Source organism: Hyla sarda, chromosome 3 (assembly GCF_029499605.1).
Source record: "Hyla sarda isolate aHylSar1 chromosome 3, aHylSar1.hap1, whole genome shotgun sequence".
In the NCBI taxonomy this organism is placed as follows: Eukaryota; Metazoa; Chordata; class Amphibia; order Anura; family Hylidae; genus Hyla; species Hyla sarda.
This window is the reverse complement of record NC_079191.1, coordinates 283,461,817-283,972,533: the sequence shown is the minus strand read 5'-3', so window position 1 is coordinate 283,972,533 and position 510,717 is coordinate 283,461,817. Positions and strand designations below refer to the sequence as shown.

Below are 510,717 nucleotides of genomic sequence, written 5' to 3'. Positions count from 1 at the left end.
TTTGTAACCCCATTTCTTCTGAGTATGGAAATACCCCATGTGTGGACGTCAAGTGCTCTGCTGGCGCACTACAATGCTCAGAAGAGGAGGAGCGCCATTGAGCTTTTGGGAAAAAAAATTGTTTGGAATGGAAGTCAGGGGCCATGTGCATTTACAAAGCCCCCATGGTGCCAGAACTGTGGACACCCCCCCCCCCCACATGTGACCCTATTTTGGAAACTACACCCCCCCACAGAATTTAATAAAGGGTGCAGTGAGTATTTACACCCCACTGGCGTTTGACAGATCTTTGGAACAGTGGGCTGTGCAAATGAAAAATTGCATTTTTCATTTTCACAGACCACTGTTCCAAAAATCTGTCAGACACCTGTGGGGTGTACATGCTCACTGCACCCCTTCTTACATTACGTGATGGGTGTAGTTTCCAAAATGGGGTCACATGTGGGGGGGGGGTCCATTGTTCTGGCACTATGGGGGCTTTGTAAACACACGTGGCCTTCAATTCCGTACAAATTTTCTCTTAAAAAGCCCAATGGCGCTCCTTCTCTTCTCAGCATTGTAGTTCGCTCGCAGAGCACTTTACATCCACATATGGGGTATGTTCTTACTCAGAGAAAATGGCGTTACAAATTTTGGGGGGCTTTTCTCCTATTTTCCCTTGTGAAAATGAAAAATTTAGGGTAACACCAGCATTTTAGTGAAAATTTTTATTTTTTTTCATTTTCTCATCCAACTTTGAAGAATTTTCATTAAACACCCGTGGGGTGTTAAGGCTCACTATACCCCTTGTTACGTTCCGTGAGGGGTGTAGTTTCCAAAATGGGGTCACATGTGGGTATTTCTTTTTTTGCGTTTATGTCAGAACCACTGTAAAATCAGCCACCCCTGTGCAAATCACCAATTTAGGCCTCAAATGTACATGGTGCACTCTCACTCCTGTGCCTTATTGTGCGCCCGCAGTACATTTTACGCCCACATATGGGGTATTTCCGTACTCAGAAGAAATTGCGTTACAAACTTTGGGGGTCTTTTTTTTTCCTTTTAACGCTTGTGAAAATTAAAAGTATGGGGCAACACCAGCATGTTAGTGTAAATTTTTTTATTTTTTTTACACTAACAAGCTGGTGTAGCCCCCAAATACGACAGGTGTTTCCTTGAAATACGACAGGGCTCCGAAGTGAGAGAGCTCAATGCGCATTTGAGGACTAAATTAGGGATGACATAGGGGTATTCTACGCCAGTGATTCCCAAACAGGGTGCTTTCAGCTGTTGCAAAATTCCCAGCATGCCTGGACAGTCAGTGGCTGTCCGGAAATGCTGGGAGTTGTTGTTTTGCAACAGCTGGAGGCTCCGTTTTGGAAACACTGCCGTACAATACGTTTTTCATTTTTATTGGGGGGGACAGTGTAAGGGGTGTATATGTAGTGTTTTACTCTTTATTATGTGTTAGTGTAGTGTAGTGTGTAGTGTTTTTAGGCTACATTCGCACTGGCGGATTACGGTGAGTTTCCCGCTAGGAGTTTGCGCTGAGGCAAAAAATTTGCCACAGCCTAAACTTGAAGCAGGAAACTTACTGTAAACATGCCTGTGTGAATGTACCCTGTACGTTCACCTGGGGGGGCAAACCTCCAGCTGTTTCAAAAATACAACTCCCAGCATGCACTGACAGATCGTGCATGCTGGGAGTTCTGGGTTCTGTTACCTAACTCAGTATTTTCCAACCAGTGTGCCTCCAGCTGTTGCAAAACTACAACTCCCAGCATGTACTTATCGCCGAAGGGCATGCTGGGAGATGTAGTTATGAAATAGCTGGAGATACACAACTACAACTCCCAGCATGCCGAGACAGCTGTTTGGGCATGCTGGGATTTGCAGGTTTGCAACATTTGGAGGGCTACAGTTTTAGAGAACACTGCAAACTGTGGTCCTCTAGCTGTTGCAAAACTACAAATCCCAGCATGCCCAGACAGCAAACAGCTATGTGGGCATGCTAGGAGTTGTAGTTTTGCAAGATCTGGAGGGCTACAGTTTAGAGACCACTGTATAGTGGTCTCAAGCTGTAGCCCTCCAGCTGTTGCAAAACTACATATTTTAGCATGCCCAAACAGCTGTCTGGGCATGCTGGGAGTTGTAGTTTTGCAACATCTGGAGGGCTACAGTTAGAGCCGTGATCTGATGTTTTTAGCGGTACCATTTTTGTTCTGATCAGACTTTTTGATCACTTTTTATTCACTTTTTTTGTGGTATACAAAGTGATCAAAAATGCGCTATTTTGGGCTTTGGAATTTTTTTGCGCGTACGCCATTGAACGTGCGGTTTAAAAAGCTGTATATTTTTATAATTCGGGCATTTCTGCACGCGGCGATACCACATATGTTTATTTTTATTTACACTGTGTTTTTTTATTCTTGGAAATGGCGGGTGATTCAAACTTTTATTAGGGGAAGGCATAATTGAAAGGATTAATGATTTTTTTACACTTTTCTTATGCAATATTATAGCTCCTATAGGGGGCTATAACATTGCATTAACTGATCTTTTACACTGATTGATCCATCTTCATAGGAATGGATCAATCAGTGTTTTCAGCGATTGAATGCTCAAGCCTGGATCTCAGGCTTGAAGCATTCATTCGGCGATCGGACAGCGCAGGAGAAGGTAAGAAGACCTCCTCCTGTGCTACAGCTGTTCGGGATGCCGCGATTATACCACGGCGATCCCGAACAGCTCCCTGAGCTAGCCGGGCACTTTTACTTTTGTTTTTAGCCGTGCGGCTCAGCTTTGAGCTATTAGAGGCGGGTCCCGGCTTCACTGTGACCCCACGTTATACCTACCCATACGTCCTGGGTCCTTAAGAGGTTAAGACCCAGGGTGTTGTGACGTAACGCTACGTCATGGGTCCTGTAGAGGTTAACGAAAAATTGTCAGAGACCTGTGGGGTATTAAGGCTCACTATACCCCTTGTTACATTCCATTAGGGGTGTAGTTTCCAAAATGGAGGTGTTTTTTTTTTTTTTGCTTTTATGTCAGAACCGCTGTAACGATCAGCCACCTCTGTGCAAATCACCAATTTAGGCCTCAAATGTACATGGCGCTCTCTTATTCCTGAGCCATATAGTTCGTCCGTAGAGCATTTTACGTCCACATATGGGGTATTTCCGTACTCAGGAGAAATTGCGTTGCAAATTTTGGGGGTCTTTTTCTCCTTTTACCTCTTGTGAAAATGAAAAGTATAGGGTAAATTTTTTTTTTTACACTAACATGCTAGTGTAGTCCCCAACTTTACCTTTTCATAAGGGGTAAAAGGAGAAAAAGCCCCCAAAATTTGTAACACAATTTCTCCTGAGTATGGAAATACCCCATATGTGGCCCTAAACTGTTGCCTTGAAATACGACAGGGCTCTGAAGTGTGAGCGCCATGCGCATTTGAATGCTAATAGGGGCGGACCCGGAAACAAGGATGGGACTTGTTTCCACCAAAACCCTACAGCAGTGTTTCCCAAACGGGTGCCTCCAGCTGTTGCAAGACTCCCAGCCTGTCAGGACAGTCCATGGCTGTCCGGCAATAGTGGGAGTTGTTGTTTTGCAACAGCTGGAGGCTCCATTTAGGAAACACTGCGATGTGAGATGTTTTTCATTTTAATTGGGGGGAGAGGATGTGCAAGGGGGTGTATATATAGTGTTTTACTTTTTATTATGTAGTAGTGTAGTGTAGGGTACATTCACACAGGCGGGGGTTCACAGTGAGTTTTCCGCTGGGAGTTTGAGCTGTGGCGGAAAATTTGCTGCAGCTCAAACTTGTAGAAGGAAACCCACTGTAAACCCCCGCCCGTGTGAATGTACCCTGTACATTCACATGGGGGGGGGGGGCGCCCCAAACCTTCAGCTGTTGCAAAACTACAACTCCCAACTGCACTGACAGACCGTACATGCTGGGAGTTGAAGTTTTGCAACAGCTGTAGGCACACTGGTGGGGAACCACTGAGTTAGGAAACAGACTCTAGCTCAGTCCTAATATAGCAGAACACCTGGCACTGCTACAGGGAAGTTAATTCAGAATGTGCTGCCGTCAAAAGGTACTGCGCTCTTTCACATCAGTTAGGTTATCGGTGGTGCTCATGCTGACAAGGTTCGGTAATACAAGCTTTCAGTAAAGAAGAAAGAAGGAGGCAGATCACTTACTCCGATGCTGTGGTCTTTATTCTAAAAAGTAGTTATACTGGCTACATACGGTAAGATGGAACGGTAGGGCAGGAGATGTTACAGAGCCCCTTCAAAGCGACTACGCCGTTTCATGCCCCCTGGTCGTTTCTTCAGTCCCGGAATGAAACTCCCAGGGGGCGTGAAACGGTACCATTGCTTCGGACGAGGCTCTGTAACACCCCCAGCCTTGCCGTTCCATCTTACCGTGTGTAGCCAATGTAACTACTTTTTCAAATAAAGAGCACAGCATCGGACCGGTGAGTTATCCGCCTCCTTATTTCTTCTTTGCTGAAGGCTCTAGCTCAGTGATTTCAACCCGTAAGCCTCCAGCTGTTGCAAAACTATAACTCCCAGCATGTACGGTCTGTCAGTGCATTCTGGGAGTTGTAGTTTTGCAACAGCTGGAGGCACACAGGTTGGAATCACTGAGTTAGCTCAGTGTTTCCAAACCAGTGTGCCTCCAGCTGTTGCAAAACTACAACTCCCAGCATGCCCAGACAGTCAGGGATGCTGGGAGTGTAGTTCTGCAATATCTGGCCCTTCAGATGTTGCGGAACTACAAATCCCAGCATGCCTGGACAGTTTGGAGACCGCTAAGTAGTAGTCTCAAAACTGTAGCCCTCCAGATGTTGCAAAACTACAACTTCATGTAATGTACTGAACTGGCTTAATGTAGAGATGGTACAAGGTAAGTTAAGTGATATAAATGTAAGCAAATCCCCAGGGCCGGATGGACTACACCCAAGAGTTCTTAGAGAGGTAAGTTCAGTAATATCTGTACCCCTGTTCATGATATTTAGAGATTCTCTGGTGTCTGGTATTGTGCCAAGGGACTGGCGCAAGGCGAATGTGGTGCCAATCTTCAAAAAGGGCTCTAGGTCTTCCCCAGGAAACTATAGACCGGTAAGTTTAACGTGCATTGTGGGTAAATTGTTTGAAGGACTTATAAGAGATTACATACAGGAATACATAGGGGATAATTGTATTATAAGTGATAGCCAGCATGGGTTTACTAAGGATAGAAGTTGTCAAACCAATCTAATTTGCTTTTATGAAGAGGTGAGTAGAAGCCTTGACAGAGGAATGGCTGTGAATATAGTGTTTCTGGATTTTGCTAAAGCGTTTGATACTGTCCCTCATAGACGTCTGACAGGTAAGTTAAGGTCTTTGGGTTTGGAAATTTTAGTTTGTAACTGGATTGAACACTGGCTCATGGATCGTACCCAGAGAGTGGTGGTCAATGATTCGTACTCTGATTGGTCCCCGGTTATTAGTGGTGTACCCCAAGGTTCAGTACTGGGCCCGCTGTTGTTTAATTTATTTATCAATGATATAGAGGATGGTATTAACAGCTCTGTTTCTATCTTTGCAGATGACACCAAGCTTTGTAGCACGGTACAGTCTATAGAGGATGTGCATAGGTTACAAGATGACTTGGATAGACTAAGTGTCTGGGCATCCACTTGGCAAATGAGGTTCAATGTGGATAAATGTAAAGTTATGCATCTGGGTACTAATGACCTGCATGCATCGTATGTCTTAGGGGGGATTAAACTGTCAGAGTCACTGGTAGAGAAGGATCTGGGTGTACTTGTAGATCACAGACTACAGAATAGCATGCAATGTCAGGCTGCTGCTTCCAAAGCCGGCAGGATATTGTCATGTATCAAAAGAGGCATGGACTCAAGGGACAGGGACATAATACTCCCCCTTTATAAAGCATTGGTACGGCCTCACCTGGAATATGCTGTTCAGTTTTGGGCACCTGTCCATAAAAGGGACACTGCGGAGTTGGAAAGGGTGCAGAGACACGCGACTAAACTAATATGGGGCATGGAACATCTTAGCTATGAGGAGAGATTAAAGGAGTTACAATTGTTTAGTCTTGAGAAGAGACGTTTAAGGGGGGATATGATAAACGTATATAAGTATATTAATGGCCCATACTAAAAATATGGAGAAAAACTGTTCCAGGTTAAACCCCCCCCAAAGGACGAGGGGGCACTCCCTCCGTCTGGAGAAGAAAAAGTTTAGTCTCAAGGGGCGGCACGCCTTCTTTACCGTGAGGACTGTGAATTTATGGAACGGTCTACCTCAGGAACTGGTCACAGCAGGAACAATTAACAGCTTTAAAACAGGATTAGATAAATTCATGGAACAAAATAACATTAATGCTTATGAAGAAATATAAAATCCCATCCCTTCCCCAATATCGCGCCACACCCCTGGCCCTTAATTCCCTGGTTGAACTTGATGGACATATGTCTTTTTTCGACCGTACTAACTATGTAACTATGTAACTTCATACATGCCCGGACTGTCCAGGCATGCGGGGAGTTGTAGTTCTGCAACATATGAAGAGCCAGATATTGCAGAACTACACGCCCAGCATTCCAGACTGTCTGGGCATGCTGGAAAGTTTAGTTTTGCAACATCTGGAGGGCTAAAGTTTGGAGACCACTACACAGTGGTCTCCAAACTGTGACCCTCCAGATGTTGCAAAACTACAACTCCCAGCATGCCCAGACAGCCTTTGGCTGTCTGGGCATGCTGGGAGTTGTAGTTTTAGTTTTACAACTTTTAGAAGGCCACAGTGAAGATCACTTACGGGCGATCTTCACTGCAGCCTCCTCCTCCGGTCGCTGCTCCGATGACCCAGCCGACGCTAGTCCGGTAAGCAGGCCACGCTCCCCCTCTCCCCCTCACCGACATGTTCCCCCCACTCTGCCCAGACTTAACCCCCGCACCCAACTGCCATTGGTCGATTGTACTGACTGACCAATGGCAGGGGATAGGAGAAGGTGGCAACACTGCCACCTCGCTCCTATCCTTCAGCTTGGTCGGAGCTATCTCTGACAGCTCAGATCATTCTTTTTTTCCGGGCAATCAGGTCACCAGTGACCCGATTGTCCCGGATTCGCTGCAAATTGCTGGTCTAAACTGACCGGCGATTAGCGGCGACATGGGGGGGTCTCAGGACCCCCCTAGGCATTGCCACAGGATGCCTGCTCATAGGTATCAGAAGTCATCCCGGTCCCCACCCGGCACATGGCGGGGACCGAAATTCCCACGGGCTTAAGTACCAGGACGCAAGGGTGTGCCTGTAGGCCCTCCGTCCCCAACAGGTTAAAAGTTTCTAAAAACTAGTCACATCTTAAAATGCAGGACCACACTGGTGTTTGGGGTAGAAGTGTGTGTATATATATATATATATATATATATATATATATATATATATATATACACAGATTTTATGATGAGTGTTCACAGGAACATTTGTACCCAGTAAGGCTTCTTTCAGACTACATTTTTGTCAGTCCTGCAGATTATGAGTTTGTGGACACATTTTTAACCCCTTAACAACGCAGGACGTAAATGTACATCCTGGTGAGGTGGTACTTAACGCACCAGGACGTACATTTACGTCCTAAGCATAACTGCGGGCATCGGAGCGATGCCCGGATCATGCGCGGCAGGTCCCCGGGAGTCTTCTGCTCTGATCTGCCTTACCGCAGACCAGAGCAGAAGATGACCGATAACCCTGATCAGTGCTATGTCCTATACATAGCACTGAACAGGATTAGCAATCGAATGATTGCTTTAAATAGTCCCCTATGGGGACTATTAAAGTGTAAAAGTAAAAGAAATAAAGTAAAAAAAATGTGAAAAACCCCCTCCCCAATAAAAATGTAAATTGCCCCATTTTCCCTATTTCACCCCCAAAAAGTGTTAAAAAAAATATTTTATATATATATTTGGTATGACCGCGTGCGTAAATATCTAATCTATTAAAATAAAATGTTAATGATACCATACTATGAACGGCGTGAACGTAAAAATAAAAAAAAAGTCCAAAATAGCTGCTTTTTTATAACATTTTATTCCCAAAAAAATTAATAAAAAAATGTATTAAAAGTTTTATATAAGCAAATATGGTATCAATAAAAAATACAGATCACGGCGCAAAAAATGAGCCCTCATACCGCCGCTTATACGGAAAAATGAAAAAAGTTATAGGTCTTCAAAATAGGGGGATCTTAAACGTACTAATTTGGTTAAAAAGTTTGTGATTTTTTTTAAGTGCAACAGTAATAGATAAGTATGTTATCACGGGTATAATTTTAATCGTATTGACCCAAAGAACACATGTCACAGAACACAAGTGAGTGATGGCATTACAACAGACAACTGGTCGCGCAAAAAACAAGCCCTCATACTAGTCTGTGGATGAAAATATAAAAGTTATGATTTTTTGAAGGCGAGGAGGAAAAATGAAAACGTAAAAATAAATTTTTCAGCGTCCTTAAGGCTAAAATGGGCTGAGTCCTTAAGGGGTTAAAATGTATCTGGATGGATCATGGAGCGGGAAAGGGGAAATGGTTTTGCATTGAAAAATCTCTTTAGGGGTATGTTCACACGTACAGGATCTGCTGCATATTTTTGCTACATATTTTGTGCAGCTGATTTTGCTACCCATTAACTTCGATGGGTAGCAAAATCAGCTGCAGAAAATATGCAGCAGATCCTCATACCCTTAGGGTACATTCACATGTACAGGATTTGCTGCATATTTTTGCTGCATATTTTTGCTGCATATTTTCTGCAGCTGATTTTGCTACCCATTAAAGTTCACACGTGTATGATATGATTTGATTGATAATCTGTTTTCCGTTAGTCTCCTCAGCAGCACAACATGGGGTGTTTCACGCCCCTGTGCGCCCACAAGGCGTTAGGAATTTTAATAGTTAACATAATTAAAAGTCCCTTCTAGCCCATATAACGAGCTTACCTGCCGGATACTGCAGAGTAATTATAAAGTAGAAAAAAATACATAAGAAAAATAGGGAGGGGAGTCTGTTTCTGCTGAGGAGACTAAGGGATAACAGATTATCAATCAAATCATATCTTCCCTATCGTCCCTCAGCAGCACAATATGGGCATTTAGCAAGGAGAGTACCCCATAGGGAGGGCCTCAATGCTTGACAGTATTGATAACAGAGTTAACGAAACTTGGTTCTTGAGAAAGTCTAGACTGTAATCTATAATAGCGGAAAAAGTTGATGGACTAGACCAGGTAGCAGATAAACATATTTGCTCAATAGGAGCAGAGTATCTCTCCGTCCAGCACGGTCCTACCGACCAGGTAGAATGAGCTTTAGAAAAAGCAGAAGGGTCAAAACCCTCTAGAGTATAACAAAAATGAATACAGCTAGAAATCCACCTAGATATGGTGGGTTTAGAGGCTTTCTTGCCTCTGCCAGGACCCTGGAATGAAACAAAAAAATGTTCCTCCTTCCTGAAGGGTAAGGTCCGCTCAAGATAAATTTTGAGACAACGGACAACATTTAAATCCTTTAGAAGTTGGTCCTCATTTTCTGGAAGAGTAGGTAAGGCAATAACCTGATTGGTGATTTTGAAGGATGCACACTTAGGTAGGAAAGTAGGGAGGAATCTCAATAGGACCATGTCCTTGAGAAAGATTGCGTAATGATCTTTAGAGGAAAGAGCCTGTAACTCACCTACTCTCTTAGCAGAGGTGATGACTAATAAAAAGGCCGTCTTAAAAGAAAGATGCTTTGGATGGGTTCAAATGGATGAAGAGATAACTTTTTTAAAACTAAAGGTAAGTCCCTTGGAGCAACAGTTCTAATAATTCTGGGTCTAAGGCGAGACACAGCCTTAAAGGGGTACTCCCGTGGAAAACTTTTTTTTTTTAAATCAACTGGTGCCAGAAAGTTAAACAGATTTGTAAATCACTTCTATTTAAAAATTTTAATCCTTCCAGTACTTTTTAGGGGCTGTATACTAAAGAGAAATCCAAAAAAGAAATGCATTTCCTCTGATGTCATGACCACAGTGCTCTCTGCTGACCTCTGCTGTCCATTTTAGGAACTGTCCAGAGCAGCATATGTTTGCTATGGGGATTTTCTCCTGCTCTGGACAGTTCCTAAAATGGACAGCAGAGGTCAGCAGAGAGCATTGTGGTCATGACATCAGAGGAAATGTATTTCTTTTTTGGATTTCTCTTTAGTATACAGCCCCTAAAAAGTGGAAGGATTAAGATTTTTAATAGAAGTGATTTACAAATCTGTTTAACTTTCTGGCACCAGTTGATTTAAAAAAAAAGTTTTCCACGGGAGTACCCCTTTAAGAAAAGATTTGAACTCCGGAATCAAAAGAAGTCTCCTGTGTAGAACAGCTGAGAGGGCTGAAACTTGAACCTTTAGGGTATTAGGTGACAGACCTTTATCGAATCCATCCTGGAGGAAATCTAACATTTCAAGATTAGAGAGATTAATGCCCTTAGACAGGGACCAGGCATGAACATTTTTTCTAATTCTAGCATAAGACCTGTTGGTAGCTTCACTCCTTGAGTGTGCTAGAGTGTCCAGTACTCTTTCAGAATAGCCTTTGCCCATTAGAAGGGTGCGGTCAACCTCCAGGCTGTCAGATTGTATGATCTGAGGCTGTGACAGAACCGTGTTCCTTGTGTCACCAGATCTTGCCTGAGAGGAAGAGTCCAATATATCCCTCGACTCATTGACAGGGGTAGTGCAAACCAGGATCTCTTGGGCCAGAACGGCATTATTGCAATTACTGAGGCCTGATCCTGTTTGATCATCCTCAGTACCTTGGGAATCATGGGCACAGGAGGGAACACGTATGCTAGACTGAAATTCCAAGGAATGGTCATGGCGTCCACTACTAGCGGGTTGTCCACAGGATACAGGGAGCTAAATTTTTCGAGCTTTGCATTGTCTCTTGTGGCCATCAAATCCACTTCTGGCATTCCCCACATCTTGGTTAGTTGAAGAAAAACTAATGGGTGCAGAGACCATTCCGCTGGTTGCGCCCTGTCTCTGGATAGGCAGTCTGTGAGCACAATGTGTGTGTCCCTGATGTGAACTGCAGATATCCGTGATACCCAGTTCTCTGCCCAAGTCATGATCTTGCCTACTTCCTTGAGTAGGAAATTTGATCTGGTGCCCCCTTGTTTGTTGATGTAATACACCGACGCTATGTTGTCGTTCCTGATCTTTACTGGTTTGTCCTTGAGCAAGGGGACAATGTGTAGTAGGGCTAGATAGATCACCCTCAGTTCTCTGGCATTGGATGACATCATCCTTTCTGCCTGCTTCCAAGTTCCTTGAACTGTTTCGTGAAGCATATGGGCATCCCCACCCGATACCTGAGGCATCTGAAGTATCCAATTTGGCTCCTCTAAGTGCTCGCCATCTTGTAGGCGTGTCCACCAGCTTAGGGAGCTTCGAGCTGACAATGACAGAGTTATCTTCTTGTCTAGGCTGGAGAGTGACCTGTTCCACTGTCTGAGGACTTCCGACTGTAAAGGTCTCAGATGCCAAAGTGCCCAAGGGACTGCTTTTATGGAGGAGGACATTAGACCTAGGACCTTCATTAAGGTTCTTATTGATATCTGGCAAAGTCTTAGTATATGCTTCACAGCTTCTAGCAGTCGATCCTTCCTTTCCTTCCTTCCTTTCTAGCATCATCTGAGTTGTCGATTATATATCCAAGAATAGATCCTGTTGTGGATGGGGACAGACAAGACTTTTCTTAATTTACAATCCAGCCTAGACGTTCTAAGAGGTCGAGAGTTATTTGTATATGATCTTGCAATAATTCTCTGGACTCTGCTAATAGCATCCAATCGTCAAATTATGGAAATACTCTTATTCCTCTTAACCGAAGAACCGGAAATGACCTTCGTGAAAATTAAGGGTGCTGTAGAGATCCCGAAAGGTAGGACTCAAAACTGAAGATGCAAAAGGGTTCCCTGAACCCATACCGCAATCCTTAAGAATTTCCTGAATGACCTGTGAATGGGGATATGAAAGTATGCATCCTTTAGGTCTAGGGATGCAGGAAAATACCCCTCTTGAAGTATTGACTTCACTGTGCGGATAGTCTCCATTCTGAATTTCTTCTTGAAAATGAACTGCTTTAGATACCTGAGATCTATTATTAACCAGAACTTGCCTCATGGTTTGGGAACTATAAAGACAGGAGAGTACACTCCCCTTACTACTTCGGAAGGGGAAACTGGTTTGACTGCCCATAGGGCAAGAAGCTCCAGAATAGACTCCTCCAGTCTCTCTCTCCATGGAGAACTCAACTGGGGAGAAAATATCATCCTCTCTTCAGGGCACTGATGGAGATGAGGCAAGTACCCATCTGATACTATTGACAGGACAAAACAGTCCTGTATTAGAAGTTCCCAGGCAGGAAGAAAAAAATGAAGATGGCCCCGCACAGGAAGACGCGAAACATCAAAAATCTGATTTCTTGGATATCTCCTTAGACCAGTGTTTCTCAATTCCAGTCCTCAGTGCCCCCTAACAGGTCATGTTTTCAGGATTTCCTTAGTTTTTCACAGGTGATATAATTGTGGTGATGCCTGATTCACTGACCATAATTATGTCACCTGTGAAATACTAAGGAAATCCTGAAAACATGACCTGTTAGGGGGCCCTGAGGACTGGAATTGAGAAACACTGCCTTAGATGAACCAGCACCTCTTCTCTGGCCTCTGGTACCTCTTCCTCTATAAGACTGACGGCCACATCTAGATCTAGAAGGTGAGTATCCTCTACTGGAGATCTTATGTACAGGTTTAGGAAGGGGCAAGGATTTTCCCATTCGATTGGACATACCCTCCATGATGTCATCCAATTGAGGCCCGAATAATTTTCCAGGGGAAAAATCCAGATGACACAGTTGTAACTTGGAGGAATTATCAGCTCCCCAAGGGCGAATCCACAGAGCCCTACGAGCGGCTGCAGAGAGGGCCATGGCTCTAGAGGCTAGCATGACCTCTTGTAGAGCAGAATCAACCAGAAAGTCCATCGCTAAATTGACTTTTTTAAAGCTATCTAGGATTTCATCCCTCTTGACTCCAGAGTCAATGTCATTTTGAGCCTGAGAAAGCCAACTCTGCATAGCCCTGCTGACCTCATGAGTGGCAGCAGCCACTAGATTAGAGCCAGAAGCCGTTGAATAGGCTCTCTTTAAGGTGATCTCGATACGCCTATCCATGGGGTCTTTCAAATTAGAGCCGTCCTCGGCAGGCAAAATGGTTCTCTTTGATCATTTAGAGACAGCGAAATCTACTTTTGGTGGCTCTACCCAGGAAGAGGTTTCTTCCTCCGAAAAAGGATATAAGGTACGAAACCTAGCCAAAACCGGAGCTTTCTCTGGATCTTTAAATTCCTTGTTCATCAGGGACTTTTTGGTCTCATCAAAAGAAAAGACTCTAGGCCCTTTAGAAGTTGAAGGGGCCTCCTCATCCTCTGGCAGACCTTCTGTCTGAACGAATTTTATCAATCTTTGAATTCCTTCAATAGGAATGAGATTCGGAGAAGAAAATCTTTCTTCCTCCGAATCAGTGGAAGGATAGGCTACATCCACTAAAGTATAACCTTCACCTAGAAACGGACCTGTATCTCTCAGATTTTTTTAGGTTTAGATTTGGACAAAGACAGCTTGTCTTCTAACTTTTTAAAAGACTCCTGAACCCAGATCACAACATCCCTGACCGTGGGTTCATCCGTGTCCATTTTGGCCGACAAATATTACACTCCGCAAAAGGGTAGTTATCAGGGATCAAAGAGTATCATATTTCCTGCAAGAGAAATGTTTTCTCTGAGAAGTGGCTTTACTGCCACCTGTATTGCCAGGTGAATCCATAAGGAAACTGAAAAAGAAATAGGAAAAGAAAAAAATATATAATAAAAAATATATTCCTCTAAATAAAAGTAATGTAAGAGGCCTACATGCTACAAGCAAGCAAAAAGATCTATAGTTCGCTGAACAATATCTCAAACTCTCAATCCTGCTAGACACAAATGTCCTGACAGCAATAGGGAGAAGAAGGGAATGTCAGAGAGTCCCCTCCAGGATCACATGATCCAGATTAAGGAAGGGCAGAGAGAAAAAAAAGGAATTTTATAAAAATTTTGATAAATTCTACAAAGATAGGCTAAACCCTAATTATAGGGAAAGATTTAGTAGAAAATTCAGAAATTTTGAGCAGAAAAGACTGAAAACGTAGACTGGAAGTGACACACTGTGCACTTCCAGTCCTGGTTCCCACGTGATAAGGCACCTAGCACCGCTCACCCGTGCAACAGAACCTGTCACTCGGAGACGCAGGAGCCGATAGCAGCACAGCAGGATGATAAAAAAAACTCTGCAGTATCCGTCAGGTAAGCCCGTTATATGGGCTTGAGGGGAGGAGACTTTTAATTATGTTAACTATTAAAATTCCTAACGTTCCGTGGGCGCACAAGGGCGTGAAACACCCCATATTGTGCTGCTGGGATGCTAGAGAATTTTTCTAAGCAGATTTTCCTGCCTATTGCCTTCAATGGGTAGCAAAATTTGCTACAGCAAATCTGCAGCAGAAAATACGCATGGTACCTAGGGCTAAGTTTCCAGGCTGGTTTTTCCAGGCCTTTTCTTTGAAAAACTGCCTCTGCTGTTCTTGAGCCAAAGCCAGAAGTGTATTCTAAAGGATTGGGAAATATAAAAGAAGGACCTATATTTTTCCTCCTACTGGATCCACTTCGGACTTTGGCTCAAAAACTGCAGTGGCAGTTTTCCAAAAACAAACCAGAAAAACCTGTGTGGAAACCTGGCCATTTAACGGACATTAAATATATATATATATATATAAGTTGATCAGTTGCCTATAGCAACCAATAAGACTGCTGCTTTCATTTTAACCCCTTAAGGACTGATGGAGTACCCATACGCCCCCGTTTTAGAGTCCTTAAGGACTGAGAGTGTATGGGTACGCCCGTGGGAATTCCGGTCCCAGACGCTAGCCGGTTGGGCACTGGACCAGGATGCCTGCATCCCGGCACATCGCCCAGGGGGGTCCTGAGACCCCCCCCCCCCATGTCGGCAATTCAGTCAATTCAGACCAGAGATCTGTGGCGATTCCGGGTCATACGGGTCGCCGGTGATCCGGAAAATTAGTGGGATCGGGGATGTCCAAGACACCCACGATCCCCCTAAAGGGATAGGAGTGAGGTGGCGGGGGTGCCACCCCTCCTATCCCTGCTATTGGTCGGTCAGAAGCGACCGACCAATAGCAGATCGGGGGCAGGGGGGTTAAAGTTCGGTTCCCCCGTTCTGCCCACCCACAGTAGTCCGGGCAGAATGGGGGAACTGTCCTGTGACTGGCGCCGGAGGTCACTTACCATTGGCGGTGGCAGCGGGCGACGATGACGTGCGGCTGGCTCCCTGGTGCGGTGTGCAGCAGACTACGGAAGCCGGTGAGTTGCCTAGCAACATCTGGAGGGCTACAGTTTGGAGACCACTATATAGTAGTCTCTAAACTGTAGCCCTCCAGGTGTTGCAAAACTACAACTCCCAGCATGCCCACACAGCAGTTTACTGTCTGGACATGCTGGGATTTTTAGTTTTGCAACATCTGGAGGGCCACAGTTTGGAGATCACTTTGCGGCGGTTTCTAAACTGTGACCCTCTAACTCTTGCAAAACAACAACTCCTAGCATGCACGAACAGCAAACAGCTGTCTCGCCATGCTGGGAGTTGTAGTTGCGTACCTCCAGCTGTTGAATAACTACATCTCCCAGAATGCCCTTCGGCGATCAGTACATGCTGGGAGTTGTAGTTTTGCAACAACTGGAGGCACACGGGTTGGAAAATACTGAGTTAGGTAACAGAACCTAACTGAAGGTTTTCAACCAGTGTGCCTCCAGCTGTTGCAAAAGTACATTTCCCAGCATGCACAGTCTGTCAGTGCATGCTGGGAGTTGTAGTTTTGCAACAGCTGGAGGTTTGCCCCCCCCCCCCCTCCCTCCCACATGTGAATGTACAGGGTACATTCACACGGGCGGATTTAGAGTGAGTTTCCTGCTTAAAGTTTGAGCTACGTCAAATTTTATGCCGCAGTTCAAACTCCTAGCGGGAAACTCACCGTAAACCCCCGCCTGTGTGAATGTACCCTAAAAACACTACACTAACTCAAAATAAAGGATAAAACACTAAATATACACCCCCTTACACAGTCCCCCCCCCCCCCACAATAAAAATGAAAAACTTATTGTACGGCAGTGTTTCCAAAATAGAGCCTCCAGCAAAACAACAGCTCCCAGCACTTCCGGACAGCCACTGACTGTCCAGGCATGCTGGGAGTTTAGCAACAGCTGGAGGCACCCTGTTTGGGAATCATTGGCATAGAATACCCTATGTCCACCCCTATGCAATCCCTAATTTAGTCCTCAAATGCGCATGGTGCCCTCTCACTTCGGAGCCCTGTTGTATTTCAAGGAAACAGTTTAGGGCCACATATGGGGTATTTCTGTACTCGGGAACAATTGCGTTACAAATTTTGAGGGGCTTTTTCTCCTTTTACCCCTTCTGAAAAGGAAAAGTTGGGGTCTAAACCAGCCTGTTAGTGTAAAAAAATAAAAAAGGAAAAAAGGACCCCCAAAATTTTTTACGCATTTCTCCTGACTACGTAAATACCCCATATGTGGGTGTAAAATGCTACTAGGGTGCACAACAAGGCTCAGGAGTGAGAGCGCACTATGTACATTTGAGGCCTAAATTGGTGATTTGCACAGGTGTGGCTGATTTTACAGTGGTTCTGACATAAACCAAAAAGAATAAATACCCATGTGTGACCCCATTTTGAAAACTACACCCCTCATGGAATGTAACAAGGGGTATTATAGTAAGCCTTAACACCCCACAGGTGTTTAACGAATTTTTGCTAAAGTTGGATTGGAAAATGAAAAAAAAAATTTTTTTTTTTTACTAAAATGCTGGTGTTACCCTAAAGTTTACATTTTCACAAGGAAAATAGGAAAAAAGCCCCCAAAATTTGTAACCCCATTTTTCTGAGTAAGAACATACCCCATATGTGAATTTAAAGGGCACTGCTGCTCAGAATAGAAGGAGCACTATTGGACTTTTGGAGAGAAAATTTGTCCGGAAATGAAGGGCATGTGTGTTTACAAAGCCCCCATAGTGCCAGAACAATGGGACCCCCCCCCACATGTGACCCCATTTTGGAAACTAAACCCCTCATGGAATGTAATAAGGGGTGCAGTGAGCATTTACGCCCCACAGGTGTCTGACAGATTTTTGGAACAGTGGTCCGTGAAAATGAAAAATTATTTCAATGGGATTCTGCTGCACTGTGCACACGGCAGGATTTCTGCAGCAAATGTTTTTGCAGCAAAAATCCAAATTCCTGTGTCTGCAGAAAGAATAGACATGTTCATTCTTTCTGTGCACGGAAATGCATTGCCGTCTATGAGACAGCACCTATCCAAGTGTTCCTTGCCTATGTTCTGTCCTATGTTCTGCTGGCGCTCCGCTGTTGGTGGAATATCTGCACAGAAATTTTCCATGCAGACATTTCACCATGTGAACATAGCCTTACTGTTCAGGGCTATGCATTGGCATAACAATATTCAGTAGTATCGGAAATCCATTTGTTCAGCTTGTAGACAGCAGACCATACAAGTAGATAATGGCAGAGAGGCATGGAAGAGGTAAGGGAGCCTGCGGACGCCACTTTAATTCATCAGACCCAGCTCAGCTCCTGCTCTCCCTTTATAAGTTGTACACACTGCAGGGAATAAATGTATGCCCTCATGCGCCAGCACATAAATTTACACCCTGCATTCTCTAGGGGTTAAGATAGGAATGCTGAGCTGGAATTGTGGTTTTTGTGGACAAAATCTCCAGGTTTTCTCTCACATGTTTTGATAGATCAGGGCCCTTGTGCGCACTGACAACCACTTTTACTTGGACTTTAATAGAATACATTATAAGTAAAACATTTAAAAAAAGACTAATGCTTTATATACTGCTGTGTTTTTGTTTCTATTTTTTAGTGTGTGAACCCAGTCTTGTTTCTCTCTGAAACAAAGGGCTATGCCTCTGGAGTCCTTGCACAAAAACATGGAGACAAATTGAGACCTTTGGGATACTACTCATGCAGACTAGATCCTGTTGCACGAACTGCACCCACCTGCCTTCGAGCTGTGATAGCAGCAAAAGACCTTTTGTACAAGACCTTGGACATCATTCTTGGGCATCCTATCATTATCCTCGCTCCACATGATCTGAAAGCTATTTTAACTCAATGCCAAAGAAATCCACTTTCTCTACAAAGACAAGTGAGGCTTCAATGCTCTCTCTTACTCCCGGATAATGTCACTCTTCAAAGATGCACAATCCTGAATCCAGCTACCCTGCTTCCTCTCTCGGGGGGATGAGGAAGAAAATGAAACCAAACAAAATGATGAAGACCTTGGTGACCCTAAGCACAATTGTTGAGAGGTTATGGAAATGGAGACATCACATCTACCAATGGTCCAAGAAACACCAATGGACAATGCAAGCTTTACTCTCTACACAGACGGGTCCAGATATGCTGATGAAAGTGGCAACTTTCACACAGGATACTCAGTAGTTAGCCCGTTCAAAGTTCTGCGGGCAAGACCACACCCTCCCTGTGTTTCAGCACAAGAGGCGGAACTTATTGCCTTAGCTGAAGCCTGCCACATTTCGGAAGGAGAAACCGCTAACATCTACAGGGACTCCGCCTATGGGCATGGAGTGGCACTGGACTTTGGATTGAAATGGGCCTTGAGGGGGTACATGACTGCAAATGGAACCCCTATAAAAGAACTTTGAAGCTGTCAGGACCCTGATTGAAGCCTTAAAATTGCCTAAACAAGTGGCGATCATCAAAGTCAAAGCGCATGGAAGATTAGACTCTGAGGAAACCAAAGGCAATTTCTTGGCAGGCCAAGCAGCTAAGGAAGCTACAATACTATATGTATATGTGGTGACAAGAAAACGGAAGAAAGAATCAGAAGAGGAAAATGAAAACCCTGAACTCAAGACACTGAAACAGTTCCAGACTCAAGCCTTGGACAAAGAAAAGAGTATGTGGGAGAAAAAGGGAGCTGAGCTCAGCGAATCGGACGGCCTATGGAGAAAAGCAAACAAGATTTGTCTTCCCCAAGCCCTTTACCCGGGGGTGACTCAATGGGCTCAGGGAGTCACCCACAAAGGAAAAATTCAAATGATCACTTCTATCAATAAAATCTACCTTGCACCAGGAATAATGACACCAGTTGAACAATATGTAACCTCAGAAGAACACCTGTAACCTCAGAAGAACAGAAGTTACTCCTAAGAAACACTTGGCCAAACCTTGCTACCCATTTTAGAGGATCCAGATTGACCACATGCAATTGCCCAAAAATGGAAAGTTTGAGTGCGTACTAGTAGGACATGTTCTAGTACATACTAGTAGGACATGTTCTCAGGATGGCCAGAAGCCTACCCGGTCACTAATATTACAGCAAAGACTACTGTAAAGAAACTACTAACAGAACTGGCATGCAGGTTTTGAGTCCCTGAAGTAATTGAAAGGGACCAAGGACCGGCTTTCATTGAGGATATTACAAAAGAACTGTGGAAAATGGTGGGAGCAGACCTCGGACTCCATGCCTCATATCATCCCCAGAGCAGTGGGAAAGTTGAAAGACTGAATGGCACCCTAAAGAACAAAATCCTAAAAGCAAGTAGAGAACTGTCCCTTCCATGGCCAGAAGTGCTGCCCATGGGGGGGTGTCCATAAGCTAGGATGTTACTACCCTCAGCAGCTTAGTGCAGGAAATGATAGTCTGGTAAAGTTTGTTATCACACTGTGTAATGAGCTGAGAGTAACACATGCTGCAGTTTATTCTTCCATTCCAGATCCAGATGCTGAACCAGGAAGTCACAATCTGCAGCCTGGACAGTTTATCCTCGTGAAAAGACACGTGAGGGGGGTGCTGAAACCTACATTCGAAGGCCCTTACCAGGTTCTACTGACAACTCAGACCTTGGTGAAACTGGAAGTAAAATCAACATGAATACACGCCTCACACTGCAAGAGGGTGGTTCCTACACCATGTTCCTGATACATATCCTTTTTTGTATATGTGGAGTGCAAACCCAGCAACCCAATCGACTTCACAACACTACTGGGCCGACTTGACAATGACCCAAGGGTTGTATCCCACGTGTATAACTCTTCCAGTTCCCGAGTGGTTACCTTTGAATTTGACTACTGTGACATAGTGAATTGTCCTGAGGTGCCAAACCAATGTCTTATGTATGGGGATGACAATTCAATATTCATATGTGTGACTGATGACTATTGGGGGGAACAAATGTGACTATTTGCGAGCAGTGGGATGGAACACAGGGACTGACTGAGACTATAGACCACATAGGGCCAATAAAAGAAAAGACTGGCAAGTCTCTACTCCAGAGCATGACAGTTACTAAATCGGGCTCCTGTAGCAGAAAAGGGAAAGGTAAATTTATGGGAAATATTCCCAAAGGGTATTGTTCTGAATATAGCAAACTAGGTGGACCACAGATACAAAATCAGGTTTACTCCTTAGGTGACATCTATTGGATCTGTGGTGACATGAAAATCCGAGCACGACTAAAGGGTGATTGGACGGGCGAATGTGCACTAGCCAAAGTTTTATTTCCTCTGCACATAATCCCAGATCAGGAATAAGAGACCAAATTAGCTAAATCAGTTGATACTCAAAGTAGGAGGAAGAGGGAGGCCCCTGGAGGCAGTCTAGAGTCACATGTGTACTTTGATGCTATTGGAGTACCAAGGGGGGTACCTGATGAGTTTAAAGCATGAGACCAGGTAAAAGCAGGGTTAGAATACATTTTTCCTGTGATTGCAGCCAGCAAAAATGTTGAATGGATAAACTACATATATTGCAATCAACAAAGGTTTGTAAATTATACAAGGGATGCCCTTAAAGGATTAACTGAACAGTTAGAACCCACCTCTACCATGACCTTCCAGAGTAGAATGGCCCTAGATATGATTTTGGCAGAAAAAGGAGTGGTATGTAAAATGATGGGTAAGACTTGTTGCACTTACATACCAGGAAACACTGGTCCGAATGGTAAGGTTACAAAGGGCATAAAGAAACTAGAGGATTTGTCTGTAGAATTGAAGAAAAATTCGGGAATAAGTGACCCCTGGGATCAATATTTCTCATGGTTAGGAGACAGTTTTTTTCATTGCAATGATAATGACAATTGGATGTTGTATATTCCCCTGTGTAAAGAAAACAATAACCTCCACTGTAAGGCCGCAATTCCAACAGGGGCAATGTATGTGGATATTGAACCTACTATTTCAGCTTATCTGAACTTAATCAGTACATCAAACCCAAGCATGACTGAAAGAATTCCCCCCATGAGAACAACTATCCTGTATGCCAATTTTCGCAAGGGCAAACCCAGCAGAGTAGGGCTATTATAGGAGTCTCAGGTGAAGGATCAGTCTAGGTATAAAGGGGGGTGGTTCATAAGGAGCTACTCGTCTCAAACCAGTGAAGCATCCCATACCTTTTTTCCACCTGAACCTGAGACTATTAGGCGAAATATATTATAGGGAAAGATGTTGTGTACATTTAACAAATATCTTTTATGGGGAGAATTGTAGAAATTGATTAAAGTGATTCTGACTGCCGATCAATATATTAATACTTATATTACCATTGCTAATGCTGCAAAAAGATATTTGTTACCCTTATCCTATATACCCAGCTTGCTATCTGCTCGTGACTAAGATGGAGACCTTGAGATGAGGCCAAAAGAAGCGAGATAAGAAGAGGAGTTGGAAGTTTAGAGACAAAATACGGCCAAGAGAGAAATGAATGTTTAATATGCTAATACATACATACGCAATATTCTATTAACCAATCAAAATATAACATGATGATTTTGACATGATAACTAACCTTGCTGAGAAAAGAGTTTTATACCAACTTTTTTGTCTAGTGTATATTTCTTATGTCGACACTCAGCAGTATACAGCAGCAGTCACACACATTTTAAGGCCTAACCAGCAGCCATCCTTGACACCATCTCCAGGCTCTGTCATTGTGCCGCCATGTGACATGGGACTACTTGTTAAATTTTGTCCTTTGTAACCACACGCCGGGGCCCGGGACATTAAAACCTGGGAGTGAAATCTAGAATTTCAATTTCAAAATCTTAAATTTCTTTTTTTTTTACTTTCTTTTATTTTATACATGATTATAACACACAAAATACAGTACTTACATAACTTCAATCTTAAACGTACTAAATGAGAAAAGGAGAAAACCATTTCAAATCTCCTTTACTAAGGAATACTGTATTTCCCTCTAATTATGCCAACATAGAGTGCCTTTGTCAGCCTAAAGGCAAAAGCTTATAAATAAATCTCTTGACTCCGGTGAAAAACTTTTAAGAAAGTTAAACAGATTTGTAAATTACTTCTATTAAAAAATCTTAATCCTTCCTGTACTTATTAGCTGCTGAATACTACAGTGGAAATTCTTTTCCGTTTGAAACAAAGAGCTGTCTGCTGACATCATGAGCACAGTGCTCTCTGCTGACATCTCTGTCCATTTTAGGAACTGTCCTGGGTAAAAGGAAATCCCCATAGCAAACATATGCTGTTCTGGACAGTTCATAAAATGGATAGAGATGTCAGCAGAGAGCACTGTGCTCGTGATGTCAGCAGACAGTTCTGTGTTTCAAAAAGAAAAGAATTTCCGCTGTAGTATTCAGCAGCTAATCAGTACAGGAAGGATTAAGATTTTTTAATAGAAGTAATTTACAAATCTGTTTAACTTTCTGGCACCAGTTGATTTAAAAAAAAAAGTTTTTCACCGGAGTACCCCTTTAACCCCTTCATGACCCAGCCCATTTTCACCTTCATGACCTGGGCATTTTTTGAAAATCTGACCACTGTCACTTTAAACATTAATAACTCTGGAATGCTTTTACTTATCATTCTGATTCCGAGATTGTTTTTTCGTGACATATTCTTATTTATGTTATTGGTAAAATTTCACTGATATTTGCATCCTTTCTTGGTAAAAAATCTAAAAATTTCATGAAAATTTAGAAAATTTAGCATTTTTCTAACTTTGAAAGTCTCTGCTTGAAAGGAAAATGGATATACCAAATAAATTACATATTGATTCACATATACAATATGTCTACTTTGTGTTTGCATAAAAAAATTGACAAGTTTTTACTTTTGGAAGACACCAGAGGGCTTCAAAGTTCCGCAGCAATTTTCCAATTTTTCTCAAGATTTTCAAAATCTTAATTTTTCAGGGCCCAGTTCAGGTTGGAAGTGGATTTTAAGGGTCTTCATATTAGAAATACCCCATAAATGACCCCATTATAAAAACTGCACCCCCCAAAGTATTCAAAATGACATTCAGTAAGTGTTTTAACCCTTTTGGTGTTTCACAGGAATAGCAGCAAAGTGAAGGAGAAAATTCTAAATCTTCATTTTTTACACTCGCATTTTCTTGTAGACCCAATTTTTTTATTTTTACAAGGGGTAAAAGGAGAGAAATCACCCTAAAATTTGTAACCCAATTTCTCTCGAGTAAGGAAATACCTCATATGCATATGTAAAGTGTTCGTCGGGCGCAGTAGAGGGCTCAGAAGGGAAGGAGCGACAATGGGATTTTGGAGAGTGAGTTTTTCTGAAAGGGTTTTTGGGGGGCATGTCCCATTTAGGAAGCCCCTATGGTGCCAGAACAGTGGATCCCCCCACATGTGACCCCATTTTGGAAACTATACCCCTCATGGAATTTAATAAGGGGTGCAGTGAGCATTTACACCCCACTGGCGTTTGACAGATATTTGAAACAGTGGACTGTGCAAATCAAAAATTTTATTTTTCATTTTCACAGACCACTGTTCCAAAAATCTGTCATACGCCAGTGGGGTGTAAATGCTCACTGCACCCCTTATTACATTCCGTGAGGGGTGTAGTTTCCAAAATGGGGTCACATATGGATATTTATTGTTTTGCGTTTGTCAGAACTGCTGTAACAATCAGCCACCCCTGTGCAAATCGCCTCAAATGTACATGGTGCACTCTCCCTTCTGGGCCTTGTTGTGCGCCCCCAGAGCACTTTGTGCCCACATATGGGGTATCTCCGTAGTCGGGAGAAATTGCATTACAAATTTAGAGGGTCTTTTTTCCCTTTTACCTCTTGTGAAAATGAAAAGTATAGGGCAACACCAGCATGTCAGTGTAAAAAATTTATTTTTTTACACTAACATGCTGGTGTAGACCCCAACTTCACCTTTTCATAAGGGGTTAAAGAAGAAAAAGCCCCCCAAAATTTGTAAGGCAATTTCTCCCGAGTACGGCGATACCCCATATGTGTCCCAAAACTGTTGCCCTGAAATACGACAGGGCTCCAAAGTGAGAGAGCGCCATGCGCATTTGAGGCCTGAATTAGGGATTTGCATAGGGGTGGACATAGGGGTATTCTATGCCAATGATTCCCAAACAGGGTGCCTCCAGCTGTTGCAAAACTCCCAGCATGCCTGGACAGTCAATGGCTGTCCGGCAATACTGGGAGTTATTATTTTGCAACAGCTGGAGGCTCCGTTTTGGAAACAGTAGAGTACCAGACGTTTTTCATTTTTTTGGGGAGGGGGGGCTGTGTAGGGGTATGTGTATATGTAGTGTTTTTAACTTTTTATTTTAGGTTAGTGTTAGTGTAGTGTAGTGTTTTTAGGGTACAGTCACATGGGCAGAGGTTCACAGCAAGTTTGCCGCTGGAAGTTTGAGCTGCAGCGCAAAATTTGCGCCATCTCAAACTTGCAGCACTAACTGTAAACCTCCGCCCATGTGAGTGTACCCTGTACATTCACATTGGGGGGAGGGGGCAAACATCCAGCTGTTGCAAACTCCGAGCATGCCCTTTCGCTGTCCGTGCATGCTGGGAGTTGTAGTTTTGCAACAGCTGGAGGCACACTGGTTTGGAAACACTAAGTTAAGTAATAAACTTTCAAGTGTTTTGCAACCAAACTTAGTGTTTCCAAACCAGTGTGCCTCCAGCTGTTGCAAAACTACAACTCCCAGCATGCATGGTCTGTCAGTGCATGCTGGGAGTTATAGTTTTGCAACAATTGCAACAGCTGGAGGCACTGAGGTAGGAAACGGACAATGTTTCCCAACTAGTGTGCCTCCAGTTGTTGCAAAACTACAACACCCAGCATGCCCAGGCATGCTGGAAGTTGTAGTTCGGCAATATCTGAAGGATCAGATGTTGCCGAACTACAACTTCCAGCATGCTTGGGCAGTCTGGGCATGCTGGGAGTTGTAGTTTTGCAACATCTGGAGGTCCACAGTTTGGAGACCACTGTATAATGGTCTCCAATCTGTGCTCTTCCAGATGTTAGAGAACTACAACTCCCAGCATGCCTGGACAGACTGAGCATGCTGAGATTTGTAGTTTTGCAACATCTGGAAGAGCACAGATTGGAGACCATTATACAGTGGTCTCCAAACTGAGGACCTCCAGATGTTGCAAAACTACAACTCCCAGCATGCCCAGAAAGCCAAAGGCTGTCTGGGCATGCTGGGAGTTGCAGTTTTGAAACTCCCAGAGGCAGCAGTGAGATCGCTTTACGGCGATCTCACTGCTGCCAATGAAGATGCCGCACTGCTGCCGGAAACTCACCTCCGGGACGCAGCGCCGCCGGGACCACCTGGAGGACGCCGCTCGCCGCCGGGACCGCTCGGGACACCGCTCGGAGGGTAAGTGACGCCGGGGGACGGGTCAGGGACACTTAGCAGAGCGGTGTGTGTCCTGATCCCCGTGATCGGGACTCACACACCGCGCTGCTAAGTATTTTCATAGTGAAACGCTGCTATCAGCTAGTCAGATTTGACTAGCTGATAGCAGCGATCGCTGGGGGGGGGGTGGAGGATGAAACCCCCCGTGGTCGCATGGTAAGATGGCTGGCTATCAGTGATAGCCACCATCTTACCGGGCGCTGCGGGATGCCGCGAGTAGCGGCAAAAATGTTCATGACGTACCTGTATGTCATGGGTCGGGAACACCTTGCCACTCATGACGTACAGGTATGTCATAGGTCGGGAAGGGGTTAAATCTCTTTAAACACAAATTACAAGTAACTACCCATCTTATAGCTATCCATGTTCAGTCCCCCCCCCTTTTCCTAAACCCCATCCCTTCCTAAAGAACCGTTATCTCTCTTTTAAACCTTTCTAAAGATAGCTCCTTAAACTCTATTGACTCCTGAAACTGAACACATGGGGACCAAGTGGCAAGGAATTCTAGACAGGTATCTTGGCGAGCTGATCTTAAATTCTCCAGGTACCTCAGATCATAGACTTTTCTAAACCATAGGGCCATAGAGGGGATCTTCTTCTGTCGCTACAATGCTGTAATACAGTTCCTGGCAGTTTATATTAATAAGCTCAGAAGCGAATTCTTGTATTTAGCTATTGGTATATCATTGTGTTGAAATAGGAAAAAAGCTGGGTCTAGTGGAATTTCTTTCTTTGTTATTTTTATGATCACGTCTTGGACCTTTGCCCAATAATTTATAAATTTTGGACAAAACCAAAAAGTATGAAGTATATTACCCTCGTTATCTCCACAGCGCCATCATTCATTGCTTTCCTAAGCATATATTTTATGTATTTGGCTGGGGACTCCATAAAATCTTGTCAGTATCTTATAGTTGGCCTCTTGATTGTTCACGCTAACTGATGAACAATGAGCCAATTTAAAAATCTTAGTTCACTGCTCATGATTCAGCTGAATCCTCAAGTCTCTTTCCCATTTCTCTGTGAACATGGGGGGTGAATCGCCTGAGATCCCTAACCACAATTTGTATATTTTTGAGAGTGCGTTTTTCACTAGGTTTTAATCTATGCATAGTTCCTCAAATGCTTTTACTTGCTGTAAAAATTAGTCTGGACTTGGTAGTGTGTACAAAAAGTGCCTCAGCTGCATAGCTCTCCAGTAGCCTAAAGAGGCAGATATATTTTCCTCAAACATATTTATCCATTTCCCTATATCTGTTTCCATTCTCAGCTGGCATACCCTGTACTTATCCTCTTATATCGGGTCATTTAGTCCTGGGGGGAACTTTGGATTCCCAATTATCGGGTATAGAGACGAATTAAAGGCGAGTAACTGTCTTAGTACCCTAGAATCCTTATACGTGTCCCAGGTCGGCCCAATTGTAGGATGTTTCCTCAAGACCTTAATCCATTACACCATGGAAGGCAGCTGAGGGGTATTGGTGTTTCAGCTTGTTCAACCGTCACCCATGTCTTCTTATCTCCCTTTCTACACCAATCAAGCACTCTAATCAAAAGTGAAGCCATATAACAGCCCCTTAAATCTGGGAGCCCTATCCCTCCGGTTTCCTTCCATCGGCATAGTATCTCTTTTCAAGCGTGTTTTTTACTTTCCCCAAATGAAATTACTTTGAATTGTAGCTATGGTCTTAAAAAAGGAATTTGGAATCTCCACCGGCAGGCAATGGAAGGTGTACAATATTTTAGACATTTTGAAAAGGGCAGATCTGCCAAACCATGAAAACAAGTTCCCTTACCATTTTCGACACATACTTTGGATCTGCGTGACTAATGGTGGGAAGTTTATCTTATATAATGCTTTTGGATCTGCCGGGATCCATACTCCCAATAGCTTAGCCACCTTATGCTTTACTCCCTGAACCACTAATCCCCCCAGGTCTTCACTTGCTCGTATCCTGCAAGAAATGGCTCCAACGTCAATATGAAGACCAGGGGGGATAGGGGGCACCCCTGTCTTGTCCCATTCCCTATGGGGAACTCCTCCGACAGTACCCCATTTTCTCTAACCTTCGCTGACGGGGATTGATACATTCCCAAAGTCCATTTCAGAAAATGTTCCTGCACTCCTATATGTCTCATTGTCTCTTCCATAAATATCCAGTTCACCCGGTCAAAGGCCTTTTCTGTGTCAGTTGATAATAGCATTAACGGTATTTTCCTTGGCCGGGCAAACTGGATTAAATTAATGGTATGAGTAGTATTATCTCTTGCTTCCTTCCCTGCCAAAAAAAAACACTTGATCTTGATGTATGAACCTTCTCAGAACTACAGAAAACCTACTTGCCAATATCTTCGAGAATAATTTCAGATCTGTATTGAGAAGGGATATTGGGCGATAACTCATACATTGTATTAGGTCTTTCCCCTCTTTCGGGATCATGGTGCTCTGGTCGTATCTTTGAGGAGTGCAAAGCAATGCAAAATAGAATTAAATGCTTTTAAGAAAAATGGTTTCAAAATGTTACGTAGTTGTTTATAGTAGCCCAGAGTCAGGTCACCCGGGCCCAGTGCTTTTGCTTCCTGCATTTGATCTATTGCTTGGTCTAATTCTTCTTGTGTTATTACTTTTTCTAACAGTTCTATTTCATTACTGTTCATTTTGGGAAGACCAGAATTAACTATGTAATCCTTCACTTTTGCGCAAAATTCTTTACATAAATTTGCCGGATCATGTTCCTTAATATTGTAAAGATTTTTGTAGTAAGCTCTAAACGCCTCTGCTATCTCTTTTGGTCTATGAACAATCCCCTGCGAATTATGATGTATTTTAGTTATGTATGAACGCGAAGCTTGAGTTCTGGCAGCTTCCGCTAATGATTTACCAATCTTATTACTGTATTCATATGCCTTACTTCTGTTGTTTAGTAATTTCCTTTTTGCTTCATCTACCAAAATTTGTCTCAGTTCCTCTCGTTTATTATGGACAGCTGTACTTATATTAGGATTAGTTTCGTTTTTATGGATTACTTCTAGTCTCCTCAATTCTTCTAACAATTTATTTATTTTATATGTGTTTTCTTTTTTTATTCGTGACCCATTTTTGACCAAGATGCCCCGGGCTACAGATTTGTGTGCCTCCCAGACCACCACCTGGGAGATTCCATGTGTGTCAAAATATTCCTTTAACTCTACTGTAAGATCCTTTAATATCACTTCGTCCTGAAGGAGGAAAGGATTTAAACACCAATTCCATTCTCTAGGGGTTATCATTGGCATATTAATTGACATTTTTATCAAGGCATGATTGGCAAATATAATAGTGTCAATTGAAGTGGAGTGTAGTGAGTTTAAGTCCTGTTGTTTCATAAAAAAAAAAAAAAATTCTTTAGAAAGAATCATGTACTAGAGAGTAATATGAATAATCTCTCTCGCTTGGATGTAAGATTCGCCACGCATCCACCAATTGAGATCCATGCAAAGCTTTTTTACATTGCAAGAGATTTGCCATTCTAACGTGTGATATACCTCTAGCGGTATCCAGCTTAAGGTCTATTGCAAAATTTAAATCTCCCCCCCAGGACTAGCATCCCCTCCATAAACCCTTCTAATTTCTTCAATATTTGAGTCAGCGCTTGTCCTTACTTTATATTGGGAAGATATATAGATGCGAAAGTGATTTTCTGAGTGCAAATTATTCCTTTACTAAATATAAATCTTCCTTCCGCATCTGCTCTACTCCCCCAAAATTCCCAAGGAATGTTCTGAGATATCAGTATACTTGTGCATCTTGCTTTCGGGTCATCTGTATAGCTATGGTATGCTAATATGTATGGTTTACATGCTAGTTTAAATTGGTGGGAGACCCTATAATGTGTCTCCTGTAAAAAAAAAAAACACATCCAATCCTTGTTCTTTGAGCAGTTTCCCCAGAATTGACCTTTTTCCTGCATCATGCAGGCCTCTAACATTTAATGAGCCTATGTTTATTTTACCTATTTTCCCCATTGTTTACCCCCCACTCTTATTACCTCCAATCAATTGCAACCTATAGACCACTAAAGTTAATCCAAGAGAGATATAACCGGCAAGAGAGGAAAAGAAAAAACAAAAACCACAAAAAAATATCTTAAATTTCAATAAAAAAAATCTATTAAATCTTTTCAAGACTAAGGCCCTATGGTCGTCGACATCATATAGTAGCTGTGGAATTACCACAAGAATCCAATGAAACAGGTTACAGCAATCACAATGAACCATTACTGATTAAATGAAACATTTGCAGTTCCAGAAAAGAGTAAGACAGGCACGTGCTGGAACAGGTAGCTCGCCTCGTGGTGAACTACCAGCTCGATGCTCACCAGAATGGGTACTCAAAAGATTTAAATATATTCATAGTAACATACAGTGGGGATCAAAAGTTTGGGCACCCCAGGTAAAAAATTGTATTAATGTTCATAAAGAAGCCAAGGAAAAATGGAAAAATCTCCAAAAGGCATCAAATTACAGATTAGACATTCTTATAATATGTCAACAAAAGTTAGATTTTATTTCCATCATTTACACTTTCAAAATAACAGAAAACAAAAAAATGGCGTCTGCAAAAGTTTGGGCACCCTGCAGAGTTAATATCTTGTTCTTTGAGATTTCTGGTCTGTCACGCACTGCTCTTTTAAGGTCTATCCATAGATTTTCAATTATGTTGAGGTCAGGAGATTGTGAAGGCCATGGCAAAACCTTCAGTTTACGCCTCTTGATGTAATCTCCCGTGGATTTCGTGGTGTGTTTAGGATCATTATCCATTTGTAGAAGCCATCCTCTCTTTAACTTCAGCTTTTTCACAGATGGCATCAATTTAACATCCAAAATTTGCTGAAATTTTATTGAATCAATTTTTTCCTTCTACTCGTGAGATGTTCCCTGTGCCACTGGCTGCAATACAACCCCAAAGCATGATTGATCCACCCCCATGCTTAACAGTTGGACAGAGGTTCTTTTCATTAAATTCTGTTCCCCTTCTTCTCCAAACGTACCTTTGCTCATTCCAGCCAAAAAGTTCAATTTTAACCTCACCGGTCCACAGAACTTGTTTCCAAAATGCATCAGGCTTTTCTATATGTTCATTTGCAAAGTCCAAACGCAGATTTTTGTGGTGAGGACGTAGAAGAGGTTTTCTTCTGATGACTCTTCCATGAAAACCATATTTGTACAAGTATCTCTTTATAGTGGAATAGTGTACCACAACTCCAGTGTCTGCCAGATCTTTCTGGAGGGATTGTGCAATCAAACGTGGGTTTTGAATTGTTTTTCTCACAATCCTGCGAGCTGTTCTGTCTGATATTTTTCTTGGTCTTCCAGATCTTGCTTTAACTTCCACTGTTCCTGATGAATGCCATTTCTTAATTACATTCCGAACAGAGGATATTGACAGCTGAAAATGTTTTGCTATCTTCTTATATCCTTCTTCAGCTTAGTGAGCATCAACTATTTTCAGTTTCAGATTTCTAGACAACTGCTTAGAAGAACCCATGGTGCTGATTGTTGGGGCAAGGTCAGATGAGTCTGGGCATTTAAAACCTTTGAGATTGACATTACCTGGTCTTCCCAGATGATGACTGAGAACAATCCATGACACTGGCAGGTTTCAGCTTTGCAAAGGGGGCAGTGCATGCTATAAATTCTGCAGGGTGCCCAAACTTTTGCAGACGCAATTTTTATTTATTTTTTGGTTATTTTGAAAGTGTAAATGATCGAAATAAAATCTAACTTTTGTTGACATATTATAAGAATGTCTAATCTGTAATTTGATGCCTTTTGGAGATTTTTCCATCTTTCCTTGGTTTGTTTATGCACATTAATACAAATTTTTACCTGGGGTGCCCAAACTTTTGATCCCCACTGTATATATCTAAAATCTATATATAATATATATATATATATATATATATATATATATATAATATATTATATATATATATATATGTATGTTTGATATATGATCATTATGTACTAATAGCGTGTATATATATCCGCTATTAGTACATATATATATATACATATATATATATATATATATATATAATATGTGTATATATATATATATATATATATATATATATATATACACACAGTATATAAATATATAATATATATTATATACATATATATATATATATCCGCTATTAGTACATAGTGATCATGTGCTATGCACGCTCATTATCATGTATTGAGTCTTCATGCTATGCATGCTCAATATCAAGTATTGAGCCTGCATATTATACAGGCTCAATATCGTGTATTGAGTGTGCATGGTATTCATGCTCAATATCATGTATTGAGCCTGCATGCTATGCACGCTCAGCTATGCACGCTCATTATCGTGTATTGAGTGTGAATGCTATGCATGCTCAATATCATGTATTGAGTCAGCATGATATGCACGCTCAATATCATGTATTGAGTGTGCATGGTATGCACGCTCATTATCATGTATTGAGTGTGAATGCTATGCATGCTCAATATCATATATTGAGTCTGCATGCTATGCACGCTCATTATCATGTATTGAGTCTGCATGCTATGCAAGCTCATTATCATTTATTGAGTGTGCATGCTATGCACGCTCAATATCTGGTAATGAGTGTGCATGGTATGTGCAGTAAATTACTGATTTTGGACTTTTGATCATCATCTATATTGTTGTGCTGCGGTTTTATTGAGTGTAAAACCAGATCAATCCAGATGGTGAGCAAAAAAAGTATTGAATTGGGGGGAGGGCGGGGGGTGTTATGTTTACTATGTTATGTTTATTACTTTGTTTATAAATACATACATAAAAATATAGATAGTAAACGCTCAGCAATACAGTATAGATGGTGATGTAAAATGTGAATTTATTCCATCAAGGAATATGCATAATTTTTGGATGGAATAAATTCTTTTTTTTCATCACCATCTATACTGGATTGCTGCGGTTTTACCTCTTACAATATGCATAATTTGTGGATAGGATAAAATCACTATTATCTACACCATTTATAATGTACTGGTGCAGCCGACTGCAGCCATTCATTTTATACTGCAGCCAGCCATTCATTATATACTTTGTGAATTATTTATTTATTTTTATATAAATGAATATAAATAATTATAATAAAATTTACCCACCATTATAAATAGTTTACTTGCAGGGCACGGCAGTTCAGTCCTCTGACGTTCCTCCTCTCTGTATGGCACGTCTATAGCCAAACAGAGAGGAGGAGACTGAGAAGCTGCCGTCCCTGCCCTGTACCATGCCTGTATGCGCGCTCCCGAGAGGGAGCGCAGCATACAGGAAGACGGGCGGAAACGAGCCCCGGCCAGGCTTCAGATGATGTTGCGCCTGCCAGGCCACGCCCACTTCCAGCCCTCCAAAGAAATCTCAACACTAAGCTACCGAAGATGGTATTAAAAAGGTATTTTAACCCCTTAAGGACCGGGGTTTTTCCGTTTTTGCATTTTCGTTTTTTGCTCCTTGCCTTTAAAAAATCATAACTCTTTCAATTTTGCACCTAAAAATCCATATGATGGCTTATTTTTTGCGCCATCAATTCTACTTTGTAATGACGTCAGTCATTTTGCCCAAAAATCTACGGTGAAACGGAAATAAAATCATTGTGCGACAAAATTGAAAAAAAAACGCTGTTTTGTAACTTTTGGGGGCTTCCGTTTCTACGTAGTACATTTTTCGGTAAAAATGAAACCTTATCTTTATTCTGTAGGTCCATACGATTAAAATGATACCCTACTTATATAGGTTTGATTTTGTCGGACTTCTGGAAAAAATCATAACTACATGCAGGAAAATTAATGCATTTAAATTGTCAGCTTCTGACCCCTATAACTTTTTTATTTTTCCGTGTATGGGACGGTATGAGAGCTCATTTATTGCGCCGTGATCTGAAGTTTTTAACGGTACAATTTTTGCATTGATAGGACTTATTGATCATGATATAAAAAGTGACCAAAAAGACACTATTTTGGACTTTGGAATTTTTTTGCGCGCACGCCATTGACCGAGCGGTTTAATTAATGATATATTTTTATAATTTGGAAATTTCCGCACGCGGTGATACCATATATGTTTATTTTTATTTTTATTTACACTGTGTTTTTTTCTTATTGGAAAAGGGGAGTGATTCAAACTTTTAATAGGGGAGGAGTTAAATGATCTTTATTCACTTTTTTTTCCCACTTTTTTTTTGCAGTGTTATAGGTCCCATAGGGACCTATAAAACTGCACACACTGATCTTTATCATTGATCACTGGTTTCTCATAAGAAACCAGTGATCAACAATTCTGCCGCATGACTGCTCATGCCTGGATCTCAGGCACTGAGCAGTCATTCGGCGATCGGACAGCGAGGAGGCAGGTAGGGGCCCTCCCGCTGTCCTGTCAGCTGTTCGGGATGCCGCGATTAGCCGCGGCTATCCCGAACAGCCCGACTGAGCTAGCCGGCCACTTTCGGTTTCGCTTTTAGCCACGCGGCTCAGCTCTGAGCGCGCGGCTAAAGGGTTAATAGCGCACGGCGCCGCGGTCGGAGCTGCACGCTATTAGGGGCGGGTCCCGGCTTCACTATGACGCCGGGCCCACCGTGATATGACGCGGGGTTACTGTGTAACCCCGCGTTATATCAGGAGAGCAGGACCAAGGGCGTACCTGTACGCCCTTGGTCCTTAAGGGGTTAATGGGGATTTAAATAAAAATGAATACAGGGATAGAAGTAGTTAGTGTCAGGGACAGATGGGGAAGATTAACTTCTTGAGGACCCATGACGTAAATGTTCGTCCTGAGTCCACTCTCGTTCTATAGCGTCATAACGGGCCGGGACCCGTGGCAAATAGCACGCGGCACTGATCGCGGTGCCGCGTGCTATTAACCCTTTAGACGCGCCTTTCAAAGTTGAATGCCGCATCTAAAGCGAAAATAAATCGTTGCCGGTTGGCTCAGTAGGCTGTTCGGGATGTCCGCGGTGAAATTGCCTCCTGGTGTCTGATCGCCGAATGACTGCTTAGTGCCTGAGATCCTGGCATGAGCAGTCAAGCAACAGAATCATTGATCAATGGTTTCCTATGAGAAACCATTGACTAATGTAAACGATCAGTGTGTGCAGTGCTACAGCCCCCTATGGGGGCTATATCATTGCAAAAAAAAAGTGAATAAAGATCATTTAACCCCTTCCCTAATAAAAGTTTGAATCACACCCCTTTTCCCATAAAAAAAAAACTGTGTAAATAAAAATAAACATATGTGGTATCTCCGCGTGCGGAAATGTCCGAATTATAAAAATATATAATTAATTAAACCGCACGGTCAATGGCGTACACGCAAAAAAATTCGTCCTGACACCCCCCATATCGGCGATCGCTGCAAATCGTCGGTCAATATAGACCGTCGATTTGCGGCTTTTCCGGGCATTCAAGGTCTCCAGACACCTGATTACCCGGATGTAAAGGGTCACGTGTGGTGTAGCACACCTGACCTATCTCGCTTCAAAGTTAGCTGTGAGAGGAATCAGTGATGATCCTCCAACAGCCCTTTGATTGGATGGTTGGTAAGACCATCCAATCAAATATATTGGCGGGAGGGGAGCACCCTCCCCTTGCCCTCCAGATGCCCCCAAATCACCTCAAAGTCCTGCTCTGCCCACCAAAAGCTTGTAATTGGTGAGCAATGCAGAGACCGTAAGGTGATTTTGTAAAATCCCCCCCCCCCCATACTGTGGCAGGGACAGCTTCCTATAAGTAAAAAAAAATAAAAAAAAAAAAATTGTGAAATTCCCCCATACTGTGCCCTAGGAGCCCCACTGTAGCCCCCTGTCCCCTTGTCCTGTGAGGTATTTGGTTGTTAGGCAGGGACAGCTTCCTATAAGTAAAAAAAAGTGAAAAACATTTTTTTATTATTTTTTTTTAGCAGAGTCCTCTGTCTGCGTTTTTTTTTTTTTTTTTTGCGTGCCCCAGCCCTTACAGGGGCTTGCGGTACAGTAAGCAGCGGCTTACCCCCATATATCTTTTCTGGGGTGTAAGCTTTCTCCCCCCTTATTCGCTAACTTCGGCCGGACCCTCTTCCCTTTAAAGAGCGTCCAGCCACTGTTAACGAATCGCCCTGTGTTTTTTTGGGGGTGCAGCGTTTTTCAGGTTAATAAGGGTTTTTATTTTTCGGTTTTTTTAGCACCTTTTTTGGGGATTTGCAGTCCGTGCCACCAGCAGCAGGTCTGCGCTGTGTAGACGGACCATACCCCTGTGGGCGCCTGCCCTGACCACTGACAATAATGTATAACTGATCAGCGTTTTTTTTACGGTTCAGGCAGGTGTTTTTTTTATTCCCCCCCTTTTTGGTGTCTTCTGCGCCCCCTGCCACCACTGAGCCCTAATCAGTGATGCACACAACTGATTAGGTATACGCTCTTTGGCGCAGGTTTTATTGCGTTAGAAGCACACCCCTTTTTTTTTTCTTTGTAAGGTTTAAATTAAAGTAGACCCCTCCACCCACACATATACACAAAGCAAAACACTCACACACACATACACACTCCCCCCCCCCTTCCCATAAGTGTTAGGCAATGGCTCGCAGGACGTTTTCAGCAGAGGAGGCATATGCTTTACTTGCCTCGAACTCTGAAAGCGCCAGTGAGGGCAAGGAAAACTCCACTTTCCTGGTCTCTTCCTCGCTCTCCTCATCATCTAGTGATGATGAGTCCCCAGGGCGGCGGAGACACCGCCATGCGAGACCACAACCTCCCCATGCAACGAACCCTGCGCCCCATACTAGTACTAGCGATCCTGTCGCCAGTACTTGTATGGAGGCCAACCAGGCAAGTCCACCGGTACCCTCTACCGGTGAACCTGTCTGGACTACCCCGGGGAACTTTGAGCCCATGATTCCTGGGTTTGTTGCCAACCTAGGAATCTAAATTGACATCGCCGGGTTCACTGAAATAGACTTTAGTCATTATTTCAATGGTGACTTTGTCAACATGATGGTGACACAGACAAACCTGTACGCCCAACAGTTTGTCGCCGCTCACCTGGGCTCGATTTTGGCTAGACCCAATGGCTGGTCCCCAGTCGGTGCAGCCATAATGAGGACCTTTTGGGGCCCCATGCTGCATATGGGCTTGGTCAAAAACCCAGTGTCAGGCAGTACTGGAGCAGGGACGTCCTCTAACAGACCCCACTCTACAGTATGGCCATGGCACAGGAACGTTTTCAGGCCATAAGGAAATGCCTGTATTTCAATGACAATGCAGCATGTCCCCCCCCCCCCCCCAAGGTGATTGTGCCTATGACCGGCTGTACAAAAATATGGCCGAACATAGATCACTTTGGGGCCAAGTTTTTGGAGGCCTGCGTTCCCCAAAGTGAGGTCTCAATTGATGAGTCTATTAACCCCTTAAGGACCGAGGACGTATGAGTACGTCCTTGGTCCCGCTCCCGTAATATAAAGCGGGGTCCCACGGTCATATCACGGCGGGCATCATATCATATCACGGCGGGCCCGGCGTCATAGTGAAGCCGGGACCCGGCCGCTAATAGCGCGCGGTACTGATCTTGGTGCCGCGCGCTATTAACCCTTTAGCCGCGCGCTCAAAGCTGAGCCACGCGGCTAAAAGTGAAAGTAAAAACTGCCGGTTAGCTCAGTGGGCTGTTCGGGATAGCCGCGGCAAAATCGCGGAATCCCGAACAGCCTACAGGACGGCCGGAGGGTCCCTACCTGTCTCCTCGCTGTCCGATCGCCGAATGACTGCTCAGTGCCTGAGATCCAGGCATGAGCAGTCAAGCGGCAGAATCATCGATCACTGGTTTCCTATGAGAAACCAGTGATCAATGTGAAAGATCAGTGTGTGCAGTGTTATAGGTCCCTATGGGAGCTATAACACTGCAAAAAAAAAGTGAATAAAGATCATTTAACCCCTCCCCTATTAAAAGTTTGAATCACCCCCCTTTTCCCATAAAAAAAATAATCAAAAAATCTAAATAAACATATATGGTATCACCGCGTGCAGAAATGTCTGAATTGTAAAAATATATTGTTAATTAGACCGCACGGTCAATGGCGTACGCGCAAAAAAAATTCCAAAGTCCAAAATAGTGCATTTTTGGTCACTTTTTATATCATGAAAAAATGTATAAAAAGCGATCAATAAGTCCTATCAGTGCAAAAATCGTACTGTTAAAAACTTCAGATCACGGCGCAAGAAATGAGCCCTCATACCGCCCCATATGCGCAAAAATAAAAAAGTTATAGGGGTCAGAAGATGACAATTTTAAACGTATAAATTTTCCTGCATGTAGTTATGATTTTTTCCAGAAGTACGACAAAATCAAACCTATACAAGTAGGGAATCATTTTAATCGTATGGACCTACAGAATAAAGATAAGGTGTCATTTTTACCGAAAAATGTACTACGTAGAAACGGAAGCCCCCAAATTTACAAAACAGCGTTTTTTTCAATTTTGTCGCACAATGATTTTTTTTCCGTGTCACCGTAGATTTTTGGGCAAAATGTACGTGATTACAAAGTAGAATTGGTGGCACAAAAAATAAGCCATCATATGGATTTTTAGGTGCAAAATTGAAAGAGTTATGATTTTTTAAAGGCAATGAGCAAAAAACGAAAGTGCAAAAACGGAAAACCCCCCGGTCCTTAAGGAGTTAAAGGGGAGACTCATGTTCCGCCAATACATCCCATACAAGCGGGCAAGATATGGTGTGAAGCTGTATAAACTCTGTGAGAGTACCTCTGGGTACACTTAAAAGTTTAGAATATATGAGGGTCGAGATTCCCGTATTGAACCCCCAGAGTGTCCCCCGATTCTGGGTGTCAGCAGGAAACTTGAGTGGGACCTTTTGCACCCACTACTAAATAAGGGTTACCACCTTTACCAGATAACTTTAACACTAGTATCCCTCTGTTCAAATCCCTCGCCGTCAGATCTACGTCCGCTTGTGGGACCATGCAGAAAAATCAGAGAGGCCTCCCGACCTATCCCCTCAAGGCACCAATCCCCAGGGGTGAGTCCCGTTCCTTTTCCCATGAAAACCTGTTGCCAGGTATAAGGACAAGAGGGATATCCTTATGCTCACCACAATTCGTGGGAACGGCAGCACCCTTGTCCCTGTGCGAGGTACCGCGGCATCGGTCCTCAAGCCTGATTGCATTCTGGACTATAATCGGTATATGGGGGGAGTTGATCTTTCTGATCAAGTCCTCAAGCCAAATAATGGCATGCACAAAACTCGGGCATGGTACAAAAAAGTTGCAATCTACATGGTCCAGGTTGCCATGTACAATACATTTGTACATGGTAACCTACTCTGGCAACACAAGGAGATTTCTCAAGTTCCAGGAGGTGCTCATAAAGGCCCTGATCTTTGGCGATCAGGGGGGAGTGGCCCGAGCACTTCCGGAATGGGGGGTGCCAGGATCGTCCCAGGCCAACACTTTCCAGGTGAGGTCCCCCACACTGGAAAGAAGGGACGATCCCAGAAAAAATGCAGAGTGTGTCGTGGGAGGGGGATTCGCTAGGACACCACCAATCAGTGTGACACTTGCCCCAATCATCCGGGCCTCTGCATGAAGGATTGCTTCAGGGAGTATCACTTCCATGGAGCACTAAATTTTAAAATCATCTTTCCCCATTTTAATTCCCCTTGATTTAACCCTAATGTACCTGTCCACAGTACATTGTCCTCCAAATTTTAACACCCCCACCCAAAAAAAAAAAAAAAAAACAATAACATAATACCCCTGATAAGACCTCTGGTTGTATTGGGTCATGTATCAGAGTCATTTGCATTTAAGGGTAACAGAATAGGGACGGCCACACACTTCACATTCCCAGAATGATGAATCAGAGTATAGGGTTTGGGGAGGGCATAATTTTTACTTTTAGCTATACTCTGGGGCATCATTCTGCGTACCCAGTTTGCAAATTATTATGAAAATAGCAATTTTCATTTTTCAAAAAACTACCCTTCATCCATTCCTGGAAAATAAATCTATGAAACGCCCGTCCATTCAAAATGGTGTCACATGTGGCAGTTTTTTTTCTCCCTCTGAATGTATGTAACCGCCAGGCCTCAAATGCGCAGTGCTCTCTCCTCCCCTGAGCGGTGTGTGCATTTTCAGGTAACCATTTAGGGATGGCCACCCAAAAAAAACATTCCCATAATGATGAAGCACATGTTTTACTTTTGCCTATGCTCTGGGTCAACATACTCCATCATACACAGATAGCATTTCAGTTGGAAAATTGCAATTTTCATTTTTCCAAAAATACATTTCATCAATACCTGGAAAATAAATTTAAGAAACACCCGACCATTCCAAATGTCCACTTTACCCCTATAAAGATCCCTCATGGGGTTTACTTTCTGTGGGTATTCCTTTCTTTTATTTATCTGTACTCTATATGTATGTAACTGTCAGCTACTGTTGTGCCATAGGCCTCAAATGCGAACATTGCTCTATGAGTCTTGAGCCATGTTATGTGCCTGCACAGCATGTTACGTCCACATATGGGGTATTTTTTTACTCAGGAGAAATTGGGTTAAAAAATTTTGGGAATTTTTCTCAGATTAACCCTTGTAAATTGGCAACAGATAGCATTTCAGTTGGAAAATTGCAATTTTCATTTTTCCAAAAATACATTTCATCAATACCTGGAAAATAAATTTAAGAAACACCCGACCGTTCCAAATGTCCACTTTACCCCTATAAAGATTCCTCATGGGGTTTACTTTCTGTGGGTATTCCTTGGGGATTTTTCTCAGATTAACACTTGTAAATTGGCAACATTTTTGGTAACAACAGCGTTTTAGAGAAAAATAACACACTTTTCGGTTTTACAGCCCACTGATCCAAAAACCTATGAGGTGTAAATACTCACTGTACCCCTTGTTACGTTTCTTGAGGGATATCATTTCAAAATTCATGTAACTTGCCTTTTTTTTTATTTTATTTTTTATTTTAGGTCAGAACCTCTGCCTTTGCAGGGCAAATCCCCACCTTAGGCCTCAGAGGTGATTGGTGCTCTCTCACTCATAATTCACAATTCACTGTTATGTTCCTTGTTATGTTCCGTGAGGTGTGTAGTTTCCAAAAAGATGGCACAGTTGGGGGGATCCTCTGTTCTGCCACCATGGGGGCTTTGAAAATGCACATGGCCCCCAACTACAATTCCTGCCAAAACAGCGCTCCTTCTCTTCAGAGACCTGTATTGCGCTCGCCGAGCAATTTACGTCAACGTATAAGGTATTTACTTATTCATGAGAAATTGTGCTATAAATTTTGGGGGGATTTTTGTTCAATTACACCTTGTCAAAATGAAAAATTTGGGGTAACAAGAATTTGTGTGTTAAAAATCTATTTTTTCACTTTTACAACCCACTGTGAGGTATAAGTTCTTACTGTAATGATTATTACATTCCTTTAGGGATGTAGTTTCGAAAAAGGTGTCACATGTGTGTGTGTGGGGGGGGGGAGGTTCCGCTGTTCTGGCACCATGGGGGCTTTGTAAATGCACAACCCCAACTTCAATTACAGCACAATTCTCTCTTCTACAGCCAAACAGCGCTCCTTCTCTTCTGAGACCTGTAGTGCGCTCTCCAAGCAATTTACGTCCACATATAAGGTATTTACCGTATTTATCGGCGTATAACACGCACTTTTTAGTCTAAAATTTTTAGCCTAAAATCTATGTGCGTGTTATACGCCGATACCGCCCCAGGAAAGGCAGGGAGGGAGAGGCCGTCGCTGCCCGCTTCTCTCCCCCTACCTTCCCTGGGGTCTAGAGCCCTGCTGCCGGTCCTTCTCACCCCCTGGCTATCGGCGCCGCTGCCCGTTCTGTCCCCCTGACTATCGGTACCGGCGCCGATAGCCAGGGGGAGAGAAGGGGCAGCTGCACCCATTGCCGGCGCCGCTGCCCCGTTGCCTCCCCCCATCCCCGGTGGCATAATTACCTGGGTCGGGTCCGTGCTGCTCCAGGCCTCCGGCGTGCGTCCCCGACGTCGTTGCTATGTGCTGCACGGCGCGGCGCATGACGTCAGTGCGCCGCGCCATGCATAGCAACGACGCAGGGGACGCACGCCGGAGGCCTGCAGCAGCGCGGACCCGACCCAGGTAATTATGCCACCGGGGATGGGGGGAGGCAACGGGGCAGCGGCGCCGGCAATGGGTGCAGCTGCCCCTTCTCTCCCCCTGGCTGTCGGCGCCGCTTCTCTCCCCCTGGCTATCGGCGCCGGCAATGGAGCGCCGGTACCGATAGTCAGGGGGTCAGAACGGGCAGCGGCGCCGATAGCCAGGGGGAGAGAAGGGCCGGCAGCAGGGCTCTAGAACCCAGGAAAGGCAGGGGGAGAGAAGCAGGCAGCGACGGCCTCTCTCCCCCTGCCTTTCCTGGGGATGTATCGGGGTATACACGCGCACACACGCACCCTCATTTTACCATGGATATTTGGGTCAAAACCTTTTTTTACCCAAATATCCTTGGTAAAATGAGGGTGCGTGTTATAGGCCGGTGCGTGGTATACCCCGATAAATACGGTACTTATTCATGAGAAATTGGGCTACAAATTTTGGGGGGATTTTTGTCAATTATACCTTGTTAAAATGAAAAATTTGGGGTAACGCAAGAATTTTAGTGTTAAAAATGAAATTTTTTACCTTTGAAAACCACTGTTCAATAAACCTGTGAGGTATAAGTTTTTACTGTAATGCTTATTACGTTCCTTGAGGGGTGTAGTTTCCAAAATAGTATGCACTGTGTTTTTTTTTGCTGTTCTGGCACCATGGGGGCTTCCTAAACGCAACATGCCCCCAAAAACCATTTCAGCAAGATTCTCTTTCAAAAAGCCAAATTTTGCTCCTTGTCTTCTACATATGGGGTGTTTTCTTAATCGGCAGAAATTGGGCTTTACATTTTGGGGTCCATTTTCTCCTATTACCCCTTGTGAAAAAGAAAAATTTAGGGTAGCATCATAATTTTTGTGTTATAAATCAAATTTTCCATTTTCAAGTTCAACTTCAAAGCAAAGTCGTTAAACACCTGTGAGGTGTTAAGGCTCATTATACCCCTTGCTACATTCCTTGAGGGGTTTACTTTCCAAAATAGTATGCCATGTGAGTTTTTTTTTGCTGTTCTGGCACCATGGGGGCTTCCTAAATGCAACATGCCCCCCAAAAACCATTTCAGCAAAATTATTTTTCAAAAAGCCAAATTTTGCTCCTTGTCTTCTGAGCATTGTAGTGCGCCAGCAGAGCACTTTTCGTCCACATATTGGGTGTTTCCTTAATCGGTAGAAATTGGGCTTTAAATTTTGGGGTCCATTTTCTCCTATTACCCTTTGTGAAAAAGAAAAATTTGGGGTAACACCATCATTTTAGTGTTAAAAATCAAATTTTCCATTTTCACGTCCAACTTCAACGCAAAGTCCTCAAACACCTGTGAGGTGTTAAGGCTCAATATACCCCTTATTACGTTCCTTGAGGGGTGTAGATTCCAAAATATTATGCCATGTGTTTTTTTTTTCCTGTTCTGGCACCATGGGGGCTACCTAAATGCGACTTGCCCCCCAAAAACCATTCCAGCTAAATTCTCTCTCCAAAATCGCAAAGCTGCTCCTTCCCTTCTGAGGCATGTTGTGCATCCGCAGAGCACTTAAAATCCAGATATGAGGTATTACCATACTCAAGAGAAATTGGGCTACAAATTTTAGGAGTTTTTTTCTCCTTTTACCCCTTGTAAAAAGTATAAAAATGGGGCTACAAGAACATGTTAGTGTAAAATGAGATTTAGATTCCTGTGAAACACCTAAAGGGTTAACAAAGTTTCTGAATGTCATTTTGAATACTTTAAGGGGTGCACTTTTCATAATGGGGTCCATAATGGGGGGTTTCTTACAGAAAGGCCCCTCAAATCCACTTCAAACTTAACTGGTCCCTGAAAAAAAAATCATATAATTTTTTATAAAAAATTGGGAAAATTGCTGCTATAATTTGAAGTACTCTAATGTCTTTAAAAAGTGAAAACATGTCAACTTTCTGATGCCAACATAAAGTAGACATATTGTATATGTGAATCAAGATATATTTTATTTGGAATGTCTATTTTCCTTACAAGCAGAGAGTTTCAAAGTTAGAAAAATGCTACATTTTCAAAATTTTCATGACATTTTTAAAATTTTCACCAAGAAATAATGCAAGTAATGCCGAAAATTTTCCACTAACAAAGTAGAATATGTCACGAAAAAATAATCTCTGAATCAAATTCAAAAGTAAAAGCATCCTAGAGTTATTAATGCTTAAAGTGACAGTGGTCAGAATTGCAAAAAATGCTCCCGTCCTTAGGGTCAAAATGGGTTCTGTCCTCAAGGGGTTAATCAGGCATACAATACATAAAACTTAGATAAGTTATATACATCTTAATGATCACTTTTGGATCATAGGTAAAGGGCCGTGTGCAAAAATGCAGTTAAACAAACAGGTAAAAGAAGTGCAGTGCGCAAAAAGTGTATGCATGTAATAGAAAAACAAAAATTCCCACTGGAATGGAAACAATTAAAATAGCAACTCAATAACAATTACGAAATAATAAAAAGTACTTATGTTAAAAGATCACTGGACCAGTGTGCTATTAAAATTCTCACCAGTAGATGGCAATGTTTATTCAGAATTTGCTTGTTAGGTGTCAATATATAAGTAGGCCACCAGATGGCAGTAACCTATAGACCATGAGTAGGACGCCTGCACAAGGAGATAGCGAAGCTGCATAGAAGGATCTGAGCGTACCATTACACACTACAAGATCATGCGGCGAATCAGGGCACATAAAAAAACAACTTATCTATATAGAAATGGGCAGAAAGTAAGTTAAGTATGATATAGTATAATGGCACAATATGTATATACTTATTATAGTATTATAAAATATGCTCAATATGCAATACCATATTTAAATAGTATAGCGACTATAGAGAAAGCAATAATCCATATGGGCAATTATATGAGGCAGCATTGCATATAAGGATTCATGTATAATATAACAATAAATTTTATACCATATGTAGAATTATTAAAAGAAAGTGTTTCGCACCCAGTGTGCCCCTCCAGCTGTTGCAAAACCACAACTCCCAGCATGTACGGTCTATCAGTGCATGCGGGGAGTTATAGTTTTGCAACAGCTGGAGGCACACAGGTTGGGAAACACTGAGTTAGGAAACAGACAATTTTTGCCAACCAGTGTGCCTCCAGTTGTTGCAAAACTACAACTCCCAGCATGCCCAGACAGTTTTGCAACAACTGGAGGAGAACAATTTGGAGACCACTGTGTAGTGGTGTCCAAACTGTAGCCCTCCAGATGTTGCAAAACTTCAACTCCAAGCATGCCCAGACTGCCCAGGCATGCTGGGAGTTGTAGTTCGCAACATCTGAAGGGCCAGATGTTGCCAAACTACAACTCCCAGCATGCCTGGATAGTCTTGGCATGCTTTGAATTGTAGTTTTGCAACATCTGGAGGGCTACAGTTTGGACACCACTGCAGTGGTCTCCAATCTGTGCTCTTCCAGATGTTGCAAAACTACAACTCACAGCATGCCGAGACTGTCCAGACATGCTGGGAGTTGTAGTTCTACAACATCTGAAGGGCCAGATGTTACAGAACTACAACTCCCAGCATGCCTGGACTGTCTGGGCATGCTGAGAGTTGTAGTTTTGCAACATCTGGAAGAGCACACACTGGAGACCACTGCACAGATGCCCTCCAGATGTTGCAAAACTACAACTCCCAGCATGCCCGGACAGCCAAGTTTTGAAAGTTTTGAAACCGCCAGAAGCAGCAGTGAAGATCACTTTATAGCGATCAAGTGTGATACTCCCTGAAGCAGTTTTTAATGCAGAGGCCCGGATGATCAGGGCAAGTGTCACATTGATAGGTGGTGTCCTTCCGAATCCTCCTCTTGTTTTGCACTCTGCATCCTGGAACCTATAACTTCAGTTCCTTCTGAACTCCGGCCTGCTCTTTCCCGGTCAGCAAAGATCAGGACCTTTAGGACTTCTTCTTGGAACTGAAGGTATGTCCCTGTGTTGACAGCGTTCTGGTACAGTACAAAAGAGTTGTACATGGCAACCTGTACCAAGTAGACCACAACTTTCTTGTACCATACACGTGTTTTCCGCATGGCATTATATGGCTTCAGGATTTGATTGTCTGCTCCACCATGTGATTGACCAGGCTGTCACTGAAAAGATAACTGAAAAAGTCAAATTCAGTGAACCCAGCCGTGTCAATCCGGATTCTGGAGTCGCCAACAAACTCCGGAATCCGTGGCTGATAACCCTCTGGGGGTCTCCAGACAGGTTCACAGGAAGGGGGCTCCGCTAAAATTGCCTGGGAGATCGGACTCCTAGTACGAGCTGCATTGTCGCTCGTACTAGTGCCGGCCACTGGGCCACTTTCATGGGGGGGTGCGTGGCCTCGCCTGGCGGCATCTCCGCCACCTTCTGGGGGCTCATCATCAGTACTAGATGATGAGGAGGACGATCAAGAACACAGGAATGTAGGATCTTCATTGTCTTCACTGACAGATTCGGAGTCGGAGGCAAGAAAAGCGTATGCCTCTGCTCCCGAAAATGCATGGCGAGCCATCGCCTTTTCCTACGGTGGCGGGGGGGGGGGATGGTCGTTGATGTATGTAGTGTGTGTGCTTGGTGTATACTATATATAACGGTGTGTGATTAGAAATCGCACACCGTTATATGAACGAAAATAAAAAGCTGCGGCCAAAAAAAAATGGTGGGGCCAAATTCAGCACCCTGAACCCCTAATAGGGCCCGGGCCAAGCTGAAAAATCTCCGGCAGACCCTTGGGGATCTATTAGGGGGTCTGGGGGGGGGGGGGTGAATGTTTTTTTTTTTTACTTATTTACACTATTTTCTCCTACCTTTCCCTGGGGGGTTTTCTGTCCCTGCTCTATGGGGGATCTTCGGTCCTGAGGGGGCTCCGATCTTCACAGGGGGGGTCCCTGGCAACCTCGAGCAGCTCTGCCCGCTGACTGAACTCAGCTAACGGGCAGAGCTGCGAGAAAATGCAGTTAACCCCTACCCCGTCAGCTGCTATTGGCTGGACCATCCAATAGCAGCGCTCCTGGGGGGGTGACGAAATCGCCACCTCCCCATAGATACAGTGGGTGATAGGGGGTGTATTGTACACCTCCGATCACCTTGTATCTCCCGGTCAGCGGGTCACACGTGACCCGTATGACCCGAATCGCGGCAGATCGTTCATGTGAATTCACCAACGATCTTCTGCGATTGCCGACATGGGGGGGTCTAATGACCCCCTTGTGGATTTGCGCGGGGTGCCTGCTGATCGATATCAGCAGTCATCCCGATCCAGTCCCCGCCGTGTGCGGATACGCCCTGGGTCCTTAAGTACCAGGACGTCAAGGCGTATCCATACGCCCTAGGTCCTTAAGTGGTTAATAAATTGTATTATCTGTTATTCTTGATTCAGGTTCTGTTCATTCCCATTTACATGCTATCATCCATCAATTTTTATTGATTCCCTTTTTTTTCATTATTAACTCTTTTTTTTATTATTAACTCTTTTATTATCAACTCTTTTTTTATCATTAAAGGAAATCTATCATCAGAATCACCCGCACTAAACCTGATTTAAACACTCCTTACCTGGTTAAAAATGGTTCAGCGGTTCTTAAGATATCTATATTTTTAGTTTTCTGTTATTCCCTGGCTTGGGACTCAGTGGGAGGTGTTATCATCTCGGACTCGGCTACACGTCATTCTAGCTGGGCGGAGCTGCCGCCCGGCTCATGAATATTCATGAACTTATCCTCGTGGTCTAACTACTTTTTCTCGGTCTGGTGGGGAGGGCTGCGCATGAATCTGGATGAAGTAGAGGATCTTCTTTGCCCTCTGGTCCTCCAGGGGCGTCCCCAATAGGGGAAGAATGGAGGTGCTTGTGTATAAGGGGCTGAGTAAGAGGTTCTTTCCTGGTTAAAGGAGCCTCTATTTTGGGATCTATACTGGGAGGAGTGGCTGGCAAAATGACCCCTTCTACCAGACCTTTCAAAAACTCTATTTGAAAAAACTTTCTTGAGAGATGACTGGGCTTTGTCCAGTGAGGAAAAAACACTGACATATTTGCCTATTTCTGTAATGGCCTGATCGACAAATAATAGGCCCTCGGTAGAGGTGGATGGATCAGAGGTGGCTAGATGTGTCAATTGTGGGTCTAATTTTTAATAGTACTGAACAATGTCATTCAGCGCAGAGGGCAGCATTTGTGTTGCCAAAAAAGCACATAGCCCTTTGGGCCCAGCCCCTAAGAGTAGGGATATCAATAGGATCGCTATAAATCATGGATTCATCGGTCATATTGAGGATTTTAGTTAACGGTCCTAATAAATCCAAGAATTTATCTTGGCAAGCCTTTATGGACCTGTCAATACCCTTTTTTTGGGTTGGATCCAGATTTAAGTAAATATCTGACAAGGATAGGATCCAAGTCAGGGGTTAGAGCAGCGTTAGACGGCAATGAAGGCCGAGGGCATTCTGCCCGTAGCTTATTATGAGCAGCTTTGTCAAGACCTTTTTTTAACCCAGGATGTAAGGTATTGGGCAACCTGTGTGTTGGGTACCCATTCCCCTGACCTGGGGTGCTTAATGTGTGACGGGTCAAAGAATGGTTTTCCCGTGCTATCCAAAATGTCTGACCCAATAGGTCCAGAAGGGTCATCATTATCACTGATACTTCCCTTAAAGTCCTCAGGACAGTAGGAGGGGTCATCTAAATCGGAATAATCCAAAGATATGGAAATGTCGCCGTCATATTCAACACAAGAGTCTGGTTTGCCACGTTTGGAGGCTTTTTGAACCCGATTAGTATAGTCTTCCTCACGGGTCGAGCGTTTGAAGTGCAACTTTTTGGCACTAGTATTGTGGCAGCCGGATGGAAGCGTGCCTTTAACAGTGTCTTGGCCATCAGGTTTAGATATGAATTTCCTCAGTTTATGAGAGGAGTGGCCGTCATCAAGATGATGCCTCATGGCTTTTTTATGTTTTTGTATATGCACAGGGGAGTCATCAGTAGAAACAAATTTATCAGGGGAGGCAAAGGGATTAAAGGGGTTATCCAGGAAAAAATTTTTTTAATCAACTGGCTCCAGAAAGTTAAACAGATTTGTAAATTACTTCTATAAAAAAATCTTAATCCTTTTAGTACTTGTGAGCTGATGAAGTTGAGTTTTTCTTTTCTGTCTAAGTGCTCTCTGATGACACGTGTCTTGGGAACTACTGTCACGATTCGGCTAGCTGGATGTGGATCCTCTGTATCAGCGAGGGATTGGCGTGGACCGTGTCGGTGGACCGGTTCTAAGATGCTACTGGTATTCACCAGAGCCCGCCTCAAACCGGGATGGTCTTGCTGCGGCGGTAGCAACCAGGTCGTATCCACCGGCAACGGCTCAACCTCACTGACTGCTGAGAAGGCATGGGACAGAAGGACTAGGCAGAGGCAAGGTCAGACGTAGCAGAAGGTCGGGGCAGGCGGCAAGGTTCGTAGTCAATATGGATAGCAGAAGATCTGGAAACACAGGCTTTGGACAACACTAAAAGCTTTCACTGGCACAAGGCAACAAGATCCGGCAAGGAAGTGCAGGGGAAGTGAGGTAATATAGCCAGGGAGCAGGTGGAAGCTAATTAGGCTGATTGGGCCAGGCACCAATCATTGGTGCACTGGCCCTTTAAATCTTAGAGAGCTGGCGCGCGCGCCCTAAGGAGCGGAGCCGCGCGCGCCAGGACATGACAGCCGGGGGCCGGGACAGGTAAGCGACTTGGGATGCGATTCGCGAGCGGGCGCGTTCCGCTATGCGAATCACATCCCCGCCGGCAATGTCAGTGCAGCGCTCCCGGTCAGCGGGTCTGACCGGGGCGCTGCAGAGAGAGAGACGCCGCGAGCGCTCCGGGGAGGAGCAGGGACCCGGAGCGCTCGGCGTAACAGTACCCCTTCCTTAGGTCTCCCCCTTTTTTTGTCCGGCAATTGCTTCACATGGGACGAGGACACTGGGAGCGATTGTAGGGTTTCCTCAAAGGCAGGCAGTACAGCAGGAGTGGGAATGGGCAGGGAGGGCAGAGGGTGAAGCTTGGCACGGGGCAGGGTGTCACCAGGACGGGGGCTATGAGGAGGCACGGCACAGTCCTGATAGGCCTTGGGGAGACCAGGCACAGGAGGAGACACTGAGGCCCGACAGACGGGACTGGGAGCAGACGTGAGGCATTTCTTACGGCAAGCAGGGCCCCAATTCTTGATCTCCCCGGTGGTCCAGTCAAGGGTGGGAGAATGATGCTGGAGCCATGGCAGACCGAGGAGGACTTCAGAGGTACAGTTGGGAAGGACGAACAATTCGATCTTTTCGTGATGGGGTCCAATGCACATTAAGAGAGGTTCTGTGCGGTAACGCACAGTACAGTCCAACTTCACTCCATTGACGGAAGAAATGTAGAGTGGCTTGACGAGACGGGTCACCCGGATGCAGAACTTATTCACCAAAGAGTCCAGAATAAAATTTCCAGAAGCACCAGAGTCCAAGCAGGCCACGGCTGAGAGGGAGGAGTTGGCAGAAGGAGAAATCCGCACGGGCACAGTGAGACGTGGAGAAGCAGATTTCGTACCAAGAGACGCCACACCCACGTGAGCTGGGTGCGTGAGTGCGTTTCCCAGACGTGGAGGGCGAATAGGGCAATCCACCAAGAAGTGTTCGGTACTGGCGCAGTACAGACATAAATTGTTATCCCTACGGCGAGTCCTCTCTTCGTGGGTCAGGCGAGACCGATCCACTTGCATAGCCTCCTCGGCGGGAGGCACAGGGGTAGATTGCAGAGGATACTGTGAGAGAGGTGCCCAGAGATCAAGGTCTTTTTCCTGGCGGAGCTCCTGGTGTCTCTCAGAAAAACGCATGTCAATGCGGGTGGCCAAATGGATAAGTTCTTGCAGGTTGGCAGGAATCTCTCGTGCGGCCAGCACATCCTTGATGTTACTGGATAGGCCTTTTTTAAAGGTCGCGCAGAGGAGGTGCAGGAGCTGGCGGAGGAGATGGTTGCTGCTGTAGCTGTGGCAGAAGTTGCTTTAACGTGGCGGTCAACTGCGACAGCTGCTGTCCTTGTTGGGCAATTTGCTGCGATTGCTGAGCGACCACCGTGGTGAGGTCAGCGAGACTCGGCAGCGGCACCTCAGCGGGATCCATGGCCGGATCTACTGTCACGATTTGGCTAGCTGGATGTGGATCCTCTGTGTCAGCGAGGGATTGGCGTGGACCGTGTCGGTGGACCGGTTCTAAGATGCTACTGGTATTCACCAGAGCCCGCCGCAAAGCGGGATGGTCTTGCTGCGGCGGTAGCAACCAGGTCGTATCCACCGGCAACGGCTCAACCTCGCTGACTGCTGAGAAGGCATAGGGAAAGAAGGAGTTGGCAGAGGCAAGGTCAGACGTAGCAGAAGGTCGGGGCAGGCGGCAAGGTTCGTAGTCAATATGGATAGCAGAAGATCTGGAAACACAGGCTTTGGACAACACTAAACGCTTTCACTGGCACAAGGCAACAAGATCCATCAAGGAAGTGCAGGGGAAGTGAGGTAATATAGCCAGGGAGCAGGTGGAAGCTAATTAGGCTGATTGGGCCAGGCACCAATCATTGGTGCACTGGCCCTTTAAATCTTAGAGAGCTGGCATGCGCGCGCCCTAAGGAGCGGAGCCGCGCGCGCCAGGACATGACAGCTGGGGGCCGGGACAGGTAAGTGACTTGGGATGCGATTCGCGAGCGGGCGCGTCCCGCTATGCGAATCGCATCCCCGCCGGCAATGTCAGTGCAGCGCTCCCGGTCAGCGGGTCTGACCGGGGCGCTGCAGAGAGAGAGACCAGGGACCCGGAGCGCTCGGCGTAACAACTGCCCAGTTGCAAACCTCTTCTACTCTGTGCAGTTCCTGAGACAAGCAGAGATGTCAGCAAAGAGCACTGTTGCAAGACAGAAAACAACTCAACTTCAGAAGCTGATAATTATTGAAAGGATTAAGATTTTTTAATAGAAGTAATTTACAAATCTGTTTAAAGGTGTTATCCAGGAAAAAACTTTTGTTGATATATCAACTGGCCCCAGAAAGTTAAACAGGTTTGTAAATTACTTCTATTAAAAAAATCTTAATCCTTTCAGTACTTATGAACTTCTGAAGTTGAGTTGTTCTTTTCTGTCTAAATGCTCTCTGATGACACGTGTCTCTGGAACCGCCCAGTTTAGAAGAGGTTTGCTATGGGGATTTTCTTCTAAACTGGGCGGTTCCCAAGACACATGTCATCAGAGAGCACTTAGACAGAAAAGAACAACTCAACTTCAGAAGCTCATAAGTACTGAAAGGATTAAGATTTTTTAATAGAAGTAATTTACAAATCTGTTTAACTTTCTGGAGCCAGTTGATATATATATATATATATATATATATATATATATATATATATATATATATAAAAAAAGACAGAGACTAGATCTTGAATCTGATCTCCAGCTAAAAATTCACCAGACTTAGGTCATTCTTGTTTAGCGGACATTGTGAGAGTTAGAATATATAAGTATGGAAATATATGGAAATATTTGAACAGTTATCCCTCAACTTACAATTGCCTCAACATACAATAGTTTCGACATACACTGGTCTTTTCTGGACCATTGTAACTTGAAACCAGACTCAACATACAATGCTACGGACAGTCCAGATCTGCGAAACGTGTCAATGGCCGGAAAAACTGACCAATTAGAATGGATATTCACACCTGTACTACTGAAGTGCATGCACTGACTGTCTGGTAGCGCCTACCTACAGAGAGGTACTACATGTTCTGTATTACTCTTTACCTGTGCCACGGTTAGCTGCTCCTTTGGACACAGGTAAGGGTGGTTACATTTTGCGTGTACTGTACAGGGCCCTGAAGAAGCTCCTGTTCTCTATATAGACCAGTCTTTCCCAAACAGGGTGCGTCCAGCGGTTGCAAAACTACAACTCCAAGCATGCCTGGACAGCCTTTGGCTGTCCAGGCATGCTGGGAGTTGTAGTTTTGCAACAGCTGGAGGCACCCTGGATGGGAAACACTGACATAGACAGTGATTTTCAGTTTCCAGCAGCTCTTTCTTTCTTTTACATGTAAGTATTTGCTTTATCTATATTAGTTATCTACTTATTTCTATTTAATCCTCACTTTTTTTTAAAATTATCTTTGGATTACATTTTGGTGGCTTCAGGACCAATTACCAGGTTTCAATAGAGTTATGGTCTCATCATACAATGGTTTCAACATACAATGGTTGTTGTCCTGGAACCAATTAATATTGTAACTTGAGGGACCACTGTAATATATATATATATATATATATATATATATATATATATATAAATATGTGTATTATATAAACATTATTAGTGCCAAGAAAAATACATTGCATCAAAGTACTTTAAATAGAACATTGATACATTATAATAACATAGAATAAAGTGCATATAGATAACTTCCAATATATACATAACGTGGATATATATATATAAGTATATATATTGGAAGTTATCTATATGCACTTTATTCTATGTTATAATGTATCAATGTTCTATTTATGTACTTTGATGCAATGTATTTTTCTCGGCTCGGAACATCTAGCCTGAGTCTGCGCACTAGCTCAGTGATGCCAGAAGTGGGGCAGCAGTAGTTCTTGTGAGTCAGTGCACATGCGCCGCAGAAATTGGATGCTGGCGGTCTCCAATCTCAGATGATTGGTTGGGTTGTAAAAGAGGAGCGGTGGTCACAGTAGTTAGATCCTCTTGATAAAGAAGTATCGAAATGTACTTAGGGGTGAAGGAGAGTGGTCCACCAGTTAATATGGGTGAGCTATGTTTAGCATGATACGCAGCTATGGCAACACCCAGTACTACAGGGTGGGCCATTTATATGGATACATCTTAATACTATGAAACTATGGATACTGGAAGCCTGTGCTAGAATTTCTCCTGCGGTGTTGCTATCAGTGTGTGAAGAGGGTTGCATTGACAATCCAACACAATGGGCACATGAACACATTTTATAAGTGGTCAGAAACTTGTAAATAACTCATGAAAGAATAAAGTTACGTTAAAACCAAGCACATCATTGTTTTACTTGTGAAATTCCCAATACGTTTGATGTGTCACATGACCCTCTTCCTACTGAAAAAACAAAAGTTGGATTCAAAATGGCCAACTTCAAAATGGCCGCCATGGTCACCACCCATCTTGAAAAGTTTCCCCCCTCACATATACTAATGTGCCACAAACAGGAAGTTAATATCACCAACCATTCCCATTTTATTAAGGTGTATCCATATAAATGGCCCACCCTGTACTAGTGTTATCATTCATATACTTGTGTGGTTACCTGTTTGGGGGCAGATTGTGCCTGTAACTATTATGTTTACCCAGCACTGTGAGCACCTTTGTAATAGTATATGACACATATTTTGTAAGTGACATAGCTGCATTACTCTATTAGAAGACCACAAGTTCTCCTATGTATTGAACTGAGCTATCATTTTTTAGTTGAAATATTGTGTCTACCATGGTAATATAGTTTTAACTATGCAGTAATAAATTTTGGTTTTTAACCCCTTAAGGACATAGCGTTTTTCCACTTTTCATTTTTCCTCCTTACCTTTTAAAAATATAACCCTTTCAATTTTGCACCTAAAAATCCATATGATGGCTTATTTTTTGCGCCACCAATTTTACTTTGTAATTACATCAGTCATTTTACCCAAAAATCTACAGCGAAACAGAAAAAAAATATAATTGTGTGACAAAATTGAAGAAAATATGCCATTTTGTAATTTTGGGGGCTTCCGTTTCTACGTAGTACATTTTTTGGTAAAAATTACACATTATCTTTATTCTGTAGGTCCATTCGATTAAAATGATACCCTACTTATATAGGTTTGATTTTGTATTACTTCTGAAAAAATCATAACTACATGCAGGAAAATGTATCGTTTAAAATTGTCCTCTTCTTACCCCTATAACTTTTATTTTTCCACGTATGAGGCAGTATGAGGGCTCATTTTTCTGCGACGTGCTCTGAAGTTTTTATCGGTACCCTTTTTGTTTTGATCAGACTTTTTGATCGTTTTTTTAATTCCTTTTTTATGGTATAAAAAGTGACCAAAAATACTCTATTTTGGAATTTGGAATTTTTTGGCACGTACGCCATTAACCGTGCGGTTTAATTAATTATATATTTTTATAGTTTGGACATTTACGCATGTGGCGATACCACATATGTTTATTTTTATTTACATAGTTTTGTTTTAATGGGAAAGGATTCAAACTTTTATTCAGGAAGGTGTTAAATCATCTTTATTAACTTTTTTCCCCCACTTTTTTTTGCAATGTTATAGCTCCCATAGGGGACTATAACATGCAGTACATGGATTCAATACACTGATCAATGCCATTGCAATGCATTGATCAGTGTTATTGGCAGTTTATTGCTCAAGCCTGGATTTCAGACTTGGAGCAATCAAATGCTGATCGGACGCGCAGGAGGCAGGCAAGGCACCCTCCTGATGCGTTCTAGCTGATCAGGACGTCACGATTTTACCACGATGGTCCAGATCAGCCGACTGAGCTGCTGGGAAGCTTTCACTTTCGACTTGGCGATCAACTTTGATCGCCACTTCTAGAGTTAATGCTGGACATCTGCCTGAACAGCGATGTTCAATATTAGCCATGGGTCCTGGCTGCTGAAAGCAGCCGGGACCGTGCAGGTATGATGCGAGCTCAGCTCCTGAGCTCGCTTCATAACCCTCCCGTGCCACAGTGCCGTTTAGACGGCGTTTTGCGGCAAGGGGTTAAAACATATAAAAGGTGGTGGTTTAAGCTAATTTGTTCTCATATGTATACAAGTTGTTATATGAGTTCCCCTAGAAACATTAGGACCAATATTGACAGGTATATACAGGATGCACATACATATTACTAAAAATTGGAAGTCTGCTACCTGTCTTTTTGGAGTGTGGTATTTAACTTATAAGAGGAGGACTATATGCTCCACTACGCTTAAAACTGTGTTTGGCTACAAAAGCAGGGGTGTAGTTTTGGCTGGCCTTTCAGAGTAACTAGGCCCTTATGACTTCAAACAGGAACAAAATCTTACACCACCTAGGTTTACGTACAGTATACACTTATGAGAGGAGGATAATACGCTCCGCTACAAACTGTATTAGGCTACAAAATGAGTGTGTAGCTTTGGCTGGCCTTTCACAGTAACTAGGCCTAAATTAGTTTGACAGGAAAAAAAATTGTACACCCCCTCTGTACGCACAGGTTACACTTATGAGAAAACAATACGCTCCGCTACGCAACCTATTAGGTACTAAAAGCAGATGACTATGGCTTTTAGTGCACTGCTCACCCTAACTGGCCCCTATTAGCTTTATAGTTGTTATACACCCCAGTGCAGCAGTACAGAGTCACTGTGTAGTACACCCAAAAGTGTTCTCTCCCTCTCTGAAATAAAACCCTCTTTTTGCAATAAAATACTGATATGGCAGGCTGCAGCTATGGCTGTGACATCACAGGGCTGGCTGCTGATAGGCTGCATGCTGCATGTGATTCAGGGTGATCTCGCCTACTCTCCTTCCCAGAGTTCCTTGGCCCATATCCTCACATGTGGAGCGCCATTGTAGATGCCCTGGAGCCTGGACCACACTAAATGTAGTTTAATGAAGCGATTTGTTTTATCGAATCGTGGCGATATTCATATTCTTTACGGATTGAATTTTTCATGAAATTCGTAACGAATTTGGATTTGTCAGATTCGATTCACTCATCCTTAATATGTATGTATTTAGATTATATATGTAGATATAGCTGTTTGGAATCCCCAATCTCCACTTTTTCGACGTAACCAATAGTAAATTCATAAGGTTGAAAACAGACCTGAGTCCATCAAGTTCAACCTATATCCCTATTGAGTCCCTGCTGAGTTGATCAAGAGGAAGGCAAAAAAAAACTTATACTCGGGGGGAAAATTCCTTCCTGACACCAAATATGGCATCACAATAAATCCCTCGATCAACGTTCTGTCCCTATAAATCTATTATCCATAACCTGTAATGTTAGTATTCTCCAGAAATGCAACCAGCCCCCATTTGAACTCTTTTACTAAGTTGACCATGACCCCCTCCTCCAGTTGAGTGTGCATACTTATTAGGTTGCCCCTAAGTCCTCTTATTCCCTATATTACTCTGGTTGACCATCTTTGAACCCTCTCCAGCTCCACTATATATTTCTTGTAAACTGGTGCCCAGTACTATACACAGTATTCCATGTGTGGTCTGACTAGTGATTTGTACAGTGGTAGAATTATTTCCTTGCTGTATGTATCTATACCCCTATTGATGCACCCCATGATTTTATTTGCCTTGGTAGCAGCTGCCTGACAATGGTCGCTACAGGTAAATTTACTATTAATTTAAACTCCCAAGTCCTTTTCCATGTCAGTCATCCCCAGTGTTTTCCAATTTAATACATAATCCCAGCCCAGACCTTTCCTCCCCATTTGCATAACCTTACATTTATCAATGTTGAACCTCATCTTCCCCTTCTCAACTCAAGCCTCCAACCTATCCAGGTCCATTTGTAACAGTGCACTGTCCTCTATTGTGTTAACCACTTTGCAGAGCTTAGTATCATCTTCACAGATTGCTAATTTACTATACAATCCCTCAACAAGATCATTCATAAATATGTTAAATAAATTAGGACCCAAAACTGACCCATGTGGTACTCCACTAGTAACAGTCATAACAGTAACCCATAAGTAGTAAATATAAGTAAAAAAAAAAAAAAAAAAAAACACACACAAGGCACCTAGTGTGTTACCCCAAGCAAATAACAAAAAAAATGATATTATGCTCGCCTAGAGCGCAATACATATGCGCATAGCACCCAAACTTAGTGGGTACGAAGATATGGTGAAGTCCAGGAATGTTGCCATATGGATGGAAGACAGACCCAGGTCTGTCCACGAGATATAGCAGCAAATAAATAAAAGGATCCCTCTGTAGGCGCTACTTCTCCAAAACGGAATCACACTTACGATAGAATAAAGTAAAGTAGATTTCTATTTAGCAATGACGCGTTTCGGGTATAAACCCTTCTTCAGATTGCCATAACATAAAACAAGTCTAAGGAGTATTTACACACCTGGTGGGAAAAAAAGGGGGAGGCGTTACAGGTTCAGATAGTGATCATGTGAGGTACATAAATAAGTAAGATAACAATAAGGTCAGGTAAAAGGAAAGGTTAAAAGTAGCTTAATTCAAATAGATACAAATATGCATATAACTGTTGAAAACTTCGGTGTATTGCAGCGCATAGTGCAGAGTAGATGGCGAAAATGAGGGTTGCACCGCGAGTCGGTGATCCGGAGAATGTAAATGAGGCTTTGCAGGAGTAGTACACGGCTATCCGTATTGCAGAAAGCCTATCAGAATAAACATAACAATGATAAAACCAAATCTTGTATAAAGTTAGGCACTCGTCTTACTGGTGATGAGAGGGGTGTGGAAATTTGAAAAAAAACTACTTGTCCAAGGGACTAAAGCGGAACACAATCTACTTGTCCCTCAAGAAAATCCACTTGTCCTGGTAGATAAAATAATTTCAACCAAAATAGTACGATCCCCACCCCACTAGACCACCAGGGATGGATATAAGATCCCTTTAGACACTGCTGTCAACTTAGACAGCGGTGATCTAATGGTTTAATAGCCGGCCATGGCGAAGGCTGCCAGGCTATTAGCGTAGGGAGAGCTGTAGCTAGCTCCTTTTACGCCCGAGGCAAGCCCCCCCCATCTGACCCCTATAATGCCAATTTTTCCATATACAGGGATGTATGAGGGTAATCTTATGTCCCGGGATCTGTAGTTTTTATCGGAACCATTTATTATCAGAAGTTCTATTAGGAAAGGTGCTTATTCACACATACGCACTTTTTAAAATATTTTAATCACTATTTTTCAGTCTTCATCGGGACTTATACACGGAGTCTTTTGATTGGATAACAGTGAACAACGCTATGTTACTGGGGGGGGGGGTGTTCTGCTTCTCCAGTTTATGTGGTGCATTTTATTTACTCTAATTTATGTGTCAGAAAATGCTGGAAGTTGCATTTAGTTACTAGATAACTACAACACCCAGCATGCCCTGATGCAGCCTATGGTTGTGTGGGTGTTGCAGCGTGTTGCACTGTATAGTAGTACAGTTAAGGTTATTGTGGAACATGCTGGGAGTTGTAGTTTTGGTTTGTGTCAGCTGTAGAGCCATAGTCTGTGTCAAGGAATACTGGGAATTACAGTTAGTAACTACAACACCCAGCATGCCCTGATGCAGCCTATGGTTCTGCAGCTGACACGAACCAAAACTACAACTCCCAACATGTTAACCTAAACTGTAGAACTATAAAGTGTAACATGCTGGGAGTTGTAGTTTTGGTTCGTGTCAGCTGCAGAGCCACAGGCTGCATCAGGGCATGCTGGGTGTTGTAGTTACTAACTGTAATTCCCAGTATTCCTTGACACAGACTATGGCTCTACAGCTGACACAAACCTAAACTACAACTCCCAGCATGTTACACTTTATAGTTCTACAGTTTAGGTTATGGTGCAACATGCTTGAAGTTGTAGTTTTGGTTTGGGCGTGTTTGCGTGCATCCGTGGGGCTCTTGGTTGGCGGGTGAGTATGAAGGGGTGGGATTCTGGGGGTGCAATTTAGTGCGGGTGGCTGGAAGCCACTAAAAATAAAAAATAAAAATGAGATAGCACAACTGGCAGCAGCACTTGTCAGTCCGCCCCTGTACAAAACATACATACATGCACATATCATACATACACCGGCCACTGCCCCCTATATTATACAGTCTATACATACATCATACATAGACACATCATACATACATAGACCGGGCCACTGCCCCCTATATTATACAGTATATACATACATCATACATAGACACATCATACATACATACACTGGCCACGGCCCCCTATATTATACAGTATATTCATACATCATACATAGACACATCATACATACATACACCGGCCACTGCCCCTATATTATACATAACACACACACACAAACATCATACATAGACACATCATACATACATACACCGGCCACTGCCCCCTATATTATACAGTATATACATACATAGACACATCATACATACATACACCGGCCACTGCCCCCTATATTATACATTACATACATACATCATACATACAGACACATCATACATACACCTGCCGCTGCTTCCCCATCATACATTACATACACACATACACAGACATCATGCACAGACATCATACACACATCATACATACACAGACATCATACACACATCACACATACAATCAAACCATACATATACACCATACATATGCACACATCATACATACACCCGCCGCTGATACACCCCCCCCTAATTATACATTACATACATATACAACCACCCTTCCCGCCGCATGCATGCTCGGCCTCCTCACCTGAGCTTCACACTCACTTGCTTCTACATTACACAAGAAGCAGGGGGAGAGCGAGGACGAACACAGCTCCGTACACAGCTCCTCCCCTCCCCCTCCCCCTGATCTGTCTCCACAGGACCTCGTCTACCACGGGGAGGCTTCAAGTTTGCACGGGGAAAACACAGAGCAGGGGGGAGAGAGGAGAGGACGTCTGTGCACAGCTCCTGACCTCCATAATGACTGCTGAGTGTGAGGAGGACAGACTGAACTGCACGGGGCTGGGGAGGATTTCTGTGTGTGAGGAGGACAGACTGCGCTGCACGCGGCTGGGGAGGATTTCTGTGTGTGAGGAGGACAGACTGCACTGCATGGGGAGGATTTCTGTGTGTGAGGAGGACAGACTGCGCTGCACGCGGCTGGGGAGGATTTCTGTGTGTGAGGAGGACAGACTGCACGGCATGGGGAGGATTTCTGTGTGTGAGGAGGACAGACTGCACTGCATGGGGAGGATTTCTGTGTGTGAGGAGGACAGACTGCACTGCACGGGGAGGATTTCTATGTGTGAGGAGGACAGACTGCACTGCACGGGGAGGATTTCTGTGTGAGGAGGACAGACTGGGGCACGGGGTGGGTTCTCTGAGCAGCGGCCCCCGGCTACTGAAATCAGCTGGGGGCCGCCGCCCCCTCCATACACCCTGAGCGCGGGTGTGAAGTGAGATTTCCGAAGTCGATCCGACCCTGCTAGCCCGATACAGGGCTAAATCTATGAAAAATTCACCTGCCCGGTGCCCAAAACTACTTGTCCCGGGCATCGGGCGATAGGATTTCCACATCCCTGGATGCAGAAGGGATGAGGTGGGATATCGACTTTAGAGATGAATAGAGCACTAGTGGTCACGTGACTGGAAATGAACAGTAACGGAGGAACTGACAGCTATGGAGATAGTAAATACAAAGCATGAATGGCTATCACATGGTACAGGGTAAGCATACAGTCTGAATGGTGACCACATGGTACAAAGAGAACAAATAAAAGGGGTTCAGATTGCTGTAGGGATTTGGAAAGAAGCACAGAACCTGGAAAGTTGCTTACATCTGCAGGGTGAGTATTCAAACAGGGAAAAACAAACACCTACTTGAAATCCATGAGGGAAACATCAACGGAGGAGCACGGAAGTATACAGCGCTTTATAAATAACTTAGCTAAGAATCTGCAAATATAACTAGGGCTGGATACAGTAGGGCTATATCAAAAATGTATATGCAAAAATATATATGCGGAATGCAATCATAAATAAGTATGGTAAATATAGAGTATAAATATGCATAGGTAAATTCAAATGATAAAATATATAAGGGCTATTCTGTGGCTATTCATGTCACATATTCAATATGTTCCTTTAAGCCAAGAGGGGTTAAACAGCGTAATTTAAAAATCCAATAGTTTTCTCTCTGTTTTAATCTCTCAAATCTGTTATGTCCTTCAGGAATATGTTCAATAGGAGTGATAGAAAAGTGCTGTGACCAGAAACACTGTGTAAAGGAAAACTTCTCACGTTGCTTCTATGTTTATTAATATGATTCCTTAGACACTGGGAAGTGCATCCTATATATTGGAGACCGCACAAACATTCAATTAAATAAATAACAAAAGAGGAACCACAATTAAAAAATGTGTCTTTTTTAAATTCTTGTTTGGTTACTTGTGAGATGAAGGACATTTTCTTTTGTGTAATATTCGCACAATATTTGCATCTTGAATGTCCACATTTATAGGTTACTTTTAAAAGATTGTAAGAGAGAAAAGCATTTGGATCAGCAGCTTTTTTCAGATTTTTAAAATGACTTGGTGCTAAAATATTTTTTTAAGGTCCGAGCGCTTTTGAAGGCGATACGAGGTCTAGCTGGAAGTAGGGGCCGCAGGAAGTTTTCCCTCAACAGGATAGGCCAGAATAGGCACTTGTTTTATTTTGACATGGTCATTAGAATATGTTGTATTGCCAGTCTGTATGTGTGTTATGATGATTCCTGGAAATAAGACACTCATCTTGTGTAAGCAGGCTTTCTTGTTTACTGGATGCTTTGATTAGGGACTTAGGATATCTCTTTGATTAGTGACTTAGGATATCTCTAGTGTTGCTCTGTTTCATATAATCCTCGGAGGTGGTACAGTTGCGACTTATTATTTTAAACTGACCAAAAGACACATTGACAAGCCATTTTCGATAATGGTTATTGTGAAAATGTAGGTAGCTGTTGCTATCGACTTGTTTAAAATATGATTTGTTGGTGATGTTGTTGTCTTTTGTCTGTGTGTTACTACCACATGCAAAAATTCGGCATTGTTAAAAAAGATAAATTGAGTAAAACTTAAGCCCCAATTGTTTTTGTTTATGGAGGTAAGGAAAGTCTTTAGTTCCATGGTGGACTTCCATACAATAAAATATCCTCTATATAGCGTTTGTAAAAAAAGGCACTGGTTAAAACGTGGATGATTATAAATAGTGGATTCTTCAAATAAACCTATGAAGAGGTTAGCAAAACTGGGGGTGGATCTCGTCCCCATTGCTGTACCCCTATGCTGTTCAAAAATCACCTGATTGAACTCAAAATAATTGTGTTTTAAAATAAACATAATGGCTTCATAAATAAATCTCCTTTGGGAAGTAGACATATCTGGATCTAGGGAAAGAAAATGCTTAATGGCCTTTGTGCCTAATTCGTGATCGATCACAGTGTAGAGGGAGGCGATATCCATAGTAACGAATATACAGTTGTCCTCCCATTGTACTTGTTTAATTGCTCGGTTAAATCTGCGGTATCCTTCAGATGTGAAGTGAGAGAAAAAACATATTTCTGAAGTAAAATGTCCACACAGTGTGACAGGTTGCATGACAATGAATTTATGCCGGATATAACGGGTCTTCCTGGAGGTTTGGTAATACTTTTGTGGATTTTAGGAAGAAAATAAAAAAATTGAAAGAAAGGTTCGCTGACTAATAAGTAGTTCATTTCATGTTTCGTCAGTATTCCATTCTCATTCTGTAGTAATTAGTTTTTTAAGAATTGCAGAATATTCCAAAGTGTAATTCAGAGGTTTATACAAAGTAGTGTCTGAGAGGAGCTTTTCGGTCTTGGCAATATAATCTATTTTATCCATAAGAACAATTCCTCCACCTTTGTCCACTGACTTAATGATAATGGAATCATTAAATCTTTGAGTGCTTATCTCTCTTGTGGAGTGAGATTTTGATTATAGGGATTGGATGAGAATTTAGTAAGCTCCTCCAAATCTGCTAAGACTAAGGTGGAAAAAGTGTCTAGCAGGTTACCTTTATGTTGGATCAGATAAAAATCAGATTTGGGTCGTAGGTTGGTAGGGATGGAACAGGTGTGATAGGCATGGCAGAGATGGGTATCGTAGCAGAGATCTCAGAGGAGGGTTTGGGTTCTGTCTCCTTAATGGCAAAAAATGTTTTTATGGTTAATTTTCTAACAAACCTGTTAATATCCAGAAATAAGTCAAAGTCAAAACTCATTACTTCTACTGGTTAAGCAAAATCAGTTCCTTGTCAAGAATTGATGTTTCAGCAGCATTAAGATTGTGGGTGGATAAATTCAATATCTTAATTGTATTGGATTCAGATTCCCCAGATTCTAATATTTTTTCTTTTCTTTTTGCTTTGGTTTTTCCTCCTCTGCGTCCTCTTTCAGATAGTTTTTGTTTTGTTCTTATTGGCAAGGCTACATGTAATTGTTCGATTTGTATATGTTTCTCCAGATTTGCTAATTGTTGGAAAAATAGGGAGGTGATGATTATCGGTAGCCCAAAAAAACTGTTGTGTCCGTGAGGGGATGTGTCTGGTTAGGCGATGTATTGGTAGCTCCCTTAGGGCTGAAGTACATATACTCAGTGGGTCGTCTGTTATAGGATAAGGAAGGTGTAGCATGTATGGTAAAAAGAGAATCTTCTAGGGATACCTCTGAGGTATCATGGACTGTGCTAGTATTTAGATGAGATAAAACCTCAATGCCAGGAGAGTGAATCTGGGCGACACAAGAAATTTATGGTCTGTTTGAACGTGGCATAAGAGTAAATGGTGAATGAGATGAATGAGGAGGACTGGAGACCAGGGAGGAAGGACTGGAGACCAAGGTGGGGGAGGCAGGAGTGACGTAGGGCTTGGACAGCACTTGTATAGAGGTGGTGGCATTGAATGGAACCTGAATGTCAGAGGCAACGACAGGGTTATGCTGAGGTTTGGAAGCTACAAAAATGCGTGTGCCTACAAGTGTAGGTTTGGCTCTGTCATTGGAATGATGACGAACAGATTGATTGTGAGGAGTTCTGCTTTCTCTGTTAGGGTGTGAAGCTTTTTGATAATGAGCATTAGTAGGAGTATTGTTTGCTCTGTTGGGATGTGAATCTTTTTGATAATGAGCATTAATAGGTTTGTTCTTAAATTTAGGTGCCGCAGTGGATTATTTATGAGATTTATGCCAATACTTTATGTGGTATCCCAGTACCACATTCTATACGGTAGCTATTTATGTATGGGTCCCCGTAGCCAGAGTCCCTAGGACGTAGGGAACCCTGTCATCCAGTCTACCCCTAGTCGCCTCTCCTCTAGTTTATAGACCAGTAATTTATTCAAAGGTTAATGTAAATAGGATAACATGTGTAAATAAATGGTTAATTACTTGTTTCCATAGCGTTGCAGGACCTGTGTAATGGTGAATGGCAGATGTTCGGACCAATCAGATTCACCACGCCCCCTGCCCATATAAGGGAGTGGCGGCCATCTTCTCCTCTCTTGTTCCTGGGTTGCTGAGCTAGCAACACCTCTCTTGTTCCTGGGCTTTCATGAGAGAAAGATCTGTACAGCAACTAACGCAGTGAGTTAGGCCCGAGCCTTGCGGCAACGGCAGAACATAATTATAGAGTGTATCAATTCCCAGACACTCTGCAGCATCACCGGACCTAATAATTTCCCTAAATCCGGACGGATCTGCAAATCTCTTCCTAAATTCAGAGACTGCATGATTAGCGCAAGGTCCGCAACAACTGTCAGTCACTAAGCAACCTAAGGACTGTTTGTATGAGACTGTTACTGTGCTGTGGATATTGCAAGCACTTCAGTAAAAGTTGTTCAAGTTCTATCTCTTTGTGGACCTTCAGTTATTTTATGCACCTATCGTTACTGGGAAGGGCGGCGATAGGCCGGAACACTGATTCAGCATACCAGCCCTCAACCTGGCGTCACGAACTATAGGGTTAACATTAAACCCTGATATACCGATATTATACCACCACTACCATACACCCCCCAAGGGCTACCACATTTATATTAATGGAAAAATCAAAAAGGTTGGGGGGCTCACACTATATAATATATTCCGAGGTACTTGTGATACACGTACCCTACGTGCCGACAGACAGACCTCTAGATATATATAGGTGATTAAATGGATTTGTGTGCAAAATATGGGCTAGATAAAGTGAGTGCAAATGTGGTGTGGAAAAATTAAAATATAATAAATATAAAAAAATATGTAAAAAAAATATGAAAATTAATCATGTAAAAAAATTATAATGAATGGGTGATGTAAAATAGGTGAGAGAGGTGAAGAGATATAAAAATGTATAATTGGAAAAGCTGGTATGTTCAAATTTTGTTCGAACAAGTATGTTCAAATTTATTGATATTAACCCCTTAAGGACGCAGCCCTTTTTCACCTTAAGGACTGAGCCCTTTTTCGCAATTCTGACCACCGTCACTTTACAAATTAATAACGCAAAAACGCTTTTACCGAATATTCTTATTCTGAGATAGTTTTTTCGTGACATATTCTACTTTTTTTTTGGTGGTAAATTTTCGGCGTTACTTGCATCCTTTTTTGGTAAAAAATCCCAAAATGTAATGAAAATTTAGAAAATTTAGCATTTTTCTAACTTTGAAGCTCTCTACTTGTAAGGAAAATGGATATTCACAATAAATTTTATTTTTCTTCACAAATACAATGTTGGCATCATAAAATGGACATATTTTTGCTTTTTGAAAAAATTAGAGGGCTTCAAAGTAGAGCAGCAATTTTCAAAAATGTCATGAAAATTGCTAAATCTGAAGGGACAGATGTTACAGAACTACAACCCCAGCATGCCTGGGCAGTCGAGGCATGCTGAGAGTTGTAGTTTGGCAACATCTGGAGGGTTACCGTTTGGGCACCACTGTAACACTGGCTGTCTGGGAATGCTGGGAGTTGCAGTTTGGCCTTCCTAGTGGTTGCCACAGTAAAGATCGTTTTACTTTCACTTTCAATTCCCCCCCCACCGTCCATTCCCTACCTGAGCAAGTATCCAGCAGACTCCAGCGAAGATCCCGGGTCCCCAGGCATCTTCTCCTGCAGGTACAGCCTCTATCTTCTTCCCAGATCCCCTCGACATCCAGGGGCGGGCAGAACGGGGGTTGCCATGGCAACCCCCTGTCCTGCGCTGCCATTGGTCAGAACTCCGTGACAGCTCTGCGACCTCACTCCTATGCCTTAGGCTGATCGGGGCTGTTGCTGACAACTCCGATCAGCCCTAGTTTCCGGGTGATCGGGTCACCAGAGACCCGATCAGCCCGGAATTGGGGAAAATTGCATGTCTGAATTGACATGCGATTTTCTCCCATCGCCGACATCGGGGGTTCTCAGGACCCCCCTGGGCAATGTGTCGGGTTGCCTGCTGAATGATTTCAGCAGGCATCCGGCTCCGGTCTCCAACCGGCTAGCGGTGGGGACCGGATTTCCCACGGGCGTATGGATACTCCCTCGGTCCTTAAGGACTCGGAATGCAGGGCGTATCCATACGCCCTGTGTCCTGAAGAGGTTAAAATATTTCATAACCTATAAGTCCAAGCAGGGCCCTTGCTGTGGACTGTAGGCAAATATAACAATTAAAAACAGGTATAAGTAGATAGGAATAATAGTACAATAAAATTGTTTATAGTTAATACTGTCACCCGTAAGTTGGTTGGAAAAGCCGTTAATTGTATCCAAGGTATCAGTAGTTTTAGGCAGATAGTGTATAGTTCAATAGTTGGTAGCAAGTTTGTAACAAATGAGCACCGATATTGTAGCAAGTTTGAGACAAGTTTGTATCAAGAGGTTGGTGCTGTGCATCATTTACCGTACCGCTTGCAGGCTTCTCCGGGATGATGATCAGACCTCGCTGCTAGTGTCCGAGAGCTTGTCTAGATGGAGAGATGTAGTGTCCGAGAGCTTGACTAGATGGAGAGATGTAGCGTCCGAGAGCTTGTCTAGATGGAATGTTGAACCTGGAGTGGCATAGATGACTGGCCGAAGATGGTTGGCGGTGGAGGGGTAGCGCCGGTCCGGTAGTAAGTGTGTGCATACAGCTGCCTCATGTAGAAGCACTGTAGACTGCACATCAAGGCAGTGGGCTAGAAACCAGGGGGTTCCAGCAGTTGCAAGTAACAGGAACGGCTTGTTCTTCAAAGTGAGCTGGGTAGGCAGATAGGCTAAATGCGTTTCGGGGTATAGCCTTCCTTAGTAGCAATGTAATGTTTTATATGTTTCAATACTTTATATGGCCTGTGATGCAGTCATTCCTGTCCCTTTCAAGTTTTAGGTACCTGAACCTGTAACCCCTCCCCCTTTTTTTTAGCTGCCAGTTTTTGCAGTTTTATTTGTGTATAAATACCCTTACACTTGTTATGTGTTATGCTAATCTGAAGAAGGGTTTCTACTCAAAATGAGTCATTGTTAAAACAAAATATCTACTTTACTTCATTTCATCGTAAGTGTGATTCCGTTTTGGAGAAGTAGCGCATACAAAGGGATCCTTTTGTTTCTTTGCTGCTAAATCCCTCTGTCCCGCCTGCAGAACAATCACGGGGTGCTGTATGTAATCCCCGGTGGGCGGGGATCAGCCGCACTGACGGGACCGAAAACTTCGGCCCCGGCAGTTTAACCCCTTAAGGACTTTATCACCTTAAGGACTCGGCCGTTTTTTGCAATTCTGACCACTGTCACTTTAAACATTAATAACTCTGGAATGCTTTTAGTTATCATTCTGATTCCGAGATTGTTTTTTCGTGACATATTCTACTTTAACATAGTGGTAAAATTTTGTGGTAACTTGCATCCTTTCTTGGTGAAAAATCCAAAAATTTGATGAAAAATTAGAAAATTTTGCATTTTTCTAACTTTGAAGCTCTCTGCTTGTAAGGAAAATGGATATTCCCCAAATAATTTTTTTATTCACATATACAATATGTCCACTTTATGTTTGCATCATAAAATTGACAAGTTTTTACTTTTGGAAGACACCAGAGGGCTTCAAAGTTCAGCAGCAATTTTCCAATTTTTCACAAAATTCAAAACACACTATTTTTCAGGGATCAGTTCAGGTTTGAAAACTACACCCCCAAAGTATTTAAAATGACATTCAGTCATTCAGTCGTTTTAACCCATTAGGTGTTTCACAGGAATAGCAGCAAAGTGAAGGAGAAAATTCACAATCTTTATTTTTTACACTCGCATGTTCTTGTAGACCGAATTTTTGAATTTTTACAAGGGGTAAAAGGAGAAAATGTATACTTATATTTGTAGCCCAATTTCTCTCAAGTAAGGACATACCTCATATGTCTATGTAAAGTGTTAGGCGGGCGCAGTAGAGGGCTCAGAAGCGAACGCGCGACAAGGGGATTTTGGAGAGTACGTTTTTTTTAAATGGGTTTTGGGGGGCATGTTGCATTTAGGAAGCCTCAAACACCACTCTTCACGGTAAAGTAGATTTAGATTTTATTAGCAATTCAATAGTTAAACAGTATGACGTTTCGGTCCTACATGGACCTTCATCAGATCTATAAGTTATGCAAACAAAGAAATCAATAAAATGAAAAAGAAGAAAACAAAATGTCTAGTAACATAATGGTTAAGGAAAGAAAGAATCATATTTAAACAATAATATCCAGGTAATGGTCGACTAGAATCCAATCAATCTCTGCAGTAACTGATGTGAACATCAATTTTCAGAGAACTGGTACATAATCATACAGCAGCAAGTATCCTAGGATCTAGAATGCAAAATAGGACATAACACAGCCGTGGACAGGATCAAATATATGTATTAAAAGGTGAGGGAAACACCGTAAACGAGGTATGGCATAGGTATATCACCTGCAAGATCTGATATAATATATACAAGCGGGTATAACAATGTATAAAGCATTTCATGTAGAGCGGACATAACCTTAGAATTCTTATGGGAACTTACCCGGATTGCTGTGGAGGTCGGAATAAAGAGCTCGGCGTGTAGCCGTGAATGGAGGTAGTCTGAAGTGCGACCTATGGTCGCTGGAGGCATTAGGAAACTAAGGTAAAAGGGGGGATGTTTATATGTGGTGAGGAAGTGATGTCACTTCCGGTTTGTGCTGGCATGAACTGGCCGAAGATAGGGGGATAGAGAGTCAAGCATACATATAAGAGTATATGTTGATAGTCTATGTGGGCAGGGGATGAGAGATAGTTAAGATAGGTTACCTGTTGTGCCTGGGGTTCTGGAGCCGCAGTCAGTTGGGAAACCGGAAGAGCGGTGCGTCATGTGACTCGGGCCGTGGAACGCAAATGCGTTCCACCCATAGCAATGGATGAAAATAGAAACCGGAAGTGACATCGTGGAATGCATACAGCGTTCCACAGTGCAGGAATTGTGAAAGAATGGAGGAGAATGTGATGAACTGAGTGTAATGAAGTGATGTGTGGAAACGAAAAATGAGAAGAGGTGATATAAAAGAGAAATAACTAATGAATGGAGAAAGGGGTAACCATGTAGTAGGATATTGGTGGAGAATTATGTGTAAATAGCGATATCAGTGTCAAGGGTGTATGGAACAAAGAAAAAGGGGGGATTGGGGAAAGCATAAGGATAATGTAGGATCAAGACTAATGTAAGAAAAAAGTATAAGAGTGTCAAGGGTGTATAGAACAAAGAAAAGGGGGGATTGGGGAAAGTATAAAGTATAAAGATAATGTAGGGTCAAGACTAATATAGGAAAAAAGTATAAGGGATAAGACAAGTAGTAATAGTTTATTGTGGGTAAAATATATAAGGGGTAAGGAGGAAATAAGGAATAAGAGAAAAATTAAAAGGGCATAATGAAGAAAATAGAATGATCTGAGTGAAGGGATAGGGTCCTAAGATGTATGGAGAATAGAAAATAAAATGAAAAAAATGAAAAAATTTAGAAAAAATTATTGAGAAAAGGGGGAGGGGGGGGGGGGGGTTGGGGGGTGGGATAGTGTTGGAAAAGGAAGAGAAAGAGGATAGGAGACAAAAGGTAATTTATAGGGAAAGAAAAGGAATTAAAAAGGAGAAAACATGGGAAAGACCAGCGGAATGACAGGTAACCACCAGTCAGAGATGAGAGGGTAAAATAATGTGTTAAAGGATACGGAAAATAGGTGGGCCCCCACAGCATTGGTCCGGAGATAGTTTCCTCAGCGTACCTGGGGAGAAAGAAGGTATATCATCAGCATGTTACGGCATGGTTAAATAACTGGTTGAGTCCATGCGGTTCCAGTGTCTGTAATCTATGTATCCAGTATGCTTCCCTTAACTTTAGTAGCCTAGTTCTGTTACCACCTCTCCTATTACTATGAATCTGTTCCAAAACCTGGAATCTGAGCTGAGATGGAGTGTGATTATGTGTGTCAAAGTGGTGGAGAACAGGTAGTAATAGGTTTTTCCGTCTGATGGTAGATTTGTGCTGTGAGATGCGGTCGCGGATTTTTTGGGTTGTTTCACCTACATATGCTAGGCCGAGATATATATATATATATATATATATATATATATATATATATAGATGATATATTCTGTATTTGGAAAGGACCATTGCCCACCCTACAATCATTTCACGAATACATCAACTCCATTTGGCTTGAGTTACAATTTACCATTCACTACCATTCAGATCACATAGACTTCCTAGACACCACCGTAATAGTTGATTCCTTTGGACAACTCACCACTGACCTCTACATCAAACCCACGGACCGCAATAATTTACTCCTATATACCAATTATCATCCCAAATCCACAATAGAATCCCTTCCAAGGTCACAATTTCACAGAGTTAAACGCATAGTCAGCAACCCACAGACACAACAACAACGCATAGAAGAAATGTCAGTGAAATTTAGAACAAGAGGCTACCCCAAGCGGGTCCTCTCCAAGGCACAACAACCTAGAACCCCCAGATCAAACAACACAGCCCGTATACCGTTTGTTCACACATACCATCCATTCTCATACAAAGTACATGGCATAATAAGAAAACACTGGCCATTATTACACCAAGCCCTACCAAATGTTAACGAATTCAAAGAACCATTTATGCCATGTTTCAGGAGGCCAAGGCCCATACCTTCACTGTATACAGTGCAACAGCATAATAAAAGGGGATCGCACACATCACCCCAGATCTTGAGAATCAATTCCTCTTAAAGGATTTTTCTCCTGCGATACTAATTTTGTGATTTATCTATTGAAGTGTCCATGCGACCTAGCATATGTAGGTGAAACAACCCAAAAAATCCGCGACCGCATCTCACAGCACAAATCTACCATCAGACGGAAAAACCTATTACTACCTGTTCCCCACCACTTTGACACACATAATCACACTCCATCTCAGCTCAGATTCCAGGTTTTGGAACAGATTCATAGAAATAGGAGAGGTGGTAACAGAATTAGGCTACTAAAGTTAAGGGAAGCATACTGGATACATAGATTACAGACACTGGAACCGCATGGACTCAACCGGGAATATGACATTACCAATATGTAGAGTGTTTTTATTTAACCATGCCGTAACATGCTGATGATATACCTTCTTTCTCCCCAGGTACGCTGAGGAAACTATCTCCGGTCCAATGCTGTGGGGGCCCACCTATTTTCCGTATCCTTTAACACATTGTTTTACCCTCTCATCTCCGACTGGTGGTTACCTGTCATTCCGCTGGTGTTTCCCATGTTTGCTCCTTTTTAATTCCTTTTTTTCCCTATAAATTCCCTTTTGTCTCCTATCCTCTTTCTCTTCTTTTTCCAACACTATCCCACCCGAAACCCACCCCTCCCCCTTTTGTCAAAAAAAATTTCTAAATTTTTTCATTTTTTTTCATTTTATTTTCTATTCTCCATACATCTTAGGACCCTATCCCTTCACTCGGATCATTCTATTTTCTTCATTATGCCCTTTTAATTTTTCACTTATTCGCTTATTCCTTATTTCCTCCTTTCCCCTTATACTTTTTTACCCACAATAAACTATTACTACTTGTCTTATCCCTTATACTTTTTTCTTTATACTTTATACTTTCCCCAATCCCCCCTTTTCTTTGTTCTATACACCCTTGACACTCTTATACTTTTTTCTTACATTAGTCTTGATCCTACATTATCCTTATGCTTTCCCCAATCCCCCCTTTTTCTTTGTTCCATACACCCTTGACACTGATATCGCTATTTACACATAATTCTCCACCAATATCCTACTACATGGTTACCCCTTTCTCCATTCACTAGTTATTTCTCTTTTATATCACCTCTTCTCATTTTTCGTTTCCACACATCACTTCATTACACTTAATTAATCACATTCTCCTCCATTCTTTCACATTTCCTGCACTGTGGAACGCTGTATGCGTTCCACGATGTCACTTCCGGTTTCTATTTTCATCCATTGCTATGGGTGGAACGCATTTGCGTTCCACGGCCCGAGTCACATGACGCACCGCACTTCCGGTTTCACGACCGACTGCGGCTCCAGAACCCCAGGCACAAAAGGTAACCTATCTTAACTATCTCTCATCCCCTGCCCACATAGACTATCAACATATCCTCTTATATGTATGCTTGACTCTCTATCCCCCTATCTTCGGCCAGTTCATGCCAGCACAAACCGGAAGTGACATCACTTCCTCACCACATATAAACATCCCCCCTTTTACCTTAGTTTCCTGATGCCTCCAGCGACCATAGGTCGCACTTCAGACTACCTCCATACACGGCTACACGCCGAGCTCTTTATTCCGACCTCCACAGCAATCCGGGTAAGTTCCCACAAGAATTCTAAGGTTATGTCCGCTCTACATGACATGCTTTATACATTGTTATACCCGCTTGTATATATTATATCAGATCTTGCAGGTTATATACCTATGCCATACCTCGTTTACGGTATTTCACTCACCTTTTAATACATATATTTGATCCTGTTCACGGCTGTGTTATGTCCTATTTTGCTAGATCCTAGGATACTTGCCGCTGTATGATTAGGTACCAGTTCTCTGAAAATTGATGTTCACATCAGTTACTGCAGAGATTGATTGGATTCTAGTCGGCCATTACCTGGATATTATTGTTTAAATATGATTCTTTCTTTCCTTAACCATTATGTTACTAGACATTTTGTTTTCTTCTTTTTCCCTTTATTGATTTCTTTGTTTGTATAACTTATAGATCTGATGAAGGTCCAGGTAGGACCGAAACGTCATACTGTTTAACTATTGGATTGCTAATAAAATCTAAATCTACTTTACCATGAAGAGTGGTGTGCGAAGTTCTATCATTTGTATATACGTAAGGATTGGGATTCCTAACTCCAGCACCCACGACACTTTTGAGAGTGATGTATTTCTGCATAAAGCATTTAGTAAGCCCCTATGGTGCCAGAACAGCAAAAAAATAAATAAATAAAATAACACATGGCAAACCATTTTGGAAACTAGACCCCTTGAGGAACGTAACAAGGAATAAAGTGAGCCTTAATAACCCACAGGTGTTTCACAACTTTTGCATATGTAAAAAAATTAAAATTTCACAAAAATGTATTTCCCCCCAAATTTCACATTTTTGCAAGGGTTAATAGCAGAAAATCCCCCCCAAAATTTGTAACCCCATCTCTTCTGAGTATGGAGGTACCCCATAAGTTGGCTTGAAGTGCACTACGGGCGAACTATAATGCTCAAAAGAGAAGGAGTCATATTTGGCTTTTTGAGACCAAATTTTGCTCGGGGGGCATGTCGCATTTAGGAAGCCCCTATGGTGCCAGGACAGCAAAAAAATAAAAACACATGGCATACTATTTTGGAAACTAGACCCCTCGGTGAACGTAACAAGGGGTTAAGTGAACCTTTATACCCCACAGGTAAAAAATATTTTTTTTTACCTAAAATGCTTGTTTTCCCAAAAATTTTACATTTTTAAAAAGGGTAAAAGCAGAAAATACCCCCCAAAATTTGTAAAACAATTTCTCCCGAGTACGGCGATACCCCATATGTGACCCTAAACTGTTGCCTTGAAATACGACAGGGCTCCAAAGTGAGAGCGCCATTCCCATTTGAGGCCTAAATTAGGGACTTGCATAGGGGTGGACATAGGGGTATTCTTTGCCAGTGATTCCCAAACAGGGTGCCTCCAGCTGTTGTAAAACTCCCAGCATGCCTGGACAGTCAGTGGCTGTCTGGTAATACTGGGAGTAGTTGTTTTGCAACAGCTGGAGGCTCCGTTTTGGAAACAGTGGCGTACCAGACGTTTTTCATTTTTATTGGGGAGGGGAGGGGGGCTGTGTAGGGGTATGTGTATATTTAGTGTTTTTTACTTTTTATTTTATTTTGTGTTAGTGTAGTGTAGTGTAGTGTTTTTAGGGTACAGTTGCACGGGCAGGGGTTCACAGTAGTTTCTCGCTGGCAGTTTGAGCTGCGGCAGAAAATTTGCCACAGCTCAAACTTGCAGCCGGATACTTACTGTAAACCTCTGCCCATGTGAGTGTACCCTGTACATTCACATTGGGGGGGAGAAACATCCAGCTGTTGCAAAACTACAACTCCCAGCATGCGCTGACAGACTGTACATGCTGAGAGTTTTAGTTTTGCAACAGCTGTAGGCACACTGGTTATGCATCACTGAGTTTGTGACCTAACTCAGTGTTTCACAACCAGTGTGCCTCCAGCTGTTGCAAAACTACAACTCCCAGCATATACGGTGCATGCTGGGAGTTGCAGTTTGCAACAGCTATAGGCACACCGGTTGTGACACATTGAGTTAGGTAAAAAAAGACTCTGGAGTTTCACAACCAGTGTGCCTTCATCTGTTGCAAAACTACAACTCTCAGCAGTCACCGACAGCCAACGGGCATGCTGGGAGTTGTAGTTATACAACCATCAGATGCACCACTACAACTCCCAGCATGCACTTTAGCTGTTTGTGCAAGCTGAGAGTTGTAGTTATACAACAGCTGAAGGTACAATTTTCCATGGAAAAAATGTGCCTCCAGCTGTTGCAAAACTATAAGTCCCAGCATGCCTATAAGGGAATGCTGGGAGTTGTGGTGGTCTGCCTCCTGCTGTTGCATAACTACAGCTCCCAGCATGCCCTTTTTGCATGCTGGGAGCTGTTGCTAAGCAACAGCAGGAGGCTGTCACTCACCTCCTACTGCTGCTCCGGGACACAGGTCAGTCCCTCGCCGCCGTCGTTCCTGGGGCCCCGATCCCAACAGGGCCGCAGGGGATCGGGGTCCCCAGCTGCCGGGGTCCACGTCCCACACCCGCTCACGTCCTCCGGAAGAGGGGCTGAGCGGGTTGCGGGAGTGACACCCGCAGCAGGTGCCCTGATTTGTCGTCCGGTAAACCGGCCAACGAATCAGGGCGATCGTGAGGTGGCACCAGTGCCACCTCACCCCTGCTGGCTATGGCTGTTCGGGGCCATCAGAGACGGCCCCGATCAGCCAGTAATTCCGGGTCACCGGGTCACTGGAGACCCGATTGACCCGGAATCGCCACAGATCGCTGGACATGGGGGGGGCATAATAACCCCCCTGGGCGATATGCCGCTATGCCTGCTGAACAATTTCAGCAGGCATCCGGCTCCGGTCCCCAACTGGCTAGCTGTGGGCTCCGGAATTCCCACGGGCGTATGGATATGCCCTTCGTCCTTAAGGACTCGGAATGCAGGGCGTATCCATATGCCCTGCGTCCTGAAGAGGTTAACCCTTACAGCCATGGTCGGAAGCAACACCGAGCTGTAAGGGGTTTTGACAGAGGACCAGCCGCACTGCTGGGACCGAAGAAAACGTAGGTCCCAGCAGTTTAACCCTTACAGCCGTGGTCGGAAGCAACAGCGAGCTGTAAGGAGTTTTGACAGAGGGAGGGGGCTTCCTCTGTCTCTCTCCTATAGCACCCCACAATGATCACGGGGTGCTGCTGGTTACCTGGGCAGCTCGGGGTCTTTACAAAGACCCCCAGGTCTGCCCCGGTCTGCCCCGGTTATCGAACAGGATGATAAAATATGGGGCGTATTTCCTCCATTTCAAAAGCGACTTGCCAAAATGATGTCCCACAAATAAAGAATTTGTGAAAAAAAAGCTAATTGCTATTTTTTCCACTGACTTTGAAATAATTCTAGCCACACAATAAGGGCTCAACGTACTCACTTTTGCCCTAGGTGAATACTTTAGGGGGTATAGTTTCAAAAATGGGGTCACATCTGGAGGTGCGGTATTGTTCTGACAGCTAGAAGGCTTTGCAAGATGAAGTGCAGCCTATAATTTGTATAATGATATCCTAATAGCCAAGTGGGGCTCCTCTCCTTTTGGGTCCCACCATGTGGCCATGCAACCAAATATGGCCTAAGCAGGGGTATTACCGAACACGGGACGAACAGCGTAATAAAATATGGGGCGCATTTTCTACTTTTCAGATGTAATGTACAAAAAATATGTCCCACAAATAATGCATTTGTGGAAAAAAAAAGATTTTTTTTAATTTTTCCACTGACTTTGTATCCATTCCAGCCACACAAAAAAGACTCAAAGTACTCACTTTTGGTCTAGATGAATACTTAGGGGGCTGTAGTTTCCAAAATGGGGTCACTTGTGGGGGTTCTGTATGGTTCTGGCAGGTAAAACCCTTTGCAGGCATTAAGTGCGGCCTATAATCCATTCGGCCTAAAATGATGTCCTGAAAGCCAAATGGCGCTGCTCTCCTTCTGGGTCCTACCACGTGGCCAAGGAACCAAATATGGCCTAAGTGGGGATATTTCCAAACACGGGACAAGCAGCTTAATAAAATGTAGGGTGCATTTATTGCAATATGAGAAGTGATGTACAAAAAATATGTCCCACAAATGATGCATTTGTGAAAAAATGCAAATTTCGAATTTTTAACATTGACTTTGTAATAATTCCTGCCAAAAAACGATGGTGTTAAAATACTCACTATACCCCCTAGCGAATACCTTGAGGGGTTTAGTTTTTAGAATGGGGTCATTTTGGGGGGGGGGGGGGGTTCCTATGTTCTACCACCTGCAAATTTCTGCATACCATAAAAAAAAAAGATGTACTTTTCAAATTTTCTAAATTTCAAGTTAAATTGTTAGGCTTCTAATTAATTTAAAATGTTAATAAAACAAAATAAAAAAAATGCTGTCAAAATAAAGTAGACATCTGAAAGTATAAGTTTCATAAATTATTTTGGCAGTAAGTATAAATATATGCAACCTATTAGTGTTACAATTGCAAAAAATCGTAATTTTTTTTAATTGCATGATTTTTTGCAATGTAAAAAAAAAACTACAAATGATATCGGCATACTTTTACTTTGTACATGAAGGACAGCTTGTGACAAAAAAACAAAGTCAGAATTATCGTGATTTACAAAATGTTACCAGAGTTATTCTCCAATAAAGACAGACATCCCCGATTTGAAAAAACAGGCCTAGTCTTTCAGGGGCATACAGGTTTACTTGTATTGGTCCTTAAATGGGTACTCTGGCGCTTAGACATCTTATCCCCTATCCAAAGGATAGGGGATAAGATGCCTGATCGCAGGGGTCCCGCCGCTGGGGACCCCCGTGATCTTGCACGCCGCACCCCGTTTAAAATCTGTCTCCAGAGCGTGTTCGCTCCAGGTTTGATTACTGTCGATCACGGGGCCAAAGCGGTGTGACGTCAAGGCTCATCCCCGTGTGACGTCATGCTCCACCACCCCTCAGTGCAAGCCTATGGGAGGGGACGTGACAGCTGTCCCGCCCCCTCCCACAGGCTTGCATTGAGGGGCGGAATGTGACGTCACACGGGGACGGAGGCGTGACGTCACACACCGCCTGCCCCGTGGTCGCCGGTAATCAGACCCGGAGTGAACATGCTCCGGGGACTGATTTTAACTGGGGTGCTGCGTGCAAGATCACGTGGGTCCCCAGCGGCAGGACCCCCGCGATCAGGCATCTTATCCCCTATCCAAAGGATAAGATCCAAAGGATAAGATGTCTAATCGCTGGAGTACCCCTTTAATGCCGCCTGTGCCAGTTAGCACTTAATTAGCATATAGGGAAAAACTAAGTTTTCGGCGGAAAGGCCAGGCGGATCCGCGTACTTTAGGCACCCAACTGATCAGCCAGTACCGCTGGGTAATGCGGGGGGAGCAAGCTGACAGCTTTTCTGACAGGTGGATAGTGGAAAGGGTTACATAAAGACATTAAAGGGGTACTTATTAGCTGCTGAATACTACAGAGGAAATTATTTTCTTTTTGCAACACAGTGCTCTCTGTTGACATCTCTATCCATTTTAGGAACTGACAGAGCAGCAAATGTTTGCTGCAGTGTAATATGTAAGTGTATGTGTATATAATAACATTTTGCTAATTATGGGGCTTCTGTTTCTACACAGTGCCCTTTGCAATATAAATTACACATTATCTTTATTCTGTAGGTCCATACAATTACAGTAATGTCCAATTTATATAGGTAAGCTAACAACCTGTAAGTTTTTGAAATTATGCTGAGCAGCAAGTAGATCAAAATACAAATTGTGGATGTGCGGCTATGTTTCTCTATTTTTGTTTCTAATTAATATATATGGCGTCCCAGCACCAAAGGCTGCCCTGTGGGCTGCGGACTTCCTCGGGCAGACCTATGGCACAGGTGTTAGGCTCACTAATGGACTGGTTGCTATGGTGAATATGGTCAAGCACTTTATCAAATGTTTATTATATTTTTCATAAGTATTGTGCTATATGTCATTCATGAGTGTTATACCTTTAAGAGCAGAGGAGCAGTGCAAGCCCATGTGACCCTGCCTGCCAATGGGAACCCCTAAATTGCTAGCTATATAGAGTAGTGGGGGGAGGAGTTGCCCCAGTCTAGCCCTAGTGCTAAAGCAGAGCACAAGTGTGGTAAAGATTTGAGCTGTATGTGGAGAAGCTCTGAGGGAAGTCCAGAACCAATCTCTTTTCAAATCTTATCCAGCCATTCTGTAAGGTAGAAAGTAACAGGACCTTGTCAGAACCCTATCAACCTGGAACAATCTTCAGTCTCATATCAAGTCAGTATTAATCAGGGTCCTCGCCCACCCTGGTAACGTCAGGTTGTTTCTGTTTGGTTGGTATTGTGCTGAGAATGAGAAGAAAAAATTTATTTATTTATTCTCAGTACAATACCAACCAAACAGCAACAGCCTGACGTTACCAGGGTGGGCGAGGACCATTGTTACTGGCCCTCCCCAGCCTAAATAACGCCAGCCTGTTACCACCTAGGCCCAGGAGCGCCATTTTGGGCCTGTTGGTACCGGCTCTTCCCGGCACCCCTGTGGTGGTGGGTACCGTGGTAATAATTGGGGGTTAGTGCTAGCTGTTTTCGGGGCTAACGCTAAGCCCTGGCTTAGTAATGGATTACATCAATAAGACCAGCTTCCACTACTAAGCCTGAAAATTCAACTAAAAATATATTAAAATAATAAAAATCCAGTTCATCCGTTGTAATCCATCGAATCTGCCGTAATCCTCTGCATACACGGATCTGAAACAAGAATGAAAAAAAAACACAAAAAAATGGGTTAGGACATTTTTTGTGCTCTCCGCAGGGGAGAGCGCCCATAATGCAATGTCTTCCCAAATAGGGAGCCTCCAATTTGTGCAAAACTACAACTTTGGCTGTCTGGGCATGCTAGAAGTTGTAGTTTAGCAAAAGCTGGAGTCTCCATATCTGGTAAGACACTGGCAGAAGGGTCTGTTCACATTTTCCAAAACAGACAATGTTAATATACCCTTACCAGCCCGGATCTGTAGCTTCGCCCCTAATGATGTCATCACTAGGGGGCGGAGCTACACGGACCCACTGGTACTGGATCGAGGTAAGGGGACTTCTTCATCTCATGTATACACTATATACAGCTATCTTTAGATAGCTGTATATACTGTATACCACCCAAAGGGTTAACCTACACTGTCTAGCAGTGTAAGTTAACTCTTTCCTTGCTAAGCTTGCGCATAGCGCACAGCTCAGCAAGGGGTTAAGTGAGCCAGCAATGTGTATACGCTATACACATTGCAGGCTCACTGTAAGTTATTGCATACGATGTATATATACTGCTCAGCATCAGCTGTTCTCTCGGCTCTGTAGCCTTGAGAACAGCTGATCCCGACAGTCACTTCAGGAGGATCGCAGCGGGTGTCAGGAGAAGTGACATCTGCTGTGATCTGTCCCTTGCTGCAGGTACTACTACTCCCAACATGGAGTACACTCTGCATTAATAGACAGATTGCAGCGAGTGTAACTACTGACACCCGCTGTGATCCTCCTGTATAATGTATAGATGCGGGTGGCCGCTCTTCTATGGTCCCCTGCACTGCCATATATATACACATATTCATATATCCCACAGAGCCATCTGACCAATCACAGCTCTTTGTGGGAAATATGAATAGGTGTATATATATACGACAGTGCAGGGGACCATAGAAGAGCGGCCGGCCACATCTATACATTATACAGGACGATCGCAAAGGGGCGATCTGTCAGTTAGTACAGGTACTATTACTCCTATCATGGAACAGTGTGTTCCATGCTGTGAGTAGTAGAACTACCTAAAAAAAATTTTTTTAAAAGTTAAAAACACACACTCACTACATTTTTAATATTTTTAGGTGCCCACATAAATTGATCCCTGTTTAAAAATGAATTAAAATTTTGTTCTAAAAAAGATACATTTCGTTAAATACAATTTTTTCCATCACTAATATATATTTTTTATTTTTATTTATTAATGATATCCTATGTATCTATATCACATTTTGGGACCGCTATAGTCCAAAAAAGAATAATAACCGCCTGAAAAAACGCCAAAGTTAAAACCTACATGGTTTTCTTGGTGTTTTTTCCCTTCCATAGACTTCTATGGGAGGAAAACGCCAAGATTTTCCCAAAAAAACGCCAAAGTCTCTGCAAGAGGTCGTTTTTTAAAAACTGCCAAGGAGCCCAAAAACGCCAAAAGGATTTAAAAAAACGGCAAACTGAAAAACGCCAAGTGGATTTGGCATTTTGCTGTTTACTATTGACTTGCAGCTAACATCTTGCCGCAGCCCTTTTTTCACAAAAAAAAACTGCCATGCGGCAGAATGGGCGTTTTTATTGGTGTTTTTGTAAAAAAAAACAACAAGTGGAAACCTAGCCTTATGAAGTATTTTCCAAAATGTCATTACTGATGCTGTGCTTCGCAGTTTCTCTGGTGTTTACAGAGTCCACATTTGTAAGCAAGACCTTTGTTCAGGTTTTCTCTATTAAAGAATGTACCAGGTGATATTGCTAAGGAGAGTTTGCAATACTTATTTTCATCTAATAATTGTGGCCTTACTACGTGACATGTTTTTTTCTTAATGTTTGAATAAACCCAGTGGTCTTATTGTAATTAAGAAAATTCATTCTTATATGTATGAATCTAGTGTTCATATTAAAAACAGCTGTGGTTACATTTTAACCATTATGCTAACAAATTGATCCAAAAAAAAACAAAAAACTTCTTAACCCTGATTTTAACTGATAAACAGCCTGACTGACACTTTTTGTACTTCAAACACATTTTTTGTTAACATTCGGCCCAAACACAGGTATAAGACCAAATTCATCACGTCACAGCGCAGTATAATGTATCAAATGTAGACCACACGGTTTTCTAAAGAATTCCTTCTTGCTGAAATTTTCTTCCCCAGTAAATGATTCTACTATAAATGCAAATAAAACAAGGAAAAGTTGAGTTTCTAAGAAATAAAGAACAACAAAGACGTGGTCTCAAATGGCTGGAGGTGCTCAACCTCAAATGCGGTTGTGCATATATACTGGGGGAGCAAATCCTGCCCAAAAGGTCTGTTGCTAAGGGCGATCCCCAGTATAAAAATGCATACAATGGGGGATGCCTGCAGCAGACCACAAGTGCCACAATGGCATCCTACACCAGATAAACGGTGTGGATGTGTAACAATTAGAATAATACAGGAGTTTAGGTGCACTACTGTGGTAGATGTATGCAATGACATTGGCTAACCCTCAACACTGATGTTAAAATTGAGACATTTGCCAGTATATCCTTATATGAAGGACATACCAGAGCCCGCACACCAACGCCAAGTGGCACGGACCTAACACTAAACCTACCTGGCTGGATAAATAAAGCCAGGAACCAAAATACGGCAGCCTTAGGTCCGACTTACAGACTGCTCCCCAGTTACCTCCAGTGTGGACTAAGCACACATATGCAAAGGTCTAAGAAATAAACCTTAAATAAAATACATCAAACCCTGTGCAGAGGAAGAGTGGGGTATTGCTCATAGCAACCAGATTGTTTCTTTTAATTTCCAGAAGTTTTTTTTTTAGAAATAAAGAAGCAATATTATTTGTTGCTGTTGGCTGCTTCAATTTTCCCCTGAACAGGTTTTGATAAATGTTCTTAAGAAAATGTTTCAGAAATGCTGGTTTCTCACTTTTGAGTAAATATGCAGTTGTTTTGAAGAACTCATAGTTTAAAAAGTACCTGTCACCAAATACACTTTTCTAAACTAACTCAGGCTATGCTCCCTAGCCAGGGGCAGTTTTTTTTTTTTTGGGGGGAACCTGGGCAATTGCCCAGGGCCCCATTGTCCAAAAGGTCCCCCTGAACTCTAGAGGCACATAACTGCATTTTTCCACGATTTGCGCAAAATTGTGGTTAAATCACGGCAAAAATGCAGCGATGTTATGCAAATTGCGGCAGACTACAGTAATGTGAGAGTGGCCCTGTAGAAGCCTGGGCTTCAGAGAGCCCACAGAGCAGAATAGACTCTCACACTGTATGGCAAAAGGACCTTCCTGATGATGTCATCGCAGGTCCTTTACCACACAGTGTACAAGGAGGAGGAGGTAATAGGGAAAAGCATGGGGGGAGGGGGCTGTGAGGAAGGTGGGGAGACCAGTACATTGATGAGGGGCATATAAACTGTATATAGGGGGTAAAGTTAGAAATATATGGTGGTATAGGTAGCAGTATATGGGGAGCAGTATATGTGATAGGGGGTCATAGAGAGCAGTATATATGTGATAGGAGGTCATAGTTATTGGGAGCTGTATATATGTGTCAGGGGGTCATAGGGAGCAGTATATATGTGATAGGGGGGTCATAGGGAGCAGTATATACTGTATGTAATATACAGGGTCAAACAGATACGTAAAAGTGAGATAGGGGGACATACGGAGCAGTATATGTGAGATAGGGGACATACGGAGCAGTATATGTGAGATATGGGGTCATACAGAAAAGTATATATGAGAGAGGCCCATGGGGAGCAATGAGTGGACGGGGGAGGTTCTTTTGGTCCAGTCTTCGGTCTGTACACCAAAGGTCATCACCAATACACAGAATATATGATCGGTGAGACCTGACCCCTGGGACCACCACCGATCATGAGAAGAGAGGTCCCTTGTCCCCCAAATGAATGGAGCAGCAGCGCATGATCACCTGCAGCTCCATTTGTTCTCTATTGGACTTATAAACATTGCTGATCATTGCACTCACATGTATGGAGACCCCATAGAGAATAAATGGAGTGCAATGGGATTATGTGCTGTTGCTTCAATCACCCAGGGGTTCCAGTGGTCGGATCCTAACGATTTTTACACTGTCCCCTAGGTATGCTGTAGACATGGTTATGGAGCAGCAGCAAGCACAGCATTAGCGAAGCAGGATGGCAGTGTAAAGGATGGGGGTTGTGTTACTATAGAGTTTTGGGTAGACCGCAGAAGGGGTCACAGATGTCTTGGTGTAGTCTTCAGTCATCAGGAGACATCATCATATTTGCCTGGGCTGGATGGAAAGGAGAATATGTACAATCAAAGAAGACTCCCCCTGTGGTCACTGGATTTAATAGTCCTGTATGCTGTGACTGCTTCTGATCAGATGAGAGCTGCTCTAACATGGCCACAATACAGGAGTGTTTTAGGGTCTGATTTATTTTAATGGTTAAAGCGCAACTGTCGCATAAAAACAAGTTAATAACCATCAGCCCAGCCTACAAGCTGATCACTGGTATACTGCAGCCTACGAGCTGATCACTGGTGTACTGCAGCCTACGAGCTGATCACTGGTGCACTGCGGCCTACGAGCTGATCACTGGTATACTGCAACCTACGAGCTGATCACTGGTATACTGCAGCCTATGAGCTGATCACTGGTATACTGCGGCCTACGAGATGATCACTGGTATACTGCAGCCTAGGAGCTGATCACTGGTGTACTGCAGCCTATGAGCTGATCACTGGTATACTGCAGCCTACGAGCTGATAACTGGTATACTGCACCCTATGAGCTGATCACTGGTATACTGCAGCCTAGGAGATGATCACTGGTATACTGCAGCCTAGGAGCTGATCACTGGTATACTGCAGCCTACGAGCTGATCACAGCTATACTGCAGCCATCTCTCTGTTTTGGCACTTTGTGTCTTCTGTGCTGTAAAATTACTATTACCCACAGTTGCCAAAAGTCAGAGATGAGTGGCCAGGGATCTACAATGCCCCGGGGCTTCCAAGCCTCTCTTCTCTGACATCACAGCACTCTGTTTCTTTCTCAGTCAGTGGGTAGTGCCGGGGCGGTGCTGGGATGTCGGAAGAGAGATTGCAGATGCCTGACTACGCCTCTCAGATTTTTTGGCAACAGTATATAAAAGTCATTTTTACAGCACAGAAGACAGGGAGTGCATGTTTCAGTGAGGCTCTATGCAGCTTTCAGTGAGGCTCTTTGCAGCTTTCAGTGAGACTCTGTGCAGCTATCAAGCTCAGTGCAGAGAAGCACTTTCTGAGTTTGGTCTCCTGCTAGGTGGCAGGGAACAGAACAGAGCCACCTAGTGGCAATTTTTTCTATTACATTTCAAACATATTTATGTTGATAATTTTAAAAGCAAGTGAATGGAAAAGTGTCTGCTAATTACACAAGGAACACTATATTAAAGTTTTAATTGGTGACAGGTACTCTTTAATTGTTGGAGCATGGATTGTGGCAGGATTGTGTTAATAAATCCCTTTGTGCAGACCAACATATTACATTGAACAGTGTAAGCAATCTAATGATTGCTTATTAAAATAAATGTTCTAAAAATATATAAAAACTCCCTCCCCTAAAAAGTTAAAATCATCCCCTTTTCCCATTTTTCATAATTGGCATATTTGGTATTGCCACATGCGGAATTGACCAAACTATTAAAATGTTAAATTTTTGTCCCCCCACGGTAAAAAAGTAAACCAAGGAAAAACAAGTAAAAATGCCAGAAATAATGATTTTTGGTCACATCATATAACAGAAATAAAAAATTTTAAGAAAAAAAAAAGGTCAGATCAGGTGTAATTGTACTGATATGGCATCTGGCATAGTTTCCCTCCAGCATGCCCCAGAGGAAAACTGATGCTAGAACTAATCCCATTCATTTGAATGGGACAGTTCACAATCATCCAGCGTCTCAATGTTTAAGCTGGTTGGTCACACCGGAGGGCACCAGACAGAGTAACGCAGCTTGCTGCAGAAACAATGGACTCCGGATGCCATACAACTGATGACTTGTCATCAGTTGTGGCATCAGTTGTGTCAAGATCTAGGCTGAGTTCACCTATGCCGGATGCCAGACATATGTGGTTCACATCAGAGTAAAGATAACATCTCAGTTTTACAGTAAAGTGCAATGCTTAAAAAATAAACACTATCCCCATAATTTGCTAAATTGCTGAATGGGGTGTCAATCTCACAAATAATTTTATTTCAGTTTTTCAGTATATTTTGTGGTAAATTAAAGGTGTCATGTTAAGTACAATTGGCTGTGTAGATGGAAAATAAAAATAATTCTCGCTCTTAGGAGGCATAGGGGAAGAAGGAAGTCATAAAGGGGTTAATTGCAGAATCTCATCCCAGACCACTGATTACCAGCTGTCTCCTGTAAGGATCGTCCTGGTCACATTCACGTGACACGTTTCCTTGCAATAACTCGGCAGACAACAGTTCAGGATACAAGTCTGGAACCTCACCAGCTTTATTTATACAGGTTATGGCAAAAACAAAACATAACAATGGAACAAAATAAAATCCTAGACAGTCTGGTCACTGACACTGACTACACCTCTCAGCATGTCCTGTCTACTAACTGGTGAGCTACCGACAAACAGTAAAACGTGTGTCACCTGCAACCTGTTTACTCACAGTTCGCACCGTCACTTGGGCCACTCACAGCTCCGGCTGTGTGCTTCCCTTAACAGGGCTCGTGTCTCCTCCTTACAGCGGCTTGCTGTTTTCTAGGGAGAGCCCAGATCACACTGAATATCTTCCTTTTGAAGACCTGCCCTCTCTGCTGCTTGATTACTTAGGCCCCAGGTGAAGGATTCTCCAGTGTGAGTCAAGGAAATACACCCTTTCCTTGCCACTTTATCACACACCCTATTACTGTGCATAGAAAGAAATCTGTCAGTCAGTGGTGGGAGAGCAGGGACAGACCCCAACAGACAATCAGTTGGCCATTCAAATGTTCTGGCTGTGGGGTTGGGGTTGTGTGATTTTACTGGACCCATCAGAAACATGAACTCTTATCTGTTCATCCAAAATAGAAACATAGAAACTGTTGAGAACGGGATCCTGATGTATACTGTAGAGTACAGAAGTGGGTGCCATTCATTTCAATGGCAAAATGGAGTCACTATTTTTCCTGCTGGTAGGCGTTATTTAATTAGACTCCACACCAGGGTCTGCTGTACCATTAAGTCATAATCAATTAGTATATAATAGCGGAAAGCCTAGTGACCCAATGCGGGTTATTGATATGAATGGCACCTACTGTTGTATGCCAAATTATACGCCAAAATCCCTTTCTCATTGAGATGCTAACCGATACATGTGACAGACAGCATAAACGCAATGTGAAGCCAAAGTCTTTGTTTGGCCCAGATCTAACTGACGGCTGGGTGTTACCTTTCCTCTTGTTTATAAGATGTGTTCTTATAAAGTCTTATACTATTGTGGATGGATGGAGGACTGTAGGTATGCCCCTGGTTGCCAGGGAAGCCCTTAATGTTATTGATAACTTCAGTGATTTGTATATCCTTATTGCAGGGGCACAGGTGTGTTCCTTGCTAACTTTTGCACCCACAGTAAATAAACAAGATAATAAATTATATTAACAATGTGTAACTGCTGTGGTAGGTGGATCCACTGACCTGGGAGGAAGATGGCTTGGGCTGTACCAGGGAGTCTAAGGTGCCGCTGGTTTTCACCAGAGCCCGCCGCAAATCGGGATGGACTTGCTGCGGCAGGCAGCAACAAGGTCACTACCACTGATATGACTCGTCACCACAGGCAGCCGAGGTATAACGTGGCAGAGGAAGGATGAGGAATAGACATAGTCAGGACAGGCAGGAAGTAAGGACAGGCAGCAATGAAGCAAGGTCAGGTCACGCAGCAGGAGGTGAAAAGGCAGGCGGCACAGGAGCAAGGTCAGTATACGTAGAACGGGATCAGATACACAGCAAGGCAAGACAAAAATATACCCTTTCTCTTGGCAACAAGGGCACAAAGATCTGGCAGGGAACAGGAGGAAGTGCCGGAACTAAATAGGGTTGGTTTGGAACAAGCACCAATGATTGGTGCACTGGCCCTTTAAATATTGAAAAGCTGGAGCGCACATCCCTAGAAGGCGGGGGCGCGTGCCGGCAGAGACAGGCAGGCGGAGAGGAACAGAGCGGGGCTCGCAAGCGAGCACGCCCTGCAACGTGAGAAGAAGGACCAGCGGGGACAGAAGAGGACGGGGCGGAAGGTAAGTGGCAGTCAGGGGTTCGCATGCGGACGCGTCCCGCAATGCGAACCGTGCACTGCCAGAAGCATAGGGCAGAGCCCTAACAGTACCCCCCCCCCCTTGGGTCTCCCCCACTTTTTAGGTCCCAAAAAGTTCTGAAACAAGTCACAATCCAGTATATTCTCCTCCGGATCCCAAGATCTCTCCTCCGGACCGAAATCTTTCCAGTCCACTAGAAAATAACGTCTCCCTCTTACAGTTTTCATAGCCAAGATTTCAACTTGTAGCTGGGAATCTTGAAGCAGATATATTTGGAGGATAACCAGGAGAGAAAGAGAGAAAGATGGAGGAGATCTCATTTTCTTATCCACCCAAAATTTCATACGGGAGGAGGCTTGAAGAATGCTGAGTCTGTTGCCAGATGGACGTGAAATCTCAAACTAGTTCATCAATGGCTGGCACACCCGAGGAGACTGGAAGAGGAAGAGGAGGACGAGAATGAAGACTTTGTGGCCTCAGATTCTCTATGATTGTAGGACAATTCCGCCAAGTGTTAAAGATCGACCCAGATGTCCTGTCAGGCCGAAACCAAGTGACATAGAAATTCTCCCAGATCTTGATGTACTCTCTCGACTTGCCCATTGGATTGTGGGTGATATTTTTAGACGAGAACATAAAGCTCTCCAAAACTTAGAGACAAATTGCAACCCGCAGTCCGAGATGATGTGAGATGGAAGGCCATGTAAGCGGAAGATATGCTGAAGGAAGTGTTTGGCCAGTTGCGGAGCAGATGGTAAACCGGGCAAAGGAATGAAATGAGCCATCTTGGAAAACCGATCGACCACCACCACCCAGATGACGGTATTGTTATAAGATGAGGGCAGGTTGGTGATAAAATCCATAGCAATTTTGCGACCAAGGAGTGTCTGGAATAGGAAGAGGCTGTAGAAGGCCTGCAGGTCTCTGCCGAGGAGTCTTGTCTGGAGCACAGGTAACACAGGAACTGAAAAAGTCTGTAAAATCTCGTTTGAGGTGGGGCCACCAATAATGCAGAGAGATTAATTGAATAGAAAAAAAGAAAAGCAGGACCAGCAGTGTATAGCCTGTAAAGGTAGGATCTTTATGTGCTTGTTGGGTGAGGAGAAGTGGCTGTGCGAGGTGCGGAGGTGCTCTGACTCAACGAAGTAACCAAGGATAATGAAAGTAAAGGATGTCGGCAACTCACCACTTCTTCTCAAACTTCTTTATTCTGTAATACTCACATGTATATTGGCAGAAGGGAGGGACACATACGGGGGGGGGGGGGGTTAAACAGAAGGTGACAGCAGCCGTTGTTTCGCCCGGGTTACGTGCTTCGTCCGCACACCGGAATGGCAAGCTACAAAGGAAGAATGACCCCAACACAGAACCCTGTGTCTCAAAAGAGGTGGTACGAAGGATCTTCCAGATGGAGCTTGCTGGAGGACTGCAGGTGCTTCAGGAACCAAACACTGTTCTCGTTGGTAGGATGAAAATTTATTTAAAAAATTGAACCTGGAGAAGAAGAGTGACCATCTGGCCTGGAGAGGATTCAAACGTTGAGCTAACTGAAGATACAAAAGGTTCTTGTGATCCGTGAAGATGCTGACTGGATTTGTGGAACCATTCAAAAGATGATGCCATTCTATAAAAAAAACAAGTTTTATAGCGAGGAGTTCCCGATCGCCAATGGAGTAATTCCTCTCCGCTGGTGAAAAGGTCTTGGAGAAAAAACCAAAGGTCATAATCTTGCCCTTGGGGGTTTTCTGAGTTAAAACTGCCCAGCTCCTACGGAAGATGCATCTACCTCCAAAAAGAACGGCTTTTCAGGATAAGGTTTGGGAGAATAGGTGCAGAAGCGTAGGTAGATTTTAACTGAGAGAAGGCCTCCTCAGCCTCAGGAGACCAGTTCTAAGGGTTGCAGTTCTTTTTGGTGAGGGCTACAATTGGGGCTACCAAGGAAGAAAGTGTGGAATGAATTGACGGTAGTAATTGGCAAACCCCAAGAAACGTTGAATAGCCCATAGACAAGAAGGACGTGGCCAGTCCAATACCGCAGAAAGCTTGGCAGGATCCATCTGTAGACCTTGGTGGGAGACAATGTATCCAAGAAATGGAAGACTTGTTCTCTCCAAGAGGCATTTCTCAAGCCTGGCCAAGATTCTCCCTGAGACACTGAAAGACCAGATGGACATGGAAACGATGAGCCTCCAAATTGGGAGAGAAAATCAGAATATCATCCAGGTAGACGACTACACAGGTATACAACAGATCTCGGAAGATGTCATTAACGAATTCTTGGAAGACAGCGGGAGCATTGCAGAGACCAAAAGGCATGACAAGGTACTCAAAATGTCCATCTCGGGTGTTAAAGGCTGTCTTCCATTCGTCGCCTTCACAAATTGGAATAAGATTGTATGCTCTTCTCAGATCCAACTTAGAGAAGATTCTGGCTCCCCGTAAACAATCAAAAAGTTCAGAAATCAAAAGTAAAGGGTAGCAATTTTTGATCATAATCTTGTTTAAACCCCGAGAGATCCATCCATTTTTCCTACAGAGAAAAATCCAGCCCCAGCTGGAGAGGTGGACTTCCGGATGAAACCCTTTTTGTAGGTTTTCTTGAATATATTTAGCCATAGTACCCGATAGTGGGTAAATTCTTCCCCGAGGAGGAGTAGTGCCAGGTTGAAGATCAATGGGGCAATCATAGAGACAATGTGGTGGAAGAGTCCCTGCCTGCTTCTCGCAGAACACATCAGAATAATTACAATAAGGGAGAGGTAGGCCCGACTTAATAGAAGATGGGGCCGTCTTAGGCTGGGTGGACTCCAGACAGTGTCCATGACAGAAAGTTCCCCAATGATAAACCTCTCCAGTGTTCCAGTCAAGTTGCGGAGAGTGACCCTGAAGCCAAGGCAGTCCTAGAAGAAGTACAGAGGTACAATGAGGAAGCACAAATAACTCTATCTTTTCCTTATGTAACATTCCCACCTGCATTATGAGAGGTTCAGTGCGAAACAGGACGGTACCATTCAGGTTCTCTCCATTGACTGAAGAAATATATAGATGCTTGACAAGCTGAGACAGAGGGAGATGATGCCAAATAAAACTTTAAATATAGTGTTCCTTGTGTAATTAGCAGACACTTTCCCATTGACTTACTTTCAAAATGATCAAAATAAATATGTTTAAAATGTAATAGAAAAAACAGCCACTAGGTGGCTCTGTTCTCTTGTCTGCCACAATGAATACAGTGAGTTTGGTCTTCTCTAGGCCTGGCAGGAAACCAAACTCAGGAAGTGTTTCTCTGCACTGAGCTTGATTGACTTGCACAGAGCCTCACTGAAAGCTGCACAGACTGAAAGCTGCACAAAGCCTCACTGAAAGTTGCACAGAGCTTGAGGTCTTCTATTCATCACAGCACTACAAAGATGCGAGGGCAGAAGTGGTCCCCCAGCAGGCTTCAGTGATGTCATGGCTGCTGGGAAACGCCCACATTCTCCTGTTGGGAGATTGCACTATGTGGGCAAGAATAAAGGTATGATTAAGAGCTCTGAAAGGGTGGGAGGGGTGTTAGGATAAATCTTCATCATTCTGCAGTAAGTTCCAATTAATATAGATGGCATTTTTAATTACATTATTTACAGGGAAATTTTCAAAGGGGAACACTATTCTTGGATTCTCTTTATTATTCTTTCTCTTTTTCCCTCTCAGTAATTTGTCTCTGGAAATACCATCAGCTCTTTTTCTTGCCTCCTTTATAATTTGGATTGGGTAACCATGTTGGGTAACCATGTTGTAGCAGCTGTTCTTGTAATTTATCTGCCTGTTCCATGTATCTCAAGTTATCACTATTAATCCTCCTCAATCTAAGTAGTTGGCTGAAGGGGGTGCTTTGCTGTACATGAGGGGGAAGGGAGGAGCTATAATGTAGAAGGGCATTTCTTGCAATCGTTTTTCTGAACCCTGATGTTATAATTTCATTGTGTTCTGTATCTGTTTGTACAACTAGAAATTCTAGATAATCTCTACCAAACTGGGACGTGAACCGCATATTTACACCATTGCTATTATTCATATATTCAACGAACCGGTCGAATTTATTCTCTGTCCCATGCCACATGATAAAACGATCATCCACAAATAGCAAGTATGGCTTTATTTTCCCCACAAATGAATTCAGGGTTTTGAACACACAATTTCCCTCTAGTATGGCGAGGAAGATATTAGCATGGGCACATGAGGTCAGTGACCCCATGGCCGTGCCATTGATCTGTCTATACCACTCCCCGCCATAATGGAATGCATTGTTGAAGAGGATAAACATTAATGCCTCAGCTACAAATTCCACAAACTCTAGGGACTTGTAGCCTGTACACCCGAGAACAGAGGGAATGGACAAATTCCAAGAGGCCATAGAAAGAGAACTTACGGACTTACAAACAGAACTAAACACAAATAGTCATAAGCACAATAATTTAAGCAAAGCACACAGGTTAGCGTTAAAAGACGTCCAAAAAGACAAATCGATTGTTATTCGAATATCAGATAAGGGGGGTATGGTAACTGTTATGAGCAAAAAGGATTGTCAGGATTCGGCAGGCTGGAGGTGGATCCTCTTTGTCAGAGAGGGATTGGCGTGGTTCTAAGTTGCTACTGGTTTTCACCAGAGCCCGCCGCAAAGCGGGATGGTCTTGCAGCGGCAGTAGCAACCAGGTCGTATCCACCGGCAATGGCTCAACCTCTATGACTGCTGAGATAGGCGCGGTACAAGGGATTAGGCAAGAGCAAGGTCAGACGTAGCAGAAGGTCAGGGCAGGCAGCAAGGATCGTAGTCAGGGGCAACGGCAAGAGGTCTGGAACACTGGCTTGGGATACACAAGGAACGCTTTCACTGGCACAATGGCAATAAGATCCAGCAAGGAAGTGAAGGGGAAGTGAGGTAATATAGGGAAGTGCACAGGTGAACACACTAATTAAAACCATGCGCCAATCAGTGATTGGCGCACCGGGCCTTTAAATCGCAGAGAGCCGGCACGCGCGCGCCCTAGGGAGCGGGGCCGCGCGCGCCGGGACAGCACAGACAGGGAGCGAGTCTGGTAAGCGGGTCGGGATGCGCACCGCGAGCGGGCTCGTCCCGCATCGCGAATCGCATCCCGGCTAGGGACATTATCGCAGCGCTCCCGGTCAGCGGGTCTGACCGGGGCGCTACGAACAGGAGAACGCTGCGAGCGCTCCGGGGAGGAGCGGGGAGCCGGAGCGCTTGGCGTAACAGTACCCCCCCCCTTGGGTCTCCCACTCTTTTTTGAACCTGAAAATTTGAGAATAAGGTCCTTGTCGAGAATGTTATCCTCGGGTTCCCATGACCTCTCCTCAGGATCGCAATTCTCCCAATCTACAAGAATTTTTTTTTTTACCACTGACCGACTTGGATGCGAGAATTTCTTTAACCGAGAAGACATCTGAGGACCCGGAGACAGGAGTAGGAGCAACAACCTTGAGAGAGAAGCGGTGAAGGATAAGCGGTTTAAGGAGAGAGACATGAAAAGCATTGGGAATACGGAGAGAAGGCGGAAGAAGGAGTTTGTAGGAGACAGGATTGATTTGGCACTTGATTTTAAAGGAGGAGTTCTTCTTTTTTTGTCGGCATGTTTCTTCATCCGGGATGAGGCCTGTATGAGGGATTTTTGAGTCTCTTTCCAGATGGTGGAGAAGTCCCGGGTAACCTCATCAACAGCGGGCAAACCAGAAGGCATGGGAGTGGGGAGGGGGGGAAGAGGGTGACGGCTGTATACCACAAAGAACGGGGATTTAGCGGAGGACTCAGAGACTTTGAAATTGTACGAGAATTCGGCCCATGGTAGAAGATCGGCCCAATCATCCTGGCGGGAGGAAACAAAATGTCGCAAATAGTCACCAAGAACCTGGTTAACTCTCTTCACTTGCCCATTGGATTGGGGATGATAGGAAGACGAGAAGTTTAATTTGATTTTAAGCTGATTACAGAGGGCCCTCCAGAATTTCGACACAAATTGAACGCCTCTATCCGAGACGATATGCGTGAGAAGCCCGTGAAGGGAAAAAATGTGCACAAAAAATTGTTTCGCCATTGTCTGTGGCGCAGAAGGAAGACCTGGAAGTGGAATAAAATGTGCCATCTTGGAGAAACGATCAACGACCACCCAAATGACTGTGTTGCCATGGGATAAAGGCAGGTCTGTTATAAAGTCCATAGCAATTTGAGACCATGGTAGCTCAGGAACAGGCAGAGGATGAAGGAGGCCGTCAGGCTTCTGACGAGGAGTTTTGTCCCGGGCACAGACTGTACAAGCCCGAACAAAATCAGCAACATCTGCTTCCAGGGTAGGCCACCAATAAAAACGAGAGATGAGCTGGATGGACTTTTTGACGCCAGAATGTCCGGCGAGATATGAGGAGTGTCCCCACCTGAGGATCCTGAGGCGCTGGCTTGGAGGGACGAAGGTCTTTCCAGGAGGAGTTTGTCTGATGGAAGCTGGGGAAGCGGAGATCAGACATCAGGAGGAATAATGTGTTGCAGGGAGGCTTCCATTTCAGAGGCATCCGAGGAGCGAGAGAGGGCGTCAGCCCTGATGTTCTTGTCAGCAGGGCGAAAATGAATCTCAAATTTAAAAGGGCAAAAAACAACGACCACCTAGCCTGGCGTGGGTTCAGCCGTTGGGCAGACTGAAGATAAGAGAGATTCTTGTGATCAGTGTATATAATAATTGGGTATTTGGACCCCTCCAGCAGGTGCCTCCATTCCTCGAGGGCCAGTTTTATGGCCAGTAGTTCTCGATCACCAATGGAGTAATTTTTCTCCGCCGGTGAGAAGGTCCCAGAAAAGAAACCACAAGTAACGTTATGTCCAGAAGAGTTTTTTTTGTAGGAGTACAGCTCCGGCTCCCACCGAGGAGGCGTCTACCTCTAGTGAGAAGGGTTTAGATGGATCAGGTCTGGAGAGTACGGGAACAGAAGAAAAGGCAGTTTTGAGACGGTTGAACGCCTCGTCCGCTTGAGGAGGCCAGGACTTAGGGTTGGCGTTTTTCTTGGTTAGGGCCACAATTGGGGCCACAATGGTGGAAAAATTTGGAATAAATTGTCTGTAGTAATTGGCAAACCCCAAGAAACGTTGGATAGCTCGGAGTCTGGAGGGCCGTGGCCAATCCAACACGGCCGACAGTTTGTCCGGGTCCATTTGAAGTCCCTGGCCAGAGACTAAATATCCTGGGAAGGGAAGAGATTGGCATTCAAAGAGACATTTCTCCATCTTGGCATATAACTGATTGTCCCGGAGTCTCTGAAGAATCAGGCGGACATGACGGCGGTGTTCTTCGCGGTTAGAAGAGAAAATCAAAATGTCGTCCAAGTAGACCACAACACAGGTATATAATAAATCACGAAAAATGTAATTTACAAAGTCCTGGAAGACGGCAGGGGCGTTGCAAAGCCCAAAGGGCATAACCAGATATTCAAAGTGTCCGTCTCTGGTGTTAAATGCAGTCTTCCACTCGTCCCCTTCCCTGATGCTGATGAGATTATATGCACCTCTTAGCGGGTTTTTTATAGTGATTTTATTAAGACCGCGGTAATCAATGCATGGTCGTAAGGAACCGTCTTTTTTGGAGACAAAGAAGAACCCTGCTCCGGCAGGGGAGGAAGACTTGCGGATAAATCCCCTTTTTAAATTTTCTTGGATGTACTCCGTCATGGCTTGTGTTTCAGGAGCAGACAAGGGATAGATTCTGCCCCGGGGTGGAGTAGTACCAGGGAGGAGATCAATAGGACAGTCATTAGGCCTGTGAGGAGGCAAAGTCTCTGCTTGTTTTTTGCAAAAAACATCGGCATAGTCCAGATAGGCCTTGGGGAGACCTGGTATCGGAGGAGCCATAGGGTTTTGACTGGCAGGACTGGGAGCAGACATAAGACATTTTTTGTAGCAAGAAGTACCCCAGTTCTTGATTTCCCCGGTGGTCCAGTCAAGGGTAGGGGAATGGCGTTGAAGCCAAGGTAGTCCGAGAAGAATTTCAGAAGTGCAGTTAGAAAGTACCAGAAATTCTATCTTTTCGTGATGGGGTCCAATGCACATTAAGAGGTGTTCTGTGCGGTAATGCACAGTACAGTCCAATCTTTCACCATTAACTGAGGCGATGTAGAGAGGTCTGGCGAGACTGGTCACTGGGATGTTGAACCTGTTAACGAAAGAGGCCAAAATAAAATTTCCTGCAGATCCAGAATCCAAGAAGGCCACAGCTGAGAAGGAGGAGTTAGAAGAAGAAATCCGCACAGGCACAGTAAGACGTGGAGAAGCAGAGTTCACACCTAGGGCTGTCTCACCTTTGTGCGGAATCGGAGTGCTTCTTCTCATTGCGGCGGCGTGTCCTCTCTTGTTGTGTCAGGCGAGACCGATCTACTTGCATAGCCTCCACGGCGGAAGGCACAGGAACAGATTGCAGCGGACCAGAGAAGAGAGGAGCCGGGGAGAGAAACCGCCTAGTGCGAACAAAGTCCATATCCTGGCGGAGCTCCTGGCGTCTTTCGGAAAAACGCATGTCAATGCGGGTGGCCAAATGAATAAGTTCATGCAGGTTGGCAGGGATTTCTCGTGCGGCCAGCACATCTTTGATGTTACTGGATAGGCCTTTTTTGAAGGTCGCGCAGAGGGCCTCGTCATTCCAAGATAATTCGGAGGCGAGAGTAAGGAATTGGATGGCGTACTCGCCTACTGAAGAATTACCCTGGAACAGGTTCAGCAGGGCAGTCTCGGCAGAAGAGGCTCGGGCTGGTTCCTCGAAGACACTTCGAATCTCCGCGAAGAAAGAGTGTACGGAGGCAGTAACAGGATCATTGCGGTCCCAGAGCGGTGTGGCCCATGACAGGGCCTTCCCAGACAGGAGACTAACCACGAAAGCCACCTTTGACCGTTCAGTTGGAAATTGGTCCGACATCATCTCCAAATGCAGGGAACATTGCGAGAGAAAACCACGGCAAAGTCTAGAGTCCCCATCAAACTTGTCCGACAATGATAAACGGAGGCTGGATGCGGCCACTCGCTGTGGAGGAAGTGCAGGAGCTGGCGGAGGAGATGGTTGCTGAAGCTGTGGTAGAAGCTGCTATAGCATAACAGTCAGTTGAGACAGCTGACGGCCTTGTTGCGCTATCTGTTGCGACTGCTGGGCGACCACCGTGGTAAGGTCAGCGACAACTGGCAGCGGGACCTCAGCGGGATCCATGGCTGGATCTACTGTCAGAATTCGGCAGGCTGGAGGTGGATCCTCTGTGTCAGAAAGGGATTGGCGTAGACCGTGCCGGCGAACCAGTTCTAAGTTGCTACTGGTTTTCACCAGAGCCCGCGCAAAGCGGGATGGTCTTGCAGCGGCGGTAGCAACCAGGTCGTATCCACCGGCAATGGCTCAACCTCTCTGACTGCTGAGATAGTCGCGGTACAAGGGATTAGGCAAGATCAAGGTCGGACGTAGCAGAAGGTCAGGGCAGGCAGCAAGGATCGTAGTCAGGGGCAACGGCAAGAGGTCTGGAACACTGGCTTGGGATACACAAGGAACGCTTTCACTGGCACAATGGCAACAAGATCCGGCAAGGAAGTGAAGGGGAAGTGAGGTTATATAGGGAAGTGCACAGGTGAACACACTAATTAAAACCATGCGCCAATCAGTGGCGCACTGGCCCTTTAAATCGCAGAGAGCCGGCGCGCGCACGCCCTATGGAGCGGGGCCGCGCGCGCCGGGACAGCACAGACGGGGAACGAGTCTGGTAAGCGGGTCGGGATGCGCACCGCGAGCGGGCGCGTCCCGCATCGTTAATCGCATCCCGGCTAGGGACATTATCACAGCGCTCCCAGTCAGCGGGTCTGACCGGGGCGATGCGAACAGGAGAACGCTGCGAGCGCTCCAGGGAGGAGCGGGGACCCGGAGCGCTCGGCGTAACAAGGATTACATAACACAAATACAAGAAATGCTATCTGATGATCAAACGTATGGTAAATTAGGTGCAGATCCAACGGCCAAATTTACCAAGGAGTTAAACATCCTCCTAAGTGAGGGAGTAGCTTTAAATGAGTATCTTTTGGGTGATAGTCCTGTTATGCCTATCTTGTACACCTTACCTAAAACACATAAGGGGGTGTTGCCGCCCCCGATGCGCCCCATTGTGTCCAGCAGAGGGTCTTTGTTAGAGAGATTATCTCTCTGGCTGGACCAAATGCTTCAGCCACTTGTCCGCCATGTACCGGGGTACTTGCAAGACTCCAGGGATGTATTGCACAATTTGAGTGATTTGCAGTGGCAGTCTGGGTGGTGTTGGCTCACCTGTGACGTTGTATCGTTATATACTTGCATACCCTGGCCGGTAGCCATGAGAGCCTTAGAACACCACCTAGATTGTCACAGCAACTATACAAGCGATTTGTGTGAATTCATTAAACAGGTTACATGGTTTTTAATGTCACACCATTTTTTCAATTTTGACAGCCAATTTTACATTCAGCGCAGAGGGGTGTCAATGGGGGCAAGACACTCCCCCTCATTGGCTAACCTCACAATGTCCTATTGGGAAGAAATCACTATTCTCTAGCCACAATCCTTTTACCACCCATGTACAGTGGTATGGAAGATTCATAGATGACCTTCTCCTCATTTGGAGAGGAGATATGTCTTCCATACCACTGTACATGGAATACTTGAACGATAACCAGTTCAATCTAAGGTTCACAGTTAATTTTCTGAATTTACAGCTCACAGGCATACCAGGACAGACAATACAAAGTTCTACATATCGCAAACCCACATCAGGAAACACTATTTTACGGGCCAATAGCAACCATCCCACACAAACCATAAGAGCCATTCCAGTTGGAGAACTTACTAGGTTGAAACGTAATTGCACATCACATTCCACATTCCTGGAAGAGGCAAAACAACTAAAGGACAGGCTCATAAAAAGGGGCTACAGTCACAAACAATTTAATAGAGCCATGAAAATTGTCCAAAACAAAAGCCGAGAAAATCTTGTGACAAATTAAAAGAAAGTAATGTGCAATACAAAGCATAACAGAACACACAAACCAGTACTTGCAATCACATACAATTCATACTTCAAAAACATCCGTGGTTTAATTTACAAAAATCTGTACCTCCTAAAGGAGGATGAAATTTTGGCAGGTCTTTTGGCACAAGGAGTGGCAGTGGTGCCAAAAAAGGCTTGTACTCTAAAAGACAGTTTATCCCCCAGCCTAGTTATCTCAGAAACTCAATGTGTGAACACGTGGCTAAGAAACAAAGGTTTTTTTAAGTGTGGAGCAAATCGGTGCAAATTATGTGATGTTGCCAAGGTGTGCAAAGATTTTGCTGATAGCACAGAAAACCATAGATATGACATAAAGCAGTACATCAATTGCAATGCGACAAATGTCGTATATGCAATTGAATGTACTGCTTGTAGCCTAAAATATGTGGGATGCACTACACGTCCATTAAAGATTAGTATCCGCGAGCATTTATATGACGTGGTCAAAGTAGAAAGTAATAGAAATAAATCGGGTGCATCCATACATTTTGCAAAGGCTCATAATGGAAACATAAAGAATTTTGTAGCATATGGCATTGAGAAAGTGAAGAAGCCCACAAGAGGTGGTGACATACAAAGAAAATTGTTCAACCGTGAAGCCTTCTGGCAGTATACTCTGCGCACTAGAATACCGCACGGTTTGAACATACGGAAGGAATTAATGTTACATTACTGAAAATATTTTCTTTTGGACTTACTTTGAGTTACCATGCCATGTTCCAGTGGCTAATGTGTCTACAACACTGTCTTGATCATTTATTTCTCTAACATCTAATGTGGAATTTTCAAGAATGTAATCGCAATGATTTCTTAGAACCAGTACACATTATGCGTTTATTGCTGATTCCGCTGTCGGTGTAGAATATATGCAACCTAACAGTTTGATTCACAAATATACCGAGCGGAAACAGACAATAAAGATTTTTTTCATGCAATAGTAAGTTTTAAATATAACCTGTTCTTGTAAGAAGTTTCAAGGTACACGAAGGGTGTTTATATAAGTCTTCTTGAAGTAAGTGCTCCTCCCTCTTGAACTTAGCATTTAAGAGGTGAGGAACACACAGGTGGTGTGGTGATCAAGAGCGCGAATGCGTTCGAAACGCGTCCATAGGAGTAGTTTGCTGACCAGGTGAAGGTGCATGGTGTGTGCTCTGTATTTTTAAAGAGCAAGTGCAATAAAGGATCTACGTTTTTAAGAGACTGCTGGACTACCTTTCTTCATTTACTCACATGTACACCCGCATTGACATCTAATTTTTTCTGTTTCTTAAAATTCTTTTTCCTGCCCATTCCTCTTCTAACCCTTTTCCTAAAGGGCCATTGTACGTGCCTATGCCTTCTTCCTTAGCCTCCTGTTCAGACTCAATAGATGCACTTGTGTCCGACTCTGTAGTCATAAAGTCGGTACTTTTGGGTTTCCCTTTTGTCACATTTTACTTGTTAAACTGTCCTCTCTTTTTCCCCTCTTTCTTTTTACTCCAGGAGAACACCTGCTGAGAATCACATTTTTTGTTTATTTCTGATGAATTTGTCTCTCTTTACCGCTTTTATAGACTCTTGTAGCACTGACACTTTTTTCTCAGGGCTCTACAAAAACTTATTGAACTGCTGTTCAGTGGCTCTCTAGTACGAAACTCATGCTTTGCTTTACATAATTCCATTGACACCATTTCATACTCCTTTACATTTTTCTCCAGAACTAACTTTTGTTTATTCAATTAATGTTGTAAGTATAATTTGTCCCCAGACAAAACTCAAATTGTCCACATATTGAGACAGAGCCTTATAATCTCATAAGCCTCTTGGTAGTCGATTTACTTCCATATAGGCTTTCAAAGAGTTTATTGTCCAGAATAGATGAGTTTCCTTCTCTGCTAGTGTATTTATCTTATATTCCAGGGCCTTATTGGTTAATAACTGTAACTCCTCTGCTCCACTGATGGGAAAAACACCCCTGCATCTATACGTCCTGCACTGATGGCAATGTCCAGTACATATTGTTGCATTTCCATTTCCATCTAGTTCCCAAGGTGTTCACTCCACCTACGTGCTCAGAGAAAAAGTACAGTGTATCCACAATCTCTTAACAAAGAAACTCGGCACTGCTGGGCTAATACACCTCGTACGGATGGACGCTGTAATGCTTCAGTGTAAACTTTATTGTAGTATCCTCTTTATACGAGGTGTATTAGCCCAGCAGTTCTTTGTTAACAGATAATAATTTAATAGCTCAGGCAATAACGCACGCGGTGATACGAAATATTTGTATTCTTTTCTTTTTTTTTTTTTATAGTGTTTCATTTTTTTTAAATGAGAAAAGGGGGTGAATTTTTTTTTTACAAACATTTTTATTACATAGATAAATGTAATGCTATTGCATTACCTTGATCCATGCAATCTGAGCTTGATTGCTAAGGGCTGCCAAAAGCAGCCTTAAACAATCACAGATCCAGGGAAGACGCCGAGGACTAGGTAAGGCCTCGGGCTTCCCTAGCAACCCATAGCTATGGGGCTATGGGACCACTAGACACTTGGGAATGGTGGCAATTAATGTTTAAATGCAGGGATATGTATAGATCACAGTATATAACCACTGAAATGATGGACATCGGAGAGATCTCCAATGTCCATCATAGCCGGCAGATGTAATTTGCTGATAGCAGCGGGCATCTCCCGGTTATGACATTTACCCGACCTGTGGGCCTGCATAATGTCCGCTCACCCGACCCATGACTTACATGTATGTTATTGGTCAGGAAGGGGTTGAATAATTCGAAACTCCAATGTGTTCCAGAAAAAAGAAACAAACAAATGTGGGTAGACTAACAAACAAAATAAAAAACACCTTCTAGAATACAGCATGAAAGCAGAAAAGTTCTATTTCTCATATTTCCAACTTTCCCACTTTTTCTTGCATTAATTTTTAAATACTTGAGATGGTATGTATGGTATTTAGATTTAAGGTACAATTTTAAGAGTTTTGCTAGTCTTTTAAAATTACTTTTAATACCCAAAGTATACATGTAATAAAAAATGTAAGATAAAAACAGGTTTTATACACATATAATTAGAAAATATAAAAAGCTAAGCTATGCAATCTCAAACTGAATATCAAATTTCTTTGAGCAAATTTTTATCCATGGAGGATGAAAATATATTTAACATTAAAATCATTCAGTATTCCAGGAAAATAAAATGCAACATTTAGTTCTGTAAACTGTGGCATTATTCTCTATTTACCCAAGGGCTGATGGCACGATTTATTAGTACTCCTACTGCATATCAGGGGCTCTTTAATGTGGATATTGAGAAAAAAATGTTCCTCCCTAATTATATGATTTCGTAGAAAGAGGAAGACTTATTAGTTCCCCAAAGTTTACTGCATTATTCTTCTATATTGCTAAGGATTCTTAGTTTAGTGTTAGAGAAAGGGTTCCCCAGATGTACCTCCCAATATTATGACATACATAACCCACTATGGCTGCCTTATTGTTATCTGGAATATTATTGAAATCACTGCTGCAGGTAAAAAAAAAAAAAAAAAAAAAAAATGCTAATATTTCATTGCTTGGGGAAAACCACTTGATGGCCAAAATTGAGTAAATACAATTGGAAGTATTTACGAATAATAGCTGTGGTATATGTTTTTTTACTCCTTTTTTTCATGGGTGACTTTTTAACTCACTGCACCAAATTTACGGGCTATAAATTTGGTGCAATTTCAAAAATGACATATGTGTGAATTTACTCCCCTTTCAGGGGATAGTTCCAGGAAGCTCTTTCAGAGGTGAGTCCTTGTGTGTACTGCAGGGCATATTAGTAGCTTTATTGCGAATGTCCTTTTATTTTACATTTCAAATATTGACATCACAAATATCCAGACTTTTAAACATGTCCTTCCTAACCATATTAAAATATTTTTTCAAATAAAAATAAAAAATTAGACAAAAGTTTAATTTTTCTTATTATATTTGTGATTTAAGATTTTTTAGACAGGAAAAAAAAGGGTAAAAGGCTTCATAAATACCCCCCAATGATCTTGAGTGAGCACCCAGAGGGTACAGGGACAATTGCAATGTAGATAAGCTGGGAGTATCAGTCGATAAGATGTTATGTCACGTTCCAAGTTCCTTTTGTCAAATGAGTTGTTCTTATAATGCAAAGTAAAGGAATGGGACCTCTGAATAATAGCATTCCGTAAAACTTTAACACTTCACTTAATCTTCTGTCCAATGCAATACAATGTTGTTTCTTTAGCACAGCATGAAATGTTGCTGCTTTTAGTGTAGACTAATTTGGCTACTGTCCCTTTTGGCATACCATATTGCAATATTTGTACTATTACTCACAAACTTTCTATTGACATAAAGGCAACCCAGCACTGACTCTGACTGTAAGTGACTGACGACAATAGTGTACGCAATGGGGCCCTTGTTCAGCAATATTCTCCTCCTGATTTAAACAAATACTCCTTAGAACTGAAGACTTGAAGCACTGTATCCTCACAGCATGGACTGGAACAGAACAGTTAGTGCTTGTTGCAATTTTTATATAGAACAGGATTCTATCTAACACTTTGGCACAGGTGTAGGTATGCCAAGAAGCATAGCTAGATGTTCACAATTTGCTGGCCTTAGTAGGGATATAGGATAAACTTGATGAGTGTTAAAAATAAACATATATTACATTTTAAATTGCACTACAGAATAATAGACAGGTATCAAACCTCCTGGAGTACCCAGGAGGGGAGGAAGGAACCAACAGAGACATAAGGGGAGACTAAGAAGATACATAAGGGAGAGAGAAGGAGGGGAGGGGGAAAAGGGGCCCAACATGTGTTGAATAAAGAACGGCATTGGATAAGTGAAGGAGATTATAAATGATGCATTATTTTAATAGTATACTCCATGACAAACTGCAAGCCATCTTCAAATTTTTACCTTTCTTTTTGCCTTTTTTTTCATCCATACTTGAAGATATCCTCAATAACTCAAGCTATGGATTTCACTTCTGATTCTACTAAACTGTTGTCTGTTAAGAGCAGAGACATTCTGGGCCCAGGCCTTTCAAGTCTGCAGTTGGGTTTGTTGACAGTACAGTACAAAATTTTACTGCCTGAAACCTGGAGAAAAGTGGTTTTCCATAGAGCATACTGTATTGCAAACAAAAGCATGTACAAAGTATGCAGTGCAATATTTTTTGACCTTGGAACTAATCTTGCTCCAAAAAACAGGAGTTTTGTGAAATTTCATAGTGCATGCTGTAACACTACCTCTGCACAACACTAGTTACTAGGGAAACGCATAAACTTACCATTCAACAGAGTGGATTTACACACTTTTAAGTTTGGTTAGTGTATTTTTTGCAGTCAGTTGATGGTAAGAGATTAGTATTAGTTTTTATATTGGTTACTCCATCTTCCTGACTAGAGATGAGCAATTCGAATCTGATGAAGTCGAATTTGTTCCGAATTTCATGAAAAATTCGATTCGGTCTGAATCCGAACTTTGACTTGATTCTAAATGACAAATTTCTTCATTAGCTACACCCCTGCAATTGTCCTGTATAAAGTATAGATGCGAGCTGATTTCTCTTGTGTGCTCGCAGGGGGTGTCAGGAGTGACACTTGCTGTTATCTGTCCTCAACTGCAGGTACTACTGCTCCCAACATGGAGCACACTCTGCTCCATGCTGGGAGCTGTAGTACCTGCATTAATAGACAGATGGCAGCGAGTGTCACTTCTGACACCCGATGCGATCGTCCTGTATAATGTATAGATGCGGTCGACTGGCCGCTCTTCTTTGGTCCCACTGTAGTATGAGTATATGCTGTATATATACCTATTATTCATATTTCCTGCAGAGAGCTGTGAGTGGCTGGAACCATCTGGCCAATCACAGCTCTCTGCGGGAAATATGAAAAGGTGTATATATACGCCAGTGCCGGGGACCATAGAAAAGCGGCCGGCCGCATCTATACATTATACAGGAGGATCACAACCTGTGTCAGAAGGGACATGGGCGATCTGTCAATTAGTACAGGTACTACTACTCCCATCATGGAACAGTGTGTTCCATGCTGGGAGTAGTAGTACTACCTAAAAAAAAGTGAAAAAAACACACACACACACACACACACACACACAGAGACAATACATTTTTATTATTGTTGGCTACATTTTCAGTGCCCTGCCCGCCCACATAAATTGATCCCTGTTTAAAAATGTATTAAAATTTCATTATAATAAAGATAGATTTCATTAAATACAATTTTTTCCATCACTTCTGTATCTTTTTTTTAATGGTACCCTACGAAATTTTATTAAAAAAAGGTTTCTCCATCACTTTCTTGGATATCTAAAGTTCATATTTTCTTTGTTATTGCCTCCTAAACAGACGGATGCAAACTGATGCAAAGGGATTCCATTTAGTGGCATCCATTTGCATCAGTTTTTCATCCGTTGGTATCAGCCATCGGCAGACTTCCGCAGCCAGGACTACTACTACTCCCATCATGGAACAGACTTCTTTCCATGATGGGAGTAGTAGTTCCCTGGCTGCGGGAGTCTGCCGACAGCTGGGGAGGCTACATTAGTGTTTGCACTACTAACCCCATCATGGAACAGACTCTGTTCCATGATGGGGGTTGTAGTTCAGGGGCTGAGGGAGTGATCGCATTAGGGCCAATGCAATTAGAGACCCAATGCAATCAAAAGTTATTAAACAGGGGAGCCACTGCGATCATCCTTCATCCCTGAGTTGCGGAGCGGCTTTCTCCTGCGTTGGCAACTCTGCTCTGTACTCCGGCCAGCCACTCACCATTCATATTTCCCGCTGAGAGCGGGGATTGGCTGCTAACATCTGGCCAATCCCCACTCTGGGGGGAAAATATGAATGAGTGATGTGAATCTATTCACATCACTGGCTGGCTGGGAGTATAGTGCAGAGATGCAAGCGCTGTACAGAGCCGCTTCGCATCTCTGCTGTATTATGGATGATTGCATCGGGTGTCAGGAGTGACGCCCGAGGCGATCTGTCTATTAGTACAGGAACTGCTACTCCCATCATGGAACAGTGTGTTCCATGCTGGGAGTAGTAGTACTACCTAAAAAAAATAAAATATAAAATTCAAATATAAAAGTCAAATATAAAAATATGAAACACACACACACACACAAAATTTTTATTATTATCGGCTATACTTTTAGGTCCCTGCCCGCCCACGTAAATTGATCCCTGTTTAAAAATTAACATTCACATTTTTTTTGTCTTTCAATTTTCGGGAGTGGGCAGGGACCAGAAAATTCAGCGCTCAATATTAAAAATGAATTAGGAGTGCATTTCAATTACATTTTTTTTCTAGTTTTCATTCTAAATCATAATATTTTTTATTCTCCCTTTACTTTTTTAGCCCCATTTTTAATATTGAGCACAGAATTTTCTGGTCCCTGCCCTCTCTCGAAAATTGAAAGACCAAAAAAAAATGTTAATGTTCATTTTTAAAGTAGGAACAATTTAAATGAGCAGGCAGGGACCTAAAAATGTAGGCGACAATAAGAAAAATGTAGAAAGGGGCCATTTAAATGTAAAAATAATATATTTTTAATAATTCATTTTTTTTTATAGTAATGTATTTTAATACTGTGTTTAATAAAGTGTGTGTGTATGTGTGTTTCACTTTTTTTCTCCATTTTTTTTTATATATTTAAGGTAGTACTACTACTCCCAGCATGGAACAGACTGTTCCATGATGGGAGCTGTAGTACCTGTACTAATAGACAGATCACAGCAGGTATCACTCCTGACACTGGATGTGATCGTCCTATCTATTGCAGAGATGGAGCGGCTTTCTCCTGCACTCGCATCTCTGCACTATACTCCGGCTGGCCAGTGATGTGAATAGAATTCACATCACTTATTCATATTGTTTATTCAGAGAGCTGTGATTGGCCAGATGGTTCCAGCCACTCACAGCTCTCTCTGCGGGAATTATGAATAATAGGTATATATACGGCATATACTCATACTACAGTGGGACCAGAGAAGAGCGGCCGGCCACCCGCATCTGTACATTATACAGGGCGATCGTATTGGATGTCAGAAGTGACACTCACTGCAATCTGTTTATTAATGCAGGTACTACAGCTCCCAACATGGAGCAGAGTGTGCTCCATGTTGGGAGCAGTAGTACCTGCAGTTGAGGACAGGTCACAGCACTCCTGACACCCGATGCAATTGTCCTATCTAGATAAGAGAAAGTTGTCTGCATCTATACATTATACAGGTCGATCGCAGTGGGTGTCAGGAGTGACACATATGGCGATCAGTCTGTTCCATGCTAGGAGAAGTAGTAGTAGTAGTACTACCTACACTTTATTAAACACATTTTTAAAATACATTACAAATAAAAATTTGCTGAGAATTTATTCAGATCGAATCGATTTTTTTCCCAAAATTCGGCGAATCAGCCAAATCAAATTTTTCACAAATTCGCTCATCTCTATTCGTGACTAATGTTAAAGAGCATCCATCACCTAAATTGAATGGCAACTGTCCCCATAAAGACATTCTTCTTAATGTACCCTTTCATTATATACCATAATTATCCTGTTTGGTAGCAAAAATAGATAAAAATGACTTTGTAAATCGCTTGAGAGGGTCCTGGAGGTGGGGCCAGGGGGTCTGAGCCAGTGACGGTCCGCCATGACTGTCAGCACCAACCGAGTGATTGACATCCAACACTATCTAGTTACCAGCAGCTCCATCTGTGTAGTGTGCATGTGCGTCCATACTTGTTTCCGGTGCATGTGCAGACTGCACAGATGGAGCTGTGTAGTAGGATGTCTTTCTAGGGAGAGTTGCTACAGTGTGAGTAAGGTGACAGATGCTCTTTAACCACTTAACGACAGAGGACGTAAATGTACATCCTGGTGAGGTAGTACTTAACGCACCAGGACGTACATTTACATCCTAAGCATAACCGCGAGCATCGGAGCGATGCCAGGATCATGCGTGGCTGGTCCCAGCTTCTGATTGCAGCCAGGGACCCGCCTGTAATGGCGGACATCCGCGATCCCGCGGATGTCCGCCATTAACCCATCAATACAGATCACGGCATCTGTAGCATCGCGGTCACTAAAATGGATGATCACAGCAGACGGAGGTCCCATCACCTGGCTCCGCTGCCTTCCCGGCGTCTTCTGCTCTGATCTGCCTTCCCGCAGACCAGAGCAGAAGATAACCGATAATGCTGATCAGTGCTGTGTCCTGTACATAGCACTGAATAGTATTAGCAATCGAGTCCCCTATGGGGACTATTAAAGTGTAAAAATAAAAGTAAAAAAATAAAGTAAAAAAAATGTGAAAAACCCCCTCGCCCAATAAAAACGTAAATTGTCCCATTTTCCCTATTTCACCCCCAAAAAGTGTTAAAAAATGTTTTTATATACATATTTGGTATCGCCACGTGCGTAAATATCTGAACTGTTAAAATAAAATGTTAATGATACCGTACGGTGAATGGAGTGAATGTAAAAATAAAAAAAAGTCCAAAATAGATGCTTTTTTATAACATTTTATTCCCCAAAAAATTTCTTTTTTTGGGAATCAAAATAGGGGGATTTTAAACGTACTAATTTGGTTAACAGAAAAGTATGTTATCATTTTAATCATATTGACCCAAAGAATAAAGAAGTAATTTTTACCGTAAATTGTACGGCATGAAAACAAAACCTTCCAAAATTGCGGATTTCTTTTTAATTTCACCACACAAATAGTATTTTTTTGGTTGCACCACACATTTTATGGTTAAGTGAGTGATGGCATTACAACGGACAACTGGTCATGCAGAAAACAAGCCCTCATACTAGTCTGTGGATGAAAATATAAAAGAGTTATGATTTTTTGAAGGCGTGGAGGAAAAAACGAAAACTTAAAAATTCAATTGTCTGCATCCTTTAGGCCAAAATGGGCTGCGTCCTTAAGGGGTTAAAGTTGGCAAATTACACCCTCCCACTTTTAGCTAGTTTAACACTAATCACCTGTTTAGAACAGACATGCAATTGTTCTTTCAGTAATCGGAAAGTGTGCACTACCACTATACAAACACAGTACAACCAATAATACTGCCAAACAGTGACCGTTAAGGACATGTGTCTACATTGGATAGACAAATTACACCATTGTCAAATAATGTGACATGATGTGGGGGTGTACTGATGAAGGCTTACTCTTTCCTAATTAAAGATATCCATGTTTTTTCCTGTGCAGAGAGCACTGTAGGAGGATTTAAAGGTGTAGTCTGCCTCTAGACATTCTTATCCCCTATACAAAGGAAGTCTTTTTTAACTTTAAGATAAGTGCGCTCTCTTGCGGTAAGGTGATGCTCTAGGCAGCTACCTACTTTGCCTAGCCCTTGCCCTGGCTGTTACGCCGAGCGCTCCGGGTCCCTGCTCCTCCCCGGAGCGCTCGCGGCGTTCCTCTCTTTGCAGCGCCCCGGTCAGACCCGCTGACCGAGAGCGCTGCACTGACACTGCCGGCGGGGATGCGATTCGCATAGCGGGATGCGCCCGCTCGCGAATCGCATCCCAAGTCACTCACCTGTCCCGGCCCCCGGCTGTCACGTCCTGGCGCGCGCGGCTCCGCTCCTTAGGGTGCGCGCGCGCCAGCTCTCTAAGATTTAAAGGGCCAGTGCAGCAATGATTGGTGCCTGGCCCAATCAGTTGATTAGCTTCCACCTGTGCACCTGTCTATATAACCTCACTTCCCCTTCCCTTCCCTGCCGGATCTTGTTGCCCTTGTGCCTTGTTAAAGCGTTTACAGTGTTTGCCTTACCAGTGTTCCTGACCTCTTGCTATCTCCATTGACTAAGAATCTTGCCGCCTGCCCTGACCTTCTGCTACGTCTGACCTTGCCTCTGTCTAGTCCTTCTGTCCCACGCCTTCTCAGCAGTCAGCGAGGTTGAGCCGTTGCCGGTGGATACGACCTGGTTGCTACCACCGCAGCAAGACCATCCCGCTTTGCGGCGGGCTCTGGTGAATACCAGTAGCAACCTAGAACCGGTCCACCGACACGGTCCACGCCAATCCCTCGCTGACACAGAGGATCCACATCCAGCCTGCCTAATCCTAACACTGGCTTTGACAATACTCATGGAAAATATACCATTTCCCCAGTCACTTGACAGTTTAAGTATGTGGATTACAGTATATGCTGTTTAACCAAAATGTTTTGCTAGAGAAGTAGAATAAGAGCAATAACATTTGTTACTATGCTTTTGATGATTTTAACTATTGTGTGTAATGGCATTTTTTTTTATTTAAGATGTGATTTCCAGATAAAGGGCATATAAGAATGTTATTCAGAAATGTTTTATTATGCCTGACAAAGGGTCATTTGAAGAACTGAAATTTGAAACAAAAAAATTATCTCACCAAAAGGTAGACTTCTTTGGCCACATGTACATGCACTAGCTGTGAGTGAAATAGCTCACAAATAATTCACAAAGGTAATACATGATGTCCAGAACATCAAACCCCCAGATAAAAACTTCACTTTATTAAATGCACATTAAATATGCAGGAAACCAGAAGACTCTATTGAATGAATATTAAAATTGAAGAATACATGGGGGCACATGTCCATGGCTCGCTAGGAAGGACACGTTCCCTGTAAGCTCCGCACCACCTGCCAGGATTTAGCTTATCTCAGTGCTGATTTATCAGATCCAAAGTGGCAACATATACCCTAAACACAGGCTAAACCTGTGGAGATGGAGAAGAGTCGAGCTGGGGGCTCTCAGCGCTTGTTATCACAGACTATACCCAAAATCTTCCGGACCGGCACAAAATCCAATATGGCACCGACTCCTTCACGCGCATCTAGCCCTGCCGTCCCTGAGAAGGAAGACATTGCTGACACCTCCCTGTTACCTATAATGCCTGCTGACCCGATGAATCCATCGGTGCTCTACCGATCCATCCAGCTGATGTTCAAGGCCGGACTTTCTAAAGCTGTGGCAGACTTCTCCAAGCAGGTAGGCAACTTGGGCAATAAAGTCTCCGAGATAGAGATAAGGGCGGATGACCTGGCTGAAGCTATTGAGGCTGATAGGACCCTTATAACTGACCACACCGATAAACTGGAACTGCCTGAGTTCAAGATAGAGGATCTTGAGAACCTGTCCCACAAAGCTAATGTCCGCAGCCTACCTGAGTAAGTTACAGACTTAAACACCACGGTTCTGGACTTATTCTCCGCACTGCTGCCTCAGACCGATAGGTCTTTCCTCCGCATGGATCGCATTCACAGAGCGCTAGGTCGTCCTAAAAATCCTGATGTTCCCCGGGATGTCGTACTTCGTATGCATTACCCAGAAATGTGTGACAAAGTTCTCCAAACTGCCTGCAATGTCTCACCGCTTTCAGATATGCTGCCTGCCGTCAACTTGTATGCTGACCTAGCACCGTCGACCCTGGAGAGACAGCGAAATATGAGACCTATCACCTTGGCTCTACAAAAGGCCAAAATCAAATACCGTTGAGGCTTCCCCTTCAATCTTTAATTCCAAGTGCGCAATCATTCTTATACTGTGCGTACCCCATTGGAGGCTATGGAAATCCTGCACCATGAGGACATACCTTATGATGAGCATGCTACACTGGCCTCCTGTTCATCTACTCTCAAGAGGCTATGGCAAAGCGCTGATGTTCCACATAAATGCCATCGCTCTCAACCATACAAGCCTGGATGAATGGACCTTTTTCCTTTTTTTCTGAACTCCTTCTATTTGTAAGTTTATCTAGTTCGGCTGTTTTCTGACTGTTTCCTACTCCTGCCGTCCAGATACCTCCTACCTCCACTCTCCTTGGGGGTAGCTATGTTGATTACCATTATAATGTTTTTTTTTTTTTTATTGCATTACCTGAGCTCCTATGGTTCTTACAGGCGTATACACCTGCATATTTGGGGCTTCATGCTGTTGTTATTATGTAATGTCTTCCTATTTCCAATTTTCTCTCCTCCTTCCTTTCTCGCCTTTTCTTTTTGTCCTACATTTATTATATATATTGCTTTTTCTATTACTCCCACTCTCTCTTGAATCCCTCCCTCTCCTGTATATTCTTAGCTTTTTCTGTTTATAAGCCTGTTGCTGTTATTGTTTTATCATAGTGATGCCATTCCTTTGGGGATCCCGGTGGGGGTGGATTAACTTGCTGCCCTACTTCCCGGGATGTACTGGTCATTGGGGTGGACTAGAGTTATGGTCCTCCAGATGTTCTTGTGTATTTGTTTTGTTGTCCCCATTTGTTCCTTCTCCCTCTGATCTATTTCCTGAGTTTGTACATCATACCTTGTTGGCTCTGTTTTTTCCTCTCCATGTTGTTGCTCTTTGTTTTCTGGAGTGCACCCATCTGGCTTTCTATTTCTCTATGTCTTACTTACTGGTCAACACCCCTTTTTTAGCTTCTTGTTTTACCATCCTTATGTGTCATGTCTTATCCCACAATGTGAGGGGATTTAATTCCCCACTTAAGAGGAAGAAGGCATTTATTGATTTCCTCAGACACGATCCCAATATAATTAATCTTAAGGAATCCCACTTTACCACCTCTTCTTACCCAACATTTCTGCACAAGAATTATTCCCGTTACTATGTAGCTTCCTTCCAGACAAAATCTAAGGGTGTAGTTACTCTATTATAGAATTCCTTTCCCTTTACCCTTACATGTACCCACAGTCATCCAGAGGGTCATTTCTGGTCTTCAATGGCATGCTGGACAGGTCCAGTCCCTCCTCCTTTAGATGCACTGGGGCTGAGCAGAGACTCCTGATTCAGACCTTTGCTGATCTTGATTTGGCCGATAACTGGAGGGAACATAACCTATAACAGAAGGGATACACCTATTACTCCCCTGGACATCAACTGTACACACAAATTGACTGGATTCTTACTGATTCTGTTACATTATTCCACCTTCTTTATGCCCGTCATATACATTGTGCCTGGCCTATCATGACTTAGTTGTTTCTGATTTTCGCTTAGGGGACCCACTGCTCTACTCCCTTCTCATGGCGTCTCAATGAGTCGCTTCTCTGCAGACCGCATGTTCGCACTCAACTTTAATCCAACCTCTCTGACTATTTTTCCTCTTACTCTACATCTTCAGCTGATGGCACAGAAGGCATTTATAAGAGGGAAAATCATCTCTATGGCTTCTCACTTAAAACGTGATCAAACAAAAGCTCAAGCTACATTAGAAAATAAGCTTGCCAGACTGGCGGTAGCACACCAGCTCAATCCCTCTATGTATTTACTCTGGGCATTATGTACTACCAGACTCCAGCTTGATGCTGTTTTATCTGACGGCACTGAAAAGGCTCTCTGCTGGACACAGACCACTTATTATAAATGGGCCAATAAACCTGACCGCCTTCTTGCTTCTATGCTTGTTACGTTATGTAGTCTGGTGGCACACGCTGGATGTGAGCGCATGGTCCCATTACCTGCTGCTGTAGGCAGGGCTGGGACTTACATCGTGGGATGCGCCCGCATGCGAGCCCTAGTCCGTCACTCACCTGGTGCTGCTCCTGCCCTCGCCTCTGCTTCTCTGCTCCGGCGCGTGTGTCCCCATCCCCTAGGGCGTGCGCCGGAGCTTTAAGATTTAAAGGGCTAGTGCGCTCATTAATGTAATTCACCTGTGGCTCATTGATAAATTCCTCCACCCTCCTCCCTTCCCTGATGGATCTTTGTTGCCTTGTGCCTGAGAGAAAGCATTCATGAGAGTGGCCTTGCCGTGCATCTGATCCTTTACTCTGTGACTTGACCTTGCTCCTCTGTCGCCTGCCTATTGACCTCCTGCTATGTCCTGACTACGCTACTGTGCTGCCTGCCTTGACCTTCTGCTATCCTGACTAGGAGCTGCCTTATCCCTCCTGTGCCTCGAATGTCCTCAGCCGCCTGTGTGGTAAGGCCGTGCCAGGTGTAGTGACCTGGGAGCTGCCTGCCACAGCAAGTCCATCCCGCTTTGCGGCGGGCTCAGGACTCCGCTCCCTGCTACGGTCTGAGCCATCTGCCACACAGGCCCAGCGGATCCACATCCACCGGAGTTCCTGTCTTCTGAAACGTGAGTGTTACAATGCTGAGAAATTGGCAGAGAATCAACAAGGTGCATAGGATACAATTGAAGCCGGGGGTGCTCACTTCAGATCCATCACATATCTATTCTGTTTTCCACTCTTTCTACTTGTCACTCTATGGGAATTGAGCTCCCTACCTACCTCTTCTTCTATTTCATTTTTTAGTCCTCTGTCTCTCTTCCTTCTCTTTCCCCCTCTGCTAGAGATTCCCTTAATTCTCCTGTCACTGCTGAGGAGGTTGATGTAGCGATCTTTGATTGAAGTTGGGTAAAGCGCCTGGCCTGGATGGCCTTTCTGCCCTCTACTACAAAAAATTTAGCTCCCTATTAACCCCCCCCTTATTGTCTCTTATTATAATAAACTAATGTCCAGCTCTCCTATGCCCCCTGAATTTCTGCAGGGTAAAAGGACCCCCTTTTACCTTCCAATTACCATCCCATTTTAGACGCCAAACTCTTTACATCCATCCTTGTCCACTGCCTTAATGGCCTGCTGCCTAGCCTCATACACAACGATCAGGTAGGTTTTATTCCATGCAGACAGGCACCAGATAATATCCGAAAAGTTTTGAATGTTATTCAATGGGCCTCTGCGACTAACACCCCTCTTACCCTATTGGGCCTTGACATTGAGAAGGCTTTTGACACTGTGTCGTGGCCATACTAGTTTGGTATTCTGTTCAATGAGATTCTCTGGTGCTTTTGTGGAGGCTCTGCACATGCTTTACTCAAATCCAGTATCCTATCTTAAATTACCCTCCCTCACTCCTTCTCTGATCCCAATTTCACGCGGCTCTAGCCAGGGGGGCCCTCTTTCTCCGGCCCTTTTTGCCTTGGTTATGGAACCCCTGGCGAGTCTCATCTGTGCTAACCCTGATATTAAGGATGCTCCCATAGGATCCTCTCAGTATAAAGTTAATGTCTTTGCTGACGACCTGCTATTCACCCTTATATCTTAGATCTTTCTCGTCCGTTTCAGGCTTGATTGTTAATAAAACCAAATCAGAGATCCTTTTCTGTAACACTCCTCCTCAAGTACGTGATCTAATTTCTGGTAATTTTCATCTTTGTCCCTCCTCTTCTTTCATACCATATCTGGGTATCTCTCTCCCTTCTTCTCTAGAGGAACTCTATAAGCTTATCTACCTACCTCTTTATAAATCTATTAGGAAAGACATAGCCAAATGGAACCTCCCTCACATCTCATGGCTGGGACATATTCACTCTGTGAAGATGGTAGTCCTACCTAAACTTCTTTATTTATTCTGGACTCTGCCTATTCCAATGAAATATTGCAGAGTGATGTTTTTAGTTTCATCTGGCAGGGTCTTTGACCACGGATTCCGAGAAGTATTATCTATCACAAGAGGCTGGGGGGGTCTCTCAATACCTAATTTCACCCATTATTATACCTCTGCCCGCTTGGCTCAACTCCTTCTATTTAATGCCCCCTCCTCATGTCCACGCTGGGTCTCCTTAGAAAATGACTTACTCTCTGTCTATACTTTACAATTTCTAATGTGGTCTGTCTCTTCAGTCTTTCCTTATGTACCCTACCCTGCTACTGTCTCTCTACATTCCCTTCTTCTCTGGTGCTCGGTTTGTTTCAAGCTCAAGCTCCAATCCCCTATCTCTCCTGTTACTACCCTACTGGCTAATCCCTTTTTTCCTCCAGATCTGCGGATTTCTCTTGGTGGCTTTCCCAAAAACGATTTTTGCTCCACCACTTTTTGGTGAGAAAACAATTAATGTCCCCGTTTTTATTTTTAGAAGATACACCCCACTCCTGAAGAATCTCTTCATCTTTCTCAGATCTTCTCCTACTTACGCTCGCTTGTTCCTATCTCGACCGAGGTATTTCTTTTAAGCCTTAGCCTTATACTCTACATACGTTTAGGCACTCTTTCTCTTATATACTCTGCCTTAAATCAGCCTTCGAAAATTGTTAATTATGACGCAATGGGAAGAAGATCTGCAAATTTCCTTGCCTCTCTCTCAGTGGCATGATTGTTGCACTCAGTTAAATAAAGGGAGTTGGCAAACTTCCTTGACCAAAATGGCCCTTAAAATCCTTTATAGGACTTATTATGTTCCCTCTGGGCTACATGCTATATTCCCATCGGCTTTGTTTTCGTGGGTGTCCGATGACTGGTAACATGTTACATATTTGGCGGACCTGCCAGCATGTGTCTGTTTTTTGGTGTAGAATTGTAGACTTTGTTACCTCTATATTGAATTTTGACTGCCATCTAGACCCTGCTGTATGTTTATTGGGTTTGTCCTTTGCTAAATTTCATTTACTTCAATTTATATTACTAGCTGAACGAATTCATGTGGCTGCTAAATGGCGCACCCCGTATTATCTCTTAATATGGTTGTTACGAAGATCAAAAACATTATACTGTCTCACAATTTGACAAGGTCTGGAAACCGTGGATCAACTCTTCCTACGGGATGGATATGTCATATTATATCTCTCTGTAATTGTCTTTGATGCACTCTGTCCCTGGTCCATATGCACATCTTTTTTCCAATATTGTTTGTTTGTGCTGTCAACCTCTTTGCTATGACACATTAGTGTATTGGTTTACTGTACTCCCATTGCCTTTGCCCATACAATCCACCTCCTCTTCCCCTTCTGGTTTTCCATACCTTTTGTTATGATTAGGGATTTGCCCATTATACCAACATGTCGTTTCTATTTGACTGTGTAAGCTGTATTTACAATTTCTGTGAATTCTTTAATACATTTTCTCTGTTTGACACTAAAAATGAAGGATACATCCAAACATGGCATAGCAGATTAAACATCTGATGCATTTTGAGTATTAAAAACACTTAGCCATAGCTATGACTAATAGTACCTATACTTCAAAGGCTTCAGATGTTTAATCCGTCATCCCATGTTTGGATGTATCCTTAATTTTTAATGTTCATTCTATTAAGTGTTTTAACAGTATAGTATTATCAGCACTTCTTGAGAATATGGACTATATGCAAAAGAAAAGTTGACCAGCTGCCTATAACAAACAATCAGATTGTTTCTTTTATTTTTCAGAGGCCTTTTTTTTTTTAAACAAAAGAAGCAATCTGATTGGTTGCTATGGGCAGCTGGTCAACTTTTCTTCTGCACATATTTTGATAAATCTTCCCCAAAATGCTATAACTAGTCATAGAAACATCTATAAAAATAAGAAGAGTGATACACAGATAACATAAGTTTTTGGTTTGTATACTTTTCTAAGATAGCCTTAATCAGGGTATGCATTTCAAAATTTTAAATTTGGAGAGAGAGAGAGATTTACACACTCCTCTTACCAAACATAGACCGTAAATAGAGGCTTACGACACTTCCTTTCAAGGCTATGTTTGAACAATTTAAAGCATAAATATCCAGAGGTCACTTCGATAATGATTGATTTGGGCTTGCGACTCTGTTTGCTAAACTGACTTTTGTGTCCATCACCATTAAAGTGCAATTTAGTTAGTGTTCTCAACTCATTCTTAAAACTCACTTAAAATGATCACTAGCAAATCTGTGTTCATCCTTCTTTTCTTGCCTTATGCAGGTAAGTGATTTCAGTGTCATTTGAACTGTTGAATGCTTAGTTGTTTAGTTATTTTTTGTGAATATTTATGTCTACTGAGCCCAAAGAAGTCAAAATATGTAGATAATATTTGTAATTATGTGCATTATTTTTGTCCCTATTGATGTATAGGCTATATATAAATTTCTGTGTTCCATTATTTATAATTCAGGGCTTCTTTAACTGTGGATCATTGGGCTTGACCAAATTGCCCATGTCAAGGAAGAGGATATCCTGAACTAGGGCCTCATATTTACTTATAGCCTCTGCCTCTTTGGTATGGATCCTCTCGGATGAATTTACCTCAAATGCATAGGATTTATTAATTTAACTGATCAATTAAGTTTGCAAGATTGTCAAATGACAGAACCACTGTCCAATATAGGCACTTATTTCAGATGCCAAGAAAATTATAATCTATTTGATTCAGCAAAACAATTAAATGTATAGTAATCTCTGACTTGACCTTTCTATACTTCTTGGCAATAATATTATAAGCTGTCAGTAAATCCATATTGTGCATTTGGACTGATATTACAGCATATAAGGGCAATGTGGACAAAATAGACAGCATTATGCATATATTTGTAAATGTGTTTCACATATAACAAAACACTTCTGAAAATCTAGCATAACACATTTTAGTACAACAAAAGATGTCTAAGTTTACAATTTTATATTAGAATAAAATAGATAAAATAGATTTTTTAGATCTGATCCCGGGACAATTTTCATATATGTTCTGATCTGTTCAATCTATATATTTCTGCAGCAAAAAGGCACCACTTGAGGGATGAAACTTTAGATAAATTTATACAGACTCTTTTAATTTAATCACCCTGTCTAATCCTTAAATAATATTAAAAACCTATATGAACAAGGGAATTATTTGAGTTTACTTTTAACTTTTAAATATAATGTTAAATGATGGGTTGCTATAACTGTTGCTATATACATTTGCTATTTGCATGCTCATTTGTGAAAAAGCATTGGCTGTACATGATAGCATCTTCTTCACTATAAGCATTTGATTCTAAAATAAGAATATCACCTAGCAATGTCCTATGATGATTTGTTGATTAAAACAAGTTGTAAAAAGTAAGTACTATACAAACCGGCACTGTAGAAGGCTAACATAATTTTTACTTGTTTTTTGAAGCTTTGTACTTAAAAAATGTAATCTTAACAGAGTAGTGTAGTCTCACTTTAATAATTTATGCCATAGCCACAGGATAAGCCATAACACTTGCACTTTCTGCTCAGAAAAGGTAGCTGCACATATGTGTGGCTTTCTGCATTCACATTTATTTGAGTCGCAAAACAGTTGGGCAACCTTGATCAGCTGTTCCTGTAGCCTCTATACAAGAAAATAGAGATAGCTGCACAGTAGCTTACCCACCTCTTTATGCACTAACCACATAAATTCAGCAGCCAGCACCCACCTCACTGAACTGGATGGAATTCATTGATATGGCATACATTTCTACAGTGTGTTTGCCGCTTTAATTTAAAGTGTTTGCCCTAACTTAGTTGGTCACCATGGCCTTAGCTCTCCCTTGTGAAAGATATGTGCAGCTGCATTAATCATGCAACACTATTGTGGCTACACCAGAATTTGTGGTGCAGTGTGCCAAAATAAACCTATTAACCTGAAAAGGGGCATGGTCAGATGGGAATGGGGCATGGTAGAAATGGGGGCGTGGATTCACAACCTGAGCTATTTACTATTGAATTCACAGAAAATCCTGTAAATAAATGGCTCGGAATTTCCACCAAGAAAAAGATGTTCCCGACCTGTAAATCTGTGAATCCCCAAAGTAAATAGAGCGGAATCCTGCAAGTTGGAAACAACATTTCACACTAGTAAAAACCCAACACTTTTAGTAAATTAGAGCCAGATAGTCACCTCTTGTCTGCCATTGCAGAAGTTGCTCTTTCTCTGACATAGCTCTTTAACCCCTTAAGGACGCAGGACGTAAATGTACGTCCTGGTGCGGTGGTACTTAACGCACCAGGACGTACATTTACGTCCTAAGCATAACCGCGGGCATCGGAGCGATGCCCGTGTCATGCGCGGCTGATCCCGGCTGCTGATCGCAGCCAGGGACCCGCCGGCAATGGCCGACGCCCGCGATCTTGCGGGTGTCCGCCATTAACCCCTCAGGTGCCGGGATCAATACAGATCCCGGCATCTGGGGCAGTGCGCGATTTGAATGAATGATCGGATCGCCCGCAGCGCTGCTGCGGGGATCCGATCATTCATAACGCCTCACGGAGGTCCCCTCTCCTTCCTCCGTGCGGCTCCCGGCGTCTCCTGCTCTGGTCTGTGATCGAGCAGACCAGAGCAGAAGATGACCGATAATACTGATCTGTTCTATGTCCTATACATAGAACAGATCAGTATTAGCAATCATGGTATTGCTATGAATAGTCCCCTATGGGGACTATTCAAGTGTAAAAAAAAATGTAAAAAAAATGTCAAAATAAAAGTAAAAAAAAAGTGAAAAATCCCCTCCCCCAAGTAAAACGTCAGTTTTTTCCTATTTTACCCCCAAAAAGCGTAAAAAATTTTTTTATAGACATATTTGGTATCGCCGCGTGCGTAAATGTCCGAACTATTAAAATAAAATGTTAATGATCCCGTACGGTTAACGGCGTGAACGAAAAAAAATAAAAAAAAGTCCAAAATTCCTACTTTTTTAATACATTTTATTAAAAAAAAAATTATAAAAAATGTATTAAAAGTTTTTTATATGCAAATGTGGTATCAAAAAAAGTACAGATCATGGCGCAAAAAATGAGCCCCCATACCGCCGCTTATACGGAAAAATAAAAAAGTTATAGGTCATCAAAATAAAGGGATTATAAACGTACTAATTTGGTTAAAAAGTTTGTGATTTTTTTTAAGCGCAACAATAATATAAAAGTATGTAATAATGGGTATCATTTTAATCATATTGACCCTCAGAATAAAGAACACACGTCATTTTTACCATAAATTGTACGGCGTGAAAACGAAACCTTCCAAAATTAGCAAAATTGCGTTTTTCGTTTTAATTTCCCCACAAAATTAGTGTTTTTTGGTTGCGCCATACATTTTATGATATAATGAGTGATGTCATTACAAAGGACAACTGGTCGCGCAAAAAACAAGCCCTCATACTAGTCTGTGGATGAAAATATAAAAGAGTTATGATTTTTAGAAGGCGAGGAGGAAAAAATGAAAACTTAAAAATTAAATTGTCTGAGTCCTTAAGGCCAAAATGGGCTGAGTCCTTAAGGGGTTAAAGGGGTACTCTGGTGAAAAACATTTTTTTTTTAAATCAACTGGTGCTACAACGTCAAACAGATTTGTAAATTACTGCTATTTAAAAATCTTAATCCTTCCAGTACTTATCAGCTGCTGTATACTACAGAGGAAGTTCTTTTCTTTAAAAATGTCTTTCCAGTCTGACCACAGTGCTCTCTGGTGACACCTCTGTCTGTCTCAGGATCTGTCAAGACCAGGATAGGTTTGCTTTAGGGATTTGCTCCTGCTCTTGACAGTTCCTGAGACAGACAGAGGTGTCAGCAGAGAGCACTGGGGTCAGACAGAAAATAAATGTAAAAATAAAAGAACTTCCTGTGGAGTATACAACAGCTGATAAATACTGGAAGAATTAAGATCTTTAAATAGAAGTAATTTGCTAATCTGTTTAACGTTCTGGGACCAGGTGACTTAAAAAAATGTTTTTTCACTGGAATACCCCTTTAAAGCAAAAATGACTGCCGGTTCACCTTCACTAGACTCAATACAAAGGTTATAGAGTGGACAAACCAGAATAAAATAATCTAATACTTACCCAGATCCTTGGTATGGTTCTGGTGATTATGAGCCATCAATGCTATTATGTTAATCACCGGCTTTGTGCAATGAAGGCAGGACACGGAGAGGAGGCAGGGATGCTGAGCATGCTGATTCAGCCTGCATTGCCGGCTAAGAACAGGTGTATCTCTGCAAATGGACTGTGGATTTGGTTTATACCTCATTTTAATACAGTTTACTTGCACTATAACCTCATGTATTGGGTCTAGTGTGGGTGAACCAGGTGATAGTGTTCCTTTCAGTACTATCTGCAAAACATGTATAACAGATATAATTTTATTAATTTAGTTGTTTTTAACTAAATTAAATACTAGAAGAGTATATTGTTTACACATTACCAGAAGTAAGAAACTTTTTTCGGTCTAAAGGCTACATTTTGCCATTATACATGCATCGTTTTTTTGTGTATAATAAAATGTACAGTACTTCATATGGAAGTTAATCAGTGGTTATTTACATTCGCTGAACCTAGAGTCATCCTACAGATTTAATCTTTGCTGAGGGATCTACAATAAACAAAAATGATTTTGTTTTGTAGTTTTCGGTGATGAGCTTGATGCCTACATAAAAACTGAAGGAGCATGGATGGTGGGTAGAGAGAGAGCAATTTACACTAAAGCCAATGATTTAGAATGTGCTAAAATGTGTGATGCAGAACAGAAATTCACTTGTAGGTAAGTAGTACATAAAAAGTAATGTATGTCCAAAGAGAAATACTTAAACTATGTACTAGAACATAAAAAACACTCTGAACCTTTTATGTATTAAGGAGCCATCCACCCATCCCACATGCTAAAAATTCAGTAATATATGTAACACAAGCAACCCACACTGCCACTCCTAGAACTCAAAGAAAGCAGGGTGTATGTACAGTTACAGGGTGGATTTACCAGACTTGTGTTTCACAGTTGGCATAGAGTTCAACCACAATGTACCTACTGTTATCAGGCATACATTGTAGGTAAAGGTGGTGTTGCAATAAGCCCTGCCCACTCAGCAGGCACAAAACAGAGGTTTAGACTTGGCACAAACAATAATTTTGATAAAATTATAAAATTGCCCCCTAACATCTCAGTTTACATCATGCGCTATAGTGTGCCCAGAGCACTCAATGGACAGTAGCCAGAACACAATGGCCTCTCCATCTTCTTTATCACAAAAGTTCAGGTATCCTTCCTAAAATGGATATTCTTTTGAATATAAATTAAGACAAGAAGGCAGCACATGGACTGAACTGTCTTTATTAGGTCAATATATACAAATTCTCTAAAAAAAAAAGTGCTGTAAAATCATATATGTGACAATGTAACACTGCACTTTTTATCATCAACCTAGTAAACATTAACGGAATATTCTGTAAGTAACATGAGATAAGATGCAAGAGTTGCTCTTTAAGCAGGAGGTCAAATATTCATCCTGTAATGAGATAGTAATAAATAGTATTGGATAAAACAGAAAAATATTACCTTCTCTTTCTTTACAAGACAACAGCATAAAATGCTTGAAGGATACAAATATAATGCAAGGCACAAATGTTTGATGTTTGCAGTTCACTCTAGTTTGAATGTTCTAGTACATTATGAACTGTCTTTACAAAAGCAACAGTCATGACTCAAAGGTCACGGTTGACTGTAAAAGTTGCAAAATTGTGTTTTTCTTTCAAATTTTCCCACAGAATAATTTTTTTTTGTTGTACCGTACATTTTATGGTAAAATAAAAGGTTTCATTACAAAGTGCAATTGGTCACGCTTGGTCACGCAAAAAAAACAAGCCCTCATATGGGTCTGTGGATGGAAAAAGAAAACTGAGTGGACAATTAGAAATTAGAATTAACAAATAGAATTAACATCTGCCCCTCATGTGTATAGTATTTCATTCTAATTGCCCTTTGATATCCCAATTAGCTGTAAATAATTGTGTTTGTATATTACACCATTTCTAAATAAGGATTGTGAATAAATAATAATGTTTTTGTTTAAGACATTTATGGTGACTGGCCAACTGTGATAGGTAATCTAAAGAGAACTGACTGGGCTGTTCATCTATACCTCAGTCAGCAAAAGACAAGCTTAGTTCACCTATTTACTTTCCTTCCATTCACGACTTTAGTTTACCAAATCTAACATTTATTTCAGGTCATTTCTGTATAGCACAAAAAATCAATTTTGTGTCACACTCATGGACAACCAGAAATCATCACTTGTACACAGAAGAAATGATATAGCTCTATATGAGAAAAAAAGTAAGTATTTATTATACTAAATTGTTTTAAAAAACTGTAGGAATAACTATGTATGAGCAAAACAATAAAAACGTACATTCACTTTCATTTAGACAAAACATCTCGTATAATTCATATATTGACAGCAAACTCCCTATGGGAGCTATAACACTGCAAAAAAAAAGTGTATACAAAAAAGTTAATAAATGTCCAAATCACCCCCTTTTCCCATAAAAAAAACAACATGTAAATAAAAATAAATATAAACATATGTGGTATGGCCATGTGCGTAAATGTCCAAAATATAAAAATATATCATTAATTAAACCGCACGGTCAATGGAGCACGCGCAAAAAAACTCCAAAGTGCAAAATAACGTATATTTGGTAACTTTTTATATCATGAAAAAATGAATAAAAAGCAATAAGTCTGATCAATACAAAGATGGTACCGCTAAAAACCTCAGATCACGACGCAAAAAATTAGCCCTCATACCGCCCCATACACGGTAAAATACAGAAATTATAGGGGTCAGAAAATGACAATTTTAAACGTATACATTTTCCTGCATGTAGTTATGATTTTTTCCAGAAGTACGACAAAATCAAACCTATATGAGTAGGGTATCATTTTAATCATATGGAACTACAGAATCAAAATGAGGTGTCATTTTTCCCGAAAAATGTACTGCGTAGAAACGGAAGCCCCCAAAAGTTTAAAATTTTTGTTTTTTCTTCAATTTCATTGCACAATGATTTTTTTTCCGTTACGCCGTATATTTTTGGGTAAAATGACTGATATCACTGCAAAGTAGAATTGGTGGCGCAAAAAATAAGCCATCATATGGATTTTTAGGTGCAAAATTAAAAGGGTTATAATTTTTAAAATGTGAGGAGTAAAAAACGAAAGTGCAAAAACAGAAAAACCCATGGTCCTATAGGGGTTAATTACATTTTGGTCTGTTTTTCAAATTTGGCTTGTCTTACTTTAAAGGGGTACTCCGGTGCTTAGACATCTTATACCCTATCCAAAGGATAGGGGATAAGATGCCTGATCGCGGGAGTCCCGCCGCTGGGGACCCCCGTGATCTTGCACGCGGCACCCTGTTTGTAATCAGTCCCCAGAGCGTGTTCGCTCCGGGACTGATTACCGGCGACTACAGGGCGTGTGGCGTGTGATGTCACGCCCCCTCCCTCGTGTGATGTCATGCTCCTCCCCTCAATGCAGGCCTACGAGAGGGGGCATGACAGCTATCACGCCCCCTCCCGTAGGCTTGCATTGAGGGGCAGAGCGTGACATCACATGGGGCAGGGGAGTGACGGTAATCAGTCCCGGAGCGAACACGCTCTGGGGACTGATTACAAACGGGGTGCCACGTGCAAGATCACGGGGGTCCTCAGCGGCGAGACTCCCTCAATCAGGCATCTTATCCCCTATCCTTTAGATAGGGGATAAGATGTCTAAGCACCGGAGTACCCCTTTAAGCGCTAGTAACTTTAAGATGCTTTCACTTATCCAAGTGATTTTGACATTGTTTTTTTGTGACACATTGTAATTTATGTACGTGATAAATTCTGGTCAATACCTTCAGCTATTATTTGTGAAAAGTCTAACATTTTGCAAAAATTTTGAAAAAAATAGCATTTTATCAAATTTGACAATCTGCTTTAAAACAAATACAAATATTTGCTAATAATTCACATCTACAAAATGTCTACTTTATGCTTACATCATTTGGTGAATGTTCTTCTAGTTTATAGGCTTTGTTTCCACTTTTTTTTTTTTTTTAAACTGCCACTGCAGTTTTTGAGCTAAAGCCAAAAGTGGATCCATGAGGAAGCAGTTTAAAGGGGTATTCCAGGAAAAAACTTTTTTTAAATATCAACTGGCTCCAGAAAATTCAACAGATTTGTAAATTACTGCTATTAAAAAAATCTTAATCCTTCCAATAATTATCAGCTGCTGAAGTTGAGTTGTTCTTTTCTGTCTGGTAACAGTGCTCTCTGCTGACATCTCTGCTTGTCTCGGGAACTGCACAGAGTAGAAGATGTTTGCTATGGGGATTTGCTTCTACTCTGGACAGTTCCCTAGACAGGTGTCACCAGAGAGCACTTAGACAGAAAAGAACAACTCAACTTCAGCAGCTCATACGTACTGAAAGGATTAAGATTTTTTAATAGAAGCAATTTACAAATCTAATTAACTTTCTGGAGCCAGTTGATATGCAAAAAATTTTTTTTTCACTGGAATACCCCTTTAATTCCCATTTGATCATATCCAGTCCTATGATCCCTTCACAGTCTTTACCCTTCACAGGCTTAAAAGCATTGTTGCAAATTTTGAAATTTTAAATTAACTTTTTGGTCAGTTTTTATCAATTTTTTAGGGGAGGTAAGATGAAAAAAATAATTTTGTCATTGCTTTTGATATATTTTTTATGGTGTTTACTGTGAGGTATAAATTACATGTTATCTTTACTCTGTGGGCCAGTACAATTATGGCAATACCCAATTTATATAGTTTTTTTTTTTTTATGTTTTTCTTCCTTTTGCACAACAACATCATTTAAAAAAGACAAAAACATTTTTTTTTTTGTTGACATATTCTAACATAATTTATTTACTTTTTGGCTGACTGAGTTGTGTTTTTGCATTATGAGCTATAATTTCTACTGTTACCATTATAATGTATTATAATGGTACATTATTTTTAATACATTTAAAGGGGAGACAAGATGAGAAAAATTATGTTGTGATTTTTTATTTTTAATGTTGTTAACTGTGTGGTATAATTGACATGCTATCTTTATTTTACCGGTCGGTACAATTACCCAATTTAGGCTACGTTCACACTGCTGGTTGTTTCCGGCAGTGTAAAGCCTGTTATTTTAGGATCGAGAAAAGCTGGAGAAAAATTGTGCTTGCACCGTCTCTTTCTCTGGCTTTTCTCTCCGAAAATAACACCATCTATTGAATACAATGAGGTCCATCGGGACCCGTTATTTGGCGGTATGCTCCGGCAAAATTACGGCCGTCAAACTGCAAAAAAAAAAAAAGGGAGTTTGACGTCCGAATTTGCCGGAGCATACCGGCAGTGTGAAAGGGGCCTTATATAGTTTTTTTTAGATGGCACTTCGCAGTGGGGATGAGGTAAGGATTTTATTCACTTACGTGAGGCAGGACATCGACAACAGTGCAAGAGGAGGGAGCAGATAGATTAGAATAATGTCCGTTTTGCCGCTATCTGCTTCTTCTACTGGTTCCTTCTAACCAGTAGAAGCAGCAGGTAGCTGCGAAACGGACGTTGTTCCAATCTGTCTGCTCCCTCCCCTTGCACTGATGTTGCTGTTCTGCCTCACGTAAGTGAATAAAATCCTTACGTCATCCACACTGCGAAGTGCCATCTATTTCCTTCTATATGGGATTGCTTCTTTTTGTGGGACAAGCTGCAGCTTCTAGTGTTACTAATATGTGGTACATATAGAAGCAGCACATCCAATAAAGGAAAAGCTAGAACTGGTGCATACAGGTATAGGATCGTGGTTGGGCAATCCAAGCTTCATAAATTGTAGATTAATGCAGCACACCAAGAAAGTCCAATAAAGAAGCGTTCTATTCCATGGTGCAGAGATACAATATTTTAGTAGCCTCTCGCTACTTGAAAAAGGTATTTCTGCATCATGGAATAAACCGCACTTTATTGGTCTTTTTTGGTGTGCTGTATTTATCTACAATATATAAATATATATATATATATATATATATATATATAAATTAGTAGAATTCCGCAGCACACAATCCAAGTAGATGAAAAAAGTGAAGTTTTATTCCATAAACAGGTGAAAGTTACAGCGACGTTTCAACCAGCTCTCCCGGTCTTTCTCAAGCATAACACAAGTGAACAAAAGGACCCATTTTATGGGCTATACAATTACAAATCCAATTTAGTGAAAAAAAGTACAAAATCAATATAAAGTGTACAAAATTCAAACAGTACATCACATGAACAAGTGTAAAAATATGTGTCAAATATATCTATATTCAATACATTATACGAATATAAACGTGAATCCCAAAATCATGTAAAATCCCTAATAAGGTTCTGATCACCTATTCAGAACAGATGTGTGAAAATTAAAAAATCATTAAAAAGCAATATTTGCAGTAACGGATCTGGGGATCACTCACCGCCATGATGGAGAATGTAAGCGTGGGTGAAAAGTGACTGCGCATGTGCGCCCAGGTACTATAGCGGAAGTCAGGGGATGTATCTAACATGTAGTCATGGTGACCATGTATGTACTGAGAGCGTCGGCCCTACTGCGCATTCTCATGGTGTTCCAAGCCTCGCTCTCATATCAGGAGCTCCGTCTCCCACTGCGCACGCGCGCAGTGTTCCAGGCCTCGTTCTCATACCTATCAGCTCATCTGACGTCCCGGTCACCATGGTAATGTGTCATGTGATAGAATGGTAAGTAAACAAATGAAAAAATATATAAAGATAAGAAAAAATGAACCAAAACAAAAATTAAATAATAAAAATAATCAAAATGAAAATGGGACGGTCTAGTTATTTAAAGTATTCATACAGATCCCACATATACATTGAGACGTGTGGCTGCAGACCCGAGTAGCGGGCACAATGAAGTGTCCACACTCTGATCCGCTGGAGCACGGCATCCAGTGGTAGCCATAATCTGAGGTCACCACTGCAACCAGCTCTCTATTCCACCACATATGCCCTAATCCTAGGTTAAAGAGGGGGACTGTAATTAGATTACTGGAACTGCGTCCAGATATGACTCATCCCATAGCTGTTGGCAACAGCAAAATTAAAAAATCAAAAGGAATATAAAACAAATAAATAATTAAAAAATAATGATAATAATAATAATAAAAGATAAAAAATAAAAAAATATAATGAAAAAAATAATAATAATATAAAATAAAAATAAAAATAAAAAATAAAAATAAAAAATAAAATGAAAAAAAATGAAAAAAATGAACAGAATACTAAATAAAATAAAATTGTGTATAATGATATGGTGTACTACATATATTATATGTATATCAAAATTAATGAATATCACATATGTAATATACATCCCCGACTTCCGACAAAAAATATCAAACAATAACTAGATTGAGTGTTATTTATTGTAAATGAATAAACGGAACATTTTTATATAAACGTGAGTGACAATAATCCCCTCCGGTTACTGCAAAAAAGAAAGAGAAAGAACAAGGTTAATAATATTTTCTAAAAGGAAATATTCCAAAAATCTAAATAGTCATATCACTTGTGTTGTATACACCGGTTTACATGTAACCTAACTCAGAGAATGTCCAGGACTTATTACCTGCCTAGCACCCTATGTGAAATTTTGAAATCAACATTTAAACCATGAGGTCTCAAAGAATTAAGAATATATATCCACTTAAGTTCAAGTCTTTTCAGACGTCCCTGCCTGTCACCCCCTCTTTTCAAAGGGGGTACATGGTCTAAGACCATGAATCTCAGGTCCCTTTCACTATGTGCAAGATCTGTAAAGTGCTTAGACACCGGGAGGTCAAGTTTATTCTTACGAATTGAGTATCTGTGTTGATTCAGTCTAGTCTTGAGGTCCCATGTGGTCTCCCCCACATACAGGAGACCACACGGGCACCACAAGACATAGACGACAAAAGACGTACTACACGTAAGATATTTTTTGTCGGAAGTCGGGGATGTATATTACATATGTGATATTCATTAATTTTGATATACATATAATATATGTAGTACACCATATCATTATACACAATTTTATTTTATTTAGTATTCTGTTCATTTTTTTTCTTTTTATTTTTTATTTTTATTTTTTATTTTTATTTTTATTTTATATTATTATTATTTTTTTCATTATATTTTTTTATTTTTTATCTTTTATTATTATTATTATCATTATTTTTTAATTATTTGTTTTATATTCCTTTTGATTTTTTAATTTTGCTGTTGCCAACAGCTATGGGATGAGTCATATCTGGATGCAGTTCCAGTAATCTAATTACAGTCCCCCTCTTTAACCTAGGATTAGGGCATATGTGGTGGAATAGAGAGCTGGTTGCAGTGGTGACCTCAGATTATGGCTACCACTGGATGCCGTGCTCCAGCGGATCAGAGTGTGGACACTTCATTGTGCCCGCTACTCGGGTCTGCAGCCACACGTCTCAATGTATATGTGGGATCTGTATGAATACTTTAAATAACTAGACCGTCCCATTTTCATTTTGATTATTTTTATTATTTAATTTTTGTTTTGGTTCATTTTTTCTTATCTTTATATATTTTTTCATTTGTTTACTTACCATTCTATCACATGACACATTACCATGGTGACCGGGACGTCAGATGAGCTGATAGGTATGAGAACGAGGCCTGGAACACTGCGCGCGTGCGCAGTGGGAGACGGAGCTCCTGAGATGAGAGCGAGGCTTGGAACACCATGAGAATGCGCAGTAGGGCCGACGCTCTCAGTACATACATGGTCACCATGACTACATGTTAGATACATCCCCTGACTTCCGCTATAGTACCTGGGCGCACATGCGCAGTCACTTTTCACCCACGCTTACATTCTCCATCATGGCGGTGAGTGATCCCCAGATCCGTTACTGCAAATATTGCTTTTTAATGATTTTTTAATTTTCACACATCTGTTCTGAATAGGTGATCAGAACCTTATTAGGGATTTTACATGATTTTGGGATTCACGTTTATATTCGTATAATGTATTGAATATAGATATATTTGACACATATTTTTACACTTGTTCATGTGATGTACTGTTTGAATTTTGTACACTTTATATTGATTTTGTACTTTTTTTCACTAAATTGGATTTGTAATTGTATAGCCCATAAAATGGGTCCTTTTGTTCACTTGTGTTATGCTTGAGAAAGACCAGGAGAGCTGGTTGAAACGTCGCTGTAACTTTCACCTGTTTATGGAATAAAACTTCACTTTTTTCATCTACTTGGATTGTGTGCTGCGGAATTCTACTAATTTATATTACATATAGGACCATTAACCAAGGTCCGGCTCTGCGTGCACCGCTTTTTTTCTCTTTTTTTGGGGTGCTGTTTCTTTTGGATTACTGTTATATATATATATATATATATATATATATATATATATATATATATTTTTTTTTTTTAAACATTGGTAAAAAAATTTGTATATTTTTGAGTAAGAAAGTCCTGGCTTGTCCCTACAGCTATTGCCTGTGTGTCCCTGTACAGAGACAAAATACATGAAGTGTAGTGGACAAGGAGGGCTCTGTGCACTGAGGCTCTGTGACATGCCCCCGGCTCACACAGCAGGCTGTGCAGTGCGCTGCTTGTCCCACCCTCACTTCCTGTATTCGGTCTTCTCACAGAGACACATAAGCAATTGCTGCAGGGACATCATTTTATTGACCAAAATTATTTTTTTTTTTAAACCAATGTATATTCCAAATATAATATAATGTCATTATCTACAATATATAAAAAGTATTTGCAAAAAAACTTTAAATAGAGCTGTACTCCAATTCCCTCCACAGTAATGGCTACAGGGTAGGTAAAGAATGTGAAGGGATCATAGGGCTGGGTGTGATCAAATGGGAATTAAAGGGGTATTCCAGTGAAAAAAAATGTTGGGCATATCAACTGGCTCCAGAAAGGTTAACAGATTTGTAAATTACTTGTATTAAAAAAATCGTAATCCTACAGCTGCTGAAGTTGAGTTGTTCTTTTCTGTCTAACAACAATGCTCTCTGGTGACACCTCTGTCAGTCTGAGGAACTGTCCAGAGTAGGAGCAAATCCCCATTGCAAACCTCTCCTGCTCTAGACAGTTCCTGAGACAAGCAGAGGTGTCAGCAGAGAGCACTGTTGCCAGACAGAAAAGAACAACTCAACTTCAGCAGCTGATAAGTACTGGAAGGATTAAGATTTTTTAATAAAAGTAATTTACAAATCTGTTTAACTTTCTGGTGCCAGTTGATTAAAAAAAAAAAAAAAAAAAATAAATAAATAAATAAAAGGCTTTCACTGGAATACCCCTCAAAGGTACATTCACACTTACAGGATACTGCACAGATTTGATTCACAGAATGTAAAAGTCATTTAGTTTACATTGAAATCTGCAGCAGAAAATCCTTTGCATCAATTATGCATACGTGTGAATGCACCATTAATGTTGGTAAGTTTATAAATTTGTGTTTAGATTCCGTGCTCTACTGGGGACAAGCATTAACATTAGTAATGTCAAGCTCTATTCAGTGCTTCAAAGTATGTTGGCACTATAAAGGTAAAAGAATTTGAAAACAAAATATGTGTTTGTATGTTTGCACATCATCTATTAATGTGGATTTTTTTTTATAGTTTACCTTGAAAACTGCTTTACAGGAGATGGAAAAAATTACAGGGGAACTGAATCTAAAACACGTTCTGGAAAAACATGCCAGGATTGGACAGCAACTACTCCTCACACACCAAAGTATAAAACAATAATATAGAATTTCTGTATAAGTGTATATTAAAGGGGTACCTCAATGTTTAGACATCTTATCCCCTATCCAAAGGATAGGGGATAAAATGCCTGATCGCGGGAGTCCTGCTGCTGGGGACCCCCGGGATCATGCACGCGGCACCCCGTTTATAATTAGTCCCCGGAGCGTGTTCGCTCCGGGTCTAATTACCGGCGACCACAGGGCCGGCGGCGTCTGACGTCACGCCTCCGCCTCCGTGTTACATCACGCTCTGCCCCTCAATGCAAGCCTATGGGAGGGGGTGTGATAGCTGTCACGCCCCCTCCCATAGGCTTGCATTGAGGGGCGGAGCGTAACGTCACACGGGGGGCAGAGACGTGACGGTAATCAGACCCGGAGCGAACACGCTCTTGGGACTGATTATAAACGGGGTGCGGCGTGCAAGATCACGGGGGTCCCCAGCGGCGGTACTCCCGCGATCAGGCATCTTATCCCCTATCCTTTGAATAGGGGATAAGATGTCTAAGCACCGGAGTATCCCTTTTAAGCTATGGACCATAAAATAAGTTGTTCATTTCAATTGCTCTGTTCAGAATAATGAAGGGTTCATATTTTTCGACGCAATCATTAGGATGTGATTTAGTTTTAGTCTACATTAATCTAAAATTAAAGAAATCATGCCTGTACTTATTTAAAACAGTTCTTCACATGGCGCAGGTCACATGACTTGATCACATACTGTTAGTAACTGAATTGAAACCATCACATAACCCATGGCAGAAGGAGGGAGCAAGTAATCAATGTCAAGTTTAGTCAATTAATACACAGATTTGCAGCTTCAATTTATAGTCATAGTAACATAGTAATGAAATAATAGAATTTAAGAAAGACACTCACCCGTCTGGCAAAGAATCAGTGTCATTTTTTGTGCAACCAGAAACATACAGCAAGGCAGCATTATAGGAGAGGGACGCCGACAATGTAGGTGATAGCTATTTCGCACCCCTCACATGCTTCATCTAACCACCAGGTGTTCGGATGAAGCACGCGAGGTGTGCAAAATAGCGATCACTTACCTTGTCAGCGTCCCTCTCCCAGGATGCTGCCTTGCTGTATGTTTTTGGTTGCACAATAAACGACACTGATTCTTTGCCAGACGGGTGAGTGCCATTCTTGAATTTTACTATTTCATTGTTGATGTATAGCATTTCCCAGAATTGAGCACCCCATAATGGTATGATCTGCTACATTGGGTTCCATTGTCTCATCTACACAAGTGGAGCAGACTTTTTCAGCTGTGCCGAGCGCTGTTTCTGTTGGTCTGTGTCTATAGTAACATAGTTCATAAGGTTGAAAAAAAGACCAGAGTCCATCAAGTTCAACCTATATCCCTATTGAGTCCATACTGAGTTCCTACTGAGTTGATCCAGAGGAAGGCAAAAATTCCTTCCCGACTCCAATCAGAATAAATCTCCGGATCATCCTTCTGTCCCTATAAATCTAGTATCCATAACCTGTAATGTTATTACTAGAGATGAGCACATTTTTGAAAAATTTGATTTAGCCAATTCGCTGAATCACTATTAGAAATGGCTATTTCTGAGCTACATAGAGCATGATACAAGGTGTGTAGAACATTTTGCCTTGCTGTAGCACACATAGGGAGCGTGCTGTATTAATGATATAATACTGTTATTCAGTATGACATGCAGATTAGAGGCGTCGCTATTAGAATCACTGTTGCAGAGTGGCACAATGACAGAGCCAGGAGGTAGCATCAGTATGAGGAGACCATATAGTGGCTGAATGACACAGCATGAAGGTGGCGGCAGCATGAGGAGACCATATAGTGGATGAATGACACAGTCCGTAGGTGGCAGTAGCATGAGTGTTACGCTGAGCGCTCCGGGTCCCTGCTCCTCCCCGGAGCACTCGCGGCGTTCTCCTCTCTGCAGCGCCCCGGTCAGACCCGCTAACCGGGAGCGCTGCACTGACATTCACGATGGGAATGCGATTCGCATAGCGGGACGCGCCCGCTCGCGAATCGCATCCCAAGCCACTTACCCGTCCCGGTCCCCGGCTGTCATGTTCTGGCGCGCACGGCTCCGCTCTCTAGGGCGCGTGCGCCAGCTCTCTAAGATTTAAAGGGCCAGTGCACCAGTGATTGGTGCCTGGCCCAATCAGTTTAATTAGCTTCCACCTGCTCCCTGTCCATATAACCTCACTTCCCCTTCACTTCCTTGCCGGATCTTGTTGCCTTGTGCCAGAGAAAGCGTTTAGTGTTGTCCAAAGCCTGTGTTTCCAGACCTTCTGCTTTTGCCATTGACTACGATCCTTGCCCTCTGCCCCGACCTTATGCTACGTCTGACATTGCCTCTGCCTAGTCCTTCTGTCCCACGCCTTCTCAGCAGTCAGCGAGGTTGAGCCGTTGCCGGTGGATACGACCTGGTTGCTGCCGCCGCAGCAAGACCATCCCGCTTTGCGGCGGGCTCTGGTGAAAACCAGTAGCAACCTAGAACTGGTCCACCGACACGGTCCACGCCAATCCCTCGCTGACACAGAGGATCCACATCCAGCTATCCGAATCCTAACAGTAGATCCGGCCATGGATCCCGCTGAGGTGCCGCTGCCAAGTCTCGCTGACCTACCCACGGTGGTCGCCCAGCAATCGCAGCAAATTGCCCAACAAGGACAGCAGCTGTCGCAGTTGACCGCCATGTTACAGCAACTTCTGCCACTGCTACAGCAGCAACCATCTCCTCCGCCAGCTCCTGCACCTCCTCCTCAGCGAGTGGCCGCTCCTAGCCTCCGCTTGTCCCTGCCGGACAAATTTGATGGGGACTCTAGACTCTGCCGTGGCTTCCTGTCTCAATGTTCCCTACATATGGAGATGTTGTCGGACCAATTTCCTACAGAACGGTCTAAAGTGGCGTTCGTAGTTAGTCTTCTGTCTGGAAAGGCCTTGTCTTGGGCAACACCGCTCTGGGACCGCAATGATCCTGCCACATCCACAGTCCAGTCCTTCTTCGCTGAAGTCCGTAGTGTCTTCGAGGAACCAGCCCGAGCTTCTTCTGCCGAGACTGCCATGCTTAACCTGGTCCAGGGTAATTCTTCAGTAGGCGAGTACGCCATCGAATTTCGTACTCTCGCCTCCGAATTATCTTGGAATAACGAGGCTCTCTGCGCGACCTTTAAAAAAAGCCTATCCAGTAACATCAAGGATGCGCTGGCCGCACGAGAGATTCCGGCCAACCTGCAAGAACTTATCCATTTGGCCACCCGCATTGACATGCGTTTTTCTGAAAGACACCAGGAGCTCCGCCAGGAAAAAGACCTTGATCTCTGGGCACCTCTCTCACAGTATCCTTTGCAATCTACCCCTGTGCCTCCCGCCGAGGAGGCTATGCAAGTGGATCGGTCTCGCCTTACCCATGAAGAGAGGACTCGCCGTAGGGATGAAAATTTATGTCTGTACTGCGCTAGTACCGAACATTTCTTGGTGGATTGTCCTATTCGTCCTCCACGTCTGGGAAACGCACGCACGCACCCAGCTCACGTGGGTGTGGCGTCTCTTGGTACGAAGTCTGCTTCTCCACGTCTCACTGTGCCCGTGCGGATTTCTCCTTCTGCCAACTCCTCCTTCTCAGCCGTGGCCTTCTTGGACTCTGGTTCTTCTGGAAATTTTATTCTGGCCTCTTTGGTGAATAGGTTCTGCATCCCGGTGACCCGTCTCGTCAAGCCGCTCTACATTTCTTCGGTCAACGGAGTGAAGTTGGACTGCACTGTGCGTTACCGCACAGAGCCCTTGCTTATGAGCATTGGACTGCATCACAAGAAAATTGAATTTTTTGTCCTGCCCAACTGCACCTCTGAAGTCCTCCTCGGTCTGCCATGGCTCCAGCATCATTCTCCCACCCTTGACTGGACCACCGGGGAGATCAAGAATTGGGGTCCTGCTTGCCGCAAGAAATGCATCACGTCTGCTCCCAGTCCCGTCTGTCGGGCCTCAGTGTCTCCTCCTGTGCCTGGTCTCCCCAAGGCCTATCAGGACTGTGCCGTGCCTCCTCATAGCCCCCGTCCTGGTGACACTCTGCCCTGTGACATGCTTCACCCTCTGCCCCCCCTCCCCATTCCCATTCCTTCTGAACTACCTGCCGCTGGTGTAGCTACCCAGGACTTCTTTTTGTTCCAGAAGGAGACTCAAGAGGCGTCCCCTATGTTCTCGTCTCATTTGAAGGGACAAGGAGACAAAAAGAGGGGGAGACCTAAGGGGGGGGGTACTGTTATGCCGAATGTTCCGGGTCCCTGCTCCTCCCCGGAGCGCTCGCGGCATTCTCCTCTCTGCAGCGCCCCGGTCAGACCCGTTGACCGGGAGCGCTGCACTGACATTCACGATGGGGATGCGATTCTCATAGCGGGACGTGCCCGCTCGCGAATCGCATCCCAAGCCACTTACCCGTCCCGGTCCCCGGCTGTCATGTTCTGGCGCGCGCCGCTCCGCTCTCTAGGGCGCGCGCGCCAGCTCTCTAAGATTTAAAGGGCCAGTGCACCAGTGATTGGTGTCTGGCCCAATCAGTCTAATTAGCTTCCACCTGCTCCCTGTCCATATAACCATATAACGTAATTTCCCCTTCACTTCCTTGCCGGATCTTGTTGCCTTGTGCCAGAGAAAGCGTTTAGTGTTGTCCAAAGCCTGTGTTTCCAGACCTTCTGCTATTGCCATTGACTACGAACCTTGCCGCCTGCCTCCGACCTTCTGTTACGTCTGACCTTGCCTCTGCCTAGTCCTTCTGTCCCACGCCTTCTCAGCAGTCAGCGAGGTTGAGCCGTTGCCGGTGGATATGACTTGGTTGCTACCGCCGCAGCAAGACCATCTCGCTTTGCGGCGGGCTCTGGTGAAAACCAGAAGCAACCTAGAACCGGTCCACCGACACGGTCCACGCCAATCCCTCGCTGACACAGAGGATCCACATCCAGCTAGCCGAATCCTAACAATGAGGAGACCATAATCGGGCAGAATGACACAGCCTAGAGTTGGTGGCAGCAAGAGGAGACCATATAGTGGCGGAATGACACAGCCTGGAGGTGGTGGCAGAATCAGGAGACCATATAGTGGCTGAATGACCCCACCTTGAGGTGGCAACAGCCTGACAAGACCATAGGGCCTCACAATTGAAAAGATTAAAGATATTTTTGAACATTTAAATTGAAGTTTTCAAATAGATGAACCTAAAAAGTTTTATGTAATGTGCCAGCATCGTGAGGAGACCACATGGCGGCACAATGACACAGCCTGGAGGTGGCAGCAGCATGAGGAGACCATAATCTGGCAGAATAACACAGTCTGGAGTTGGTGGCTGCAAGAGGAGACCATATAGTGGCTGAATGACACAGCCTGAAGCTTGCATCAGCATGAGGAGAACATGTGATAGCAGAATGAGACAGCCTGGAGCTGGCATCAGCATGAGGAGAACATATGGTGGGAGTATGAGATGGCCTGGAGCTGGCATCAGCATGAGGAGAACATATGGTGACATGTGGAGTCACTATCTTAGATACCCTGGAGCCTGGACCGCACTAAATGGAATTTGATAAAGTGATTTGTGCAATCGAACCGCGGCGATATCCAGATTTGTTGCAAAGCGAATATTTGCTTGTGGTAGAGCGGCTGCAGAGACCCTAATATATCACAACTTTATCCATGGTTGTACTTGGACGGAGTACAACTATTTCTGGTAAGCGCATGTTCACATGTTGCGTTACCATTGTATCCTGAGATATCACGCTACGGAGCGCATCCGGTTGTCCTTTTGAGCTCTTTCACTGAGTTTACCATGACCACCTCCTCCGGGAGAGAGTTCCATTGTCTCACAGCTCTTACAGTAAAGAACCCCCATCTGTTCTGGTATATAAACCTTCTTTCCTCTAAACATAGAGGATGCCCCCTTGTTATAGATACAGTCCTGGGTAGAAATAGATCATGAGAGAGATCTCTGTACTGCCCCTGATATATTAATACACAGTTATTAGGATGCCCCTAAGCATTCTTTTTTCTAAACTAAATTACCTTAAGTCATACTTACCTCTTCCAATCCACTGCAGCTGTTGGTCCGGCGCTGCCGATGTCCATTCACCACTGTGTTTTTCTTGCTTCTGTGATGCATGATCACCACAGGAACTGTTTGGCTAAATCACCAGCCAAAGCGGTTTCTCGCCTCAGTCAATGATTGGCTACCGAGTGGGTAACATGTCACAGGAACAAGGAAGAAGTGGTGACAAACAGGAATCTGGAACAACAAACTGACAGCTGCAAGTGATTGGGGGTGTTCAGTATGATTTATTTTCTACTTTATGGTGTGCCATAAAAATGCCATATACTGTATACGTTTTTGTTAATTCCCAGACACTTTAACCCCTTCAGGACGGAGCCCATTTTGGCCTTAAGGACCGGAGCGTTTTTTGCACATCTGACCACTGTCACTTTAAACATTAATAACTCTGGAATGCTTTTAGTTATCATTCTGATTCCGAGATTGTTTTTTCGTGACATATTCTACTTTAACATAGTGGTAAATTTTTGTTGATACTTGCATTCTTTCTTGGTGAAAAATCCGTAAATTTGATGAAAAATTTGAAAATTTAGCATTTTTCTAACTTTGAAGCTCTCTGCTTGTAAGGAAAATGGATATTACGAATACATTTTTTTTGGTTCACATATACAATATGTCTACTTTGTTTGCATCACAAAATTTACGAGTTTTTACTTTTGGAAGACACCAGAGGGCTTCAACGGTCAGCAGCAATTTTCCGATTTTTCACAAAATTTTCAAACTCAGTATTTTTCAGGGACCAGTTCAGGTTTGAAGTGAATTTGAAGGGTCTTCATATTAGAAATACCCCATAAATGACCCCATTATAAAAACTACACCCCCCAAAGTATTCAAAATGACATTCAGTCAGCGTTTTAACCCTTTAGGTGTTTCACACGAATAGCAGCAAAGTGAAGGAGAAAATTCACAATCTTCATTTTTTACACTCACATGTTCTTGTAGACCCAATTTTTTAATTTTTACAAGGGGTAAAAGGACAAAATTTTTACTTGTATTTGTAGCCCAATTTCTCTCGAGTAAGCACATACCTCATATGTCTATGTAAAGTGTTCGGCGGGCGCAGTAGAGGGCTCAGAAGGGAAGGAGCGACAAGGGGATTTTGGAGAGTACGTTTTTCTGAAATGGTTTTTGGGGGGCATGTTACCTTTAGGAAGCCCTTATTGTGCCAGAACAGCAAAAAAAAAACCACATGGCATACCATTTTGGAAACTAGACCCCTCGGGGAATGTAACATGGGATAAAGTGAACCTTAATACCCCACAGGTGTTTCACGACTTTTGCAAATGTAAAAAAAAAATAAAAATTTTTTACCTAAAATGCTTGTTTTCCCAAAATTTTTTTATTTTTAAAAAGGGTAATAGCAGAAAATACCCCTAAAAATTTGAAGCCCAATTTCTCCCGATTCAGAAAACACCCCATATGGGGGTGAAAAGTGCTCTGCTGGCGCACTACAGGTCTCGGAAGAGAAGGAGTCACATTTGGCTTTTTTAACGCAAATTTTTCTCTGGGGGCATGCCGCATTTAGGAAGCCCCTATGGTGCCAGGATAGCAAAAAAAAACCCACATGGCATACCATTTTGGAAACTAGACCCCTCGGGGAACGTAACAAGGGGTTAAGTGAACCTTTATACCCCACAGGTGTTTCACGACTTTTGCATATGTAAAAAAAAATTTTTTTTTTTACCTAAAATGCTTGTTTTCCCAAAAATTTTACATTTTTAAAAAGGGTAAAAGCAGAAAATACCCCCCAAAATTTGTAACACAATTTCTCCCGAGTACGGCAATACCCCATATGTGACCCTAAACTGTTGCCTTGAAATACGACAGGGCTCCAAAGTGAGAGCGCCATGCGCATTTGAGGCCTAAATTAGGGATTGCATAGGGGTGGACATAGGGGTATTCTACGCCAGTGATTCCCAAACAGGGTGCCTCCAGCTGTTGCAAAACTCCCAGCATGCCTGGACAGTCAACGGCTGTCCGACAATACTGGGAGTTGTTTTGCAACAGCTGGAGGCTCCGTTCTGGAAACAGTGGCGTACCAGACGTTTTTCATTTTTATTGGGGAGGGGAGGGGGGCTGTGTAGGGGTATGTGTATACGTAGTGTTTTTTACTTTTTATTTTATTTTTTGTGTTAGTGTAGTGTAGTGTTTTTAGGGTACAGTCGCACGGGCGGGGGTTCACAGTAGTTTCTCGCTGGCAATTTGAGCTGCAGCAGAAAGTTTGCGGCAGCTCAAATTTGCAGCCAGATACTTACTGTAATCCTCCGCCCATGTGAGTGTACCCTGTACGTTCACATTGGGGGGGGGGACATCCAGCTGTTGCATAACTACAACTCCCAGCATGCCCGTTGGCTGTCGGTGACTGCTGAGAGTTGCAGTTTTGCAACAACTGTAGGCACACTGGTTCTGTATCACTGAGTTTGTGACCTAACTCAGTGTTTCACAACCAGTGTGCCTCCAGCTGTTGCAAAACTACAACTCCCAGCATGTGCGGTGCATGGTGTACGGTGACTGCTGAGAGTTGTAGTTTGCAACAGCTGGAGGCACACCGGTCGTGAAACACTGAGTTAGGTAAAAAAAAACTCTGAGTTTCACAACCAGTGTGCCTTCAGCTGTTGCAAAACTACAACTCTCAGCAGTCACCGACAGCCAACGGGCATGCTGGGAGTTGTAGTTATGCAACCAGCAGATGCACCACTACAACTCCCAGCATGCACTTTAGCTGTTTGTGCAAGCTGGGAGTTGTAGTTAGACAACAGCTGAAGGTACACTTTTCCATAGAAAGAATGTGCCTCCAGCTGTTGCAAAACCATAAGTCCCAGCATGCCCATAAGGGAATGCTGGGAGTTGTGGTGGTCTGCCTCCTGCTGTTGCATAACTACAGGAGGCAGGAGGCTGTCACTCACCTCCAACGATCCAGACGCTGCAGGTCAGTCCCGCCGCCGCAGCTGCTCCTGGGGCCCCGATCCCAACAGGGGCGCCGGGGATCGGGGTCCCCAGCACCCGGGGTGCACGTCCCGCACCCGCTCACGTCCTCCAGAAGAGGGGCGGAGCGGGTGCGGGAGTGACACCCGCAGCAGGCGCCCTGATTGGTCGGCCGGTAATCCGGCCGACGAATCAGGGCGATCGTGAGGTGGCACCAGTGCCACCTCACCCCTGCAGGCTCTGGCTGTTCGGGGCCGTCAGAGACGGCCCCGAACAGCCAGTAATTCCGGGTCACCGGGTCACTGGAGACCCGATTGACCCGGAATCGCCGCAGATCGCTGGACTGAATTGTCCAGCGATCTGCGGCGATCGCCGACATGGGGGGGCATAATGACCCCCCTGGGCGATATGCCGGGATGCCTGCTGAACGATTTCAGCAGGCATCCGGCTCCGGTCCCCAACCGGCTAGCGCTGGGGGCCGGAATTCCCACGGGCGTATGGATACGCTCTCGGTCCTTAAGGACTCGGGATTCAGGGCGTATCCATACGCCCTATGTCCTGAAGAGGTTAATAACATTTCTGCCGAGGGGGAAAATTTATTAAAACCTGTCTAGAGGAAAAGTGGAGCACATAGACAAGTTTTGTTGCCATCATGTATGTAAACGTTTACTATTAGATCAGCAACTAAACAAAGTGATTACTTAGTAATGCCCTAAACAGCCAAAGATTAAACAGAAATTGCTAAACTACTTGTAACTGATTGGATCTTTTGTGCCCCCATTTAAAGTATGGTTTTCAGAAGCACATCGCTCTGTGCAAACAGGTTATATCCAGACAAAAATTATAAATATTTAAAGGGCTGCACAATCGATCCAGCACTGTCAGCAACTTGGCACTATATAAGCAATCTATCTATATATATATATAACTCAACGTGTGTGTGTGTGTATGTATGTATGTGAATTTGGGTAGAAAACAGACATGGTGCACATCTACAATCTTGTATAATGATCTGATTGCTTCTCAGCATAATATCAAAAACTAACGGGTTGTTAGTATACATTTTTGATCAAAAAGTACAAGCCCACTCGCCACGTCAAGGCCACCTATTTAGAGTGGGTCCCTAACGTCCCTAGTATAAAATGGCGTAGCACTGTCCGGCGACCACCACCGCCGCGACACCAGTGCCCACGGGGGGGAAAACAACCCACTGGCAGAGCGGCCCCAATGCCACTCAAACCAGTCTATGGGTCGCACCTCCCCGCAGACACGGAGCCACGGTAGCAACGGATGCCGCACAGCACCACACCAGTGTGAACAAGGTGTAATAGCTCACTTACCATGCTCTCCCAGTCTGACTGGGAGGCTGCTAGGAAAGAAATGGCCCTTGTGTAGCTAACTACTACTTATATAGGGTTGGGCTGAGGGGGTGGGGAAGAGTGCAGCACATGTTCAAACAAAAAAAAGGAAGTGATAGAAAACACAGTGTGAATTCGGGTAGAAAACAGACATGGTGCACATCTATAATCTTGTATAATGATCTGATTGCTTCTCAGCATAATATCAAAAACTAAAGGGTTGTTAGTATACATTTTTGATCAAAAAGTACAAGCCCACTCGCCACGTCAAGGCCACCTATTAGAGTATGTATGTCTGTATGTGTGTATGTTCCAGCATCACGTCCAAACGGCTAAAGATATTAACATGAAACTTGGCACACATGTTACTTATGTCAACAACAAACATATGATAGGTGATTTAACCCTTACTCACCCTTATTTGCCAGGGGCAGGGTTTATGTTTAAAGTCCCATACAAGTCAATGGGAAATATATGTTACTGCGTAACTTCCAAAGGGCTGGAGATATTTCGATAATACTTGGTCACATGTTACTCATATGTCCACTTAAAATATAGGATAGTTAATTTAACCCTTAACTACCCCCATTTGTGAGGGTTGGGGTTTTTGTTTAAAGTCTCATGCAAATCAATGGGAAATGTATGTTCCCACATAACTTCCGTACGGCTGGAGATATTTCAATAACTGGTACACATATTACGGGTCGGGATAGGAGGTCGGGATAGGAGGACGGGATAGGAGGTCGGGATAGGAGGACGGGATAGGAGGACGCGATAGGAGGACCGGGATTGGAGGACCGGGATAGGAGGATCGGGATAGGAGGACGCGAAAGGAGGACGCGATAGGAGGACGGGATAGGAGGTCGGGATAGGAGGTCGGTATAGGAGGTCGAGATAGGAGGACGGTATAGGAGGATGGGATAGGAGGACGGGATAGGAGGACGGGATAGGAGGACAGGATAGGACGACGGGATAGGAGGTCGGGATAGGAGGAGGGGATAGGAGGTCGAGATAGGAGGATGGGAAAGAAGGTCGAGATATGAGGACCGGAAAGGAGGAGGGGATAGGAGGACTGGATAGGAGGACGGGATAGGAGGTCGGGATAGGAGGTCGGGATATGATGACGGGATAGGAGGTCGGGATATGACAACAATATATGAGGATGGGATATGAAGTCAAAAGCTTCCTCCTTTGTTTATTTTCCTCCCCAACAAGGATGAGGAAGGAAAAACCGGGCAACGCTGGGTACTCAGCTAGTTGTAAAGAATGGCAATTTCTTGCAGTACTTTAAAATTATCATACTTTCGTAGATTATTTTGTTCGTTTGATATAATTGTAAATCATATAACTATTGTGTTTTCCAGCTATACCCCTACAAATTTTCCAGATGCTGGACTAGACGCAAATTTTTGCCGAAATCCAGATGGTGATCCAAATGGCCCCTGGTGTTATACTACAGACCCAAATCAACGCTTTGAGTTTTGTGACATTACCCAATGTGAAGGTTAGATGTTTGTACTTACCGTATTTATAGAATACAATATAATATTGTTTCATTATTATTAGAGAGAATACATGTTGGGTGAGCATCTTGGGGGCTTGATAATCAAGGATGGGTGAAAAAAAAATAACACTGTTTTACATTTTTTTTTTTTTTTTTTTGCAGAGGAATGTTTTCATTGTAATGGAGAAAATTATAGAGGTGAAATTTCAAAGACAAAGTCTGGATTGCAGTGTCAAGCCTGGGATTCACAAAAACCCCATGCTCATGGCTATAAACCTGAAAGGTAAAAAGAAATCCAGTAGTACTAGGTACATTGCTGTCTTGTGCTTGTATTTATTTTGCATTTACACAAACATTTTCACGTAACTAAAATACATGTTCAAGGTTGAATTCCTGACAGCTATAGAAGCCTAGTGCTCAGTATTTTTAACCAAAACCAGGAGTGGAACTAACACAGATAAAAACTATAATGGAAAGATTCTTCTTGTTAGTGTCCATAATTTGTTTAATTTTCCATTCTGAGAAAATATTTGTCAGAATTTGTTCAAAAACATATCTAAAAGCTACATAAATTCCAGATATCAATATGTTTGTGTATTTTAAATAGGGATATATTTATTTATCAGAAATATTACTGTATAAGGAAAAAGTTTAATCTTCTGTTTTAGCATTCCAGAGAAGAATCTAATAAATAATTACTGTCGCAACCCAGATGGAGAACCACGACCATGGTGTTTTACTACTGATCCCAACACACGATGGGAATTCTGTAATATTCCACGCTGCAGTAAGTTTTGTTATTCTGACTCTGACTCTGATTCTGATGGTTTTTAGAATGCAGCAAACAGAGATTTTTGCAGCTCACAGATGTCTAAGGCTATGTTCACACTTCTGAATTGCAGAGACCAGAAACAGGTTCATTCTTTCTGTAGACATCGAAATCAGAATTTCTTTCCAGGAACATCTGGCATGGAAATTCCACCATATACACAGTGCAGCAGAATCCCATTTAATTTAATGGGGCTCTGCTGCTCCAGAAATTCTGTGCAGAATTTCAATGCAGAATTCCGCACAGAGATTCAGAGGTGTGAACTGACCTGCTGCTTGTCGTTTCAATACCCTATCTACTTAAATTATATTTTATTAATGTATAAATATACAAGATTTATCAAAACCTGTGCAGGTAAAAAGTGGTGCAGTTGCCCATAGCAACCTACCAGCTTTCCTTTTTAAAAAGGTCTCTGAAAATATTAAAGACACAATCTGATTGTTTTCTATGGGCAACTAGACCTTTTTTTTTCCATCTTAGGGTAGGTACACAGTACGGAATTTCCAAGCAGAATTCCATTTTGAAGTTATGCTTGGAAATTCCGGTGCAGTAGAGCCCCATTGCTGGCAATAAGAATCCGATGCACAGTGCACACTAAGGAATTTTAGCAGTGGATATTCCGCCACTGAAATTCCACCGCCAGCAATCCAGCAATGTCCGTGCACTCCTAAATCAGTCGACGCTGGCTGCACTTGGAAGCCCTGGATGGAATTTTTACTTTTGGAGCTTTCTAAGTGTGAACTTGGTCTTTTAGTATCATCTTGCACAGCACTGTACAGAAATTGTCATCACTAACATTAGCTTCTTTCCCCAATTGCATTCACAATCTAAATTAACCTATCAGTATGATTTTGAGTGTGGGAGGAAACTGAAGAGCTCAGAGGAATCCACAAACACAAGAAGAACATACAAACTTCATGCATATGTTGCCCTTGGTTAGAACCCTTGTGCTGCAACAGTGCTAGCCACTGAGCCAACATGCTCTATCCCTGAGAGATAGAGATGGCTTCTTTTTTCATGAACAAAAAGCATGAAAACTTTTTCGGTTCACAACCCCAATTCAACTTTTGCGTCCCTAAGCCATCAGTGCTGCTCCCCACTTACATATAGCACTAGTATATTATATGGGGGTGGTGGTAGTAGTATGGTCTACAATAGCTCAAAAAAACACACCAGAAGAAATAGGGAACAAGATAAGGAATAAAGAAGTGCAATCCCTAACCCTTATATAGTAAAGTTATAGTAACTCCCTATAAGTAATGCTGGTACGTAGGTAGTGAACTCCTAACACAATTACAAAATACCAAAGAACAAATATGGAGTCACTTCAAAAAATATTATTCAAAAGGTATATGTTTATTGAATCACAATTATATTTAAAAAAAAACATAGAAGAAAGGAGAAATACAGACATTACAAAAAAGACACCATATCCAGGACTTACACATACATTATAAATAGTAAGGATGGCAGTATAAACATGAATCAGTACTTAGATCAATAAGGAAATACAGGAAATCAGGAAAACTTATATTTGTAACAACTGGTATATGTTGCAAACGTAGCTGCTAACTAAATATTTCCTACTCATACCCTGGCCCTGATCACAGTGGATAACAATACTGTATAAAGATATCAGATCATACTGACCAAACAAAGTGCAAGTTCTGGGAATAAACTCTGGAGGCCTGGATTGCGCCACTCCAAATTCTACCCTCGGTTTACGCTATTTTGACTGGTTACAGAAGGCTAAGATCTGTACTAAGCTATATGCAAGTGTTACCTACAATTTAATCCTCAGCCAAAAAGGAGACAAATGAAATGCAATGTAACACTTGGTGTAGACACTTTGAGTATTTAGTTGTGCCACAGCAGGCTCAATAAATCCCTTGAGATCTTCGAAGAGCTCATCCAAGATATATTCCATTACCTTCTTTATGTCTGTATGGTGGTGTACTTTAATGAAAGCCTCGCATTCTTTACTAATCTTATCTCCCATCAGGATTGCGTGTGTAGTATGGTCCTTCAACATATCCTGGAGAATTGATTGTTTGGAGAAATGCCTTGTTGAGTAGACTTATTGTCCCTTTATACACTGTAAAAAAATATTGGTCCGGTTAACGTAAAAAATTTGGCAACTATTTGATTAACTTAATTTGTTTGGCTAATTACATAGTTACATAGTTAGTACGGTCGAAAAAAGACATATGTCCATCAAGTTCAACCAGGGAATTAAGGGGTAGGGGTGTGGCGCGATATTGGGGAAGGGATGAGATTTTATATTTCTTCATAAGCATTAATCTTATTTTGTTCCAGGAATGTATCTAATCCTGTTTTAAAGCTGTTAATTGTTCCTGCTGTGACCAGTTCCTGAGGTAGACCGTTCCATAAATTCACAGTCCTCACGGTAAAGAAGGCGTGTCGCCCCTTGAGACTAAACTTTTTTTTCTCCAGACGGAGGGAGTGCCCCCTCGTCCTTTGGGGGGGTTTAACCTGGAACAGTTTTTCTCCATATTTTTTGTATGGGCCATTAATATACTTATATACGTTTATCATATCCCCCCTTAAACGTCTCTTCTCAAGACTAAACAATTGTAACTCCTTTAATCGCTCCTCATAGCTAAGATGTTCCATGCCCCATATTAGTTTAGTCGCGCGTCTCTGCACCCTTTCCAACTCCGCAGTGTCCCTTTTATGGACAGGTGACCAAAACTGAACAGCATATTCCAGGTGAGGCCGTACCAATGCTTTATAAAGGGGGAGTATTATGTCCCTGTCCCTTGAGTCCATGCCTCTTTTGATACATGACAATATCCTGCCGGCTTTGGAAGCAGCAGCCTGACATTGCATGCTATTCTGTAGTCTGTGATCTACAAGTACACCCAGATCCTTCTCTACCAGTGACTCTGCCAGTTTAATCCCCCCTAAGACATACGATGCATGCAGGTTATTAGTACCCAGATGCATAACTTTACATTTATCCACATTGAACCTCATTTGCCAAGTGGATGCCCAGACACTTAGTCTATCCAAGTCATCTTGTAACTTATGCACATCCTCTATAGACTGTACCGTGCTACAAAGCTTGGTGTCATCTGCAAAGATAGAAACAGAGCTGTTAATACCATCCTCTATATCATTGATAAATAAATTAAACAACAGCGGTCCCAGTACTGAACCTTGGGGTACACCACTAATAACCGGGGACCAATCAGAGTACGAATCATTGACCACCACTCTCTGGGTACGATCCATGAGCCAGTGTTCAATCCAGTTACAAACTAAAATTTCCAAACCCAAAGACCTTAACTTACCTGTCAGACGTCTATGAGGGACAGTATCAAATGCTTTAGCAAAATCCAGAAACACTATATCCACAGCCATTCCTCTGTCAAGGCTTCTACTCACCTCTTCATAAAAGCAAATTAGATTGGTTTGACAACTTCTATCCTTAGTAAACCCATGCTGGCTATCACTTATAATACAATTATCCCCTATGTATTCCTCTATGTAATCCCTTATGAGTCCTTCAAACAATTTACCCACAATGCACGTTAAACTTACCGGTCTATAGTTTCCTGGGGAAGACCTAGAGCCCTTTTTGAAGATTGGCACCACATTCGCCTTGCGCCAGTCCCTTGGCACAATACCAGACACCAGAGAATCTCTAAATATCATGAACAGGGGTACAGATATTACTGAACTTACCTCTCTAAGAACTCTTGGGTGTAGTCCATCCGGTCCTGGGGATTTGCTTACATTTATATCACTTAACTTACCTTGTACCATCTCTACATTAAGCCAGTTCAGTACATTACATGATGTGTTACCAGCACTGACCTGGCCAATGTCAGCTCCTTCTTCCATAGTGTATACAGAACTAAAGAACCCATTCAGTAGCTCCGCCTTCTCTTGATCGCCTGTGACAACCTCCCCATTATCATTATTAAGGGGTCCTACATGCTCTGTCCTTGGTTTTTTTGCATTTATATATCTAAAAAAATATTTAGGATTAGTTTTGCTTTCTTTGGCCACCTGTCTCTCATTTTGATTTTTTGCTGTTTTTATTACATTTTTACAGATTTTATTAAGCTCCTTGTACTGTTTAAATGTTATCGCTGACCCATCAGATTTGTATTTTTTGAAGGCTATTTTTTTGTTGTTTATTGCTCTTTTAACCTCATTTGTCAGCCATGTAGGATTTAGTTTCAATCGTTTATATTTGTTCCCCTTTGGTATATATTTAGCTGTATAGTTATTTAGAGTTAATTTAAAGATGTCCCATTTACCTTCTGTATCAGTATTTGAGAACACCTCCCCCCAGTCTATGTCCTGTAGTGCAGCCCTCAGCCCAGGGAAGTTTGCCTTTTTAAAGTTATATGTTTTTGCCTTCCCCGCCTGTCTTTGTTTTCTACATTTTAAGTCAAAAGTAACTATATTGTGGTCGCTATTACCAAGGTTTTCCCGCACAGTTACATTACCAACCAGCTCTGCGTTGTTGGAAATGATCAGATCCAACAAGGCATCACTTCTTGTTGGGTCCTCCACAAACTGGCCCATAAAATTATCCTGCAATAAATTTAGGAATTGTCGCCCCTTTGTAGTTTTAGCCAACCCCGGACCCCAATCTATATCTGGATAGTTAAAATCTCCCATTATTACCACTGTACCTGCCCGGGCGGCCCTCTCTATTTGTTTATGAAGCCGAACTTCTATCTCTTCAGTGATATTAGGGGGTCTGTAGATTACCCCAAATATTATTTTTTCAGTATTTCCCTCCTTTTGTAATTCTACCCACAATGATTCCACATCCTCAGAATCATCACACACTATGGCATCGTTCACACTGACTTTCATACCACTTCTTACATACAGACAAACTCCACCACCTTTCCTGTTCATTCTATCCTTGCGAAACAATGTAAACCCCTGCAGATTGACAGCCCAGTCATGCGAGGAGTCCAGCCATGTCTCAGTGACCCCAACTATATCAATATGTTCCTCCAGTATCAAGGCCTCAAGCTCCCCCATTTTATTTGCTAGGCTTCTGGCATTTGTGAACATACACTTTACATTTCCATCCTTTATGTTATTGGGGTTAATGGGATTCAAGGGTGTAAGTTTTATTTTCCTATGAAGCCTATTCCTATTAACTATTCTAACCCCTCCCTCCGCTCCACCCCCAGGTACATTTATAATTCCCACCTCTCTATCTACACTATCTTCCCCCTCTTTGCTGTAGGTTCCCTCCCCCCAAGTCCCTAGTTTAAACACTCCTCCACCCTTCTAGCCATCTTCTCCCCAAGCAAAGCTGCACCCTCCCCATTGAGGTGCAGCCCGTCCCTACGGTAGAGCCGGTAACCGACAGCGAAGTCAGCCCAGTTCTCCATGAACCCAAACCCTTCCTTCCTACACCAGCTTCTGAGCCACTTGTTTACCTCCCTGATCTCCCGCTGCCTCTCTGGTGCGGCTCGTGGTACTGGTAGTATTTCAGAAAAGACTACCTTGGAGGTCCTTGCCTTAAGCTTGCGGCCTAAGTCCCTGAAATCATTTTTAAGGACACTCCACCTACCTCTTACTTTGTCATTGGTGCCAATATGTACCATGACTGCTGGGTCCTCTCCAGCCCCGCCCAACAACCTGTCAACCCGATCCGCGATGTGCCGAACTCGTGCGCCAGGCAGACAGCACACTGTTCGGCGATCCCGGTCTTTGTGACAGATTGCCCTGTCTGTCCCCCTAATAATTGAGTCCCCCACCACTAGTACCTGTCTGGCCTGCCCTGTACTCCTCCCTCCCTCCTTACTGGAGCAGACACCCCCCTGGCGGTCAGAGGCGGTATCCTGCTGCAGTTCTGCTAGCTCTGTAATGGCATCCCCCTCATCTGCCAAGCGGGCAAACTTGTTGGGGTGTGCCAGTTCAGGACTAGCCTCCCTGACACTTTTTCCCCTACCCCTCTTTCTAACTGTAACCCAGCTAACTGCCTGACTGTCCTGCAACTCCGTCCCACTGTCCTCCCCCACCTCTACTCCCGAGAGTGCCTGCTCAGTGAGCAGGAGACTCCTCTCCATGTTGTTAATGCTTCTCATTGTTGCCAGTCGCCCCTCTAGATGCAGGATCTGGGCTTCCAAACGGACAACTAGCACACATCTCGCACAACAATATGCACCCTCAAACTGTTGTTCAAGGATTGCATACATTGAACAGGATGTACATTGGACTGCATTTTCCAACATGGAGGCCATCTAATTATGGGGATTTCACAAAAAAACAGACAGTCAAAATGACACTTAAAATTTTTTGTAGACCTTGTGGGTTCAAAAATGAAAACTCACAGCGATCTCAACCTCCTGCTTTCAAACTCCAGTTTTTGAAACTCCTCTTTCACGCCCCCTCTTACACAGCAACACTCAAAAAGAGCAAGCTCTCAATAAGAGTCCCAAGCTAAGATTTATACACCTGTGCCCAATCTACTCCTCCTCCCCCTAGAGGTGGAACAGAGAAAAAAAAAAAAAAAAAAAAAAATGAAAAAGGGTGTTTAAACTCTAACAGTTATCCCACTATGTGCAAAAGAGAAAAACTTACCCAAAATAAGAATGTGGGCTATAGGCAGTCGCACCCACTCCACAGATTCACTCCGCACAACAGATAATCACAGTTTTTGAAACTCCTCTTTCACGCCCCCTCTTACACAGCAACACTCAAAAGAGACTTAGTAAATTTGCAGACCATAGTTTTAAGACAAGAATACTAAACCAACTAGATAGATTTGATGTTTTCAACATGTAGTTTTAAGTTAAATCAACTCATTTTATTTAATTTGTAGACCAAAGTGGGTCAAAGGGGTAAGGTTTCTGCTTGAGAAGAGCACCATAACTGTGTGGAAATTGATAATCCTTTAGCACTCCACTGGGAATTCTGGGATATGCATGCTGTTCAATCATGTATTAAGAATACTCAACCAACTTTATTACACTATATATTTTTTCAACATGTTGTTTTAAGTAATTATTTTCAATTTGCAAACCATAGTGTCATAGAGAACCTTTAGGCAACCTTCCAAAAATCAGATTACATTGTCATTAACTAGCTTAGAGTAGCCTGATCACATACCTTTTTACAGTTCCTAATATGTGTTTCCATTCCTGACATATGCAGATTTATAGTTTGTCTGGCAATTCAGTGAATCAGTCAGATGGATGTGAGCTCTGGAGTGAATATCAGGTGATGGGTGGAATTAAACAGTCAGGGCATACGGATTAGGCAGACAGACCTTTCATTGTACAACATTTACACCCCTGACTCTATAGTATAAACTCACCCGTCACCTGATCTTCACTCCCATTTTTAAACTCATGTTGACAAACCCACCAGAATAATTTTTTGCATGTAGGGATATAATCTGACTAAGGCCTTCAAATTATTCCAGGCAAGCTATCCACACTCTTAAAGGGAATATTTTAGCTGTATATGATGGCCAAAGTTGCAGACACCATTGGATATCTGTTAGGTTATAAAAGCAAAATGCACCTTACTTATAAATTCTCATTCAAGGAGGTAGGACTGAGCTGCCTAAATGCCACAACTCATTGCTGGCTCTTACTTCAAGCCCTTCCTTAATTGATGTTCTTTTTTTCATATTATAAATGGTATATAGTAGAACAATGGCTCCATGGCAGGTTTTGTGTTTGCAGCGTTTAGACAAATTAGCATTTCACAAAAATTTAGTTTTCTTTTCTGTTCTGTGATCTTATTGCATTTTACATAAATGGAACAATAAAGAAGCAGAAATACAGTAAATGCATCCAAATTCATCTAAGGCAAAAAATATGAAAAGTGTGGAGTGGTCAATTTCAAGCTACTCTATTCCATGTGCCCGGCTGGTCTGCTTATCAATTATTTTAAAATAGTTATGAATTGAACATGGAAAACATTACCTTTTAATGGATGATAAACAAGAGAAACAAGGCCAGGAAAATGGAGGACCTTTTGGCAAATGTGTTTGGATCTGAACAGGCTATAGGCGGTCATTTTCTAACAAAATCTTTTTAATATGTGATCTTTTTGTCTTTTATTTTCATATTGAAGCTTCAAATACCCAAGCATCACCACCAGGACTGCAGTGCTTATCTGGGAATGGAGAGTCCTACACAGGAAACATTGCTATAACTGTATCTGGAAAAACATGTCAGTCCTGGAGTTCTCAGGAACCCCATGGTCACGCCAGAACACCAGATAACTATCCCTGCAAGTAAGAGTTAATATGTCTTAGTGTAGCACTATAAATGCAAAAAAATAAGGGAAATGATATCATAACTATTATGATTATTAAGAGGCTCATGCATAATGGGCCAATTTTTTGGCTAATAGGGTACAGCAAAAAGCTTGTAAAAGAGGATAACTACATCCTGATAGGCCTGTAAAGTGTTGAGCATTGCTGCAAGAAATTACTATTCCTTATTACCTGGGCCTCTTCTGCTCCAATTGCCACTTTCTGAAATAGGCCCAATCATTGTCTCGTATAAGGCTGTAGTGCACTTTGAGGCACTCTATGTCCCGTGAAGCAGGTAGTGGGGAATGCGGAGTATCGGAAGGGTTCTGATTAGAGATGAGCGAACTTACAGTAAATTCGATTCTTCACGAACTTCTCGGCTAGGCAGTTGATGACTTTTCCTGCGTAAATTAGTTCGGCCTTCAGGTGCTCCGGTGGGCTGGAAAAGGTGGATACATTCCTAGGAAAGAGTCTCCTAGGACTGTATCCACCTTTACCAGCACACCGGAGCACCGGAAAGCTGAACTAATTTATGCAGGAAAAGTCATCAACTGCCGAGCCGAGAAGTTCGTGACGAATCGAATTTACTGTAAGTTTGTTCATCTCTAGTTCTGATCTGGGGTTCAAATAATTTATTTTTTTTTTTACTTCAGCCTGAGATGATTCATTTTGGTATTATACTGTCTGTTTCATTTTCGAAGTATACAATAAATCCTTTTAAGTAATTAAAAAAGTGTGGGACATGTCGCGGCCCATCCACAAGCCTATTAACTTATTGATACTAATTAATACAGGGTTTAAGTCAGATTGCAACATGTTATGAACTTATGCAGGGTGGTATTTGCAGCTCATGCTGCCATAAGCACTAGGACTGAATATATCCACAGAAACATAGAAACATAGAATGCGCCGGCAGATAAGAACCATTTGGCCCATCTAGTCTGCCCAATAATCTGAATACTATGAATAGTCCCTGGCCCTATCTTATATGAAGGATAGCCTTATGCTTATCCCACTCCTTCACTGTATTTGCAGCTACCACTTCTGCAGGAAGGCTATTCCATGCATCCACTACTCTCTCAGTAAAGTAATACTTCCTGATATTACTTTTAAACCTTTGCCCCTCTAATTTAAAACTATGTCCTCTTGTGGTAGTTTTTCTTCTTTTAAATATGCTCTCCTCCTTTACCATGTTGATTCCCTTTATGTATTTAAAAGTCTCTATCATATCCCCTCTGTCTCTTCTTTTTTCCAAGCTATACATGTTAAGGTCCTTTAACCTTTCCTGGTAAGTTTTATCCTGCAATCCATGTACTAGTTTAGTAGCTCTTCTTTGAACTCTCTCTAGAGTATCTATATCATTCTGGAGATTGTACTGCGCACAATACTCCAATTGAGGTCTCACGAGTGTTCTGTACAGCGGCATGAGCACTTCTCTCTTTCTACTGCTTATACTGCTCCCTATACATCCAAGCATTCTGCTAGCGTTTCCTGCTGCTCTATTACATTGTCTTCCTACCTTTAAGTCTTCTGAAATAATTACTCCTAAATCCCTTTCCTCAGATACTGAGGTAAGGGCTGTGTCAAATAATCTATATTCTGCCTGAGGGTTTTTACGCCCCAGGTGCATTATCTTGCACTTATCCACATTAAATTTCAGTTGCCAGAGTTCTGACCATTCTTCTAGTTTGCCTAAATCCTTTTCCATTTGGCGGATCCCTCCAGGAACATCAACCCTGTTACATATCTTTGTGTCATCAGCAAAAAGACATACCTTACCATCGAGACCTTCTGTAATATCGCTAATGAAGATATTAAACAATATTGGTCCCAGTACAGATCCCTGAGGTATCCCACTGGTGACAAGACCTTGCTCTGAATATTCTCCATTGACTACAACCCTCTGTTGTCTGTTACTCAGCCACTGCCTATTCCACTCAACAATATTGGAGTCCAAGCTTAATGAATGTAGTTTATTGATAAGTCTTCTATTTGGGACAGTGTCAAAAGCCTTACTAAAATCTAGATATGCGATGTCTACTGCCCCTCCGCCATCTATTATTTTAGTCACCCAGTCAAAAAAATCAATAAGATTTGTTTGACATGATCTCCCTGAAGTAAACCCATGTTGTTTTTCATCTTGCAATCCATGGGATTTTAGAGGTTCCACAATCCATTAATTTCCCCACTATTGATGTCAGACTTACTGGCCTATAGTTGCTTGATTCCTCCTTACTAGTGTTGAGCGGCATAGGCCATATTCGAATTCGCGAATATTCGCGAATATATGGCCGAATATTCGTCATATATTCGCGAATATTCGCATATTCGTAATATTCTCGTTTGATTTTCGCATATGCGAACATTCGCGTATGCGAAAATTAACATATGCGAAAATTAACATATTAAAAATTAGCATTCGTACAAATTCGCATATGCGAAAATTAGCATATGCTAATTTTCGCATATGCGAATTTCCGCCCGACAGTCTCACACAGTAGTATTAGAGCCTTCTTTACACCACACAAGCTGGAAGCAGAGAGGGGTGATCACTGTGATGTGTACTGTGAAGAAAAAAAAAAAAATGAATATTCGTAATTACGAATGTATAGCGCTATATTCGCGAAATTCGCGAATTCGCGAATATGCGATATTCGCGAATAATATTCGAATTGCGAATATTCGCGAGCAACACTACTCCTTACTACCTTTCTTGTGAATGGGCACAACATTTGCTAATTTCCAATCTTCCGGGATGGCTCATGTTACCATTGATTGGTTAAATAAATCTGTTAACGGTTTTGCTAGCTCACCACTAAACTCTTTTAATAATTTTGGGTGTATCCCATCAGGCCCCTGTGATTTATTTGTCTTCACTTTAGAAAGCAAACGTAGAACCTCTTCCTCTGTAAAGACACATGCATCAAACGATTCTTTAGTTTTCCTCTCTAATGGAGGTCCTTTTCCTTCTTTTTCTTCTGTAAAAACTGAACAGAAGTATTCATTAAGGCAGTCGGCTAGCCCCTTATTCTCTTCTACATACCTTTCTTCCTTTGTTTTTAATTTAGTTATTCCTTGTTTTGATTTCCTTTTTTCATTTATATATCTGAATAATGTCTTATCCCCTTTTTTCACAGACTGAGCTAGTTTTTCTTCTGCCTGTGCTTTAGAAATTCTTATAACTTGCTTGGCCTCTTTCTGCCTAGTCTTGTAGATTTCCCTATCTTCATTGCTCTGGGTTGTTTTATAATTACTAAATGCTAGTTTTTAGTTTTTTATGATTTTGGCCACTTCTGCTGAGTACCACAGTGGTCTCTTCCTTTTTCTGCTTTTACTGACAAGTCTAGTGCAATTTTCTGTTGCCTTCAATAAAGCGTCTTTTAAGTAGTCCCATTTCTCCTGAACTCCATGTAATTTGTTCCAGTCTGATAGGGACTCATTTATGACTAATCTCATTTTTGAAAAGTCTGTTTTTCTAAAATCTAAAACTTGTGGATTTTTCCACTCTATATCCACAATGGATCCTGTGTGTGTGAATGCACTTGATGACATCAGGGATCTGCTGAAACATATAGAGGAGGGCAAGTTTCTTGTATTTTAAAGCACTAGTGTTGCTGGGCATATGTTGAGGACTGCACCCTCACTTCTATCTATACAGTGAGAGTAGTTTTGTTAGGTATTTTTCCTCTTTATTTACTAATGTTTCCCTACGTTTTTTTTTTTTTTTTTTACAACTGCTCTGTTTCCAGAGCTTAAATCCCCCACATTTTCTGTGGAAATCTTAGTAAAAATGTTGGGATCTTTTGAAAATGTGGGGGACATACCCCCTTTTCAGCGATCACACCCCCTTTTCCTCAGCAGCAAGGCCCCGTTTTCAGGTTTTCTGACTAAAATGGAGAGTTAGTCGGGTTTTTACATTTTTGGGTGCAAATTCTGGTGAACCACCCGTCAAAACAGGACGCGTTTACAATAGTTAATCAGGGCCATTGTCTCCAATGAGAATTCCACTGTCCCATTTACACAGCTGAATTTTGAAATTCCGCATTCCAGATTTCACAAAATTATAAGTTATATCTTATACATTTTTGGTGGAATTCCATTCAGAGCCGTATTAAATCTGAGCCCCACCAAGTCTGTGTTTTGAAAGCACAGAAATTCAGCTAAAATTCTGCTCAAATTACAAAAAATACGCAGTCTGCTTTTCTGACTGGAATAGCTGAAATTCCGCCTTGTGAACATAACTTTACAGTGATTCCACATGGATCAACATTATTTCATTCAGGTTAGTTACAAATATGCAGCAAGAACTACATGAGTTACATGTGGGTTTTGTTGCAGAATCACCATGGATTTCACATCTACTGTATACTAAGAACATGGTGAAATTAATCACAAATCCACAATATATTAAGAAGGTCAATTCTGCAGGTGCATTTTTTAGTGGATTAACCATAGCAGGGCAACAACAGCTCCCTTTGTCATCCATTTCTGGTGACCAGTTCACCCAACGCATTTCTGTCACCTTCTTCAGCGACGTCATCAGGGGAGTATTCAGAACATAAGGGGTTATTAAGAGATTCGCAGGGTACAATAACATGCATTCATCAGACAGTCACAATTTGCCATTTAGTGTATGTAGTACTGTCAGATACACTCTTAATCAAGAGTGTACAGTTTAATTTTAATTTGACATGTTTCTTGATTAAGAGTGTATCTGACAGTACTATATACTCTAAATGGCAAATTGTGACTGTCTGATGAATGCATGATATAAGGGTTATTGTACCCTGGGAATCTCTTAATAACCTCTTATGTTCTGAATACTCCCCTGATGATGTCACTGAAGAAGGCGACAGAAACGCGTTGGGTGAACTGGTTACCAGAAATGGATGACTAAGGGAGTGATTATTTTAGAGCGTACTAGAATGTTCATACCTATCATGGATGTGCTTTTGTGTGAACAATATAGCACTCCTAATTTGATCTATTTCATCTTAACAGCTCTTTTTCTTGCTATCTAAAACCAGTATACAAGCACTTTAAACACACATTCTTGCTTTGTAAATTTTTAAAGAAATTTAGGAATAAAATTTAAATTTTAGGCAACTCTTTCACTGGTGTTGGTCAGCTGGTGATTTAATATTTGTCTTTAAGCTAAGAGGATTCATATACCGGTCGTGTACAGGACCTTACTTGTTGTATACAATTGGTACTTGTTGTGTGCAACAGCTCCAGCAGAAGTATTTATCATTTTATACCCACAGAAGTTCTGCCCCCTCAACACTATACAAAAGGAAGGTTGCAGCAGCACTCTTGGTCAAAAAATGCAAGGCATTTAGCGAGCTTTTTGATCAAAATGTGTTCGCCATCCACCACATGTTGGTGGCCTCACTTTGGATAGGACCCTTACACACTCACTATGCCCACCTCTGCTGGGCATGTAGCCTCTGACTGGGTAAATACAGGAACCACTATTAGTTTAAAATCCTCCTGTGGAAAGGGAGGGGTGCATGGCTCAGAAGGGTTGCCCCCCTCAAATCTGATGCCCTTGGTATAGGCCCACAGTTGCCTAATGGCAAACACACAGTAAAGCCCCAGTGGATTTTTCTGTGGAAATGCTGCAGATCAGTAGAAAAATTTTGAATCACATTGGCCCACATTTATTATGCCCAACATACCAGAATGCACTTTGCTTGACAATGAGTGTAGCCTACCAGGAAAGGGGAGAGACATGAACAGAAAGGGGGTTTGGCCTAAAATATTATGCCATGTGCCCAAAAAATGCACCAAAATAATGGTGTGTTACCCTTCCTGAAGACAACTTATGGTGAACTAAAGCTCGACAGGGAAAACTTCCTGAGTCACTGATACATCTGGTACAGTTTAAAAATTAGACAGTTTTAGTAACTTTCCCTCGATGGACAAGATTTACTAAAACTCAAAATGCACCAGATTTTTTTAGTGGCTCAAGCTAAATTACAATCTGCTGCAGCTGTAGACTGTCTATTGGATTCATTCAGACCAGAATCGTGTCCTCCTTATTTGAAGCCATGACCCTTTTATACATTACTTTTGTCAGATCTGGTAAAAAAAACAAAACACCTAAAACTCATAATAATTGTGCACTAATTTATGTAAGACAGTATTTTGGTGCATATAAAATAGTAAATCTGGGCCATTCTTTTTTTTACTTTCTCATATTCTGCTGTGGTAAATTGGCAACTACAACCCTCCAACTGCCTGATACATTTAGGCTAGGTTCACATTGCGGAATCTCTGGGTAGAAAATTTCCACCCGGAGATTCCGAGTGCGGCCAGCGCCGACTGAATCAGTCGGCGCTAGGACCACGCGGACACTGCAGTCTCCAATAGACTGCAATGTGTTCCGCGAGTATTTCCGCCTGAACAATGAGCAACGCACTTCTTCAGGTGGAAATTATCAAGCGGATTTTCCATTCACAAATTCCACTTCACAAATTCCGAAGTGTAAATTTGCTAACGGAAACCCATTCACTATACTATACATTTTAGTAAGTGGAATTTCTGCCTGCAATTCCAAAGTGGTGAACCTAGCCTTATTATTATTCGAAGTGTGAACCTAGCCTTATTATAAATCATACTAGAAACATGGAGCAAATTATAACAAAGATCTACTCTACATCCTAGCTTATGTAGATTGTGGTTTCTGGACACTTAAAGGGGTACTCCGGTGAAAATGTATATATTTTTTTTAAATCAACTGGTGCCAGAAAGTTAAACAGATTTGTAAATTACTTCTATAAAAAAATGTTAATCCTTTCTGCACTTATTAGCTGCTGAATACTACAGTGGAAATTCTTTTCCGTTTGAAACACAGAGCTGTCTGCTGAATCACGAGCACAGTGCTCTCTGCTGACATCTCTGTTCATTTTTAGGAACTGTCCAGGGTAAAAGGAAATCCCCATAGCAAACATATGCTGTTCTGAACAGTTCATAAAATGGACAGAGATGTCAGCAGAGAGCACTGTGCTCGTGATGTCAGCAGAGAGTTCTGTGTTTCAAAAAGAAAAGAATTTCCGCTATAGTATTCAGCAGCTAATAAGTACAGGAAGGATTAAGATTTTTTAATAGAGGTAATTTACAAATCTGTTTAACTTTCTGGCACCAGTTGATTTAAAAAAAAAAAGTTTTTCACCAGAGTACCCCTTTAAAAAACCCTTAAGGACCAAGGGCGTACAGGTACGACTTTGATCCCTGGTACTTAAGGACCAAGGGCGTACCTGCATGCCCGTGGGCATTTCAGTCCCCGCCGTGCGCCCGGTGGGGACCGGGGTGACTGCTGATATCGATCAGCAGGCACCCCACTCGCCAACGCCCAGGGGGGTCATCAGAATCCCCCCATGTAGGCGATCGCCAAAAATCGCAAGTGAATTCACACTTGCGATTTTCGGCTATTCCGGTGATGCGGGTCAAGTGTGACCCACTGACCCGTAGATACAAGGTGATCGTGATGGTGCGCCATTGATGCAGCAGAAATTAGGACATTTTGGGGCCTCTTGCTGCATATGGGCCTGGTCAAAAAAACAAGTGTCAGGCAGTACTGGACATCTTCTACCAGACCCCGCTTTACAGTATGGTCATGGCAAGGAGGCGGTTCGAGTCCATTCGGAAATGCCTCCATTATGCAGATGGGGTATTTCCATACTCCTTGAGGGGTGTAGTTTCCAAAATAGTAGGCCATGTGTTTTTTTTTTTTTTTGCTGTTCTGGCACCTTAGGGGCTTCCTAAATGCGACATGCCCCCAAAAATCCATTTCAGCAAAATGTGCTTTCCAAAAGCCAAATGTGACTCCTTCTCTTCTGCAATAAATGGAGGAAAAAGGCGGAGGTAGCGCCGGGTGTGGTGTAGGTCTTTAGCCGGTACAGGTGGGTACCCAGGTGGGGGTAGAGTATTCCTTGCCGGTGACGGTAGCTTGGTATGCAGGCTAGCAGCGTGAGGACGGAGCCCAGAGGAGAGTCCGCAGAGTAATGCAGGGAGTCACAGCTCCCTTTTTCAATTGCAGGTGGTTGCTGTATACAGCATCCACCTGCAAATGAAAAAGGGAGCTGGGAATCCCGAAACGCGTCTTGCTTTATATTTATTTATTATTTTCTTTGATTTCTTATGCTGTAAGAATAAATTATTTTGCATCAATACCCACTACTTGGGTTACTTCCTTGGGAGCGCCATCACAGCTTTTTTCTCCTATACTTCTCCTTCTCTTCTGAGCATTGTAGTGCGCCCGCAGTGCACTTGATGCCCACACATGGGGTATTTTCATATTCAGAAGAGAGGGGGTTACAAATTTTGGGGGGCATTTTCTCCTATTACCCCTTGTAAAAATGTAAAATTTTGTGGAAAACCATCATTTTAGTGAAAAAAAAAAAACATTTACACATCCAACTTTAACGAAAAGTCGTCAAACACCTGTGGGGTTTTAAGGCTCAGCAGACCCCTTGTTACGTTCCTTCGAGGGGTGTAGTTTCCAAAATAGTATGCCATGTGTTTTTTTTTTTTGCTGTCCTGACACCATAGGGGCTTCCTAAATGGGACATGCCCCCCAAAAACCATTTCAGAAAAACTCACTCTCCAAAATCCCACTGTCGCTCCTTCCCTTCTGAGCCCTGTACTGCGCCCGCCGAACACTTGACATACACATATGAGGTATTTCCTTACTGGAGAGAAATTGGGAAGATTTCTCTCCTTTTACCCCTTGTAAAAATTCAAAAACTGGGTTTACAAGAACATGCGAGTGTAAAAATTTAAGATTTTGAATTTTCTCCTTCACTTTGCTGCTATTCCTGTGAAACACCTAAAGGGTTAACACACTTACTGAATGTCATTTTGAATACTTTGAGGGGTGCAGTTTTTATAATGGGGTCATTTGTGGGGTATTTGAATAAGAAGGCCCTTCAAATCCGCTTCAAAGCTGAACTGGTCCCTGAAAAATTCCGCTTTTGAAAATTTTGTGAAAAATTGGAAAATTGCTGCTATACTTTGAAGCCCTCTGATGTCTTCCAAAAGTAAAAACATGTCAACTTTATGATGCAAATATAAAGTAGACATATTGTATATGTGAATCAAGAAATCATTTATTTGGAATATTCATTTTCCTTACAAGCAGAGAGCTTCAAAGTTAGAAAAATGCTAAACATTTTCATCAAATTTTGGAATTTTCATCAAAAATTTACCACTAACATAAAGTAGAATATGTCACTAAAAAACAGTCTCGGAATCAGAATGAAAGGTAAAAGCATCCCAGAGTTATCAATGCTTAAAGTGACAGTGGTCAGATGTGCAAAAAACGCTCAGTGGAAATTTGCCTGGTCCTTAAGGGGTTAAAAATGTACCCTAATAATAGATTTGAGGCATATTACTACTATGTATTTTCAGTTAAAGCCAATATGTAAAATGTCCATCCTTGAAGAGAATCTGACAGCAGACTCACCCGCACTAGCCTGAATCTACAGGTAGATAGTGCAGGTGGCCCTGTTTTTAACACTTCTTACCCGGTGAAAATTGGTGCAGCTGTTCAGGAGAAATACGACTTATTGCAAATATGGTAATTTCTTCTTAGATGCAGTGGTGAAGGTCTGGTGCTGTATGTGCAATGCTTTATCCTGCCCACTACAGCAATGCAGTATTTAACCCCTTCAGGACCAAGCCCATTTTGGCCTTAAGGACCAGAGCGTTTTTTTCACATCTGACCACTGTCACTTTAAACATTAATAACTCTGGAATGCTTTTAGTTATCATTCTGATTCCGAGATTGTTTTTTCGTGACATATTCTACTTTAACTTAGTGGTAAAATTTTATGGTAACTTGCATCCTTTCCTTGTGAAAAATCCTAAAATTTGATGAAAAATTTGAAAATTTAGCATTTTTCTAACTTTGAAGCTCTCTGCTTGTAAGGAAAATGTATATTATAAATAAAAAAAAATTTTATTCACATATACAATATGTCTACTTTATGTCTGCATCATAAAAGTGACGAGTTTTTACTTTTGGAAGACACCAGAGGGCTTCAAAGTTCAGCAGCAATTTTCCAATTTTTCACAAAATTTTCAAACTCACTATTTTTCAGGGACCAGTTCAGGTTTGAAGTGGATTTGAAGGGTCTTCATATAAGAAATACCCCACAAAAGTCCCCATTATAAAAACTGCACCCCCCAAAGTATTCAAAATGACATTCAGTCATCATTTTAACCCTTTTGGTGTTTCACAGGAATAGAAGCAAAGTGAAGGAGAAAATTCACAATCTTCATTTTTTACACTCGCATGTTCTTGTAGACCCAATTTTTGAATTTTTACAAGGGGTAAAAGGAGAAAATGTATACTTATATTTGTAGCCCGATTTCTCTCGAGTAAGCACATACCTCATATGTCTATGTAAAGTGTTCGGCGGGCGCAGTAGAGGGCTCAGAAGGGAAAGAGCGATAAGGGAATTTTGGAGAGTACGTTTTTCTGAAATGGTTTTTGGGGGGCATGTTGCATTTAGGAAGCCCCTATGGTGCCAGAACAGCAAAAAACCCTCACATGGCATACCATTTTGGAAACTAGACCCCTTGAGGAACATAACAAGGAATAAAGTGAGCCTTAATACCCCACAGGTGTTTCACGACTTTTGCATATGTAAAAAAAAATTATTATTTTTCACTAAAATGTGTGTTTCCCCCCAAATTTCAAATTTTTCCAAGGGTTAATAGCAGGAAATACCCCCCAATATTTGTAACCCCTTCTCTTCTGAGTATGGAGGTATCCCATAAGTTGACCTGAAGTGCACTATGGGCGAAGTACAATGCTCAGAAGAGAAGGAGTCATATTTGGCTTTTTGAGAGCAAATTTTGCTCGGGGGGCATGTCGCATTTAGGAAGCCCCTATGGTGCCAGAACAGCAAAAAAAAAAAACATGGCATACCATTTTGGAAACTAGACCCCTTGAGGAATGTAATAAGGAATAAAGTGAGCCTTATTACCCCACAGGTGTTTCACGACTTTTGCATATGTAAAAAAAAAACATTTTTTTCCACTAAAATGTGTGTTTCCCCCCAAATTTCACATTTTTGCAAGGGTTAATAGCAGGAAATACCCCCCAATATTTGTAACCCCTTCTCTTCTGAGTATGGAGGTACCCCATAAGTTGACCTGAAGTGCACTATGGGCGAACTACAATGCTCAGAAGAGAAGGAGTCATATTTGGCTTTTTGAGAGCAAATTTTGCTCGGGGGGCATATCCCCTTTAGGAAGCCCCTCTGGTGCCAGAACAGCAAAAAAAAAAAACACATGGCATACCATTTTGGAAACGAGACCCCTTGAGGAACGTAACAGGGGGTACAGTGAGCATTTGCCCCCCACTGGTGTCTGACAGATCTTTGGAACAGTGGGCTGTACAAGTTTTCATCTTCACGGACCACTGTTCCAAAGATCCGTCAGACACCTGTGGGGGGTAAATTCTCACTGCACCCCTCATTACATTCCGTGAGGGGTGTCGTTTCCGAAATGGGGTCACATGTGTTTTTTTTTTTGCGTTTGTCAAAACCGCTGTAACAATCAGCCACCCCTGTGCAAATCATCTCAAATGTACATGGTGCGCTCTCCCTTCTGGGCCTTGTTGTGCGCCCCCAGAGCACTTTGTGCTCACATATGGGGTATCTCCGTAGTCGGGAGAAATTGCGTTACAAATTTTGGGGGCTTTTTTCCCTTTTACCTCTTGTGAAAATGTAAAGTATAGGGCAACATCAGCATGTTAGTGTTTTTTTACACTAACATTCTGGTGTAGAGCCCAACATTTCCTTTTCATGAAGGGTTAAAGAAGAAAAAGCCCCCCAAACCTTGTAACGCAATTTCTCCCGAGTACGGCGATACCCCATATGTCACCCTAAACTGTTGCCTTGAAATACGACAGGGCTCCAAAGTGAGAGCGCCGTGCGCATTTGAGGCCTAAATTAGGGATTTGCATAGGGGTGGACATAGGGGTATTCTACGCCAGTGATTCCCAAACAGGGTGCCTCCAGCTGTTGCAAAACTCCCAGCATGCGTGGACAGTCAACGGCTGTCCGGCAATACTGGGAGTTGTTGTTTTTCAACAGCTGGAGGCTCTGCTTTGGAAACAGTGGCGTACCGGACGTTCTTATTGGGGGAGGGGGGCTGTGTAGGGGTATGTGTATATGTAGTGTTTTTAACTTTTAATTTTATTTTGTGGTAGTGTAGTGTTTTTAGGGTACAGTCACATGGGCGGGGGATTACAGCGATTTTCCCGGCGCAAAATTTGCTGCATCTCAACATGCGAGAAACCCACTGTAAAAGCCTCGCCCATGTGAATGTACCCTGTACATTCACAGGGGGGGGGGGGGGGGTGCACCAGCTGTTGCAAAACCACAACTCTCAGCATGCATGGTCTGTTAGTGCATGCTGGGAGTTATAGTTTTGTAACAGCTGGAGGCACACAGGTTAGGAAACACTGAGTTAGAAACAGACAATGTTTCCCAACCAGTGTGTCTCCAGTTGTTGCAAAACTACAACTCCCAGCATGCCCAGACAGCTGAAGAGCATGCTGGGAGTTGTAGTTCGGCAACATCTGAAGGGCCAGATGTTGCTGAACTAAAACTCCCAGCATGCCTGGACAGTCAGTGCATACTGGGAGTTGTAGTTTTGCAACAGCTGGAAGAGCACAGATTGGAGACCATTATACAATGGTCTCCAAACTGGGGCCCTCCAGATGTTGCAAAACTACAACTCCCAGCATGCATGGTCTGTTAGTGCATGCTGGGAGTTATAGTTTTGCAACAGCTGGAGGCACACAGGTTAGGAAACACTGAGTTAGAAACAATGTTTCCCAACCAGTGTGTCTCCAGTTGTTGCAAAACTACAACTCCCAGCATGCCCAGACAGCTGAAGGGCATGCTGGGAGTTGTAGTTCGGCAACATCTGAAGGGCCAGATGTTGCTGAACTAAAACTCCCAGCATGCCTGGACAGTCAGTGCATGCTGGGAATCGTAGTTTTGCAACAGCTGGAAGAGCACAGATTGGAGACCATTATACAATGGTCTCCAAACTGGGGCCCTCCAGATGTTGCAAAACTACAACTCCCAGCATGCCCAGACAGCCAAAGGCTGTCTAGGCATGCTGGGAGTTGTAGTTTTTAGACTCCTAGAAGCAGCAGTGAAGATCTTCACTGCTGCTTCTGAGGACCATATACTCACCTGCCAGTCCCGTCGCTGCTCGTCCACGTGGCCGGTCCTGCCGCTGCTCCTCGGTCCCGCCAGGTAAGGCCGCCGGTCCCCTGGTGTTCCCCCCCTATGCTGCAGGTCCCCGCGAGCCCCCGCAGCCATCGTCCCTTGTTCTGCCCGACTTCCAGGGGCGGGCAGTGCGGGGGATCTGAACTTTCACCCCAGATCACTGTGATTGGTCCACAGGGACCAATCACAGTGATCGCTGACCAGGGCCATCAATGGATGGTCCTGGGGGTGAAGCAGAAGTTGTCCCCTGCTGGAAACAGCGGGACTTCTGCCAGTTAACCCGTGCGATGCTGCGCATCGCCGGGTTAACTGAATGTCATTTATAAACGCCGGGATGCGCGAACGCACTGCACAACCCGGCGTTTATATATGCCATTCTGCGGGAAGGGGTTAATCAGTTAAATGACGGACAGCAGATATATATTATTGAAATCTTAAAAAATGTTATTAATTAATTTCATTGTTAGGAATCTTGAAAATAATTATTACAGAAACCCAGATGGAAAGTCTTACATGTATGTCATGGGTCGAGAAGGGGTTAAAGAGGACCTATAGCCACTAGAGATGAGCGAACTTACAGTAAATTTGATTCGTCATGAACTTCTCGGCTCGGCAGTTGATGACTTTTCCTGCGTAAATTAGTTCAGCCTTCAGGTGCTCCGGTGGGCTGGAAAAGGTGGATACATTCCTAGGAAAGAGTCTCCTAGGACTGTATCCACCTTTTCCAGCCCATCGGAGCACCGAAAAGCTGAACTAATTTATGCAGGAAAAGTCGTCAACTGCCGAGCCGAGAAGTTCGTGACGAATTGAATTTACTGTAAGTTCGCTCATCTCTAATAGCTCCCACCACCTCCAAATTAATATTACTTTATAATTAAATAACTTCAGGATCCCCGATCACATACCTTTTTACAGTTTCTTGATACACCTTTCCGATCCTGAGATAAGAGGGTTTACAGTTTGTCTGATAAGTCAGTTAGATGGGAGTAAACCTAAGGCTCCGCTATCTGAAGCTGTGTTGGCAATTCTGATGATTTTAGCAGAGAAAAAAATTGTGCATGCACTATTTTTCTCTCTGCTAATCTCTGGTAAACTATCGGATCTCAGATGGACCCCATTTAAGTCGATGGAATCTGTCTGGAACCAGTGATGACCCAGTGAAGTCAGTTATAATCTAACCCATTTTAATGGAACCGAGCACAACGACAATGTGAACTTAGCCTAATTTTAATGATGGGAGTGAATATCAAGTAATGGGTGGGATTATACAGTTGGGATGTGTATTAGACATATACTTCCCTCAATGTACAACATTCACACGCCCTGATCATATGATCCCACCCATCACCTGATATTCACTTCTTTACTTAAGTTAGGTTCACGCCCATCAGATTGATTCCTGAATTGTCATACAAACTATAAACCCTCACATCTCAGGAATAGAAGAGAATATTTTGTGTTGGCCTCTTTAAAAATGTAAACCCTGGACTGGTTCTATTTGGTACTCCTTTTGGGAAGTTCTTCCGAGTCAGTTTTTCTCTACTGTGGCAGCGGGGGGCCCGCTGCTTGGGACCCCCGTGATCATGCACGCCGCACCCCGTTAAAATCAGTCCCCGGAGCGTGTTCACTCCGGGTCTGATTACTGTCGATCACGGGGCCGGAGCGTTGTGACAGCTGTCACGCCCCCTTCCATAGGCTTGTATTGAGGGGGGCGGAGCGTGACATCACTCGGGGTGGAGCCTTGACGTCACAACGCTCCAGCCTCGTGATCGACAGTAATCAGACCCAGTGTGAACACGCTTCGGGGACTGATTTAACGGGGTGCGGCGTGCAAGATCACGGGGGTCCCCAGCAGCGGGACCCCCGCGATCAGGCATCTTATCCCCTATACTTTGGATAGGGGATAAGATGTCTAAGCGCCGGAGTACCCTTTTTAATGTGGGCCACATATATTATGGCCCATAGGTTAGTTGCACATAGTAAAATATGACTATGTTTGTATAAATTACTTTAGGGGTTAATAAAGTGTTATTACGAATTCTACAACTGGTCAAATGCCCAGATGAGCTATGTGCATAGGATCATAATGATCAGTTGAGTTCTAAGTAGATTGACTACTGTGCAGTTTCTGTATTTAATTTTTCTGGTAAGATATATACATTTAAATCTTTTTCATTTTCAGGAATCTTGAAAAGAATTATTGCAGAAACCCAGATGGAGAGTCAATGCCCTGGTGTTATACCACTGACAAATCAACAAGATGGGAGTACTGTAATATACCCAGCTGTGGTGCTACACCTGTTGGTAAATACATTTGTCACTTACCATTCACTGAAACATATTTTATCCTAATGGCTTGTTCCCAGAAATGAATATTCACATTATTTCTTAAGAATCAAAGTTAAATAGTATATATTTTCACACAATCTGGTATCCAGATATGTGGGCAGTATTAATGCATGAAGCCCAATGTATTTTTTATATTGCCAAATAAAGTTTATAAATTATTATATGACTGATAAAACAACAACCATATGATCTTAAAAACAAACTGTTACGCCGAGCGCTCCGGGTCCCCGCTCCTCCCCGGAGCGCTCGCAGCATCCTCTCATTCGCAGCGCCCCGGTCAGACCTGCTGACCGGGTGCGCTGCAATATTACTCCCAGCCGGGATGCGATTCGCGACGCAGGAGGCGCCCGCTCGCGATGCGCATCCCGGCTCCCGTACCTGACCCGTTCCCCGTCTGTCTTGTCCCGGCGCCTTAGGGCGCGCGCGCGCCGGGTCTCTGCTATTTAAAGGGCCACTGCGCCACTGATTGGCGCAGCAGGCCTAATTAGTGTTTTCACCTGTGCACTCCCTACTTATACCTCACTTTCCCTGCACTCCCTCGCCGGATCTTGTTGCCATTGTGCCAGTGAAAGCGTTCCCTTGTGTGTTCCTAGCCTGTGTTCCAGACCTCCTGCCGTTGCCCCTGACTACGATCCTTGCTGCCTGCCCTGACCTTCTGCTACGTCCGACCTTGCTCTTGTCTACTCCCTTGTACCGCGCTTATCTTCAGCAGTCAGAGAGGTTGAGCCGTTGCTGGTGGATACGACCTGGTTGCTACCGCCGCTGCAAGACCATCCCGCTTTGCGGCGGGCTCTGGTGAATACCAGTAGCAACTTAGAACCGGTCCACCAACACGGTCCACGCCAATCCCTCTCTGGCACAGAGGATCCACCTCCTGCCAGCCGAATCGTGACAGTAGATCCGGCCATGGATCCCGCTGAAGTCCCGCTGCCAGTTGTCGCCGACCTCACCGCAGTGGTCGCCCAGCAGTCGCAACAGATAGCGCAACAAGGCCATCAGCTGTCTCAACTGACCGTGATGCTACAGCAGCTATTACCACAGCTCCAGCAATCTTCTCCTCCGCCAGCTCCTGCACCTCCTCCGCAGCGAGTGGCCGCTTCCAGCCTTCGATTATCCTTGCCGGATAAATTTGATGGGGACTCTAAGTTTTGCCGTGGCTTTCTTTCGCAATGTTCCCTGCACTTGGAGATGATGTCGGACCAGTTTCCTACTGAAAGGTCTAAGGTGGCTTTCGTAGTCAGCTCTGTCATGGGCCACACCGCTCTGGGACCGCAATGACCCTGTCACTGCCTCTGTACACTCCTTCTTCACGGAGATTCGAAGTGTCTTTGAGGAACCTGCCCGAGCCTCTTCTGCTGAGACTGCCCTGCTGAACCTGGTCCAGGGTAATTCTTCTGTTGGCGAGTACGCCATCCAATTCCGTACTCTTGCCTCCGAATTATCCTGGAATAACGAGGCCCTCTGTGCGACCTTTAAAAAAGGCCTATCCAGTAACATTAAAGATGTGCTGGCCGCACGAGAAATTCCTGCTAACCTGCATCAACTTATTCATCTTGCCACCCGCATTGACATGCGTTTTTCCGAAAGGCGTCAGGAGCTCCGCCAGGATATGGACTCTGTTCGCACGAGGCGGTTTCTCTCCCCGGCTCCTCTCTCCTCTGGTTCTCTGCAATCCGTTCCTGTGCCTCCCGCCGTGGAGGCTATGCAAGTTGACCGGTCTCGCTTGACACCTCAAGAGAGGACACGACGCTGCATGGAGAATCTTTGCCTGTACTGTGCCGGTACCGAACATTTCTTGAAGGATTGTCCTATCCGTCCTCCCCGCCTGGAAAGACGTACGCTGACTCCGCACAAAGGTGAGACAGCTCTTGATGTGAACTCTGCTTCTCCACGCCTTACTGTGCCTGTGCGGATATCTTCTTCTACCTTCTCCTTCTCTGCTATGGCCTTCTTGGATTCCGGATCTGCAGGAAATTTTGTTTTGGCCTCTCTCATCAACAGGTTCAACATCCCGGTGACCAGTCTCGCCAGACCCCTCTACATCAATTCTGTTAACAATGAAAGATTGGACTGTACCGTACGTTACCGCACGGAACCTCTCCTAATGTGCATCGGACCCCATCACGAAAAAATTGAATTTTTGGTCCTCTCTAACTGCACTTCAGAAATTCTTCTTGGATTACCGTGGCTTCAACGCCATTCCCCAACCCTTGATTGGTCCACAGGAGAAATCAAGAACTGGGGTACTTCTTGTCACAAGGACTGTCTTAAACCGGTTCCCAGTACTCACAGTCGTGACCCTGTGGTTCCCCCGGTATCTGGTCTTCCTAAGGCCTATCTGGACTATGCTGATGTTTTTTGCAAAAAGCAAGCAGAGACTTTGCCTCCTCACAGGCCTTATGACTGTCCTATTGACCTCCTCCCGGGTACTACTCTACCCCGGGGCAGAATCTATCCTCTGTCTGCTCCAGAAACCCAAGCCATGTCGGAGTACATCCAGGAGAATTTAAAAAAGGGGTTTATCCGCAAGTCCTCCTCTCCTGCCGGAGCTGGATTTTTTTTTGTGTCCAAAAAAGATGGCTCCCTACGTCCTTGCATTGATTACCGCGGACTTAATAAAATCACGGTAAAAAAACGCTACCCCTTACCTCTTATCTCGGAACTCTTTGATCGCCTACAAGGCACCCACATCTTTACCAAACTGGACTTAAGAGGTGCTCATAATCTCATCCGCATCAGGGAGGGGGACAAATGGAAGACTGCATTTAACACCAGAGATGGACACTTTGAGTATCTGGTCATGCCCTTTGGCCTGTGCAACGCCCCTGCCGTCTTCCAAGACTTTGTGAATGAAATTTTTCGTGATCTCCTATATACCTGTGTTGTGGTTTACCTGGACGATATTCTGATTTTTTCTGCCAACTTAGAAGAACACCGCCAGCATGTCCGCATGGTTCTTCAGAGACTTCGGGACAATCAACTTTATGCCAAAACGGAAAAATGTCTCTTTGAATGTCAATCTCTTCCTTTCCTAGGATACTTGGTCTCTGGCCAGGGACTACAAATGGACCCAGATAAACTATCTGCCGTGTTAGATTGGCCACGCCCCTCCGGACTCCGTGCTATCCAACGTTTTTTGGGGTTCGCCAATTATTACAGACAATTCATTCCACACTTCTCCACTATTGTGGCCCCTATCGTGGCTTTAACCAAGAAAAATGCCAATCCTAAGTCCTGGTCTCCCCAAGCGGAAGACGCATTTAAACATCTCAAGTCTGCCTTTTCTTCTGCTCCCGTGCTCTCCAGACCTGACCCATCTAAACCCTTTCTATTGGAGGTAGATGCCTCCTCAGTGGGAGCTGGAGCAGTTCTTCTACAAAAAAAATTCTTCCGGGCATGCTGTTACTTGTGGGTTTTTTTCTAGGACCTTCTCTCCGGCGGAGAAAAACTACTCCATTGGTGATCGAGAACTACTGGCCATTAAATTGGCGCTTGAGGAATGGAGGCACCTGCTGGAGGGATCAAAATATCCAGTTATTATATACTCTGATCACAAGAATCTCTCCTATCTTCAGTCTGCCCAACGACTGAACCCTCGCCAGGCTAGGTGGTCGTTGTTCTTTGCCCGTTTTAACTTTGAAATCCATTTTCGCCCTGCTGACAAGAACATTAGGGCCGATGCCCTCTCTCGTTCTTCTGATGCCTCTGAAGTAGAGGCCTCTCCGCAACACATCATTTCTCCGGACTGTCTGATCTCCACTTCTCCAGCTTCCATCAGGCAAACTCCTCCAGGGAAGACCTTCGTTTCTCCACGCCAGCGTCTCGGGATTCTCAAATGGGGACACTCCTCCCACCTCGCAGGCCATGCGGGCATCAAAAAATCCTTTCAACTCATCTCTCGATTTTATTGGTGGCCGACTCTGGAGACTGATGTTGTTGATTTCGTGCGGGCCTGTACTGTCTGTGCCCGGGATAAGACTCCTCGCCAGAAGCCTGCTGGTCTCCTTCATCCTCTGCCTGTTCCTGAACAGCCTTGGTCACAGATTGGTATGGACTTTATTATGGACATGCCCTCATGCCGTGGCAACACAGTTGTTTGGGTGGTCGTTGATCGATTTTCCAAGATGGCACATTTTATTCCTCTTCCTGGTCTTCCTTCAGCGCCTCAGTTGGCAAAGCAATTTTTTATACACATTTTTCGCCTTCACGGTTTGCCCACGCATATCGTCTCGGATAGAGGCGTCCAATTCGTGTCTAAATTCTGGAGGGCCCTCTGTAAACAGCTCAAGATCAAATTAAACTTCTCTTCTTCTTATCATCCCCAATCCAATGGGCAAGTAGAAAGAATTAATCAGGTCCTGGGTGACTATTTACGGCATTTTGTTTCCTCCCGCCAGGATGACTGGGCAGATCTTCTACCATGGGCCGAATTCTCATACCACTTCAGAGTCTCCGAATCTTCTGCTAAATCCCCATTTTTTCGTGGTGTACGGCCGTCACCCTCTTCCTCCCCTTCCTACTCCCTTGCCCTCTGGTTTGCCCGCTGTGGATGAAGTGACTCGTGATCTTTCCACCATATGGAAAGAAACCCATAATTCTCTTCTACAGGCTTCATCCCGGATGAAAAAATTTGCTGATAAAAAAAGAAGAACTCCCCCCATTTTTGCTCCCGGAGACAAGGTATGGCTCTCCGCTAAGTATGTCCGCTTTCGTGTCCCCAGTTACAAACTGGGACCACGCTATCTTGGTCCTTTCAAAATCTTGTGCCAGATTAACCCTGTCTCTTACAAACTCCTTCTTCCTCCTTCTCTCCGTATTCCCAATGCCTTCCATGTCTCTCTCCTTAAACCACTCATCCTTAACCGCTTCTCTCCCAAAGTTGTTTCTCCCACTCCTGTTTCCGGTTCCTCTGACGTCTTTTCTGTGAAGGAGATTCTGGCCTCCAAGATTGTCAGAGGTAAAAGATTTTTTCTGGTGGATTGGGAGAACTGTGGCCCAGAGGAGAGATCTTGGGAACCTGAGGACAACATCCTAGACAAAAGTCTTATCCTCAGGTTCCCAGGCTCCAAGAAGAGGGGGAGACCCAAGGGGGGGGGGGGGGGTACTGTTACGCCAAGCGCTCCGGGTCCCCGCTCCTCCCCGGAGCGCTCGCAGCATCCTCTCATTCGCAGCGCCCCGATCAGACCTGCTGACCGGGTGCGCTGCAATATTACTCCCAGCCGGGATGCGATTTGCGACGCAGGAGGCGCCCGCTCGCGATGCGCATCCCGGCTCCCGTACCTGACCCGTTCCCCGTCTGTCTTGTCCCGGCGCGCGCGGCCCCGCTCCTTAGGGCGCGCGCGCGCCGGGTCTCTGCTATTTAAAGGGCCACTGCGCCACTGATTGGCGCAGCAGGCCTAATTAGTGTTTTCACCTGTGCACTCCCTACTTATACCTCACTTCCCCTGCACTCCCTCGCCGGATCTTGTTGCCATTGTGCCAGTGAAAGTGTTCCCTTGTGTGTTCCTAGCCTGTGTTCCAGACCTCCTGCCGTTGCCCCTTACTACGATCCTTGCTGCCTGCCCTGACCTTCTGCTACGTCCGACCTTGCTCTTGTCTACTCCCTTGTACCGCGCTTATCTTCAGCAGTCAGAGAGGTTGAGCCGTTGCTGGTAGATACGACCTGGTTGCTACCGCCGCTGCAAGACCATCCCGCTTTGCGGCGGGCTCTGGTGAATACCAGTAGCAACTTAGAACCGGTCCACCAACACGGTCCACGCCAATCCCTCTCTGGCACAGAGGATCCACCTCCAGTCAGCCGAATCGTGACACAAACTTAAATGCAATTTAGTTTAAATTCAATTTAATTAAAGTGCAAACTGGTGACACTGACAATCAGTGAGTGTCCGACCTCTGGGACCCTCATTTTTTGTGAAGAATAAGCGGATATAGTTAGAGATGAGCGAATCGAAGCTGACAAACCCAAATTCGTTATGAATTTCATGAAATATTTCATTAGCGGGATGTAGGCGGGATGACCCTGAATCACATACAGGATGCAGCCTATCAGCAGCCAGTCACCCCTGTGATGTCACAGCCCTATATATATTCGGCAGCCATTTTGCGGCTCGTCATATAATTCATTACACTGCATAGAGATAGGACGGACATCGCTGTGTGTGTGTTACACAGAAAAGCTTGTTGCAGCAGCGTTTCACCTCTTAGTCACCACAGACTTCTGTAGGACACAGAGCACAGCATATTTACACTGAAATGAATTCTTACTGCAGCGATTAACCCCTCAGTCACTGTGAACAGCATTGTATTACAGAGAAGGGCAGAGGGGCAGACCTGTGTGTTGCCTCAGCTTCAGAAACGTTTTCACAGGAGGGAGAAATATTTTTTTAGGGCAAATCTGTGTCTTTGTTCCACAACAACTGGTCTTCTAGTTATACTAGTCTGTAGATGGTATAATCCTTACCCAGCAGTCCATTCCTAATAATATTTGAGAGAGAGTCTTTTTGCAATTTTGGGTTTAGTACACAGTGACTGTGTGATCCAGCATTGCTGTGTACTGCTGGTGCTGTGGGCAAATTTTTTTTGTGTACTGTAGCGCATTTATCTGCCCTCATAAGTGCATTCCACATACTTTCATCTAAGTGGTGTACTATTTTGTACCTGTTAATCTGTCAAGGGCCTACATACTCTGAAAGGACAGCCAAAAGTAATTACCGGCTGGTGTTTTACTCCTATACATTTATTAAGCGTACTGTAGCGCATTTTTCTGCCCTCATAAATGCATACCACATACCTACATCTAAGTAGTGTACTATTTTGTACCTGTTAATCTGTTAAGGGCCTAGATACTGTGAAAGTCCAGGCAAAAGTACTCACCAGCTGGTTTTGTACTCAGATACTTTTTTAAGTGTACTGTAGCACATTTTCTGCCCTCATAAGTGCATACCACATACCTACATCTAAGTAGTGTACTATTTTGTAATTGTGCAGTAATTTATGTAAGACAGTATTTTGGTGCATATAAAATAGTAAATCTGGGCCATTTTTTTTTTACTTTCTCATATTCTGCTGTGGTAAATTGTCAACTACAATCCTCAAGCTGCTTGATACATTTAGGCTAGATTCACACTGCGGAATCTCTGTGTAGAAAATTTCCGCCCGTAGATCCCAAGTGCGGCCAGCGCCGACTGAATCAGTCGGCGCTAGGACCTCGCGGACACTGCAGTCTCCAGTAGACTGCAATGTGTTTCACATGTATTTCCGCCTGAACAATGAGCAACGCCATTCTTCAGACGGAAATTTTCAAGCGGATTTTCCATTCACAAATTCCGCTTCACAAATTTCGAAGTGTAAATTGGTGAACGGAAGCCCATTCCCTATGCCCTAATAAGTGCATACCACATTCCTACATCTAATTAGTGTAATATTTTGTACCTGTTAATCTGTCAAGGGCCTATATTGTGTGAAAGGACAGCCAATAGAACACACCTGCTGCTGTTCTAGACAAATACTGTTTTAAGCATAGTGAAGCGTATTGTACTCCCCTCATATATGCAATAAGTATGTCAGGCAGAGTATTGCCAGGATGTGCACAGTGGAGTGGCAGAGACCTAAATTAATCAGGCACAGGCAGAGGTCTCAGCAGAGTAGGGGCATGTGGCAGCCGGAGTTGCAGCGAGAGGTCTGAGTTCCCGGTGTCAGCTAGCAGTCGTGTCTCGACCAGCAACCATGATTGATCGGTTCACTTGGTCATCCACTTCATCCCAAGTGACATTCGACACCCCCAGTTAACAGTCGGTGTGTTCCTCAGACTCAACCCTCAGTTGACATGACTCTCATGCTGCTGCTACCACCTCAGGGCTCTGTCATTGTTCTGCTCTATGGTCTCCTCATGCTAATGCTACCACCTCCAGGCTCTGTCATTGTGCTGCTCTATGGTCTCCTCATGTTAATGCTAACACCTCCAGACTCTGTCATTGTGCCGCCATATGGTCTCCTCATGCTGATACTGCAACCTCCAGGCTCTCTCATTGTGCTGCTCTATGGTCTCCTCATGCTAATGCGACCACCTCCATGCTCTGTCATTGTGCCACCATATGGCCTCCTCATGCTGATGCTACCACCTCCAGGCTCTGTCATTGTGCCGCCATATGGTCTCCTCATGCTGATGCTGTAACCTCCAAGCTCTCTCAATGTGCTGCTCTATGGTCTCCTCATGCTGATGCTACCACCTCCACACTCTGTCATTGTGCCTCCATATGGTCTCCTCATGCTGATGCTACCCCCTCCAGGCACTGTCATTGTGCTGCCACATGGTCTCCTCATGTCGATGCTGCCACCTCCAGGCTCTCTAATTGTGTTGCTCTATGGTCTCCTCATACTGATGCTACCACCTCCAGGCTCTCTCATTGTGCTGCCATGAATACTGCAAAACATAATTAAGGTGCTGGTCCCCAGTTTCGGAAATTCCTATGCATTAGGGTCACTTTCAGGACTCCTGATGCTGCTGCCACCTCCAGGTTGTCTCATCGGGCCACTATATGGTCTCCTCATGCTTCAGCCAACTTCAGACTGTCCAATTCAGCCACTATATGGTCTCCTCATGCTGCCACAAACTCCAGGCTGTGCCATTCAGCCACTATATGGTCTCTTCATGAAGTCACAAACTCCACACTGTGTCATTCAGCCACTATATGGTCTCCTCATGCTTCAGCCAACTCAAGGCTGTGCCCTTCAGACACTATATGGTCTCCCCATGCTGCCACAAACGCCAGGCAGTCATTCAGCCACTATATGGTCTCCTCAAACTGATGCCACCTCCAGGCTCTGTCATTGTGCTAGGGATTGTGAATTGCGAAGCCCTCGTGTCTACTCATGCTGTTGCCAGCTCCAGGCTGTGTCATTCAGCAACTATATGGTCTCCTCATACTGATGCCACATCCAGGCTCTGTCATTGTGCTGCCATGTGACATGTGACTCCTTGTTAGATTTGGTCCTTTGTACCCACACGCCGGGGCTTGGGACACTAAAACTTGGGAGTGAAAATTTCTATTTAAAAATCCTCAATTTCAATTTAAAAAGCTTACATTTAAATGGTCTCCTCATGCTTCTGCCAACTCCAGGCTGTGTCATTCAATCACTGTATGGTCTCCTCATGCTTCTGCCACCTCCAGGCTGTGCCATTCAGCCACTATATGGTCTCCTCATGCTTCAGCCAACTCCAGGCTGTGTCATTCAGCCAATATATGGTTTACTGATGCTGCTGGGCCTGGGCCTAAAATTTTTATGGTAGCACCAGCTACCATAAATCTTCAATTTAAATTTCAAAATTCATCTTTTAATCTTAGGGATTGTGAAGCCCTAGTGTCTACTCATGCTGCTGCCAGCTCCAGGCAGTGTCATTCAGCAACTGTATGGTCTCCTCATGCTTCAGCCAACACCTCCACGCTGTGTCATTCAGCCACTATATTGTTTACTGGTGCTGCTTGGCCTTAAAATTTTATGGTAGCACTAGCTACCATAAATCTTTGATTTAAATTTCAAAATTCATCTTTTAATCTTAGGGATTGTGAAGCCCTAATGTCTCCTCATGCTTTAGCCAACTCCAGGCTGTGTCGTTCAGCCACTATATGGTCTCCTCATGCTGCCAACACCTCCACACTGTTTCATTGAGCCACTATATGGTCTCCTCATGCTGCCAACACCTCCACGCTGTGTCATTCAGCCACTATATGGACTCCTCATACTGAAGCCACCTCCAGGCTCTGTCATTGTGCCACTCTGTGGCAGGGATTCTATAAGCGATGCCTGTAATCTGCATGTCATACTGAATAACAGTATTATTTCACTACCCCAGCACACTCCATATGCGTGCTAGAACAAAACAAAGTGTTCTACACCCCTATTGAGGCTCTCTGTAGGCCATAAATAGCTGTTTTTAATATAGATTTGCTGCGAATAAATTTGTATCGCCCCAATCAAATTTTTCAAAAGTTCGCTCATCTCTAGATATAGTGCTGGTGTATCAACTTTAATTCATGTAAAATGGACCTGCTGCAGCTCTCGCTCAGCTAGATGGCTGGGTGTTGTGCATTAAAGTAAAAAACATACTAGTGCTGTGTACCCTTCAGTCTCCTGTTAGGTCCCAGACCCACACAGATTATGAAGAATTAGCCTCTTCTAGTGATATGCCATCAATGGATAAGATGGAAAAACACTCTTTATATATACTTCTGGTGAGTGACATCAAACATAGATTGCAAATGCTTGGCCATAAGGCAATTACTGGGTAGTGCAACCGTAGGCGAGCCTATAGTAACTTATAATGAAGTAAACAGTAGTTGTCTAATACAGCATTTAAACATTCCTAAAATTTAAAATCCCTGCACCTTTTAAGCTTGCTGGGAAGAAAACTAATCTTATAGCTGACAGCTGTAATACAGTTCTTTTTATGTCTATGTAATGGTCTCAAGACTCTGGCTCTGTGGTATTTCTGAACTGAACTAAGATCGCCATTAGAAAATCTAGCTAACACAATCCTTTCAAAGTTCTTATATAACACTCAAGGCAGGGAAAAGGGCTGTTCAACAATCCAATGCATGCTGCTGATTTATTTAATTGTAGCTTCAATTTAACATAATAACACTTAGTCGTTCATTTGCCAAAAAATTGAATTATGTATAGAATTATTGCAAAAAAAAAATGTTACTAAAAAACTAGCCTCAACTCCTTAACGACCAAGCCCATTTTGGCCTTAAAGAGGTACTCCGCTGCTCAGCATTTGGAACAAACTATTCCGAACACTGGAGCTGATGCCGGGAGCTTGTGACGTCATAGATCCGCCCCCTAAAGATGTCACACCCCACCTCCCCTATGAAAGTCTATGTGACAGCCACCACGCCCCCTCCCTTAGACTTGCAATGAGGGGGCGGGACGTGCTGTCATGATGGGGCTATGATGTCACAAGCTCCCGTCACCAGCTCCAGTGTTCAGAACAGTTTGTTCCAAAAGCTGAGCAATGGAATATCCCTTTAACCCCTTAAGGACTCAGGGTTTTTCCGTTTTTGCACTTTCGTTTTTTCCTCCTTACCTTTTAAAAATCATAACCCTTTCAATTTTCCACCTAAAAATCCATATTATGGCTTATTTTTTGCGTCGCCAATTCTACTTTGCAGTGACATTAGTCATTTTACCCAAAAATGCACGGTGAAACGAAAAAAAAATCATTGTGCGACAAAATCGAAAAAAAAACGCCATTTTGTAACTTTTGGGGGCTTCCGTTTCTACGCAGTGCATATTTCGGTAAAAATTATACCTTATCATTATTCTGTAGGTCCATACGGTTAAAATGATACCCTACTTATATAGGTTTGATTTTGTTGCACTTCTGGAAAAAATCATAACTACATGCAGGAAAATTTATACGTTTAAAAATGTCATCTTCTGACCCCTATAACTTTTTTATTTTTCCATTTACAGGGCGGTATGAGGACTCATTTTTTGCGCCGTGATCTGAAGTTTTTATCGGTATGATTTTTGTTTTGATCGGACTTTTTGATCACTTCTTGTGACCAAAATACGCTTTTTTGGACTTTGGAATTTTTTTGCGCGTACGCCATTAACCGTGCGGTTTAATTAATGATATATTTTTATAGTTCGGACATTTATGCACGCGGCGATACCACCTATGTTTATTTTTTTTTTTTTTTACACTGTTTTATTTTTTTTATGGGAAAAGGGGGGTGATTCAAACTTTTATTAGGGAAGGGGTTAAATGACCTTTATTAACACTTTTAAAAAAAAATTTTTTTGCAGTGTTATAGGTCCCATAGGGACCTATAACACTGCACACACTGATCTCCTATGCTGATCACTGGCGTGTATTAACACGCCTGTGATCAGTGTTATCGGCGCTTGACTGCTCCTGCCTGGATCTCAGGCACGGAGCAGTCATTCGCCGATCGGACACCGAGGAGGCAGGTAAGGGCCCTCCCGGTGTCCGGTCAGCTGTTCGGGACGCCGCGATTTCACCGCGGCGGTCCCGAACAGCCCGACTGAGCAGCCGGGTCACTATCAGTTTCACTTTAGAAGCGGCGGTCAGCTTTGAAAAGGGTTAATACCGCACATCGCCACGATCGGCGATGTGTGGTATTAGCCGTGGGTCCCGGCCGTTGATGAGCGCCGGGACCGACGCGATATGATGCAGGATCGCGGCGCGATCCCGCTTCATATCGTGGGAGCCTGCGCAGGACGTAAATATATGTCCTGCGTCGTTAAGGGGTTAAGGACCTTAATTTTTGTTTAAGCCAATTTTTGTTTTTTTACTTTTGTTTTTTCCTCCTCCCCTTCTAAAAATCAGTTTTACCCATATAAGGGCTTGGTTTTTGTGTCACTTTGTAATGACATCAGTCATTTCATAACAAAATCTACAGCCAAAAAGAAACATTATAAATGGGAAGAAATTGAATTAAAAAAAAATAATTTTGTAAATTTTGGGGGCTTCTGTTTCTATGTAGTGCACTTTTAAGTAAAAATGACAGCTTATCTTTATTCTTTAGGTCCATACAATTAAAAGGATACCCAAGTTATATAGGTTTTATTTTATATTACAACTTTAAAAAATTATAACTGTAGGCACCAAAATTAGTATGCTTAAAATTGTCCTATTCTGAGCCCTATAACTTTTTTTTAATTTTTTTCCACAAAGGGGGCTACAAAAGGGCAAATTTTTTGGGTAGTGATCTACTGTTTTTATCGATACCATTTTTTAATGGGACATTTTGATCCCTTTGATAAATTTGTAAAATTTATTTGCATTTGTGGACTTTATGTCCGTTAACGCTGCATTTAGACGCCGTGATTAACTTTGATTGATCGCCCCATCACTAGGGGTCCCCATACCTACTGGTACACTAACCAGTCCTGCACCAGAATCAGGCTTGTCCATGAGTCATGGACAAAAGATGACTTATGGACAAGGCTGCATGAGCAAACACACCAATCACCTCCCACCACCACAAAGGGGGCACGCCCTCTTTCTCTGAGAGGATTTCTAACACCGTTAGCTAATGAAAACAAATATTTTTATAAGAAATATAGGTGATAGAGGCATAAAAATTAGATGTACATGGTCAGGATTAGGTACTGAGTTTCTCAAGCGCGGTCCTCAAGTACCCCCAACAGGTCATGTTTTCTGGATTTCCTTAGTCTTTCACAGGTGATATAATTATGGTCGGTGAATCAGGTATCACCACAGTTATATCACCTGTGAAAGACTAAGGAAATCCTGAAAACATGACCTGTTGGGGGTGCTTGAGGACAGCGCTTGAAAAACACTGGAGTAAAACAAAAAAACATTTGTGGTATCTGATACGTAAGCTTTCACCATTGTGTAAAACACCATTGCTTGAAATGACTAACTTTTATATCTATGATATAATTGTTTTTGTTTTCATGTTTTACAGTTAAACCTGCACCTACTGCAACAGCTGCAGTTTCTGAATGTTACACTGGAAATGGAGAAACTTATAGAGGCACAACATACCTGACTATTTCAGGTAAAAGATGTCAGGAATGGAGCTCTATGGTGCCACATACACATGGAAAAACACCAGATAAATATCCAAATGCGTAAGTAAAGTTTTTCTTAGTTTAGTATTGTGTCCAAGTTTGGGTGTCTGTATTAAATGGGCACTGTCAGATACAATAACTTAAAATATTATGAAGCATGCAAAAACAATATATTTTGCAATTGCTTTCATCAGAAAATTTTCAGTAATTCTGAAAAAGCCAGTCAAAAAATGGCCACTAGGGGTCCCCCTGCCTCCTGGGACACATACCAGTCCTGCAGTGTCCAGTGGTCATCAACATGTCATGGACACCATGAGTGATTGACAAGGCTGCAGGCAGGTCTAGGGCCCACTGTAAGTCAGAGCAGAGTGAGGGAGGGAAGGAGTCATCACACTGAGGAGAAGAGAGGGACACGCCCCATGCCTCTTCATGGACAGAAACCTCACTGAGCAAATGATGGCAAGTAAATAAAGGTAATTCTGAGAGAAATATAGGTTGCAGACACATAAAAATGTACAGTCATGGCCGTAAATGTGAGCACCCCTGAAATTTTCCTAGAAAATGAAGTATTTCTCACAGAAAAGGATTGCAGTGACACATGTTTTGCTATGCACATGTTTATTCCTTTGTGTGTATTGGAACTAAACAAAAAAATTGAGAAAAAAAAGCAAATTGGACATAATGTCACACCAAACTCAAAAAATGGGCTGGACAAAATTATTGGCACCCTTTCAAAATTGTATTTTGTGATGCTCCTTCAAACTCACCTGGGGCAAGTAACAGGTGTGGGCAATATATAAATCACACCTGAAAGCAGATAAAAAGGAGAGAAGATCACTTTGTCTTTACATTGTGTGTCTGTGTGTGCCACACTAAGCATGGACAACAGAAAGAGGAGAAGAGAACTGGACTTGAGAACCAAAATTATGGAAAAATATCAACAATCTCAAGGTTACAAGTCCATCCCCAGAGATCTAGATTTGCCTTTGTCCACAGTGCACAACATTATCAAGAAGTTTGCAACCCATAGCACTGTAGCTAATCTTTCTGGGTGTGGACAGAAGAGAAAACATTTTAAAATGTGTCAACGCAGGATAGTCCGGATGGTGGATAAGCAGCCCCAAACAAGTTCCAAAGATATTCAAGCTGTGCAGGATCAGTGAGCATCAGTGTCAGCAGGAACTATCCGTCAACATTTAAATGAAATGAAACGCTATGGCAGGAGACTCAGGAGGACTCCACTGCTGACACAGAGACATAAGACAGAAAAGCTACATTTTTGCCAAAATGAACTTGAGTTGCACCCAAATATTCAGTTAAGGGTGCCAATAATTTTGTCCAGACCATTTTTGGAGTTTGGTGTGACATTATGTCCAATTTTCTTTTTTCTTCCCTTTTTTGGTTTAGTTCCAATAAACACAATGGGAATATACATGTGTATAGCAAAACATATGTTATTGCAATCCTTTTCTGTGAGAACTTAATTTTCAAGAAAAATTTCAGGGGTGCCAACAATTACGGCTATGACTGTACATGATCAGGAGGAGGTACTGAGCAACATATAACAGTTTTTTTTTAGTGGGGGGAAGGGGGACCTCACAGGTATGGTTTAAAGAAGGACATGGCTGAACTGGAAAGGGTGCAGAGGAGGGAGACAAAGATAATTAATGATATGGGTGGATTATATGATCAAGACAGGCTATGAAGTTTTTTTTTTAAGTCTGGAGAAGATTTTATCACAATGTACAAATATATGAATGGACAATACAGAGATCTTTCTAGTTTTACGTTTTTGATGTCACAGTACTGAGACCGATCAGGAGAACGAGTCAGGAGAAGCACGCTACCACGCTTTACTCCCTGAATTGCAGCAATCTGCATCCTGTAGCCCCATTATAAATCTACTGAACCAATTTTAAGAAGGCTGTCTAGTAGTGGTTTTGGATGGAAATGTTGCCTGATGTAGTGGTTGGCTCCCAGCAGTGTCCAGTTATATCTGTACTCACAGATAATGATATGGTGCAACGCTCATAACAGAGTACAGGTCCTGATAGAAGGTGGCTTGGTAGCTATGAAGGACACTAGGCCTGGCATGAAGTCTGAATAAGTCCTTATGCAGCATAGGTCACTGGTAGACTTTCTATCCAATGTCTTTCTTGCTCCTTATCTTTTCCTCTCTCTATCTCTCTCTGTTTTTCTCTCTTAGGGTGCGCTGCGGTGTTCACCGGGATGTATACACACTTTTCCATTCATCCACAGTAGCTTAATGCTTCAGGTGTTTCCAGTGCGTAGGTCTAAGGCTGGGTTCACATCACGTTTTTCCCTATACGGGACCGCATACGGCTGGGGGGAGATAAAAACTTGTGCTCCTGTATCCCTGCCGTATGCGGTCCCGTATGTAATTAATTTTAATGAGCGGACCGGAGTGAACCGGTCGGCTCATTTTTCCCCGTATGCGGTTTTCTACTGGACCTAAAATCGTGGTTGACTACTGTTTTAGGTTCACTCCGGTCGGCTCATTGAAATTAATTACATACGGGACCGCATATGGCAGGGATACGGGAGTGCAAGTTTTTATCTCCCCCCCCCCCCCCCCCCAGCCGTATGCGGTCCCGTATAGGAAAAAAAGTCATGTGAACCCAGCCTAACTCTATAGAAGAAGAGAAGATTATGCACTCCTTTCTCCTCACGCTACCGCTAACCGCTGAGTCTAGGGAAAGTTAGGCTGAGCCAGACAGTTCCTCCCACCTCCCACAATGTTCCCAATATAAGTAAAAGAGATAGTGGTGTTCAATGGGCTGCTTTACTCACAGTTTATAACATTCAACAGTATATGAGAGCAGAATACAACAAAGTACACAGACATAGAAAACATATAACAGTGCTATCATACAATGATAAAAAAGGAATAATTCTTTACAATTCCTGGAATGGAGAGAGCAATAACTTTATGTTTTTCATGATGCCTACTGGCCATCAGGTGGTTATTAGTAGTCATCTGCATGCAGAGAAATGCTGAGAACATATAACTCATGTCCTCCTAGCATGCTCTTCACTCCCATGTGACAGCTGGAGGCCGGGGATTTTATCAAAGTATCATGGGTTTTTATGACAATGGTTCAGATAAAGAAAGGATCTCTTTGTTTAGCATTTTTTTGTTACCGAGATCTGATCATTTCAGCTATCGTTTCCTCTTTGGAAGGAGAAGACTGACAGTCCTTGCCCTGTTGTCCTTAGCTTATATTTTCTGATTTCACATACAGTAATGTTCAAAACTTAACCTTTTCACAGCAACAACTGTAACCATTCCTTAATTGTTTTCTATAAATCTATAGTACATATGGTGTTTAAAATAAACTTTCTTATATACTGTATATTATTTTATTTATTATTATTTATTTTATTTATTATTATTATTTTTATTATAGAAAAATGGCTGTTTCTCCAGCCTGTTCTCATATTTGCCCACAGCGTCCTGCACTGTTTACTTAGGCCATGTTCACATGGCAGAATTTCTGCATGGAATTCTGCATGAATTTATAGCCCACTTCAATAGAATTCCTGAAGCTGTATTCTGCAGCAGAAATTCTGATGTGTGAATGGGACAGCGGAATCCCATTAAAATATATTGGTTATAAACTCATGCAGAATTTTCTGCCATGTGAACCCAGCCTTAACCCCTTAAGGACCGAGGGGTTTTCCGTTTTTGCATTTTCGTTTTTTCCTCCCTGCCTTTAAAAAATCATAACTCTTTTAATTTTGCAACAAAAAATCCATATGATGGCTTATTTTTTGCGCCACCAATATTACTTTGTAATGACATCAACTTTTGGGGGCTTCCGTTTCTACGTAGTACATTTTTCTGTAAAAATGACACCTTATGTTTATTATGTAGATCCATAGGATTAAAATGATACCCTAGGTTTGATTTTGTCGTAATTCTGGAAAAATCATAACTACATGCAGGAAAATTTATACGTTTAAAATTGTCATCTTCTGACCCCTATAACTTTTTTATTTTTCCGCGTATGGGGCGGTATGAGGGCTCATTTTTTGCGCCGAGATCTGAAGTTTTTAGCGGTACCATTTTTGCATTGATAGGACTTATTGATCATTTTTTCATGATATAAAAAGTGACCAAAAATGCACTATTTTGGACTTTGGATTTTTTTTTGCGCGTACGCCATTGAATTAACTATATATTTTTATAATTCGGACATTTCCGCACGCGGCGATACCATATATTTTTATTTACACTGTGTTTTTTTTTTTTTATGGGAAATGGGGGATGATTCAAACTTTTAATTGGGAAGGGGTTAAATGATCTTTATTCACTTTTTTTTGCACTTTTTTTTTGCAGTGTAATAGCTCCCATATGGGGCTATAACACTGCACACACTGATCTTTTACATTGATCACTGGTTTCTCATAGGAAACCAGTGATCGATGATTCTGACGCTTGACTGCTCATGCCTGGATCTCAGGCACTGAGCAGTCATTCGGTGATCAGACAGCGAGGAGACAGGTAGGGATCCTCCAGCTGTCCTGTAAGCTGTTCGGGATGCCGCAATTTTGACGCAGCTATCCTGAACAGCTCCCTGAGCTAACCGGCAAGCTTTCACTTTCACTTTAGACGCGGCGTTCAACTTTGAACGCCGTGTCTAAAGGGTTAATAGCGCGCGGCACCGCGATCAATGCTGCGCGCTATTAGCCACGGGTCCCGCGTTATAGATCGGGAGAGGACGCATGACGTACCGGTATGTCATGTGTCCTTAAGAGGTTAATGCCACATTCACACAATGGAAATTCCACCTATCTTCATCAATTCTGCGTCCGCATTAGTTCGGTGTAGAATTCTGCAGTTTTTAAACACATGCGGAATAAGTGCAGAATTCATGCAGAATCCGTGCAGAAATTTCCACATGGATTCCGCATGATTCCGCATGTCAATAAAAAGATAGATTTTATTTAATTAACAGTTATAGTTTGTGTGGATTCTGCTCTGAATCTACATGCATTCCTCATGCATTCCGCGCAAATTCCACACAAATTCGGCAGAAAATCAACCCCATTGACTTCAATGGGATTGCACAGCCGAAGTCTAGGAAAATCTAAGACCAGACTTATATTTTTCAGGACCATGGAAAACAGAATTTCAGCAGCGGAATTCCGCAAGTTAATGGGCAATAAATTTATGGCAGAATTCCATTCGGAATGTTCATGTGGAATTTCCATTGTGTGAACATGGCCTTACTCTCAAGTCACTGGTAAAAACCTTCAGGTTACATCTGCTGTTCATAGTAGTCTTTGAAGAGAGGTGGCGGTGAAGGAAGCAACTGTAGACACACAACAAACACACAAAACACTACTTCTAGTAAGGGTTCTATTTAACCCCCCATGCTGCTTATTTTTAGAGGATGAGAGATAGAGAAATAGGGAAGAAGGATCTCTTTTTTTCTCTGATCATTGTGTATGGGAGACATCTCCGGAGACTAGCTAAGGTGGATTCTGCAATAGGATGAAACTACTGATAAATGTGGAATACAAGTCATAGAATGGCCAGAAATTATGTTATTATATGCATATACGTTGGTTTAATTTGCAATGCCACCTAAAATGACATTTTACTATAAGGGTACATTCACACTACGGAATTCCTGCGGAATTCCACGGGCAAAATTCCGCGGTGACCTGTTCACACTGCAAAATTTCAGCGGCGGACAATTGTTGAAAACTGTTCCGCACAAAGAAAGAACATGTTCATTCTTAGTGCGGATTCCGCAAGCACTGTATAGCCGTCAATGGTGACGGCTCAGTGCCCTGCGGCCCTAACGCCAAAGTATTTTCGGTGGCGGCAGTCAGACGGAATCTCCGCTCGCTGAATTCAGTGAGCGGAGATTCCGCTGTGTGAATGCACCCTAATGATGCATAATATAAAATTATTTTTGTATGTGCAGGAATCTTGAAAGAAACTACTGCAGAAACCCAGATAATGATAAGAGTCCATGGTGCTACACCACAGATCCAAGTGTGCGATGGGAATATTGTAACTTGAAGAAGTGCACAGAAACATCAGATATAGAACAACAAACTGTTAAAACTACAAAAATAACCATGGTGTCATCTAGTCCAGGTAAAGCAAAGTTTTGTCTTTTCATGAAATTGGTTTGACTAAAATTTCTCTAGTACAAAAAAAGTCTGCTTTTTTATCTGACAGTTTCACTCCAAAACGAACATTTTCAGTATTTTTTTTTTTATAAAATAATAATTTTTGCACACATTTTCTCTGAATTCTATTATTCCGCAGTTACTCCACCCTGAAATATATGAATTAGGCTAGGATTCCACTTGGTTTTTTGTGCTGCGTTTTTTGGGATTAAAAAAAACGCCTGAAAAAACGCCAGTGCAATGTCCTGTGTCTGGCGTTTTTTCTGGTGTTTTTTTCTGGTGTTTTTTCATTTGTCTGGAAATTGCATTTTTTTGCACCTTTTGGTGTTTTTTTTTTGGTACCCAAAATTAGTTGGGTACTACATGCTGGGAGTAGTAGTAACTGTAGTAATAGACAGATCGCCCCGAGTCTCAGTCCTGACACCCGATGCGATTGTCTATTATATAGCACAGATGAGGCTGTATACAGCGCTCACATCTCTGCTCTGTACTCCGGCCAGTGATGTGAATAGAACATCACTCATTCATATTTCCCACCCAGAGCTGTGATTGGCCGGATGGTTGCAGCCATCACAGCTCTGAGAGAAATATGAATGAGTGAGTGGCCGGCCCGGAGTATAGTGCAGAGCAGGGATGCAAGCGATGTATACAGTTGCTCCATCTCTGCTATAGAGAGGACGATCACATTGGGTGTCAGTAGTGATACCCGCTGTGATGTGTCCTTAAGCAGGCACTACTACTCCCAACATGGAGCACACTCTGCTCTATGCTGGGAGCTGTAGTACCTGCATTAATAGACAGATCGCAGCGAGTGTAACTTCTGACACCTACTGCGATCTGTCTATTAATGCAGGTACTACAGCTCCCAGCATGAGGCAGAGTGTGCTCCATGTTGGGAGTAGTATTACCTGCAGTTATGGAAAGATCACGGCGGATGTCACTCCTGACACCCACTGTGATCCACCTGTATAATGTATAGATGCAGCGGCCGCTCTCCTATGGTCCCCTGCACTGCCGTATATATACACATTCCGATTTCTCACAGAGCTGTGATTGGCTGGAACCATCTGGACAATCACAGCTCTGCGGGAAATGTGAATATGTGTATATATATACGTCAGTGCAGGGGACCATAGAAGAGCGCCCGCCGCATCTATACATTATACAGAAAGATCGCAGCGGGCGATCTGTCTATTTGTACAGGTACTACTACTCCCATCATGGAACAGTATGTTCCATGCTGGGAGTAGTAGTACTAACTGAAAAAAAAAATAAAATAAAGAAAAAAGGTGAAAAACACACACAAGACATTGGCGGCAGAATTGGCGTTTTTCTTGGCGTTTTCAAAAAAAAAAACAAGTGGAATCCTAGCCTAAATGGGGCCATTTTTTATTACTTCTGCTCTGACACTCAGCAATCCAATCTGTCTATCTACCTTATGTTGGTTATGTATTAGAGAAGACCCTGGTAGCTTGTGATGAGGCAGAACATGGTTTACTTATGTGTATTAAACTGCAAACATACAAAACATATAAGCAGACTGTAACAGAAGCCATCTTGGGATGAAGAGGAGAAAATAGAAGAACCAACAAGTTTACAGATATACACAACCAGTAATCATGAGTTTTTAAATTAAGCTAGATACATTTCTATTGTATTCTCCATTTAATAAAACCTGATACTGTTCTTAAAGGGGCTATCCACCATAAGGGGATTTTGGTACGTACCTGGCAGACAGTAATGGACATGCTTAGGAAGGATCTGCGCTTTTCTTGGAGCTAAATGGCTATGTTGTGAGATTACCATAACACTGTGGCTAGCTTTTTGTGAACTTGTATTTACTGTTTGAGTTTTCTTCTTTTGCTTACAAATCCCATAATTCCATTTTCCTCCCTCCCACACATCAGCCACCCCACCCATTGAAACATAAATGAGCTGCATCCATTCAAAAGACCTGTGGTTTTCAATCAGGGTGCCTACAGCTGTTGCATTAGTTGCAAATTGATCTCTCTCCCACCAAGCGATCCCTCCACCCATTGAAGCAGACAGGCTCCCTTTCATCAGCTGGCTAGTGAGTCAGGTTTCGGCCGCATTGCAACCTGGGAAAAATCTGAGATAACAGTAATTTTGTAAGCTGTTAAAAATAAATATTGGGGTGAAAATCACAGAAGAATTGTGAGAAAACCGTCACACACAGGTACAGACACTATATTATGAACTGCACTAACTTTACAGCCCCTGTAGCATAGTCAAATAAAAAAAAATCCTGGAATACCCCTTTAAAATTCTGTTTAGGAGTGAAGGGTATATTGGAGTGAAGTATATCATTCCCTCTCACCACTGCTTACTTTTAGGCTATGTGCACTTTAGGTTTTATGGGTCATATTTTACAGCTCATAAAACTTACATTTTTTTCAAATAAAATACATCTGAAACTTTAAGAAGTTTGTTTAGACCTTTTTTTTGCTTTTGTGACGCTTCTTAAGCTGTAAAATACAGTCATTTGGATGCATTTTATAACATTTGTGAGCATTAGCTTTTTGAGCTATTTTTAATTTAAAGAGTACCTATCATAAACTAATCTGTCCTTAAATACTTTCAGCATCTGTCCCTGACTGATCTTGACACTAATCCTGCCTTTTATTCTTTAAACCCCACCCCCCTTTTTACCGACTTCTCAGCCTGCTCAATCATCAGTGTTCCAGTGAGGGAGGAAGTGGGCGTGGGCCGGAATACGCAACGTCATCTGATGTCTGCCAGGGACGGCTTCCACCCTTCTTCTTGGCTGTGCAGATTATATGGTCCTCTCTCTTCTCTCCATGCCTGCTCGCACTGCACTGGGGTTGCCCGCAGAGGGATGAATAATATAGGAGGAGAACGGGGGAGATGCACAGGGCGGGCATATGTAAATTAATTGCGCACTGTGCACGCATGAGCACTGCGCTCGCTCTCTACCTGTTTCATACACAGGCAGAGAGCGAACTGAGTGGACGTGACTTCCTGCAGTGGGACCACTGCCCTGGCAAGCAGTGGTCCGAACGTGCATTATGTGAGGGGGGGAAATGCCATCCTGGACCAAGTAGAGTGACAACTAGTGGCCAAGATTTCAAGGACAAAAAATATGCTAAAAGTAAATTTTTTTTAAAGAAATATATTAGAAAGATTTAAGCCAAAGTTTGGTCTGTTTATGGACGGCTGTTTGATGTGTATAGAGCCTCTGGACTCTCACTGAAAGGACGATGAGGGAGAGAAAGGATCAGGCATGTTGTATTTCAATTGTCCATTGCTTTTGTTAAGAGAAACATAACCTTACCCCTCCTCTTTTTATTTAGAATACAGGAATGCCTAAATGAGCTAAAAGTTAAAGGGGTACTCTGCCCCTAAACATCTTATCCCCGTATCCAAAAGCATAGTGGATAAGATGTCTGATCATGGGGGTCCGACCCCTGGGACCCCCTGTGATCTCTGGTGTGGCACCCCAGTTATCTAGTACGAACTACGCTCCTTGCCGGATGATGGGCGACCCCCTCCATTCTTGCCTATGGGAGGAGGTGTGATGACTATGTACTAGCCACCCCTCCCCCTCCCATAGACATGAATGGGGGGGCATGCCATGACTCCATAAACATGGAAGCTCCAAGCTTCCGTGTTCAGAACACCGCGGTGCCAGCCCAGAGGTCGCGAGGGGTCCCAGCAGCCGGACCCCTCACGATCAGACATCTTATCAAGGGATAGGGGATAAGATGTCTAGGGGCCAAGTACCCCTTTAATATGTATGGGGAATCTGAAAAAATAGCTGACAATCAAATAAACATTTGGCCATCAACTATTGCAAATGTAATCTGAGTTGAAATAATCCATCTGAAATGCAATCAAATGTTGAAATGCTGTGGTTTGCACAACATATAATTATTTCTTGTTTATATATATCTTCCAGACTGTATGATTGGTAAAGGCCAAGACTATCGTGGGACAAAATCTGTAACTGTGAAGGGATATACTTGTCAATCATGGAAATCTCAGACACCTCATGCACATGCAAGCTTTACTCCAGAAACTCACCCAAATTCTGACTTGGATAATAATGTAAGAAGGTTTATTTAAAAACACAAACATTGCTGTACTTTGTTTTTTCAGTCTTTATTTGCATCACATCACATTATGCGTTACAAGCAGCTGTTATGTATGGTAAATTGGTAGTTATGAGGATAAAAAAACTTGACTTCCACTAAAAGTGTGCAGTATAAAGTAAACATTCTCAATATGCAGTATTTATTTAGGATGGAGTGTGTGTGTGGGGAGGGGGGGGGTATAATTTGCCTTTTTTGTATAGCTGTTCTTAGGGCTGGGCGGTATACCGGTTCATACCGAATACCGACATTTTTGTGCTGCACGATATGAATTTTAACCCATACCGCAATACCGGTTTGGCCCCTCCCCCTCGGGAATGAATGAGCCCAGCGCTGCGCTGTCCCAACATCGGGGAACTGCCTTAAAGTTGTACTTTCATCTGGTGCCAGAAAGTTAAACAGATTTACAAATCGTAATCCTTCCAGTACTTATCAGCTGCTGTTTACTCCACAGGAAGTTATTTTCTTTTTGAATTTCCTTTCTTTCAAACCACAGTGTTCTCTGCTGACACCTCTGTCCATTTTAGGAACTGTTCGGAGCAGGATAGGTTTGCTATGGGGATCTGGATAGTTCCTAAAATGGACAGAGGTGTCAGCAGAGAGCACTGTGGTCAGACTAAAAAGAAATTAAAAAAGAAAAGAACTTCCTCTGGAACATACAGCAGCTAATAAGTACTGGAAGGGTTAAGAATTTTAAATAGAAGTCATTTACAAATCTGTTTAACTTTCAGGCACCAGTTGATAAAAAAAAATGCTTTCCAGTGGAGTACCCCTTTAAGCTTCACAGGATGCCACTGGATTCTTCTTTCACTCTTCAATGACTATATCATGCAGCTGGTGGATGTTAGAGACCTTGTGCTCCCCCACCTTCTTTTTGAGGATGTCCCATAGATGCTCAATAGGGTTTAGGTCTAGAGACATGCTTGGCCAGTCCATTACTTTACCCTCAGCTTCTTTAGCAAGGCAGTGGTTATCTTGGAGGTATGTTTGTGGTTGTTATCATGTTGGGATACTGCCCTGTTGCCCAGTGGCAGGGGATCATGCTTTGCTTCAGTATGTCACAGTACATGTTTTCATTTATGGTTCCCTCAATGAACTGTAGCTCCCCAATGCCAGCAGCACTCATGCAGCCCTAGACCATGACACTCCCACCACCATGCTTGACTGTAGGCAAGACACACTTGTCTTTGTACTCCTCAACTGGTTGCTGCCACACATGCTTGATACCATCTGAACCAAATAAGTTTATCTTGGACTCGTGGGACCACAGGACATGGTTCTAGGAATCCATGTCCTTAGTCTGCTGGTCTTCAGCAAACTGTGTGCGGGCTTTCTTGTGCTTCATCTTTAGAAGAGGCTTTCTTCTGGGACAACAGCCATGCAGACCAATTTGATGCAGTGTGCAGTGTATGGTTTGAGCATTGAAAATGCTCTATATTTATTACCACCAGGTCTCTCCCCTGTCCAGGACACTGTCTTGTCCCTGCAGCCATTGTGCATGTGTATCGGCCGACAGCTGTGCTGAGACAAAATACAGGAAGTGTTGGCAGGACAAACAGGGCTCTGTGCATGCTCCTGCCTTGTCAATCAGCCTGCTCTGTGAGCCGGGGGTAGTCACAGAGCCTCAGATCACAGAGCCCTGCTTGTCCCACCCACACTTCCTGTATTTTGTCATTTATATCTAGGTTCTAAGAAATGGCCTATTCATTGTATATACAGTCATGGCCGTAAATGTTGGCACCCCTGACATTTTTCTAGAAAATGAAATATTTCTCACAGAAAAGGATTGCAGTAACACCTGTTTTGCTATACACATATTTATTCCCTTTGTGTGTGTTGGAAATAGACCAAAAAAAGGGAGGAACAAAAGCTAATTGGACATAATTTCACACCAAACTCCAAAAATGGACTGGACAAAATGATTGGTACCCTTTCAAAATTGTGGAAAAATAAGATTGTTTCAAGCATGTGATGCTCCTTTAAACTCACCTGGGGCAAGTAACAGGTGTGGGCAGTATAAAAATCACACCTGAAAGCAGATAAAAAGGAGAGAAGTTCACTTAGTCTTTGCATTGTGTGTCTTTGTCTACATCAGAAAGAGGAGAAGAGAACTGTCTTAGGACGTGAGAACCAAAATTGTGGAAAAATATCAACAATCTCAAGTTTACAAGTCCATCTCCAGAGATCTAGATTTGCCTTTGTCCACAGTGCGCAACATTATCAAGAAGTTTGTAACCCATGGCACCGTAGCTAATATCCCTGGGCGTGGACAGAAGAGAAAAATTGATGAAAGGTGTCAATGCAGGATAGTCTGGATGGCGGATAAGCAGTCCCAAACAAGTTCCAAAGATTAACTTAAGTTCAAAAATTAACTTAAGTAAGCCAAAATCCTTCCGGGAAAACATCTTGTGGGCAGATGAGACCAAGATAGAGATTTTTGGTTAAGCACATCATTCTACTGTTTACCGAAACGGAATGAGGCCTACAAAGAAAAAAACACGGTACCTACAGTGAAATATGGTGGAGGTTCAATGATGTTTTGGGGTTGTTTTGCTGTCTCTGGCAATGGGTGCCTTGAATGTGATCTTAGGTCTTCCAGCAGGACAATGATCCCAAACATACATCAAAAAGCACCCAGAAATGGATGGCAACAAAGCACTGGAGAGGTCTGAAGTGGCAGCAATGAGTCCAGATCTAAATCGCATTGAACACCTGTGGAGAGAACTTAAAATTGCTGTTGGGAAAAGGTGCCCTTCCAATAAGAGAGACCTGGAGCAGTTTGCAAAGGAAGAGTGGTCTAACATTCCGGCTGAGAGGTGTAAGAAGCTTATTGATGGTTATAGGAAGCGACTGATTTCAGTTTTTTTTTTCCAAGAGTGTGCAACCAAATATTAAGTTAAGGGAGCCAATAATTTTGGCCAGACCATTTTTGGGGTTTGGTGTGACATTTTGTCCAATCTGCTTTTTTTCCTCCCATTTTTGGTTGGTTTCCAATACACACAAAGGAAATAAACATGTGTATATCAAAACATGTGTTACTGCAATCCTTTTCTGTGATAAATACTTCATTTTCTTGAAAAATTTCAGGGGTGCCACATTTTTGCCCATGACTGTAGATTCTGGGCCCATAGTAACAGCTTTTAAATAATTTTGTTCCTCAATACTTAAAAAAACAAAAAACAAAAAAGTGTTGTAGCATATGCTTATATAATAATCATCTAAAAATGGTTGCTGTAATGTACCAGAAATGATAAAATGCATTATATTTTTCTCCTGCATGAATATAGTACTGCAGAAACCCAGATGGAGATATTAACGGTCCTTGGTGCTTTATTACAACGCCTGGACCAGTAACCTGGGATTATTGTGACATTCCCACCTGTGGTAAGTATTTTTTAATTGCACCAAACACCTAAGACCTAAAAGACCCAACCAAAGTCAATCCATAGTATAGAAACCAAACAAGGGAACAGCTCTCCAAATGAAGGTGATTTATTTTCACATGTTAGGCATTACAACGTTTCAGCTCCTCCTTGTGCAATTTTCAAGCATAGTGACACACACAAATAAGAGGGTTTTTATACCCATACAACTCATCAAGTGTTAATCCAATCCACATTACAACAATTGTCAAAGTGTATATAAAAATTCATAAAACATATCAATTAATTTTCAAACAAAAGTGCAAATAAAGACAAAGAGGCAGTGCAGCTCAATCTACCATCTACTCCGAGGTTAACTGGTAGGTCTGAAAACCCCAAAAGACCCAGTAATCAACAAAAAGGAATATATAATAAGAAATAATTATATAACCAGTCCTCAAGAAGTAGTGAAAAAAAGAAAGAGAAAAGGAAAGAATTAATAAAAAGAGAGAAGTATTAGTGATTTCGAATAAAAAATGTACAGTGAAATGTGAGTAAAAATAAAAACAAAAAGAAAAATAGAAAGAAAAAAGAGAAAAAGGAAAAGGGAAAATAAAATAAAATAAAAATAAAAGTGAGTATGAAAGTGCACAGTATCGAAGAAAAATGGATAAGAGCAAAGTAATAATTACAAAAAATGAATGAAAGTAATGTGAATATTAATAATTATTAGATTTCAAAAATCTAAAAATATAAGAATAATGAAAATGCCTGCAGAAAATGATAATTCTTATACAATCATATGCATTTATTAAAAATAATAATAATAAATGATGCCTGGGCAGGGCCCTTGCTCAGGCATGCGGTATAAATGTTCCAATAGAATAATTAAAAATGCCAACTATCTCAAAATACAAAAATTAAAAAATAGTCCTTTGTAGCCGAAAAAATTTATCAAGTGATGTGAATAGCAACAGTATTGAATGTAAAATCCGGCGATCGGAGAGACTGTGTACTCCAGTGATACTCCTATGTGAAACAGTCACCTTAAACTGTAGTAAATGTTTCAATATTTCATTCAGAAAATATATTGTGATTGCTCACTGTTATCAACTTGTGTCCCACAACAGGTGTTTGTAGAATAGCAATATTAATAGCAAGATACAGTTGCTTATGTGAGGTCAGGCACAGTACCTTATGATTTTGTTCACTGTGATGATCGGCAGCTGAATATCTCCAGAGTTGCAGGCTCCGGGGACTGTGGGAGCCCAGTGCCCGCACGGACCGGATCAATCACTGCCCTGGTATGGGTAGGGAGGTACTTTTCGTGCCGTGGTTGGGACGATGTGATGATCCCGATTACGATGATGTAAACCGCTGGGTAATAGATCGTAACCAAGTAGGAGTATCGTGCTTCGCACAGCTCAGTGGCCGGTCTGTGGAGAAATCGGCAGCGGCTGCCCGGCGTCCTCGTGGCGTGTGAATAGCGCGCCAATTCACAGTGGTCCACTAGTCCGGGTCCTACAGCGCTGTCTAGGCAGTATCGGCTGATAAAGGTATAAAACCAGATTTGAGATAGGGATGGCTGATAGATATAAGACAAGGCTAGACGCGTTTCACGACTTAATGTCGCATTCCTCAGTAGCCTGAGTAAATTAAGAAGGCCAGTACATATGAGGCAGGCTTATATAAGAGATAATTTATAAGATATAAGATATAAGAGATAAGATATAAGATATAAGATATAATTTTCAAACACATAAAGTGCTCAGACCAAACATTGGTGATAAAGTGCATAAGTGCTATATAGTGTATAAATGATAAAGGCAGCGCTTGAAAAACAGTATATCCTGAATAAATAGTTATTACAGATAATGAATACATTATTATTCACGTCACGCACCTGAATGCAGGCTGTCATGGAGCTGGATGTGGATCCTCTACCTGTGTCTGTTGACTCGAACCGTATCAGGGAGCGGAGTCTAAGGTGCCGCTGGTCTTCACCAGAGCCCGCCACAAAGTAGGATTGATTTGCTGCGGCAGGCGACACCCAAGTCGCTACCCCAATACGGCTCGACCACACAGTTAACTGGGCAAAGCGAGGTACTGGAGGATGAGACAGAGGCGTAGTCAACGTAGCAGAAGGTCCAGGCAGGCGGCAAAGGTTCGGAGTCAAAAAACGTAGCAGGAAGGTCTGGAAACACGGGTGGGCCAAACAGGCAATGGGACCGCTTTCTCTTAGGAAATGAGCACTGAAGATCCATCAGGGAAGTGTGGGAGGTGCAAACAACTTATAACATAGGGGCAGGTGCATTCACTAATTATGGCCCTTAAAATTTCAAAGCCCAGGCGTGCGCGCGCCCTAAGGGACAGGGATGTGTGCACAGGGGCTGAGAAGAAGGAGCAGGAGCGTAACGAGGTAATGGAGGGGCCGGGAGTCGGGAACATGGGGACGCTGCGCTCACGGCTGGATTCAATGGCCAGAGCGCGGAATGTTACAGTACCCCCCCCCCCCCCCTTTGGTCTCCCCCTCCTTTTACGGTTCAAGAATCTTTTGAGAAGATCCTTAAAGTTTACCTCTGATGAGCTTGGAGTTCAGTATTTCCTTGACAGAATATACATCAGAGGTGCCAGAGATGGGAGTGGGAGTGATGTTCTTTTAAGTGAAGCGGTTATAGATGACAGGTTTCAGGAGGGAGAGGTGGAAAGAATTTGGGATCCGGAGGGAGGAAGTAAGATGTAGCAAATAAGCCACAGGATTAAGTCATCTCTTGACCTTGAAAGGCTCCAAATAGCGTGGTCCCAGTTTGTAGCAAGGTACTCTGAAGCAAATGTATTTAGAAGACAGCCATACCTTGTCCCCGGGTGAAAATTCAGGAGGAGGACGCCTTTTCCTGTCCGCTTGAGATTTCATACGGGTCGAGGTACGAAGAAGGGAGAGACGAGTCTTCTTCCAAATGGCGGTGAAGTCCCGTACCAGTTCATCAGCCATAGGGACACCGGAGGAGGAAGGTAAGGGTAGAGGAGGACGAGGATGAAGTCCATAGATTACATAGAAGGGTGAAGTTCCTGTGGATTCGGTATCCCTATGGTTGTATGAGAACTCAGGGTAGAAGATTAGACCAGTTGTCATGGCGAGCGGAGATAAAATGGCGAAGATAATCCCCCAAAATCTGATTCACCCTCTCAACTTGACCCTTAGACTGGGGGTGACAGGCAGAGGAGAAATCCAAATTAACTTGTAGTCGTGAACAGAGTGCCCTCCAGAATTTAGAAACGAACTGGACTCCTCTGTCAGGGACAATATGTGTCGGCAATCCGTGGAGACGGAAGATATGAGAAAGGAACAGTTTGGCTTGCTGTGGTACGGATGGTTAGCAAGGCAAAGGCACAAAATGATCCATCTTAGAAAATCGGTCCACCACTACCCAGATGACAGAATTGCCGCTAGAAGAAGGAAGATCCGTAATAAAATCCATTGCAATGTTAGACCAGGGCAGATCTGGAACGGGCAAGGGATGCAGTAGACCTGCAGGCTTGGCGCGTGGTGTTTTGTCCTGGGCACAAACAGAGCAGGAACGAACAAAGTCTATCACATCTTGTTTCAGAGTGGGCCACCAATACTGTCGAGAAATGAATTGCAAGGTTTTATTGATTCCAGCATGACCAGCCAACAGAGAAGAATGACCCGATTTCAAGATCCGGAGTCTCAAACAAGGAGAAACATTAGTCTTCACCAGGGGGCAGATGCTGAAGACTTGCTGGTGCTGCAGAAATCAGACGATCTGGAGGAACAATATGTTGCAGATGGGATTCCAGGTCTTGCACCTCTCAAGATCTATATAGGGCATCAGCCCCAAAATTTTTCTCCGCAGGGCGAAAATTAATAAAAAAGTTAAATCTGGAGAAGAACAGGGACCAGCGAGCCTGACGTGGATTGAGACGATGGGCAGTCTGAAGATAAAGCAAATTCTTGTGATCCATATAGATGGTTATAGGATGCACAGAGCCCTCTAAGAGATTACGCCATTCTTCCAAGGCCAACTTAATAGCGAGAAGGTCTTTGAGAAGAATCCGCACGTCACAGTCTTACCCTTGAAGGAGTTTTGTTTCAAGACTGCTCCTGCACCTACAGAAGACGCGTCCACCTCTTAAGTAAAAGGTTTGTCCGGATCTGGTCTTGACAACACCGGAGCAGATGCAAAGGCAGATTTAAAATTTTTGAAGACTTCTTCGGGCTCTGGAGACCAGACCTTAGGATTGGCAGCTTTTTTGGTTAGGGCTACGATGGGGCAACCAAGGTGGAGCAGTGGGGAATAAACTGACGATAATAATTGGCAAAGCCAAGAAAGCGCTGAACCGCCTTCAGTCCAGTTGGTTGAGGCCACTCCAGTACAGCGGATAACTTGTTAGGAACCATTTGTAGTCCTTGACTGGTAACAATATATCCCAGAAACGGAAGGCTGGTCTTTTCAAAGGTACACTTTTCTAGTTTTGCGTAGAGTTGATTATCTCGGAGAGGCTGCAGAACTTGATGGAGATGGAGACTGTGATTGTGGAGATCGGGTGAGTGGATGAGGATGTCATCCAAATAGACAATGACACAGGAGTAGAGAAGGTCCCAAAAAATGTTGTTGACAAACTCCTGGAAGACCGCTGGAGCATTACAAAGTCCGAAAGGCATAACAAGAAATTCAAAATGTCCATCACGAGTATCGAACGCGGTCTTCCACTCATCCCCTTCTCTTATACAAATTAAGTTATAGGCACCTTGAAGATCCAATTTGGAGAAAATCCTGGCACCTCGCAGACGGTCAAACAACTCCGAGATTAACAGAAGGGGATAAAGGTTTTTAACTGTGATTTTATTCAGTCCCCGGTAATCGATGCAAGGATGCTAGGCCCCATCTTTCTTTTTCACGAAGAAGAACCCAGCTCCGGCAGGAGAAGAGGACTTCCTGATAAATCCTTTCTGTAGGTTCTCCTGGATATAGGTTGACATGGCCAGGGTTTCAAGAACAGACAATGGGTATATACGGCCCCTGGGAGGTGTGGTGCCGGGCAGCAAGTCTATTGGAAAATCATATGGACGATGTGGAGGCAAAACTTCTGCTTGCATTTCGCTGAAGACATCAGCAAATTCCTGGAGGAAGGAAGGTAACCCGGGTAGAGGTCTAGACGAAGGTTCCAACTTGGTCACATATATACGTGAATTCAGTGATTGTTGCAATGCGGACCCCTGCGAAGGACTTCTTCGGCTTTCCAATCCAGCTTTGGGGCATGAAGCTGCAACCAAGGTAGACCAAGCAAGAGAGGAGAAGTACAGTGTGGGAGCACGTAGAAGGACAAGTTCTCCCTATGGGAGACTCCGACCTGCATCAACAGAGGTTCAGTGCGATATAGCATGGTATAGTCCAGTTTTTTTTCCATTGACTGTAGAGATGAACAGTGGTTTCAGAAGGCGTTCAACTGGCAGGCTACACTTATGTACTAGAGAGGCATCAATAAAGTTTCCCACAGAGCCAGAGTCCAGGAAGGCAAGAACTGAAAGGTTCACTTTGGAAGGAAGAAGAAGCTGAACCGTCATATTCAAATGGGAAGAGGAAGAATTCACACCTAGGGAGGCCTCTCTAGTGTTTCCCTGTGGCTGAGGATGCAGAGGACAGTTCTTAAGGAAGTGGTCTGCACTGGCGCAGTATAGACAAAGATTTTCGGTTTGTCTGCGAGTCCTTTCTTGTAGGGTCAGATGAGACCAATCCACTTGCATAGCCTCCACTGCGGGGGGCAACGTAGAAGATTGCGGTGGTTGCTGGAAGACTGGCGCCAACCGAGGGAAGCGCCGAGGTCGTGCAGATTCCCTTTCTTGACGTTGCTCCTCTCATCTTTCGGAGAAACGGATATCGATCCGGGATGCCAATTGTATTAGTTCGTTCAGGTTAGATGGCAACTCCCGGGCAGCGAGGACATCCTTAAATTAACTCGATAATCCTCTCTTAAAGGTAGCGCAGAGCTTCAGTGTTCAAGGCCAACTCCGATGCCAGGGTTCGGAACTGGATGGCGTACTCGCCAACAGTGGAGTTGCCCTGAGAAAGACAACTGAATACTGGACACTGAAAAACAAAATTAAGGTGCTAGTCCCCAGTTTCAGAAATTCCTCTGCATTAGACCACAAGTAAGTATTGAGGATATGCAGTACGTAAAACGTAACTTTTCTTAGGATAAAATATATGGACCCAAATTTTTTTTTCAAATCTAACAAAAGGAAAGGTGTTCCAAAAAAAACACCAGAGCTGTCTTAGCGGAGGAAGCACGAGCAGGTTCCTCGAAGTGCGAAATTCCGACAGGAATGTCTGGAGATTGGTAATGATGACATCACTGCGATCCCACAGCGGAGTTGCCCAGGCCAAGGCCCTTCCAAAAGGAGGCTAATGACAAAAGCCACCTTTGCTCTATGGTCTCCTCATGCTGATGCTGCCACCTCCAGGCTCTCTAATTGTGTTGCTTTATGGTCTCCTCATGCTGATGCTACCACCTCCAGAATTTCTCATTGTGCTGCCATGGATACTGAAAAACAAAATTAAGGTGCTAGTCCCCAGTTTCAGAAATTCCTCTGCATTAGGCCACAAGTAAGTATTGAGGATATGCAGTACGTAAAACGTAACTTTTCTTAGGATAAAATATATGGACCCAAATTTTTTTTTCAAATCTAACAAAAGGAAAGGTGTTCCAAAAAAACACCATGTGCCACCAATACTACCAAGTACTTATGCGATGCAAAGACCTGTAAAAGGTGGAAGGGAACAACGTATGGCCCATCGAAACAGGTGTGGGTAAAAACTTCCCCTGTAAGGCCCTACTCTCGCACTATTAATTCCCTTCTTGGCAAGTGTTACTCGTCCTAAAAAGGGCAGACCGTAACCTCTCCTTATTTCCAACTAAAAACCATGGGAAATGGCAGTGTTTTTAGGTGGAAATAAGGGAACTAATAGTGCGAGAGTAGGGCCTTTCAGGGGAAGTGTTTACCCACACCTGTTACAATGGACCATACGTTGTTCCTTTCCACCTTTTAGAGGTCTTTGCATTGCATAAAAACTTGGTGGCATTGGTGGCACATGGTGTTTTTTGCACACCTTTCCTTTTGCTAGTTTAAAAAAAAAAAATTGGGTCCAAAAGAAAAGTTACGTTTCACATTCACTTCCAGGCAGTGGAAGAGAGAGGTGGTATCTGGTAACTATAAAAGCAAGTACACTACGCAATTGTTTGAGCTAGTGATTGTGTGTCTGTATACAAGAGTGTGAAGTATACAAGTGAGTGTAAGTATAAAGGTGAGAGGGACTTAAAATTAAGGGAATACTGTAAGAAGTATTGTGAGCATTGAGTGCATTTCTGTGTTTTTTCCCCTCTTTCTCTGTCTGGGAGGAATACAGGTGGAGAGTGGGTGGAGTAGTTAAATAATTAGCAGCTGATAAATTGCAGCTTTTTGCAACCAGCTAGCCCTTTGCATTCACTTCCAGTCAGTGGAAGAGAGAGGTGGTATGTGGTTACTATAAAAGCAAGTACACTAAGCAATTGTTTGAGCTAGTGATTGTGTGTCTGTATACAAGAGTGTGAAGTATACAAGTGAGTGTAAGTATAAAAGTGAGAGGGACTTAAAATTAAGGGAAACTGTAAGAACTATTGTGAGTATTGAGTGCATTTCTGTGTTTTCTTTTTCTCACTTTCTCTGTCGGAGAGGAATACGGGTGGAGATTGGGTGGAGTAGTTAAATAATTAGCAGCTGATAAATTGCAGCTGTTCGCAACCAGCTATCCCTTTGCATTCACTTCCAGGCAGTGGAAGAGAGAGGTGGAATCTAGTAACTATAAAAGCAAGTACACTAAGCGATTGTTTGAGCTAGTGATTGTGTGTCTGTATACAAGAGTGTAAAGTATACAAGTCAGTGTAAGTATAAAAGTGAGAGGGACTTAAAATTAAGGGAGTATTGTAAGAAGTATTGTGAGCATTGAGTGCATTTCTGTGTTTTTTTTCTCCCCTTTTCTCTGTTTGGGTGCAATGCACGTGGAGATTGGGTGGAGTAGTTAAATAATTAGCAGCTGATAAATTGCAACTGTTTGCAACCAACTAGCCCTTTGCATTCACTTCCAGGCAGTGGAAGAGAGAGTTGGTATCTAGTAACTATAAAAGCAAGTACACTAAGCGATTGTTTGAGCTAGTGGTTGTGTGTCTGTATACAAGAGTGTGAAGTATATAAGTGAGTGTAATAATAAAAGTGAAACACTAGGGAGCGGCTGCAGTTCACTTCCCAAAAGAGCACACTGAAAAGAATAATGTATGCGATAGTGTAACTTACACTTTGTGAGTGGCCAGAAAAGACCACTCACAACTTCATCTTGCGGAACACTTATGCATCAAGATCTTCTCAGGTTGCCGCTGCACTCCTTTCTGGTGAGATTCACCCACCCGAATCTGTGTGTTTGTGTATTAAGGCATTGAAGGGATAGGTGTGTCCACTCCTCGTTTTTTTCTTTTTTTTTTCTTTTTCCTAGTTTAGGAATAAAAGTGAAATGGAATTAAAATTAAGGGACTTTAAATTCAGGGAGTTTAATTGTAATATTTGACTGTTTTTTTTTTACTGTAAATTTTTGCAATCCCCAAATCTAGTATGGCCTCCATGTCGGAAAAAACAGTCCAGTGAGCATCTTGCAATATGTATGCAATCCTTGAACAGCAGTATGTGGGTGCATATTGTTGTGTGAGATGTTTGTGAGTTGTTCATTTGGAGCAACTGGCAACACTGAGACGCATTGACAACTTGGAGAGGAGTCTCTTGCTCACTGAGCAAGTACTCTCTGGAGTAGAGGTGTAGAGTTGGGGGAGGATAGTGGGACAGAGGTGCAGGACAGTCAGGCAGCTGTCTGGGTTACAGCTAGAAAACGGGGTAGAGGGAGAAGTGTCAGGGAGGCTAGTCCTGAACTGGCACACCCCAACAAGTTTACCCGGTTGGCAGATGAGGGGGATGCCCTCATTTCAGAGCTAACAGTACTGCAGCAGGACTCTGCCTCTGACCCCCAGGGGGTTGTCTGCTCCAGTAAGGAGGGAGGGAGGAGTGCAGGGCAGGCCAGACAGGTACTGGTAGTGGGGGACTCAATTATTAGGGGGACAGACAGGGCGATCATATAAAGGGTTATAGTCTATTCAGGAAGGATCAGACAAAACGGAAAGGGGTAGGAGTTTGTCTTTATGTGAAGTCGAGTCTAAAGGCCGCACTGCGGGAGGATATATGGGAGGGAAACGATAATGTGGAGTCAATAATTGGGGACTTTAACTATCCTGATATAAACTGAGAGACTGAGACCTGTGAATCTCATAAAGGAAACAGGTTTCTGACTATGGCTAAAGAAAATTATCTGTCCCAAATGGTGCAGGGCCCGACCAGAGGTGGCCCCCTACTAGACTTAATATTAACCAATAGACCTGACAGAGTAACTAATGTGCAAGAAGGACACCTAGGAGGTAGTGATCATAATATAATACATTATAGCTTGTTCTTCAATAAAAGAATCTCTCAAGGGGCCACAAAAACAATGAACTTTAGGAAGGCAAAGTTTGATCAACTCAGAAAAGCCATTAACAATATAAATTGTGATAATTTCCTCAAAAACAAGAATACTGACACTAAATGGGAGACTTTTAAAAATATCTTAAATTCTCACTGTAAGAGGTATATACTTTATGGGAATAAAAGGGTCAGAAATAAAAGAAAACGAATATGGATGAATAAAAATGTTAAGGGGGCAAAAAAATTACAAAAATATAGCATTTAAACTACTAAAACAGGATGGCAGTGAAAAATCATTAAAAAGCTATAGAGAGAAATGTAAAATATGTAAACAAAATAGATAAAAGCTGCAAAAATAGACACAGAAAGACTCATTGCTAAAGAGAGTAAAACTAGCCCCAAAATGTTTTTTAAGTACCGTATATACTCAAGTATAAGCCGACCCGAATATAAGCCGAGGCCCCTAATTTCACCCCAAAAACCCAGGAAAAGTTATTGACTCGACTATAAGCCTAGGGTGGGAAATACATCATCCCCCCTTGTCATCATCCAGACCCCAGTCATTAACAACCTCATCATCATCACCCTGTCATCATCACCGCCTGTCATCATCCCCCCTGTCATCATCCCACCCCCCCCTTCATCATCACCGCCTGTCATCATCCCCTTATCATCCCACATCCCCCCTTCATCATCCCCTTGTCATTATCCCACACCCCTCCTTCATCATCCCCTTGTCATCATCCCACACTCCCCCTTCATCATCCCCTTGTCATCATCCCACACTCCCCCTTCATCATCCCCTTGTCATCATCCCACCCCCCTTAATCATCCCCTTGTCATCATCACACCCCCCCTTCATCATCCCCTTGTCATCATCCCACACCCCCCTTCATCATCCCCTTGTCATCATCCCACACCCCCCCTTCATCATCCCCTTGTCATCATCCCACACCCCCCTTCATCATCCCCTTGTCATCATCCCACACCCCCCTTCATCATCCCCTTGTCAACATCCCACACCCCCCTTCATCATTCCCTTGTCATCATCACACCCCCCCTTCATCATCACCTTGTCATCATCCCACACACCCCCTTCATCATACTCTTGTCATCATCACACCCCCCTTCATCATCACCACATGTCATCAGCCCCCCCCCCACCCCTTCATCATCACCACTTGTCAATGTCTGATACAGTGGTCTTCAACCTGCGGACCTCCAGATGTTTCAAAACTACAACTCCCAGCAAGCCCGGGCAGCCATCGGCTGTCCGGGCTTGCTGGGAGTTGTAGTTTTGAAACATCTGGAGGTCCGCAGGTTGAAGACCACTGTGGCCTTCGACATCATCCAGCCCCCCCCTCTCACCCCCTTTAGTTCTGTACTCACCTCCGCTCGGCAGGACGTTAGGGTGCGCTGGTCTAGGCCATCTGTGCTGCAGGGACCGTCCGGTGGGGAGGGATAGTCGTTCCGGGCAGTCCATCTTCACCGGGTGGGCCTCTTCTCCGCGCTTCGGGCCCGCAATAGAGACGTTGCCTTGACGACGACGCACAGGGACGTTACTCATGAACATCCCTGTGCGTCGTCGTCAAGGCAACGTGACTATTCCAGGGCCGGGCCCGAAGCGTGGAGAAGAGGCCCCCCCAGGGAAGATGGACAGCCCGGAACGACTATCCCTCCTCACCGGACGGTCCCTGCAGCACAGATGGCCCGGAGGTGAGTACAGAACTAAAGGGGGGATGGGGGGCTGGATGATGTTGAAGGCCGCAGTGGTCTTCAACCTGCGGACCTCCAGATGTTTCAAAACTACAACTCCCAGCAAGCCCGGACAGCAGATGGCTGCCCGGGCTTGCTGGGAGTTGTAGTTTTGAAACATCTGGAGGTTCGCAGGTTGAAGACCACTGAGGGTGGAGAGTTCACTCGAGTATAAGCCGATGGGGGTGTTTTCAGCACGAAAAATCGGGCTGAAAAACTCGGCTTATACTCGAGTATATACGGTATATAAATAGCAAAAAGGTTAAAATGAAAGTGTTGGCCCTTTAAAAAATGTTGAGGAGGAAATTATAAACGGGGATCAGGAAAAAGCAAATATATTAAACAAATTCTTCTCCACTGTATTCACTGAAGAAAATGAAATGCCAGGTGAAATTCAGCGAGATAAGGTAAACTCCCCAGTACAGGTGACCTGTCTAACCCAGGAAGAAGTACAGGTCACCACCCATCTTACCCAGGAAGAAGTACAGTGCCGTCTACAAAAAATTAGAATAGATAAAGCACCACGTCCAGATGGCATTAACCCCCATGTTCTAAAGGAATTAAGTGATGTAATAGACAGACCCCTATTTTTTATATTCAGTGACTCTATAGTAACAGGGACTGTTCCCAAGGACTGGTGCATGGCAAATGTGGTGCCAATATTTAAAAAGGGGTCAAAAGCTGACCCCGGTAATTATAAGTCTGTAAGTTTAACCTCCGTTGTATGTAAATTTTTGAGGGTTTTCTAAGGGATGCTATTTTGGAGTATCTTGATAAAAATAAATGTATGATTCCATATCATCTTGGTTTTACGAGGGATCGGTCCTGTCAAACTGACCAGATCAGCTTTGATGAGGAGGTGAACTCCAGACTGGACCAGGGGCAATCGCTGCATGTCATATATCTAGATTTTTCCAAAGCATTTGATACGGTGCCACATAAAAGGTTGGTACATAAATTGAGAATGCTTGGACTGGGGGAAAATGTGTGCAAGTACGTAAGTAACTGGCTCAGTGATAGGAAACAGAAGGTGTTCATTAATTTTCTATTTAATACATTTATTAATGACCATGTAGTGGGGTTGAAGAGTAAAGTAGCAATCTTTACAGATGATACTAAACTCTGTAAAGCGGTAAACACTATAGAGCACAGTGCACTGTTACAAATTGATCGGGATAGGTTGGAGGTTTGGGCTGGGAAGTGGCACATGAGGTTCAACACTGATAAATGTAAGGTAATGCACATAGGGGAAGAAAAATCCAGGCTGGGATTATGTATTAAATGGGAGAACACTTGGGACGACTGACGTGGAAAAGGACCTGGGAGTCTTAGTTAATAGTAAATTTAGCTGTAGTGACCAGTTTCGGGCAGTTGCTGCCATGGCAAATAAAATCATGGGGTGCATCAATAAGGGCATAGATACCCACAACAAGGAAATAATTCTACCACTGTACAAATCACTAGTCAGACCACACATGGAATACAGTGTACAGTACTGGGCACCAGTGTACAAGAAATATATAGTGGAGCTGGAGAGGGTTCAAAGACGGGCATCCAGAGTATTACGGGGAATGGGAAGACTACAGTACCCAGAAAAATTATCAGAATTGGGGATATTTAGTTTAGAAAAAAGAAGGCTTAGGGGAGACCAAATAACTATGTATAAATATATGAGGGGACCTTACAGAGATCTCTCCCATGATCTATTTATACCCAGGACTGTATCTATAACAAGGAGGCATCCTCTTCGTCTTGAGGAAAGAAGGTTTCTACACCAGCACAGACGGGAGTTCTTTACTGTAAGAGCAGGGAGACTGTGGAATTATCTGCCAGAGGTGGTGGTCATGGTGATCTCTGTAAAAGGATTTAAAAGGGGTCTGGATGCATTTTTGGAGAATAATAACATTAGAGGTTATGGATTCTAGATCTATATGGACAGAAGGTTGATCCTGTGATCTATTCTGATTGCCATATTTGGAGCCAGGAATGCATTTTTACCTCAAGTATGAGGGTTTTTTGCATTCCTCTGGATCAACTCAGTAGGGACTCATTAGGGTTATAGGTTGAACTTGATGCACTCTGGTCTTTTTCGACCTTATGAACTATGTTACTATGCATATCCTCAATACTTACTTGTGCACACCAATACTTTGACAAAAAGTTTTCTTCTCTGCCTCAGCTACTATTCTGATCCTTCCAACCGCCTGAGGCCACACATCTGAAGCCAAGTTTTCCTTCTTTCACCCACCTTTGTCACCGGGTACTGGTATTGCCACCCACTGCACCACTCTGTCACCGGTTCACTTTCAGGAATCCTGATGCTGCTGCTGCCACCTCCAGGCTGTCTCATTCAGCCACAATATGGTCTCCTTGCTTCAGCCACCTCCAGGCTGTGCCATTCAGCCACTATATGGTCTCCTCATGCTTCAGCCACCTCCAGGCTGTGCCATTCAGCCACTATATGGTCTCCTCATGTTTCAGCCACCTCCAGGTTGTGCAATTCAGCCACTACATGGTCTCCTCATGCTTCAGCCAACTCCAGGCTGTGCCATTCAGCCACTATATGGTTTACTGATGCAGCAGGGCCTGGTACATTACCTAAAAATTTGTTATGGTAGCACTAGCTACGAAAAATCTTCAATTAAAATTTAAAAATTTATCTTTTAATCTTAGGGATTGTGAAGCCCTATTTTCTACTCATACTGCCGCCAGCTCCAGGCTGTGCCATTTAGCCACTATATGGTTTACTGATGCTGCTGGGCCTGGGACATTACCTAAAAAATATTTTATGGTTGCACTAGCTACCATAAATCTTCATTTTAAAAAAATGTAAATATCTTTAATCTTCTCTATTGTGAGGCCCTATGGTCTTGTCAGGCTGTTGCCACCTCCAGACTGGGTCGTTCTGGCACTATATGGTCTCCTCGTGCTGCCGCCAATTCCAGGCTGTGTAATTCTGACAGATTATGGTCTCCTCATGCTGCTGCCACCTCTAGGCTCTGTCATTGTGCCGCCATGTGACTCCTTGTTAGATTTGGTTTCGTGTTCGTACAGTATTAGTTCAAAGTGAACACCAGGACATTAAATTTGGGAATCTAAAATAAATCTTAAATTAAAGTTTAAATAAATCGATGTAACCTGTTCAAGACTGAGCCCCTGTTGTCATCGACGTCATATTACCTGTGGAATTATCACAAGAATCCAATTAAACAGCATGGAGCGATAACAATGAACAATGAATAACTGATTAAATGAAAAGGGGGCGCTGAGAGGTAGGGGCTGGAACAGGTGGTATCTCACCTGGCGGAGGACTGTCAGCTCGATGCTCACCAGAATGGGTACTCAAAAATTAAAAATAAATTGAAATTAAATAAGAATTACATAAAAAATCTCTTTATTCTTTTAAATTTTGACACCATATGGTCTCCCTGCTGCCACATCGACGCTCTGCAGCAGTGATTCTAATAGCAATCCCTGTAATCTGCATGTCATACTGAATAACACTATTTTTTTACTAAAACAGCACATTCCATTTGCATGTTGGGACAAGGCAAAGTGCTCTACACCCCTATTGAGGCTCTCAGTAGGCCAGAAATAGTCGTTTTTGACAGTGATGCGCCTTGAAAATATTTGATCTGAACCAAATTTTTTTGAAAAATTTGTCGAATAGGCCGAGTCATATTTTTCAAAAGTTCGCTCATCTCTAATTATAAACACATGACACATATTAACCTGTACACCGTGAAGAAACAATTACGTAATGTGAGCAGGGAGGAGACATACACCAGCTCCGCATAATAGCGATGTTAGCATGGGTATATACTTAGAGTGCCTGTGCCGAAGCACACAAAGGCGTCGCTGGACACGTGAACTACATCACAAGACTCTGCGAATCACATGATCCATCTCCCCGGAAAACATCGACGCTAATGCAGCGGCAGCATACGGGGAGCGCAGATCAGGAGAGCACAGTGTGAGATGTAGATCACGTGTCCAGGCAAACTGCCTCACATGTACGCAGACAATGAAACTTCTGAGATGGCAGCTGGCACTTACTGTCAGTGACCAACATCAGCAATTCCACTGATGTTGTCCATTTACCCCTTTAAAGCTGGGTTCGCACAGTGTATTTTGGTGATCATTTTGAGCACTATTTTTTTTTACTAAAACCAGGAGTGGAAACAACAAGGAAAAAAATCTTTCCATTCGGTCATATTTACTCCTTATAAGGCTATGCTTACTTAGTAAAAGGATATATTCACACAGTAAAAGATTATGTTCAAGTTCCAAAGAAGCTTCAAAAGAAGCTCTGAAAAGAAACCCAGTAACCAGGTAGGTGCAATTGACTTGACTGAGGAAGTCAATACTTCTCCTTCCTCTGGGATCCACTTCTGACTTTGGCACAAAAATTGCAGTGGCAGTTTTACAAAAACGCCTGAAAAAAGCTGTGTGGAAATCTATCCAAGTACTGAAAATGCCGGGGGGCGCTTGGATTTGATGGATATTGTTTCTATATTCTTCTCTTTTCTGTTTTACTGACACTTATTAATTATTTGTAATGTCTTTTGATAGGGGTTAATTAAAAAAAATTACTAAATGACTGGTGCCTGATTGGCACCCACTACAATGTAATAGTCATTTTGCTGGTACAGCATAGCATTGATCAGTATAAGCAATCTAATGATTGCTTATAAAATGTTTTTAAATATGGAAAAATTCCCCCATTATACCCCCCCCCCCCCACACACACACATTTTTTAAATAATATGGTGTAAATGAAAATAAAATAATAAATGCCAGAATTACAGAGTAAGTCACATCTACTACAAAATGGCAATGATAAAAACTACAGATCACTGTGCAAAACATGAGCCTTAATACAGGCTTGTAGACAGAAACATAAAAATGTTTTAGAGGTCAGAATACAGCAGACCCCTATAAATTGGGTATCACCATATTGAATAATGATACCATGTCAGTTTACTGAAAAGTGCACTATGTAAAAAATGAAAACCCTCAAAATTAGCTAAATTATCTTTCTTTCTATTTCATCCCATCCCACAAGTAGTTTTTGTTTTTGTTTTACAGTATATGTCATGGTAAAAGAAAAGTGTTATTACATCATCTGTCTGTCATAAATTCCAAAAATGAACATTGACACAGTCTTTAAGGGGTAGACATTTTTTGTAAACAATACACTAATGTTTAACACAAATAGAGAAAAATAGCCGCACATCTACCATTTGTATTTTGATCTAATTGCTTCTCAGCATAATTTAAAAAACTAACAGGTTGTTAGTATACATTTTGATCAAAAAGTACAAGTCCACTCCCACGTCAAGGCCTCCTAGTCAGAGTGGGTCCCTAACCTAATACTGGCTTAGCGCCGAGTGGTGACTGCCTCCGAGACACCATGCCCACAGGGGGAACGACCCAGTGGCCAGGCAGCCCCACTGCTGCCCGACCAAGCCCCTGGCTGTGGGCCACACCACCCCACAGACAAAGTATCACAGAAACAATGGCTGCCACAGAGAACTACAACAGTGTGAGACTTACCATGTGATCCCTGCCAGAGGGCTGGAAGAATGTTAGGAGGTAACCCTTATGCAGTCTCCTGCTAATTAAAAACGCCTGGGCTGTATGGGTGGAGTGGAGTGCTGGCAGAGGAAGAAGGGTAATGACATTGGTGTGGTTGCACTGCAGTGGTATTTGTTACAGTGATGCTTTGTCTGTAGAGTGGTGTGGCCCTGAGCAAGGGGCTTGGTCGGGCAGCAGTGGGGCTGCCTGGCCACTGGGTTGCTCCCCCTGTGGGCATTATGTTGCAGTGGTGGTGGCCCTTACACCAGTTTTGGGTTAGGGACCCACTCTAAATAAGTGGCCTTGACATGGCGAGTGGGCTTGCACTTTTTGATCAAAATGTATACTAACAACCTGTTAGTGTTTGAATTCATGCTGAGAAGCAAGTAGATCAAATAAAAATTGTGGATGTGCGGCTGTGTTTCTTTTTCTCTATTTTTGTTTTACAATTGTTGTTTGTCCCCTCTTTCATAGCCAGCACACTGCTCCACCCATTCGGCCCAGGCATTTTTAAATAGCAGGAGACTGCATAAGGGTTTCCTCCTCGCATTCTCCCAGCCCTCTGGCAGGGAGCACTTGGTAGGTAATCACGTTGGTGTGGTTGCACTGAGGCGGTCATTGTTACTGTGATGCATTGTCTGTGGGGTGGTGGGGCCCGGAGCCAGGGGCTTGGTTGGGCAGCAGTGGGGCTACCTGGCCACTGGGTCACTCCCCCTGTGGGCATGGTGTTGAGGTGGTGCCAGGTGCTACGCCAATGTTGAGTTAGGGATCCACTCTAAATAGGTGGCCTTGACTTTGCGAGTGGGCTTGTACTTTTTGATCAAAATGTATACTAACAATGTATACTATACAAACACAACAGTGTTTGAATTCATGCTGAGAAGCAAGTAGATCAAAATACAAATTGTGGATGTGCGACTGTTTCTTTTTCTCTATTTTTGTTTTACAATACACTAATGTTTACCTATGCATATTCATTTTCACATGTTTTTATGCTTTGTATGGCTATAATTTATCCCTTTAGCCTCAACAGAAATTGAATGTGGGAAACCAAAGAGAGGGCAGAGAAAGTGCTTTGGAAGAATCGTAGGTGGATGTGAAGCAATTCCACATTCTTGGCCATGGCAAATCAGCCTTCGTACCAGGTATGCCCCTATGTTTCTAGTTTCTTATACATAACAGATTACATACACTCACATGATTTCTAAACAGAAATAAATATGATGGAGGAGGGATTTATGGATGAGGTAGGAGGTATGACGTTGATTTGGCTGACGAATGACGATGTCCTAAAATGGACACCGTATAAATAAAAGATTATAATTTATAGATTTGAATGCATGTACAGAATAATGTGACCTTTCATCTCTAATGTTACACTTATCTTTAGGCTCAGTTCAAACTGGTGTCAAGTACCATGGGCTTCCATTGAAGTTGGTTCCACAACCAATACATTTTTACCATTTTCTTTTTTTAACAAAATTGAAGTCTACTTAGGTAGTCCCTTGGAGATTCAGTTGACAAATGCAACAGGAGTCTAGCTTGCCTTAATTGGTATAAAACTACATTTATATAACTATATAAAAAATACAAAAAAACAAATGTGTGAACAGTCGCTGAAAAGGGGAGGAGCTTCGGCTTATGTCTTCTAGGTCTTATATGCATTATCTACATAGCTAGCCTATATTATCTAACATTTCATGCTTACTTATTTTTTATGTACTATGGTTATTTCTATTTGATGCAGATATCTTAAAATAGATGAATAGAAAAAACCTTATTTACAAAAACATTTTAAATAATGTAAATGATAACGTTATATGTATAATTGTAATATACATTGGTTACCAAATATGCATATTTTTGGGTGAACAAATGCTATCCTGTCCCTGCAGGTATTTCCTGTGTGTGTCTCTGTGCAGAGACAAAATATAGGGAGCCAGAAGCATGCAGAGAGCCCTGCATGTCCCACCTACACTTTCTGTATTTTATCCCAGTCAAGACACACAGGCATCAGCTGTAGGGACAGACAGCATTTTTTCACCTGCCAAGAAATACACATTTTTTTAACTGGCTATAATTTAATCTAGCTCAATGTTTATTCCATATGGTTCTGTTTTTCAGCTACAATTTGCACTTCTGTGGTGGAACACTGATTGATCGCCAGTGGGTTCTTACTGCTGCACATTGCTTGGAACGGTATAATTCATTAAAAAAATAAACTTGTGACAATCATGCATGTAAAAATATTTTTAATACTATCTACATATTTGTTGTTTGTTTGTTTAAATATATAAAGAGATAAGCCATAGCATTGAAACCACTAATAGGTGAAGTATTGGTAAGAAGTAGTTACTGCATACCAAACGGGGTCTAAGGAAGAAATAAAAAAATTGAGTGAGTTATAGCCTGTCTAGTGCATTCCAACAAATGAACTATTGTAGTACAAATTGCTTAAATAGTTAATGCTGGTTATAATAGAAAGATGTCAGAAAGTGCTTCACAACTTAGTAGGGATCGACCGATATCAATTTTTTAGGGCCGATACCGATAATCTGTGGAGGTTATGGCCGATAGACGATAACTTATACTGATATTCAGCTATTTATCCCCCCGGCAACACCGCTGCAGATCATTGATTTAAAGCAGGTGCTTTAAATCAATGAACTGCAGTGGCTTTTGCGGTGCCTGAGACCACCGCCGCCACCCGCTTCTCTCCCCCTGCCTGTCCTGGGGTTCTCCTGAGTCCTACCACCGCCAGCACATCCCCCCCCCCCACCGCACCCCCCACCACCGCACGGCACACCGCGCCGCTCCCGCCAGAGACCGCCGCCGCCGCTGACCCATTGCCTCCCCCATTCCCGGTTTTATAATTACCTGATAGATGTACACTTCTATTAGTGCCTGTGATAACGTAATTTTGGTTATGTTCCCAGGTACCTTGCTCGTCTGTGTGCTTTCAAATTAGTCAATACTCTTCTAACAGAAGAAGGTCCTGGATAACGGTCATAATGAACAGACACACAAACAATTTGATGCGTGGGAGTTCTCTTTTCAAAAACCCTGGTCATTCTTTATTTATATGTCCACAGTGAACATCATTATACATCCTCCTATTCAATGGTACAATGACATGATGCCTTCTAAAGGGGTACTCCGATGCTCCAGCATTCTGAACATTTTCTTCAGAATGCTTGGAGCCGGCGGGCGTGATCGTGAAATCATGGTCACCCCCCTCATGATGTCATGCCATGCCCCCTCCATTCATGTCTATGGCTTCCTCCCATAGACATGAATGGAGGGGGGTGTGGCGTAACATCACAAGGGGGCATTGCCATGATGTCAAGACCACTGCCACAGGAACCTGGTGTTTGTTTAGTACGCAGGGTGCTACAGAAGATCCCGGGGGGCCCCTGCTGTGGGACCCCCACGATCAGACATCTTATCCCCTATCGTTTGGATAGGGGATAAGATGTCTAGCAGTGCAGTACCCCTTTAACGTGTAGTCTCCAATTAGAATACAACAGCTTTACACAAAGGCAAAGACCATTTTTGGAGCGGTATATCAGCTTCCTCTGTTTCTAAGGGAGGGTGTGTGACACACCATGGTCTATAAATAACACATATATATATATATATATATATATATATATACACAAAATATATATATATATATATATATATATTACTTTAAAGTGTACCTGTCATAACAACTTTTTAGATAATGTAGATAACATTTATATGTATATTTGTAATATACATTGGTAAAAAAAAATGTGTATATTTGTAGCTGAAAAGTCTCTGCAGCTATTGCCTGTGTGTCTCTATGCAGAGAAAAAAATACAGGAAGTGTGGGTGGATTTTTTTTTTTACCAATGTATATTGCAAATATATATATATATATATATATATATATATATATAGTTGTTGTTATGTATGTTAAGGATGGATCGAGTGGGGGCTTTCAAATGTGATTGAACGGGCTGCTATGCACTTTGCCAAGTGTCGACACAAAAAGATATACACCACACAGGATATGTTGGTATACACTCTTTCTTGGCAGGAAGCTCTGCTGCTCCCAAAAGAGTACTCTTTAATTCAGGAAGAAACAGCTGGCTTTAACATTGCAAAGTAGGAGGGTAAATTATGACATCACAATTAGCATATTACATTCAGATTGGTTGTTCAAATATTGTGTCCGTATATTTTAGCATATCTAGTGTCCATTAATTTCTTGGAAAAAGTTCTCTGCTTATCAGATGTTTTGTCTTTATACTCCTGGATGGTGCCATGACAAGGTTTCGGTCCAGACTCACAAACAGATGATAATCTGAGTATAGGGTTGAAGGATAAAACTATGCGTCATCCTATATGCTGATAAGTCATTCGTGACGTAGCATAAGTCTTTATCTTGTGAGACTTCTTAGCTTGAGATTTCTTCATCTTTCCACAAAATCCAATGTTTAGACGTTCTGTATTCGGAGTCTACATCCCAAGGTCAATCTTAGTTACAGGCAAAGCGATAAGATGAAATGTTTTGAATTAAGGAAAGCAAGCTTTTCTGTAATATTCAGCAATAGCATTTTGATGTATCTGGGTTAAATGTGTAAGGGAACAGATATTTTTCCAGCAGCAATGGCATATTAATATTAGTATATTGATCAGTCATTAGAAAAATAAGGGTTACCCCTATCATGTACATTAAAAAGTTTTTTGCAAATGGCACTTTAATTATATATATATATATATATATATATATATATATATATATATACATATATATATATATATATATATATATATATATATATATATATATATATATAAAAAATGCTGGAGATACAAGCCATTCTGTTTCCTTATTGTGGATGTCACTGGTTGAACTTGATGGACATATTTCTTTTTTCGGCCGTACTAACTATGTTACTATGTTACTTAATTTGAGTTTTGCTTGTTTTTCAGTATGCTTGCACTTAAGTTGAAGTTTGAAAAGGATAACCCTTATTCTTTTATTAGTATATCATAATTTGCGAAGCATACAGGATTTTCTGCAGTAGCATCTATTTACAATTGTGTCTCCGTTGATTTGATATACAGGTCATCTCGACCATCATCCTATAAAATACAACTTGGAATTCACAAGGAACAAAGCACTGAGGCTTCCAAGCAAATTAGAGATGTTGAAAAGTTATTTTTGGAACCAACAAAAGCAGATATTGCTTTACTGAAACTGAAAAGGTAACTGACAATCACACGGCATTCATGCTACATTCAATAAAAATGGTGAAGTGTGTAAATGCTTTGTGTAGTAAACATTCTAAAGCTTTGCTAAGTTTCCACCTGTTTTTTTTTTCCTGGTGCCTTTTTGACCTTTAACACCATTAAAAAAAACTGCCGTTAGTTTGTGGTGTTCTTTTTTTTTTTTTTCAAAAATAGTAGGTTTTAGTTTTGGCTTTTATTTTCTTTTATTATGTGACTTAAAGGGGTATTCCAGGCAAAACCTTTTTTTTATATATATCAACTGGCTCCGGAAAGTTAAACAGATTTGTAAATTACTTCTATTAAAAAATCTTAATCCTTCCAATAGTTATTAGCTTCTGAAGTTTTCTGTCTAACTGCTCAATGATGATGTCACGTCCTGGGAGCTGTGCATGATGGGAGAATATCCCCATAGGAACTGCACAGCTCCCGGGACGTGAGTCATCAGAGAGCAGTTAGACAGAAAACAACAACTCAACTTCAGAAGCTAATAACTATTGGAAGTATTAAGATTTTTTAATAGAAGTAATTTACAAATCTGTTTAACTTTCCGGAGCCAGTTGATATATAAAAAAAAAGTTTTGGGCTGGAATACCCCTTTAAGGTTTTCTATTGAAAAAATTATGTTTTTAAGGCGCTTTTTTGCTCCTATAGACTTCTATGGAAGAGAACTGTCCCAAAAAATCTGTTCTGAGATATATAAATGTATATAATATATCTATAAATGTAAATATACATATATATCTCTTGGAAGACTAATGACGTAAATGTATGTCATGGTATTAGCACACCAGGACGTACATTTACGTCATGAACATGGAGCAAACTTTGGAGCTGCACTCGCTTCATGCATGGCAGGTCCCAGCTTCTTTCAGCAGCCAGGACCTCGCTCTTCTCACCTGCTCCAAGGCCGTTCTGGAGACCTTCTTGTATGCTCTGCCATCTGGCAGGGGATAGGGAATAAGATGTCTGAAAGCAGGGGGTCTGGCCACTGGGACCTCCAGCGATCTGCGGCCGGCACGCAGCGGCTGGATGCGATCAAACATCTTATCCCCTATCCTTTGGAAAGGGAATAAGATGTCTAGGGGCTGAGTAGCCCTTCAAGTGAAAAAAAATTGAGGCCCATTAAAGTGGTACGAAACAATAAAACAAGGTAAAACCAAGATAAAAATAGCCAAGTCCATTTTATTGTTTAACGTTAGTGCATTTCGTGCATTTCGTGTGCATGATCCATCTCACTTCACTCTGAAGCAAAGTTTTACATCTATCATTACCACCCCTCCCTATAATTCTCTCAATGCCAAGAAATTCCAAAGACCTAGGATCACCATTATGTTCTTCTAGTACATGTTCAACCTCTTAGAGATGAAGGGCGTACAGGTACGCCCTGCATCCCTGGTCCTTAAGGACAGGGGGCGTACCTGTACGCTCTTATCCTGTTAACGGGTTTTAAAACATTCTCACCAGCAGAGTACAGGTGAAACCCAGTGGGTCCTGGTTGCTACCGGCAGCCAGGACCCACGGCTAATGCTAGGCACCGCCGATCGGGCCGATGCCCGGCATTAATCCCTTAGATGCCACAATCTAAGTTGATGGCAGCTTCTTAAACAAAACTAGAAACCGTCCCGGCAGCTTAGCGTAGCTGATCGCGACTATCACAACAAAATTGTGATGTTGTGATCAGCTTACCGCACGACGAGAGGGCGCTCACCTGCCTCTCCGTCATCCAATCGGCGATCTACTGCTCCATGCCTGCTCAGCAGGCAGGAGCAGTAGAGCGCCGAGAACACTGATCAATGCTATGCTATGGCATAGTATTGATCAGTAAATGCAATCAGAAGATTACATGTTGTAGTCCCTATGGGGGCTAGAAAAAAAAAGTGTAAAAAAAAAGTGTAAAAAAAAGTTAATAAAAGTTCATTAACCCCTTCCCTATTAAAAGTTTAAATCACACCCCTTTCCCATTTCTTAAATAAAATAATGTAATAAAGAATAAAAATGATCATATGTGGTATCGCCGCGTGCGTAAATGTCTGAACTATTAAAATATAAGGTTAGCTACACCACACGGTCGATGGCGTACACATAAAAAAATACCAAAGACCAAAACTGTGCATTTTTGGTCACTTCATATTCCATATAAATATTAATAAAAAATGATCAAAAGTCCCATCAAAACAAACCGATAAAAAATAGAGACAACGGCTCAAAAAATGAAATGAGCCCTCATATAGCCTCGTATACGGAAGAATAAAAAAGTTATAGGGATCAGAAGATAACATGTTTAAACATACAAATTTTGATGCATGTAGCTTATAATTTTTTCATCATTAAAAATAAAATAAACCCATATAAATTGTGTATCCTTGTAACCATATGGACCTACAGAATAAACATTATGCGTCAATTTTACCAAATAGTACAATGCGTAGAAACTGGAGCACCCAAAAGTTACAAAATGGAGTTTTTATATTTCACCCCACAAAATATTTTTTATCTCATTTCAACGCAGATTATATTATAAAATAAGTGATGTCCTTACAAAGTACAATTGATGATGCAAAAAACAAGACCTTATATGGGTCTGTAGGTGCAAAATTGAAAGTGTTATGATTTTTAGAAGGGAAGGAAAAAAAACGAAAATGCAAAAAACGAAAATTTGCTGCATCCTTAAAGGAGTACTCCGCTGTTAGACATCTTATCCCCAAGATGTCTGATCGCGGGGGCCCGCCACTGAGGACCCCCATGATCCACCCTGCAGCAGCCCGGTACCTCAGCAGTACAGAGCTAAGTTTTCTCCTAAACTCATGATGGGCGGTGCAGGGGACGGGGCACCATGACATCACAGCCCACCCCCTCATGATGTCATGGTGTGATGCCCTTTCCATAGACTTGCAATGAGGGGGGCGGACGTCACGTCACAAGGGAGCGGGGCCATGATGTCACGATGCCCTGTCCCCTGCACCGCCCGTCATCAGTCTCAGAGAAAACTTAGCTGCGGGCTGCTGGGGTACCAGGATGCTGCAGGGTGGATCACGGGGGCCCCCGCGATCAGACATCTTATCCCCTATGCTTTGCATAGGGGATAAGATGTCTAACAGTGGAGTACCCCTTTAAGGTAAAAATTGGCTTCATCCTTAAGTGGTTAATGAGCTGAGTGGAGCCTTTCTGTGTATTTAATGAGTGTATGTGTTCTCGTAATCGTGTGTGCATGGGCCATATAGTGCAACCTTTATAAAATCTGCCACATGCAGGACAGGGGTACTCAACTACTTTTAGTAAGGGTCCGCTTTTCCAGGTCTGCCATCCGGTAAAGGTCCCAGCTAATTTACTTTTCAACTTTACTATTGAACCTCTCTACAAGGTCATAAATGAATATATTAAATAGAATAGGACCCAAGACTGACCCCTGTGGTACCCCACTAGTAACAGTCACCCAATCAGAATAAGTACCATTAATAACGACCCTCTGTTTCCTATCACTGAGCAAGTTACTTACCCAATTACACACATTCTCCCCCTGCCCAATCCTTCTCACTTTATGCACCAACCTTTTATGTGGGAATAAATGAAGTAAACTCCAGCTCGGTTCAGGAACATGTGGCTTTATTCACATCAACGAGGCAACAGGTACAGGGAGGAAGTGACGTGTTTCGGCCTTAGTCGTTCAATAATTACAGGTTCTAAGAACTCTTTTATATGACACCGGGAGTGAGGGGAGACACCCAAAGCTAATTAGCCGAGAGTGGCTCACGTTCACACCCAGATCCATTCACCTAGATAACATAAAGCACTTACAGAAATTATATCAATCGCATAATGTGAACAAATGGTTAAAAAGAAAAAAAATATAATCTTTATTAACTATATGCTAATATAAAAAGAACAAGTGCAAATATAAAAAAAAGAAGACTATTAAAAACCGGTGTGGATAAACACTATTAGCCCATTAAAAGCATGGACTTGCCTGGCGCACACCCACACAATGATATAGGTAGTTCTCCAAAGCACTGTGTGAACAACGGCATAATGTTAATGAAAATACATCAAATATTGGAATAATAAAATATAAAAAGACAAATGTCGCCGTTCACACAGAAGCATAGAAGGAATTGCAACACATAAAATTCTGAATAGCAAAAAGTGATGAATAAATATCATGACTGTGATCTCATATATTATAAAAATAAAGAACAATATTCCATAAGCAAGAGATGGTGGAAAATATAATATCATATAGTAAATGCCACAGAACAAAAATTGTGAATGATAGTAAAAAGAAACTATGAGTGGACCAGTAACGTAAATGGAATATTACAGCAGGGGGCACAAAACAAAAAAAAGGGGGAGGGGGAAGGGTACAATAGCCCATTAATAATGAAGCACTACATCCAGCCTTTTGTTAAGACCCCTAGGAACCCTAGTATCCAACTTGAGAATCCAATATATTTCTTTATCCAAAAGTTTCTTTTTATGATCTCCTCCTCTCTTTGGACATATTACTCTTTCTATACCCTGCAACCTAATACCAGACCAATTTCCAGAATAACATTTAGCAACGTGTTTCGTTATCATGGAGTCATGGTTAGTGCAGGACGCGAAGGTGGAAGAAGAAGACATAACCTCGCAACACTTACAGATTCTGTGACCACATCTTTAGGTTCCTTTATGGTCAAGCCAAATCGGATTTGTTTGAATTTTGTCAGAATACAAACTGGGAGATAATGTTTGTCCCAGAGTAGGTGCTCTGCGGGCCACACAACTGTACACTCCATCCAGGGTGAGCGCAACCGTAGGGTCCGCAAGAACTATGGGCATGTATTTATTGATGATTTTACAAATGGATCCATATTGCATGCTGTAGGATGTGGAAAAGACGACCTTATATTTGGAGGTATGCTCAGAGATGCAAGATTTAGTTCCAATAGGGGAAATCATATTCTTCCTGTTTTTATTTAGTGCTATGTTGTAGGCTCTGTCTATATTCCACCTGGGGTATCCTCTCTGGCTTAGTCGATCTCTAATATTGTTGGCTTCGTGTTCAAAATGTTCTAATCTTGTGCAACTCATTCTGGCCCGTGTCATCTCCCCTGTAGGGATATTTTTTACCACATGGGCAAGATGACACGAGTCAGCATGGAGGATTTAATTTACAGCTGTATCTTGTCTATACGTCCTAGTAAGTATGGAAGTAAGGGCTTGTCCTTTTCCCCTAAATGTGACTTTGATTTTTTTCGAACTTTGATAGACCTTAACAAATTTGTCCGCAATATTACAGTAAAAAAACATTTTCATAACTGTACGGAATCTGCACATGATGTAACTGAATTGGATGATAATAGCACAGTAAATGAAATACCTAATTTGCATGAAAATGTTGTATCTGATTCATATTTGTGTAGTACGAGTAACCATAGTGGTTCTAATATTTTGTTTAATTATTTGGTGGTTTTATCAAATTTACATGATTTACAGGACCACACAGAATCAGATGATATACCTACATTCAAGCTTTCTAATCCCCAATTTTACCCGGTTGCATCACGAACCCCATCCCTGGACATGTTCCAGGATGCGGTTGAGCGTGAACTTGCTATGCTGTCACATTCTGTGAAAGATGTGCTTCATAAAGATAATCTTAATAAAAAGCAACGCAAGGCTCTTATGCAACTGGAGAAATGGGATGATTTGACAGTCTGCCAGGCGGACAAAGGAGGGGGTGTCGTTCTCCTTGACAGTGGCCTGTATTGTAAGTTAAATACCCTCATGCTGTCAGACAGCACCACATACAGGCCCCTGCCGGGGAGTCCAACACCCGCTTTCAAAAGAGTCCTTGTTAACCTTATTAAGTTGGGGGAGGAATGGAATACTGTCACAAAAAATTGCTGACTATTTAATACCCGAACACATTGTGGTGGCAATATTCTATTCCCTACCTAAGGTTCATAAAAATTCCTTTCCACCACAGATGAGACCTATCGTGGTAGGCATAGGGTCACTCAATGAGAGGCTCTGTGCCTGGACCGACAACGTGCTACAACCTTATGTCTCCCACATGCCCGGATACATTAAGGATACACAGCATGTTCTAGCGGCTTTTGATGACTTTGTGGAGCAGGAGTGCCACCTCCCAGTTTGTATTCTGACAAAATTCAAACGAATCCGATTTGGCTTGACCATAAAGGAACCTACAAATGTTGTCACAGAATCTGTAAGTTTTGCGAGGTTATGTCATCTTCTTCCACTTTCACGTCCTGCACTAACCATGACTCCTTTCAGATAAAATATTATATCAATTGCAATACAAAGTATGTGGTGTATTTGTTCACCTGTGAGTCATGTAGAGTGCAGTACGTGGGGTGTACGACCAACACCTTAAAAATGCGGGTCAGGAAACATCTTTCTGATACCCCGCATTTTAATAGTAGAAACACCTCCATGATAACGAAACACGTTGCTGAATGTAATTCTGGAAATTAGTCTGGTATTAAGTTGCAGGGTATAGAAAGAGTACTATGTCCAAAGAGAGGAGGAGATCATAAAAAGAAACTTTTGGATAGAGAAATATATTGGATTCTCAAGTTGGATACTAGAGTTCCTAGGGGTCTTAACAAAAGGCTGGATGTAGTGCTTCATTATTAATGGCCTATTGTACCCTTCCCCCTCCCCCTTTTTTTGTTTTGTGCCCCCTGCTGTAATATTCCATTTACGTTACTGGTCCACTCTTAGTTTTTTTTTACTATCATTCACAATTTTTGTTCTGTAGCATTTACTATATGATATTATATTTTCCACCATCTCTTGCTTATGGAATATTGTTCTTTATTTATATAACATATGAGATCACAGTCATGATATTTATGGATCACTTTTTGCTATTCAGAATTTTATGTGTTGCAATTCCTTCTATGCTTCTGTGTGAACGGCGACATTTGTCTTTTTATATTTTATTATTCCAATATTTGATGTATTTTCATTAACATTATGCCGTTGTTCACACAGTGCTTTGGAGAACTACCTATATCAATGTGTGGGTGTTTGCCAGGCAAGTCCATGCTTTTAATGGGCTACTAGTGTTTATCCACACCGGTTTTTAATAGTCTTCTTTTTTTTATATTTGCACTTGTTCTTTTTATATTAGCATATAGTTAATAAAGATTAACTAGATTAACCATTTGTTCACATCATGCGATTGATATAATTTCTGCACAAGTGCTTTATGTTCTCTATGTGAATGGATCTGGGTGTGAACGTGAGTCACTCTCGGCTAATTAGCTAGCTTTGGGTGTCTCCCCTCACTCCCGGTGCCATATAAAAGAGTTCTTAAAACCTGTAATTATTGTACAACTAAGGCCAACTAAGGCCAGCACCTGGCCGAAACGCGTCACTTCCTCCCTGTACCTGTTGCCTCGTTGATGTGAATAAAGCCCCGTGTTCCTGAACCGAGCTGGCGTTTACTTAATTTATACCCATTGCTCTGGGTGAGGTCCACACCTTCTCCCTGCTCGGGATCCAGACCAGGGATAGAGCCGGAATACTTATATTTTCAACCTTTTATGTGGCACCATATCAAATGCTTTGGAAAAATCCAGATATATGACATCCAGCAATTGCCCCTGGTCCAGTCTGGAGCTCCTCATAAAAGCTGATCAGGTTAGTTTGACAGGACCGATCTCTCATAATGCCATGCTGATATGGAGTCATTCATTTATTTTTATCAAGATACTCCAAAATAGCATCTCTTAGAAACCCTCTAACAATTTACATACAACGGAGGTTAAACTAAAAGGTCTATACTATGGAGGAACTGTTGCCTACTATGGGGGAACTGCTGCCTACTATGGGGGGATCTGCTGCCTACCTAATGTGGGGGACATCTGCTGCCTACTTTGGGGGACATCTGCTTGCCTACCATGGCGGAACTATGGGCAAACTGTTGCCTACTATGAGGGAACTGCTGCCTACTATGGGTGGAATCTGCTGCTTATCCATGTAGGGGATTTCTGCTGTCTACCTAATGTGGGAAGCTATCTGCTACCTACAAGCTATCATGGAGACTAACTATCAAGCTAATAGGGGGGGGGGGGCTATCTACTACCTACATAGCTTATATAAGGGTTTTCAAATAGGGGACAGCTATCTGGGGGATTTACTTTTATATTTATTATGTTCTTTTTTATATATAAAATAAAGCCCTTCCCAATAAAAAAAAACCTGAAAATACCCTTTTCCCATAGAAAAACTTGTCACATGGCATTTAAAAAAGGTATTAGTTATTGTTATCGATAAGTACCCAAAAAAAGTATTGGTACTCGTACTAGATCTTAATGGTATCGGGACATGCCTAGTAGGTAGGTAGCTAGGTATGAAGCCAGGTAGGTAGCTAAGTAGATAGGTAAGCAACTAGGTAGATAAGTAGGTAGGTAAATAAGTAGGTAAAAATTTGAATCGATAGGTAGGTAGCAAGGCTGGCCACGTCTTTCTTCACAGTGCAGGCGCCAATCATGATGTCAGAGTGATGTCATTGGCGCCTGGGTGGTGGTGAAGTTCACGGTCTCCTCTCAGTGTAGGCTGCAGATGCTGTGGCTCACATGGATGTTCGTGAACCGCACATACAGCCGAAAGCAGCGTTCACTTGGGGATCTGGGACAAGTGTCCTGGATCACCATTAGCGGGCGAGTGCATGTGATAGGATCAACGCTTTGGCAATGGCCGGTTTCCCCAAAGCATATGTACACTACTGCTCATGCTAACCCATTTCCACTTCCCCTATCCCTTGTATACTTAGTATGAAAGATTTTTGTATGACAAACAAAACACATTTACCTTGCAACCACGATCCCTTTGATCAGTTCTTAGCAAAGGTTATTATCACAAACAAATTGTATTACAGACTATAGAAAATCATACATATTAAAATAGTTTTAAATGAATCATAAATCTAACTGCCATTTCTTCTACAGCCCAGCTTTAATAACAGATGAAGTTCTCCCAGCTTGCTTACCACCTCATAATTTTATGGTACCGGATAAATCTGAATGTTATGTAACAGGATGGGGAGAAACTCAAGGTAAATATATTGTAGTTATTGATTATATTATTATTATATATTAGTCAATTGTCAATCAGCAATTTGCTGGTTTTATACATGTATACTTTATACATGTACATTTTAAGATTTATAAAGTTGTGGACATTACAATTAAATAATCATATGAAAATATCCCTTATTGACAGTGGCATAATTTGTGGCAACTGGGCAAGATCTGGAACAGGGTCCACAGCTATAATGCTTCGTATTTGTTTCCTCAGATACAAAAGAGACTTTATAGGCAACCTCACCCTCTGCATCCTCTATATTAACTTTATAGACCCTCCTGGTTATTAATATTAGAGAGAGGTCTTTGCGTTCCTTAAATTAATCTCTCTATATCCTTAATGCTTACTACAGTCAGACACTTGTAATACAAAAACATGTGGTGGCAGCTTTAAAAATGTGTTCACATATAGCTTTAGGTACAGTATCTCACTTAAGTGAGTACACCCCTCACATTTTTGTAAATATTTTGTGACTTTTCATACGGCAACACTGAAGAAATGACACACTACTACAATGTAAAGTGAGTGCACAGTATTTAATGTTGTGTTCCCTCAAAATAACTCAACACACAGCCATTAATGTCTAAACCTTGGCAACAAAAGTGAGAACATCCCCTAAATAGAAATGTCCAAATTGGGCCCAAAGTATACTCTAGGGCATGGAGTTAACCAAGCTTTACAGGTTGCCACTGGAGTTCTCTTCCTCTTGAACCCCCAACCCCCACCCCTTCAACCTCTGCAGCAATGCTTTCAGCACTAGACGTTTATTTCCCAAAGACAAGCCCTGGATATGATGCTAAGCATGTGCACTCAGCTTCTTTGGTCGACCATGGTTAGGCCTGTTCTTTGTATGGTCTTGTTCTGCAGCTCAGTTTCAGGGACAGTGGCAATTTTCTTATTGCCTAGGCCATCTTTATATAGAACAACAATTCTTTTTTCAGATCTGTCAGATCTTTCAGATCACTCTCAACAGAGAGTTTTTTTGCCATGAGTTGCCATGTTGAACTTCCAGAGACCAGTATTAGAGAGTGTGAGAGAGATAACACAAAATTTAAAACACATGCTCCCAATTCACACTTTAGACCTTGTAACAAGTCACCTGACACTGGGAGGGAAAATGGCTAATTGGGCAAAATTTGCACTTAAGGGTGTACTAACTTTTGTTGCCAATGTTTAGACACCAATGGCTGTGTGTTGAGGTATGTTATACAGGCTGTGCACTCACTACTTTACATTGTAGGAGTGTTGTAACATGAAAAGATATGATAAAATATTTACAAAAATGTGAGGGGTATACTCACTCATGTGAGATACTGTATCTTCCATTTGGATCAACTTCTGGATTTGGCTCAAAAAAACAAAACATTTAAAGGGGTACCTGTGGATTTTTTTTATTCAACTGGTGCTAAAGTTGAACAAATTTGTAAATGACTTCTATTAAAAAATCTTAATCCTTCCAGTACTTTTCATCTGCTGTATGCTCCAGAGGAAGTTGTGAAGTTCTTGTCAGTCTGACCACAGTGCTCTCCGCTGACACCTCTGTCTGTGTCAGAAACTGTCCGGAGCAGGAGAGGATTGCTATGAAAATGTACTCCTACTCTGGACAGTTCCTGACACAGACAGAGGTGTCAGCAGAGATGATCAGACAGAAAAGAACAACTCAACTTCCTCTGTAGTATACAGCAGCTGATAAGTACTGGAAGGATTAAGATTTTTTTTAATATAAGTAATTTACAAATCTATTTTATTTTCTAGCACCTGTTTATTTGAGAAAAAAATAAATAAATATATATATATATATATATATATATATATATATTTTTTTTTTTTTTTCCTCCGGAGTACCCCTTTAAGTGCCACAAAAACTGATTTTTTTTTTTTTTTTTTTTTTTTTTTACAAAATGCTCAGTGTAAAACCCCTCTTATACTGGGGAAGGGCTACATACAAGTATGACTGATATCAGAGTATCCAACATTTACAGCTTTCCATGTCTAAGTTTGTATCTATTTAGAATGCCTACCTGAATGCCTATTACTCTTTGAGAAAACACATACTTCCTGCATTATACATTTACCTTAGCTCTATAAATCTCTTTGCTTCTGTCTCAGATTTCCTAGAAAATGTTAAAGTTTAATGGAAAAATGTTTTACTCTGAATGTAAACACTAACAATGTGTGTGCCCTGCTACCAGGCACTGGTAAAGAAGGTGTTCTCAAAGAAGCCGGATTCCCTGTGATTGAAAACAAAGCATGTAACAGCCCTGAATACCTTAATGGTAGAGTAACAAGCCGGGAGTTGTGTGCTGGGAATATTCAAGGTGGAGTGGACAGCTGTCAGGTATGAAGCATTGTTTGTTAAGGAAACATTTAATCTGTTCGCTACACTCACTCTATTTAAGTTGTACTAAACCATGCCAGCATGTTATTACAGCAGTGGTTCTCAGCCTTTTTTGCCTGAGTGAATGGCTCACAGTCCATTCCCAAAAAATTGTACCCCCATATTAGAGACTTTTTGTAATGATTATAGTATAATTCATATGCTTTAATTTTCTCTATAAAAGGCCCCCTATCTCCCCAGTCCTCCGATTTACAGGTGACATCTTCTCTAACCAGAGTTGTTTACTTTTCTTTTCTTCACTATCTGGCCTAGACCGCCATAAAGATATCACCCATAGAAGACTTCTCCACAGAACCAGCCAAACAAACATTTTAGGCTTCTTTCTTTTTGCAGTACAATACCCACCTATTTACAAACTCCCCATGTTTATTGTCACACACGTTAATAGTACCCGCTTTGCGTCCCATAAAGTTGTTGCCCCCCCTCTGTGCTCCCAGCGGGAAACTTGCTGTAAACTCCTGCCCATGTGAATGTACCCTAAAAACACTACACTACACAAAGTAAAAAGTAAAATACTACATATACACATACCCCTACACAGTTACACCCCCCCCCCAATAAAAATGAAAAAACGCTCGTACTGCACTGTTTCCAAAACGGAGCCTCCAGCTGTTACAAAGCAACAACTCCCAGTATTGTCGGATAGCCATTGACTGGGAGTTTTGCAAAAGCTGAAGGCACCCTGTTTGGGGAACACTGCCGTAGGGTATTTTGGAGGAGGAGGCAAACACCATGCTTGCATCCGGGTCCGTCCCTATGCAAATCCCTGATTTAGACCTCAAATGCGCATGGCGCTCCCTCACTTCGGAGTCCTGTTGTATTTTAAGGCAACTGTTTGATGCCACATATGGGGTATTTCCGTACTTGGGAGAAATTGCCTAAGACATTGTGGTGGGCTTTTTCTCCTTTTACCCTGCATGAAAAGGTAAAGCTGGGGTCTACACCAGCATGTTATTGTAAAAGAATAACATTTTTACACTAACATGCCCCATACTTTTAATTTTCACAAGAAAAAAAGATCCCCAAAATTGGTAACGCAATGTCTCCTGAGTACGGAAATACCCCATATGTGGACGTAAAATGCTCGGCGGGTGCACAACAGGGCTCAGGAGTGAGAGCGCACTATGCATATTTGAGGCCTAAATTGGTGATTTGCACAGGTGTGGCTGATTTTACAGCGGTTCTGACATAAACGCAAAAGATTTTTGGAACAATGGTCCGTGAAAATGAAAATTTTTATTTTTCATTTGCACAGCCCACTGTTCCAAAGATCTATCAAACGCCAATAGGGTATACATGCTCACTGCACCCCTTATTAAATTCTGAGAAGGGTGTAGTTTCCAAAATGGGATCACATGTGGGGGGTCCACTCATCTAGCACCATGGAGGCTTTGTAAACGCACATGGCCCCCAACTTCAATTCTAAACAAACTCTCCTAAAGCTCAATGGCGCTCCTTCTCTTCTGAGCCTTGTAGTTCTGAGCCTTGTAGTACTTCTGAGCCCCCGTAGAGCACTTTACATCCATATATGGGGTATATTCATGCTCAGAAGAAAAGGTTTTACAAATTATGGGAGGCTTTCTCTCCTATTACCCCTTTTGAAAATGAAAAATTTGGGGTAACACCAGCTTTTTAGTGAAAAAAATAAAAAAATTTCATTTAGCGGAACTTTAGCGGAAATTAGTCAAAGACCTGTGGGGTGTTAAGGCTCACTGTACCCCTTTTTACATTCCTTGAGGGGTGTTGTTTCCCAAATAGTGTGCCATGTGTTTTATTTTATTTTTATTTTTTTTTGCTGTTCTGGCACCATAGGGGCTTCCTAAATGCAACATGCCCCCAAGAACAATTTCAGCTAAATTTGCTTTAAAAAAGCCAAATGTGGCTCCTTCTCTTCTGAGCCCTGTAGTGCGCTCACAGAGCACTTACATCCACATATGAGGTATTTCCTTACTCAAAAGTAATTGGGTTACAAGTTTTGGGGGGCTTTTTCTCCTTTTACCCCTTGTAAAAATTTAAAAAATGGGTCTACAAGAACATGCAAGTGTAAAAAATGAAGATTTTGAATTTTCTCCTTCACTTTGTTGCTATTCCTGTGAAATACCTAAAGGGTAAACAAACTTTTTGAATGTAATTTTGAATACTTTAAGGGGTGCAGTTTTTATAATGGGGTCATTTATGGGATATTTCTAATAAGAAGGCCCCTCAAATCCACCTCAAAACTGAACTGGTCCCTGAAAAATTCGGATTTTATAAAATTTTTAAATTGCTTCTGAACTTTGAAGCCCTCTGATGTCTTCAAGTAAAAACATGTCAACTTTATGATGCAAACATAAAGTAGACATATTGGGGGAGATTTGTCCAGAGGAAAAGTTGCTGAGTTGCCCATAGCAACCAATCAGATTCCTTCTTTCATTTTGCAGAGGTCTTTTAAAAAATGAAAGAAGCGATCTGATTGGTTGCTATGGGCAACTCAGCAACTTTTCCTCTGGACACGTTTTGATAAATCTCCCCCATTATATATGTGAATCAATATATAATTAATTTGGAATGTCTATTTTCCTTACAAGCAGAGAGTTTCAAAGTTAGAAAAATTCCAAATTTTCAAATTTTTCATGAAATTCTGGAATTTTTTATCAAGAAATGATGCAAGAATTGACAAAAATGTAACACTATTTTAAAGTAGAATATGTCACGAAAAAACAATCTCCTAGTGGTCAGATGTGCAAAAATTGCTCTGTTCCTTAACCCCTTAAGGACGCAGGACGTAAATGTACGTCCTGGTGCGGTGGTACTTAACGCACCAGGACGTACATTTACGTCCTAAGCATAACCACGGGCATCGGAGCGATGCCCGTGTCATGAGCGGCTGATCCCGGCTGCTGATCGCAGCCAGGGACCCACCGGCAATGGCCGACGCCCGCGATCTCGCGGGCGTCCGCCATTAACCCCTCAGGTGCTGGGATCAATACAGATCCCGGCATCTGCGGCAGTTCGCGATTTAAATGAACGATCGGATCGCCCGCAGCGCTGCTGCGGGGATCCGATCATTCATAACGCCGCACGGAGGTCCCCTCTCCTTCCTCCGTGCGGCTCCCGGCATCTCCTGCTCTGGTCTGTGATCGAGCAGACCAGAGCAGGAGATGACCGATAATACTGATCTGTTCTATGTCCTATACAGAGAACAGATCAGTATTAGCAATCATGGTATTGCTATGAATAGTCCCCTATGGGGACTATTCAAGTGTAAAAAAAAATGTAAAAGTAAAAGTAAAAGTTAAAAAAAAGTGAAAAATCCCCTCCCCCAATAAAAAAGTAAAACGTCAGTTTTTTCCTATTTTACCCCCAAAAAGCGTAAAAAAATTTTTTATAGACATATTTGGTATCGCCGCGTGCGTAAAGTTCCGAACTATTAAAATAAAATGTTAATGATCCCGTACGGTTAACGGCGTGAACGAAAAAAAATAAAAAAGTCCAAAATTCCTACTTTTTTAATACATTTTATTTAAAAAAAAATTATAAAAAATGTATTAAAAGTTTTTTATATGCAAATGTGGTATCAAAAAAAAATACAGATCATGGCGCAAAAAATTAGCCCCCATACCGCCGCTTATACGGAAAAATAAAAAAGTTATAGGTCATCAAAATAAAGGGATTATAAACGTACTAATTTGGTTAAAAAGTTTGTGATTTTTTTTAAGCGCAACAATAATATAAAAGTATATAATAACTGGTATCATTTTAATCGTATTGACCCTCAGAATAAAGAACACATGTCATTTTTACCATAAATTGTACGGCGTGAAAACGAAACCTTCCAAAATTAGCAAAATTGCGTTTTTCGTTTTAATTTCCCCACAAAAATAGTGTTTTTTGGTTGCGCCATACATTTTATGATATAATGAGTGATGTCATTACAAAGGACAACTGGTCGCGCAAAAAACAAGCCCTCATACTAGTCTGTGGATGAAAATATAAAAGAGTTATGATTTTTAGAAGGCGAGGAGGAAAAAATGAAAACGTAAAAATTAAATTGTCTGAGTCCTTAAGGCCAAAATGGGCTGAGTCCTTAAGGGGTTAAAGGGGTACTCCGATGCAAATTTTTTTTTTTTTTTTTTTTTTTTTTAAACCAACTGGTGCCAGAAAGTTAAACAGATTTGTAAATGACTTCTATTAAAAAATCTTAAACCTTCCAGTACATATTAGCTGTTGAATACTACAGAGGAAATTCTTTTCTTTTTGGAACACATAGCTCTCTGCTGACATCACAAGCACAGTGCTCTCTGCTGACATATCTGTCCATTTAAAGAACTGTCCAGAGTAGGAGAAAATCCCCATAGCAAACATACCCTGCTCTGGGAAGTTCCTAAAATGGACAGAGATGTCAGCAAAGAGCACTGTGCTCTGTAGTATTCAGCAGCTAATTAGTACTGGAAGGATTAAGATTTTTTAATAGTAGTAATTTACAAATCTGTTTAACTTTCTGGCATCAGTTGATTTAAAAAAAAAAAAAAAAAAAAGAAAGAAAAAGGATTTTCACTGGAGTACCTTTTAGCCAGGGCTAAGCATTAGCCCTAGAAAAAAAGCTAGCGCTATTCCTCAAATATTTGCTGGTACCCGGCACCACTGGTTACCGGGAAGAGCCAGAACCCACAGGTCCAGAGCATCAAAAATGGTGCTTATGGGCCTAGGTGCTAACAGGCTGACCTTATTTAGGCTTATGAGGGCCAATAACAATGGTCCGCTCCCACCCTGGTAACTAGAGATGAGCAAATTTTTCAAAAATTCGATTCGGCAGATTCGCAGAATTTTCCGAAAAAAATTGGTTCCGTCCGAATTTATTTGCAGCGAATCACTATTAAAAACGCCTATTTCTGGCCTACAGAGAGGCTCAATAGGGGTGTAGAACACTTTGCTTTGTCCTAACATGCATAGGGATTGTGCTGTGTTAGTGAAACAATACTGTTATTCAGTATGACATACAGATTACAGGCATCGCTATTAGAATCACTGCCGCACAGCATCTGGATGTGGCAGATACAGCAGTACCAGCAACTTGGACAGGAGCACATTCAGCTTCTGTGCCATTGGATAAGTGGGCGCATAATCTAGAAGTGGCTGCAGTGAAAAAGCTTGTACTTGTATCTTAAAATTGAGCTGGCGGTCCTCTGCCAGGCAAGATACCACCTGTTCCAACCCCTGCCTCTCAGCGCCTTCCTGACTGTGAAAGTACGATTGTTTCATTTAATCAGTTCTGGTTCATTGTTATCGCTCCAAGCTTTTTCATTGGATTCTTGTGATAATTCCACAGGTAATATGACGTCAATGACCATAGGGCCTCAGTCTTAAAAAAAGATTACATCGATTTTTTTTAAATTTAAGATTAATATAAGATTCTATAATTATATAACATAATAAGTTTATATTAGATTATAAGTTTAATGTCCCGGTGTTTACTTTGAACTAATACTGTATGACCACAAAACCCAAACTAATAATGAGTCACATGGCGGCACAATGACAGAGCCTGGAATTGGTGGCAGCAAGAGGAGACCAAATAGTGGCTGAATGACACAGCCTGCAGCTTGCGGCAGCATGAGGAGAAAATAGGGCCCCACAATCCCTAAGATTAAAAGATGACTTTTAAAATTTTAATTGAAGATTTATGGTAGCTAGTGCCAGGCCCAGCAGCTTCAGTAAACCATATAGTGGCTGAATGACACAGCCTGCAGCTCACAGCAGAATGAGGAGACCATAGGGCTTCACAATCCCTAAAATTAAAAGATTAATTTAAAATTTTAAATTGAAGATTTATGGTAGCTAGTGCTACCATAAAAATTTGTAGGTAATGTCCCAGGCCCAGCAGCATCAGTAAAGCATATAGTGGCTGAATGACACAGCCTGCAGCTCACGGCAGCATGAGGAGACCATAGGGCCTCACAATCCCTAAGATTAAAAGATGAATTTTAAAATTTAAATTGAAGATTTATGGTAGGTAATGTCCCAGGCCCAGCAACATCAGTAAACCATATAGTGGCTGTATCGCACAGCCTGGAGTTGATGGCAGCATGAGTAGACCATATAGTGGCTGAATGGCACAGCTTGGAGTTGGCGGAAGCACCGCTTGGAGTTGATGGCAGCATGAGTAGACCATATAGTAGCTGAATGGCACAGCCTGGAGTTGGCGGCAGATGAGGAGACCATATAGTGGCTGAATGGCACAGCTTGGAGTTGGCGGAAGCATGTGGAGACTTTATGGTGGCAGAATGAGACAGCCTGGAAGTGGCAGAAGCAGCATCAGGAGTCCTGAAAGTGGTGCGGGGGGTGGCAATACCAGTAACCGATGACGAAGGTAGGGGAAAAAAAGTCTGATGCGGAGGAATGTTCGTAACTGGGGAGCAGCGCCTTAAATCTGTTTGGCACTATACATATTTGTGAAGTGTTGGTGTGGCACCATGGTCAATCTACTATGATGCATCAGGCATTGGTGGGTGGAAATCCTGGCTGATCCATGCCTGATTCATCTTCACAAAGGTCAGTCTCTCCAGATTTTTTGTCGACAGACGAGTTCTCTTTTGGGTTGACTATGGCCCTCGCTGCACTAAACACCCACTCTCACAGCTTTTCCAGGGCAAACTCTGCTAGTTGTGACCACAAATCAAGTTTGGCTGCCCAAAAGTCCAGCAGATCTTCAAGATGTGTTGGCATTGGCATGTCAAGGTATGCCACCACCTGCTGGTTCAGGTCCTGCTCCAGGTCTACCTGCTGCTGATGAGTTTCTTCACTATGCGGGTGAAAAAAGGTACTTATCAGCGACTGTAGACTCAGGCTGCTGCTGATGGAGCTGATACTGCTCCTGCCACCCCACCCCTCCCCAGCAGCCATGGCAGTGGAAGGTGAGCGCAGAGGGCTCCCCGAGTCAAACTTGTGAGAGGATGGACGATGGCGCCGATAGGCATCGGCCAACTGACTATGGAGGATGTCTCTGTAGTAGGTCAGTTTGTCCTCACTCTCAGTGGGTGTAAAAAAAGGCCTCTATTTTGTGGCGGTAGCAAGGGTCCAATAAGGTGGAGAGCCGACAATTTGGTGGTCACTACGCAAGCAAGTGATCATGCATCGTGCCATTTGTGCAAGTGACTTGGAGGGACTCCCTGACTCCATCTCCACCACATACTGCCACAGTGTGTCTGGGTCCTCTGTCTCGCCTTCCTCATAACCCTCTAGCTCCTCTGGCTGCTCCTGCTCCTCTTCTCCTGTCAGACTAGAAAAACTGCCCATTGTGCTCCACTGTCTCCCTCTTCCTCCTCCTCCTCCAGTTCAGCCCCCACAGGGCTCATGTGGCCATGAGATGTAGGTGCCACGTCTCCATTGCCCTGACCAGCCATCATTTTCAACACACGCTGTAGAAAATGAAGCAGTGGAATTACATCTTTCATCCCGTAATCCTGGCAACTTACTAATAATGTGGCTTCCTCAAAGGGCCTGAGCAAATGGCAGGTGTCACGTATGAGCTGCCACTGGTTGACATTGAAGTTACACAGGGTCCAACACATGTAGGGTGGAATTCCAACGTGTGGCAACGTCGCAAATAAGACTATGTTGGGGGGATAACCTTCTGACGCAGCTCAAGGAGGGTGTGCTTTGCCGTGTGCGAGTGGCTAAAGTACATGCAAAGTTTCCTTCCCATTGTTAGGATGTCTTGCACATGGGGGGAACAGTTCAGGAACCACTTGACAACCAGATTGAACAAATGTGCCATACGCAGACAAGATGTTCTTCCCGTTGTCAGTCACCATGGTTCCCATTACCAGTTTTCGTGGAGTAAGCCATGCTCCAATTTCTTTATGAATTACTTTTAGCAGATCCTCCCCTGTGTAACTCCGTTCATCAAGGCAAACCATGTGAAGAACAGCGTGACACCGCCGTGCCTTGCACACATGGTATGCTGAAGGGGCACTAAGATTTGTCTGTGCAGTTGAGGCTGAGGACACGGTGGAGGATGAGGAGGTGGACTTGCACACTGTCACAGGACCAACGGCCTGACAAAGAAGCAACGTGACCTGTCCATGTTGGTTTTGTAGCTGTGCAGGAACCACATTCACCCTGTGGGCTGCAAAGGACATGTATTATCCCTGACCATAGTTACAGCTCCAGACGTCGGTGCTGCCGTGCACTTTGGTACACACCGACAGGCTCAAGGACTGGCCCACCTTCTTTTCCACAAAATTGTGCAGGGCTGGTACTGCCTTCTTCGCAAAGAAATGATGGCTTGGCACTCTCCACCTCGGCTCGGCACAAGCCATCAGTTCTCTGAAAGGTGCAGAGTCCACCACTTGAAAAGGGAGGGACTTCAGCACCAGCAACTTGGACAATAGCACATTCAGCTTCTGAGCCGTTGGATGAGTGGGCGCATACTGTTGTCTCTTGGACATAGCTTCACCGATGGATTGTTGGTGGATTGACTGACTAAAAGTAGGAGGAGCAGGAGCATCTGGAGCGACAGAAGGAGGGTATTACCGACAGAAGGAGAGTATGACCCTTTGGCTGAGGTGGTGGAGCCTTGGCTGGCTGAAAGAGGGAGCGGCATGCCACTGGTTGATGCAGCAGGGTGGACCACTATATCTGAGCCATGGTTCTCCCAGGCTGTTTATGATGGCACAGCATATGTTGACGCAGGGCCGTGGTGCCAACATTGGGAGCCTGGCAATGCTTCACCTTCGGCCAAAACATCTTGCATGTGGCTGTGTTAACCTCCTCCGGATGCTTGATGAAAAACTGCCACACCTCCGAGTAGCTGATTTTCCCACCAACAGTCTGCACTAATTTACTGCTACTGCCGCCGTCTCCAGGAACCCCTGTTTGACTACCTCCCCAAAAGGTAGGCTGCCCGAAGCAGGTGGTCTACCCTGGGCAAGTTTGGCTCCAGAATTTCCACTTCTGCCACCATGCTGACTGCCAACCATGCTACCACCTTGCTGGCTCAGCTGCTGCCTCACGGGCAACCTGCAACTCTCTTCTCCTGATGATGAAGCCTCTTCTGCACCCAGCTCCCAATTGCGATCAGCTTCATCATCATCAACAAGTGTCTGCACGTCACTGAAGTTCTCCTCAGGTTCCATAGTCTGCTGCGACCTCTGCCTAAAGGATTTAGGCCTCTGCCACTCCTCTGTGCATGTCCTGGCACTTCTCTGCCTGACATACTTAGTGCGTATATGAGGGGAGTACAATACACTTCACTACACTTAAAACAGTATTTGTCTAGAACAGCAGCATGTGTGTGCTTTCGGCTGTCCTTTCACAGTATCTAGGCCCTTGACAGATTAACAGGTACAAAATAGTACACTTCTTAGATGTAGGTATGTGGTATGCACTTATGTGGGCAGAAACATGCGCTATAGTACGCTTAAAAAAATTATTTTTGCACAACACCAGCAATACACAACAGTGCTGCAGCAGACAGTCGCTGTGTACTACCCAAAATTGCACTCTGTCACAAGCTATTAGGAATGGACTGCTGGGTGTGTATTATACCGTCTACAGACTAGTATAACCAGCAGACCATTTGTATTGGAACAAAGAGAACAGAAAAATGCGCTACAGTACGCTTAAAAAAGTATTGGAGTAAAACACCAGCCAGTGATTACTTTTGCCTGGCCTTTCACAGTATCTAGGCCCTTGACAGATTATAAGGTACAAAATAATACACTACTTAGATGTACGTATGTGGTATGCACTTATGAGGGCAGAAAAATGCGCTACAATATGCTTAAAAAACGTCTTGGAGTAATACTCCAGCCGGCGATTACGTTTGCCTGGCCTTTCACAGTATCTAGGCCCTTGACAGAGTAACAGGTACAAAATGATACACTGCTTGGATGAGGGCAGAAAACTGCGCTACAGTATTCTTAAAAAATTTATTTTTGCACAACACCAGCAGTAAACAACAGTGCTGCAGCACACTGTCGCTGTTACTAAACCCAACATTTCACTCTCTCAAAGGAATGGACTGCTGGGTATTATACCATCTACAGACTAGTATAACCAGCAAACCATTTGTTGTGGAACAAAGACATAGAGTTGTGCTGAAAAATTATTTCTCCATCCTCTGCTGTTTCTCAAGCTGAGCCAGCTTGTTCAAATGTATGAGGCAAAACACAGCTCTCTACCCCTCTCTGTAATACACTGCTGTAGTAAGTGACTGGGAGGTTAATGGCTGCAGTAAAAATTCTTTTCTGTGAAAAATGCACTGCTCTCTGTCCACCAGAACGCTGACGAGGTGAAACACTGCTGTAAAAAGCTTGTCTGTGTAACACACAGCGCTGTCCTATCTCTCTGCAGGGAAAGGATGAAGTGACGAACCGGAATATGGCTGCTGATTGTATAGGGCTGTGACATCACAGGGGTGACTGGCTGCTGATAGGCTGCATCCTGCATGTGATTCAGGTTAATCCTGCCTACCCTCATTCCCACCTTCCCAGACTTCCTTGCCCCATGTTGATCCAGGGATTTATTCTGACTGCCCTATTTGGAGCCGGGAAGAAACTTTTACCTCGAGTAGGATGGTTTTTGAACTATGTTACTATGTTACTATGTCCTCACATGTGGATCCGCCATTTTAAATGCCCTGGAGCCTGGACCGCACTAAATGGAGTTTAATGAAGTGTTTCGCGAGATAGAATCACGGCGATATTCACATTCGTTGCAAATTCATAACGAATTCGGATTTGTCAGATTCGATTCGCTCATCTCTACTGCTAACGTCAAGCTGCTCGGTTGGTATCTGAGAATAAGTATACAGGGAACCCCACATCATTTTTTGTTTATTAATTTATGAAAAATGTGTGTAGTTACCTGTATTTTCATTCTCAGCCAGATACCAACCAAGCAGCAAAAGTCTGACGTTACTAGGGTGGACAAGGACTATTGTTATTGGCCCTCCAGAGCCTAAATACCATCAGCCTGTTACCGCCTAGTCTTAGGATCGCCATTTTTAATGCTTGGGGTCTGTTCGTACCAGCTCTTCCCAGTGCCCCTATAGTAGGTACCAGGGTCATATCTGGGGATTAGCCCAATCTGTTTTCAGGGCTAAGGCTAAGCCCCAGGTTAGTAATGGACTTCATCTATAAAATGGTTAAAACATTTTTAAAGGCATGTTAGCTCTTTCTTGCGCAAAGTGCTCAGCCCAGCAAGGGGTAACAGTAAAAGGAGCGATTTATTTAAATTGGTGTTTTTACTGTAAATTCCTGCTGGGCAAGATATATGCAATGTATACCTCCTGCCCAGCATGAGCTGTGCCTGCATCTGTATAGCCGCGGACACAGCTCATCCCCACTGACAGCAGGGATAGTATATATTGGTGCACGATTCATCAAAGTATACTGTATTGCTGGTGGAGGTAAGTAGTGATGCACTGCATTACTATTTCCCTCCAATTCTGAAACGATGGCGTTTTTGCCTTCAAAAAACACCATAGTCTCAGAATGCTGCGATTTTGGAAAAGTGCCACTAAGCTCAGAAATGGCAGAGATGAGGGAAAAAAATTTCTAACAAAAACGAAAGTGGGTTTGGTGTTTAATATTTTCCTATTGACTCCCTGCAAACATCTGGCTGCAGCGTTTCTGCCGCAAAAAACATTGTGCGGCAGTACTGTTTTTTGGGGCATTCTTGCCCCCCCAAAAACTGTGGAAACTTAGCCTCAGGCTGTTTTCTTCTATTCCAATTTTTCTTGAGTAGACATTATTATAACTAGTGTAAGGATATATATTTATTTTTATAAATACACAGCTGTTTGGTGAAAACCTAATCTTTTTCTTACAGGGTGACAGTGGAGGACCACTAGTCTGTTTTGATGGAGAAAAGTATATTATACAAGGCGTGACTTCCTGGGGTCTTGGTTGTGCCCAGCCAATGAAGCCTGGTGTATATGCACGTGTGTCTATGTTTATTCCGTGGATTGAAAAAACTATGAAAGACAATTCATAAAATATAACTATTTTTCTGTGTTTTTTATTAAATCAAATGAAACCTACAAGTTACATTATAATGAATAATAAAAAAAACCACTTTGTATCTTCTTGTCTAAGCTTTTATATCTACAATATGGTTTGTAATTGCTTTTAACAGAAATGTTTTACTATACTGAAATACACCGGAAAACAATGTGATATTAAAATATCCTCCACTCAGGACCAGATTATTTTTGGAACTCCAGGTCCCGATAAGATTACAGGCAGCAGCACAAGTCACTTCCTGTGAATTCACTCTTTCGAGTCCTAACCACAGAGGGGGCACACAGGAGGGGACCTAAATACATACAGGGAAACAGTATTGAGGTCCTAACTACTGAAAACAGCACATTAATGGGGTCCTAACTACAGATTAGGACAGTATCGGTGGCCTAACTAGAGAGGGGGACACAACATTAGATCCTAAGTACAGATAGGGACACAGTATTACAGAGGGAGGGGGGGGTGTCACAAAATTGGGAAATGGCCCTGGTCCTAAAGGGGTTTACTTTTATTGTTACCATTTTGATGTAATTATTTTTTCTTCCAAAAACAGCAACAGAAAAACTTTTTACAGACATAGTGATGTCAGTTAAAGGGGTATTCCAGTATAATTTTTTTTTTTCAAATCAACTGGTGCCAGAAAGTTAAACAGATTTGTATATTACTTCTATTTAAAAATCTTAATTCTTCCAGTACTTATCAGCTACTGTATACTACAGAGGAAGTTCTTTTCTTTTTTAATTTATTTTCTGTCTGACCACAGTGCTCTCTGCTGACACTTCTGTCCATTTCAGGAACTGTCCATAGCAGGATAGGTTTGCTATGAGGATTTGTTCTTGTTCTGGACAGTTCCTGACATGGACAGAGGTGTCAGCAGAGTGCAAGAACTTCCTCTTGAACATACAGCAGCTGATAAGTAATGGAAGGTTTAATATTTTTAAATAGAAGTAATTTACAAACCTGTATAACTTTCTGGCACCAGTTGATTTAAAAAAAAAAATTCCACCGGTGTACCCCTTTAAGTACGGATTTTTAACTTTACTTTTTACTTATGTTCATTAATTTATTTTTTTACATTTTTTTTTTCAGAGCTATGGGACTTTTACATGCCTGATTCATTTTAAGAAAGTGAGTTTTTCCATGTTGCTGGCAGACAATCTTGCTCGCCCAAGAGCAGGATAAGGGGTATGCTTAGGTGTAAAAAAAGGCAGAGGCGCTGAGACTCAGCTGCCACTGCTTGATTGTAACCTTTTATGAACACCACCACCCAATCTCCCTGATGATCTATTGTAAAATGTAGCGTTTGAGAAGTTTTACTTTGTTCAATAGTTATCTGTACATTTGATCTAATATTGGCACCAGGGGCGTTGCTAGGACTCCAAAAGGTCCGGGGCACTGGCCATGGGTGTGGCTGAGGGCGGAGCCACAAAATTCTGCTCCACGCATTGGGGTTAGAGGGAGGGGTTAGTCTTATTGTCTGTCATCTGATGCTACTTCAAGCCAAAGAACACAAGTGCAAATGAGGAGCATAATAGCCATAGCATGGATGTATTAGGTGAGGCCACTCTATGTTATAAGCTGAGGTGGGGCTAAGGTGACAGAAGCAGCAGGGGGTTCAAATTCAGCGTTGCTGAAAATAATTTCAACTATAATAATCAATCATACAAATTGCCAAGTAAGGGAAAAAGCACTAAAGATGTTTTACCATGTGAAACCACAGCTCCCAGTATGATGTAAGCAGTGGTAAGGGAATGCTGGGAGTAACTGCTTCACTAAACATAACTGCAGAATGTACAAGTGACTTCAGTGCTGATGGGACACAATCAGGCAGAATACAGCATGATATTATAGACTTACAGGGGGTGTCTTCTCTGAGTCAATCACAGGGGGCGCCTTCTCTGAGTCAATCACAAGGGGAGACTTCAGAGTCAGTGACAGGTGACGTCTTCTCTGATTGGAGGTGTTACATAGTTACATAGTTACATAGTTAGTACGGTCGAAAAAAGACATATGTCCATCAAGTTCAACCAGGGAATTAAGGGGTAGGGGTGTGGCGCGATATTGGGGAAGGGATGAGATTTTATATTTCTTCATAAGCATTAATCTTATTTTGTTCCAGGAATGTATCTAATCCTGTTTTAAAGCTGTTAATTGTTCCTGCTGTGACCAGTTCCTGAGGTAGACCGTTCCATAAATTCACAGTCCTCACGGTAAAGAAGGCGTGTCGCCCCTTGAGACTAAACTTTTTTTTCTCCAGACGGAGGGAGTGCCCCCTCGTCCTTTGGGGGGGTTTAACCTGGAACAGTTTTTCTCCATATTTTTTGTATGGGCCATTAATATACTTATATACGTTTATCATATCCCCCCTTAAACGTCTCTTCTCAAGACTAAACAATTGTAACTCCTTTAATCGCTCCTCATAGCTAAGATGTTCCAAGCCCCATATTAGTTTAGTCGCGCGTCTCTGCACCCTTTCCAACTCCGCAGTGTCCCTTTTATGGACAGGTGACCAAAACTGAACAGCATATTCCAGGTGAGGCCGTACCAACGCTTTTCCTTTCTACTCTATCCGGCTAAGACCATCATAATGACTCTCCCGGCCATGACTCGTCTTCACAGAACCTGCCAGACAAACATTTTAGGCTCCTTTTTCTAGCACAATGCTCACCTCTATACAAACCCCCCCATTTGTATTGCCCACAAAAATAGTGCCCACATATATAGTTGTAGGACCTCTGTTCCCCAATATGTATCTGTAGGCCCCTCTGTGCCCTCATATAGTTGTATGCTCTTTTTTGCCCCCATTACTGACTCCAGCTTTATACATTTATACCATTGTTCCTCCGGTCCGGGGTCAGGACCTACTTAGCAGTAGGTCCCCGAACCAGAGAAGAAGTGGTCAGAACATTGATGGTGGTGTGCTGGAAAATTACTGTCCTGGCCGTCCACGCACCCTCCTGCTTGGCTTTACTCCCTCAGAATGTGTGCACGTCACCTCATGGTGATGTCAATGTGCATATTAACCCTGTACTGAAATGTCACTGTGCATATTAACCCTGTACTGTGATGAAACTGTGCATATTAACCCTGTTCTGTGATGTCACTGGGCATATTACCCTGTACTGTGATGTCACTGTGCACATTATCACTGTACAGGGTTAATATGCACATTGTTGTCACAGTACAGGGTTAGCATGCATAGTGACATCACAGTACAGTGATATACACAGTGATGTCACAGCCCAGGGTAAAAATTATGTCAATACGGTGATGTCAATGTGCACATGGTGGGTGAATAGCAGGGTAGTAGTAGAGAATGGCATAGTAGAAATAGGGTCAGGGCATGCTGCACAGCATTCATATTTTTAAATTTTGTACCCGACAGGCAGCTAGCATCTGCAGCACTGTTGTTGTGGCTGTTAGAAAGCTACACGCCTGCACCAGAAGTAGACTGACAACTTGTGTGGCACCTCGGGATAAATAATGTAATATATGTGCAAGACCCCACCAGCAGAATAGTGAGTCCAGCTCTGGAGTCTGGCCACTAGAGGGAGCATCTTCCTGTTTGGGTCTGCTGTGAACGGTTGGTGTGCTTGGCTGGAGAGAGATCCATCTGTCTCCCAGGAATGACCTTCCTTTCCCCAGAAGGAGGGTTCTTTTCCTGGTATGAGCGAGGAGCGGAGAACCCCAACACCTGCCCCCCGAAGTGGGTCTGCAGGGGGCAGGGGGAGCCAGCGACCAGTTGTAGAGGGACCAACGTCAGGAACTGCACCAGAAGTCTCCGGGTTAAGGCGCTCTGCCAGGAGATGCAGCGATGTATCTCCAGCACCTCCTGAGCCCATGGAGACGAAGAGTAGAAGCAAGGCTGCTCCAACAAGCAGCAAAGCTATAAAAGGTACTGCAAAGCCAAATGCCCATGGAGGTGTGAAGGAGGATTGGGCAATGCCAAGGGCAATTCCAGTACTGATGAGGCGGAGGGTACCAGTAAAAACAGGGCTGGGGCTGCTAATAAACAGGCTAGGCAGGCTTCCCGGTCCTTGTATAAGGGACCGGTGACCTGTCCTGTGGCAGTGGCTACAGCTCTGGTACCCAGTGATGCTGATGTTACAATATATGCACCAGAACACACTGGTCCAGCCAGTATGAATGAGAAGGTTAATGTTGGAGTGAATGAAGGAGTGGATGTGCTGGAAAATTCAACTGTTAATAAAAATCTGTCTGGGGCTTTGAATGGTGGTATGGGTTGTAGCACGGGTGGAGGTATGGGGGGAACATCAGCTAAAACAGGTATAAATGGTGTGAGTATGGATTATGTGGAGGAGGGTGGTAAAGGGACACAGATTAGTGATGGGGATGTAGGGCCTGGTCCAGTTGCACCCCCAGCGGTGGCAGCACAGGTACGCAGCTACGCAAATGTCACCGCTGGGGGGAGGGGGGGCACCTTCCTCATCTTCTGGCTCTGGGGAGAGCAATTTGCAGCAGCGTCTCCTGGGGGCCTTAAGGAGAGGGGAAAGATCAATCTATGTAGAGGGTAGGGAGGTTGATCTATCCTTTTAGATAGAAAGACATGGTCTTTCGGCCTTCCGAGAGGAAAGTGGGCGGAATACTGTGTGGTCCCTCCCGACAGCCGGGCCAGGTGGTCTCCGAAGGAATGTGGTCCGGCTGAGGTGGAGAGGCAGTGATACATGTCCTCCAAGATCTAAAGTTGTTGAGCTTCTGCTGAAGTTGGGCTTTAAGGCAGCTGACATCTACGCCATCTACATCCTTATGGTACCCCTGAGTTCGATGTCAGCTTTGTTCGGCTGGAAGGGCTTGATCTCTTCTGGTCGAATTATGAGCTGGTAAAGAATGAGCCTGGCTGGCGAGACTTAACAATGTCAAGAAAGTGACCGTTTTAACCCGTAACGAATCACTCTCTTGTATTGACATCATGATGTGGCTAGGTCGGTATGGAGAGGTGGTGGAAGTCCCAAAAAAGAACAGGGAGGAATATGGCATCTGGTCAGGGGCCTGGATGTTTATGGTCAAGCTTAGGCGTTCAGGAAACACCGTTACCCATATACCATCTGCGAAGATCGTATTCAGATCTTCTACCAGGGTCAGCTGAAGCTCTGTCACAGATGTGGTGACCCCACACATTTTAGCGCCAGTTGCACTGTGCAGAAGTGCACTCTGTGTGGGGGAAATAGGCCATCTCGCTGCATCTTATGCGGAGATTAGGTGTCACCTGTGTGGTGACTTAGATCACCCATTCAGTCGCTGCCCTCATTCCTTTGTCAACGCGGTTGTTGGCCCGGTGGGAGTAAGCCATGAGGTGGGCTCTGCTGGTGGGGATGAAGGGGTGCAGGGGCCAGGGAAGAAAAGTAAGCAGAAGACGCCTGCCCAACTGAGGCGTCTCAAGAAGCGTCAAAGAGATAGGGAGATTCAGGAGTCACAGGAGTGTCTGCCAACTGAGGTGACTTCTGATCCTGTCCCTGCGGCCAGTCTTACTGCTGAGGCCCTGGGGGATAGTGAACTGGATGAGGAGGTTGGAAGGATCCACAAAGAGGAGAATGCCGTCTCATCGTTGTCCTCCCATGGTGAGAGCACGGACGAGGACAGTGGGAGATCGGCAGAAACAAAGCGGGGTACTCGGAGAAATAATTAAAAGGGAGATTTAAGATCTTCTCCCACCCGCCAGATGCCAAAGGAAGGTACAACTGACCTCCCTCTGATTGGTCTCTCCAACAGGTTCCAGGCCCTCCGCAACATTTCCTCTTCGGAAGAGGAGGCTGGGGGTGAGGGTCTGGATGTTGCGGTGGGGCCCACAGGAGACGCTGAGTCCTCTATCCCTAGGGAACCTTGTCTTCAGGGGGAGGGACTGGCCCGGAGTCAGGGGATGAGGAAAATGTAAATAAAGGGAAAATGGACACATCCATCTCACTAAAAAGGGGTAAACCATCATTTGATGAGGAGGGTGGTGGGGTGGATGGGAAGGATGGTGGGAAAAAGAAAGCTGTCTAACTCAATCACCCTTGATGGCGGCACCCTCTCCATTGACTCTGGCATCCATTAACGTTGCCAGCATTAAGTCAGATATGGCTCAATTTGCGGCCTATGATTTTTTTGCCCATATTAATGCTGATATTTTATTTTTGCAGGAGACCAGGCTTACAGACATGTCATCTATATATAAGGCTTAAAGAGAGTGGAGGAATGGGCCCTCCTACTGGTCTCTTGCGGCAGAGCCATATAGTGGAGTGGCGGTCCTTTTTACCACAGCGGTAGAATGCCGACGGGTTATCGAGTTAGAAATGGGGAGGTGCCTGATCTTAGATGTCCTCATGAGGGGACAAGAACTTTGCCTTATTAACATCTATGGCCCACAGTCTAAGTGGGACCGGAAGTGTCTCTTTATGAGGATCAAGCCCTATCTTTTTACAAGTCAGCAGGTGGTCTTTGGAGGGGACTTTAATGCTGTCACGAGGCCCCAAGACAGGGGAGGTTCCAGAGACAAGCTGACTTATGATAGCGTCGCCCTTAATAGCATAGCGAGTGAGGCTCGCCTGGAGGATGACCACATCCGGCACACCCCAGGTCACGCGGGATTCACCTATCATAGGAGTAGTTGTAGGTCCAGAATAGACAGGTTTTATTTAAAGGAGGTAGCCGTCTCTTCAGCAGTGTCTGTGGCTGAGGTGGAGTTCTCCGACCACTGTTTAATTTATTTTCCTCTGAATGTTTCAGAGACCCCCCGGATGGGCAGAGGCTATTGGAAGCTCAATTCGTCTCTCTTGGAAGAAGCGGAGATAAGACAGTCCTTTGAGGATTTTCTTCAGAGCCAGGTACCATTGCTGGGCCTTTGTAGCAGTAAGTCAGAGTGGTGGGAGATCTTCAAAAAAAGGGTTGCAAGATTCTTCCGCCAGCTCTCAGGCCTCAGAAGCCTAAACAGGTACCACTTGTACCAGGGCCTGAGGAAGAAACTTGAGCACCTTGTCTCGACTGGAGGTAGTCGTGATGGTATCTCCAGAGTGAAGTCCTTGCTGATGAGGTGCCAGTACGACAGACACGCATCTTTGGTTTTTGAGAGGGATTACGGGAAGTACCGCTCGCCCGACCCTTACAGAAACTGCAAGATGTCAGTGAATAGTAAAGTAATCTCAGGACTGATTGATAGTACGGGATCCTTGAAAAGGTCCAGATCAGGGATCCTGGAGGTCGTCAGATCCTTTTACTCGCACCTCTTGGGAAGGAAGGATCTAGATCGAGATAAAGTGTCAGCTTTCTTGGCTGAAACCGTCCCTGAACCAGGAGTCGACCCCTCTCTTGACGTTTTGACAGAGATGATCCGGGAAGAGGAAGTGAGAATGGACCTGGCGGTGCAGGACTTGGCTCTGAGGGTGGTAGCTTATGCTGATGATGTCACCGTGTTTGTCTCCTCACAAGAGGAGGGCTGATGGGTGATGTCAGAGGTGGAACGTTATTCGGAGGCATCCGGGTCCAAGATCCACCGGTATAAGAGTGAGAGTCTCTGGCTGGGAGGGGGAGATCCTGGTTTTGATCTCCCGGGCGCCCTTCCAGAGCCCCAGGAATCTGCAAAAGTCCTCGTCATCGAATTTGGCCAAGGGGATTACCCCAAACAAAACTGGGACAGCAGGCTTAAGATCGCCGCTCAGAAGGTGGATCAGTGGAAGGGTTGGCCTTTGACCCTCAGGGATAGGGTTAACCTGATCAATACATTCCTGCTCCCTTTGTTGATATATCTGGGCAGGGTATGCATGTTGCCAGAACCTCTCTGGTCTACAGTGTGTTCTTTCAAATGTTATGGGAGAATAGACTGAACCTATTGAAGAGGGAGGTTACTTACCATGCGAGGAGACTAGGGGGGTTGTGTATGGTCAACCCCGTGGTATTCCTAGTGAATAGCTTTCTTAAGACCAATATTGCAAACCTCTGGAAAGAGAGGGCTCCTCCGTGGGTATCCTCCTGTAGGAGATGGTTTTGGCCTTTCTTCCAGGAATGGGAGACAGGAGGGCAAGTGAAGGATCTTCGTACACCACATGGGCATCTTCCAGCTTATGCTACCCCGGTTCTGAAGGTTATTCGTCGGTGGGGTCTGGGGAAGTGGGAGATTAGGACTCTGTCGAGGAAATTCCTCAACAAGAGGGTTCTGTCTTCTCATTTACAGAGGCCATTGGTGCTCAAGGATTGCCCAAGTTGGGATCTGGAGGTTGGTTTAGGGCTTTTAAATTCTATCAGGATTCCCTTGAAGTTTTGGGACTTGACTTAGCGCTGCTTCCATGGGAAACTGTGTGTGAGGGACAATCTGAAGTGCAGGAGCTCTGAGGACTGGGGATGTCCCCGCGAAGAGTGTGGAGGCATGCTGGAAAGCATGGAGCATTTTCTGCTTCATTGTCCCTTTAACACAGAGGTTTACAACAGGGTGGGCGCTTCCATTGGTTGGCCTAGGCTGGCCAGTCTCTCCTATGCGGAATGGGCCTATGGGGCATTCAGAAACCTTGGAGGCTGGGAACGGTGCACTTTATTCCTAGTTAGCTCAGTGGTCAGGTACTACACATGGAACGCAAGGTGTTTAGTGTCGACGCAGCGTAAAATCCTCCCTATGGTTGAGGTGATTAGGAACATACTCGGTGACCTGGTGAAGGTGCGTTCTCTGGAGTACGAGAGACTGGGTGCTGGCAGGGCTTCTCGTCTGTGGAGGGGCTCTGCATTTAAATTGTCTTAGCCTGTTGCCTCCCCCTGGTGGTGGGCTGATGCTGGCACATTAGTCTTTTTGTTTTATGCTGTAGATATATGGTAATATAGGGTTTGCAGGCACTGAACTTGTGCTTTAGGTGTTTGTGTGGCTGAAAAGTAATGTATACCTATGTGCTGTATATATGGTTAGTCTGTGTATATTTTATGTACTGTATATATTGTATTTATTATGTGATGCCACCTGGGGTCTGGGTTTAGTTTAGGTTGGGTGGTGGGTTAAAAGGGGGAGGGGTTTCTATGGGACTTTTATATATATACAGAAAATCCTGGACTGGTTCATGGACGTCTGGTAACATGTACTGGGGGCATGGGATGCGGGACCAGTTCATGTCCAAAAAAAAAAGTGGTGTTATTTGGTTTGTGTTGGTTTGTATTATTTTTGTATGTATATATTATTGTTGTTGTTAGTATTCATTTTAGTATTGGGTTTTGCTTAAATATTTGATTTTTGGTATTGCAACTGGGCCAGGGAATTCACATTTAATAGTAGTGTATATAGTTTATTAGTATGTTATGGGTATTATAGGAAAATGTCTTGTAAATATTGTATATATTTGTTTGTGTGGAGGAATGAGTGTGGGGTGGACCGGTGTTGTATTTTATGCTATGGTGTTGGTTTTATGATTCATTATATTGATATATTCTGTCAGATATAGTATGTTTATGTTTTGTACTTATTCATTGTTATGTTTAAAATTTTAATAAAAGATTTACAGGATATAACTCAGGATCAGTACAGGATAAGTAATGTTATGTATGAACACAGTGACCTCTCCAGCAGAATAGTAAGTGCAGCACGGGGTATAATACAGGATATAAATTAGGATCAGTACAGGATCAGTAATGTATGTACACAGTGACTCCACCAGCAGAATATTGAGTGCTCCGCCCCCACAAGTCCTGGTCACATGACTGTGACATCACCAAAGGTCCTACAACTCCAGCATCTAGCAGATACAGAGCAGGTCCTAATCGAGCAGTCACTGTCATTGTGCTGTGTGTGGAGATCTGTTTCTTAGTGACTGCCCGACCAGGACCTACATGATGCAGGGGGGAGATTACAGGCTGACATTCTGGGCACCTGACTTTCCATTCAGGGCATGGGCCCTGAATGTTTTAACCTAGTGACCCCCCTGACTGGCACCTTAACTGCACATAGCACTTTGTTGAGGAGATAAGTTGTAGCATGTCCAACAGTTATCTGTTCATTTGTTTGAAGTACTTGGTCTACACATAGCACTTTGTTGTAAGACTGCACTCAACTTTCTGATAAGATGCTGGTCTAGGGGCACTGTGGGCTAGGAACAGAATCTAGAGGAACGGGTCACCCTTTCTAGGGTGAGTGCAGCAGCTACGTGCTGCACAGCCAGGAGTTACCCATAATGAGAGGGTGAGTATATGGTTCTATGCAATCCATGTAGGGTCAGCTAAGTACAGCAAAGTCAGATAAACACCATTGTTCCCACCTGAACTAAGTGTATGTGCCAACATCCACACGTGATTCTAATTGGTCACACTAGTGGCAAGAGCAGTGTTGAGACAAAGTAGTGCACAACTGACGATTTTATATATGCACTTAGGTTTTTTTCATATTTATCTTGCTGTAAGTGGACATTATTTACCACTGAGCTTAGTTTGTGGTGCTTAATGTGCCAGTCAGTGCACAAGCAAAAAAACATACAGCTTGCCATCCTTACCAGCTTTTCTGAAGCCCTGGGTTGTTCCAACTCCATCCCAAACTGCCAAAGTTGGTCATCATGGTCCTTGTCGTCATCATAATCATCACTTATGTAGGTTCCTCGTTGCCTAACCCTTCAACAGATTCCAATCTCCAAATCCTCCTGCTAAGGTCCTACTTTCTCGTCCTCCTCATCCAACTCCTCATGGAGAACATCTATACTGCTGCCAGCCTGATCACGAGACAGGTGTCTCTGATTAACTGTCAATGCCTTAGCTGGCTCCAAAAACTGTCTGTCTGATGCTACTTTGTACTGCTGGGACAGGTGATCCAACAAATATGTAGTGTTGAGTTCAACCAGGTTGGAACATCACAAATGTAGAGGTGTTGAGGAAGACTATTTTGGAGCTATAGGTCAAGGAAGGCATGCTTAAAAGCAGAAGAACGGCAAAACCCAACACAAACTTTCCTGCACCAAGCCAGCACATAACAACAAGATTTTGCACATTTAGCCATACAGGGAGAATGTGCCTTGTCACCTAGACTCAGGAAAGCCACAATATTTGTGCCATTTATTGATGACCATGTTTCGCAATCTCAGATTATAGCCAGAGAGCCAGTGTGAAACTTCCTGCTGCAGACATGGCAGCATTTCATCCGCTGTGTGGCTTCTCTCATCCAGGTTTAGCAGATGTAATGCAGCATGGCAGCGCTTGACTTTGCACCCATGAAATGAGGGAGAAGGAAAAGGGTAGGCTACGCTCTTCCCTGTGGGGGAATGCATGATGTCCATTGAGGAGAGTCTGGATAAGGAGGAGGAGGATAGGTGTCAGATGTCAGAAGTTGAACCAAATCAGTGCAACCATGGAAATGTCCCTACTACTTCCAGGCCTCTTTGTAGTGGAGCCTCGTTCTGCAAGATGTTGACCCAGTGGGCTGTACAAGACATATATTTGCCCTGGTCATAGCTACTACTCCAAGCATCTACCGTTACATGCACTGTGTTGCACACCTACATGATTATGCAAAGCAGGGAGGACTTTAGGGCAGAATAATTGTGACTGGGTATGCCCAGGCGCCACCTGGGCTGGGCACACTCCATTGGTTGCCTACAGGACGTGGAATCAACGAGATGGTACAGTAGCACCTGCACCACCAACAACTGACCAGGTGAGAATTAAAGGGGCTATCCAGGAATAGAAAAACACAGCTAATTTCTAAACAATTCCACATCTGTCTCCAAATTGGGTGTGGTTTTACAACTTGGCTCCATTCACTTCAATGGAACTGAGCTGCAGAACCACACCCAACCTGGAGACAGGAAAGGTGCGTTATTTAAAAGAAAACAGCTCTGTTTTTCTATTCCTAGATCACACTACAACAATAGCTAACAGACAGGATAGAGGTGAATGACACAACACTGATGAGTACAACATAGAGAATGCGCTGTCCGGGGATGGCTGCTAGACAGATTAACTCGATCTGGATAAGCAGCAGCAGCAAGGCTTTCTTCATATTGTGGGGTGTCTCGACTGTTCCAAATGTTTTCTATACTTGTACCCTCGCCTTGGCTTATTTTATGTTTGCAAAGACTCACAGTCCTGCATCTGGTAAGGTAGAAAAGAACCTCCATAAGGCAGAATACCAGAAAGAGACACCACCAACTGTCAGTGCCCCTCCTCTGAAGCCTACATATACATAAACGTCGCCCTTACCTAGGCTGATAAGACCAGCAGGCCTACGCCTGTTATATAAGATATTATGGGCCTACCTTGACTAGACTCTTCTTCGCTGACAGTACCAATACCCCCCTGGTCTGAACATGTCTCCTCCTCCTCACCTGGTTCCCATGTCCTTTCCAACACTACATTGTCATCATCAAACTCCTCTTCATCATCACCACCACTCTTATCAGAATGAACTTTTGGTGTCTGATCATGTGCTCCTTGTTCCCCGTCAGCATATGCACCATGATACCTTACAGTATCCCATGCTTACCACCACAAGTCCCCGCTAATGCTATGCTTGGCCAGAGCTTTCACCCCTACACTCTAAAGGCTTACTGTCCTCACACAACTCCTCCTCATGGCTAATGCTATCATTTTGCTTAGCACTAGATAGGGAAAGCAAAGACAGATAGATAGGATGGACATTTCCACCACGCCATGTAACTGTAGACAATGAGGAATCCATTGGCTCAACATCATATCACAAACTCTTCCTCCTCCTGAGTCAACAAGGGCCTTATTATCCTACGAAAACTGACAGAGATTTTTTTCTAATTAAAAAGGATTTGGAGGTTTGTTATCACTCACCAAGTACTCAAGTACCTTGTTTATTTATGCATGTTTAATTATTTTTTATTCTTTATTATACTCATATTGTAATAAAATTCAGAATTTTTTCAAACCATTCTGTCTTCAATCATTATGCATCATATGATATGGTGAGATCTTTGAGGTGTGGTTAATATTGATATTATTATTCCCCTTTCTGGCCGGTGGGGATCAGCTTTTAACCACTGAAACTTTGGATCTTTAGTGGTGAGCCGAACACACGGTTTTGTTTTCACTTTTCAGATAGTGACTGAAGATACTTTTCACTAGACTACTCTTTTAATGCATATTTATGTTAATCACAGCAAGAAATACTGAATGTTTGATTAAACCCATAAAATACAGGTAATTTTGCTTAAAATGCATATTACGTGTTCACTATAAACACTCAAAGTGTATTTATGTTAAAATACAGGTCAGCCCACTGCTTTTCTCAGCTTGCTTTTATTGTTATGTTATAGCTTTTATGGACTCGTTCTGCAGTGACACTGCTGGGATCTGTAGTGCACCAACTGGACACAGTAATGCAATTTTGAAATAAAAATTCAATTATATGGTTCCTGGACTGGTGATGCTGACATTCATGGGTTATGTATGCATAGTCCTGGCTGAAACTACCAGCAGAACATGTAATAGTGGCTTTCTGGGGGAAGTTGTAGTAGTCTGCGTAAAGCAGAAGGTGGAGACACCTTTTAAATTAATTCAAATTTGGCCAGCCAGGTGACCCAGGCTTGCCTGGCTGGCTGGAGGGAGGGAGGTTGCAATAGCAACCTTCAGCATGTCACAGTAGTTTACTGGAGGAAGTTGTAATAGCCTACATACAGCAGAAGGTTGAGAAACCTTTAAATTTGGCCAGCCAGGGGACCCAGGTCTCACTGACTGGAGGTTTACTGGAGGAAGTGGTAGTATCCTGTGTACAGCAGCAAGTTTGTAAACCTTTAAAATAAATTAGAATTTTGGCTTAGCCAGCCAGGCGGCCCAGGCCTGGATGGAAGTAGCAGGTTTGCCAAGATGTGTCCTTGGTCGGGACCTCCTCCTGACCCCAACCTGATACGATCCAAGGATATAAGTAAATTTTGGGGTACAATTGCGGTACATTTGTTATATGCTTTAGTCTCTGTTGCGCATTTTACATCTCAGTTGTATATGTTATTCAACAAAATACCTGTGATATATTATGGTCAATAATATACATAAATCCTTATTGTTAATGAACTTGTTTCTCATATGGATACATTATTTCAAACATATACAGATACGATGATCCATACCTATATATAATCAAGTGTTTACATTGACTGCACATAAACACTTTATTTTATTCTAATGAACATGTTTCTCATATGGATACATTATCTCAAATATATACAGATACGATGATCCATGCTTATATATAATTAACCTCTTCAGGACATAGGGCGTATGGATACGCCCTGCGTTCCGAGTCCTTAAGGACCGAGGGCGTATCCATACGCCCGTGGGAATTCCGGTCCCCACCGCTAGCCAGTTGGGGACCGGAGCCGGATGCCTGTGGCGATTCCGGGTCAATCGGGTCTCCAATGACCCGGTGACCCGGAATTACTGGCTGTTCGGGGCTGTCTCTGACGGCCCCGAACAGCCAGAGCCTGCAGGGGTGAGGTGGCACTGGTGCCACCTCACGATCGCCCTGATTCGTCGGCCGGATTACCGGCCGACCAATCAGGGCGCCTGCTGCGGGTGTCACTCCCGCACCCGCTCCGCCCCTCTTCCTGAGGACGTGAGCGGGTGCGGGACGTGCACCCCGGGTGCTGGGGACCCCGATCCCCGGCGTCAATGTTGGGATCGGGGCCCCAGGAGCAGCGGCGGCGGCGACGACGAGGGACTGACCTCATGCGGCGTGGATCGTTGGACGTGAGTGACAGCCTCCTGCTGTTGCTTAGCAACAGCTCCCAGCATGCAAAAAGGGCATGCTGGGAGCTGTAGTTATGCAACAGCAGGAGGCAGACCACCACATCTCCCAGCATTCCCTTATGGGCATGCTGGGACTTATGGTTTTGCAACAGCTGGAGGCACATTTTTTGTATGGAAAAGTGTACCTTCAGCTGTTGTATAACTACAACTCCCAGCTTGCACAAACAGCTAAAGGGCATGCTGGGAGTTGTAGTGGTGCATCTGCTGGTTGCATAACTACAACTCCCAGCATGCCCGTTGGCTGTCGGTGACTGCTGAGAGTTGTAGTTTTGCAACAGCTGAAGGCACACTGGTTGTGAAACTTAGAGGTTTTTTTTAACCTAACTCAGTGTTTCACGACCGGTGTGCCTCCAGCTGTTGCAAACTCCAACTCTCAGCAGTCAATGTACACCATGCACCGTACATGCTGGGAGTTGTAGTTTTGCAACAGCTGGAGTCACACTGGTTGTGAAACACTGAGTTAGGTCACAAACTCAGTGATACATAACCAGTGTGCCTACAGCTGTTGCAAAACTAAAACTCTCAGCATGTACAGTCTGGCAGCGCATGCTGGGAGTTGTAGTTTTGCAACAGCTGTATGTCCCCCCCCCCCCCCCCCCCAATGTGAATGTACAGGGTACACTCACATGGGCGGAGGATTACAGTAAGTATCTGGCTGCAAGTTTGAGCTGCCGCAAATTTTCTGCCGCAGCTCAAACTGCCAGCGAGAAACTACTGTGAACCCCCGCCCGTGCGACTGTACCCTAAAAACACTACACTACACTAACAAAAAATTTAATAAAAAGTAAAAAACACTACATATACACATACCCCTACACAGCCCCCCTCCCCAATAAAAATGAAAGCGTCTGGTACGCCACTGTTTTCAAAACGGAGCCTCCAGCTGTTGCAAAACAACAACTCCCAGTATTGTCGGACAGCCGTTGACTGTCCAGGCATGCTGGGAGTTTTGCAACAGCTGGAGGCACCCTGTTTGGGAATCACTGGCGTAGAATTCCCCTATGTCCACCCCTATGCAAGTCCCTAATTTAGGACTCAAATGCGCATAGCGCTCTCACTTTGGAGCCCTGTCGTATTTCAAGGCAAAAGTTTAGGGTCACATATGGGGTATCGCCGTACTCGGGAGAAATTGTGTTTTGGGGGGTATTTTCTGCTTTTACCCTTTTTAAAAATGTAAAATGTTTGGGAAAACAAGCATTTTAGGTAAAAAAAAAAATTTTTTTTTTTACATATGCAAAAGTCGTGAAACACCTGTGGGGTATAAAGGTTCACTTAACTCCTTGTTACATTCCCCGAGGGGTCTTGTTTCCAAAATGGTATGCCATGTGTTTTTTTTTTTTTGCTGTCCTGGCACCATAGGGGCTTCCTAAATGCGGCATGCCCCCAGAGCAAAATTTGCTTTCAAAAAGCCAAATGTGACTCCTTCTCTTCCGAGACCTGTAGTGCGCCAGCAGAGCACTTTTCATCCCCATATGGGGTGTTTTCTGAATCGGGAGAAATTGGGATTAAAATTTTTCGGGGTATTTTCTGCTATTACCCTTTTTAAAAATGTAAAATTTTTGGGAAAACAAGCATTTTAGGTAAAATATATATTTTTTTTTTACATTTGCAAAAGTCGTGAAACACCTGTGGGGTATAAAGGCTCACTTTATCCCATGTTACATTCCCCGAGGGGTCTAGTTTCCAAAATGGTATGCCATGTGTTTTTTTTTTTTGCTGTTCTGGCACCATAAGGGCTTCCTAAATGCAACATGCCCCCCAAAAACCATTTCAGAAAAACGTACTCTCCAAAATCCCCTTGTCGCTCCTTCCATTCTGAGCCCTCTACTGCGCCCGCCGAACACTTTACATAGACATATGAGGTATGTCCTTACTCGAGAGAAATTGGGCTACAAATACAAGTCAAAATTTTGTCCTTTTACCCCTTGTAAAAATTCAAAAATTGGGTCTACAAGAACATGTGAGTGTAAAAAATGAAGATTGTGAATTTTCTCCTTCACTTTGCTGCTATTCGTGTGAAACACCTAAAGGGTTAAAACGCTGACTGAATGTCATTTTGAATACTTTGGGGGGTGTAGTTTTTATAATGGGGTCATTTATGGGGTATTTCTAATATGAAGACCCTTCAAATCCACTTCAAACCTGAACTGGTACCTGAAAAATACCGAGTTTGAAAATTTTGTGAAAAATCGGAAAATTGCTGCTGACCGTTGAAGCCCTCTGGTGTCTTCCAAAAGTAAAAACACATCAATTTTATGATGCAAACATAAAGTAAACATATTGTATATGTGAACCCAAAAAAAATGTATTCGTAATATCCATTTTCCTTACAAGCAGAAAGCTTCAAAGTTAGAAAAATGCTAAATTTTTCATCAAATTTACGGATTTTTCACCAAGAAAGGATGCAAGTATCGACAAAAATTTACCACTATGTTAAAGTAGAATATGTCACGAAAAAACAATCTCGGAATCACAATGATAACTAAAAGCATTCCAGAGTTATTAATGTTTAAAGTGACAGTGGTCAGATGTGCAAAAAACGCTCTGGTCCTTAAGGCCAAAATGGGCTCCGTCCTGAAGGGATTGAATGCACATAAACACTTTATTTTAAAATACTTTATTTTAGAATATTTTATTCCATCATATTTATTTCAATATGTGTATTCTCATTTGTATTTATATATTTTAATTCATAATATATGCATGGAATTATAAAATTATCCATACACACTGTATTGTGAAATATTTTTATTGTAAAATATACCAGTTTCAGCTATTATGAAACTTACCAATAGTAGACGTTTTTCCCCTTTTTCCATATTTTCCATGTAGCGGAATGGGTTCAGCCTGCCCCATAACCTGCATATTTGACTGTATTCCTGTATTGTGTTCATGTGTTTCTGTATGTTCTTCGTATGTGGGTTCGGTAGTTCATGGGAAGGAAACTACCGAACCATAGGACCACCCCAGTGAGAGTGTGTGCCTCGTTAGGCGTTCACACTTCTCATAAACAAAACTGCAACTTAAATTGTAATTACTGATGCCTGGGTGTCCGCTGTTCGGTATACGAACCACGTGCGGCGGCCATCTTACGCATGAAAGTTTCAGCGGTGTTTGGTCGTCGAGGGTCTGGAAATCAAATCGGACACTCAAACAACCGAACACCACTGAGACCTCCAGAACGAGTCCCCATTCGGTAGAAACAAAGTACCGAACGAGGGAACCATAATCCAGGTGAATTTAAGTGTGGATGGCTAAGATTATTGTATGTTTTAACTGACGAACGGAGACCGACCACAGGGCCCAAACACATGGAGCCCTTTTCGGATACCACTTTTTCGGTCAAACTTTTCGGTCAAACTTCAACCTCCACCTAACTACCGAACCCCTGGTCCGATCTGGGTGAATTTTGGATATATTATTCACCCAGATCAGGGCTACCTGGCGGTACCCTGATATTGATGCTATATACTAGTTTAGTGGTACATCCAGGTTTGGGGTAAACCTACAGTACAGTTAAGGGGATTATGAGTCACTCTGAGGGGAGGAGATGTGTGGGAGGTAACAGTTACAGTATAACAGTTACAGTATTGGTTACTGTCCTAATTGATGTGAATCCCTCCCTTGCATGGGAACATGCTTTATATGGCACCCTGGAATAAAGATTGTGAGTTCTGCTCCTGAAACTGTGTGTCGTCCAGTTATTGGGAGTGATGTTGGGATATTGCTGTATTACTTTGCCGGCTGGAAACTCTTGTGGATTTACAATTGCCTTGTTCCTGAGCCTCCCTGGGATCATAAGTGGAGAATAGCTGTGGGATACCAGCTCACTGCTACATCCCATTTTTTCTAAATTGGATGTGACGTCCTCCAAAAGGGGAGGAGCTATGGATATTTATATATATCCCACCAAATGACTCCAAAAATTATATGTCTAGCTGCTGAAGAAAGGTCCTATGGGGGACCTGAAACGCGTCCAGCCATAACCCTTATTAATCCCAAGTGCCACACATCTAGCTTTTCAAAAGAATACAGCATTATACAAGATTCCCTGCACCTGTCAAACAACACAGGACAGTATGTCCTATCCTTACCACGAGGACGCTGTTGGCCTTCCTCTACTGCTTGGAGGAGAACCGCTGCAGTAGACACGGATCGGATCGAGCCCACTGCTGCCTCTGCGACTCTGAGATGGCCGAGTCTCCAGTAGCGCACCCTCTGCTCAGGGAGTCAGGACCCATCCGGTGGCTAGCACAACTTATAAAAGGTACCAATTCTTTAACTTTAATATAAAAGAAGCACGGTTACTATCCCCAATCGAGTTCAGTATCGCCGCTGCATATTTGTGAGATGGCTGTGTCTCTAGCAGCGCACCCTCTGCCCAGGGAACTGGGACCCGTCCGGTGATCAGCACAACTTATAGAAGGTACCAATTCTTTAAATTTCATATAAAATAAGCGCTGTCATTATCCGCAATCAAGTTCAGTATCGCCGCTGCATATCTCTGAGACGGCCGTGTCTCTAACAGCGAGCGCTCTGCATAGAAAGCCAGGATTACAACTTTGAAACAGATGCAAATTGTTACAAACTAACTTTGTATAGCTACATAACAACAATTGCTGTATCCTAAATATCTCCAAAGAGAGAGAATACCTAAAGACAGTCTATTATTCATTCATGTGGATTTAAAACACACGTGGAAACGGTTGTCTAAACAAAAACTGCCTTAAACAGAGACACCGCCATATATTTTATATTTGCTATTTCACTGCCTTTATCTCCATAGAATGTGTGGACACTTCTTCAACGAATTATATTCTTTTTAACCATATTCATTTAACCCTATTTTTACCAAGGTTTTATTAATAAAATTTTTTGCCATGTTAATGTATTAACCATTTATTTACTATACAATTTTGTATTTCTGCTGACCCACAAGAGCCCTGTGAGTCACAGAACACAAGCACATTAATATTATATATATGCTTTAACTGGGCCGGAACGCGGCGGTACTCAGTACCGCCACTTCCAAAAATGGCTCTGGAGAGTACCAGCACCTCTCCGTGCGCCCAGAATGTGGGTTTCTCGTACCGGAATGCAGCCCCAGGAACCTACATATACTGTCAGCAGGCCCGTCGCTATACGGTTCGGCAGGCAGCTCGCTGGGCCAGCAGTGCGAGACCCTGCCTGGAGCGGGAGGCAGAGACTGAAGTCGCTGCCTCCGGCTCCTTTTTGTGCCCCGCCCCGCTCCGCTCTGGCTCACCTTCATCTGGTCCGGGATTTGTATTTCCGTGCGTCACTGCTGTCACATGACCATCATGACGTCACGCTAAATTCAAGGGCCGGCGTCCTAATGCCGGCCCCAGAGCGTGACATGACGTGTCACGTGACAGTACGCGGCTCGAAGGATTACCGCGTGAGTGAATGTTATTTCAACCTGCCTACTGGGTCTGGGGGAGGGGTTAATCTGGGGCACCGTACTATCTTCCTGCAGGGGGGAGTGGGTTAATCTGGGGCACCGTACTATCTTCCTACAGGGGGGGGGTTAATCAGGGGGGTACTACCTTCTAACAGGGGGGGGGTTAAACTGGGGGTACTACCATTCTACTGGGGGGGGTTAATCTGGGGGTACTACCTGCCTACTGGGGGGAGGGGGTTAACTTGCAACCCCAGTAGGCAGGTAGTACCCCTAGATTAACCCCCTCCCTCCAGCAGGCATGTAGTACCCCCAGATTAACCCCCCCCCAAGTAGGAAGGTAGCACACCCAGATGAACCCCCCTCCAAACGTATTAAAGGCCGCAACCGCAACTTAATAGATATACAGCATATATATCTATTAAGTTGCATTTGCGGACTTCAAAACGTTGGCCGCGCAGTTCAGACTGTGAGGTCACGTATGAATAAACACCGCTCAAACATCACCAATGGATTTATGTTACATAGTTTATCCCGTCATTTTTTATTTAAACATCAAAAATGTGTGGATGAATTAAAGTTATTTATACTGGAGACAATACCACTCAATTCTCCAAGCCGCATACAGAAGCTAAATAATAGGGAAGCATTTTGGATATTTACTTTGTCAACTTTGGTTCCGGATGGTTTGAATGAAACCCTTTAAAATGCCCGCTAGGATTTGAAGATATAAATATATTTTTAATTTTATTAATCATTTTTTTATGTATATAAAAATTATTTTTTTAGTATTTTGTTATATAAATATATATATTTTTTTATAATTTATTTCTTTCTTTGAAATTTTTGTGGTATTGTCTACTGATATAATAACCCTATATATTTTCTCTTATGTATTATCATGCAGATTTTATATGTTAAAATATATATGGGAAAATAATGTGATGTGGATGTACTCAATCTGTGTGGTGGTCCGAGAACTTTCACCTGGTGGTATCCTCAACCCACCTTAAATATTTGAAAAATAGGAAGTTAATATTTACTTCCTATTTTTAAAATATATATGTATGTTCTAGAGATATTGTAAAGGGTTAATGTTTTTCCCATAAGGGGTTAAGCATTTTCCCTATAAAAACCACACACCTTGTTGTAACCCTTATGCCTGATGAAGCGGAACTTCCGCGAAACGCGTTGCATTGTGGGAATAAAGAAAAGCTGCATTTTATCTGATCTCCAGTGCCTTCTTGATCTCTGCCTGTTTGGAGGGAATTTATATTGCATCTGTGGTTATGTGAAGCGGAGCGGCTGCTGATACCTTACTTCTAAACATACTCTCTTCCATGGTTGTACTTGGATGGAGTACAACCGCATCTGGTAAGCGCTAATTCACATTGAGCGTTACCACATTTTATTTGGGTATCACACAAGGGAGTGCATCCTTTTGTCTTCTTTTTCTTCTTTAGGTAGGAATTGAGGCACACTACAACAGGGTAACTGGGAGAATACTGTTGTCTGGACAATGGATACTGACGGGATCGAGGAGGAGGAGGGCACAACACTAAGGAGGAAAATCCCACAAATGTGCTGCCTTTGGAAGAGGCCTGGTTATTGGACAGTTTAGAGGGATCTGGGGGATCAATAGTAGCAGCAGCAGTGTTTTCTTCATGTTGTGACTTGACTGTCCTACGCGGCCTTGTGGTGAAGCTCCAAATGCCTATGTAGAGACATATTTCCTACACTCGGACCCTGGGCATCTGTTTGCAGAGACAGCATATATTGCCATGTTCACTGCATCAGATAAAGTAGAAAAGAAGTTCCACACATGAGAATATCAGACAGGGACTGCCCCACCTGACTGCCCCCTCCACTGGATTGTTCTTTAACAAAAGCTGAACCTGCAGCAGCATTGCCGTCACCTGAGCTCATCAGGCCAGCAGCCCTACGCCTCTTACGTTTCATAGATTTTCTTCCCCTACCTTGGCTACGCTCTTCTTCGCTGACACTGCAACTACCCTCTTGCTCTGGACACAACAACGCATGCCCAGGTGGTTCCCATGTCCTGTCCAATATCACATCATTGTCAACATCAAAATCCTCATCGTCCACGCAACTCCTCTCTGAATAGACTTCTTGGGCACCTTGCTCCCCCTCAGCATAACCACCTCAACGCCTTACAGTTTCCCCACCACAACTACCACCACCAATCCCGTTTGTGCTGGGCTCGACCACTGATTCTACCTCCACCACCTCGCCAACACACCCCAAAGCTTGACTGTCCCCACACAACTCCTCCTCGTGGCTTGGCTAGTGCTATCCTTCTGCATAGCAGGGGGAGGCAAAGCCAGAGATGAGGTAGAACAGCGTCTAGGATGGACCTTTCCACTTCTCCATGTAAGTGTAGACTTGAAGGAATCCACTGACTGGCTCACCATCATATTGTCTCATCCTCTTATGACAAAAATATTCTGGTAAAGCAGGATTATCCTGTGTAACCACATAACCTCTCTCAGGCAGTGAGAACTTGGGATAGCTGACACGGCTGCCACTACTACCACAAGACACCTGGCTGCTGTTGCCACTACCTGTACTGGCATGAACATTCTTACTGGCAGAGAACATGGTGCGGGTCTTCTGCCCTCTACCCTGTCCACCAACTTCTTTTCCAGACATTTTTTTTTTGTTAACTTTCATCCTTTTTTGGGTGATTTTTTGCCAACCTACTTGTCAAATCTAAGTTGCAATCCTTTGAACACTTTTTGCTTGGCAGGGATGACATCACAATGAGTACTGAAGATGTTTGTGAAACAATATTAAAAGCACCAGAACCATATAAGAATACAGGCTAGATATGTGTAACTTCAACACGCTTTTTGCTTGGCAGGGATGACAGCACAATGAGTGCTAGAGGTGTTAGCAGAACAATAATAAATGCACCACAACCGTATAACACTACAGGCTAGATACGTGAACCTTCAACACACTTTTTGCGTGGCAGGGATTACAGCACAATGAGTACTGAAAGGTGTTTGCAGAACAATATTAAATGCACCAGAACCGTATAGCACTACAGGCTAGATACGTGTAACTTCAACATGCTTTATGCATGGCAGGGATGACAGCACAACAAGAACTGAAGGTGTTTGTGGAACAATATTAAATGCACCAGAACCGTATAACACTACAGGCTAGTTGACAGCACAATGTGTACTGAATGTGTTTGCATTAATCTTTTATATTTACTACTGTGTTGACAGGCCCTATAGGTATATAGGTGACACTTGAATACACTTTGTGGGTGGGTGGCACAGATCAATGCACTTCACTGGCTACTGTAGATGGTTCAGGAACACTATTCAATTCAGGTATATGCAGGACCGAGCCTTGAAAAAGGCTTTGGATTTGTAGTAGCAAAACATGAGCCCTTCAGAGGCTGTGTTTAGGATGTCCCCTTATGTGCTGTTTTGGTGTATAGGAGCCCCTATAGGATTCTTGTATGGGGTTTAAATCCTGTTCACACACACGCACACGGTCTCTCTTATCTTTATCTCTTTCTTTCTAATCACTAACTGTCCCTATTTCTTCTCTCTTTGTAATCTGTATCTCAGTCTCTCTCTTTCTAACCACAAGTTGTCCCTATGTCTGGATCTCTTCCTCTCTCTCTCTTTCTCCTCTGTGCAGAAGTTCCAGAGCTCTGAATGCTGTGGGTGACATCACTTCCCTTTTATCTGTGTCCCTTGCTGTGTCCTATTGGCCTTTGTGCTGTTTGACACAGTAAGCAGCAAATCACATGATAGACCTGGGTTATCATGTGATCTGCTGATATCCCTACATCATCTCACCACCCCCTGCCTGCCCTACTTCTTCCATCCACCAAAAAAAAACATGCTTTCAGGTTTTTCTCGTGCAAACCGAAACGGTAAAAGCTCAAGTGTTCAAGCCAGAAAAATCCTAAAGTTCAGGTCGAATTCGGGTTCACCGGATTCGGCTCACTCATCTCTATCCCTTAGGCTATGTTTACACGGCAGAATTTCAGGGTGAAATTCCCCATTGATTTCAATGGGATTCTGCTGCACTGTTCACATAGCAGAATTTCCATGCTGGAAACATCTGGTGCGGAAATTCTAATTCTGGTGTCCGCAGAAAGAATAGACAAGTCTATCTCTTTCTGCAGCCTCCGCATGGAATGCATTGTCTACGAGACTGTGCATTCCGATCCGTCCGGTCTGCATTTAGGGGCAGTGTCTGCACAGAGATTTTCCATATGGACAATGTTGTTTGAACATAGCAATAGAAAGTTACTGTGCTCTGGGCTATATTCACGCCTACTCCAGTGGGATTGATAGCCCAGGCATCTATGATGTCACCGATATAACTTTAAAATGTATTTTATTCACAATCGCTGCTGACCCTGAAGACGAGACATTGTGAGTATGCTGATTTTACCCTATATAACATGTTGCCAATGGTTATATAGAGTAAAATCTGATGATAGGTTCCCTTTAAATATTAGTAATAGCTAAGTGGTAACGGAACCACAAAGGGGCTTGAGATGTGGTATGGTAGTAATAGAATTTCAATGTTTAAAAAGTCTTGTTTTTTCTATATATAATCTGCATGAAAGATTAAAACAGACAGTTACAGACACATCCAAATGTTTACTTTTTATAAATTCTTGGCAAAGATATAAAATGAAAAAACACAAAGAACAGACAAGATATACAAACATAATTTCATAATACATCGCTGTTGACAAGTATCCAAAATTGTATTTCTTGTAGAATAGGATGTCTATTATTAGTAGAGCAAATGTGAAGTTCAAATGCTGCTTTTTGAGAAGACAATTTTCTGGGGAACCTAGGGAATCCTAAGTGGAACTTTAGTAGTAGTGAAAAAGATATCAAAGAAATGTGGACTACATCTTCATACTAAAATACAAGTTCAATTATTTACCAGTTATAAGAACCTAGTATTCAATAATTATGGATTAGCTATAGATTTTTCTGAAAAACTTGCTTTGGAAAAGTTTTTTTTCATTAGGTAATCTCTACTACATTAAAATCATTTTTATAGTAAAATATGAGCATTTCAACTGTTCAATTTCGAGATCTCAGTATTTGAATCTGCTAAAACAGTAAGGGTATGTTCACATGGCGAAAAATATGAAGAATGTAAGTCCAAAAAACATTGTTGACATTCTGCAAATTTGCATGTTCCACCGGCGCTAGGATTGCTCATAAATGTGTCATCTCAGCAATGGATTTCTGAGTGGATTCCGCCCAAAAAATTTACACGTCACTTCTTGCAGATGTGGCTGCAGTGGAACTTCTGCCATGTGTACAGTGCAGCAGAACCCCATTGAAAACAGTGGAATTCTGCTGCAACTACATTTTTGAGCTGAATATTTCTGTCGGATTATGCTTGAAAATTCCATGGTGTGAACATGCCCTAAGGGTAATGTATTAAATGAAACTTGTCATATTGAAAAAGCAGTCCCATGAGCAGATAACTTGCATAGAGCAGAAGGAGCTGAGTAGCTTCATACATAGTTTGTGGGAAATGTTTCAAGATTTTTAGTAAATCTCGTCTCATTCTTGGCTAAGTAGTCAAGTGGGCTGTCCTACTCAGTGATTGACAGCTCACTCTATATGCACACACTTAAATAGCTGTCAATCACTAAAAAGCACCATGCACCTGTATACTTAGCCCAGAATCAATTGAGATCTACATGAATAAATGGCAAGGCATCCTGAAGATTCTCCTGCATAACTAAATATCAATCTGTTCAGTTTATCTTTCTATATAACATGATTATGCATTAAAGGAGACTCCACCCTTAGACATCTTATCCCCTATCTTAAGGATAGTGGATGAGATGTCTGATCATAGGGGTCCCGCTGCTGGGGACCCTCTCAATCTCTTCTGCAGCACCCACTTGTAATCAGCTGCAGGAGCGAAGATCGCTCCATGTCTGATGACTCACGATACAGGGGCCGAAGTATTGTGACGTCACGGCTCCGACCTTCGTGATGTCACGGTCCGCCTCCGCAATGCAAGCCTATGGGAGGGGGTGTGATGGCTGCCACGCCCCCTACCATAGACTTGCATTGAGGGGCGGGGCGTGACATCACGAGTGGGCAGAGCCGTGATGCCACGAAACTCCGGCCCCTGTATCGTGAGTAATAAGACACACAGCGATCTTCGCTCCTGCAGCTGATGACAAGTGGGTGCCTTTGGATAGGGTTTAAGATGTCTAGGGACGGAGTATCCCTTTAACCATGTTGCCAAATGAAGTGTGCCACATTTTTGCAACTGAACTTGGTTCTGGTTATGTATTTAACCAATTAACTTGGTCCTGGTGCTATATCTATGTTATGAGTTCTGCTGCTTCAAGCTTGATTCGAACTCTGTACTGATACTGTATTTGTACTAAAACTTTAGTATTTTGGTGTGGCAAGAGCACATTTTCCCCCATCTTATACACAGACTTAGGACTGAGGTTCAAACACAGCCTGGAGTGCTGAGAAGGGGGGGGGGTGTCCAGCCTCATCCAATCATAGCTCCTCTCAAACTTAACTGCTATATGGTGTGGGTTGGATACCCCCCCCCCCTTCAGCACTCCAGGCTGCACTTCCTGTGTTTTTTTTGCTTCGGTCCTAAGTCTGTGTATGAGATTGGGGTAAATGTGCTCTTGAGCTTTTTTAAGCACAAATAAAACATAGAAAACTTCTTTTTTTTTTAAACCAAAGTATATTAGAAATCTTTTTTATTTACCATAAGGAGTGCAATAGCAAAAATTTGTTTTAATGAGAGTGCCCATTTAAGGATATGTGTAATGCAGGCATTATGTATGCATTTTCTGAAACTATTTTGGCCTTAAATGGGCACTGTCAGATACAAAAACTTTTGATATGTTGTAAAGCATATTATAAAATTATCAGTATTTCATACTGAAAAAGCCAGTCAAATAACTGCCCCCCCCCCCCCCCCTGCCTGCTTGGACACATACTCGTCCTGCTGTGTCCAGGCATCATCACCTATGTCATGGACACACTTCCTTGATTGATAGCTGTGAGCGCAGGGCTCACAGCTGGAGGAAAAATCCTCCCACTGTCAGCTTGTGTCCCGCTACTGTCAGTGAGGACAAGCTGGGAGTTGTAGTTTTGCTGATGCTAGGAGAGCTGTGAGCATACTGAGGGAGGGGGCGGAGACCTGCACAGCGAGGCCACACCCCTCCCTTTGAGAGGAATTCAGACTAGTGAGCTACAATAAAAGTGTAATAAAAAAATAAATAAAGGTGCTATAAAGGTGCTAGACACATAAAAATTATAAGTACATGGTCACAATTAGGTACTAAGTGATATATGCCTGCAGCACTCCAGGCTGCACTTCCTGTGTTTTTTTTTGCTTCGGTCCTAAGTCTGTGTATGAGATTGGGGTAAATATGCTCTTGAGCTTTTTTAAGCACAAATAAAACATAGAAAACTTCTTTTTTTTTTAAACCAAAGTATATTAGAAATCTTTTTTATTTACCATAAGGAGTGCAATAGCAAAAATTTGTTTTAATGAGAGTGCCCATTTAAGGATATGTGTAATGCAGGCATTATGTATGCATTTTCTGAAACTATTTTGGCCTTAAATGGGCACTGTCAGATACAAAAACTTTTGATATGTTGTAAAGCATATTATAAAATTATCAGTATTTCATACTGAAAAAGCCAGTCAAATAACTGCCCCCCCCCCCCCTCTGCCTGCTTGGACACATACTCGTCCTGCTGTGTCCATGCATCATCACCTATGTCATGGACACACTTCCTTGATTGACAGCTGTGAGTGCAGGGCTCACAGCTGGAGGAAAAATCCTCCCACTGTCAGCTTGTGTCCCGCTACTGTCAGTGAGGACAAGCTGGGAGTTGTAGTTTTGCTGATGCTAGGAGAGATGTGAGCATACTGAGGGAGGGGGCGGAGACCTGCACAGCGAGGCCACACCTCTCCCTTTGAGAGGAATTCAGACTAGTGAGCTACAATAAAAGTGTAATAAAAAAATAAATAAAGGTGCTATAAAGGTGCTAGACACATAAAAATTATAAGTACATGGTCACGATTAGGTACTAAGTGATATATTTAAAAAAGGTTTTTTGTTGGATCTGACGGGTACGCTTCATCTTTTATATTTCCATCCACAGACGAGTATGAGGGCTTGTTTTTTGCGCGACCAGTTGTCCTTTGTAATGACATCACTCATTTTACCATAAAATGTATGGCAAAATCTAAAAAATACTATTTGTGTGGGGAAATTGAAAATAAAACCGCAATTTTGCCAATTTTGGAAGGTTTCGTTTTCACGCTGTACAATTTACAGTAAAATTGCGCCATGATCTGTACTTTTTATTGATACCACATTTGCATACATTAAAGCATACCCGTCAGATATTTTTTTTCAATATATCACTCAGTACCTAATACTGACCATGTACATCAAATTTTTATGTGTCTAGCACCTTTATTTATTTTTTTATTACACTTTTAATTTAGAACACTACTCTGAATTTCTCTCAAAAGGGGGGGGCGTGGCCTCACTGTGCAGGTCTCTGACCCTCCCTCAGTATGCTGTCTGCTCACATCTCCCCTAGCATTTGCAAAACTACAACTCCCAGCTTGTCCTCACTGACAGTAGCAGGACACAAGCTGACGGGGAGGATTCTTCCTCCAGATCTGAGCCCTGCACTCACAGCCGTCAATCAAGGAAGTGGGTCCATGACATAGGTGATGATGCATGGACACAGCAGGACTAGTATGTGTCCAAGCAGGAAGGGGGGGGGCAGTTGTTTGACCAGCTTTTTCAGTATGAAACACTGAAAATTTTCTAATGAAAGCAATTGCAAAACATTTTGGCTTTGCATGCTTTACAGCATATCAAAAGTTTTTGTATCTGACAGTGCCCATTTAAACTTTTAATTCATTTTCTTTAAAAAAAAATGTCATCTTGTGTGACAAAAAAGCAGCAATTTTGGACTTTTTTTTTTTTTTTACGTCGTTCTCCGTACAGGATCAATACCATTATATTTTGACATATACTCTGGTCTGCTCGATCTCAGACCAGAGCAGAAGACCACTGGAGACAGACGGAGGCAGGTGAGGGGACCTCCGTCCGCCATTATGGACTGCCGCAGATGCCGTGATTTGTATTGATCACGGCATCTGAGGGGTTAAAGGCGGGCATCAGCGCACCAGGACGTACATTTATGTCCTATGTCGTTAAGGGGTTAAAGAGAATCTATTATCAGGTTTATGATGCCCTTTTTTAAAGATAACAAAGTAATGATAGCTAGCCATACATAAGCAGTGTGTCACTTGGAAATGTGGTGTTTTTTTTTCTAAAATCACTGTTTATCAGCATGAGCCAAGTACTGTGTAAGCTTGTGCATGAGCTAGAGGCTAACCCTACTCTCCAGCAGCTTATAGACAGCTTTAAAAGGGAGAAAGTTACCAGGAGAAAGGCTGGAGTAGCCCACTGAAGGATGCAGCCTCAGAGGAAGAAAATAACAAATGTGCTAGTTAGCAATGTGTGTCCGCAATAGTGATACATCAACTTTTATTTATCACCTAGTTTAGTGACATTGGAAATGCAGAGTGTGAATAGGTGGCTCAAAAATAAGGGATATTAGAAGTGTGGCACATCTGTAAAACTTGTAGTTTTGCTAAACCTTGCGAAGACTATAGCAATATTGCAGGCAATAAAACATTCAAAATTAACCAATATATAAATTGCTATTCACAGAACGTAGGATACATTATTGAGTGTGCTGAATGCAATTTGAAATTTGTCCAATGCACGTCACGGAAATTATTAGTAAAAACACTGGAACACCTCAATGCTGCAAGTGAGACAAATAGCAGAAATAAATCGGGAGCATCCATGCACTTTTTACATTTACATGAAGGCTTGGTGAAATCATTTAGAATTTTTGGCACTGGGAGGATACTTCCCCGTACTCTGGGCAACAACATTCACCACAAGCTGCTAAGTCATGAAGCCTATCAACAGTTCACGCTAGGAACTAGTACACCGTGTGGCTTGAACATCCGTAAAGAGATTATGTTTCACTATTGAGTACATACAGTGTTAACTAGCACATCATTAAAGCTTACTCCGAAGCTGCATCCTTCATATGTTTTGGTTTGTTACATTGTATCATAAAGTTACTTTAATTACTTGTTCTAAACTATATAAACACTTAAAAACATGATCTATTCGTTGCTGAGTGTACATTAGAGTAACAATGTTTTATGTGATTGTTATTTGTCCTGATTGACCTACACTCCTCCCATGGAGATTCCCTTTAAATTCTAGCCTGGAACTGGACAGGAGCAAACAACTTGGGATAATTTATAGGAAATTACTCTTTCATGCAAAAATATTTATTTGCATTGCACATTAATATTCAGCGTATTTTCAATATGTAACTTATATTACATATTTTGTTTGTAGCAATAGGAATAATTTTATGTGACATACATAAGCACCCTGCACGTATATCTTTGTTATTGAAGTACAGAAACTGTTGTTAAAAGAAGGAGGGAAGACCTTTGTCTACCAGATCTGACCACCAAGTTGAATGGAGAGGGACTGGTGGTCATCGAAGTTGGCCAGGGGCAGGAGCTTGTCAAACTACTGGTTTTATTAAACTACTATAATATGCAATATTACAATATCGACATGCGGCTAACGTATGGTCGGAATAAACCATTTGCACACAAAATCACAGCTCGCTAATCTGAGCCATCTGTCAAACACCTAAAGTTCTGTGTTGCCTACTTAGCAATTATATTACAATTCTTCTAACCTTTATATCAGTTAGTGTGTTCTCCATTGATCTGATGCATATAACAAAATGTATAGTTAAATGATTACTACACACCTACAAAAAGAAAAGGAACCAGATCACTTAATTACATAATAAATAAAACATTGTGGCGTTAAGGCGTGCTAAGTGTGTTCTGTTTGATTGTTATCATTAACACGATTGCCACATCCCAGGGTATCACTGCAATAAGATCTACTCTTAAATAAGAAATGCTTGGATGCTGCAAATAGCAGGTGTCATCTTTTATTTCACAAAAGTATAGGGTCTCCTACCTCTTCGTTGATGTATAATAAGGAAATATTGGACACTTTATAGGCTCTGTGAATATGCAAAACACCAGAGTGTACATAATCCTAGCTGAGATTCTCTTTAAAGCTTTACTAGGAGAATGCAGCTTTCTTCTCAGTAGCTATATTACAGTTGCTTACAACTTATTTTATAACTTAAAATTGCTGTGCACTGTGTGAAAATACAAATTTTATTTAAAAAAAAAAATCATATATATTTTGATGTATAAAATAACTGATTACATTTGTCCACGCTGGTACGAACCACAAATATGATTTCTATGCTGGCCTGTTTTAGGCATAGTGAGCTCTAGATACTTAGGGATACATTTACAGAACTATAAGTATATTTATTTTAAGATGTGCTCGGTGAAAGGTCATAATTTAACACCATCACTTTTTAGGTGACTGTCAAGAATACATATGTCCATTTTTTCTTTCTTGTCATTGTTCATTGGCCTAGAATGAAAATTTTAAATAAATGTATTATTACTACAAAACAAAAAGACAAGACAAAAATAAAACAACTTAATTAATTTGGAAACATTCCTATTTTTATCCCCTGTAGTTTATTTTTACCTCCATTACTTTACGAGGGAGGTTGTGCATGTAAATTGTTTATTTGATTAAATCCTTTGTATGCAAATATATTTGTGCTAGTGCATATAAAATACAAATGAATCTGTTTTGGGACACCTAACACAAGCTTAAACAGTTGTCTGAGGATGAATAAAATATACAAGGCTGAAGGTGCTATAGATGTAAAAAAGTGATACTTACCTACCTTAATCCCTGGTCTATATAGGCCCATTACTGGCTGCATCATCACAAAGTATAAGAACAAGGAAGAAGCAGTGACAAGCATAGACTGGGGCATTAGACCAGTGCCCTAATATTTACCGTATTTTTCGCCGTATAAGACTCACTTTTTCTTCCCCAAAACTGGGGGGAAAAAGTCGGTGCGTCTTATACGGCGAATACACACCTATCGCGGCGGTCCCTGCGGCCATCAACGGCCGGGAACCGCAGCTATTACAGGACATCACCGATCGCGGTGATGCCCTGTATTAACTCTTCAGACGCGGCGATCAAAGCTGACTGCCGCGTCTGAAGGGAAAGTGACACTAACCCGGCTGTTCAGTCGGGCTGTTCGGGACCGCCACGATTTCACTGCGGCGGTCCCGAACAGCCCGACTGAATAGCCGGGTTAGTGCTTACAGGACACCGGGAGGGACCTTACCTGCCTCCTCTGTGTCTTCTCCGTTCAGGGATTCCCTGTATGGCCGGCGCTCTCCTTCCTCGTCATCACGTACATGCGTCGGCGTGCGTAACGACGTGATGGCGGCGACGGAGAGCGAGGATACCCGGCCGGCAGCAGAGAAGTTCTGGAGCGACGGCGACAGCAATGGAGCGACATCCAGGGCAGCGGTGACGAGTCCGGAGCGGCGGGGCCACGTGAGTATTACCTCCTATGCAGTGGTCTTCAATCTGCGGACCTCAAGATGTTGCAAAACTACAGCTGGGAGTTGTAGTTTTGCAACATCTGGAGGTCCGCAGGTTGAAGACCACTATTGGGTTCAAAATCTTTATTTTTTTTAGATTTTGCACCTATAAATTTGGTGCGTCTTATACGCCGGTGCGTCCTATAGGGCAAAAAATACGGTATTTTTTTCATCAGTGGACAACATATACCTTTAAAGGGAATGTGTCATCACACACAACCTATTGTTTGAATCATATAACTAGAAGACAAAAAGGATCGGAGAGCGTTCCTAGTGTAATATCTTTTTGTATAATATGTAACGTATTGAAGACAAATCCGCTCACCAAAGTTGGTTATGATAAGAGCACAACAACTGTGATCACATATAAGGGTCAGCAGCCCTGAGGCTCTCAGTTTCCACTGGATCCCGGTTGTCAGCAGTAGAGTTCAAAGCAAAAGAAAAAACTTCCAGTCCTGGCGCTACTCCCAAAAATAGTAGATTAATTAATAGTAAAATGAAATAAAATGGGCATTACATACAGTGTTCAATGCGTTTCGGGATTGTACTGAGCCTTTTCTCAAAACGTATTTATGGGAGAAGCACCAAGACTGGAAGTTTTATTTATTTTTATTTTTTTATACTCTGAACTCTATTAAATAGTTTGAATCAAGTTTTTATGTTAAAAATATTTTTTAACAACTTTTTGGTGAATGTTTTTAAATAATTTTCTATTTTATTATTTACATATTAAAACAATCCTGAAATCTTGCTGTTTTTATTTTGACCACTACACCTAATAGTAAGTTACCAGTTCTTTTTCTGTAGAGAATACTTTTAGCAGTCTCCTCACCATCATCACTTAGTGTATTACATTTCAAGTTGACACTAGTATATAGACAAGGCAGAATCAAGAGATTCACCCTAGATAACATCTACAATTCACTCCCAAATGACCTCTGCATAGGTAAAAAAAAAAACATTTAGAAAACTATGTCCATGTAGCTGCTGTATAGCTGTTAGAGGCAGCTCAGTAAAGGTGGCTGTCCCTTATGATAATGAACTAAAATAGAAAAACATTGGGAAAAATAATAAGTTTCAGTATCTGGTCATCATCAGTAAAAAATATTAGGGGCAGAGAGGAGTCATTCTGTGCTTCTATGAACTGCAGTTTACCAGCAAATGGAGAAATAATGGAAGCAGCAACTCAGTGGAAAAGTCGATGAGAGCACGCAAACAATGTCAACCCTTTTCAGTAATATATTCACAAAAGCAACATTATGGCGGATACACCTAGCCTTTCTCAAACATAAACCCATAAGGCTGTAACTGCAATGCCATTCTCATATGGGATATGTTCAACCACCCCGGGACTGGAAAAGAACAAATCAGAAACTTTGACACTTGCAGAACCAAATTTGTCATATATACTCCGAAGTGTTGACGATGGAATGTCACGAACATTAATAAACACAAATCTACGATCAGAAATAAGAAAATGGACTTACCTTTCCAAAGAACTTTGTGGACAGTCAATACATCATCAGTCAATTCCACTCCCATATTATTGATCATGTGCAACCTCCAGAGGAAAACTGATAAAAAAAAGAGCTCTACTGGATATATGAGCTAGATACCCTATCACTAAATGAATGACTATTGACATGTCCCTGTCCCCATTCCTATGAACATCTCCAAGTGAACTATGAAGAGAATATGTTGCTGCATAGTTCTATCTTCACAGATCTCCTTTTAGACACATCTGAATGCGGCATTATACCTATTTCCATGTACTATCCCATGTTTCCAATCTTATTCATAAGTAGACATTTGATCACATACTTCTGTTGTACTATTACTTGCTGCACTTGTGAATAGTCCTGTGACTATACTGTATGTTCCAAATGTGTAAAGACCTGTAGCACTTACACAGATGTATCACTTGACAAGAATACAGTGGCTCTACTAAATGTCTAAATGTGTATTATTCTAGTGACCACTTTATACAGTACATAGGCTGTCTTGTATACTACTGTGTTATAAAAACTGCAAAACTCTGCATCACCATTAGCCTAACCCATATCTATGCTATTGTTTTTGTAGATATAAGTGATCTATATTCTCCTGTGGGCACATTAAGCTATTCTTTGATTCCTAACAGGGCTCAATATAGTGACATTGATAAGGAATTACTAATAAAATGTTTTCTTGTGTCCTATGCCCATTTGTCAACACACTATAGAATCTGATGTCATATCCCGATATTATTACTGGAGTTCACTTCCAGACACACTGTAAGACTGCCTATCAATATGGAATTCATTACAGAGGTACTTTCTGGAATACCAGAAGAAGAAAAACAGCTCTGGGCATGGATCCACACTTGATGCATTTTAGACAGCAAACATTAAAGAAGATCGATCCAGCACTTAGATCCATGAAGTAACAAAAATGATGTGGTAACAAACATGAACAGCACACTTGATCATATCACTCGAACATCTTAGTGCGTTTCAAGCCCATGCACTCTTTGTTGAAAAATACAATAACCCAAGATGGATTATGCAAAAGAAAAAAGCTAGATAGATAGTGCTACCTGGTGCCGTTACCCAAGGTAATGCTTGGTGAAGGAATAAAATGTTTTGTTTACCTTTGGATGTTGGATTAAGAGCTCAACACCTGTATGCACATTTGGAAACCTTAATAGGATCCAGCAGGCACCGATACCCCAACCAGTCCCTGTAGGATGGTCACATGTAGGAAGAATCATCCACACACCTCTAGGAGTGAAAAAGGGGGTCTCCTCTCTAGGCACTCACTGGTAATGCTGTAGGATTAATGATCAATACCGACAGAATCATAAATTAAAGCTCTACTTGTTTATTAAGATTGTCTCAATTAACAGTCTCAATAAACAAGCAGAGTTTTCATTTATGATTCTGTCGGTCGTGATTATTAATCCTTCAGCATTACCAGTAAGCTCCCAGAGCGAAAACTCCCCTTTTCACACCTAGAGGAGTGTGGATGATTCTTTTAAAATGTGTTGCCAATAAATACCTACACCTATGAAAACAAAAGACTTCAAATAAGTAAGCATAAAAAGGGTTAAAAACACATTCAGCATTGCAGTCCCATCGTAATGGCCATATGGATATTATCCTGCATAATATTAGATAATATGTTTATTACTTGTACAATTAATAATATCGTGAAAATACTACTAAAATACTGCTTTAATACAAATTGTCCTACCAATATTATTTTATGTGTAAATTAGGCGATTTTTTTTTTTTATAAATTACTATATATGTTTATAAAGAAGATCTAAAAGAGTTCTCTTATATCACAATTCTAAAAATTCTTTAGGGCTTGCATATACATTCGCATTACCCATGTTTGAAAAAAACGTCTGCCGTAGGATCATTAATTTCTGTATTCTTTCTATCCATTTCCAAACGGCAGGTGTTCTTTCATCATGTAACATTAAAAGAGGGGTGGGGGAAATGAAGTAACAATTAGTTATGGAATGAAAATGCAAGTTCCTAATGTGAACCACCAGTTAACTTTGTGATCTAACAACTTTTGATGCATATTTTTGCTTCTTAATAGCATAAATCTGTATGTGCCTCATATGTTTATTATGCATATGTATGAAGTGTTGCACTAGGGAATTTCCTAAAGCATGTACTAGTGATGTCATTAACATGCTCGAGGATGTGGGTTTTATGTTTTCTGGAGGTGCAGCCAACATATTTTTTGTTGCACTATTGGCACTCAATGACAAAGATGATGAACAACTAACCAGTATCTTATTATTTTATTTTAAGGTTGCAGAATAGGCCCAAAAAAAGCAGAACCACACTTTGCCGCAACTGTGCATTTGCAAGGCCTTGCACAGAATTTCAGAATTCCACTGGAGGTACAACTTACAAAATAAAAAAGTTATCTAAATTGTAATCCTAAAATCTGTGTCGATGTCATTTAGTGCCAAGAATGCAACAAAAATATGTTAGTTGCACCACCAGAAACTTAGAACCTGCATCCTCGAGCATGCCAATGACATAACTATTACATCCACTAGGAACCACTCAGCTGTGTTGATCCAGATGTAGGCAAAAACCTTTGTGAGGCTGATGCCAATCTAATATCCATAACCTGCAATATTATTACTCTCCAGAAATGCATCCAGGCCCCTGTTGAAATCTTTTACTGAGTTCTCCATGACCACTTCCTCTGGTAGAGATTTCCATAGTGTCACTGCTCTTACAGTAAAGAACCCCAGTCTGTGCTGGTGTAGAAACCTTCTTTCCTCTAGATTCTAGATCACGCGTGTCAAACCCAAGGCCCGCGGGATGAATCTGGCCTCGTCATGTGGCCTGCGTAGCCGCCGCCGGCCGCCAGCATTCATCTTTTATTCTCGCTTTTTTTCACGCTTATTTTTTTTTTTTTACACAAGAAAGACGCCTCTTCAGCGCATGCGCGGCAGCCTACAAGCCAGAGAACGTCTGCCCTCTAGCGATCCTCCTTTGGTCCTCTGCCTCTATGGTTGTACGCACGGGACGTCAGTGATGTCCTGTGCGTACAACCATAGAGACGCGGGAGGACCAGGAGGAAGACAGGATCATCGCAGGATGCGCGCCGGCCGGGGCCTGGTAAGTGACCGGCGGCGCGTTATCTTCTTCAGCGCTCCGGTCACCGCTCGACTGGTCCTGGCACCTACTGCTATGGTCCATAGGCCATAGCAGTAGATTGTGACCCCGGGCCGGAGGAGCGGTGACCGGATCACAGTGGGGGCAGCACACAGACATACAGCCTCCAGCCATACACTGTATATGGCTGGAGGCTGTATGTCTGTGGGGAGGGAGGGAGGAGGGGGGGGGGTGCTGCCAACCTAATGTGGGGGGAACTATACTGCCAACTAATGTGGGGGAACATGCTGCCAACTAATGTGGGGGAACATGCTGCCTACCTAATGTGGGGGGGAACTATACTGCCAACCTAATGTGGGGGGAACTATACTGCCAACCTAATGTGGGGGAACATGCTGCCTACTAATGTGGGGGAACATGCTGCCTACCTAATGTGGGGGGAACTACAAGGTACTGTACATTGTGCTAGGATGCGTAGTCTTATATGGCGAGTATATCCCAAACTCTACATTTTAACTGTAAAAGTTGGGGGTCGTCTTATACACCCAGTCGTCTTATACGCCGGCATATATGGTATGTGGGGGGAGGGGTCCTACAGATACAACTGGCCCTTTGAGGGTGACCAAACTGCTGATGCGGCCCCCGATGAATTTGAGTTTGACACCCCTGCTCTAGATGTAGAGGATGTCCCTTTGTTCTAGATACAGTTCCTGGGTATAAAGAGATTACGGCATAGATCTCTGTACTGTTCCCTGATATAGTAATTCATAGTTATTAGGTTGCCCCTAAGCCTTATTTTTTCTAAACTCTCCAGCTCCACTATATCTTTCTTGTACAGGTACTGTATATAGTATTCCAGGTACTGTATATAGTATTCCATGTGTGGTCTGACTAGTGATTTGTACAATGGTAGAATTATTTCATTGATTTTATGTGCCCTGGCAGCAGCTGCCTGACACTGGTTTCTACAGTTAAATTTACTGTAAATCATTTACTGTACATTTACTCCTAAGTCGTATTCCATGTCAGTAGTCCCCAGTGTTTCCCCATTAAATACTTATTTATTAAATGAAAAAATATTGGCAGATGAGGTTCAACGCTGATAAATGTAAGGTTGTGCACATAGGGAGGATTTCCCCCCCACGATTTGCATAACCTTACATTTATCAGTGTTGAACCTCATCTGCCACTTCCCAGCCCAAGCCTCCACCCTATCCAGATCCATTTGTAACAGTGCACTGTCCTCTATTGTGTTAACCACTTTTCACAGTTAAGTATCATCTACAAGGAATAATACTTTACCATACAATCCCTCTACAAGATCATTAATAAGTAAATTTACAAGAATAGGACCAAAAACTGACCCCTGTGGTACTCCACTAGTAACAGTCACCCAATCCGAATATGCACCATTAATAAGAACCCTCGATCGCCATCACTAAGCCAGTTACTTAACCACTTACACACATTCTTCTCCAGCCCAAGCATTCTTATTTTATGCACCAACATTTTATGTGACACAGTATCAAATGCTTTGGAAAAATCAAGATATCCGACATCCAAGGATTCCGCCTGGTCCAGTCTTAAGCTCACCTCTTCATCAAACCTGATCAGATTAGTTTGACAGGTTTGATCCATCATAAACTATCAGGCCTATAATTCCCGCTTTTTTTGACACCACATTTGCTATGCACCAGTCCTAGGGAACACACCTTGTCACGAGAGTCCCTAAATATTAGAAACAGGGGTCTTAACTTCCTTAGAACAAGGGGTGAATACCATCTGGACCTGGTGATTTGTCTATTTTGATTCTTTTTTAAGAGGCACTGTACTTTGTCCTGGGTTAGACAAGCGACATATACTAGGGAGTTTACCTTATCCTGCAGTATTTTACCTGACATTTGATTTTCCTCCATAAATACAGTGCTGAGGAATGTGTTTAATATATTCACTTTTTCATGAGCATCGTCCATAACTTCTCCCTCATCACTGTTTAACCTTTTTACTATTTCCTTACAAAAGGATCAGAGGATGTGAAACCTTGGAATTGTGTCTTCAGTTCTGTTCACCTGCATAGAGCAATAAAATGAAATGCTCTCACAAGCTTCCATGGATCAAACTTCTTTCTTAAAGCTACATTTTGGGGTTAGTTTTATACATATGCATAATTAACATATTGGGCAAACACATATTTATGCTATTGAAAAAAGTGAAACCGAGATTAAAAAGCAGATATATGCAACGAAAGTGGTTAGACTGAAAAGCTTACTGGCAGTTCATTATAGAAGCCTACCAGTTTAAACAAACTGTGTGATATGAGAGAACCCTTTCAGATCTTATTTATACTTATGTACATATGTAGTAATTTTAAAACAAATATTTCCTAATTTGCACCTAAAATAATATTGTTATAACAATGTGTATTATACTTTTCAAATATTAATTGGTATTTTAGTAGTATTTTCACAATATTTTTCATTGTGCAAGTAATTAACCCAATATTTAATATTTTGCATGATAATAGCCAAGCTACAGATATTTGGACTGTTATGGTGGGTATGCAATGCTGAATGTATTTTTAACACTTTGTATGCATACTCATTTGTAGTCTTTGTTTTAAATCACTGCACGTGGATGTTATTTATAGGCAATGCATCTTGAGTTTTGTACTTTTTAACAAAGAGTGAATGACTCGAAATGCGTCAAGTGTTCTACAAATGTTTGCAAGGCTGTTCTTTTTGTTACCACATGGAATAAAGCTGCATTGCTGGACCAACAACCAGAAAAATTTCTCAGCTCACTGCACCTGCAGAAACTGGGAGCTCGGAGAGACGGAGAATGCCAAGTAAAAAAAAAAAATACAGCACATGAGAAAGTAGTCCAAAAATTACAGATTCTTTATTTAATGAATACAAAAAGTAAAAAAAAAAAAAAAGTGAACTGATCTAAAAGCATGACTATCTATGACTAAGACTGAAGACATTCTGTCGGAAATGTGTCATTCATGCTTTTGGATCTGTTCTTTTTACATTTTGGATACATTAAATGGCCACTGTCAGATATACAAACTTTTGATATGTTGTAAAGCATGCAATAGGTTTTGCAATTGCTTTCATTAGAAAATTTTCAGTATTTAATTCTGCAAAAGCCAGTCAAAGAACTGCCCCCCCTGCCTCCTGCGATGCATTCCAGTCCTGCTGTGTACACTGCTGTGTCACTACGTCATGGACCCACTTCATGATTGACAGCAAGCTGCTCTGCTCTCAGCTCCATCACTGCCTTTGTTTACTTGTCTGCTGTGTGAACAGAAGGGGAGGGGCAGGAACACACTGCAGCTGGGCTCTCACTGAATGTCTGCTCATGTGAAGAGAAGGGGGAGAGGGGCAGAAAAACACTGCAGCCGCTGAATAGAGGATTTATTTGTTTAAAAAGTAAGTGTCCCTGCATGTATGTGTGTGTGTGGATATTTATGTATGTATATCAGTGAATATATGAAGTGAATGTGTGTGTGTGTGTGTGTGTGTGATACAGATGGACTACAATCATATGCCTCCAGCTGTTGGAAAACTTCAACTCAAAAGGATGTATGGGCATGCTGGGAGCTGTAGTTTTACAAAAGCTGTGGGCACACAGCTTATGTGTGTGTGTTTGTGAATAGCATGTGGTGAGCCACGGGGTGTGAGGTGAGGTGTAGGGGGCAAATGTTGTTGCCCAGGGGTAGATGGTATTAACCCCTTTGTGTTCGTGATGCCAGGGCGTGGTTTGCCTATGTAACCACCCCAAGGTAGTACCGCTAGTCCTAGGTTAGGCAGGGGCAATAAACAGTCCAAGGCCAGGTTAAGGGTAATGGCAGCTTTTACTGAGGTTAGACAGGTGTTACCTCACAGGCTTGCTGGGACTTGCAGTAGGTAGACTGACTATAATGCAGGCCAAGGTGACTAGACAGTAGACTTGACTTGACTCACTTGATGACTGCAATTAAGCTCAAGTCTTCTAATAGTGAAATGATAGGTGGCTGCAGACTTTAGGCCTCCAATGGCTGGACACAGGCACTGGGACAGATGACTGGACTTGACCTCGGCAGGAAAATGAAGTGTGATCAAAGAGCAAAAGAGAGATTGCATCTACTCCCTCCCTTATAAAGAGGGCTGTGCAAGGAACCCATAGGTTAGCTGCAGGTCATCTGGTCACCTGGTGCTCTCTGGGTAACAAAACATGTGACTTTAACACGTGACAACCATTAGCATGTGACTAATAACCACGTGACCATATCAAAGGTCCTTTAAATTCAATGTACAACTAAATACATTATGGGGGAACACTGCAGATGAGCCCTGAGGATGTACAGGGACTCAAGCTTATAGGACTGTGGAATGATATCCTGTACTGGGACATCACAAGCATAAAACCAGAAAGGAAAGGGTTACTGCTCCCAGAGCAGAGAGAGGAGTGGTTATCACAGAAAGGGACCCATCCCCTGCCTGTAAATGAAAAGTACTTTCACATTGCAATCACTACAAGTAAATAAAGTGAATTCTAAGAGAAATATTGGGCATAGGCTCATAGGGGGAGATTCATCAAAACTTGTTCAGAGGAAAAATTGACTAGTTGCCCATAGCAACCAATCAGATTGCTTCTTTCATTTTTAAAAAGGCCACTGAAAAATGAAAGAAGCGATCTGATTGGTTGCTATGGGCAACTGGTCAACTTTTCCTTTGCACAGGTTTTGATAAATCTCCCCCATAAAGCTTATATGTACATGATCAGGATGAGATACTGAGCAATATATAACAGTTTTTTTTTTTTATGTGATCTGACAGGTACGCTTTAAATAAAGTATCTGTAATTTTTGGACTACTTTTTTGTGAGCTGGAGCTTAGTTTTTTTTGTGCTTATTTACTTCTTGCTGTACTTTCTGGATTACCTCCTATCTGATCTCTACTACTTTTCACTTGGTGGTTTATTTACACAATTTTTATATTAAATTGATATTTATTATTCATAAGGATATGTGTGTTTCTATTTTAAGAAATATTTGAATTGTTGATCATAAATGCGGCCATGTTTATTGTTTACTACCTTTTCAAATGACATTGGCTCTTGTCTATGATTGATGACATCATCATGGTGTCTATATGAGTGCAATTTCACATTAGGAGGGAATTTACTGAGCCTGGCATTTTACATACCGTATTTATCGGGGTATACCACGCACCGGCCTACCACGCACCCTCATTTTACCAAGGATATTTGGGTAAAAGTTTTTTACCCAAATATCCTTGGTAAAATGAGGGTGCGTGTGTGTGCATGTGTAAACCCTGATAGACTGTTTCTGACCCCAAAGAAGCGCGGCTTTTGCGGGGTCAGAGACCGCCGTCGCTGCCCGCTTCTCTCCCCTTGCCTTTCCTGGGGTCTAGAGTCCTGCTGCCGCCGCTTCTCTCCCCATGGCTATCCAGAGACTGCCGCTGCCCCATTACCTCCCCCATCCCCAGTTTAATAATTACCTGTTCCGGGGGTCTACGCTGCTTCTGGCTCCGGAGGCGTACTTAGCTGTCACTGTGCGCTGGGCCACTGACAGTGACGTTGCGTTGAAGACGTCACTCGTCATTGCGCAGCACATAGCAACAACGCAGGGCACTGCCAGAGCCAGAAGCAGCGCGGACCCCAGGAACAGGTACCGTAATTATATAACCGGGGATGGGGGAGGCAATGGGGCAGTGGCGGCGGCGGTCTCTGGACCCCAGGATAGCCAGGGGCAGAGAAGCGAGCAATGACGGCAGGTCTCTGGCTCCGCAAAAGCGCCCGCTTTCAATCATTGAACTGCAGCGGCTTATCGGCGTATAACACGCAGATAGACTTTAGGCTAAAAATTTTAGCTTAAAAAATGCGTGTTATACGCCGATAAATACGGTACTTGTCTTTAGTAAAATCCTGCTGGATTTAGATTTGCTACATTTATTAAGAGGTGCACACATCTAAATAAATCGGGCACATCTGTGGCTGCCCCATGCGCCTCTGACTATAATTTAACAGCTAAAACTTATGACTGTTTGCAGGTGTAAGTTTTAGTAAATAGGCAGACATGGGAAGTCACACCCACTATTCACTTAGCCCCATTTTTTGTGCAAGCCCCTTTTTATGCAAACATTTGTGACTTTTTGACACCAAAACACTTGAATACGTAGAATATAACGTTGCTTTTGTGAATACATCTCTGAAAAGAATCTACATTCTGTGAGTGATATCGCTGACCTCTGTTTACCATGAGCTTTACCAGCAGTCACATGTTATTGGCACAAAAATGCCCAGTTAGTTAGGTCTCCCTGCAAAGGCTTTAAACAGGGAAGAGAAGAGATGAAAACACAGGAAAGGTTTACAGTATACTGAAAGCGAAATGTGATTTGCTGTACACTACAGAGGAGGGTAATGTTAATGTACTTTTTCAAAAAGTAATAATTGTAGGATAAGCCCTTTAACACACTTGCCCTTTGTTTAACCCCTTAAGGACCACAGGTTTTTCCATTTTTGCACTTTCGTTTTTTCCTCCTCACCTTTTAAAAATCATAATTCTTCCAATTTTGCACCTAAAAATCCATATGATGGCTTATTTTTTGCGCCACCAATTCTACTTTGCAGTGACATCAGTCATTTTACCCAAAAATCTACGGCGAAACGTCAAAAAAAATCATTGTGCGCTGAAATTGAAGAAAAAATTTAATTTTTTTACTTTTGGGGGCTTCCGTTTCTACGCAGTACATTTTTCTGTAAAAATGACACCTTATCTTTATTCTGTCAGTCCATACGATTAAAATGATACCCTACTTATATAGGTTTGATTTTGTCCTAATTCTGGAAAAAATCATAACTACATGCAAGAAAATGTATACGTTTAAAATTGTTATCTTCTGACCCCTATAACTTTTTTATTTTACCACGTACGGGGTGGTATGAGGGCTCATTTTTTGCGCCATGATCTGAAGTTTTTAGCGGTACCATTTTTGTATTGATCGGACTTTTTGATCGCTTTTTATTCATTTTTCCATGATATAAAAAGTGACCAAAAATATGTTATATTGGACTTTGGAATTTTTTTGCGCGTACGCCATTGACCGTGCGGTTTAATTAATGATACATTTTTATAGTTTGGACATTTACGCAAGCGGCGATACCACATATGTTTATATTTATTTACATGTTTTTTTTTCATATGGGAAAAGGGGGGCGATTTGGACTTTTATTAGGGAAAGGGTTAAATGGCATTTATTAACTTTTTTTTTTTGACACTTTTTTTTTGTTGCAGTGTTATAGCTCCCATAGGGGGCTATAACACTGCACACACTGATCTTATACACTGTTCACTGCAAAGCCATAGCTTTGCATTGATCAGTGTTATCGGCGGTCGATTGCTCAAGCCTGCATCTCAGGTTTGGAGCAATCAATCGCCGAAGGGACATGCCGGAGGAAGGTAAGAGGACCTCCACTCATGTCCCAGCTGATCGGGACATCCCATTTTCACTGCGGTGGTCCCGATCAGCCCCACTGAGCAGCCGGGAAGGTTTCACTTTCGTTTTAGACACGGCATTCAACTTTGAACGCCGCGTCTAAACGGTTAATATTGTGCGGCACCGCGATCGCTGCCGCGAGCTATGATCCCCGGGTCCCGGCTTCAGATACATGCCGGGAACGACCCGATATGACACGGGGTCACCGCGTGACCTCGCGTTATATTGCGGGAGCCGGCCAAGGACGTAAATATACATCTTTGGTCGTTAAGGGGTTAATACATATTTGATTCTTGACCCCTTAATATAAAATGATATACATATATGTCTGGGGTATATTTCTTGCTAAATACATTTGCATGCAAAGAAGATTTGCTTATGGAATCAGTGCAGCTGTCCGTTAAAGACAGTTGATCTCCCAAAGCAAACGCTAATCCTGGGCAATATGCCCCTTACAGTAGTAATAATTACCTTGAGACATATGCGGTTAGCTAAAAGGAAGGTAGGTCCCTCTTTGACCCCCATTAGGTCAAAGAGTGATCAGTTGCAATGTCAGTGAGTTAAGACCAATGGCAGGTTTCCTTTAAGGCACAAACAGACCTGGTCATTAAGGATTAAAAGGATTCATCTTTCATGGTGCCTGGCACTGCAGTTGATCTTATTCAAATCCCTCAGAAGTCCTAAGGTACCATGTACAGCTGCTCATGGATCTGATTGGAGAAGAAATCAGGGCAAAACACAAGCATACATTATTTTTACCTTCCAAGATTCTCAACGTCTTCAATTGTTTCTGGTAAGGAAATGCCCATTGTCTCAGGCAATAACAAGACTAGACCACCACAAATAAGGCCAAGTATTCCTACGGACATAAAAAAAATTTACATTTTATTATACTTCAGAACCACAGCAAACTTTATATTATTACATCTGCATATTTGCCTAAACTACCAGGTAAAAGTGAATTAGTTTGATAATTTCTCTCCTAAAGCTATCATAATACTATAAAAACTGAAATAAAAAATGTAACTAAATATTAGTTTTTTTGGGCACCTGTGTAATTTTAGAATTAGAAATGAGCGAATTGAATCTGACGAACCTGAATTCGTTCCCAATTTCATGAAAAATTCGATTCACAACAAATGTGAATATCGCCGAGATTCTATCGAGCAAATCGCTTCATTAAACTCCATTTAGTGCGGTCCAGGTTCCAGGGCATCTAAAATGGCGGATCCACATGTGAGGACATGGGGCAAGGAACTCTGGGAAGGCGGGAACAAGGGTAGGCGGGATGACCCTAAATCACAAGCAGGATGCAGCCTATCAGTAGCCAGTCACCCCGGTGATGTCACAGCCCTATAAAATCGGCAGCCATATTCCGGCTCGTCACTTCATCCTTGTTGCAGAGAGCTAGCACTTTCAGTGCTTTGTGTATTACACAGAAAGGCTTTTTCCAGCAGTGTTTCACCTCCTAGTCACGTCAGTGTTTTTCACTGAAAATAATTTTTACTGCAGTCATTAACCTCCCAGTCACTTTCTACAGCATTGTATTACAGAGAGGGGCAGAGAGCTGTGTGTTGCCTCATACATTTGAACAAGCTGGCTCAGCTTGAGAAACCTTAGCAGAGGATGATGGAATAATGTTTCTCCGCATTTCTGCCCTCTTTATTCCACAACAAATGGTCTGCTGGTTATACTAGTCTGTAGACGGTATAATACACACTAAGCAGTCCATTCATAATAGTCTGTGAGAGTGCAATTTTGTGTTTAGTACACAGCGACTAAACGTTTTTTAAGTTTACTGTAGCTCATTTTTCTGCCCTCATAAGTGCATACCACATATCTACATCTAAGTAGTGTACAATTTTGCACCTGTTAGTCTGTCAAGGGCCTAGATATTGTGAAAGGACAGGCAAAAGTAATCACTGGCTGGTGTTTTACACCACTACTTCATTAAGCGTACTGTAGTGCATTTTTCTGCCCTCATAAGTGCATATAACATACCTACATCTAAGTAGTGTACTATTTTGTACCTATTAATCTGTCAAGGGCTTAGATACTGTGAAAGGACAGCCAAAAGTACACACCTGCTGCTGTTCTAGACAAATACTGTTTTAAGCGTAGTGAAGCGTATTGTACTTCCCTTATGTACGCACTAAGTTTGTCTAGCAGAGAGGTGCCAGGACATGCACAGAGCAGTGGTAGAGGCCTTAAAGGGTACCTCTCATCAAATAAACTTTTGATATATTTTAGATGAATTAATGTTGAATAACTTTCCAATAGCATGTTAATGAAAAATATGCTTCTTTCTATTGTATTTTTCCCGATCAGTCCTGTCAGCAAGCATTTCTGACTCATGCTGGAGTCCTAAACACTCAGAGCTGCCAGCCTGCTTTGTTCACAGCCAAACAGGCTGTGAACAAAGCAGGCTGGCAGCTCTCAGTGTTCTCCTTTGTGAACAAAGCAGACTGGCAGCTCGTAGTGTTTAGGACTCCAGCATGAGTCTGAAATGCTTGCTGCCAGGACTGGTAGGGAGACCCCTTGTGGTCATTTCTTCAAAGTGGAAAATTAAATAGAAAGGAGCATATTTTTTAATAACATGCAATTGTGAAGTTATTCTGCATATGTTAATCTACAATATATAAAAAGTTTTTTTGATGAGAGGTACCCTTTAATTCATCAGGTATAGGCAAATGTTGCAGCAGACTATAGGCGAGAGGCAGCAAGAGGCCTGAGCTCCTGGTATCAGCTAGAGGTCGTGTCTCGACCAGCAACCCATCTGCCATCATCGATTGGTTAACACAGTCATCCACTTCATCACAAGTGACATCTGATACCCCAGTCAACAGTCGGTGGGTTCCTCAGACACAACCATCAGTTGGCATGGCGAGGCAGCAGCTGAGCCAGCAAGGTGGTAGCATGGTTGGCAGTCAGCATGGTGGAAGAAGTGGAAATTCTGGAGCCAAAATGTGCCCAGGGGAGACCACCTGCTTCGCAGCAGCCTACCTTCCCGGGAGGTAGTAGAACAGGGGTTCCTGGAGACGGCGGCAGTAGCAGTCAATTAGTGCTGACTGTTGGATGGAAAACAAGCTACTCGGCGGTGTGGCAGTTTTTCATCAAGCATCCAGAGGAGGTTAACATAGCCACATGCAAGATGTGTTAGCAGAAGGTGAAGCGTGTCTAGGGTCCCAATGTTGGCACCACAGCCCTGCATCAGTATATGCTGCCCCTCCATAAAGCGGCCTGGGAGAACCGTGGCTCCGATGTAGTGGTCCAGCCTGCTGCATCACCCAGTGCCACGCCGCTCCCTCTTTCAGCCAACCAAGGCTCCAACACCTCAGCCAAAGCGAGTTGTTTGTCATACCCTCCTTCTGTCACTACAGATGCTCCTGCTCCTCCTACTTTTAGCAAAAAGCAAAAAAAAGGGTGGGTGCTCTACATAAAACAAGAAAACCTAAGCAGAGGATACTGCGATGCACATAACCCAATGTGCGAATGGCAACAAGAAAAACAAAAACTATGGCAGTCCTACTAGGTTGAGGAAAGGAAAGAATGAAACAAGAAGAAAATAAGATGATATTACAAGAGGAAATGTCCAATAATAAAATAGCATTTATTTCAGCAATTAATTAACACTGTGAGGTCTTCAGCACGGCCCTGGCAAAAGACAAATCACGGGATTGCAATAAATGTGCTAAAAAGAGCTAAGGATTGTAAAATAGTAAAAATATATAAAAAAAAATATAAAAAATATTATGCACCACTTTAGGTAGTATAATCCCCTGTAGATACGTAGGTTTAAATGTGGAGTATTGAATTAAAGTCTATGCGCCGCAACTGGTGCGGTGTACTGGTAGGTGATGTAACAATATATCCTCCCCGCAATATAGTAACAGGAGATAATAAGTTTTAACAGCAATATCACAGCATTATTAGGCAGTTCTTTATGCTGATGGCTCGGACAGCGCCGTGCCGAAGTGAGAATGAGTTGAATAAAACTGATATGAGTTCAGTAGGAGCATCCGGCAGCACTGGAATAGTTGGCTAGACGGGGAGCCACGCCCCCTTTTTCAATAGCGGTAGAAAGTACTGAATAAAATCCCTGGTGCGAAAGTACGTCACATTGGTGATAGGTAAACTCTGGGCCAGATCCACTAAGGAGTACACCTCACCTGACACTGTAATTCAAACTAAGACTTGTGTCATTATTGGACAGAAATAGGAGAAAGCATGGAAAGATACAGAGAGAAAGGAAAAGAGGGAATATAGATAGTATAATTAGGACTGAAATAAAGATAGTGTAGTTGAAATACAGGGTGGGCCATTTATATGGGAATGGTTGGTGATATTAACTTCCTGTTTGTGGCACATTAGTATATGTGAGGGGGGGAACTTTTCAAGATGGGTGGTGACCATGGCGGCCATTTTAAAGTCGGCCATTTTGAATCCAACTTTTGTTTTTTCAATAGGAAAAGGGTCATGTGGCACATCAAACTTATTGGGAATTTCACAAGAAAAACAATGATGTGCTTGGTTTTAACATTACCTTATTCTTTCATGAGTTATTTACAAGTTTCTGACCACTTATAAAATGTGTTCAATGTGCTGCCCATTGTGTTGGATTGTCAATGCAACCCTCTTCTCCCACTCTTCACAGACTGATAGCAACACCACAGGAGAAATGCTAGCACAGGTTTCCAGTATCAAAATAGCAATAACAAAATAGCAATGTGCAATGTTGCGCAAATGGTAACAAAATAGCAATGTGCAATGTTCTGCAAATGGTAACAAAGTAGCAATGTGCAAAGTTCCGCAAACCAGTGGCAGCTCATACGCGACACCTGTCATTTGCTCAGGCCCTTTGAGGAAGCCATATTATTAGTCAGTCGCCAGGATTACGGGATGAACAACGTCATTCCACTGCTGCATTTCCTACATCACGTGTTGGAAACGATGGCTGGTAAGGCACTGGAGACGTGGCGCCTACATCTCAGGACCACATGAGCCCTGTGGGGGGCTGAACTGGAGGAGGAGGGGCACAGTGGAGCACAATAGGCGGTTTTTCTAGTCACCTCACAGGAGAGGAGGAGCAGCTAGAGGGTTATGAGGAAGGCAATACAGAGGACCCAGACACACCGTGGCAGTATGACGTGGAGATGGAGGCAGGGAGTCCCTCCGAGTCACTTGCACAAATGGCACGATGCATGCTCACTTGCTTGCATAGTGACCGCCGAATTGTCACCATTCGGCAGCGGGATGACTTCTGGTTCTCTACCTTATTGGACCCTCGCTACCGCCACAAAATGGGGGCCTTTTTTACACCCACTGAGAGGGAGGACAAACTGACCTACTACAGAGACATCCTACGCCATCTATCAGCGCCATCGTCCATCATCTCGCAGTTCTGACTCGGGGGGCCCTCTGTGCTTACCTTCCACTAACATGGCTGCTGGGGAAGGGTGGGGTGGCAGGAGCAGTACCAGCTCCATCAGCAGCAGTTGCTTTCTTCACCAGTAAAGTGAAGCAACTCATCAGCAGCAGGTAGACCTGGAGCAGGACCTGAACCAGCATGTGGTGGCATACCTTGACATGCCCATGCCAACACCCCTTGAAGATCCGCTGGACTTCTGGGCAGCCAAACTTGATTTGTGGCTGCAACTAGCAGAGCTGCCCTGGAAAAGCTGTCCTGCCCGGCCAGTAGTGTGCCATCAGAGCGGGTGTTTAGTGTGGCGGGGGGCCATAATCAACACAAGGAGAACTTGTTTGTCCATGAAAAAAGGTGGAGAGACTGACCTATGTGAAGATGAATCAGGCATGGATCAGCCAGGATTTCTACCCACCAATGCCTGGTGCATCAGAGTCGATTGACCATGGTGCCACACCAACACTTCACAAATATGGACAATGCCAAACAGATGGCGCTGCTCCCCAGTTACAAACATTCCTCCACATCAGACCTTTTTTCACCCACCTTCATCACCGGGTACTGGTATTGCCACCCACCACACCACTTTCAGGACTCCTGATGCTGCTGCCACCTCCAGGCTGTCTCATTCTGCCACCATATGGTCTTCTCATGCTTCCGCCACCTACAGGCTGTGTCATTCATTCACTATATGGTTTACTCATGCTGCCACCACCACCACACTGTGTCATTAAGTCACTATATGTTCTACTCATGCTGCCACAAACTCCAGGCTGTGCCATTCAGCCACTATATGTTCTCCTAATGCTACCGCCAACTCCAGGCTGTGCCATTCAGCCACTATATGTTCTACTCATGCTGCCACCAACTACAGGCTTTGCCATTCAGCCACTATATGGTCTCCTCATCTGCCGCCAACTCCAGGCTGTGCCTTTCAGTCACTATATGTTCTACTCATGCTGCCATTAACTCCAGGCTGTGCCATTCAGCCACTATATGTTCTCCTAATACTGCTGCCAACTCCAGGCTGTGCCATTCAGCCACTATATGTTCTCCTAATACTGCTGCCAACTCCAGGCTGTGCCATTCAGCCACTATATGTTCTACTCATGCTGCCACCAACTCCAGGCTGTGCCATTCAGCCACTATATGTTCTACTCATGCTGCCACCAACTCCAGGCTGTGTCGTTCAGCCACTATATGGTTTACTGATGCTGCTGTAAACCATATATACTGATTCTGCTGGGGCTGGGACAATATTATTATTTTATGGTACCACTAGCTACCATAAATCTTCAATTTAAATTTGAAAATTCATCTTTTAAGTTTAGGGATTGTGAAGCCCAATTGTCTCCTCATGCTGCTGCCAGCTCCAGGCATAAATAGTGCTACTACTTGTACACTCACACATAACTTATTCTGAAAACATATCCGGAATGACAGCCCCTTAAGGACTGAGCCCTTTTTCACCTTAAGGACGCAGCCCTTTTTTGCAATTCTGACCACTATCACTTTATGCATTAATAACTCTGGCGTGCTTTTACCTATTATTCTGAGATTACTTGTTTGTTTTTTCGTGACATATTCTATTTTAACACAGTGGTTAATTTTCGTCACTACTTGCATCCTTTCTTGGTGAAAAATCCCCAAATTTCATGAAAATTTAGCATTTTTCTAAATTTGAAACTATCTGCTTGTAAGGAAAATGAATATTCCAAATAAACTATATATTGATTCACATATAAAATATGTCTACTTTATATTTGCATCATAAAGTTGACATGTTTTTACTTTTGGTAGATATCAGAGGGCTTCAAAGTTCAGCAGCAATTTTCCAATTTTTCACAAAATTTTCTAAATCGGAATTTTTCAGGGACCAGTTCAGTTTTGAAGTGGATTTGAGGGATCTTCATATTAGAAATACACTTTCTGAATGTCATTGTGAATACTTTGGGGGGTGCAGTTTTTATAATGGGGTCATTTATGGGGTGTTAACCCTTTAGGTGTTTCATAGGAATACCAGCAAAATAGAAATTCTAAATCTTCATTTTTTACACTCATGTTCTTGTAGACCCAGTTTTTGAAATTTTACAAGGGGTAAAAGGAGAAAAAGCCCCCCAAAATTTGTGACCCAATTTCTCTCGAGTAAGGAAATACCTCATAGGTGGATGTCAAGTGCTCTTTGGGTGCACTACAAGGCTCAGAAGGGAAGGAGTGACAATGGGATTTTGGAGAGTAAGTTTTTCTGAAATGGTTTTTACAGGGCATGTCACATTTAGGAAGCCCCTATGGTTCCAGAACAGCAAAAAAAAAAAAAAAAAAAAAAAAACAACATGGCATACTATTTTGGAAACTACACCCCTCAAGGAAGGTAACAAGGGGTCCAGTGAGCCTTAACACCCCACAGGTGTTTGACGACTTTTCGTTAAATTCGGATTTGTAAATGTAATAATTTTTTTTCACTAAAATGCTGGTTTTCCTCCAAATTTTACATTTTTGTAAGGGGTTATAGGAGAAAATGCCACCCAAAATTTGTAACCCCCATCTCTTCTGGGTATGGAAATACCCCATGTGTGGACGTCAAGTGCTCTGCTGGCGCACTACAATGCTCAGAAGAGAAGGAGTCACATTTGGCTGAAATGGTTTTTGGGGGGCATGTCACATTTAGGAAGCCCCTATGGTGCCAGAACAGCAAAAAAAAAAAAAAAAAACACATGGCATACTATTTTGGAATCTACACCCCTCAAAGTTGGACAGGAAAATGAAAAATTCTATTTTTTTTCACACAAATGCTGATGTTACCCCAAATTTTTCACAAGGAGTAATTGGAGAAAAAGCCTCCCAAAATGTGTAACCCCATTTCTACTGAGTATGGAAATACCCCATATGTGGAGGTAAAGAGCTCTTCGGGCGAATTACAATGCTCAGACGAGAAGGAGCGCCATTGAGCATTTGGTGAGAGAATTTGGTTGGAATAGAAGTCGGGGGCCATGTGCGTTTAAAAAGCCCCCCGTGGTGCCAGAGCAGTGGACCCCCCCACATGTGACCCCATTTTGGAAACTACACCCTTACAGAATTTAATAAGGGATGCAGTGAACATTTACACCCCACTGGCGTTTGACAGATCTTTGGAACAGTGGGCTGTGCAAATGAAAAATTAAATTTTTCATTTTCACGGACCACTGTTCCAAAAATCTGTCAGACACCTGTGGGGTGTAAATTCTCACTGTACCCCTAATTACATTATGTGAGGGGTGTAGTTTCCAAAAGGGGTCACATGTGGGGGGGGTCCACTGTTCTGGCACTATAGGGACTTGTAAACACACATCGCTTTAAATTTCGGACACACGCTCTCTCTCCAAAATTCCAATGGCGCTCCTTCTCTTCTGAGCATTGTAGTGTGCCAGCAAAATACTTTACATCCACATATGGGCTATGTTCTTACTCAGAAGAAATGGGGCTACACATTTTGGGGGACTTTTTTCCTATTCTCCCTTGTGAAAATGAAAAATGTAGGGCAACACCAGCATTTTAGTGAAAAAAAGTTCTCTTTTCATTTACACAGCCAAATTTAACGAAAATTTGCAAAAAACCTGTGGGGTGTTAAAGGGGTATTCCAGGCAAAACCTTTTTTTATATATATATATCAACTGGCTCTGGAAAGTTAAACAGATTTGAAAATTACTTCTATTAACAAAATCTTAATCCTTCCAATAGTTATTAGCTTCTGAAGTTTTCTGTCTCACTGCTCAATGATGATGTCCCGTCCCGGGAGCTGTGCATGATGGGAGAATATCCCCATAGGAACTGCACAGCTCCTGGGATGTGAGTCATCAGAGAGCAGTTAAACAGAAAACAACAACTCAACTTCAGAAGTTAATAACTATTGGAAGGATTAAGATTTTTTAATAGAAGTAATTTACAAATCTGTTTAGCTTTCCGGAGCCAGTTGATATATAAAAAAAGTTTTGGCCTGGAATACCCCTTTAAGGCTCACTATACCCCTTACATTCCATGAGGGGTGTAGTTTCCAAAATATGGTCACATCTGGGTATTTATTGTTTCGCGTTTATGTCAGAACCACTGTAAAATCAGCCACCCCTATGCAAATCACCAATTTGGACCTCAAATGTACATAGTGCGCTTTCACTCCTGAGCCTTGTTGTGCGTCCGCAGAACATTTTACGCCCATATATGGGGAATTTCCGTATTCAGGAGAAATTGCGTTACAAATTTTGGGGGTCTTTGGGGGTTTTTTTTTTACACTAACATGCTGGTGTAGACCCCAACTTTACCTTTTCATAAGGGTAAAAGGAGAAAAAGCCCCCCAAAATTTGTAACGGAATTTCTCCCGAGTATAGAAATACCTCATATATGGCCCTAAAATTTCCTTGAAATACGACAGGGCTCCAAAGCAAGAGAGGCCTAAATTGGGGATTTGAATCCGCCACAAAAATACAACACGGCAGTGTTTCCTAAACAGGCTGTTGCAAAACTCTCAGCACGCCTGGACAGTCAGTGGCTGTCCGGCAATACTGGGAGTTGTTGTTTTTCACCAGCTGGAGGCTCCGTTTTGGAAACAGTGCCGTACAAGATGTTTTTTTTATTGTGGGGGAGGGGGGGGGGGGGCTGTGTAGGGGTATGTGTATATGTAGTTTTTTTTATTTTGTGTAGGTGTAGTGTAGTGTAATGTTTTTAGGATACATTCACACGGTTGGGTTTACAGTGAGTTTGAGCTGGGAGTTTGAGGTGCGGCAGAAAATTTGCCACATAGTTACATAGTTAGTACGGTCGAAAAAAGACATATGTCCATCAAGTTCAACCAGGGAATTAAGGGGTAGGGGTGTGGCGCGATATTGGGGAAGGGATGGGATTTTATATTTCTTCATAAGCATTAATGTTATTTTGTTCCAGGAATGTATCTAATCCTGTTTTAAAGCTGTTAATTTTTCCTGCTGCGACCAGTTCCTGAGGTAGACTGTTCCATAAATTCACAGTTCTCATGGTAAAGAAGGCGTGTCGCCCCTTGAGACTAAACTTTTTCTTCTCCAGACGGAGGGAGTGCCCCCTCGTCCTTTGGGGCAGTTTAACCTGGAACAGTTTTTCTCCATATTTTTTGTATGGGCCATTAATATACTTATATACGTTTATCATATCCCCCCTTAACCTCTTCAGGACATAGGGCGTATGGATACGCCCTGCATCCCGAGTCCTTAAGGACCGAGGGCGTATCCATACGCCCGTGGGAATTCCGGCCCCCACCGCTAGCCGGTTGGGGACCGGAGCCGGATGCCTGCTGAAATCGTTCAGCAGGCATCCCGGCATATCGCCCAGGGGGGTCATTATGCCCCCCCATGTCGGCGATCGCCGCAGATCGCTGGACAATTCAGTCCAGCGATCTGCGGCGATTCCGGGTCAATCGGGTCTCCGGTGACCCGGTGACCCGGAATTACTGGCTGTTCGGGGCCGTCTCTGACGGCCCCGAACAGCCAGAGCCTGCAGGGGTGAGGTGGCACTGGTGCCACCTCACGATCGCCCTGATTCGTCGGCCGGATTACCGGCCGACCAATCAGGGCGCCTGCTGCGGGTGTCACTCCCGCACCCGCTCCGCCCCTCTTCCGGAGGGCGTGAGCGGGTGCGGGAAGACGACCCCCGGTGCTGGGGACCCCGATCCCCGGCGCCCCTGTTGGGATCGGGGCCCCAGGAGCAGATGCGGCGGCGAGGGACAGTCCAGCGATGAAGCAACAGCAGGAGGTGAGTTACAGCCTCCTGCTGTTGCTTAGCAACAGCTCCCAGCATGCAAAAAGGGCATGCTGGGAGCTGTAGTTATGCAACAGCAGGAGGCAGACCACCACAACTCCCAGCATTCCCTTATGGGCATGCTGGGACTTATGGTTTTGCAACAGCTGGAGGCACATTATTTCTATGGAAAAGTGTACCTTCAGCTGTTGTCTAACTACAACTCCCAGCTTGCACAAACAGCTAAAGTGCATGCTGGGAGTTGTAGTGGTGCATCTGCTGGTTGCATAACTACAACTCCCAGCATGCCCGTTGGCTGTCGGTGACTGCTGAGAGTTGTAGTTTTGCAACAGCTGAAGGCACACTGGTTGTGAAACTCAAGAGTTTTTTTTTACCTAACTCAGTGTTTCACGACCGGTGTGCCTCCAGCTGTTGCAAACTACAACTCTCAGCAGTCACCTTACACCATGCACCGTACATGCTGGGAGTTGTAGTTTTGCAACAGCTGGAGGCACACTGGTTGTGAAACACTGAGTTAGGTCACAAACTCAGTGATACATAACCAGTGTACCTACAGTTGTTGCAAAACTACAACTCTCAGCAGTCACTGACAGCCAACGGGCATGCTGGGAGTTGTAGTTATGCAACAGCTGGATGTCCCCCCCCCAATGTGAACGTACAGGGTACACTCACATGGGCGGAGGATTACAGTAAGTATCTGGCTGCAAATTTGAGCTGCCGCAAACTTTCTGCTGCAGCTCAAATTGCCAGCGAGAAACTACTGTGAACCCCCGCCCGTGTGACTGTACCCTAAAAACACTACACTGCACTAACACAAAAAATAAAATAAAAAGTAAAAAACACTACATATACACATACCCCTACACAGCCCTTCTCCCCTCCCCAATAAAAATGAAAAACGTCTGGTACTCCACGGTTTCCAAAACGGAGCCTCCAGCTGTTGCAAAACAACTCCCAGTATTGTCGGACAGCCGTTGACTGTCCAGGCATGCTGGGAGTTTTGCAACAGCTGGAGGCACCCTGTTTGGGAATCACTGGCGTAGAATACCCCTATGTCCACCCCTATGCAATCCCTAATTTAGGCCTCAAATGCGCATGGCGCTCTCACTTTGGAGCCCTGTCGTATTTCAAGGCAACAGTTTAGGGTCACATATGGGGTATCGCCGTACTCAGGAGAAATTGTGTTACAAATTTTGGGGGGTATTTTCTGCTTTTACCCTTTTTAAAAATGTAAAATTTTGGGGAAAACAAGCATTTTAGGTAAAAAAAAAAAAAAAATTTTTACATATGCAAAAGTCGTGAAACACCTGTGGGGTATAAAGGTTCACTTAACCCCTTGTTACGTTCCCCGAGGGGTCTAGTTTCCAAAATGGTATGCCATGTGGGGTTTTTTTTTGCTATCCTGGCACCATAGGGGCTTCCTAAATGCGGCATGCCCCCAGAGCAAAATTCGCTTTCAAAAAGCCAAATGTGACTCCTTCTCTTCTGAGACCTGTAGTGCGCCAGCAGAGCACTTTTCACCCCCATATGGGGTGTTTTCTGAATCGGGAGAAATTGGGCTTCAAATTTTTAGGGGTATTTTCTGCTATTACCCTTTTTAAAAATAAAAAATTTTTGGGAAAACAAGCATTTTAGGTAAAATTTTTTTTTTTTTTTTACATTTGCAAAAGTCGTGAAACACCTGTGGGGTATTAAGGTTCACTTTATCCCATGTTACATTCCCCGAGGGGTCTAGTTTCCAAAATGGTATGCCATGTGGGTTTTTTTTGCTGTTCTGGCACCATAAGGGCTTCCTAAAGGTAACATGCCCCCCAAAAACCATTTCAGAAAAACGTACTCTCCAAAATCCCCTTGTCGCTCCTTCCCTTCTGAGCCCTCTACTGCGCCCGCCGAACATTTTACATAGACATATGAGGTATGTGCTTACTCGAGAGAAATTGGGCTACAAATACAAGTAAAAATTTTGTCCTTTTACCCCTTGTAAAAATTCTAAAATTGGGTCTACAAGAACATGTGAGTGTAAAAAATGAAGATTGTGAATTTTCTCCTTCACTTTGCTGCTATTCGTGTGAAACACCTAAAGGGTTAAAACACTTACTGAATGTCATTTTGAATACTTTGGGGGGTGTAGTTTTTATAATGGGGTCATTTATGGGGTATTTCTAATATGAAGACCCTTCAAATCCACTTCAAACCTGAACTGGTCCCTGAAAAATACAGAGTTTGAAAATTTTGTGAAAAATAGGAAAATTGCTGCTGACCGTTGAAGCCCTCTGGTGTCTTCCAAAAGTAAAAACACGTCAATTTTATGATGCAAACATAAAGTAGACATATTGTATATGTGAACCAAAAAAAAATGTATTCGTAATATCCATTTTCCTTACAAGCAGAAAGCTTCAAAGTTAGAAAAATGCTAAATTTTCAAATTTTTCATCAAATTTACGGATTTTTCACCAAGAAAGGATGCAAGTATCGACAAAAATTTACCACTATGTTAAAGTAGAATATGTCACGAAAAAACAATCTCGGAATCAGAATGATAACTAAAAGCATTCCAGAGTTATTAATGATTAAAGTGACAGTGGTCAGATGTGCAAAAAACGCTCCGGTCCTTAAGGCCAAAATGGGCTCCGTCCTGAAGGGGTTAAACGTCTCTTCTCAAGACTAAACAATTGTAACTCCTTTAATCGCTCCTCATAGCTAAGATGTTCCATGCCCCATATTAGTTTAGTCACGCGTCTCTGCACCCTTTCCAGCTCCACAGTGTCCCTTTTATGTACAGGCGACCAAAGCTGAACAGCATATTCCAGGTGAGGCCGTACCAATGCTTTATAAAGGGGGAGTATTATGTCCCTGTCCCTAGAGTCCATGCCTCTTTTGATACATGACAATATCCTGCTGGCTTTGGAAGCAGCAGCCTGACATTGCATGCTATTCTGTAGTCTGTGATCTACAAGTACACCCAGATCCTTCTCTACCAGTGACTCTGCCAGTTTAATCCCCCCTAAGACATACGACGCATGCAGGTTATTAGTACCCAGATGCATAACTTTACATTTATCCACATTGAACCTCATTTGCCAAGTGGATGCCCAGACACTTAGTCTATCCAAGTCATCTTGTAACCTATACACATCCTCTATAGACTGTACTGTGCTACAAAGCTTGGTGTCATCTGCAAAGATAGAAACAGAGCTGTTAACGCTATCCTCTATATCATTAAAAAAATAAATTAAACAACAGCGGGCCCAGTACAGAACCTTGGGGTACACCACTAATTACCGGGGACCAATCAGAGTACGAATCATTGACCACCACTCTCTAAAATTTCCAAACCCAAAGACCTTAACTTACCTGTCAGACGTCTATGAGGGACAGTATCAAATGCTTTAGCAAAATCCAGAAACACTATATCCGCAGCCATTCCTCTATCAAGGCTTCTACTCACCTCTTCATAAAAACAAATTAGATTGGTTTGACAACTTCTATCCTTAGTAAACCCATGCTGGTTATCACTTATAATACAATTATCCCCTATGTATTCCTGTATGTAATCCCTTATAAGTCCTTCAAACAATTTACCCACAATGCACGTTAAACTTACCGGTCTATATTTTCCTGGGGAAGACCTAGAGCCCTTTTTGAAGATTGGCACCACATTCGCCTTGCGCCAGTCCCTTGGCACAATACCAGACACCAGAGAATCTCTAAATATCATGAACAGGGGTACAGATATTACTGAACTTACCTCTCTAAGAACTCTTGGGTGTTGTCCATCCGGCCCTGGAGATTTGCTTACATTTATATTACTTAACTTACCTTGTACCATCTCTACATTAAGCCAGTTCAGTACATTATATGATGTGTTACCAGCACTGACCTGTCCAATGTCAGCTCCTTTTCCATAGTGTATACAGAACTAAAGAACCCATTCAGTAGCTCCGCCTTCTCTTGATCGCCCGTGACAACCTCCCCATTATCATTATTAAGGGGTCCTACATGCTCTGTCCTTGTTTTTTTTGCATTTATATATCTAAAAAAATATTTAGGATTAGTTTTGCTTTCTTTGGCCACCTGTCTCTCGTTTAGAATTTTTGCTGTTTTTATTACATTTTTACAGATTTTATTAAGCTCTTTGTACTGTTTAAATGTTATAGCTGACCCATCAGATTTGAATTTTTTGAAGGCTATTATTTTGTTGTTTATTGCTCTTTTAACATTATTTGTCAGCCATGTAGGATTTAGTTTTAGTCGTTTATATTTGTTCCCCTTTGGTATATATTTAGCTGTATAGTTATTTAGAGTTGATTTAAAGATGTCCCATTTACCTTCTGTATCAGTATTTGAGAACACCTCCCCCCAGTCTATGTCCTGTAGTGCAGCCCTCAGCCCAGGGAAGTTTGCCTTTTTAAAGTTATATGTTTTTGCCTTCCCCGCCTGTCTTTGTTTTCTACATTTTAAGTCAAAAGTAACTATATTGTGGTCGCTATTACCAAGGTTTTCCAGCACAGTTACATTACCAACCAGCTCTGCGTTGTTGGAAATGATCAGATCCAACAAGGCATCACTTCTTGTTGGGTCCTCCACAAACTGGCCCATAAAATTATCCTGCAATAAATTTAGGAATTTTCTCCCCTTTGTAGTTTTAGCCAACCCCGGACCCCAATCTATATCTGGATAGTTAAAATCTCCCATTATTACCACTGTACCTGCCCGGGCGGCCCTCTCTATTTGTTTATGAAGCCGAATTTCTATTTCTTCAGTGATATTAGGGGGTCTGTAGATTACACCAAGTATTATTTTTTCAGTATTTCCCTCCTTTTGTAATTCTACCCACAGTGATTCCACCTCCTCAGAATCATCACACAAACTTGCAGCAGAAAACTTTCTGTAAACCCTGTACATTCACATGGGGGGGGGGGGGGGGGGGTGAAAACCTCAAGCTGTTGCAAAACTACAACTCCCAGCATGCACTGACAGACCATACATGCTGGGAATTGTAGTTATGCAACAGCTGGAGGCACATTGGTTACGAAACACTGAGCGTTTGTTACTTAACTCAGTGTTCCGCAACCAGTATGCCTCCAGCTGTAGCAAAACTACAACTCCCAGCATGTACAGTCTCTCAGTGCATGCTGGGAGTTGTATTTTTTACAATAGCTGGAGGTTTGCCCCCCCCCCCATGTGAATGTACAGGGTTGCGAAACACTGAGTTAGGAAACAAACTTGGTTTCACAACCAATGTGTCTCCAGCTGTTGCAAAACTGCAACAATCAGCATGCATTGACAGTCGAAGGGCATGCTGAGAGTTGTAGTTCTGCAACAGCTGGAGGCACACTGCTACAACTCCCAGCATGCCCTTTGGTAGTCTGTGCATGCTGGGAGTTGTAGTTATGTAACAGATGAATACACACTTTTTCATAGAAAAAATGTGCCTCCAGCTGTTGCATAGCTACAACCCCCAGCATGCACAGACTACCAAAGGGCATGTTGGGAGTTGTAGTTGGAACTCCAGCTGTTGCAAAACTACAACTCCCAGCATGCCCTTTGGCTGTGCATGCTGCGAGTTGTTGCTAAGCAACAGTAGGAGGTGAACAGGCCTCACCTTCTGTTGTATCCTGCCATCGGAACCGCCGCCGCTGTATCCTGCCGCCGGGACCGATCCTGCTGCTCCTGTCGTCGTCACCGCACACGAGGGGACCCCCGCAAGGTAGAGACCACCGCTGGCCCCGATCGCCGTCCCGATCACCGCCCAGCAGGGTCGTGATTGGTCGGTCATTCCGACTGATCAATCAAGTGATCGTTAGACGGCACCCGTGCCACCTCCCTCCTGCTGGGTAAGGATGAATGGGGCTGTTTCGGACAGCCCCATTCACCCTTTTTTTCCGGGTCACCAGAGACCCGATTGACCCGGAATAGTGGCAAATCGGCGGTCTGAATTGACCGGCGATTTTCTGCGACTGCCGACATGGGGGGTCTCAGGACCCCCCTGGGCGATATGCCGGGATGGCTGCTGATAGATATCCGGAGACGCGGTGATCCAGGAAAGCTGCGCCGTAAAAGTACTTCTTAGCAGCGCCGTACATTTACGGCGCTCGTTCTTAAGGGGTTAAAGGGGTACTCCGGTGGAAAAATTTTTTGTTAAATGAACTGGTGCCAGAAAGTTAAACAGGTTTGTAAATTACATAGTTACATAGTTAGTATGGTTTAAAAAAGACATACGTCCATCAAGTCCAACCAGGGAATTGAAGGGAAGGGTGTAAGGGGATAATCTTAATCTTTTAAAGAGTAGCTATCACTAAGGCTGGGTTCACACTACGTTTTCTCCCATACGGGAGCGCATACGGCAGGGGGGAGCTAAAAGCTCGCGCTCCCGTATGTCACCATATGCGCTCCCGTATGTCATTCATTTCAATGAGCCGACCGGACCGAACGTTTCACTCCGGTCGCCTCATTGAAATGAATGACATACGGGAGCGCATACGGTGACATACGGGAGCGCTAGCTTTTAGCTCCCCGCTGCCGTATGCGCTCCCGTATGGGGGAAAACGTAGTGTGAACCCAGCCTAACTAAAATGTCCCTATTCCCCCTCCCCATCTTTCCCTGACACTATCTACATCTATCCCTGTTTTTTGTATCCTATTAAAACATTATAAAAATACCTTTTTCCACTCCTCTTCGGTAGCTCAGCGTTGAGCAGTGTCACGAGTGCAGGAAGTCGGCGGGCCGGCCGGCGTGACATCATCTGAAGCCTCGCCGGCCACCGCTTCCTCCTGTCTTCCTGTATGCTTTGCTCAATGTGAATATGAAGCTCCTCCGCTGCTGTAAACTTCTCCCACGTGTGCTGTGTACTGTCCTCCGCTCTCTGATGTGTCTCCAAGATACACTGCAGCTCGCGTGCGTAAGTTTTGAGGAGCGGGAGATGTAAGGGGGGGGGGGCGGTGATATTTACATTTTGAGCGCTGTGCTCGCTCTCTATTCTTGTTTCCTATACATGCAGAGAGTGAGCTGTGAGCGCGCATTCCGGACCACGCTGGGGCACGCTGCCCGGCCAGCGTTGGTCCGTGCGAGCTGAAATTCAGCAATGAAAACTCAACCTGAGCCACTTAGGGTGACACCTAGTGGCCAGGTTTTCAAAGTGAAAATAAACATGTAAAACGTAATTTTTTTTGGCACCAGTTCACTTAAAAAAAAAAAGTTTTCCATCGGAGTACCCCTTTAAGTGTTAATCGCTCAGGGCTCTGTAGAGTATTTAAACTAGTCTCTGAATAGTTTTTAAACTATTGCTGCGAAGAGCAACCTTGATAAAGCAAAGATCTACTGTAATAATATTTATAGCACTAGAGCAACAGCTTGTTTTCTTACTTTTCCACTGCATAAAACTGCTAGGTCACCTAGGAATGTGTTTAAGTAGTTTTAGGCTCTGATCACATGGTGGAATTATGCCAGAATTGTGGTGGGATTCTGTGTTTTCAAAACGCTGAATTCTGCTGAAATTCTAAATCCCATTGGCTTCAATAGGATTCTGATGTGACCCTCCCATGTCGGTTCAGACCGGCGACCTGCGGTGATTCCGGGTCATACAGGTCTCCGGTGACCTGAAAAATAAGGGGGATCAGGGGTGTCCAAGGGTTAAAGTTCGGTTCCCCCGTTCTGCTCACCCACAGTAGTCCGGGCAGAAGGGGGGAACTGTCCTGTGACCGGCACTGGAGGGTCACTTACCATCGGCGGCAGCGGGCAGTGAGGACATGCGGCTTGCTCCCTGGTGCAGACTACGGAAGCCGGTGAGTTGCCTAGCAACATCTGGAGGGCTACAGTATGGAGACCACTATACAGTGGTCTCTAAATTGTAGCCCTACATATGTTGCTAAACTACAACTCCCAGCATGCCCAGACAGCAGTTTGCTGTTTGGGCATGCTGGGATTTGTAGTTTTTCAACAGCTGGAGGGCTACAGTTTGGAGATCACTGTGCAGTGGTCTCTAAACTGTTGCCCTCTAGATCTTGCAAAACTACAACTACCAGCATGCACGAACAGCAAACTGCTGTCTCGGCATGCTGGGAGTTGTAGTTGCGTACCTCCAGCTGTTACGTAACTACATCTCCTAGTATGCCCTTCGGCGATCAGTACATGCTGGGGGTTGTAGTTTTGCAACAGCTGGAGGCACACTGGTAACAGAACCTAACTGAATGTTTTCTAACCAATGTGCCTCCAGCTGTTGCAAAAGTACAACTCCCAGCATGCACGGTCTGTCAGTGCATGCTGAGAGTTGTAGTTTTGAAACGGCTGGAGGTTTGCCCCCCATGTGAATGTACAGGGTACATTCACACGGGCGGGTTTACAGTGAGTTTCCTGCTTCAAGTTTGAGATGCGGCAAATTTTCCATTGCAGGGCAAACTCCTACCGAAAACCCCCGCCTGTGTGAATGTACCCTAAACACACTATACTACACTAACACAAAATAAAGGGTAAAACACTACATATACACCCATTACATTGTTCACCTCCCCCCCAATAAAAATGAAAAACGTATCGTACAACAGTGTTTCCAAAACGGAGCCTCCAGGTGTTGCTAAACAATTCCCAGCATTTCCGGACAGCCACTGACTGTCCAGGCATGCTGGGAGTTTAGCAACAGCTGAAGGCACCCTGTTTGAGAATCACTGGCGTGGAATACCCCTATGTCCACCCCTATTGTTAAATTATGCGCTCCGGCCGCACACACTGGCCATGAGCCAATGGTCCCATTACCTGCTGCTGCCGGGGGGGCACCGGAGTTCCTGTCTTCTGAAACGTGAGTGTTACAGTAAGATGGATCCCGCTGAGGTACCCCTGCCTGAAGTCACGGATCTTCCCTCCATTGTGGTACGTCAGTCTCAGCAACTGGCGCAACAGGCGCAGCAACTTACCCAACTGTCTGCTATGATACCGATACAGCTTTTGGCCTTGAAATAGCAGCAGCACCCGCAACCTGTCCCACTCACTCCTCCAGCTCCTGCAGTGTCTTCTGGCTCCCAGCTACGTCTACCATTACCCTCTAAATATGACGGTGATTCCAAGTTATGCAGAGGTTTCGTTACACAGTGCTCCATGCATTTGGAGCTTATGTCTGAACTGTTTCCGACGGAACGTGCTAAGGTGGCCTTTGTTATTAGCCTACTGTCCGGAAAAGCCTTGGCATGGGCTAAATCCCTTTGGGACAACAGTGATCCGTTAGCTTCCAACTTGACTAATTTTCTGGCAGAATTTCGCTGTGTCTTTGAGGAACCCGCATGTGCATCTTCTGCTGGGACGGCTTTGCTGAACCTATGTCAAGGGAATTCTTCCGTACGTGACTACGCGGTTCAATTCCACACTCTAGCCTCAGAACTAGCATGGCATGATGAGGCCTTGTGTGCCACATTCAAAAGGACTGTCTAGCAGGATTAAAGATGCCCTGGCTGCACGTGATCCTCCTCATTCTCTGACTGAACTTATCCACCTGGCCACACGCATTGATGTGCGCTTTGCTGAGAGGCAGGAAGAACTGCGCTTAGAGAGGGAATCTGCTCGAACACGGAGATATCCTCGCCTGGCACCCGTGTTTCAACGTCCACCTCTGCAGTTTCCTGCGCCTCTTGCAGAAGAGGCTATGCAAGTGGATTGTTTCCGTCTTACGAAACAAGAGAGATCACGACGACGCAGTGAGAATTTGCTTGTATTGTGCTAGCCCGGAGCACTTCCTCAAAAACTGTTCTGTTCGTCCACAGTATCCGAGAAATGCTTGCACCTAGGGCACGTAGGAGAGGCATCCCTAGGTGTGAATATCACCTCTGCTCACTTGACCATTTCTGTACAAGTCTTCGCTTCTGCCAAGTCTTCCTTTAGTGCTTCAGCATTTTTGGATTTGGATCTGCAGGTGACTTTAGTGATGCTTCCTTCGTCCTGTTACTCGGCTTGCCAAGCCTTTGTTCATCTCCTCTGTTAATGGACAAAATTTGGACTGTAAGGTGCTATTCCATACTGAGCTTCTTGTCATGCAAGTGGGTGTCTTGCATAAAGAAAAGATAAAATTCTATGTACTGCCTCACTGTACTTCTGAGCTTCTTCTTGGCCTTCCTTGGCTCTGTCATCACTTCTACGCAACCAGATTGGAAAACTGGAGAAATGATTCGCTGGGGACAGTTATGTCAAAATCTTTGTCTCAGTCCAGTCCAGCCTAAAATTGTTTCTCATCCTCCTCCTTTGCCTGGTCTGCCTCCACCAAGATTAGTCTGACGTATTCTGCACGAAACAGGCTGAGTCTCTGCCTCCACTTCACCTTACCTCTGTTCCCTGTTGTCCCGTGGCTCTGTCATTGATAGAGCCTGGCTGGACTAGGCTCTAGCAATGGATCACAGAGCATACAGATCAATAGAGTTCAATAGAACTCTATTGATCTGTATGAGGAATCTAATGATTCCTCCAAAATGTCTAATACAGTGTAAAAAAAAAAAAGTTTTAATAAAAGTTTAAACATTAACCCCTTTCATGTTAAACGTTCAGATCACCCCCTTTTCCTATATAAAAACTGGTAAACATAATAATAATACACATATTTAGTATTGCTGTGTGCATAATTGTAGGAACTATTAAAATATAACATTATGTATCCCATACGGTAAATGAGGTAAATGTAAAAAAAAAAAAAAAAAAAAAAACACAGAATTGCAATTTCAGAAAAAAAAGTAAAAAAGCAGGGGGAGAGAGGCCGTCGCTGCCCGCTTCTCTCCCACTGCCTTTCCTGGGGTCTAGAGCCCTGCTGCCGCCGCTTCTCTCCCGCTGGCTATCTGCGCTGCTGCCGTGCAGCGCATAGCAACGACGCAGGGGACGCACACCGGAGGCCGCTTCTCTCCCCCTGTCTGTCGGCGCCGCTGCCCCATTGCCGGCGCCGCTTCTCTCCCCCTGGCTATCGGCGCCGGCAATGGGGCGCCGGCACCGATAGTCAGGGGGAGAGAACGGGCAGCGGCGCCGATAGCCAGGGGGAGAGAAGGGCCTGCAGCAGGGCTCTAGACCCCAGGGCAGGCAGGGGCAGAGAAGCCGGCAGCGCTGGCTGCAAATACGGAATATATATATATATTTTTCCCTCCTTCCCTTCCCCCTTCCCATCCCCCCCCCCTTTTTTTCTTCTTTTTCTTTCTCTTTTTCCTTTTTTATTCTCTTCCCCCTTTTCTTTTACACTTTATCCTGTTCTGGATTTATTTGCACGATTCGTTAATATCTCATGTTTTTAAATAATATGATGTGTACCTAACACTCATTTTATTATTCTTTATATTTTAGATATATTGGGATCACATCACTTGTTTTTGTAAAAGGACCTTCACCGCAGCCACGATCGTAGAATGCTATCCCCGCAACCATCCTGCATTACAGTATCATTATTACAGTTTAATATTTGTTTTGATATCTGGTATACAAGAATAAAGTAATTTCTGCAAACTTTTTTTGATTATAATACTTTTTGCCCATAGATATACTATTGATAAGCCAAGGGTATGGACCCGATACCCACTGCGCATGCGCGGACCGACAGGTTTGACCGCAATACGTCATACATGATGACGCGGTCGCCGGGCCCACTGGCGCAGCCGCAGTGGGTAGACAGTGACGTGCACGGGTTAGGCCAGCCCCGCACCTGATTGGCTCGCAATGTGTTCAGCGATCGGAGGCGGACATGACGTGGTCATGGGCGTGATAATCCTCTGACGCATGCGCAGATGCTTTGTTTACAAACTGAATGTGGCAGCGATGGTTGCGATCGTCTGGCAGACGAAGCGACCACGATGGTTAAATGGCTGAAAGTGAAGGTACCTTCCTAATCTTATGTATTTACACAGGTTTTTATGACACAGATCAGTATCTATGCACATTGATTTTTTTAGTATATGTAATGTTGCTATGACAACTGAGTTCTTACTATGATTGACATGATGGATTCCCAATGGGATTTGAAAGGAGGTGTGGTGTTGGATAACTACACATTCACAACACATGAGTTGTATCCAATGAAATGCACTTGCTGTATATATATATGTGCACTTTTAATAATGATGTTATGCTTGATAAAGGCTATTGTTGCCGAAACGTTGTAACTTTTGGGGTGAATAAAGAAACCAGCTTATGAAGATCCTTGACCTATTGGTGCTGTGATTCCTGGACTTTGCATACATTAACATCAGGCTGGCTGCCTGGGTGTTTCACATGCACGGAGGTTGGTCCCCGGTGCTGTCTCACGCCAATTCTTGTATATATATATATATATATATATATATATATATATATATATATGTATTTAATTTTTTGTTTTTGTTTCGGAGAATGTTATTGAAAAATTTAAAGGTGTCATTATAGTAGGTAGTTATGGCTATTATAGGGTGAGGAGGAAAAAACGAAAGTGTAAATGCGAACATTGGCCAGGACAAGTGGATCGTCATGAGGGACAAGTAGATTTTGCTCCATCTTAGTCCCGTGGACAAGTAGTTTTTTTAATTAGATTTCCCCACCCCTGTAATACAGCAGAGGGTGCAGGGGGGTAAGCTACACTCTGCCTGTGCAAAACTACAAGATATCAGGGGAGTAGGACCTGGATGAGGAGGAGGATGGGAATAAGTGTCACAAACTGAATCGGATCGCACACCATTGGAGGTGTCCCTACTATTTCCTGGCCTCCTTGCAGTGGAACCTCATTCTGCAAGATGTTGGCCCAGTAGGCTATACTACTACTAATACTTAAATAATCTACAGCTACATTCACTGTGCTGCACACCGACAACTGACCATCTTCTCCACTACATGACTGTGCAAAGCGAGGTCAGTTTACTTTTTTTTTAGCAAAATAATGGTTAATAGGTATGCTCCAATTGGGCTGGGCCCGCCCCATAAGTTGCCTAAAGGCCGTGGCATTAACAAGATGGTATGGTAGTGTCTGCACCAACAACAACTTGGCCAGGTGTGAATCAAGCCGAACTACAATAGGGTGACTGGGCAAACAGTGTTGCCTGTATGACACAGATTCTCAAATAATAAATGACGGGTTACTGGAGGAGGACATGACAATAACGAGGACAAGACAGAGGCCACTGCCTGTGGATGAAGGCAAGGTTTTCTTCACATTGTGGGGAATCTCGGCTGTCCCACATGGCATTGTAAGGTTACTCAATGTGCTTGTAACATATGTAGTTCCTACACTAAGTTCCTGGCCTTGGTTTACTTTCCGTTTGCGTTATGTCACATTTTCTGCATCTTGTAAGGTATTGAAGAATTTCTAGTCACACTGCTAGGATTTGTAGTGAAGCAACTGGACACAGTAATGCAAGTCACTGAGGTCACCCCACAGCACAATGCTTTGATCAAATTGCTTTGTATTGTAGTTGGTACCTGAAGAAGGAACCAATCCGGTTCTGAAACACGTTGCAGGGTGTATCCGACCATTTGAGTTATTAGCCCTGATTGGCAGTGCCCATTTCTGATCCCTTTTGTTGTAGAGGAAGTCGTTTTTGGAGTACTATATGCACCTGGAGCGCTATTCTGAGTTGCAGCAGCCATTGGTTTTCCTTATGCTTTGTATTTTGCCCAACATGCACAACCCAAATCGGTAAGTGATTTATCACTTTCCCTACATATCCTGTTTAGGAGGTATTCACACAGGGGTGCGCTTGTGTGTGTGATTTTTGCATTGTAGTGGGAAAGCCTTCTGGGATTAGTAGTTGAGTTGTTTTGTGCACTGCTCAACTTTCTCGCAAAGATGGCAGCCGCAACGCAGTGCATACGTTTTTATCAGTCTCTTAGATCCACCACTATGATGTCTCCTGGTTGGTCTGTACCACACAAAATGGACCTATGGATGGAGGGTAAATATTCCAATCCCTATTTACAATTGGTCACTGAAGTGATCATTAATACCCTAGATTTACCATCCAATGAATGATGTATACACTATAAAGCGTAACTTTTAATTCATTGTGCCTAATATTAAAATCTGCCAACAGTAGGTCTCTTTGTATAATATCAGACTAACAGTGCATCACCGTCTACTATTGTTGTGGCTGCAGTCCATAACTAATAGATTTAGATATTGCAGGGACCTAACTGTTGTTTTTAAAACAATATACACATCCCCCCCCCCAACGTTTCACCACCAATAAGTGGCTTTAACAAGGGCTATAGGGCAAATGGCCAATTTGGTTTGCATGGAACTGTATGCCAACAATGATTGGCTAACCTGTGGTCATGCGATCCTGCTGCTAGCTGCAAGGTATTTTGGGCAACCTTGATGTCAACCAATAGTTCATACTTTATCCCTTTTCTGAAATGGTGCCAAAACAACATCTGTTCCTCTTTCCTTCTCCTACAACAGCAAAATTTTCAGGCTCTCAAAGTTCTAATGTTCGCTGAATGTCATTTTACCAAACTTATGAACGAGATGGGGTTGTACGGGTTCAGTTTGCTCATTTCTATTAATCTGTTTCTTTATATAACCTCCCACTTTTTCTTGATCATCTTAATACAGGGAATAAACAATGGAAATAGTGATGTAATATTGTAATGATATAACTATAGTTCCAGAATTGGTACCTTATTGAGATCTTACCAAATATGATGAGAGGAAGTTCCACCCATATTTCTGCTAATCGAAAAAGTAAAAATGGAGCAATAATGCCTCCTAGGTCACACATGCCTGAACACAAGGATACACCAAAGTTTCTGCAATGTTAAAAGGAAAAAAATCAGTAAATTTAAAACACTGGCCAAAAGAACACATAGGCCCACATTTATCATTGTCTTTAGTAGGGATCGACCGATATCGTTTTTTTAGGGCCGATACCGATAATCGGTGGAGGTTAGGGCCGATAGCCAATAACTTATACCGATATTCCGGTATAAGTTATTGGCTATTTATCCCCCCCGTGACACCGCTGCAGATCATTGATTTAAAGCGGGCGCTTTAAATCAATGCACTGCAGTGGCTTTTGCGGTGCCATAGACCACCGCCCCCACCCGCTACTCTCCCCCTGCCTGTCCGGGGGTCCTATCACCGCCACCCCCGCACCATTCCCCCCACCGCCGCACCACTCCGTGTCGCACCCCCGACCCTCCACACCGCATCACACCCCCCACCGCACCGCCCCAGCCCCATTGCCTCCCCCATCCCCGGTTTTATAATTACCTATGCCTGGGGTCCACTCTACATCTGGCTCCGGTGGCGTCCTCCTGAGCTGTCACTGTGCGCACTGACGGTGACGTCACGTTGCGCACGTCACGTCACTCGTCATTGCAGCGTAACGCAGGACGCAGCAGGAGCCAGAAGTAGCATGGGCCCCAGGAACAGGTAATAATAAAAACGGGGATCGGGGAGGCAATGGAGCCGGGGCGGTGCGGTGGGGGGTGCAATGCAGTGCAGCGGGTCGGGGGGGGGGATTTGCGGTCGCGATGCGGCGGGTCGGGCGGTCGCGGTGCGGTGTGAGGGGCATTATCGGCTTATCGGCAAGGTAACTGCCGATACCGATAATGCCCAAAAATCGTGATTATCGGCCAAACTGATAATTGGTCAGTCCCTATTCTTTAGACAGTTTTTTGTGTCTAAAAAAGGGGCAAAAAAAGGAGCAAGAAGGGTTTTTTGCACCTTTTTTATTTACACATTTCTGCTGATTTTGAGTTGCAATCCACTGATTTTGGCAATAGACATGATATGGAAGGGTTTTATCAACTGCACCTTTTTGTGAAAAGGCGGAAAAAGGCGCAAAGCCACTGAAAAGTCTCTAAAACTACACCAGCCAAGACATGGTGTAGCTTTTTGGTGTATGTGAAGAGTGAAATTTCAGAAAATGTAACCTGCACAAAATTTATCAAATGCTCTTAGACCATTTAATAAATTTGGTGCTCCTACATATTACACAAAAAAAAGGTATAAAAAAATGCTTCACTTACACTACAATGATAAATGTGGGCCATAATGTTCACTCTATGATGATAAAAGTGTGGTTAAATAACAAACATATTATACAGCTGCTGTAAATTGTGTACAAAATGTATGTCTGGTGTCATGAGATTAGTGTTTTTTATTTTTTATTCTTTCTTTCTTGTAATAAGTAATAAAACAAGATACACACAAAAGAATGGAGATGGCACTCACCACAATAGAAGTAACGGCTGTGCTTTATTCGGTGACGGCAGACTTACAGCATGGGGAAGAGGAACGCCAGGAGCGTGATAGTTATTTTGTGCACCAGATGCACTTCTTCAGACCACTCCCCCACCGTCGTCAGTGCCGGTGTGAAATACCTGGCAGTGCCGTCAGTGGGCATATGCCTTCAAAAATACACCAGTAAGTGAAAACAGAGTAAAAAAGGTGCAAAAAAGGTAAAAAACATACATACAGACCAACACAATGCGAAACATAGTGTAACTTCATAAAAATATACTTAGATCCACTTTATCATTCAGGCCAGCTGAACCCTGTGCACGCCTGCGCAGAATCCACCTTGCTTTCTTCTGAAGTAACAACCTCCTTCTGTCACCCCCAGCAATGGGGAGGACTCTTTCAATTCCAAAGAACTGCAGCACGGAGGTATCACCTTTATGTTCATTATTGATATGCTCAATCATTCTGGGACAGCCCTTTAAAGTTTTTACTGACCGCAAGTGTTCATGGAAGCGAGTGTGCATGGGGCCTATAGTGATCCCTATATAGAAGCGGCCGCATGCACACTCAATTCCATAAACTACGTGATCGGTCTGACATGTGATAAGGTCTTTCACAAATACCTCACATCCACCTAGTATGAAGTTGTTTTTTTTTGTACTCTGGCTAATCTGTTTGTTGTGGTTTTTGAGAAAGACGTTTTTTTCTGCAAATAACCCATACCGTAAGTGGATTGATAGTTAAAACAGATTCGTGGACGACATTTTTTCCGTCTGGCAGGGTACGAGCGAGGACTGCACAGATTTTGTCAACCACATCAATAGTAACAACACAAATTTAAAATTCACACATAAAACCAGCACAGTGGAACAGGAATTCCCTGATGTGGTAGTTAAACCAGCTAATGGTGTACTCCACACAAGGGGTTACAGGAAGCCCACTGCTGGGAATGCTCTTCTCCATTTTCAGAGCTATCATCCGAGCCACGTTAAAACCGCTTTACCGTATGGCCAATTCCTGCGCCTACGGCAGATCAACAGCTCAGATGATGACTTCTTAATAAAGGCTAAAGATCTTGCACAAAGATTAATCCTTAGAGGTTATGCCCAGAATATTATAGATGCCGCCTTTATCCTCACAGGATCGTAACGCTTTATTGAGAAGAAGGAGAAAACATGAAAAACATGAAAACCATAATTTTACAAGTGATTATTCAGAGCTGGAGTCCCAGACAGCAGATGTGGCCCCTGATAGATTCTCTTTGTGTTCGACTTCAGACCCCTTTCCAACACCATTAAAAAAGCAATAAATGACAACTGGTCACTTCTTCAAAAACTCATGCATATCATCGTGCTAAAAATAAAAAACTAATGAATTCGGTTACTGAAGATAAAAACAAAAATAAAAAAGTAAATAATGAATTTAAATATAATTTTATAACTAATTACAATCGAGCGGCTTCACAAATACATAACATTTTCAAACGTAATTGGCATATTATTTTGAATGACCCTGTACTCAAGGATGTGGTCCCCACTAAACCGGGCATCACCTATAGAAGATCTAAAAATCTTCAAAACATGATAGCTCCAAATAGGTTAAAAATTGATTGTAATGACAACTCCCCCCTCAGCAGCCCCCCCCCCCCCCCGATAATTTCGAATCCCGGTTGTTCACCATGTGGGAAAAATAGATGTTTGTGCTGCGATATGACGGACCCCTTTACGAATAGTTTTTTCTCTACATACACTAAAAAATCGTTTATTATTAACCAAGTTCTAAATTGCAGTATCTTCTTTCTTGCAGTTGTAAGCTCCAATATGTTGGACGCACCATTCAGACCATGCGGTGCCGCATGTCAAAACACCGGTCTAATATTAACCTGTTAAGGACCCAGGGCGTACCTGTATGTCCTGAGTCCGCTCCCGATCTATAACGCGGGGCCATGGTGTTGAAGTTGAACGCCGCGTCTAAAATGAAAGTGAAACCATGCCGGTTAGCTCAGGGAGCAGTTCGGGATAGCCGCGGCGAATTTGCGGCATCCCAAACAGCTTACATGACAGCTGGAGGATCCCTACCTGCCTCCTCGCTGTCCGATCACCGAATGACTGCTCAGTGCCTGAGATCCAGGCATGAGCATACAAGCGGCAGAATCATCGATCACTGGTTTCTTATGAGAAACCACTGATCAATGTAAAAGATCAGTGTGTGCAGTGTTATAGGTCCCTATGGGAGCTATAACACTGCAAAAAAAAAGTGAAAAAAAAGGAATAAAGATCATTTAACACCTCCCCTAATAAAAGTTTTAATCACCCCCCTTTTCCCATAAAAAAAAACAGTGTAAATAAAAATATATGTGGTATCACCGCGTGCGGAAATGTCAGAATTATAAAAATATATCGTTAATTAAACCGCACGGTCAATGGCGTACGCGCAAAAAAATTCCAAAGTCCAAAATAGTGCATTTTTGGTCACTTTTTATATCATGAAAAAATGAATAAAAATCAATAAGTCCTATCAATGAAAAAATGGTACCGCTAAAAACTTCAGATCACGGCGCAAAAAATTAGCCCTCATACCGCCCCATATGCGGAAAGATAAAAAAGTTATAGGGGTCAGAATATGACAATTTTAAACGTATACATTTTCCTGCATGTAGTTTTGATTTTTTCCAGAAGTATGACAAAATCAAACCTATATAAGTAGGGTATGATTTTAACCCTATGGACCTACAGAAAAAAGAAAAGATGTAATTTTTACCGAAAAATTTACTGTGTAGAAACGGAAGCCCCCAAAAGTTACAAAATGGCGTTTTTTTTTTCCGTTTCACTGTAGATCTTTGGGCACAATGACTGACGTCATTACAAAGTAGAATTGGTGGCACAAAAAATAAGCCATCATATGGATTTTTAGGTGCAAAATTGAAAGAGTTATGATTTTTTAAAGGTAAGAAGGAAAAAGCAAAAATGCAAAAACGGAAAAATCCCGGGTCCTTAAGGGGTTAAGAATCAATTCACATTGCATAGTTTATCACGACATTTCCCTATGGTCCACAAGAATGATATTTCATCTTTACATTTAGTGAATCTTGAATCGATTCCAGTCGATAAATCCAATCGCTTTCAACATTTAATAAATAGAGAATCCTATTGGATATTCACACTTTCAACTTTAACACCGCATGGTCTGAATGAGACCATACAGAATGCTCGTAAAAATACTGACCATTCTCTCTGGTCCCATCATTTAGTCTTTTACTTTTAATTTCAATTCCTTATATTATTTTCTTTTATGTACCGTATTTATCGGGGTATACCACGCACCGGCCTATAATACGCACCCTCATTTTACCAAGGATATTTGGGTAAAAAAAGTTTTTTACCCAAATATCCATGAAAAAATGAGGGTGCATGTGTGCGCGTGTATACCCCGATATACCCCCAGGAAAGGCAGGGGGAGAGAGGCCGTCGCTGCCCGCTTCTCTCCCCCTGCCTTTCCTGGGGTCTAGAGCGCTGCTGTCGGCCCTTCTCACCCCCTGGTTATCGGCGCCGCTGCCCGTTCTGTCCCCCTGACTATCGGTGCCGGCGCCGATAGCCAGGGGGAGAGAAGCGGCGCCAACAGCCAGGGGGAGAGAAGGGGCAGCGGCACCCATTGCCGGCGCCGCTGCCCCGTTGCCTCCCCCCATCCCCGGTGGCATAATTACCTGAGTCCGGTCCGCGCTGCTCCAGGCCTCCGTCGTGCGTCCCCAGCGTCGTTGCTATGCACGGCGCGGCGCTCTGACGTCATGCGCCACGCCGTTCAGCGCATAGCAATGACGCCGGGGACGCACGACGGAGGCCTGGAGCAGCGCGGACCGGACTGAGGTAATTATGCCACCGGGGATGGGGGGAGGCAACGGGGCAGCGGCACCGGCAATGGGTGCCGCTGCCCCTTCTCTCCCCCTGGCTGTCGGCGCCGCTTCTCTCTCCCTGGCAATCGGCGCCGGCACCGATAGTCAGGGGGACAGAAAGGGCAGCGGCGCCGATAACCAGGGGGTGAAAAGGGCCGACAGCAGCGCTCTAGACCCCAGGAAAGGCAGGGGGAGAGAAGCGGGCAGCGACGGCCTCTCTCCCCCTGCCTTTCCTGGGGGTGTATCGGCGTATAACACGCACACAGACTTTAGGCTAAAAATTTTAGCCTAAAAAGTGCGTGTTATACGCTGATAAATACAGTATTTTGTTGATTGAGTTTTATGTAAATATTATTTACTATGTGTACTATGTGTATGTGTATGATGTGTGCAAACATTTTTGTACATGTATACATATATACATTTATGACTATTACATTTTTCATTCTTGTGCACATTTGTTTAATAAAATATTATATTTTTACTTTATTATTATGTTTTATCGTTTTATTATTTTATTTGCTGTTTGTATATATGTTTGCATGTTGTATATATGCACTTTTAGGATATAATATCAATGCAAACTTTCTAGTCCATTTGTAAATGTATTTTTCCAGCATTTATTGGTCCGCAGAGATTTTTCCTCCTGCTGTGACTAATTAGTGCTAGGATAAAAGGCATCACCTTGCTGTTCTCTCCTATGCCTGATGAAGCTGCTTATGCAGTGAAACGCGTTGCATTCTGGGAAAAATAAACACCTTTGCTTTTACTTACCTGCTGCCGTTTGTGTCCAGCGCCACGTTGAGCCAGAGTCTCTTCTGAAGCTATCTCCTCTTTGCCATTGTTTTAGCCGGAGGGCAGCGGACACATCTACATCATACGCTCACCATTGTTGTGTATGTGGTTACACAACTACACCAGGGGAGCAGCTTACACAGCTTTTATACATTCAAATTGTCCTCTTTTATCACACCACAGAGCGTTGTTACTTCCTTCTTTCAGATACTTCTTCAAAAAGACCCCCTGTTAAGTAAGGTTAGGCTGCATTCACACCACGTTTTGTACATATGGGTGCCGGATCCGGCGGGGAGAGGGGTATACCACGGTTTTAGGTCTGGTCCAAAACCGCATACGGGTCAAAACTGAGCAGACCGGAGTCACCATTTGACTACGGTCGGCTCATTAAAGTAAATGGAGTCACGGGCTGATCCGGCTGGGGAACGGGAGCGCCCGGTTTGCCCCTCCCCCCGCTGGATCCGGCACCCGTATGTACAAAACGTGGTTGAATGCAGCCTTACTCAAAATAGATCCGTAATAGCCTTTCGGAAAGTGAAGAACATCGGTAATCTCCTTACAAGAAGCCGTTATGTGTCAGAAAAGAAAAGAGATCTAGATTGGCTGAGTGGTACAGCACCCACTGGGAATCATTGCTGTTGGAGCTGTAAATGGTGACCAAGCTTGAAAAAAGGAAAAAACTTCATACCAGGTGGATCTGAGGTATTTGTGAAAGACCTTATCACATGTCGGACCGATCACGTAGTTTATGGAATCGAATGTGCATGCGGCCACTTCTATATAGGGAGAACTGTACGCCCCATGCACAATCGCCTCCGTAAACACGTGCGGTCAGTAAAAACTTTAAAGGGCTGTCCCAGAATGATTGAGCATATCAATAATGAACATAAAAGGTGATACCTCCATGCTGTAGTTCTTTGGAATCGAAAGAGTTCCCCGTTGCGGGGGGTGACAAAAGGAGGTTGTTACTGCAGAAGGAGGCAAGGTGGATTCTGCGCAGGCGTGCACAGGGTCCAGCTGGCCTGAATGATAAAGTGGATCTAAGTATATTTTTATGAAGTTACACTATGTTTCGCATTCTGTTGGTCTGTACATATGTTTTTATCCTTTTTTTACACCTTTTTTACACTGTTTTCATTTATTGGTGTATTTTTTAAGGCATATGCCCACTGACGTCACTGCCAGGTATTTTACATCGGCACTGACGACAGTGGGGAGTGGTCTGAAGAAGTGCGCCTGGTGCACGAAATAGCTATCACGCTCCTGGCGTTCCTCCTCCCCATGCTGTAAGTCTGCCGGTCACCAAATAAAGCACAGCTGTTACTTCTATTGTGGTGAGTGCCATCTCCATTCTTTTGTGTGTATCTTGCTCTGAATTTCGGATTGAGCCCCCCGCTGAAGTGTATACGGACCGGGTGTCCTTGGGCATCATATCAGTCATTTGCGGGTCTACGGGAGCTGTGCCGAGTGCTCCGTCTTTTACATTTGTTGCATCAAATAATAAAACAAGTTTGTCATCACATGGTGTGACATCTACTCGGTGCAGCGATAGACTTGCCCTCACGATGTCTTATATGCCACTCACCTTCTCATCAGGTAATCTCTGAAGAGACATATTCAGGAAGATTTATTGAGCTTTACAGAAACAGATGTTCAGTACAATCTAAAGTCTTTTATCTGATTGGCAAATTTATTGTTGCATTTCCAGGAGAGATAATCTTCCTGAAAGACTAAGGTTTGACTATTTTAATAGTTCAAAATTACGACTTGTCTGCTAAGAGCAGTAACTTAGTATTTATAGTCCCTGCATGCTTAGCAGCCTATATAAAAGAGCTTGTAGATGGAATGGGTTAGTGACATCGCTGCCTAGCTCCTAGTACCCCAGTAAGATCTTGTTGAGTGATATACACCTTTTACCTTGCATACCTCAAATACTTAACATCTTGTGATATTTCTCAAAAACTGTAGACTGTAAGCACATATATCTCTTAAAGAAAAATTCCACAAGAAATAGTGTGTAAAAATATGAGGCATACAATGTGATGTCATTCTATGTAAAATTAAATATCAGCAGTATAACGTGTGCATGTTTACAAGGGGTACAGGGGCTTAACAAAAAAACTGCAGATTTTTTGTTGTCGAGCAAGAAAGAAGGTATTGTAATTTTCCAAATCTACCATGATGAAACATGATAAAAGTGTTCCACATGACCTACTGCCAAAATGTGGACTTTGCTCAGGATTTTACAGAAAGTTTCTGCAGTAATTCTGACCTGTGTGAAACACAGGACCAGTTGCTTTCTAAAATGAGAAGTTGGAGGTATGGCTGTCACACAAAGCTGATTTTTTTGCTGTCTCCAGTAGAATGTTTGCAGCATGTTTGATGCAACGGTGGTGTTGAAGACTGGCATAAAAGTTGTTTGAGTGAGATGCAGTCTCTTATATTTTCACATATTAAATTTTGTATGTTAAAGGTGCAGTAATAGGATTTATTTATCTTATAGCATGCAGAGTAGCTTTTTTTCCCTAAGAAAAGGAGCTTGCTCTCTAGTGCCACCTACTGGAGGTAGAGCCTTAACCTTTTCCCACCCTAGGATGTATATATATGTTATGGGCATGAATATGTTAATGTGACAGGAAATATATTTATGTCCTGCATTTTTAATGCTCTATAAAATGGTAATCACTTTATAGACAGAGAGAAATGGCTGCGATTAGAAGCCAAAATGCACCACTAATGCTGAAGCATGGCATTAAAGGGGATAGGGATAAGATGTCTGATCGTGGGGGTCCCGCTGCTGGGACAACCTGCAATCTCTGCTGCGACACCCCAGTCAAACTCCGCTCCGTGCCGGATGACTAGTGATGCGGCGCCGGAGGCTCGCGACGTCACGCCCTCCCTCTCAATGCAAGTCTATGGTAGGGGCTGCCACACCACCTCCCATAGACTTGCATTGATTGGGAGTGGCGTGACGTCACGAGGGGGCGTGGCGTCACAAGCCTAAGGCACCGCAGCAGGCATTCGTTTAGAGGGAGGGGGGAGGGGCAGGACCCAAGCAGCAGGACCCCAGCGATCAGACATCTGTACAACCCCTTGATTTTTGCAATTACATTTTTCCTCCTCGCCCTCTAATAGCCATATTGCTTTCAATTTTACACCTACAGACCCATATGAGAGCTTGTTTTTTGTGCTACCAATTGAAGTTTGTAATGAAATCAATAATTTCACTACAAAATCTATTAAATTAAAATTGTCCTCTATTGATTCCTATAACAGTTTTATTTTCCCATATACCGGGATGTATGAGGGCTCATTTTTAATGCTATGATCTGTATTTTTTTTTTGGTACCATTTTTGTTTTGAACTGAATTTTTGATCACTTTTTATTATTATTTTTTCTGCTATATGAAGTGACAAAAATCAGCAATTCTGGAATTTTTATTTATTTTTTTTTTTTTATTTTTTTAACCCCTTAAGGACTCAGCCCATTTTGGCCTTAAGGACTCAGACAATTTAATTTTTACGTTTTCATTTTTTCCTCCTCGCCTTCTAAAAATCATAACTCTTTTATATTTTCATCCACAGACTAGTATGAGGGCTTGTTTTTTGCGCGACCAGTTGTCCTTTGTAATGACATCACTCATTATATCATAAAATGTATGGCGCAACCAAAAAACACTATTTTTGTGGGGAAATTAAAACGAAAAACGCAATTTTGCTAATTTTGGAAGGTTTTGTTTTCACGCCGTACAATTTATGGTAAAAATGACGTGTGTTCTTTATTCTTAGGGTCAATACGATTAAAATGATACCCATTATTATATACTTTTATATTATTGTTGCGCTTAAAAAAAATCACAAACTTTTTAACCAAATTAGTACGTTTATAATCCCTTTATTTTGATGACCTATAACTTTTTTATTTTTCCGTATAAGCGGCGGTATGGGGGCTCATTTTTTGCGCCATGATCTGTACTTTTTTTTGATACCACATTTGTATATAAAAAACTTTTAATACATTTTTTATAATTTTTTTTTTAATAAAATGTATTAAAAAAGTAGGAATTTTGGACATTTTAAATTTTTTTTCGTTCACGCCGTTCACCGTACGGGATCATTAACATTTTATTTTAATAGTTCGGACATTTACGCACGCGGAGATACCAAATATGTCTATAAAAAATGTTTTTTACGCTTTTTGGGGGTAAAATAGGAAAAAACGGACGTTTTACTTTTTTATTGGGGGAGGGGATTTTTCACTTTTTTTTTACTTTTACTTTTACATTTTTTTACATTTTTTTTTACACTTGAATAGTCCCCATAGGGGACTATTCATAGCAATACCATGATTGCTAATACTGATCTGTTCTATGTATAGGACATAGAACAGATCAGTATTATCGGTCATCTCCTGCTCTGGTCTGCTCGATCACAGACCAGAGCAGGAGACGCCGGGAGCCGCACGGAGGAAGGAGAGGGGACCTCCGTGCAGCGTTATGAATGATCGGATCCCCGCAGCAGCGCTGCGGGCGATCCGATCGTTCATTTTAATCGCGAACTGCCGCAGATGCCGGGATCTGTATTGATCCCGGCACCTGAGGGGTTAATGGCGCCCGCCCGCTCCGATGCCCGCGGTTATGCTCAGGACGTAAATGTACGTCCTGGTGCGTTAAGTACCACCTCACCAGGACGTACATTTACGTCCTGCGTCCTTAAGGGGTTAAAGGGGTACTCCAGTGGAAAAACTTTTTTTTTTTAATGAACTGGTGCCAGAAAGTTAAACAGATTTGTAAATTACTTCTATTAAAAAATCTTAATCCTTTCAGTACTTATTGGCAGCTGTATGCTACAGAGGAAATTCTAATCTTTCTGAATTTCTTTTTTGTCTTGTCCACAGTGCTTTCTGCTGACACCTCTGTCCGTGTCAGGAACTGTCCAGAGCAGCATAGTTTTGCTATGGGGATTTTCTCTTGCTCTGGACAGTTCCTGATATGGGCATCAGGTGTCAGCAGAGAGCACTGTGGACAAGACAAAAAGGAAATTCAAAAATACAAATACAGCTGCTAATAAGTACTGGAAGGGTAATTTTTTTTTTTAAAGGGTACCTCTCATCAAAAAAACTTTTGATATATTATAGATTAATGTATGCAGAATAACTTTACAATTGCATGTTATTAAAAAATATGCTTCTTTCTATTTAACTTTCCACTTTGAAGAAATGACCACTAGGGGTCTCCCTACCAGTCCTGGCAGCAAGCATTTCCAACTCATGCTGGAGTCCTAAACACTACGAGCTGCCAGTCTGCTTTGTTCAGAAAGGAGAACACTCAGAGCTGCCGGCCTGCTTTGTTCACAGCCTGTTTGGCTGTGAACAAAGCAGGCTGGCAGTTCTGAGTGTTTAGGACTCCAGCATGAGTCAGAAATGCTTGCTGCCAGGACTGATCGGGAAAAATACAATAGAAAGAAGCATATTTTTCATTAACATGCTATTGGAAAGTTATTCAACATTCATTAATCTAAAATATATCAAAAGTTTATTTGATGAGAGGTACCCTTTAATAGAAGTAATTTACAAATCTGTTTAACTTTCTGGCATCAGTTGATTTAAAAAAAAATGTTTTCCACCGGAGTACCCCTTTAACATTATATATTAATAGATACAACATTTCGGCACACGGTGAAACCAAATATGTTTATTTATGTATACACTATTTTATTGGAAATGGGGGTGATTCAAACTCTCATTATGGAAGGGGCTTATTTACAGTTATTAACACTTTTTTTTTTTTTTAGACATTTTCATTACTAGAGGCTGCTCAGGCTGCCAGTTGTAAAGTGCTGATTGGAGGGGAAATTTAAGAGACCTCCAACCTGTCCTTTTGGCTGATTAACTCTCTGAGTTCTTGACCACACTTTCTACACCGGGAGCGGGTGCAAGGGTTAAAGGAAACCTGTCATCACTTTCAAGATGCTTGAACAATGGAGTAGTTTGAGTGGTCCCCTGCAGTATCTCACTGCCCCATAAGCACTGATTGAAAATTAGATCTGTTTAGGTATAGGCAGAAATCAATCACAGTCAATGGGGCAGGCCAATAGGGAACTCCCAGGTACTCATTGTTCAAGCAGTATGCAAATGAAAACAGGTTCCCTTTAAGGGGTTAAATGAAAACTGTCAGCCTGTTCACCCACACTAAACATACTGGGCTATAGTGTGGGTGAACAGGAGTCCAACCAGGGGTCACTTACTTAAATATGTCCAGTAGGTCCTGAAATATGTCCCACTTTACTAGGATGTGGAGTCACAAATAATAGATATATATAAAAATAAAGCCGTCGAAACCCCGCCCCATGATTCCCTGAATTCAGAAAAGGATCTTCTAGGGGACATATCTCAGGATCTACTTGACATATTTAAATGGAAGAGTACTATTAGTGTAAAAAGGGGAGGCAGTCCTGCTAGGCTAGGTCAGAGTAAAGGTATAAGGTCAAAAATTTGAAGAAAGAGAGAGAGAAAAAAGAAAACGTGTCTAAAATAGCATATAATGATAACATTTATTTGGAAAAATGATGTGAGGTCTGCGGCAGGGCCCTTGTCGCAGACTGGTCACTAGATAAAATGGTTACAATGGTATAAAATGCTAAAAATATAAAATATACACAGTGGTATTGCACTTCACTAATTGGACAATGAGACAATGAAAGTGGGGCAATGGGACAGTGCAAACAGTATCTGTTTAGTTATACTGTAAAGTCATATTATAGGAGCCAGGATTAATCCAGATGAAAGTACATAGCAAAAAAGTTGATAATCCAATAAGGCAAATTTTCCGTAGCTCTGGAGCCTCCCAGATTGGGGCCCACTATAAACGTTTTTAGGTGCAGAGATACAGGCGATGCCCCCTCTACCCCGACAGCACGGGGACTGAATGCAAGAGGGCAATAGCTATACAGTTCAGGCACTTAGTGCCTCTTACCGGCTACAGTGTGCACAGTCAGGTGAGTGCAGCTGTGCTTGCGATCCGGATACACGTCCCTCTGTCCCGGCGGCACGGGAGAAATGAAGAAGGGGTGATATGATCCGGTGCTGATGGTCGGAGATGATGGCTGGGAAGCAGCGTGTGGCAGCGTTGTGAAGCCTAGCGGTCATAGCAGCGTATGGCAACGCTGGAGGTATCCTCTCTACCTCGACGGCACGGGGAGCAGGTGAGAGAGTAGGTGAGGACCGGCAATGCGGTAACGATTGTCTCAGATGATGTGCAGGGTTGTCTTAACACCAGACGCGTTTCGGGGAACTGCGTCCCCTTTTTCAATGGTGGAGATTCAGGAAGACTGTCACCTACTCTCTCACCTGCTCCCCGTGCCGTTGGGGTAGAGAGGATACCTCCAGCGTTGCCATACGCTGCTACAACCGCTAGGCTTCACAGCGCTGCCACATGCTGCTTCCCAGCCATCATCTCCGACCCCCAGCACCGGATCATATCACCCCTTCTACATTTCTCCCGTGCCGCCGGGACAGAGGGACGTGCATCCGGATCGCAAGCACAGCTGCACTCACCTGACTGTGCACACTGTAGCTGGTAAGAGGCACTAAGTGCCTGAACTATATAGCGATTGCCCTCTTGCATTCAGTCCCCGTGCCGTCGGGGTAGAGGGGGCATCGCCTGTATCTCTGCACCTAAAAACGTTTATAGTGGGCCCCAATCTGGGAGGCTCCAGAGCTATGGAAAATTTGCCTTATTGGATTATCAACTTTTTTGCTATGTACTTTCATCTGGATTAATCCTGGCTCCTATAATATGACTTTACAGTATAACTAAACAGATACTGTTTGCACTGTCCCATTGCCCCACTTTCATTGTCTCATTGTCCAATTGGTGAATTGCAATACCACTGTGTATATTTTATATTTTTAGCATTTTATACCATTGTAACCATTTTATCTAGTGACCAGTCTGCGACAAGGGCCCTGCCGCAGACCTCACATCATTTTTCCAAATAAATGTTATCATTTTATGCTATTTTAGACACGTTTTCTTTTTTCTCTCTCTCTTTCTTCAAATTTTTGACCTTATACCTTTACTCTGACCTAGCCTAGCAGGACTGCCTCCCCTTTTTACACTAATTACACTAAGTACTCTTTCTTGGCACATGGGTATGTGCAACGCAGTATCCTCGGTATAGGTTTTCTCTTTTTACGTTGAGCTCCCACATTTTTTTTTTTTTTTATATATTTAAATGGAAACTGTCAGATACAACAATTTTTGATATGTTGTAAAGCATGCAAAACCAATAGGTTTTGCAATTACTTTCATTAGAAAATTTTCAGTATTTCATCATTCAGAAGTCAAACAACTGACCCCCCCCCCCCCCCCCCGCCTGCTTGGACACATACTAGTCCTAGTCCTGCTGTGTCCATGCATCATCACCTATGTCATGGACACACTTCCTTGATTGACAGCTGTGAGTGCAGGGCTCACAGCTGGAGGAAAAATCCTCCCAGTGTCAGCTTGTGTCCCGCTACTGTCAGTGAGGACAAGCTGGGAGTTGTAGTTTACCTAATGCTAGGGGAGATGTGAGCAGACAGCATACTGAGCGAGGGGCGGAGACCTGTACAGTGAGACCACGCCCCCTCCATTTGAGAGGAATTCAGACTACTGAGCTAAATTAAAAGTGTAATAAAAAAATAAATAAAGGTGCTAGACACATAAAAATTAGATGTACATGGTCAGGATTAGGTACTGAGTGATATATTAAAAAAAAAAAAAAAAAACTTTGTTGGATCTGACAGGTACGCTTTAAGTAAGTGGCCCATCATAGGACTCCTGTTCACTCACAATATAACCCACTGTATTGGGTTTAGTGTGGGTATACAGGCTGACAATTTTCCTTTAACCTCTTAAGGACCCAGGATGTATGGGTACGTCCTGGATCTCGATCATGCGATATAACGCGGGGTCACACGGTGACCCCGCATCATATCGCGGCGGGCCTGGCGTCATAGCGAAGCCGGGACCCGCCTCTAATAGCGCGCGGCACTGATCGCGGTACCGCGCGCTATTAAGCCTTTAGCCGCTCAAAGCTGAGCCGCGCGGCTAAAAACGAAAGTAAAAGTACACGGCTAGCTCAGGGAGCTGTTCGGGATCGCCGCGGTATAATTGCAGCATCCCGAACAGCTGTAGCACAGGAGGAGGTCTTCTTACCTTCTCCTGCGCTGTCCGATCACCGAATGAATGCTTCAAGCCTGAGATCCAGGCTTGAACATTCAATCGCCGAAAACACTGATTGATCCATTCCTATGGAGATGCATCAATCAGTGTAAAAGATTAGTTAATACAATGTTATAGCCCCCTATAGGAGCTATAATATTGCATAAGAAGTGTGAAATAATCATTAACCCTTTCAATTATCCCTTCCCCTAATAAAAGTTTGAATCACCCGGCATTTCCAAGAATAAAAAAAACACTGTGTAATTAAAAATAAACATATGTGGTATCGCGGTGTGCAGAAATGTCCGAGCCCTCATAGCACCCTGAACACAGAAAAATAAAAAAGTTATAGGTGTCAGAAGATGACAATTTTAAACGTATACATTTTCCTGCATGTATTCATGATTTTTTTCTGAAGTGATACAAAATGAAACCTACACAAGTAGGGTATCATTTTAACCGTATGGACCTACAGAATAAAGATAAGGTGTCATTTTTGCTGAAAAATGTACTGCGTAAAAACGGAAGCCCCCAAAACTTACAAAATAGTGTTTTTTTCATCAATTTTGTCGCACATTTATTTTTTTCCCTGTTTCACCGTAGATTTTTGGGTAAAATTACTAATGTTACTACAAAGTAGAATTAGTGACGGAAAAAATAAGCCAAGATTTTAAACAGTTATGATTTTTTAAAGTTAAGGAGGAAAAATTGAAAATGAAAAAACGGAAAAAGCCCCGGTCCTTAAGGGGTTAAGCACCGATTTACATTAAAGCTACCCATAATTATTGGTGAATTAGATATTAAGCTCTTTTCCTTCTGGAGTAGAGGTACTTTGCATAATTTTTCTCAGGGAGAAATGCATGGCCTACAAAACTCCCTAAGCCAATTAGGCAGTGTCAACAAGAAGACACATTACATTACTCATAACTTTACCTGCTATAATATACATATACTGGAGAAAACCCTCAATGTTCTACTGTGGATTCTATTACTCGTAGCCTCCAGTGAGCAGGATGGGCAGATGTAGATGGTTGAACAGCTGTAATTTGCTCTATAAATTTCTGCTGTATATTTTACTGTGGCTACATTTTGTGCTGCCTAGTAAGGCTTCCTATATCCAGTGCAACAATTTCTATGGTATTAACAGTATGAATATAAAAATCTTAAAACAGGAATATCTTTGGTATATATTACCTCAGCGGTGTTGGATATATTTCTGTATTTACAAAATATACAATTTCAAATGCCATGGTGATTCCGAGACGTCCTAAAGTTGCTAGGGTAATTTTTAGCCACAAGAGATCTGCAAATAATAAAATGGGTATTATTGTGCTATTATTTTTTTTTAGAAAGGTTTTTAATATTTTTTTTTCTTCAAAGCCCATAGCATATTTCACGCTGCACAAAATGTGCTGCGCAGCGGGAAATACGTTGCGTATTCTGCACTGAGCATATGCACAAGGCCAGCTGACTGCAGCCTTGTGTGTTCAGTAAGGTTTGGGGACGGGCCGTGCATCACAGACTTGCTTGTGCGCAGCCCCATCCCCAAACCTCACTGAACACACAAGGCTGCCGCCGGCTAGCCCTGTGTATATTCTCAGTGCAGAACACGTAGCGTATTTCCCGCTGCACAGCTCAATTTGCGCTGCATTAAATATGAAGCGCTAGCGCATATGATGCATTAGCGTAGCCAAAAAGTACAAATTACCGTCCATGTTTTCATCACGTTTTTGCATCCTGTTGAAATGTTTCGTTATTTTCTTTAAATGCTTAAAAAAAAAAAGTGGGGGAGATTTATCAAATCTGTGGAGAGGAAAAGTTGCTGAGTTGCCCATAGCAACCAATCAGATTGCTTCTTTCATTTTCCAGATGCCCTTTCAAAAAGGAAAGAAGCGATCTGATTGGTTGCTATGGGCAACTCAGCAACTTTTCCTCTTGACAGGTTTTGATAAATCTCCCCAGGTATCTTTAAAACAGGATATCTGTTATATTGCTCCTATTGCCATTGATTTCTGTTCTTAACAGGACTGAAAAAAGAGATCTGCATCAATTTTGTGTTCTGTTGCAACCTGTTTAACCCTTTATGGAACAGCCCATTTTGGCTTTCAAGGGGTATTCTGGCCACAGACATCTTATCCCCTATCTAAAGGATGTCTAAATGTCTGATCGCAAGGGACCCCCCCCCTTGTCACGCCATGCCCCCTCCATTCATGTCTATGGGAAGGGGCATTTGCCCGTATACTGGGCTGTAGTTTTCATTCCAAACGTCACAGCCATTAATAAAAAGCATCACAAAGTATGTCCTTAAATATGTTTTTTAACCCAAAAGTAAAACTTTACCTGATCATTGCTTTTACAAACTAAACCATATGATATGACCACAAAATTAGTGTGGTACTTAAAATGGATGGGGATCCGATCATCCAGCATGGCGGCCGGAGGTTCCCTCACCTCCCTCCAGCCGTCTCCTGGGGTCTTCTGCTCTGGTCTGAGACCCAAAAAAGCGTAAAAAAATAATTATTAAACATATCTGGTATTGCCGCATGCGTAAAAGTCCAAAATATCACAATATATTGTTAATTATCCCGTACGGTGAACGGCGTAAACGTAAAAAATAAATGTCCCAAATTGCTGCCTTTTATGTCACATTTTATTCCAAATTTTTTTTTATTAAAAAATTTATAAAAATTTTAATATAAGCAAAAGTGGTACCGATAAAAACTACAGATACCGCCCCGTATACATAAAAATTAAAAATGTTATAGGTGGTCAAAATAAGGCAATTTTAAAAATACTAATTTTGTTAAAATAGTTTGAGATTTTTTTTTAAATCGGTACAATTATAAAAAAGCATTTAAAATGGGTATCATTTTAATTATATTGACCCACAGAATAAAGAAAACATGTCATTTTTACCGTAAAGTGTACAGCGTGAAAATAAAACCTTCCAAAATTTAGTAAATTGCTGTTTTCTTTCCAATTTCCCCACATAAATATTTTTTGGGATGTGCTGTACATTTTATGGTAAAATGAGTAATGTCATTACAAAGTAAAATTGGTGACACAAAAAACAAGCCCTCATATGGGTCTGTAGATAAAAATATAAAAGAGTTACGATTTCTAGAAGGTAAGGAGGAAAAAACAAAATGCAAAAATAAAATTGGCTTAAATGGGCACTGTCAGATACAAAAACTTTTGATATGTTGTAAAACATGCAAAACCAATAGGTTTTGCAATTGCTTTCATTAGAAAATTTTCAGTATTTCATGCTGAAAAAGCCAGTCAAACAACTGCCCCCCTGCCTGCTTGGACACATACTAGTCCTGCTGTGTCCATGCATCATCACCTATGTGGTGGACCCACTTCCTTGATTGACAGCTGTGAGTGCAGGGCTTACAGCTAGAGGAAAAATCCTCCACCTGTCAGCTTGTGTCCCGCTACTGTCAGTGAGGACAAGCTGGGAGTTGTAGTTTTGCTAATGCTAGGGAAGATGTGAGCAGACTGCATACTGAGGGAGGGGGCGGAGACCTGCACAGTGAGGCCACGCCCCCTCCCTTTGAGAGGAATTCAGACTAGTGAGCTAAATTAAAAGTGTAATAAAAAATAAAAATAAAGGTGCTAGACACATGCAAATTAGATGTACATGGTCAGGATTAAGTACTGAGTGATATATTTAAAATAAATGTTTTGTTGGATCTGATGGGTACGCTTTAACCACTTAGGGACCAAGGGTTTCCAGGTACTTAAAGACCAAAGGCATACCTGTATGCATACCTGTATGCACTATTTCTTCCGTTACGATCTTCCGTCACAAAATTATGGCTGTTATCAATAAAGGGCTATAACGGGTGAAAACGGCTATTAGAAAAATCCCATAGACTATAATGGGATTTTCTAACGGCCGTATAGGATTTTGTAACTGCCGTTTTACAGCAGATTTTCAGACTTCGTACTGATCTTTTTGTAGTGTGAAAGGGGCCTTACAAGCAAGGAATTCTGTAACAGTAGTTGGAGGGAGGGAACTTCACCATGAAATAACAATTACACAAAAAACAAACAACAACATTATAGTGAAATCAAAATAATGGAAGCCATTTAGCCACAATAGACTTTTCTGAGAAAAAAACAAAAGCCAGTGGCAGATTGACAAAAAAAAAATAAAAATTGAGGACACGAGTAAATACATGAAACAAAGGGATGATCTACGAGCTTCCAATCGACTTAAAAAAAATATTTTTTTCTTGCCCTGACAAGTCCGTCGCTCAGTAACTACTCCTTCAAGTTGCGACAATGAAGGGTCATTTTGTGGATAAGGCACCTTGGGAGGATGGATTTTGTACTACACCTGGAGAGGCATCAGAAACTGTAGCCTTGCTATGGGGGAGGGCGCACCGGGTGACACCCCCTGGAGGGGTGACACCCTGAATGACCCAGTGCTATCCCCCTCAGCACACCCATCCATACTGAAGTATGATCACACTTCCATTCATCAGCTCTCCTACCTCACAACCCTGTATCAGGGACACACGGAGCAGCAGGAGAACAGCTCCGCAGAGGCTGCAGGGTTAAAGGACCTTCCATGACCATGTGATCAGTCACATGTGGGGGAGGAGTCAGGCTGAGCATTCATGGTACTGTACTCCTAGGAAGGCGCAGGTATTGAATCCTGTGGCTATAGAGTGTATGTAGAGTAGTGTCTGTGTGTTGTATTTTGCAAAGCTGTGTGTGTGGTGCATGAAGCAAAGCTGTGTGTGTGTGCAGTGCATGTAGAGAGCTGTGTACAGTGCATGTAGTAGAGTGTGTGTGTGTGTGTGTGTGTGTGTGCAGTGCATGTAGAGAGCTGTGTACAGTGCATGTAGTAGAGTGTGTGTGTGTGTGTGTGTGTGTGTGTGTGTGCAGTGCATGTAGAGAGCTGTGTACAGTGCATGTAGTAGAGTGTGTGTGTGTGTGTGTGTGTGTGCAGTGCATGTAGAGAGCTGTGTACAGTGCATGTAGTAGAGATGTGTGTGCAGTGCATGTAGTAGAGATCTGTGTACAGTGCATGTAGAGAGCTGTGTACAGTGCATGTAGTAGAGATGTGTGTGCAGTGCATGTAGAGAGCTGTGTACAGTGCATGTAGAGATGTGTGTGTGCAGTGCATGTAGAGATGTGTGTGTGCAGTGCATGTAGAGAGCTGTGTACAGTGCATGTAGAGATGTGTGTGTGCAGTGCATGTAGAGAGCTGTGTACAGTGCATGTAGAGATGTGTGTGTGCAGTGCATGTAGAGAGCTGTGTACAGTGCATGTAGAGATGTGTGTGTGCAGTGCATGTAGAGAGCTGTGTACAGTGCATGTAGTAGAGAGTGCGTGTGTGCAGTGCATGTACAGAGCTGTGTGTGTGTGCAGTGCATATAGAGAGCTGTGTTCAGTGCATGTAGTAGAGAGTGTGTGTGTGCAGTGCATGTAGAGAGCTGTGTGTGTGCAGTGCATATAGAGAGCTGTGTACAGTGCATGTAGTAGAGAGTGTGTGTGTGTGTGTGTGTGTGTGTGCAGTGCATGTAGAGAGCTGTGTGTGTGTGTGCAGTGCATGTAGAGAGCTGTGTGTGTGCAGTGCATGTAGAGAGCTGTGTACAGTGCATGTAGTAGTGTGTGTGTGCAGTGCATGTAGAGAGCTGTGTGTGTGCAGTGCATGTAGAGAGCTGTGTGTGTGTGTGCAGTGCATGTAGAGAGCTGTGTACGGTGCATGTAGAGATGTGTGTGTACAGTGCATGTAGAGAGCTGTGTGTGCAGTGCATGTAGAGAGCTGTGTGTACAGTGCATGTAGTAGTGTGTGTGTGTGTGTGTGTGTGCAGTGCATGTAGAGAGCTGTGTACAGTGCATGTAGAGATGTGTGTGTACAGTGCATGTAGAGAGCTGTGTGTGCAGTGTATGTAGAGAGCTGTGTGTACAGTGCATGTAGTATAGTGTGTGTGCAGTGCATGTAGAGAGTTGTGTGTACAGTGCATGTAGTAGAGTGTGTGTGCAGTGCATGTATAGAGCCGTGTGTGTACAGTGCATGTAGTAGAGTGTGTGTGCAGTGCATGTAGAGAGCTGTGTGTGCAGTGCATGTAGAGAGCTGTGTGTACAGTGCATGTAGAGAGCTGTGTGTACAGTGCATGTAGTAGAGTGTGTGTGTGCAGTGCATGTAGTAGAGATGTGTGTGCAGTGCATGTAGAGAGGTGTGTGTGCAGTGCACGTAGTAGAGTGTGTGTGCAGTGCATGTAGAGATCTGTGTGTACAGTGCATGTAGTAGAGATGTGTGTGTGCAGTGCATGTAGAGAGCTGTGTGTGTGTGTGTGTGCAGTGCATGTAGAGAGCTGTGTGTGTGTGCAGTGCATGTAGAGAGCTGTGTACGGTGCATGTAGAGATGTGTGTGTACAGTGCATGTAGAGAGCTGTGTGTGCAGTGCATGTAGACAGCTGTGTGTACAGTGCATGTAGTAGTGTGTGTGTGTGCAGTGCATGTAGAGAGCTGTGTACAGTGCATGTAGAGATGTGTGTGTACAGTGCATGTAGAGAGCTGTGTGTGCAGTGTATGTACAGAGCTGTGTGTACAGTGCATGTAGTATAGTGTGTGTGCAGTGCATGTAGAGAGTTGTGTGTACAGTGCATGTAGTAGAGTGTGTGTGCAGTGCATGTATAGAGCCGTGTGTACAGTGCATGTAGTAGAGTGTGTGTGCAGTGCATGTAGAGAGCTGTGTGTGCAGTGCATGTAGAGAGCTGTGTGTACAGTGCATGTAGAGAGCTGTGTGTACAGTGCATGTAGTAGAGTGTGTGTGCAGTGCATGTAGTAGAGATGTGTGTGTGTGCAGTGCATGTAGAGAGGTGTGTGTGCAGTGCACGTAGTAGAGTGTGTGTGCAGTGCATGTAGAGATCTGTGTGTACAGTGCATGTAGTAGAGATGTGTGTGTGCAGTGCATGTAGAGAGCTGTGTGTAGAGTGCATGTAGTAGAGTGTGTGTGCAGTACATGTAGAGAGCTGTGTGTGCAGTGTATGTAGAGAGCTGTGTGTACAGTGCATGTAGTAGAGTGTGTGCAGTGCATGTAGAGAGCTGTGTGTACAGTGCATGTAGAGATGTGTGTGTACAGTGCATGTAATAGAGCTGTGCGTACAGTGCATGTAGTAGAGTGTGTGTACAGTGCATGCAGTAGAGTGTGTGTGCAGTGCATGTAGAGAGCTGTGTGTGCAGTGCATGTAGAGAGCTGTGTGTATAGTACATGTAGTAGAGTGTGTACAGTGCATGTAGAGATCTGTGTGTACAGTGCATGTGATAGAGATGTGTTTGTGCAGTGCATGTAGAGAGCTGTGTGTGCAGTGCATGTAGAGATCTGTGTACAGTACATGTAGAGATCTGTGTGTACAGTGCATGTAGTAGAGATGTGTGTGTGCAGTGCATATAGAGAGCTGTGTGTGCAGTGCATGTAGAGATCTGTGTACAGTGCATGTAGTAGAGATGTGTGTGCGGTGCATGTAGAGATCTGTGTACAGTGCATGTAGAGATCTGTGTACAGTGCATGTAGTAGAGATGTGTGTGCAGTGCATGTAGAGAGCTGTGTACAGTGCATGTAGAGATCTGTGTGCAGTGCATGTAGAGATCTGTGTACAGTGCATGTAGTAGAGATGTGTGTACAGTGCATGTAGAGATCTGTGTACAGTGCATGTAGAGATCTGTGTACAGTGCATGTAGTAGAGATGTGTGTGCAGTGCATGTAGAGATCTGTGTACAGTGCATGTAGAGAGCTGTGTGTACAGTGCATGTAGAGATCTGTGTACAGTGCATGTAGAGAGCTGTGTGTGCAGTGCATATAGAGATCTGTGTACAGTGCATGTAGAGATCTGTGTACAGTGCATGTAGAGAGCTGTGTGTGCAGTGCATGTAGAGATCTGTGTACAGTGCATGTAGAGATCTGTGTACAGTGCATGTAGAGATCTGTGTACAGTGCATGTAGAGATCTGTGTACAGTGCATGTAGAGATCTGTGTACAGTGCATGTAGTAGAGATGTGTGTGCAGTGCATGTAGAGATCTGTGTACCGTGCATGTAGTAGAGATGTGTGTACAGTGCATGTAGAGATCTGTGTACAGTGCATGTAGAGATCTGTGTATAGTGCATGTAGAGATCTGTGTGCAGTGCATGTAGAGAGCTGTGTGTACAGGGCATGTAGAGAGCTGTGTGTGCAGTGCATGTAGAGATCTGTGTACAGTGCATGTAGAGATCTGTGTACAGTGCATGTAGAGATCTGTGTACAGTGCATGTAGAGATCTGTGTACAGTGCATGTAGAGATCTGTGTACAGTGCATGTAGAGATCTGTGTACAGTGCATGTAGAGATCTGTGTACAGTGCATGTAGAGAGCTGTGTGTGCAGTGCATGTAGAGATCTGTGTACAGTGCATGTAGTAGAGATGTGTGTGCAGTGCATGTAGAGAGCTGTGTGTGTGTGTTTTCTATGCCTAGACATTATTGCAGTGTAAGCAAAATATCAAATTTACTAACACAGACATCTGAATGCTTCCTGCTTTGTACACAACGTCCACAGAAGCCTTTCCTACTACTCTGGGCATTAAATAGGTTTTTGACATGTGTAAATAATTTTTTAGCAGGTGCTTACGTGCAACAAATTTATCAATAGTGTACGACATTTTGATAAATTTGACACACGTAAGACTTGACAACACTTACTACATAGAAAACAGGGTCCGTAAGCTATGTACGGAAGCAGAGTTTGATAAATTCCCCCAAATGTCCTTGAGGGGTTAAGTTGCAGCAGGTTTCCCACTGCGGGAGGTAGGCTGCAAATTTCAATGGGTTCAAAGTCTGTCACTATCCCTGTTTTGCAATGGACCCATTGATGTGAACAGTAGTGAAACTCGCAACAGGAAACCGGATGCGAAATATCAACATGTTAACATATCCATAATGATATGACAAATCAGGATTTCTACAGGATGCAGGAATGTGATAAAATAAAATAAAAACAGGTTTCCATTGAGATTTTTTTTTTCCAAAAATGCCCCCCAAAACACCTAATCTGCCGCACAACCTTTTTTCTGTGAAAAAACGCTGCGGCCAGATGTTAGCTGCAAATCACTAGGGAGCTGCAAATCAATAGGGAACTGCAGATTGCCATATCCTCTTGACGTTTTTCAGCTTTTTTGGGCTCAGTGGCAGTTTTTCAAAAACGACAGCATGTTGAGACTATGGCGTTCTTTCAGGAAACATTTGGTGATTTTCTCCCATAGTAGTCTATGGGAGTAAAAAAAACACTGGCGTTTATTTGGGGCGTTTTTAATTTTTTTTTACTTTACCGATCTAAAAAGGGGATTGGACATAGCTTTTTTTTACTGAATTTCATAGGGTACCATAAAAAAAAAAAAAAAAGGAATGATACAGTAGGGATGCCTGAATTTGTAGAGAATTTATTTTATATGTTTTTTAACAAAAAAATGTTTGTTTGAAAAAAAAAATTATTATCAGGAGTGGGGCAGGGAATTGAGAGCCATGGAAAACATTAACAAATTAAAATTCCTGCATTCCTACTGCATCATTCCTGCTTTTTTTGTGGTACCCTACAAAATACCTAAAAAACGCCTACAGGGAAACCGCCAAAGGAGGCAAAAATTCAATTTACACACAAAAGGTAAAAACAACAGAAAAAATGCAAAATTCTGTAGCAGGTTTTCTGGCTTTTCTTTCAAAAAAAGAATCCTACCCTTGGGCTTTGGTCTCATCTGCATGCTCGCAGTTTCTGTAGAGAATTAGCTTTAAATAACAGGACAAAAAATAAATAAAAAACACTCTGATCCTTTTAGATTTCTGCAAAATGATGGACACTACATGTACAGGATATGCTGCAGGTTTGATGCTGCAGATATCAATGTAACTAAATGATTCAGTACAGGCATTAAATCTGCAAATCTTGTATGTTTGAACGTACCCTAAGGGCAGGTTTACAGGAACAAAACTTGTGCTGAATGGAATATTCTGTACGGACATTCCGCTGCAGCAGAATCCAATTGATTTTAATGTAATTCTGCTGCACTGTTCACACAGCAGAATTTCCTCACCAGATGTTTCTACAAGATATGTTTATTCTTTATGCACAATCCGCAAGGAAATGCATTGCCACCTATGAGACGGCGCATTTCCGAGCGTTCCTAGTGCCCACCGGAATTTTCAATAGTGTGGAATGTCCGCTGGCATTTTTCAGTGGACATTCCACACATATTACTCCCGTGTGAACACATTCTAAAGGTCAGTTCACATGAGGCAATCATGCATACGGGATATTAACTTAGAGGCTCAGTTGCATGTTCTCAAAGGTGGACATTTATCATTGTTTGCTGTGGTAAGCAAGTTCTGAAGGCATTTTTGTTTTTGCTTTAGTTTCGCTTATGTGCTACATATTTTTACTATCACTGGGGGTTGATAAATTTGGAACACATAAGCAAAACAAAAAAGTCGCAGCTGAGACCTTTGTGAGACTTTTTTGCAACTTTTTAAATTTGCTCATGTATGAGAGTTTTGTACTTGAGGTAAGACCTAGAGCAGATTTGCTTAGGTAAGGCTGTTTGTAACTTTTTGCTTACCCACAAAAGTCGCACAAAAAAGTGCTAGGCGCAGGTGCGACTTTTTTCCATATTAGGCAGCAGTGTCCCCCATAGTAAGCCCCCTTCCCCCAGATTAGGCAGCAGTGTCCCCCATAGTAGGTCCCCTTCCCCCATATTAGGCAGCAGTGTCCCCCATAGCAGGCTCCCTTACCCCATTTTAGGCAGCAGTGTCCCCCATAGTAGGCCCCCTTCCCCAAGATTAGGCAGCAGTGTCCCCCATAGTAGGCCCTCTTCTGCCAGATTAGGCAGCAGTGTCCCCCATAGTAGGCCCCCTTCCCCCATATTAGGCAGCAGTATTCCCCATAGTAGGCCCCTTCCCCCAAATTAGGCAGCAGTGTCCCCCATAGTAGGCCCCCTTCCCCATATTAGGCAGCAGTGTCTCCCATAGTAGGCCCTCTTCCCCCATATTAGGCAGCAGTGTTCGCATAGTAGGCCTACTTCCCCCATATTAGGCAACAGTGTCCCCATAGTAAGCCACCTTCCCCCAGATTAGGCAGCAGTGTCCCCCATAGTAGGCCCCCTTCCCCAAGATTAGGCAGCAGTGTCCCGCATAGTAGGCCCCTTCCCCATATTAGGCAGGGTGTCCCCCATAGTAGGCCCTCTTCTCCCAGATTCGGCAGCAGTATTCCCCATAGTAGGCCCCCTTCCCCCATATTAGGTAGCAGTGTCCCCCATAGTAGGCCGCCTTCCACATATTAAGCAGCAGTGTCTCCCATAGTAGGCCCTCTGCCCCCATATTAGGCAGCAGTGTCCCCCATAGTAGGCCCTCTTCCCCCATATTAGGCAGCAGTGTCCCCCATAGTAGACCCCCTTTCCCCAGATTAGTCAGCATAGTAAACCCCCTTCCCCCAGATTAGGCAGCAGTATCCCACATTGCAGGCAGCAGTGTCCCCCATAGTAGTCCCTCTTCTCCCAGATTAAGCAGCAGTGTCCCCCATAAAAGGCCCCCATATTAGGCAGCAGTGTCCCCCATAGCAGGCCCCTTTCCCCCATATTAGGCAGCAGTGTCCCCCATAGTAGGCCCCCTTCCCCCATATTAACCCCTTAAGGACCCAGGACGTATGGGAACGTCCCCACACCCTGGGCTTTAAGGACCCAGGACGTCCCCGTACGTCCTGGCGTTTTCCGGTCCCTGCCGCGCGCCGGGCAGAGATCGGAACCGCATGCCTACTGAAATGCTTAAGCAGGCATCCAGGGCAAACGCCGAGGGGGGCCATGTAGGGAAATCGCCCTTGCGATCTGCGGCGATACCGGGCTGATTGGGTCTCTGGGACCCGAACTCCCGGTAATTTTGCATGATCCCGGCTGTCACAGACAGCCAGGAACATGCTAAAGTATAGGAGCGAGGTGGCAAGCCTGCCACCTCCTCCCATCCCCTGCGATCCGTTGGTTAGTTAACCGACCAATCGCAGGGGGGGGGGGCGGTTACTTCCTCCCGCCCTGCCCGGCCCCTGGAAGTCCGGAGAGGACGAGAGGAAGACCGGAGGACGCGGCGGGGGACGGGGGAGTGCTGGGGATCGGCCCTGGTACTTACCTCGTCCCTGAAGACCCGGATCCCGGCGATGAAGACGGCGGTGACAGGTGAGTAGATCTTCAGCCACGGTCGGGCCCTTTACAGCAATGCACGTCGCCGTAAAGCGACATGCATTGCTGTAATGGGACCCTGTATACTACAACTCCCAGCACAGCCCTTGGCGTCTGAGCATGCTGGGTGTTGCAGTTTTACAACATCTGGAGGTCCACAGTTTTGGGACCACTGTGCCCTTCCAGATGTTGCAAAACTACACATCTTCAGCATGCCCTTACTGTCCAGGCATGCTGGGAGTTGTAGCTCTGTAACATCTGGCCCTTCAGATGTTGCAGAACTACAACTCCCAGCATGCCTGGACAGTAAGGGCATACTGGGAGTTGTAGTTTTGCAACATCTGGAAGGGCACAGATTGGGAACCACTGTTTTAGTGGTCTGCAAACTGTAGTCCTCCAGATGTTGCAAAACTACAACTCCAAGCATGCTGGGAGTTGTAGTTCGGCAACATCTGGCTCTAAAGATGTTGCCGAACTACTACTTCCAGCATGCCTTAGAATGTTTGGGAGGTGTGGTTTTGCAACATCTGGAGGCACACTGGTTGGGAAACATTGTCTGTTTCCTAACTCAGTGTTCCCCAACCCGTGTCCTTCCAGCTGTTGGAAAACTATAACTACCAGCATGCACTGATAGACTGTGCATGCTGGGAGTTGTAGTTTTGCAACAGCTGGAGGTTCCCCCCCTGTGAATGTACAGGGTACATTCACATGGGCAGGGGGCTTACAGTGAGTATCAGGCTGCAAGTTTGCAATGCAGCAAATTTTGCGCGGCAGCTCAAACTCGCAGCAGGAAACTCGCTGTAATCCCCCGCCCGTGTGACTGTACCCTAAAAACACTACACTACACTAACACAAAATAAAATAAAAAGTTAAAAACACTACATATACACATACCCCTACACAGCCCCCCTCCCCAATAAAAAACGTCTGGTACGCGACTGTTTCCAAAATGGAGCCTCCAGCTGTTGCAAAACAACAACTCCCAGTATTGCCGGACAGCTTGACTGTCCAAGCATGCTGGGAGTTTTGCAACAGCTGGAGGCACCCTGTTTGGGAATCACTGGCGTAGAATACCCCTATGTCCACCCCTATGCAAATCCCTAATTTAGGCCTCAAATGCGCATGGCGCTCTCACTTTGGAGCCCTGTCGTATTTCAAGGCAACAGTTTAGGGCCACATTTGGGGTATCGCCGTACTCGGGAGAAATTGCCTTACAAATTTTGGGGGGCTTTTTCTCCTTTAACCCCTTATGAAAAGGTAAAGTTGGGGTCTACACCAGCATGTTAGTGTAAAAAAATAAAATTTTTTACACTAACATGCTGGTGTTGCCCTATACTTTTCATTTTGACAAGAGGTAAAAGGGAAAAAAAGCCCCCCAAAATTTGTAATGCAATTTCTACGGAGATACCCCATATGTGGGCGCAAAGTGCTCTGGGGGCGCACAACAAGGCCCAGAAGGGAGAGTGCACCATGTACATTTGAGGTGATTTGCACAGGGGTGGCTGATTGTTACAGCAGTTTTGACAAACGCAAAAAAGCAAAACCCCACTTGTGACCCCATTTCGGAAACTACACCCCTCATGGAATGTAATGAGGGGTGCAGTGAGAATTTACACCCCACTGGTGTCTGACAGATCTTTGGAACAGTGGGCTGTGCAAATAAAATATTTTGTACAGCCCACTGTTCCAAAGATCTGACAGACACCAGTGGGGGGTAAATGCTCACTGTACCCCTTGTTACGTTCCTCAAGGGGTCTAATTTCCAAAATGGTATGCCATGTTGGGGTTATTTTGCTGTCCTGGCACCATAGGGGCTTCCTAAATGCGACATGCCCCCCCCCCGAGCAAAATTTGCTCTCAAAAAGCCAAATATGACTCCTCCTTTTCTGAGCATTGTAGTTCGCCCGTAGTGCAGTTCAGGTCAACTTATGGGGTACCTTCATCCTCAGAAGAGATGGGGTTACAAATTTTTTGGGGTATTTTCTGCTATTAACCCTTGCACAAATTGGAAATTTGGGGGGGAAACACATTTTAGTGAATTTATTTTTTTTTTTACATATGCAAAAGTCGTCAAACCCCTGTGGGGTATTAAGGCTCACTTTATTCCTTGTTATGTTCCTCAAGGGGTCTAGTTTCCAAAATGGTATGCCATGTGGGTATTTTTTGCTGTCCTGGCACCATAGGGGCTTCCTAAATGCGACATGCCCCCGAGCAAAATTTGCGCTCAAAAAGCCAAATATGACTCCTTCTCTTCTGAGCATTGTAGTTCGCCCGTAGTGCTCTTCAGGTCAAATAATGGGGTACCTCCATACTCAGAAGAGATGGGGTTACAAATTTTGGGGGGTATTTTCTGCTATTAACCCTTGCAAAAATGTGAAATTTGGGGGGAAACACATTTTAGTGAAAATATGCAAAAGTCGTGAAACACCTGTGGGGTATTAAGGCTCACTTTATTCCTTGTTACGTTCCTCAAGGGGTCTAGTTTCCAAAATGGTATGCCATGTGTTTTTTTTTTTTGCTGTTCTGGCACCATAGGGGCTTCCTAAATGCAACATGCCTCCAAAAAAATATTTCAGAAAAACGTACTCTCCAAAATCCCCTTGTCGCTCCTTCGCTTCTGAGCCCTCTACTGCGCCCGCCGAACACTTTACATAGACATATGAGGTATGTGCTTACTCGAGAGAAATTGGGCTACAAATATAAGTATACATTTTCTCCTTTTACCCCTTGTAAAAATTCAAAAATTGGGTCTACAAGAACATGCGAGTGTAAAAAATGAAGATTGTGAATTTTCTCCTTCACTTTGCTGCTATTCCTGTGAAACACCTAAAGGGTTAATACACTTACTGAATGTCATTTTGAATACTTTGGGGGGTGCAGTTTTTATAATGGGGTTTATTTATGGGGTATTTCTAATACGAAGACCCTTCAAATCCACTTCAAACCTGAACTGGTCCCTGAAAAATTGTGAGTTTGGAAATTTTGTGAAAAATTGGAAAATTGCTGCTGAACTTTGAAGCCCTCTGGTGTCTTCCAAAAGTAAAAACACGTCAATTTTATGATACAAACATAAAGTGGACATATTGTGTATGTGAATAAAACATTTTTTTGGGGGGGAATATCCATTTTCCTTACAAGCAGAGAGCTTCAAAGTTAGAAAAATGCTAAATTTTCAAATTTTTCATCAAATTTTGGGATTTTCACCAAGAAAGGATGCAAGTATCGACAAAATTTTACCACTATGTTAAAGTAGAATATATCACGAAAAAACAATCAGAATGATAAGTAAAAGCATTCCAGAGTTATTAAAGTTTAAAGTGACAGTGGTCAGATGTGCAAAAAATGGCCGGGTTCTAAGGTGTAAAATGGCTGGGTCCTTAAGGGGTTAAAGACCACGGACGTATGTGTACGTCCTGGCTCCCTGGTACTTAAGTATTAAGGACGTACGCGTACGTCTGTGGGAATTTTGGTCCCCGACGCGCACCGGGCAGGGACCGGACCGGGGTGACTGCTGATATCTATCAGCAGGCACCCTGTACAAATGCCCACGGGGGGGGCTGAGATCCCCCCATGTCAGCGATCACCGCAAATCGCCAGTGAATTTGCAGTGATTCCGGGTCATATAACCCGTCCAAGACACCCATGATCCCCCTGAAGGGATAGGAGTGAGGTGGCAGGGGTGCCACCCCTCCTATGCCTGCTATTGGTCGATCAGAAGCAGGGGGGGGGTAATGTTTGGTTCCCCTGTTCTGCCCACCCACAGTAGGCTGGGCAGGAGGGGGACCGGCGCAGAAGGTCCACTCACACATCGGCGGCGGCAGTGGGCAACGATCGGCGGCAGCAGAGGACGACGATGCGGCTCCCTGGATCCTACGGAAGCCGGGGAGTATACAGTGGTCTCTAAACTGTAGCCCTCCAGATGTTGCAAAACTACAACTCCTTGCATGCCCACACAGCAGTTTGCTGTCTGGGCATGCTGGGATTTGTAGTTTTGCAAAATCTGGAGGGCCACAGTTTGGATATCACTGTCCAGTGGTCTCTAAACTGTAGCCCCCAGCTGTTGCATAACTACATCTCCCAGCATGCCCTTTGGCGATCAGTACATGCTGGGAGTTGTAGTTTTGAAACATCTGGAGGCACACTGTTGGAAAATACTGAGTTAGGTAACAGAACCTAACTGAAGGTTTTCCAACCAGTGTGCCTCCAGCTGTTGCAAAAGTACAACTCCCAGCATGCACGGTCTGTGAGTACATGCTGTGAGTTGTAGTTTTGAAACAGTACAGGGTACATTCACACGGGTGTGTTTACAGTGAGTTTCCTGCTTCAAGTTTGAGCTGCGGCAAACTCCTAGTGGGAAACTCACTTTAACCCCTTAAGGACGAGGGGTTTTTCCGTTTTTGCACTTTCGTTTTTTCCTCCTTACCTTGAAAAAATCATAACCCTTTCAATTTTGCACCTAAAAGTCCATAAGATGGCTTATTTTTTGCGCCACCAATTCTACTTTATAATGACATCAGTCATTTTACCCAAAAATCTACGGCGAAACGGAAAAAAAATCATTGTGAGACAAAATTGAAAAAAAAAAACGCCATTTTGTAAATTTTAGGGGCTTCTGTTTCTACGCTTCTATTCTGTAGGTCCATACGATTAAAATGATACCCTACTTATATAGGTTTGATTTTGTCGTACTTCTGGAAAAAATCATAACTACATGCAGGAAAATTTATACGTTTAAAATTGTCATCTTCTGACCCCTATAACTTTTTTATTTTGCTGCGTATGGGGCAGTATGAGGGCTCATTTTTTGCGCCGTGATCTGAAGTTTTCAGGGGTACCCTTTTTTGTATTGATCGGACTTGTTGATCACTTTTTATAAATTTTTTCATGATATAAAAAGTGACCAAAATACACTATTTTGGATTTTGGAATTCTTTTGCGCATACGCCATTGTTCGTGTGGTTTAATTAACGATATATTTTTATAATTCGAACATTTCCGCACGCGGCGATACCACATATGTTTATTTTTATTTACACAGTTTTTTTTTTAAATGGGAAAAGGGGGGTGATTTAAACTTTTATTAGGGGAGATGTTAAATGATTTTTATTCACTTTTTTTTCACTTTTTTTTTTTGCAGGGACCTATAACACTGCACACACTGATATTTTACATTGATCACTGGTTTCTCATAGGAAACCAGTGATCGATGATTCTGCCGCTTGACTGCTCATGCCTGGATCTCAGGCACTGAGCAGTCATTCGACGATCGGACACCAAAAGGCAAGGTAGGAGACCCTCCTCGTGTCCTACAGCTGTTTGGGATGCCGCGATTTCGCTGCGGCGATCCCGAACAGCTCCCTGAGCTAACCGGCATGGTTTCACTTTCACTTTAGACGTGGAGTTCAACTGAAATCGTGGCGTTTTTCTCTCAAGGAAAACGGACTTTAGCGATCCAAAAAAGTGATACCTTTTTTAATAAAATGTTGTAGGGTACCATTAAAAAAATTAAAAAGATGCAGTAGTGATGGAAAAAAATTGTATCTTACGAAATGTATATTTTTTATAACAAAATTTTTATTACTTTTTAAAACGGTACTAAAAATGTAGCCGACAATAATAATAATACAGTGTATGTGTGTTTTTCACTTTTTTTTTCTTTATTATTTACATTTTTTTTAGGTAGTACTACTACTCACAGCATGGAACACACTGTTCCATGTTGGGAGTAGTAGTACCTGTACTAGTTGACAGATCGCCCCAGGTCTGTTGCAATCCTCCTGTATAATGTATAGATGGGGCTGCGCTGCCGTATATATACACCTATTCATATTTCCTGCAGAGAGCTGTGATTAGCCAGATGGTTCCAGCCAATCACAACTCTCTGTGGGAAATATGAATAGGTATATATATATATATATATATATATATATATAAATATGTCAGTGCAGGGGACCATAGAAGAGCAGCCGGCCGCATCTATACATTATACAGGAGGATCACAGCAGGTGTCAGGAGTGACATCCGCTGTGATCTTTCCTTAACTCCAGGTACTACAAGCACACTCTGCTCCCCTTGCATTAATAGACAGATCGTAACAGGTGTCAGAAGTTACACTCGCTGCGATCTGTCTATTAATGCAGGTACTACAGCTCCCAGCATGGAGCATTGTGTGCTCCATGTTGTTAGTAGTAGTACCTGCAACTAAGGACAGATCGCAGTGGGTTTCACTCCTGACACCCGATGCGATTGTCCTATCTATTGCAGAGATGCGGAGCGGATTTCTCCTGCGCTACGCATCTCTGCACTATACTCTGGCCAGTGATGTGAATAGAGCATCACTCATTCATATTTCCCTTTGAGAGCAGGGATTGGCTGCCACCACCCAGCCAATCCCCACTCTGTGCGGAAAATATAAATAAGTGATGTGAATTTCCATTCACATCACTCGCAGGAGTACAGAGCAGAGATGCGAGCGCTGTATAGAGCCGCTCCATATCTCTGCTATATTATAGATGATCGCATCGGGTGTCACGACTGACACCCAGGTTGATATGTCTATTAGTACAGGTACTACTACTTCCATCATCGAACAGTCTGTGTAAAAAAATGTTTTAAAAAAATGTAAAAAAAAAAAATATGTGAAACGTGTGTGTACATTTTATTAAAAATGAATTAAAATTTCATTATAAAAATATAAATTTCATTAAATACATCTTTTTTTTCATCACTACTGCATCTTTTTTTTTTTTTTTTTTCTAACCAACAAATTTTGGGTACCAAAAAAATGAAAAAGGGCCCAAAAATGCAATTTCCACTCAAATGCAAAAAAACGCAGGAAAAAAAAATGTCAAACACAGGAAATGTGTACTGTTTCCACTTGGTAATAGCAACTCTTACTTTGTATTTTCCTTATAATGTGATGGTGCATGCTCAGATGTGAAGGGCATACATTGCCTTTCAATTACATACTATATTTTTCTCTGGCGCTCTTCATTGGGGGACACCGAACTGATGGGTATATGCTCTTGCCACTAGGAGGCGCTGACACTAGGGAAAAAAAGTCGGCTCCTCCCTGGCAGGATATACCCGCCCACTGGAAGAGAGAAAACCAGTTTTATCTAGTGTCATAGGAGGCCAGACATGGTTCTGTGGAGCTCCACAGACCTTTTCTTTTTTCTCTTAGTTATTTTCTAGTTTTAGGCTAAAGTTTAGTTTTTCTCTCCTTTTTTATTTTTTCTAGCGTGGGGTGACAGGAGCATGGCGTTGCCTGATCCCCCACATGCGAGCTAGGGGCACGGCGCATTGGATGAGAATAACCCGTTAACCCCTCCTCGCCAACAAGCAGCGCCTGGAGGTGTACCCTGGGTCCGGGTCCCCCATTCGCCCCTGTCCGCCATGTCGGCAAAAGGCAGGAGGCACTAGCTGGTCGAAGACTTCGAGGGTGAGTATGTGGCGATTGAGGTAAGTAACCCCAACCCCCCCCTCTCCCCCCCCCCATCTCTCCCAGCCTCCCTCTCCCCCCCCCCATCTCTCCAGAGAGACTCCGTCCTTTATTGGGGTCCTTATGTGTGGGGGCTGTGTTCTGTACACGGAGGGCAGCCTCCGGCTACAGGCAGCGGCTCCCTCTAGTGGCCGTGGAGGGGACTATGACTTCCCCGCTCAGTGCCACAGGTGTCTTGGTGTACTGCGGTAAGGGGGTCAGGGCGGCACATGGCTCTGCCCTTCTTCTCCCCCGTACAAGCGCGTGGTGTGATTATGGCCGCGGCCATTTTTCCCTTCAGGGCGAAATGCAGAGTTTAGCTCCGCCCCTCCACCTAGCGCGGGTCGGCGGTGTGAGGTGAGATCTCACCTCTCAGCAGCGCTCTGTAGCAGAGCTGCTCCATCGGCCCCCGTAAGCCGCGGCCTGGCGGGAACTCGCCCCCCGCTCACTTTACTTAACCCCTGAGCTGCGGGGCGGATTTGCAGGCGCTTCTGAGCTCTCTCCTCCGCCATCGCTGCACAGGGGGCTGCCTCACTCTTCTCCTACAGCGGAGCATAGCTCCACCCCTCCTCCCTGGGGGCGGCCAGCACCGCTCGTCATTATAGCGGCTCCGTCGGCCTCCCTGAGCAGTGGCCTGCCCCGGAGCTATGCGGCGGCTTCGCAGGTGCCTCTGAGCGCACTCCTCCGCCACCGCTGCTCCCGGAGCTGCCTTGTGATGGCTCACGGGTGCTTTTACCCCAGCCTTAACTCTGCCCTTACAGCGGAGCATAGCTCCGCCCCTCCTCCCTGAGGGGGGCCGGCGCCGCTCGTCATTGGGCATGTGTTCTGTTTCGACCCAGACTCCACCGCCTGTGGCCCGGCGGGAGCTCCTCCTGTCCGGGCCGCTCTCCCTTGCCCCGGAGCTATGCGGCGGCTTAGCAGGCGCTCCTAAGCGCGCTGCTCCATGCTGTCGCTGCTCCTGAGGCTGGGAGTCCCAGTTGGGCTCTACTTTGTGCCCTCCCTCCGTTCCCGTTCAGGCGGGATGTTTTTTCGGAGTGCTCAGGTCTGCTCGGACTACTGGATCTATGACTTCTGGTTCTTGGCTTGGACTCTGTCCTTGGCTGCTGTGGCGTGCCTTCCTTTCAGGCAGCTTTTTCGGTTCTCCCTTGGTGCTGGTCCCGATCTTGGCCATGTGTTCTGTTTCGACCCAGACTCCACCGCTAGCCCATCGGGCGGGGCAGGTTTTTCTCTTCTGCACTCCTTCTCTTCTTCATGTTCCTTTATGTAGTGGTCGTCCGGTGTCTTTTCACGGACGTCTGCTTTTCCTTACTCCTCTGGGTTTGTTCGTTTTCCAGGTGACCCTGACATATCATTTTCTCGTCTGGTCCCCCCAGAGGTCGGTCTTTTTCCTTGGGGTCCTGGTCCCTCTTCCTGGTCAGGCGATCTTCTGGGAGCTCAACTTCTGGCTCTGGTCTTTCTCCGACCTGGGGGCTCATCCACGGATCCCGTGGACTCTGGGGTTCAGTCTTGGGACTGATCCTTCTTCCGGTGGTTGTTTTTTTCCCACCCTAAGGGACTGCTGTGGTACATCCCATCAGTTCGGTGTCCCCCAATGAAGAGCGCCAGAGAAAAGGAGATTTTACACCGCACCCACCCATTTTTTCTTCCTTATTCCGGATTGTTCCATCCGGTTCGTCAGTTGTTTCTCTGGGATTCCTTTCTAGGGTCCTACGGACGTATTTCTTGTTGGCTTCTCCTACTGCTTTGTGACAAAACTGGTTTCCTCTCTTCCAGTGGGCGGGTATATCCTGCCAGGGAGGAGCAGACTTTTTTTCCCTAGTGTCAGCGCCTCCTAGTGGCAAGAGCTTATACCCATCAGTTCGGTGTCCCCCAATGAGAGCTACGAGAAAGAGATTTTACGGTGAGTACAAAAATCTTTTTTGTCACCCATTTTGTATTTTTTGCCTGTTTTTGGCACGTATTTCCCCTTACCTCTCAGCATGCAATATATATTGTCACGATTCGGCTGGCAGGAGGTGGATCCTCTGTGCCAGAGAGGGATTGGCGTGGACCGTGCTAGTGGACCGGTTCTAAGTTACTACTGGTATTCACCAGAGCCCGCCGCAAAGCGGGATGGTCTTGCAGCGGCGGTAGTAACCAGGTCGTATCCACTAGCAACGGCTCAACCTCTCTGACTGCTGAAGATAGGCGCGGTACAAGGGAGTAGACAAGAGCAAGGTCGGACGTAGCAGAAGGTCGGGGCAGGCAGCAAGGATCGTAGTCAGGGGCAACGGCAGGAGGTCTGGAACACAGGCTAGGAACACACTAGGAAACGCTTTCACTGGCACAATGGCAACAAGATCCGGCGAGGGAGTGCAGGGGAAGTGAGGTATACATAGGGAGTGCACAGGTGAACACACTAATTAGACCAACTGCGCCAATCAGTGGCGCAGTGGCCCTTTAAATCGCAGAGACCCGGTGCGCGCGCGCCCTAGGGAGCGGGGCCGCGCGCGCCGGGACAGGACCGACGGAGAGCGAGTCAGGTACGGGAGCCGGGGTGCGCATCGCGAGCCACCCGCATCGCGAATCGCATCCCGGCTGGGGGCGGTATCGCAGCGCACCCGGTCAGTAGATCTGACCGGGGCGCTGCAGTAGCGAGGATGTTGCGAGCGCTCCGGGGAGGAGCGGGGACCCGGAGCGCTCGGCGTAACAGTACCCCCCCCCTTGGGTCTCCCCCTCTTCTTGGAGCCTGAGAACCTGAGGACCAGACTTTTGTCTAGGATGTTGTCCTCAGGTTCCCAGGATCTCTCTTCAGGACCACAGCCCTCCCAATCAACCCATAAAAATTTTTTTCCTCTGACCGTCTTGGAGGCCAGTATCTCCTTCACGGAGAAAATGTCAGAAGAACCGGAAGCAGGAGTGGGAGAAACAAGTTTGGGAGAGAAACGGTTGATGATGAGTGGTTTAAGGAGAGAGACATGAAAGGCATTGGGAATACGAAGAGAAGGAGGAAGAAGAAGTTTGTACGAGACAGGATTAATTTGGCACAAGATTTTGAAAGGACCCAGATAGCGTGGTCCCAGTTTGTAACTGGGGACACGGAAGCGGACATATTTAGCGGAGAGCCATACCTTGTCTCCGGGAGCAAAAATGGGGGAAGCTCTTCTTTTCTTATCGGCAAACTTTTTCATGCGAGATGAAGCCTGTAAAAGAGAATTTTGGGTCTCTTTCCATATGGTGGAAAGATCACGAGTCACTTCATCCACAGCGGGCAAACCAGAGGGCAAGGGAGTAGGGAGGGGGGGAAGAGGGTGACGGCCGTACACCACGAAAAATGGGGATTTAGCAGAAGATTCAGAGACTCTGAAGTTGTACGAGAATTCGGCCCATGGTAGAAGATCTGCCCAGTCATCCTGGCGGGAGGAAACAAAATGCCGTAAATAGTCACCCAGGACCTGGTTAATTCTTTCTACTTGCCCATTGGATTGAGGATGATAAGCAGAAGAGAAGTTTAATTTAATCTTGAGTTGTTTACAGAGAGCCCTCCAGAATTTTGACACGAATTGGACGCCTCTATCCGAGACGATCTGCGTGGGCAAACCGTGAAGACGAAAAATGTGTACAAAAAATTGTTTTGCCAACTGAGGCGCTGAAGGAAGACCAGGAAGAGGAATAAAATGTGCCATCTTGGAAAATCGATCAACGACCACCCAAACAACAGTGTTGCCACGGGAAGGGGGTAAGTCTGTAATAAAGTCCATACCAATCAGAGACCAAGGCTGTTCGGGGACAGGCAGAGGATGAAGGAGACCAGCAGGCTTTTGGCGAGGAGTCTTATCCCGGGCACAGACAGTACAGGCCCGCACAAAATCAACAACATCCGTCTCCAGAGTCGGCCACCAATAGAAACGAGAGATGAGTTGCAAGGACTTTTTGATGCCCGCATGGCCTGCGAGGTGGGAGGAGTGACCCCATTTGAGAATCCCGAGACGTTGGCGTGGAGAAACGAAGGTCTTCCCTGGAGGAGTTTGCCTGATGGAGACTGGAGAAGTGGAGATCAGACAGTCAGGAGGAATGATGTGTTGCGGAGAGACCTCTACTTCCGAGGCATCCGAGGAACGAGAGAGAGCATCGGCCCTAATGTTCTTGTCGGCAGGGCGAAAATTAATTTCAAAGTTAAAACGGGCAAAGAACAACGACCACCTGGCCTGGCGAGGATTCAGCCGTTGGGCAGACTGGAGATAGGAGAGATTCTTGTGATCGGTGTAAATGATAACTGGAAATTTTGATCCCTCCAGCAGATGCCTCCATTCCTCAAGTGCCAATTTAATGGCCAGTAGTTCTCGATCCCCGATGGAGTAGTTCCTCTCCGCCGGAGAGAAGGTCCTAGAAAAAAAAACACAAGTAACAGCATGCCCGGAAGAATTTTTTTGTAGAAGGACCGCTCCAGCTCCCACTGAGGAGGCATCAACCTCCAATAGGAAGGGTTTAGATGGGTCAGGTCTGGAGAGCACGGGAGCAGAAGAAAAGGCAGACTTGAGCCGTTTAAATGCGTCTTCCGCTTGGGGAGACCAGGACTTAGGATTGGCATTCTTCTTGGTTAAAGCCACGATAGGAGCCACAATAGTGGAAAAATGTGGAATAAATTGTCTGTAATAATTGGCGAACCCCAAAAAACGTTGGATAGCACGGAGTCCGGAGGGGCGTGGCCAATCTAAGACGGCAGAGAGTTTATCTGGGTCTATTTGTAGTCCCTGGCCAGAGACCAAGTATCCTAGGAAAGGAAGAGATTGACATTCAAACAGACATTTCTCCATTTTGGCATAAAGTTGATTGTCTCGAAGTCTCTGAAGAACCATGCGGACATGCTGGCGATGTTCTTCTAAGTTGGCAGAAAAAATCAGAATATCGTCCAGATACACAACAACACAGGAATATAAGAGATCACAAAAAATTTCATTAACAAAGTCTTGGAAGACGGCAGGGGCGTTGCACAGGCCAAAGGGCATGACTAGATACTCAAAGTGTCCATCTCTGGTGTTAAATGCAGTTTTCCATTCGTCCCCCTCCCTGATGCGGATGAGATTATAAGCACCTCTTAAGTCCAGTTTGGTAAAGATGTGGGCACCTTGAAGGCGATCAAAGAGTTCTGAGATAAGAGGTAGGGGGTAGCGGTTCTTTACCGTGATTTTATTAAGTCCGCGGTAATCAATGCAAGGACGTAGGGAGCCATCTTTTTTGGACACAAAGAAAAATCCAGCTCCGGCAGGAGAGGAAGATTTGCGGATAAACCCCTTTTTTAAATTTTCCTGGATGTATTCAGACATAGCAAGAGTCTCTGGGGCGGACAGAGGATAAATTCTGCCCCGGGGTGGAGTAGTGCCCGGGAGGAGGTCAATAGGACAGTCATAAGGCCTGTGAGGAGGTAAAGTCTCAGCTTGTTTTTTACAAAATACGTCAGCATAGTCCATATAAGCCTTAGGGAGACCGGTTACAGGGGGACCCACAGGGTCACGGCAGGGAGTACTGGGAACCGGTTTAAGACAGTCTTTGAAACAAGAAGTACCCCAGCTCTTGATCTCTCCTGTGGACCAATCAAGGGTTGGGGAATGGCGTTGAAGCCACGGTAGTCCAAGGAGAATTTCGGAAGTGCAATTGGAGAGGACCAAAAACAAAATTTTTTCGTGATGAGGTCCGATGCACATTAGGAGGGGCTCCGTGCGGTAACGCACGGTACAGTCCAATCTTTCATTGTTAACACAATTGATGTAGAGGGGTCTGGCGAGACTGGTCACCGGGATGTTGAACCTGTTGATGAGAGAGGCCAAAATAAAATTTACTGCAGATCCGGAATCCAAGAAGGCCATAGTAGAGAAGGAGAAGGTAGAGGCAGATATCCGCACAGGCACAGTAAGGCGTGGAGAAGCAGAGTTGACATCAAGAACTGTCTCACCTTTGTGCGGAGTCAGCGTACGTCTTTCCTGGCGGGGAGGACGGATAGGACAATCCTTCAGGAAGTGTTCGGTACCGGCACAGTACAGGCAAAGATTCTCCATGCGGCGTCGTGTCCTCTCTTGAGGTGTCAAGCGAGACCGGTCAACTTGCATAGCCTCCACGGCGGGAGGCACAGGAACGGATTGCAGAGGACCAGAGGAGAGAGGAGCCGGGGAGAAAAAACGCCTCGTGCGAACAAAGTCCATATCCTGGCGGAGTTCCTGACGCCTTTCGGAAAAACGCATGTCAATGCGAGTGGCTAGATGAATGAGTTCATGCAGGTTAGCAGGAATTTCTTGTGCGGCCAGAACATCTTTAATGTTGCTGGATAGGCCTTTTTTAAAGGTCGCGCAGAGGGCCTCATTATTCCAGGATAATTCGGAAGCAAGAGTACGGAATTGGATGGCGTACTCGCCAACGGAAGAATTACCCTGGACCAGGTTCAGCAGGGCAGTCTCAGCAGAAGAGGCTCGGGCAGGTTCCTCAAAGACACTTCGAATTTCCGAGAAGAAGGAGTGTACAGAGGCAGTGACGAGGTCATTGCGGTCCCAGAGCGGTGTGGCCCATGACAGAGCTTTCCCAGACAGAAGGCTGACTACGAAAGCCACCTTAGACCTTTCAGTAGGAAACTGGTCCGACATCATCTCCAAGTGCAGGGAACATTGCGAAAGAAAGCCACGGCAAAACTTAGAGTCCCCATCAAATTTATCCGGCAAGGATAGTCGCAGGCCGGAAGCGGCCACTCGCTGCGGAGGAGGTGCAGGAGCTGGCGGAGGAGATGATTGCTGGAGCTGTGGTAGTAGCTGCTGTAGCATCACGGTCAGTTGAGACAGCTGGTGGCCTTGTTGCGACTGCTGGGCGACCACCGTGGTGAGGTCGGCGACAACTGGCAGTGGAACTTCAGCGGGATCCATGGCCGGATCTACTGTCACGATTCGGCTGGCAGGAGGTGGATCCTCTGTGCCAGAGAGGGATTGGCGTGGACCGTGCTAGTGGACCGGTTCTAAGTTACTACTGGTATTCACCAGAGCCCGCCGCAAAGCGGGATGGTCTTGCAGCGGCGGTAGTAACCAGGTCGTATCCACTAGCAACGGCTCAACCTCTCTGACTGCTGAAGATAGGCGCGGTACAAGGGAGTAGACAAGAGCAAGGTCGGACGTAGCAGAAGGTCGGGGCAGGCAGCAAGGATCGTAGTCAGGGGCAACGGCAGGAGGTCTGGAACACAGGCTAGGAACACACTAGGAAACGCTTTCACTGGCACAATGGCAACAAGATCCGGCGAGGGAGTGCAGGGGAAGTGAGGTATACATAGGGAGTGCACAGGTGAACACACTAATTAGACCAACTGCGCCAATCAGTGGCGCAGTGGCCCTTTAAATCGCAGAGACCCGGCGCGCGCGCGCCCTAGGGAGCGGGGCCGCGCGCGCCGGGACAGGACCGACGGAGAGCGAGTCAGGTACGGGAGCCGGGGTGCGCATCGCGAGCGGGCGCCACCCGCATCGCGAATCGCATCCCGGCTGGGGGCGGTATCGCAGCGCACCCGGTCAGTAGATCTGACCGGGGCGCTGCAGTAGCGAGGATGTTGCGAGCGCTCCGGGGAGGAGCGGGGACCCGGAGCGCTCGGCGTAACATATATTCTGTATATGGTACCTGGATGTATTACATTACAGTGGTTAACACTGTGGTCACATTTGTTACTTTTGCTCCCACTTTCTGTTTGATTTCCACCAGTCCCATTTTCCCCCCCCATATTTGTCTTTTTAAATTTTTTTTAAACATATGTCTATTTAACACGGTAAATTAATGAAGTATTGTTGATTTTTTAAACATCTTTTTTGGTTCTTGGTCTTTCTAGTATTGCTTGGCGTGGATCAGTCACGTATGGGAATTGTTTATGTATAATAGTTGACCCTCCTTACTTGAGCAGACACCCCCTGGCTGTCAGAGGCAGTTTCTTACTGCAGCAGGGCTAGCTAGTGTATGTGCAGTAAATTACTTGAACATATTTACTAGCTTACTATGTTTGGGCCATTGAAGTAAATGGGGCTTGTGATGTTCAGTGCAGGTATACATCGGCAGGTGATTTTGACAGGTTGCCGATGTATATGCATATCAGAAGGCCATATCTTGGTGTGAATGGACCTTAAGTCCAAGGCTACACTTTTTTGAAAAAATGCAATTGTGCCAAAAGACATCTTCTAAATGAAAATACTGATGGCCTCCATAGGCTGGATCTCACAGGCTGAGTGTCAGGTAATACTGACAATTATGCTGTGCTGCAGTACAGATGTATAACAGTAAAAATGTGGAAAGTAAAAAATGAAAAGGTTTTTCAATAAATAAATTAAGGGTAAGAAAAATAAATAAATAAAGGCCCATTCCCAATAAAGTACTGCATTATCTCCAAACCAGCAGCAGATGTTGCGGTGGAAATTCTGCCGTGTGTATGGAGCAGCAGAATCCCATTGAAATCAATGTGAAATATGGAATATTTGTGCAGAATATTCATGGACATTTTGTCGTGTGAACATAGCCTAAGAGAGACACATTCCTAATTTCAAAAATGGGGTTTAACCTCTTCAGGACGCCTGGCGTATGCATACGCCCTGCATCCCGAGTCCCTGCATCCCGAGTCCTGGCCGTTAGCCAGTTGGGGACCGGACCGGGATGCCTGCTGAAATCATTCAGTAGGCATCCCGGCACATCGCCGAGGGGGGTCCCCCCATGTCGGCGATAGCAGAAAATCGCATGTCAATTCAGACATGCAATTTTCTGCTATTCCGGGCTGATCGGGTCTCTGGTGACCCGATCACCCGGAAAATAGGGATGATCGGAGCTGTCAGTGACAGCCCCGAACATCCTGAGGGATAGGAGTGTGGTCGCAGTGCTGCAACCTACTCCTATCCCCTGCCATTGGTCAGAACTGATTCTGACCAATGGCAGCGCTGGACAGTGGGTTGCCATGGCAACCCCCCGTTCTGCCCACCCTTGGATGTCGGGCAGACCGGGGGGGAGAAGATGGAGGCCGATACCTGAGAAGAAGATGGCCTGGGGACCGCAGATCGTCTCTGGAGACAGGCGCAGGTAGGGAAACGACGGGGGGGGGGAGGAAGGGGACAGTAAGCGATATTTACTGCTGCCCTTCCTAGTGGGTGCCAAACTGCAACTCCCAGCATGCCCAGACAGCCAAAGGTCTGTTACAGTGGTGCCCAAACGGTAGCCCTCCAGATGTTGCCAAACTACAACTCTCAGCATGCCTAGACTGCCCAGGCATGCTGGGAGTTGTAGTTCTGTAACATCTGTCCCTTCAGATTTAGCAATTTTCATGACATTTTTGAAAATTGCTGCTCTACTTTGAAGCCCTCTAATTTTTTCAAAAAGTAAAAATATGTCCATTTTATGATGCCAACATAAAGTGGATGTCACGATTCGGCTGGCTGGAGGTGGATCCTCTGTGCCAGAGAGGGATTGGCGTGGACCGTGTCGGTGGACCGGTTCTAAGTTGCTACTGGTATTCACCAGAACCCGCCGCAAAGCGGGATGGTCTTGCAGCGGCGGTAGCAACCAGGTCGTATCCACCGGCAACGGCTCAACCTCTCTGACTGCTGAGATAAGCGCGGTACAAGGGAGTAGACAAGAGCAAGGTGGACGTAGCAGAAGGTCAGGGCAGGCAGCAAGGATCGTAGTCAGGGGCAACGGCAGGAGGTCTGGAACACAGGCTAGGAACACACAAGGAAACGCTTTCACTGGCACAATGGCAACAAGATCCGGCGAGGGAGTGCAGGGGAAGTGAGGTATAAGTAGGGAAGTGCACAGGTGAAAGTACTGATTAAAACCACATGCGCCAATCAGTGGCGCACCGGCCCTTTAAATCGCAAGGACCCGGCGCGCGCGCGCCCTAAGGAGCGGGGCCGCGCGCGCCGGGACAGCACAGACGGGGAACGGGTCTGGTAAGTGAGTCGGGATGCGCATCGCGAGCGGAGCATTATCGCAGCGCACCCGGTCGGCAGGTCTGACCGGGGCGATGCGAATAAGAGAACGCTGTGAGCGCTCCGGGGAGGAGCAGGGACCCGGAGCGCTCAGCGTAACAGTGGACATATTGTATTTGTGAAGAAAAATAAAATTTATTTGGAATATCCATTTTCCTTACAAGCAGAGAGCTTCAAAGTTAGAAAAATGCAACATTTTCATGATATTTCGGGATTTTCACCAAAAAAGGATGCAAGTAACAACAAAAATGTACCACCAAAATAAAGTAGAATATGTCACGAAAAAACAATCTAAGAATCATAAAATTCAGTAAAAGCATTTTAGAGTTATTAATGCATAAAGCGACGGTGGTCAGAATTGCGAAAAAGGGCTCAGTCCTTAAGGTGAAAACGGGCTGCGTCCTTAAGGGGTTTATAATTAAGGTGAAAACAGGTGGCGTCCTTTAGGGATTAAAGTCACACAAGATGTACGGTATATTTTGATGTGTTACATATAATTGGCAAAACTACAGCTGACACTAATCACAAAAGAAGCCAATTTACAGTTTAAGGGCTCGTTCACATGACCGAATTTTGCTTCAAACTCACAGCAGGTTTTCCACTGCGAGTTTCAAAGGGGCGAGCTCTCTGCAATGCTGTCTGCAGTTGATTTTCAGCAGTGGAATCCCCACTGTCAAAAAATCCGCTGCAGACCCCATTGAAGTCAATCTGAACTTCATATCTGAACTGAAAATCAGCTGCGGACAGTCCGTGCAGAGCCTGCCCCTTTCAATCTTGCAGCAGGAAACCCGCTGCAAGTTTGAAACTAATTCCCCTCGTGTAAACAAGCTATAGAGGGGTATTCTGTTCCTAGACATCTTATCCCCTAGGGGATAAGAAGTCTGATCGCCGGAGTCCAGCCACTCCGATCTTCGATGTGGAACCCTAGTCATCCGGGAACACGGGACAAACTCCACTCCGTGCTGGATGACTCGTGACCACTAGCCACTAGTGACTGTGCTAGCCGTCACGCCACCCTCCCATAGACATGAATGGATGGGGTGTGGCGTGATGTCACGAACACGGAAGCTCCAGGCTTCCATGTTCAGAATGCCGTGGTGCCAGCCCAGAGATCGTGGGGGTCCCAGCAGCCAGACACTCTGCAATCAGACATCTTATCTTATATAAGATGTCTAGGGGCGGAGTACACCTTTAACCTCCTTAAGGACGAGTGCTGTAGGGGATTGTCCTTAATACCGGAGTGAGCGGTCGCATCCCACAGGAGCTCCCACTACCCCGGTTAATTACCCTGGTTTTTACTCACCCTGACGTGCTGGTCTGGCTCTGGTGGGCGGCTGAACGCCGGGGGAGTCTGTGAGAAGCTTGTGGTTCCGGTCCCATCGGCAGCTGCGGTCGCGGGGCAGTCGGCTTCAACGGCCTGTGGATCTATGTCCCTGGCAGCGTGGTGCAGAGAGGCTCCGGTGTGATGAGGTCCGGTGCTGCGACCCTCAGGTTCCTGGGCTGTGGTGGTGAGAGTGGTGGGGCAGTCCCTCCTGCTGGTAGTGTTGGATCTCGGGTCTCTGGCCATCCTTGGAGCTGGGCGGCATCTTCAGCCTTCGTGGGCGGGGCCTAGTTGGTTGCTGTGGTTACTCCTGCAGCGGCTGGCAGGGCAGGAAGTGAAGGTGTGGAGGGTTGTCCCCTGCTGTGCAGCCCCCTGCTGGGACGAAGGGCTGAGGATATCCTGCTTGGTGTGATCTTATTAACCCTCTCTGGCCCTGCTATCAGGCTACCTGCTGATATCTGGCCTGCATACAGAGGTTCTCTCCATGGACTGTACGGTGCATGATTCCTACACGCACCCCCTGGTCTGCTACTGGCCTTTCTGACTGGGAGTACCTTGAGAGGGATCTGAGTGCTTGCTGGGACTGGTGGTGCAGACAAAACTTCGATTAATCGAGGGAGTGCAGTGCTTTTGGGGCCTTTCATACTAGTGACTTTCTACCTGCTCAGTGTGCCCTGCTAGCCATGGGTGGCTCCCATGGTAAACGTGGTCATAGGAAATCTACATGAATTGCTTATGCCTCCAGGCCGACCTCGGATGATGATGCCTCCTCTGATGATGGATCTTCTATTTCATCTCGGTCCTGTGGCCCTTCCCATCAGTATACTGGAGCTCAGACCCCACTTGCAACTAAAGTTTCTGTGCACACGGCTAAAGCGCTGTGCCAGTTTTCCAGACCTCCAGACGGACATGGGGGTGCCTCTCCCGTTCCACCTTTATCTTTCCTGGACTATTCTCCGACTTCTCCACAGAGCCTCTCCGCTGAAAGACCTGTTTATGATGCAGCTGCTCTGGATCAGCAGTTTTCCGAATTACTGGCTGCCTTTACTTCCTGTCAATCCATCATGGGGACGAAAGTTGAACTGCAGCAAGAATTCGTTATTTTGTGCCATGAGACCCAGAAGGTACGTGAGCGCACTGAGGAAGTGGAACGTAGAGTCTCTAAAGTTGAGGATACTCAACATCGTTTGCTGGACAGGGTGGACTCACTACAGCACCAAGTGATGGGAGTTCTGGGTTGGTTGGATGATATGGAGAATCGCCTACAGCGCAACAATATACGCCTGGTGGTACTTACTGAAAAAGTGGAGGAGAATGATCCGATGCTCTTCCTTGAAATGTGGCTCAAAGAAATCCTTCCATGTCCCATTTAGTGCTAGATAGGGAATTAATGGGATTGTTTTGTTTTTACTTTGTATTTTTGCTTATCTGTTTGATGTTAGTGCCCCGTTTGTCTTTTTGTGGTATGTGTGGTCCTGGTGCTCCGTCCTCCCTCCTCCTGGTCTTCCCTTACTGCCTACTGATCATCTATTTGGTAGTGTATAGTGATGAGGACCTTAAAAGTTATTAGCTGGAATGTTAGGGGGCTTAAAGGACATCTGCAGCGGTACAAACACTTATTCCCTATCCTCAAGATAGGGGATAAGTGTTTGATCGTGGGGGGTCCGAAAGCTGGGGCCCCCGGCGATCTCCTGTACGGGGCCGCGGCTCTCCCGTGCAGGGGGCGTGCCAGCCGCAGCATGACGTTGCGGCTGGCACGCCTCCATACATCTCTATGGGAGAGGAGGGGAGGCAGCATTCGTGCCTCCCCGCATCCCCCATAGAACTGTATGGGGACGGGGAGGAGACGGGGCGTCACCGTCGACCTCTAGGTCGACGCTACGTCACCATGGGCGCTAATGCCGGCGCCCCGTTAGGGAGATCGAGGGGGGTCCCAGCTGTCGGACCCCCCGCGATCAAACACTTATCCCCTATCCTGTGGATATCTGGGATCCTTCTATTGGCAGGGAAAGTCTCCCAGACTCGGTGGGGCTCTCCTTCAGGCTCCTAAGTGGCATGGTGGTTTAGCTGCTCCAGATGTATATAACAATTTTCTTGCCTCCCAGTTGGTCTATGCAGCGTGGTGGATTGACCTGGATCTGTCGAACTCGGCGACTGCCTTGGCTGGAGTGCTTATGGGCTCCTATGAAGCTCTCACTAACTCACTCTACAGGTATCATTCTCGCTCTTCTTACCCTCTTCCCCTGAATACTATAGCTAAAGTGTGGTCTGTGGTGTTGAGCAAATTTCCACAGCCGCTGGTGTCTCCTAGGGCACCCTTATGGGGGAATGTACATTTACCTAACCTACATGCGTTACAGGAGGCTTCTGGGGTTCTCATGGAGTCAAATTTGTGGTTCATTTGTTCTGAGAGGATCAGGTCTTCTTGTCCTTTGCGGAAATTAAGGAACTTTATGGCATCGCTGGAAGTGCCTTCTATAAGGTATCTTCAGCTGAGGCATGTCGTCCATGCGCTGTTTGGCTCCCTGACATTTACTCCTGCTTTTTCAGATGTGGAGATTCTTCTGGGCCCCACGGATCTCTCTAAACCCCTTACTCAGTCCTATGCTCTCCTCCAAACACTGAGACCTAGACCGTTTTAAAACGCTTACCATAAATGTGTGCCAGTGGAAGGAAGTTGAGGGCTCCTATTACTTCACAGTGGTTAGTAGTAGTGATATGCTGATTCAGTCTCGGTATGTTTTAAGGCTATATTTTACCCCTGCTAAGCTGAAGAGTATAGGGGTTTCCCAGTCAGACTTATGTTTTCATTGATCTACGGATGTGGGTACCTTCCTGCATGCGGCTTGGGAGTGTCCAGTTATAGCCTCTTTCTGGAGGGAGGTGATGGGGTTTTTGGCAGATAATCTGGATTTCCCCTTCCTGCTTGGTGGTATGCTTGTTGGGAGTCCTGAATGAGGTGGTTTCTGGTCCGCATAGACCTTTATTGATCCATTTCTTGCTGTTCTGTGCCCGTAAGGTGGTTGTGATGGCGTGCAAGGATACTTCCTCTCCCACTTTGTCTCGCTGGCTAAATTTTGTAAATAAATATGTCCCGTTGTACCAAGCCTTGTATAAGATTCGTAGGTGCGCAAAGAAATTTGAGAAGGTGTGGACTCCCTGGCTTTTACTGGATGTGTCGACTGACCCTCCGTCTGGAGTGGCCCATTAGATTTGGTATAATAGGATATGGGCTGGCGGGAGGGGGTCTGGTTGAGGGGGGTCGGAGTCAATGGGATGTGTGATAGTGTGAATGTATGCTTGTTTACTGGTGTGGTTCCTCTCTGGATGGTAATGGGGATGCTCTATCCTTATATGCATGATTGCCGTTCCTGTTATTTTATCCCTGTCATAATGATGGAGTTGACCTGTGGGCCTACAGAGGCACTGTTATGTATTGCACTTTATTTTGCTGTTTGTTTATTTTATGCACAACAAAACTTTAATAAATAAATACTTTTAAAAAATGTACGGCGATACTTTTACAGCGCTGCATTCCTTCATCACTGGGTCTCCGGACACGGTGATCAGAACAGGATGACTGCTGATGTCTTTCAACAGCCATCCTGGCATACACCCAGGGGGGTCATGAGGCCCCCCTTGTCAACGAACGCTGTGAATCACGGCTTTTCTGGGCTGATCAGGTCTCTGGTGACCCGATCGCCCGTAAAATAGGAATGATTGGCGCTGTCAGAGACAGCCCCTATCATCCTAAAGGATAGGAGCGAGGTGGCAGGGGTGCCACAGCTCCTCCTATCTCCTGCGATTTGCCGGTCAGGACTGACCGGCCGGGGAGGACCGGCGGCAGGCGGCGGGGAGGATCGGCGGCGAGGACCGGCGGCATTGGCGGTGGAGACAGAGGCAGTAGTGAAGATCTGGTAAGTGATCTTCACTGCTGCCTTGTAGTTTCACAACTACAATTCCCAGGATGCCCCGACAGCAAAAGGCTGTCTGGGCATGCTGGGAGTTGTAGTTTTGCAACATCTGGAGGGCTACAGTTTGGCGTCCACTGTAAAGTGGTCTTTAAACTGTGCACTTCCAGATGTTGCAAAACTACAACTCCCAGCATGTCCTTTGGCTGTCCGTGCATGCTGGGAGTTGTAGTTTTGCAACACCTGGACTAACACTGGTTGGGAAATACTGTCTGTTTCCTAACTCAGTGTTTCCCAACCCCTGTGACATACCATGCATGATGGGAGTTGTAGTTTTGCAACAGCTGGAGGTACACTGGTGTGGAAACACTTTTGTTGTCTGTTACCTAACTTAGTGTTTCCCAACCAGTGTGCCTCCAACTGTTGCATAACTTCAACTCCCAGCATGCACGGTCTGTCAGTGCAAGCTGAAGTTGCAGTTTTTCAATAGTTGAAGGTTAGCCCCCCATGTGAATTTACAGGGTACATTCACATGGGTGGGGGTTTACTGTGAGTTTGAGTTAAGTTTGAGCTGCAGCAAATTTTCCGCCGCAGCTCAAACTCCCAGCGGGAAACTCGCTGCGAACCCCCCCCCCCCCCCGTGTGACTGTACCCTAAAAATACCACACTACACAAAATAAAGGGTAAAAAAGTTAATTCCCAGTATTGCCAGAAAGCCATTGACTGTCAAGGCATGCTGGGAGTTTTGAAACAGGCGGAGGCACCCTGTATGGGGAGCACTGCCGTAGGGTACTTTGGCGGTGGAGGCAAGCGCTATGCTTGCATCCGGGTCCACCCCCATGCAAATCCCTAAATTAGGCCTCAAATGTACATGGCGCTCTCTCACTTAGGAGCCCTGTCGTATTTCAAGGCAACAGTTTAGGGCCACATATGAGGTATTTCCGTGCTCGGGAGAACTTGCGTTACAAATTTTGGGGGCTTTTTCTCCTTTTACCCTTTATGAAAAGGTAAAGTTGGGGTCTACACCAGCATGTTAGTGTAAAAAAATTTAAACTTTTTACACTAACATGCTGGTGTTTCCCCATACTTTTCATTTTTACTAGAGTTAAAAAGAAAAAAAGACCCCAAAAATTTGTAACGCAATTTCTCCTGAGTACAGAAATGCCCCCTATGTGGAGTGTTCTGTGGGCGCACAACAAGGCTCAGGAGTGAGAGCGCACTATGTACATTCGAGGCCTAAATTGGTGATTTGCACAGCAGTTCTGACATAAACAAAAAAAAAAAAATCACCCACAAGTGACCCCCATTTTTGAAACTTCACCCCTCACGGAACGTAACAAGGGGTATAGTGAGCCTTAACACCCCACAGATGTTTGACAAGACACCCCACAGATGTTTCATTAAAGTTGGATGTGAAAATGAAAAATCAGATTTTTTCACTAAAATGCTGGTGTTACCCCAAAGTTTTTATTTTCACAAGGGGTAATTTGTAACACAATTTCTTCTGGGTATGGAAATCGCCCATATGTGGATGTAAAGTGCTCTGTGGGCACACTACAGGACTCAGAAGAAAAGGAGTGCCATTGGGCCTTTGGAGAGAGAATTTGGCTGGAAATGAAGGCCATGTGCGTTTACAATGCCCCCATGCTGCCAGAACAGTGGACCACCCCCCAAATGGGACCCCATTTTGGAAACTACACCTTTCACGGAATGTAATAAGGGGTGCAGTGAGCATTTACATCCCACAGGTGTATGACAGATCTTTGGAACAGTGGTCCGTGACAATGAAAAATTTAATTTGCACATCCCACTGTTCCATAGATCTGTCAAACGCCAGTGGGGTGTAAATGCTTACTGCACCCCTTATTACATTCCTCGAGGGATGCAGTTTCTAAAATGGGGTCACGTGGGGGGGATGGGGTTCCACTGTTCTGGTAGCATGGGGGCTTTGTAAATCACATGGCTCCCGACTTCTATTCCAACCAAATTCTCTCTCCAAAAGCCCAATGGCACTCCTTCTCTTCTGAGCATAGTAGTTTGCCCGTAGAGCACTTTACATCCACATATGGGGTATTTCGCTATGTGATAGCCTGGGGGGTGTAGGGCATGGGTATGGGTGTAGGGTATGTAGCTGTGTGGTGATTAAAGGGTGCTTGTTAACCCTTGCTATTCGTGACGCCAGGGTGAGACTTCTCAGTAATGCTCGTCCTACCGCCACCCTTCCCAAGAGCGACAGCGAGGTAGATAATAATAAAATGTCCACAAGCGGAGAGTTTTCTGAAACAGGTATAACTTTTACTGAAGATTTTCTGCAAGCTTCATAAACGGAACAGTCTCTATGGATACAACTGCTTTCTTTGGAGATTGACAAAGGTTGGGACTTTAGCAACTCAAAGTCTTTAAGGTATTATGCGCTGTTCCACTGGATTTAGGGGATTTAGTTGCGGTCCAGCAGTCAAGCTAGCTTTAGCGGGGGTAGTTAGAACTCACCGTTTTAGTACAGCAGAGGCCAGTAGGTTTTTAGGCCTAGCGTGTCTTTGCAAGTTGCGCAGATCTGTCCTGCTACTCTGGCATACCATAGAGGATACCATAGAGGATATTAACATGGTCAAATGACCGAAGGTCCTGCGACGCTAAACAAGGTAAGTACTATACATTATCCTAGATATACATTATTATTAAATATATACATGTATTAACATTAGAGAATTAGAGTAGAGAAGAGGCGACTAGGGGCTGTCCCACCTGAGGCACCCTACCTGAGTGTAGTTACTCTGACTTTGGGGACCTCTACACTAGGTACGGTATGCAATACGGTACCGGGACAGACATATTCAGAAGAAATGGTGTTACAAATTTTGGGTAGCTTTTTCTCCTTTTACCCCTTGCAAAAAATGAAAAATTTGGGGTAACGCCAGCATTTTAGTGAAAAAATAAAAATTTTAATTTTCACGTCCAACTTTAGCAAAAATTCTTCAAACACCTGTGGGGTGTTTAGGCTCACTGTACCCCTTGTTATGTTCCTTGAGGGGTGTAGTTTCCCAAATAGTGTGCCATGTGTTTTTTCTTTTTTTTCTTTGCTGTTCTGGCACCATGGGGGCTTCCTAAATCAGACATGCTCCCAAAAAAACATTTTAGCAAAATTCGCTCTCCAAAATCCCATTGTTGCTCCTTCCCTTCTGAGCCCTCTAGTTCACTCACAGAGCACTTTACATCTACATATGAGGTATTTCCTTACTTGAGAGAAATGGGGTTACAAATTTTGGGGGACATTTTTACCTATTACCCCTTGTAAAAATGAAACAAAAAATGGGTCTACAAGAACATGTTAGTGTTAAAAATGAAGATTTTTAATTTTCTCCTCCACTTTGCTGCTATGCCTGTGATTCACCTAAAGGGTTAACAAACTTTCTGAATGTCATTTTGAATACTTTATGCAGTTTTCATAATGGGGTCCATTATAGGGTATTTCTAACATAAAGACCCTCAAATCCACTTCGAAACTGAACTAGCCCCTGAAAAATTACGATTTGAAATTTTCTTGAAAAATTTGATAATTGCTGCTAAACTTTGAAGCCCTCTAATGTCTTCAACAATTAAAGACATGTCAACTTTATGATGCAAACACAAACTAGACATATTGTATATGTGAATCAACATATAATTTATTTAGAATATCCACTTTCCTTACAAGCAGAGAGCTTCAAAGTTTGAAAAATGCTAAATTTTCAATTTGTTCATTACATTTTGGAATTTTTTATCAAGAAATGATGCAAGTGTAGATGAAAATTTACCACTAACATAAAGTAGAATATGTCACGAAAAAACAATCTCGGAATCAAATCAATATGTTAAAGCATCCCAGAGTTATTAATGCTTAACCCTTTCCTGCTATAGGACGTATGCATACCTCCCAGCACCCGACACGTTCGCGCGATGGGACGTATGCATACGTCATAATGATCCCCGGCACTGCCGTGGGCAGCGCAGGAGATCGGTGGCGGGACCCGGCTGTCAATCACAGCCGGAGTCCCTCCCGCAGCTGCCGGAGCCGCGATCGCGCTGGTCCCGGCAGCATTAACCCTGAATATGCCGTGATCAATCCCGATCAAGTCATTTATGGTGTTGACAGGGGGAGCTCTCTCCCCCTGTTCCCCAAAGGCGGCGGTGCGATAAGATTGCGGGTCGCTGTTGGTTGCTATGGCAGCAGGAGGTCAGATCATGACCTCCTGTCTGCCTGCTACGGAAGCCTGTGAGATCCAGCCACAGGCTGGATTGCACAGGCTGTGCTGTGTGCAGCTGATCGGGTCATACTGTGCTGCAATACAAATGTATTGCAGCATAGTATAACCTGTAAAAAGTGTAAAAAATTAAATAAAAAGTTCTTCAATAAAAGTATGAATTGTAAAAAAAAATTAAAAAAATGCCCATTTCCCAATAAAAGCCCTATATTATCACCAAAAAAGATCAAAACCACAAATCATATACATAATAGGTATTGCCACATCTGTAATGAAGTGTACTATAAAACTATAATGTTAATTATCCCGCACGGTGAACCGTAAAAAAAAATATTTAAAAAAGCGCAAAATTCGCCAATTTTGGTACAAATAGCAGAATAAAAATGATCAAAAGGTAGCACGTATCGCAAAAATGATACCAATAAAAACAGCTCTTCCCGCAAAAAATAAGCCCTTACTCAATGGCGTCGGACGAAAAATAAAAATACATTTTTTTTAAAAACGCCAAAAATTTTACGGTTTTTACAATATTTTGGAGTTTTTCACAAAAAATGCTGCATGTGTTAACAAAATTGCACCACTTATAGTACAATATGTCATGAAAAATCAATCTCAGAAGCGCTCCGCTGAGAAAAAGCGTTCAAAAGTTATTACCATTTAAAGAGATACATGTCAAAAAAAAAAAAGAGCCTGGTCATTGAGGTAAAAAATGGGTCTGTCCTTAAGGGGTCAAAGTGACAGAGGTCAGATTTGCAAAAAAAACGGCTGCGTCTTTAAGGTCAAAATGGGCTGCGTCCTTAAGGGGTTAAGCTCCATAATACTTTGTTTGACCAATACCAAAATGCATCCCCCAAATGTTCCATTTTATTAAGGCAGTACCTGTGGATATTGCAGCAGTTATTAAACATGCAATTCCTGCTCCAGCATTACTCAAAGCAAATGGAAGTCTTCTCCCAACACGATCAATAGAGAGTAGAATAAGAATGGCTGCTGGTAATTCCACAACTGCAGAGATAAAAAAGTCTGTATACAGACTTCCAGACACAATCCCTAGCCGCATAACAAGACCTTGGTAGATGACTGCACTTGTAAACCTGCAAGAAACCAAACCGTACATTAGCATTTAAAACATAAGACACTAAGCTTTGTTCAGCTAAACGTGTGCAATAAAATCAGTATTTTCTGAGACAGATAGATACATTACAACCTTACAACTACCGACAGGTGAAGGGAATCAGATTGCTTATTTTTTAATTTATTAATTTTTTTTTTTTTTTAAAGGACTTTAGAAAAATGAAAGAAGCAATCTAATTGGTTTCTTTGGGTAACTGCACCACTCTTCCTAAACACTTTGATAAATCTTCCCCAATGTATTTAATGCTGGAAAGAAGAGCTAGGACAGGGATCTAAGCAACTTTTGAAAAGAGTCAAATAATGATGACTGGACAACTGTGTAAGACAATGTCCAAGATGGCATGTAACATGTTCCTGGTATGCAGTGGTTAGTACATGGGCACCAAGGCTCATTGGTTTATTGATGTTGATGAGTAGAAGTGAAGGCTAGCCTGCCTTGTCTAATCCCACATTAGAGCTACTGTAGCAATTTTTTTTTTAAAGGTTTAGAAACTCGTCAGGCCACACATCGCAGAAAGCCCCTACTGTGGACATGTGAACATCAGAAATGAATCACGGAAAAATGAAAAGGTGGCCTGGTTTAATGGACCATCAGTGGGATGTGCCAAATATAAAGGTCTGATAGTTGAAGATCCCGGCTCCCAACTAACTAACGTGCCAAATTCTAAAGGACAGTTTCAAAGGTCCTGTTAGAGTACATTTATCTACAAGTCAAAGGTGGTTTTGGCAAAGAGGCTATGTAAATATTATGTAGGTGGTTTTAATGTAAAGGCTGATTAACATGTATATATGCTCATACTCTGGTTCCTTTTCCAGCATAATTAAAATAAAGCACATCAGGTTTAAAAAAAAAAAAAATTGCATGTGATGGATTTTACCCTTTCTATATGCAGACATACAATGTAAATGTATGTGACTATATGTGATGGCGTTTACGTGGAACACAGTAGCTGTGATTGACAATTGCCTTCCAGAACTAACAATCTGCCAGTAGCAAAAGTAAAATAGGATCTTTTCTGTAGCGCTGGTCCTGGTAGGGATACAGAGCTTTTTCCATGTAGCTAATAACAACTTTAAAACTTTATATAAGTACATATCAAAGCGTTTCTGGCCGAAACAGGCCCTTCGCCAGCAAAGATGCACTTTCCTGACGAAGGGCCTGTTTTGAGCCTGCAATGCGTTGATATGTACTAAAATAAAGATTTAGTTATGATTAACTACTTGGAAAGGCTATATATCCCTACCAAGACCAGCGCTGCAAAAAACATCCTATTTTCCTTTTGCTACTGGTTGTCTTTTAACGGAACCAACATTACCTGTGGTCAGTAGGATCGCATGCTGCACGACTTTGATTTAAAACCACTGCGTACTGAGGCATTGTGCTCTGAGCGCAACGTGTTATGTGATTGCATATTCCCTACTCTTACTGATCTAACTCTTCTATTGACGTACTTCACGAGGGTACGTGTCTTTTTCTTCTTTTTTTCTTTGACAACTAACAGCCAGGGTTGGAGAAATGATGATCTTGGCCAATAAACCCCTGTGCACCATGATAAATGTAGATCATAGAGTTGACAGAAGAAGCGGACTTCCTTTGTAATCTGACTCCTAGTCTCAGCACTGAGCCTGTCAGCACCGATTCTAATAAAGGTGTCAGGGATAGCGTTGGCACCTGTAAAGGTTGAGCAGATGCTGGGGCCACTGGAGGGAGGTGGGTCCATTTCTGCCTCCTAAATTTCTAGTTTCTGTTTCAAAGGACAATAGGAGAAACGATACAAAACACAGCTGCTTTATGAATGTGTTATGTAGTTTCTACTACAAGAGAGGTTACAGGACGGACCCTCCTAAGGAGTGTTCACGAGCGCTTCTACTCTGATCTTATTTTATATCCTGCAGATTGTGTGGCTGAGGAATTTCTTTTTTTCGGGGCCAAAATCTCTGTGTGTGAGTTCTCAAGCAGGCAAATGATATGTCTTGCTAGAACTTGTCTCACATTGCATTGTTGTATAGCAGACTCAAGAATCTAGTCACATGTAGGACTCCTAGCCAATTAATGAGGGAGTTGTCCAAACTCCACCCCTTAGTCTGGGAAAGGAGGTAGATCTTTTTTTTCTCTAGTTCAATTTTGCCCTGGCCATAGCTGTGTGCACGTTCCTCAGTTCTTGTTACATATCCAATTTCTAAGGAGACTGAGTTGTGTGAGTCTAAGTACAGCTTATGTCAGGCATACCTCCTACAAATAGGATACCTTGTCACTAGTCCTGCTTTAAATCAACTTCAAGCATGGGCCTAGCCCATTCTACTACAAGTAGTTTGCAAATTTAGAGCTGCAGAAGCACCTTGTATTTACCCTGGATCTCGTTTTGCATCTTGTTAGACCAGTGCACACTTGTTATGTCAGGGAAACTTCACCTGGATGCACTTCTCAGAGTGTTGCTTTATAGTTTGCAACACTCTGGGAAGCGCATCCAGTAGCTCAAGTAATTAGGACACTAATCTAGCGCATCAGAGAGTTTTCTACACCAGCATCAAGTTTACCTGCTAAAGCACAAAAGTCATATTTCTGTTAAAAGTATAGTCTGGCAAAGTTGCATTAAATTAAAGCTGTCATTATAAACAGCCTTTGACATGTTCCTTTCTCTGCATAGAAGTCTACGGATCTCTTGGCCGTCCAGGGAGCAGAGAGCAATGCTGTCAGCTTCCTCGGCTTATAACTCACCATTGCAGTGGGTCTCAGGATTGAGACCTAGTGCAATCAACAACTTTTGACATGTCTGATCAATAACAGTGACTACACTTTGCTACTTTTGAGTGTAAAGTTGTATTCCAAAGCTGTGCTTCTTCAAGCTTCATTCAGGTATATGTGCTGTATTAAACTGCTTCAGGAGTTAAAGGGGTCCTCCGGTGGGAAAAAAAAAAAAACATTTTAATCAACTAATGCCAGATAGCTAAACAGATTTGTAAATTACTTCTATTTAAAAATCTTAATCCTTCCAGTACTTATTAGCTGCTGAATATTACAGAGGAAATTCTTTTCTTTTTGGAACACAGAGCTCTGTGCTGACATTATGACCACAGTGCTCTCTGCTGACATCTCTGTCCATTTTAAGAACTGTCCAGAGTAGGAGAAAATCCCCATAGAAAACATATGCTGCTCTGGACAGTTCCTAAAATGCTGACGCAGAGAGCACTGGGGTCATGATGTCAGCACAGAGCTCTGTGTTCCAAAAAGAAAAGAATTTCCTCTGTAGTATTCAGCAGCTACTAAGTACTGGAAGGATTAAGATTTTTTAATAAAAGTAATTTACAAATCTGTTTAACTTTCTGGCACCAGTTGATAAAAATAAAAAAAAAAGGTTTTCCACCGGAGTACCCCTTTAATTCTTCCAGTACTTATGAGCTGCTGTATGCTACAGAGGAAGTTCTTTTCTTTTTGAATTTCTTTTCAGTCTGACCACAGTGCTCTCTGCTGACACCTCTGTCCATGTCAGGAACTGTCCAAAGCAGGATAGGTTTGCTATAGGGATTTGCTCCTACTCTGGACAGTTCCTGACGTGGACAGAAGTGTCTGCAGACAGCACTGTGGTCAGACAGAAAAGAAATTCAAAAAGAAAAGAACTTCCTGTGAAGCATACAGCAGCTGACACGTACTGGAAGGATTAAGATTTTTAAATAGAAGTAATTTACAAATCTGTTTACATTTCTGGCACCAATTGATTTGTAAAAAAATTCCACCGGAGTACCTCTTTAAGTTAAGCTGAAGTTGTTCACTTTGGAAAACTGTCACTGTAGTTTTTGAGCAAAGGCCAAAAGTGTAATCATAAGGAATAGGACATATAAAGGAAAGACTTACACTTCTCCTCCCTTATGGATCCACTTCTGACTTTGGCTCAGAAACTGCAGTGGTTGTTTTCCAAAAACTGACAGAAAAAAAACCAAAGTGTAAACTTAACCTAACTGTCAGAGGTCTCATTCCTGGGTTTTTGGTTAAGATACAGCTAAAATGGTCACTGAGGTAGATTTATAAAAACCTGTGCAGAAGAAAGGATGACCAGTTGACCTCAGCAACCAGATCGCTTCTTTAAGGCCTTTGGGAAGAGGAATAAGCTATCTGATTGGTTGCTATAAGCAATTGTCAGCTTTTCTTCTGCACAGGTTTTGATAAATCTCCCCCATTGTGTGTTTCACATAGGGACATTTGGGATTAACCCCTTAAGGACGCAGGGTTTTTCCGTTTTTGCAAAAATCATAATGCTTTGCAGTGACATTAGTCATTTTACCCAAAAATCCACGGCGAAATGGAAAAAAATTTATTGTGCGACAAAATTTAAGAAAAAATTTAATTTTGTAACTTTTGGGGGCTTCCGTTTCTACGCAGTGCATTTTTCGGTAAACATAACACCTTATCTTTATTCTGTGGGTTCATACGGTTAAAATGATACCCTACTTATATAGGTTGGATATTGTCATACTTCGGAAAAAAATCATAACTACATGCAGGAAAATTTATATGTTAAAAATTCTCATGTTCTAACCCCTATAACTTTTTTATTTTTCCACATACGGGCTGGTATGAGGACTAATTTTTTGCGCCGTGTTCTGAAGTTTTTATCGGTACCATTTTTGTATTGATCGGACTTTTTGATCGCTTTTTATTCATTTTTTCATGATATAAAAAGTGACCAAAAATACACTATTTTGGACTTTGGAATTTGTTTGCGCACATGCCATTGACCGTGCAATTTAATTAACGATATATTTTTATAGTTCGGACATTTTCGCACGCGGCGAAACCACATATGTTTATTTTTATTTACACCGGTTTTTTTTTTATGGGAAAAGGGGGGTGATTCAAACTTTTATTAGGGAAGGGGTTAAATGACCTTTGTTGACTTTTTTTTTTCACTTTTTTTTTGCAGTGTTATAGCTCCCATAGGGAGCTATAGCGCTGCACGCACTCATCTCTTATATTGATCCCTGCAAAGCCATAGCTTTGCACGGATCAGTCAGATAGGGGCTTGATTGCTCAAGCCTGTAGCTCAGGCTTGGAGCAATCAATCGACAATCGGATGCCGCGGAGACAGGTAAGGAGACCTCCACCTGCGTCCCAGCTGATTGGAACATGGCGATTTTATCGCGATGTCCCGATCAGCCCGACTGAGCTGCCGGGAAGCGTTTACTTTCCTTTTCAGACGCGGCGGTCAACTTTGATCGCCGATCGTTGCGCCGCGTGCTGTTAGCCCAGGGTCCCGGCTATGATTAGCAGCCGGGACTGACCCGGTGTGATGCGGGGTCACGGCGTGACCCCGTTTTAAACACCAGGCGTAGGGCATACAGGTACGTCCTTAAGGAGTTAACACCACTAAGCCACATGACATTTACATCAGGGAGGGATACCCTCATCATCATTAACTATATTTACATTTTTCAAAACGTACAAAAATATACAAAATATTTGAAAGTATTGCTGATACAAGTTGGTTGTATTTTAGAAATTTAAGCAACTTCGTTGATTACTGAGCAACCTTAGGACAATGGATAAAGAGGGGAAACTATTTAATGCAGCAAAGTCTCCTCAGTCTCACAGCAAATTCTTCATGTATGTCTCAGTTTTAACAAAATACAAAATGAGACAAATTTGTTTTTCCAAGAAGGAAAAGATTAATAGCGGATTCGCTAGGATTGATATAAATTTTTTGTGATTTTTTTCTCAGGTTAGTGTTCCTTTATATACATATATACCCATACTATACACTGCTATAAGCCTATATTGTACTTCAATGTACGGCAGTAAGAATTAAAGTAGTCAGCAACTCACCAGGTAATCTTTGTAGTTTCTTCTTTTATTCTAAAATACTCACATGATTACATATACAAGATTACCTGGTGAGTAGCCGCCTGCTTTATTTCTTACTGCCATACATTGCTTTGAATCTGGATCAGTCAGAGCACCACCTGTCTTCCTGTAGCAGATTTCCAGTTGATCCCATCCATATTTCCAGTCACGGTCAGAATATAGCAGTGCCGAACAGACTCTATTGTCTATATTATACTTCCATATGCTGTCAATGTAATAACAACAAGGTATTACTGTGACACAACGAGGTATGACTCTGTACCATGGACAACATGACCCTAGTTTTTGGCGACCCCGAAGAAGCCAGTCGCCATTTTCCTCCAACTTAGCACTACTGTCTCTTTTTTTCCTCCCAAGGGAAATTGTTTTGTCTTAGCTTTCATGTTATATTTATGGCTTTGCTACCGGACACTACATGCAATTCCTTTGTTCTCTGTTGACTGGGGCATCAGTTCACTGTTTACACCCCTTTGCTCATTCTGACAAAGTTGGATTGCCACCTGCTGACCTCATCTGTTTCACCCCCTAAACTTACACTTTTTTCATGGAATGCGGTAGGCCTGAATATCCCGATCAAACAGACCAAAGTACTCACACACCTCAAGATGCTCCGACTGGACCTTATTGACAACATTGGAAGCTTATTGACAACCCTAAACTGAGATTCATACTCGAAAGCTTAGTACACTTTCAAGCGACAAGAGGTTACTATCTAATTTTGCAAGTGCCTGCCATATTCGATTGTAGACTATTATGAAGACCCTGATGGCCACTTCCATTATTCTGACATTCTTCTGTCTGGTAAATCCTACACTCTCTTGAACGTATATGCGCTTAGCATTTCATTTTGCCAGAAACCCCCACCCCTGATGGGGATCTCAATACCCAACTTTAACCCTCTCTAGAGAAATTGTTTGGCTCCCAGGACGTAGTTCCCGTAGTAGAAGTATCATGCACAAAAAGGTATTCCAAATCTGTAAGATAGGGGTAAGTTTTAGATCAAGAGCTGGATCCCAAGCAATCTCCTGTACGGGGCCCCAGCTCTCTCCGGGAAAGGGCCGAGTCGACCACCACATGAAGCATCGACCGACACGCCCCCCCCCCCCCCTCATATATCTCTATTTGAGAGCTGTTCGGCTATCTTCATCTCTCCCATAGAGATAAATGGAGTGGCATCCCGGGCGTCGCTTTGTGTGGGGATCAGCACGCTCCGTTCCCAAAGAGAGGAGATCATAGCGGGTCCCAGCAGTCGGACCCCAGCAATCTAAAACTTATCCCCTATCCTGCAGATAGGTGATACGTTTTTGTATGTAATACTTCTCGTTTAACTGAGTTCCTATCACACTACTCCTTCTGTGACCCGTGGAGGAGAACACAGGGTGGTCCCAGTAGTTGGACCCCCCTGCAATCTAAAACGTATCCCTTAGCCTGCGGATAGGTGATAAGTTTTTGTAAGTAATACTTCACCTTTAACTCAAATCCTTTCACACTACACCTTCTGTGACCCTTGGAGACTATTGAACCCTACTTATTCTAGGCCTGATTTCAACCACTGTCTTTCTTTAAACAACTGCATCCTACCAATAACCCTTTCTGATCACAGACCTATCTCATTGACTCATGTTTCCTTCCTACCTGCATGACTCCTCGAACTTCAAGACATACCTACAAACACAGTGGTCAAATTTCAGTGTTGACAACATTGAACATGTTGACGACACTCCCTTGTTGAGTGACTTGGAAGGCAGTGATGAGAAGGTCATGTGATCAGTTATGTCAATCTATAAAGAAAAAAGAGAACTTTCCACTTTCAGTTTCTGAAAATGAAACTTCACAATGGCCTCAACTTCTCCAATATCCACCTTCTAAACCTAGTGGCCCAATCCAGAATCATAAGAGACTGGCTTAATACCACCTCTATCGGAACTGATAGAAATCTAGACCAAACCTTTGTGCCTGTATTATCCTAACCTTTTATACGCTCTAGGACAACCCTCTTTGCATAGCTGTGTGGAGGTCTTGGCCAAAAATTTGCCACCTCAATTCAATGGACCCAGACGAATCCCTATTGGTCAGTGGGACCCAGTCTTTAGACATAGGCATGTGGAGGGTATTGAAATACCATTGCACTTGACCTGTCTACCAAATCTCTGCTATCTCTTCAAACATTGTGTGACAAACATGACCCTTTTACCCATCCCCGTTTGCTCATTTCCAGGCCCAACATTTTGTCAATATCTATAATCACACACTTTCTCCTGCTGAATGAGACACAGTTTTTTATTCTTTCATGACTGGCCCCATGCCTCTTTGGGACAAATATAACTCTTTTATAAATACTCAAAGGGGTCTATCTGCCTGGCTCTCCAACTTGCTCAATTTTACAATATCACCCACTAAAAATTGTTCCTTACACAAAATATAAGGGAATTACTCTTAGGATCCTCTATGGAACGTACATAATTATGCTCATAGGTCAGAAAATGGCCATTTACCCCCAGAAATCCTTCACAGTAGTGTCCCCCGGCAGACATTTCTCACTGTTTGTGGTCATGTAATCTTATTCAGCCCTTTTGGATGCAAGTCTCTGACATAACGAGAACCTACTTGACCAATTCCGTTCCTTTTGATGCAAAATGGGGACTGTTTGGCTGGGTGGATGCCAAGACTTATAGATGTGACAAGAAACATTTACACATGGTCTCTGCAGCGGCCTGAAAAACAATACTGCGGAAATGGATTGACCCAAACGCTTTCCCAAGTAAAATCTTTCTGGAAAAATTATACTTCTTATTTGGAATGGATTAGGTTGAAGCAACCCTTCACAAGAAACAGAAAGTGGAATGGTTCTTTATCATATAGGCAAGCTTAATTTCTACTTTCTCTCTAGAGCAGGAAGTCAAAGACCAACCCCCTAAGTAACTCCTTAGGAGTGCCTCTTTCTGCAGTGCTGGTGGATCTAAAGACAATATTCTCCCCCCAACCTACTTACCTCACTTCCTCCCTCTTTCTATTCCCCTCGTTTTTATGTTGTTTATTCCCAGGTCATGCCGACGGATTTTACTTCCTCTGGATTTCATTCTAATCACTATGTACAATATCAGGCTTCTTGTTGGACACTACAGATCTGAACATATCTACCATGCCTCTTGCAGACCTGATACCTGATTTTCCTTTTCTCATTTTTCATTTACTGTACCCCCTGGGTTTATTGTGTTATAATATTTCTGGATGAAAATGTTGAATAAAAATAGTTTAAAAAAAATGCAACATCTTACCAGGCATACATCAGAATTATAGTGCACTTTCTCATTTGTGGAGTTCTGACCAAATCCATACATGCAGGATTGGTTACATCCTCATCAGGAACTGTTATCTAAAGGGAAATCCAGATAATAATAATGACTAATAAAGAACTTGAGGGTACAATTAAGGACAAATATTAAAAATTATTATATAACACACTAAATATTCAAACAAGAGGAGTGAGGACTAATACATGTTCTGTCTGTCTTTATCTTGCTCATGGAAAAGCATACTGTAGATTGAAACTGAACTCATTGAAAGCTGTATGCAATGAGTACCCTATTGTGGGAGCGGAAAGAAGAGTTTTGGTTGAGGTTATAGAGGAAAGCAGGAACATTTCATAGCTGATTCACCCTGACCCAATTGTAGTGGCACAGTCTGCTTCCATAATCATACCTTAGATCAGTAGCTATAGAATAGGATATAAAACATACATGAGGTGCTCAAAATTACTAATATACAATCACTAACTGCTTTATAAGGTACACCAGTTTAATCACTTGTTAACACAAATAGCTAATCAGCCAATCTCATTGTGGCAACTGCATTAAGACATATACTGTAGATGTGGTCAAGACAACTTGCTAAAATTAAAACCAAGCATCAGAATGGGCCAAAAAAGGATTTAAGATACTTTGAATGTGACTAAGTACTTCAGAAACTGCTGATCTACAGTACTTGGATTTTCATGCACAACCATCTCTAGGCTCTAGAGAGAATGGAATGAAAAAGAGAAAATATCCAGTGATTGCCAGTTGTGTGATTGAAAATGCTTAAATTCAGAGGTCTGATGAGAATGGATGTACTGTACTGGTTTGAGATGACAGAAAGGCATCAGTAACTCAAATAACTATTTGTTACAACTAAATTATGCAGAATACCATCTTGGAAGGCACAACACGCCAACCATTGAAGCAGATGTGCCGCTCCTGTCAGCTAAGAACTAGAAACTGGTGCTACAATTCTCACAGGCTCAACAAAATTGGACATTGGAAGACAGGAAGAATGATGCCTGGTCTAATGTAACATCTGGTGCAACATTCAGATGGCTGTGTCAGAATTTAGATGTAAATAACATGAAAACATGGATTCATCCTGTCTTGATTCAACAGTCCAGGCTGGTTGTGGTTGGGGTGTGTGGTGGACATTTCTTGGCACACTTTTGGCTCTTTAGTACCACTTGAGCATTGTTTAAACATAACAGTCCATATTGTTGCTTACTATGTCCATTCCTTTATGACCCCCAGTGTGACCATCTATTGATGGCTACTTTCAGCAGGATAACGCATCATGTCACAAAGCTCACATAATCTCAAAGTGGTTGCTTTACCATGACAATGAATTCACTGTACTCCTAAGACCTCCATAGTCAACCAATCCAATAAAGCACTGCATGATGCCATGATGGTGATTTGGACCAAAATCTCTGAAGAATTTTTTCCAGTAGCTTGTAGAAAGTATGCCACAAAGAATGAAGGCAGTTCAGAAGGCAAAAGGGGGTCCAACCCGGTATTAGACAGGTGTACCTAATAATATGGTCAGTGAGTGTACATTCATAAACCCTCCTAGCACAATGGACATACTTGTACACCCTGGTTGTCTGGTACTTAAGGAACCTGGTCCTAATGGGTGGAATCCGCATCATCCCCACCATTACTCTGTATCAGCAAGATCTTACAGGTGATGCAATTACCTACCTACTGGTGGCATATACCTAATGTAGGGGAAACGTACCCACCTACTGGGGAGGTGCACCTAACACCAAGAACCCATTTCCACACCATGACTCCCCACCCCATGGCCTCACTTCCGCACCCCTCCCCCAGACGCGCTTACTCACTCTTACTATACAGAGCATCGCAATAGGAATTATTTTGGGCCCTATGGTGGGGGGAAAGGTGAAGAGGGTGTTGGAAAGTGCATATCTGTCTGGCATATTGTGCGGAGATGGTTGGAAGAAATCTTCATGGGGGTAGAAGTTCCCCCATAAGTCACTGACTATAACTGCTATGCAATCACTAATGCAGTCTGCAGAGCCTGGGTAGTGCTGGGATCACCACTATATGGTCACAGTATGTGGGAATACTGGCCTGTTTATGCTGGTGTTTATTCAGTAACAGTATGATAGTATTATCCAATCACTATGTGGTGGAAATGGTAGTTGTCATGGTGTGGCACAATTATTTGTCCCTTGTATAGTGGCACTATTGGTGATAATGGTCTGTATGTAGTGTTTTTTTTTTTAATAACACGATGATGGTATTATTTAGTCACTTACATTCAAGGGCAGGGGGGGGATAATATCTTGCTTTGCGATTGCGCTATGCCACTTGCTACAGAGTATCAGGTTGCCCCCAAAGAATGGTACCAGTAGGTAGCTGCTGGCCCACCAGACCAGGTGATGCCGGTGCATGGTACCAATGGGTCAGACAAGGGCAGATTAACGTCCAAGCATCCTGAGCAGGCAACTAGGTAGCTTAGTTATGCACAGGCAAGAAAGTCAAGGTAGGCAGCACAGGTTTGGTGTCAGTACAGGTAAATGAGTGGAAAAGCCATAAATAGGTAGTACAGGAACAAGATAGGAGGAGGATGAATATGAAATGTGCATACTGCCATTTAAGTAGCAGAGAGAGGACGTGCATGCACCCTACTGGCCTGACCAGGAACCACAGCAGAGGTAGAGGCAGCATTAAGGAATAGAAGCAGGGCACGGTTGAGGACTGAGTTAAGTGACAGTATGCAAGCGTTACACCTAACAGTAGAATTTGTCCAGCTGGTTAAAGCAAAGTAAAATTATATTGTAGAACCATTTATTAAAACTGTATTTTTTTTCTCAGGGAAATGGCAAGAGTTTAAAAAGATTAAAATTAAGATGGACTTTCATATCTGGGTTTCAAATATAAAAAGAAGAGATTGACAAGGTGATAAACCTTTCTGCATTTTTTCTCTAAAAAACTAAATAAGCAAGTTCTCATTGATCTTACTTGGCATATCTGAAAGGCAATGCATTCTCCTAATTGTAGTACAATGCTACACTGTGCTAAAGAGCTGTTGCTTAATGCCAAAGAGTCATTGGAGGAGCATCAAAAATCTGAGCCTTTATCCGGCTTAACTTTGTAGGCATGCTTTAGATCTACTGCGATGCAGCATAAAGTGACATAGTATGTATATCAAAGAAGTTCATTGAGTCAGGAAGCAACAGTCTGAATCTTAATGTGAAGAAAATAACAAATTGACGGTAAACTAATGACTAAAGACGACAGCAAATGTAACTAAAGAAGCATAGTGAAGAAGCACAAACAAGTAAAAAACACAACTGAACTAAATACATATTAGGAGATTTAACAAAACTTGTGCAGAGAAACAGTTGAGCACTTGCCCATATCAAGCAATCAGATTGCTTCTTTAGTTTTTTTTAACCCCTTGCCGCAAATGGACGTTCATTAATGTCCATTTGCGGCTCCCGAGGTATGAAGCGTGCTCAGCAGGTGAGCACGCATCATACCTGGTGGGTCCCTGTTGCTATAGGCAACCAGGACCCATGGCTAATGCCAGACATCACCGTTCGGGCTGATGTCCGGCATTAACCCGTTAGACGCAGCGATCAAACTAGATCGCCGCTTCTAAAACGAAAGTAAACATTGCCGGTTAGCTCAGTGGCGCTGTTCGGGACCGCTGTAGTGAAATTGCAGCATCCAGAACAGCTTGCAGGATGCGAAGAGGATCCCTACCTGCCTCCTCGCTGTCCGATCGCCGAATGACTGCTCCGTGCCTGAGATCCAGGAAGGAGCAGTCGAGCAGCGATAACACTGATTGTGTTCAGTGATCAGTGTAGGAAATCAGTGTGTGCAATTTTATAGTCCCTTATAGGGGCTATAACATTGTAAAAAAAAAGTGAAAATAAAGTGTTAATAAATGTGATTTAACCTAACCTTCCCTACTAAAAGTTTTTATATAAAAATGAATATATGGTATCACCGCATGTGTAAATGTCCGAATTATAAAAATATATTGTTAATTAAACCACACGGTCAATGGCGTACACGTAAAAAATTTTAAAAAAAGTCCAAAATAACGTATTTTTGGTCACTTTTTATACCATAAAAAAATGAATAAAAAGTGATCAAAAAGTCTGATCAAAACAAAAATGGTACTGATAAAAACTTCAGATCACAGCACAAAAAATGAGTCCTCAAACCGCCTCTTATGCAGAAAAATAAAAAGGTTATAGGGGTCAGAAAAGGACATTTTTCAACATATTAATTTTGGTGCATGTAGTTATAATTTTTTTTGTAGTAAAATAAAATCAAACCTATATAAATTAGATATCCTTGAAACCGTATGGACCTGCAGAATAAAAAATAAGGTACAATTTTTATCGAAAACTGCACTGCGGCAGCTAAATATTACAAAATGGCTTTTTTTTGTTCAATTTTGCCCCACAAATATTTTTTTCTGGTTTTGCTGTAGATTTTGTTGTGAAATGATTAATGGTTGTACAAAGTAAAATTGTTGGCACAAAGAACAAACCCTTATATGGATTTTTAGGTGGAAAATTTAAAGTGTTAAGTGCAAAAATGAAAAATCGCCAAAGAAGGAAGGGGTTAAGGCCTCTGAAAAAAGAAAGCTGAAACCTGATTGGTTGCTATGGGCAACTGTTCCACTGCTCCTCACAAGCTTTGATTAATTTCCCCCATCATTTTATTTCATCATTTTTAATCATGTAGGCTTTGTTTTATTTTACTACTTGAGTATGCCTAAAATTGTCCTCTTCTGACCACTATGACACTTTTTCTGCACATATTTTTCTGTATATGGGGCTGTCTGAGGGCTTGTTGTGCTGTGATATGTAGTTTTATCGGTACAATTTTTGTTTTGATGTGACTTTTTTCCTTTGGGTCGGGGATAACATGCCTAGAGGCTGACTACCCCTTTAAAGTGCCCAGTGTTTCCATCCCCTGTCCCAGCTTTCCTCCCCAGCCTTTGATGTGACAGACTCTGTATTGTATTTTGTAGGGATGGAATTGCTGGGCACTTAAAGGAGATATCCAGTGATGAACAACTTATCCCCTATCCTAAGGATAGGGGATAAGTTGCAGATCGCGGAGGGTCCGACCGCTGGTGCCCCCTGCGATCTCCTGTACGGAGCCCCGACAGCCCACGGGAAGGGGGTGTGTCGACTTCCGCACGAAGCGGCCGCCGACACGCCCCCTAAATACAACTCTATGCCAGAGCCGGAGCGCTGCCTTCAGCAATCTCCGGCTCTGCCATAGAGATGTATTGAGGGGGTGTGTCAGCCGCCGCTTCGTGCGGTGGTCGACACCCGCTATCTGGCCGGAGAGCCTGGCCCCCATACAGAGAGATCGCAGGGGGCCCCAGCAATCGGACCCCCCGCGATCTCAAACTTATCCCCTATCCTTAGGATAGGGGATACATTTTTCACCACTGGACTACAGCAAGTATGTACGGTTCCATGCTGTACATACTTGCTGTTCTTTTCTATATATGAAAAAGTTCACAAATCTAAAGGCATGCCTGTGAAGGGACTTTAACCCCTACAGTCATGTCCATAAATGTTAGCACCCCTGAAATTTTTCCAGAAAATGAAGTATTTCTCACAGAAAAGGATTACAGTAATACATGTTTTGCTATACACATATGTTTATTCCCTTTGTGTGTATTGGAACTAAACCAAAAAAGGGTGGAGAAAAAGCAAATTGGACATAATGTCACACCAAACTCCAAAAATGGGTTGGACAAAATTATTGGCACCCTTAACTTAATATTTGGAAAAAATAACCGAAATCAGTTACTTCATATAAACATCAATAAGCTTCTTACACCTCTCAGCCGGAATGTAGTGTTGCTCACGAATATTCGCAATTCGAATTTTAATCGCAAATATCGCGAATTCGCAAATATTGCGAATATAGCACTATATATTCGTAATTACAAATATTCTTTTTTTTCCGCATATGCAAAAATTTATGCGCATATGCGAAAATTTATGTGCATGTGCGCATATTCCCGAATATTGAGTCCTCCCTTATTTAAAGGGGACCTCTCATCAAAAAAACTTTTGATATATTATAGATTAATGTATGCAGAATAACTTTACAATTGCATGTTATTAAAAAATATGCTTCTTTCTATTTAATTTTCCACTTTGAAGAAATGACCACTAGGGGTCTCCCTACCAGTCCTGGCAGCAAGCATTTCAGACTCATTGTTACGCCTAGCGCTCCGGGTCCCCGCTCCTCCCCGGAGCGCTCACGGCGTCTCTCTCCCTGCAGCGCCCCGGTCAGTCCCGCTGACCGGGAGCGCTGCACTGTCATGGCCGTCGGGGATGCGATTCGCACAGCGGGACGCGCCCGCTCGCGAATCGCATCCCAGGTCACTTACCCGTCCCGGTCCCCTGCTGTCATGTGCTGGCGCGCGCGGCTCCGCTCTCTAGGGCGCGCGCGCGCCAGCTCTCTGAGACTTAAAGGGCCAGTGCACCAATGATTGGTGCCTGGCCCAATTAGCTTAATTGGCTTCCACCTGCTCCCAGACTATATCTGCTCACTGCCCCTGCACTCCCTTGCCGGATCTTGTTGCCTTGTGCCAGTGAAAGCGTTTAGTGTGTCCATAGCCTGTGTTACCTGAACTTCTGCTATCCATCTTGACTACGAACCTTGCCGCCTGCCCCGACCTTCTGCTACGTCTGACCTTGCCTCTGCCTAGTCCTTCTGTCCCACGCCTTCTCAGCAGTCAGCGAGGTTGAGCCGTTGCTAGTGGATACGACCTGGTTGCTACTGCCGCAGCAAGACCATCCCGCTTTGCGGCGGGCTCTGGTGAACACCAGTAGCCTCTTAGAACCGGTCCACTAGCACGGTCCACGCCAATCCCTCGCTGACACAGAGGATCCACTACCTGGAAGCCGAATCGTGACAGTAGATCCGGCCATGGATCCCGCTGAGGTGCCGCTGCCAAGTCTCGCTGACCTTCCCACGGTGGTCGCTCAGCAATCGCAGCAGATTGCCCAACAAGGACAGCAGCTGTCGCAGTTGACCGCCATGTTACAGCAACTTCTGCCTCTGCTACAGCAGCAACCATCTCCTCCGCCAGCTCCTGCACCTCCTCCGCAGCGAGTGGCCGCTCCTAGCCTCCGCTTGTCCCTGCCGGACAAATTTGATGGGGACTCTAGACTCTGCCGTGGATTTCTGTCTCAGTGTTCCCTGCATATGGAGATGTTGTCGGACTTGTTTCCTACAGAACGGTCTAAGGTGGCGTTCGTAGTGAGCCTTCTTTCAGGAAAGGCCTTGTCTTGGGCCACACCGCTCTGGGACCGCAATGATCCTGCCACAGCCACAGTCCAGTCCTTCTTCACTGAAGTCCGGAGTGTCTTCGAGGAACCAGCCCGAGCTTCTTCTGCCGAGACTGCCCTGCTGAACCTGGTCCAGGGTAATTCTTCAGTGGGCGAGTACGCCATCCAATTTCGTACTCTTGCTTCTGAATTATCATGGAATAATGAGGCTCTCTGCGCGACCTTTAAAAAAGGCCTATCCAGTCGCATCAAGGATGTGCTGGCCGCACGAGAGATTCCTGCCAACCTGCAAGAACTTATCCATTTGGCCACCCGCATTGACATGCGCTTTTCTGAGAGACATCAAGAGCTCCGCCAGGAAAAAGACTTAGATCTCTGGGCACCTCTCCCACAGTCTCCGTTGCAACCTACGCCTGGGCCTCCCGCCGAGGAGGCCATGCAAGTGGATCGGTCTCGCCTGACCCAGGAAGAGAGGAATCGCCGTAGGGAAGAAAATCTTTGTCTGTACTGTGCCAGTACCGAGCATTTCCTGGTGGATTGCCCTATTCGTCCTCCACGTCTGGGAAACGCACGCACGCACCCAGCTCACGTGGGTGTGGCGTCTCTTGGTTCTAAGTCTGCTTCTCCACGTCTCACGGTGCCCGTGCGGATTTCTCCTTCAGCCAACTCCTCCCTCTCAGCCGTGGCCTGCTTGGACTCTGGTGCCTCTGGGAATTTTATTCTGGATTCTCTGGTGAATAAATTCCGCATCCCGGTGACCCGTCTCGTCAAGCCGCTCTACATTTCCGCGGTCAACGGAGTCAGATTGGATTGCACCGTGCGTTACCGCACAGAACCCCTCCTGATGTGTATTGGACCCCATCGCGAAGTGATTGAGCTCTTCGTCCTCCCCAACTGTACCTCTGAGGTCCTCCTCGGTCTGCCATGGCTCCGGCTTCATTCTCCCACCCTTGATTGGACCACCGGGGAGATCAAGAACTGGGACTCCGCCTGCCATAGGAAGTGCCTCTCCCCCCCTCCCAGTCCCGTCAGGCAAGCCTCAGTGCCTCCTCATGGCCCCCGTCCTGGTGACACACTGCCCCGTGCCAGGCTTCGCCCTCTGCCCTCCCTCCCCATTCCCACTCCTGCTGTACTGCCTGCCGTTGAGGAAACCCTCCATTCTTTCCCGGTGTCCTCATCCCAGGGGAGGCAGTTACCGGGAGGCAGTAAAGGGGAGACCTAAGGGGGGGGGTACTGTTACGCCTAGCGCTCCGGGTCCCCGCTCCTCCCCGGAGCGCTCACGGCGTCTCTCTCCCTGCAGCACCCCGGTCAGTCCCGCTGACCGGGAGCGCTGCACTGTCATGGCCGTCGGGGATGCGATTCGCACAGCGGGACGCGCCCGCTCGCGAATCGCATCCCAGGTCACTTACCCGTCCCGGTCCCCTGCTGTCATGTGCTGGCGCGCGCGGCTCCGCTCTCTAGGGCGCGCGCGCGCCAGCTCTCTGAGACTTAAAGGGCCAGTGCACCAATGATTGGTGCCTGGCCCAATTAGCTTAATTGGCTTCCACCTGCTCCCAGACTATATCTGCTCACTGCCCCTGCACTCCCTTGCCGGATCTTGTTGCCTTGTGCCAGTGAAAGCGTTTAGTGTGTCCATAGCCTGTGTTACCTGAACTTCTGCTATCCATCTTGACTACGAACCTTGCCGCCTGCCCCGACCTTCTGCTACGTCTGACCTTGCCTCTGCCTAGTCCTTCTGTCCCACGCCTTCTCAGCAGTCAGCGAGGTTGAGCCGTTGCTAGTGGATACGACCTGGTTGCTACTGCCGCAGCAAGACCATCCCGCTTTGCGGTGGGCTCTGGTGAACACCAGTAGCCTCTTAGAACCGGTCCACTAGCACGGTCCACGCCAATCCCTCGCTGACACAGAGGATCCACTACCTGGAAGCCGAATCGTGACACTCATGCTGGAGTCCTAAACACTACGAGCTGCCAGTCTGCTTTGTTCACAAAGGAGAACACTCAGAGCTGCCAACCTGCTTTGGTCACAGCCTGTTTGGCTGTGAACAAAGCAGGCTGGCAGCTCTGAGTGTTTAGGACTACAGCATGAGTCAGAAATGCTTGCTGACAGGACTGATCAGGAAAAATACAATAGAAAGAAGCCTATTTTTCATTAACATGCTATTGGAAAGTTATTCAACATTCATTAATCTAAAATATATCAAAAGTTTATTTGATGAGAGGTACCCTTTAATGGTATAGGGAACTATGACTGGTGCAATAACTCTGTAATTTTTTGCCCATTGAAACCAATAGGCCCGTTGTGGTATATGGGGATCTCACAGCATGTAAAACAGTAAGATAAGCAGGACCGTCTTGGCAGCACACTGGATGGGAGACCACCATGGGTTCAAGGGACAGAGTGGTATAGTGCTGTGGTTTAACTTTACTTTCCTGGAAAAGCTGCTGAGTTGCCCATAGCAACCAATCAGATTGCTTCTTTCATTTTTCACAAGGCCTCTGCAAAATGAACAATCAGATTGCTTCTTTCATTTTTCACAAAGCCTCTGCAAAATGAAAGAAGCAATCTGATTGGTTGCTATGGGCAACTGCACAACTCTTTCTCTACACTGGTTTTGATGAATCTCCCCCATAGAGGGAGATTTATCAAAACCTGTCCAGAGGAAAAGTTTCTGAGTTGCCCATAGCAACCAATCAGATTGCTTCCTTTTCAAAAATGAAAGAAGCAATCTGATTGGTTGCTATGGGCAACTCAGCTGCTTTTCCAGTAAAGTAAAGTTAAACCACAGCACTGTAACACTCTGTCCCACCCCGGGACTCAAACAGGTGGTGGTCTCCCATCCACTGTGCTGCTGAGACAGTCCTGCTTATCTTACTGTCTTACATGCCATGAGATCCCCATAGACCAGAATGGGCCTATTGGTTTCAATGGGCAAAAAATCACAGAGTTAATGCACTAGTCATAGTTCCCTATACCATTAAAGAAGGAAGGGCTCAATATTTGCAAATATGCGCATATGCGGAAAACCAGTGTAGAGGAAGAGTTGTACAGTTGCCCATAGCAACCAATCAGATTGCTTCTTTCATTTTTTAAAAGGCCTCTGAAAAATGAAGGAAGCAATCTGATTGGTTGCTATGGGCAACTCAGAAACTGTTCCTCTGGAGAGGTTTTGATAAATCTCCCTCTATGGGGGAGATTCATCAAAACCAGTGTAGACGCAGAGTTGTGCAGTTGCACATAGCAACCAGTCAGATTGCTTCTTTCATTTTTGAAAGGGCCTCTGAAAAATGAAGCGATCTTGTTGTTCTGGGCAACTCAGAAACATTTCCAGGAAAAGTTTCTGAGTTGCCCATAGCAACCAATCAGATCGCTTCTTTCATTTGCAGAGGCCTTGTGAAAAAATGAAAGAAACAATCTGATTGGTTGCTATGGGCAACTCAGCAGCTTTTCCAGGAGAGTAAAGTTAAACCACAGCCCTGTAACACTCTGTCCCACCCCGGAACTCGAACCCGTGGTGGTCTCCCATTCCACTGTGCTGCCATCCCCATAGACCATAATGGTCCTATTGGTTTCAACAGGCAAAACATCACAGAGTTAATGCACTAGTCATAGTTCCCTATACCATTAAAGAAGGGAGGGTTCAATATTCGTGAATATGTGCATATATTTTCGCATTTGCGCAAAAAAATGAATATCGTAAATTCGAATATGGCCTGTGCCGCTCATCACTACCGGAATGTTGGACCACTCTTCCTTTGCAAACTGCTCCAGGTCTCTCCCAACAGCCTTTTCCCAACAGCAATTTTAAGATCTCTCCACAGGTGTTCAATGGGATTTTGATCTGGACTCATTGCTGGCCACTTCAGAACTCTCCAGCGCTTTGTTGCCATCCATTTCTGGGTGCTTTATGACATATGTTTGGGGTCATTATCCTGCTGAAAGACCCAAGATCTCGGATGCAAACCCAGCTTTCTGACACTGGGCTGTACAGTGCCACCCAAAATCCATTGGTAATCCTCAGATTTCATGATGCCTTGCACACATTCAAAGCACCCAGTGCCAGAGGCAGCAAAACAACTCCAAAACATCATTGAACCTCCACCATATTTCACTGTAGGTATTGTGTTCTTTTCTTTGTAAGCCTCTTTCCGTTTTAGGTAAACAGTAGAATAATGTGCTTTACCAAAAAGCTCTATCTTGGTCTCATATGTCCACAAGGCGTTTTCCCAGAAGGATTTTGGCTTACTCAAGTTCATTTTGGCAAAATGTAGTCTTGCTTTTTATGGCAGATAACAAAGGAAAGTCCAGCGTGGTGGTTCAAGCAATGCAAAGGGATTTATTCAGCAATTAGCCAACATAGAAGACATGTGACGCGTTTCGGCCGCAGTGTGCAGCCTTGACAAAGGCTGCACACTGTGGCCGAAACGCGTCACCTGCCTTCTATGTTGGCTAATTGATGAATAAGTGCCTTTGCATTGCTTGAACCACCATGCTGGACTTTCCTTTGTTACCTGCCATTGTCTGGGACCAGGGTCCGGTCCTATCTGTGTCGAGGTGAAGGGCAAGAGGGTGAGCTGTGTCTACTGCACTTGGCTAACTCTTGCTTTTTATGTCTCTGTGTCAGCAGTGGGGTCCTCCTGGGTCTCCTGCCTTTTCATTTAAATGTTGATGGATAGTTCACGCTGACACTGCTGTTCCCTGAGCCTGCAGGACAGCTTGAATATCTTTGGACTTTGTTTGGGGCTGCTTATCCACCATCCGGACTATCCTGCGTTGACACCTTTCATAAATTTTTCTCTTCCGTCCATGCCCAGGGAGATTAGTTACAGTGCCATGGGTTGCAAACTTCTTGATAATGTTGCGCACTGTGGACAAAGGCAAATCTAGATCTCTGGAGATGGACTTGTAACCTTGGGATTGTTGATATTTTTCGACAATTTTGGTTCTCAAGTCTTCAGACAGTTCTCTTCTCCTCTTTCTGTTGTCCATGCTTAGTGTGGCACACACAGACACACAATACAAACACTAAGTGAACCTCTCTCCTTTTTATCTGCTTTCAGGTGTGATTTTTATATTGCCCACACCTGTTACTTGCCCCAGGTAACTTTAAAGGAACATCACATGCTTGAAACATACTTATTTTTTGACCATTTTGAAAGGGTGCCAATAATTTTGTCCAGCCCATTTTTGGAGTTTGGTGTGACATTATGTCCAATTTGCTTTTATTCCTCCCTTTTTTGGTTTAGTTCCAATACACACAAAGGGAATAAACAGGTGTATAGCAAAACATGTGTAACTGTAATCCTTTTCTGTGAGAAATACTTCATTTTCTAGAAAAATTTCAGGGGTCAGCGGCCATAACTGTACATGGTACTGTGATTAGTTTCACAGTGAAACCAGCTGTCATGCCCCCTCCCATAGGCTTACATTGAGGGGGCAGGAGCCGTGACATCACAACGCTCCGTCCCCGTGATCGACAGTAATCAGACCCGGAGCGAACACGCTCTGGGGACTGATTCTAATGGGGTGCTGCATGCAAGATCACGGGGGTCCCCAGCGGCGGGGCCCCCGCGATCAGGCATCTTATCCCCTATCCTTTGGATATGGGATAAGATGTATTAGCGCCGGAGTACCCCTTTAACCCCTTAAGGACTCAGGGCATACCTGTACGTCCCATTCCGTTCCCGTTCTATAATGCGGGGCCCTCTAACAACGGCCGGGAACCATGGCAAATAGCGCGTGGCACTGATCGCGGTGCTGAGCGTTATTAACCCTTTAGAAGCGGCGTTCAAAGTTGAACGCTGTGTCTAAAGTGAAAGTAAAACGTTGCCGGTTAGCTCAGGGGGCTGTTCGGGATCACCGCAGCGAAATCGTGGCATCTCGAACAGCTGTAAGACAGCAGGAGGGTCCCCTTACCAGCCTCCTGGTGTCCGATCGACCAAATGACTGCTCAGTGCCTGAGATCCAGGGATAAGCAGTCAAGTGGCAGAATGAGAAACCATTGATCAATGTAAAAGATCAGTGTGTGCAGTGTTATAGCCCCCTATGGGAGCTATAACATTGCAAAAAAAAAAAGTGAATAAAGATCATTTAACCCCTTCCCTAATAAAAGTTTGTATCACCCCCCTTTTCCCATTAAAAAAAAAAACTGTATAAATAAAAATAAACATATTTGGTATCACCGCGTGCGGAAATTTCCGAATTATAAAAATATATTGTTAATTAACCACTTAAGGACCACGGGTTTTTCCGTTTTTGCACTTTCATTTTTTCCTCCTCACCTTTTAAAAATCATAACCCTTTCAATTTTGCACCTAAAAATCCATATGAGGGCTTATTTTTTGCGCCACCAATTCTACTTTGCTGTGAGATCAGTCATTTTACCCAAAAATCTACGGCAAAACGGGAAAAAAAATCATTATGCGACAAAATTGAAGAAAAAATTCCATTTTGTAACTTTTGGGGGCTTCCGTTTCTACGCAGTACATTTTTCGGTAAAAATGACACACTCTTTATTCTGTAGGTCCATACGGTTAAAATGATACCCTACTTATATAGGTTTGATTTTGTTGTACTTCTGGAAAAAATCATAACTACATGCAGGAAAATGTATACGTTTAAAATTGTCATTTTCTGACCCCTATAACTTTTTTATTTTTCTGCATATGGGCGGTATGAGGGCTCATTTTTTGCGACGTGATCTGAAGTTTTTATCGGTACCATTTTTGTATTGATCGGACTTTTTGATCGCTTTTTATTCCCTTTTTCATGATATAAAAAGTGACCAAAAATACCCTATTTTGGACTTTGGAATTTTTTTGCGCATACACCATTGACCGTGCAGTTTAATTAATGATATATTTTTATAGTTCAGACATTTACGCACGCGGCGATACCACATATGTTTATTTTTATTATGTTTATATATTATTTATATGGAATTTGGGAAAAGGGGGGTGATTTAAACTTTTAATAAGGAAGGGGTTAATGTGTGTGTTAAACTTTTTTTTACCTTTTTTCTTTTACACTTTTAGTCCCCTTAGGGGACTTTTAGGAGGAATCATTTGATTCCTCATACAGATGAATGGGATTACATACAATCCCATTCATCTGTGTGCTCTGTGCTCGATTGCTAAAGCCTGGTCCTGCCAGGCTGTATCATTCAGAGAGCCGGAGCCGACACAGGAGGAGAGGTAAGCCCTCAGGCTACCTCAGTAGTGGATCGCTCCCCCGCGATCACGTTGCGGGGGAGCGATCCACCCCACTGGACCACCAGGGACTGGATACAGGCACCTTTAGACGCCGCTGTCAAGGCGATCTAAAGGGTTAATAGCCGGCCGCAACGATCGCCGCATGTCGGCTATTAACGCCGGCCCCCAGCTGCAAGAATCAGCTGGTGGCCGGCCGGTATGACGCGGGCTCGAGTCGGGAGCCCGCGTCATACCTCGATAACGGCCATTGCACATGTATACACGTCCATGGTCGTTAAGGGGTTAAACCGCACAGTCAATAGCGTGTGCGCAAAAAAATTCCAAAGTCCAAAATAACGTATTTTGGGTCACTTTTTATATCATGAAAGAATTAATTAAAAGTGATCAAAAAGTCTGATCAATACAGATCACGGCGCAAAAAAATTAGCCCTCATACCACCCCGTAAGCGGAAAAATGAAAAAGTTATAGGGGTCAGAAGATGACAATTTTAAATGTATACATTTTCCTGCACGTAGTTATGATTTTTTGCAGAAGTACGACAAAATCAAACCTATATAAGTAGGGTATCATTTTAATCGTATGGACCTACAGAATAAAGATAAGGTGTCATTTTTATTGAAAAATGCACTGCGTAGAAACGGAAGCCCCCAAAATGTACAAAATGTTGTTTTTTCTTAAATTTTGTCTCACACTGATTTTTTTTTTCCATAGATTTTTGGGTAAAATGACTGATGCCATTACAAAGTAGAATTGTTGGCAAAAAAAATAAGCCATCATATGGATTTTTAGGTGCAAAATTGAAAGGGTTATGATTTTTTAAAGGTAAGGAGGAAAAAACAAAAGTGGAAAAATGCTCAGTCCTTAAGGGGTTAAAGGAGTACTCTGGTGGAAAACATTATTATTTTAAATCAACGGGTGCCAGAAACTTAAACAAATTAGTAAATTACTTCTATTTAAAAAAAATTTATCCTTCCAGTACTTATCAGCTGCTGTATGCTCCCCAGGAAGTTCTTTTCTTTTTGAATTTATTTTCTGTCTGACCACAGTGCTCCCTGCTGACACCTCTGTTCATGTCAGGAACGGTCCAGAGCAGGAGCAAATCCACATAGAAAACCTATCCTGCTCTGGACAGTTCTTGACATGGACAGAGCACAAGTATCAGGAAAAAAGAAGAATGGTCTTGGAGGCACTGCTCAGGGGGTTGTCACAAATCGGATAGACTCAGGCCAGCACAGGACAATAAATATTTTATGTTTGACATTACGGACTACGCATTTCGACACAAGGAGTGCCTTCCTCAGGTCCAAATATACAATGCTAAAAGACAGTAATAATAAAAATGATAACCAGGATATCATATAGTGGTAAAAAAATGTAGGTATATGTATGAATAGTATTAGTAAATGTATCCATATATGTCCTTTAGATATGGTGTTGTATATTAATGTATGAATAGGAAAGGGATTAAAATGTATTTATATATGTGTAGTCATTGGGGACAACAAATGGAGGTTTCCCCAAACGTGTTAGAGATTATATACCGTATGTGTTGGACATCATACATGCATGGAATGGACCCATATTGGTGTGCAATAAAATATGCAATATATGTACATAAATTATAAAAAATTAAAAAATGGGTGTCCATGAAAAAAGTGATTAAGAATACATATTAGTAAAACAGGTATTTAGCACATAAAAAAATATTATGATATGCCAGAACAGGATTTTCAGCCTGTAGAAAAACACATCCCTGTATTCCCACACATATAAGACTATTAGGACTTGCTAGAACAAACTATTACTTTTGTACATAAAAAAACTATTATTTTTGTCAGAGAAGAATTGTCAGCCTAAAAAAAACAAAAAAAAAAACTTTGTGTTCCCATATAAAGCGGATTCAGGGTCATACTTTTCTTTTAGTATAAGAAACATCACAGATAAGTTAGGCAAACTGTAAGGGTATGCAATGCAAACTGGCATTAAGTGCAATAATTGTTATAGTAAACTTACCACTTCCCAAGACTAGTAGAATGAGAAGGTGCTGCAAAAGGGAGAAGATAAATGAGGAATTGTATGGGAGGAAACAAAAATTGTGGAGGCAAAGGAGTGTGGTCGGCAGGAATACCTGGGGGGATCCTGTGTGTATGCATTGCTGGCATGTTCTGACAGCACGTGCCGAGAGCACGCACATAAGGTCAGTGAATTGCCGATGCGGATGCCAGGTATTCCTGCCGACCACACTCCTTTGCCTCCACAATTTTTGTTTCCTCTCATGCAATTCCTTATTTATCTTCTCCCTTTTGCAGCACCTTCTCATTCTACTACTCTTGGGAAGTGGTAAGTTTACTATAACAATTATTGCACTTAATGCCAGTTTGCATTGCATACCCTTACAGTTTGCCTAACTTATCTGTGATGTTTTTTAAACTAAAAGAAAAGTATGACCCTGAATTTGCTTTATATGGGAAAACAGACAGAGTTTTTTTTTATATAGGCTGACAATTCTTCTCTGACAAATCATAATTGTTTTTTATGTACAACCCATAATAGTTTGTTCTAGTTTGTTCTGTGCTTGCAATCTTCTGCTGGCCCCCATAAGTCCATATCCGGTCTGAGTGCGGCAGCCATCCTTATACCTACCCCATCTACCAACCATCTGTGAGCCACGACCCCTAGGAGCCGTGGGACAGAGTCACTTCACCCAATTAGGTGAGTATATCACTTAGGGGTGGTGGAGGGTCACACCAAGTCGATATACATTATAAGGGAGCGCCCCCTGTTTTCTCTTTTTACCTCTCCCAAGATCGACATGGACAGAGGTGTCAGCAGAAAGCATTGTGGTCAGACAGAAAATAAATTCAAAAAGTGAAGAACTTCCTGGGGAGCATACAGCAGCTGACAAGTACTTGAGGGATTAAGATTTTTAAAGGGGTATTCCATAAAGGGGATTTTTTTTTACTCTGCTACAGGGGCTGTAAAGTTAGTGTAGTTCATAATATAGTGTCTGTACCTGTGTGTGATGGTTTTCTCACAATTCTTCTATGATTTTCACCCCAATATTTATTTTTACCAGCATAGAAAATTACTGTTGTCTCAGATTTCTCCCAGGTTGCAATGCAGCCGAGACCTGACTCACTAGTCAGCTGATGACAGGGAGCCTGTCTGCTTTAATGGGTGGAGGGATCGCTTGGTGGGAGAGAGATCAATCTACAACTAATGCAACAGCTGTAGGCACCCTGATTGAAAACCACAGGTCTTTTGAATGGATGCAGCTCATTTATGTTTCAATGAGTGGGGTGGTTGATGTGTGGGAGGGAGGAAAATGGAATTGTGGGATTTGTAGTCAAAAAAAGAAAAGTTAAACAGTAAATGCAAGTTCACAAAAAGCTAGCCACAGTGTTATGGTAATCGCACAACATAGCCATTTAGCCCCAAGACAAGCGCAAATCCTTCCTAAGCATGTCCATTACTGTCTGCCAGGTGCGTACTAAAATCACCTTATGGTGGACAACCCCTTTAAATAGAAGTTATTTCCAAATCTGTTTAACTTTCTGGCACCATTTTAAAGGTAGTTTAAAAAAATCTAAGATCAGGGTGTAATGAACATTTCTATTATTATGACATTTCTATTATTATGAAGTTAATTTTTTGGTGGAGACGAACTAGACGGCAAACCCTTTAAGTTTAAGTTGGAAGCAAGAGTCTATGGAAGTCTAGGGGATAGGAGTATAGGGAAATGAATAGCTGAAAAGATTCACGAAGGAGTGAGGAAGCAGTGGACACCATACACCTGTTATATGTGGAGCTTATCAAACTGCCTCTGAGGCAAAAGCTGAGCAAAAATACAGTCATTCTTTGCAGAATACTGAGCTTCCTTACCTATGTTACTTCAGAGGTCCATGTTATCTTCAGGGCTGTATAAGGGCCTATTGGGGAGATTTATCAAAACCTGTCCAGAGGAAAAGTTGCTGAGTTGCCCATAGCAACCAATCAGATCGCTTCTTTCACTTTAAACAAGGCCACTGCAAAATGAAAGAAGCAATCTGATTGGTTGCTATGGGCAACTCAGCAACTTTTCCTCTGGACAGGTTTTGATAAATCTCCCCTATATGTCTTTACCTTTAGCTTTGACTTAGCTGCTGCCACTGTGCTGTGGTTGAACCCACTTCATTGAATCCACATGGGTCAGAACTGCTGCAAATTTTACCTGCAGATTTAAAGCTGCAAATTGCACATTATGTTGTGGATTTGTGATGGATTTCACCCCTTTCTGTCTATAGATGTGAGATTCACAGTAAATCTGCAACAAAAATCCACACATAACGCATGTGATTTTTGTTGCATATTTGTGACAGGTCTGCCTTTTGTGGAATCACCCTAAGGGTATGTTCACACGAGCGGATCTCCAGTGTGTTTTACGCTGCGGATCCACCGCTGAAGGACTGCTGTATGCTGCCTTTACAGGAGCCTGCTCGGAGCGGCAATACGCCACTACAAGCAGACGCACTGAAGCGATGTGCGAGTTGCTGCGCTTGTGCGCGGCAACTCGCACATCGCATTGTGTCTGCTCTATGCTCTATGAGCTAGGCCGACAGCTGCCGCGATGTGTGAGTATACTGCGCATGCGCGCGGCATCTCGCACATCGCATTGTGTCTGCTCAGAGCAGGCACCTGTAAAGGCAGCATACAGCGGTCCTTCATTGGCGGATCTGCAGCGTAATACGCGCTGGGGATCTGCTAGTGTGAACGTACCCTTAAGGGGTGTAATCAGTCTGAGCTGTAAATACGGCCTTGTTATCATCTGTATTTGTTTGGTTTATTGGCAAAACAGGAACAAAATTTTGAAGAAGAGCGAAGAAAATCCTAAGTTAGATGTGTTAAACAAGACTGAAGACTTAAAGGGAACCTGTCATCACATTTTACCATAAATAATGTGTGGCAACACATTATATCCTGCCAGCAGGAATGGTGTGGATATCTAGCTTAAAAGTGTCCCCTGCCGCCCATATAAATAGTTCCTGGGTAGGAAACTCACCTAGTCCAGCTGCTTCTGATGTAATCACATTCCCTTAGAACGACTGACAGCCCTCATTACTACTCTGCTCCTTCAGCAGATGGAGCAGAGCGATGATGCAGTATTGCATGCGGCACCCACCTGTTTTTTGTGCGAAAGCGCTGGAGGGTCTGAGTTGTGACTACGGAAACGGAAGTCCATGACGTCAGGACTCCACCCCCGCGTGACGTCACTCCCATCCCATCAATGCAAGTCTATGACAGCCTTCCGCACAAAAAACAGGTGGGTGCCGCATGCAATACTGCGGAGGTCCCCAGCGGCGGGACCTCCGAGATCAGACATCTTATCCCCTATCCTTTGGATAGGGGATAAGATGTCTAGGGTGGGAGTACCCTTTTAAAAGAATAATAACCTACATGAAGCTAATGTTCTCTATATGTAGAGCGTATTCACTATTATATGTTCTGTATATGTAGAGATTATTCACTTAGGGTACCTGGCAGTAGTTTGGTGTGAGATACCTTCCATTGTGTTTAGCAATGTCGCCTATAATATGTAAAGCCTTGTCTTTCTTTTTCCGTATGAGCAGCCATCGAGGAGATTCAGGAATGAACCTGTAAATACATCACATGACAGAACAATGTTATATTTATACAGTGGTCCCTCAATAATGGCCTCAGGTTACAACATTTTCAACATACAATAGTCTTTTCTAGACTACTGAAACCATACAGAATGGGCATTTCACTGTTGAAACATACAGTACAGGGTGGTACATTCTGTTCTGTTCTAAACTTTACCCAGGATTAGCTGTTCCTTTGGACACCAGGTGAGGGTAACTCCATTTTTACTTTTTTGGGACACTGTATGTACTCCACAGAACCCTGAAGAAGCTCCTTTCCTCCACATAGACAGTGATTTACAGCTTTTAGCAGCTCTTTCTTACTTTTATATGTAAGGACTTGCTTTATCTGTATTAGCTATCTACTTTTTTTGTTCTTTAATCATGACTTTTGGGGCTTCAGAACCAATTACCAATTAGAGTTATGGTCTGAACATACAATGGTTTCAACATACAATGGTCATCCTGAAACAAATTAATATTGTAACTTGAGAGACCACTCTATTCTAAATTTGAGATATAAATTTTTTTTTAAATAAAAATCTGTTTCATTTCCTTGAAAACTGGCTCTAGACTACATGCTATATATTAGCCTAAATTCAAAGCTAAAAGGCTAAGAATTTAAAAGGAAACTGACATCACGTTCACAAGCACTAAATCCAATACATAGGGTTATAGTGCGGGTGAACCAGATAAAAATGTTGTATAACTCACCTATTACTCACCCGGATCGGTGACACCATTCCGGGGATACATGCAGTATTAGACTGCATTGCAAATATGGTAATTAACCCCCAATGCGCAACGAAAGCATGAGCTGGCATACCCAGGATCCCTGCTTCCGTTCTCTCTGCTCATATATGCCCTCACAGTACCCTTCAATGACGTAAGCGCGAGGTGGATGGGCATATTGGAGCAAAAGAGGTAACAGGGATGCTTGGGATGCCGCCTCTGTTGCCCAAGGGTGCCTATCCTACGGATTGGTGACAAATGTCTTTTCTGGAAACATTCTTTAAAATTAGGGCAATATTATATGCTCTAATGCTACTAAACTGACCAACTGAGCCCCCACCTAGAACTTCTTCTTAAGATACCGTAGAATAGAAAGAAAAATGTGACTTAAGGCATAATGCTTATCCGTTAACCTAAAAGCAAAATGTGTCTTCATGACTTTAATAGGCTTTGTTGTAGTAACATATTTAGTAAAGTGGTATGGTCCTCTACTTTGTAGATTCTCAGTGTTTATCATAATGTAGTTTAAATAGTGATAACATGATTTATTAATAATAATAAACATTTGTTTCTGAGAAGTATGCCTGGTGCAGATTTATAGTAAACACTAGAGTCTAAACAATCGAGCCACACGCTTTCATGGTTGATTGTAACATAAATCAACAGAAAATTGATACTAGAAGTTTGCAATGTATGATGTTTTCTTTGGTGCTGTTAACATGCTGGAGTTTATATCATGCTCTTCAAAAGCAAAAACTAAGAAACTATGCTTATTGCACAAGAAGTACTTAAAGGGGTATTCCAGGCAAAGCCCTTTTTTATATATATCAACTGGCTCTGGAAAGTTAAACAGATTTGTAAATTACTTCTATAAAAAAATCTTAATCCTTCCAATAGTTATTAGCTTCTGAAGTTTTCTGTCTAACTGCTCAATGATGATGTCACGTCCCGGGAGCTGTGCATGATGGGAGAATATCCCCATAGGAACTGGGACGTGAGTCATCAGAGAGCAGTTAGACAGAAAACAACAACTCAACTTCAGAAGCTAATAACTATTGGAAGGATTAAGATTTTTTAATAGAAGTAATTTACAAATCTGTTTAACTTAACGGAGCCAGTTGAGATATATATATATATATATATATATATATATATATATATATATATAAAAGTTTTGGCCTGGAATACCCCTTTAAAGGGGTATTCCGGCCCTAAGACATCTTATCCCCTATCCAAAGAATAGGGGATAAGATGTCTGATCGCGGTGGTCCCGCCGCTGAGGACCTCTGCAATCTCTCATTCTGCACCCACCTTTGTGAGCTCTCTGCAGTGCTGGCCGTCATGCCCCCTCCCATAGACTTGCATTGAGGGGGCAGGCAGTGTCCTCACACGGGGCGGAGTCGTGACGTCATGATACTCCGGCCCCGTGGTCGTAATGCTTCACACTCGGAGCCTCCAGCACTGCAGACAGCTCACAAAGGTGGGGGCAGAATGAGAGATTCCAGGGGTCCCCAGTGGTGGGACCCACACGATCAGACATCTTATCCCCTATCCTTTGTCTTAGGGCCAGAGTACCCCTTTAAAAGACTTGAGCACTATTTAAAAATTTCCAACATAAAACAAACAAAAATCTAATGGATTTATTAGGTATAGTTGTTAGTTAAGTACAGGAGCTTAACATGCATCAGCTAAATGAATACAGTCTGTTAAGCAAATGGCAATTATATGTTAGTCAATCTTGATTTTAAAATGATTTGGTCATTTGCTTAGCATTCTACATTGGAGAAGTTGGGCAACACCAATACCAAAATGTATTTGGTGATGCACAGGATGATGGGAAGGCTAACTAAATGTTAGTATGCTTTTTAGAAACAATGGGTGCTGGGTCTAAGAAGCCACTCTGCCTTGGCCATACTATTTAGATACAGGACTAAGGCAGTGACTAATTCTGTGCCTTAGGTTGTAACACTTAAACATGATGCTTTTCTGGAAAAAAAAATATTACTTGTTATGGATACTAGATTTATGGGGATAAAATGTTGATCCAGGAATTTATTTTGATTGACATATTGAGGTCAGGACAATTTTTTCCCCCTCAAGGTTTTTTTTTTTTTTTGCCTTCCTCTGGATCAACACAGTAGAGTTTTAGGTTAAACTTGATGGACTCTTGTCTTTTTTCAACCTTACAATATCCTGTATTTTTGTATGTATTAGTAAGGCTACTTTCACACTGCCGTTGCTCCCCATCGAGATTGGCCTCCAAAGTCTCTTTTTTTCCCCTGACTTTAAAGGCCGTTCTCATAATGGGGAGCAACGGCAATCAACGGGTCCCGACAGCTCCCATTTACTATTATGGGGGCCGCTGGGACCCGTTATGAATAACGGCAGAAAAAGACATGCTGTAATTTTTCTCCCGTCATTCTGCTCGGCTCTCCCAGTGGCCATCACACAGCAGTGTGAAAGGGGCCTTAGCAAGAGGTATTTTATGTACATCTAGAAAAGTACTTTGGAACATGAATAATTCTAAAACTTGCTATTTACTACACACATGGACATCAGAAAGTATGATGAAATGATTGCCCAGTGCCAAGCAAACTGACTTTCTCATCTCTTTGTATTTCACTGTCAATTAAAACAACAACTTAACTTCCTGTACAAAGCAGATATGAAGAAAAAGTGTTGTCAATATTTATGAGCATATTACATATCAGCAAACATAATTACCAGTAATAAAGAAGAAACAGGAAGTTTGGCAGTGAAATGGCCAGCTGAATGCCCTGCCATGTAGGAATCAAGTAAGCAATGCCAGGAATGATCATTACTCCCAAAGTGAAAAACATTTGAACCACAATACCAACGATACGTCTCTGTTTTGATCCCACCAACTCTGTTACTGTGGAAAAAATACAAACACATGAACAAATAAAGTTTAACACACATATGATAACATCCTCCCCATGTCCAGCAATAAAACCCTAAACTCTATATATAACCTTAACAATTTGGTTCAACAGATTCAAGCCTAAATTTTTAAAGGAGTCCAGTCTACCCTTGACTTAAGCTATATGAGAGTTTGGGATTCATGGCACCTGATGAATAAAAAGTTTGACCTCTGTTTTACAGGATAAACATTCACAGTTTGGGGTAAATTTGCACACTATGATTCTTCTATTGATGCCATAAATTTCAATCACGTCAATAACATGTTGCACATAAATAAGCTTTAGCAATGCTGCTACTGTGGTTAAAACAAATCTGTAAGGTAAAGTCAAAAGGTAATGAAGGATTAAATAAATAAACATAGGATTGTATGCTATCCAAACCCAATTACTTTTCTTTCTCAGTCTCTTTTAAGGGCTTGTCTGCCTGCAGCAGGTGCCACCAAATACTTTTGCGGTAGGACAGTGCAGACGTCTTTATAGACGGAAATGCAGTCTGGCGGAATTCTGCCCAAAGAATAAACATGTTCATTCTTTGGGCAGATGTACTTTATACCAGTGGAATTCCACTGCTGTGATTCCGCAGTCTGAACAGAGCACAATGAGACGTTCTGCAAGCGGAATTTCACAGTGTAAAGCACAGGTCTTCCTGCACTAAATAGATTATATAAAATTTCAAGTTTAATAAATACCTAAGCCTATAATTTATTATAGTCCTACCGTAAAGAATAAATTAAATTAAGTGGAATGTCTCTACAATTGCAATGGCGTTACAGTTCTTATGAACAAGACTATACTGGCTTATAGTTTTCAAAAATGTAATAAAGTCTTTCCTTACCAATAACATAGCATGTCATCCATGTTCCTTTCCCAAAGATACCTTGTAGAAAACGGAAAAGCACCAAAACATAAAAGTTTGGTGCAAATGCTACAACAATTCCACACACTCCAACTCCAAAGGATGAAATCAGGTACGTGACTTTTCTTCCATATCTATAATTAGAGGCAAGCAATTAATGAACAGGTTTCATTGAAGAATAAATCCTTAAACAAATTTGAAAGGGATGTCCGGGTAGGGAGGGTTTTTCTTTTTAAATATGTGGCTGCATTGCAAATAAATGAGAGAGATATACTTATCTGTCTCATTGCCCCCCTCCCGTCAGCACAGCGCAGTGAGTGAGCAACTCCTTACGTACAGCACATCACTAGTATTAGTAAAAAGTGGACTGTAGTGGAGTCCAGAAGTTGGGGAAACTGGCAGCCACAAGAAAGTGGGCCTGGTTTGTTTTTTCCCTTTCCTTCTTGAACAACCCCTTTAAAGGGACATTCTGGGCAGTAAAAATACTTTTTTATATCCCCCCATGGGCAGAAAAAACACTTTGTATTATCGAGTAATTACCGGTCCTGCACCATTTTCCTAGCATCTATACGCAACAACAGGCAGTAATTGATCATAAAGCTCCTGTGCTCCATCTTCCTTGTCCCCTATGGCTTGTCTCTTGGCTAGGAGGTCTGGCTTGCAGCTTCGTCTCCTCGTCTGCCTTGTCCCTTTGAAATGTCTCATTGGCAGGACAAAATTCCTGCAGTAATGTATAACTTATAGTGTGTGTGTTTGTTACCATTGTTGGGTCATTGCAGCTGTAATACTGTGCTCTGTTAACTGAAAAATCACTTTTTAAAGAGTGAAGTGGCAGCATGCCACCATAACTCTGGGATGACTTAAATACAATGGACTAGATCTACAGAGAGTGGGAGGGTGGCAGCCTCACAGGAGAAGCGAGGACTGCCAGGAAATGTAATTTGGAGATGGCACCCAGGAAGAAGAGGATCATCTAAAATAGAGTGGCAGCAAGAGGAGAATAGTGCCACCTGGGAGTCAAAAAGGAGGGCAGAAATAAACCAGGGGGAGCTAAGTAAGTACATTCAGCACCATGTGGAATATTTGTACTTATTTTTTCAGGTCTCTGGATTACCACTTTAAGATGATGCACATAGAGCTTGTGGTTTTATTGTGTTAGTTATGTTTTTTGTGGGCAGAATCAGGCTTCAATGCATGGTCTTAACCTCCTAACAAGATACCTCATTCTACAAAATGTAGTAATGCATACTGTCAACTAAAACACATTTACAATAATAGTAACCATTGAGTATTAACAAATATGTACGAAGTATAAACCACAACATTAAATTTGATTGCTAAACTATATAATAGCCCCATTCACATTATGGTAAGGTGAATTGTAAGAGATATACAGTACATCAGAGTACTTTTGAAAAGGTATTCTGATGTATACTGCCGGCAAACCATGGTGGGTCTATTTACTTTAATAGACAAAAATTTTAATATTAATGACTTTGTTTGGTCCTAAAACATGCAGAAGATTCTTGTGTTCCAGCAAAAAATGGTTGAGAAATACACCAAACATAGTCACTATATACCAGAGCTATGAGGAATTGGAGGAAAGTGAGTTACATACAGTGTTTGTTATTTTATTAGGCAGCCTGGGGACAATAGGATAATCATACATTTTACCAAACAACCTCTGTAAATTATTGGTTGGTCTTTTTCCTACCATTTTGTTGATGGGGTATAGAGTGGACAACCATGTTTTCCTAGCCCTCCTGAAAATACAGCAATTAAAGTGCTCCAGTGTTCAGAACCTTTTCTATTTGGGAATGTGATGTGTTATATCCTGTTGAGAAAGCTATAATAAAAGTTTTCAATTCACCAGAGTCACATTCTTCACTTTTTTACCCCTATCCAGGCATTCCTCATAGATTCTACTCTTCGTTGGTCTGCCTCAACTAGTTATAGTGGGTGTCATGAACAGGGGGCAGGGAGAAGATCACTCTCCCTGCCTACTTGCTCATCCCCCCTAAATGATGGATTGACAACTTGGAGCCGGTCCCTTACTTGCGCTAAAGTGTATGGGCGCTGAAGTCAACAAAACAAATGGAACTGTACAAAGTCAGGGAACAAGTCAGGAACATAACGGGAATACAACAACCAACAAACAGATATATATAAATACAAACAAGGCAGGATATAGCATACTAACAGGTCAAGAAATCAAAAGCACTGTTCACACTGGACTCAGAAAAGGGAACATACTAGACACCCCACTCCAACCATGAACGGACATCAATACTAAAACCAAATAGGCTCCTAGCTAGTGGGCACACTCCACCATGTGATCAGGATACTAGCCTAATAGGAAACAAAAATCCTAAATACAAGCAAACATGGGTACAGACACAAGACTAACTCACTCCTGGATAGACAGATTAGCACAAGGCTTAGAACAGGATTCTATCCTAGAAGATCCAGGATCAAACAAGGTAAAAAAAAGGACTAACAAATGCACAGTGTGAACACGGATTAGGAAACACAAAGCAGAGTGAACAATAAAAGAATATAAAACCCCGACAAAGTACTAAAGGCAAGGCAAGCTAAAATCCAGATATCAAACAGGACAGCTAACCATAGTCAAACTCAGGAAATGTGCTTAGACAGACAAAAGCTAAGGTGCATCATAAACAAGACATGGACAGAGTACATGTCTGAATAACCAGCACCAAACAACAGCTGAAGTGGCCTTTTATCCACTCCCAGTGCTGAAGACAAGAAGGTTAACTCTTCCCATCCCAGGAAGAATTAACACAAGAAACTGTTCAGGCATAAACTGCATGTCTGAACAGGTCCCAGAAAATACAAAACACATATATAGGGACATTACCATGGGTTTCCCTTTTCACAGAAACTTTTTTTTTTTTTTAGGGTAGCTTTGTGTTGGAGCTATAATTTTGGATACCCACTATCACTAGCTGTGGGAGCCCAATAAAGAGTAGAATCTATGAATGTAAGCTTTTAATATAGGTTTTTTATGTGATAACAGCAACCCAAGTTTTTTTTTAAAGTGTCTAATTTTAGACAGCTATGTCACAAGGAAATTAAGTCATTGAGGACTCAGCAAAACTCTTAAAATGTATTGAATTCGCTTATGCTCCAGTACATCTCCTTGAGATCATGAAGCCCTATTTTAGAAGAATCTACATGTAGATACCCAGGTACCTAAAGTTTGCCATAAAGATTAATTTTGTTGTTGTTGTCATTATTATTATTATAATCGAGCATCTCTGTCCACAGACGGTTTCCATCTAACCTGAAGGAACTTGAGAGGGTCTGCAAAGAATAACAGAAATTTCCCAAATCCAGGTGTGCAAGCCTTGTAGCATGATGCCCAAGAAAACGATCTGAATGCTTATGTCACTGGAATATTTTTTTATTTTTTTTATATAAACCTGCATAGATTTCTAGAACTCTGACATTCTCATTATGGGGTACTGAGTGCAGATTGATGGAGGAGAATTAGTTTCTTTTTTCTTTTTTTCTTATAATGTAGCACAAAGCATTACATAAAAAATGTGAAAAAAGTTAAAGGATCTGAAACTTTCCAAATGCAATATATATATATATATATAGGGGAATATGTAAAGCAGCTCATTACACAACCTTTTCAGGTAGTGTTCCCTGGTATCAGCTTAGCTCCTGTTAAGGAATATAAATTTTATATTCCTTAACAGGAGCTAAGCTGATACCAGGGAACACTACCTGAAAAGGTTGTGTAATGAGCTGCTTTACATATTCCCCTACCCAGAATGCCTGCGGAGTGCTAAATGGCCTAACCTGAATCTCCGTTACACCTGAAGAGGTGTCCTCTCCCTGAGGAAAGTACTAACCCCTTTTATATATATATATATATATATATATATATATATATATATATATATATATATATATACAGTACAGACCAAAAGTTTGGACACACCTTCTCATTCAGAGTTTTCTTTATTTTCATGACTATGAAAATTGTAGGTTCACACTGAAGGCATCAAAACTATGAATTAACACATGTGGAATTATATACATAACAAAAAAGTGTGAAAATCTGTCATATTCTAGGTTCTAGTCACCTTTTGCTTTGATTACTGATTTGCACACTCTTGGCATTCTCTTGATGAGCTTCAAGAGGTAGTCACCTGAAATGGTCTTCCAACAGTCTTGAAGGAGTTCCCAGAGATGCTTAGCACTTGTTGGCCCTTTTTGCCTTCACTCTGCGGTCCAGCTCACCCCAAACCATCTCGATTGGGTTCAGGTCTGGTGACTGTGGAGGCCAGGTCATCTGGTGCAGCACCCCATCACTCTCCTTCTTGGTCAAATATCCCTTACACAGCCTGGAGGTGTGTTTGGGGTCATTGTCCTGTTGAAAAATAAATGATGGTCCAACTAAACGCAAACCAGATGGAATAGCATGCAAGATGCTGTGGTAGACATGCTGGTTCAGTATGCCTTCAATTTTGAATAAATCCCCAACAGTGTCACCAGCAAAGCACCCCCACACCATCACACCTCCTCCTCCACACCAGCACACCTGTGAAGTGAAAACCATTTCAGGTGACTTCCTCTTAAATCTCAACAAGAGAATGAGTGTGCAAAGCAGTAATCAAAGCAAAAGGTGGCTACTTTGAAGAACCTAGAATATGACATATTTTCAGTTGTTTCACACTCTTTTGTTATGTATATAATTCCACATGTGTTAATTCATAGTTTTAATGCCTTCAATGTGAATCTACGATTTTCATAAATAAAATAACTCTGAATGAGAAGGTGTGTCCAAACTTTTGGTCTGTACTGTATATATATATATATATATATATATATATATATATATATATATATATATATTGATACACACATGTCAACATAACATAGAACTGACCACATTTGAATTGTAGGGAGCACACAAATTTGAACCAAGGGCATCTTAATCCACCATTAAAATGCTCTAACACTCTATACCCTCAGCTTAAAAAAAGCAGCATTATTAAACAAGTGCAACTCTCTAAGTGTCAGTCTAACTAGAACCACAAATGCCTGTACAAACTGAAACAGACACCTATGCCCCACAACAACAAGAAGCATCTCTGCCAGAAACAAAGTTTAACAGAAGAAAAACAAATATCTTAGCTTTGGCAAACAGGATAAAGTAGGACATTCAACATGGTTTTAGCCTTGACAGGGACACTGATATAGGCACATGGTGTCCGACATCATACCTGTAAACACATGAACATCAGCTGAAGCCACGTGAGCAACAGGTAGCCAAATGCAGAGTGAAACACAACAAAAGAAGAAAGTGAAAACCCCACTTTATATAAAGCATAGCTTGGTCCATTTTTATACCTAGTAGACATGTGCACAACCAAAAATGTCGTTTTGTTTTGTTTTTTTTTGGATAAAAAAATTTTCGGCTCTGTTAAACCTTTGGAATACAGTAATTCATTTTATTCTGTTTTTGGATGCATTCGTATATATTTTTTTCAGTTCTATTCAGAAACTGTTCGGGTTTCGGAAGAATTCGTAATTTCAGATCTATTCGTTATACATGTCATTAGTTTTATTTCATCCGATTTCGTTATTCGTTTTTATGGTTATTGAAGATGGAGATTCCTTTTTTAATAAAATTCCATAGGGTACCATTAAAAAACTAAAATAAAAAAGATTTAGTAGTGAAGGAAAAAATTGTATCTAACGAAATTTATCTTTTCTTTATAAAAAATTTGTATACATTTTTAAACAGGGATCAATTTATGTGTGCGGGCAGGGCACTAAAAATGTAGCCGACAATAATAAAAATGTAGAGTGTGTGTGTTTTTCACTTTTTTTTCTTTATTTTTTTAATTTTTTATGTAGTACTACTACTCCCAACATGGAACACACTGTTCCATGATGGGAGTAGTAGTACCTGTACTAATTGACAGATTGCCGGGGTTCGTTGCGATCCTCCTGTATAATGTATAGATGCGGCCGGCTGCTCTTCTATCACCCCCTGCACTGCCGTATATATACACCTATTCATATTTCCCGCAGAGAGTTGTGATTGGCCAGATGGTTCCAGCCAATCACAACCCTCTGTGGGATATATGAATATGTGTATATATACGTCAGTGAAGGGGACCATAGAAGAGAAGCCGGCCGCATCTATACATTATGCAGGAGGATCACAGCGGGTGTCTGCTCCATGCTGGGAGCTGTAGTATCTGCATTAATAGACAGATCGCAACAGGTGTCAGAAGTTACACTCGCTGCAATGTGCCTATTTTAGAGCAGGTACTACAGCTCCCAGCATGGAGAAGAATATGCTCCATGTTGGGAGTAGTAGTACCTGCAGGTAAGAACACATCACAGGGGGTATCACTATTGACACCCAATGTGATCGTCCTGTCTATTGCAGAGATGGAGCGGCTTTCTCCTGCACTCGCATCTCTGCACTATACTCCGACCGGCCACTCACTCATTCATATTTCCCTCAGAGCTGTGATTGGCTGCATCCATCTGGCCATTCCCCACTCTGGGCAGAAAATATGAATGAATGATGTTCTATTCACATCACTGGCCGGAGTATAGTACAGCGATATGAGCGCTGTATAGAGCCGCTCCACATCTCTGCTATATTATGGACGATCGCATCGGGTGTCAGACTGATACCCGGGCGATATGTCTATTAGTACAGGTACTACTACTCCCAGCATGGAACAGTCTGTTCCATGCTGGGAGTAGTAGTACTACCTACAAAATGTAAAAATAGAGAAAAAAATGACAGGGCAATCTGTCACAAAGACCAGGATCATCAAACAGTGTGTTTTCTTCCAGGCACCTGATTTCTTAACAATGTGGATCGAGTTGACAGATTACTAGGAGAGGTTTGCAAAGATCCAACATGGTGCACCAATGCAAAGTTAGAGATACGTGGAGGACCCTTAAATATGATTTAAGGGACTTGGGCAGTAAGTTTAAAGGAGATATCCAGCCAAGAGGTAAAAATAAGAAAACAAATAAGATAGATAGATAGATAGATAGGCATAGCCTCCATAAACTTTTCATTTGGCTGGAGTTCTCCTTTAAGGCAAGGACCTCCAAGGTAAGATTTTCACAACACTACCTGTACCATGTGCCACACCAGAAAGGCAGTGGGAGATTAGGGAAGTAAACAAGTGGCTACAGAACTTTTGTAGAAAGAAGGGGTTAGTGTTCTTGGAGAACTGGGTCAAATTCTCAGTTACAAGGACAGGCTGCATGTCAATGTGGATGGTACAGCTGTGCTTGGGGAGAAGGTGGAGGAGTGTTTAAACTAGGGACTGATGGGGAGGGCAATTACATTAGTAAGGGACAAGACAGTATAGATAGAGAACTGGGGCTTATTAAAGGAGAACTGTAGTGCAATATAACTTATCCCCTATTCGAAGGGACCCCCCCGCAATCTCCTTTACAGGGCCGCGGCAGTATGCTGGAAGGGGCCGTTTCATCCCCGCATGATGCCCCCTTCATGTATCCGTAGAGGAGATTGCGGGGGTCCCAGCGGTCAAACCCCCCCGCGATCTAGACCTTATACCAGTGATTCCCAACTGAGTTGCCGCGGCACACGTGTGTGCCGTTCGGCACTGCCCGTTGTGCCGCAGGATTTTTTTTAAAAATGTCCCGCCATGGCCTGCGCGCTTATGACTGACGGCGCAGGGGGGAAGGGAAGCCTGCGTGCACACTGCGCACACATCGTCCCCCTGCGTCCCCCTCTCCCTTGCGGCGCAGTGAGCCGAAAATGGTGCCCTGGGGCCGAATGAGCTGCATCTGCGCCGGACTCCCGTGCCTGCCGTGGAACTGCAAGCTGGGCGGGCTGGCTTGCTTAAGGTACTGTACCCTTTCCACCCCTCTGTTACCCCTTCTCAACCCTTTCCAAACCCCCCCACACCAGTCACCCAGGTCCACCCTCTACCCCCCCCCGTCACTCATGTCCACCCCCCCCCCTGTCATCCATGTCCGCCTTGTCCACCTCCCTGTCCATTCCTGTCACCCATGTCCACCCCCTCTGTCACCCATGTCCACCCCCCCATCACTCATGTCCGCCCCCCCTCTCACATATGTCCACCCCCCTTCTCACACATGTCCACCCTCCTATCATCCCCGTCACCCATATCCACCCTCCTGTCATCCATGTCTCCCTTGTCCACTACCCTGTCCATCCTTGTCACTCATGTTTACCGCCCTGTCTACCCCCATAGTCTACCCTGTCACCCATGTCCACCCTCCTGTTCACCCATCTGTCCCTTTGTCACCCCAGTCCATCCCTCTCTGTCACTCCTATCCCTCTTTTACCCCCTTGTCCACCCCTCTGACCCCTGTCTCCCATGTCCACCCTCCTGTCATCCATGTCCAACCCCCCCATCCAACCCTCTGTCACCCCTGTCCATCCCTGTCACCCATGTTCACCCTCCATTGTTCACCACTGTGACCACATCCTTCTCACCCATGTCCACCCCCTATTCACCCCTCTGTCTCCCCTGATGCCCCCATCACCCATGTTCACACTTCTACACCCATCTGTCACCCTTGTACACCCCTCTGTCCACTCCTCTACACCCCTCTGTCACCCATGTACTCTCCTCTACACCCCTTTGTTACCCATGTACACTCCTCTATACCCCTCTATCACCCATGTACATCCATCTGCCACCCATGTACACTTCTCTACACCCCTCTGTCACCCATGTACACTTCTCTACACCCCTCTGTCACCCATGTACTCTCCTCTACACCCCTCTGTCACCCATGTACACTCCTCAATACCCCTCTGTCACCCATGTACACCCATCTGTTACCCATGTACACTCCTCTATACCCCTCTATCACCCATGTACATCCATCTGTCACCCGTGTACACTCCTCTACACCCATCTGTCACTCATGTACACTTTTCTACACCCCTCTGTCAGCCATGTACACTTCTCTACACCCCTCTGTCACCCATGTACACTCCTCTACACCCCTCTGTCACCCATGTACACTCCTCTACACCCATCTGTCACCCATGTACACTTTTCTACACCCCTCTGTACACTCCTCTACACCCCTCTGTCACCCATTTTCACTCCTCTACACCCCTCTGTACACTCCTCTACACCCCTTTGTCACCCATGTACACTTCTCTACACCCCTCTGTCACCCATGTACACTCCTCTACACCCCTCTGTCACCCATGTACACTCCTCTACACCCCTCTGTCACCCATGTACACTCCTCTACACCCATCTTTCACCCATGTACACTCCTCTACACCCCTCTGTCAACCATGTAAACTTTTCTACACCCCTCTATCACCCATGTACACTCCTGTACACCCATCTGTACACCCCTCTATCACCCATGTACACTCCTCTACACCCCTCTGTACACCTCTCTGTCATCCATGTAAAAAAAAGTGCGCAGCCTAATAGGTTTGTTTTGCAGGTTTAACGGTGAAGAATTGTGTGTGGAAGAAATTGTGATGATAGCCTGGACCAGATGGAGAAGAGAAGGCAAAGATGCAAATTAGAGAAGACATCATTGGTGAGTTGCTGTATAAAGCAGCACTTTAACCCCTTAAGGACCGGGGTTTTTTCCATTTTTGCATTTTCGTTTTTTGCTCCTTGCCTTTAAAAAAATCATAACTCTTTCAATTTTGCACCTAAAAATCCATATGATGGCTTATTTTTTGCGCCACCAATTCTACTTTGTAATGACGTCAGTCATTTTGCCCAAAAATCTACGGTGAAACGGGAAAAAAAATCATTGTGCAACAAAATTGAAAAAAAAACGCAGTTTTGTAAATTTTGGGAGCTTCCGTTTCTACGTAGTAAATTTTTCGGTAAAAATGACACTTTATCTTTATTCTGTAGGTCCATACGATTAAAATTATACCCTACTTATATAGGTTTGATTTTGTCCTACTTCTGGAAAAAATCATAACTACATGCAGGAAAATTAATACGTTTAAAATTGTCATTTTCTGACCCCTATAACTTTTTTATTTTTCCGTGTATGGGGCGGTATGAGGGCTCATTTATTGCGCCGTGATCTGAAGTTTTTAACGGTACCATTTTTGCATTGATAGAACTTATTGATCGCTTTTTATTCATTTTTAAATGGTATAAAAAGTTACCAAAAATGCACTATTTTGGACTTTGGAATTTTTTTGCGCGCACGCCATTGACCGAGCGGTTTAATTAATTATATATTTTTATAATTCGGACATTTCCGCACGCAGTGATACCATATATGTTTATTTTTATTTACACTGTGTTTTTTTTTTATGGGAAAAGGGGGGTGATTCAAACTTTTAATAGGGGAGGGGTTAAATGATATTCATTCACTTTTTTTTCACTTTTTTTTGCAGTGTTATAGCTCCCATAGGGACCTATAACACTGCACACACTGATCTTTATCATTGATCACTGGTTTCTCATAGGAAACCAGTGATCGATGATTCTGCCACATGACTGCTCATGCCTGGATCTCAGGCACTGAACAGTCATTCGGCGATCGGACAGCGAGGAGGCAGGTAGGGGCCCTCCCGCTGTCCTGTAAGCTGTTTGGGATGCCGCGAAACAGCCCACTGAGTTAACCGGCATGGCTTCACTTTCGTTTTTAGCCGCGCGCGTGTAACCCCACGTTATATCACGGGAGCAGGACAAAGGACGTACCAGTACGTCCTTGGTCCTTAAGGGGTTAAACTACATACCCACTGATAAATAGATATAGTGCATTGTGTTTTTTACTTTTTTTATTTGCTCGTCAACCTCGGTAGGGGTGCCCTACCTAAAAAATTCCGAGGTATGCCCCAACCCGAAAAAGGTTGGGAAACACTGCCTTATACCCTATCCTTTGGATAGGGGATAAGTTGTATTGCACTTGAGTTCTCCTTTAATATACTTGGGGTGGAGAGGAGGGAGGTGTTAAAATAGTAAATAGGGACAGGTTAAATAGGAAAAAACTTATACACCACTAAATTGCATGCTGACCAATGCTAGAAGTCTGACCCGTAGAATTAACAAACTGGGCTTGAAAATGTCTGAAAAAAAATTATGACATAATGGGTAGTGTTGAGCGGCATAGGCCAAATTCGAATTCGCAATATTTCGCGAATATATGGCCGAATATTAGTCACATATTCGCTAAATTCGCATATTCGTAATATTCGCGTTTTATTTTCGCATATACGAAAATTTGCGTATGCGAAGATTAGCATATGCTAAAATTTGCATATACAAAAATTAGCATAGGCGAAAATTCCAGCCTCACGCCAGCCTCACACAGTAGTATTAGAGCCTTCTTTACACCACACAAGCTGGAAGCAGAGAGGGTTGATCACTGTGATGTGTACTGTGAAAAAAAAAATAAAATAAAAAAATATTCGTAATTACGAATATATAGTGCTATATTCGCGAATACTTGCATTGCGAATATTCGCGAGCAAGACTAATAATGGAGACATGGCTGGATAATAGCTATGACCAGATGGTTAATTTACAGGGTTATAGTTTATTCAAAAACAGAATCAACAAAAGCAACTAGCACTCAAGGTCTATGACATATGGTACGATACAATTGATCTATATATATAAAATATATTTATTCAAAGTAAAAGCCTCCGTCAGCATGGCCTTTGCTGTTGAAGAACAATTTTACATACTCTTATGAGATAAAATGCAACTATTAGAAATATGTGCAACTAATTAGACACATAACATTATTAAAAGTAGATATTGATAAAATGTTCTCCTAAAAAGTCCTAAGCTAAATCCAAACTTGATCCACAATAATCTCTTGACAGGAATAAATAGATATTGAGTATGATCGCTAGTCTTAAACACAATTTGATGTGTACAGAAATAAATGGTACGATGTAACGCTCACCTGACTGGCGCAGATTCCCTGGTTCTTGCTGCCGGCTATGTAAGATGCAAACGGCCGCTGCAGACCTCTTAGCGAGAGTGTGATGCTGCAGATCGAGCGGCAGTGTTAATGCTCCGTCGTTGGTTTTTTGTTCCTCTCACACAATAATGCGCACCTCCTGTTTTTTTGCGTTCGCTCCACTGGTTGTGTGCAGACCTCAATGTGTATGGAGGTGGACGTGAGTGATGACGAGGTGGCCATGAATGATGACGGGGATCTAGCTGGTCCTGGATGTAAATAGATGTACGTATGGCTGTGTATTCGGAAATCTCTGGATAGCTGAGGGGAGAAGCGGACGCATATTCGTCCAGGGCGCATGAAAATCCTTTACCCATGATAAAAAAAAAACGTAACCTCCCGCTGCTCCCCTGGTGCCTTTGGTATCCCACTCCTGGCCTCTGCAGTGGTCCTCTTCCTTCTTCTTGTGATCAACTCGTCACACTGCGGCTCGACTAATCGCCATCCACAGCGATGGCCCGCCTCAGCCAGTGATTGGCTGAGCAGCAGTGTGGCATATTGGGCCCTGGCATCAGGAAGAAGACCAGGGCTGGGGCTCAAAACATAATACTGTCGCTCAGGCAATCACTGGCCAAGGCAGGGCATTGCTACGGCAGGTGATAATCTGAGGAAGGGGGAACAAGCGCCCAAAACATGTAATTGCTTGAGAGTCCCACTTGGATTGAACCATAACCATGATTTGGAATTCATTTGGATGAAGCAGCACCTGTGTTTTAAAAGGTCTTTTTCTACTCTAATTGAAACCAATACACCCTTAGGCAGGGAAATACACGGCACTGTATTACTAGACAGGTATTTCTATAGGACAGCATGGTGGCTCAGTGATTAGTGCTGTTGCTTGCAGTGCTGGGATTATAGGCTAAAATCTCTGTTTCCTTTCATTTCAATTTTTTTAAACATAGTCAAATATAGGACACTGTTATAACAAAGGTTTGGCAGCAGCATGGTGGCTTGGTTGTTAGTACTTTTGGGGTTCTAGGCCCAAATCTCTTTTTCTAAGGTGGAGAGTATGTTTAAAAGAAGAAATGAAGAAAAAACTACCACAAAAGTATACAGTTTTAAATTAGAGGGGCAAACGTTTGAAAGTAACATTAGGAATAATTTCTTTACTGAGACAGTAGTGAATGCATAGAATAGCCATCTTGCAGAAGTGGTAGCTTAAAATACAGTGAAAAAAATTATTTTCAAATCAACTGGTGCCAAAAATGTTTTACAGATTTGTAAATTATGTCAATTTAAAAATTGTAGCCTTTCCTATACCCTTCTGTAAGCTTCAGAGGTTGTGTAGTTTTTTCCAGTCTGACCACAGTGATCTGTGCTGCCACCTCTGTCTGTGTCAGAGACTGTCTGGAGCAGAAGAGTTTATATACTATATTTATCGGCGTATAACACGCACTTTTTAGACTAAAATTTTAGCCTAAAGTCTGTGTGCGTGTTATACGCCGATACACCCCCAGGAAAGGCAGGGGGAGAGAGGCCGACGCTGCCCGCTTCTCTCCCCCTGCCTTTCCTGGGGTCTAGAGCGCTGCTGTCGGCCCTTCTCACCCCCTGGCTATCGGCGCCACTGCCCGTTCTGTCCCCCTGACTATCGGTGCCGGCGCCGATAGCCAGGGGGAGAGAAGCGGCGCCGACAGCCAGGGGGAGAGAAGGGGCAGCGGCACCCATTGCCGGCGCCGCTGCCCCGTTGCCTCCCCCCATCCCCGGTGGCATAATTACCTGAGTCGGGATCGCGCTGCTGCAGGCCTCCGGCTTGCGTCCCCGGCGTCGTTGCTATGCGCTGAACGGCGCGGCGCATGATGTCAGTGCGCCGCGCCGTGCATAGCAACGACGCAGGGGACGCACGCCGGAGGCCTGCAGCAGCGCGGACCCGACTCAGGTAATTATGCCACCGGGGATGGGTGGCGGCAACGGGGCAGCGGCGCCGGCAATGGGTGCCGCTGCCCCTTCTCTCCCCCTGGTTGTCGGCGCCGCTTCTCTCCCCCTAACCTCCTAATCCACGCACATTATAGGACCAAAATAGAAGATGTGTGGCTTGTGTGCAGGATTGTAAGCCGGACAGACACATTCACACAGAGATGCAGAGGGGAGCTTGTGGAGTGGGGTTTACCTGTGAGATTGAGGTTGAAGGACCTATTATGTGTCAAAAATAGTGTTTTCGGCATTAAGGTGAAATAAAAAAAAGGGCAAAAATAAAGGTTGCGTGGCTTGTGGGAAGAACGTGGCTTTCTGTGGGGGGTGTGGCTTGCAAGTTGGACTGACATACTCACCCAGAAATGCAGAGCAGAGCTTGTGAATGGATTTCAATGGGATTCTGCTTCACTGTTGCATGGCAGAATTTCCGTGCCACACGGAAATTTTGATTCCGGCCTCCAACAAAAGAATATTCATGTCTATTCTTTCAGCAGAATCTGCACGGAAAGTCACGGTGCATTTTCGAGCAGTCATAGAGCCTGCATGTTATGCCGGCGCTCTGCGGTCGGTGGAATGTCCGCACGGAAAGTTTCCGAGCGGACATTCCACCGTGTGAACATAGCCTAAGACTTGCATGGGACTTCAGACCAAAAACCTTGACTGTACATATATATATATATATATATATATATATATATATATATATATCATTATAAAACTGAAAAACACAAAAAACTAATAAAATATGTTTAACCCCAGTATTAAACAGTATATGTAATCAAAGGACTGTATGTCATAGTTCCCTATGGGGACTAAAATATTGTGAAATAAACATATGTGGTATAACCACGTGTGTAAATGTCCGAACTATTAAAAAATTTAAGGTTGATTAAACCGCATGGTCAATGGCGTATACTTCCAAAATTCCAAAGTCCAGAATTACGTATTTTTTGTCACTTCACATATCATTAATTAAAAAAAAAAAAGTTCAATCAAAAACAATAATGGTAACGATAAACATTACAGATCACAGTGCAGAAAATGAGCCCTCATATACCCCGCATATGGAAAAATAAAAACATAGTAGGGGTCAGAAGAGGAAAATTTTAAGCATATTCATTTTCGTACAAAAAAAAAGGTGGAAAAATAAAACCTATATAAATTTGAAATCATTATAATAGTATGCGCTTACAGAAAAAAAGATAAGGTACACTACGTTGGAATAGAAGTCCCCAAAATTTACAAAATGGCAATTTTTTTTTTGTTTTATTTTTTTTTTAATTTTGCCCCACAAATAATTTTTTGGTTTCGCCATAGATTTTCTGGGGAAATGAATAATGTCATTATAAAATACAAATAGTGGCACAAAATACAATAAAAATGCAATAAGTGCAAAAATGAAAGATTCCTGCTTCTTCAAGGGGTTTAAAAAAAACGCCACAAAACAGTTGTATGGAAACATAGTCTTGTGGTCCATTCACATGGGTGGATCTAGTAGTGAGTTTGCATTGAGGTTTCCCACTGCAAGTTTGAGTCGTGGCAGGTTTTCCAAAGCAGATGTACTGCAGCATAATTTCCGCGGCAGAAAGTCAGTGTATTCTTGTGTGGATATCCTGCTCAAACTTGCAGAAGAAAACTTGCTGCAAACTTGCTAATAAATCTGCTCATGTGAACAGTCCCTTAGGATTTTATACTGCAGAGTTCAATGTAAACTAAGAGACTAAACACAGCTTTAAATCTGCAGCTTCAAATTCTGCGCATCAAACATGTGCAGGATACTGTATGTGTGAATACACCCTAAGTGTTTCCCACTGCAACTTTAAATAGGGGGGGGGGGGGGGCTCTACATGGCAGATTTTCTACAGCAAAATTCCCACTGCTGAATATCCGTTGCAGACCCCATTGACTTTAATTTAATATCTAATTCATATTAGATTGTATTGGATAATATGTTATGTCATATCATTAAAGAGGTGCTCCGGGGAAGTTCAGAAAAATAAAAATGCCCTAAAGCCGTGGTGGCCCCTGTAGTTATCCATGTGGTTTTGGCCGCTCTTGTGGCCCCTATTATCTCCTGAATATTATTTTTCCTTGCTTGCAGCCCAGAATACAACTCCCAGAAGTCAGTGCAGCTTTGTGTAATGGATTCTTTTCTATTTAGCTTTGACTTTGGCTTTGGCTGCCAGCCAACTGCTTTCACTATATGTGTGCATGCTGTGTTTTTGTAAACAGTTAGCAGCACACACTACATGTCTTTTCTTTCAAACTATCCTTCCCCCCAGCAATAAATCATGCTATACTCTGAATGGCAGCAGTCATTGATAAGATCTACAGTAGGAAAAAGTGCAGCCTTATGTGCTGAGTTGTGACTGAGAATCTTCACTGCGCTTCTCTGCCACAAGATCCTCACACAGGGAGGGGAGGGGAGATGCGCCTCTGAAGCCAGAAATCATGTGGTGTTTGTCTTGCAGGAGGGTGGGGGCTAGTCTCAGTGAGGGGTTTGCACAAAGGCAATAAGTATCTGATAATTACATCTTTCTCTCACTCCCTGCATGCAAGTGACAGCTGAAAGACGGAAATTGCTGTCACGATGCCGGCTGGCAGGAGGTGGATCCTCTGTGCCAGAGAGGGATTGGCGTGGACCGTGCTAGTGGACCGGTTCTAAGTTACTACTGGTGTTCACCAGAGCCCGCCGCAAAGCGGGATGGTCTTGCTGCGGCGGTAGTAACCAGGTCGTATCCACTAGCAACGGCTCAACCTCTCTGACTGCTGAAGATAGGCGCGGTACAAGGGAGTAGACAAAAGCAAGGTCGGACGTAGCAGAAGGTCGGGGCAGGCAGCAAGGATCGTAGTCAGGGGCAACGGCAGGAGGTCTGGAACACAGGCTAGGAACACACAAGGGAACGCTTTCACTAGGCACAAGGGCAACAAGATCCGGCGAGGGAGTGCAGGGGAAGTGAGGTATACATAGGGAGTGCACAGGTGAAGACACTAATTGGAACCACTGCGCCAATCAGTGGCGCAGTGGCCCTTTAAATCGCAGAGACCCGGCGCGCGCGCGCCCTAGGGAGCGGGGCCGCGCGCGCCGGGACAGGACCGAGGGAGAGCGAGTCAGGTACGGAAGCCGGGGTGCGCATCGCGAGCGGGCGCCACCCGCATCGCGAATCGCATCCCGGCTGGAGGCGGTATCGCAGCGCACTTGGTCAGTGGATCTGACCGGGGCGCTGCCGTAGCGAGGATGTTGCGAGCGCTCCGGGGAGGAGCGGGGACCCGGAGCGCTCGGCGTAACAGTACCCCCCCCTTGGGTCTCCCCCTCTTCTTAGAGCCTGAGAACATGAGGACCAGACTTTTATCTAGGATATTGTCCTCAGGTTCCCAGGATCTCTCTTCAGGACCACAGCCCTCCCAGTCCACTAAAAAAAAAGTTTTTCCTCTGACCTTTTTGGAGGCCAGTATCTCCTTTACGGAGAAGATGTCTGAAGAACCGGAGACAGGAGTAGGAGAAATAAGTTTGGGAGAGAAACGGTTGATGATGAGTGGTTTAAGAAGAGAGACATGAAAGGCATTAGGAATACGAAGAGAAGGAGGAAGAAGAAGTTTGTAAGAGACAGGATTAATTTGGCACAAGATTTTGAAAGGACCAAGATAGCGTGGTCCCAATTTGTAGCTGGGAACACGGAAGCGGACATATTTAGCGGAGAGCCATACCTTGTCTCCGGGAGAAAAAATGGGGGGAGCTCTTCTTTTCTTATCAGCAAACTTCTTCATGCGTGATGAAGCCTGTAAGAGAGAATTTTGGGTCTCTTTCCATATGGTGGAAAGATCACGAGTTATTTCATCCACAGCGGGCAAACCAGAGGGCAAGGGAGTAGGGAGGGGGGGAAGAGGGTGACGGCCGTACACCACGAAAAATGGGGATTTGGAAGAAGATTCAGAGACTCTGAAGTTGTACGAGAATTCGGCCCATGGAAGAAGATCTGCCCAGTCATCCTGGCGGGAGGAAACAAAATGCCGTAAATAATCACCCAGGACCTGGTTAATTCTTTCTACTTGCCCATTGGATTGAGGATGATAAGCAGAAGAAAAGTTTAATTTAATCTTGAGTTGTTTACAGAGAGCCCTCCAGAATTTTGACACGAATTGGACGCCTCTATCCGAGACGATCTGCGTGGGCAACCCGTGAAGACGAAAAATGTGTACAAAAAATTGTTTTGCCAACTGAGGCGCTGAAGGAAGACCAGGAAGAGGAATAAAATGTGCCATCTTGGAAAATCGATCAACGACCACCCAAACAACAGTGTTGCCACGGGATGGGGGTAAGTCTGTAATAAAGTCCATACCAATCAGAGACCAAGGCTGTTCGGGGACAGGCAGAGGCTGAAGAAGACCAGCAGGCTTCTGGCGAGGAGTCTTATCCCGGGCACAGACAGTGCAGGCCCGCACAAAATCAACAACATCCGTTTCCAGAGTCGGCCACCAATAGAAACGAGAGATGAGTTGCAAGGATTTCTTGATGCCCGCATGGCCTGCGAGATGGGAGGAGTGACCCCATTTGAGGATTCCGAGGCGTTGGCGTGGAGAAACGAAGGTCTTCCCTGGAGGAGTTTGCCTGATGGAGGCTGGAGAAGTGGAGATCAGGCAGTCAGGAGGAATGATGTGTTGCGGAGAGAGCTCTACTTCCGAGGCATCCGAGGAACGAGAGAGAGCATCGGCCCTAATGTTCTTATCGGCAGGGCGAAAGTGAATTTCAAAATTAAACCGGGCAAAGAACAGAGACCACCTGGCCTGGCGAGGGTTCAGCCGTTGGGCAGACTGGAGATAGGAGAGATTCTTGTGATCGGTGTAAATAATAACTGGAAATTTTGATCCCTCCAGCAGATGCCTCCATTCCTCAAGTGCTAATTTAATGGCCAGTAGCTCTCGATCCCCGATGGAGTAGTTCCTCTCCGCCGGAGAGAAGGTCCTAGAAAAAAAAACACAAGTAACAGCATGCCCAGAAGAATTTTTTTGTAGAAGAACCGCTCCAGCTCCTACTGAGGAGGCATCAACCTCCAATAGGAAGGGTTTAGATGGGTCAGGTCTGGAGAGCACGGGAGCAGAAGAAAAGGCAGACTTGAGCCGTTTAAAGGCGTCTTCCGCTTGAGGAGGCCATGACTTAGGATTGGTATTCTTCTTGGTTAAAGCCACGATAGGAGCCACAATGGTGGAAAAATGTGGAATAAATTGTCTGTAATAATTGGCGAACCCCAAAAAACGTTGGATAGCACGGAGTCCGGAGGGGCGTGGCCAATCTAAGACGGCAGAGAGTTTGTCTGGGTCCATTTGTAGTCCCTGGCCAGAGACCAAGTATCCTAGGAAAGGAAGAGATTGACATTCAAACAGACATTTCTCCATTTTGGCATAAAGTTGATTGTCTCGAAGTCTCTAAAGAACCATGCGGACATGCTGGCGGTGTTCTTCTAGGTTGGCAGAAAAAATCAGAATATCGTCCAGATACACAACAACACAGGAATATAAGAGATCACGAAAAATGTCATTAACAAAGTCTTGGAAGACGGCAGGGGCGTTGCACAGGCCAAAGGGCATGACCAGATACTCAAAGTGTCCATCTCTAGTGTTAAATGCCATTTTCCATTCGTCCCCCTCCCTGATGCGGATGAGATTATAAGCACCTCTTAAGTCCAGTTTAGTAAAGATGTGGGCACCTTGGAGGCGATCAAAGAGTTCAGAGATAAGAGGTAGAGGGTAGCGGTTCTTTACCGTGATTTTATTAAGTCCGCGGTAGTCAATGCAAGGACGTAGGGAGCCATCTTTTTTGGACACAAAGAAAAATCCAGCTCCGGCAGGAGAGGAGGATTTGCGGATAAACCCCCTTTTTTAAATTTTCCTGGATGTACTCAGACATAGCAAGAGTCTCTGGGGCGGACAGAGGATAAATTCTGCCCCGGGGTGGAGTAGTGCCCGGGAGGAGGTCAATAGGACAGTCATAAGGCCTGTGAGGAGGTAGAGTCTCAGCTTGTTTCTTGCAAAATACGTCAGCATAGTCCATATAGGCCTTAGGGAGACCAGTTACAGGGGGAACCACAGGGTCACGGCAGGGAGTACTGGGAACCGGTTTAAGGCAGTCCTTGAAACAAGAGGTACCCCAGCTCTTGATCTCCCCTGTGGACCAATCCAGGGTTGGGGAATGGCGTTGAAGCCATGGTAGTCCAAGGAGAATTTCAGAAGTGCAATTGGGGAGGACCAAAAACTCAATTTTTTCATGATGAGGTCCGATGCACATTAGGAGGGGCTCCGTGCGGTAACGTATGGTACAGTCCAATCTTTCATTGTTAACACAATTGATGTAGAGGGGTCTGGCGAGACTGGTTACCGGGATGTTGAACCTGTTGATGAGAGAGGCCAAAATAAAGTTTCCTGCAGATCCGGAATCCAAGAAGGCCAGAGTAGAGAAGGAGAAGGTAGATGCAGATATCCGCACAGGCACAGTAAGACGTGGAGAAGCAGAGTTGACATCAAGGACTGTCTCACCTTTGTGCGGAGTCAGCGTGCGTCTTTCCAGGCGGGGAGGACGGATAGGACAATCCTTCAGGAAGTGTTCGGTACCGGCACAGTACAGGCAGAGATTCTCCATGCGGCGTCGTGTCCTCTCTTGAGGTGTCAGGCGAGACCGGTCAACTTGCATAGCCTCCACGGCGGGAGGCACAGGAACGGATTGCAGAGGACCAGAGGAGAGAGGAACCGGGGAGAAAAAACGCCTCGTGCGAACAAGGTCCATATCCTGGCGGAGCTCCTGAAGCCTTTCGGAAAAACGCATGTCAATGCGAGTGGCAAGATGAATGAGTTCATGTAGATTAGCAGGAATTTCTCGTGCGGCCAGAACATCTTTAATGTTGCTGGATAGGCCTTTTTTAAAGGTCGCGCAGAGGGCCTCATTATTCCAGGATAGTTCAGAAGCAAGAGTACGGAATTGTATGGCGTACTCGCCAACGGAAGAATTACCCTGGACCAGGTTCAGCAGGGCAGTCTCAGCAGAAGAGGCTCGGGCAGGTTCCTCAAAGACACTACGAATTTCCGAGAAGAAGGAGTGTACAGAGGCAGTGACGGGGTCATTGCGGTCCCAGAGCGGTGTGGCCCATGACAGAGCTTTTCCAGACAGAAGGCTGACTACGAAAGCCACCTTAGACCTTTCAGTAGGAAACTGGTCCGACATCATCTCCAAGTGCAGGGAACATTGTGAAAGAAAGCCACGGCAAAACTTAGAGTCCCCATCAAATTTATCCGGCAAGGATAGTCGTAGGCCTGAAGCGGCCACTCGCTGCGGAGGAGGTGCAGGAGCTGGCGGAGGAGATGATTGCTGAAGCTGTGGTAGTAGCTGCTGTAGCATCACGGTCAGTTGAGACAGCTGGTGGCCTTGTTGCGCTATCTGTTGTGACTGCTGGGCGACCACCGTGGTGAGGTCGGCGACAACTGGCAGAGGTACTTCAGCGGGATCCATGGCCGGATCTACTGTCACGATGCCGGCTGGCAGGAGGTGGATCCTCTGTGCCAGAGAGGGATTGGCGTGGACCGTGCTAGTGGACCGGTTCTAAGTTACTACTGGTGTTCACCAGAGCCCGGGATGGTCTTGCTGCGGCGGTAGTAACCAGGTCGTATCCACTAGCAACGGCTCAACCTCTCTGACTGCTGAAGATAGGCGCGGTACAAGGGAGTAGACAAAAGCAAGGTCGGACGTAGCAGAAGGTCGGGGCAGGCAGCAAGGATCGTAGTCAGGGGCAACGGCAGGAGGTCTGGAACACAGGCTAGGAACACACAAGGGAACGCTTTCACTAGGCACAAGGGCAACAAGATCCGGCGAGGGAGTGCAGGGGAAGTGAGGTATACATAGGGAGTGCACAGGTGAAGACACTAATTGGAACCACTGCGCCAATCAGTGGCGCAGTGGCCCTTTAAATCGCAGAGACCCGGCGCGCGCGCGCCCTAGGGAGCGGGGCCGCGCACGCTGGGACAGGACCGAGGGAGAGCGAGTCAGGTACGGAAGCCGGGGTGCGCATCGCGAGCGGGCGCCACCCACATCGCGAATCGCATCCGGGCTGGAGGCGGTATCGCAGCGCACCCGGTCAGTGGATCTGACCGGGGCGCTGCCGTAGCGAGGATGTTGCGAGCGCTCTGGGGAGGAGCGGGGACCCGGAGCGCTCGGCGTAACAATTGCTCTTTATAGCTAATGAATGATATTTAGACAAATAAATAAGTTGGTGAGAGGGAAAGGATGGGCTATAGGTTTAGTTCCCTGGAGTACCCCTTTAAGAACTGTGACATTACTATTAATCATTAGTATATGTATCACTACTGTCAAATTAATAATATGTATTTGATATACTTCAGCTGTGTACTCTAACTTTAAGGCTAGTTTTACACATAATATTTTGGTCAGTATTTGTTGCTAAATCCAGGAGTAGACACAAGAAAACTATAATGGAAAGTTTTGCACCCATTCTGGTTTTGCCTAAAATACTGACCAAAATAGTATATGTAAACCCATGCTTGAAGTGGTAATAGTTCTGCCCAAATAAAATAATTTCCAAGTCAATATATAAGTTTTTTTCTTGATTATGTGTTTCTTGATTAGATTATGTGTTAGCATAAAAATAAAGAAATTATAATTAACTATATTAATCTTTCATCAAGTTTGCATAATATTGACTATACAGTAGTATGTTTCTTTGTTTTTAGTTGCTATTATGAATGCACTGGACATCAAAAAGGTCTATTCTCTTTTATATTGCTCTATAGACTAGAAAATAATTCTTAAGATGTCATAAACTAAAACGAAGCAACTGATGTGTAAGATAATTGTACCAGCAGAAGTGACCCGTGCATGCCACAGGCTAAAGGGCGTGAGAGAGAAAAAAGTTTAAATTGATGGCAGAACATAGTTCAGTTAATTCAAAGCAAGAGGGTACTGTAATGATGTGCCATGCCATATGTACTTTTATTAGATTAAAAACAAAACATTCACCTCTTACTATTTGTAGAATACATTTTTTTAGACTCTTTAGCCTACAATATTTCTTGACCTGAACAGATTTATGGATCATAGAGCATTCCCTGTGTGTTACATTTTCCTGTTCTCTTAGCTTTCCTGTGAAGTTACTTTTAAATGCCGATAAGTGTATAAGTATTGCTTACGCTTTCTTTGCTTAAGACCATGGCTAAATGTTCTCCAACAAGTTTCAACATAACTAAACAGCATAACAAATTACTTGAATTGATCAACCATGGACATGTTTTGCAGTTTAACCATTGTTAAAGTGTACCTTCAGTTATAAAGTCGCAGGGTTGCAGTCCTGAGACCATTAGATATAGCCAGGTTGTAGCGCATAGCAGCGTACTTCACTCCCAGCTCGGCGCTTGATTTGACTGATTGCAGTAGAAGGGCTTACAATGGAGCCTGTCTCATGCAGTCAGTCGGATTGAGTGCCAAGCCGGGTAATAAAGTACACAGCTGCATACTTTACCCAGCCTATATCTAACAATAAGAGGGGGTGTCACAACATGTCTGTGTGACATGTCAAAAGTTTATTTAAATTACTATAATGCTTTAACTTTGCCATGTTGTTGCTTAGCAATCTCCTTATCCATTCTGAGCACCAGCAGCATAGGTACATGGCTCATGCTATGTCTCTATGGCATCGTATGCAGCAAAGAGCACAATTACAATAAAAGTAAATATTCACAGGTACCTGTAAGGGCATATAAAAAGTATATTATAACAGGTTTGTAAGAGGCAGTCTATGTAGGTTAGGTTAGATTACAGCGCTGAACAGGTTAACTGCTAGGATTAGACTTTTCAGATCAAAGTTGCATTACAGCTGTCCTTCCACCAGTGATCACACTGACATAGTGGCAGGGTTCATATAATCAACCTGATGTAATAGGACTTCAAGGTGATTTTAATGACAGATACAATAGTAGAGAATGAAAACGGAGCACTCACCTCTCCCAAGCTGCAGCCTGACTTGCGTGGACCTGGTGACACAAGTGGCAAAAGGTGAGTGCTCCGTTTTTCATTCTCTTCTATTGTATGTTTTACAAGAACTGTTTCTTTAAACGTGAGTACCACCTAGCTATTAATAGCATCTGCAGATGACGCTCAAAGCTTAAACTCATGCTATTATTTTGGGCTTTTGATGGTGGCAGTGCCAATGCTCTCTCTTTCCAGATAAAGTTTTTAATGACACCCTGTTACATCAGGTAACAGGAAGGGAGTAACAAATTAAATAAAAGTTCAACTGATATAAATAAATTCAGAGCGTACATAGCAGGAAAAGTTATACAGGAAGAAAGCTAAATAACTGGATTGAAAACTGGCTTAACCCCTTAATGACGCAGGACGTAAATGTACGTCCTGGTGAGGTGGTACTTAACTCACCAGGACGTACATTTACGTCCTATACATATCCGCGAGCATCAGAGCCGATGCCCTGATCATGCGCGGCAGGTCCCGGCTGCTGATAGCAGTGATCAATACAGATCACGGCATCTGCAGCATTGTGGACACTAAAATGGATGATCGGATCACCCGCAGCGCTGCCGCGGCGATCTGATCATCCAGGATGGCAGACGGAGGTCCCCTCACCTGCCTCCGCTGCCTTCCATGGGTCTTCTGCTCTGGTCTGCGATCGAGCAGACCAGAGCAGAAGATGACCGATAACACTGATCAGTGCTATGCTCTATGCATAGCACTGAACAGTATTAGCAATCGAATGATTGCAATAAATAGTCCCCTATGGTGACTATTAAAGTGTAAAAATAAATGTCGAAAAAGTTAAGTAAAAAAAATTTGAAAAACCCCCTCCCCCAATAAAAACGTAAATTGGCCCATTTTCCCTATTTCACCCCCAAAAACTGTAAAAAAAAATTAATGAATATACATATTCGGTATCGCCGCATGCGTGTATATCCAAACTATTAAAATATAAAGTTAAGGATACCGTACGGTGAACGGCGTGAACGTAAAAAAAAAAGTCAAAAATTGTTGCTTTTTTATAACATTTTACTCCCAAAAAAATTGATAAAAAATGTATTAAAAGTATTATCTAAGCAAATATGGTATCAATAAAAAGTACAGATCAAGGCGCAAAAAATGAGCCCTCATACTGCCGCTTATATGGAAAAATGAAAAAGTTATAGGTCTTAAAAATAGGATTTTAAATGTACTAATTTGGTTAAAAAGTTTGCAATTTTTTTAAAGCGCAACTGTAATATAAAAGTATGTTATCATGGAATCATTTTAATCGTATTGACCCAAAGAATAAAGAACACATGTAATTTTTACCGTAAATTGTACGGCGTGAAAACGAAACCTTCCAAAATGTTCAAAATTGTGGTTTTCTTTTTAATTTCCCCACACAAATAGTATTTTTTTGGTTGCGCTATACATTTTATGGTAAAGCGAGTGATGGCACTACAATGGACAACTGGTTGCGCAAAAAACAAGCCCTCATACTAGTTTGTGGATGAAAATATAAAAGAGTTATGATTTTTTGAAGGCGAGGAGGAAAAAATGAAAACGTCCTTTGGGCTTAGTGGGCTGAGTACTTTCCAGAGAGTGGTGGTCAATGATTCATACTCTGATTGGTCCCCGGTTGTTAGTGGTGTACCCCAAGGTTCAGTACTGGGCCGACTTTTGTTTAACTTATTTATTAATGATATAGAGGATGGGATCAACAGCTCTATTTTTGCAGATTAGTGGGGATACAATTAACTTATTTAGGTATATGAATCACCCATACAAAAAATATGAGGAAAAACTGTTTCCTATAAAATACCCTCAAAAGACCAGAGTGGCAATCCCTCCGCCTAAAAAAAAAAAGGTTTAGTTACATGGGGTAAGTGTTTTTTTTTACCATAAGATTTGTGAATTTTTAGAACAGTCTACAGTCACAGCAAAAAAACTTCAAAACAGTCTTATATACATTCTTTGAACAAAATAACATTATTGCATATGCATGTGTCTTTTTTCGACTGTACTATGTAATTATTATTATTTTTTTTTGAACATGTGCTGCACTCTTCCCCACCCCCTCAACCCAAACCTATATAGGTGGTAATTAGCCACACTAGGGCCATTTCACTCCTAGCAGCCTCCCAGTCTGACTGGGAGAGCAAGGTAAGTGAGCCATTACACCTTGTTCACACTGGTATGGTGCGGGGCGCCGTCCGTTGCTGCCGTGGCACTGTGTCTGCGGGCGGGTGCGGCCTATAGACTGGTTTGAGAGGCATTGGGGCCGCTCTGCCAGTGGGTCGCTCCCCCCCGTGGGCACCTGTCTCGCGGCGGTGGTGGTCGCCGCCCGGTGCTACGCCATTTTATGCTAGGGACCCACTCTGAATAGGTGGCCTTGACGTGGCGAGTGGGCTTGTACTTTTTGATCAAAAATTTATACTAACAACCTGTTAGTTTTTTATATTGTGCTGAGAAGCAATCAGATCATTATACAAGATTGTAGATGTGCGCTATGTCTGTATTCTACTCAAATTAATTTCTATGTAATTATTTACAGAGGTACTACACCCCTAGACATCTTATCCCCTATCCAAAGAATAGGGAATAAGATGTCTGATCGTGGGGGTCCCGCCACTGGGGACCCCCGCAATATAGCATGCGGCACCCACCTGCCCCATCCCATAGACTTGCATTGAGGGGACGGGGCATGACGTCACATGGGGCGGAGTCGTGACGTCACGAACTTCCGTTCCCGTGGTCGGGACCCAGACCCTCCAGCGCTTCCGGACAAGAAACAGGTGGGTGCCACATGCTATATTGTGGGGGTCCCCAGTGGCAGGACCCCCGCGATCAGACATCTTATCCCCTATGCTTTGGATAGGGGATAAGATGTCTTAGGAGTGGAGTACCCCTTTAACTGAAATTAGGCTGGGTTCACACAGTGCATTTTTTATGTTGTTATATTTTGAATTTCAGGGGGAAAAAATTCACTGAAAACTGCATCTGTACATGCATGCATCTGTGCACAGGATGGGGGTCAGTCTGACTGAGCTAAGATCTCTGGCTGTCCACCTGGGAAAGGAGAGGAAATTATACATATAGGTGGAGATTTAGCAAAACATGTGCAGAGGAAAAGTTGACCAATTGCCCATAGCAACCAATCAGATTTCTTCTTTCATTTTTGAAAAGACCTCTGAAAAATGAAAGAAGCGATCTGATTGGTTTCTACGGGCAACTGGTCAACTTTTCCTCTACACAGGTTTTGATAAATTTCACTCATAGTGTTCGATAATTTTTGCTTATTTTTTCTTTTATAACTGTTTTGCATGTCTGTGTGTCATTTTACTTTGTCTTTGTCACCTAGGGCAGGGAAAACTGCAGCTAAATCTTATTCCCAGTTACTTTCCCTGTCTATTTGTACATCCGCCCAAAACGATGGATCCCAACTGGGCAGCAATCCCTGTTTTCTGTAAGTGCAGGGGACAAACAGGGAAAGCATAGTTAAACAGGTCAAATCAAAATCATGAGAGTTAGCAGCACAGAAATTAAAGGCGCAGGTATAATCAAGTCACAATGCCAAGAGTCAAAGTTACACAGGAAGGATCAAGTAAGGAGTAAAGCAGAATCTAGGGCAAAAAGACTGAACACAGCCAACTTGAGAAACAAACTAAAGGTGGGTTCACACTACGATTTCACTCTACCTCTGCCAGATCCGGTTGGGGGGAGCGAGAACCGGGCGCTCCCATATCCCAGCCCGACCTGGCCTGTATCTAATTCATTTCAATGACCTTACCGGAGTTAAACGGTGACTCCGGTTGGCAGATCCGGCAGCCGTAGAGTAAAATCATGGTGTGAACCCATGACTGGGTATTAATGTGCACCTGAAAATGGTGTGGACACTGAGACCAGACGTAATTGGTTCTATGTCCAAGCCCCCTGATCCAGGCATCATCATAGCAACGCATGATGCTTCAGCCAAACACAGGAAAATTAACCCTAAGAACCAGATCCTACTAATAACAGTCTCCATTTTGTAAGCACTGTATTTTTTATATTAAAGCCTGGTCCTTGTATGCTCTAAAAGAACCACCAACTTTGGTGAAGTGTTTCAGACTTAGATTGCTGGAGAGCAAGTATTACAGCTGTCAAATTAATATGTGAGTACTCTAATTGGCATTTTACTATTGAGTTAAATAGAACTCAGTAGTAAAAAATAAAAAAAGGCCTATTTGTGGCCTTTACATTTGTGGCCTATACATGTTAGAATTTAGACACATTGGGGGATATTTATCAAAGTTGTCTATGTCCCGCATCAATATAGACCAAACTACAGAGGGTTAGTCTGGTCTATTGTGCACCTAATTTATCAAATGGCGCACAGCTCTTGATAAATTCTGTGCACAGACTGCATGATCTATGCTTTAGTCTATATTTAAACCTGCTCCAACATGGTCTGACATTTCGGCGTACTTTCAGCCTATGCGACTTGTCGCTGAAAAGTCGCTTTTGATAAATTCAGCACCAATGCATTTTTCAATGCATTTCAGTCTAAAATAGACTTGCATGCATCATGTTCTAAAAATCCTCTAGAGCAAAAGTCGCAGAAAAGTCGCACATATTTAGACTGCGACTTTCTGTGCGACAAATTTAGACAAGAAAAACCAGTCTAAATCCTTTGATAAATCTCCCCCATTATATTACACATACAGGAGCAGAAAACAGCAGTCGAATCAAATATAAAGAAAATACTGTGTATACTAAAAAAAATTACGGTAGATCTCCATCAAATACAATGGATAAAAAAATAATATAGGAAGTAGGCATGCAATATTGTTTACCTGTCTGCAGCATAACCCAATGTCAGAGCCCCTATCAAAAATCCCAAGTTCAGTGATGCTTGTGTCATGTCAAGTTTCCATGCATCTGTGCATACCAGGTTGTACTATTGGAAAACAAAGCACATGACTATTAATTCTTCTGTCTGAATGAATGCAAAAACAATTGTGAAGTATATAATGCCATTTTATTGAATAAGAAAACAACTATCAAGTAAATGTGGTACTATACAGACACTAATACAGTGATTTATTAATACTTTATTACTTAGCAGAGACCTGTTGAAACATTTTAGGATATTTATATAAGTGGGAATGGGTTTAAGTAGTTTGAAAAACAAAATGTATGAGTTTAAAAGAAATAAATATTTATTGAGCTTTTACCATAATTTAATCTCATATAAATGAAATGTTAATCTAGATGTAATGTAGCATTGGGCATAGGAAAGCTACAACCCCCCTCCTGCAAGAAAGACATTGTTGCAGCTATTCCAACTAAAAAGTAATAGAAAGGTATGGATCACAAAAAAAAAAATCTCCTTAAAAATTGGCTGTGATGTTATATTTTTACATTTACCGACTACATCTCCTGACTCCTGTTGTACAGTATGTATTCATGTTGTTTTATGCGGCCATTTCACATCCGTTTGGGTGTTATTTTTTTTTTTACTGTGCCTTTAGCAAGAGTCCTGCAGTCCTTGAGTGTAAATCTTGGGTGAGTTCCCACACTTTTTTCACCAGGACTTGACCTCTGATTAAGACCAAATGCATGTTGTATTCTAAGACTACGCCAACAATCCAAGCCTGTCTCTCTGCATGGTGGACAGTGATTTGGCTAAAAGGTTAGATAGCAAGCCACACTGTAAACACCCTAATAATCTGTTACTGGTTTGCAAGGTCGCACAATAAAAATACTAGAATAAAATTAACAGTATGAGTACTGAAACAGAAAGCACATCCAGATTCACTGGTACTCTAAAGAAACCCAATCATAAAAATGCCCAGTGCTACATAAAGGGGAATGAAGAAATAATTGGCTGACTACATCAATAGTGTCTCCAGAACAATATCTTATTTATTGCTGTAATTATATACACAGTTAAGCCCTTCAAGGGCAAGTAAAGGAAGCAGTAAAAGGGACAAATTACTAATAGACAAGTTCAAAGGAGAAAAAACTGTTACACACAAGATACTGAGTTACACAGAAACTCTACTGCCTATGCCAAAGACTGGCATCTGGCTGGGATATAAGCTGGGCTGTGTTCCCGGTATGTCCTATGAAGCAGGTGAATGTTTGGACACATCAGAAGACGACGTAGTTTGTGAATTAAGCTAAGATTATGCTTGCTAAAACACCTGTTGTACCATATACACCAGCAGTCTCTTAAATATTTTTTTATCAGTTTAACAGATACTGACAATGTTTACACATGGTTTTTGGTTTCATCTTTTTTGCAGCTGTCTTTTGCTTAAAAGATGGCTGTTTTTTTAAACATAAAATCACATCTGTTAAAAGATAAAATGTATGCATTATCAGCCATTTTCCCACTGAATTCCATTGAACCCTGAATAACTGTATAAAGAAGGCTATTTTTTCTTAGTACAATAGACTGAAAAAAGAACGACGAGTGAACACATCCAATCACTTAAACGTCAGATCTTAGGACACATTTTTAAACATTTCACGATCAAAGGTTATTAATTGGGTAGGCATTACATTATGTACCAGTAATTCAATATCTTCTAAATAGAAAACCACAATTGAGGAGAACAAATGTAGCATGCACCTTTCCAGCTGGATTTTTGCAGGCTTAAATCCGGGATCCCCAGGACCACCTATCCACGGTAGCACTGCCGGTGCCCGCTCCAACAGATAAGTCCTTCAAATAATCAGGGGTGAGAAAATAGCAGGCGGCACTCCAGGCTATTGTGCAAATAAAACTGCTTCTTTATTGCTTAGTAGCAGGTCACAGCATTGAGAAACACACCAACAGTTCCACATTAACCAGAACGCTTTCTCAAGGCCTTCTAAATAGCACTGCATACCTTAACATATTTTGACTACTGTTTTTTAGGACACATGATGTTGAAAATTAAAAAAATTAATAAATATATATATATATATATATATATATATATATATATATATATATAAAAAGAACAAAACTGAAAATTGGTCTAAAATGTGAAAAGAATATAAATATTGTCTGCTTTGGCTAAAACAGATATTTTTAACCAAATTGACTATTGTACATACATATATTAAAATATGCTGACCTATTTCTTATTTCTTTCTTTCTTATGAATTAAGATATTATAGAGCAGGGGTACTCAAGCACTTTTAGTAGTGGTCCGCTTATCCAGGTCTGCTATCTAGTGAAGGTCCGAGCTAAACGCTAAGATCTGGTTCACATCTAGTGGCCGCAGTGCCATGCAAGAAATAGGCACTGCCTGTTGTAGAACACTATTAAGTCATATTCGTTTCCCAACTGTCTCACACTGTGCTCCTGCTATAATACTGCCACACACTGTGCCCCTGGTCTAATACTGCCACACACTGTGCCCATGAATATAATACTGCTACACACTGTGAACCTAAATATTATATCACCACTATGCCCTGAACAGAATCATACTTCTCTGTCCCTTAAAACATTGAACGAGGTGTCTTTGCCCCATCAATGAATTCTGTAAAACACTGTGCCCCTGATATAATACTGCCACATACTGTGCTCCTGAGTATAATACCGCCACACACTGTGCCCCTAAATATTATATCACCACTGTGCCCTGAACAGAATTATACTTCTCTGTCCCTTAAAACATTGAACGAGGTGTCTTTGCCCCATCAATGAATCGTGCAGACTATGCCTGCCTCCCATATGAACTGTGTCACTGTCTCCCCCCCATATAAAGTGTGCCACTATGCCTGCCACCACCCCCAATATTAACTGTGCAACTATGCCTGCCCCCTGCAAATGAACTGTGCCACTGTCTCCCCCCCATAGCATGCTACTATGCCTGCCACTACACCCCCATATGAACTGTGCCACTATGCATGCCACCACACCCCCATATGAACTGCACCACTATGCCTGCCCCCATATAAATTGTGCCACTAAGCCTGCCCCACCATCCATATGAACTATGCCACTATGAGCTGTCCCCCATATGAACTGTGCATTTGAAACAGTGACTCTCCAGCTGTTGCAGACAGGGCTGGAGCAAGGATTTTTGCCACCTTAGGTGAAAGCTAATTTTGCTGCCCTTGACCCCGCCTATTTGCTCTGCCCTTTGACACGCCACACCTTACAACTGGGATGACACACTGTAACAACACTCCTCCTCATGTAATTACCTTACTACTGGGGTGACAAGCTGTAACAAACAAACATAATTGCGCACTTACACATGCTGTAAGAATCCGCACACAAGCCCCCATCGAGTGTCATCACTGTCCTCTATAGCCCGAGCGGTGGTAGAGGTTGTGATGCCATGAGGCAGAGGACATCAGTGATAATACCTGTCTGCCTCTGAGGAGCATGTTGCCGCTGAAAGCAGTATTCCTCGGAGGCAGACAGACATAATTGCTCTGGAGCAGAAGGGGGTTGGGGCAGATGTATGGAGGCGCGCGCAATGTCAGGATGCTGCCTGTCTGCCTCAGAGGTGGCTCCTCCAATAGGCTGAAGAATGTAGATTATTATGGTACCAGGAAGACGACAGAGGTACTGGCTGGGCAGGTGCTTTAGATGAATGGGTGCTTCTAATGCTGGCTACTAACTTTCTTGCAGTGGACAGAGCGGCGCCCCCATCAAGACAGCACTCTAGGCGGCTGCCTATTTTGCCTATAGGCAGGACTGGCCCTGGTTGCAGAACTACAACTCCCATCATGCACAGACAGAAGAGCATGATGGGAGCTGTAGTTGTGTAACAACTGTAGAGATAAAGGTTGGGAAACATCTGCAAAATACATACTCCCCTGTGTCAGGGCTGCTTCTCTGTCCCAGGTCTCGGTGCTGCTCCACTGCTCTGGCTTCTTCTAGTTCCAGAGCAGATGATGCAGGCAGCGCATAATAGGGGAAGCTGCATAATAGGGGAAGCTGTGGCCAGGCAGGGAGCAAAGTGTTCCCTCGCTGAGGTGGCGCTAGGCTATTAATTTGTATTGGTGCCTTAAAGACACCGATACATATGAATGCCAGGACAGCAGATGCCTGCTCTGCATAGTTCCCTGAATCTGCCTGAGGTTCAGATGTCTGGACCGTGGTCCGCCAGTTGAGTAATGGTGTTATAGAGAATAATAGTTAGCGTGTACAATTCTGACAACTTCTGTGCACACCAAGCATTATGTAGTGGCAATGTAATGGTCCTAGCCTATTTATAAATGAAGATAATCATATATTTGCAATGTGATATGTTATATGACGACAATGCTGTCAAGTGATTTCCCCTCACGATTCTCTTTAGCTAACCAGCAGCAGCAACACTAACATCTCAGTGCTTAGTTAAATTTTTTCCTTGCTGTGTTCCTGCTGCTGCTGTTTCTGTGGCACAAGGCAACAAAGATCCGGCAGGGATGTGGGGGAGGAGCAGGAACTTATAGAGGAGACACAGGTGTTGCACATAATTATGGGTGTACTGGCCCTTTAAATCTTAAAGCTCTGGCGTGCGCACCCTAGGAGATGGGGACACATGCACCAGAGCTGAGAGGCAGAAGAGGAGGCAGCAGGGGACTGAGGTGAGTGACGGGCTGGGATTCGCATGCATCCCACGATGCGAACCCCAGCCCCGCTGGCAGCAGGGGAGAGCAGGGAAATACACTCACGGCCGGCACTGGCAGCCGGAGCGCAAACCGTAACAGTACCCCCCATTTGGTCTAACCCTCCTTTTGCGGTTCAGAAATTTCCTGAGAAGATCACGGTCCAGGATATTCTCCTCCGGCTCCCAAGATCTTTTCTCAGGACCATAACCATCCCAGTCAACCAAGGAGAATTGTTTACCTCTCACGGTCCTGGTGGCAAGAACCTCTTTGACCTTAAATGGGCACTGTCAGATACAAAAACTTTTGATATGTTGTAAAGCATGCAAAACCAATAGGTTTTGCAATTGCTTTCATTAGAACATTTTCAGTATTTCATACTGAAAATGCCAGCCAAACAACTGTCCCCCCCCCCCCGCCTGCTGGGACACATACTAGTCCTGCTGTGTCCATGCATCATCACCTACTTCATGGAAAGACTTCCTTGATTGACAGCTGTGAGCGCAGGGCTTACAGCTGGAGGAAAAATCCTCCCACTGTCAGCTTGTGTCCCGCTACTGTCAGTGAGGACAAGCTGGGAGTTGTAGTTTTGCTAATGCTGGGGGAGATGTGAGCAGAGAGCATACTCAGGGAGGGGGCAGAGACCTGCACAGTGAGGCCACGCCCCCTCCCTTTGAGAGGAATTCAGACTAGTGAGTTAAATTAAAAGTGTAATAAAAAAATCAATAAAGGTGCTAGACACATATAAATGTATGTACACGGTCAGGATTAGGTTCTGAGTGACATAGTTGCATAGTTACATAGTTAGTACGGTTGAAAAAAAACATACCAGGGAATTGAAGGGTAGGGGTGTGGCGCGATATTGGGGAAGGGATGGGATTTTATATTTCTTCATAAGCATTAATGTTATTTTGTTCCAGGAATGTATCTAACCCTGTTTTAAAGCTGTTAATTTTTCCTGCTGTGACCAGTTCCTAAGGTAGACTGTTCCATAAGTTCACAGTTCTGATGGTAAAGAAGGCGTGTCGCCCCTTGAGACTAAACCTTTTCTTCTCCAGACGGAGGGAGTGCCCCCTCGTCCTTTGGGGGGTTTAACCTGGAACAGTTTTTCTCCATATTTTTTGTATGGGCCATTAATATACTTATATACATTTATCATATCCCCCTTAAACGTCTCTTCTCAAGACTAAACAATTGTAACTCCTTTAATCGCTCCTCATAGCTAAGATGTTCCATGCCCCATATTAGTTTAGTCGCGCGTCTCTGCACCCTTTCCAGCTCCACAGTGTCCCTTTTATGGACTGGTGCCCAAAACTGAACCGCATATTCAAGGTGAGGCCGTACCAATGCTTTATAAAGGGGGAGTATTATGTCCCTGTCCCTCGAGTCCATGCCTCTTTTTATACATGACAATATCCTGCCGGCCTTGGAAGCAGCAGCCTGACATTGCATGCTATTCTGAAGTCTGTGATCTACAAGTACACCCAGATCCTTCTCTACCAGTGACTCTGCCAGTTTAATCCCCCCTAAGACATACGATGCATGTTATTAGTACCCAGATGCATAACTTTACATTTATCCACATTGAACCTCATTTGCCAAGTGGATGCCCAGACACTTAGTCTATCCAAGTCATCTTGTAACCTATACACATCCTCAATAGACTGTACTGTGCTACAAAGCTTGGTGTCATCTGCAAAGATAGAAACAGAGCTGTTAATGCCATCCTCTATATCATTGATAAATAAATTAAACAACTGCGGGCTGAGTACTGAACCTTGGGGTACACCCCTAATAACTGGGGACCAATCAGAGTACGAATCATTGATCACCACTCTCTGGGTACGATCCATGAGCCAGTGTTCAATCCAGTTACAAACTAAAGTTTCCAAACCCAAAGACATTAACTTACCTGTCAGATGTCTATGAGGGACAGTATCGAACGCTTTAGCAAAATCCAGAAACACTATATCCACAGCCATTCCTCTGTCAAGGCTTCTACTCACCTCTTCATAAAAGCAAATTAGATTGGTTTGACAACTTCTATCCTTAGTAAACCCATGCTGGCTATCACTTATAATACAATTATCCCCTATGTATTCCTGTATGTAATCCCTTATAAGTCCTTCAAACAATTTACCCACAATGCACGTTAAACTTACCGGTCTATAGTTTCCTGGGGAAGACCTAGAGCCCTTTTTGAAGATTGGCACCACATTCGCCTTGCGCCAGTCCCTTGGCACAATACCAGACACCAGTGAATCTCTAAATATCATGAACAGGGGTACAGATATTACTGAACTTAGTTCTCTAAGAACTCTTGGGTGCAATCCATCTGGCCCCGGAGATTTGCTTACATTTACTTTACTTAACTTACCTTGTACCATTTCTAAATTAAGCCAGTTCAGTACATTACATGATGTGTTACCAGCACTGACCTGTCCAATGTCAGCTCCTTCTTCCTTAGTATATACAGAAATAAAGAACCCATTCAGTAGCTTTTGCTTTCTTTGGCCACCTGTCTCTCATTTTGAATTTTTGCTGTTTTTATTACATTTTTACAGATTTTATTAAGCTTCTTGTACTGTTTAACCCCTTAAGGACTCAGGGTTTTTCCGTTTTTGCACTTTCGTTTTTTCCTCCTTACCTTTAAAAAATCATAACCCTTTCAATTTTCCACCTAAAAATCCATATTATGGCTTATTTTTTGCGTCGCCAATTCTACTTTGCAGTGACATTAGTCATTTTACCCAAAAATGCACGGCGAAACGGAAAAAAAAATCATTGTGAGACAAAATCGAAAAAAAAACGCCATTTTGTAACTTTTGGGGGCTTCCGTTTCTACGCAGTGCATATTTCGGTAAAAATTACACCTTATCATTATTCTGTAGGTCCATACGGTTAAAATGATACCCTACTTATATAGGTTTGATTTTGTCGCACTTCTGGAAAAAATCATAACTATATGCAGGAAAATTTATACGTTTAAAAATGTCATCTTCTGACCCCTATAACTTTTTTATTTTTCCACGTACGGGGTGGTATGAGGACTCATTTTTTGCGCCGTGATCTGAAGTTTTTATTGGTATGATTTTTGTTTTGATCTGACTTTTTGATCACTTTTTATTCATTTTTTAATGTTATAAAAAGTTACCAAAATACGCTTTTTTGGACTTTGGAATTTTTTTGCGTGTACGCCATTGACCGTACGGCTTAATTAATGATATATTTTTATAGTTCGGACATTTACGCACGCGGCGATACCACATATGTTTATTTATTAATTTTTTTACACTGTTTTATTTTTTTTATGGGAAAAGGGGGGTGATTCAAACTTTTATTAGGGAAGGGGTTAAATGACCTTTATTAACACTTTTTTTTAACTTTTTTTTTGCAGTGTTATAGGTCCCATAGGGACCTATAACACTGCACACACTGATCTCTCATCCTGATCACAGGCGTGTATTAACACGCCTGTGATCAGCATTATCGACGCTTGACTGCTCCTGCCTGGATCTCAGGCACGGAGCAGTCATTCGTCGATCGGACACCGAGGAGGCAGGTAAGAGCCCTCCCGGTGTCCGATCAGCTGTTCGGGATTTCACTGCGGCGGTCCCGAACAGCCCGACTGAGCAGCCGGGATACTTTCAGTTTCACTTTAGAAGCGGCGGTCAGCTTTGACCGCCGCTTCTAAAGGGTTAATACCGCACATCGCCGCGATCGGCGATGTGTGGTATTAGCCGCGGGTCCCGGCCGTTGATTAGCGCCGGGACCCACGCGATATGATGCGGGATCGCGGCGCGATCCCGCTTCATATCGCGGGAGCCGGCGCAGGACGTAAATATACGTCCTGCGTCGTTAAGGGGTTAAATGTTATAGATGACCCATCAGATTTGTATTTTTTGAAAGCTATTTTTTGTTGTTTATTGCTCTTTTAACATAATTTGTCACCCATGTAGGATTTAGTTTTAATTGTTTATATTTGTTCCCCTTTGGTATATATTTAGCTGTATAGTTATTTAGAGTTGATTTAAAGAGGTCCCATTTACCTTCTGTATCAGTATTTGACAACACCTCCCCCCAGTCTATGTCCTGTAGTTCAGCTCTCAGCCCAGGGAAGTTTGCCTTTTTAAAGTTATATGTTTTTGCCTTCCCCGTCTGTCTTTGTTTTCTACATTTTAAGTCAAAAGTAACTATATTGTGGTTGCTATTACCAAGGTTTTCCCGCACAGTTACATTACCAACGAGCTCTGCGTTGTTGAAAATGATCAGATCCAACAAGGCATCACTTCTTGTTGGGTCCTCCACAAACTGGCCCATAAAATTATCCTGCAATAAATTTAGGAATTGTCGCCCCTTTGTAGTTTTAGCCAACCCCGGACCCCAATCTATATCTGGATAGTTAAAATCTCCCATTATTACCACTGTACCTGCCCGTGCGGCCCTCTCTATTTGTTTATGCAGCCGACCTTCTATCTCTTCAGTGATATTAGGGGGTCTGTAGATTACACCAAATATAATTTTTTCAGTATTTCCCTCCTTTTGTAATTCTACCCACAGTGATTCCACATCCTCAGAATCATCACACACTATGGCATCGTTCACACTGACTTTCATACCACTTCTTACATGCAGACAGACTCCATCACCTTTTCTGTTTATTCTATCCTTGCGAAACAATGTAAACCCCTGCAGATTGACAGCCCAGTCATGCGAGGAGTCAAGTCATGTCTCAGTGACCCCAACTATATCAATATGTTCCTCCAGTATCAAGGCCTCAAGCTCCCCAATTTTATTTGCTAGGCTTCTGGCATTTGTGAACTTACACTTTACATTTCCATCCTTTATGTTATTGGGGTTAATTGGATTCAAGGGTGTAAGTTTTATTTTCCTATGAAGCCTATTCCTATTAACTATTCTAACCCCTTCCTCTGCTCCACCCCCAGGTACATTTATAATTCCCACCTCTCTATCTACACTATCTTCCCCCTCTTTGCTGTAGGTTCCCTCACCCAAGTCCCTAGTTTAAACACTCCTCTACCCTTCTAGCCATCTTGGGTGCAGCTCCAAGCACAGCTGCACCCTCCCCATTGAGGTGTAGCCCGTCCCTACGGTAAAGCCGGTATCCGACAGTAAAGTCGGCCCAGTTCTCCATGAACCAAAACCACTCCTTCCTACACCAGCTTCTGAGTCACTTGTTTACCTCCCTAATCTCCCGCTGCCTCTCTGGTGTGGCTCGTGGTACTGGCAGTATTTCAGAAAATACTACCTTGGAGGTCCTTGCCTTAAGCTTGCAGCCTAAGTCCCTGAAATCATTTTTAAGGACACTCCACCTACCTCTTACTTTGTCATTGATGCCAATATGTACCATGACTGCTGGGTCCTCTCCAGCCCCGCCCAGCAACCTGTCAACCCGATCCGCGATGTGCCGAACTCGAGCCCCAGGCAGACAACACACTGTTCGGCGATCCCAGTCTTTGTGACAGATCGCTCTGTCTGTCCCCCTAAGTGATATAAAAAAAATTTTTGGTTGGATCTGACAGGTACGCTTTAAAGACATCAGAAGAGCCGGAGACTGGCATGGGTACAAGATTCTTTTGTGAAAACCGGTTTATGACAAGGGTCTTGAGGAGAGAAACATGAAATGAATAAGGAATACTTAAAGTAGCAGGCAAACAGAGTTTGTAAGAGACAGGATACATTTTTTGCAAGACTTGGAAGGGAAAAAGATAGTGAGGACGAAGCTTATCTTGAACTGAATATATTTGGAGGAAAGCCAAACCTTGTCACCAGGAGAGAAGAATCGAGGAGATCTTCTAGTCCTATCAGCTTGTGTTTTCATGCGTGAGGAAGCATGAGACAGAGACTGACAAGTTTGTTCCCAAATGGAAGTGAAGTCCCGGACAAGCTCATGAACAGCTGGCACACCGGAAGAAACTGGAAGTGGAAGAGGAGGACAGAGATGAAGATCATAAACAACAAAAAAGGGAGAAGACCTTATAGACACGGAATCCTTATAATTATATGAGAATTCTGCACTAGGGAGAAGGTCAACCCAATCATCCTGGCGAGCTGAAACAAAATGACCTGACCGTTGGACTGAGGGTGGTAGGTAGAGGAAAAGTCCACATTGATGTCAAGAGGGGTACAAAGAGCTCGCCAGAATTTAGAAACAAACTGAACTCCGCGATCCAAAAGGATATGCTGTGGAAGACCATGCAGATGAAAAATAAGAAGCAAGAAATACTTTGCCAGCTGTGGAGCAGATGGGAGGCCAGGAAGAGGGATGAAATGTGCAGTTTTGGAAAACCGATTGACCACAACCCAAATGACCGTGTCATTAGGGGAAGGAGGCAGGTCGGTGATAAAATCCATAGCGGTGGGACCAGGGAGTTTCCGGAATGGGCAAAGGCTGCAAGAGTCCAGCTGGTTTCTGCCAAGGAGTTTTGTCACGGGCACAGGTATCACAGGAACAGACAAAATTGGAAACGTCAAGTTCAAAATGCGGCCACCAGAAGAGCCGAGAAATTAGGAGTAAACTCTTGCGTTCACCAAGATGACCTGCCAACAGAGAAGAATGACCCCACTTCAGTACCTTGTGTCTCAATCTGGCGGGCACAAATGATTTTCCAGGAGGAATTTAGTGAATATCGGCAGGAGCTACAGAAATCTAGCGATCAGGAGGAATAATATGCCTTGGCGTGGAGTCCAAACCTATGATGTCAGAGGACCGGGAAAGAGCATCAACTCTGACGTTCTTGTTAGGTGGACTGAAGTGAATGTAGAAATTGAATCTAGAAAAGAACAAAGACCACCTTGCCTGACGAGGATTCAATCGTTGAGCATACTGAAGGTACAGAAGATTCTTACGATCTGTAGAGATGCTGACCGGATGAGAAGACCCTTCCAATAAATGTTGCCATTCCTCCAAGGCAAGCTTAATAGCGAGGAGTTCCTGTCAGCAGCTGAGAACGTCTTGGAAAAGAAACTACAAGTTACAGTCTTACCTTTGGCACTTCTCTGGGTAAGAACGGCACCAGCTCCAACAGAAGAGGCATTAACCTCCAAAGCAAAGGCCTTCTCCGGATCAGGTCTTGAAAGCACGGGAGCAGAGGAAAATACAGATTTTAAATAGGGGAAGGCCTGTTCGGCCTCAGGAGGCCATGTCTTGGGATTAGAGCCTTTTTTGGTGAGAGCCACAATCGGAGCAACCAAGGATGAGAAATGTGGGATAAATTCACAATAATTGTTTGCGAATCCCAGAAAGAGTTGAATAGCCAGAAGGATGAGGTCAATCCAATACTGCAGTTTATGGCCTTGATGAGAAACAATGTGGCCGAGAAACGGGAGACTATACTTCTCGAATAGGCATTTCTCCAGTTTGGCATAGATATGATTCTTCTGAAGTCGTTGAAGAACCTGACGAACATGAGTACAATGCTCCTCTAAGTTGGTAGAGAAGATCAAAATGTCATCTAGGTACACGACAACACAGGTGTAGAGAAGGTCCCGGAAGATATCATTGACAAATTCTTGGAAAACGGCAGGAGTGTTGCAGAGACCAAAAGGCATCACGAGATACTAAAAATGTCCATCACGAGTATTGAAGGCCGTTTTCCATTCATCTCCTTAGTGGATACGAATAAGGTTATATGCACCCTGTAAATCCAACTTGGAGAAAACCATGGCTCCTTGGAGACCGTCAAAAAGTTTGAAGATAAGAGGAAGTGGATAATGATTTTTGACTGTAATCTCGTTAAGTCCCCTGTAGGCAATACAAGGTCGGAGATAAAGCCCTTTTGGAGGTTCTCCTGGATATACTTCACCATAGCTTGGGTCTCAGGAACCGATAATGGGTGAATTATTCCACAAAGGAGGTGTGGTACCAGGCAGTAAATCAATGGGGCAATCGTAAGGATGATGTGGAGGTAGAGACTTGGCCTGCTTCATACAGAATACGTCTGAAAATTTTTGGTAAGGTAGAGGTAGATCAGGTAAAGGAGGACGAGCAACAACTTTAGGCTGGACTAGCCTGAGACAAAGATTTTGACAGTGCTGCCCCCAGAGAATAATTTCTCCAGTTCTCCAATCAAGTTGCGGAGAATGACGTTGAAGCCAAGGTAGACCAAGAAGAAGCTCAGAGGTACAGTGAGGAAGCACATAGAACTCAATCTTTTCTTTATGCAAAACTCCCACTTGCATGATGAGAGGCTCAGTACGGAAAAGCATTTTACAGTCCAGATTTTGTCCATTAACAGAAAAGATGAACAAAGGCTTGGCAAGTCGAGTAACATGAAGATGATATTTATGGACCAAAGAGGCATCAATGAAATCACCTGTAGAACCGGAAATTCAGTAGCGCTGAAAGAAATCTTGACAGAAGTGTAGACTTGTACAGGGATGGCCAAGCGAGGAGAGGTAGTATTCATAAGTAGGGATGCCTCTCCTACATGTCCTAGGTGCAAGCGTTTGCCGGATACTGTGGACAAACTGAACAGTCTTTGAGGAATTGTTCTGCGCTAGCACAATACAAGCACAAATTCTCACTGTGTCGTCGTCATCTTGTTGCATAAGACGAGAACGATCTACTTGCATAGCCTCATAGGCAAGAGGCGCAGGAAACTGTAGAGGTGGACGTTGGAACATGGGTGCCAGGCAAGGATATCTCCGTGTTCGGGCAGGTTCCCTCTCTAAGCGCAGTTCTTCCTGCCTCTCAGCAAAATGCACATCAGTACGTGTGGATAAGTTCAGTCAAAGAAGACGGAGGATCACGTGCAGCGAGGGCATCTTTAATCCTGCTTGACAATTCTTTTTTAAATGTGGCACACAAGGCCTCATCATTCCATGCTAGTTCTGAGGCTAGTGTACGGAATTGAACCACGTAGTCACCAACAGAAGAATTCCCTCGACAGAGGTTCAGCAAAGCCGTCTCAGCTGAAGAGGCACGTGCTGGTTCCTCAAAGACACTGTAGAATTCTGCCAGAAAAGCCATCAAGTTGGAAGATACCGGGTCACCGCGGTCCCAAAGGGGTGTAGCCCAGGCCAGGGCTTTTCCAGACAGTAGGCTAATGACAAAGGCCACCTTAGCACGTTCCATAGGAAACTGTTCAGACATGAGCTCCAAATGCATAGAGTACTGTGTAATGAAGCCTCTGCATAACTTAGAATCACCATCATACTTAGAGGGTAAAGGTAGACGTAGCTGGGAGCCTAAGGACACTGCAGGGACTGGTGGAGAGTGCGGTGCAGGTTGCGGGTGCTGCACTGTTGTTGCTGCATGGCCAATAGCTGTTGCATCATAGCAGATAGCTAAGTGAGTTGCTGCACCTATCGGGCCAACTGCTGCGACTGATGTAGCACAACGGAGGGAAGATCCGCAACTTCAGGCAGGGGTACCTCAGCGGGATCCATGGCTGGATCTTACTGTAACACTCACGGCTCAGTAGACAGGAACACTGGTGGTAGTTGATCCGCTGAACCTGTGTGGCAGATGACGCGGGCCATACCAGGGAGCAGAGTCTAAGGTGCCGCTGGTTTTACCAGAGCCTGCCGCAAAGCAGGATGGACTTGCTGCGGCAGGCGGCACCCAGGTCGCTACCCCTGGCACGACTCAACCACACAGGTGGCTAAGGAGATTCGAGGTACAGATGGGAAACAGCAACTCGTAGTCTGGATAGCAGAAGGTCAGGGCTGGCAGCACAGGTGCGTAGTCCGCATCACACCGGATCGTTCCCGGCTGCTATTCATAGCCGGGACCCTGGGCTAACGCTATTAACCCTTTATATGCGGCGATCAAAGTTGACCGCTGCGTCTGAAAGTGAAAGTAAACGCTTCCTGACAGCTCAGTCGGGCTGATTGGGACATCGCGATAAAATCGCTATGTTCCGATCAGCTAGGAACCGAGCGGAGGTCCCCTTACCTGTCTCCGCTGCGTCTGATCTGGGTTTGATTGCTCCAAGCCTGAGCTACAGTCTTGAGCAATCGAGCCCCTATCTCGCTGATCCATGCAAAGCTATGGCTTTGCAGGGATCAGCATAAGAGATCAGTGTGTGCAGTGCTATAGCTCCCTATGGGGAAATGGGGAAAAAGTGGAAAAAAAAGTTAACAAAGGTCATTTAACCCCTTCCCTAATAAAAGTTTGAATCACCCCCCTTTTCCCATAAAAAAGAAAAAACTGTGTAAATACAAATAAACATATGTAGTATCGCCGCGTGCGGAACTATAAAAATATATTGTTAATTAAATCGCACGGTCAATGGCGTACGCGCAAAAAAAATTCCAAAGTCCAAAATAGCGTATTCTTGGTCACTTTTTATATAATGAAAAACTTAATAAAAAGCGATCAAAAAGTCAGATCAATACAAAAATGGTACCAATAAAAACTTCAGAACATGGTGCATAAAATTAGTCCTCATACCGGCCCGTACGCGGAAAAATAAAAAGTTATAGGGGTTAGAATGGAATAGAATGAGAATTTTTAACATATACATTTTCCTGCGTGTAGTTATGATTTTTTTCCGAAGTACGGCAATATCCAACCTATATAAGCAGGGTATCATTTTAACCGTATGGACCTACAGAATAAAGATAAGGTGTTATTTTTACCGAAAAATGCACTGTGTAGAAACGGAAGCCCCCAAAAATTACAAAATTAAAATTTTTCTTCAATTTTGTCGCACAATTAATTTTTTTTCCGTTTTTCCGTGGATTTTTGGGTAAAATTACTAATGTCACTGCAAAGTAGAATTGGTGGCACAAAAAATAAGCCATCATATGGAATTTTATGTGAAAATTGAAAGCGTTATGATTTTTAGAAGGTGATGAGGAAAAAATGAAAATGCAAAAACGGAAAAACCCTGCGTCCTTAAGGGGTTAAGCATCCTGCAGTGCATTTTTCTGCCCTCATAAGTGCATACCACCTACCTACATCTAAGTGGTGTACTATTTTGTACCTGTTAATGTGTCAAGGGCCTAGATACTGTGAAAGGTCAGGCAAAAGTAATCACCGGCTGGTGTTTCACTGCAATACGTTTTTTAAGCATACTGTAGTGCATTTTTCTGCCCTCATAAGTGCATACCACCTACCTACATCTAAGTGGTGTACTATTTTGTACCTGTTAATGTGTCAAGGGCCTAGATACTGTGAAAGGCCAGGCAAAAGTAATCACCGGCTGGTGTTTCACTGCAATACATTTTTTAAGCATACTGTAGTGCATTTTTCTGCCCTCATAAGTGCATACCACATACCTACATCTAAGTGGTGTACTATTTTGTACCTCATAATCGGTCAAGGGCCTAGACACTGTGAAAGGCCAGGCAAAAGTAATCACCGGCTTGTGTTTTACTCCAATACTTTTTTAAGCGTACTGTAGCGCATTTTTCTACCCTCTTTGTTCCACAACAAATGCTCTGCTTGTTCTATTAGTCTGTAGACAGCATAATACACAACCAGTAGTCCATTCCTAATAGTCTGTGAGAGAGTGCAATTTTGGGTTTAGTACACAGCGACTGTGTGCTGCAGCACTGTTGTGTACTGCTGGTGTTGTGCAAAAAAAGTTTTTTAAGCGTACTGTAGCACATTTTTCTGCCCTCATAAGTGCATACCACATACCTACATCTAAATAGTGTACTATTTTGTACCTGTTAATCTGTCATGGGCCTAGATACTGTGAAAGGACAGCCAAATGTACACACCCTCTGCTGCTCTAGACAAATACTGTTTTAAGCGTAGTGAAGCGTATTGTACTCCCCCTCATATACGCACTAAATATGTCAGGCGGAAAAGTGCCAGGACGTGCACAGAGGAGTGGCATAGGCCTAAATTCATCAGGAAGAGGTCGTAGCAGATGTCTCGACCAGCAACCCATCTGCCGTTGATTGGTTAACACGGTCATCCACTTCATCACAAGTGACATCTGATACCTCCAATCAAAAGTTGGTGTTCCTCAGACACAACCCTCAGTTGGCATGGCCTGGGAGCAGTCACTTTCCTCCCATTGCCTCTGTTCTATGCTGTTCCCTCCCCTAAAGAAGTATCTTATGCTGCAGGTTAAGTTCTACTATTCAGTGAGAACGATCTAAGCAGCTACTGCACAGCCAAAAAGTGGAGGAGACATCTGCCGCTTCCTCCGCTAGGCGGGCAAATAGTGATGAGGAGAGTGACATGGGAGGCGGTGTTGCCAGCATTCAGGGTCCTGAAGGAGAGACTGTTGAGGAACCTGAGGAGGACATCAGTGACGTGCAGACACTTGTTGATGATGATGAAGCCGATCACAATTGGGAGCCGGGTGCAGAAGGGGCTTCATCATCATCAGGAGAAGAGGGTTGCAGGTTTCCTGTGAGGCAGCAGCTGAGCCAGCAAGGTGGTGGCATGGTTGGCAGTCAGCATGGTGGCAGAATTGGAAATTTTGGAGCCAAAGGTGCCCGGGGGAGAACACCTGCTTCACGGCAGCCTACCTTCCCAAGAGGTAGTGAAACAGGGGTTCCTGGAGACGGCAGCAGTAGCAGTCAAATAGTGCAGACTGTTGGTGGGAAAATAAGCTACTCGGCGGTGTGGCAATTTTTCATCAACCATCTGGAGGAGGTTAACATAGCCACATGCAAGATGTGTCAGCAGAAGGTGAAGCGTGGCCAGGGTCCCAATGTTTGCTCCACGGCCCTGCGTCAACATCTGCTGCACCACCATAAAGCAGCCAGGGAAATTCGTGGCTCCAATGTAGTGGTCCAGCCTGCTGCATCACCCAGTGGAACACCGCTCCCTCTTTCAGCCAGCCAAGGCTCCACCACCTCAGCCAAAGGGAGCTGTGTGTCATACCCTCCTTCTGTCACTTTGGATGCTCCTGCTCCTCCTACTTTTAGTCAATCATTCTGCCATCAATCCATCGGCGAAGCCATGTCCAAGAGATAAGCCCACTAATTCAACAGCGCAGAAGCTGAATGTGCTCCTGTCCAAGTTGCTGGTGCTGCAGTCCCTCCCTTTTCAAGTGGTGGACTCTGCAGCTTTCAGAGATCTGATGGCTTGTGCCGAGCCGAGGTGGAGAGTGCCAAGCCGTCATTTCTTAGTGAAGAAGGCAGTACAAGCCCTGCTCAATTTTGTGGAAGAGAAAGTGGGCCAGTCCTTGAGCCTGTCGGTGTGTACCGAAGTGCACGGCAGCGCCGACGTCTGGAGCTGCAACTATGGTCAGGGACAATACATGTCCTTCATGGCCCATTGGGTGAATGTGGTTCCTGCACAGCCACAACACCAACTTGGACAGGTCACGCCTCTTCCTCCTCCATGCTCTCAGACCGTTAGTCCTGTGACAGTGTGCGACTCGGCCTCCTCATCCTCCACTGTGTCCTCGGCCTCCACTGCACAGACAAGTCTGCCCCTTCAGCATACCATGTGTGCAGGACACGGCGGTGTCACGCTGTTGTTCACATGGTTAGCCTTGGCGAACAGAGTTACACAGGGGAGGAACTGCTAAAAGTAATTCATAAAGAAATCGAGCATGGCTTACTCCATGAAAACTGGAAATGGGAACCATGGTGACTGACAATGGGAAGAACATTTTGTCTGCACTGCGACATGGAAGGCTAAACCATGCGCCCTGTATGGCACACGTGTTCAATCTGGTTGTCAAGTGGTTCCTGAAGTGTTCCCCCCATTTGCAAGACATCCTAAGAATGGGAAGGAAACTTTGCATGCACTTTAGCCACTCGTACACAGCAAAGCACACCCTCCTTGAGCTGCAGCGTCAGAATGGTATCCCCCAACATAGACTTATTTGCGACGTTGCCCCATGTTGGAATTCCACCCTCCATATGTAGGACCAACTATACGAACAGAGAAAAGCCATCACCGATTTCTTGATGATCCAAGCGGATAGGGGGACTCCCCTTTCTAACTTCAATGTCAACCAGTGGCAGCAGTGGCGTTGCTAGGGTTGGTGTCACCCGGTGCGGTAGAAAATGGTGTCACCCCCATACCTCCCCCCCCCCAGTAAGTTTTTAGCCTTTTTATGACAGACACCACTGTTGTAGCGCATTGTGAGGAATTCCAGTATAATAATCAGATATACCAGTTGCCACAGAATGGGAAAGTGTTAAAGAAGTTTTCACCATTTAAATATACAGCTCCCAGAATTACTTAAAGAGATACTCCACTGGAAAACATTTTCTTTTATATCAACTGGTGCCAGAAAGTTAAACAGATTTTTAAATTACTTCTATTTAAAATCTTAATTCTTACAGTACTTATAAGCTGTTGTATTCTCCACAGGAAGTTGTGTAGTTCTTTCCAGTCTGTCCACAGTGCTCTGTCTGTCCATGTTAGGAACTGTCCAGAGCAGGAGAGGTTTGCAATGGGAATTTGCTCCTACTATGGACAGTTCTTGACATGGACAGAGGTGTCAGTACAGAGCACTGTGGTCAGACAGAAAATAAATTAAAAAAGAAAAGAACTTCCTGTGAATCACTTATACAGCAGCTAATAAGTACTGGAAGGATTAAGATTTTTTAAGTAGAAGTAATTTATAAATCTGTTTAACTTTGTAGCACCAGTTGATTAAAAAAAAATTCCCAGTAGAGTACCCCTTTATGCAGTGGTGAGGTTATGCTGGGAGTTGTAATTTCACTTATCATAACTGTAGAACTGACAAGCGACTACAGCTCTGATAGGACATAGAGAGGAGAATGTGCAATGATATCAGTGAGTACAGGTGACGTCTTCTCTATAGTGAGGAGAATAGACAATGATATCAGTGATTACAGGTGACGTCTTCTCTATAGTGAGGAGAATACACAATGATATCACTGATTACAGGCGACGTCTTCTCTATAGTGAGGAGAATACACAATGATATCAGTGACTACAGGTGACGTCTTCTCTATAGTGAGGAGAATACACAATGATATCAGTGACTACAGGTGACGTCTTCTCTATAGTGAGGAGAATACACAATGATATCAGTGACTACAGGTGACGTCTTCTCTATAGTGAGGAGAATACACAATGATATCAGTGATTACAGGTGACGTCTTCTCTATAGTGAGGAGAATACACAATGATATCAGAGACTACAGGTGACGTCTTCTATATAGTGAGGACAATACACAATGATATCAGTGACTACAGGTGACGTCTTCTCTATAGTCTTCCCTTATCTAATTCAGATGGTACATACCGCCTGGTCCAGCTAAAACTTCTCTCTGCAGAATGTGACGCCCAGACCTCTCCTCACTATGTCAGCGCATTCTCATCTTCTATATGAAAACAAGTATTATTATAAACCTGCATCCTCTAAATATAATACTACTATACACTATACTCTTTGATTATAAACCTTCCATACACCATACCCACTGAATATAATACTACCACACACTGTACATTCTGAATATAAATCTGCCACATACTGTACCCTCTGAATATAATACCGCCACACACTGTACATTCTGAATATAATACCAACACATACTGTACCCTCTGAATATAAATCTGCCACATACTGTACCCTCTGAATATAATACCGCCACACACTGTACATTCTGAATATAATACCAACACATACTGTACACTCTGAATATAAATCTGCCACATACGGTACCCTCTGAATATACTGCCACACACTGTACCCTCTGAATATAAATCTGCCACACACTGTACCCTCTGAATATAAATCTGCCACATACTGTACCCTCTGAATATACTGCCACATTCTGTACCCTCTGAATATAAATCTGCCACATACTGTACCCTCTGAATATAAATCTGCCACATACTGTACCCTCTGAATATAAATCTGGCGGTGTTGCTAGTGGATGATGGGGGAGCTAGTACTGGGGAGGTGTTGCTGGAGGATGATGAGGGTGCTACTGGCCATCCCCCCTGGCAGTATATACCCCCATCATCCATCGGCAGGATCGTCCTCCTGGCAGGAGCACCCCCATCATCCACCATCAGGATCTGCTGATGGAGGTGCTGCTGCTGGGGGGGTTTACTGGTGGATGATGAGGGTGCTACTGCCAGGGGGGGGAGCATTAGGTAGGCCGCAGTTCCCCCACTTAAGGTAGGTAGCAGTTCCCCCACATTAGGTAGGTAGCAGTTTCCCCACATTAGGTAGCATAGATTCCCCACATTTGGTACCAGTTACCGCACATTAGGTAGTAATTTCCCCACATTAGGTAGCACAGATTCCACACATTAGGTAGCATAGATTCCACACATTTGGTACCAGTTACCCCACATTAGGTAGTAATTTCCCCACATTAAGTAGCACAGATTCCCCACATTAGGTAGCACAGATTCCACACATTAGGTAGCAGTTTCCCCACATTAGGTAGCACAGATTCCCCACATTAGGTAGCAGTTTTCCCACATTATGTAGCAGCCTTCGCACATTAGGTAGCAGTTTTCCAACATTAGGTAGCATAGATTCCCCTCATTTGGTAGTAGTTTCCCCTCCATTAGGCCGCAGGTTCCCTTGCTTGTTCCCCACAATAGGTCAAAGTCTCCCCACATTAGATCATTGGTTCAAACAAACCCCCCTCCCCCCACACACAAAAAACCCACACACAAAAAACCCACACACACACAACACAGAGACACACACAGATAGAGAGAGAGACACACACACACACAGTCAGAGAGACACACACACACAGAGTCACACACAGACAGAGAGCCAAACACAGACAGATAGCGACAGACACACACAAACACACACACAGAGAGACACACACTCACAGACACACACACACAGTCACACACAGACAGAGACACACAAACAGAGAGAGTGAGACAGACACACACTCACTCACCCATCCAGCGCAGCGCTCCTACTCTCCGGTCGCTCAGCGAGTGACGTCACATCCTCCTGCGCCAGCCCTGCGGAGGGACGTCGGACCGGCGCAACAGAAGACGTGGGGGCGCAGGCCAGTTCACTGTGCAGGTGACGGGGGGAGGGTGGGGGTGCTAGTACGGAGGCGCAACAAGTGAGGACGGGGGGGGCAGGTGATGCTATTACAGAGACAGCGCAAGTGGGGGCCGGGGGGGGGGGGTGCTGCTAGTACGGAGACAGGCAGTGCAACTGAGGACCGGCCGCGTACCTGGTGTCACCCCATCAGGATGGTGTCACCCGGTGCGGGCCGCACCCCCCGCACCCCGGTCGCAACGCCACTGAGTGGCAGCTCATACATGACACCTGCCATTTGCTCAGGCCCTTTGAGGAAGCCACATTATAAGTCAGTCTCCAGGATTATTGGATGAATTCCAATGTAATTCCACTGCTTCATTTCCTACATCACGTATTTGAAACGGATGGCTAGTCAGGGCAATGGAGATGTGGCACCTACATCTCAGGGACACATGAGCCCTGTGTGGGCTGAACTGGAGGAGGAGGGTGAGGGGCACAGTGGAGCACAGTTTACGTTTCACGAGATGGGTGGTTTCTCTAGTCATTTGACAGGAGACGAGAAGCAGGAGCAGCCAGATGAGCTAGAGGGTTATGAGGAAGGCAAGACAGAGGATGCAGACACACCGTGGCAGTATGCAGTGGAGATGGAGGCAGGGAGTCCCTCCGAGTCACTTGCACAAATGGCACGATGCATGCTCACTTGCTTGCGTAGTGACCGCCAAATTGTCACCATTAGGCAATGGGATGACTTCTGGCTCTCCACCTTATTGGACCCTCGCTACCGCCACAAAATGGGGGCCTTTTTACACCCACTGAGAGGGAGGACAAACTGACCTACTGCAGAGACATCCTACATAGTCAGTTGGCCGATAACTTTTGGCGCCATCGTCCATCCTCTCACAGGTCTGACTTGGAGGGCCCTCTGTGCTCACCTTCCACTGCCATGGCTGCTGGGGAGGGGTGGGGTGGCAGGAGCAGTACCAGCTCCATCAGAAGCAGCCTACAGTCTACAGTCACTGATGAGTAGCTTTCTTAACCCGCATAGTGAAGCAACTCATCATCAGCAGGTAGACCTGGAGCAGGACCTGAACCAGCAGGTGGTGGCATACCTTGACATGCCCATGCCAACACACCTTGAAGATCTGCTGGACTTCTGGGCAGCAAACTAGCAGAGTTTTCCCAGGAAAAACTGTCCTGCCCTGCCAGTAGTGTGCCCTCAGAGCAGGTGTTTAGTGTGGCGGAGGCCATAGTCACCCGAAGGAGAACTCACCTGTCCACGAAAAATGTGGAGAGACTGACCTTTGTGAAGATGAATCAGGCATCGATCAGCCAGGATTTCCACCCACCAGTCCCTGATGCATCAGAGTAGATTGACCATGGTGCTACACCAACACTTCACAAATATGGATAGTGCCAAACAGATTTAAGGCGCTGCTCCCAATTTAAAACATTCCTCCGCATCAGACCTGTTTTCACCCACCTTCGTCACTGGGTACTGGTATTTCCACCCACCGCACCACTCTGTCACCGGGTCACTTTCAGGACTCCTGATGCTGCTGCTGCCACCTCCAGGCTGTCTCATTCTGCCACCATATGGTCTCCACATGCTTCCGCCAACTCCAGGCTGTGCCATTCAGCCACTATATGTTCTACTCATGCTGCCGCCAACTCCATGCTGTGCCATTCAGCCACTACTGTATATGTTCTACTCATGCTGCTGCCAACTCCAGGCTGTGCCATTCAGCCACTATATGTTCTACTCATGTTGCCACCAACTCCAGGGTGTGCCATTCAGCCACTATATGTTCTTTTCATGCTGCTGCCAACTCCAGACTGTGCCATTCAGCCACTATATGTTCTTTTTATCTGCCGCCAACTCCAGACTTTGCCATTCAGCCACTATATGTTCTGCGGCCCTATGGTCTGCTCATGCTGCCGCAAGCTGCAGGCTGTGTCATTCAGCTACTATACGGTTTACTGATGCTGCTGGGCCTGGGACATTACCTACAAATTTTTATGGTAGCACTAGCTACCATAAATCTTCAATTTAACCCCTTACGGACCAAGCCCATTTTCACCTTAAGGACCAGGCCAATTTTATTTTTACATTTTCGTTTTTTTCCTCCTAGCCTTCTACAATCCATAACTCTTATTTTTCCATCTACAGACCCACATAATGGCTGTTTTTTTGCGTGACCAATTGTACTTTGTAATAAAACCTCTCATTTTGCCATAAAATGTAAGGTAAAGCCCAAAAATATTTTTTTTAGGGAGGAAATTTAAATGAAAACCCCAATTTTGCACATTTTGGAGGGTTACGTTTTTACACTGTACAATTTATGGTAAAAATGACATGTGTTCTTTATTCTGTGAGTCAATACAATTAAAATGATACCCATGGCTAGATACTTTTATATTTTTGTACCGCTTAAAAAAAATCTAAAACTTTTTGTAATAAATCAGTAATCTAAAATTGCCCTATTTTGACCACTTATAACTTTTTCATTTTTCCCTATATAGGGCGGTATGAGGGCTAATTTTTTTTCCATCATCTGAACTTTTTATCGATACCACATTTGCATATATAAAACTTTTAGATCATTTCTTATAAAAAAATTTGGGAAATAAAAAGTGACAAAAAGCAGCATTTTTGGACATTTAAATTTTTTTTGACGTTTACGCCGTTCACCGTATGGGATCATTAACATTATATTTTGGTAGTTCGGACATTTACGCACGCAGAGATACCAAATATGTTTATTTAAAAAATTACCCTTTTTGGGGGTAAAATGGGAAAAACAAACAGTTTTCATTTTTATTGGGGGAGGAGATTTTTCCCTTTTTTAACTTTTTATTTTTTAAATTTTTCAACTTTTTTTTTTACACTTTTTATGTCCCCATAGGGACTATCTATAGCAATAATTTGATTGCTAATACTGTTCAGTGCCATGCATAGGACATAACACTGATCAGTATTATTGGCTATCTCCTGCTCTGGTCTGCTCGATCTCAGACCAGAGCAGAAGACGCCGGGAGACGGACAGAGGCAGGTGAGGGGACCTCTGTCCGCCATTACAGATGATCAGATCGCACGGCAGTGCAGCAGGTGATCCGATCATCTATTTTAACCCCTTAAGGTCCAGGCCAATTTTCACTGTAGGACAGTGCGTTTTTTGCACATCTGACCACTGTCACTTTAAGAATTAATATCTCTAAAACTCTTTCACCGAATATTCTGATTTTGAGACTGAGTTTTTTCGTGACATATTCTACTTTATTTTGGTGGTAAATTTTCGTCGTTACTTGCATCCTTTTTTGGTGAAAAATCCCAAAATTTCATGAAAATTTTGAAAATTTAGCATTTTTCCAACTTTGAAGCTCTCTACTTGTAAGGAAAATTGATATTCCAAATAAAAAAAAATTTGTATTCACAAATACAAAATTGACATATTTTTACTTTTTGAAAAAATTTGAGGGCTTCAAGGTAGAGCAGCAATTTTCAAAAATTTCATGAAAATAGCAAAATCTGAAGGATGTTACAGAACTACAACTCCCAGCATGCCTGGGCAGTCTAGGCATGTTGAGAGTTGTAGTTTGGCAACATCTGGAGGGCTACAGTTTGGGCACCACTGTAACAGTGGTCCCCAAACTGTGACCCTCCTGATGTTGCAAAACTACAACTCCCAGCATGCCCAGACAGCCTTTGGCTGTCTGGGCATGCTGGGAGTTGCAGTTTGGCCTTCCTAGTGGTTGCCACAGTAAAGATCACATTACTTTCACTTTCATTCGCCCCCCCCCCCCCCCCCCCCCCCCACGTCGCTTCCCTACCTGAGCCGGGATCCAGCAGTCTGCAGCGACGATCAGCTGTTCCCAGGCATCTTCTCCTGCAGGTACCGATCTCCATCTTCTCCCCATGTTCCCCGCGACATCCAGGGGTGGGCACTGTCCTGCTCTGCCATTGGTCAGAATCAGTTCTGACCAATGGCAGGGGATAGGAGGAGATCGCAGCACTGCAACCTCACTCCTACCCTGCAAGATGATCTGGGCTGTCACTGACAGGTCAGATCATCACTATTTTCCGGGCTGATTGGGTCACCAGAGACCCGATCAGCCCGGAATAGCAGAAAATTGCATGTCTGAATTGACATGCGATTTTCTGCAATCGCCGACATGGGGGGGTCTCAGGACCCCCCTCGGCGTTTGCCTCGGACGCCTGCTGAACAATTTCAGCAGGCGTCCGGTTTCGCAACCCGCCCATTGTGCGGCGGGATGCGAAATTCCCACGGACGTATGAGTACGTGCCTGGTCCTTAAGACCCAGGGCGCAGGGACGTACTCATACGTGCCTGGTCCTTAAGGGGCTAACATGCACATTGCCGCAGATGCAGTGATCTGTACAGATCACGGCATCTCAGGGGTTAATAGCGGACATCCGCGTGATTGCGGATGTCGGCCATTACTGGCGGGTCCCCGACTGCTGATAGCAGTACCTGCCGTGTATGACACGAGCACCGCTCCGATTCTCGCGGTCATACACAGGACCTAAATGTACGTCCTGGTGCGCAAAGTACCGCCAAACCAGGACGTACATTTAAAATTCATCTTTAAATCTTAGGGTTTGTAAGGCCGTATGGTCTCCTCATGCTGCCGCGAGCTGCAGGCTGTGTCATTCAGCCACTATGTAGTTTACTGATTCTGCTGGGCCTGCCACTCTGGCCTCAGCTACTAAGGCCTGGATTCTGGTAAAGGATGCAGGTGGTGTGATAATAATGCTTACATCTCAGGGGAGTCCCAAATGGTGATGCAGGGAGTTAAGGGCTGTCTTCCTCTGTGCCCTGTTACTTATCACGTTTATTGTACTTGTTTTTGTCTTGTGTTATTTATTTAAAACTCTTTTTATATGTACAGTGCCCTGAAATTAAAGGCGGTACAAATTAAAAAAATTATATTATTTGTTATACCTATCTGGGTAACACTTTAATGCTAATTGGGCACCATACCAGAGTATGAAGGTACAACCCTCAACATACATGACCATCAAAGACTGTCAGGGAACATTGGGTTTGTAGTTGTATAACCCTCAGGATGCTTGTATATTGTAAGTGTAAACTTTGTTCCAAAATATAATGTTACCTAGCAATCATGCTTTTCAACGGACCCCAAAATGCCCTTGGTGTAACAGAACAACTGCTGACGTACTTGCTGTCCTTGGCAGAAGTGAACAGTAGCATTTGTAATAACTTTGCTGTTGTTTTGTTTTTTAAGGGGGTGGAGGGTGTCAAAGAATGTCAGTCTCTTATCCCAGTAGTAATTAAATCAGGAATTTCACCGAAAAGAAAATTGCACCAAATCAATTTGATTCTAATTCAGGTTCCCTACAAACAAGCAGATGTTTTTCACACACAGCATGCTACAATGTATCGCAGTGATGTAATTAAATATTTTGAGTACAAAAAGGCCTCTTACTATTAGGGACATATTGTAGTGCAATAGACTTGACAACAGCACCGAGCAGCCTCTTCTTCCAGACAATGAGAAAGTGTTCTCTCTAACTATGCCAGGGGATTAAACATGAAATAAAGTTCTAGAAGAAGTTCCACATTGCTTTGGGTTTCCATGGGTACAAGACAAGAAGAGGACAAACTGACTAAAGGTCTTATTGAAGCATGGTGAAGATAAAAAGTCACTAATTGAAATCCTTTGTGCCGTGTGACTGATTCATTAAGATACATAATGATTTTTTCAAGGTTAGCAAAAAGGTTAAATGCACTAAAGAAGCTTGACTAATTCTGACAGAGCTTCATTAAACATAAATTGTTGGAGATGGTTTTACTTTTACAACAGAATTCATATGGTTCACCTGCCAGAAGGAATTTTTACAGTACACCGTTTCATGGTCAAAACATTTAACAAAAAATATAGTAGTATGTTAATATAAATGCAATAAAGTGGGGTACTCAGCCTTTTCCCACTTTACTAGACATAGAACCTCATGTCATATTGTGCTTCCCTTTAAATTTTGGTGAAAATGCATGAGAAAATGGATTTCACTCTATGTATTATTGGTGTGTGCCAAACATGCGCCAAAGTTTAGCTATTTTTCCGACCAATGCATCACTTTCTGATTTTTTTCTAAAATTTTTGTGTGATTTTAATTTTCTACACAATCTGAGTCGGTTATGAAAATGTTTACCCTGTTTATGGTGTTTTTTTTAAGGCTATGTTTTTCACTTTCAACAGATTGGTTAAAAAATGTGATGCACTTTAAAGACATGTGGAGCACTATTTATGCGTATGATGGAAAAGTGAATACAAAGCCACTATGAAAAGGGGGGGGGGGGGGTACCATAGTGCATGAGGCAAATAGTGTTAAAGGGTTAAAAAATTTTTGATTATTGTTAGGTATTTATATCTTTGTCTATGTGTTTAATTAGAAGAAACATTACTAAGTCCTCCAACCATTTATTACAGTACATGGTAACAAACATAAGACACACTTTAATAATCTGCCAGCTGCCTTCCTGTTAGCAGAAACAGAAATCACGAAGTGCATAGTAAGAGAGTGGCATGACCTCTCTGGTAATGACTTTGTTGGAAGGCTTGCATACAAAATCACTGAACTTGACACTGAGTGTATGTGCGTCAACAAGAGTGTCTGTGAGAAGGAGCTATTATTAGAAGGAGCAAAAGATATATCACATACTTTGGTGACCCTTTTACCTTACTTTACCTATGTGTTTATAGTGACATAAAACATTAATGTGGCACTAGAAAAAGGAGGCTAACAGTAGTCTACCTGTGTTAGGTTTGACAAGTATTTTCAGCAGATTCTATGATGACAGGGAGCCTGTCTGCTTCAATAGGTGGAGGGATCGCTTGGTGGGAGAGAGATCAATCTGCAACAGCTGTAGGCACCCTGGTTGAAAACCACAGGTCTTTTGATGGATGCAGCTATGGTGGATAACCCCTTTAACCCCTTTATCTCCCTAGATGCCAAAATCAATCATGACCAAAGCATTGAGGGAGTTAACTGACAGGTGTTGGTCATGTTTAGATTCTGCAACACAATCGGATTTTATAGCAGACAAGGGACTTCTGAAGGCCTCAGTTACATCCATGATAGATGCCATGAAATAGTGACTGGTGGTCAGGGATCCCTTAGTTTCCCCAAGGTACCTGACATATATAACTACCAGGTTTTAATAAGCACATATCTAATTCAGAGAAAGCTGGATTTAGGGAGGTGCTTCACGAGTAATATGGAAACTTCAAGTACAGTCATACCAAGAAAATGAAGAACGGAGCACTCACTGGTGTATATCCTGGATGTGCAGATAATTACCAACAGAACATTCGTCTTCGGCAGGGAGGCGGTAGATGGACCTGGGGGAGCTCAGACGCTGGCCACGGACCGTATCACGCCAATTGGTGCTTTGTCGGGCCGGGTACTGAGCTCTGAGCTACCCCCCCCCCGTCCATCTACAACCTCCAAACTGAAGAAGAATGTTCCGTCGGTAATTATCTGCATATCCAGGTGAGTGCTCCATTCTTCATTTTCTTGGTATGACTAGATTTGTAAATTACTTCTATTAAAAAATCTTAACCCTTCCAGTACTTATCAGCTGCTGTATACTACAGAGGAAGTTGAGTTGTTCCTTTCTGTATGATCACAGTGCTCTCTGTTGACACCTCTGTCCATGTCAGGAACTGTCCAGAGTAGGAAAAAATCCCCATAGCAAACATCTCTTCCTCTTGACATTTCCAGACACGGACAGAGGTGGCAGCAGAGAGCACTGTGGTCAGACTGAAAAGAACTATTCAACTTCCTCTGGAGCATACGGCAGCTGATGTATACTAAAGAGAAATCCAAAAAAGAAATGCATTTCCTGTGATGTCCTGACCACCGTGCTCTCTGCTGGCCTCTGCTGTCCATTTTAGGAACTGTCCAGAGAAGCATATGTTTTCTATGGGGTTTTTCTCCAGTTCCTAAAATGCACAACAGAGGTCAGCAGAGAGCACTGTGGTCAGGACATCACAGGAAATGCATTTCTTTTTTGGATTTCTCTTTAGTATACAGCCCCTAAAAAGTACTGGAAGGATTAAGATTTTTTAATAGAAGTGATTTACAAATCTGTTTAACTTTCTGGCACCAGTTGATTAAAAAAAAAAAAAAAAAAATTCCACGGTAGTACCCGCATATCAGGCTGTATTTGTGCGAGGGGCGTGGATATCTTCTGCCCCCTGCACTTCTAGGCGGGGCGTTCTGGAGTTGTGTGTACGGGCGGGGGTATATAACGCCCCTGCACCTACTGGCGGAGCTTACGTGCCGTTTTGCTGATGATTTTGGTGGTAGTGGGCCCCATGGTGGCTGGTTTCACTAGTTTGGTAGTGTAATGAACAAGGTTTGATGGCTCTGCCCGCAGCGGTGGTGCGATCCGGTATCCAGCGAATGCAGGTCACGGTCTGGTAAGGCTGTAGGTTGGAGCTGAAGTAGTTATATCCACAGCGGGCTCAGCACTCAGAACTAGTACTAAGTCGGCTGGCTTATTGAATCTACAGGGTCACTCACTATTTGGCACTTTGCTTATCCGTTGGTGATCCTCAGATTTGATGATGCCTCACGTGTGCCTTAGCCGGAAACGCTATGTTCTGGTTTGAATCACTTGGCGCAAGCCTTAGCAGTACAGGCTGCCGATACACTGCTTTTGTAGTTAGTTGTTAATAAATCTTCCTCAGTGTCTCCTTCCTCTCACGGGACTGCAGCTGACAGGCAGTTTTCTTCTAGTTCCCAGGTAAGTATGAGTTAATGTTCTGGGGAGGGGAAGAGGGAGGAGGAAGGAGTCACGTCCAGTTCACAGTGTACATCACCAAGGGGACGAGTGTATTATCAAATGTCCTAATGCACTGTGACGAGCTCTTCAGCTGTGGTAAAGGTATTTACCATACCATGTTTTGGACTGGTTGCTCTGACATTGTTGGTACAATAGTTCACAGATGTTTCTGGAGTTGTTTGCAGCCTGCTGAGATCTTACATGTCAACACTCCAACCTGTGCATGCCACCCCTAAATGCGTGGATTATAACATGTTATACATACAGTCATGGCCGTAAATGTTGGCACCCCTGACATTTTTCAAGAAAATGAAGTATTTCTCACAGAAAAGGATTGCAGTAACACATGTTTTGCTATTCACATGTTTATTCCCTTTGTGTATATTGGAACTAAACCAAAAAAGGGAGGAAAAAAAGCTAATTGTACATAATGTCACACCAAACTCCAAAAATGGGCTGGACAAAATTATTGGCACCCATAACTTAATATTTGGTTGCACACCCTTTGGAAAAAATAACAAATCAGTCGCTTTCTATAACCATCAATAAGCTTCTTACACCTCTCAACCGGAATTGACCACTCTTCCTTGCCAACAACAATTTTAAGATCTCTCCACAGGTGTTCAATGGGATTTAGATCTGGAATCATTGCTGGCCACTTCAGAACTCTCCAGAGCTTGGTTGCCATCCATTTTGTAGTGCTTTTTGACGTATGTTTGTGGACATTGTCCTGCTGGAAGACCCAAGATCTCGGATGCAAACCCAGCTTTCTGACACTGGGCTGTACAGAGCGACCCAAAATCCGTTGGTAATCTTCAGATTTCATGATGCCTTGCACATATTCAAGGCACCCAGTGCCAGAGGCAGCAAAACAACCCCAAAACATCAATGAACCTCCACCATATTTCACTGTAGGTACTGTGTTCTGTTCTCTGTAGGTCTCATTCCATTTTCAGTAAACAGTAGAATGATGTGCTTTACTAAAAAGCTCTATCTTGGTCTCATCTGTCCACAAGACATATTCCCAGAAGGATTTTGGCTTACTCAAGTTCATTTTGGCAAAATGTAGTCTTGCTTTTTTATGTCTCTGTGTCAGCAGTGGGGTCCTCCTGGGTCTCCTGCCATAGTGTTTAATTTCATTTAAATGACGGATAGTTTGCGCTGACACTGATGCTCCCTGAGCCTGCAGGACAGCTTGAATATCTTTGGAATTTGTTTGGTGCTGCTTATCCACCAACTGGACTATCCTGTGTTTACACCTTTCATCAAATTTTTTCTACCATCCACACCCAGGGAGATTAGCTACAGTGCCATGGGTTGCAAACTTCTTAATAATGTTGCGCACTGTGGACAAAGGAAAATCTAGATCTCTGGAGATGGACTTGTAACCTTGAGATTGTTATTTTTGATATTGATATTTTTCCACAATTTTGTTTCTCAAGTCCTCTTTCTGTTGTCCATGCTTAGTTTGGCACACACAGACACATAATGCAAAGACTAAGTGAACTTCTCTCCTTTCTATCTGCTTTCAGGTGTGATTTTTATATTCCTCCACACCTGTTAATTGCCCCCAGGTGAGTTTAAAGGAGCATCACATGCTTGAAACAATCTCATTTTTTCACAATTTTGAAAGGGTTCCAATCATTTTGTCCAGCCCATTTTTGGACTTTGGTGTGGCATTATGTCCAATTTGCTTTTTTTCCTGCCTTTTTTGGTTTAGTTCCAATAAATACAAAGGGAATAAACATGTGTATAGCAAAACATGTATTACTGCAATTTTTCACATTGGGGCCCTGAGATTTCTAGCTATGCTCCTGAGCTCATTATATCCTACAGATGGGTAACCATGCCCTTCAAGCCAGTGTTCCACCTACCAAAATAAGCTACAATAGTCTGCTCAATTTGTGCCTTTAGAGCAATTAGAATAACAGTAGATTTTTCTGCCATTCCACTCACATTGTTCCTCATATATTATCCTCTAGGTCATCCTACACTAATGCAACCGGAACAATCTTTGAACCAGCTAGCCACCAAGGTTCCAGCTCTGCCCAGCAATCTCCTGATCTCTATACATTTGGGAATACACACATTTATTGTGCATTACAAGTCTAAGTTTAAAAAGTTTGAATCTGAAATAGGGTGGGTTCACACCACGATCTTCTATACAGTTTTTAGATATGTTTTTTTTTTTAAACCGTATGCAACTGTACAGCAAACCATGGCCATAGACTTTCCATTCAAAACCGTATGAACCATATTTTTTCACACCACACGGTTTTTTACTTTTTTTTTCTGGACAGAAAACCTTGGCCTACCACGGTTTTTGGTCCAGGTGAAAACCCGTATTGACCCGTATACGTTTTTTTAAAACATGGGAGTCAATGGGAACCGTACAGAACCGTATGTGCGTACGGTTCCATCCAGTTTTTACCATGCGGTTTTTGACTTTGCACAGTTTTTTTTCTTGGAATTTCAATCAAACAAGTGAAACTTTATTCATAATGGAGTCAAAAGTTTAAAACGTATATGGTTTTTTTCTTTACAAAAACGGATGCAACCGGACATCACTTTTCAAATCGTATACGGATAAAACTTTGTACACACGTTTTGATACAGTTTAGTTTTGAGGAATCCGTTTTTTTTTATCAAAAACCTGAAAAAAAAACTGTATTGCAAAAACGTGGTGTGAACCCAGCCATAGTCACACAAGTTGGAAATATTTTTGAATTCATTTTTTTTTCATTAAAATAAGCTGTGAAATGCTGTCATATTTAGTGTCAGTAAGAAAACAGCCAAATCTATTGCCAGTGTAAAACAACCAAATAGCTGTTATTTATTCTTTAAAAAAAAGCTCAATGGTAGCTATTTTATTTATTTAGATTATGATGAACGATCATAAACCTCATGTATCAAAACTGTCTTGTTTCACATAACAATTAAAGCTCAATTTTTTTTACAATTTTGTTTATAACATAAAAGGTCAACTCTTATTATTGTTGGCTAAGGGAAACAAGAATTCATTTTTCTAGCAGTTTAGAGACTCATTTAGATAAACAAAAAAAAAAAAAGAAATGGCCAAGATTTATCATTAGGTCTAAGGACAAAACTGTCTGATTTGCCTATGGCAACCAATTACAGCTCCCCTTTCATTTCACCAGAGTAATGTGAGAAATGATTGATGAATCTGGGCCAAATGAGTTTACTTTAGTGTTACCCTACAAAATCTGGAATCACTGGATTACTGCCACATTAAATAAGATTGTAGACAACTATGTGGCCACTGCAAAAATATGGCATGGTAGAACAGTTTGCAAAGATCACAAAATCGTTCATGACCTTTCCATAGGGAATCACTGTGGTTGCCCAACTATAATGTTTTTATTGTGACACAAGTACAACCAAATGTTGTTAATGTTTAGGACATTAACCCCTTCACCACCCTATACCAACAAGGATGCAGCATTAACCATTTACTGCTGTAGACCACCATACATACAAACACAAACCCCTTACTGCCCTAGATCATCAGGCATACAGCCCATAGGTGAAGCCTATTCATGAGATTGATATGGGGCCCAGCCTTTCTAGTAGTGCCCCTGTGACTAAGGCTACTTTCACACTATGAGCATTCATCTGTTATTAAACGTCCGTTTTCTGTGTAAAAACGGACTTTTAATAACGGATGAAACAACGGGTGCTAACGGCTGAATAAATATTCATCCGTTAAGATCCGTTATCCCTCATGTATGGCCGAACACCTCTGCCTACAGACTCCCACAGCCGGGACTACTACTACTCCATTCATGGAACAGACTTCTTTCCATGATGGGAGTAGTAATTCCCTGGCTGCGGGAGTCTGCAGACAGCTGGGGAGACTACATTAGTGTTTGTACTACTACCCCCATCATGGAACAAAGTCTGTTCCATGATGGAGGTTGTAGTACAGGGGCTAAGGGATTGATCGCACCGGGTTTCACTTCTGAGACCCAATGTGATCTGAAGTTATTAAGCAGAGGAGTGGGCAGCAAGCTCCGCTCCCCTGCGATGTATGATGTGTTTTAACTTTCATTTTTGAATCCCCCCGCGGGGAGCCCTGGATGGTCAGTACTGAGGAGCCATTCACGGCTCTCAGCAGGAGATTTAAAAATGAACATTGGGAGTAGCAGGGGCCATATCTATATTAAAAGCACTGTGGGGGCAAGTTATATAGCACTGCAGGGGTGGGGGCAGACATATAGCCTATATATCTAACCACCCCCCCAGCAGCGCATTAGATATGACCCCCACCTGCGCATTAATTATATACCCCCTGCTGGCGCATTAAATATATACCCCCCCGCAGCGGATGTATATGTGCCCTCGCAGCGCAGCGCTTCTATATACATATGCCACTGCAGCGCTGTATGTGAAAAGCATTCTAGCATCGCCCAATGCTGCTGATAGAAATACTATAAGATAACGCTATATGTCTGCCCCCCCAGCTCTACTATATACACATACCCCTGACGCCGTATGAATGAAAACTATTTCTATTAGCAGCGCATAGTGCCGGCTCCCTGCTCTATGCGCTGCTAATAGAAATACTTTTCATCCCATATGGCGACAAGGGTATATGTATATAGAAGCACTGGGGGTTCAGACATATAGCTTTATCTGCCCCCCACAGCGCTTCTATATACATATACCCCTGCCGCCATATGAATGAAAAGTATTTCTATTAGCAGCGCAAGTCTGTTCCATGATGGGAGTAGTAGTAGTCCCTCAGCACTGCAGGAGTCTGCTGATGACACCTCTTCTGAGCATGCTCAGAAGTAATAAAGGATATAATAAACTGGGTGCAAACGGATGACATAAAGGCTCATCTGTCAGCCATAGACTTCAATGTTAAAAATAATGGCCGTTAATTTACCCGTTTCTTGTGACGGAAGAAAAATTAGTGCATCTGCCGTTATTTCTTCCGTCACAAATAACGTCCCTTATTCATGACGGAGTATAACGGGTCATAACGGATAATCAAAAAATCCCATATAATTTAATGGGATTGTTTAACGGCCATTTAACAGGTCTTTTCTAACAGACGTTTGAAACGGATGAATTTTTATAGTGTGAAAGCAGCCTAACACAATACATTGCTGTGTTGAGTTAAGGTATTTATCTGTATATGGTACCAACATATTAGAGAAATGTACCCAAATCACTAACTTCGATTCCATATAAATTTTTTTGTTAATTTTGTAGTGGTTATTGTAACATGTCTAAGAACCCTGATGATGCTGCTGCTGTGGCAAAACATGTCATGACTAGGGGATCAACTACATCTGCTGTGACCCATTTCTTCCCACCCCAAATGAATACTCTGACTCACTTTGTGGAAGTAAAGGCCACAGCGGGCACTTTATTATATAACATATCCAAACATAAAATTCTTACAGACAAAACAGGTAAACATTACCAATTAAAACAGTTAATAGTACAATATAGTGCAAAAACATCCCTATGAAAACTATACCATCTTGCCGGAGCTGGACTTGAGGCAGCACGACTTTTTCGGGTCTCCTACTTTGCCCTTGATCCAGGGCTGGTGCAAGGATTTTTGCCAACCTAGGCATAAGCAAATTTTGCTGCCGCTTGACTCTGCCCATTGGCCCACCCTTTGACACGTGCCTCCTTACTACTGGGGTGACACACTGTAACAAACCTCCTCCTTATGTAATCTGTTTACAACTGGGGTGACACACTGTAACAAGTCTCCTCCTCATGTAATCTGTTTACAACTGGGGTGACATACTGTAACAAGCCTCCTCCTTGTGCAATCTTCTTACTTTTGGGGTGACACACTGTAACAAACCTCCTCCTCATGTAATCTACTTACTACTGGGGTAACACTGTAAGAAACATACCGTATATACTCGAGTATAAGCCGACCCGAGTATAAGCCGAGACCCCTAATTTCAACCCAAAATCCCAGGAAAAGTTATTGACTCGATTATAAGCCTAGGGTGGGAAATACATCATCCCCCCCTGTCATCATCCAGACCCGTCATTAACATCCTCATCATCATCACCGCCTGTCATCATCCAGACCCTCATCATCATCACCTGTCATCATCCCCTTGTCATCATCCCACACATCCCCCCTTCATCATCCCCTTGTCATCATCCCCACCCCCCTTCATCATCCCCTTGTCATCATCCCCACCCCCCTTCATCATCCCCTTGTAATCATCCCACACCACCCCTTCATCATCCCCTTGTCATCATCCCCACCCCCCTTCATCATCCCCACCCCCCTTCATCATCCCACACCCCCCCTTCATCATCCTCTTGTCATCATCCCACACCCCCCACCTCATCATCCTCTTCTCATCATCCGCCCTCAGTGGTCTTCAACCTGCGGACCTCCAGAGGTTTCAAAACTACAACTCCCAGCAAGCCCAGGCAGCCATCGGCTGTCCAGGCTTGCTGGGAGTTGTAGTTTTGAAACCTCCGGAGGTCCGCAGGTTGAAGACCACTGCGGCCTTCGACATCATCCAGCCCCCTCTCACCCCCTTTAGTTCTGTACAGTACTCACCTCCACTCGGCGCTGGTCCGGTGCTGCAGGGCTGACCGGAGAGGAGGTGGTCCGGGCTGCTATCTTCACTGGGGGCGCCTCTTCTCCGCGCTGCGGGCCCGGAATAGAGGCGTTGCCTTGACAATGACGCAGAAGTACGTTGGCAATGAACGTACCTCTGCGTCGTTGTCAAGGCAACGTGACTATTCTGGGGCCGGGCCCGAAGCACTTAGAAGAGGCCTTCCCGGTGAAGATAGCAGCCCGGAACCACTATCCCACCAGACCACCTCCTCTCCGGACAGTCCTGCAGCACCGGACCAGCGCCGAGCGGAGGTGAGTACTGTACAGAACTAAAGGGGGGTGAGAGGGGGCTGGATGATGTCGAAGGCCGCAGTGGTCTTCAACCTGCGAACCTCCGGAGGTTTCAAAACTACAACTCCCAGCAAGCCCGGACAGCCGATGGCTGCCCGGGCTTGCTGGGAGTTGTAGTTTTGAAACCTCTGGAGGTCCGCAGGTTGAAGACCACTGCGGGTGGAGAGTTCACTCGAGTGTAAGCCGAGGGGGGTGTTTTCAGCACGAAAAATCGTGATGAAAAACTCGGCTTATACTCGAGTATATGCGGTACATAAATGTACACTTATCTATGTTGTAAAAATCTGCACACAAGCCCCCACAGTCTGTCAGTAGTGAACTCACTGTCCTCTATAGCCCGAGTGGTTGCAGAGGGGCAGAGATGGAGGTGTGATGTCATGAGGCAGAGGACATCAGTTATCATACCTGTCTGAATCTGCAGAGCATGTTGCAGCTGAAAGCAGTACTCCTCTGAGGCAAACGGACATGATCGCTCAGGAGAGGCGAGACGGTTGGGGAAGATGTATGGAGGCGCGCAATGTCAGGATGCTGGACGGACCTGACATGCCTGGCCCAGTACAGGATGGTGTTTCCCCGTCCGTTTCCTGCCCTGTCAGGCAGTTTCCCTCAGTGTCCGCAGGGCTCCCTGCAGTTGTTTCCCCCATGTAAATATGTTGTGTGTTGTCTCTTTAATAAATGTATCATGTGATTGTTACCCAGGATGTACTAGTGACCAGCTGACCCCAAAGGTGACATATGGGCACCCTACTATTCTCCCCCATATAAACCCTGGGTGGAGCTAGCTTCTCTCTCTTGTTCCTGAGGTGCAGTCAAGTCGTCTTAGTGTGTGTTTCCAGAACATTGGAGGCCTTAAGACAAGTCCTGCAGCTACAAGTTAAGTCCTGCAGCCTTAGGTAAAGTCCTGCAGCCACAAGTCAAGTGCAAAGTAAGCTAAAGTCACAGCCCTGTCAGTCAAGTCAAGTCTTCTGTCTATCTAGCGTCACCTGCACTAAATTCTCCCTGCGAGTTTTCTGTGTCACTGGTCACCTCCTTGGGCCCTGGCTATACTACATAGCCTGTACCATCTGTCTACCCTCAGTAAAGCTACCATTGTCCGTAACTTGGCGTCGGTGTCTTCATTGCCCCTGTGCCTAGTCCAGGATCCAGCCGAATACCTTTGGGTGGTTAAGGCTAAACCATGCCCTAGTGTCACAAACACAAGGGGTTAATACCATCTGCCCCTAGGGTAACAACATCTGCCCTGTACCACACACCCTGCCATTACCACAGCTGGCTGGCTATTAACTTTCTTGCAGCAGGCAGAGTGGTGCGCCCATCAAGATGCCTATAGGCAGAACCAGCCCTGCCTTGGTCGTCCCTCACCTGACCAAAGGACACCGCTTACAGAGCCCACTTCCCCTTTGGAACCTCTCCTGTAGGGGTTCACCACAACCAGCTGGGTACTGCCCCCAGCCTCACCATCCCTATTTTCTCTGAGACTCTGGCTAGCTCTCTCCAAGTGCCTCCAAGTGCCTCTCTAGCTCCTGGCGCTGCAACAGTATCCCACCCACACCATACAAACTGAACCTTAACCTCTTAAGGACGCAGGGCGTACTTGTACGCCCTGCACCCGGTCCCGGTATTTAAAACGGGGTCACGCCGTGACCCCGCATCATACCGGGTCATTAGCGCCCGGGACCCTGGGCTAATAGCGCGCGGCACAGATCGTTGTGCCACGCGCTATTAACCCTTCAGACACAGCGATCAAAGTTGATCGCCGTGTCCAAAACGAAAGCTCCCCGGCAGCTCAGTCGGGCTGATCGGGACTATCGCGATAAAATCGCGATGTTCCGATCAGCTAGGATGTGAGCGGAGGCCCCTTTACCTTGCTCCGTCGCGTACGATCGGTGTTTGATTGCTCCAAGCCTGAGCAACAGGCTTGAGCAATCGAGCCCCTAGAACCCCGATTCATGCACAGCTATGACTTTGCAGGGATCAGGGTAAAAGATCAGTGTGAGCAGTGTTATAGCTCCCTATGGAAGCTATAACACTGCAAAAAAAAAGTGAAAAATAAAAGTTAATAAAGGTCATTTAACCCCTTCCCTAATAAAAGTTTAAATCACCCTCCTTTTCCCATAAAAAAAAAAAAAAAAAAACTGTGTAAATAAAAATAAACATATGTGGCATCCCCGCGTGCGTAAATGTCCGAACTATAAAAATATATTGTTAATTAAACCGCACAGTCAATGGCGTACACGCGAAAAAATTCCAAAGTCCAAAATAGGGTATTTTTGGTCACTTTTTATATCATGAAAAAATGAATAAAAAGTGATCAAAAAGTCCGATTAATACAAAAATGGTACCGATAAAAACTTCAGAACACGTGGAAAAAATCAGCTTTCATCCCGACCAGTACGCAGAAAAATTTAAAAAGTTATAGGGGTCAGAAGATGAGAATTTTTAACGTATAAATTTTCCTGCATGTAGTTATGATTTTTTTTCAGAAGTACGACAAAATCAAACCTATATAAGTAGGGTATCATTTTATTCTTATGGACCTACAGAATAATGATAAGGTGTCATTTTTACCAAAAAATGCACTGCGTAGAAACGGAAGCCCCCAAAAGTTACAAAATGAAATTTTTTCTTAAATTTTGTCGCCCAATGAATTTTTTTTCCGTTTTGCCGTGGATTTTTTTTTTCTTTGCACATTGTGTATTTCATTTGGTGTTAAGATTATTTGATTTGGTGAAAAGATTAATGTTGCATGTGTATCATTTTATCAGTTAGCACCACTACCTGAGCCATTATATTGTATCACAGAGGGACGGGACTTTTGGTGAGTAGGGGGTTCATGGCCCCTCTCCCATGTTGTAGAGGTTGCTCGATTAAGAGCTTTTTAAGTGATTTTAGCCCTTTTTGTCTTTTTTGCAATTATGTGATACCTAATAAAATTTGTTATATATATGAATATTGATCTTGTGGTGTGCACTCTTTACAGTAATACTTACTCTTGTATAGCAAGTTTTTTGCTTACTGAGCAGTAGCACCCATTGTATGATTTGGTGAGCCCCCCTCTTTTTGTACTGATTTTTTTGTAAAATGACTAATGTCACTCTGCAAAGTAGAATTGGTGGCGCAAAAAATAAGCCCTCATATGGAATTTTAGGTGCAAAATTGAAAGTATTATGATTTTTAGAATGTGATGAGGAAAAAAAGAAAATGCAAAAACGCTGAGTCCTTAAGGGGTTAATCAGGGCGGACGGGCGGGCAACTTCCCTCCAGTCTTCTCCTGCCTCCTATCTTATACCCTCCTTCCAAGCCACTGCATTGCCATAGAATGAGATTTGCCATAGAATGAGATGCTCCGCCTCCATCACATCCTATTGGCTCACACTTGTCACGTGACATATTTAACCGTCACGCATCGACGCACACAGCAGTCTCCGTTTGGCTATCACAGGGAGAGAATCTCCTCTCCCTGTGATAGCTGAAGCTGCACGGAGCTGCAACGAGCTCTCATGGCCTCTGTGGCCCGATTCAGCTGAAGCTGCACGGAGCTCACATGAGCTCATACCTTTACTCAGCTCATACGGCTCATACATTTACTCTTTTATTACATGTACTGTTTTATAGATCTACAGCTCTATCAGGATCCTTATGCCCGATAGCGCTGTCAGCGTGCCTCCCGCCAGTGCTATCGATCGACAGCACTATCGGGACCCCTATGCCCGATAGCGCTGTCATCAGCGTGCCTCCCCGCGAGCGCTTACTACACCCCACGCCCGCAGGTCTACTCCCCGTCCCCCGTTAACTCTCAGGGAGCGGGGAACATACAGTAGAGCATCGGGCGCAGGTAAAGTAGTACTGCGCAGGCGCAGCACTACGCAAATAGCGTAGGGCTAAAGTTAGTATTGCGCGTGCTCAGTTGTCCTTCCCTACGCAATTTGCGTAGGGAGGCCAGCTGGCCATGCGCAGTCTGTATGCATTGCAATAGAATGAGATTTGCATTCGGATGGCTCCATGCAGCTTCAGCTATCACAGGGAGAGGAGATCCTCTCCCTGTGATAGCCTAACTAAGACTGCTGTGCGCGTCGATGCGTGATGGTTAAATATGTCACGTGACAAGTGTGAGCCAATAGGATGTGATGGAGGCGGACCATCTCATTCTATGGCAAATTTCATTCTATGGCAATGCACCGGGTCTTATCAGTTTATGAGGAGCCTGTCCTGTCACACAGCCCCGAACAGAAGAGACATGGCAGCTGAATGTGAGTGAGAGGGAGCGATGGGACTGCATGAGGGAAGAGCCTACAGACCATGACCACAGGTTGGTTATACTAAAGATAATGTTGAAAGGATGAGTAAAACATTTACCTATTTGTCACCACTGTCAGTCAGCACCACCATTAAGGTGCCAGTGTTAGATAGTACTGGTATAACACTTCATCCATACTTACAGGCCCAGCAAAAGTGCCAGCCTCAGTGCCCCCACAGTACTGTCACCAAGAGACCCTCATCTCTGACAGACCACTCAGTAGTGTACCAGTCATTAAGCCAGTGTTTCCCAACCAGGGTGTCTCCAGCAGTTGCAAAACTACGAGTTATAGTTTTGCAACAGCTGGAGGCACCCTGCTTAGGAAATACCGCATTAACCCCTTGGGAGACCAATCATACTTTGTAATGACATCCTTAATACAATTTTTTCATGTTTGTGGTGGATTGTTTATATGTCACTGTGCAGCAAAATGGACAGGTTATCTTTATTCTTCAGGTCGGTACGATTACAATAACCAATTTCTAAAGTGTTTTTTTTCATTTTTTATGATTTACTAGTTAAAAAAAATGGGTATGCCTACAATTTTTCTGCTCCCTGTAACTGTTTTATTAAGCTGCGTTGGCATTCATTTATTTTTTTGCTCTTTGCTCCATGTCGTTTTTATTGGGAACAATTTGGCATAGATCGGAATTTTTAATCACTTTTTATTTCATTTTTTTTCTGGGATGTGACTAAATAATGCTCTTTTGTCATTTAATTTAGTTTTTTTCCCTTACACTGTACACTGTGTACTGTGTGGAATCAATGGGGGACATGTATCAAAGATCTTACCCGTTTTGTGTGGGGGGTTTTTCCCGCAAAATTTTGCGCAAGCCCTTTTTTTGTGCATTTTTTTCGCACGTTTTGGTAGAGCATGTCCTCCATATTTGGCCGAATTGGGGAACCTTGGAGTGCCATATATAGTACGCATGGATTTATTAACTGCGTACCACAATTTTTGAAACTCATTGTGCTTGATTGATAAATTTAGTGCTTCTGCGCATAATTTAAAATCCGGGAAAAGGGGTAAAATGCTTCTACCATACACAAATAATGATACATGTCCCCCAATAGATATATATTTTAGGAGCTCTTACAGGAAAACCAGATAAGATTTTTTGTGTTTCATTTATTTATTTTTTTTACATTTTTATTGGAGGTGACAAACTTTTATTATGTAAGAAGTTGATTTATACACAGTCAATGAGATACACAACATATGGGGACTGGCAGCACATACACCGTCTTGCTCCGCATTTGTAGCTCCCCGGAGGAAGGCGCTGTCCGGATTGTCCATATCTTTTATCCTAACCTCAATTTTATTAGAAATGATGCCCCTCTCTGTGTTTGCCCTTAAAAAGGAGCGTAGGGCATGTCCTGGGGGTGGGCTAAATGGTACTGCCTTCCTAAGATCCACAAGTCGCAGAGCCGACCCCCGGGACAACCCATAGTCTCGGGGATCGGCTCTGTGACTGAACCATTATCAAGTTACATCGACTGGCTACTAAGATCCCTCCTTATTCACATTCCCAGTTATGTTAGAGACACTAGGGACCTACTCACCCAAATTCAACATTTTGTTTGGCAAGAGGGCTTCCAACTGGCCTCCATTGATGTAGAGAGCCTCTACACCCGTATCCCTAGGGATGCGGGTGTAGAGGCAGTCACTGAATTTCTTCAGAGTACAAATAAGTCCCCTACCTTTATCGGTTTCATTGCAGAGGCACTCCAGTTCATTTTGAGTCATAATGAGTTCCGTTGGGGTAAGGAGTGGTATAGACAGGAGACCGGCACAGCCATGGGCACGCTGGTCTCCTGTACTTATGCCAATCTTTTCCTGGCGATCCTAGAAAGGAGGTGTATTTTCTAGGAGTCTAATCCCTACATCAAACACGTCAAACTGCTACTTCGGTATGTAGATGACGTGCTGGTAGTTTGGGAAGGCTCCGAGAGTTTATTTGCTGAATTTGTTGAATACCTGAACGCCCACAACAATGTTAAAAAGCTGTTTACACATGTTTTTGGCAAGGATGTTTTGGATTTCCTGGATGTCAAGCTCATAGTGAGGGAGGGCCAGCTACATACTGAAGGATATCGTAAAGATATAGCTAGGAATGCCCTCCTTCACTATGAGAGCTCTCATCCTTACCATGTTAAGCGAGGGATCCCCTATTCCCAGTTCCTACGTTTGAAGCGTATGAATAGCAACAGCGAGTCATACTTAAAGCAAGCCCAGGACCTGAAACTTAGGCTACGTGAAAGAGGGTATCCCCCTGGTGTTATCGAAGAAGGTTTCACTAGGGCTGAAGCCTGTAATAGACAGGGATTACTGACCCCACACACGAGAGCCACCAACTCAGTTAATAGGTTTGTGTTCTCTTTGGAGAACTCTAATATTAATGCCACTGTAGCTTCAGACATTCGGAGATCTTGGTACATCATTCAAGGTGACACCGATTTGAGTGAAAAAGCTAATGAGGGACCCCTCATAACCTATAGGAAAAACCCAACATTAGGGGAAAAACTTAAGTCCGCAGCACGCAAAAAAATGAGAAAACACCAATTGGTTAAGCACACTTACCCCCAAAGGCAATCACTCATGTGGTAGCTGCTCTTTTTGCAAATACCACATTAGTGGCAGTAGCATAACAGTGGGGGGACAAATATGTACAATAAGACAGTTGATTACCTGTCGGACCACTTTTGTGGTCTATGTTCTGTTATGTCCATGTGGCCGCTTCTATGTGGGCAAGACCATCCGACAACTTAGGATCCATATACGTGAACACCCCTACAGGTAGGGGTGCGCCGAGATGGATTGCCCACATGGAGGAAGCACACGGCTCAGAGTGTAAAGGTGTGCGGTTTGCTGGCCTGGAAAGAGTCAATACACCAGAGTTTGGAGGAGATAGGCATAATCTCTTACTTCAGAGGGAGGCCCGCTGGATGCTCCAGCTGGGCGTTCTCGGTCCTATGGGTCTAAATGACCGTTAGAATTTTAGTCCGTTCCTGTAAACCTGCTGGTGACTCCATGTTGAAGTAAATAAAGTGTCCAGATCCTTGGTGAGTGCCGTCTGTGTTTCCTTTCTACATTTGGTTCCGTCTACGCTACTTATTCTATATAGACTGAGCACCATCTTCTGGCATCAAATGCATACAGTGTCCGCTATCTCACCTGTTTGCTGCCTCGCACTCTTGGAACCGTCAGCTAGCTTGAGCAGTGCCGGCATTATCCTCTCCATTCCACAAAAATAACTTATCCCCTATCCAAAGAATAGGGGATAAGTTATAGAGCGTGGTGTGTCCTAACGCTGGGACCCCTGCGATCTCCCGAACGGGGCCCCGGCAGTCTGCTGGGAGGGGGCGTTCCGACCCCCGCACGGAACACCGGCTGACACGTCCCCTCCATCTACCCCATAGAGATACAAAGAGGGGGGCTGTCGGCCGCGGCTTCCTGCAGGGGTTGGAACAGCCGCATCTGGCAGAGCATCTGGGTCCCCTTCAGGAGATCCACAGGGGTCTGAGTGCTCAAACCCCCTGTGACCTATAACTTATCCCCTATCTTTTGGATAGGGGATAAGTTATTTTTTGCTGCACTGCTCCTTTAACCCATTAAGGACAGACCCATTTTTTACCCTAATGACCAGGCTCTTCTTTTTTTTAAAATTTTACATGTGTCTCTTTACATAAATGTAATTTTACATGTGTCTCTTTTTCTGAGCGGAGCGATTCTTAGATTCTTGTGACATGATACATGCTGCCTTTTGATCTTTTTTTTATTCCCCTATTTGCACCAAAATTGGCGAATTTTGTGCTTTTTTTTCTTTTTTATGGCATTCACTGTGCGGGATAATTAACATTATAGCTTTATAGTACACATCATTACGGAGGTGGCAATACCTAATATGTATATGATTTGAGGTTTTTTTGTGATAATACAGAACTTTTATTGGGAAAGTGGCATTTTTTTTTCTTTTTCTTTTACACTTTTTTTACTTTTATTGAAAAACTTTTTTTTCTTCACTTTTTACGATTTAAACTATGCTGCAATACATTTGTACTGCAGCACAGTATAGCCTGATTGGCTGCACATGCTGCCGTCTGTAGCTGGATCTCACAGGCTTCCGTAGCTGGCAGACAGGAGGTCATCATGTTGGCGACCCGCGATCATATCGCGGCGCGGCGCCGTAGGGGAACAGGGGAGCACCCTCCCCCTGTCAACACCATAGATGCCATGGGGTTAATGCTGCCAGGAACGGCGCAGCTGCGGCAAGTCCCCGGCTGTGATTGAGCTTCCCACGGCAGTGAAGGAGATCGTGGGGGCATATGCATACGTCCTGGCGCACAAACGCGTCGGGTGCTGGGACGTATGCATATGTCACATAGTGGGAAGGGGTTAATAGCTGGCAGCTAATTGTTGAAAGCTGTGTGTGGTTTAAATATTTAAGGAAATAGTGACAAAAGTGTCCAAAATAAAGCATAATTTGCAGCACCGCAACACTTGATATGGGATGGGAGGTAATATTGACAGCCTTTTAATCCCAGTCTGGCCCTGTCCAAGCTGCTTCCTTCTTAGAGTCAGCCACTACCTCGCAGCATCTATCAGGTGCGGGCCCATCTGCACTGTAACCGCTTTTCCTCTAACCTCCTAAATGGACTCTGTGTGAGGGTGTTTTCCGAAAATACCCTCCAACAATCAACTCCAAGGTCAGTGTCTGGTGTCAATCAGCGTGCGAAGAAAGACGTGATGAACTATGTAACAGCAGGGAGTGAGAAGGCCCCCCCACTTTTGCCCTGGCCCTCCTGGTTGACCCCCCCCCCCCCCCCCAAAAAAAAATATGAAAGCTGGAGACACCAAGCATTAGTAATTTACTTTATATGAAGTAATAAATAAAGAAGAAAAAATAGAAGTCCAGTGCAGCACTTCTATAAAAGTATGCTTGTCTTAATTGTTATCTGGGACACCTCAAGGATACACCACATGAACACCACAGACACTGAGCGGAAGAACTTGGACTTCCTACGATTTGGTCCATGCTACGGCTGGCATAATTGGAGTGAGCTGAATCTTTGGACTATGTTCAGATGAAGTAATAAATATTACACTTTATTTTTCCATTAAAGGTGGCCTGGGTCTCGAATGGGACTTAAAAGGAGTACTCCAGTGGAAAACATTATTATTTTTTTTTAAATCAACCGGTGCCACAAAATTAAACAGATTTGTAAATTACTTATACTTAAAAATCTTAACCCTTTCTTTAGGAAGATATAATATTAACACATATTGCTATTATCATTGAGTTTTTAATTTTATACCATCACTACAGTCTAAACAATCTGGCTGCTGTTATATTAGATTATTACAGTACTTTAGTAATTACAAGTAATTACTGACTAATGGTTTGCAAGTTTTTACTGATCAGTTGATTTCAGATTGTTCCCATGATCCTATATTGACCTTGTCAGCACATTCTGAAGCTATCAAGAAGAATTCAGAAATCATGAAACTGGGCATTTTAACTTTTTTCTATGTCTGTGAGCTGGACAACCCTTTTCTTAAAGCTGTATGACACGGGGGGCGGCCCGCTCAGTCCAAGCTACAGCGACTGCAAATATTGCCAAGGTCCTCTATCACCCTGTTCATACTGGGCAGTGAGCTGAGCTACGTTTTTTCCTTTTCTTGTTGTTCTATAAAGAGTGGATGCCTGAGCTGCACAGGAGTGAGCCAGCAAAGACGCAAACAATAGAAAGAGATGCTTCTGTGATCGATGTAGGCCTCTTCAACATAAATTGTGTAAAGGGTCTACCTTATATTGGCCCAAGCATACTTTTTTTTTTCTTTTTAATCAACTGGTGCCAGAAAGTTAAACAGATTTGAAAATTACTTCTATTAAAAAAAATCTTAATCCTTCCAGTACTTATTAGCTGCTGAATACTACAGAGGAAATTCTTTTATTTTTGGAACAAAGAGCTCACTGCTGACATCACGAGCACAGTGCTCTCTGCTGACATCGCTGTCCATTTTAAGAACTGTCCAGAGTAGGAGAAAATACGCATAGCAAACATATGCTGCTCTGGACAGTTCCTAAAAAGGACAGAGATGTCAGAAGAGAGCACTGTGCTAGTGATGTCAACAGAGAGCACTATGTTCCAAAAAGATAATAATTTCCACTGGAGTACCCCTTTAAGAAGTCAAGAGAGAGCTTCCTAGAGTTCCCCATACATTAATAGTAGGGATGAGCTAATTGAATTTGACAAATCCAAATTCGTTAAGAATTTCAGGAAAAATTTGATTCGTAACAAATGCGAATGTTGGCGCGATTCGATCATGTGAATTGCTTCATTAAACTCCATTTAGTGAGGTCCAGGCACCAGGGCATCTAAAATTGTGGATCCACATATGAGGACATGGGGCAAGGAATCCTTGGAAGGCAGGAACAAGGGTAGGGGGGATGACCTTGAATCACATGCAGCATGCAGCCTATCAGCAGCCAGTCACCCCTGTGATGTCACAGCCCTATATAATCGGCAGCCCTATTGCGGCCAGTCACTTTAGCCTTTCATTGCAGAGAGATAGATGGGGACAGACAGTGCTGTGTGTTGGCCAGAAAAGCTTTTTTCCAGCAGTGATTCACCTCCTAGTCACATCAGTGTTCTGTTGCACAGAGGGAGGTGTCTGTTGCACAGAAAATCATTCTTACTGCAGCGACTCCCCTCCCAATCACTACAGCGTTCTATTACAGAGAGGGACAGAGAGCAGTGTGTTGCACAGTGTGTTTCACAGAACAGCAGCGATTCAGCTCAAGCACAAATCCTGCCTAGAAGCACTGATAGGGAAGGGAGTGAGATTGGGAGAGAGAGTGCAATTTTAGGTGTAGTACACAGCGACTGTGCTGCAGCACTGGTGTGTACTGCTGGTGTTGTACACAAATACTTATTTTAAGCGTACTGGAGCGCATTGTCCTCCCCTAATAAGTGCATACCACATACATCTAAGTGGTGTACTATTTTGTCCCTGTTAAAGTCTCAAGGGCCTAGATACTGTGAAAGGCCAGGCAAAAGTACACACCGCCTGTTGTTGTACACAAATACTTTTTTAAGCATACTGTATTGCATTGTCTTCCCTTCATAAGTACATACAAGTGGTGTACTATTTTGTTCCTGTTAAAGACTCAAAGGCCTAGATACTGTGAAAGGCCAGGCAAGAGTACTCACCAGCTGGTGTTGTACACAAATACTTTTTTTTTAAACGTACTGGAGTGCATTGTCCTGCCCTCATAAGTGCATACCACATACGTACATATAAGTGGTGTACTATTTTGTTCCTGTTAAAGTCTCAAGGGCCTAGTTACTGTAAAAGGCCAGCCAAAAGTACACACCTGCCCAAAAGTACACACCTGCTGCTGTTTTAGACAAATACTGTTTTAAGCGTAGTGAATCGTATTGTACTCCCCTCATATACGCACTAAGTACAGTGGGGATCAAAAGTTGTGCCCAAACTTGTGCAGAATCCATTTTTTTGTTTTCTGTTATTTTGAAAGTGTAAATGATGGAAATAAAATCTAACTTTTGTTGACATATTATAAGAATGTCTAATCTGTAATTTGATGCCTTTTGGAGATTTTTCCATCTTTCCTTGGCTTCTTTATGCACATTAATACAAATTTTTACCTGGGGTGCCCAAACTTTTGATCCCCACTGTATCTCAAGCAGAGAAGTGCCAGGACGTGCACAGAGGAGTGGCAAAAGCCTAAATTCATCAGGCGAGGCAGTGGTTGCAGCAGACTAGGGGTGAGTGGCAGCAAGAGGCCTGAGCTCCTGGTATCAGCTAGCGGTCGTGTCTCGACCAGCAACCCATCTGCTGTCATTGACTGGTTAATTTGGTCATCCACTTCATCACAAGTGACATCTGACACCCCCAGTCAACAGTCGGTGGCTTCCTCAGACACAACCATCAGTTGGCATGGCCCGGGAGCAGTCCCTGTCCTCCAATTGCCTCTGTCCTATGCCGTTCCCACCCCCATAGAAGTGTCCTATGCTGTGGGTTCAGCTCCACTTTTTAGTCAGGACGATCTACTAGAGGACAGTCAGCAGCCCAGACAAGAAGTGGAGGAGACATACCCCGCTTCCTTCGCTAGGCGGGCAAGTAGTGATGAGGAGAGTGGCATGGTAGGTGGTGTTGGGAGCGTTAAGGCTCCTGAAGCACACACTTTTGAGGAACCTGAGGAGGACATCAGTGACGTGCTGACACCACTCAATGATGATGCGGCTGATCGCACTTGGGAGCCAGGTGCAGAAGGGGCTTCATCATCAGGAAAAGAGGGTGGCAGGTTGCAGTGAGGCAGCAGTTGAGCCAGCAAGGTGGTAGCATGGTGGCAACATTAGAAGTCTGGAGCCAAACGTGCCTGGGGTAGACCACCTGCTTTGGGGCAGCCTACCTGCCCAGGAGGTAGTGGAACAGGGGTCCTTGGAGTTGGCGGCAGTAGCAGTCAGTCAGTGCGGACTGTTGGGGGGGAAATCAGCTACTCTGTGGTGTGGCAGTTTTTCATCAAGTATCAGGAGGATGTTAACCCCTTAAGGACTCAGGGTGTACGCGTTCTACATAGCGGGTCGGGCCCGGCCTCTAAGAATGGCTGGGACCCGTGGCTAATAGCGCGTGGCACTGATTGCGGTGCCGCGCGATACTAACCCTTTAGAAGCGGTGTTTAACTTTGAACGCCGCTTCTAAAGGGTTAATATCGCGCGTCTAAAGTGAAAGTAAAATGTTGCCAGTTAGCTCAGGGGGCTGTTCGGGATCGCTGCGGCAAAATCGCGGCACCCCGAACAGCGGTAGAACATCAGGAGGGTCCCCTTACCTGCCTCCTGGTGTCCGATCGCCGAATGACTGCTCATTGCCTGAGATCCAGGCATGAGCAGTCAAGCGGCAGAATCATTGATCAATGGTTTCCTATGCGAAACCATTGATCAATGTAAAAGTGTGTGCAGTGTTATAGTCACCTATGAGAGCTATAACATTGCAAAAAAAGTGAAAAAAAAAGTGAATAAACATCATTTAACCCCTTCCCTAATAAAAGTTTGAATCACCCCCCTTTTCCCACAAAAAAAACCCAGAGTAAATAAAAATAAACATATGTGGTATTGCTGCGTGCGGAAATGTCCGAATCATAAAAATATATTGTTAATTAAACCGCACGGTCAATGGCATGCGCACAAAAAAATTCCAAAGTCCAAAATAGAGTATTTGTGGTCTCTTTTTATATCATGAAAAAAATTATAAAAAGCGATCAAAAAGTCTGATCAATCCAAAAATGGTACCGCTAAGAATTTCAGATCACGGCGCAAAAAATGAGCCCTCATACCAATCCGTTCGCAGAAAAATAAAATAGTAATAGGGGTCAGAAGATGACAATTTTAAACGTATTAATTTTCCTCCAAGTAGTTATGATTTTTTTCCAGAAGTACGACAAAATCAAACCTACTGTATATGCCGGTGTATAAGACGACTTGGCGTATAAGACGACCCCCAACTTTTACAGTTAAAATATAGAGTTTGGGATATACTCGCCTCCTACCGCGATGTACGGTACCTTGTAGTTCCCCCCACATTAGGTAGGCATCATGTTCTCCCACATTAGGTAGGCAGTATAGTTCCCCCCACATTAGGTAGGCAGTATAGTTCCCCCCACATTAAGTTGGCAGTTCCCCCACATTAAGTTGGCAGTTCCCCGCCATTAGGTTGCCAGTTCCCCCACATTAGGTTGCCAGTTCCCCCACATTAGGTTGCCAGTTCCCCCACATTAGATTGCCAGCTCCCTCACATTAGGTTGGCAGTTCCCCCACATTAGGTCGGCAGTTCCCCCACATTAGGTCGGCAGTTCCCCCACAATAGTAGGCAGTTCCCCCACAATAGGTCGGGAGTTACCCCACATTAGGTCAGCAGTTACCCCACATTAGTAGGCAGCTCCCCCACATTAGTAGCAGTTCCCCCACAATAGTAGGCAGCTCCCCCCACATTTGTAGGCAGCTCCCCCAACATTTGTAGGCAGCTCCCCCCACATTATGTCAGCAGTTCCCCCACAATAGTAGGCAGCTCTCCCCACATTTGCAGGCAATTCCCCCACATTAGGTCAGCATTTTCCCCACAATAGTAGGCAGTTCCCCCACAATAGTAGGCAGCTCCCCCCACATTTGTAGGCAGCTCCCACCACATTTGTAGGCAGCTCCCCCCACATTTGTAGGCAGCTCCCCCCACATTAGGTCAGCAGTTCCCCCACAATAGTAGGCAGCTCCCCCCACATTAGATTGGCAGCTCCCCCCAACAGACATACAGCTTCTAGCCATATACAGTGTATGGCTGCAGGCTGTATGTCTGTACTGGTCTGCCCCCAGAGTGTTCTGATCACCGCTCCTCCGGCCCGGGGTCATAATCTACTGCTATGACCTATGGACCATAGCAGTAGGTGCCGGGACCAGGGAGCGGTGACCGGATCACTTAAGATAGCACGGCCGGTCACTCACCAGGCCTCGGCCGGCGCGTCTCCTCCTGCGGTCCTCCTGGTCCTGCGCTCCTCTGCCTCTATGGTTGTAGGCACGGGACGTCACTGACGTCCCATGCGTACAACCATAGAGACGGAGGACCGGACCGCAGGAGGACCGAAGGAGGATCGCAGGAGGACACGCGCCGCCGGGGAATGGTAAGTGACCGGCGGACATCCTTATGTCCCGAAAAGATTTTTCGGGACACAGGGATGTCCGGCATAGGAATATCTATGATTATCTGCCCAGGCCGGCTCCTGTGTGTGGCTGCAGGCGGGGGCCGGCCAGAGCAGGTAAAAACTAATAATGTATACTAAAAACCAGGGGGCCTCCAGCTGTTGTAAAACTACAACTCCCAGCATGCCCAGACAGCCTTTGCCATGCTGGGAGTTGTAGTTTCACAACAGATGGAGGCACCCTGGTTTTTAGTATACAGTATTAGTTTTTACTTGCTCTGGCCGGCCCCCGCCTGCAGCCACACACAGGAGCCAGCCCGGGCAGATAATCAGAAGTTTTCCTATCCCTGACCTCAATACCTGGCGTATAAGATGACCCCCGACTTTTCAGAAGAAAATTCGGGATTAAAAAGTCGTCTTATACGCCGGGATATACGGTATATAAGTTGGGTATAATTTTAATCGTATGGACCTAAAGAATAAAGATAAGGTGTCAATTTTACTGAAAAATGTACTATGTAGAAACGGAAGCCCCCAAAAGTTACAAAATGGCGTTTTTTCTTCAACTTTGGCGCACAATGATATTTTTTCCTGTTTGCCGTATATTTTTCTGTAAAATGATTGACGTCATTACAAAGTAGAATTGGTGGCGCAAAAAATAAGCCATCATATGGATTTTTAGCTGCAAAATTGAAAGGGTTATGATTTTTTAAAGGTAAGGAGGAAAAAATGAAAGTGCAAAAACGGAAAAACGCTCAGTCCTTAAGGGGTTAACATTTCCACATGCAATTTAAAAAAATATCTTTAATCTTTTAAATTGGGAGGCCCTTTGGTCTAGTCAGGCTGCCACCATCTCCAGGCTGTGTCATTCTGTCACCATATGGTCTACTCTTGCTGCTGCCACCTCCAGGCTTGGTCATTCTGCCACATTTTGGTCTCCTCATGCTGGTGCCATCTCCAGGCTGTGTCATTTTGCTGCCATGTGGTCTCTTCATGCTGCTGAGACATTACCTGAAAAAATGTATGGTAGCACTAGCTACCATAAGTCTTCAATTAAAATTTGAAAATGTATCTTTAAATCTTAGGAATTGTGAGGCCCTATGGTCTCATCATGCTGCTGGGACATTAACTAAAAACTTTTATGGTAGCGCTAGCTGTCATTGTGCCACCATATGGTCTCCTTACACTTTTGACATCTTAGATTAAACTTTTAAAATGTTCATGTATCTAAAATCTTCAATTTAAATTTTACAAAATATCTTTAATATTTTCTATTGTGAGGCCCTATGGTCTCGTCGGGCTGCTGCCACCTCTGGGCTCTGTCATTGTGCCGCCATGTGACTTCTTGTTAGATTGGGTTTTGTGGTCATACAGTACTAGTTCAAAGTAAACATCTGACATTAAACTTGGGAATCTAATATAAATCTTAAATTAAAATAAATAAAAAAATGATGTAATCTTATCAAGACTAAAGCCCTATGGTCGTCGACGCCCCAGGGGGGCGCTGAGTGGCAGGGACTGGAACAGGTGGTATCTCACCTGGCGCAGGACCGCCAGCTTGATGCTCACCAGAATGGTTTCTCAAAATGTTTTAATAAATTCAAATAAAATAAAAATTATATAAAAAATCTCTTTATTCTCTTAAATTTTGACGCCATATGGTCTCCCTGCTGCCACATGCAGACGCTCTGCAACAGTGTTTCTAATAGCGATGCCTGTAATCTGCATGTTATACTGAATAACAGTATTATTTCACTAACACAGCACACTCCCTATGCGTGTTAGGACAAGGCAAAGTGTTCAACACCCCTATTGAGGCTATATGGTCTTCTCATGCTTCTGCCACCTCCAGGCTGTGTTATTCAGCCACTGTGTGGTCTCTTCATGCTGCCGCCAACTCCAGGCTGTGTGATTCAGCCACTATATGGTCTCCTCATACTGATGCCACCTCCAGGCTCTGTTATTGTGCCGCTCTGTGACAGTGATTCTAATAGCGACGCCTCTGATCTGCATATCATACTGAATAACAGTATTATTTACAGCACACACCCTATGTGTGTTTCAGCAAGGCAAAGTGTTCTACACCCCTATTGAGGCTCTCTGTAGGCCAGAAATAGCCACTTTTAACAGCCATTCCCCGTGAATAAATTCGGACCAAATTTAAATTTTTCGCAAAATTTGGCGGATCGGCCGAATCAAATTTTTCAAAAATTCACTCATCTCTAATTAGCAGCCTGGGACTTACTGATAGCATCAGTTTAATCCTGCTTTAAACAGAACCTTTCATCACTTACATGCTGCCTGAACCACACTTCATCAAAGAAGTTCTCTGTGTTTGGTTATAGGGAGAGACCAATCAAGACTGGTGGGGAAGGCAGAAATCATCAGGGACCACCCTGATACATTGTTTGAGTATTGTGAATGTGAGGACAGGTTCCTTTTAAAGCAGGTTTGAATTGGTGCAATCAGTAAGTCCCAGATTGCTTATGTGGAAGAAACTTGTCTGAGCACCCCATGACAGGTTCTGCACTGCTATGTGTGACTTGGTAAAGATGCTATAAGTCCAGAAACATGTTGTCAATAACACCCCATATATAAAGGAACTTCAAGTCATATTCTGTAGTACAGTTGTATGTGGCCAAAGGTTTGTGCTATTGGACCAATATTCTTCTGAATCGGAAGTGTGATCATTTTGCTCCTACATCATTACCCTCCTCTGCTTCTGTTTGGCAAACAGAGCCAGGTTTCAGATTACAGCAACATGATTGACAGTTATAGTGGTTTTCTGACTGGATGCTAGAGTTGTCAATCATTGGTTAGAGGTGGGGCCAGGAATGCCTCCATTACAGAGCATGAGTGGGATAGGCCTAAGGCTATCATTCATATGGAAAAAAACAGTTAAAAAAAAAAAAGAAAAAAAAGAAACATGCAGACTTTTCGGCACTGTTTTGACAGTCAAAGCTTTTTCCAAGTGAAAATGTGCTGATTTGTAAGCACAGATTGGTGCAAATTCCATGTGCAAATCAGTATAGATTTTAGTCCTGTGAACTTTACAGAAGGGTTAATGTATTTGTGGATCTCCTCAACTAGTCAGATCTTTTCTTTTTCTAACTGTGCTTAGAAGTAAAGAAGTTTGCTCATTTTGATGTAATGAGGCTAAGAGGCCCTTTGGTGTATTAGGAGTCCCTTTACTAAAGATTTGAACCTGTTTGCTAGTGGTTTTTACTAAACCACCTCATTTGGGCGAAAGCCTGTCTTCTGTGGCTAGTTGCCATAGGTAACATCAGTATTATGGAACTTTATAGTAGATACAAAGTTATGTGCAGTATGACTAAGTATGCTCCATGTTGGGAGCAGTAGTTCCTGCAGTTAAGGACAGATCACAGCGGGTGTCACTCCTGACACCCGCTGCGATCATCCTTAATGATCGCAGCGGGTGTCAGGCGCGGAGCAGCTTTTTCCTGTGCTTGCATCTCTGCTCTTGAGAGAGTATTGGAGACTTAGCCTTAAAGTATTTAAAATGACATTCAGAAAGTTTGTTATCCTTTAAGGTGTTTCACAGGTATAGCAGCAAAGTGGAGGAGAAAATTCTAAATCTCCTTTTTTTACACTAACATGTAAAAGGGGTAAAAGGTGAAAAAGACCAACATTTGTAAACCAATTCCTCTTGAGTGAGGAAATACCTCATATGTGGATGTAAAGTGCTCTGCAAGTGCACTAGAGGGCTCAGAAGGAAAGGAGCAACAATGGGCTTTTGGAGAGCGAATTTTGCTGAAATGGTTTTTAGGGGGTATGTTGAATTTAGGAAGCCCTCATGGTGCCAGAAAAAAAAAAAAAACACATGGTACACTATTTGGGAAACTACATCCCTCAAGGAACATAACAAGTGGTACAGTGAGCCTTAATACCCCACAGGTGATTGACGAACTTTCATTAAATTGGGCTGTGAAAATGAAAAATTTGATTTTTTTCACTAAAATGCTGGTGTTACCCCAAATTTTTCATTTTCACAAGGTGTAATAGGAGAAAATGCCCCCCAAAAAGTGTAACACTATTTCTCTCGAGTAAGGAAATACCTCATATATGGCTGTAAAGTGCTCTGTGGGTGCACTAGATGGCTCAGAAGGGAAAAAGCGACATTGGGCTTTTGGAGAGCGAATTTTACTGAAATGGTTTTTGGGGGATATGTCGCATTTAGGAAGCCCCCATGGTGCAAGAACAGCACAAAAAAAAGAGTTGTCGTTATAGAGGGAGGTGAAAATAAAAAATTAGATTTTTTTCACTAAAATGCTTGTGTTACACCAAATTTTTCATTTTCACAATTAATTGGAGAAAAAAAACAAAACACCATTGCTTTTGAGTATAGAAATACCCCATATGTGGATGTAAAGTGCTCTGCATGCGCACTACAGGGCTCAGAAGAGAAGGAGCTTTTGGAGAGAGAATTTGGCTGGAATGGAAGTCAGGGGCCATGTGCCTTTATGCATTCGTAGAGAAGACCACCCTCCAGAAGACAAACAGTGTAACTGTAGTAGTAGCAGGAAATAGTGAAGAACAAGCTTATATACATACATACTGTATAAACAATATGTTATGAATGTTTAGCTAATATTTGACTTAGTTGCTTAATTAATATTCTTATAATTTTAACATCAGTTCTGATTTGCTTTTATAAATTATTTTAAACTCTTCATTACATGTTCACTTTGGACCCACTCTGGGACTTGCATCTATTTCTAGAATGAGGATATCATAATCCCTGTCCAGCCTTTTAAATGGCTGCTGTGAATGAACAGATTACAGAAGCCACCAAGCACGCGTGCTACGCAATTTTAATAACTACCACTGACGTGAATGGGAGTTGTAAAACTAGCATAGATTTCTGTGCTCATTGTTTCCATAACTCCAATTCACTTATGTGGAAGTTACAGACAAAGCATAAGACAGTGAGTGCAGATCTTTTTTGTGATCCCGGGTGGCTCAGGGTAGCCCTGTTTTATGGATATGCCAGAAATGTTTTGGATGAAATTACTCTTAAGTATTCCGAAATCATAAGTGAAATTACAAAACAAAAAGATGCATTTGTCTGCTCCATTGCAGTTGTGGCATCCAAACACTGGTTTCAAAGAGCAGTGTATAGTGGATAAAGCTACAGTGGTTCCACTCTGCAGGGTTATAAATGACTTCATTTATCAGTCTTACAGTAAACGAATTCACAGCACACAAAGGAGCATCTGGTAAGTAAAGTTTTCCTGCACACAACAATGTTCCATTTAATTTTTAGGAATAAGGATTTAAAAAAGAATGAGATTGGCATTTAGTCAGGGTATGTACAGTGCATAGTGAAAGTATTCGGCCCCCTTGAACATTTCGACCTTTTGCCACATTTCAGGCTTCAAACATAAAGATATAAAACTGTAATTTTTTGTAAAGAATCAACAACAAGTTTGACACAATCATGAAGTGGAGCGAAATTTATTGGATACTTCAAATATTTTCATATATTTCAGATATTTCATTGGGCGTGCAAAATTATTCAGCCCCTTTACTTTCAGTGCAAGCAAACTCTGTCCAGAAGTTAATTGAGGATCTCTGAATGATCCAATGTTGACCTAAATGAATAATTATGATAAATAGAATCCACCTGTGTGTAATCAAGTCTCCGTATAAATGCCCCTGCACTGCTAAAGTCTCAGAGGTCAGTTTAAAGTGCAGAGAGCATCATGAAGAACAAGGAACACACCAGGCAGGTCCGAGATACTGTTGTGGAGAAGTTTAACGCCAGATTTGGATACAAAAAGATTTCCCAATCATTAAACATCCCAAGGAGCACTGTGCAAGCGATAATATTGAAATGGAAGGAGTATCAGACCACTGCAAATCTACGAAGACCTACCGTCCCTCTAAACTTTCAGCTCATACAAGGAGAAGACTTATCAGAGATGCAGCCAAGAGGCCCATGATCACTCTGGATGAACTGCAGAGATCTACAGCTAAGGTGGGAGATTCTGTCCATAGGACAACAATCAGTCCTATACTGCACAAATCTGGCCTTTATGGAAGAGTGTCAAGAAGAAAGCCATTTCTTAAAGATTTCCTTAAAAAGTGTTGTTTAAAGTTTGCCACAAGCCACCTGGGAGACAGACCAAACATGTGGAAGAAGGTGCTCTGGTCAGATGAAACCAAAATCAAACTTTTTGGCAACAATGCAAAACGTTATGTTTGGCGTAAAAGCAACACAGCTCATCACCCTGAACACACCATCCCCACTGTCAAACATGGTGGAGGCAGCATCATGGTTTGAGCCTGCTTTTCTTCAGGGACAGGGAAGATGGTTAAAATTGATGGGAAGTTGGATGGAGCCAAATACAGGACCATTCTGGAAGAAAACCTGATGAAGTCTGCAAAAGACCTGAGACTGGGACAGAGATTTGTCTTCCAACAAGACAATGATCCAAGACATAAAGCAAAATCTACAATGGAACGGTTCACAACTAAACATATCCAGGTGTTAGAATGGCCAAGTCAAAGTCCAGACCTAAATCCAATCGAGAATCTGTGGAAAGAACTGAAAACTGCTGTTCACAAACGCTCTCCATCCAACCTCACTGAGCTCGAGATGTTTTGCAAGGAGGAATGGGCAAAAATTTCAGTCTCTCGATGTGCAAAACTGATAGAGACATACCCCAAGCGACTTACAGTTGTAATCGCAGCAAAAGGTGGTGCTACAAAGTATTAACTTAAGGGGGCTGAATAATTTTGCACACCCAATTTTTCAGTTTTTTATTTGTTAAAAAAGTTTGAAATATCCAATACATTTAGTTCCACTTCATGATTGTGTCCCACTTGTTGTTGATTCTTCACAAAAAAATTACAGTTTTATATCTTCATGTTTGAAGCCTGAAATGTGGCAAAAGGTTGAAAAGTTCAAGGGGGCCGAATACTTTCACTATGCACTGTATATACCTTTTTATTACTGTGTTCTATTGTTTTAGGTTGAACTTCATGCACTCTGGTCTTTTTTCAACCTTATGAACTATGTTACTATGTTACTGTGTATTAGAATATAATTATAGCCATTTACTCTGAATAGTTAATCTGATACTACTATTTCACTTTACGAAGCTCAGAGGTAATATATATAGGAAAAAAAGGTAAATGCTGATAAAGTAGAGGTAGCATTACAGCTATGTTCAATTACAAAATCACAAAACCATTTAGCAGTTGTATACAAAATGCTGTTAATTTTTTTATGGGATGAGATGTTGCAGTATTATACACTGCTCAAAAAATAAAGGGAACACTAAGCACTAAGATAACACATCCTAGATCTGAATGAATGAACTAATCGTATGAAATACTTTACTCTTTACATAGCTGAATGTGCTGACAACAAAATCACACAAAAATTATCAATGGAAATCAAATTTATCAACCCATGGAGATCTGGATATGGAGTCACACTCAAAATCAAAATGGAAAACCACACTACAGGCTGATCCAACTTTGATGTAATGTCCTTAAAACAAGTCAAAATGAGGCTCAGTAGTGTGTGTGGCCTCCAAATGCTTGTATGACCTCCCTACAATGCCTGGGCATGCTCCTGATGAGGTGGTGGGTGGTCTCCTAAGGGATGTCCTCCCAGACCTGGACTAAAACATGATGTCCCAGATGTGCTCAATCGGATTCAGGTCTGGGGAATGGGCGGGCCAGTCCATAGCATCAATGCCTTCCTCTTGCATTAACTGCTGACACACTCCAGCCACATGAGGTCTAGCATTGTCTTGCATTAGGAGGAACCCAGGGCCAACCGCACCAGCATATGGTCTCACAAGGGGTCTTAGGATCTCATCTTGGTACCTAATGGCAGTCAGGCTACCTCTGGCAAGCAGGTAGGCTGTGGGGCCCCCCAAAGAAATGCCACCCCTCACCATCACTGATCCACCGCCAATCCGGTCATGCTGGAGGATGTTGCAGGCAGCAGAATGTTCTCCACAGCATCTCCAGACTCTGTCACGTCTGTCACATGTGCTCAGTGTGAACCTGCTTTCATCTGTGAAGAGCACAGGACGCCAGTGGCGAATTTGCAAATCTTGGTGTTCTCTGGCAAATTCCAGACGTCCTGCACGATGTTGGGCTGTAAGCACAACCCCCACCTGTGGATGTCGGGCACTCATACACCCTCATGGAGTCTGTTTCTGACTGTTTGAGTGGACACATGCACATTTGTTGCCTGCAGGAGGTAATTTTGCAGGGCTCTGGCAGTGCTCCTCCTGCTCCTCCCTGCACAAAGGTGATGGTAGGGGCCTGCTGCTGGGTTGTTGCCCTCCTATGGCCTCCTCCACGTCACCTGATGTACTGCCCTGTCTGCTGGTAGCGCCTCCATGCTCTGGACACTACACTGACAGACACAGCAAACCTTCTTGCCACAGCTCACATTGATGTACCATCCTGGATGAGCTGCACTACCTGAGCCACTTGTGTGGGTTGTAGACTCCGTCTCATGCTACCCCTAGAGTGAAAGCACCGCCAGCATTCAAAAGTGACCAAAACATCAGACAGGAAGCATAGGAACTGAGAAGTGGTCTGTGGTCACCAACTGCAGAACCACTCCTTTATGGGGGTTTCTTGCTAAATGCCTATAATTTCCACCTGTTGTCTGATCCATTTGCACAACAGCATGTGAAATTGATTGTCAATTAGTGTTGCTTCCTGAGTGGACAGTGTGATTTCACAGAAGTGTCATTGACTTGGAGTTACATTGTGTTGTTTGTGTTCCCTTTGTTTTTTTGAGCAGTATAGTATAGGTTTGGATACTTTTTTCTGAAACAAAAGTAAATCTTTCCAATGTAGCCCACAATGTGACCTGAAAGGGCCTTAAAACCGAACTGAAAAAAGATTAACCTATTTACCACCATAGACCACCAGGGTAGCCACTTCACCAGTATAGACTACTTGAGATATTAATCCCTGAATTAGAATAAAGCCTTAGCAGATCACATGAAGCTTTAGCAAAGGATCACATGAGAAGTCAGAGGCGATGCCATCTATCATTGCCTCCTGGTTTTGTTGGGGAAAACAACAGGATTATCCTTGCCTCAATAGCCCTCTAAATATTCTAAGTATAGAGGAAGACTGAGCTGAAATCATCTTCTTTCCGAGTGACATAAGCCTGTCTAAACATCAGGAGGAATCTTAATCTCCCAAGTGAGCGCTTGTAATGACCCCACACAGGAAGTCAGCGTTCCTGTATGAGTGACACTTATTTATCTCCATTCAGCAAAAAGAATTTTACAGAAGCTAGAAGCTGTTACTACGGAACCCCAGTGTGTTAGGTGTGATTTTCAAAGAGAATAGAAAGAAAGAGAAAAACGTAGACTGATACATCTAATTCACTAGAGGAAAATAAAAAGAAACTGTAATATTTAACAAAATGTTCTCAACCACCTTAGATAGGCAGGAATATTATATGGGTTTTGTCAATATGGCATTAGGCAATACTAATACTATTATCCAGAGTGAAGAGACATGGTGGACTTTGTGGAACATGCAAGGCCATGTATAACATGCTCAGTCATTTTACTAAAATGTAGGTGAAAAGTATAAGATACAGCAACCAGACAGAAATTGATTTCAGAAGAATTATCAATTATATAACCACCAACATCGACAGAATATTTAGAATACGAATGCATACATAATACTCAGAAACACAAGACCGTAGGGACCTTGAAGGGGTTGACGTTACTGCTGTTCTGGAGGTGCTGGGTCACACTGCTCGCCACTTTCTGCTGTCCATTCTACACAAGAAAGTTGTGTTGAGATGGAGACCAGTGCTAAGCAATCGGATCGATCACAGGTGAAATGGCAGTAAATTGTTTATTTTTTTATTTTTGGGCATTCGCCAAGAAATGACCTGCTACTACATTGTGGGACAAACACTCAGGACAGTATGACAGAATAATTAGTATACTAATTGGTATACTTATACGAGCTTAGCCTTCTAGTTTATGTGTTTGCTATCACTTGTGTGCTAATAGTCACAGGCTAGGAACAATGCATGAGAGGTCAAAGGTTCTCTTATATAATCACATAGGGGGAGATTTATCAAAACTTGTCCAGAGGAAAACTTGCCCAGTTGCCCATAGCAACCAACAGATCACTTCTTTCATTTTTAGAAAGGCCTGTGAAAAATGAAAGAAGTGATCTTATTGGTTGCTATGGGCAACTCAACAACATTTGCTCTGCACAGGTTTTGATAAATCTCCCCCATGGACCAGTAGTGGACTAAGTTGCAAGGTTTCTAGACAAATTGGCTACCTGGCTTCTGAGATTTGTGCAGCCATTGTGGTATTTAGAATGTAGACATTTAAAACTGGAAAACCTTGCTACAAAAAAGTATTTGTGTATCCTCAGAGATCACAAAGCAATATAATAATATATCATGCACACTTGCTTAAAGCCTGGCTCTATGGCTCTTTAAAGTGTACCTGTCGTCAACAAAAACTTTTTATATAATGTAGATAACATATGTATATTTGTAATAACCAATGGTTAAAAAATGTGTATATTTTTGGGTGAAAAAATGCTTTCTCTGCGGCTATTGCATGTTTGTCTCATTGAGGAGTCCAAATACAGGAAGTGAGGGCAGGACAAGCAGAGCTCTGTTCAGGCTCCTGGTTTGTCAATCATCCTCATGTGTGAGTCCATAGCATGTCACAGAGCCTCACTGCACAGAGCCCTGCTTGCCCACCCTCACTTCCTGTATTTGGACTCCTCATAGAGACACACGGGCAACAGCTGCAGGGACAAAAATATACATATTTTTAACCAATGTATATTCCATATATACATATCATGGTATTATCTACATTATCTAAAAAGTTTTTGTTGACAACAGGTACACTTTAAGCTGCACAGCCTCCACACATTGCTGTACAGACTTTATTAGATTCCATGTCCATCAATATTCTCTCCTAGATTGAATGTTTCTAGAGGATAAAACCTCTATATATTCACATGGAATCAGAGATATACAGTGACAATGTAGAGGGTATGGAAGTCCTATTATGGCAGCATACACAGTGACCGCTGTTTTTAGTAACTTTTCACTGTTGTGTGTGTAATTCATAGCAACATTTTTGGCCATTATATAACTTGTATCCTGCATATTTTAGCAGTTTTCCCCTCTGCATGCTCCATCTCAAATTGTCAGTTTTTCCTGAACTCAGTTCCAGAGTGGACGTAGACTAGCTGTTATGATGTTTCCTGTAGACAACATTCAAAGACAATAAGAGATCCCATTTTCTCACTCTATGGGAAATATATGTTACTGCATAACTTCCAAACGGCTGGAGATATTTCGATAATACTTGGTCACATGTTACTTATATGTCCACTTAAAACAGAGGATATTTAATTTAACCCTTAACTACCCCCATTTGTAAGGGTCGGGGTTTTTGTTTAAAGTCCCATGCAAATCAATGGGAAACGTATGTTCCCACATAATTTCCGTACGGCTGGAGATATTTCAATACCTGATACACATATTACGGGTCGGGACATGAGGTCGGGATAGGAGGTCGGGATAGGAGGTCTGGATAGGAGGTCGAGGTAGGAGGTCGAGATAGGAGGATGGCATATGAGGACGAGATAGGAGGTCAGGATAGGAGGTCGGGATAGGAGGTCGGGATAGGAGGTCGGGATAGGAGGACGGGATAGGAGGTCGGGAAAGGAGGTCGGGAAAGGAGGTTGGGATAGGAGGTCGGGATAGGAGGTCGAGATTTGGAGGTTGGGATAGGAGGTCGGGATATGAGGTTGGGATATGACAACAATATATGAGGATGGGATATGAAGTCAAATCCTTCCCCCTTGTTTATTTTCCTCCCCAACAAGGATTAGGAAGGAAAACACGGGCAACGCCGGGTACTCAGCTAGTATACAATTTTTATCAGTCACCAACAGTGTCCCCAGAAAAAAGCAACTAAACAATTAATCTGTATACTAATGTTTAAGATATTGTAGAAATCCCATCCTGTATCTTCACTCATTTTTCATTTACAACTCTTCTTGATATATGTGACAGGGTGGCAAAAATCATTACAAAGTATTTGGGTACAGCAACATGATTAGATCACATGATCATTTGATATAACACGGATTTACAGTACCTTTACTTACTTACCTTTACTTTACATCAGTGATCTCAAACTGTGGCCCCCCAGATGTTGCGAAACTTCAACTCCCTGCATGCCCGGACAGCCAACGGCTGTCCGGGCATGCTGGGAGTTGAAGTTTTGCAACATCTGGAGGGCCAAAGTTTGAGACCACTGGTTTACATACTGCACTAGTATGATGAATTGTACAAATGCACAGATTGTGCATAAAAACGTAACTTTTCTATATCTAAATCTGTAAATAATAGCTACCTAAAAAAAAAAAAAAGTGTCATTTATTGTAAGCTTTCTATTACCTGGCTTATGATGGTTGTGCGGAATTCTTCATAGACCCATCCATCCTCACATGGCTTTATGGGCAGCTTCTCCAAGCTCTGGTTTGTGACAGAATAAATAGGGTTCTCACAGCTGAGAGGTGAGCTACTGGTATTCCAGGTGATGTCATACGTGTGACACAGAACCTGGTGAGAATTGTCGTGATATAGCCTTGGTACAGTGAGGTTCCTCTCTTCCTCTGGGGTCCATCTACAGGTCCTACTAAGTTCTGCCACCTCTGAACTCCTGCACCAGTAACTCTCCGGTATCTGTCCCAAGAACACAATGGCCACAAATGAAAAGGCGAAAGTTATGCCCGTCATACATAGTAGGAGGAAGACCCTTTTCTGGTAGCGCCCAAACTCACCAGCCTCCTGTAGCACTTCATCAAAGGTGGGCATGATGCTGTCACCCTGGCAGATGGCCCACACAGCAAAATAAAGCTCTTACAATTGGATATAGCAGTAAATAAGCCACAAGTCCTGCTAACACATTGGACAGGTATGGATGACACTACATGCAGCCTCCCTGGAAAACTTTGTCCTGTGGAGATAAAAAAAAAGGATGCTTCTTCTGCTTCTTCTGCTTCTTCCCTCCTTCTTCGCTCTTGTCTTCTCTCTAGCCGTAGAAGACCAACAGTAGGAGCAGATCTGGCATGGAGTACTGTTAGAACAGGAGGGGACTGCAGAGGTCCAGCACCTAAATGCTCTAAGTATGTCTGCCCTGTACACCAGTGCAGCACTGTGTGTGAGAAGAGAAGGAAGAGGGGACAGGCTGGTGGCAGCTGCAGGTACTTGAGGAAGGGAAAGGGGGAGCTCTTTGCACACTACATAGATTAGACTAGAGTGTGTCTTCTTGTTTACTCTCATAGTTGCACAGCACACAGGTTTCTGCTCTGTGAGGTGCTGCTCATGCTCTCTTGCAAATTCCTTACAGCTTCACAGTCCTGGCTTTCACTGAAGAATTCTCTGCTCTGAAACAAGCACAGTGTTACCCACAGCATTATTCATCGTTTTACATAATGTCGGCTTTGTGCTTATCAGGCACTATAATTAAAAAAATAATCGTTTATAGTTTAACTTTTATTAGATCCTTAATGTCAGACAAAGAAGACCACACACTGTTTGCTAACAGGCACAATATACCGAACATCTAGGTCAGTGTTTCCCAACCAGGGTGCCTCCAGCTGTTGCAAAACTACAACTCACCGCATGCCCGGACAGCCGGAGGCTGTCCGGGAATGCTGTGAGTTGTAGTTTTGCAACAGCTGGAGGCACCTTGGTTGGTAAATACTGATTTAGGTTGTAGGATAGCGCATCGTACAACAGAAAAGCTGCTGCCATGAGAGTTAGGAGGTGGTATTTAGGAGTTGGCCTTATTCTGTTTTTCAGCTTGGAATGAATAAGTCCAATTTAAAGTAAATTGGACGTATTCATAATAAACAATGACAATGAGAGTAGAACAGGTAAAACATTTCTCTGACTGGCTACTTGAAAGGGGGTACCATGATAAAAATAGTAGAAGAGGCATTTAATAAGGTCAAAACAGTAACAAGAGATGAGTTGTTAAATAAAAATCACAACCGCAAACAACAAAATGAAAAATAAAAGGTTTAAAGGGGTACTCCCGTGGAAAACTTTTTTTTTTAAATCAACTGGTGCCAGAAAGTTAAACAGATTTGTAAATGACTTCTATTAAAAAATCTCAATCCTTCCAGTACTTTTTAGGGGTTATATGCTACAGAGGAAATGCTTTTCTTTTTAGATTTCTCTGATGTCATGACAACAGTGCTCTCTGCTGACCTCTGCTGTCCATTTAAGGAACTGCCCAGAGCAGCATATGTTTGCTATGGGGATTTTCTCCTGCTTTGGACAGTTCCTAAAATGGACAGCAGAGGTCAGCAGAGAGCACTGTGGTCATGACATTAGAGAAATCTAAAAAGTAAAGCATTTCCTCTGTAGTATATAGCCCCTAAAAAGCACTGGAAGGATTAAGATTTTTTAATAAAAGTTATTTACAAATCTCATAGGAGATAGTGCGGCACTGCGTGTTTGTGCTGGATTTGGAATGGCAGGTGGGAGTTGGTGTAGCTGTAATGCCTCAGGTGGTGCTCAGATAATGCAAGCAAAGTTCATAGTATCCGTGAAGAGAAATGAAGATATCGGCACTCACCAGTGTGGCTGCAGGGTCTTCTTTATTGAGACATACTCACATGCGGGGTACAGAAGAGAGGGGAATGGGGGGACAGGTGGTGGAGACCGAGCTCTAGTTTCGCACACTTGGTGTGCTTCGTCCGGCCGGACGAAGCACACCAAGTGTGCGAAACTAGAGCTCGGTCGCCACCACCTGTCCCCCCATTCCCCTCTCTTCTGTACCCCGCATGTGAGTATGTCTCAATAAAGAAGACCCTGCAGCCACACTGGTGAGTGCCGATATCTTCATTTCTCTTCACGGATATTATTTACAAATCTGTTTAACTTTCTGGCACCAGTTGATTTAAAAAAAAAAAAAAAAAGGTTTTCATGGGAGTACCCATTTAACCCCTTAAGGACTCAGGGTTTTTCAGTTTTTGCACTTTCGTTTTTTCCTCCTTACCTTTTAAAAATCATAACCCTTTCAAATTTCCACCTAAAATCCATATAATGGCTTATTTTTTGTGTCACCAATTCTACTTTGCAGTGACATTAGTCATTTTACCCAAAAATTCACGGCGAAACGGAAAAAAAAATCATTGTGCGACAAAATCGAAGAAAAAATGCCATTTTGTAAATTTTGGGGGCTTCCGTTTCTACGCAGTGCCTATTTCGGTAAAAACTATACCTTATAATTATTCTGTAGGTCCATACGGTTAAAATGATACCCTACTTGTATAGGTTTGATTTTGTAGTACTTCTGGAAAAAATCATAACTACATGCAGGAAAATTTATACGTTTAAAAATGTCATCTTCTGACCCCTATGACTTTTTTATTTTTCCACGTACAGGGCGATGTGAGGGCTCATTTTTTGCGCCGTGATCTGAAGTTTTTATCGGTATGATTTTTGTTTTGATCTGACTTTTTGATCACTTTTTATTCATTTTTTAATGATATAAAAAGTGACCAAAAATACGATTTTTTTCACTTTGGAATTTTTTTGCGCGTACGCCATTGACCGTGCGGTTAATTTAATGATATATTTTTATAGTTCGGACATTTAGGCACGTGGTGATACCACATATGTTTATTTTTTTTTTTTTTTTTACACTGTTTTATTTTTTTATGGGAAAAGGGGGGTGATTCAAACTTTTATTAGGGAAAGGGTTAAATGACCTTTATTAACACTTTTTTTGCAGTGTTATAGGTCCCATGGGGACCTATAACACTGCACACAGATCTCTTGCGCAGATCACTGGCGTGTATTAACACGCCTGTGATCAGTGTTATCGGCGCTCGACTGCTCCTGCCTGGATCTCAGGCACGGATCAGTCATTCGTCAATCTGACACCGAGGAGGCAGGTAAGGGCCCTCCCGGTGTCCTCTAAGCTGTTCGGGACTTCACCGCGGCGGTCCCGAACAGCCCGACTGAGCAGCCGGGTCACTTTCGCTTTCGAAGCGGCGGTCAGCTTCTAAAGGGTTAATACCGCACATCGCCGCGATCGGCGATGTGTGGTATTAGCCGCGGTTCCCGGACGTGGATGAGTGCCGGGACCGACGCGATATGATGCGGGATCGCGGCGCGATCCCGCTTCATATCTAGGGAGCCGGCGCAGGACGTAAATATACGTCCTGCGTTGTTAAGGGGTTAAGGTTTTAAAAAAAAATGGTTTATGTTAGAGCAGGACAATGAGTTAAGAGAACTTACTATCAATAAACCTATAAGAACCTTTTGTAAAAAGTGCCCGCTTGGGATGTTCATTAAAAAACATTAGGTAGACAACAGAATAAAAACTGGTTAACATATAGCATCCTTAAGGAAATTTTAAATGCGGGTCCTGTTCTGTCTATAGCCATAACCTTGCTATGAATCATTTTTCTCTTGGTGGTTATTAGGTTATCATTAGACAATTTATTACCTGTCAAACTTTATATGTAGTATATTGTTTAACTTGTTCGTGTGGACTGTACTACATAGGAAAATACAAAAAGGAAACTAATGATTAGGATTAAAAAGCAATTTCGGTCTATATGCACAGGTGTTGAAGCTACAAAATCCATTTACCATGAATGTGAAGTACATGCTGGAGATATTTCAGTAATAAAATTTTCAGGTCTCAAACGGGTCCCCTGACTGGGGGAGATAGACAATTCAGACTTATGCAAAACAAATTCAGCGGGATTGTACATTTAGACACTACTGGACCACTTGGCCTAAATAAATAAAAAATGAGCTAGGAGTTTCCTTTCTTTCTTTTTTTCATTAAAACTCATATTAAATAATATTATTGTTATTTGTCTCAATTGCTGAATGGTATTGTTTCATATGATTGTCTTATTTGTTATATTGTAATTGATTTTACCAGTTATACGGTTTCATTACATTGGTCACCATAGTAACGCTTTGTTTTTCCAGTGAACTATATAAAGACTTACCTAGATGTCCTACATCATCACAGGCCTGAGGAAGCTTCATAAGGCATAAAACACTTGTGGCCCTCTAGATCTTGCAAAACTACAATTCCCAGCATGCCCACATAGCAGTTTGCTGTCTGGGCATGCTGTGATTTGTAGTTTTACAACATCTGGAGGGCCACAGTTTTGAGATCGCTGTGTGGTCGTCTCTAAATTGTACCTTTCCAATTCTTGCATAACTACAACTCCCAACATGCCCTTCAACGATCAGTACATGCTGGGAGTTGTAGTTTTGCAACAGCTGGAGGCACACTGGTTGGAAAGAAACTGAGTTAGGTAACAGAACCTAACTCAAGGTCCCCCCCCCCATGTGAATGTGCAGGGTACAATCACACAGGCTGTTTACACAGTGTTTACAGTGAGTTTCCTGCTTCAAGTTTGAGCTGCGGCACATTTTCCGCCTCAGCTCAAACCCCTAGCAGGAAACTCACAGTTAACCCCCGCCCATGTCAGTGGACTCTAAAAATACTACACTACACTAACACAAAATCCGAGTCCACCCCTATACAAATCCCTAATTTAGGCATGGCGCTCTCTCACTTCGGAGCCTTGTCATATTTCAAGGAAACAGTTTAGGGCCACATATGGGGTATTTCCGTACTCAGGAGCAATTGCATTACTAATTTTGGGGGGCTTTTTCTCCTTTTACCCTGTATGAAAAGGAAAAGTTGGGGTGTACACCAGCCTTTTAGTGTAAAAAATATAAAGACATTTTACACTAACATGCTGGTGTTGCCCCATACTTTTTTCACAAGAGGTAAAAGAAAAAAAAGACCCCCAAAATTTTTAACGCAATTTCTCCTGAGTACAGAAATACCTCATATGTGGACATAAAATGCTCTGTGGACGCACAGCATGGCTCAGGAGTGAGTGTACACTATGTACATTTGAGGCCTAAATTGGTGATTTGCACAGGGGTGGCTGATTTTACAGCAGTTCTGACATAATCACAAAAAAATAAATACCCACGTGTGACCCCATTTTGGAAACTATACCCCTCACGGAACATAAGGGGTATAATGAGACTTAACACCCCACAGTTTTTCAAGAATTTTCATTGCATTAAATTTGCATTAAAGATGGGAAAATGAAAGGAACATTTTTTTTTCACAAAAATGCTGGTGTTACCCTAAATTTTATATTTTCTCAAGGGAAAATAGAAAAACAATTGTAACCCCACTCCTTCTGAGTATGGAAATACCCCATATGTGGATATAAAGTGCTCTGCAGGTGCACTACAATGCTCAGAAGAGAAGGAGCGCCATTGGGCTTTTGGAGAGAAAATTTCTCCAGAATTGAAGGCCATGTGTGTTTGGAAACTACACCCCCCATGTAATGTAATAAGGGGTACAGTAAGCATTTACGCCCCACAGGCCACTGCTCCAGAGATCTGTCATACGCCAGTGGGGTGTAAATGCTCACTGCCCCCTTACAAAATTTTGTGAGGGCTATAGTTTCCAAAATGGGGTCACATGTGGCGGGGGCTCCACTGTTCTGGCACCATGGGGGCTTTGTAAACGCACATGGCCCCCGACTTCCATTCCAACCAAATTCTCTCTCCAAAAGCTCAATGGTGCTCCTTCTCTACTGAGCATTGTAGTTCGCACGCAGAGCACTTTACATCCACATATGGGGTATTTCCATTTGGGGGGGCTTTTTCTCCTATTACCCCTTGTGAAAATGAAAAATGTGGGGTAACACCAGCATTTTAGTGAAATTTTTTTTTTTTTATTTTCACGTCCAAATTTATCGAAAATTCTTCAAACACCTGTGGGGTGTAAAGGCTCACTGTACCCCTTGTTAAATTCCTTGAGGGGTGTACTTTACAAAATAGTATACCATGTGTTTTTTTTTTTTTTCAATCAATTGGTGCCAGAAAGCTAAACAGATTTGTAAATTACTTCTATTTAAAATCTTAACCCTTCTAGTGCTTATCAGCTGCTGTATGCTACAGATTCACTACATATAAAAAAGAGTTCTTTCCAGTCTGACAACAGTGCTCTCTGCTAACACCTCTGTCCATGGCAGGAACTGTCCAGAGCAGGTGATGTTTTTCTATGGGGATATGCTTTTAATCTGGACAGTTCCTGACACGGGCAGAGGTGTCAGCAGAGAGCACTCTTGTCAGACTGCAAAGAACCTAAAAATTTTCTCTGTAGTCTACATCAGCTGAAAAGTACTGGAAGGCTTCAGATTTTGACATAGAAGTAATTTAGAAATCTGTTTAACTTTCTGGCACCAGTTGATATAAAAACATTTGTTTTCCTCTTGTTTCCACTGGAGTTCCCCTTTAAGTAGGTAGGACCCTTCACATTGTTTCCCCCATAACACAGGTGCCCAGAGTAGGTAGGTGCCACCTGTAGATAGCTGCAGCCCCCGATATATAGTGGTAGCAGAGGCCCCTTTTAGGTAATAGTGGCAGCAGCTCCCTTTAGGTAGCAAAGCAGCAGTCCCCTTTAGATAGTAGTAGCAGCATCAGCAGCAGCCCCTTTAAGGTAGATAAAGCAGCAGCAGCCCCTTTAGGTAGTAAAATTAGCAGCCCCCTTTAGGTAGTAAAAACAGCAGCAGCCCCCGTTAAATAGTAGTAGCTGCAGCCCCCTTTAAGTAGTAAAAGTAGCAGCAGACCCCTTTAGGTAGTAAAAACAGCAGCAGCCTGCTTTAGGTAGTAAAGGCAGCAGCAGCCCCATTTAAGTAGTAAAAGCAGCAGCAGCCCCCTTTAGGTAGTAAAAAAAAAAAAGCAGCAGCACTGTCTAGGACAGTGATGGCGAACCTGTGGCATGCCGAGCCCCCTCTGTGGGCACACGGCCACAGGCCCCCTTCACATTCCGAACATCCCTGTGTCCCGAAAGGTTATTTCGGGACACAAGGATGCCCCGGTTACCTCTCTGCGGTCCCGCGTTAACTTTAAAAACGCAGGGACCGCCGGGAGGTAGAGCACGCAGGGACGTCACGTCACTGATGTCCCATGCATGCACCTGTAAAGCAGAGCGGAGCGGAGCATCGGGGAGGACCGAGGGTGACACGCGCATGGTAAGTGACCAGCGGGACGTCATCTTCGGTGTTCCGACACAGACATACAGCCTCCAGCCATACACTGTATATGGCTGGAGGCTGTATGTCTGTGGGGGAACACTGCCTGCCTAATGTGGGGGAACACTGCCTGCCTAATGTGGGGGAACACTGCCTGCCTAATGTGGGGGAACACGGCCTGCCTAATGTGGGGGAACACAGCCTGCCTAATGTGGGGGAACACTGACAACCTTGTGGTGGGAATTATACTGCCAACCTTGTGGGGGGAATTATACTGCAAACCTTGTGGGGAGAATTATACTGCCAACCTTGTGGGGGAAATTATACTGCCAACCTTGTGGGGGAAATTATACTGCTAACCTTGTGGGGAGAATTATACTCCTATCCTTGTGGGGAGAATTATACTGCCAACCTTGTGGGGGAAATTATACTGCCAACCTTGTGGGGAGAATTATACTGTCAACCTTGTGGGGAGAATTATACTGCCAACCTTGTGGGGAGAATTATACTGCCAACCTTGTGGGGAGAATTATACTGCCAACCTTGTGGTGGGAATTATACTGCCAACCTTGTGGGGGGAATTATACTGCCAACCTTGTGGGGAGAATTAGACTGTCAACCTTGTGTGGGAAATTATACTGCCAACCTTGTGGGGGGAATTATACTGCCAACCATGTGGGGGGAAGTATACTGCCAACCCTAATGTGGGGGAACTATACTGCCAACCTAATGTGGGGGAACTATACTGCCAAGCCTAATATGTATTCTGATTTAATTGCTGTGCTGGCACTTTGAGGGGAAAAAAGTTGGCGTGCATTACGGTTCGGGCACTCGGGCTCAAAAAGGTTCGCCATCACTGGTCTAGGAAGGAAAAACAGCGGAAGCCCCCTTTAGGTAGTAAAAACAGCAGCAGCCACCTTTACATAGCAAAAACAGCAGCAGCCCCCTTTAGGTTGTAAAAGCAGCAGCAGTCTCATTTAGGTAGTAAAAACAGCAGAAGCCCGCTTAAGGTAGTAAAAGCAGCAGCAGCAGCCCCCTTTAGGTAGTAAAAGCAGCAGCAGCCCCCTCAAAATAGTAAAAACAGTAGCAGCACCCTCTATGTAGTAAACACATCAGCCCCCTTTAGGTAGTAAAAGCAGCAGCAGCCCTCTTTATGTAGTAAAAATAGAAGCAGTCCCTTTATGTAGTGAAAACAGCATCAGCCCCTTTTAGGTAGTAAAAACAGCAGCAGCCCCTTTTATGTAATGAAGGATGCTTGAGCCTCTTGTGGCTCAGAGGAAGGATGCTTGAGCCTCTTGTGGCTGTTTGCATATCACATGCAGCCACAAGAGAGATTGACAGGGTGGTGAGCCAATGGCTCTTCATTCTGTCAATCAGCAAAGCGCTGCATTTAACTATAGGCGCGTCTGTAAGACGCGCCTATAGTTAAATGCGTCCAGGATGCGGCACTGTAGAGTGGCAATGTGTACATTGTACACATTGCCACTCAGGGGAGGAAGAGTTAGGCAAAATTACAGTTTGAACAAAATCGCTGTATGGTTTGGCTATGGCACTATATAGGTGAGGAATAAACTGCAGAAAAAACGCTTACATGAGCATTTATTCCCTATTTCTTTAACCCCTTAAGGATCAAGCCCATTTTGGCCTTAAGAACCAGAGCGTTTTTTGCACATCTGACCACTGTCACTTTAAACATTAATAACTCTGGAATGCTTTTAGTTATCATTCTGATTCCCAGATTGTTTTTTCGTGACATATTCTACTTTAACATAGTAGTAAATTTTTGTGGTAACTTGCATCCTTTCTTGGTGAAAAATGCGTAAATTTGATGAAAAATTAGAAAATTTTGCATTTTTCTAACTTTGAAGCTTTCTGCTTGTAAGGAAAATGTATATTACGAATACATTTTTTTTTATTCACATATACAATATGTCTACTTTATGTTTGCATCATAAAATGTATGTGTTTTTTCTTTTGGAAGACATCAGAGGGCTTCAAAGTTCAGCAGCAATTTTCCAATTTTTCACAAAATTTTCAAACTCGATATTTTTCAGGGACCAGTTCAGTTTTGAAGTGGATTTGAAGGGTCTTCATATTGGAAATACCCCATTAATGACCCCATTATAAAAACTACACCCCGCAAAGTATTCAAAATGACATTCAGTCAGTGTTTTAACCCTTTAGGTGTTTCACAGGAATAGCAGCAAAGTGAAGGAGAAAATTCTAAATCTTCATTTTTTACACTCACATGTTCTTGTAGACCCAATTTTTGAATTTTTGCAAGTGATAAAAGGAGAAAATGTTTACTTGTATTTGTAGCCCAATTTCTCTCGAGTAAGCACATACCTCATATGTCTATGTAAAGTGTTCGGTGGGCGCAGTAGAGGGCTCAGAAGTGAAGGAGCAACAAGGGGATTTTGGAGAGTACGTTTTTCTGAAATGGTTTTTGGGGGGCATGTTGCATTTGGGAAGCCCCTGTGGTGCCAGAACAGCAAAAAAAAAAAAACACATGGCATACCATTTTGGAAACTAGACCCCTCGGGGAATGTAACATGGTATAAAGTGAGCCTTAATACCCCACAGGTGTTTCATGACTTTTGCAAATGTAAAAAAAAAAATAATAATTTTTACCTAAAATGCTTGTTTTCCCAAAAATTTAACATTTTTAAAAAGGGTAATAGCAGAAAATACCCCCCCAAAATTTGAAGCCCAATTTTTCCCGATTCAGAAAACACCCCATATGGGGGTGAAAAGTGCTCTGCTGGCGCACTACAGTTCTCAGAAGAGGAGCAGTCACATTTGGCTTTTTGGAAGCAAATTTTGCTCTGGGGGCATGCCGCATTTAGGAAGCCCCTATGGTGCGAGGACAGCAAAAAAAAAACACATGGCATACCATTTTGGAAACTTAACCCCTCGGGGAACGTAACAAGGGGTTAAGTGAACCTTTATACCCCACAGGTGTTTCACGACTTTTGCATATGTAAAAAAAATAATTTTTTTTTACCTAAAATGCTTGTTTTCCCAAAAATTTCACATTTTTAAAAAGGGTCAAAGCAGAAAATAGCCCCCAAACTTTGTAACACAATTTCTCCCGAGTACGGCGATACCCCATATGTGCCCTAAACTGTTGCCTTGAAATACGACAGGGCTCCAAAGTGAGAGCGCCATGCGCATTTGAGGCCTAAATTAGGGACTTGCATAGGGGTGGACATAGGGGAATTCTACGCCAATGATTCCCAAACAGGGTGCCTCCAGCTGTTGTAAAACTCCCAGCATGCCTGGACAGTCAGTGGCTGTCTGGTAATACTGGGAGTAGTTGTTTTGCAACAGCTGGAGGCTCCGTTTTGGAAACAGTGGCGTATCAGACGTTTTTCATTTTTATTGGGGAGGGGACGGGGCTGTGTAGGGGTATGTGTATATGTAGTGTTTTTTACTTTTTATATTATTGTGTGTTAGTGTAGTGTAGTGTTTTTAGGGTACAGTCACACGGGCGGGGGTTCACAATAGTTTCTCGCTGGCAGTTTGAGCTGCGGCAGAAAATTTGCCGCGGCTCAAACTTGCAGCCGGATACTTACTGTAAACCTCCGCCCATGTGAGTGTACCCTGTACGTTCACATTGGGGGGGGGGGGGGGAAACATCCAGCTGTTGCAAAACTACAACTCCCAGCATTCGTTGACAGACTGTACATGCTGAGAGTTTTAGTTTTGTAACAGCTGTAGGCACACTGGTTATGTATTACTGAGTTTGTGACCTACAACTCCCAGCATGTACGGTGCATGGTGTACGGTGACTGCTGAGAGTTGTAGTTTGCAACAGCTGGAGGCACACCGGTCGTGAAACACTGAGTTAGGTAAAAAAAACTCTGAGTTTCACAACCATTGTGCCTTCAGCTGTTGCAAAACTACAACTCTCAACAGTCACCGACAGCCAACGGGCATGCTGGGAGATGTAGTTATGCAACCAGCAGATGCACCACTACAACTCCCAGCATGCACTTTAGCTGTTTGTGCAAGCTGGGAGATGTAGTTATACAACAGCTGAAGGTACACTTTTCCATAGAAAAAATGTGCCTCCAGCTGTTGCAAAACTATAAGTCCCAGCATGCCCATAAGGGAATGCTGGGAGTTGTGGTTGTCTGCCTCCTGCTGTTGCTTAACCCCTTAACGACGCAGGACGTATATTTACGTCCTGCGCCGGCTCCCGCGATATGAAGCGGGATCATGCCGTGATCCTGCATCATATCGCGTCGCTCCCGACGCTCATCAACGGCCGGGACCCGCGTCTAATACCACACATCGCCGATCGCGGCGATGTGCGGTATTAACCCTTTAGAAGCGGCGGTCAAAGCTTCTAAAGTGAAACTGAAAGTGACCCGGCTGCTCAGTCGGGCTGTTCGGGACCGCCGCGGTGAAATCGTGAAACAGCTGATCGGACACCGGGAGGGCCCTTACCTGCCTCCTCGGTGTCCGATCGACGAATGACTGCTCCGTGCCTGAGATCCAGGCAGGAGCAGTCAAGCGCCGATAATGCTGATCACAGGCGTGTTAATACACGCCAGTGATCAGCATAGGAGATCAGTGTGTGCAGTGTTATAGATCCCTATGGAACCTATAACACTGCAAAAAAATAAGTTTAAAAAAAGTGTTAATAAAGGTCATTTAACCCCTTCCCTAATAAAAGTTTGAATCACCCCCCTTTTCCCATAAAAAAAATAAAACAGTGTAAAAAAAAATAAGTAAACATATGTGGTATCGCCGCATGCGTAAATGTCCGAACTATAAAAATATATCATTAATTAAACCGCACGGTCAATGGCGTACGCGCAAAAAAAATTCCAAAGTCCAAAAAAGCGTATTTTGGTCACTTTTTATACCATTAAAAAAATGAATTCAGATCACGGCGCAAAAAATGAGTCCTCATACCGCCCTGTACGTGGAAAAATAAAAAAGTTATAGGGGTCAGAAGATGACATTTTTAAACGTATAAATTTTCCTGCATGTAGTTATGATTTTTTCCAGAAGTGCGACAAAATGAAACCTATATAAGTAGGGTATCATTTTAACCGTATGGACCTACAGAATAATGACAAGGTGTAATTTTTACCAAAATATGCACTGCGTAGAAACTTAAGCCCCCAAAAGTTGCAAAATGGCGTTTTTTTTTTCCGATTTTGTCGCACAATTATTTTTTTTTCCATTTGGCCGTGCATTTTTGGGTAAAATGACTAATGTCACTGCAAAGTAGAATTGGCGACGCAAAAAATAAGCCATAATATGGATTTTTAGGTGGAAAATTGAAAGGGTTATGATTTTTAAAAGGTAAGGAGGAAAAAACGAAAGTGCAAAAACGGAAAAACCCTGAGTCCTTAAGGGGTTAACTACAGCTCCCAGCATGCCCTTTTTGCATGCTGGGAGCTGTTGCTAAGCAACAGCAGGAGGCTGTCACTCACCTCCTACTGCTGCTCTGGGACACAGGTCAGTCCCTCGCCGCCGCCGCCGCTCCTGGGGCCCCGATCCCAACATTGACGCCGGGGATCGGGGTCCCCAGCTCCCGTGGTCTTCTTCCCGCTCATGTCCTCCGGAAGAGGGGCGGAGCGGGTTGCGGGAGTGACACCCGCAGCAGGTGCCCTGATTGGTCGGCCGGTAAACCGGCGGACGAATCAGGGCGATCGTGAGGTGGCACCAGTGCCACCTCACCCCTGCTGGCTATGGCTGTTCGGGGCCATCAGAGACGGCCCCGATCAGCGAGTAATTCCGGGTCACTGGAGATCCGATTGACCCGGAATCGCCGCAGATCGCTGGGCTGAATTGTCCAGCGATCTGCGGCCATCACCGACATGGGCGGGGCATAATGCCCCCCCCTGGGCGATATGCCGCGATGCCTGCTGAACGATTTCAGCAGGCATCCGGCTCCGGTCCCCAAACGGCTAGCGGTGGGGACCGGAATTCCCATGGGCGTATGGATACGCCCTCGGTCCTTAAGGACTCGGAATGCAGGGCGTATCCATATGCCCTATGTCCTGAAGAGGTTAATAGAAATCCTTGATTTACATGATTTAAGAATCAAATAAAAAATAACAATGATAGAGGAATCATAGAAAAAACATAGGAAAAAAAGTCCAACGTGAAAATGCATGCACACTATTTTTGGAAAAAAACACCACAAAACTCCAGTTGTTATTGTTTTTTTCTTTCAAGAAGAGGTGCCTAAGCCTCACCAGTGGTTATGTCGATATTATCAAAAGTTCAACACAAAGAGAAACATAGCCGCAAATCCACTATTTGTATTTTGATCTACTTGTTTCTCAGCATAATTTTAAAAACTAACAGGTTTATCGTATCAAAAAGTACAAGCCCACTCGCCACGTCAAGGCCACCTAGTCAGAGTGGGTTCCTAACCGAACAATGGTATAGCGCCGGGCGGTGACCACTGCCCCCGAGACACCATGCCCACAGGGGGAACGACCTAGTGGCCAGGCAGCCCGACTGCTGCCCGACCAAGCCCCTCGCTCCGGGCCGCACCACCCCACAGACAAAGCATCACAGAAACAATGGTCGCCA

General features: G+C 43.3%; 2 protein-coding genes across 8 annotated transcripts; one reads left to right on the top strand and one right to left on the bottom strand.

The window, feature by feature from the left end:
* The first annotated feature begins 111,580 nt into the window (after positions 1-111,580).
* Positions 111,581-242,624, top strand: PLG (plasminogen). Its single transcript, XM_056563615.1, has 22 exons — positions 111,581-112,023; positions 113,855-114,294; positions 115,927-115,982; positions 116,623-116,680; positions 122,938-123,073; positions 124,536-124,642; positions 133,026-133,140; positions 144,890-145,029; positions 145,192-145,312; positions 145,698-145,816; positions 153,947-154,109; positions 169,569-169,690; positions 183,196-183,361; positions 189,259-189,434; positions 193,407-193,555; positions 196,887-196,983; positions 214,877-214,997; positions 215,977-216,051; positions 218,950-219,090; positions 228,075-228,181; positions 230,403-230,548; positions 242,423-242,624. Exons 1-22 carry the CDS (start codon positions 111,581-111,583, stop codon positions 242,585-242,587), a joined length of 3,363 nt encoding a protein of 1,120 aa, XP_056419590.1. The 3' UTR covers positions 242,588-242,624.
* On the bottom strand, positions 205,348-497,340 carry SLC22A3 (solute carrier family 22 member 3). 7 transcript variants are annotated; one of them, XM_056566777.1, is made up of 12 exons: positions 496,499-497,339; positions 431,618-431,721; positions 402,857-403,011; positions 401,804-401,972; positions 398,222-398,339; positions 378,163-378,260; positions 368,773-368,987; positions 329,964-330,072; positions 313,329-313,441; positions 288,294-288,393; positions 282,073-282,101; positions 205,348-205,503 (listed from the first exon to the last, which is right to left on the bottom strand). In XM_056566777.1, the coding sequence occupies exons 1-11, from the start codon at positions 496,916-496,918 to the stop codon at positions 282,098-282,100; spliced, it is 1,605 nt and encodes a 534-aa protein (XP_056422752.1). In that variant the 5' UTR covers positions 496,919-497,339; the 3' UTR covers positions 205,348-205,503; positions 282,073-282,097. The 7 variants fall into 7 exon arrangements, 3 of the variants coding, with proteins under 3 accessions (XP_056422752.1, XP_056422753.1, XP_056422750.1); XR_008891398.1 differs by lacking the exons at positions 205,348-205,503; positions 282,073-282,101 and adding exons at positions 271,596-274,361; positions 276,892-276,978 and having other exon boundaries at positions 496,499-497,340; XR_008891399.1 differs by lacking the exon at positions 205,348-205,503 and adding an exon at positions 271,596-274,361 and having other exon boundaries at positions 281,927-282,101.
* Between the last annotated feature and the right edge of the window lie 13,377 nt (positions 497,341-510,717).

Coding starts and splice junctions, on each gene's coding strand:
- PLG (XM_056563615.1), top strand. CDS start 111,581: ATGGAGAAGAGTCGAGCTGGGGGCTCTCAGCGCTTGTTATCACAGACT. Junction 145,817..153,946: donor CTGTAATATTCCACGCTGCA/GTAAGTTTTGTT, acceptor TTCATATTGAAG/CTTCAAATACCCAAGCATCA. Junction 230,549..242,422: donor GTGGAGTGGACAGCTGTCAG/GTATGAAGCATT, acceptor TTTTTCTTACAG/GGTGACAGTGGAGGACCACT.
- SLC22A3 (XM_056566775.1), bottom strand. CDS start 496,918: ATGCCCACCTTTGATGAAGTGCTACAGGAGGCTGGTGAGTTTGGGCGC. Junction 431,722..496,498: donor GCACAACCATCATAAGCCAG/GTAATAGAAAGC, acceptor GTTTTCCAATAG/TACAACCTGGTATGCACAGA. Junction 313,442..329,963: donor ATATATCCAACACCGCTGAG/GTAATATATACC, acceptor TTAACATTGCAG/AAACTTTGGTGTATCCTTGT.